Source organism: Chiroxiphia lanceolata, chromosome 16 (genome assembly GCF_009829145.1).
Source record: "Chiroxiphia lanceolata isolate bChiLan1 chromosome 16, bChiLan1.pri, whole genome shotgun sequence".
Lineage (NCBI taxonomy): Eukaryota > Metazoa > Chordata > Aves > Passeriformes > Pipridae > Chiroxiphia > Chiroxiphia lanceolata.
The window spans coordinates 13,128,470-13,608,177 of record NC_045652.1 but is presented as its reverse complement, the minus strand read 5'-3'; the positions used below and the strand labels follow the sequence as shown (position 1 = coordinate 13,608,177).

The window sequence follows — 479,708 nt, the reverse complement described above, 5'->3', positions numbered from 1 at the left end:
GGCTAATTGAAGGAATTATTCCTGAGCAGTTAATGGATAACTGCTAATTGGTGGAAGAGGCTGGGGAAGGGGGGGGGGGGAGAGGGTATGCTGTTGGAAGAACTTCTCTGAGGCCTTGGGAGGGAGAAAGAAGCCAAGAACAAAGGATCTGTGCAGTGTCAGGCAGGGCCTGGAACGGGAGGAATTTCTATTTCTCATGTTCTTGGCTTATTTACAAAGGTTCCCAAAACTCCTGTAAGGAACAGATGAGCAGGATGAGCAATGCTTCATTCCCAGCCCCAGAGCACAGTCCCAGCAGCCGAGGGAGAGGTTAGTTACAGACAACAAAACCCAGCAGTGTGTAGGAAAAGGAGCTTTTCCGTTGCAGCTCCAAGCATGACCTCCAGCTCTACCTTTGTGGAGACCCAAGCCAGACTCTCATCTCGGGGATCCCTGATGGTGTGGGGACCACAACCTGAGGTCTGTGAGTTCCTCTGACCCCACTACTGGTGACATGGAAAGAACAGGCTGTGGCTGTAAGTCAGACCTCCAGGAAAGAGCAGGGAGGGAAAATTCCATGTCCTTCTACCTGGAAGCCTTTGGGCTCATGCTTGAGTGACTTCTCCATCCAATAGAGCATTTCCATGCTCCAAGACGCTTCCAGTATCTCCCCCCTTCTTTCCCTACCTTTCTCAGCTTCCCTGGAGGCCAAAAAGTATTGAGATGTCCTGGAAGTGAAAGAGAAGGCAGCCCCCACTCCCACATGGCAAGAAATGCTCTCATGCCCCAGTCTTGAGGCTCATTCCTGAGGAAAGGCTCCCGAGCTGAGCAGACGCCACATGTGTTCAGGAAAGTTGTCAGCAGGAAAGAAAGAAGGGGAGAGAAGGAAAAGGCACATGCTGTACCCACTGCTGACTAAACCCTGAGGCTTTGTTTGCTTGGTCTCCAGCCCTCATAAAAGTCAAATGAGCCTTTTAGCCAAGAGCCTGAGGGGAACAGAGAGGGCTGGGATAAGTGAGGCAGCTGGACCATCACCTCCTGTGCCTCTCCATCTGGGGGACCCAAGGGAGTCACTTCAGGTCCTTTGGTCTTACAGGAATACCTTAGTCTGGAGCTCCTTCTCCTGCAAATTTCTCCTTTTAGGAGAAATTCAGTAAGGCCACATAAAATGCTGAACTTGTAAAGGGCTCAGCCTGAAGCTGAGCAGGGACTGAGGACAGAGTGAGGGAGGCAGGTTCACCAACTCCTTATCTCACCCTTCTCTCCCCACTGAGACATAAGGCAGGACTAAAGGGCTGCCCAAAAAGAGGAGAATTTCAGGAGTGATGAGGCAGACAGCACAAACACTCCCAAAGCCATTCCTCCAGCCTGGGAACTACCACAGCAGCAGCCAGAGCAGCAATTTCCCCTGTGAGGAGGAAGGGAAGGAGTGAGGAGCGCTTAGCAGGGAGGTGTAAAGGGAAATCCTACTTTACAAGGGCCCAGTCAGTCCTGCTTGTACAATTGACAGACCTGACAGGAGCATGTGACAAAACACAAACAGTGTTTGATGGGTACAAAACAACAGCAGAGACTCAGTGCGCTCTGCCCCAGCAGGTAATTGGATGCTGAGAGACAGTTCCCAGGTAACACGTGGGGCTTCTTATTTGAAAACTGCTCTTTTTATTATTATCTTTCCTCCCACTGCAAAAGGCAAAGAGAAAAGAGACAAGGAGAGGGAGAGTCATTTGACAAGCTGAAAACTTCTATGGGGGGAAAAATGAATAAGTAGGGGAAAAAATGAATAAGGAGTGAAAGAATAAAAGTGCAAGTGAAGAAGGAAATACAAAGTTAAAAGGCTCAGGGCTGAGTCAGTGTGGTGCAGGGTTTGTGAGGGTGACTGTCTTTTGGAAATCAGTAATCCAAAGGGCTCTGTATGTGTGCATAAAGTTATTGACTGACTGCATTACATCCACTTATCCCCCATTAAGCAGCAGGCTTCAGTTTGATCTCGAACAGCAAGGAATTAGAGTAACTCTACCCAGCGTTTCTAGAAGAGTTTCCATCTCCGAGGAATCCAAAGTGCTTCAGCAGCTCTCCAGGGAATGCAGGACTGACATCCAGATCCATCTGGGGTGGAGACTGGCAGTGGAACAGGCTGCTGTGCACAGTGGAGATGGGAGGGAACCCTGGTACTTTTGTAGAGCTGTGGGATCTCTATTATACAAGTGGAGTAGAAAAGGTTTGGCTTCCGAGGACATGGAATATAATTAGCCTATCTCAGAACAAGTAGTGATTCGTCCCCTGCTAAGCTCCTCTCAGCTCAGCTTCCAACAAATCATCTCTGCTCCCTGCTCAGCTGGCTGTGTCTGTGTCTCCACACATGAGAAACAGACAGCTCTTCATGTCTGGAAGGGACAAGCAGCTATAGGTCTCCATATAGTTATTGAACATTTTCAGAGCTCACTTAGAAAGTTTTTGTTCCTTTCTGCCCCCACTTCAGTTTTCCACCCCCTCAGCTGTACTGATGCAACTGCTTGTGGATCTGTGGGGAAATGAGACCATAGAAATGTTCTACTTTGTTTTTTAATCCTTCATTGTTTTTTGGTTGCTTTTTTTTTTAAAGACATGTTCACACGCATCACTTCGGCAGAGCAGGTTCCTCGCAGCCCCCAGTCTCAGAGCAGCGCAAAGTTTCGTGAAGAATTGGGAAGAAGTTCCCAGGGGTCAGAAGGAAAGCGAAGGGGCCTCAGGTCCCTCTGTCAGCTCCCACTATCCCAAAATACTCCACTCTGGAGCTGCTGTGACGCACAGCCCTGGTGACCCTGCAGCTCTGCCAAGCCAGCTCCATCCAGATGTCCCTGCAGCTGGCACGGGGGGACACTTACACTCTCTTCTTTCAAAGATGCTTTGCTTTGTGTCCCTGGCTTCACTGCCATGCCCCAGCTGACTTCCTGCGTGGCAAAGCTGCTTTGTCACTGGAACTGCTGCTTCTCATGGAGATAAAGAACTGGGAAGCTCTAAAGGAAGAGGACAGTGCAGCTCCCTCCAGGGGAAACTGAGACAAGTGAAAGCACAGGGTTTCCAGGTCATCCCAGACTTCTAGGGCATAACTGGGGAAGGACCTTGAAGGAATAGATATAATCAGTGTTTGATCCCTGGTGTGACAGCAGCCATGGAGGTCCCAGCACTTGTGAGGCTGGGAGCTGGGAGGCTTCACTTCTGCTACAACTGTAGCAGTGGTCCTCAAGTACTTTGCCTCTGTCCTGCACCACTTCCAAAAATCCTCCAGATGGGAGCTGGGGGATGATCATGTTTGTTGCCTTGAAAATAGCTGGTGTCCCAATGCGAACTAGTCAAACAGGGAGCTGTCAAACTTCCCTGTGCCCCCTCTGCACCCTCCAGACAGTGCATGAGAGGAACCTTGTTTATGGGCTTGACACTGGGTATGACTTAACCAGCTTTGACAGGGGCAATCCTATTTATAGGAGGAACTCCTAATGCCTCTCACTCAATGTCATGTTTGGGAAAAAGTGAGAAATGAAACAGAAATGACCCCCGAGTTCCTACTTTCAGTAATGGAAATTTCAGCTGCTGACCTGGGCAGGATGGGCAGCACTGAGCCAGTTTACTCAAGGTCACTCAGAAATTCTCATCGCACAGAAGTCCAACTTCCCCTCTTTGAATGTCCTTCCCATCCTGGCTTGGCACTCCTGATGCATTTCAAGTCTCGACCCCTTGCATCTTGGATCCTCCCAGAAATTCAACTGTGAACTCAGCTCATTCCGTAAGGATGGGAATGTGAGGAGCTGAAGGAGAGGTGCTATTTCAGAGATTACCATTCAAGAGTTGCATAAATGCTGTGCTAGACACCCCTGAACACAGGACAAGCAAATGAACATCCAACCAACCTTTATTCCTCCATACACACCAAAGACTTCAACAGAGGGGAGACCTCATCACCATCTCCTCACAAGGGGCAGTGGAGGGGCAGGCACTGATCTCTTCTTTCTGTGACCAGTGTCAGGACCTGAGGGAATGGCTGGAGCTGTGTCAGGGGAGGTTCTTCCCCCAGAGGGTGGTTGAGCTCCCCAGGGCAGTGGGCACGGCCTCAAGGCTGACAGAGCTCAAGGAGCATTTGGACAATGCTCTCACATGGTGGGATTTTGGTGTTGTCCTATGCACGGACAGGAGTTGGACTGGATGATCCTTGTGAGTCCCTTTCAACTCAGGATATTCTATGATTCTACAAAAGAGTCTTTTTTATTTCCCTGTGGGTTTTCCTAGCATCTCAAAGGATGGTTGGCCACCCCCCTGGCTGCCAGTCCTAGCCCTTCCAAAGGCCTCTGGTCAATCCTGCCTCAGAGGGCTGTATCCAGGTGCACTGCTCTGTGATGAGCCCTGCCAGGAGACAGCACGTGTGCAAGGCATCCTGAGCTCCAGGCGGCTAGGATGAGTCAGAGCCAGTCGCCTTTTTCCCCGCGGTGCAATTGTACCAGGCCCTGACAGCATCAGCTGGCTTTTATCACTGCTCCACATCAGAGCTGTCAGTCCTGAAGACAATGGAAGGTGTGTGGAGGGGGAGGAATTGAGCATCTCTGTGCTCTGTTGGCTTCCCAGAATGATGCCAACGTGGCGAGCAGAGTTTTTGATTAGCAGCCTGCTGCCGCAAGAGGATTAGCGAGGACGTCAGCGAGTGTGGCAGCACTGAAATAAAAAAGCAATACTTGGGGAGCTTCCTCCGCTGCTGTTTAGTGGAGAAGAGCTTGACTGACAGCAATGAGAGCTCTGGAGGGCACATAGCCACTGGATGGTTCATCCTTGCTCGTGGCCCCATGGATGGAAAGCACCTGTCTTCAGATGGACTGGCTCCAGTGGGCTCTGCAAAGGATTCAGACCATTCCCTCAGCGCAAACTCATCTTCCCTGTGCGTAAGTTCTCAGATTCACCTCTTGCTGTGGCAATGACAACGACAGAGAAGGAAGAGAGACTGGAAAGCAAGGTCAAGGGGCATTTAGTGAACAAACAGAAAGCCTCAGGTGAACACAAAGATCAGATCTTGCCAGCTGAGTCCTCTGCCAAGGAGGTGGGGGGTGTTTGTGCCTCCTTCAGGCGCATCACAGAGTCTCCTGTCCCCCATGTTTGCTGGGAAGATCACCCACGTGGATTCTCAAACCCCCTCATGTGGGTTGTCCCGTGCTCTCCCTCACGCTGGGGGGGAGTTTCCTGTGAACGCCCACGGAGTGATTCGTTCTCTCTTGTTCTCACATCCCTGACGAGATGCCGATGGAAAAGCTGACAGCAGCAGTGCCCGGGGTCTGTTTGCCAGTCAGCTCTGCCTTGTTTCATTGCTGCTTGTCAGACTTGGACCTGCCTGTTGCCCCCGTCTTGCACTTACGCGCTGAAGTCCTCTCAGCACAGAAACCAGCTTCTTATTCTGTTTGTGAACACAAGGACTTTGATGCCATCTAGATACTAAGTTTATCCTAAAACCAGAGCTAAGGAAAGTGTTATGCTGATTATTTTACAGACACAGAAGTTAAGTTCAAGGCAGGGTAAGTGATTTCATAAAGGTCTCGGGAAATCTGTGAACACTGTCAGAACAGGGGCTGTTTCTCCCAGAACCCAAACCAAAACCCAAAGCACAAGCCCATCCTTCCCTCCAGAACGGACTTAGAACAAGTCTGTTTCCCTGACATGCTGAGGCATTATGTAAAATACATTGGCTTGGTCTGTGCAGGGCCAGGTACAATGGGTTTCTAAATTAAGCCCTTGTAAAAGGAAATGGTAAGACAGGTGTGAGAGAAGATACCCACAGGCTGAAAAGCTTAATCAGAAATGAAAATTGCTGAATGGGCCAGACACAGTGATCTCAGCAAGAATTGCAGAGCATTGCTGCAAAACAGCAACAAAATGGCTGTTGTTTTAATGATCCCATACAACCCACTCTGCCCATGCCACAGATGTATTCAGGCACTGTGTCACCATGTTCCTGAGAGCTCCTGCAGTGACAGAAGATGCCAGTTGTCCCCAGGCCCTGCATGGTCCCAACCTATGACTTTCCATCCAGCCCCCCCAGGCAAAATGCCCTGTGATGACCAAGTGGCATTTCATCCCCATAGTATTCATCTGGAAGTGACATATGGGGAAAAGAACACATTCAGCATCAGGACAAAAGCTACAAAATAAGCAGAAGGAAGGAAGTTTAAAAATTAAAGAGATCTCAAAGTGCTGTCAAGTTTTTCATCCTCCCTCCCTTTGTGGACACAAAACCATCACCAAAGATTAAAAGTGATTGACTGACCAGGTCAGACCAGGGCAGATGTGATAATGGGACAAGGGGGAATGGCTTCCCACTGACAGAGGGCAGGGCTAGATGGGACAGAAATTCTTCCCTGTGAGGGTGGGGAGGCCCTGGCACAGGTTGCCCAGAGAAGCTGTGGCTGCCCCATCCCTGGAAGTGTCCAAGGCCAGGCTGGACAGGTCTTGGAGCAATCTGGATAGTGGAAGGTGTCCCTGCCCATGGCAGAGTGGTTGGAACTGGATGATCTTCAAGGTCCCTTCCAACCCAAGCTATTCTAGGATTCAGAACATGGCATTAGACTCTCCTAGAAGACTATGTACAGATCCCTTCCTCACCCCCCTTCCTCTGTAGCTCATTCTTGTTCCCTTGCTATGAAAAGTTTGGTTGTCTTCTCCTTTTTCTGGCTGAATCTTTCCACGGCAGTTAGCTGCCATGGTGATGGAAGTTACAGAAATTAGTAAGAGAAGAGTCATAATTAACAATTGACTGACAGTCCCATCTGACCTGAGACAGTAGCTGAAAGCTACCTCCCACTTCAATCTGCTTGCCACAAACCAGCCAGGAACATGCAGATTCGATAGCCAGGGTGGTTTGGCTACTTGGCTCCCTTCCTGCAGTGGATGTCCTCAGTGGATTTGGTGCTCAAAGCATCAGTGAGGATGTGTCACCATTGCCCTCTTCTGGATCAGCAACCAAGTCTGCTCCAAAGCTTGGGAGATGTCACCGTACAGTGATGGCAACACGTGGTAACTCCAAGGGAACCCTTTCATAAGTGACCACTGGCACCTCATGCAGGTTCTTTGCATTATTTCACTCAAAGAGCTTCAAGTTCTTCTGCATTTCTCCTTCTGGAATGGTGACTACACTGCAGGGCAGATTTACAGCAGATGGTGGATTCAAATGGATGGAGAAATTAGAAAAAAAAATTAATGCTAAATATATGACTAATTCAGGATCTCTGTGAGTGTGTACCAGTGCGAAAGGTGGGTGGTTCAAAACCTCCTGGGAACACGGGGATTTCAGGTTCAAAGGAAAGATGTGTGGTTAAACTGAGGAACTCCTTGCCACAGGATGCTGAAGAGGCTAAAAATGTATATGAACTTAAAGGGAACCTGGAAAAGTTTGTGGAAGAGAAATTCAGTGAGGGTTACTAATTACACAGAACTTCAAACCATTTATATAAGTCACATTTCTACATGAAATACATATTTATGGAAGAAAAGTCTTCCTAGTCCTGCCTAGGCACCTTCTTTGGGGGTATATATGTGACATGTTCCTGAATCAGCCCTTTGCTGACCCAGTATAACACACTTCTGTTGGTATGGAAAAGCACATGGGTCTAATCAGGGGCCAGGTCCTCAGCTGCTGCCTCAAGGTTTTATTCAGCCAGAGGCAGGTGGAGACTCAGTAATTGCTCAGTGACACACTCGGGGCCTGGCCCACCATCGAGCCCTTGAGATCTGGTGATTTTGTAATGCACAAAATTATGCAGAAACTGCACTGTTTTATACAGGGAAGAAAATTAGCCAGGCTCAGCGAGGCACATTACTTATGGACTGAGCGAGGCAATTTGTCACACTCAGCTGGAAAGAATTTCTGCACTTGTCTGCCTGCTGGAGTACGTGCAATATGGTAACGAGGAGCACCAAACCTGCCACTGGAAATTATGGGGCTGTTGTCAGCATCCAAGGACTGAAAATAGGTAGGAAATAGGAAACTGGTGAGGAGTTTCAGCAGCTTGACCCAGCTCTGTAACGGACTTCAGAGTCAAGAGCAGGTTGATGACAGCTGTTAATCCCTCCTAGCACAGCCCTTCCTCGCAGCTCTGCCTGTGTTCCCTGCTGTTGAATAATGCATCTCCCAAACAGGGAAAAAACAGGAGTGGGCATCTCCCCTTTCACCCAGCACGGGGGAAAGGAAAGATGGGAGAATGATGAGTCCCTGACAGCAGGGAAAATGATGGATGAGAGAGGCAGGAGATGAGTGGAGTGCCTGGCACATGGAAGAATGGTGGGTCCTGGGTAAAAGAGGACTGGTGGGGACATAGGAGGGGACATATATCCCCAAGACAAGGATTTAGGAGAAAAGATGGCACACAGACCTCTTGAGTCACGGGGCGGATCAGAGTGATGTAGAGTGTCTCTGAGATTGGTTAGAGCATGGTGCTAATAACATCAAGGTTGTAGGTTTGATCCCTGTATGGGTCCACTTCAGGGTTGGACTCGATGATCCTTGTGGGTCCCTTTCAACTCAGAATATTCTGTGATTCTGATGCAGGCCGGGACTGTTCAGGAAAGTAAAAATGGAAAACAAAGTGCCCATAGTGCAGTACAGTCAGTCCCAGCACACATCCTAAGCCTGAGCAGTGGGACAGAAGGGACAAACCCACAGCTGAGGTATCTCAACATTGTCTGCACTGGGTCTCTGCCAAATGAAGATCCAGACACTGGACTGCAGAGGTCTGGAGAGGAACCCGTTCTCTGTTGTTTGTCAAGGGTGATAAATGGGACACAGCACAAGTAGAACACAACACACATAAAAGATGCTCTTTAGGGTCTGGATGATGGAGTGCTTGGAAGACAGATCAGGGACTAAAAGTCAGGGTTCCTGACCCCTGATTAAACTTTGGCATGTGCAAACTTACACTGGACAAAAGACACACACTGCTCCCGTTCCCTGCTTTCCAGTAAGTGTAACAGTCACCGCCTGCCCTAGAAAGCGAGCATCCTCCGTTCATGTTTGGGGAGCTCCTGGAGAGCAGAAGCTCTCCAAGAGCAAAGAATTATCTCTTCAGCATCATCTCTTCAGCATCCTGCAAGAACATGCCAGCAACATTTAATTTCCCCTCAAATCCGGTGGCAGGTCACAGCGATTGGCGGGTCTCGCATGTGTGTGACTGTGAGTCACCCACTATTACTGATCTTCATATTAATCTATTGTTGTAAATGACTTGGAGCTGCCTACAGACAATCCTTCAGAGTACGGAACAAAGGAGAACCTGCACATCTGAAGAAAGCCTCCTCTGCATGGCAACTTATTGCCATCGTAACCAGCATAAACAAGAGCAATTAAGACAATTTCAGAGCATCACCTCCTCCCTCTGGGGTCTTAATGAGAGCACGCTCAGAAGGGGGCTGGGGCAGAAGCAGCAAGGGCTGGGAGTTAACTTGTGAGGGAAAAGAAGGGTAGGAAGAGTGTCAGATTCAGAGGGTTGCTTACTCTACACCCCATAGCAAAGGGCAAGTGGGGGGAGAGATTCAATCAGCTCCGTGGGAGATAGAAAAGGCTCAGAGAATCAGAGATTTGCTGCTGTATAACACTCACACCAGCTGTCAGGACCCTGCAGAAGAGTTTGGTGACATATCCAGGCAATCAAAAGTAGCCAGAATGGGTGAGAAAGACATGGGCATCGCTCAGAAGTATAACAGGGTGCTGAGCCATAGCTCTTGGTAGAATCAGGGTTAGATTAGACTGATGGCCTTCTAGGAGCAAAGTGTTAAGGAAGAAGCTCTTTGAAAGTTGATTATCTATCCCAGCAAATAAAGACAAGCTTCAACACAGTGCTGTTGGATTAGTGTATAGGTTGTTTGCACATGCTCTGTAAAGCTTTGCTATATGCTACTGATCTACGAGCATTCAGATGACTGAGAAGCTGTTTGTGGGTGGCTGTGCAGCGAGGAGAGATGGAAAACTGGGAAGCTCTCCTGTGAGAAAACTGCCAGGAGATGAGAGCTTACATATTAGAGGGACTGACCTGTACAAATACTCCGGGGAAGGAAGGGAGACAGCTCATATCAGCTCAATGATGGCACCTCTTCTTTTGGCAATCTGGCACCTTGCAATGGAGAAGAAGTGGATGGGACTCCGGAGCAGAGCTTTTGTGAAGGTTTTCATAGGATTGAATACTGCAGGAACTATATGATTTCCAGTTGACTCTTCTCAGATTTAAGACAGAAGTCAGAAAGGAGGTTCCTGCATTTTCAGTGTATAAATAGCCTGATGGAAGCATACAGGAGCTCATTTTGGTATGTATGATGGACTCAGATAATTTTATTAAAAACCTATAGGAATTTATCCAGCTACTCCTGCAACAAGCTCACCAGCTTCTCTTTAATGTGTGTGCAATGACATCTACTCGTGCTTCAGGTGGATCACAAAACTCACCTGAGAGCCAAAATGGTTTTTTCCATTCTCTACAGAGACAATCTTTTCCTTTTAACTTGAAATTTGCTATCACAGATTTGATTGTCTGCTTAAAAAAAAAAAAAAAAAAGGAAGAAAAATGGCACATTAACTTGCAGGGAGAAGAGAGGAGCTAAATCTGAGACCTCTTATCTGAATCTTCTTGATGCCTAAGTGCTGGATAATTGGAATTGCTGTCTTAGCCATAAAGGCTGTTTTGCTCAGATGTTCCTAACCTCATATAGTCTTCTCCTTTCTGCTCCTCTAGTGCAGACCCCTGGTTCTAGGATCTCAGGAGATATGTGAAATCTGACCTTGAATGGAGAGAGATCCCACAGAAACTTCCTAGAAGCCAGCGGGAGACGAGCGCTTTGCAAAATGAGAAACCCAATCTCTCTGGAGTCAAGAGCTGTTCAGAAGCAGCGTCACACAGCCAACCACATGATCCAACTTTCCCTTAGCTAAGACTTTTGATAACCATAGTGCAAACCCCCCCAGACAAAGCATTTCCTATCATCAGGCAGATTTTTAAGAGGGAAACAGTGTGTGAAATAGTCATGTTGTTAAGAGCAGGGCTGTCTACTCTGGTCCTTTTCTTGTGCTAATTATGTGTGCATAGGATGGGTGTGCAGAGCTTGAGTCCACCTGCAAAAACACAGATGAGTCTATAAAGAAGAATAACTATTAGAGGTTGCTGATATTCAAGAAAAGACAGCTTTCCCCATGGATATCTTGTTTTGGTACTGCCTGGAGGGCAAATAGTGAGGACTCAGCAATTCTGAACATCAGCTTACATATTTAGGAACCTCATGTCAAATGCCTTCTAATATACAGCAAAAAAAAAAAAAAGGCCATTTGACAGTGAAAAATGGGGAGATGTGAACAGCTGAATCTGTTCTCTGTCACTGACTCACCAAGGGACTTGGAGCTAGTCACCTTATTTCAAACACTCCCTTGTAAAATTAGGCCAGCAGCAAAGCAGGTGCAGCATTTTCTGTAGTGCTCAGGTCTGTACCTGCTGATGTGTGTTTTGGCTGGGTTGCACAGAAGTTTTCAGTTCAGAAGAACAGCCTGTAGAGAGACATCAGTGTTTGTTAATCCATGCTTTATAATGTTCTGACATCTGGAAGGGCAGAGCAGAATCATTATTGTTAGGATGATGACCACTGTGTCCCTTATTAAGAGGAAATTAAAAATAGGAAGTGGTTATAATTATCATTTTGGACACCATTCCAGTGGCATTCTCAATGCAGTGCCAGGATTATAAAGTAATAGCAAAGGGAATGTCAATGTACAATTCCTTTTTTTCAGTGCACCACGAGTGTAAGTCAGTAGGATCCCTGCTATCTCCTTCCCTGACATCCAGCCGTGCCTTTCCCAATATGGCTTGTTCCCACTTTCTGAGGTCCATTGTGACGTTAACAAAGGCAGCCCAGTGGTATTGTTACATCCAAATGATGGAAAGGGACAGAGAGAAAAAACCCCACAAAAAACAACAGAATCTCTAGAGATGAAAACAATCGGCTTGTACCGTTCCAGAGGGGAAGAGAAGAATTTCCCAGATAAAGATTTATCACTGTCCCTGTCTCCTGCTCTAAGGCAAAGTGCTGTTGCCCGTTCCAAGCTCACCGGTTTTGCTCTCCGCTCCACACAAGGAAGGGAGAATCCGCCTTTGGAAACTGCTAACCTTTTCCTGCATGGAAAACCAAACGAAAGCACTTTGTTTGGGAAAGGCTTGCGCTGGGATTCATAATAAGCCATCGTTGACGTGACAGACCTTGTTGTTGACTTGGAGCCAAATCTTGAGGTCCTTGCCTGAAGGATCAGCAGGATTTGACCCCAGGACTGTTATTAGCCTTGACATCACCAGCTCCTGACATGGGATAGTTTTCCAGTGAACTTGCTTGAGAATGTTTAGAAATGTCAAGTGGCCGAGCCACGAGGACACAAGAACGAGAAGGTATCAAATTCGCCCAATTGAACGGGAGAATTCCAGTCCTCCCCCTCGCTCTCGCTGGCGATGGCAGAGCTGCTGACAACGTATGTCAGGGGTATGCCACGTTATCAGACCCCCTCTCAGCCCCGGTGCCCTCTGTCAGCACAGTCCACGTGTGAGATCCCTGCTAAGCGAGAGCAACGGGATCCCTACGTAGGCTCAGAGACCCGCAAGAGAACTGTTTCAGGACTAATTATTGTGGTGGTGGACAGAGTTTGTATCAAAGCTTTCACAGAGAGGATGGGACGCTGTGTGAGCTGGGCAGGAGCCTACAAGTTCTGTTTGTGATGTGGTAATATTTTTCCAAAGGATGTTATGTCACACTGAGAGCTTTGAGAGTGGTGAAAGAGAGGGGCAGAGGAGATCAAAGAAGCTGGAGAGCTGTAGGCACTGATGTAGCACTCGTAAGGTGCAGCAATCCCCATACATTTATTTTTACTCCATAAAAACCAGAATTCTGTGTTGAACTCCAGCAGAGGAAGGGCTGTGTGTTAATTAAAACCTCTGGCCGAACCCTTTCTCCACACCGAGACCCTCTACGGCACTCACTTCAATATTTGCAGAACAATTCAGCTCACCGTGGTTTAACCCAAACTTCTCAACAACCTTTGCCATTCTCCATTGTCTTCACTGCGTTCAGTGTTGCCAACTTTCCTTGGATACATCCACAGCACAGTAAATCTTATTCCCGTGCTCCTAGACTCAAATCGCCGTTCTGGTTGCTGACATTAGTCAAGGTCTAACAGGATCTACCATTCCATTCACGCCCCCGGAAGATTTGTACCACCCAGATGCCATTATCAAGTGAAATTCCCATTGTTTCACACAGCTAAAATCAGTTCCACTAACAAAAATGATAAGGTGTCAGAATCCGTATCGATCACATATATCCACCCATCTATCTTGCCATCTCTCCGCAATTTCCGCAATCCTTGAGAGCACCACTTGTTAGTGTGCTGCAGGAACTCATCCAAAATGCTTTAATATCCCTAAATTAATCGTGGAGGATTCACCTTCCCTTCCATCAGGGAAAACAAAAGCTTGAAATTCAAGGGGAGGGCTGCAATGTACTCGGCTGATTGGCTGGAAGATGCCTTCTCACCCACACGTCCTGCTCAGTAACATTTCCAAATATTTTTGAGCAAGCTGAAAACAATCGTGTTGGAGGGGCAGGGGGGCTGCTAATACCATATCGGTTTCACATTCTTAGGAGAGTTCCCAGCCCACCAATCTGCCATCCTATATCAGGCAATGAGCCTTCAGCTGGAAACTTTACCCTGGCTCTACCTATTGTCCAATGTTTTCCTTCCTGCCAGATGATTGGAATCACACCAGTTGTTAATTTTACACCTGCTGTTTGTGAATATCCCTGGGTGACCTTTCCGACAACAGCTACCACGGGGGATTTTGCAGTGGAGGGATGCACACACATCCAGGCAGGAGCAGATAGAAAGGGAACAGGAAGGGGCTCCTGATGAATGATGAGGGATTAAAATAGCTCTTGCTGGGGCCATAGTGGGATATCGGACAGCAGGAATGATGAAGCGGATGTTTAAAACGTAGTGAAGTGTCACTCTAAGCACAGAGGGCAAAGTAGTGTTAGCAGATCCCTTCCTCTCTTCATCTCTCTCCTTGTGCCCAGCTGGCTCAGCAATGCAACCCCAAGAGCTTCTTGCAAAGGAAGAATGTCTCCCTGAGATGCTGAAGCCAAGGTCTGGAAAGTCTGAAAACTCTTTTATTTGGGAATCTGAAAGGAGTATCTGCCCTACGGCCCCATTCATCACTTCTTACCTTGGTGTAACTGACCCTAATGCCATCTCTGGAAGGGATTAATCACTCCAAGAGGGATGTGCCAGTACGACGTGGACCGGAAAAGTCATTGGCTTCTCAGTCCTGAATTCTAGCTGGTCTGAGGAAGTCACAGGTGCTCAGATATCACTGTGACCAGCTTTAATACTCAGATTAGGTTAAACAGATCTAGCCCACATTAGAACTGCTGCATTAAGAGCACTCTGGTTATTAAAAATGATTTATGGGGCCAGAGATGGATCAGAGGAGAAACTGGCCACGGCCTGCTGCCACGTCACCTCGACATTTCCTACAGCAAGCTGGTACTTGGCTGTTGAAAGTGGAGTAGTATACAAATAGGCACAGAAGATGGCAAATTTTCCTCTGAGGGAATACTGAATATTGGATAAATAACACAGTGGTGAATGTCTGCTGAGTGGTAGCAGATGTTCAGGGACAGGCAAGCCTGACCCTTGTGGAGGAGAAATCACTGATGTGGATATCAACACAATTCTGTGTGTACAGTGCTCAGTCAGAGGCCTCCATCCTCCCTCGTACAGCAGTGATCAGTCTGCCAAGAAATCCCTCTCTCAGGGATCTCCACTCGGCATAATACACCCTTTCACTGGAGAATGGCTCTGGCTCAGGATCTGATTCCATTCAGAGATATTGGGGCAAATCTTGCCTCTGTCCTCTAACCTGGCCAAGCACAACTCAAATGGAAAAAGCCTTCTCAGATCGAACCCCGGGTCCAAACCAAGCTGCCCCCAACCCCTGTAATTTCTCACTACAGGATGAGGGCACCCCATGCTGTTATAGAGCCCATCTTGCAAGTGAGGCTTTCACCACATCTAAGCTAATGAGTATCCCACTGCACCTTGAGCAGAATGAGAACTCTGAGGGTTGGCCACTTCCCAAATTTGAAGAAAAATGTTCTGACAATCTAAACTCCTGCTGTAGTTTGAACCCCAGATGAAATTGCTCACAGCTTCTCCCAATCAAGTGTGGAAGATACGACCATTTCTGCAGAAAGCCTGTCTACAAACCCCAGGGGAATAATCCCAACATGCCTCACAAAAAAACAGGATGTCCTTGATGCATGATTTTCCTGTGGTGTTCTTGCGAGTCCTTCTTCTGAGACTTTCATGCCACCAAGCCACCAGTTTCTAAATGCTCTTGGCCAAGAACTCACTCAAATGCATGGACAGCTGCAAACAGCATGACGTGCCTTGGGCAGCACTGGAAGGGGTCTGTGTGTCACGCATCTCCAAACTCCTGGAAACCAGGGGAACAATAGTTGTTGCTGTTATCCCTCAGCTAAGTGAAACACACGGTTGAAGATCGGGAATGGCTTCTGATGAGCTTCTCTCTGCAGCCTCATCAACACACTAATGGCCATCTGCATCTCTGGATTCAGTTCTGTCCTTGGCCAACCCAGTTTAGAAAAGGTTGTTTTTCTTGGGCTGGTTTTGTTTACAGCCGCTTGACCGAGGCAGAGAGTTCACCAGCAGCTGAATGCAACCCAGGATCTCCCAAGTGTACGTTCTCCAGTGAAACATCTGGTTACAAGGCAAGGTCAAACAGGCCTGAAATGGGAGAGGGCCACAGATTCTCTCCGCTGAGATGCAGCCAGCTGGGAAAGGAACAGGCTTTTCTGGGTATGTTTGAGCATTTGGCTGGGAAAAGGAGAAAGAAGAAGAAAGAAACGGATACTGCAGAAAAATCCAGGGATCAAGAGTCTGGTTCTTTTATTGGTTAAAAACCAAGACCACCCTAGTTGCCACATGAATTGCTGTCTTATTTAGCAGGAATTGCAATTGTTCCCAAACAGACTGAAGGTCTCTTCAAATCCTTCATTTATACATATTTACCAGTGTGTATATATGAATTCCTCAATTCCCCACTATCCCGGGATTACCTCAGATGGACATCTCAGGCAGAAGACCTTCTTTCCACTCTGTTCTTTCTACTATTTACCTCTCACCATTGCACTAGAGCCAGAAGGATGAAGACAGACCTGACCTGCAGCACACTGCAAACCCTGATCTCATAAGTTCCTCAGGACAAGGACCACCCAGTTGAAAACAAATACCTCAGTGTTTGTCCAGCACCTGCACCACTGGTGCCCAAGTCAGTGTCTGGATGCAATAAGGACACAAATAACAACATTGTTCGTGACTGGGGCGAGAGGTCCTGCAAACCAAGAAACCATTCAGGAAACCTAAAGAACAAATCCTTCCATGCAGCCCCAGGGAATGTTAGCAGCAATCTAAGATTTAGGATTTCCTTGTTTTTAAAAAGAGACTTGTTCCTCAGAACAAGATCAAAAAAAAAACAAAACCACGTGAACTGAATGAACCAAGCACACAGAACACTGACCAAGAGAGAAAGCTTATCATGGAGACACAGCAGAAACTGGTGAACTGGGATTGATTCATGGACTACCAAAAAAACAATGGAAAATACTAAATTCACATTATGGTGTTTATGCTGCATGAGCTGACCAACCCTAATAACACTAAAGCTTAGTACATGATTTTCAGAGAAAAACAAGTGAAGAATAATTGTCTGAGCATGGGACCAAGCACTATTTCTGAGCTGTGATGCTTCCTCCTTCGGGACCTTCACTAAATCTCTTAATCTGTTTGTGCTTGAGCATCCTTCTCTAAAAGGATAAGGACAACAGCAGTCACTCACCTACTTCAGCGAGCAATGAATGATTCAGAGAGCTCTCATCGACCTCTTCAAGTCCTACACACAATGTCGGATGTGTCATGCAGCAGGTCGCATCAGCCAGAAAGCTATCATCTCTTAATGGGTGATGGACAGGGCAAAGCCTGTGGAGGGACCTGGCCTCTGGAACTCTGTCCTCTGGCATCTCTATCCAAGCTGGGAATGGTTTGCAGAAGGATCCACTTTCCCGTGGAGGGGCTACAGAGGGGGGGAACAGCCTGTGCTGAGTGTGTGGCTGCCATTGCACTGGGCCGTGCTGGAATCCGGACGTCGGGGGCAGAGGCATCTTTTGAGGCTCAGCACATCAGCTGCTGCCTTCATGCACCAGAAATAAAGGGCTCCAAATCCCAACCTGGAAGCCAACCAAAATACCAGAAGACCATGGTGCTTCTCGTGTGCATAATCTCATGCCTAATTTGCATGCACCGCTTGTGTATCTTAATCCCAGCTTTCCAGAGGATGCTGTCCCATCCCTGATCCCATCAGCAGCTGGACTCCATCTGCCCAAATGAAAGCCACAGTTGCACCCTGCTTGGATTTTTTCCACCACACTGCTGGATGCAGCTGCTACCCAGGCCCCTGCCTTGTGCAGTCTTTTGTTGAATGCAGAGATTTTCCTTCACAAGCTCGTTACCATTTCAGTCACCCTTCAGACTGCCCAGACACGAGCAAGCTCTGGTCTGGAGTCACTGCTCCAACAAACACCATTAGCGCTTTGCAGCACATAGTGCTGGCTGGAATCTGCCTGGCTTGGAGCACAGATCCGGTGCATAGCCCCTCACAGACCAGCCAGTTATTCATAACAGCCTATACAGGGCACATCTGGGGTGGGACTTGACTCAGACATGTTTGGGAGTGCATTAGGAAAAGGTATATTTGCAAACACACAGACTCAGATTTGTTAGGACACACTGGGGAGTTTGAGGGTAGGAAAAAGCCAATTGGGAGCACTAAGTATGCACATGTGAGAACTCACTGTAGAAACTGGGCTTGAGAAGAAACACAGGAAAATGTTGATTCATCCGTATCCCTTTCCTTCTCTTCTGTCTTTTCCCTCATGATGGGAACAGTCTCTCTAGGAAAACCTCATCTTGTATCTTTCAGTTGTGATAAAGGAACCTTCCAGCTGCTTGCCCCAAACTCACCTGTGAGTGCATTAAGAGCAGAGTTTTATCATAATGTAAAGGGTCAAATAGTTCCTTTCTCCTCTCTAACTCTTCCTGATAGGTATATTTGGGTCATTCTCACCCTTTGCTGGGAAAAACAACTTCTTTACCTGTTAAAGTTGTAACAAAGTAGCTAGTAAAGTTTGTTGAGGCCTCGCCTCTGTCTGCTGACAGAAGGGAGGGAAACTGTCTGGGATTTGGGCATTTCTCTTCCTCTTTCTTTAAGAAGTGTTTTGATCAAATTAGTAAAACCGTTCATTCTCTCTGTCAATCCTTAACTTTATTTTTGTTACTTCTAGACAGCTTGGAACATCCCTTCCTTGGTGACATTCACTAAAGCTGTCTCAGCAGCCAAACCTGCTGCCTCCCAGCACGCAAGTAAGAAAGACAGTCTATGCAGTTGGATCTGGCATCGCCCGGGGAGCAGCAATGAACCCATCCACCCCTGCCTCTCTGCAAAGAGCTCCTGCTGCCCTCTGGTCCTGAGAGGGGGCATCCTCCAGCACTTCATCCCAGCTGGGAGTGATCTCTGCCCCACTCCCCTTGGCTCTTGTTCACGAAGGGCCACCCCTGAGCCCCTGAGGTGGGAGCAGGGAGTGCTGTGGGGACACCTCCATCGCCTCCCCATACCAGTGGTTTAAGGGTGCTGACTGAAAGCATCCGCTGTGCCCGGGCAGCTGTCCAAGCACGTTGAGTGCAAGCTCAGTTCCACTTCCACAGGCTGGGATCACACTCCTGGATCGCCGACCCTCGATTGCACCGGGCGAAATCCCGAACCAGGGAAACTGCCCTTAAAGCTTGTTCCCTCTCTAGTTGTTCACAGCAGGGATAAGTGAGGCCTCATCTATAATCACCTAAAACCATCACATGATTCATGCTCTCGCAGTACAACAGCTGAGCACGCTGCAGGATACACAGCAACACACATTGGTGATGCACCATTACACACTTCCCCAGTGCAAGCCCTGTTGAAATGCTGCCATCAAATTATTTCAACTGATCAAAGCTGGAAAAAAATAGAATATTAAAGCCCCAGATAACAAAATTAATAAGAATAAAAGCATGTAGGTGAGAATTAAGAAGGCATTAACATTCTGATGGCATCTGCTGCCTAAATTAAACTACAGGGAAAAAAAATGAGTTCAGCTGACGCTCAGGATCAGGACAAATAGTTCTCAAATGGAAATTACAGTTTTGAAAATTATGCACCAAAAAAGGATCCAATTTAGGACATTTCTGATTTGTGAAGTTCTTTCTCCAGGTGGGGATCTCAGGCTTGACTGGAGGGCTGGCAACATGATTGGCAAGATGCTGGAGTTGCTCAGTTCCTGCATCCCACAGCACGACCAAACTGGCCCAGAGCCCAGCTGGGCCAGTGTCTTGTCACCTCCCTGATCCTTCTGGGGCTCTGTCCCCTTTTAGAACTGGACCATATGGATATGGTGTGTAAAGTGTGTTTCATTCATGCAGACACCATCACGGAAAAAGAGGAGGAATTAGGCCTGGATTTTCAAAGGAGCTCAGTGTTAAATTACGTGAATAACTGCATCAGTAATTTACATGAGCAGTTACTGTGACAACTAATAGTGAACACCTTAAGTAGCCAGTTGAGCATGTAATGGCCTGAGTTATATGCAGCATCATGTCTCTTTGGCACACCAAATTAGGTGTGTATACACATTTTGCATGCCCTAAAGGACTTCTACCTCAGCAACGAGCCTCAATTTCACAGCACAAGCCTGATTTCAGCAGCCTAGCACAGCACAGCCAGTTTATGCAACGCAGAGAGCTGGCACGAACTCCAGGCCCAGGTTGGAATGGATCTTCAGACAGCTAATTAATTTTTACTGCTCCTTTGTGAACTGTAAATTACCCTTCATTTCCTAGATTTCTGTCCCATTTTTCGCCCGCCTTTCTCTAGTGAAGCAGTAAAAAGGGAAAAGTGCCAATAATGGGTTCTCGTTGTGATAAAAGTAGCCACGACTCACTCCCACTTTGAACAATGCTCTGCTTATGACCAGAATATAAAGGCAATTGGGTTTCAAGAAACTATCCAGAGATAATGACTTTTCTTGGAGATGGGAGGATACAAAGAATATTTTATAAAAAGAGGGGCGGGCGGAGTGTCTGATTTTGCAGGACAAGCACAACAGAGTTCTTCTCCTGCAGAGGGTTAAAAACAAGATAAATAATCTTCGCTTACAGACCAACTTCATCAGTATTGCCTGCACAAGAGAGAAGGGAAACTGCTTACAAGGCTGAACTGCTAACAGCCTCCTCTTCTCACTCAGACAGGAAAGAAGAACCTCTCCCCCAGAAAGAGTGACCTTCAGACCACACACACACACACACACACACACACACACACACCCCACACCCACACACCTCAGAGTCTTCGAGAGCCACCCCTGAGCAAATAGTGCCAGAGCAAGGATGGGTGGCTTTTTTTCAGTACTGCCATGACCCTGTTCAAAGACTAAAGCTGCTGATTCTGTTGAATCCAGATAGCAACACCCTGCCAAGAAAAGATCTACTAATATATACAAGCCATGGTTCCAGTGTATATTCATTGCTGATGCCACTGTTCATAAAATCACAGAATGGTTTGGGTTGAAGAGACCTTAAAGACCATCTTGTTCCACTCAACACCATGGGCAGGGACACCTTCCACCAGGGTTGTTCCAAGCCCTGTCAAAACTGGCCTTGAACACCTCCAGGGATGGGGCATCCACAACCTCTCTGGGCAACAAAATTAATCCAAATTTGCTATCTTCACCTACACAGTTACCAGAGGCAGAAGCAGCTGCAGGGAAAAGATCATAACACACCTGAGATGAACTTTGCACGGGCGCTGCTGAAATTCAGGCCAGCATCAGCATGGTGAGAGTCACTTCACCCTTGTGTCAGGACACAGCATTTGCATTAAATCTGCAAATAACAAAAAGGTATTACTGGAATTTTCATGTGGTTACAGCTCCCAAATGCCCCTTGAAAGGCCATGGCCGCAAGAACATATGGAAGATCTCCGGGTCCATGCTGTTGGGATGCTGCAGGAATGAGAACACGGCATTGCTGGGGTGCATTTATGGGGCCTTCAGCATATTAGATACTTATATTGCAAAACACCACATTCTTCAGCTCTGACGGAGCCTCTTTTATCTCAGTGGCAGATTCCTGAGTCGCAATCGCTGCCAGATGACTGTGCACAGTGAGTTAATGGCCACAGACCCTGAGCTTCTCTTGCCTCAAGTCATTTACCCAGAGCACCAGTGACGTTATTGTGTTCAGCCCATATTTACTACAGCTACAAACTGATTCAGAGAAACCTGGAGTACAGGATTAATCATTACTCTTGGGATGTTGAAAATGGATACCAGAACGGACTTCCAAATTAGGTATCTAAAAGTCCTGCATCTCCCAGGAGAGCCCCATTACATCTCCCTACTCCTTCTAATGGAATCTATAGTATGTGAGCACGGCTTTGCCTCCCACAAGCCCTCCCTGCATAATTATCCCCAGCTCAGATTGCTGCTCTCTGTAATGGCTGGAGAACCACTTTCTTCAGGCTACTGAGATGTAAAGAGGAAATGTTTATTGCAAAATGCAAGTCAACCACAGCCAGTGGGTCTGGGCCATGGCGGAGGGATACAGAAATGGCTTCTTCTTCTTTTTTTTGCCTCAGAAATAGAACCCACTAAAAATAGCAGTTCCTCAGGAACAAGACTGCCTGAAAATAGCTGTTTCTCAGGAGCAGGGCTGGCTGCTTCTGAAAGAAGTAGCTATTAATGTATAATTGTCCCTGAGGCTGGTTTCTGAGAAAATGCTGTACATACAGAGGGCTGTAAAGAGTTATGTTCACAGCAGGGAACACAGGCACCCCTCTCTTGTCAGAGGTCCTGTAAACTCCAGTAGTTCACAGCAGTGCATTTGGTTCACTAATCGTAGGCACAGTTAGATCCATCACAGCACTGGGAAGTATTTCCCTCCGTTCTGGTTAAAGCAGCACTCTGGGATGCTCTTATTAGCTAGACCAGTAAATGAGAAAGCCACCATCAGCTCTAATCAAACCCACCCTGGTTCCACTCCCAGGACCGAGAAAGCCTGAGGAGACAGAGCCAGCTTTGAAACTCCGGCGCTCTCTTTCCACAGAAGATCCAAGAACTTTGTTGAATTGCAGGTTGTGCAATCTACTTCCAATTTCCTGCTCTACTCAGCACTTGGAGTTTTCTCGCGCAGATGCTACAGGGCAATAAATCTTCTGAAGAATGGCTCTGCATTTCTCCCACTATGGTGTTGCCTTATAATGAGGAAAGACAAATTGCTTGTGAGATTGGCTGATTGGTTGGTTATTCCCTAAAATGTCTCACTCATCCCTCTCACAACACCATGGGTTCAACAGCTCATTTCTTTTGCCTTCATTTTCCTTCCCAGCACAGACAGCCAATATCCATACAGACGCCATTCTCCTCCTGTTCTTCTCCCCTTAAGGAAAAATCCATCTGGCCAAAAGCAGCAGATATTATAAAAGGTCCAGAAAAGGCAAATTTTGCAAAGCAACAGCTTTAAGGAAACAGCAGTGCAGATGAAGTACAGAGGTGATCTGACTGCTGCCACCATTTCAGTCCCACACCACCAGTGCCAGAAGTCACAGTAACCTCTGCTGAGAGCATCCTTGGATCCCAAAGGCTGTAGGACTGGGCTGTGTCATCACTGGATGGAAATCTGTAGATTGCTCCTTCCAGGCTTTGCCCTAAGTGCTGCTTCAAGTCATACCTCTCCTTTTTTTATTGGTGATCTGACACTTCAGCATTCCAAAAGCAGGAGAAGCAGCTTTCTGGAGGAAGTGTACAGCTGAAGTTCTACTCCCCAAGTAGCCCAAGGCAGGTCTTTTAGCTCAAGAAATTACTCTTTCTTTTCCTGACTGAATTCCAGCAAAAGAAATGTCACTCTGCTTGTCCTTACACCTTTCCAGTATGGAAACTACCTCTAGTTCCCCGAGTAGGTTTACCTTGAAGAGTGTGACAAAGACCAACATTCCCAGAGTTCATTTTAACCTCATCTGCTCGGGAGGGAGCCCCGGAGAAGCTGCAGCCAGGCTAATTACACACACCTACAGCTGTAGGAAACTTGTAAAACACAAAATACAGAGTGCCAGAAGTCTGGTGTCTGACATGGCCAGGTAAAACCAGAGCTGGGACACATACCCCTGACATCCTGCCACACCATTAACTGATCTTCCCCTTCCCTCTTGCCAAGGGGTTTGTTATATAATCTAAACTGCACACATAAAGGGAAAGTTATATAAAATATAGATATATCAATATACTCCTTGCCTTTTTATTTTGCTAAAGTTTTGAAAAATGCCTTGGGATCCTCAAAACCAATAGCCCATGAAAGACAGAGTGCTTGATTTCTGTTTGATAGCAGCAGGACGAGGATTTTTTTTGCAGCACTGATCAGTTTGATTAAACAAGCGTTTAGTTGCAGCTGTCATGCAGAGCTCATTAAAAAATACTCTACATTTGTGTAGCATTTATCATCCAAGAATCTCATCATGTTTTACAAAATGTTATTAATTAAACTCTACAATTCCCCTCAGAGAGGGATAAGGAAAATGAAGAGTTGCTTTAATCCATCACTGAACTGCAGCAAGCGCTGGGTTAGAGGAAAGCAGCTTTTCAACAACACAGAGCAGCACTGGATCAGGAAGAGAAGATCCCCAGGCAAAGTCACCCAGGGAATATATCACACACCTTGTGTTTGCCTGAACTGTGCAATTCCACTATAAGTTAAATGCCAATTCTTGCACTGAAGAGGATGATTTTTCTCCCCCAAACCACTCCCCAGGTTTATATCTGAGACACTTGGCAGGACAACACACCTTCCACTGAATACCCAGCAGTGCTAAAGCCCAGAGACAGCCACGACCCTGCCCGGGACCCAGGAGGTAGAAAATATAAAGCCACACAGCCACAAATTGCATCTCACAGTACTGGAATGCTGTGCAAGCTGGTGCTTAAAGTAGAGGGAGGGTAAAGTCCCCTTAATCCCTTGCTTACTTCCCTCTCCCCTCCCCATCAGTAAATCCACACCTGTTAAAGGTCACCCTGAAATGAAATACATTTGAATGCTTCCTGCTGCAGCTTGGCTCCCCTGCCCCGGTCCCCTGCGATCCCTCCCAGCTCAGCTGCAGAGCAGGAGAGGGAAGGGGGTGCCCACGTGCTCCGCCTGAATGTCAGAGTCGCATGGCTGAAATCCCACCCGACTTTTAGCTGATCTTTAGAGAGGAATCTCCCTCTCACCCCGGCTTTAGGAGGTGTAGGATAACATGGCCACTGGGCAAGCCTGATTAGACAGATCTGTTATGCCACTTTCACTACCTTGGAAAGAGCTAGAATTTGATCTGGAGCAGACTGGGGAGAAAGTGCAAAGGATCGCTATTTGTAAGTGAAGTGTGACAACAAAACCACAGGGATCTGTGCCAGGAGAGAATGATGCAAACAGACACCTGTGCATCCACTGCACCACAGAGCACTGGGAAAAGGGAGGACAGATGGAACAGCAGGAATCTCACCAGCTCAGTCAGCAACTAATGAACACAGCCATGGATCCCAATGGTAACTGCATCCATGGACTGGAAAAAGAGGCATGGACTAACTCTCCGGAAGGCCTGGGCTACATGTAGTACCTGGTTGGGGCTGAGCTGTGGCTCTCCCTCTGCAGCCCCACAAACCTTCTGATTCCTGTATGTCTTCCAAGAAGATGTTTATCTCACCCACTGGTAAAACACTGAGGCCTTACCAGGGCAATTGTGCTTCTTGGCTCCTGAGCACTTGCTTCAGTCTCGTGTCTCCTTCCTGTCAGAGGTGAAGTGACTGCAGCTGTCAGGAAGAAACATAAAGCCTGGGATACAAACCTTTCCAGTGCTCACTGGGGAGATGTGCTGGGTCGAACTGGAGACTGGTTGTGGTCTGAGATCTGCAGGAAACATCATCAACAGATGCCACAGGGCTGTGGAGACAATAATATCCCAAAACCACCAGTGACTCTGGTCTGAGTAAGACTCAGGTCATCAACTGATCTTCTTCCAAAACACAGAGTAGGAGAGGGAGAACAGCCATTGACTGCTTTAGCTGGGAAGGTCAGAGAGGCAATTTCTGTGCAAGGCTATGGAAGTGCTGAGCATTTTCATCAGATGTAAATGTGGGAAGAGAGGAAAAGTACAAGTATTGTGCTGGAGGAACTGACAGTAGATTCAAAGATAGTAACGAGGTGATTTTTTTAAGCCTCTGTCACACTATTTAATTAGTCTCCAAATTCTCCCCTGATAACATGAGGCCCGTTTGTACAGCCCTCCTGCTGGGCCACTCACACTTAGCCAAACAGACACATGGATGAGATGGGATTCATCACACCAACCTTCCCCCTGCTCAGGGAGGCAGATCTGCCTGCACAGATGGAAGGTGTGTTCAGCCCTGCCTTTCTGGACTGACACCACCGTGCCCTTCCCTGTGGGTATCTGTCTTTCCTCTTTTTAGCATGAGGAAACTGGTTTTTACTGGTCCCTGGCTTTATTTTCATGTTTGTCTCTGGGAAGGAGCCTCAGATACAGCTGTTGCTGCATCAGATTTATCTCTGTGAAAACTCCTGCTTTGGTTTTGCAAGTGTTTTAATTAACGTACATTATTTTAGTACACTTTACTACTGATAGCATGTAATTATCTCCCCACAGGTATATATTTAGCTAACCAGCAGGCTGATCAAAGACCTACAAAATAAGGTTCTTTTGTAACTGACACCAGATACAAGCAAGATGGGACCAAAGAAGGAGGGAGGAATCCCCCCCTTCCCCAGTCCTAAACCCGGGGCTCAAATTTCTCCACTTGAAAAGATAATCATAACATTACCTTACATATTTTATCAGAGGAGCATGAAGATGCATCAACACTCAAGTGCTGTGAAGGAGAAAAGAACTATGTACATACTAAACTATTAATCATTGGTAAGTGATCTCCTCTGCAAAGTGTTTTGAAGTTGACAAAGGAAAATGGCTCTGTAATAACACAGAGCAAGCAATCTGCTTGCAATCACAGGTTAATTCTCTCAACTGCTTTTGCCATGTCAATCCCTAGGTATTATTATCTCTGCAAGGCAATTCACCATTTTCCTGAGGAATTCTGGCCATGGAAAAGATTCCAAACTCCATACCCTTTTCTTGTCCTGTTCAATGCCTGAGTCTGGTTTCCACTGCAAGCACAATTTTAGATGAATGAGGCTGAGACCTCGGCAGCCACCCTGCTCTCACCACACCAAAATGTTCATACAATTAAAAATAACTGACTGGATCAAGCAACCTGGGACGATACCTTTTCTCCAAATTACTGGCTGATAAAACATGCATTTCTCTTTTGTGTTCTTGAAGTGCCAGTAGCTCTTGATTTCTCTCTCCTTGATGGCTGCAGCTCCTTAACCTGTGCTGGTGGGAAGACATCAGGTTGAAATGAGTGTTTTGGAGCCAAGAGGCATCCTGTGCCAAACCACATGTTTCAGAACCATATTTGGTCCACAAACCACCAAAGGCTTGATCCTTTATTAAAAGCACTGGGTGCTTTGTCATCAGATTCAATAGGGGCAGGACCCCTGTTTAGGTAAATCCTCGTCTCTTGACCTTCCTGAAGGCCACTCTGTGCCACCTCACACACCTATGGACAGTGTGTTTGCACATTACTGCAGCACCACTGACCACTCAGGTGAGACCCTGACTTTTCAAAAGTTAGCACACAGAACAGGAAAAATGATCCCAGCCTCTGAGGCAGGCTGTTTGTTGTTTTTTGAAGTTGTGCTTTTTACTTCTCCTTTTCAGCAACTTAAATGAAGAGTGTTACTTAACTTTTCAGGCCACAACTGAATCTTTGGACTGAAAGCTGCAATATTATGTGTTACCCTTGTTAGTGGAGGAAGGAAACCTCTTTCGTATCCATTGACGTCTTTTGCAAAATACTCTGTGTATTTTGAGTTTGTTTCTATTTCTACTTCTATTATTTCTATGCCATTACTTACGAACTTCACAGCATTTTCCAGAGATGTCTTCACTGAGATGAAAACCTCAGGGCAACACTCCATTAGGCTTTTATTTTTAGAGGTTGGGTTAAACCTTCTTGAAATCAGTAGGTTTAACTGCATTCCTTTATTTAGGGTAGCTGAAGGAGACATTAAGTCTATTTCCACCCACATTATAAGATTACTCAAGAACCTGAAGGCTCTGGGAGGACAGTTTGGGGTAGGATATTAAAAGGAAAGAAGGTCACATGTGGATGGACTCTACAGTTCAGGTGGAGGAAGAGACAGAAAGATGGAGCATCGAAACAGGCAGGGAACGGAAACTTCAAAGAGCCTGAATAATCAGTGATATAAAACCTGGACTGAATACAAGGATTTGGGGTCACATCGATGCCAGGAGCAGGTCTGGAGCTCTAAGCAAGGAAACTGGCCCTCAATGCCTGATTTCTTCTGTGTTTAGGAAAGAAGGGCTGTGAGCATCCTTGCAAGCAAACAGAGACACATCAGAAACACCTTCCTTTGTCACTCCTCCTCCCATCTGGGTCAACCAACAAGACCCTGAATTTTGGCCAGCAGCACAGGTCAGAGGGAGGAAATGTGCTGCAAAACCTCCTGCACATCTGTACCATTTCACTCTTCCTGCTTGGGTCAGGTTAAGGTGGCATAAAGACACAGCCCTGTTCCTCTTACACTGCCAGAGAGGGAGGCTCAGGCCCAGGGTTGGGGCACTGCTGTCTCTGATTGCATTGGAGATGGATCCTCACTCAGGATTTCCATTCCTACCCTAACAAACCAAATTTCCCCTGATCTTGCTACGGGCAGTTTGAGCTTTTCTGCTCTGCAGAGAACTCCTTAAAATGAGGCCCCCACGACTGGCTTTCTTCCTGTAGGTGAATTAGTCTGCCTTGCATGGGTAATCCTATTTAAAACAATAGGTTGCCTTGCAAGAATGAGGGAAGATAATTTGGAGCATGATTTTCTGTAAGTACTGTAAAAAGGCCACATAGTAGTTCATCAGGGGACACTTCAGCCATAAAATGACAGTTACTGGTAAAGTTCACTAATAAAATAAAAGATAATTTAATAGGTGGATTTTTAACCCATTTAACAGAGTCTAAATTTGGAAGCCTTTCTTCAGGTGATCAGGCACACTGTGCTTTCATACTCTTACTTTCTGTTATTAATTGAATTTTAAAAAATGAGGTAGTAATCTATTCCTTCTGCTTTTATTTTTATGTTATGGGAGAGCACTATTCAATGTAAATAAATTAATTTTGGTAAAAGAGCAGGTGAAGCTGGACATGGAGACCAGCCTCTGAGTGATATGTGTGACATGGTGCCATATCTCTTGAGACAACACAGGTCCCACACCTCAACTGATTTAACACCAGGTAACACAACCCTGCAGATTCTAATCCAAGAATCCTGCAGTGGCAGGAGGGAGGCATGTGGAATAAGACTCTGTGACCTAAGAGCAGTAAAAGCTGCAGAGATTAGAGTTTATGTAGGAGCCCTGTGGGCTCCCCTCAGCGTCTTTAATTTAGTTTTCATCTCTGATCCGCTCTAACACTCCTCTGTGGGATGGATATTTCGTGTCTGGGAAACCTGGGGGGCTGGCTGACCTGCCAGGAGCTGCGGGGGACGGCTGCTCCCTGGTTGCTGCTGCATCACTTTGCTCTTCAGCTTCGGCACAATCAACAACAACAAACCCTGACACTGTTACGAACCTGTAAAGGAGGATTTGAAGCCTCTAGAGGTCACTAAATGGGGACCATCGCTGCAGCAGATGCATCCTCTGCCCGCGAGTGACACCTGCTGGGTCCCAGGGCTGCAGGTCTGTGTCTGCTCAGGGCAGACCTTCTGGGGGTCTGTGAGCACTAAACCACCCAGAAAGGCTCTGGGCAACATGAGATAAATCTGAGTGGCTCTTTCCTGCTCTGCTCCGTGCTGGCGTGGCCTCACCTACAGCCCTGGGTGTGGATTGGGCACCACAATACAAGATATAAAGCTATCAGAAGGAGGGCTATGAAGATGGGGAAGGGTCTAGAGGGGCTGTATGAGGAGTGGTTGAGGTCATTTGGTCTGCTCAGCCTGGAGGAGACTGAGGGGAGATTCATCAGGGTCTGCAGCTTCCACATGAGGGGCAGCTCCAATCTCTGCTCCCTGTGACCAGTGACAGGACCCGAGGGAATGGCTGGTGCTGTGACAGGGGAGGGTTAGGCTGGATTAAGGAAAAGGTTCTTCCCCCAGAGGGTGGTTGGGCACTGACCAGGCTCCCCAGGGCAGTGGGCACAGCACCAAGGCTGACAGAGCTCAAGGAGTGTTTGGACAACGTTCTCAGGGACAGATGGGACTGTTGGGGTATCCCAGCATTTGGACTGAATGATCTTTCATGGGGCCCTTCCAACTCGGGCATTTTGATTCCCGTTGCAGGAAGGCAAATCTTGTCTTTACCCACACATTAACTCTTCCACCACTCTGGTTGTGCAGGTTTACTTACACCACATACCAATGACCCAGCCTCTCTTTTTGCCTTTGACACCCTTCCCAAGGAGCTTTTGTAGAACACAATATTTTCCCACAGGGAAAAGTCCAGAGTGGGCACCAAAATGGGATTTCTTACAGTACGATAAACGACAACAAATGTTGCAGTATATACTGTCTATGAACTCACATTTGCAGTGTTAGAGCTGCAACTTCACAACACACTGGCAGAGGTTCTTTTGTGGGACATCAGCGGGACCGCTGATGGAGTCTTGCAATGATGCTGATGAGGATTTGTGGATTTTTCCTATATATACTCACAATATGAAGCACCAGCAAGGAGGGCACTGATACCCCACACAGTACATTGGGACTGTCCAAGGCACTGCCCTGGGCCATCGGAGAACAAACACCCTAGGGAGTTGTTTGCCATCCCCTGAGGGGACCTGCTGGAGCGGGACTGGAGTGAAAACGCCCCAGCCCAGGACAGAGTGCCAGGCTGGCAGTGCCCCCACACAGCCCTCAGACTGCAGCCCCCACTGGGAACTGACCCCCAGTGAGGAGATCATGGAATCATAAGAGTTTTAAGGGCTTGGAATGGACCTTAAAGCTCATCTCGTTCCACTCCCCTGCCATGGGCAGGGCCACCTCCCGCTATCCCAGGTTGCTCCAAGTCCCGTCCAACCTGGCATTGGACAATCCCTGGGATGGGGCAGCTACAGCTTTTCTGGGCAACCTCTGCCGGGGCCTCACCGCCCTCACAGGGAAGAATTTCTTCCCGACGTCTAACCTGAACTTCCCCCCTCTCAGTTTGTACTCGTTACTCCGTGTCCCGCCCCTAGGTCAGGACGGACCCAGGACCCGCCCTGAGGGGCCCGCGCCCTTCCCAACATGGCGCCGCCCCGTCCCCGCCCCATCCGGGTCCCCCCGCCCTCCCTCCCGTGGTGCCCCGCGCGCCGCTCCGGCCACTCCAAGATGGCGCAGCCGCCGGGTGAGTGCGGGGGCTCCAAGGTGACCGCGGCCCCCTCACCCCTCCTGCCCTCCCTCCCCTCTCACCCCGCTCTCTCCCTCTCCCCGCCGCAGTTCTCCTCAAGGACACGAAGCTGATGGACGTGAAGCTGGGCCAGCTGCCCTCCTGGCTGGCCATGAGGGACTTCACCCCCGGTGGCATCGTGGGGGCCTGTCGACGAGGTGAGGGGGGCGCGGAGGGCGAGAATCCCTGAATCCCTTCTCCTGACGGAACCAGGGAGAGCAGAGCAGCACACAGAAGCATCTCTGCCTGCCGGAGTGGATGTTGGCTCGGGCGGGGGGGGCGGTTCTGCAGCGCCGGGGCTGCTCCACGCAGGGCTTTGCCTTCCCAGAGCAGTTTCTCCTGTAGCACCTCGTTCTCCTATCTGTCAATTTGTTTCTCACGTGAACTTTATCCACCAGAGGTTTGTTTTCATAATTCCTTCTTGTATAAAGGGGAAATGGGATGCCCTTAGTCCTGAACCCACTGGCTGAAAATCTCCAAGTTTCCCAACATCACAGGTCAATGAAAAATAATTTTAAAAAGCAGTTGAGCCCTGCAGATGGTAAGAAAGGACACAGGGCACTTAAAATCACTTGGGAAGAGCTTTGACCGGTGTCCTTTGCTGTAGGTACTGATCTCATTCAGGCAGATCCAAACACAAAATGTCAAATGCAAGAGTTTGCATTTGATAATACACATATGTACGTATATCATGTATATGCAATGGTGTAGAAGAATTAGAGAACTCCAAAGCAGCTTGAACTCATCAAAGTAGATTTAAACACAAAATATCAAATGCAAGTGTCTGCATAACATACATACGCCAGTATGAAAGAATTAGATAACTCCTAAGTAGCTTGAGCTCATGAAGGTCACAATAATGTTTAGGGAAAAAATGATGTGGCTTTTCCCCCCCCCCCCTTTTTTTTTTTAAGGCTTAGGGCCATTAACTTGAGATCACCTTGCTCAACTGACACACAGGTTGCCTCCTCCCAGACTTGCTTCTGAGACTTTCAGATGTGTTTCATTAGAAACAATTTCCTTAAGTTCTGTGAATCCAGGCTGCTTCTTTCTTACTCAGGAAAGCCCACAGCTCATCTGGCTGCTCTGAAAACTCTTCTTCCTCCCCAGGTTATGACAGATACTACAACAAATACATCAATGTGAAGAAAGGGGGCCTGGGGGGTATCTCCATGGTGCTGGCTGGGTATGTTGTTCTCAGCTACATCTGGAGCTACAGTCACATCAGTAAGTAAAAACAAGGCTCTCTGTGTGTGCAGGGCAGCTTGGAAGGTTGCTTGGGGTAATAAAAACAATCTGCTGCTGCTTTTAAAAATAAAATGAAAGATTGTGGGTAAACAAACTTAGCATAGAAACCTTGATTGTTTACTTGGTACATTACCAGCTGGCCAGTATTTTCTTGACAATGAAGAAAGTTGAAGTCTTGGTGCCTGTCTGACCTGACAGGACTTAGAAAATACATGTTCAGGGAGTTTTTTAGAGTGCTTTCTTACCTGTAATTTCAGGTGTGGTGGGGTTTTTTTTCCATTGTGACCTGAGCAAAATTAACTTGCTGTGCTTTGCTGCAGAGCACGACCGGCGCAGGAAATACCACTGAGGCACCATCAGTGTCAGAAGGTGAGGGTACAGCTCCTGAACAGCCCTGGCTGCTGGCACAGTTGCCCTGACAGAAGACATCAGAACTATTCATGTTAAATCTGTGCTGTTGTGACCAATAATAAAGTGCTTACACTTCACGTTTCCTGAGCTGACACTCTCCTTAATTGAGTTGTTAATTGTACTGTGCATTCTTGGAGTTTCACCCCTCAGGGTAAGTTCAGAGGTGGTTGGGAAAGCATCTGCTCCTTGGACTGCATTATGAACTGGGAGAACTATTGTCATTGATTTCCTGGTTGATAAAACTAAAAGCTTCCTCCTGGCCACTCCTGGCTGAGAGGATGTGTTTTGGTTTGAAAGAATGTCTGAGCTTTAGGTGGCATGTTGGTGTTTCTGGTTTCTAAGGCTGTCTCCAGGCTCTGTAGGTATTTGGGCAGTTTTCCATCATTGCAGAGCACTGTCTGAGATGAGACAGGTCTGCAACTCTCATTCTGTCACTGGGATTGTAATGCTCCTTGCCTCAGATAACCCAGAATTTCTGTCAAAACTCTACCTGCTTTCACTGCTAAAGCTGGGAGGTCCTTCTGAGTGGGTATAAGCTCACACATCTCAGCCTGGCCCCAGTTCAGTCTCTGGGGGCACAAAGTGTTACAAAGAGTGTCTGACCTTAGACTTGAAACTTGCAGTGGCTGACTCCACAGTGAAATAACCCAGTCATTCACACCAACACAGGCTCTTCACTTCTCTTAATCAGATCAAGCCAGATCACCTTGTTCTTAAAGAAAAATAAATTCACAGCCAGCTTTTGCCATCAGTACATTTCAATAAAAACAAAGTATAAAGGCAGGCAGCAAACGAGAGATGGGGTCAAATCAGTAAGGCTCACACTGGGGGGGAAATGTGGTTTTTTCCTTTTTTTTTTAATACATTTTTTGTCATTGGCCCTTTCAAAATAAGTCTTCTCAAAACAAATGGGGTTTGGGTTTGCAAAAAAATTGCTTTCAAAAGAAATCTCTACCACTTTTAAAAGCAGTGTTCCATAGGAAGATACAGCTCCACTTCCTGCTCTTCTCTAGGCTGTGGGAATCCCTGCTCAGTGTGAGCTGGATGATGGGGGGCTGAGAGAAGGTTCTTCTATTCCTACTCTTCAAGCCATGCTCATTTCCCTCCTTGCTTTTTGCAAATGGAAACTGAGCACAGATGCAGCTTTCCTATTAGGATTTTTGTCCTGTTCCTTACTGTCTGGCTGAGAGATTTTGCCAATTTATTCTCCCCTCGATTGGTTCTCACCCAGAAGATTAATTTCTAACCTTCAGTACAGCAAGAAGCACAGAAACAAAGCAAGTGGACACGAGTTTTACTGCCTGATGTACTTGAAGTGTTATGTCAGCCATCAGGACAAGCTTTACGAGGCTGGGCCTGGAAACATGACTTTGCTGTTTAGGAGCTACAGGACAGCAGAAGCCCTGTTTCTCACTAAGGAGAAGGCATTGCAAGTGTTAAGGTTTCCCAGTCAGTCTCCTTGCTTCCACAGGGAAGGCTGAAACGCTGGAGGTTCTCCAAAGAGAAGTGGCAGAAGGAAAATACTTCGAAGAAACCCTGGCCTAAGATGTGTTTACCTGGGGTGCTGCACCAGTAAGGGGTTGGTTTATCTACTGGCTTTTAGATCTACCTTTCATCAGGGCTCAATGAAAACAGGCAGAGGTCAAAATCGGTTTTAAAAAGGTTAAAACTTAAAAAAAATTGGAGACAATTACAAAAATGTTGCTTAGCAGCAGCCAGCCTCTGACCAGTTCTTTCAGTAATGGCATTAAAAAACAACCTGATTAATAGCTCCAGACATAGTGCTAGGCAGAAACCTTTCCTCAGTGGCAACAGCAACCTTGCACCTTCTGCTCCTTCACTGTCCACTGAGAAAGGCCAGATGTCCTTTGGTGCATCTGTTGGCATAATGACCTTTTTCTCCACACTGCAAGAGAAAGAGAGACAGGAATTACTACACAGTTACAGCTTTTTCCCTCTAGCTGCCTTTATCAAGGTAGCCAGCAACTGTTCCCATTTGGAAGCTTTTCCACACGTGCAGAATTTAGCAAGTGAAGTAATACATGTTGTCACAAGGGACATGATTTATGGGCTGCTTCCACTCCTTGGAGCAAAAGCTGCTTCCGTGCTGGGAGCCAAGTGATGTCACTTTATTATAACCCACTACAAAGCAATGCTCACAACCACAAACAGCAAAGGGCTGTAAAACAGGAGGAGAATTTCAAAATTTGAGGGTTCCAAGACTACTCCATCTGATACGCACTACATCCGAGACCTGTGGGGACTCTCCTGATCTGCTATCCTGAATTAAACAGAGAAAAGCACTTCTGAACTTGAGAAAGTCATGAACAGACTCATGACTTTGCACCTTAAAGCTATTCAGAGAATATCCAGAGAAATGCCAATATCTGGTGCAACACCATTTTCCAGATCTGTAATTTGCTTGGAGGTAAAATAATAAGCAGCTGTTAAAGGTTATCAGTGAAATGGATTCAGCCATTTAATATCCCCAATCCAATCACAGTGATTTTTACCCACACAAGCACCTAAGGCAGAGTTGACACGTATAGTGATATAACTGCCAAGGCTGATGGAACAGGAAGATCCTTTGCCCTTTTCTAGTGCTGGAGTTGGGGCTTGTGGGGAAAAAAGCTTTTGTTTTCCCTCCTCATCCCTCCCCTCTGAATTACCTTGTAGCAGGTGACTTGCTCCAGGGGCCGGGGTCCTCTGTTCCCAGTGTTGTTGTTTTGAGACTGCATGACTCCAATGACTTGGGGTGTCCTCTGTTGGTTTGGAGAAGAGTTCTGACTCGTTAAGTGCATCAAGGATAAAGATCTCTGTGTTTGTTATTTTGTTTAGAAGGGAAAAAGAGCACCCCATAATGTCAAATGATCAATTTTCCTCCAAATCTGTGTGTGGGTGCTCTGCCAGCTGGAGCACCAGAGAGAAGAAATCAAGCACTGAGCCTTACAAAGCCCAGAGATCCTGTTTTTCTCTGAAAGCAGATTTGGAGAGTAGGTTTAGGCTGCTAAAATATCATTGCCATCACGGAGGGATGTCACACAGATTACACAAACTGGCAGACTGCTGCACAACCATGTGTGACGTGCTCCTGTGTCGCATGGGAGTGTTCTGTGACCAGATCTCCGTGTGAAGTTGGAACAATTGTGGGGCTCTCAATCACTATGATGCTCACTCCTTAATTCTCCCTTCCACACCCAAGAGCCTGAGTGCCCAGTTTTAACCACTGGACAATATATTCTACTTTAAAGCGCTGTGGGAAAGGCGTGTGGGGGAGGCAGGGGAGGTGTGTACCTTTTGCTGTGTTTGTGTCGGCTGAGGCAGTGGTGGTTGCTCTGTGGTTCCCATTGGCAGTTCAAACCGAGGGCTGGTTTAGATGGAAAACAAGAAAATTGATTCTCAAATCATATGCCAACGTTTTAGCATCAGCTCAGTCAAATAAATCCAAAGAACAGAACGTTCAGACAATTGAATTTGGCTCACAGGAAACAGACCTCCCCCTTCCCACTTCTCTTTCCATGTGTGTAGCACATCCCTCTGCCTGTGAAGCCTTCTGGAATATAAAACCCTGTGATCCCACTGCATCTAATCACCACTCCAGAGTCTTACTGGGAGCTCTCTGGAGAGACCCTGCCTCACATTACAGAATGGTTTGGGTTGGAAGGGACCTTAAAGCTCATCTTGTTCCACCCCCCTGCCATGGGCAGGGACACCTTCCACTAGCCCAGGTTGCTCCAAGCCCCATCCAACCTGGCCTTGGACATTTCCAGGGATGGAGCAGCCACAGCTTCTCTGGGCAACCTGTGCCAGGGCCTCACCACTCTCACAGGGAACAATTTTTTCTGATATCTAATCTAAACCTACTTTCTTTTGGTTTAAAACCATCCCCCTTGTCCTGTCACTAATGCTCTTGTAAATAGTTTCTCTTTCCTCAGATGAGTAAAAATTTGAGCAAACTAAACCTTGGCCAAACCTCCAAAGCCATTGGGAAGCACTGGAGCACCCTCATTTGACATTTACCAGATTCCAAGGGAAACAAAAGGTTCCAGGCCAGGCCTGGAGCATACTCACTGCATGAATTTACAGGCAGGTCCCTCTGGGCAGAATCCTACCAGGTAATTCACACAAATGACTCTCCGAGTGTGCCGGTGTCTGCAGAGGGGACCTGCAATACAGAGCTCAGCAGTCTCCATTCCATAAATCCCTACCCCAGCACTTAGCAGAGCAAGTAGACCAGCAGATCATACAGAGACCAGCAACACCCCACCCCTGACTTAGAGCCACAGAAACAGCAGCTGTGTGAGGTACCTACCGTGTTTACAGAAGCCTCTGTCATACCAGGGACAGTCTTTGATCTTAGACTCCGGGTCAATGTGCAAGAATGGACATTCTTTGTTACTGCATTCCCCTGTACCAAAGGCAAACACACTTCTCAGTCAACGGTGCAGGTCTGAGTTCAAAATGACTCTCAAAACATCACCTGGATCGTGTAGCTCCCACAGGGCTGTTGCCAACACTTGTAAGTTCAGGCACAACAGTCTTACTGCCTGTCTTAACCTACATGGAGAACACCAAGGATTCATCCCTGGTGAGTAAAGTTCTACCAGAGTGGATAATTTATGTGTGCTTTTAAAAACAGTGGAGAAACTAAATTTGAAAGAGCAGTCATGATAACAAAACCCAAACATTTAGTGCACCAGAAGCGTGGAGAAACTACAAATTGCACACTAACCTCAATCCAAGGAAACCTACAAGACTGTAGGTTTCTGGCAGCAAGTTGCCTCATTATGTCCAGATCTCCAGAGCTGGAAAGCAAGTGCATAAAAGTTTTGCACCCCCATGCCCTCTGCTGCTCATCAACTCCCCAAAATAAGTCATGCAAAGACCAACTGCTCAGCCTACTCATCTCTTATCCCAAAAAAAGAACATAAGGCATAAAACTCAGTGAAAGCTTGAACTTCCCCCCTCTTCCTGCAAAGGGGACAAGCTCTTGAGAGTGAAGACATCTACAATATGTCACAAAGTTGGGTGGATAATAAACTGAAGGACTAAGCAGATCTGAAAAAAATGATAACCTAACACCTCATCACACCCAGAAGAACCGGAATGCTCTGAAGATGGATGAGAGGGATGTACCAGGATCCTCTTCACCAGACTCCCACACCAGCAAAGGACAACAAGCAGGGGCTACTCACCAAATTTGGAGTAGAAGTAACACTCAGGCATCTTGGTCATGTCATACTCGTGCAGAAACTCGCACTGGTCTCCCTTTTTGCACAGTCCTCGCAGCCAGTGTTTACAAACAACTGTCTTTTCCCCACTGATGTGTCGGAACGGGCACATGCCCCCTGTGGAAGGACGGATGGGGCAAGGAGAAGGGAGAAGAGAACAATTCAAATACATGCCACAAGGAGGAACAGGGCAACAGCAACACTTTGTGCCCCTCTGCAAGAGGGGTTTCAGAAGACATCAGTTGTGATTTCAGCCTTAAGTGACAACAGCAAAAGAGAGAGTTCCAAAAAAGTCTTGTGTAACCCTCTAAAAAAAGTCTCCAGCTCTTAATCTTGACAACTGCAAACCACAGCAATTAATCCAGGCACATCCACAGCAAGGTCTGCGTGTGGCAAGTTCACACCTTCCTTTAACAGGAGCTTTCCTTATTCACCTCCCAATGTCTTTAAAATATACCATTATTTCCCAACTGCTGCAGTTATTCCAGCATCCTTCAGTTATATCCTCTATCTGTGTTATCCCCTCAGCTTTACTGATCAAGAGTACTATAAACAGAGCTAGAAAATCTGTTTTTTGCCCCTCCACCCTGCGGGAATAATTGCATTTTCCACCCTTCCATATGACTTGCCTTTTCCACACGCCGCCTTTAAAAAGAACTCACAGACAGCCGCGCCCGATTCTGTGGAGAACAAGGAAATATAGTTAATTTTAATAAAGCTTCGTGGCAACTTTTTAATTATTTCTCCTTAGAAAGACAATCTGGTCCTCGACATCGAAAGAAAAGCAGCGTTTTGGTTTGGGGAATTTACTTTCCTTGTTCAAGCCTGGCCCTTCACAAATATCTGTAATTTTCTTGGGGGCACCAAGGGGAATTTGCAGAAATTTGGTGGTGCTTGTTTTGTTTTTCGGCTATTTTGGTTTTGTTGATTGGACTGTCCTCTGCCATTAAGTCAATCATGTCAATAAATCACAGAATATTCTGAGTTGGAAGGGACCCACAAGGATCATTGAAGTCCAACTCCTGAACCCTTTACTTACAGTCCTGGCCTTAACAGTCTTGTAGTTTTTAACCAGAACAGCCTGAAACAACCATTAGCATGTTATCCCTTGTGATCCTGACCAATGGGAATATTCAAGGAAGTTAAAACAAAACTTTAGTAGATTAGCCAAAAAAATCCAGCAAACTACGAGTCTCCTGAGTCTGTTTGTGTCAGACAGAAGGAAAAGGTTTAGAGACTCAGCCACAGATAAATCTAAAGATGAGAACTCCCTGCCATTCAAAATGCTTCATGTATCAAGAAGAGATGAAAGGGGAAATATAAAGTACTGTGCAGGACAGTGATGTTTATTCAACATAAGCACCTCAGCACTCATTTTTCCAGCGTGGCTAGGTACTAACGAGAGTTTTCGTTAAGCAGAAAACAAAAACATCTGGATTAGGACAGACACCTCATGGGAAAGCGGAAGTTGGGTGGATCTAAGGATAAGACCCGAGGAAGACCCTGAGATCCCTGGAAACCTCCCACTCCACCCAGCCCAGCCCACCCTCCTCAACCCCACGGCCCCAGCACCCAGGGAGGAGAGACCCCACACGCACTGTCCATGCCAGGGAAGGGCAGCGGCTGCGCCCCCAGCTGCTGCTCCACGGCCAGCTCCAGGTCGAACGTGATGTGGTCCACGCTGGCGATGAGCTCCTGCATGGTGGCAGCTGGGGGCCGGCGGCAGCGGGAGGGTAGGGGCGGAATGGTGGCGGTGGTGGCCGCGGCGGCCGGGCGGGCCCGGGCGGGCCCGGCCCGGCCCGCTCCGCTCCGCGCCGGCAGCGCCTGCGGTGAGGGGAGGCGGCGGCGGCAGCCCCGTGGCCGCCCCGCGCCGCCCGCCCGCGGAATGACGGGACCCACGGCGGGCACGGCCCGCCCGGCGGGCAGCGCGCGCGCTCCCGCCAATCAGCGCCCGCGGCGCCGCGTCCCCGGCGGGCAGCGCGCGCGCTCCCGCCAATCAGAGGCCGCCCGCCGCCGCCCCGCCGCGGGCACGCCCCTTCCGCGAGCGCAGGCGCAGAGGGTCAGGGGAGGGGCGGGGCGACGGTGTGTGTGAGGCGCCGGAGCCTCTCCCCGCTGCCGGTGTCCCGCTCCGCGCTGCCGGCCCACTCGGGCCCCCGCTCCGGTTTCCGGTCTGGTCCCGCAAGGTCCCGGTTCCGCTCCGTGCTCCGAACCCCGCTCGGGTCCCTTCTCCCTCCCGGGGGCAGTGGGCACACCATGAGCTCCCTGCGGCTCCTCGTCCCGCTCTGGTGCCGCGGTGCTTCCCCCGCTGTGCTGCGGGCGCGGGGCGCGGCCCTCGGGGGTGGCTCCGGGCCGGCCCCGCTCCTGCCCCGGCCCCCGGGCCAGGCCCCGCTGACACGGCTGTGCAGCTCCTCACAGCCCTCCTGCAAACTGCCCGGGAGCGGTCCCAGGGACATCGGTGCTGGCAGCTGCACTGCAGCCCCCGAGGAGGAGGAGGAGAAGGAGGAGGAGGATGAAGGCGTGGAGTTCGGGACGCTGTCTGATAAGTTTTCCTCTAGAAAGCATTACCACAAAACCTCATCACGCTTTTGGGATTTAAAGCTTCAAGAAGAGGGGGAGGAAGAACCAAAAAGGAAACCTCGACGCGGCCCTAAGAACACACCGTACTGGTACTTCCTACGGTGCAAGGCCCTCATCAAAGAGGACAAGGTTTGGTCCCAGTTCTTCTCTCTTTTTTTAATATCACTGATGAAAGATGCAGCTCTGACCCATCTATCGCTTGGTATCTCTGCAGAAAGAAGAAAAATAAGAATTTGTCGTAGAATCATCACAGAATCCCAGAACGGTGTGGGTTGGAAGGGGCCTTAAAGCTCATCCAGTCCCACCCCCTGCCATGGGCAGGTACACCTTCCACTAGCCCAGGTTCCTCCAAGCCCCATCCAACCTGGCCTTGGACACTTCCAGGGATGGGGCAGCCACAGCTTCTCTGGGCAACCAGTGCCAGGGCCTCACCACCCTCACAAGGAAGAATTTCTTCCTAATCTAAATATCCCCTTTTTCAGCTTGAAGCCATTCCCCCATGTCCTGTCACCACATGCCCTGTCAAAAGTCCCTCTCCAGCCTTTGTATGAGGAACCCCACGCTCTGTAGGACTTCTACTGCTACCTGCCCACAGCTGCATGCTTTAATATCCATTGTAATTCATTCTCTTGTTCCCTTATCGTGGATTTTTCTCTTCCCTGTAGCTGGCAGAGGCTCTGGAGCTGTTTGAGGTGCAGATGCTGAAGGAGGAGCGTGTCCAGCCGGCGGAAAGCAATTACACCGTTCTCATTGGTGGCTGTGGCAGGGTTGGCTATGTGAAAAAGGCATTCAGGCTCTACAATGACGTAGGTTTAAGTTCTCTCTCAAAACATTTTTCCAAACTAAAACTGTTCCAAACATTCAGTCCCTTCACTTTATCTCCAAAACACCTTTGAGTTAAGCGTTGGCATCTTCTTAGCCTGAAACTCTTAGAAGCAAGTTAAAAAATTCTACAAGCCCTGCCTTAAGGAAGCAAGTTCAACTGCTCCTTCTCTTCCCCTAGATGAAAAAACGAGGGTTGGTCCCCACGGAGGCCACTTACACGGCCCTGTTCAACGCCTGTGCCGAGTCGCCGTGGAAGGACTCGGGGCTGCAGAGCGCCCTGAAACTGCGGCAGCAGCTGCAGAGCAAGAACGAGGAGCTGAACCTCATCACCTACCACGCCCTGCTCAAGGTCTGCGCCCTCTGCTCAGACCTCAAGATGTGCTTCGATGTACTCAAGGTAAACAGGTCGCTTTTCCCACGTTAAACCTGGTCTGCTGTGGTTAAAGCTCCTGGAAGTCGTCGTGTTGCGTCGATTTTTAATTTCGTTTCCAGCAGAGAGAATGGCAGATCATGAGTTTATGTTTCATCGAGCCTTCATTCTCCTGCAGTGAAATTCTACATACCAAACACAAAGTACCTAAAAAGAGGCAGCTTTAGCTTTAAAATTGGTCAGGTGTTATAAAAATAACATCAGGTGTGTCAGAAACCAAACAAAGTTTCTGTGGAGTTCGCAGATACCGTCTCTGTCTCCCCTCCTCATTTTGGACATCTGTATATTGATACCTGGCTCCTTTTAGGGCTCTTACCGCAGCTCTTCTCAGAAGGGCCAGTCTGGGAATAGGTAAAAGGATTGTTGTTTCTGCCTCCAGATTCCCCATACCGCCCATAAAGATCTGGGCATATTTCAGGGCTCTCTTTCTCCTGGAGCAGTGGTTCTGTTCACCCTATGCCTTGTCTGTGCTCTTTCCCCAGAAAATGACAGTAGAATCAGAGCTTCACAGCCAACTGCACCAGACTGGATAACTGGGAAGTTTAATGTTTTCTCTGCTCTTTTAGGAGATTGTGCAGAAGGGGCATGTCCTGACAGCTGAGACCTTCAGCTTCCTTCTCATGAGCTGCATAAAGGACAGTGAAAACGGGTTCCGATACGCCTTGCAGGTGTGTCCTCCTGTTCTGACTGGGGGGTAGGGAAGTGCTGCTGTATTGTAACTCATCACTTGAACACAGTGGGTGGCTCGGGGCTGGTGAAATGGGAGGAGCTCAGCTCCTCCTAGGACAAGTTCTGAAAACTAGACTTCCACCAGGATATCCTGTACGCTGGTGAACAGCCCTGGATCATCTCACAGGGCTCCACTAACTCGAGGTCACTCACCTTGTTGTGCTGTAAACTCACTCCTCTGCACACATTGACAGATTGACAGACCCCATTGACAGATGTGCCTACAGCCTGCTAGACGTGCTGCTGTTATTTAATATCACATCTGGTGTGCCTCTTCCTCTCTTCAGGTCTGGAAAGAAATGACTAAACTTGGGATAAAGGGCAACAGCCACACCTACAACCTGATGCTGCGCGCGGCGAGAGACTGCGGGATCGGCGACCCCGTCCTGGCCTCTGAACTCCTGCTCAGACCCCCTGAGAACTCACCTCAGCTACAGCTCCCACCTGGGAAGAGGAAGGAAAGGATGAGAAATTGGAGGAAGAAGGGATCAGAGAGTGTTGCTGTCCAGCTGGATGTGGAAGCTATGGAAAAGCAGTTATTTCAGGAGAGCTCGGTGCAGCCCGAGGAACCGATTCAGCAACAAAATAAAGATGTGAATCAGGCTGAAGAAGAACCAGCTGCTCCTGACAGCCCCAGTGTCACCCACAGCGGGGCTGGAGCCTTGATGAGGAGAGACCACAGGGAGATGGAGCTGGAACAGGCACACCCAAGCCAGGAGCTGCCTTTCTGCAACCTGCCCAACTTGTTGGATTCCAGGATGCCTGACGCAGCCGTGGTTTCCTTGGGGACAGTGGCCACACCATCCCACAGGCTGGCTTTGATGGGGGATGTGGAGGGATTCTTGAACAAAATGAAAGAGGACAATGCAGAGCCCAACATTAAAACATTCACGTTACTGGCTGAGCTGGTGGAACCCCAAAGCCCCTCAGAGTCCTCCTTGCTGGCACTGCTGGATGAGCATAAAGTGAAAGTAGATGTGACCTTCTTTAACACTTTAATAAGGAAGAAAAGCAAACAGGGAGACCTGGAGGGAGCAAAGGTGAGAGAAAAACCTCAGAACCGGCCCTGTCACCACCTCCTTGTCTCACGCCTCCTGTGTTTTGCTGTGAGACCCATTTCTCTGTCCATGACAGAAACTGGGATCTCACATTTTTCCACAAACTGGTACTTGGGTTGATTTCTAAGTATTTATGGATTCCATTCTAGCACATCTAGCTCCCTGTCTGGAAAGCTATAGTGATGCTTTTTGGGAACTGAAGCCAAGACTTGTATCTTGCAGAGCGTGCTGCCAGCTCTGGTGAAGAGGGGACTGTCACCCAACCTCCAGACATTCTGTAACTTGGCAATTGCTTGCCACCAGGAGAAGGATGGACTGCAGCTCCTCTCGGATTTGAAGGTAATCAAAGAAAAACCCTCTGCTGCTTGGGGTTCAAGCTTGCAGGAAGAGGCAAAATGAAGGGTTAATGCTGCTAAAATACCTGCTGAGGTTTTTGTGGCAAGTAGTTGTGTTCTCACTTCCAGGGAGCTGCGCTCCTTGTGTGAGAAGGCTTTTCCTTCTCGGAGTTCTGCACTAGTCAGCAGATAAAAAAGTTTAACTGTAGCATTTGTGGTTTCCAGAGGTCTGGAATAACTCCCAACAAGTACATCTACAGCACCCTCATTGCTGGTGCTGTGAGGAAGCTGGATTACAGTTACCTGACAGAGATCCTGCGGGACATGAGGAACAACGAGGTGGCTCCCAACGAGGTGATCATCCGCCAGCTGGAGTTCGCAGCACAGTACCCCCCAAAATTCGACAGGGTAAGGAGCCAGCACTGCTCAGGGTGTGAAGGGGTCACAAAGGATACCAGCAGGGGAGGGGAATCGTAGATGCCTGAGTTTCCTTTGGGTTTGTCTGATCTGGCTGACAGTTACACGATCACTCTTTCTTCGGTAGCACCTTGTGCTCTCTCGGTACTGAAGTGAGTTCTTGTCTAACAGAAACTTGTTGGATTTCTGTTTGCAGTACAAGTCCAGGAACCCATACCTGGAGAAGATTGATGGTTTCCGTGGCTACTACCACCGGTGGTTAAAAGTTATGGCTGGAGAGGAGACCCCCCACCCCTGGGCCAAATACAGGACAGCCAAACGTGGGGTGCAGGACAGCGAGGCTGAGGCTGTGCAGGAACAGTGAGAAGGAGGAGGGCATTTCAAGTTCTTCCAGCACAAGGAACATGCATGACTTGCTGCTTCAAACTGCTTGTAGTAAAGCTGCTTCTACATAATAAAATATTTTGTTTTAAGGAGAAGCAAATACGTTTTCAGTGGATTTCCTTAAGAGGATTAGACAGGCTGTAGTCCAGCAAACCCTGTGCTTAACAAGGAAGAAGCAAAATCAGATTGAACAGGGCTTTAACTCAGTGCTGGTTTTGACTGTGTTCTGTGTTCTGTCACTTCACATGTGACCTGTAAGTCTCTAGACTGCTGGCATTCCTGAAAGGATCTATGCATTAATTCCAGGGTACACACCTCAGCAGAGAATTCCGGTGAAATTCAGCTGCCACCTACACAGGGTCAGGGAAGAGCTCAAATCCAACTGGATGCTGGGAAACTGTATTATTTTCTTTCCAAGCAGCCTTTTAAACTGAAGTTAGTTGAGAAAGAGGGGTGAGAGCTGGTTGAAAACCAACCCACATTCAGAACAACCTTCAAACCAAGCACCCAGAGCACATCCAACAGGAGAAAAGGGGCACAGGAATGTTTTGCCAGAACATGACACCACTCTCAGGAAGGCAAACTTTATTTTAAAATAAATGGCTACACAAAACCCTACTCCAGAGCACCCCCTCTCTCCCATTTATGCAGGATCCAGGTGATTACGCTGCTGCTTTAATTGCTTTACAGAAATATCCCATCCCAGGAAGTGGTGCAATTGCACTCATAGTCCATTAAGGAGGAGGAGGAGATCCCTCAGAGTTCCCAAAGCAGTCTGATGACCAAAGGCTTCACCCAGAACAGCCTCTGCATCCACAGTGAGTGCACTCAATGATTCTGCCCTGAAAAGCAAACACGAGGAGGGTGTTTCAGCCAAGCCACAGACAGAGCAGGCTCAGGCCCTGAAGCAGGGAAGGGCTGTGTGTGGGAAGGGTTTCTGCTGGCTAGATTTCTGTTATTTCCCATACTTTAACAACTTTAAATGAGTGCCAAAGCTGATAGTAACTTTAGAACCAACTAGACACCAACTCTACCAACACAGGTAGGAAATGAGTAGAGGCAGGAAAAGGTAGAGGAAACTACCAGGAAGAACAGCACAACCTCCTCTGCTGTCCCTGACCTCAGAGAAGTCAGACCAGGTCCTACAAAGATCCAGACCAGCAGAGGAACAAGCTGCACACTCACCACTTCCAGCTTGCTTTTGGGGACCCTGCAGATGCAGTTGGTTCCGAAGTTGGTGTCCCGAGTCTGGATGCAGCGCAGGCAGCACAGGTTCTCATAGCCCTGCTTCTTCCACTTGGCAATCAGGTTCTTGTCAGCATAGCCCTCCTTGATGCAGTACTCGTAGAGTTCTGGGGAGGGGCAGACACCACCACAGGGAGGTGTTGGAACACTTACTCTCAGGAGTTACTGGCTGTAGTAACCAGCTGCCCAGCCTTCCCTCCACCCTCCCTCCCCACAAACCTGATCCTTCCCACCAGCTCCCAGTCCAGGTGCATCTACAGGTCCCACATCACTCCGGTCTTCCCCTGCCCAAGGTAAAGCCCTGCCCTCCTCACCTCTGCTGATGGCTTTCCTTTTGTAGAAGAGGTCAAAGATATAGCGTGTTTTCTGGTGGTGGATTCTGAAGATGGGCCACAGGGATTCCACTTTCCTCTTCCCCTCGTGTGGCTCTGTCTCCGCTGGGAGGGAACACAAACACCAGGGTTCAGCTGGCAAATTATTTCCTCAGTCACTTGGCAATAAACTGGTACAAAGGCACTCATAACTTTAATACATGGCAGGGATAAAACAGATTAATGGGAGAAGACTCAAATTAAAGGGGCCTGACCTGGAACAGTTCCTTTAGGGAATAAACCCATTGGCAGTGGGGTGACAGTGACCCACACTGGGATGGTGGGTGACTTCATGCTTGGACAAGAACTACAAGTCTTTCCACACCCAAAGGAGCTCCAGCCCTAAAACAACCTGTAACCAAAGCTCTGTGCTCTGTAACCTGAGCTCACACCAAACTCTGAGACCAGCCCCAGACCAGGCTCAGCCCCACTGGACAGAGCAGGTCCATCTGTACATGCAGGGCAAGCTGAGCTTTGTGAAGCAGCTCCCTGGAGCTTGTTCTGGGGTCACGGACCCGCTCACCTTCTCTCATCTTCTGATCCAGCTCGTCCAGCGTGGGCTCAATGAGCTCCCACCCGTCTGGGGGGGGCTTCCTGCTCCTCTTCACTTTGGGCATTGCCTCAGGAACGGAGGGGGAAAGGCGAGGGCTCGAGGGTCTGCCTGCACTGCCTCGGGATCACTGGGGGAAAACAAAGGAAAGCAGCTGCCTGACACGTTTCTCCTGAGGCTTCTGTGCCCTTTTCCTGTTTTTGAGGGTAAAAACGAGCTTCCCGGAGCTCGTGAGAGGGGTGGAATCCCTGTGTTTGCTGCACAGTAAATCGGTTTTTCTCCTCCCCCACCCCGGGCCACCCGAGGCGACAGCTCCGGGAGCTCCCGGTGACAGCGGGGCGAGGCCCCGGGCCCGGCACCGACGGCCCAGAGCGGAACCCGGGGGCGCTGGGGGAGAGGAGAGGCCGCGGATCCCGATCCCGACTCCTGTCCCGGCCCTGCTCCCTGTTCCAGTCACGGTCCCGATCCCAGTCTCTGTCCTGATCCCTGTTCCGGTCTCGGCCCCGCTCCCTGTTCTGGTCACGGTTCCAGTCCCGATCCCGTTCCCTGTCCCGGTCCCGATCGCGGTCCTGGCCCCGCTCACCCGCTGCTCCCGGTCCCGATCTTAGTCCCGATCCCAGTTCTTGTCTCGCTCCCCGTCCCGTTCCCGTTCCCTATCCCAATCCCTCTCCCCTCACCCGCCGCTCCCGTCGCGCCGCCTCCGTCACCGGGGTCCTCCCGCAGCCCCGCCCTTGGGCCGCCCGACGCGCTGCCCGAGCCAACACCACCACACACCCCCCCGGCCGTCCTTACCGCCGCCGTGCCCGGGAGCGAGGAGAGAAACCACCGGGACAGAGACAGAGAAACCACCGGGACAGACCCGGACCGGGGGCGGTGGCGGGGGCGGCCCCGCTCGGGGTCCTGCGGGCGGGGGCGGTCCCGGTTCCGGTTCCGGGGCGCCGCTCGGGCCGGGGGGGCCGCGCCGCCATCGCCGCGATGCCGAAAGGTGGAGGGGCCGCGCCGGGGGAACGGTGGGGAGGGCGCTCGAGGGGTGCGGGGGCGGCGGCGGGCAGGGATCGTGTCCCTCCCCGCAGGCTGTGGAGATGCTGCAGGGGTCCCGTTCCGCCCCCTCCCCCGGCCGGGGCTGGGCTCGGGGGGGTCCCTTTCCCCCTCACCGAGGGGTCCCGATCTCCTTTATCGGGGGGTCCCTGAGGGCGCTCCGCGGCTGTGGGTGGGCACTGGGGGGGGATTTCGGGTTCCTCTGTGGGTTCCTCCCGCCCCCCCGACACGGCGGGTTCCCCGCGCTGCCCTCAGGGCTGGGGGGCCGCTCTGTGCCCCCCAAAAAGTGCGGCAGCCCCGGGGCGGGGGGCGCGGGTCCCCCCCGTGATCCCGGTGTGAGCTCCGTGTGTTCCCCACGCGATGGGAGCCGCGGCCGCTCCCCCGGGACGGGGCTTGGGGCTCACGGGGAGGGGGGTCCCGGCCACACCGGGGGTCCCCGGGGACTCGGGGCTATCCCGTTCCAGGGGCCGGGAAAGGCGCTCAGAGGGTCCCGCCCTGACTCCAGCCGCTGGCTTTAGGGGCTCCAGACGCGGCTCCTTTGATGTGGCCGCGTTCTGGGTGTTCCCGAGCGGGCACCGACTCGCTCCTCGTGTGATTCAGGAGCTGACGGGGCTGTCACGGCCGGGCTGGATCCACCCAGAACCTTCTCCACAGGCCCCATCTGCATAATTGGCTCCGGCAAGCCCCGGTCGCACACGTTTAACGCGGGCCGGCCCTCCCCGCTGCCCCTTCCCTGCCGTTTATTTCATCAGCATTTCCCAGGCTTCAGCACCAGACCCGATTCCCGGTTTAGATTTTCTTTAACCACCTCATTTTGTGCCCATCTGCACGGTGCTGGTAGATGGGGCTGGAGCTTTCACGTGGTTTTTGTGAAGGCCGGTTTTAACCCCGTTTTCCACATTTAAATGCCCCGTAACCCAGAATTCCCTGCTCTTTGTTTCATTGCACAGCTTTAAATGTCTATCTCGAATCTTTTGCTTTTTGGGAAAAGAGGGATATTTGCTGTTTCCTCCCCGCCCCCAAGTCGGTGGGAATTAGTGGATGGCAGTCAGTGGATTTTGGCACTCACTGTTTAACATAAAAGAGGGGGCCTTAATCAGCCAATAATAATTTTTTTGTTACAGGATTATTTCTGATTATTTTGGTTTTTTTGTTTTTTGTTGTGGGTTTTTTTTTAATAACTTGATTTAAAAGAGAAGTGATTCCATCAGTATCCTTTTATTCTTTTTCATTTAAATCCTTTAATTTTGCTGTTTAAAGCTGAAGACAGAAGTGTTTGAGGGTGTGCCTGGCACAGTGGGCTTTGCTGGAGGTGAAATCTGCAGGTGGTGACTTTTTAAAAATGCTTCACAGAGGAGGAAAAGAATCATCCCTGTTTTGCAGATGGGGAAACTGAGACACTGAGCTGCTCAGTGGCAGGTGCAAGACCAGCAATCCCTGTGTCTGACTGAGGTTTTGGGAGCAGAACCCTGGCCCTGTACTCCCTGATCTCCCCACAGTCCCTCTCATGGGCTTCACTCTTCCATTTGCTTCTTTTTAGGCTTTTAATAAAAAATAATTCCTGTTTAGTTGCTTCTCCCCTTTGTCACCCCTGTTTATTTGCAGTGATGAGGTTTTTGCGTTCCTCAGTCCCTAGCCCAGTGTGGAATTCTGGAGCAGCTGGATGAGGAGCTGCCTGGCCCCTCTTGGTGTGTCAGAGATCTTAGTGTTGCTCCATTTGGAGTGATGTCATGGGCTGGGCAGTGAGGTAATGTCTCCTCCGGAGCATTCCCATGGTAGATCCCCTTCCCAGAGGGTGTCAGTGTTGCCACGTGGGATGGTGGGAACAGACAAGCTGAAAACACCCATCTGTGTGTGCAGCAAGTTGTGCTTGTGGTTTGAGAGCCCACGAGCCTCCCCAGTTGAGGGCAGGGAGAAACCTCTGGTGTCTGTGCTTCCCTGTTTCTCATGGGAAAACATCTCTGGAGTCTGTAAGGCTTCACAGTGGGGACTTTGGGATAATTTACTCCACAGCTCTGCTTCTACTGAGCTGAAACATGTGAGAGTTTGTCTCTGCTGAGCCAGGAGAGTTGGTCAGAAAATGTGGGATCTCTGAAGCTCACAGCCCACAGGGGCTGCCTGCCCTGGCTCTCCCAGTCCCTCCCAGTCCAACAGCACATAGTGACAGAGCAGTGGACCCCATGGATCCCACACAGTCCCAAGGAAGGAGGGATGATCCTCATCCCTCCCCATCACCATAAGGTTCCTTACCCTGGGCAGATGAAGTGAGGAGGGTGAGTGAGATCCAGGGTTTCCTGCTCCTTCCAAGACTCCTGCAGTAGTAGGGAGCTGCCATGCCAGAGTTGTGTTCTTTTTGCCAGTCTCCCTCTCTCAGGGCTGTGGACTGACTCTGTCCAATGTGCTTCCCAGTTCTTTGGGCTGGAAGAACATAAAGTGAGCAGTGACTTGCAGGAATCATTGATGGCTTCAGCAGTTCATTAATACCAGAGTCTGGAGCTTGGGGCAGATCTCAGCCAGGCAGTCCCAGCCACACTGGCTCCCCTTCCTGGTTCCTACAGCTTGTTTTTATTTTTCCTTCTAAAGCAGTAAAACATGGAGGCTCCTTTCAGTGCTTCTTCAGCTCTCATTGTAATTCCCAAAGCTTTTGTCCAATTAGCTTCCTGTTTTTTCCTGGCACAGCCTCAGTGCAGGGGAGGGGTAACGGAGCCAAGCTTTGGGAATGTTGGTTGTAACCACAGGAACACACTGTGATTCCCCCTGTGCAGGGAACTGGGATCTGCTGTGGAACTGTGCACCCCTTGGCAGCCTGGAAAGGGAATCAAAGAGGCCACGAGTGCAGGCAGGGAAGGGTGGTATCAATAATCTCAATTCTCTGTGCATCTTACCCCAAAATCTTGGAGCGTTTCACCAAGTTCAGTGTGGGTTTTTTGTTTTTTAGGTCCCATCAGAGGAGCTATTTTGGTTTGTCCAATCTGCACTAAAAATCCAGAGGGTGCTGCAGGAGGAACAGACCTTTCTGGAAGCTCATCACTAACCCACTTGTTAATTTTATTATTTTGTGCAGGTAGAAAAGGAGGCCACAAAGGCCGAGCAAGACAGTACACGAGTCCTGAAGAGATTGATGCCCAGCTCCAAGCAGAAAAGCAAAAGGCAAGGGTATGTATTTGCCTCCACTATGCACTTCCTGCCACAATTCCTGGCATGTCCAGCCTGATTACTTGTGATTCAGGAGCAATGGCAGCTTAGGCATTGCTCAGATCATTCCAACAGTGATCAGAGTATGGACTCTGAACATTCCCAGCTAGGGAGACTGCAGGGTGTCATCCAGCCTGGTTCCTGAGGCGTGGTGGACCATCCAGTTCACCATTTGAAGGTTAAAGGACAGGGGAGCTGATTACTCAGCAGCTCTGGAGATGCTTTCTCCCCATATTTCATCATTCCAGTCTCCAGTGTCAGCTAATTTTTTTTATCTGTGCTCTGCATCTTGGCTTTGGAGAACAAGGGCTCACATCTTGACATCTTATTGTATGTTGAAATTATTATGTTTGCCCTCTTCTAGACTTAAAGGACCAAACTCCTTTGACTTCTTCCTGTAAACATGATTTTCTTTTTTGCCTCTGACTTGCAGGTGGAGATAACAGAGTTTTCTGGCATGAGGCCTTTTTTTGGGTGTTTCTGTGCCCCAGCATTGGGCTGTAACATCTCCTCCTGCTTCCATGACCTGACTGGTGTCCTAAAAGCCATGGCTGCTTTTTGCAGCACTTGCTGTCTTGATTCCCAAGTTGTCACAGCTCTGGTGACACTCTGACTGCTCTTTTTCTGTGACTTTCTGAAAGTGCTGCCTAAGCCCAAACACACAATTCCAGCTGAGGCCTCCCAGCACTGACCACAGGAGGATAATTACACCCCATGTAGGAAATACTGATGAATACCTCCAGGATGACTCTTTCAGGCAGTTCTGAGCCATAGTGTTGACTCCTCTTTAATGTTCTACCCAGCTGGAACTCAAGATGATTGTTTGGTTTGCTGCTTAGCCACATATTCCAGCCTGGTGTTGGATTTCTTCTTCCAAAGTGTAACTCCTCTTGGTTACTTTCTGATTCCACCTTCTTGGTTTCATGCCATATTTCCAAGTTCTGAAACCACTTATGAGTCTGATCCTGTTTTTCAAAATGGTTCCAACTCCTGCCAGTGTGATGTCATTCACAAACTGTTTAAGTGTTCTCTGCTTCCACGTTGTTAATAAAAATACCAGCTGGAAGTGGAACAGAAAAGCAGGACCCACTTGAAATGTGTCTTGTTTCTCAACAAACCAGAGAGCTGCTCTTTGAGAAGGGTTTATTTTTTCTGACAATCCGTATCATACAGTAATGGTTACATCTAACACCATTTTATTAAGGAAAGCTTAAAACTCCCCAAAATTAGCAAAATTACTCCTCTTACTGCCCCGTGCTCATCCCCTTTGCCAGTTGCTCGATGAGGGATGTTGGCAGTGGTAAAACAAGCTGTTCACACCCGTGTTGGTCCTTCTGATCTTATCTTCTAATGCTTCAGAAATCAATTCCCAGGCTTCTGACTGGTGGAAGCTGTGCTAGAAAGGCTGCAATTTCTTGGATAATAATGTTCTGGTTGATGGCTGTCAATTTGCTCTTCTCTAGTCGTTTTTCTTTTATCTAGACCCATGATGGGATCAGCTCCATGCTGCATCTATGTAGTTTCCAGTCTGAGATGTTATGCACTGAAAACCCAGGGCAAAATTCTCCTGGAGATCTTTCATCTGGGGATGAAAGTGCCAATTGTGTCTTTTACAATCGTTTTCCTGTTAGAGGGAACAGCAGAGTTGTTTGGAGGTAAACTGGTGATCACACCTCTGAGGATGAGCTCTTGTTCTGTAACAGCCAGGCCCCCTTGGTGACATGAGGGGCATGTTGGGAACACCAGTGCTCAGGGCTGTCTCTCATCCCTCCAAAATCATCTCCTTTAAGAGCTGGATTTGGGATTTTGACTGACATACATTTCCTCTGATTTCCTGTGATTCTGTAGGAAGAAGAGGAGCAAGAAGAAGGAGGTGAAGGAGCAACAGGGGACCCCAAAAAGGAGAAGAAGTCTTTAGATTCAGATGAGAGTGATGAAGATGATGAGGATTATCAGGTAGTGTCATTCTCAGGGCACTTAATGCAGTGGCACCACCCAGATTCTTGGGCCAGGGGTAGATTCATGCACTTGACTCAAGAGTTCTCTTTGAGAGCTACCTATAATTAATTTTTTATGCAAGAACTATTTTTAGAAGCCCAAAAAGCCTCACTTTGACAGCATTTTGTCCTCAGAATGAAAGCTCATGTATGTTTATAAATGAAATACGAAGGCAAGAAGAGTTTTAAAAAAGGCTGAAATGCCGACATAACAATCTTGGTTCATAAATGGGTTTGCTGGCTGGTAGTAAAACCATCTTGAGTTGTGCTTTTGGGGTGCTTTGCAGTGTGTTTGATGAGCTCTGAGACAACTCAGTGTGAGATTTAACCCCCCCCCCTTGTTCTTGAACCGCAGCAAAAGCGCAAAGGAGTGGAAGGGTTGATAGACATCGAGAACCCCAATCGTGTCATTCAGACAACCAAAAAAGTCACTCAGCTGGACCTGGATGGACCTAAGGAGCTCTCACGACGAGAGAGGTGAGTCTTTCCTGCTCCCCTGGTGGGAGCTGGTGCATCCCTGGAATTTCATCCTTGCTGGTGGCAGCAGCTTCACACAGGGAGGTGTTTCTCTACTCTGGGTGTTGGTGTTTCAGGGAGACCCTTTAAGTGTGTTGCTGCCCAAAGCAGACACTGAACAGCAGCAAACTGTCAGGCAGGGCTCACTGTGTTCCAAAATGTGATTCCTTAGGAACTTCACAGAAGTTGTCTGTCCTCTGGGAGCAGCTGTGGCCATCCTGGAGCCAGGATGCACTAAGAGAAAGGGATTTAGGCCATTCCTTTCCTGAAGTTTTATGCCAAAAATCAGATGTAACAGAAATCCATTTGCCAGAGGTCACCTTGGATCCACTTTGATCTTGCTGCAGAAGGTGCCCTGGTGACAGGTGGAGGTTTCCCAGATTCCAGGCATCGTGGTGAAATTTTTGTCTTGAGCAGATGAACAAGATGGAAACCAAAGTTTAGTCTCCTAGTTCCATTTATCAGTGGCGAGTTTTGGAGGGAAAGATTTAAGCTCTTTTTTATTTGGGGTTGATTGCTTCAGCAGGACACTGTTGAGGATAAGGCTGGGAAAAACACGTCACAGTGCTGTGTGGTCTGGGGCTAATTCATTTGACCTTGTGTGTCCATGTCCTTATTTAGCTGAAGGAAGGTAGAAATAATCTCTCCTCATCCCTCTTCAAACCCTGCAAGAGATAGAAACTGTGCCTGAAAACTGGTGTAGGACCCACCCAGTTTTGGTGGGTCATTCATGTCAATCCTCACTGTTCTTCCGAGCTGGAAGCCTCCCCCTTTCTGCCTGTACCTGTGTGCCTCCCTGGATAGTCTGGTGACTGTTTTTTTTTTCCCCTCAAACAGAGAGGAAATAGAGAAACAAAAGGCAAAAGAAAGATACATGAAAATGCACCTCGCTGGGAAAACAGAGCAAGCCAAGGCAGACCTTGCCCGACTAGCCATCATCAGGAAGCAAAGGGAAGAAGCTGCCAGAAAGAAAGAAGAGGAAAGAAAAGGTTAGAGAATAATTAATCATACTCTCCTATTTCTCTGTGCTGTGGATGCAGTGCCAAGAGCCATCATTTCTCATGTCACACGTGGTAATCCCTCATCTCCTGAGCCTCTGTGGTGTTCTCACAACTCCCCTCAGCAAAAGCAGGTTCAGCTGTTTCCTTCTCATAAAGCTCTTGATTTATAAAGCTCTCAGGCACCTGAACGGGGAGCAGGGAAAGACAGAAGGGAATTTCCCTTGACGTCCATGTTGTCCTGTGCCTCCCAGGCAATGCTGGCTCCACTTTAGGGGTTTAGCAGGTTCCTGGTTGTGGGGGATCTGATCTGCCCAGGGAGTTTGCAGCATTCCTTCCCTTCCTGGCCTTTCTCCATAGCTCTGGTAGGTGTGAACCAGAAGTCTGACAAGCACAGCTTGTCAAATTTCAACAGAGAAATTTGGGCATCAGCATCAGGGTGATTTGTGGATGCCTTAAGAGAGGCCAGGGGTAGAAGGGAACACTCAAGTGGGGGCTGTGCCTCTTACCTCTGGGGATCTGCCAGGAATTGGTGGGGAGGGTAGGATTTTTTTTCCTTTGCTGGCAGGATTTCAGTCCCTGGGGCTGCCAAACCCCCCCCAGTCCCCGACATGCACCCTGAAATGATGCAACTGTTGTTTTCCTCCCCCAGCAAAAGACGAAGCGGCCATGGCAGGTAAAAGACTGCAGTCACTATCCCTTAACAAGTAAGCACAGGCCATGCAAGAGGAGGAAACGCCAGGGAACTGTGCCTGATCCTGCCAGGAGCTCTGCCGTGTCGCCTTCCATCGATGCACGCAGGGTGTCCTGCAGCATCGACGTCACCTCCACCTCCAAGAGACACTGACGATGTGTTTGTCCTCATCCTGGCACAGATTTCCATTTGGGGTTAGGGGCAGCTGCTCTCTGCAGTGCAGAGCTGTGCTGAACAGCAGTTCCCTGTTACAGTTCAGAAACATGAATGTTTTTGCTGTTTTTAGGATCAAGAACTCGTAGATGGGGGGGGCTGGGTGGGAGGGAGCTGTGTGGGAGGGGAGGTGCTTCAAATACTAGATTGCAAGAAAATAGATTGTGGGGTCGTTGTGGGGTGGGGCATGGGGCGGGGAACTGACTTGGTATCAAATCCCAAAGGATAATGTATCTGAGGAATCCAGTTGGGCAAAGAGCCCACCAAATTTCGCTGCAGGGCGTTGCAGCACGAGCTGGGAGCCTGACTTCATGGACATCTGGAGTGCCGTTCCTTCCCGGATTCATCCCTCCTTTCTTGCAGCCAGTCTCCCCTTTTCCCTCCTCTTCATTTTTTTTTTTTTCTCCTCTCTGTTAGGGATAGTGCCAGTTTTTAACCACATCATCCTTTGTTCAAAGGAGAAAAAACAAACATTTATTGTGTCAGATCCAGATGGGAAAAAAAAACAAAACAAAACCAAACTTGATCAAGTTTAAAAAACAACACCAGAACTTGTATATTTGGCTAATTAAACTGTAAGTTATCAGAACTGCTGTGGCCTCGTCTGTGTGTGTGTTTGTGTGTGTGTGTGAAGGGCACAGCTTAGGGGAGCTGGGGGATTCCTGCAGCTGCTGATTGTGGAGTGGGGTTTGGCTCCAGGTTCAGCACATGCAGCCTGAGGGGGAAGAGCTTTCCCTGCTGTTTTAATGGATGTCTTGCACAATCTGTTTACCACGGAGGAGGAAACAGTTACCCTCAGGGTGCTGTCTGGCCCAGTCAGAAGGGCAGTCACTGAACTGTCACCCCATCATGTGTCCTGTCTCACTGCAGGGCTGCAGGAGGGGAAGGGGAGATACTCCAACCTGCTGTGCCCCAGGAGGTCTGGCAGTCCTGCTGCCAGCCTGTTCTGGGACACCAGCACTTCCCAGACTCGCTCCCTGAAGGCTGGAGGAGATCCAGCCTCAGGGCTCAGAGCACTGGGAGTCACTGGCCAAGGGGTTAAGGCTGTGGAGGGGCAGGAGGACAAATGTGATTTGTTCTGTGTACTCCTGTCCATGCCTGACTGCAGGGACTGTGGCAGAGGGATGTGCCACAGGGAATGTCATCCTGAGCTGCTGCTCAAACCACAGTGGGGAGCTGCTTTCCTGGGAATACCTGGGATCATCTCACCCCCGTGACCTGCTCTGACCACACACACGTTCACACTGAACTTGTCCTGAAAAAGCGCAAAGAAAACCTCTTCAGATTTATCCAGGAAAATCCTTAACTTTATTTTCTAAGCGATGTATGACCAGCATCAGGAAGGATTTTAACAAAAATAGTTAAAAAAAAATGGTTTTCTTTGAGAGCAGCCGCCAGGGCTGGCTGGCAGCAGGGAGTGTGCTGGTGGCATGGTGGCACAGGGGGCTCACGTGGCACGGGGGGTTCGTGTGGCACAGGGGGCTGGCAGGGGGAAGCAGGCAGGGTGGCAGAGCAGGGGCAGCCAGGATGCCCTTCCTGGAGGGCTCCTTCATTTGATCTTGAGATCCTTCAGCGCCGACTCCAGGCTCTGAAATGAGACAGGAGGTTGTTCAGCAGCACCTCTTTGCTTTCCAAGGCAACTGGAAGTGGTTGGGGAGCTGAAAGCGAAGGGAACTGGGAGGGAAGCTGTCCCCTGGCATGCCCACCCATCCCTGAGGGGGGAAAATCCCAACTTTGGCTGGTCTGGGCTCATTTTCCAAGCCATATGGGCAAAGCTGAAGCCAGGAGAGGGTGCTGGATCCCTCTGCAAGGCTGGCATCACCCCCCTCTGATGGAGAGCTGTGAAAGTGCCACCCAGGGGTATCCCCCACCCAGGACTGTGGGACAGGGTGGGCCCCAACACCACAGGGTGAGGGATTGCAATTAGAGCTGTGGCTAATGAGGGTTCAACATTGGGTGCTTGGAGCCCAGGGGGTCTGTGGGGACACCTCACCTTGACATCCCAGATGCTCATGCCACCGTCCATCCCCGTGGTGCAGAACTGGGTGCACTTGTCCTTCCCACCCACCAGCACCGAGATCTGGCTGTGGGTGCAAAGAGGCAGCAGGAATCAGTCAATCCAAGGTTCCTGCTGAGCCCTCAGGGCTGCTGGGCAGCCATGGGTGGGAGTGGGGCTGGACCCCTTTCTCTCCCTGACCCATGTGCAGGGAGGCACTGGGGGTAGCCAGGGATGCTCAGAGATATCCAGGGATGCTCTGGGGATGCTCCAGGTCTGTCCCAGCTTCTGAGACAGGACCCCCCTATTTCCCCCACCCACATGCAGGGATGCTCTGGGGATACCCAGGGAAACTCAGGGATATCCAGGACTGACCCAGCTCCTTGTGCTGAATCCTTTAACCTCTCTCACTCGTTTGCAGGACTGCTCAGGGATGCTCCAGGGATACCCAAGGCTGCTCCAAGGCTATCCCAGCTCCCAGGCCGGACAGCAGCACACCCGGGGGATGCTCAGGGGTCATCACCCCCGAGGTGACCCTGAGCCTGTCCCTGCACCCCCTCAGCCCTCACCTGATGCTGTTCTTGTGCAGGGTGTCCAGCGTGGCGTTGGCCGTGTCCGAGCTCGCCTTCTTGTCCAGGTTCTGGAAGCGCTCGCGGGCGGTGAGGCCGCGCTGGGAGCTCTGCTTGGGGACGTCCAGCTTCCCCCCGAAGGTCAGGGCGCCCTGGCTCTCCTCGTAGGTGAACAGCATTGGGCAGCAGTCGTGGCCCTGGGGAACAGCCCACCCTGCTCAGCACCCTCTGGCCACGGCACCCACCCCGTGCCCACCCCGTGCCCCCGCCTGGACTCACCGCGGCCACCAGGCTGTTCTCGGTGATGAAGGTGACAGCCAGCAGGGGCAGGGTCTCAGTGCACAGGGTGGCAACGCTGAGAGGCAGGGCAGGATGTTGGCAAGGAGCTGAGCTGCAGCCTCTGCCCTGAGACTGGCACAGCTCATCACATGGGTGGAAGCCACAAGACTACGAGAGGACCCACCACCTCCTCCATCCGTGGGGCTCTGGGAATGCTCCAGGGGTGTCCCAGCTCCTGGGGCTGGACTGCTTTATATCTCCCACCCATGTACAGGGATGCTCAGGAATACCTAGGAATGCTCCAGGGATGCTCTCAGGCTGTCCCAGTTCATGGGCCTGGACCCCTCTATCTACCCTCCCATGCACAGAGATGCTCCAAGGATACCCGGGGGTGCTTGGGGATATCCAGGAACGCTCCAGGGACACCCAGGGATGCTACAGCACAATCCCAGCTCCTGAGGCCAAATCCCTCCATCTCCCTCATCAACATGCAGGACTGGACCCCTCTACCTTCCTCACTCATATACAGGGATGTTCCAGAAATACCCAAGGATGCTCCAGGGATATCCAGGGATGCTCCAGGGATGTTCTAGGACTGTCCCAGTTCCTGGGGCTGAACTCCTCCATCTCCCCCTCCCACACACAGGGATGCTCTGGGAATACTCTTGGCCCAACCCAACCCAGATAGTCCCACCCTGGGGTCAGTTTGGGGATCAACCCCCCCCAACACCCCCAGCACAGTCCCTCCCAGCCCCCCCAGGCCCCTGCCCTGCCCAGCCCTGCTTACGCCATCCTCCTGCCGGCATCAGCGAGGCACAGGGTGCTGTCGTGGCTCACCCAGGCCACGCGGGACCCGCTGGCCGAGAAGCAGATGCTGTGCACCCACCCACAGCTGCTGCTGGACTCGAACATCAGCTCCCCAAAGGGCATCTTGGAGCCCCACGGGGTGGGGCTGGGCCGCTCCTCCACCTCCTTGATGTAGGCTGAGAAGATCCTGGGAGGGAGGGGGAGGGCACTGCCGTGTGTGTCCCTGGACACGGTGCCCGTGCTGCCTCCAGCCCTGCTCCCTGGACACCACAGTTTCCCTGGCAGAGCCCGTGGGGTCTCACAGGGTGCTGTAATGCTGACATCATCCCCAGGGCACCCCCAGACCTCTCTGCATCTCCCTTGTGCTCCATTCCCTGCTCCAAACAGCACCTCGGAGGTGAAGCCTTCCCCACAGACAATCCAGGGTGCTGGGCTGCCCCACACAGCTCTGTGCTGTGCCAGCGTGTGACCCCAGCCCATCCCTGGGGGTCCCCTCTCTCAGGCCCCTCTCGTCACCCACCCCCCTGCTCCTCACCGGCACTTGAAGTCGCAGGAGCCTGCGGCCAGGAGGACGTTGTTGGGGTGCCAGTCGAGGCTGAGCACGGTGGAGCGGATGGGCTTCTTGATGTGCTTGCAAACCCACCTGCATGGAGAGGGGCTGGCATCAGGGGGGAGTGTGACCTCCCCCGGGAACCCCACTGGGTTGGCAGGGGGGCTGGATGAGGGTGGTGAACGCTCCAAGTGCCCCTGGAGCTGCCCTGGGCCACCACTCTGCAGTAGCAGCTCGGGTATGTGGAGTCCATCTCTCCATCTCCCCGTCTGTCTCCACTTCCAGCTCCTCTCTATCTCCCTCATCTCTTCCTGTCTTACCTCCAGCTCCTCCAGTTTCCTATCTCCCAATCCATCTTCCATCTCCCATCCATCTCATCCATCCATCTATTCATCCATCCTTCCTTCTGACCATCCAACCACCCATCCATCCCCCCCATCTCCCCCAGGACAGACCCCCCCAGGCCGTGCCGGATCCTCACCAGTCGTTCTCCTGCTCGAAGTAGCAGATGGAGATGAGCCTGGAGCCGCTGCCCACGGCAAACTTGTTCTCCTTGGGGCTCCACTTGACGCAGCGGGCGGCGCGGTTGATCCGCAGGATCACCAGGGTGGGCTTCCACACGTTGCCCTTCAGGGTCCACACGTAGGCGTTGCGGTCGGTCCCGCACGTCACCAGCCGGTTGCTCTCAGGGGCCCAGTCGATGCCTGGAAGGCAGAGCAGGGTGATGGTGGCCCAGGGAGTCATGGGAGTGGGAATGGGAATGGGGAGGGGTCACTCAGGGCTGGGGGCTGTTTGAAGGCAGAGTTGTTCTGGGTGGTCTCTGGTCCAGAGTCCTTCTTTACCCTACTCCCACATCCATCCCAAATGATCCCACCCCATCCCTTCCCACCCCTCCCACCTCAAAGCATTCCATGTCAACCCATCCCACCCCATCTCTCCCATTCATCTAATTCCATCCCTCCCCAGCCCATCCCTTCCCATGCCTCCCACACCATTCCATTCCATCCCAACCCATCTCTCCTATGTATCTACCATCCATCCACCCATCTCATCTCACCCCACTCCATCCCTTCCCTTCTCATCCCTCCAACACCATCCCAACCCATCCCACCCCATTTCTCCCACCCATCCTTCCCCTCCCACCCCATCCTTTCCATCTCAATCCATCTTACCCATCTCTTCCATCTATATCCATATCCTTTCCCATCCATGCATCCATCCATCCATCCATCATTCCATCCATCCATTCTATCTCATCCTACTCATTGCATCCCACCTTATTCCCTCCCCACCCCATGCCTCCACATCTCTCCCATCCCATCCATCCCACCCCAGGTGCCCTCTGATATGCCAGGTCGGGGCCAGGAGAGCTGGACACAACCTGCTCCCTCTGCTCCACCCGCAGCACAACCCCCATCCAGAAGCTCCCAATGCCACAGGCGGGGCTGGGAGCAGCTCCAGGGCAGGGCCACCCACCATTCGTGTCCCTGTCCCCTCCACCAGCCAGGACTCACCCGTCACCTGCCCGTTGTGCTCCTTCAGCTCGTGGATTTTGCTCCACTTGGCCCCGTCCTTGCGGTAAATGTGAACCTCGTGGTTGTTGGGGCACAGGGCGATCTCTGGGGGCGACAGGGTCGGGGTAAAGCCCTCCCTGGGTCACAGGCTCTGTGGGGGCAGCAGGGCCAGGCAGCCCCCACCCACCCCTTCCTGGGCTCCAGGTCCCCCTGCACGGCAGGGGGGAGGGTCCCACCAAGCCCCCCAGCTCCGGCCCTGCACTGCCCTGATGCTGCAAATTGTTCCTCAGAGAAGGGAGAACCCCAGACCCAACAGCCTGGTGTCCTCCTTTCCCTAGAGAGTGATCCCATGGGGCTGGAGGGATGGGATAGGATAGGATAGGATAGGACACGGGATGGCTGTGGGCGCACAGCTCCCGAATTCAGCCCCATCCCGCCCCTCCAGCCCGGCTGCAGCAGAGAAAGCCCTTTTTGTTCTCCCACGTCCCCTGTGCCGCGGTCGGGAAATGCCATCGGCCGCGAATCACCCGGCCCTGCTCTGCGCTCTGTCCGTCCCTCCTCACTCCCTGCAGTGCCTCCGGGCCGGACACTGTGCTTGCACCCCTCTGCCAGGCTCTGTCTCCGTGCCAGGCTCTGTCCCTGTGCCAGGCTCTGCCCTAGCAGAGGGATCTGGGGGATACAGGGGGGGAATATGCTCTCCCAGCCCCCAAATCTGTCTGTGGCAGGATTTACATCCCCAAACCCAGCCCCAGCCCAGCTCTGCCCTGTCCCAGGAGCATCTCCCACCACAGGGATGTTTAGCCAGGACAGTCAGTGCTTTGGGTTATCCCTGGGGATTTTGGGATGGGGTGCCCTGGCTGTACTTACGGGTCCTGTCCTTGTTCCAGGCATGGCAGCTGATGGGCTCCAGCAGGAAGCTGTGGTAGGCCATGGCTCACGGGCTGGGAACAGGGAGAGACCCCATGGCTGGTCAGGACATGCTGCTCCAGCCACTGGGACGAGAGACTCCCAGCTCCCAGCCTCACTGAGCGATCCATCCCACTGGGATCAGCCCTGTGTCACAACCCACTGTGTCCCCTCTCTGCTGGGGAGGGGGTTTCCCTGAGGATTTCCAAGCTCAGAGACTGCTCACTTCCAGAGACTTCCAAATCCCACCACCAGCTCCTGCCCCAGCCAGCTGGAGCTCAGTGGGCAGGAGGTGGCAGGGCACACAGGAGCCCTGTGAGCATCCCGGGTGTCCCACCATGGGCAGCACCTCCTCTCTCCGTCCCCACACAGCCAGATCCACTTCCTCCTTCCCCATCTCTCATGTAGGAAGTGCCAAAGCCCTATGGAGACACCTCCATCCCATCCCATCCCATCCGTGCTCAGCCCTGGTGACTAATCCCCTCTCCTGGCTGAGCTCCCACTGTTCCTGCTGGTCCCCACCAACTGCTCCGGTGTCACCAGATGGAGCAGCTTCCAGCAAGCCCCCTCCAGGTGCCATGGGACCAGGAAGAGCTCAGAGCAGCGTCACAGCCCCCTGGCCATCCAGCTGAGGGAATGCAGGGATGTAGGGAAACACCTCACCAGGGCGTGACCGACGGGGATTACTCACAGCTTGCTCTCGGCTATTTTGGGAACTCCCCGAACACGTCGGCTATTTTGGGAACTCCCCGAACACGTCCCGTTTTCTTTGGCAGCTGAAAACGGTACAGGGGAAGGAAAAAAGTCCCTCCTAGCAAAGCTCCGTCCCTGGGCTGGGGAAAAGAAAATGCAAAGAACTCCATCACCTGCCTGCTGCATGTGGAGAAATCCCAATGCCAATGCACAGCACAAGCCCTGCTGTCACACACCCCACACCCTGCCAAAACATCTGTCCCCACTGGCCAAGGACATGGGCATGGATGAGCAGACAGCTGCCCTGCCCCAGCTGATCCCCTTGGGATGCAGCATGGGGTGACCCAAGGAGGGCACGAAGCTGCTGCCACACCGGATGGAGCAGCACCACCAGGGACGGATAAAGTCAGCACAACAGGGACACTGCTGTTCCCTCAGGAGAGGGAAAATGTGTGAAATAGGGACTTGGCTGAAACCAGGACCCAGTGGAAACGGGCACTGGCTGAAAGGGCTCCCGGGAGGAGGGATGGGAGGCAGGGCAAGCCACAGTGCTTTCCGGCCTCGATGTTTGCTAAGAAAACAACAATGCTTTGGGTTTTTCCAGGTGGTTTGGATGCTCAGAGGCATAAACCCTTCTCCCTGGGGGTCCTGCTGCTCCCTGGTTTAATGCCACCCCAAGGGGATGAGGTCAGCTGCTGTGCCAGGAGCAGAGGCCGCCTCAGGAAGGAGCGAGGGCTGCTCAGCCCTTCACACTCCAGTCCCTCCCTGCAGCGGTTGGTGTTTCATTTCCCCCACAGCCCATTTACAACCAGTTCCCTGAGCCCTGCTCCTGCCCTGGGGTGACCCACAGAGGCTTGGCAGCCCCTTCCCCAGCAGGAAGGAGCATTGGAGGGGCTGTGGCTATCCCCCTGCTCGACACAGGGGCTTTCAAGGGAGGAAAATGGGAATTTTCCAAAGGCCAGACAGGGCGGGATTGGGAGTCGGAGCAGCTCCGTTATCTCCCCGGCCAGTCCAAGCAGTTCGGAAACATCCTTGGAGGAGATAACCAAACCTTGGCAGAGCCGAGCGCTGGGGGCTCCTCCCAGTCCCTGGAGGAAGCCACGCACCAGAGGAGCTGTATTTGGGGTTTTTGTGAGCCTGGCGGGGTTTGCACTCACCAATGCAGGGACACGGGGAGGATCCCGCCGGGAGCTGCAGGACCCCGGCAAACTCTCCCCCGGCCACCATGGTGGGCCCCCGGCATTGACCCCCGGGAGACCCTCTGCTCCCTGAGGCAGCTCAGGGTGTCACCCCCCCATGCTCCTGCCAGCCAGGCTGGGGACACCCGTCCTCGGTCCCCAGCGTTGGCTGGGGGTGCCCCAGGAGCCAGCCTGGCCCTGAGGGGACATCACCGTCCCAGGGCAGAGGGAGGGCAGCTCTGACCCTCCTCTCCCTCACGCTGGGCAAAGCGGGAAGCAGCTGATTCCCGAGGAGGAGAGGACAGACTGTGGCAGCCCGGCACCAACCAGGACGGGACCCCCATGGAAGGACCCTTTTCACCACCCCCCCTCACAACTGTCAGACCTCCAGCAAGAGGAGAAACCTCAAACTTGCTGCCAAATCTGAGGGGGGGGGGAACCCCAAACATCCAAAACGCAGCGACAGCAAAGCTCACACGAGGCAAAGGGCTGCCTGGACACCCCTGGCCCCAGCCGGGGGGTCCCCTCGTCCCCTCGAGCAAGGGTGGGAGCAGCAGGAGCGGTGACAGCCACAGCCCCCCCAGGGGACAGCCCCAGGTCCTCGCTGGGGTGGCAGAGCTGCCTCCCCGTCCTTACCTTGCGGAGCGGCGCGGGCAGGGCGGGCCGGGCTCAGGTCATGGACGGTGGGGCTCGTTCATGGACTCTGGGCAGTCGACACGAACGCAGCCCCGAGCGAGCGGCGGGAGCTGTGCCTGCCCCGCCGAGGCTGCCCGACTTCCCTTTTCCTCTCCGAGAAATGCAACCACTTCCTTACGTGGGCGTTGGGGGAGCGCACAGCAGCTCTGCGGCCGCCCTGCCCCTGTGCCTGAGGGCCAGGGCCGCTCCATCGCCTCACGTGGACGGGACACCGGCCCCGGGATGCTCCCGCTGGGATCCCGGTGGGATGTGGGCAACGCGCCCCGGGTGCACGAGGGAAGGACACAGCCGGGAGAACAGAGGGGAAGGATCCCCGTCCTCCCCCTCTGACCGCGGGAGTGTTGTTCACCGCCTCGTCCCTGATGCGTTTCGGAGGGATGGGGACACCCTGCCTGCCTCCCGGGGCTGGCCTGGAGCAGGGAACAGCTGCGTCTGGAGCCCACCCGGGGCGAGACTCCATCGGCATCGCCTCCCACGGCCGGGGAGATCCGCAGGACCCCGCGGAGCCGGGATCCGGCCGCCCTCGGAGCAGCTGCTGCCGGTTCCTGCATCCCACGGATTCCACTGGGACCCCAGCCCAGGCTGGGTCACCGAGCCTGTGCCCCCACCCACCAGCCATCCACCCCTCGAGCTTTTTCCCTCCTGCTTCAGAGCAACCCATTTTTATCCCGTTCCCTGCCGGGCAGGGTAGCTCAGCTCCTGCTGGAGTGCTGGGAAAGAGAGATGGGTTTCAGTTTCTCACCCCTTCCCTCCCTGAACAGGGGGATACACTCACCTCTTCCCTCCCCGAGTGACTCTGCAGGACTGGGACAGCAGCAGTGCAGGGAGGGCAGGGTCCTTTCTCAGCCCCAGGCATAAATACTGAGATCCATTTTCTCCCCTCTCATTAGGTGATTTTTCCACCCTTTTTTATGTTACTTGGACCACATATTTTAGAATCCTTTTTTTAAATACTTTTTAGACATTAACCACCATTAACCACCAACCTTTCAAAGTGACTCCAGAAACAAAATCATTGCTGTCTGTGAGACAAACATCTAATAGTCCATACAGAGATGGACAAAGCCAAATCCTTGCTCCAGGGTCACTCTGCTCCAGAGAACACTAAACTCCATTATCCCTGTGTCCCAGCTGACAACCCCCATCCACCCCAGCCATCCTACACACCAGATCCCCAGACTGCAAGACGAGCAGAGGTTAAACACTCATTATTTTATGTTTTGAAGAAAGAGGAAAGTGCAAAGCCACACCTGACTGCCAAGGGAGGAAGGTGGGAGACACAAGGAAACCAGAAGGAACTGGAAAACCAGTCAGTTCTGTGCAGGCAGCACAGCACCTGAGAAGGATCCAGCTCTGCAGTGGAGGACAGGAGTTGTCACTCTGTGAGCTGATCTTCCACCCTCCCCTTTCAGCCAACCCCAGCTGAGAAACGAGCAGGGTATGAAGCAACTCTGGTTCCAGAGGAAGTGGTAAATGTAGTCATTGGGGTTCTTTTTAAACACACTTCTGCATTTTCAACAGAAACGAGTCTTGAACCTTGTAAAGCAATGCCATGAGCCAGCTAATCCCCTCAGAGCACAGCCTGTCCCGGCCTCAAGGCAACACAGGGGGGAAGAACCAGATCTGTGAGTAAAATAAGTTACGTGCAAATGCCTCTGTGAGCTCCCGAGGCTCAGAGCTGAACTGTAAAAGGTTCCTGGAGACAAAGGCCCTGCACTGAAGCCAGACCACAGTGACACCTCTCAGGTGCTCCATTCCCCACCAGTCACTACAAACACGGGATCTTACAGGCCAAGCACTCAGCTCTACACAACAGCCAGGCCTGTGCAGCTCCACTGACTCACAGAGTCATTTGCTTTTCATTTGTCTTCCCAAGATGTGGCTCAGCAGATTTTTGCCTCACTTTCCACACACAGCCCTTTGCCTCATCCCCCAGGCACTGCACTGGGAGCAGGTCTGGTACCAATCCCAAAAGGGAACCACAAATAATTCTTTGGAAAAAACTGTGGCCCACTGAGCAGACAATAAAAAAAAGACATTCAGGTTAATTTGCCGTTATTATGGATTAAACACAAGGCAGGCAGAATTAAGGGTAGTAGGATAAAATCATTCATCCTCCAAAATCATCACCTCAAGGGAACAATTTCCCAGGAAGAAGCTCATCTGAACCTTCACATCCAGATCATCAGAACTCCAAGTCTTCCTCTGTCAACTCTGAGAAACTTTCAATTAAGATGAACTTTGCTTGTTTTAAGGCCATAAAGTATCAGTGCAGGGTTTTCCCACTCCCTCTCTCTCCCAATTAATTCCCTTAACATCCCCTTTTTAATCGCCACCAATGAGCAGCAAAACAATGAACCGTTTTTTCTCTTTTTTATTATTATTATTATTTCTAGCAGACAATTTACATAAAATTCCCCTTTTAAGTTAGTGATTCACAACTTCCTGCAATAAACTACTTAAGGAGCAGCTTTGGTAAAGAATGGAATGAAACAACCAACCAAAACAAAACAAAACAAAAAAAAAAGGAACAATCACAGCTGATTTTGAAACCAACACAATTCACCAAATTTAGATTCAAAAAAAATCTGCCAAGCCGTATTTTCTCAGTGTTTCCAAATATTTCACCTTCCTCCTCCTCCCTTTTCGGATTTGTGCAGATGTGGGAGCTGCATTCAGTCAAGCAGTTTGTCCTGCTAGATCATGGAAATCCATCTTTACATGATTCGTAGCCCTTGAATGGAGGACTCCAAGGTCTTGAAAGAGAGAAAAATCTTAATCACTATCAGCTGATTGTGTTAAATAACTCGGTGTAAATGCTGAGAAAAACAAGTAAAAAACCCCAATACTTGAGATTAGACTCATATTCATAGATTCATGGAATGGTTTGGGTTGGAAGGGACCTTAAAAGACCATCTTGTTCCACCCCCCTGCCATGGGCAGGGACACCTTCCACTAGCCCAGGTTGCTCCAAGCCCCATCCAGCCTGGCCTTGGACACTTCCAGGGATGGAGAAACCACAGCTTCTCTGGGCAACCTGTGTCAGGGCCTCCCCACCCTCACAGGGAAGGATTTCTTTGTAAAGGAAAGAATTTCTTCCTATTTCAAGAGCCAGAGACCACAACAGTCATTCCTTTCAAACTCAGGCATATATAAACTAGTGATACAGACCTGAAGCTGCACTAAAGCAGTTTATAGATCACCTCAATCTCTTCTCTGGCTCCTCCAGAACTTTCTGGCATCACAGAACACAGACAACCCATTCTTTTCCTAAACCAGATCCCAAGAGTTTTGGGAAGGCCAGCAGAGACCTCTGTTGGCCGGGCCTCAGCAAAGCAAGCACAAGCATTATTAAATCCTTTTAGGATCTTTATTGTATTTTCCAGTTCTTTGAGGCAACTTCTTACTACTTTGGTAGGTTAATTCTGAGAGGCCAGGACCATCTTCTGCAGCAGAACAGGGAGCAGAGTCCCATGGGATGGGAGCAGGAAGAGGCAATGGGCTATGTCATACCAGTGAATATTCCAGCCCAACTGTGGCTGAGGTCGGAGAAGAAAAGAATTGGTGGGAATTCCTACAGGGACATTAAGTAATTCCATTAAAAAATTAAGTCTGCATAAGCACCATCTGCTAAATGAAGTGCATCTGCATTTATGCTGATTCTTGGATCTGCTTTTCTTACAGAGTTCACTAATGGTCTTGAATATTCCTGTCAGGATTTCCTGCTGCTAATGAAACCTGCCTTAGGGCTGAGCCCCAGGAGTGGATGTTACAGATCAAAAAAAACCCACCCCACCCTAGCTAGTTCACATAAACACAGTAGTAAAAGCCTGTTTTTACCTTGAAATCCCAGATGGTCATTGCTCCATCGATGCCAGTGGTGCAGAATTTCCGACAATCCCGTTTGTCTATCTCATAAATAGACACTTGGCTGCAAACAGAGAGTGAGAGCTCTAACACCCATTACAGAGAGCCAGAAAGCTGGGAAATTTGGGTTGAATTCTACTCCTACTCCTTCAGATGGAGACATGAGTATACCAGAGCTTACACCAGATTTTTGGTCAAATGCCTCAGAAAAATAAGCCAAGAAAAGGATGCTGAGAGCTCTTTCATGGCCTGGTGGCTGCAGCCAAAATGTTTTGCTTGCATTAACATGAACTGCCCAACATCCTCTGGGATCTCGTGCTTTTTTTAAATGCAGGGATACTTTACTCAATCAACTTGGATCAATCATTTTGATCAACAGAATCATGGAATGGTTTGGTCTGGAAGGGACCTTAAAGCTCCACCCCTTGCCATGGAAAGGAACACCTTCCACTAGCCCAGGATGCTCCAAGCCCCGTCCAATCTGGCCTTGGACACTTCCAGGGATGGGGCAGCCACAGCTTCTCTGGGCAATCTGCCTCAGCACCTTCACAGGGAAGAATTTTCTCCATATATCTAACCTAAATTTCCTCTCTTTCAGTTTGAAAACAGTAATACATAATAACTAAATACACGTGGTAATAACATGTTAAACAGGAAGCTGGGATGTGAATTCCTGTTTGAGGTGGATTTTGCTGACTAGATTTTGCACAGTGCCATCAGCCTCTTGGGAACCATCCACATATTTGATAAGATAAGCTGTGTCCAGGTTACAGAACACATCAGTCACGAGCAAACAGGAGAAGCACGCACACCATGTCAATGATTAACTCCAGCTTCCACGCACGTCCTACAAACAGGCAGGTGTGTTAGGGAAAGACTACAAGGAAAAGGGGATACTGGCTAAACCCTCCTGGTAGAGCAACCCCGAGCTCTCACAGGTTTGCAGAACATCCTGGGAAACCAAAATGAGGTGGAGAGCATTCCCTCCCCTGGCCCTGGCAGCAGGGCACTCACGTTATACTGTTTTGGTGCAGCGTCTCCAGGGTCGTGTTGCGATCTTCCGTGGTGGCTCTTTTATCCATGTTCCGGAAGCGTTCCATGGCGGAAATGTTGCGCTGGATGCTCTGTTTTGGAATGTCTAGTTTGGAAACGAAGGTCAGCAGGCCACGGTCGTCACAGTTAAAGAGCATGGGGCAGCAGTCATGGCCCTGCAACCAAACACCACGGAAGCCTGTCAGGAGAAACAACCTGCCCGTCCCCACCGGGTGCTGCTGCTGCTTCTGGCTGCAGAATGCAGAGACTGACACCAGGGAAGAGCTTATTTATTATTAGCTGGGTAAAAGATGGTGTTTCTCCCCCTCCAAAACACGACAACACACTAAAAGCAGAAAATAAGCGACACTTACAGCTGCCACCACGCTGTTCTCAGAGACAAACGACACGCTCAGGAGTGGGAGGAACTCTGTTTTCAGCTGTGAAACCCTGAACACAAGAACATTTGTTAAAGGAATTCGTTGAAACCTCTCATTTTTGGCTCTAACAAAAAATAGACATGGTTCCCACACAAGGATTACTGGAAAAGCCAGCGTGGCTCAGTTGTCCTGTGGTGACTCCAGAGGGTTGTAATTTTTAACAAGAAGTTTTAAAGCTAATGAAAGTGTCCTGGAGGATCTGTAGCAAAATGAAGTGCTTCAGGTGAAAGGGGGAAGTTGCCAATATTGTGTGCAAACAGGGGCAAGAGTTTAAAAGGAACGCTCCCAAAAATGTTCAGACTGATGAAGTTATTAACTTCATTTGTATATTAAAAGCACTTGAAGTTTTAATGTTTGACATCTCTTCAGTGGGAAAAAGCCTTGATGTTCAATTAAGTCAGCTTTTGTGATTTAAAGACGAGTGAGAAAAGAATTCTGAAACACTTTATAATGACTGATATCCCCTGCCAGGTACTGATATAACTGTAGCCATCAGAACCACAATTCAAAATGAATCCCAGCAGTGCCTGGATGATCCCCAGAAATCTCTGCTGCCAAAACATATGGAGAATCTCTTCCTTCTTGGTTGGAAAGCCATGGACACTGCAAAGTTATGCAGATCAAGAGGAGGAGCAGGAGGAAGAACTGTTCATTACATATTTTGTTGGATTGGAAGGTGCAAGACTGGAAGTTGAAACCTTGCCTCAGCAGAACCTTAAGGACAGTGGTTGGAATTTGTATTTCATGAAATGAACAACTTATTTTCCAGATCCTGGCTGGGGATAGGGTTTTATTAGTTATGGAGTGAGCATGTTTCTGGACTCTCTTGAATCCACTTACAAGGAAATATTGTTTCCCCCAAAGTTCTCTGTATATTTCCACACAGAGTGGAATGCAATTTCTTCTTTTCAAATGCTTCCCCCCCCCGCCAAAGTAAACTGGCTATGCCCTCACTGAAGAATTCTTCTAAGAATTTTAGAGTATGTAATTGAAATTCTTAAGTATCAACCTTACACAAGCCTCAAAGAGACTCCTGGAATCCAGAGTAGTAAAAATGGCAGCAGCAGTCACAGCCCTCGTGAGATAAAGATACGATATTCCACAGAGAATCACGGAATCGTTAGGGTTGGAAAAGACCTTTAAGGTCATCAAGTCCAACAACTGATGAGGAACAGCAAGGGGGTACTTACATCATGTTTTTGGAGGCATCAGCCACCGACACGGTGCTGTCGTGGCTGACCCAGGCCAGGCGGTTCCCGCTGGCAGAGAAGCTCACGCTGTGCACCCACCCCCCGCTTCCCGCTCCCCCAAACTCCGACATCAGCTGCCCAAAAGGCATTTTGGAGCCCCAGGGAGTACTGGCTGGTTTTTCATCCACTTCCTTAATGTAGGCAGAAAACACCCTGCAAATAAAAAAAAAAAGGATTCCAGTGTGAACAAAGAGAGAACAAACCTCCTGGGAGCTCCGGGTGCTTTTCGCGTCGGAAGCGGAGGGATGTGTTTGATTCCCCCCCGAATAAAATATTATGGTATCTTTAAACAAGCCTGGAAGCTTCAGTGTGGGGAGAGAAAGGGTGTAAAAGCACACAGGTTTTTCATAAACGCTGTTCTTGTACCCCTCTCCTTTTTTCCCAGAAGATGGCACAAAAACACACGTTTGTCAGTGCATTTTCCACCGTGCCAAGATTTCCCTTTCATCCTTTTGCGGCGCTAACAGCTCTCCAGAGTCAATCCCTCAGCTACAGAACACCCAGGAACAGCAGTGTGTAATTAGAAGCTAATACAAACACCTACAAAATTACCCACTTTTTAGGAACATTCACATTTCAGCAGGATTTCAAAGAAAGAAACCCGATGTTCTGATGCCTGCAAAGGGGCTCTGAGCCACCTTCTTCCTGCTCGTTATTGAAAAAAAAAACGCCTCAAAAACCTGAAATACCACAATGTTTTTATAGGTTTGTTGGTTGTTGTTTTTTTTTTCCCCAGCACTACAATTTTCAAGATATGTTTAAATAGAAAGCCTCCCCCTTTCATCGAATTCCTTCTGCATGATTCAGACGTGCCACAATATGGTGTTCCTGAGGGTTACCATGGAATTTACTGGGACGTCACCAACGTGGGATTAGAGTCCATTGAGCAGGAGGAGCAAGAGAGCTACACCACGCTACTACCAGAGGGAAAAACTCAGTATAAATGAAAATCTCTGATCAAATACTCATGGTTGCAGTCACACACACAAAGGAATTATTTTATAGTGAGTTTAAGGAAATGTAGCTCCCCCCTCCCTGTTTTTTAAATGTTTTACATGTGTGGGGTAAGCACTTCCAAAGGTACCTATATTCAGCTAATTCCAATAGAGCTGCTCATTTGGAATGATCAGGGTATCATAACTGCAGCTATATTAGGTACAGATTTTCAGGGAATTAAGTATGAATTTATATTTGGCTCTATCAGTTTAAATATAATCTAATTATAATCCTTCAAAAAACTTGATTTTATAGAGCCATCTAAAAGGATGGTTCTCCTAATGTATGGAAATAGGACAAGATGTTTAAAGCAATAGCCTTTGACACAAGGCAGGAAAATCATTCCTAAGTAGTGAAAGACCTCAAATTTAACTGTTAGTTAAAATAAAAATAAGTCTTTTCCCTCACTGAAGTCTCCCTCTCTTTTAAAAACAGCTTGAAGGCCCCAGCCTTGAAAAGAACACTGGGAAATGACTTTTATTCCCACAGCAACGTTGTTCCAGCAAGAATATAAAATTCACACCTATGCAGTGGTATTAGCTATATATATTATATTTTTTTTTATTTTAAAGATAAATGGAAGGGGAGTTCATCTATCTGGGCCAACCACCAAAAAACTGCTGAATTTCCATCAACTTGCAGCCTCCTGCCCTCCAATCTTTTCCCAACATGTCCCCCAATTGGCTCTTGTTAGTTAGCAGTGGCTCTGGCAGATCCATTCCATAATTTTCATCACAACAGATGAATACTTCAGAGCCAGGTATCTTTATTATCTTTAATATGGAAGTGAACACTCCCTAGAAGGGGAATTCTAGATGTCTGTACTCACTGTTTACCCAAGAGAACAGTTTTTCTTGGTTTTGGGGAAGAAACACAAACCCAGTACCAATCTCCACTACTCTTTCTTTCTTTAACATTTCTATATGGAGATTTCTATGAGAAAAACAGCAAAATTTTTTAATGAATCATCCTGAATTACAATGTTAAGGAAGAGCAGAAAGTTTCCCAAATGTTTTAAACCAAGACCTGGGTCTTTTTTTTTTCAAACTATAGCCCATTTTCAGAGAAATGAGGTGCAGGACAGAGTGAGTTTTCTGATGGGAAATAAAAGACTAAGCAAGTCTTCTAGAGAATGTTCCTAGGAAACCAACCGAGCCACACCATTTTCTTCCAGAAAATATAATTATTTTTTTTTAAAAAATCACACTGAACAGAAAAACTATGTTAATCTAACTTTCAACCAAACAGGGAAAAGGAGATAACCAGGGATGCAATGTCCATAACAAGCACTGGAAAAAGCTCAAGTCCAAGGTAATATAAATATATACACACACATAATATATTTCAGGTGACCTAATGTCAAAGTCCCAAGATCCTTTCTGAACACACACGAGAAGATTTCCACACGTGAAAAGCAGCTGCTTCTGGAAGATGAGTGAGTACGTCTCACATCATATTTTTTGTGAAAGGAAGTGAATATATATAGTTTATCTAATGAAAATGAGATAAGGCAGGGAAGGGAGACAACTCTCCTTCCCATCTTCCATTTATCATTGTTCCTTACATAAAAAAGTTTCAAAGGATAGGGTTTAGATGTGAGGGTTTCATTCTGAAATAAGGAATGTAATAGTCAGTCCCACCTCCACTTCCCACTCTTCCTTAGTCATTTTTAGTACACACTTTGAAGCTTAAAAATTGCCCTATTACATAAAGAATTTAAGAAAAGAAGCTTTCATTATCATCCAAGGTACAAGTGATTAAGTAAATGTGAATTAAAGCCAGGCACTGCAGACAGCTCCCCATGCAACTTCCCTGCAGTGACCTCAATCCCTCCCTCAGAGCAGCCTGCAGGACCCATCCCTCATGCTGGAATTTCACCATCAGTTTGAAAGTCTGCCCCATCCATCTCTCAAGCCAAGCTGGTTTTAACAGCCTTTTTTTTATTTTTTAAATGCTCTTCAGAAAATGTGTTTTATTGCACTGAGTTGCAGGTGGATCAATTCCTTGACCCTGCTCTCCTCACAGGGCTGCGAGAACGTTACGGTCAGCACAGGGAAAGGGGAGAGAACTACTGACTCAGGGATGAAAAAGGTGGGATAAGGCCTTTGGAAGGGTGTCCCTCAGCAGATCCATGTTGGCAGTCCAAAGTCAGCAGGCAGTAGCACCAAAGCCAACGTTTCTCAAGCTGGGTATTTTATCTTGGTACCAAGCAGAGCATGCAATGAGCCACCTTTTATTCTAACAGCAAATGCCTGATCAAGATGCTCATGCTGCTGACTCGATCCAGAAACCCAAATTACACACAGATGCTTTAGTTTCTCTCACCTGCACTTGAAGTCACAGGATCCTGCAGCCAACAGAACATTGTTGGGGTGCCAGTCCAGGCTAAGGACAGTGGAACGAATGGGCTTTTTAATGTGTTTGCTCACCCACCTAAAATAATAAGAAAAAAGAAAGATGTGTGAAATGTATATGAACATATTTTACCTGACTCCCCCAAGTACTCCTCAAAAAGATCACTCCTTGCCAATGACTAACATTTTGGAAAACACATCACGCCCAAATCTTTCACATTCCCTGTGCAATCTGTGAACTTTAGACGGTTATCTTAATTAAAATTTTAAGCACTATGAACAAACTTGTTAAATATGTATCTCCTCACCTGAGTACTATACCCTTTCCAACTAATTCTTATAATGCATCAGATGGAGCTCCTTAATGTGAATTTTGCCCAGGAATTGCTGGTCCCTCACACCCCATGAACACGAGGTCAGCTGTGACTGTGACACTGAGCTCAGCAGCCCTGTTTTCATGGATCACCAAGTACGAGTCCTCTCCAGCTCCTTCCAATGAGTTTTACAGTCACATCTCTTGCCTATTGACTTTTCTACTGTTTAATAACACAATAACTATAAAACAAACCAAGTAAATGGGGGAACTGCCAATGATGTGACCAGTGCATTCGTCTCAATTATCTGCAGTGCAGTGCAAAGTGGTCCTGCTGCTGAATGCATCAATATTGGCCTAAATACGCCTCAGCAGATTTAGTTTATCTGAACTATTTACAAAACAGTAATGAAATCTGTTATTCACTGGATGGCCTCTGGGATGATGGTGCTTCTTCTTTGATTTTACTTCCATCAAGCACCAGTTTTAAGGATCACATTCTTTTTCTTTATGGGTTTGTGATTCTTCTGCAGACAACTGAAGCAGAAAAAATATTGATAACTGAACATGCTGGAAAGCAGAAAAATCCAAAACAATCTTTAAAATGTATTTTGCAGATGGTGTCACTGTTTTTCAATCTCCACATGGCAGACTGGACACAGGACACCTGTGTTTTTGTGCCTGTTTATGCAGCCCAAAGCAAGAGATGCTCCCCACAGATTTCACCTACAGATGATACAGCAAATGTAGCTCCCAACACGTGCAGCTACAAAGGGAGAAGACCAGAAGCACTAAGTTTAGATGCCAGTGAGAAAAAAATGTTAATGGTGGAAATATTTGTGCTAGAAATCTATAAACTGTGATGTGAGCACATGACAAAATACAGAACAGGTCAATGACAAGCTCAAACATCTTCTAACAGACCACCCTGGAGATGTGGCTGAGTCAAACTCTTTAATGACATGGAACAAGAAAATAATGTAAATGGAAGAAAGACTCAAGTGGAGGTTTCTTCATTCATTCTGGAACGAGGTGGGGGAAGGAAACATTTCTCTCTTTTCAACCATACAGGTGTAGTTAACAGACTTTTAATCTGCACGAATTCTTTTAGAAAAGCAACATATGTTTATGGCAGTCAGACAGAACAGATCCATGCCAACATGTATCACCTGAAAATAAGTGAAGTCAAAGGCTTATAGGTGACACACTAGAGTAAAGAAGAGAGGGAATATTTTCTCTGAAATGGAAAAATGCCATCCCTCTACATTCCTCGAAGATTTCAGAAATTAGTAAAATAGTAACCCAGTTACCACAGCTGAACTCCAGGCTTCAGCTTTCCCGTGCAGACCTTGCAGGAATAAGCAGAAGTTAAACAGCTCACCAGTCGTTCTCAGATTCGAAGTAGCACACGGATATAAGTCGAGCTCCACTGCCCACAGCGAATTTGTTCTCCAAGGGAGACCATTTGACGAAGGTGGCGGCGCGGTTGATCCTCAGGATCACCAGGGTGGGTTTCCACACGCCGTCCTTCTGGCTCCACACGTAGGCGTTGCGGTCAGCGCCGCACGTCACGATGCGGTCGCTCTTGGGAGCCCAGTCAATGCCTGCAAGGAAAGAGCTCCCAGGAATGAACCTCTCCCTTTATGCTGTTTGCTTCACAGCAAGGCAAACAGAGATCGCCTCACAGCCCTCTGTTGTAGAACGGTTTAGGTTGGAAGGGACCTTAAAGCTCATTTTATGCCACCCCCTGCCATGGGCAGGGACACCTTCCACTAGACCAGGTTGCTCCAAGCCCTGTCCAACCTGCCCTTGGACATTTCCTGGGACGGGGCAGCCACAGCTTCTCTGGGCAACCTGTGCCAGAGCCTCACCATCCTCACAGGGAACAATTTTTTTCAAATATCTAATCCAAATTTCCCCTCTTTCAGTTCGAACCCGTTATGCCTTGTCCTGTCACTACAGCTCCTGGTGAACTGATCACTGAGGCAGTTATTACTGAGACAGTTACTGTTCTGTTATTCCCCTTTTTCACTTATTCTCCAGGAGCCATTTTAAACTGTTAGGGATACCTGTTTCTCCCTCCAGCTTTCACCGAAATTGCAGATCCCGAATTCCCGGATCCCAGCGGGAATTTCCCACTAAACCCACTCTGAGGTTGGCCAACAGGTGGAGCTCTGCAGACCGGCCAAGGCCCGTCCTCAGCACCCTCCACACCTCTGACTTCTGCACGATCTGGCCCAACAGCTGAAACTCAGCAATTCTAAAACTGCACAACCTCTAACAAAGTCATCTGCTTGCTACCAGACTGCAGCCATGATCTAAAGTTTAGATAACAGGGGTTTTTTTTTGTTAGAAGTTATAAATCTTTGTGTACTGACACAATCCTTACATTGTTTCCAAGACTATTTAAGCTGTGCCATGAGAAAGAAAGGTTTACTCGAGCAAAAATAACAATTCAAGGAATAAAACAAAGCCCTTGATAATGCTGCCGTTGCTTCTTTCCCCTCCTAGGCAATGAAGGATGTTCTCAACTGGAAAGTCTTACAGGAACATTATTTTTCACCTTTTCTCTAGCAACCTTCTTTGAGATGCAGAGTGCAACCCTCAACTCTCCTGACACAAATTTTATGTCAGTGCTTTTCCATTACCACGTTCAGTATTGAAAACATCCCCTAAGCTCATAAACTGAAAATGGGATAAAAGCTATGAGAAGAATTTGTACTAATTTTACCATATTATTCATATATTGTCTACTTCCAAACAGGTTTATGCTTAAAAGGTTCCATTTTGAAGAGGCTGGTGGTCTGGAACCACAGTTACACGAGCCCTAATGCTGGTTTTGCAAGAGGGACCATCCTGCCTCTCTTCTCTTGCCCACCACCTCCCCTGCACCAGCACTGGTGCTGTTCTGACCCATGGCAAGTTCAGCTTTTTAGCTTAGCAGAAAACTAAGCAATTAGAGTAATTAAAGCTCTTCCTGTAAGTGAGCAGAGGCAGCTCCCCACAAATCTGAGTCAAGAGAAGGACCTTGTCCCTTGTGAGCAGGAGCTGGAGTGGCAGCAGCTGACTCACTCCTGTCAGAGGTTACAAACAGTTTGATCAGTTGATCTCCTATGTGTAACCGCAGCTTAACTCCACTCTTCACAATCACCACAGCACTTAGTATTCCAAAGGTATGCACCAGGCAGGGAGAGCTCTTTTCCCAAGTCATGTATATTTGCCTTCTAACATCAACAAGTAAAATGGAGAGAAATGTCTTTGGGGAACAGCATGTTGCTTGTAAATTCAGCCCAAGTGACTTCACAAAGCAGCACAGACAGTTGTGCTCCTGGACAGCAAGAATTGAAAAAAACTGAATAAAATTCCTGAAAAATGCTGTTGGGCAGATATTCCTGCCCATTAGTGAGCTGAGAACAGAATAAAGGATATTGCTGCTTTGGGCAAGTGCTTGTATTAATTATTTTCATGTCCTTAAAGAATAAAGCCTTTATATAAGTATCACCATGGAAAAAAACCCCAGTAATATAAAAGACTGCCACAGGATAATCACATTTTTTAAAATAACACCTTGTGACTCATCGTGGCAGCTCCTCTTAATTTTCATTGAGGATCTACAGATACTCTGGGCCTGCAGTAAATGTGCTCACTGATAGCCTGTCATCAGTCCAGGATTGACCACTTCAAATGTTTATACAGTCCCTAAAAAAGGATATTTATTGCTGTTGGGAACCATAAACCACTGTTACAGCCGTATACTTGATGAAATTTTAGTACTAGCACTTGAAAGGGAGCAGCATGTATCACTGTGACACAACCAGATTACTTCAGTACACTGAAAATGTGTTCTCATTATGTCATGATGGATGAAAAATAAGCAATAGACAAGCAAAAAGGGCTCAGTTACTCCACTGAAATGTCTGGAAATGAGATAGGGCTTTTCTTCCTAACATTCATTGCAGGCAGTCCAGAAAAATGTTGCAAGGCTCTCTGTAAGTGGGAATGCCAACCTATAAAAAGATCTATTTACTCAACACTTGCAGATTTCCTGTTCAGCCTCAACTGGGGAAAACAGGGGGGTGGGAAAACTCCATGTCTGGCTCAGCACAGTCTCACCTGTGATGTGTCCATTGTGTTCCTTCAGCTCGTGAGCCTTTACCCACTGGTTCCCACTCTTCTTGTAGATGTGGACTTCATGGTTATTAGGGCTAATGGCAATCTCTGGAAAAAGGAAACAAAACAGTCCTATAGTACTGAAGGCTTCTTAATTACAAATTACAATGCTTTAGCTGAAAAGACTTTCTCACCTAAACCCTCTGGTCTCAAATTTGAGGGCATTACATGGGCTTTGTAAACAAAGGGCTGATAACCCTGGAAAATCTCAAATAATTATGGACATAGAAAGGCCTGGGTTGTAAGGGACTTCAAGCCCACCTCATTCCAAGCCCCTGCCATGGGCAGGGACACCTTCCACTATTCCAGGTTGCTCCAAGCCCCGTCCAACCTGATCTTGGACACCTCCAGGGATGGGGCAGCCAAAGCTTCTCTGGGCAACCTGTGCCAGGGCCTCACCACCCTCACAGGGAACAATTTCTTCCAAATATGTAATCTAACCCTGCTCTCTGCCAGTTTGAAAGATATTGGTATACATACCACGGTCATGAGTATTCTGCACAGAAAGGCAACATATTCGGAACATAAAAATTCACATAGTAGAAAACTGAACTATTAAAAGAAAGGGCTGATTTGGGGTATGGAAATAGAGGGTTAGAGAGGGTCAGGTCAACCTCATGAGGTGCAGAGCAAGAGGCAAAGCTTTCTGGAACACCAGGAAGACTCAATTTGCTCTGATGCCAGAGCTCCAGCAATGAGTTTAGAAAAGCTCAGCTTTGGGGGATGAGTGCTTTTTGGATCATAAATGGAACAATTAACACGTGGAACTATGTATCTCACCACACCTCCCCTAAACATGACCCAGAACATTGCAAGACCCCAAACTGACAGCCAAGAGGGAACAGCAATTGAAAAAAAAAAATAAATTAAGAATGAAAGCAAAGATTTTACTTACGAGTACGGTCTCTGTTCCAGGCATGGCAGGTGATTGGCTCCAGCAGAAACTGATGCAGAGACATTCCGAGTACAAGGGATTCCTATGTTGTAAAAAGTGAAAGAGCTGAAAGGTGTAAAATGGGAAACAGAACACTTCAAAATGAGAGAATTATTAAAATAAAGATCAACTTCAACATTTACCAAGGACCTTTCAGTGCAGTGTTGCAATTCCCTTGCAGGAGATCACAACTTACTCAGTAAATATGTTAATTTACTCAAGAGCTGCCTGTGTCACACACCCTGATAGCTTCAGTAGGGCAATGAATATTAATTGTCCTGCTTACTTTAGCTAATTGCAATTGCCCTAAGAGCCACAGGCACTTGCTTCTTAGTGTATCCTCACAGACAAGGGAGCAGGTTCTCAAGAAATCTAATAAACCTCCTAATTTTACTGTGGAAATAGAATAATAAAAAAAATAAATATCTACGACATAGCTCAGCAAACTGATTAAAAACCCTGACATGTACCCAGGCTCACAGGCAGCACTACAACAAAATCTTCTTTCAGGAGGTTAAACTGATGTGTAACTGTGATCTGCTGATGTATTATTTGATAAAGCCATTTATATGTATCCTAGGGAAAAATTATTAAGATTAGTAATTAACTAATTAGTAATTTCTTCAAATTAATTCTAGCACTAAACTATTTGATAGTCAGGCTTTTGCCCCCATGAGACTCAAACACTAAAAGAACAAGCTGAATCATTGCAGTTTGTGAGTATTTTGTTTAAAAAAAGGCTAAAGACCTAGTTTTTCTTCAATTAATGGCTGTTACAAGAGTCAGTCCTGAACATCTGCAATTGGAGGCACATCCAGACGGAAATACAAAGTTGTTTAAAATATTTTTAATTTAATATCTAAAATATTGTCTTCTATGTCCTGTATTAACCAAGGGCAGCATAAATGGATGGAAGGTAATATCATAAAAACTCAAGGTCACCTGTAATAATAATAATAATGTGCACAGTTCAATACATCCAACTTGGATTTGTCAATTCCTTCCATATATTCCACTAATTTTCATAGCAATTTATCACTGGCTGATGGATCAAAGTGGTTTTACCCCCACATACACATTGGAAAAGAACCATCTCCATGATGTCATTCCAAGACATCCACACCCATTAGAGCCTGAAATTACAACATACCCAAGTAAGGCCATGTTAGCAGAGGGTGGAGACTTCAGGACAAGGTAGGAATTTGGAAGCAAACAGGAAATGAAGGCAATCCAACAGAAACTCAGGAGTGAGAGAAGGATGAGTAAATTCTTACAGAGCTTTAGCAATTACTACCACACCACCAAATTCAACAAATATCCTGACAGTGCTGAATCTTGGGGCAGAGGGGAGACTGTGTTTCACCAATGCAAGTAACTGGAAAGATTTTTTTATTTGATTTCATTTTTTAATTTTTTTTTTTTAGGAATAACTGGAGAGACTTTTTATCTTATTTAATTTTATTTGTTTTAGGAAATCAAGCACTGTTATTCTAAAGAAATGCAAATGACAGTTGCATTGCAAATGTACCTCAAATACAGCTTAACTATACAAGCTTTAAATCCAGCTCACAATTTTAACCAGCATGAGTTTCATGGTTCTTCTAATAACCACGTTCTATCAATCAAAAGAAGTTATTAAATATATGCAGTCCTAAGCAAAATAATTAATTTTTTTTTTTTTTTTGTTAATGTCAAAATGTTGACACAATCTGAGTTACCTCTGACCCTGGACATCCATCATTTGAGATTCCACGTGTGAATATAAGCAAAACACAACTGCAAAGTGCTTTTTCCAGGATCTTGCTTTAGCTCATGCCAACATTCGGTAGCAGCACATTTCCATATACAGGAAAAGTTCAAGAGCTGTTCCACCAACAAGGAATGCTCAGCCTTTGCTTCTCTTTCCGAAATAAAACGTAAAAATATCCAACCTCCCCTCCCCAAGGAATGCAGCTATTTTGAAACACTTTCTAACACAATCCTGGTATTTTTTTTTCCACAGATTTGCACTGCATATAAAATATGGTCTCATCCTAACTTCTAGTCCAGATATTTTTGTTTAGCTGTTCCCAAAACAGGCCCAAACCTGTATGATCCATCCCTTCCCATTGACTGAGTTTCTTGAGCTCCATAACTTGGTACAAGTCACCGTTTTCCATTTTGGTTTGGTAACAAACCCATAAAACCCAACAGTGATGATAACCTCAAAAAGCACTGCTATTTCTGTCTCCTGATAGGTGCAGTGCTATTTCCTTAGGGGAGATAAATCTTATTGAAGTTTTCCAGTAGTATTTATTCCTTACCAATACACAGACAAAAATCAAACTCATATTTCAGTAGGGAAAATGCCACTGGCCTTATGATAAATTAATAACCTCAATGCCTTCCTGTCAGCCAACCTCAGAATCTCACACAGGGAAGATGATGTTATGATGGCTTTGTTAATCAGGTATTTAATGCAGCTCTCCCTCAGCTTTTTCCCCAAATACAAAGTAACTGGCCTTGAGTTTCAATGGTTTTTTTAAAAATGGGGAATCTTCCACCTTTGTACAGCAGTTCTTTCAGTATAAGGACTGAAAGGATCCAGGGTGGGAAATACAGGGCTCAGCTGCTGTCATTTCTCCCTGGGGTGAGAAACATGAGGTCCAAGGCCATCCCTGGAGAAGCAACCAGCCAGGATGGGGACTTGGAGATGGAAGGTGTATGTGTGACAGAGAGACAGAGAGAGGAAGGGATCTTTTTAATCCCTGCCCATTCTCAGAGCACCTACATCACTTCCAAAAGCCCCTGTGATTAAGGACAGCCCCCTTTCACTGTCATTCCATTCCAAGCCACTCAGCGCAGCTTTCCCAAGGGGGTGACTCCTCCAGGGCATCTCCTGACACAGGACACCGGGATGGGGACGGATCAGGAGCTGCGGCCCTGCCAGCGCAGGGGGCACGGCAGGAGCTGGGGGGGCACGGCCAGGAATACAGGGGGGCCCTGGGGGGTTATGGGGGATCATGACAGGAGCTATGGGGGGGGGCACGGTGAGGGATATGAAGGGGCACGGCGAGAGATATGGGGGGGACACGGAGTGGGCTATGGGGGGGCACGACAGAGCGGGGGACACGGTAGAGGTGGGAGGGGCACAGGGAGGGATATGGGGGGCACGGCGGGGGATATGGGGGGCACGGCGGGGGATATGAGAGAGCACGGCCGGCGCTGCCCCTGCCCGGCCCCTCAGGGCGCAGCGCTGCGCGGTGCCCACCGCCTCCCCCTCAGCAAGGGCGTCCCCAGCCCCTCGGGGCAGTGATGCTGCGGCGCCTCCTCCCCGCCCCCCCACTCCCACCCCCTGCCATCCCCTCAGCCCGGTGGGCTCGCCGGCTCCCCCCGGTCGTCCCTGGCGGGGCAGGGGCTCACCTGGGGCGGCGGGGGCGGAGCGGGACTCGCGGACTCTGGGCAGTCAACGCGACTCCGCTCCGGCGGCGGGAGAGGCCGAGGGGGCCCGGCTCTGACACGGGCGGCAGGAAACGCGCAGCGCGCACGCGCCGCCCCCGCCCCTCACACACAAAGGGCGGGGCGGCGCCTGCGCGGCCCCTCAGGGAGGGGCGGGCGGGGCGAGTCGTAAAAATATCGCGGAATTGTCGGGGTGGGGAGAGAATTTTTTAAAAATCGTGAAGTCCAACTGTCAGCGCGCTAACGACCGCTGTGATCCCTAAACCGCGCCGGATCCACATGCCTCCTAAACACCTGCAGGGGTGATGGCCCCCGCCACCCACCGCGGGCAGCCCGTCCCGATGTGTGGCCACTTGGACTGGGAAAAAAAAGTTTTTTATGATATCTGAATCTCCCGTGCCTCAGCTTGAGGCCGTTTCCTCCAGTCGTCCCTGTAGACACGGTAGAAGAGCCTGGCCCCCACCTCAGTACAACCTCCTGTCAGGTCTGTTGCTGTGATCAGCCTGGAGGACAAGGAGGGGAAAAAAATACAGGAAGGTAGGTCTGCCCTAGGTTGTTTCTCTGAGGAGAAAAAAAAAACAGTGTGATTATTAATGGTTTCCAGTAGATGACTCCCAAAATACAGAGGTGCCAGTAATACATACACACCAGAAGAGAAAGCTTCAGGGAGATCCTTGGAGCCCCTTCCAGTGCCCAAAGGGGCTCCAAGAGCTGGAGAGGGACTTGGGACAAGGGCCTGGAGTGACAGGACAAGGGGGAATGGCTTCCCACTGACAGAGGGCAGGGTTAGATGGGATATTGCAGAGAAATTCTTCCCTCTGAGGATGGGGAGGCCCTGGCACAGGTTGCCCAGAGAAGCTGTGGCTGCCCCATCCCTGGAAGTGTCCAAGATCAGGTTGGATGGGGCTTGGAGCATCCTGGGCTAGTGGAAGGTGTCCCTGCCCATGGCAGGGGCTTGGTATTGGACGATCCTTAAGGTCCCTTCCAACACAAATCATTCCATGATTCTGCGGTTCAGTGCTGGAATATCAAAAGAATTTCATTAGCAACACTTTTCCCTGCTCTTAATCCCCTTGAGGAGCTGCCTCCTCTTTGGGGTCTCGTTTTTTGGCTCCTTCAAACTCCATTGCCTGTGATATTTTGTGAGCTCAAATACAGCAACAACAAACAAAAAAGTCTGGGGGAATGGGGAGAGATAAGTGACTCCCAGATATACTGAGAAGCAGTAGAGTAGTGAGTTTAATTTTGAGTTTGAGAGAAAATAAACAATCTATAAGCATCTCGAAGGCAAAAAAGGAGGTGAATTCTGGCCAGTATGGCTTTGTCATGAATGAATTGAGCCAATCTAATTTCCTCTTCTGGCAGCATAACCAGGATTGCAGATAAGGGCAAAGCAGTGTATGTCATATAGCTTGATTTTTAGTAGAGCTTCTGACACTGGCTTGCAAGATATTCTAATAATAAACTGGGAAACAAGTCTAGATGATACCACTCTGAAGGAGTTGCAAAACAGGTTGAGGGGAAAAAGTACTTGATATCAGTGCTTGTACCTGTACATTAGTCATCTGTGATGAAATAATGCAATTACTGCATTTGAAGATGAGATCAAGTTCAGAATAAACACAGTGGTAGAACTAGTATTCAGAATAGGAGCTCTGTGGAAAAAATAGGATGTGGTTCAGCAGCAGGTGCATTTCAACACCACCAACTTCAGGGATACCCAACGGGTATAGGGCAGCTGGCTGTGCTGCAGAAAGGATGGAGGGACCACGGGGCAAAAGCTGAACAGGAATCCAAAATATCTTGTTGCAGAAGGGGCAAACACCGTGCAGGTCCATTTAGGTAAGAAAATACAAGTAATAAACACAGGAATCCTGCTCTGCTGAGCTGCATTGGAAGAGCATGGCCAGTCCTGGGCTGTGCACCAGAGAAACAGGGATAATTTGGAGAAAAAGGTGTCAGTAATGATCAGAGTCTTTGAACACATGACTTCTGCTGAGCCTGTTGAGAGGACAGAGGGCTGAGGGAAGATGTGTGTAGTCTTCAAACAGATAAAAGGGTGCAGCTCTGAGGAAAGGAACAATTTGTCCTCTTATGTCTACAGGGGTAGGGTGAAAAGTCATAAGCTGAGATAACAGCAAGGCAGATCTGGGCTACAGGGGAAAAATATCCTCAGTGATTCCTTTGAAGTAGTCAAGCCCTGTGTTAGGAACTGACTTGACAGGATGTAGGGCTGCTCCTACAGGTTTTTAAGAATGGATCTGAAATATTTGTCAGAGTGGCAGAAGTGCAACACGAGGTCTTGCGTTCAGGAAGGAGGCGAGGTGAGGGTCTGTCCTGTGGTCCTGTGACTGTGAGATGTGTAATCATTGCAGCCCTTATTGGCTTAACCATAAAACCAGATCAGCTGCAGGGATTAAAGGCACGCAACTGGGCCGAGGAGAATTATGTAACAGGAACAAAATTACGCTTTAAGTACGGTTTTACATGTTTACAAAATGATTTTCACCAGATGGAGGGAAAGTATCTAAGCGAGGAACTCTGCGGGGCTTTGAAGCATTAAAAGCTAAGACCCTGTCTCCAGTCAAGCCTTTCCAAAGAACTTTCCACCATTGCTCCTGCTGTAGAGCTGATTCAATTATGCTGTGCTTAATCCAGGAAGGATGTTGATGTTTTTGAGATTAAAGCCTCAGAAGCAAGGCTGCGCTGGTCTTAGTGAAAGTGATTTAGATGCAATCTGACCTTAAGGTATACATGAAAAAGATTTGACCTGGGACACCCTCGTGCAGCAAAAGAGTAACAGCTAGTCAAAAAGAGATCTTTTGGAAAGCAGGCTGTCAGATACACATATAGGTAATTGCTGATAAAAAGTTTTGCTTTGAGAGGGATTCTAGATGTGCCTTGTTAGTCCCAGTATGTGAAAATACAGCCCTATTTCCAGTTCCTTCGACTGAAGAGGAGCAGAAGGAAAATTGATGTGCCATTATGAGGATCAAAAATAGGAAGATGGTATCTACCTCAAGAATTTGAAGCTTCTCATGCTCAAGAGTTTAGTTGCAGTTGAAAAATAAGAGGCAAATCGTGCTGCTGGTGACAGTACACTTTGCAAATTCTCCTTTGTGGGTGTAGATCAGCTGCTGGTACCAGTGGCTTGTTACTGCTCTGCTCAGGCACCATAAAGATCCTGATGGATGAGTTCTGCACGGGGTGAAAAGTGCTGAAGTTCCCTTGTGCTCCAGTGGGTTCAGTGTGTCCTACATGCAGCTTTTCTGCCTAGTCTGGATTTCCTTGAATTACTGCATTCCCTTTGGGACATGTTTGTTGTTAAATGAAAATGTTCCTTTTCAGGTATTTGTGCTGAATGTGAAAGCCCAAGTGCAGGAAAGGGTTTCATAGCTGCTCTGTTGAAATAATCTTTCTAATATATTTTTACATGTTTTTCTTACCCTGGAGTTTCATAATGGTGGGGTTTTCCCCCTCCTTTCGGGGTTAACTGCTCAGCCCATTCCATCTTGACTTGCAGGTCTTTTATTGCAATTTAATAGTTGTTCTGAATTTTTTCCAGGTGCACGTAACGATCCCGCTCCTGACACAGATCTTTTGCCACACAGGAAGGCTGTGAGGAAGGTATGAAACAGATTGAGAGCACAGCTATTTATACAGATCATGGAAAGCTGCATATGTGGATTCGAAATCTGTGTGTCACCTTCTGGGGAATTTTGCCACATCTTTAATTTTCCTGTGTATCATAAGCTGCCTCTCTGAAGAATGGATCCAGAGTTCACTGAAATCAATGGGAATAAGCCCAGCTGATTTGGACAGCTATAAACCAAGTGGTGGGATGCTCATTTTTTACCACTGGACTAGTCAAAGGTGTTATTAAGTTAATAACATGTTATTAAGTCAATAGTTTTGGTTCTAATGACACTTCAGGCTTTTATTTCTGCCCTTCAGTGGAAAGAAGGTGGCTGAGGTGTAGCTGGAGGGTGAAGACATCGTCTGAACACACAGTAACACAAAGCAAAAAAGGTGGCAGAAGGCTCAGCCTCAGCCTGGGAGGAGATGCTGTGCATTAAACCCCCAGCTCGCTGTGATATTTCGGAAGTGCCAGTTGTCAGCACAGTGCCAAAGGAGCAATCTGCTCAGTGCTGGCAACTTCTCTCCCCTCTGTGCCAATTCTGAATGCCATTGACTAGCTGGAGAGGGAACCCAGCCTACTCTTTGTTGGAGGGCTGAGAGGTGTGAGGAGTGGAGTTGTGTAATAAGGGAAAGAAAGGACAAATCGAGAGGAAATGGAGGAATTCCTCAGGGTGCCATCTGTGATGCACATTACCAGGGAGGCAGAGTGAAAGTGAATTTCTTCTTTTGTGGATTAATTTTGCTGGGCTGCAATCAGTGAACTAACGTGCATCCTGCTTTTCAGGATCACGAAAAGCAAGTGCTGACATCTGTTATTAACACTGTGCTTTCAAATCAGCACTGGAGAGAAATAATGGAATATATACCTTAAGGTTTCCAGCTGCCAGCATAAAGGGCAGAAAGGTGGGGAGGTGACTTGCATCAGCCACAGCTTTCTTTGCTCTCTCATCAGCTGCTCAGTGCTCAGTGCTGATTTCGTTGTGCTCATTAGTACAGTGTTGAAGGTCAGGCCCCAGCTTTCATTTAATAGTAAACAAACTGATTTTAGAGGGCAGAAAACAGTCTTAGAGACCCAGAATGTCTCATCTGCTCCCCTCTTCCATTCAGCTCTCAAGGAGACGATTTGTGCATCAGTTTACTGTATAGTTTGTTTTTCCTCTATAGAACTGTGCACTGTTCAGCCAAATGGGATTCATCCCCACTGGATCTGCATTACAGAGCATTAAAACCTGTGTGTTTACTCACAGGCTAAGTGAGAGCTAAAATAATGATACACCTCTGAGGCAGAAACAGACCCTGTTGTTTACGAAGACCTTGAGTCTGAGTCTGTTTTTCTGAATTTCTGTGTGGATTTGAGTTTATACACCAATATTATTTATTTCAAAGCTCTGCTGCAGTAGCAGCAGCTGGCTTCAGACCCGACTGAAGCTGTATTTGATTGCATCCTCCACAAACATAGTCTCTGCTCCACACTTTACGATATGGATGTGTCTTTTTATCTCACGGAAAATAGGAGCCCAACAGCTCATTTAGTGCTTACTGTTTACTGATATGAATCATTGGAGGGCTGTTGTTGTTGCTGCTGTAAAAATAATAATAATGAAAAAACCCCCACTCTATGGAAGGAGAACTACAAAGGCTTTAATAGAAAAATTGCATTCTAGTAACACAAGCTGCTCTTCAGCAGAACAACATCGTGTAAATGTGCCATTGTGTTTCAGAATGCTGCACAAGCTCAATGCTATGTGGGTTTTATATAACAAATTAGTTTTAAACTCCCAATTTAGTATGGAGATAGCAGTTCACCTGCTTAAAGTGTATCCTTTTATTGTTGGTCAGTTGGAAGGGAATGTCTTGGTTGTATTTTTTATCCTCTTGGAATAAAAGCCACATTTACGACTCAGTTTTTATAACCAATGTCCCATAATTGCAGCTGAGAAATGCTTCTTGGATTTATCAGTCCTTTCCAGAAGTTATACTCCTCTCCTTGGAAATGTTATCATGGGTGGTCTTTATGGAAAAGCGCTGCAGAGGGTAATGGTGAATGTTAAAGTAGCTTCATAAATCTGTGCACAAAATGAAGTGGCAGGTATGTTATTTCATGCTGCAATCTGTAATGCAAGGAGGCTGAAAATTTCACTGAAAGGGATCTCGCTGTGGGCTACAGACTCTGGAAGAAATCTGAGCACCATGGAAACAACTAATAAAACTCGACTTTCAATGGAGGCAGAATTTTACTCTGTCCGTTTTATGGTGGGTTTTTCCTCAGCAGTGTCTTAACTCTTCCACCAAATCTGCTAAAAGTCTTTTCATAAGCCTTGCTAGGAGCAAAGCTGGGCCAAGATGGTGCTTTTTTAAAAATCCTGCTGTCAGTGTAATATCTTTAAAAACTGAGCTCTTCATTTTCCATAGAGTTATCTGACCTGCTTTATAGACCACTGTTATATTTATCCATTGTTGCCCTAATCCTGCCCTGCTTACCCACAGTTAAGATTTAATGTTAAACCACACACAGAGGAGCTCTCAGGTTGCTGTTGCATAAATAGTTGTGTTTTCTCTGTGCGTGGACACTGAGTTCACCAGGCCTTCTCCATGACCTCTGCCTGCTCCCGCAGTTTTCCCGAGTACTTGCTGCCCTCCAGGTCAGTTTGCACTTCTTCCAGCTCTCTCTGAGGTGGGCAGAGGCAGCACTTACTGCTCCTGGAGCTTCTTATGCTGGCAAACATCCCCATCCCTTTGGATGCAAAGGTCCTGAGAGCAGATGAAAGATTAATGTAAATAATGGAGAGGAAGCTGAAAGTTGTAGGAGGTCTCTCTGCAAAGCTGTTCTTTAAGGTGATGCCAGATTCTTTTTAAAAAAAGCAAAACTCAAATCCAAACCCCACGAAAAATCCAAACCCCCCAGCTCTGGGTCTCAGTATCATGTTTGCCTGTCCTTGCAGCCACAGTGACTTTTAGAGAATTACTCCTGATCGAGGCTGATGTAACTGAGGACAAGTTAGGTTTGAGTGTGTATATATATATATACACATGTGTGTAGAGAGAAGGAATCTTTGTGGTTAGTCTTTAAGTTACTAAAATGGGATTTTTGGCAGCAGTTGTATTTATTCCAACAAAGAGATAGCCTTTTACTAATTTACTTCATTTTATTTTAGCAATGAAGAGCTAGTTAGTTTTATATCTGTTCGTTTCTAGTCTGTTCCTTGGCTATCCTGTTCAAACAGCAATCACAACTTCTCTTGAACACAGAACTTTTTTGGTTTAATTACATATAAAGAGTTCCTTACATTTGTAGTTTAGCAAAAGCTGATAATAATGCTTCTCTTGTATAAGGTTTCTTGGAACTAGTGCAGATTGAAATTGGTGTGAGTGGGAGAACCAAGGCTTTCGAATATAAATTCTCAGTGTGTTCATGATGTCTGTCTAAACAAGAGTACATAATCTACTGCTTTGTTGCTTAAGTATAAAACAGAGCTGGTGTGCTTTTCCATCCAGGACCTGTTCCCACCCTCTCCAGTTTACCTGGACGTGCTGTTGTAGTTTATTCAGGTCATGACAAGCTCACTGTTGTTCCTGCTGGCACAATCCAGCAGCATTTCCATCCTGGTCAGGTCAGTGTCCATCATCTTCAGCCGGAGAGCTTCAGCATTCCCCATCCCTTCAATCTCCAGACTTGCCTGCAGAGACTCAATTGCATGCTGGTGATTATTTCTGTGGAGTCCAGTGAAGCATATGGTACAGCAGTCTGTTATCTTGAGTCTGATCCAGCCCTTGTAGCAAATTATTGCCCACCAAGTAATAAAAATACAGTAACTTTTCAAACCTGTTAAAACTGAGATACCAGCATTTCACACCAAGCCATTCATGAATACCTTCTCTTTAAAGCAGGGCTGGAGAGCTTTCAGGAGGTCACCTTAAAAATGTGCTGCCTAAAATCTGGATCATCTCCTGCTAAAACCAGACCCACTTGACGATGTGTGACCAGACTGCACTTAACTTCCAGTAAGGGAGAATCTACAGCCCCCAGACAGTCTGGTCCAAGGAGCAATTCCCCTTAATGATTTTAAAACTTTCCTAATGTCTAACTTAAAACCTCCATGCTGCAGCCTTATTACATACATAATGTAATTATGCTATACATAATTATAAGTACCAAATCCATCCAGTTGTACATAAAAAAATCCATCTGTTGGAATGTGGGCAGCAGACACCAGGCTGGAAGGCATCTCTCACATCTACAGCATTGGTACCACCCAGGAAGACTCTGCTTCCTCCAGTGCCACCTGCAGTTCATCCTTCTCAATCTCCAGCCTCACCTTTTGCAGCTCCTGAATGCTCTTCCCTCCCTCCCCCAGCTCATTGATTAGATCCTTAATTTCCTCTAGGGAAGAAAACGGATATTTCATGCAATAGATTTAGTTCAGGACTATGAACTTTACCAAGTGCACCAGACAGATCCTTTGACTGGAAATAGCATGAAATGGTTTCAGTCACTTTTTAATCAGCTGCCCTTTTCTTTCATTGCTGAATATTATCCTGGACTTCTGAATGAGCCCTGTTAGCTGCATGTGCTCATGGAGGTGGAAGAATGAAGCCCGTTTAATCAAGAGAATTTTTCCCCAGTTTTTATCCAGCTTTTCCCTCTCCCCCTTTCAGATGGTTGCTCTCACAAAATGGGAACAGGACACCACATCATCCCTCTGCAGCACAGTGGGGCTCTCTGCCAGCTGATGGAGGCTGGAGCAAAGGGTTGGGGGTGAGAGCCCAGAAAACACTGGGTCTGTTCCAGAGTGTCCATCACTGTTTTCTCCTGGCCACAAGGACAGCAGATTGTAGCATCTTCTAAATATTTACATCTTCCAGCCTCCTGGAAGAGATAAATGTTTGTAATTTACAGAAGTGTTTTTTAGAAAAAAAGGAGCCAAGGCAGTTGGTCTCCCTGTACAGCCAGTGGGGAGAAGGGATGCAAAGAGGGAGACTGAGAGGAGTTTGGCTGACTTGCTCTGAAGTGAGTGCTGGAGATGCTGGATCTTCTCCACTGAGGTTAAAGGGAATATCCTCTTCCCAGGGTAAAGCTGGCTGTTGTTAATAGCCCCTTAAGTGAATTGCTCAGAATTAGAGGATTCTGGTAGCCAGAACTGGCACTGCAGCCTCTCTCTTATTGCACTAAATGTCCCCAGAGACAGAAAGTACTGCAAGAAATAAGGAAAGTGGAACTGGTGCTGGAAGACACCACAGAGATCATTCACTAGGAATCAAGGGGCTTATGATGTGCAGAATTTTTTAACATTAAACCAGTGCTTAACCTGAAGGGCCTTGTTCTTCTCCCTCATAGATTCTAAGGATTCTTCATAGGCAGCCTTAAGCTCGAACTTATCAGTTGTTTGCATTCCTTCTGGGAATTCACTCCACCTCTTTGCACTTTTTGTTGCCATTCTGCAGGCATCTTACCAAAGGCTCTGTGCTCCTTGTCCGGAGCAGCACAAGCAGCATTGGCCTGGAAAAAGAAAGCCAAGCATTCACTGGACACAAGTTTTCTTCACACTTCACTTTCTCTTCGTGTCCTGCCAGCCAGTCACAGTTAAATTGGCAGCCACTCTAATGACTGGCAGAGTTTCTGTTGGTCCCTCTGAATGGGTGATTAAAATGTTTACGAGGCTTTCTCTCCTCACCATTAGGAATTTAACAAGATCACCCAGTTCCCAGCAGTGTGATAGTCTTCCTTGCTCCTGTGGTTGTAATGATGCTGCTGTGGAGCAAATGTTTTCCACTTCAGATGTTCCTTGTGCAGATGTGCTGTTGGTAATTGCCTGGGTTGATCAGTGTGACTCCTTCTATTTCAAAGCAGATTCAGTTACAAACAAGATGTTATTTGAGACTATTTTAGACTGTGTCTAACTGCTTGTCATGAAGGGAAAGAATAAAGGTACATTTTTTTTTTCCTAGGAGCTTTTAATCACAAATGTTCTACATACCCTTATGATCCACACATGCGTTCAGATACCATGGTGACAAGCACACCACAGGAGCCATAGAATAAAGAGCTGCTTCATTAAAGAAAAGGATGGTGAAACAGATTTTTTCAGCCCAGTAATGTAATGCTGTACGTGGGATTTTCGGCTCTTGGGATCTGTTCTAAAGCCAACTGCAGTCATTGGCAGGTACCCAAGGACTTCAGTGGATTTGGAGCAGCCTTTGTGCCTATTTTAAGTAACATTTTTATTCAAATATCCCACAGTTGCACTACTATTCATGCTCTTACACTAACACTAGCAAGAGTAGAAATACTAATTTAATGAAGGAGCGTTTGTCGGTGGTGTTTAAACTGTGTGTTGTTTAGATCTGCTTTGAGTGTGGTAGTTAATAACCAGTGGCCAACCCACCAGTACTGCAACACTGAAAAGTTCAAAGCAGGATATTATTATCCTTTAAAAGGAGATGAATACCTTGCCTTGCAGTAAAGGAGGGCTTTTGCTTTAGCTGTACTCTTGTTTCTGGAAGTCAGCTAATGAGCTTATGAGAAGCATGCTGTGTGCTCCCAGGAATTAGCTGTGGCTCTCATCTGGGTTTTCTCTTGATGTGGTAAATCTTAGCCTTGCTTCTCATGGCCATACAGATTACTTGACGTTTAATAGAGAGATCTTAAAATATTAAGAAATAAGAGACCAGTCCAAAGCCAACCTGAGTTGACAGAAAGACTCCCAGGGCCTCCAGCACCAGGGCTTAGATCTTGGTGGTCAGTCTTGGGCTGGATGCACTCTTGGATAGCTGGATTTCTTTCATCTCAAGGTCAACAGTGAGGTTCTCCACTGTGCTTTGAGGTCTCTGCTTAGTTGTTCCCATGCTGGCAATCCAGGCTTGGACTGATTCCACTGTCTCTGCTTCTGGAGCCTCACAGCCAACTTTGTCCTGAGGGAAGGAGGGCAGAAATATCCTGGTGAGTTGCTCATGGAGGGAGGGGTGGTAGGATTGGCATCCCTCACCTCCTAGAGCCCCATCACTGCTTTCCCCAGGGAACAGGTGGAATCCTGGCAGCAGCCTCAGAAAACAGACTGTAAAGAGCTATGGTGCTTTATCCTTAGGAAATTCTAGTGGCTTTTGTAGGGCTGCTGGAAGAGTAAAGTCCTGTTGAAATAAAGAAAGATTACACAAATTCAAGCCTTTATCAGAAGGGTTTGTTTTCTGTTGTCAGTGTACAAGTGTTAGGTCTCAATAGTCTCTGTTATTGCAAGTATTATTTTCTTTCTCTTGGCTGGAGGCCTTTGCTTTCTCTCTCTCTTACCAAAATGTATCCTAACAGATCACATCCATAGGCAGTGACTCAGCAGCCAAACTAAATAATGAGACTTCCCTAAGTCCCAAACTCCCTGAAAGCTGAAGGTTCACTTGGTTCCCTCCAGCTCTTTGGTTCATTCAGTGGCATCAGTCCTGTATTTACTCCTCCAGATTGTGACTTCAGCATTGAGTTTAGAGACCAGGCACAGCAGCTCAGCTTTGCTCTTCTGAGGTAGCACAGCCACTGCTGTGGATCTGTCCTGTTGGAAGTGTGACTGCACTGACCTGGCTGCCCAGAACCACTTGAACAACTCAGTTCTGGGCCATCCAGAAACATCTCAGCCTTCAAAATATCTCCCTGTTCAGGAGCCAAGGGTTTCTTTCCGTACCTGTTTTCTGCTGTACTGCAGTGAATTGAAATGAGCTCATACAACTGGAAACAGAACTTGGCTTGTCATCATCACTGTGTTCTCTCAGTGTTTCAAAGAATTATGACAGTAAACCCATTTGGTGATTGTTCTAAACACAGAATCCTTGCCAGACTGGTGATATACAGGTGCAGCACTAGAATTACTCTTTGGAGATAAGCAGAAATTTCCAAGACACAGGTGTCAGACAGAGAGATGAAATATTGGTATAATTCTGAGCCAAACTTCTGTGATTTGTACAAATAAACTGCTGCAAGATCCAGTGAATGGACAGTGGGCTGAGGATCAGGAGGTGTGTGTGTTCTGCTCTTTGCTGACTCATGGGAGACTCCGTGTCTTGTTTTCATATCCACACAGGGCTCATGTCCCCTACACCCCCTCCAAGAACAGCTGGTGACAATCCCAGAGAGTAATTTGGATGAGTTAAATTCCCTTTGTGAGAGGTAGCCCAGAAGATTTGTTACTCTGAAGTGGACAATATGCAAAAGAGCAGGCAGTGCGTGTCCCATGACAGCAGCAGCCTCTGCAGGCAGTTGGTGCTCCCCAGCACCTTGGGCTCCTCATCCAGCTGCCTCCTGCTTGCAAGGAGAGAGAAATCTTTATGTGGACAGTCTGGTTAAGCCTGCTCTGAGCTTCCTCGAGCTCCCAGCTCAGCTGGGAGAGCTGTGGGAAAACCGCATAAAGAATCAGGAGAGGAACTAATTCAATCTGACTGGAGAGAAAAAGAGGAGAAGGACTGGGCAGAGAGGAGACAAGGACAGGGCTGCCAGAGCTGGAAGAAATTTAGGGGAAGATGAGGATCCAAGGGAGGTAACATTGCACAAAGCTGTCAAGGAATTTACCTTGGAGCCTGATGGCTTTATTTTCATCTTGGCTCTTCTCCCCCGCAGCCGACTGGGCTTTGGCTCAGCCAGGTTATCTTCCAGCTCGTGAACATGAGCATTGGAGCTCAGCTGGAAGAGGGAGGTCAGTCATATGATGCTGAATAAGGCATCAAAGGCCAAAATATCCTCCCTCTCTTGCAAACTCAGTTTATTCCAGTTGGTGATTGCACTGGGGTGGCTGTAACAGCCCAGGGGAGTAGTGCAGAGTGTGCTGACCCTTGAGAGGGGGAGGCCTCTTCCATCAGCTGGGACAGGCAGAGTTCAGCCCCAGCTGCCAACAGCTGCTTCCTGGCATCATCAACTCCCTCTGCAGAGAGCTGGATCCTGCCTTGTGCTCACGGCTTCCCCTGTGGCTGCTGGAATTCCCTGCTGGCCTCTCCCCTTGGATTTCTGCACAGACTCCACGCTTGCACTGGGCTCATCCATCTCTGCTTTCATGACCTGTTTGTCCAGCTGTGCTTTCACTCTGGGGCTTCTCCATGAGCTCTGCCATCTCAGCCCTGGCAGCCCTGTGCTTCCCATGGCCCTGCTCTGCTTTAACTGACATTGCTGCTCTCTGTGCCACTGAACAAGTTCCTTTTCCTCTGTCTTCCCACCTGTGCAAGGTGTCTTAACAACACGGACCTACCTCCTGATAGGGTTGAGGATTAATTAGCTCACATTTCTAAAGTGAATTGAAATGGAAATGTTCCTTGTTACTGATACCATCAGTTTGTATTAGTCATCAGAATGTGTTCAGAGCATTCTACCAAAATATAACCTCAGCTTCCAGGTCTTCTTTGAGCTCTTCAGTGTACAAGGTCTGTAGTACACACACGAGCACAGCAGTGTGTGTGTGCAAGAGATGTGAGAGAAATCCGTGGAAATATGAGCAAGAATCTTAATTTCTTCACTCCCCTTTCTATATGTTTATCAGCTCTGCTGGATTTTCTTTCCTGGAAGAGATCTACAGCTGGGAATACTGAGCCAACAAAGCAGGAAAGACCTGGCCAGGTGTCTCAGCAGACACTGATGTTATCTGCAGCATGGTTGGCTTCCTGTGTCATGCTGGAATTTGGCCTTCAGGAATATAATCAAGCTGATTTGGCTACTTGAGGGAAATAGAGGCTTGTTCATAGAAATAGCTGCAATCTAGGTCTGTGGGTCATGTTTTTGTAGAAATGCTGAGTGTTTGGTTAAATATTTGAATACTGTTGGGATGAAATAAATATTTGAATTCCTAATGGTAACACTGCGCATCCTGTGAACTGTGGCCTCATTTCTGGTTTGATTTACCACCTTTCCTTCCAGAGTGAGAGGGAGAGTGCCTTGCAGGACAGAAATGTCCATGGAAAGCTTTTATCAGACATTTTGCTGACTGCCTGCAAGCAGAAGAGCAGGTTCCTGCAACAGATCACCTTTCCCCTGGCCATGGCAGGAGATCTGCAGTGAGCACAAAGTTCCACAGACTTCAAAGGAAGTGGAGTTTCCAGTGAGTGGATAATACACAAAACAAGCTGGATCTCAGAGTTGGCTGAACTGTTCATTCACTGGAAGCTAAAAGGCAAATGCTTCCAAGCCTAGAGGTTTCCCAAGCTCATAGAGAAGTCAGAATCTGCTGTAGAAAAAACACCAGCCACTACCTGGGGAAAAATAAATACTAGATCTCAGCTGGTTCTGTTTTTTAAGGGTTTAAAGAGTGATAGGCTCCAGACTCAGTTTTAACAGGGTAGGTTTAAAAGGGCTGTATTAATCTTTTATGCCAACTCAATCTTAGCAAAGAGCTGGCTGAGCTGGCTGCTGTGTGGTGGAGAAGGCAGGATGTTACAGCACATTGATTGAGCCAAATTAGCATTTTTGCTCTGTAGTGAACAGGTTAGTCTTGGCTCAGATTTAGTGTCCTGTCTTTTCAGTGGGACTGGCAGGGCACTTAAGCTCCTTTTCCCTTTGTGGAAGCTCCTCCTCACCCCATCATTAATTAGTCTGCACATAAAGACACAGCACAAAGGAAAGCTGAGCCTGTTTGCAGCTCTTAAAGGACCAAAACCAGCACTTGACTTTTCTTCTGTCACTTAAGTGTCCCGGTGGCCTTGCTCTGAAGCACAAGGAGCTTGTACTCCCTGTGGAGAATTTGATTTAGCAGAGCTTGCCAGTATTTATTAATGATTGTGCACATTGCCTTAGCTGCTTAGCTCGTTAACTAGGTAAATTAGTGGTTTGGATGATATAGAGTTGGATATTTGTATTGTGGGAAGTTAATTTCTAAGAGGAGGTTTGTCAGAGCAGTGCTGGCAGACCCATCACTAAAGTAGTCAATAGTGACACTAAAATAAAGATCTAATTTGTGATAATATTTTGCAATTCTAAACCAGTTTTTATGTGAGGATCAGAAGGCCTTACATAAACATGAATCATTTAAGCCTCATAACTTCCTGGTGATTGTACACATTTTATATGTGGGTGAATGTGGAAGATGAATTACAAATATCAGACAATGAGTCAGAGAAAGACTTAAGGAAACAAAATCTTGTATTTCTGATTCTGCTTGCCTGAATTACTGAGCTGTACTTCTGCTTGTCATTGGGTTAATACTGAAAAGATCAGGGTATGACTGTGAATTTTCCCATGAATTTATTGTCAAGGGACTTTTCAGGTGTAGCTGATGCTGTCAGAGCTGTGATGTAGCACAACTGCACCCAGTACAGTCTATCCTGGGAAATTCCACTCCAACTGACACATTAAACCATGAAAATTCCTTAGAGCATCTTCCAAGTTTGGCTTATTTCATCTCATTGAGGTTGTCAATGATGAGTCCCTTCTTGTTCCCAGTTGTCTTCCAGCAAGTTGAAAAAGGGGGAATGAGTGTAAAAAAGAACTTTGTAACAAACATGGAATGACAGAATCCCAGAATGGTTTGGGTTGGAAGGGACCTTAAAGCTCTTCTTTTTCCAACTCCTTGCCAGGGACACTTTCCACTAGCCCAAGTTGCTCCAAGCCCTGTCCAGCCTGGCCTTGAACACTTCCAGGGATGGGGCAGCCACAACAAACATATAGAGGGTGTTTATCAGAAGGGCCCAAGATGTCAAAACCAGGCCTAAGAGGGCCATCTAAAATAGAGACTGTGGCAACTGCACCTTACCTCGTGCATCCGAGTGGCAGGTTTGATGTTCTTGATCTCCTCGTTCTCCTCACCTTGTTCTCCTCACCTGGTGGTTTTCCAAGAGTGTGAGAAGTTAAACCCTGCCCTGGCAGCAGAGGGAAAACCCCAAGAATGGATTCATCCCAGATGCTTCTGGAGAGCAGCACAACAAGCATCGTGTGTGTTTCCAACAGGCCCACAGGAACTCAGTCCAGCAGTGACCCTTCCCAGAGCATCCTGCTCTTCCTCAGGGTTCACACAGCTCTTTTGGGCAGTGGCACGAGTTGGCAACACTTCACTGTGCTGCCAGGAGTTAATTCCTAGAAAAACACAGCCCCTTCCTCTTTGTGCAGCACCCTGTAGTCTCACAGCATTTAAGCAAGTAGACAATGGGTTGGTTTTTTTTTCCTTTCCCCAGACTGGGAGAATAAGGGGAGAGAATAAAGAAAAACGAATTTCTGCCTGATGAGCTCCCTCCAAAGCCCTCTCCTCCTTTTGGCATTTAGTGACTGAGTCATTCTGAGCAGAGAGATCTGAGTTTGAACTCTGTGGTCTAATGCCTGCAGACAGGAAAAGGTTTGTGTGGATCACACGAGCCGTTAGCGGCAGCAGGACAAAATGTCACTGGAAACTTGTGTTTCTTTAGAAGGAATCTGAGATTCAGTTAATAAATTCTGAGGCATATGAGGCATCTGTGAGTTTAACATCCTGTGGAAGTTAACACTGACTTCAGAAGGAGCAGCAGACAACCACATGGCTGCTCCAGTGCAGATTTAAAACTTCTCCAATTGCATTAAATAAAAAACAGTTCAGGTGCAGGAGAGAGAGAAGCGTTCCCCAAGGCTGGAAAAGAGTTACATGGAGGGGAGCATTTTATAAGTAGAGACTTACTAATATTGCCATGTAAAAGTGGTCTAATTAATAAAGAATGTCAAGGAGATGCAATGTCTATATGTAGAGGGATCCCTAAAAATTGCTGTGAAATGACTATTACTACGGGGTAGGAGGGTGAAGTAAAGAATTAAATCCATCCCAGGTTATATGAGATGCTGGAATAAGAATATATCACAATATTTTACATCTATACATATATATATAGATGTAAAATATATATGTATAGATGTAAGAATATTGTGTTCATCCTATGAAAGGCTGCTAAAACTCCTGCCTCTAATGGCAGCAAACTTCCGTATTTGCAAGAATGCAAGACTTTGCCTCTTTTGCAGAGTTTCCTAACATTCCTTTAACATACCTGTGTTGGAGTTGATCTCCATGACTCAGACCATAGCTTCTTAAAGTTAAGGATCAAAAAAAACCCGTTTGTACACACACAGATCCCTAAAGAAGAGTTTGCATTTTAAAAAGGTGCCACTCTGACTTGCTGTAGCTCTTGCTGAGCATCTGTAGTGGGCCAGGAACAGAACCTGGGACTTGTGACAACAACTCCTTTGCTTTCAGTCTCCTTTGTTATCTAAGGACTTATCTTTATTTAAGATACATGAGATTTACAGGCTGTCTGTAAATCTCATGCATCATCCCCATATGCTCTTTATTCATTCCATATTCTGAAAAGGAGCCTTTTCTGAAGTCATTTGAGGAAGCCAATGCCCTGCCTTGGTGAATCCCAAACCTCTAACCATCCCCTATGGATAACACTCAGCCTGTAGTTGGATGAGGAGGTCACCCTTCTCCTGGCTGAGGGTGTCTTGTCAGCTCCTCTGCTCTTCTGCTTGTTCTCTGAGCTCCCAAGTCTTTGACATGTTGCTTCTCATGTCCAATTCCTTCAGCTCCATTTCCTCCTCCTGTTGGGCCACACCTGGAAGGACTTCAAGCAGTGAGGTTCCCAAAACAAGCTTTTTCTATTATAATGGTCCCTGAAAGGCCTGAGGTGGTCATTTTATTATCAGATCATAGTGGGTTTTGCATACCAGTGGGAGGCCTGGCATTTCCTGAAATGCCTGTTTAGAGCAGAGTTTCATACCTCTCCTGTGAGTAATGCAGCTCCTAGGAAAGGTTGTTAGGGTGCACAGGAGCAGATCTGTGTGCCAGCACAGAAATCAGGACTGTGTGCCAGGTTCTGAACTGATAAATGCAGAATGATTCTTACCACTGTCCACATTCATACCAGTCCACATGGCACCAGAACCCTTGGAGAGCTTTTTCTTATCTAAGGCTGCGAAGGTTTGTTTGGCTCACGCTGGAGTTGGGAAGGTGTGCCCTCAGCTAAAAGGCAGATTTTATTTCACCCACATGTGGAAAATTGGCTTTAACATTTTTGTTAATGTTAATGTTAAAATTGTATATTGTGGTCAGCACTTTCTTTCCTCTCTTACCAGGAAACCAACTGATTTATCCATCCTGGGAGTAAGTGAAGAGAGTCTGAGCTGGACCTGCCCCTTTGTGAGGACAGTGTGGTCCTGCTCAGGAGAAGTGAACTAAGCAGCTTTGTTTCAGCTTTTAAATGTTAATGAACAGTGAAAGCTTGTATTCCCATGCTCATATCCTCATGCCTTCTCTCTATGCTGCTTTGAGAAGCAGGAAGCCCAGTCCTTAAATTTCTAAGACACTCTCTTTCCTCTCCCTGGAGGCAGCAGGCTTAGACTCAGATTTCAGGATTTTCTTGGTTTACTAACTTTTCTGGCATTGCTTTGGAAAGAAATCATTCAGGCCCATTGCCCTATCAATAATTAACAAGAAAGTCACCAGCTCTCTCAGTGTCTTTAAGTGAACATGGCCGTTATTTTCTCTCCCAGCCCTTATCTTCCCTGCCCAGACATCCCAAGGTTCTCAGTGCCTGTAATTGCCACTGTTTAATTCCGCAGAACAGGACAACCTCAGATTATTTTCCTCACCCTAATGTATAATTTTCCCCAGAAAAGCAGCTGCAGAAACTTCTACCATTCCTCTGAATTGCCATCAGGCCTAGCCTGTGGCAAACAGAATGTGTGGGGCTTAGAAACAACAGCATGGATGGAGGTTTTGCCCTTGATAAAACCTAAATACACCCTGTGCTGTCCTGTGATAGGAAACGCAGTAGTTTCAGTAACAAAAAATAATAGTAGTAATCTTGTGGCTGTTGGCTTTAAAAGTGAGATTGAGGCATCCATAAGTTGAAATCTAAGGATAGAATAGGCTGGAGGAGGGATGAATATTGTGTAATTATTGTAAGGTTGGGCAATGCAGATTTTCGGTTCCTGCGAAGAACAGAATGTTCCCTTTTGCGTGGTCGGTACAATAGCTGCTTCATTATGTTATGATAAAAACATATGTGCAAAATTAATGATGTATGCTGCTAATATTAGATGACTACAACAATCTCTCTCCATTTCACTTTCCGGTCTTAAATTGGATAAATGATCAGTTAGTAGGATTTTTGCCTGACTAAGGAATAGTAAAGAGCAAGTGAGATTTATCGCGTAGCTGAAGGTGCACTTCATTTGCATTTTATTAACTCAACTGTCTGATTAAAAGTCAGTTTCGGGAGCGTGTGTAAGAGAGAACATTATATGCATGAGGAAGTGGGTTGCTGTAGAAACTCTAATTCTGCAGCTCCATCTCCACCGAGGACATGCTGAGTCACAACTGCCACCAGTTTAGTCAGCCCAGCTTGGGTGGGAGTAAACGGCACCTTCTTGGATCCAGTTCTGTCCCCCTTTTCCCCCAGGTCAGGAGAGCCGAGCCAAGCAGCAACTTTGATGCTGCCTTCTTGCCCACAAACCCTGGAGAGATTAAGCTGGGATTCAGGTTTTGGTGTGTAAAAGGGAAAGAGAGGTGTAATGATATAAGAGCAACAGGTAGAGACAGTGCAGAGAACCTCATCACCGCTGGAAATCTCCAGTGTAGCTTCCCAGCCCCACAGGCACTGAAATAGTGGTGTAAGGAAGCCTGTGGATATTCCTACCTGTGACAGTTCTTGGAGGGGGAAGCAGAAGCAATGGAACCAGGCATTCCTACCTGCTCCCTCTCTGATTTGCCATGGATATGATCCCTGCACAGGATGCAGAGCTCTGTCCTCTGCAAGTGGAAGACGTGCCTTCAGTAATGGTGTTGGAATTCAAACAACAGGAGTAACTGCCTATTCATAGCATATTTGTTTGCTATTCCCTGCTTTCCATCACTTGCCCTTCCACTTTATTACAGGTCATAGGTGAAAACTTACGTTGCTCTTCCTCTCTGCAACTCACTGTTTCCGTGGCTGATCCTGCAAAAACAGGGTTGCAGGAGGCAACGCAGCCTAATAAGTAACAGTGCCAATTTGTCTAGTTCCAGGGCATGTATTTCCTAATTCTTTGTGCTTCTCATGAAATGAGAGGTTTATTAGACATCCTTTCTCTGGCTCTGGCTCTTGGAAGTGTCTCTCAGACTAACATTCCCTTGAAGGGGTGTAAGGTGAAGTGATGACCCAGCGTCTTTCACTCCTGAAGGAAGATTTGCTGTTCAGCCAGCCCCAGCTTGTGCAGAAGGCACTGTGTGGCTTTGCCTGAGGATTGGGGTACCAGACTGTTTGAATCCATTTGGAACAATGCAGTGGATGTGCTGTACAAAGAAGCCATCAGCTAGTCCAGCTGCTCCTGGAATGAGACAAAGAAGGATGGAGTGAATAAATTAACAGGAGATACCAAGGCTGGAGAGAGAAAACCTTCTGTTTTATAAAGTCATTTGCATTTCACAGCTGGAAACATAACCATATCTGCATGAAGGAAGTAGATGTAAGATCCACCCCTGTCCATTTGATAGCCCAAAATCTGACAAGCAGTGTCCCAAACTTTCCCATTCACCTCTCAGCAGCAAAGTCCTGGGCCGAGCTGATGACAATCCTCGTAGGCAGCGAGTTTTTCTGGTTGATCGAAACCTGACATTTGTCTGGGCAGCAGAAGGCCACTGACTGCCAGAGGGGGGATTATGTAGCCTGTCATTAATCCAGGACTGCACTCACGCTTCCATCTGTGCAGGAATGTTTCCGCAGCAGGGCTCGTGGTGCCTTCCCCGAGCGCACAAACACGGCACGCTCTGTCTGCCTCTCGGTGCTGGAGGGGCAGAAACCTCAAGGTCGGAGCAAGATTGTCTCTGAGCACGGAAGAGAAGGATGCAGGGGCAGACACAGGCTGTTACCTGACAGGTTTAATCCTTTCCACAAAGGAATGATGGGGAAGCACCGGGCAGCAGGACCGATGACATTTGCGTGCCGACACATTGAGGTGACAGTATTGATTGTACCTGTGACGTTCACTCACCTGCAGCCTCCTCTGCTTCAAGGAGAACCCAGAGCAGGGCCACGCTGGATTTCTGGAGCAACCCCACCACTGCTTGGTGGGATCCTTGCTCTTTTGTAGCTGCCCTGTGGTGCTGTGTCACACCTGGAAAGGAGCAAGGGAGGAAAGGCACGACCCGTTCGGATACAGCCAGAGAACAGCCTGGTAGTGCATGAGAAAGCAGATTTCTCATTGTTAACCTGAGTAGAGAGAGGGAGAAATCCTCTCAGTGGGTACAGGGAAAGGAAACGAGTTAATGCTGGCATGGGAATAGCATTAAAGCATTCCCTGGAGTCTCAGTCCTCACGGGGGGCCCTTACCATGGAAAACCCATTTGCCCTGAATAAATGATTCTACAGCACTGCCAAAGGAAAGCATGTTGTGGAGAGATTATATTTTTACCTTTTGGGCTCATACTTTGATACGCTGGCAGAGAGGACAATGTGGCTTACAGACTGCTAGAACCAGGTACAATCAGAATATATTTTGCCACAGTCAAATGCCACTTTCAAAAACCTGCTTGGTAGCAAAGAAAGGAAATAGTTGCTGAGTGTAAAAAAGATAGACCAAAGGGCCTGTGATTCATGCTCTGATCATGTTCTGTCAGTGTGTCTGTGCAGTGGAGTATATGAATAACTGGTGGAGTTTGATAATATGCTTAAATACTGCTCCTGCTGCTAAGCATTAGCATGGCTGCGTGACAGCACAGCAGAGAGGCGAGTCACATCCACCAGGAAAGGCGAGACAAGCTGCAGGAGCTGCAGGGCTCTGGCTCTTCCAGCAACACGTAAGCAAGGGCAGCAAAAATTCATTTAATCTTTGGCCGATGTACCTTTTAGGTAGCTTTCCTACAGCTTTATGTTACTAGAAACAAGCCTTGGCTTGAGTTTTCGGGGTTTTGTTCCTTTTCAGAATATCTATAAGGATTATATTTTTAATCAAGGCCAGTGGCAACATGTTGGGGAGTCGTGGAACAGCCTTGCTGTTCTTTGTACGCTAAAACGCTCAGCTGTGGCGACACTGGTCAGACATTTGCATAATCAGTGTTTTCAATTAATTGTTACTGGAAAGGGTTTCAGGGACCTGCTGGCCAACTCCTCCGTTGTGGCACTGTGGTGCCTTAGGATGCCCTTCTGCTCCAGCTTGTTCACTGCTTTTCCCCTGGGCCTAGTGATGACCCCTCTGGTGCTCTCCAGGCTGCAGACCCACGAGCTCAGTAACTTTGTCAGCCACTCTTGGAGGGAAGATGAACATGTTAATCTGGGCAACTGGAAGAAATTCCCTCATTGTCCCCATTCCCTTGCTGCATACTCAGGAAAATGGGTGCAGACAAGCTCTCCAGCCCTGCTGGGAACCAACTGGGAAGGGCAGAAGGGAAGCAGCTCTCAGCTCCATCCCTTCACACACACCCCTCAGCAGAGCTTGCTGGATGGAGCAGAGCAATAATAAACACCTCAAACAAGGTGCTGCAGCAGCTGCTGTGCCTGGGCTCCCAGAAGCTCCGGGAGGTCTGTGCCTGTGCTCCACCATGGATCCAAAGTCATGGGCAAGGCAGGGCTGTTGGACAAAGCAGGATCAAGTCCTCAGCTGACAGCTCAGCCATCTGCCAGGCCCGCTGCCCTGTGGCAGCTGTGAGTGCCAGCTCCACCTCTCAATAGCACATCTGTTCGTTTAAAAAAAGAATCAGCGTGTTGTTTAAGGTCATTCTATATTCCCTGGAAACAAGAGCCTGGTTTTAGCAGCTTTTTCAACCTCAGTGAACTGGCTGAGCTCGTGGCACACTGGCTTTGTCCTGGTTTGCTGTCAGCACGTGTGAGATCTCAACCCACCTCCGTTTTGTCCACCTCTGCCTGCTCCTCCTTGCCTTCTGCTTGAACTTCTTCGTGCCCAAGTGCCTCCAAGTCAGTTGTAGCCACAGATCTCTTCTGGACCAGAGCCCAGGACATCAAAGGGGACAGGACAGGAGGGACACAGGCCCACCCAAGGCAATTCTTAATCTGCACCGTAAGCTGGAAGCCAGCCCATAGTGCCAAACATCTAAAATCATTTTCCAGCCCTCTGAGGTTTGCCCAGCCAGGTCCCATCAGACCAGCACTGTGCTTTGCTGTCCCACCCTGCCCAGAGCAGGATTCCAGAGAACCTTGCAGTGTCTTACTTGTGAACCATGATTTGAGACTGCCTGTTTTCGTGGCTATGAAAATCATCTTTGCTTTGTACAAAAGGCTTGTTTGCAATGGACAAATCCTGGGAGCTGTAAAATACCAACAGCTGCTGGAAAGGGCACTGGAAGTTCAGCAGCTGGAGACTGTTTGATCTCTCTGTAGCTCAAGTCCTGCTTATAGTAATAGTCTCAGGAGCCAGCAGATATTCCCAATAAGCTCTTCTCAGTAACAGATACTCTTCAAAATGATATTAAAAAGGAAAATGTGTGTCAAAACCAGACAAAGGGTCAAGTCTTCCTCTCACAAAAGCTGCTTCTTGAGATTACATATGTATGCGAGATGAGCAGGTTTTAACCCGTGGTCTCTGCCACAGCTTTCAGATCTGTCAGTTTTGAGGCTTCAAACAAACCCTGTAACAGCTCGTTTGAAGTCCTGCAAACCCCAGGCCATTGAATGTTAACCAGAAACTCCCACGTCAAGCTTGTTTGCTTTGGAGCAGATATTTTACATTCAGGCTTCAGCTCATGGACAATTGAACAAGTCTTTAGGCTGTCCCAGCTGCTCCCGGGTGGCTTATTTATCCTCAGGTTGAAGAAGCTGAATTTTATTCCCAGGGGAAGCTTAGGCCAGGGGGGCAGCATCCTGTTTGCTGTATTTCCACTCTCACTAATGTTCCTCCACACTTCCATTAGTGAGAAGTGGCTCTTCCATCATCTGTGTTCTTTGCTGTGATCACACTTTGATGCACTCAGAGGTAACAATTAGGATTGGGCACAAGCAGCACTTTCTGCAGCAGGAGAAGGACCAAGAGGTGATTACACCAATTACCATCGGTCCAATCAAGGCACAACACAAGCTTTTGGGTTGGAGACTGAGTGTTCTTCTAGATTTCCATTCCTGAGCACGTCTTGAGTGTATGACTTAAGAAAAAAAACCTTTTGTGGGATGAGTTGCTTAGGCTACCCAGGAGATTTTGCCGTAGCAGCCACGTCAAAGTCAGTGGGATTGAACACCCAAACCTTTTCAACAGTATTGAAAGGCTTGTCCAGGCTGTCTTCCCTGTCCTGAGGAGATGTAAGCAATTGGCATGAAGCAGCTCAACACTTCAGTTTAAAAATGATCATTTTTACCTTAGTGGCAGCCCTGCCACATCAAGGGGGATCTCACCATGCATTGATGAAGATAAGGGAAGACAGCTTTCCTTTCTCACTCTGACCTGCCTAAGGAAAAGTCACTAGCAATCCTCTTCTTCTGGATAATTAGTAACAACCCCCCACTGCAGAGAACCTATTTCAATCTCTGGCCAAGCACAGCTCTGGTGTGTAGGTTTCTTATCCTAGAAACAGAGAATCGAGCAGGGATTTGTGCACTAAAGGGAGCGAATAACACACACAAAGTGCCATATGAGTAAGTTCAAGGAAGATATAATATCTTTTAGCTGCTTCCTAGGAAATGGCACATGACTTCTCCAGACCTGCAACACAAAGGAGAACACATCCAGGTGTTGGCAGCAGCCAGAGATTGAAAAGTCACAGCCCTGTCGATGTCAGTGAGAGTTTTGGTTTTGATATCAGTGAAGCCAGTATTTCACCAATGTGTTTGGCAGTCCTGTGAGTGCAGCAAGAACCACACCATCCTTCAGTGCTGCTCTCAGAACATGCCTCTAACCTTCACAATGTTCCCACTGGCACAAGTTTTAGTAGAGATATTTGGGCAATTCGTGAAATGGAGGCAGGAGGTGCCGTTGCTTGTTCAGTTCTGTCATTGCTGGGTTCAGGAGCAGCTCTGCAGAGTAACTCATCCTGCTTCTGAGCAGCCTCTGAATTACCAGTGCATGGTTTGTAAGATTGTCCTGTGAAATGTGTCCTTACACTACCCTTTTGGAAGAGTGGCTGGTACCCTGTAATCGCCCTGTCCATGTCTTCTGTCCTGCTCTAACATGCTTAGTTTGGTTTCTGGTCTCCATAAAACCCATCCTCCTCTAGACCCGACCACATCACTTCATTCCAAAATCACCAAAGGGATACCAAATCACCAGAACTCACTGGCAGTCCTGCCTGGGCATTTTCACCATTTCCTCTGGGCTGAAGTCCCCTCTCCACATGGCTCTGCTGGGAATGGTATCATGTGAGTTCTGCAGACAAGTTTAGGTTGACTCAAACCACCTTTTATGTCAATCCTAGTTAGTCCAAGTGACCTAGGGGAGGACTCACAGTCTCCTCTGCCCTCAGAGCTCCATCCAGATGCAGGAGGACCTTGGCCAGTGCTGCTGCCCACCCAGGGAAGGTCTGGCCATGCCCTGGCTCTCTGGGCCAGGCCGGAAGAGGCTGAAACCTCCCAGTAAACAAACTGAACTTGCCTTGGCCTTGAACTGTCCAGAGAGGCAAATCCAACATATGGTCCCTGAGTGTGATGCAAATCTGGGATGAGTTGAAAGTAGGAGGGATGCAGACAATCCCACATTAAAGAATAAGTGATCCATATGTTTCCTCTCTCCTTTTTCTGTGTCCTGAAGGGCTTAAGTCAGGAAATGAGGTGGGGTCTTTTACCTTGAGAGCTGGGATTTGTGGCTCTCAGTTTAGTCTTGTGTGCACGTGTGGAAGCGCAGAACAATGAACCTTCCCTGGAGAGCTATTTTTGGGGTCTTGGTTGCAAGACAATTATGGTTTTGTGCTGATGAGTGTTAGTAATGGTTGCAATATAACTGTAGAATGAAAAGTGTACAGCTTTTGGGGGAGGCGCCGTGCCCTTTATGTGTGCTCAGAGTCTCACGGGCAGCTAAAGAGAGAGGAAATAAATTTGTCATCATCTAATACACTGTGTAACTTCACTGTGGAAGAAGGGACAGGGTTTGGTTTCATTTACAGCAGTGCAGATCCTTCCAGTTCAAAAATTCATTTCAGATTTGCACGTGTCTGATTTAATCAGAACAGGGTCCATTCAACACAAGAGAAAACCCTAAGCAAAGTTAATATAGAGAATTATCTGCTTACTTACAACTCCCAGTGTTAGTCCCAGCCAGCTTGGCTGTGCCACCACAGTGAATTCAGATAAATTTGCCCTAGATGAGAAAATAAAAGATGAGTCTGTTAATCAAGATTGCAATATCTGTAGGAAAACAGAAAGTAGCTGAGAGGTTCTGCGCGTTCATCAGGGACAGACAGCGTTGCCTGTAGGGGCAAATTTGCAAGTCAGTGAGAGGAAATTTAATCTTTTCAAAGATCAGATCTATAAAAAACCCTCTTTCTTCTTGGATTCTGTATTAGAGCTTAAAGAAATCCTCCTTTCTCTGCAGCATATGGCAGAAGTATGTAGCACACAGAAACAGGAATGAGAGTGCAGTTGAAAACCCCGATGTTTTACATTTAAACTGACAATTTCAAAATTAATCTGCAAAAAAAATCTGCAAAATTAAAAATAATCTGCATTTCGAATCACTGCAGCAGGGATCAGTTGAAAGGGCATTGATTTGGGGTTGATCAAAACTGGTTTTTTATTTGACATACAAAAACTTGACATCTAAAAATAGGAAGGCAAAACAAAACTGACTGACCAACTCAGTTCAAGCAAATGGGAACCAATAATGCTTTGTGGGAAATGTGAAGTAAACAGAAATTAACTTTGCTGCTTGAGGGAGCATGTGAAGATACTTTTTGGGTGTATTTTTTCTTGAGGGAAGATCTTTATATGATCTACAGTGACCTACCAGTGAAGGGCTGGTACTTAAAAAATGGAAAGAATTGTTCTTCCCCCTAGTTTTAGCATCATTAAGGGTCTCCAGCAGAGGATTCACCTGGATGACTTGATCTTCCAGGGATTCCCACAAAAATCAGATACAAGTCAGCACCAGCAGGATGCTCAACACTGAAGCCTTGGGCTTTGAGCACGACTTGAGCTCGACGACTCCTCACCATCCAAAGCAACCCAGTAAATACATTTTCTGTCAGTCAGCTCCCACAAAAAGCTGAATTACTGCTGTGAGCAGCAATTCCATTCAGGTTTAGCCCTGCCAAAGGCTCTCCACAGGGGTCCAGCCATGTGGATTTGGGGCAGGCGGGAGTCTGGCTAATCCCGGTTCCAAGAAGGAACAGCAAATGCAAACTGTACTGCTGTGCTCAGTCCTTCAGTGTTCTAGAAAAGAGATTTTGGGATATTCCAGGATTGAGAGACCCACGGGGGAATGGTTGGGCAACGATGAGGTCTGCAGGCAGAAAGCTGGGAAAGAGGAGTGAGGTTTATTGCTTGGAGGAGGAGGAAGGTTATTCCAAGGATAGAGGGCAGCATAAGACAGGCTAGGAATGTGTGTGGGATAGGGACAGCCTGGGGGGAGAAGTTGAGGAGGAGGAAACAGGCACAGAGGGACAGGCTGGGGCTTGACAATCCAGAGGTCTGGCGGTGAGGAAGCTGGAAGGAGGAATAGGAAGCCACCGAAGGAATCCCACAAGGCTTGAATAACAGGATTTTTGCTGCGAGGCCAATTGTAGCTGCTATTTATGTCTTTAAATTCAGAATTGTTTTACTGACCCCCATAGTGGAGTCGTGTGGGGGGGGGTGGTGAAAAATTGGAAAAAAAAAAAAGGAAAATAAAAAGAAGAAAAAGAAAAAGAAGAAAAAGAAAGGAGAGGAGACTGCTCTCAGTCTTAAAAGCTGCCATCAGCATGGAGGGATTCTTTCTATTTGATACCAAACAACATTCCTCATTCCTATCATGAGAAAAAAAACAGGTCTCCCTCCCTGATTATTGATGCTTATTTCTCTTTTATTATTTGGAGAACTTGCTCTTCACAATATTTTACTCAGATAAAACACTTTTTTACTACATTTTGGTTTTGCAGGTTGCAGGAAATAAAGTACTGGGAAATCCCACCTGGCTCAGGATCCCTGAGGCTGCTGTCTCAGGAATCTCCATGCTCTCTGCCAACACTGTGATTATTCCTCCCACTGCTATTCCCATTTCCAGACCACCTGCAAGCCCCCAGAGCTCTGTGTGAGTGTGGGTTCATTGCAGCCACAAATCAAGATCCCCCTCTGTTTTATGAACAGGCAAAAAGAAATGCAGGGAATTTATTTGAGGAGAGGGCAGAGAAAAGCAGAAAACCCAAACGTTCTGGTGCTTTGCCATTTGCTTTAACAAGTGACAGACAGGCAGGGAAAAGGGGCTTGGGTAGGAGCTGACACTGGAAGACTGAAAGGGAGGACCTGGTTCATCAGCTCCTGTCCTCAGCCATCAAAAACTACCAGGAGAGCCCATGGCACATCCACTTCCATGGCCCTCAGTGGTTTTCTCCCTTGTCACAACCTGAGTGCACACCTGTGGCAAAGCCATTCCACGGGGGAGTTCAAGGACATGACTCATGTCCCAAGGCTTTGCATTTTTTGGGACCTGTTCCGTGTTGGGAGCAGTCTGTGTCCCACACTCCAGGCAGTTTTCCTTCCCCCACCCACACATCTGAACCAGCTTTAATGTTGTCAAGGCGACAGCCAAGCTGCTGCTGGTGAGTGGCGTGTCCAGCACCCAAAGATGTGCCTCCCGGGGACCTGCCCTACCTGCCCAACTCGCTGCTCCCCGCAGAGGAGAAGCTGATTTCATCACTCCCATGATTAAAGGGAGCAGGGGCTGTGCCGTTGCTTTGTTTGGACACACTGCCCAGGCGAGGGCTGCTCTCTGTCCCACCTCTGCAGCCCCAAGCGATGCTGAGCACCAGGCTTGTGACTCACAGCCTGCTCAGGAGTCACTCTGGGGAGAGGGGGAGAAACCCCTGGGCTGGGAAGGGGAATTCTGGCCACCAGAATCTGGCTTTAGAGGCCACTGCTTGGGCTGAAGTCAGCTTGGCACTGGTTGGAGGCAGCGATGGCACTGGTTCTTCTGGGGATCTCATTTCTCCACCATCCTCCTGAAAACCTTGATGGTCTAAAAATATATATGTGCAAGGACTCCAAGGCAGCAGTGCTGCACCTTTGGAAACTGGTTTCACGGCTCAAAAAGATCCTGGTGTAACAACACTGCCAGCTACAATCTGCTGCTCTGGGATGAATTTCACCCGGAAAGCAGGAAGGAGAAATGTCCTGTGTCCATTTCCTTTTTGATCAGGCAGAGATAAGGAAAGTAACAGCTCAGCAATCATTTCCCCTCTCAATCTACACAGCTGAATCTGTAGACAGGCTGGGTTTAGATGCCTGGATTTGCAATGTATATTTGAGGCTTGGCTCAGGTCTGTAATTAACCTGTCACCTCCCTCAAACACAAGGACTGACGTGGTCTCCGAAACAGAGCTATGAAACATTAAACCAAACAGATACAAAAGATGAATGCAGGTCACAAAATAGTTCATCGTAGCATCAGACAGTTTCTTGTGTGCAGGTCTCAGATTTTTATGGAACTTTCCATTCTTTTTGCCTCACTGTCCTTTCCAAGCTGGGGAAACTGAGGCAGGGCGTGACGACAACTCACAGCTTCAGAGTTGTTCACTCAGTGTCAGCCCATTTTTTGGCACTCAAAGTACCTACAAAAAGTCTGTTTTGCTCTGGTCTTTCAGTCTGAAGCCAGAAGGATTGACTGGTACTCAGCTTCTCTGAAGGCAGCCTTCAGTTGTTTAGGTTCCCAGAGACTGTGTATGTTTTTAAAAGCTGGGCGTGAATGTGTTCCCAAAGGTCAAGGAAGGGGTAAGGCCATGCCAACAGCTGGGGGTGAGTTAACACTCTGAAATTCCACAAAATCATGTGGGATTCAATAAACTTATGGTTAAAATACCTGTGAATTCAAGCCTACCTGTTGTAAAACACAGTGAATATAAATCCAGATACACCTGCAGGCATCACCCTTTTCTTCTTCTCCCTCTGCTTGTCCTTTCCTGCTCTCCATCCCACACCTCTTCCCAGCCATCACACACAGCAGGTACCTGCCAGGTTAAACCCAAGGTCCTGGAATTGTGCTTTCAAGGCCTGGACAGGCTCTGTCAGAGCCATCCAAAGGGCCTGAGCCAGCAATTATATCTTAAAAGAGACCACACATTCCTTATCTGTAAGTCCAGTGATGCTGGGAGCCTGATTAGGAAGCTTTGATCCCTCCAGAGAGGTCAGATAATACTTTGTTTGGTGGCGATTTCTTCTTGTCTTGCCTTGTAGGGTGTTCTATGAACTCAGCTGATGGAGAGTAGGAACAAGAGGCTGAATTAGAACGACAATCTAAAGAAACTTCCATTCAAAAATCACCTTTTTGGCCATGACCTTCTTGCCAAGGTGGAACAGCACATTTCCTTAGAGCTGATCTTTGGCAGGCAAACCTCAGACTGAACCCTTGGCAGGAGCAGCCACATTACTGATGGAATTAAAGTTTCATTTTAAAATAATTCATGTGTAAGACAAACAAATTCTGTGTGTTTGCTGCAAGCAGAGAGGATAAAGCTGTTGTTGTGTTACCGTCTTGTGCATTTTGGTTACTTGGTGGGTATGAACTGCCCTGAAAGACATGAAAGACAACAGCTCCTGTATCTGCTTTAGGTATTTCCCTGCTATATTTGCCTCAGCTGGAGCGTTTGGGATGTGGTTACCCTGCCAGTATTGCCATTGTGGGTGTTGTGGGTGAATACGCTTGGGATACAGTTTCCAAGCAGGAAGATTCAGATAAACAACTGCTTTGAGGTGAAAATTAGAGAGTTCGTGTTACACCCACCTCTTGAATTTGTAACTGACTGTTCACCCTGAAAATCTGATTCTAGGAACACAGCATGTCCCGTCAGGAGCAGAATAATACCACAGAAACCATGACCAGCCTGAGTCCTGAACGCTGGGAACTGTGATTAACTCCTCAGGAATCTGTGCGGAGCAAGTCGTATTTTCTGGGCTTTTTCAGGTAATTATTTCAAACCTTAAATCTGTGAATGAAGATTGTAAACAGTTCTCAGCCAAACATCTTAGAGAAGGATGTGAAATGCATCAAATAAGTAATAGGTTCTGACCTGTTTGCTCATGTGTAATGTGAACAAATCAATGTTTTGACTACGTGGGCTGCAAAGGCAGCAATCAGATCTCCCCATGAAGGGACACAGGGCAAAATGGCAAACCTGAAATAGCTGTTGGCTTACTAAGCCCATGGACAGATCAGCAACAGCCAGGACTCAGCCAAATTGCTTTCTGCTTACTAGGATGCCTCTGGATGAGTTTAATGGTGTGCCATTGCATTTTCCAGAGCCCTGGCCCCATCCTGGCTTGCTCCAGCACATCACTGCACTGTAGCTTCTGCTGCAACAGCCCGGGCTGGGCTGCAGCTGGTTCACCCAGCCACAGATTATATTATCTGGGAAGGGGGTTTTGGAAGGTTCCCTCAGAGAATGAAGGAGAGATTGTGGAGTGACGTGTCCCGATAGCAGCACACAGCAGGCTCTGCAGACAGCGGGTCACGGGAGGGAGTTGTCTGAGCAGGATGTTTGCCTTTGGTGTGGGCTCAGTTTCTTGCCCTGACACAGATTCCTTCATCATGTTAAAGTGAGACTGAGAGTCCAACCCTCTTGCCTGAAGGGATGGGAAGCATGACCATGATTCAGATTGGAAAATGGTCTTCAGATAAGGGGCAGAGCAGCCCATATAGAATCATGGAATGGTTGGGATTGGAAGGGACCTTAAAGCTCATCTTGTTTCACCCCCTGCCATGGGCAGGGACACCTTCCACTAGCCCAGGCTGCTCCAAGCCCCGTTCCACCTGGTCTTGGACACTTCCAGGGATGGGGCAGCCACAGCTTCTCTGGGCAACCTGTGCCAGGGCCTCCCCACCCTCACAGGGAAGAATTTGCTCCATATATCCTGAATGTCCCCCTATATAATACAGACCACATGTAAGAAAGGCTCTGGTCTCTCCCTCGGTGCTGCCAGGGATACCAGGCTAAACACAGCAGCCCAAGTGTCCATAGTGATATTCCCAATTAAAAAAGGAGCTTGTAAATGGAGGAGGGCAAGGAGAGGAACAGGGGGTACAAACCCACTTTTGACAGCTTGCTGTAGAGCCTCAGCCGTTGTGCTGAAGTGGCAAGCCTTGGAATAACAAGGAATTCAGTTTGGATGCTGCATTTCAGGGTTGCATTTCAGCATCAGCAGCAAACTGATCCCTGGTGGTCTGGGGAGGAACGGAATCCAGATCGGAAAGCCCTGCTGAAGGATCACAGGGTTATATAAAGATCTGCCCCAGGAGACAGCAAGATGTTTTTGCATTTATTAGTCATTTAAAAAATAATGAAAGCTGCATCCTCATTCTCAGCTGTTGTCTGTTCTTGCTTGGGGAGGATCAGTGTATTCCTGTAAGGGCTGGAGGGGGTGTTGTCTGTATGGAGACAGGACCAGGCTCTAACCAAACAAGGGCACATCGCTGTTCGTGAGGCACAGAGGGTCTGATGGGGACAATGCCAGGGACTTTCAAATCCCACCAGGTGCTCAGTGAGTCACAGCTCCTGCAGGAGACAGTCTGTGCAATTATGTGATCAAAAACTCTACAGAGAAGGGCACACACACGGGAAAGCAGAGTTCAAGTCTGTCTTCCTGCTGTCCAACTTTTCAGTGCTCACATTTTCAATCATAGCACTCAGTGCAAGGAATTGTAGAATCACAGAATCATGGAATGGTTTGGATTGGAAGGGACCTTAAATGACCAACCAGTTCCACCCCCTGCCATGGGCAGGGACACCTTCCACTGGACAAGGATGCTCCAAGCCCAGTCCAGCCTGGCCTCGGACGCTTCCAGGGATCCAGGGGCAGCCACAGCTTCTCTGGGCAACCTGTGCCAGGGCCTCCCCACCCTCACAGGGAAGGATTTCTCCCCAATACCCCATCTAACCCTGCCCTCTGTCAGTGGGAAGCTCATTACCAAATCAGTGTCTGTGTGTGTGAGATGTGAAGCAGCTCAAACAGAGATGAACATCACCTCCAGGCTTAGCAAAAATTATCTTCGGCTCCTATGATCAGGTGGAATATGCATGTCGAATCCTCTTTTTAGCATTTTCTGAGCATGGCTTTCAAAGGAAGGCCCCTAAATACACATTTTAAACAAAGACACTAATTTCTGTTGAAATGCTGTCCTCAGCTGTGATAATCAGGGGCGCTGGAGCAAGGTGAGCATCCGTCTGGCAGCAGGAAAGCTCATCTCCTTGTCTAATTAAGCTGCACATGGACTCCCTGACAGCAAAGAGGCATCCAGAGGCTCAAGACCCCATGATTTATGTGGATTTTCTGGTGTTTTCATGGGGTTTCTCTTCCCTGCATGATTTACAAGGTATTCCACTCCTTTAGAGAGCCTTCTTCCTTCTAGGTGCTGTGGAGCAAGGCCATGCATGATTTATACAAAATTATGTGAGTTTTTTGAGTTTCTCCATCACTGTTGTGCCTCATCCCCAAATTCACCATAGATTTTTCTGTTTCAGTTCCTTGAGTTACAGATTCAAGGACTAAAAGAATAATTATTACTGGGGCCCTTTAGGAAAAAAAAAAAAAAGTGAGGTTTTTTGCCACAGGTGATTATAGTTTCCACAGCTGAATCAGTGTCCCATAACTGACAGAGGATAATGGATTTAATAAATAGCTATGATTAAGTCTGATGTTATTTTTAAGTAATTTCAAAAACTGTTACTCTAATCCCTTCGTGGCTGGCAGAAAGGAGGATGCTTAGAAGTTAAAATTAGTTCTTTAACGTTCAGCCTGGTGTGGAGTTACAGGCACTCCAGGGCTGTCCTGGTTTTCTGGGGCATCCACTTACAGCACAGCCGAATGGACATTAACAGCTGCCTTTGGAAAGTGGGAATGAGCTCCCACAGCTCACACTCAGCTCTGCTGCTGTCCTCCTTCCTGGGGCTCCCACCAACTCCAGCCCAGCTGATGGGATAATCAGTTGGTGTTACACTACTGTCTTCCTGCACAGAAATTCCCTTTGCCTTAATTCCCAGGGAATTCCCAACTCTTCCAGGCCTCCTTATCAATAAATATAGATCTCTTCTGTACAATATCAATGTGACTCTTTTTTGTTTTTCATCACCTACATCTCAGAGTGATCCCCCTTCTTGGCTGGAAAAAGGCACTGAAGAACACTTTGCCTTGAAAAGCGCCAGAGTTGGTTCCATGGCCACAGCAGGAGCTGTTTCAACCAAATTGATGGAAAACTGTACTTCTTTCCTCCTCCTCCTCTTTTTCTTCCTCATTCTTTTCTGTCCTAGGGAGCCAGGCTGGGAGAGCTGGAGGATTTTCAGCCTGGAGAAGAGAAGGCTCTGGGGAGACCTCAGAGCCCCTTCCAGTGCCTAAAGGGGCTCCAAGAGAGCGGGAGAGGGACTTTGCATAGGGGCATGGAGTGACAGGACAAGGGGGAATGGCTTCCCACTGACAGAGGACAGGATTAGATGGGATGTTGGGGAGAAATTCCTCCCTGTGAGGGTGCTGAGACAATGGCACAGGTTGCCCAGAGAAGCTGTGGCTGCCCCATCCCTGGAAGTGTTCAAGGCCAGGTTGGATGGGGCTTGGAACAACCCGGGCTAGTGGGAGGTGTCCCTGCCCATGGCAAGGGGTGGAACTGGTTGGTCTTTTAAAGGTCCCTTCCAACCCAAACCATTCTGTGATTCTGTATGATTCAGTGAACTGACATCTCCATGGCTCCCCAGCTGCAGAGGAGCAGGGGGAGAAAATCAGGGGAGCGGGAGAAAACCAGAGGAGGAGAAAAGCAGGACCTCATTTTTGAGGCTGTTACATGAAATTAGAGGAAACAACAAGCTGCACCTTGAGCCTCAGAAAATCCAGCTGCAGTGCTCAGCTTTGCCTGTGGCTCAGCAGTAAGGCAGGGATAACAATAAATCCCTTCTCGCACCTTCTGCATGTCCTGATTAGACCGTTTGTGGCAGCCCGGGGCTGTCACTCACCCTGTGACAAAGCACAAAGCAGCTCCCACATCCCGGCCCCCGCCCACGGCTCCTGCTCCAACAGCAGCACCCACACGGAGCTGATTCCTGGCCGTGGGGAGGGCACGGGCTGCCTGGTGTCTGCTGCTCCAGGAGGGACCGGTGCAGGCTGTGGACTTGGCACTGTGTGCCAGGAGGGTGGATCCCAACTGAAAAAGGAGGAATTTCCAGGCCCCATCCCTGCCACACTTGGGAATGCCCCACATCCATGAAGGCATGAAGCTGTGTTGGGAGGTTTAGGTTGGATATTAGGAAAAGGTTCTTCCCCCAGAGGGTGGTTGGCACTGAACAGGCTCCCCAGGGCAGTGGGCACGGCCCCAAGGCTGACAGAGTCAAGGCGTGTTTGGACAGGACAGGGGGTGTCCTGTGCAGGGCCAGGAGTTGGACTGTGGGTCCCTTCCAACTCAGGATGATTCTATAACCCACCAGCAGTTACATCACCAGCTGTTTCAGGAGCCCACATGGATATTTCCTCGGTGTTACTGTAACTAATAGGTAAAAATAATTTGTTGGTGTTAATTTAATGGAACTACATTATTGCTGAAGGAGAAGACGCTGTGTGAGAGCAGAAGTTTGGGGGCTGGCAGGGATCCCTCCCTCTGCTCCCTGTCCACCAGCTGAGGTTCTCCTCTCACGGAGGGGCTGCTCCAACCAGCTGCTGTGCCCGTGCAGCATCCCATAGTGGATCCTGGGAGGATGTTCCTGCCTCCTCTCACCCTGCCACAGAGATGCCACACACCGATGCCACCTTTCCTGACTGGCATCTTTTCTGCAGGCAGTGAGGGTGAACCTATTCAAGAAACATGAAAAAAACGGAGGAGGGAAAGTCAGGGTTTTTCTCTCAGGGCTTAAAACGGGTGTTTTCAAGTCTGCCCCAGTCAGAGCCTCACCAGGGTGCAGTGGTGGGGTGAAGGGTGGTAGGGTGTGGGAGAACAGCATCAAAAGAACCCCCCTGAACTAGAACCACAGCTTTTCATACCTGTCATGATGTGGATTTTCAGCTTGAGCACACTAGGCTGAGCTCAGGGGACGTTGTCATTTAGATTTAGGGTTTTATCTCCTTTGCTCTCCATTAGCTGTGAAACCTTCTTATTATGCTGCAAACCAAAACTTTTTTCCCCCCAGTGGTTGTTCCCTTCCCAAATATCGATCTGCCTGTGTCCTCAGCACGGGTTCAGATCCACCCCCCTCACCCTCAGCCTGCTCCTGGGTGGCAGTGCCACCTCTCATGCCATCAGGGACCGGAGCAACCGACAGGGAGGGGGATGTTCATCCACTGACACGTGGGTTTTCTCTCCCCATCCTCTCCCTCCTTGTGCTGGCAGTGACAGAGAACTGAACAGGATGGGGCTGATTGTGCTTGGCAGGTGGAGAGGGAATAGAAGGAGTGGGGAGAAAAAGAGCAGCCCAGGATAAGGATGAACCTCTCACAGCCTTGTTCCACATTCACACCCTGCAGCACCTTGGGCGAGAGCTCTCCAGGCAGGGGACTAAAACCTGGGGGCTGGCCTGTGCAGGAGGCTGCCCCCACTTATCTTGGGGGTGTGATTTTAAGCCAATTTAATTAAATTGCTTGGCAAAGTTGCAAGGACTCATCTATTTCAGCTTGAGCCAGGCCTGTTTTGATTTAGTCTTGGCTGATTAGGAATTAGTGGAAACAAACCGCTCAGAAAACAAAATTAGAGGGTGCACGCTAACTTTTGCACCAGATTAAGCTGAATTAAAAAGCAATTGAAATGTAATTTTCCTGTCTCAAGCAGCCAAGAAACAAGATAATGCAACCGGTGGCACTTGAAGCTTAAAAACACAGCAGCCAGGATTAGCACAACTGGCTTTTTAACGCCTCCAAGCCACAGATTTGTCTGAAGGTCTTTTCTCAAACCTCCTCCCATCACCTTCCACACAAAACTTGCTACAACTCTTTTTATTTGCCTTGAAATGCCGAATTGGTGTGACCCTCCCAGGATTTGAATCCACGACTTAAAGCAGCCTGGGTATTGCACAGTCTCCATAGGTATTTCCATGCTGGAAATAACCACACAGTGAACTAGTTGTTCCCTGAACTGCTGTAAATTGGTCTGAAATGGCTCTGTGTTCATGGCTGCAGGGTGTGGGGGTCCAGGGGTGCAGACCCCCGTGGTGGGTGCTGTTCCCACCTCGCTCCCACCTTCCTGCAGCTCAGGATTTCTGTGCTCCCCACCACCCTCGCAGAAAGAGGATGTCTAGCAGTTTAAAATTAGGTTTTAATTAAATATTGTAATAGCTGTTTTCCCTACCCACTTGGGAAGCACTGCTCCTCCCTTCCCTGCTGGCTGGACCAGGCTGGCACCTCTGCACACAGGGAGCTGTACGGGGTGGGTTTCGCAGGGCTGTGTTAAATGGGGGATGGAGTGGAGGGTGTGCAGATCCAGGGCGCCTTCAACACCTCAGATCCCCAAAACCACCTGCAGTGCTGCAAACAAGCCCTGCTTGGCCCTGCAGTGGTTCCACTCCGAGCTGGTGCAGCCTCACCTTGAATGTTGTGGCAGTCTTGGACACCACAGTATGAGGAAGATCTGAAGCCATTAGAGAGTGTCCAAAGGAGGGCAATGAGGATGGAGAGGGGCCTTGAGGGGAAGCCGTGTGAGGACACTGAGATCACTTGGTGTGTTCAGCTGGGGAAGAGGAGACTGAGGGGAGACCTCACTGCTTTTACAACTTCCTGGGCAGGGGCAGAGGAGGGGCAGGACTGAGCTCTGCTCTGTGGGGACCAGGGACAGGACTCAGGGAATGGCCTGGAGCTGTGTCAGGGCAGGGGCAGGTTGGATCTCAGGAAAAGGTTCTTCCTCCAGAGGGTGGTTGGGCACTGCCCAGGCTCCCCAGGGCAGTGGGCACAGCATCAAGGCTGACAGAGCTCAAGGGGAGTCTGGGGCTCTGGGGCACAGGGTGTGACTCTTGGGGATGGTCCTGTGCAGGGCTGGGGGTTGGACTGGATGATCCTTGTGGATCCCTTCCAATTCAGCATTTTCTGTGAAATGCAAACAATCTCTTGACTCATGGAGACTGCGACGGGCACAGAATGCAGCACGAATGAGCTGCCCAGCAGCTCCTGGCCAAAATCTAAAGGACTCATGAAGACAAAGGGTTCCTGCTTGGTTTCTCTCCTTGCCATCTTCTGCCTGAGCCAGCAGCTCAGCACCCGATGATGCTCCAAGTTTCTTAATCCTGTCTTGGCTCATTTGCTACCTCTGCAGCCTGTTCCCCTCAGCTGCCCCCTGGCTCCGTGGTCCTGGGCCCTGCTAACTGAAGGATGTTGCTCTCCTGGCCTGCAGCACCACCCACAAGCTACCCAGACAAAAAAAGGGGCATCCCCAGACTGCCTGTGCCCTGCACAGCAATGGTGTGGCAGTGCCCAGACTGCCTCCAGTGTCACAGGACGTGCACAGGTACAGGCTGGCATCACCCACCAAGGGTCTGGCCAAAAACAAGGCCAAAGTGGGCAAAGCATATGGAGGAAGTCTTGAGGTAAGTGGTGGCCCAGGGCAGCCATCAGCATCCATCCTCCTCCAGGTGCATCCCAGTGGCCATGATGAGGGAGCAGGTGGAGATAACAGGGGCTATCCTGGGAAGAGCCAATCCTGGAGGGGAGCTGGGGGGGGAGGGGGGTACGTGGCTCCACGAGGGCAATAAAAGAGGCAGTTGAGAGTAGTGGGGCATGAGAGTGAGTTGTGGTAAGTGTTTTTTCTCCTTGTGGAGTGGGTTGTTTATTCCTTTATGGCCTGAGATGGGGCTGCTGGTTGGGTTCTCCTGGCTGTTTGGGGCTGTGCTGGGTCTCCTGCTTGGCTGGTGTCAGTGGGTGGGTTGTGGTGCTCTTCTGCTGAGATGGGGGTGGAGAAGGCTCCTCCAAAAGAAGAGGCTTTTTGGGGTGTTGCTGTTCTGCTCTGTTATGGAAACAGAGGAAGGGAGGCTGGAGCAGGGTTAAGGCTGGGGGGGGGGTGGTTTGAGCCAAGTGGTGGCTCATCCTGGCCCCTCTGTGAACTGGGGAGGCTCTGCAGCTGAGTAGCTGGAATAAAGAGCTGCATCCCAGCCTTGGCTACTGGGACAGGAAAGAGAGAGGACTGAAAAAAAACCAAACCAAAAAACCACCAAAAACTTAGAATGAGGTGTGAGGGAGCTCTGGGAGGCTGGTCTAAGCTGCAGTTGTTGGCTGTGAGCCTGGAGGGAAGGTGAGGAGGCACCATCTGTGTGTGATCAGCCCCTGAGTGTGATGATACACAGCCTGGGTTTAGGGGTCCTGGGATGGTGTCTGGTCTGAAAACATCTCCATTTCTCCTGGGTGGAAGCCTTGTTTTTTCTGACAGAAGCTGTCTGAAGGCCAGCTCGTGTTTTATCTGTGGCTTTTATTAGGAGGTGCTTAGAAAGGACTTTTACCTGTCCCTATTTAATATTGCTCACCTGGTAATCTGCACTAGCTGCTGGATTTCCAGGAGAACTCCTTCTTCAGTTGAACTTGGTCACTTTATGCCTCTGCATGTGACTTTGGATCTTCCTTACTTTGAGGTGCTGGTGTAGGAAGCCAGGTTGGGCTGTGTGGTGGGGTGAGAAGCTTGGATGTGGCTGTGTCCTTAAATCAGCCCTTGAGCTGATCTTTCTGGAGGCAAGAGGCCTGCTAGGCTTGGGCTGTGTGTCAAAGTAAGACTAAAAGGCCCAGGATCAGAGCCAGAGGAAGGTGGTGTTTCTGTAACCATGGGAAGCCTGTGTCTGGCTTCCTCATGGGATTACAGCAGCAGCTGTAATTTTTGTAGCCTGATATTAAGTGGTAGTTTGTGCCTGTATTTAGTTCAGTGGCTCAGCTGCAGTGTGTGAGGATCCTACTGAGCCCTGCTTGGGGCAGGGGACCTGCAGCATCTCCCTCGGTGGGAGTGTGGCATGGAAATGTGTGGCACAGGCTGCTGGTGGGAGTGGAGGGGTCCCAGCCCCCTCTGTGGATGGCAGTGGATGCTGCTGGGCAGTTGTGACCTCACCCTGCTCTGTCCTGAAGCCCAAGAGCAAGTGAAGACGTTCAGCTGGCACCTCTCTCAACCCTGCTGGGATGGAGGTTGGGAAGCAGGAGCAGCGCATGAGGAAGTTCAAGAACAAGGGCAAGGATGCAGCTGTGAGTACTCACCTGCCTGTGCCAGCACCTTTGGGCCATGGCAGAGCCCACTGAGGTTTGCCTGTTCCCCTTTCCAACAGATGGAGACTCTTGTGAAGGCCCATGGCCCTCAAATCTACCTGTATGGGGTAGCAAAGGGGGAGCAGGGGGATGGCTCTGCCAGCTGGGATGCTCAGGTGGCTTTTGAGATGTGATGTGGAGCTGGCTGGGCTGCAGGGAGCGTGGTGACACAGGCGGGGGGGATGTGAGTGACTCTGGGCTGGGGAAGGGGGTGGCTCAGCCCCAGCCTGCTGAGCTCTCTGCAGCAGTTATCCCTGTGGAGCGGGGGCTGGTATGGGATGTCAGACCATGGGATCTGTCAGCTTGCTTTAAGCCAATAGAGGAGATGAGGGTTTGCCTTTCAAGTTCAGCAAATTTAGTTTTAAAAACCCCCACTGGTTGTCAGTTCATCCAGCAGTTCATGTCCTTGGGAGGCACCGAGGGAGAGGTTTACTCTGTCCCATCTCCTACATCACTCTCCAGGCCACAGTGAGGAGATGCTGGCTCTCTGCACTCCTCCCATGGGAAATGTGGGGCAGAAGGTTGCAAAGATGAACTCCCTGGGGAATGGGGTGATGCAGACTGTTGGGATGGTGCCCCTCTCCCCTCCAGGCCCTGCGGATGCAGAGGGTGGAGATGAGCATTGAGCTGAGGAAGGCCAAGAAGGATGAGCAGATCCTGAAGCGCAGAAATGTGTCCCTTCATGTGAAGGATGAGAATGTCCCTCCAGGACAAAACAGGGCACATGAGGTGAGTGCTGGGTCCTCTGCACCTGGGCAGGATCAGTGCAGTAGTTATCATCCCCTACTTAGACCACTACTAAGTCCAGCCTGCATGACCTGGGTTGAGTATCTGGTGCCATTCCTGATTGCCATGCCCAGTGCTGGGGAGTGTTTCAGACTGCCTGGCCTCTGCTTTTGCTATTTTTCATGGAGATGATGTCCTGTTGGCCTCCCTTGATGGCAGGTAGAACAGGCTGGTGCTCTGGCTCCCTGGGAGCTGGCACAGCTCCTGTCTGGCTTCTTGCACAGCGAGGGGTAATTACTAAGCTCGAAGGCCCATTATGGTGTGTCAGGGACTCTTTCAGTGCTTGATTATAAGCATTAGTTGCCTTGAAGGCTTTTGTGGATTCTCTGCCTCATCTCGAAACTGTGTTGCATAAAGAATAGACAGTGCTTAGATATGAAGTGGTGACTGACTCGGGTCTAGACAGCTGATTGACTGCAGAGATTAAACCAGAGGGAGTCCCGGCTCCCCGTCTGACTGTGAATCATTCCCTGTGACACAGATTATTCAGCTGTCCTTGGAGGAGATCGTGGAAGGCATCAATGAGAACAACCCCAAGATGCAGCTGCTGGCCACACAGGCCACCAGGTATGTGCCTGGCTGCCTGGGCCACGAGGGAGGTGGCTCATGGAGCTGTGGTGGGTCCTGGTGGCAAAAGGCATTTATTCCTGTTTGAGGAGCTCTCTAGAGAGATGGCAAAGAGGGAAGGAGCCTGGTAACCCAGACTGCTCTGGGGAACCTCAGCTGGTGCCTGTTGTGTGCCCTGTGTGCCACGCTTCTCTCTGTCACAGTCTTGGGCAGTGCTTGTAGCGCAGACCTGTGGGGTTGAACCCAGCTGAAGGGTTTGCTGTGGCTCCTGGTGCTGCCCCCCTTGCTGTGCCTGTGCTGTGCCAGGGATCACGTTGGATCCTGCAGGAAATCAAGAGCCAAGTGCTTGGGCAGGCCAAGGAATGGAGAGCCTGGCTCTATAAGGGTCAGTGCTGAGTGGGACTGTCCCCACTGCGGTGGCTGTAGGAAGGATTACAGGGTGTCACCATCACCCAGCTGACAGCAGGGATGACTCCTGAGGGTCCAGGAGAGATTACATGTTTGTCTTTAAGCTGAAAAACCAGCCTGAAACCAGCTGTTTGAGCTCTGGTCTGTGCAGGGCTGGCTGGTGCTCCTGACCCCAGGAGTGGTAAAGCCAGGCTGGAAGAGAACACATGGCATATATTTTTATCACAGTCTCAAACTCTTACAAGGTAGGGGGCATGGAATATTATCATGGTCCTGAAAGGATGTGTGAGGTATTGCACTCCAACAGAGACTCTGCTGTTGCTTCAGCATCTTTAGCTGTGTCTTCCCTCTCTATGGCAACCCCTCTGCTGAGGTTTGCTGGAGTGGGGTGCTGAACTGTCATCTCTTGCGGGTGATGCTTGCCCTGCAAGCCACAACCTGGTACCTGTTTATGGGCTGTGGTGGCCCCACACAGGGTTTCTCATGGCAGGCTGTGCTGTGTGCTCTTGCAGGAAAATGCTGTCCAGGCAGAAGGACCCCCCTATCAGTCAGATCATCCAGCTGGGAATCATCCCCAGGATGGTGGAATTCCTGGGCCGTGCTGACAATGCTGCCCTGCAGTTTGAGGCAGCCTGGGCACTGACTAACGTTGCCTCTGGCACCTCGGAGCACGCCAGGGCCGTGGTGGATGGAGGTGCCATCCCAGCCCTCATCTCCCTCCTGTCCTCCCCACACATGCACATCAGTGAGCAGGCAGTGTGGGCTCTGGGCAACCTTGCAGGTGAGGAGAGGTGTGGGGGCACACAGAGGGTCGCTGACCAAGCCAGTGCTGGAGAGATAAAATATTGTTGCCCCTCACCATAGCCCTCTCTCCCTGCAGCTTTGTGTCCAAGCTGCTGCCTCTATTGAACCCCTTGACCCTTCAGCCCTTTGGTGTGGCCTGGCAGCCCTTGAGATCCTGTGTGGGCTCTGCAAGAGGATTTTGGCCAAAGCCAAGGACAGGACTCCATCCTGCTGGCATGGTTTAACCCCCTAATGTGGTCAGCAGGGAGAATAGAATGCGTTGTGTCTTGTTAGCCTGCCACCACCCAGCCCTGCTGGCATTCCAGCCTGCCCAGTAAATCCTTCCCACCTGGAAATGCCTAATGGTGTGTGGCTGGTGGGGGAGCCTGGTCACCCAGCCCTGGCCCTGCAGGTCTGATTGCTGTTTGATGTTGACTGTCTTGTGATTTGGGCAGATGCAATAACCAACCCTTTACCTGTACAGGGGATGGTCCTCTCTACAGAGATGTTCTTATCAATCATGATGTGATTCCTCCCTTGCTGGCTCTGGTGTCACCTGTAACTCCAGTAAATAACCTTCATTTTCTTGCCTTAACAGCTCTTAATCACTTGGGTGATGGGGGAATGATGGTCTGTCATCTATGTTAAACACAACAACTAACAATTGTATAATTGAATGAGACCCTGCTCTAAACTGCTTTTATGGCCCTGCCTGTGCATAAAGCTGGGGATGCCAAGCAGACAGTCTCCAAGTCAATGTGATACCTTTCAGTCTTGGCTTTTTTTTATCCAGCTTTGACTATCTCAGCCCAGGAATAAGATGAAACTGGTGCAAGGCAGACTTGCATATGCATATGGAAGGGCTGAACTTGCCCTTCAAGCTTCCTTCTGCTGCTTTTTGGGTAGCTCTAAACTGCTGGATTGGTGGCTTATCCCTGCCCTTCTGCAATGGTGCCTGTCCCACTGCTTTCTGTCTCTGGGGGAGAAGGACCTTCACAGGGTGGCATCAGGTGGACTGAGAAGCTCTCAGGGGCAGTGAGAATCTTACGCCTCTCTTGTGTTTCAGGTTGGCTTCCTGAGGAACATCACCTGGACACTGTCCAACCTCTGCAGGAACAAGAACCCCTACCCTCCCTTGGATGCAGTGCACAAGATACTGCCTGTCCTCATCTGCCTCATACAGCACGAGGACAAGGAAATCATCACTGACTGCTGCTGGGCTCTTTCCTACCTGACCGACAGCTCCAATGACCGCATCCAAATCGTGGTGGACACGGGGGTTCTCCCCAGGCTGGTGGAACTCCTGGCCAGCATGAACTTGATGGTTATGGTAGGGAACAATCAGCAATCTCCATCCTCTGGTCCCTTTAATGTAGAAACATCTGAGGGGAGGGAAGGCACATCTCCTTATTCTGTGGCACCTGTGGTCTGCTGTCCCCTCAGCCTGCAGGGGTGTCAGGCCACTGCTCTGCTCCAGCTTGCTGTGGCTGGAGGCTGGATAGAGACTCTAAAGCTGCTTAGAGCAAACAGGAGGGTGACAGGTCTGTAAATAAGCAGCTCTCACCCACAATGCTCTCCTTGTTTGAGGGATCAAGCACTTAGTGAGGGATCTTGCTGGACTTTGACATGTATCCCTTGAGGTAAGGCCTCTCCTCATCTCCTTTAATCCCTGTCTAGACTCCAGCTCTGCATGCCGTTGGGAATGTGGTCACAGGGACGGACCAGCAGACCCAGGCAGCCATCAATGCCGGTGTCCTGGCTGTCCTGCCCCGTCTCCTGCGGCACTCGAGGCCAGGGATCCAGAAGGAAGCAGCGTGGACACTCAGTAACATTGCAGCGGGGTCTTCCCAGCAGATCCAACAGCTCATCACCTGTGGGTTACTGCCACCCTTGGTGGAGCTGCTCGACAAGGTAAGGGATGGGGAAGTTCTGCTGAGGTTCCTGTGGTCTGTGGTGCCTCACTCGTGAGGGTCTCTGCCCCAAGAGCCACCTGAACAGGCTGTTACAGAGCTGTTGGGATCCTTGGAACAGCCTGGGCATTCAGACTTGTCAGTACACCTGCATGGAAACGTGTCCTGGAGCTGCTCTTGGCAGCTCTGCTGGCTGTCCTTGAAGGGCTGGGAAATGGGAGATCAGTCCAAGCTGAGTACAAGGGAAAGGACTATTCTCACCTCACACCGATCCTGGAGGGATGATAAAGCTTGGGAATGCCTTCCCGGTGCTGCTTTTCCAGGGTGACTTCAAGGCTCAGAAGGAGGGTGTGTGGGTAGTGGCCAACATCACGACTGGAGGAACAGTGGATCAGGTGGTGGAGCTTGTCCGTTCTGGGGTCCTCAAACCTCTGCTCAACCTGCTCTCAGCCAAGGACAGCAAAACTATCCTGATCATCCTGGATACCATTTCAAATCTCTTCCTGGTAAGACCTCTTATCTCTTGAATTCCTTCCCCAAAAGAGCAGCAAGGAGTGAGCCAAGTGCTCACATTGTGTGGTTAGGACAGTGGCTGTTGATTTTTGGAGTAAGAGATGGTTTCAATGTTGTCTAGCTTGTTCTTGGATGTTCTTGGGTTGTCCAAAGGGCTTGACAAGATTAAAGTTCCCTCCTCACCTCCTGCCAGCTGGTTTGGTTGGCAGTCAAGCCACTGCAGTTGTCCCAGCAGAGACTGGTGTTCCATAGGCACCACAGCCACATCCCTGGCATCAGGTAGGGACTGTAAATTCAGAGACTATGATCCTTTTGACGTGTAGATCAGGGTTGTAATTACAGTAAAGACCATCTCAGACCTGTTACTGATGCAGTGTTCTATTTTCCTGCTTGGTTTCCTGATGTTACAGGCAGCTGAGAAGCTGGGAGAGACAGAGAAGTTGTGTCTGCTGCTGGAGGAGCTCAATGGTCTGGAGAAAATTGAAGACTTGCAAAACCACGAGAACAACATAGTCTACAGAGCTGCCCTGAACATCATAGAGAAATACTTCTCTGGTGAGGTATGTGACCCTTTGCTGTTTCTCAGCTGAAAATATGAAGCTGTTATGCACTGGAATGAAGAACAGGATACTGAAATAGGCTTTTGGAGGAGACCTCCACATGGCTGGAGTAGTCCTTGCAGCTTCTTTCAGCTGCTTCTAAAGATCTGTGAAAGCTCCAAGTTGTGAGTTGCACAGCAGACATGGGTGCCTTGATAGCATCTTGCTGCTGGAATTTAAACTGGCATCAGCTGGAGTTACTGCAGTTGCTGATATGAATACCAAATGTGGAGAAGTTTCCTCCTTCAGAGCTGAGCTGGCTTGTCACTATGAATGGAAGCCTCCTACTCTGCTGATAACAGTGCTCAGGTTGCATTTGGATTACTTGGCCCTCCTTGTGGTAATGAATCTGTGGAAAAAGAGGCTGGGACACCAGCTAGGAGCTGCAGGAGTCCAGTGACTGTCACAGATGCCATGCTTGGTCCCAGCCTTAGTCTTGCAGATGGGAAAACATCAGGGAAGAGGCTTAAATGTCTAGCAGATCTTGGAGCTGAGGCTCAGCCTGGATGGAATTGCAGCAGGGAGCAAATGCCTGGTTTAGTCCTTTGCCCAGAGCAGGGTCTGTGGGATGTCCCTATTGAGGGACTGTGAGGGAAGCTCTCCCACACACCAGCACCTTCCTGAGGGGCTGGATGCCAGGAGGAACATCTCTCCTAAGCAGTCCTGGTATGTTGCTGTTCCATTTGAATTAGAGTGAGTTCTGCCACTGCAACCACTCTTTTTCTTCTCTTCTGGTGTCTCAGCCTGGCTTGGCTACTTCTGTGTGTGGGATGCAGGGACACTGCAGCTTCAGTGTGCTGTCAGGAACAGGAGCACTTGGGTCTGGTCTCCCAGGGCTCTGTTAGAGCTTCTTACAGTAGCTGAATCTTTAAAACAAAAATAAAGCAGTAAGTTGCTGTAGAAAAAAAAAAAGCTTAGGTTTATTTAGATGCAGACCCTATAACTGATTTCCTATCACTTTCCTCACAGGAAAACTCAGACCTGGAGCCTCAGACTGGCCAAGATGGGCTGTATGATTTCTCAGTGGAGAAGCAAGACTTCAACTTCTGAAGATTAAAGCATGACACAGCTCTGAGCTGGTGGGTGAAGGTGCTTTGAAAGAGCTCAGACATCCAGTTCATGAGGAGCAGAGATGCTGAGTCTTTTTACTTCTGAAATTTGTCAATAAATTGCACTTCTGGCTTTGTACCTCTTGCCTTTGATTATTTTCTCCCCGCTTTTAAGGTGCTGCTGCAAATGACATGGCCTGGTTTTTTTCCAGTAGCATCTGAAGGCCTGGCAGAAATGTGTTGGAGCTCCTGGGCATGTTTTCTGGGTGGGAACTGTCTTCTAAGTACATTAAGCTGCTGGAGAGCAGCATCTTGCCACCAAATCCTTGTCCTGAAACTTCTAGGCTTGACTTGGAGTAGCTGAAATAGCTCTGAGAAGGGTTTCACCCTTCTGCAGACACCATCACCTCTCTAAGAGGAGATGCTTTTGGCCGAGAAGGAACTCAGCCAGAGGAAGGTGGGTCACTTGTCCTGGCCCTGCTCATGAGAGGATTTATGCCTTTCCCCTGCAGGCCACCCAGGGAACAGGGAGTTAGTAGCAAAGTCTGTGCTCTGTGCCCTGGGAGGAGCTGTGCAGCCCCAGCTGTGGGTGCCAGAGCTGAGTATCACTTCTTTAATATTAAAATGCCAGAATCTGAAATGCAAAGTGCCTCCTGGATCCAACACTGTGGCCTTAAAAACACATTAAAGCAAGGCCTGAATGTGCAACTGAAAAAAGAGCCTGTAAGAAACCCTCTGTGCCTGGGGATTGATGCTGAGGGTGGTGGCTGGGCTGTGTGTGTGCTCTCCTGCTGCTGACAGGGCTGATGTGGCACCTGGGAATGGTCACATTTCACTGGGTAAAATGAATCTGAGGAAGGTGCTTCCTCAGTGTAAGTGGAGACACAGACCGGAGCCGGGGTCTGTGTGACCACCCTGACTTTGGATTGTGTGGAGCAACCCATGTGGCTTTTCCCATGGCTAGGCAAGACTCTCCCTTGCTGCTGCTCTGATGCCTAAAACCAAGAGAAAAAGAGAAATGGCAGATTTCTTTGACTTTTCTCCTGCATGTGCTGGACATAAACCTGTGACAGATGGTCTTAGACAGAGCCCTGGGACCTTCCCACTGCTGTGCCCCTAAGTTAGAACATTGTCCTTGCAACCCTGGCTGCAAGGAAGAGGAGAGCACATCCCTCTGCTGAAGAGTGTTGGGATGTGCTTGCTGCCTGCCCTGGCAGCTGGAGGACTGGGACCAGTGCCTGATGGCTCACCAAGGCTGCTGGGGGATAGGCATGGGACCTGCAGGCAGCTGCTTGCCTGGCTCACTGGAGCTGCCCTGCTCTGGCCCCAGCTCTCCTGCCTGGGGCACAGGCACCAGGAGAGGCAGTTTTGGCTTTGGTGCTCCGCTCTGGGGGACTGGAGACACCTGCTTCTCCCAATAGGATGGAATGGGGCATCCACTGGGAGCAGGGAGGGTGAGATGCTGCTGTGCTGCACCCCCAGTGCTTCCACAGGGCAGCCTAACCTCGCTCTAGAGACACGTGAAAAAAGGTAATTCTTCTAATTAAAGCCTCCAGTGTCCTGGCCCCAGGGGAGCATTTGGAGTCAGAGAACCATAAAGGCTGGAAAAGACCTCAGATTGTCCAGTCCAACCTTCAGCTGAACACCCCCAGCCCACCAAACCCTAAATGTCACACCTACTCATTCTTTGAACGTTCCCAGCAATGGTGACTCCACCACTGACCTGGGCAGCCTGGGCCAGTGCTTGACCACCCTCCGTGTCACCCCTAAAAGCCCTTATTTGCCCCCGTGCCAACCCCAGGCACCCCACACCCCCCCTCCACCCCTGAGAACACCTATTCACCCCCAGACACCCCTTTGCACACCCAGACAATCCTATTAGCCTCCATTCCACCCCTAGGCACCCTCACTCCCCCAAATTCACACCATTCCTTCCTATTCCCCCCATTCCATCTTTATTCCCCCCAGTCCTTCCCTGCACACCCCTCTTCCCCCCATTCCCTCCCATCCCAGCCCTATATGACTTATTCCCCCATTTCTCCCCTATTCCTCCCCATCCCACTCTTATTCCTCCTCAATCCACCCCCATTCCCACATATTTCCCCCATTCCATCCCCTCTATATTTCCCCATCCCACCCCTATTCCTCCCTAGTCCACCCCCATTCCCCCAAACCACCCCTATTTCCCCCCCATTCCCCATCCCGCCCCCGTGCACCCCTATCCCCCCATTCCAGCTCTATTCCCCCATTCCTTCCCATGCCAGCCCCATTCCCCATATCCCCCCATCCTGCCCCCTCTCTCCTCCATTTCCCCCCGCCAGGGGGCGCTCCCCTCACACCTTCCGGCGCATGCGCATCACCCCGACCTTCCCATCATGGCGCCCGTGCGCGGCCGCGCCGCCGTGCGCGCTGACGTCACGACCCTCCGGCGTGCGTGGGGGCGTGTCGGGGGCGTGGCCGCCGTTGTGCGCGGCCGGGCCGGGCCGGGCGGGCGCGTCGGCGGCGGCGGCTGCGGGGGCTGAAGGGGCTCGGGGGGGGCTCCGCGGGGCTGAGGTGACCGAGCCTGCGGCGGCCGCCGACACGCGGGGCCGGGGACCCCCTGGCATCGTGAGGAGCGGGCGGGCCCGCATGGCGGGGGTGCGCGGGGCCGCCGGTTGAGCTCGGCGCCGCCGCCGCCTCCTCCTTCTCCTCCTCCTCCTCCTCTTCGTCCTCCTCCTCCTGCTCCAGGCGCGATGTCGAATCCCGGTACCCGCCGGAACGGATCCAGCATCAAGATCCGCCTCACAGGTAACGGGGCGGCGGCACCGCCGTGTGTGTGTGGCCGCAGGGCCCGGGGTCCGCTCCCCCCCTCCCCTCGCCCCCTCCCCGGCCTGGCCGTGAGGGGAGGGGCGGCCGGGCCCGAGCTCCCAGCGCTGCTTAACTTTTATCCAAGGCTTTTCGGTTCCGCTTCCACCTCCGTGGCCCCACGGTGCCTCCTCTTCGCTTTTATGTATTTATATTTTCTTCCTGCCCCCCCGCCCCTCCGTGGGGTGACATAAATTTAGGGGCTGGGGGGCTTTGTCACTGTCTCCCCCTCGTTTTCCAGCAGGTCAGGGCACCCTGCTCCTTCCTGGTATATTTTCTGCACCCTTCCCCGTGGAAGGTGCCGTTCACCCCACACACCCCCTGACCCTTCACTGGGGTCTCTTCTGTGCTGTTCCCAACTTGGGGGTTCTCTGTGATACCCCCCGTGCACTGTGCTCCTCCATGGGGTCTCCTCTGCACCCTCCCTGTGTGGAGGGGTCCCTGTGACACCCTTTGCCCCCTGCCAGCCCTTTCCTGGGGTCTCTTCTGCACCCCCCCATAGCAGACCAGGGCACCCTGCTCCTTCCTGGGGGCTCTTCTGCACCTTCCCCCATGGAGGTGTCCCCGTGTTCTCCCCCTTCTCTCAGCCACGCCACCCTTCCCCTTCCTGGGGTCTCCACTTTTCCCAGGAGGATTCCCAGGGCCACCTCTCCCACAGACTGGCTTTGCAGCAAAGCCTTTCATAATTTGCCTTACTTCACTTTAATTAACAACCCCCCCCCGCGCCTCCCGGGTGCCGAGGAGAACTCAGTTCCTAACGAGAAAACATTAATTTAGTTGCTTTTGCCTTTTTCTTTTTTTTTTTTTAAAGTGTGTTTCATTATTTTCCCTCCTTCCCCCTGATTTACTCTCTCACCTGGCGAACTGTTCATTCAACTTTGGAAGTTCCTTCCCCGTGCAGGAGGTGACACCCGGGGCTGTGTGTGTGTGTCCTGCCTCCCCGAGAGGCCTCTGGAGGGAGCACGGATGGATAAACCAATTTGTGTTGTACCCTGGAAGATCTGGATTAAGTCTTTTGGAAGCTGCTCCGGTCGCTGCCGAGCCTGCTCCTTTAATGGGAAGAGACACAGTTCCTGCTTGTTGAGGCTGCTGTGTGAATTATTAAAAAAATGAGGTCCAATCCAGTCTTTCAAAGGCAACAAGTGGGTGCTTGGAGGTCTCTTGGGCCGGAGGAGCCACGGAGCTGCTCTGGGTGACCGGTGTTGATCCCTAGAGAGGAATCCCATGTCTGTGGGTTCATAAATCCTTGGCACATAACGAGAAAACGGTGCTGGTTAAACTGCAGTTACAGGTTAACTTGCTTCTGGCATATAACACACTCAGTCAGAGGCAAAATAAAATAAAAATCCTGGTGTTCTTTTAATCCTTTGATTCTGCACTGCTGGTGCTTCAGAAGACCAAAGTTTGTGAGGATAATGTAAATCTGAAAATCCTTTTCTTGGACGCGAGAAGGCTGGAAATATTTTTAGGTTGTACGGATGATGTTTGATCTGAAATGAGTTTTGTGGTGATGTATACCAAATGTCAGCTCAGTCATTAATGTGGCTTATTTTTATGCAAGTCAGTCAATAGAAATGTGAGTTAAGTAACTTAGGCCGTGGTCATAGCCCTTCTGAGCTGGAGGAGATCATTTAAATAACAGAGAGAATCTGTTGGGTTTAATTTTAAAGGCTGAATGCTGCAGCAAAATGCTTTTTAAATTTTAGCATGGACTAGCCTTCTCTCCGAGCTGGGAACGTTTCCTGGAAGAGACTGAAGTTTCAGTTTATTGAGCAACTTGGTGGATTTATTTTTTATTACTCTCCATTTTTTAACTGTATTGAAGAAATCTCCTGCTTGCTCAAACACATCTTCTGTTTTTACAAGCAGGAAATCTGGGTGGTGTGACAAAAATTGCTGTATTTAATCAACAAATAAATTGCTCTGGGAGAGGTTTAGCTTTGGAATTGTTGGGCAATCTGAGTTCTTGGCTTGGCTGGGACTGGGTGCTGACTTACCTCTTTCAAATGGCTGCAGCCAACCTGGCTGTTGTTTGCTCATCTCTTTGGCTATTGAGAGGTTTGAGCAGATTTAGATCAAGACAGAGGACCTCTTCTGTTATGATTTATTCTGTGCCTTGTGTTTCCTGTGATCAGAAACCATTTAAGTTTTACAGTACTGAAAGTAGCTGGGTAAACATCACTTAGGCTGGGGATTCCTGTGAGCATCATGGTGTGAATGGGAAGGGAGCAGTGGTCGAATCTCTCATGACTTCTTAAAGACATCATTTTTTTCCCTGATATATTGGGCAGGTACTTGTGTCAGCAGCACATTGAGGTTATTTGTGTGAATGTATCTAAAAGTCCTGGATCCTCTGATGATCCCCAGAAGTGATCTCCCAGCTTGCAGTGTCAGTCTTAGCCTGATGCAAATCACAGCGAAGTAAAATGGCAAATAATGCATCCTGTGTGGAAATATTGAAAAAACAACATCAGCAGTGAACTAGGTGGAGGTTAAAATGACTTTGTGTCCTGTGGATCTCAAACATGCTCATCTCCTGTCATATCTCAGTTCCTCCAAAAGCCTGTTCCTTTTATTTCCTCTGAACCCTTCACCACCGCTGGTGACGTTCGAGCCACAGATACTCGTGGCCTTGTCTCTTGCCCCTTGGAGCAGATCTAGGCAAAGTAACGTAAAACTTCCTCTTAAGCCTGTGGTCTTTTCCTGTCCTTGCTGTCATCAGGGCAGCACAGCAGTGGCAGATTTTCCAACACCAGGATGGAAAGAATCAAGTGACACTGTGAGTGCTTGTGCTCCCCAGGTCAGCTCGGGATCCTCCACGGAGCACGTGTCCCTTTTTACCCATGTGCTTCCCTGAAACCTGTGTTTGCTGCTGCAGTCGCTGCTCCCTGGGGAAGTTCCAAAGGGTTCATCATGCCCAAGGCTCAAACTTGTCTTGCTCACACTCTTCTGTCACCCACAAGTACTGGTGGAACCTGCAGTCTCGCTGTGCTGGGTATCGGAGACGCGCCTGTTCCAGGCAGCTTGCAGGCAAAGGATGCAGATGGAATTGGAAAGGCCATGAAGAAATGGACTAAACATGGAACTCTTCTACCAAAACAGGCTGCAAGTTGTGTTGTGGCTTCATCAGTTGTGGATTCTTCAGCAGGGGCTCAGCTGAGGTGTTAAAAGCTGCCCGGCTTCTGGGGCCATCATGGAACTGAGACAAGATTGGGAAGGGAAAGGCATTAGTTTAAACTTTATGGATCACTTCCTAGCTCTCCTGTATAGATGGCCACATCAAGGACTGATGGCAAAATAGTTTCTTTAACAGAGAAGCCAGAGCCTGTGTAACAGGAGAATACAAATAATCATCTCCAAGCACCTCCCTCAGCTGCAGTTCAGAGTCCTCAGGGGGGTAGAAACTCTTTCCTCCTTGGAAAACCTGGCCTGGGAAGGTGCTGTGCTGCTGGTGGTGGCAATTTTGGAAGGAGGGTGTAGGTGAGAATCCTCCCAGGTATGGTGTCAAAAGCATCAGGGAGGAGTGAGGAAGATGCTGATGAAGTGGGTGAGGTGAGGGGAAGAGCCGGAGGGGATTCATAAGTGACAGGTTTGATTCCTGTAGGGAAGGTGGTGGTGCTTGGCAGCAGCTAGGAAAGAGAAGAGGAAAGAAGTGACACAGAGGAGTATCCTGCACACACTTCCAGGTCGCTGTAGTCAGCCCAGTTTAGGGAAGCCCCAGCCACACAGCCTGACCAGTTGGTAGCTGGTAAATAGGTGACTTTGGGACTTTCTCCATTTGTAATTTAAGGAATCCATAAGGGAATACAGTGATTTTGAGTAGAAGATAAAACATTGCATTTCCCTAAGAGCAGTGTTCACTTAGGGTTGTTATAGAGGCACAGGCTAAAATGTGTCCCAAATGTCAGGATGCTTTGCCTCCCTTTCATGGCTAATGCATGGATCAATGCAGCAGAGTTGACTCACTGATCAATGGCAACACTGATATTGGTGACCTGGACACTTCCATGTCCAATGGTCAGAAACAATGAATATCTCTGTAGGGATCCCTCTGTCAGACGTGGTAAATACACCATAGGGCGGCTGTAGTTTTAGGGTTGGACATCAGAAAGACCACCACAGGTTCCAGGTGAAGAGCACTGGGGCAGGAAGGCGGGAACAGCTCCCTGCTCATCCCACCCTCCCTGGCAGCCGGAATTGAATATCGAGCCAGTTTGGTGCCGTGGGGAACACGGTGGGAAGCGGCGGTTGAGTAGCTCCAAATTTATTCCTTTCCTGCGTGCTGACCTGGGAGCGCATGGAAATCCACGGCTCGTTGTTTTGTTCTCCGAAGGATTTTCTGTGCCCCACGTCTGCGGGGAGCGGGGGCCCGGCCCTGATTGGAGCGCGGGGCTGGAGCTTGACACAGAGCTTGGCCACAGATTTCCTGTGTGATGCTGAGCAAGGAGCTTAATCTGCCTCTGCCTCCCTTCCCCGTTTGCCTTGGGAGGCAGGAGATTTTTCCTGAAGGTAAATTTGTGGCTGTTCAGAGCCCCATGGATAGAGATGGCAAAGAGGCTCAGGGCATATAGCTACGGGAACTTTAAGAAAAATAAAATAAAATGTTGCTTTCCTGGGAGGAAGTGGAGAGCACAGCCTTTGCAACCAGCCAGCTGGCATTTTTGGGCTGCCCGAGTGGGAATCCAAAGAGCAGCCTTTTCCTCTGGGCAGGCTATGGAGAGCGAGTCTCCTTTTTTGTTTCTCCCAGTAAGTCAAAGCTGTGCCAGCACCATTGTCCTGGTGGAAGTAAATTAAATCACCAGAAGGAGTTTGTTTGAATATCCCCCTCAGGCAGGGAAAGTAGAAACAATAACTGCTCTATTCCTAACTTGAAACTTTCTTTTGTCAAATTGAATGTCTTCATATAAAGAAATGCAATTTGGGATGTGGTTGTGCAGTTCATGGTTTCTTCTTTTTTATTCCATAATACCCACCAGTCTAAGAACAGTTTTCTCATCCATTTCCTGGAACAGCTCTATCACATTTCTAAACATTTGTAGCATCATCCTTTCTCTTTGTGTTTCAAAATTAATCATCAGTTCTGGGGTAACACAGGCAGTGTTTGATTTCTCAGGGAGGAAGTTGATTTTACACCACAGTGTTCTCGGTGCCAGTAGCAGAACTTTCCTGACAGCAACCCCAGGGCTGCTCAAACTGCCCCTGGAAATAAAGACCCACGAGACCCCTCGGGTGCTTCTGGGCTGGCTGGAGGTTTGCATGGTGGGTCACAGAAGTAGTGCATGGAAACACCATCCCTGTGTGTGTTTTGGAGGTTTACCTGGATTGCTGCCCAACTTGAAGCAAGTCCAGTTGAAATGCTTAGAGTTGGATTACTCTGGTTGGATTACCTGCTACTATTTATGGTTCTCCAGTTAACTACTCACTTGGCTCCGTGTTGGTTTGGGCTCTCTTGGTGGAGGCAGCGTGATAGGGCAGAGTGGTTTGGAGAAGACGTGATGAAATTGGTCTGCTGGGTGCAAAGTTTAGGTATGAGCACAGCAGAGCAACTCAGTTAAGACCTGAGTGAAGAGAATATTTAAAAAAAAAAGGCTAGAAGAGATGTCCCCTCTGTCATTTTTTTCCCTAAGTTAGGAATTGAACCTTTTTTTGTTTTTCCATTGCGATTCCTCTGGAAATAGTCAAAATATTACTTCGAAAAGGACTGAAGTCTGGAATATAATTGAAAGCTTTTACCTCTATTAGGGCTTAGGTATTTTTCATGGAAACAGATGCTGATCTGTTCTCCCATAGTAAAATGAACTTACTGAAAATGGTTTGTTCTTTCCTGTACTGACAGTTGCCAGGGGACAAAGGAGTTGGGGACATCTTGAGTCTCGAAATACTTGTTGACAACCACCATGTTGTGGATCCGTTCAGGTTTAGGAATGTCTTTGTCGAGGTCTCACAATAGTCCTCGATGCTTTGCCATCCCAGGATGCCTCCTCTTTTGGCAGTGAGAACAGCACTAGAGTTGATCCACTTCCAGCTCTTTTTACCTTGATACCATCTCACCTTCTCTGGCATGTCTGTTGGAAAACCTGGAGCTGAGCCTGCGGGTAGTTGACACGGAGCATTTGGCTGGTGGGGAGGAGGCTGCCACTCTCAGACTCTCAGATTGTGATGTTTCAGGTGCTTACAAATGAGTTCCTGCAATGCTGCTGCAGTAACTCAAGATGTTATCTCCTTGCTGGTCTGCTGACCCTCATTGCCAAAAATTTGTCACCTGCCGCGAGAAAACTGGCGGAAGAAAACCTGTGGTCACACTTCAGCTGCTTCAGTGCAGATTCAGCTTCCCCCTGTAAGTCTAGCTCAAGGATTCACACTAAGATGAACAGTGAAAAGCTGAGGTATGTGCGTGTATTGGGAGTTTATGGAACAGAAAAACAGAGACAGCAGTGATTTCTTAAACCACGCAGCAAGTGTGTATGTATCAATTTAAAAATATTTATTTAAGTATTAATGTAATATTGGAAGAAAGCTGCAGTGGATATTTGCTAAAAGGGAGTCAGTAGGTCCGTAACAGGTTAAGATGCTACATGTTTTTCAACTTTGCTTCACACCCCTTTAAAGGGAAATTCAATAATTTGTGAGAGGGGATCCCTCGGGATATTTTACTGTTTTCTATCTCTTTGTGAAAGTCGTAAAATGCGAAGTGGAGACAAAGCAAAAACGCTGAAAGTTTTTCTTTCACATATTCTCTTATGGACATGGTGAATCCTTGGGGGTGTAGGAGCTGGATGATAAATCTGAGGATGCTTGAGTTGAATTGGCAGAGTAAGCATCCATGCTGTTTTAGAAAGAATCTCTCCACAGGGCTGTAATAGCTCGATGCCTTCCTCTTCAGTAAGTCATTTTTGTCAAGTTAAAGGCCAAAATTCAAACTGGCTTGTTGTCAAGGACACTAAGCACAGCAGGCAAAAATCCCCAAGGCTACCCAATTCACAGCATAGATAGATAAAGCTGGCAGAGCCTGCTTTACTCGTCTTCCCCTCCCCCACGAAAAAAATCCTCTTCCCCGGTTTTTTGTTTGTTTGTTTTTGTTTTTTTTTTTCTTTTGGAGGATATGGGCATTATTCCGCATACTGATACAATTTAACAGAAAGTATTTAAATGGAAGGTTTGTTCGTCTGTTCTGTGGGTGCAACAATCCATTATTGTGTGGGAGCAACGCGCAGGAATAATGCACAATCCCCGCGGTGCCGGCGGGTGCCGCAGGCAGCTGTTCCAGCTGTGCTCACCTCGGCACAGCTGGAGGGGATTGTCCTTGGCCGGGCAGCGGCTCCGGCCCCGGCGAGCACCGGGCAAGCCCCGGCCCCTGCGGTGGCTCCCGTGCGCTGGAGCAGTTCAGAGGGGTTAAGCTCATAATCCTAAACCGTAAGAAAGCGATGGAAAATCCCGTGGAATTGGGCGTTTGTAACAGCCTCTCCCATTTTACACTTCGGGTCCCGAGTCTCTCCCGGGGCTGTCCAGCAGCCACACTATTAACTCACTATTAAACCACACTATTAACTCCCAAGTATTATTGACCAGGAGTATTGTGTGTCCCTGAATGTCCTCACTAATGTACAGTTTTTACCCGTGATTGCTTTCTCTGAATGGTGGATGTTTCTCTCCCAGCCCGTTATGAAGAAGCCCTGCTGAAGAAAATAAAATGTGTTTCTTTTCCCTTCATAGGTAGCCTGGTATTATCCTTCTCTTGCAGTAGTTTTTGCTTTCATAGGCGACCAGTAGTAGATAAAGAAATATTTTTGATAGGATTCAATCTTTTTTTCTAGATACACTTCATTATTTGGAGTAAAATGCCATTTTTGGATGAGTGAATTGGGAAAAATGGTGGGGTTTTTGACCTTTTCATATGTATACATTTTTGTCTTCCTTAAAAATCCGCCTATTTCCTCTAATAATTAGACTAAAATAAAGTGCATAAGTTTTTATCAATTTAAAGTTTCCATACCTTGTTTACTTCACAAAATAGCAAACTAAATTTGCACGTATTCGAATCTGTGTTTCTGATTAATCTCCCTGGTGTTTCCAGAACACTGTATTAAAAGCTCTCCTTTGTATTTTTCTCCTGAAAACAAAGGTTAAAACCCCACGGAAGACAGTTGCCTTCTTATTTATATTGAAAAATAATTTCTTTATTTTGGCAACTCCTTACATCAGCCTGAACTTTCTTTTTCATGGTCCTGACCTTTCTTCCTCACACCCGGATGTGGTTCTGTGTTGCATCCCCTGAGCCAACCGGACATTACAGCAGAAAATTCAGTCCCTGTGGTCAGTGTTTTTACATCCTTTAGTACACGGGGTGTGTGACCCACAAAGTTTATTGGAAAGGAAACGTCTTTTGAAATGCATGTGCTCCGTTTTCCTGGAGAGCAAAAGTGAAAAAAAACCCAACAAAACACCAAAACTCCAGACTGCAAATGAACTGAGTGTATGGATTGTGCTGGTGCCTTAACATAATTTTTTCACTACACAAGTGCAGAGTTTAGAAAAACGAGGAATTTCAATTTGATTCAGACTTCCAGTGATTGATGCACTTCCAGGGGAATCCTTGTTCTTCATCCTTGCAGCTGATGTGTTTGGTTCTTTTCCCGTGTGCAGACATTTTTGTAAGCATGGGGGAATTTCTCTTTAAACTCTGGTTTAAATGCAGAAATGTCGTATCCTGCAAGTGTAAGTTTGATTAGCAGACACCTCATTGTTGAGGGGGGTTTCTTTAACATTAAAGGGAAGAGAATCCATTAATTTTGAGTTCAGGATGGAGTGTGTGAATGTAAGCTAAAGGTCTGATGTCAGCCTTCGAAAGAGAAATTGGGTGACTTTTCTGGGCTGTAGAAAAGCTGTTTGCTTCAGAGCTGTATATTCCTAGGAATTCCAAGCAGTGTCCCTCGTATCTCTTTCTCAAAAACATCTGCACACGGGTAACAAGTCAGGCTGAGCACTGCAGTGGGCATCTCCATCTCACATGTCTGTAAACACCCAACTGAACAGATCAGAGGGAGCAGAAACGGCTTGGTGGGAAAAAACCACAATGCCTGAAATGTTGTGGCTTTTGGGATTTGCAGAGAACTTCTGTGTCTCTGATTTTTCGCCTCCCAGCCATTTCTTGTGTGTGGCGTGTGTATGCTGGGATGGGCTGATGCATTGAACCCACCCCTTGAGATTGTTTCTAACCAGGGTGAAAATACTTCTGCTGAGCCCCCCCCTTGCACAGATGAGTGCTGAAATAAGGTGGGATGAGATTAAAAGGGAGGAGTGAAGTTAAGGAGCTCAGAGGTGCCAGGGAGGGGTTCAGCTCTTTGTGGTCCATCAGCCTGTGGATGTTCTGGACTCAGAGAAGGGCTTCAGTGGTAAACTCAGGCTTTAAAGACTTTATACAACTTGGTAATTGTGTGATGTAAGCAAGTTGTGTGATGTAACCAGACTCGGATTTACATCTCTGCCCCTTTTCCCAGAGATCCTGTCACTCATTCAATAATCCAACATCCTGTAAAAAGCACAGGCTGTGGGAATAAGTGTGTGGCTTTTTGTGAGACTGACTTCTGCATATTGGGCAATAATTAACTAAAATATAGTATGTTACATTTACAGCTAATACACCGTAATAGGAACACCTACATCTTTTATTCCTTCTTTCCAAGATTTTTAAGGAATTGAATGTTAAGAGATATTTTTCCATGTGTCTGTTCCAGCACAATAAACGAGCACAGCTATGAGAGGCAGCCGGGCAGCCTGACACCAACCTGCAACCCCTAGATCTGCTTAGGGTAATGGAATCAACTCCAATAATTGGGCTGTCACCAGCTCTTAGCAGTGCTTTTACATGGTCGAGAAGGAGACTTTGTCAGACAAAAGAAACATGTAAATAGGTGCTTTTCTGTGTGGTGTTCTTTAGTTTAAAATTAAATACCTCCTTGCAGTTAAAGGTCTGCCGGCTAACAGGATAAATAACACTTCAGTGTAACCCAGCAGTTTGGCTTAGACTTCCAGCCACAGTCATTTCTTTTATAATTTTTTTTATTTGTGCAATCAGAGAAGTAATTGGGCTTGTCTACAAATAATGTTTTGATAAACTTCAATAGAAATTAGCAAACCAGCCATCAAATGGGATTTATAGAAAGTTGCTTGGGAAAATGTGTTGTAAGTAGTCTGCAATTCAAGGCATTTCCTTCGCAGGATGCTTATCAAGTCTGCATGTGCTACTTCCAAATTGAACTAGAACGTAGATGAGAGCTATTTTTGATAGAAAGGGGGAAAAAAAAAAGAAAATAAAGCCCAGTTGGAAAGTAGTAACAGTTTTTTTTTCTCATTGCCTTAGGATGTAAAATCCTACAAGTGTGCAGGGAGAAAACAGACTTTGAAACAGTCGAAGAAAACAGATTTATCTGTGATGTCTGAGGTGATGCTGGTAGTGTAAACGTGATTGAAATAGTCATTGTAGGAGTGGTGAGTAAATATAAGAGAAGCCTTTGGATTAGCTGACTTCTCTTTGCTGCTCCATATGCCAAGTAAAGGCAGAACGTCCTGCCTCTTTCTGGGATGTTCCTTCCCCAGGGAGGCTGTATCAGGAGGAGCAGCTGCGAGTTTTAAGGATTGTTGTGCTCCCAGATGCTAATGTACAGCTCTTCTTTTATGTGCTGGTTGTGGCTGCCAGCCTCCTCTGGGCTGGTGGAGTTAAAAATGTTGCAAGACCAAGGGGAAAATGATCAAGCAAATATTTGGAGGGGGTATTTCTTCTAAATGTATCAGTTTTCTAGGCTTTTGGTGTTTCACAAATCAGCAGTGAAGCCTGGCACATGGAAGCTGTCTACAGAGGATAAACTTAGGGACAAGCTTAATCTCCTTTCCAGAGTAAAAAATTACCAGGCTGAAAAGGGATCTCACCTGTCATTCTCCTCTGGACTAATTTTTGGCTCTTCATCAGATTTCAGTCAAATTTGATGAAGGCAGAGATGTTAAGCATACCAGGGCTCCAGGACTCATGGGGATGAGTAGCCTGTAGAGCAAATCCACCCTCCCATGATCTGACAGAGGAGACAAGGAGGGGTGCCAGGTCCTGGTCCCAACCCTGTGGACAGGAGATGTGGAAGGAACAACCCAGGAGAGTGGGAGAGGAGCTCTGAGGTGGGAAGGGGAGGGATATACATGAATTAAGTCCTCCCCATAAATAGGTAAACCAAGATTCATGTATTTACACAACTGCAGTGAGAGTGTTTTGGTTTTTTCTTGCTTTATTTTTTCCTCCAGAATTTAACAGCATTGAGGCAAACATCCAGATGACTTTATCAAGCACCTGTAATAACACTCCCTATATGTTTGTTTTGACTTAAGGGTTTTGTTTTGCCTCTTAACCCAGCTGAAATCGTGTGTTAATTCCCTACACAAAGCCTCAGCTGTGCCCTGTGAGCACAGCCACTGCATCAACCTCCTACTGGCATTTTTTAATTAAAAGAACAGCACTATCACTTCAAATTAGTGCCACATAGCTTATTGGAGTAAGGAGTGAAATGGTGTTTAAAGGTTTTTCTCTCGTGAAAATTTTTTATTAAAATTCGCTCTCTTTAGGTTTTATCTAGAGTTTGTCATTCAGTGCTTGGACAATATCTGATTCTGAGGTGTGCTCTTAGTGATATGAATGCAAACAAAAGGCTGACTTTTAATATCTTGACTATTTGATAAACAAGAATCACCTTCTTAATAAAAACAAAACAACAGACAAACATTATATTATTTTATGCTTCCCACAAAGCTGCATCAGCCTGTTTTTCAAGTGCATTCCCTGAGTGGAGAAAGTAGTGGAGAAATAGATATTTCTGGGAGCTTCTGTGCCATGAACTGTGAAGAGCTGGTTTTTGTAATCCTGTTCAGTGAAATTGTTAGGCCTCCGTTATACTAAATTACTGTGAGAGCAAGGAATATATCCAGGGGGAGGTAGCCCTAGTGAGAATTTTCCTCATACATTTCATTTTATCAGGAATATTAGCACTGTTAACCATCCATGCGAAATGCAGTGTATTGAATCTGTTTAATCAATTTAAAGTGGAAAGCAAACGTCTTAGGCTTTGACTGAACCAGCTGTCCTCATGTATTGGTTTTTTTAGATGTTAAATTTGGGACTTTGGATGTGTTAATATAGTAGTTTGATAAAGAACTTTTTGTTTAAGAGAACTTTCTTCGTATTTTTTGTTGCAGGGTCCTGCAGCCAAGTGGTCAGTCCCTTGCATAAAATCCTGTGTCTGAATATGAAACACAGACATTAAAGTTGTATTGGAAGAGGCATCGTGTGTTTTCCTTCAAGCTCCAGTTTATTTATGTAATACCTTTGATTGAGGCATCTCAGAGCCGTAGTGGGATTAGAATTTATTGATGTGATGGACACTGACATTTTGTACAAGGAAAACAGCAAACAGGTGCTGTTGCAGGCAGAGTGATGAATGTATAATGTTGAGAAAATTGTGACCAAACATCCTGGTCAGAATAATGCACTACAGCATTTTCACCAAGATCCCAGCCTTTGTGACTGTGGATTCACTTAGGATTGGAAAGGGAGTTTCCATTAGTGAGTAGCTTGCAAGTTGTTAATAAAAATTGCCCAGGGGAGGAAGGTCCACACATTGTTGTTAAGCCACTGTTGAGAGACTGACTTTGCAGTGAAAATGTTTATTCTTTAAAAAAGAAAAATCTGTGCTAGAATGCTACAGGCATGCTCTACTTATCTGTTTTCATTCTAAACTCTATTTTTATTTTGCTCTCTGCAGCCAGTCTGTAACTAAAACATTCCTAGCATCTTTTGGCTGGAGATTCAGTCAAGGACGTTTTCATCCTGCTTTTGAGAAGATGATTCCAGCCTTTCTTGAAGCTTCTCCAAAGGAAATTTCCTTCTGTAGTGGATATGGTGACAGTGAGGGAAATCACTGCTTATGGTCCAAAGGCTTAGTGACATCCCCTTGTTGTTGTCATGTCCTACTAGGCTTAATCTGAAAACAAATAGAAGTATTTTAGCATAGCCTGATGGCACAGAAGAAGAGTTGGAGTCACCCTGGATCTGTGATATTAGTTCTGCTTGAGCTCACTCACCTCACGAGGTGGCTGTGAGCAGAATAATGTGGATAAATGTTTAGTGGGCACAAAGGACAGGGGCTGTGTCCGTAGGGACAGAGCTCCCTCCCCACCTTCCCACTCCATCGAAGGGGATTTGCTGTCGTGGACTGGATTTTCTTCCTCAGCCACAGATTGGCCCCGACCAGTGTGTTTGTTTTGTTGTTCAGCCCTGGTGACTGTCAGTAGCACTGGGCTGAATAAACAGAGACTATTGATCAAATTTGAAGTCATTAACTTGGCAGTTTAAATAGATGCTGGCCTATATGATTAGAACAAGGGAGTAACACATAGGCTGATACAGCTTTATTTGGAATAAAAGCCTTCTTTTCATGGAATCTTGTTTGGTGCCATTCAGCCCTCAGTGTTGTGCCTCCCTTAGGTCACGCAAGAATGAGACGTTTTGCTTAAAATACCTGAAGTGAAGGGGGTGGCTTTGCTTGTGTAAGAGAGCGATAACGCGGTGTAATATGGATCTGCTGAACTTTGATACTAATTGCAAATCCTGTTTGGAAAAAGGGGGTGCTACCCTGAGGTTATTGGTTAACCACATCCAGCTAGGACATGTCCTGGGAGGAATCCCGCTCCATCTCCAGGCTGGCAGTCTTACTCCCAGCTCCAAAGCAGCAGCAGTTTTGGATTGTCCATCTCGCTGCTGCCGAGAGGAACACAGGGCTGTTAAATCTGGGTGTTTACACCCAAACACAACTGGTGATTAATGACTTCTGAAGGAAGACGTTTCCTTTTGGTGGCGGCTGCTGTCGTGCCACGTGCCTGTCAGCCTTCTCTTCTCCATCACTGTAGGGCTGTGGATGGAGCGTGGCCGGGGCACACGTGGCACGTTCTGCTGTGTGAGCTCCGGGCTGCTCCCAGATCCGCTCCAGAGGTCGAGCAGCACCGTGTGAAGGGCCCAGCACGGAGCAGTGATAATCCCACTGCTGGGGCTGCTCCTGAGTCACGGTGCTGCGTGTCCCTCGAGAGCCTGCACATTCAACACCGGGACACACACGGATTGACCCACATTCCCTCGGGCACAGCGGCCCTCACGTGCACCCCACTGCCAGGAAATCAGATGGGAGCTGATGTCACTTGGTTCAACCCGGCCCCAGCCAAAGTGCTTTTAGGGATTTACCACTTGGGTGACTAATAGGTGATTAGGTGGATTGGAGGGAGTGTGTCTACGTGCTTCTTGTAGACAGGGCTTACCCTGTAACAATGGCAGCACCAAAAATGTCTCTTATGCATCATTCTGTTATTGTCGCTTTTCAATGGGACTGGTTATTAAATCATAAAAGCTTTCTTACTAATTCTTTGGAAAGTCTGTTATGTAGGGATGTTTTTCCTGCAACAGATGGACAAACATCCTATAGAAGAAAACAGAGATTCTCTACTGGTGTTAACAAAAGAACAAAAGGAGGTGAATGAATGATAAAAATTTGGCTTCCCAAAGCTATTAATATCTCTGTAATTGCAGTCTCTTTTTGGAACAAGCCTCGTTTCTGTCCCACTCTCCTTCCCCTCTGCCACAGCTTCCTTATTCCCACACATCCACTGGCAGCCCCCTCCTTCCCCGGTGCCACCTCTGTCCCCTCCCGCTCCCCCCCGTGAGTTCAGCAGGGCTGGCACAGGGCCTGGGCTGATAAAGCCCAGACGAGCTGATTCCCTGGCTGCTGTCCAGGTGGCTGCTCACCTTTTACCGTCTGTGCCCTTCACAAACACGGGCGTGTTTGGGGCTCCCTCGGTTTTTTTTCATTTGTCAACAAGGAGGGTTTGAGCCGAGTTCTCCGAACAAAAAAAGAAAGACTAGAGACAGTGGAGAGCGATTTGCAGCCTCTTGGGCGGATGTTGAAAGGGATTATAACAGGCTGAATAATCACAAGACAAACTACTGGAGATTGAAAAAATTTCCAGGAATTAAAAACAATCTTGTAAAGCAGCTGATGTACCTTATTCCAGAAGAGAAGTTATGCCAAGAATTTAATTTGGGCAAACACAGTTTTTCTTCCCTCTTCCTGATTTTAAACTTTGCACCTCTATTTGAGCTTTTGTATAGGAAATTAAAGTCATTTTTCCCTTTTGTAGCTCAGCACTTAATCAGCCTGAATTATTTTTTTAAATTTTATCTGGATGGTCAAGGTGTAATTTTTCCCAGTTTTTTGCACATGCCTCTCGAATTGTCTGGAACCTGATGGGTATAATTTGAATATGGAATGGTAATGAAGACAAAAATAGAGGCATGTAAGAGCTGATAACAAGGAAACCATCAAGAAAAGAAGTCAGTGGAATGTTTAATTCCATCCAGTGTGGGCAGTTTTCCCCTTTAAGACATTAAAAGCATTTATACCTCAGTTCTAAGATCCAAGTTACGATCAAAACTTCATTTATTTATTATGGGCTATTAGGCTCTGCCACTTCTTTCCAGCACCAGCTCCCTCTTGATGATCCATGTGTTTGTTATCCTCAGGTTGATAACGACAGCCCGGGGAGCTCTGGGAAGAAAGAAGTACTTCTGAATGAATTCCAGCTGGTTCAGTTTCTGGCCACTTGCTGAGTAGCCTAGAACAAAATGAACCCATGGCTCTAGGCTTTTGTGTTCTCTTAACTCTTCACTGAATATTGACTTTAACTGCCCTGAGTTTTAACTCCGAGCCTGCTCTAGGTCACTTCAGAAGAAACTGCTCCAATCTCACCTGTTTGTTCTCGTCCTCACCACAAAACCAACAGCAGATTTGAGAATAAGGAAGGCAAAAGCTGTTTCTCTGGCAGCAAGGCCCGTGGCTTTGAAAAGCTTTACATGACAAGACTTGAGGCTTTTTATGTTTCTCTCCAAGCATGCCAAAAAGCACTCGGCATAGCTCGGTTAAAATCCGAGCCTGGAAAACAGCGAGGTGTGCTGGGAATCAGGGAAAGTTTCTGAGGCATTTGCTGACCTGAGGTATGTGGTGTTACAGCAGTGATACGGTGCTGATGCCTTACTTGAAAGAAAGAATGCTTTTCATTTACTTGCAGAAAAATTTGGGGTGTTGACTGTGCCTCTTGAAAAGTCGTCCAGTACCTGCTGGAATTTGTTCTGGTAGCAGTTAGTGAAGTTAGTAGTGCTAGAAGAGGTGCTGGGTAAGTGTTATTCTTTGCAGTAGATTTCTAGCAACTGCTTGTTATAAGATTGTGGGTTATACTGTAACAGCTTAAGCCCAGTGTGCTGCTTTTCCCTGAGGTTTCTTTTCATATACCTAATAGCATACAGGCTAAATTTCTTTTTCTATGGAATTTCTCATACTGGAGGTTCTGTGCTCAAGTGCTTCAGTATGAATGAAGAAATGAGAATATTGTGACCGTGGTGGCCAGCAGCGTTTTATACTTTTATTTACAACTTCTAAAAACTACTCTGCCAAAATTCCCTGTTTCGTATTTTCAGTGCTTTTAAAATGGGAATTCTTTTCCTTCTTCATTTTGCTGGCAGTTAGTTAATCTCAGGATCAGCAGCATCCTGGGTCACCTAAGCAATTCCACTGCCAGCTTCCTGTCCTTGGTTCACAAGGCAGTTTTAACATCAAGCAGCCCAGAGCCAAACCTGAATACTGAGCATTAAGGCAAAGTTCCATGTGGATTGTTTAACTATAACTCTTCTGCTGATACATTTAAGCCCTCATGGGATGAACTAATAGTTTACATAGTTTACAACTTACACATAACACCATTCATTTTTTGAATAACAGTGTTCTTACTTTTGAACAATCTACTTCGTACTTGATGAAAACCAGACATTAACTTTGTGCTGTTTATTAAAATACCCTCATTGGAAACTTTTGTTCCTGTAAAGTTGATTTTGTACCTTTTTTAATTGCAGGAAGATATCAAAGAAACCAAATAGTGGTTTTGTCTGGAAAAACAAATGTCAGTTTTAAATTGAGATTGAGAATGTGTTAAGTTGCATTCTTTTTTGCTCCTTTAAAATAATGTTTAACATTTAAATTGCCTTGTTGAAATACTGACACTACCTGTATGTGAAGGGATGTAAATACCAGCCACTCTTTGGAGATACAAAACATATGTTTTAGGTTTTAAAATGAAAAATCTGCTTCGTTTTACCTTGGAAGTTGTAGACATTTTGCTGTTTGACAGAAATTCAACGTTTCTATTGAACTGTTGCTTGGCTGTATCTGGTCAAACACTGCCAAGATTTTCAATACCAAGGTTTCTGCTTTCACAGGTTACACGTGTTCCTCAGCAGATCAGACTCCTTTCTGCTTTCTGCATAACAAGCAGATATTTCGAGGCAAGACAATATATAAATACGAGCAGAGCTGGAGATAATACTGGGTTAGAAAGTACAGAAGTTGTGTGTTGTGTTCCTGACATTTGAAAACTGTTTTGCTCCGCGGACAGGACCCCAGGGCTGGAGCTGCTTTAAGTGCTGTGAGTGCTTGGGCTTCCTAATAATTGCCGGTCCCTGCTAAGCACCCGCAAATGTGTTGCTTCTGGTTTTGGTCTCTTTTTCTCCGTTATAAAGCAGCAGAGAGCAGTCGTGCAGGTTTTCCTCGCGGAATTATTAAATGAATGGCTTGTAAAAGCTCTAAGTCCATTAATTGGATGGTGTTTCGGGGGGGGGGGGGGGGGAAGGGAAGCTGCTGTTAGTACAGAAACGTAACTTGAGCCTCACAAGCTGGTTATAAAACACAGAGCTGTAGTAGTGGCCTGGGTACCCCCATAGAGAATATCTGGGAAGAAGGGGAATCTAAATTTCTGTGTTTTATAGCGAACATAATATTTATTGGAGAAGCTTTTTATGTACTGAATTAGTAAGCAAATGATCAGCTGCACGGGAGAGTCCTTCCAGGCTTCTTTTTGGTAATGAAAATAAGGCATCCAAGGCTTTACACATTTAACTTGGGAAAGTGGAGATCAGAGGCATGTTAAATGAAATACACCTCCCTGAAATGCTGACTGAGCACAGGGGCTCTCGTTCTCCACTACAGGAGTGTCAACTAATACTTAATTTCTGCCCAAGTAATATCTGGAGCGTTCAAGTTTTCTTTTCTATATTTGATTGTTGTTCATCTCACATTTTCCAGAGAAACAAATCCATACATCTGAAGATTTGGACAGTGTTTCTAGAAAGGACCTTTTTGTTACTGGGACTCTTGAGAGTAGGGCTGGTTTGGAGCTCAATCCCCTGCTCTGCCTGGAACCTGTTGTGAGCAACGCTGGGATGAGTTTATGGTCCTGTTAGGTACTGACATTTTGTAGGGGGTTGAAAAAGATGCTTTGAAAACTCCCAAGTGTTAAAAGTACAAAATACTGGCCATCTTAGTAAAACTCAGTTTGGAATCCGAGCTATGAGTGCATGTGGGTGGAGGAACGTGTTTTTCATGCTTTAGGAATTTTTTTCCAGATGCTTTCGCAGTGCTTGGGTAACTATAAAAGCAAAGTATTGAGACTTCAGCATGGACTTACTCCTTAGTTTTCATGCAGTTTAAGAAGATTGAGCCACATAGTTTCCTGGTGCGTTTTTAGCTTTATTATGGTGATGATGCCGCCGAGCGCACGTTGATGTCTGATCCAAAGTGTGAGCACAGGAATGTGCAAGCCTTGCAGAGAAGCCTGTCCTGATAGACACCACTTGCTTGGAAATATGAATTATTCAGTGCAAGTGCACGTGGTTGGAGATGCAAGAGATTGAATAAGGGAAGAATTCCAGAGCTGTGTTGATCCCAGTAACTACAACTTGCGCAGGGAAGTGTGGAGGAAATATAAAAGGCCATTTTGTATTTCCAGTAGGAATTTTGTCGTTGAAATTGGTTTTGTTTAGTTCTCAGCTAAGAGGTTGTATTTGCCCTGAGAACGGGATATTATTCTGTGTGGTTTTAACCAAATATTTTAGTTCTTCACAGACATTTCTGTATCTCACTACTGTGTACAGAAGCTGATGCTGTAGCTGAAGCCTGAGCGTGTCCTTTGTTTTCAGGGAGTTGGGAGACCATTTGTGGACTCTTTGGCAAAGCAAAAACTTGACTGAATTTGGGAAATCTCTCCTTACAACATCATTATCCCACTTGGCTGTGGTTCTGACAGATGTATAGGTGGGGGTGGAGGACTGAGTTTCAAAAGCAGTGGGCATAAATGACTTTGTGTTCTGTTAACATATTTTCTGGTAAAACTGTGTAATTGATGAGGTGTTTTTGAAAATGGCTGTAAAATGGTGATAGCAATACCTGACTTACCTCTTAACTTCCAGTTCTCACAGAAAGTGGTTGTACTGTGGACATGTTTGGGGACAGTCTGCAAAGAAACAGTGGAAGGATGTGAGGGAGGGTGACAATTCAAGGGCATCTTGATGACAGAGGAGGTGTCTGTCACCAGTTACGGTCCCACTGTTTTCCCAGCATCTCCATCTGTATTTCTTACAGCTGTGCAGCCACTGTAGGGCCAATAATTAGCTAAAGGTGATGAAACAGCAGTTTATGAAAGGTTTGCCCTAAAAAAAAATCAACATTTAAAAAAAAAAAGCCCCTGGAAGTACAATTTGAGTGAGAAATAGGAACTTTATGTGGCTGGAATTTGCCCTGTGGTACATGGAAAAGATAAATCCCATGGGTAGGTCTGTAAGACTCAAGCACTCAGGGATATTTGGGGTTTATGCCTATCTAGGAAATAGGGAACTCTGTGGAGCGATGACAACGTTCTTGGCCTGGATCACAGGAAGGTGTAGCAAAGTCATAAGGAAATGGATGCAGTAGCTGGGATTTAATGAAAGATTTAATCTGAGAGGTAACCTTTATCTCAGGCATTTCTTATGGGTGAGCAGAGGGGGAAGAAGAGAAAGAACAGTTGGTATGAGGGATAACTGATACGCTTATTTCCACCTCTGATTTGTGTGTCTTTCTCTGATTTTGTGCATCAGCATTAATTCAGCTTCCTGTTGATCTCCCTCTTTTATCCCTACAAAGTTCTTCAGCTGATTCCATAACTCTTAAGTGTTTCTCCAAGTTTCACATCTCAGTCAGTTCATTCTTAAACTTGCTTTAGTTGGTCTTGTACTAACAGTCTCAGTTAACTGGGAATTTAATGAGTTGTTCTTCCAATATCCCTGTACTGGGTTTTTCAATGATTTATGTTACTGAGAGCTAAATCAGCCCTTGCCAGTGTGGATGTGAAGACTTATGGTTGGTCAGTGCCCAGGAGAATGTTTCAGTTTGAGTAATTCCTAGGAATCCTGGAGATGAAACTCTTGTGTTTTGTCAACTTGGTTTTGTTTGCACTGCAAGAACTGCCTCTCATTCGTGACTAGTTTCTGCTTAGGTAGGATGGAATTTTGATTCCTGGCTAAGTAGAAACTTTAATGACATGTTAATGGACTAATAAAAATGGCTCTTTCTGGGTGTGTGGTTTTTTGAAGATCTCTTCAAAGTTGTCTAGTGTTTGCAAGTGGCTACACAAAGCCAAGTTCCAACCCACGAGGAGATCATGCCTTGAAAAGAGGCTTTGATTTTTACTGCAGCCTACACAAAAGGGCCACAAAAAGGCTTCGTGTATCAACTCCAGCGACTCTTTGAGAACTGAGGGGTTTATAATGAAGCATTGCTTTAATCTGGTAGTCAAGGTCTGGTTTAACACGAGTTCAGGGCGAGTCTTCCAATGTCAGGGCATGAATGTGGGGCCTGACGTCAGAGGGGTCTTGGGGGTTTTTTGCTGGGCTTATGTCTCGGGTTGCAAATCTCGTTGGCACTGTGATGCTGAGATCATTAGTGAAGGCCACTCAGGGTACATGGCAGTATGAAATTAGCTCCATGCAGCTAATTGGTTTATTTGGCTGTGGGTTTGTTTCTCTCTCTGCTTGCAGGCGCTGCAGCGGTTTGGGTTCGGTTGCTGAGAAGTTAAAGCCGTCTGTGGATTCCTGCATTTCAGTCTCGAGCAGACGAAGAGAAAGACCAAAAGTATTCCTAAAGCAAACAAAAAAAGGACTAGAATAGAAACCTTGGCCTTTGCGGTGACAATTTAAACTGCAATTTGTGAATAAAGTGGTGGATTTCAGTCCACTGATGTGGGAGCTGTAAAGAAACTGCATTTTTACACACTTGGTGCCTTCAGCCATCTTTCCCATAAACCCCACTTTTTTGTACCCTGCCACATATAAATGATTGTCACCCTTAAAAAAACCAGACACGTAAAACTTTCACATTTCTACTGCCAGGGTTGCCTGGCAGTAGAACTAAACCCAGACGTTTATCTGCAGAGAAGTCTTGTTTAAGGTTATGTGCAGGAACAGAAGAAGGATCAGCAGAGTCGTTCTTAAAGGTGGTTCAGAAGGGGTGGCTTGTGGTATTCAGAGTATTTTCCACAAAATCCCCGGAACCATTTGGGTGAGACGTGATTTCACAGAACAGATTCAGCAAAGATTTTAATTGTGGCCCGTGAGCTTCGGGCCATTAGAGCAGCGTGTGGTGAATAGCTGATGTTTGCTTTTTTCTCCTTTTTTTGGAGACTTTTTTCCCGCTTCAGGCACGTTATTTTTGCCATGCAGCCTTCCAAAAACTGTTCTTCAGAATGGTGGAATTTTTACTGTGAGCTGGTGTCCTGCTGTTGGACAGTAGAGCTGAAGCAACTCTACCTCCAACACAGGCTACCAACTTCATATGTCAAAAGCTGGGCAGACTTTGAAGCATTAGCAGAGATGTTTCCATGACTTGGATGCATCAAATTTGACCTGCTTTGTGGCCTTTGCCATATTTCAGTAGTATGCAGTAACTTTAGTTTATTTTATGTCAAGGTCTTTTATTACTTTCTCTTCCAAAGCCTCACTGTTCTTCTTTGCTTCTGTCTTCAACCAACCTGTGATGCTTGTAATGATTATTCTACATATCTCTGTGATTAAAGATGGTCTACACAGAAGCAAATACTAAGTGAAGTCCTCTCTGTGTCATCAGCCTGCTGACCTGTGTTTATCTTCTGTCAGAAAGTAAAACCAATGTATCCTGGAATCTGGCTGCCTGTTTGTACAAGCATAAATTATTAACCTGGAATATCCAGGGGAAGGCCAGAGATGGCTGAAAGATGTATTTGCCAGGATCTTTCACTGTAACCTTCCCCCCACACCTTTCCTAAGGGAGATGTGGACGTACTGCTGGTTTGTCTTGTCTCCAGAATTAACCTGGGTACTAAATTGAAGGCCATGGTCGCTCAGATCATATCCACATGTAAAGGTCCTTCATTTGACTAAGGAGGCTTGTCCCTTTAACTTGCAAAGTGGGAATGAATGCAGGCCCAGGTGCAGATTTGCCTGCTGTTTTGCATTGGTACAGGCTGGGACCTACAGAATATTTTCATTGCTTACCTTATTTATTTTACTTCCCCCCCCCCCAGGTCTCAAAACACAACTGCCTTGTTTGTACACTGGGCAGCTGGAAACAGTTGTAGCATCTTAGCAGAGTGCTCTGGGATGGGAGTTGGACTTGGTGATCCTTATGGGTCCCTTCCAAACTGAGGTGTTCTGTGTTGTGTGTGAATAAATCCAGTGCTGATGCGGAGTCAGTGATGTGAGGACTCTCTCACAGACCAGCATCCATCCTTTGAGCGCTGACAGCTCAGAAGGAGAACTTACACAGCAAGGCTTTGATTTTCTAGGCTGAGTCTGTCCTCACCCAGACTGTGCCTCCTTCCTGAAAGTGCTGCTCCTGCTGCAGGGATGGTGGAGCAGCAGCTTTCTGATGCAATTCTCAGCCGGGTTGTTCAGACACTGGTGCCACTCTGGGCTCTCCTTACTACACCCGTCTTGCTCCTGCGGCACCTCCTGAACCACAGCAGATGATTCATTTCTGTTTGGAAGCGGGGTGGACAACCAGGGGCTGGCAGAGGAACCTCTCAGCTCACTCAAGTTACATCCCCAGGGTGGATACTGACTTTGTCTAAGGCCCGTCCTTTCTTCACCTCCTGCCAAATATGCTTTCACACTAATACTTCACCCAGCTGGCTAATTTGGCCTTTGAAATTATCTCAATAATGTCAGGTACTTAAAAAAACATTCCCATCCCTTTATAAATATTATAATCTGGATGTGCAGACATTGTTTCAGTGGTGTTTGGGATCTGTTGTATTAAAAGGAGTTCTGCAGCGCTGTGCAGCGATCCAGAGCGGAGCATAAACAAATCCTGTGTCAGGCTCAAACAAGTCGGTTGACTTTGAGGAGGCAGAATGTAAATGCCCAAGTCAGGAGAATTAGTACCTTTTGTAACATTGCAACAAATGCAGGGAGATCGTTCCTGCTGACAAGCCCGAAACCTTTCTCGTTTAAAAGAAGCAAAAACCAAAAGAAAAAAACACTTTGGAAAATGGGCAAAGACGGGGTTTGGGCAAGGCCTGGGCAAAGGGCACCTGGTTTCCAGTTAAGGATCCATCCCATTCTCCTAGACCACCTCCGAACCAGGGATAAAATTAATAACTTTTTAAGCCTTTGTAGGTAGACCTTCCTGAGTTCATGGATTTCAGGCTTCAAGTAGCAGCTGACAGGTCTCTCCTCTTGGAGTCGATGTGTTTAAGAAGGAAATCTGGCACATTCCCAGCTTTGCAGAGCAGGGAGGGGCTGTCTGCTCCACTGCTGGCATGGTTTCACATCCAAGTCTCCCTTTGCTGACCCTTGTCACCCGTTGCTTTACCGGAATTTAGAAATCTATGGCTTTTAAGTGATAGAGCTCTTGAAAATATTTTTTGCTCTAGTGGGTTTAATATGCAAACAGTGGAACGCAGCCAATGGTCCATCTCGGGCAGCCTGATCCTGGAGATTGCTCCATAAAGGTTTATTTCAGCTATTAGCTGCTGTGCCAATATTTTTCTTACAAGAAAGGGTAATGATTTTTGCAACCTAAAATTGAGGGTTTCACAGGCTACGAGTGGAAAATTGGCAGCTGAGCTCATCTACTGTAGACTGAAAGGCTGTGGCAGAGGGAAAAGAGTTAAATGAAAAATATAATTCTTCAATAATAGCTTTAGAAATTTATGTTGCTATTTAGCTCTAGAAGGCACACCTGAAATATAGAATAAAGGTAATAATTACATAGACAGACCATATGCACAAAGTTACAGTTGTCATACTTCTCCAGCTCAATAAATTATTCTCAAAATTGGGGATGGCGAATTGAAATGAGTTATTGGGTTTTAAAACTCTCACAGGAACTTTAAAATTCCTGTTGTCTGGAACTAGCACACAGAAGTTCTGATTTCACCTGTACTCAGTCCCTGGTCTTTGGGTGTTTTTTCCTCTGAAGCACTCACAAAAGGAAGAGGAAGTTAAAAGGTTGCTCTGTCGTGCTTCCATAGAGCAGTGGATGGTGATTCTGTAACCCTGTTTTGTTTCCCATTGAATTGCCATAGTCCTGTAGGTTTTCCTTTTTCGGTCAGCTGTTTAAAAGGAAAAATACAAGAGAAGCTTTCTCTGATTATACAGTTTGCCAGAGTAAGAAATAAGTAATTTTTAATCCATTCTAAAAATAGTTTCCTGTGCGGCTGCTTTAATTATTGCTAAGACAGAGGATTTGTGTATTTTTTTCCATGAGCTTCTGGGTTAAATAGTGGATTTCTTTGGTCTGTTTACTTGACACGTGAGGTGAGACAGTTTTTATTCTGCTGGTTGTGTTGGGTAGGGAATGCTGAGAGGTGGAATTCTAGTAGAAGTATATAAAAAATAAATAAATAAAGTATCTGTTCCTTTGCACCTTCCCTTTCCACAGCATAGAATTACAGTGAGGCTGAGGGTAAATCAGGAACAGGGGAAGATGGAGATGAGAGGGAGGAATGGCTTATACAAGAGGAACTGAGTATATTCTGAGCCTTCATTCTCATCCTGAAAGGTCTCTTTTCCTCACTGGAGGAAAAGAGATTCCCTCAGAAGTAATTAGGTCTTTTATGGTTACCTTCCTCTCTTGGATCCTAGTTTGAGATAAGTTAAAGTTCTAATGTTTTCGTCTTTGGCTCTGGTGTTGTTTTTAATGGATGCCAAACAACTGGGATTGCTGAGATCGTACTGAGCAGCCCTTATGGAAAAGCAAAATTAGCCTCGTAGCTGGTAATAGACCTGGTAGAAATGGAGATTGATGTGAGTTTCCTCATTTTCTTAAACTACTGAGCTGGTGAGTAGAATTGGAGAGAGGGAATCAGTGTCTCATTTGTGGCTCTTTGTAAGGAAAACTTCTCGATGCATATTTTTCTTCCAGGATGTTTATTTTTCTCCCGAGTGAGGTCCTGTCATACTTACCCCCAAACCTTGCTGTGTTTACAGGTTGGTTTTGCTGTTGTAGGATTCCTCCCATGTCTTGTTTCACCATGTATCCTGTCCCTTTTGTGTGCAAGGAGCAGGAGGTTACACTGCATTTGATGGCACTTAGCATAGAGATCTCTTCCAGGAATCCCAGAACTTGGGAATTCAATTTTCTTAGCTCGGAAACTGTGTAATCCTTGTTCTAAACTGGGTGGATTCTGAAACAAGAACAAAAATCTGGTTTAGCATTTATGTAAGCATAAAGTATAGAAAATTAGGAGGTTTTAATGCAAAAGGACATTCATTAAATCTTCTGTGTGTTGTAACAATAGAATTACAGCAGCAAAGGAATTTTTATGTAAATCCATATTCCAATCACAGATAAAGAAAACAATGCTCACATTTAATATTTAGGTGGTTTTTATGAATTATGATCAGGTATTATTTTAACTGATGTGATTACCAGAAAGCTTTGTTTTATGGTCTTAAGATTTCTTTATCTGCTGTTTTGTTTTGCAGTATTATGTGCCAAGAATCTTGCAAAGAAAGATTTCTTCAGTAAGTATGTCCTAATTGTGTAACTTTCTGCTCTGGATTAATCAGATTTGTTTGTAGATGGTGCATTACTGTGGTGGCTCATCTGTGTGTGTCATTTACTCTGTGGTTCCCCTCTTGCAGGAGCACTGCATTACTACATGAGTGCATGTTACTTTGAGTTGTAGGTTGTGTAGAATTTAGGGGTGAAAAGGCTGAGGGTTCCCAAATTCCAGTTGAAGGTCTGGCTGATGATACCACAGTCAGTCTGATGCTCACAGCTCTCTGTTGGGGGGTACCAGTAGCATCCATCTCAAAGACAGGATTAACTAAAATAGTTTTAGGATAATGGCAACTTGCCTTTCTTGGAAGGGGGAGCAGAAGCTCATGCTGGCATTATCTTAGAAGAACCAAAACAAAGGACTGTGTTTAATAGCACCTTTTCCCTTCCACAGGACTTCCTGACCCATTTGCAAAAATAGTTGTGGATGGGTCAGGTCAGTGCCATTCCACTGACACTGTGAAGAACACGTTGGACCCCAAATGGAACCAGCATTATGATCTGTGAGTTGGTTGTAAGGTCATAAGTAAACAGTATGACAGAGATTTATCTGGAAAGGCAAAGGTTGGCTCTGCAACTTTATTTCGTGTCAGCAACAGTTGTTCACATTTCATAGAAACACAGGATGGTTTGCTTGGAAGGGACCTTAAAGCTCATCCAGTCCCACGCCCTGCCATGGGCAGGGACACCTTCCACTGTCCCAGGTTGCTCCAAGCCCCATCCAGCCTGGCCTTGAGCACTTCCAGGGATGGGGCAGCCACAGCTTCTCTGGGCAACCTGTGCCTCACCACCCTCACGGGGAAGAATTTCTTTTTAATATCCCATCTAACCCTGCCATCTCAGAGTACTGATTTTTTTCAGCAAGAAATCACCTGTTAATAAAGGATTGGTACTTTGCTTTTTGGTGTTTCAGTCCAGAAATATTTGCATGTCAGGTACACAGCACAAGTGCTTAGAGTGAGCTCTGCTGGAGCAGTGCCATCCAGCTTTTACAGGAGACTGTCCTTGTTGTAATGATTTATTTCCTTCAAGTTATTAGAACCATAAATTCTAAAGTTTTGTCTGTTAATTGACTTGTTGTTTAGCTTTTAATGAGGCTGACTGTAGTTAAATTCATGCTGCAGCAATATCAGTTTCCCATGCTGTGTGAAATCATTGTGCAGTAATTCATTAATAACAGCATTTCGGGCGAAAGCACTTGTGTATTTATAATAAAGAGGCATGACTGATGTACTAAAATGTGTTAGAATTTGTACCAATTACAGCATCGATTCTGTGGAGTAAAAAGAGCTTATTATTTCTAAAATTACTCTTTTAATATGTATTTTTCTAGATATGTCGGGAAAACAGATTCCATAACCATCAGTGTATGGAACCATAAAAAAATCCATAAGAAACAGGGAGCTGGCTTCCTGGGGTGTGTCCGACTCCTCTCCAATGCCATCAGCAGGCTAAAAGATACTGGATGTAAGAGCAATTCCTACCTGGGGGGATCAAGAACCCTCCGTGCCTTGTACCTGAGTAGTGAATAGTGTTCCCACCCACCCCTTCCCAGGGCTGATCATTCCCATTCTCCTTTGCAGACCAGCGTTTGGATCTATGCAAACTCAACCCCACAGACACCGATGCTGTCCGAGGCCAAATAGTGGGTAAGAATGGTCTCAGCTACATTTCACCTGCTTGGTAAATCCCCACGGGGACAAAGGTTGTGTTAAAAAAGAAACCTCTTCTTCTGATTTTAATGGGATTAAGTTACATAACCTGGAAATTTTCCTTGTGCTCCCGTGCAGGAGTTTGTTTCCTCTCAGTTGATGGTGGGAAACAAGTGTTAAAAAGAGGGAATGCGTCTGGCAAGGCTTCTGCAGCAGCTCTGGGAGGGTAAATGCCACTGTGAAACTCATGCATTTGGCCAAGGTGACAGGCAGAGGGAACCTTAGGTGGAAAAAAGGATCTGGAGGAGCTAAGAGAAATTTTATAAATTTCTAGTTTAATACCTTTGACTGGTGTAACCCATTTCCAAATTTCAGCGAGGCAGTGCCAGTTTTACAGCTAATTCACCCCACGTTTGCTGCCCCCACCCAAGCCAAGAGTCTCAGTGATATATAAATGTATTTGGCAAACCCCAAATTCTCACCCTAATGATGACATCTAGTGGTGAACAATTTTTTTCCAGCTTCCCTTTCTGGATTCTCATGAAACCCAGATGTAGAACCTGACATGTTTGATATTTACAGAAATAAACTCAAGTTTTGAGGGGATGAGCTTCTGGTTTCTCTTCTCCTTTTTAAAATAATCAGTAATGCTTTAAGACTGTAGAAGGAGTTCTGGTAAGTGAAGTGCTCTTCTGTGTAGGATAGAGCTTTCCTTAATATTTTCCCCTGTAAAAATGTGGATTGTTTAACTTTTTGTTGTTTTTAAGGAAGCATTTGCTCTTTTATTAACCTGAATTTGTGTTTTTTTATTTCAGTCAGTTTACAGACACGGGACAGAATAGGCACAGGAGGTTCTGTAGTAGACTGCAGAGGGCTTTTGGAGAATGAAGGGTAAGGATTGTTTTCTTTACACTTAGTTAGAAAATGGTTTATATGTGGAAAGGCTGTAATTAACATGAGAAATATTAGATATCAGTGTGACTAATATATTGCCTGGGAACATGTATCCACTATCTACTGTCAGTTATCCAGAAAGTAAGGATAATTACTTGAAGAAAATAAGCTTAACTGCTTATGGGTAAGACTTGTGGTTTTTTGTTACCGGTGCTTGTGGCACTTCCCTGAGAAATTTGGGTATTAAAACATTAGGAAAACGGCACAAATTGGGTTAAAAGCTTCAGCACTTGACGTAAGGGGAGAGAGAGAGAGAAACAGTTACTTCTGCCTTCACTTCTCCTGTGATGGAAACTCTTGAAGTTTCCCCATTTTCAGAACGGTTTATGAAGATTCGGGGCCGGGAAGGCCGCTGAGCTGTTTCATGGAGGAGCCGGCGCCGTACACGGACACGACGGGAGCGGCCGGAGGAGGCAGCTGTCGCTTCGGGGAGTCCCCCAGCCAGGAGCAGCGGCTGCAGGCGCAGCGGCTCCGCACCCCCGAAGTCAGAGCCCACGTGCAGACGCCTCAGAACAGGCCCCACGGGCACCAGTCGCCCGAGCTGCCCGAAGGCTACGGTAGGAGCGTCCCAGGGCCGGAGCGCTGAAGCCCTTTTAATTTTTCTGAAGATTTCAGAGAAACAGACAAAACAAACAAAAAAAAAAACCCCTCTGGTTTTAATACACGGAAGGAGGTTGCCTGTTAAAATAAGCAGCATCCACGTGCACCTCGTGGACTGCGTTTTGGGAGAGGAACCGAGCAGTGCAGATGGGAGTCTGAGCCTGGCTAATTATCTGGCTGTGCCAGGGTACACTGAGGGGTTGGTGGTAAATTAAACATGAGGTTGTGGTATGATGCTGGTGCAGAGGATTCACTGCTAATCTTGGCTGTGTATCTGGGGAGAAGGAATGTAAAGAGCTCTTTAAACTAGAGCAGTATAATGCTATTTTTTCCTTCCCCCTTGGCATGTTGTGTAGGTTCGAGCCCACGTTTGAGAAGAGATGAGGAAAATATAAAAGCAGCAAAGCAGCCAGTAGTACAGAAGATTAGGGAGGATGGGATTAAGGAGAATCTAAATCACAGAAAAGAGCACAGCAAATCTAGGAGTAAAGAAATCTAGTTTGGGGGTTTGGGTTGTCTCAAAATCTAAAAATAAAAACATCAGCTAAAACATGTTGGTGCATGGATCTGTGAGTTTCAAAAGAATGTTGAAATGTGTAGTCAGAGCAAACTTTAGAAGGACAAACCAGTCCATTCTGCCAGAGATCAGGGGGATGGCTCCAGTACTTTCTCCTACATCTGACAAACAAAATATTCTAATGGCTTTAAACTGTTTATTCAGATTTTTTTTTCAAGATTTGTAGTTTAGAATAATCTTCCCTTTTTTTTAATAGAGCAAAGAACAACGGTACAGGGACAGGTTTATTTTTTGCACACACAGACTGGAGTTAGCACATGGCATGACCCAAGGATACCAAGGTATGTATTTATAGTTAAAAGTCAGGGGGGTTTTGGGATGTGTGTGTGTGACAGGATGCTGGATCTTCAAGAGCAAAGCTCCGTGAAATGGGCTGTCTAAATTTAAAGGGGGAACTCCCAGCAGAAGAATAATTTTGGATCTTTCTAATTAAGTTTTTGCCAGACATCAAGGATTACTCTTTTTGAAAGAAAAAATTATTTTCTTGTAAATCATGTAAAACAAAAGGAGGAAAATATTCCCTTTGGGAATTCCTGTTTGAAAAATTCTTCCTAAAATGTCAATGTGACTGTGGTTTTTGGTGAAGCTACAAATCTCTGAATCTTACCTACTTTTTTGTATGAAAACAGTTTGGACTGCAAATTGAAGAAAAAAATGTCTACTTTCTTAAAATAATTGTTTCTTGAGTATTGAACTTGCAACTGTTGCTTTATTGTTGCTCACTTATATGTAACTGAAGCAGAGATTGTTACATTTAAACTTGAAATGGAGTTGGGTTTTTTTATGCTTTGGGCCAGTGATTTGCAGTTAGAAAATTGAATCCTTCACATGATTAATTTAGCAAAGCCTCTTTAAACCTTAACCTGCAGTTAATCCAGGTCTTTGTAAGCAAGGTCTGGTGCTCTTCCTTGAGGAGCTCTGGGTCTGGGCTGTTCCATGGACCACCTGCACACCAGATTCAAGAGTAAAACAGTAAGTTTGTAACTCTCAGCTGCTGCACTGCCTGGATAATACAGGAGTGTGATACAGGATATTAGAGAAATGATACAAAGTAGTGCAGGCAGAAGTGTTGATAAAAGCACAGTGTATAGAAGGAAATGAAAAATAAAGCTGAGAGAGAGGCAGAAAATAGCTGATGTTAGATTAGCTGGTATTGTGGGAAGAAGAAATGATAGTGCTTGTTCATTTGTGTCACTCGTGTCAGGCTTGTGTGCCCAAAGCCTTGTCTCTTCTTCAAGTGATGCTGATCAGCCTAAAGAAAGGTTCTGCTGCTTCCCTGCCCAAATCCCAGAGCCAGGGTTTCAGGACCAGCAATATAAGTGGGCACAGCAGTGTCTAGTGAGTCACAGGTCACACTTATTTTAGTTAAAGGTGACTCTTTCTACCAGCTTGTGGTGCAAAAACCTAACCTTGGCATTCAGCAGAGATGTAGGTTAAAACTTGCTGCAGTCAGATCTCTGCAGTACTTTCAGATGCACAGCTGATCACAGCAAATGGTTCCAACCATAATCTTCTTTAAGGAGCCTAACGAGGGCTTGTCTGTCTGCCTGTGTAACCCCTTGGCTTATACTCTCTGTGACACCAAGGAACCTCCGGTGTACAAAGCATTTCTACCTTTCTAAAGCCTCTCAGTTAACTCATTTATACAGAAGTTGCATGGTTAGATTTAGGTAAGGAAATACATTAAGTGCTGCCTTCAACCCTGAATCCATGCCAGCTGTCTAGAGAATGCTTTACTTAACAATAGTTTTTGTGCCTAAAAATAATCCTCGGGTTTCCTTCCTCCCTTTTCTTGCCACTGTTAGTGTTTTCCTCTTTTAGGGGGCTGGAGCCTAATTTTCAATTTCCTAGGTGTAAATACATCCTACATACTGAGTTCAAACACTACCTGGAAGTGATACCTGAAATTTATTTAGGGTGAAAGGGGTGAATTTGTTGGTAAAGCCTTACTATAAGTGATTTATCAGTCAAATAGTTAGGATTGAGGGTTCTTATGTCTAACTTCAGAGGTGATTTTTATTTTTTTAAATGACCTTAGTATTTGGCTGCCTTAGCCTCTAACTGATGGGGTGTTTGGAGACTTTGGTTGGTGCAGAGGCCTTTGTTTAATTGTTTGGTTTTCTGCACATGGGTCTCATTAACGTTAATGGGAATTTTTCTGTGGAAAAAAAAAGGCGTTTCCTCCTTTCACAGCCCTCAGAATCCCTGTCAACACCTAAATGTGTTCTGTCCTTCCCAAGACTTCTATGGCCTCACTCACTGAGCACCAAATTCATTCCTCCTGCCCCTTCTGTGTAAACCAGTTTCATCTTAACTTCAGATGTGCATTAACATCTTTGTTTGCTTTTCTCTTTAGAGACCTTAACAGTGTGAATTGTGATGAACTGGGACCTCTGCCCCCAGGCTGGGAAGTCAGAAGTACAGTTTCAGGAAGAATATATTTTGTAGATCACAACAACAGAACCACACAATTCACAGATCCACGACTACATCACATCATGAAGTGAGAGTCTTGCCTGATAAATAATTCACGTCTGATTTGGATTCTTAAACCTTGAATTTTTGTCCAGTTTTAGCTACAGTTTGAATCATGGGAGGCTGAAAACCTGAAATGATGCTGGGGAACAGATGCAACCAGTGCTGTACTCAGGGTCTGAGCATTGGTTCTCAATGCTGGTTTTGTCCAAGTTTTTTGCAGAAACTCTTCAGAAAGGTTTTGACTCTGCTCAGAGTACAGTCCTCAGGTTTGAGGGAGACCTTGCTTATTTTGGCACAACACTGATCTCTTTAAGCTGGCTTGACAAAATTTCCCCCAGCAGTGCTGGAGCAAATGCACAGTTCTGGAATTACTGGGGTGTGTGTGGGGTCAAGGGTCTGCCGGGGCTCCCCATCACTCAGTTCTTGCCTGTGTGGATGAGCAGTTGTAGCTCTGTGCTGATTGTGCTGGACCTGGACTGGCTCCGTGTTCTCTGGAGCTCCAGACAACAGGAATATAAAGCCAGCTGGAGTGTGGTCAACTGGTGCTGTGCACAGCCAGTTGGGGTTTAGCAGGATTTAGTAAGATCAAGCTCTGCATCATGCAAAGGCAGCTGAACTATTGTGGAACTGACCCTGGAAGCAGTGCTGCTTGTGCCCAAGATCAGACTTTTCCTGGCTCTTGAGTTGCCTGTGCTTGAAGCCAGCTGAGGAATCTCTGTATCTGAAAAATAATTGCTTCACAACCCAAATAAAGCTCTGATGGATAAGGATAGTTGAATGTATGAAGCTGCAGCTCTTTGGGACAAGTACATCTTTCTCTTTTGACACCCATAGATGCAGTATTTTTACTGTGTTGGAATCCCCAGCCTCATTTTACATGGAGTTGGAATAAAATTAGTTGCAGTTGTTAGACAGTTCCATTTATAAAGCTGTTGTTTGTTCCATTAGAGATCTCTTTTTGTGTTAAGCTCTTGAAAGTTGTCTCCATATGGGAGAATGCCACACAAATTTAGTCAGCATTCAGTGATCGTGCTCCACAACCTTCCACAGTTTGTTTGCCATATGAAAATGGAGCTCAAAAATGCTGAAACTCTTTATTTTAAATGCCTGTGTTCCTTACATCCCTGAATGTTGGGTAATGATGCTGCACAAATTACTTAATTAAAAAATTAGAAAATTAAAAAATTCACCTGAATACACACTTGGGAAGCTTAATCAGTTCTTGCATCATTGTTTTACATATCCCTTATTGTTATGCTTCCAGAATAAACATTTTCCTTTTCTTTCAAAGCCATCAATGCCAGCTAAAAGAGCCCAGCCAGCAGCCTTTGCCAGCTCCAAATGAGGGATCACTGGAAGAGGGGGAGGAGTTGCCTGCACAGAGATATGAAAGAGATTTGGTACAAAAGTTGAAAGTCCTTAGACATGAGCTCTCTCTTCAGCAACCTCAGGCTGGTCACTGTCGGATTGAAGTATCCAGAGAGGAAATATTTGAGGTATTTCATTTGTTTTACTACTGAGAGCAGGTTTTGTCACTCAGGAATTCAGTAAAACTGATTGTTGGTTATAGCAAGTTTTCTCATGAGAGAGGGAGTGAATCCCACTCCCCACATAGTGCAGAGTTGTCACTGGAGTTTGCTCCAGACTGGCACTCAAGCACAATCATGTCTTCTGTTGTTGAGTAACAATCCGTGTATTACAGAAATGCAGAAATTTTTAATTGCAGTATTACAGGAATCTTAATAGACTTAATTACAGTGAGGAAATAAAATATCTAATTGTACAAATACCCCCACAGGAATCCTACCGTCAGATAATGAAGATGAGGCCAAAGGACTTGAAAAAGAGGCTTATGGTGAAATTCCGAGGAGAGGAAGGCCTGGACTATGGAGGAGTAGCAAGGTGAGATTTGGGGGTTTGTCTGACACTTATTAACTGTAAAATTGTCCTTTAAGTTCCCTGTGGCTGATACCATTCCCTTTTGAGTTATCTGTTAATGGTGTGTGTCAGTTATTTGAGGTGTATTTTACAAGCAGAGGTTGTAGCTTCGGTCTTTGTATCATGGCAGATTGGAAAAGTGCAAGTTTATGATTTAATAGTTGTCCTACTGAAAGTCATGAAACTGGAAAGTGTGATCAGCTCAGATTGTGAGGTCTCTCAGGAGGTGTCCAGACTCTGAAGTCAGATCGGGGTCATGGAAACCATTTAGTTAAACACACCTTTCTGATTTCCAGGGCACATTCAGGAGAGCCCTCTGATCTGTTGGAGCAGCAGTGGAGATGAACTAATCCCAAACAAAGGCTAAAATTTTAGCGAGGACTTGCCTCCCTTTTTAAAATAACAATAATTCCCTGTGGTGCCTCAGATCTGAGGTTCTGGAGCTGGTTGTAGCATCAGTAAAACACTCACCTTTCTGGTGGCTCAGGTGCTTTGTGTACATTCACTGAGAAATTTCTCAAATCCACAAAGGCTGCATTGCCCACTTAGGTGTCTTTCAGTAATCAATCCCTGGACAAAGGAAAGAAGCTGGAACATTCTGAGCTGCCTTACCCGAGGCAACCTTGGGTGGCTCCAGTGTTGACGTCCTGTTGCCCTGATGTCTTTTGTAATTGCCCATTAGTTGCAACTGACACTTTCAGATCAGTACAGCTCCACTTCTAAGCATTAAAATTGATATTTCTCTCAGAATATTTTGGACCTGGGATGAGTGTCCAAATTTAACAACAAAGGGATATTTATCAGGGTGAGGTGGAAGGTCAGAAATAGCTTTAGTTCCGTTCTGGTCCTTGTGTGTTACTGAGAGAATTTACCCAACCCCTCCTCTTAATGCGTTTGGTCTCCGTCCCTTCTGGCCTCTGCTGAAAGCAGAGATTCACTATTCACCAAGCTGGAGGGAAAACAGCTTTTCTAAAGATCACCAGTGATTGAACTGATTCTAAACAACAGATTTTTGGAATACTTCTTTATCCCGTACAGGTTGCAGAGGCTGCAAATAGCTGAACTCTGTACAAAATCAGGATTTTTTTGGAAGCCTGTGTTGTTCAGACTCAATTAGTTGATGGCATTGTCTGACAGCTTGCTGTAGCTTCTCTAATTGATGATAATCCCTTCAGTACTTCTAACCTAAACCAAGTCTGCCTGTGAGTGGAACAGGACTCTCTCGGTTTTTAATCATAGCTTTTTGGTCTGCAAATGGAGGGCAGCACAAAATGATCTGGTTTTGAAATAAGCATTTCACAACTGATAATTCACAATAATTGTGTTATCTGAAACTTAAGTGAAAGTTGCACCCTTCTAAATTTTTTTTTCTTTTTTGGGGCAGAGAGTGGTTGTATTTGCTGTGCCATGAAATGTTGAATCCCTATTATGGACTCTTCCAGTACTCCACAGATAATATTTACATGCTGCAAATCAATCCAGACTCTTCTATCAATCCTGTAAGTAGTAATTTCCAAGTGACATTCCTGCTTTAACAGATGTCCCCTGCAGTGTTTTATAGCTGTTCTTCCACGAAAAGAGTCTAAACTGGAGGGTGAAGCAGAATAAGGTGGTGTTAATGTTTTATATTGATATGGTATGGAGCAGAGGGGTTTGGTTCAGAGATTAAAAATATGATAAAGGAGGTGTCCTTTGATCAGTACCTGATTTCTTTGAGACTCCTCAGTACTGATTGGGATGCACAGTGATTCTGAGAAGACAAAACACAGATGAAATTCATCTTCACTGTGAACAGTTGGCTGTGCACACAGCATTGCATTCCCAGCAGTGCCCACCCTGTGACTTTTAGGGATGTATCCCTTGCTTGCCCTTTCTCTACTACACTCCTGTGCTTGCTTTTTTTCTTACTGGAGGATTTATATTGATGCAGACCCTAAAAGGAGCAGCAGTTCTGTATTAATAGAGGGAATTCTTCCTGACATGACATTTCCTGACATTTGCACTGGAAGATGAGGGAGATTGGAAGAATGTCAGCCATAGGACTTACACCTCAGTTTTCAAAAGTCAGTTTAAAAGGAACAGGAAAGGAATGAAGGAAACAAGCACGTGGCCTGCTTCCTCAAGAGCAAATACATTTTGATGGTTAAACAAAGAATAAACTAATTTGTTTGGAATTGTCGTATCTTCTTGGATCCTGGGGGTTTTACAGGGATTTTCTTTTTCCAAGTTTTGCCCTTTGAGAGGTCAAGAGGACTCGAATCCAGTTTATTAATTAAGTAATGCACAGAGACTTGTTTGAGGTATTTAATCATTAAAGGCTTTGGTTTTGGTTGTGTTATGAGGGAAAACATTGTCTCCTCTTGCCCGGAGGGTTGCAAATGTACCGAACGTTCCACCGAGGGCGCAGGTGGAGCCACAAGATGTCAGTGTCTTCCCAAAGCCTGATTCCCTTTCCTCTCTCTCCAACCTCTCCTCTCTCCCCACAGGACCATTTGTCTTATTTCCATTTTGTGGGTCGGATAATGGGTCTGGCTGTGTTCCATGGACACTATATCAACGGGGGCTTCACGGTGCCCTTTTACAAACAGCTTCTGGGGAAGCCCATCCAGCTCTCTGACCTGGAGTCTGTTGACCCAGAATTACACAAAAGCTTAGTCTGGATCTTGTAAGTACTGCATTTGTCAGCAGTCTCACTGTGGAGAAAATGGGGTAGAGTTTGTTGGCAACAGTGAGATAACGCTTTACAGAAAATATTTGCAAAAACCTGTAATGGTGGAGATCTGTACAAAATCATTAAACTACTGCTTCTGTGTCAGAAAGCTCAAGGTACTTGAGGAAAAGTTCTCATTGCAGACTCTATATTCACTCACCTTGCAGTGAAGTAGATACTAAATTGTTAAACATTGCATGGGTGTGGTAGAATATCACATTAGCAAAATCCAAAGTTGGGACAGAGCTCTGAGGGGTAGTACCACTGCCTTCAAAAGAAAACCAACTTCAATTAAAATTAAAATAAATGGAAGTAATTTGGGCTTCTATATGCTTACAGCTCAGAACAAAATCCAACATTCAGTGTAGCTTTGGGACTCTTCAACACTGCTTTGCATTCCCTCAATTTCTTTTCCTAAATGCTGTTTGAATTTTGTGTTTGAAGTTACTGATGATGTTGAGTTCACAGCATGTGATCTCTTCCCTGTTTCACACTGACAGTGTGACAGCAGATCAGATTCCTGCTGTGTGTGTGTGGGGGGGATTCTGTATATCTGGTTTTATTCATTATCCTGAGTTCTGCTAGTGTTAGATGGATGTCCCATATCTGATGAGGCTCTTCAACGTGCTCTAACCTATACAGAAATAGGTGATTGTGGCAATATTCCTCTCGTGTGTGAAATACAGATGGGTAGTTAGTAGGTTTAGCTTGATGACTACCTAAGTGTTCAAATACCTGTCAGCATCACCACTGAGAGTTACCAAAATGTCAAAAATAGTAAGTTTACCCTCTGTCTGTCTGTTCCAGAGAGAATGACATCACCCCCGTCCTGGACCATACGTTCTGTGTGGAACACAACGCTTTTGGGAGGATTTTACAGCATGAACTCAAACCAAATGGCAGGAATATTCCAGTGACAGAAGAGAACAAGAAAGAATATGTCAGGTATTGCAGAACAGAAAGACATCCTGCCAATGTGTTGGAAAGGAGGTAGTAAACAGATTCATTTTTTGTACAGAATGAGATTAGTGAAACAAGTATTTTGGGTGGAAATACCTGAGTCATAAATGACATGAATGTTTTCACACAATGCACTATTGTATTGCCTGGGAGGATGAAGCTGTGAACTGTACACTGTTTTTTCTGTTGATGGTGCAATAATTGTTGATGGTGCAAAGAACTGATAAGCACTTCTTTCATAATACAAAATGTGTGTATTAAAACAAGTTCCTTTGTAAAATGAGCGTTTCCCAGCTCTGCTGCAAATATCCCAGTCCCATCCAGCTCATCATCCCTGACTTTTTCTTTCCCCCCACCACAGGTTGTATGTGAACTGGCGGTTTATGAGAGGAATAGAGGCACAGTTCCTGGCTCTGCAGAAAGGTTTTAATGAACTTATTCCTCAACATCTCCTTAAGCCTTTCGACCAGAAGGAACTTGAGGTATGTTTTATCCACAGGGAGTATTGTTTTGTAATTTGTTTGATCCACAATCAAGCACTGATTAAAAAAAGCCAAACCAACCAAGGAAAAAAAACCCACCACAAAACTTATTCCAATTTACATACCAGAAAGCAGGGTATTTGTTTAACCAAACCCTCTGTGGTTTATTTTAGACATTCTTTGGATTAATATTATTGAGAGAGCTACTTAAACAGGGAAAGACACCATGGTGTCTGTGCAAGGACTAATGCTCAAGGCAGGTGGTCTGAACAGGGAGGGAGCACTGCAAGTTTGAGGAATTGGTGGCAAGACCTGACATGTTACCTACCCCTGGACTTGCTTTGTCCAGTAACTTTTCATGCATGGCTGTTTCTATATGCACAGAGGACATGGTTTACAGGGACTAAAATAGAAGGGTAGAGCATATACAAAAGGAAATAATTTGTTTTATTATTAAATCCTGAGCTGCAGAAGGCTCTTAAAGTAATACCTGTTATAGCAAGTTTTCTTTGGTTTTGCCTTTTCAAAAAAATAAGGCAACCTGTGGAATAGCAAGCATTTGTGGTATTGGAGCTTTGTGATTAATCCCACAAAGTTATTGCATTCCATTTGCTTAAAAAGGCAGATTAGAAATCCATTAAATATTTCAATACTGTCCACGTCAGAACAGTCACAACTGTCCTAATAATGTGCACAAGTGTAAGTGGGTGCTGCCTTGGTGGTACAACAAGGCTGCTCCTAAATGGCAGCTCTCAGAAATGTGATCCTCAGTATGGAATAGTCTGGGGAAATTTAGAATATGACACGTTTTGTTTTGAGGGATGAAGTTTTCTCTGTGCCTTTTATTATCCTTGATGGGGCGGTGGTTAAATTTCTTTTTTTTGTTTTTTTTTTGCAACCTGGCATTATCTGGAAAAGAGATTGAAGTGATATGTCTGGTGTGTGTCAGAGCCTCTCACAAATGGTGGCAGAAAACAGATGAAAAGTTTCTGTAGTTTGCTGTAGAACAACAAAGCAGCTCAGATGTTCCCACAAACTGAGCAGGATTCTGTCATAGCTATTGTTGGCACCTCAGGACAATGATGCTGTGTCAGGCAGCAGATGGCTTGTCTTCTTCCAGATTTGTGCTGTACCCTCATAAAGAGAGACTATACCTTTCAGGTAGCATAGATTTAATAAAGCAGGTCTTGCATGGCCCTCTGACTCTAGTTCCTTGTGAAAAGTTCTAGTGCTGGTAGTTCATTGCAGTTAAACTCAAAGATTTACTGCCTGTCCTATACTGGCTTGGAGTGCTACCTTGCACCAAAAAGCTGCTTGAAGCACCTAAACAATTCCAGGCTTCACGTGACGTGGTTGGATGCGTGTTTTTATAGCTGCAGTGACTCTGTTAAAGCACTTTCTAATCTTCCAACAGCTCATCATAGGAGGGCTGGATAAGATAGACCTGAACGACTGGAAGTCCAACACCCGCCTAAAGCACTGCATGGCAGACAGCAACATTGTGAAGTGGTTCTGGCAGGCGGTGGAAACCTTTGATGAGGAGAGGAGGGCCAGGCTGCTGCAGTTCGTGACGGGGTCGACACGTGTCCCACTTCAAGGTTTCAAGGCTTTACAAGGTGACTGATGTGGGGGCCGAGTTAATCTGTGGTGGGGGAAAGAGATAAAAGCGGTGTGGTATTTACGGGCCCCTTGTAAAGTATCAGAGTAAGGCTGGATAACTCGAGCACTTTGCAAACTTCCGAGCCTGAGAGCAGAGTTACATTTATGTGTCAGCAGCTCTGTGGCTGCTGGACATTGTGGGAGGGAAGCTGGTAACTCTGTTACCATGCAGTGCTTTGGCTGGTGTTAATACTGGCTCCTCAGTGTCCTCCAGCGCTGTGGACTGATGTTAAAATCATTTCATGCAAACATCCACATGAATATAGAGCTGACTGAACGACTTTTTCACGTGAGAATTGTACTCCCTTCTTAGTTTGGCAACAAACCATTGGACTTTAAAGCAAGTTCCTGGAAGTCGCAGGTTTTCTCATCGAAAAGGTGGCAGTGCCCTTGGCCGTTGTGGTCTCCTGCTCACGTTCCATTTGTTGGCTGACAGTAAATTGATGGTCAAAATTAAAATATATAGTTGTGGTTTACAAGGAAAACCTTCTTGCACTTTAGTCTTTTCATTTTTGAAGGTGCAATTTTGTTAATGCCAAATTTAGCAGCTTTCCAAACTATCAGTCTGCACATGGATTGTCTTGAGCAGCCCTATTGCATCTGCCATCCCTTCATCAGCTGCAAATATCTCTGCAGATTTAGCCCAGGACATACATGGGTTTGCAGCTGGAACTGTAATTTCCTCCTTTGCCTTTTTATAAGCAGCAAAATTTGTGTGTGTGAATGATGTCTCGTTGAAGTGCATTAACTAGAATGTCTGTCTAAGGTTCTACAGGCGCTGCAGGACCCAGACTGTTTACCATCCATTTAATAGATGCAAACACAGACAACCTTCCAAAAGCCCACACTTGGTAAGATGGAAACACTCTGTACAGCAGTGCTTGCTCTCCATTGTCTTGATTTAAAAGAGTCATCTCTATTTGTACTGGGTATGGATTAGCCATGGGATACACATGGATGACTCCAGGTGTGCTCTGTTAGCTTGGAAATATCTGTACTCTGCAGTCAGCAAAATAATTTCCTTTTCTTAAAACTTGATTTGTCTTCTCTACTCCCTGTGGTTTTCATTTATCCCAGAGTTGATTATTCTGGATAGTGAGACATTTGTAAGTTTATTTCTTTATTACAAAGCTGCATCCTTGTCAGATGTCAGACGTCAGGAGCTCGTGCTGTTGGTGCAGTATAGGCACAGCCTGAGCCCTTGCACGGAAATCTCACTCCATCAGAGGCAGGAAATGGTTTCAGCAGCACCACAGACTGTCTGCAGGCAGGGCAGGGAGCAGCCCTGCCTCATGTCTTGCTTTATTTGCAAGTCTCATGCATCGGCCTCCTCCTCTTCCTCCTCCTCCCAAATGCTTCCCTATTAAGCTGTGCATTCCTGCTGCAGAAATAGCTGTTTTTCATCTTGTCTCCTTTGGCCACTGAAGTGGCTGAGGCTTTCTTTGAGTTTTCACAAGTTCTGTCTATATGTAGCTGCTCCAGCATTTTTTTCCCCCCCAATAAATATTTCAGATTCACCAGTGTGTTGTTATTTCCCCTCCAGCTTTAACCGGATCGACATTCCGCCTTATGAGTCATATGAGAAGCTTTATGAGAAGCTGTTGACAGCTGTGGAAGAGACATGTGGGTTTGCTGTCGAGTGAAAAAGCAACCAAAGGAAACAGATGCTAGCTCATGGACCACCAAATCAAAAGCTAGAAGAAGCTTGCTGTGAACTTCCTGCTAAGCTGTCTGAAGCATCAGAACTCTGACAACTTAGAGATGGGGCTGTTTCCCTTCCGCCGCTGGTGGATGAGGGGTGGGGGGTCGGGGCTTTTGTTGGTGGTTCCCAACTCTGTTTTCTCCCCTTTGTTACAATAACCCCTTCCCTCTTCTTCCATCCCCCCCCCCCCGAAATGAAATGCAGCCAAGTTCAGCATTTGGCTTTGGTTACACAGGATATTCTGCTAGATTTGTAACACATATTGTGATAGGGTGAGCGACCTGTGGGGTTTTTTAATAGGAGAATCAAAGTGTAATTAGGAATGAGCTTAATTTGCTGAGAACTTGCAGCGGGGTAGGTGCACCTGGTTAGTTTGTCTTAAATCAAACTTGAGCCTTTGTAGAGTCCAGCAGGTGCAGAGTGTCTGACTGGCACCAGAATTTGCATTGCACATTTTAAACACCTGTTTAAAAAGTAAAACTTCTAGCAGAAAATACCTCCATATGAACACTTAACTGAAAGGTAAAGAAATCCAAGTTCTGCCTTAGCAGGAAGCTCCCAGTGGAAGCTGTGGCTCACCTTGAGAAAAGTGAAGGACTCTGAGACAGCTTAAATGGTATTGAATGGTTTCTTTTTGGTTGTCCTGGCTGAAATCTAATTGTTTTGCACATGAAAACAATTATTTCCTCCTGCAGAATTACTTTCCATAGTTTGTTCAGATGTAAGTAGCTTGCAGAGAAGCCTCGTGAGGAGGAGACAGAGGATAAAGATCCTCTCAGTCCCAGAGCTGTGATTTCTGTGCCACTGTTTTACCCGAGATGCATTTGCCTGACTTTAAATTCTGAAGACTCACATGGAAATCACTAAAAGCCAAGTTAACAGAGCAAACTTCTGCTTCAAATTTTTTGGCCTTGGGAAAGGTTTATTTGGAGGTCGAGGTAAAAGGGGAACTATAATAGTGAGTACATTTCAAATGTTATGGAAAGCTATTGGAAGAATTTACGACTTCAGTTCTGTAGGGATGAAAATGTCTCCAGAGAGCCATATAAGGCTATTTTTTCAAATATCTGAAACTAATATTAAAAGGTTTGTTCTCTAACACGGGGGAAACAAAAGCAAATCAAATACCTGAATCACTAACATTTTTTCCGCTTTGCACACCAAGATGAGACAGTATTTTAACAAATAACATGGCTTCAGAGAGACCCAGTTATCTATCAAACATGTCTAGACCTAAGTCAAGCAGACTTGCTTGTATAGGATTTTTTTTCTTTGGCAAGCCTGATATTTAGAGAGATTCGTTACTGAAACATTTAACAGATGTTATGTTTATGGAATAGTGCATTGAAATTCAGCTGTGGGTAAGAGATCGTTCTTAGGAGACGTCTACTGGAATACTTCTATTTTGTCTTTTTTTAATTGAATTTGATAATAGCTTTAAACTGTGATAGGACAGAAAGTAGACACGTGTCAAAACCCTGGCATCTTTCTCTGTTTTGTTTGTTTGTGGTTTTCTTTTTGCCATTGACCATAATTCTTGTGATTTGCTGTTGGGAGTAAGGGTTGCATCGGAGGTTTGAAATTGTACCATATAGTGAGATGTGCAGGGTGTGGCTGAAGATGCTCATCCTGCAAGACTCTACAGGAGAGGCCTGTTCAGACCCATGTTCTGTAGGGATCTTTTGGCACTTGGGGACCAGTTTCTGCAGTTCTGGTTGTTGGGACGTAAATGAAACCACACAATTCTTGCAGAGAAGAGAGGAAATGCAGCTGTGGCAGAGAGCACCTGTGTGGTCTCGGGTTGAGCAGCAGAGTCCCCACAGCCCGGGCTTTTCCAAATGGCTTCAAAGTCAGACCTGTTCATAGAGTGTATTTAATCCTTTCAGTACATTTGAATGTGCAATAAACCAGTCAGATAGGAAAAATGCAAAATGGATTATTGCCCAAAAGCTTTGCATGCAGTCTCATGTGGATTTTTCACTAAAGGAGTTTAAAGACCCCAAACCCAGATACTAAAGGCCAGCCCTAACAAAAATCCTATCACACAAGCTCTACCTGCAGCACAAGTGGCTCTGTGCAAACCAAGCAAGGTGAAGGGAAAAGTCCTTGATTTGGAGATCTGTAGGTCAAGTAGCTTTATGTCAACGACACAGTTGGCATATGATAGTTCCTAATGTCTTTGCTAGGTCAGTGTTTTATTGAATGCACAAAATAAGATTAGGCAAGGATTGTTGTTCCGAGAAGTCCGTCTGTTTTTTGCTGTATTTTAAAGCCCTTGTCAAGGTACCTCCTCCGTGCCGACGGTGACGAGAATGGGGCACTGTCTTCTTAATTATTTCAGTTCTCTTTCCAACAGCTTCACCACCTCTCCCATCGTGTTGTCTTTGCAATTTCGTGCCACTTCAGTGACGACGAAGACATTTTCTGTCTTGTTCTGTACGTGCGTTTGAGGCAGGCCTTAAAGCTGGTTGGGTGGATGGAGGAGCAGCAAGAAGCGAGGCAGAGAGGGTTTGGAGCCATGGCTTGTTCTTCCTGTGGCCAGTTCCGAGGCCAGGGAAGGATGGAGTGCAAACAGGAGTTTGTGTGGCTTGAGCCAGTGGCTCCCGGAGGTCTCGGATAACCTCAGCTGTCTGAATTGGTGTGTCCATTCCCACTCGGTCTGCCAGCACTTGAACTGGTTGTTAACTTCTCAAACTTGCCCAAAGAATAACATCGAGTCCGGTGTCCATTTTGTCATTCCACGTCCCACCTTGTGCGCGGATACTCTTGGATCTGACCCGAAGGGAATACAAGGTACAGCGTGTCTGTCGTTCCTGTCCTCACGGCAAACCCAGCAGCTGGTCCGTCGGCACCGCCCTGCCGTGCCCTGATCCTGCTCCTCAGCCTTTACTCTACGCTCAGGGATGTAGGAAAACCACCACTCTGCTCGTGTTTCCAACCGGGAAGAAACGAGACTGTTGGATGGGTGTGAGTGTTCACTTGGGCATTACGTCAGAGGAGACCCTGCTCCACAAAGGCTGCTCCAGGCTCCAGACGGTGCGACCGGCGCTCGCTCAGCAGCTTGTCCTCGCTTCGAGTCGAGGTGGTTCTACAATCCAGCAGATTCCGTAAATTACTGATCCAGCCACTGGGCCCTCTGGAGCCAGTGCCCAGGTTCAGGGCCGTGTGGTACAGCAAGTTCCCAGAAACACAGTATGGATCTGGTTTTAATTTGTTAATTTTTTTTTTTGTTGTTGTTGTTGTTCCTCAACCACTTTATAATGTATTTTTTTAATTTATTATTATTTTGTAATGTCATGTTTTAAGTATTGCTGCTATCCTTGTTATTCTTCCCACTGTTTTTATTGCAGATTTATTTTGTGAAAGTTGTACACTAATGTTTCATTTTATGTCTAAATCAAAGTATTTAAAGAAATACTAGTTCTATTTAATGTGGTTATGGAACCAGCTGGAATAAACAGTGATTGTATAGTAGGCTGGACCCAGGAGGTCATGTTCATTTTTGTTACATATGCAATAAACTCACAACTTTAAACTCTTGGTATCCAGCAGATTTTTTTGTTAAGGGTTGTTAAGTTTGTTAAATGTATGGGAATCGAGTGGATAAAGCATGGAAATGCAACTGATTTAACTGATCTCTACGGACTGCCCAGATGAAAGTCCTCCCCTGCAGGCAGAACACTTTGTTTCATTCATTCTTCAGCTGATCAATTACCAGCCTCAACCTTTTTCCCTTCTTACCTTATCGTTTGCCCTGTTACTTTTCCAAATCCTCAGTTTCCAGAAGGAAATTATGATCTCCCCCTTAACGAGAGCTGGAAAAAGAGTCATTAACGCGCTGATGAGTCTCTGTTTCTCTGTTGGGGTTTTCTGTAATTATTAATGTTTTGCAAGCGGAGGAGGACGGGTGCGAGTCTGAGTCGAGGACTCGTGTGTCCCCCTTTCAGCAGAGCCCCCACAGGGGATTCCCGCCCCCCGTCCCCGGGCACAGAACCCCATATGAGGTCCCTGTCCCCCCATCGAAGCCCCCAAGGGCTCCCTGTCCCCCCGCCCCCAGGACACACGTGCAGGCCCTGGCCCCGCCCCTTTCCCCTCAAGCCCCGCCCCCTCCCCACGAGCACACCTCCCACCCGGCAGGGGGCGTGGCGCAGCTCCGCCGGACTTCTCCCCCCTCTCTATGGTAGGTCGGCCGCTCCGGGCCCGCCCGGGCTGCCCGTCTCCCGGCGCCGCTCTCTCCGCGCCTCTCTATGGTGCGGGGCGCCGCGGTCACGTGTCTCGGGGCCGGGCGGAAGCGGCGGCAGCGGCGGTTAAATGAAGCGGGGCCGGAGGGGCCGGTGAGTGTGGGGGGAGTTCCGATACCCCCGCGGGGCCCGGGAGTGCCGGGGGGGCCCCGCCGTCCCCGCGGGGCCCGGGAGTGCCGCCGTGCCACCGCCGGGCGGACCGAGCGACAGAGAGGGCGTCCCTGGGCCTCGCCGGACCCCCGGCCGGGGCCTGCCCAGGGTGTCCCCCCCACCCCTGAGGGCTCGGTGTCCGTCCCGTCCGTCCGTTCAGGGCCGGGTCCTTCCCCTCTCTTCCCTTCAGGGACAGGTTGTTCTCCCCCTGTTTCCCTTCAGAGCCGGCTCTCCTGTGTCCGTTCGTCCGTCCCCGTGTCCGTTACCACTCCCCCTTCCCCTGAGGCCCTCCCGCTTTCCTTCGGGATCGGGGACACTCCGTCCCCCCTCAGCTTCCCTCAGGACCAGGTCCTTTCCCTTCCCCCTCCTTCCCCTCAAGGCCGGTCCCTTCTCCCCCTCCCCGGGGTCCCTCCGGCCCTGGAGTCCCGCACTGAGGGACACCCGGGTACAGGTGCTGCTCTCCGGGTGCCCCGGGCCGGGTGTTTGTATTCGGGGATAAACCGGAGCTGGTGGGGAGAGGAGGATAAAAGATTGTTCTTCTCTCCGGCCCCCCCCCCCCCCCCCCCCCCCCTCGGTGTGGGACCACTCGGTGCCTTTGGGACATCTCGACATTTCAGGTATCTGCCGTGGGAGCTGCTGCAGGAAGGAAACCCAAACACAGCTGTCCCCGGAGCTGAGGGATCTGTGTAAGAGATACTCCTCTTCCTCCTCCTCTTTCCCTCCGTTTATCTGAGTGCCAGCTCGGCTCGGTGGAGAGAGAGCAAAGCCTGGAAGTTTTAACACGCTCTGCCTTTATGTGGGGGACGTGTCCAGTGAGTTTTTCTGCCTCTGGAGCTGACCTTGCCCCCCAGACAGATGGAGGCAGGTCGGGATCCCACCCGAGGCTGAAGAGCTGTGGTGAACTACAGTGTGTGTGCGAAGAGAGGAGCCCGAGCTCCCCGGGCAGTGCCCACACGGCACCTTGGGGTGGGCAAAAAGGCAACTCTTTAAAACCATTTAAGAGTTGCCCTCATCTCATGGATCCTTGGCTTTGCAGCTGTGCTGGCTGGAGGCCTGGGTGGATAAGGGCTGATTGCACCTGTGGGTCCAGCCCACAGGTTTTTCTTTTCATCTCACCTGTGCTTTATGACCCAGAGTGTTGTCTTTGAGAGTCATCCTGTACTTTATGTTAAGGTCTTACTGAAAGATACTTAGAGTGGTAGTTTTCATGCAAATAAGTTCAGTGTTCGTTGTTTTGTTCTTTTCTTACAGCTCCTGGAGCAAGGGTCATTTTCTTACCTGGTGTTATGGTTTGGTCACGGTCTGAGACCTCTGGTACTTTGAAAGAGAAAAGCTGGTGTTGCTGTGCACTTTTATTTCTGTTTTCAAGGTGTGATGCTGAGGGACTTCAGCTTATTGTCCATGTGCTTTTCACAGCTTTCTTTGTTGTGTTTCTTTCCCATCTCCCTTCCTGCCCTATGGAACAGCAGGCTCCTGCTTTGCTTTGGGCAGCAGTTCTAAAGGCAGTCAGTCGTTGCCTTGGTGTCTGAGGGGCACAGGCACCTGTGAGCAGATCCCTGTTTCTCTATTCTGTCTCTGTGGTGGTTGGTTCTTTCTTACAATTTCTTCTCTCTCACCTGAGGCACTTTGGAGCTGTCACAGGTTTCCAGCAATAGCAGTGGAAGAGAAGGCAGGTGTCCCCTATTAGGCATTTAGACTGGCCTTTGCATTCTGAGTTAAGGTGGCCTCTCCTGCTTCCAAAGAGGGACATAAGGGTTTTTCCTCCAGCAACCTGTTTGGAAAGCAAGGGGGGGATGTTTGAGACCCATCATTCTGCAGACCCAAATCTCAAGCAGGCTGTGGTACGTCCCTGGACAGGTACATGGGAATATGCAGCTCAAACCTTGTGGTGGAACCCATTTTCTTTAGGACTTGCAGGATTGCAGGGACAGCTTTTAATCCCAGGACTGTGGGATTTACAGCTTTAATATCATCTTTTATTTTCTAGGGTGAATGCTGTGCAAAAATTCCACTGCCTCACATCAGGCCTTCTGCAATTGTAAACATGTTAATAGATTTCATGTGCTGGGTGTCTGCTGGTGTGACTCGATGTTAATAAACAATCATCTTGACAGGAGTTTGTGCCTGGAATACCAAGACTTGGGAAGGGACTCAGACGCATTTCCTGAAGATCTGTAGACATTCAGCCTGCTTGGTGGTGCTGCATTTTGGTAACAGGCCTTCTTCCATCTCTTTTTCTCCCTTCCTGGGATGTTTTCCTGTTGGCCTGGCTGCAGCTGGGCAGCCAGGGTGCAAACAGCAGGCCCTGGAAGAGCAGTTGGGGCAGGTGTTACGGGTGATAAGGTACATTCTGGTTTCCAGTGGGGTGCTGGCAGCCTGTTCCAGGGTTGGAGTTTCAGGAGCTGCCTCAGAAGTCCAAATTCCTGGGTAGAGCAGTGCTTTGTCTGCCTGAGAATGCAGTGGGCGTTCCTGCCGCCGGGAGCTGCGAGGATCGCTGGCAGTGTGACTTGTGCTCTGAAATTGGACACAAATCACCAAAAAGTCCTGTGGCAAAAATAGGTGGAGCGAGCACGCAATTCCGGGGACTCCAGCACAGCTGGAGAGAGACAGGAAGCACATCCCAGGGGCCAGGAGCTGATTAACAACCGGGAGCAGCACAGACCCAAGTGCGAGAGATGCGGAGCCCTTCGGGTGTTGTTTAGTGCCTGCTGGAAGAAGCTCCCATTCATTAGCTCGGAATGGGTGTCTTATTTTTATTTATATCTTTTTATTGTGAGTGGTTTACTGTGTCACGGCGCTGGGTGTTGGGGCTTGCCACTGGCTGCATTCTTTCTGGGACAGTCAGAACTGCGCCGCTAATTCCTGTCGCTGGAATTTTGGGGATTTTTACAGACGGATTTGGTGTGGAGATATTTTAAGCCTCCATTTACATTATTGAATTCAGGCATCACTGTAACTACTTAAAGGCGAGGCAATAATAGTCTCAGAGGTCTGTGTGTGCACTGAAACAATGGTGTGTTTTATTGCTGTTGGTAGATGGGTGGGCTTTTCAAGCTACTCCATGTAACTGAGATTATTTTTGCTAGGATCCATCCCAGTGGGATAGGTGCCTTTTTAAATACAGTGAGCGGTGGAAGATGTGAAACACATCTGCCTGCAGACTCCAGCTATCTCCCAGTAGAAGCACAGGAGATAACCTTATTTGTGTACTGCCTGGGAGTTCCTGTGTGTGAAGTGGGGCTGAATAATGTCCTGACCAACATTAGTCTGGAGTAGTTTTGTTTTTAAGCAGGTTACTGGAATGGGGAAGTCTGGGAAATGGGGGAGGAGTAGGCAGAGAAAACAGGAAAAGAGGGGGGGAAAAGCCACTTAGCAGCATCCTGGTGGCTTGAATAAGTTACCCTTGCCAAAGCACTGAGATGTGAGATAATAAGGAATGTTTCACTGAGCTGGGACAATCTCGTGCTCAGCAGCCTTCATGTCACTTTTACAGAATTTCAGGTTTATTTTGGAATATGTTGGGAGTGATGTTTTTCTTCTGGCTCAGTGCTAAAGAGCTTGCGGTGGTTTAAAGTTTGTAACAATCCTTGAGAAAGTTTAATTCCCGAGGACAGGAAATGATATTCCTTCTGAATGACACCTCTCTCCTAATTACCAACCCCGCTGTGGTTCCCTCCCTGTGTTCATGAGGGGAACTGTCAGTGCCTGATTAAGTGGAAAAAGCATTGGGCTTTGGGGAAAGATTTCAACGCGGGGCAGCTGCTGCCCCGAGTCGTGGTGTCACCTCCCAGTGTTCCTGATCCAGGTCAGGGGGAATTTAAATTAAGTGTGGCTTCCTTGCTGGCTTTGGGGAGCCCCACTCCTGTGCTGGTGCTGATGGTGCCCGGCTGCTCCCAAGGTGAGTTTTGGAGGGTGTGGTTGGCACTTGTAAAGAGAAACAAAGTTGTTGAGCTGAAATAAAACTGGGAGTGTGTGTGGGTGTCAGGGTGACCTGAAATGTTTTCAGTTGGCTTTGGTGGTGTTGCTCACCCTCAGCCTGCTCCCCCTGTAAGGAGGCCAAGCTACTGTTTGCATTATTCAGAGAAACATTTGGACAGGATCTGTAGAGTCATCACGTGATACTGCTCTGCAGTACAAGGTGATCGGGATTCACACTAGCTGGAATCTTTGTATGGGGAATGTAAGGATGGAAAACGGCCTCTAGTAATATGTTTTGTCTGAAGCACTCCTCGCCCAAGGCTCCTGTGCTGCTTTATCCAGACTGACGCGCTTTTACCGAGCTGTGGGCACTGCTCCTGCTGTTCCTTGGAGGAAGGAAGGCAGAGGTTCGTTTGTTGCAGCATTTGCAAAACTGGAGTTAGGAACAGATTTACATCTCTACTTCCAAACCCCATCCCAAAGACAGCATGTGTTTTTATATTTGATAGAGGGGGAGAGGGAAAACTCTCCCTAATGCTTCGTGCACATCGATTTTTACCTGAAGGCCAGTCATGGAAGGAGCACTGGCCCAGGTACCCCTGGCAAGTACAAGCTGCTGTTGGCCAAACACGTTGGGCTGGCAGAGGGAAGGGGCAGCAGTGCTGACAGCTGCCTGCAGCACAGCCACAGTGCTGCTGAGGGCTTTCCTCCTCTCCCTGCTCCGCCATCATGTGCTGTAATGCAATTTGAGGGAGATGACAGCAGCAGCATAATGGGGAGGCAGAAAAAGCAGCTTTCTCTCCCTTTCAGGAAACCAGCAGCACAGGGCGTTTCATCCCTCCCCTGCTGCTGGGATTTCCAGCTACAGATGAGCAAGACCCGTGAGCAGTAACTTGGTTATTGTAAATAGTTCATGTCCTCTCTGTGGGTTGTTAAACCAGAATCCTATTGTAGTGGAGAAGGCTTCATTGTGTATCTACTGGGAGGTACCCTTGGATCTGCCAGGACTAGCACAGACCAGCTTGTAGCAGCTGGAACACACCTTTTCCTTGAACAGTGTCTGGAGGGTGCTCCTCAGCTGAATGGGCTTGTGTTTATTTAGCACTTCATGGCTGTTTTTACTCACCTTCCATTCCAGGTGGTTAAATAATCTTTCTGATATTGCAACACCCAGGAAAGAATTTCTGTTCTGCTGCGTGAAGGCTCAACCCAGTATTGGACACTTGAGTGCACAGGACTCGCTGCCTGCAAGCTGTGTGTCCTTGGTGAAAGTTCTGACTGCAGCCTGGGCAACCCCTTGGCTGTGGCCTGTGATGGTTTTTGTGTCTTGTGTATGCAAAATGTTTGTTTGCCTTGAGATGATATCAGTGGGTACCTTGCAGCCTTGTGAATCTGTGTGACTGTGGACCTGGAGAGTTCACGTGCAGTTCTTCTTCCCTTGCTTTTTAGCTGATAATTCACTCATTCATGAACTTTATTGGCCTCAGAAGAGACTCATGCTGGAGGTGGAGCATCTCTAAATCCGGCCACAATCTAATTTCACTGTTCTCAGTTCTGATATAGTGGCACTTGCCTCAAGTACAACCTCTTTGCTTTTCTGCTCTTTCAGCCTACTCTGCCTAAACCCCACAGTGGCACCACAGTGATGTGGTGAGCCTGGAAGGCTGCCCTGGGTTTTCACTGCTGAGAGCTTGCTGGGGTGGAATTGGCCACAAGGCTACACGTGGTTGCAAACAAAACTAAACCTGGTTTTACAAAAGCTGTTACCAGCCAGCTTGAAAATCTTTTGACACCTGGTTATCTGAGGTGCTGGAGCAGCAAGGACATAGTAGCAGTTCTTCTGTGGCTGCAGTTGTTGGGTGCAACAGGCAGCTCATTTTTTACCCTTTCCAGCAGAAATTGGTGCAGAGTGTGGCCTTGCTGCCCAGGTGCTGCACCTGCCTTACAAGGTTTCTACTGGTATTTTACTCTCAGTACATTAGGCTGTTTAACCCTTGTTTCACTGTGGAGTGAACTTGGCCTGTTGGCCCAGTGTGGCTCTAAACTGGCTCTTGTACATATTTAAACCTATCAATTTATTGTGTAAAAGCATCTTTCAGAGGCAGTGCCTGACCTTGGACTAGGAGCATGTGTTGTTTGAGTGTTAGTCAGGTATTGGCTGTGGCCGCAGTTTAAGATCTCCCTGCCTTCAGTTTATTTTCTGTTCTCCCACTTTCACCATGGTGGATATGTGAGGAGAGAAGGTATCTGATCTGAATCCTACAAAAATATTTTCCAGGGCATTTGCTTTCAAAGCTCTAAGAAATGCCTGGAGGGACTGTGTGAGAGGAGGAGACAAGCTGTGGTGTGGGAATGTGACCACCTTAAGTAGGCTTTGCAGTGGAACCCTTCTGAACGTGAAGCCACAGCTTCTGGCCACTGACCTTTGGAATTATGGCAAGTGCAGATGCTTAACATGGCTCTAAAAAAAGGGCATGGCTGTAATAACCAGAGTATGTGACCTGTGAGGTCATTCTTTCTGGAAGTCCCTCTCTCTGGGATGTTTGACACCTGGAATGGTCAGTGGCAAGCTTTGAAGTCAATACTTCTAAAAGCACTGTGCAGATTGACACAGACACCTTCCTTTCAGCTAAGGTGGGCTGCTGCAGTCAGTTGGGTTTTTTCCCTCCTGTGCCACCTCAAGGTCAAGTCTCACCTTTTGTGTTGTCAGCAGCTTTGTGAATGAGGTGAGGTGTGCTATGCTTGAAAGCAAAGTTTCTTGTGATAGGGGATATTTTTGTATTTTTATTTTAAGTGTGACCTGCACCTTTCTTTCTACATTTGTTCCTGGTGGTTTGTTATACCTTTCTTTTTTTTTTCTTTTCTGGAGCACAACTTCCCAAGTGCAGTTAAGATGGTTTCCAAAGTTGGTCTGGGCAGCCTCTCAGCATCCAGGATGCCATCACAGATTATCAATCCTTTGTGATTTTAAAGTCCTCTGGCTGGTACTGGAACTAAACCTGACTCTGTGCTTTCCAACCCTCTTGGCTTTGGTCTAGTTAGTCCCTTGCTGCTGCTTTTCATAGCAGTTTGCTGTTTGTGTGCAGCCTGTCTCTCCCTGCTCCCAGTGCCCCTGCAAACAGGGCTGTGAGCAGAGCAGGCTCTGTGTGAATGTCAATGCCACAGCCTGTCCCAGTAGCCTTAAATCCCTTATTTCTGCTTCCTCTCCAGTGAAAAGCAGTGCTGAGATGGTAACCTGAAGGTTCCTGAAGATGTGCATCCAACTTGTTAAATAACTACTTAAAAGGTTGCACTTGGACTTATTTGTTCCGTTAAGCCTTTTAAAGTGAGGTTCAGGATCCCTTAAAGAAAAGAAAAAAAAGGAAGAAAAACTACTGAGGGTTTGGAGAGGAAATGCTTTGGAGAGGAATACTTTTTCATGGAGAGCTCTGTAAAGTACAAGTAACAGAGGAGCACTCTGGTGTGTACCCTGGGGCACATAGGGCATTTCTCCTGTTCTTTTCCACGTGGCCCCTGGGTTTGTGGGGAAGGGAAGGCAGCTGCAGTTAATGCTGTGGGGAAGGGAAGGCAGCTGCAGTTAATGCTGTGTGGAGCTGTGACAGGTACATGCAGCTCCTGGAGCTCTACGTGGTGTCTGAGTCAGGTGGTGTCTGTTCAAAGGACACGTGAATTCAGGGAAAGAAAACTGGAAGTAAAACTTGCTCTGGAAGCGACAGAGCTGCAGGTCACGTGGCTTCACGTGCTCTGGCATTCATCCCCACCCTTATACCACAAAATCAGAATAAATCAGTTCTTTAAAATGATGGTTTGGGAGAGAGGCTCTGTGAGCCCAGCGAGGCTGGGTTTGTGTGTATGTGCTGTAGCCAAGGGCTGAGCTGCTGGTGCCTGAATTGTTGCTTGAACATGAAATGCCAAGCTGGCACCTGTGTTTGTGATGTGGGAGGGAGGTTTTGGATTTAGGGGATTATACTGGATGATCTTGCACAAGCCAGAAGTCTGAGGCAGGCAGAGTACTGCCCTTTACAGGAACTAACTGCAGGGATGCCTCTTCCTCTCTCAGAGCCTTGAATTTTCACTTTGCACATAAAATGAGCTGCTCAATGCGATGGCATTAACTCTCCTTTCCAACCAGACTTTGTAAATTCAACTTTTTTCAGGACTCAGTTTGATAGCAGAGGAAAATGACTGATCCAGAGCTCCCCACCTCTTGTTCAGAGAGTGGGTTTTTTGCATGTATCAAAATGAGGAGTCTCATGCTGGTCAGGGAGATGTGATGACACAGAGCCCTTCTTTTGGCAGGACTGACAGGGGTCGTGGGAAGGCACTCAAGTGTCCAGCTGCTGACCTTGATGCCAGTCACCAGGGAATAGCTCAGAGGAATCTGAAACTTTCAGTTGAGTTGCCCAGTTGTGGAAAACGAATGCAGCTGTTTCAAGACATTGTACATTTTAGAGGGGAGCTCACAGAGAAGAGATTTTGCCAGGAAAATGCAAATATTTTGCAGGTTTGGGGAGGAAAACTGGTGTCAATGTATGTGGCCCGCTGTCAGGTGAATTAGGTAAAACTGGGCAGATTGCTTTCCTCTTGTACTTTGTGGTTTAGATGCAATAAAAATGGCAATTGGGTACTTAAAAATTATTATTAAGTGATACTGTGACCTTAATGGAATGATGAACTGCAGATAAGGTTGATGTGAAGTCTTGTGATGTACAGGCAGCCAGGATATTTCCTATAAGTCCTGAGTGGAGTTACAAAATAGGGAAAAATCTGGGGATTTGAAGCCAAGTAATCTCTAAATATCTGCTCTCTTGATTGCTCCTGAGTAAGCAATTCTCATTAGTCTGGAGCAGTGACACATAGATGTGGCTCATCCCCTGTTAATCCACAGACCCTCTCACATCAGGGTCTCCTGATGTGATCTGAGTATCTGCTGCTGACTCTGCAGTGACTGGTGGTGAGCCTGGGTGGAAAGAACATTGCTTCCTTCAGTGCTTTTCTTCCTAGGTAAGAAAGGGTGAGGAATAAGGTACTAGAATCTATGGTTGCTTCCAGAGAAGCTTGATGACTTCATCCCTCTTGTCCTTCTTCATGATGTCCATCCCTGGAGCACTGCTGCTGGAGCCAGTTATGGTACTGCTGTGGCTGCAGGAATAGTGGCTGCTCTCTGGGATGCTTTCTGAGCTGTGTGTGTTGACCAGCTTATCTGTGTGGGGAGGTGAACATTCAGGTTGGATTCACTTGCCACAGAACTCTTCTTATGTTATCTTGTCTTATGTTTTGGTGTGATAACATCAGTTCTCTGGCTTTCTACAGTAGAACTGTATTACCTGGCTCTTTTTATTGTTCTTCTCAGCTTCTGTTCCTTGATTTTTCTCAGATCTCAGGATCCTGTCTTCTTCTCAGAGAGTGTATGTGTTTAAAATCATTTGGTAAACCAAGCTGGATGCTAATGTGGGAGACACTTTGGGATTGTTTTATAACTCACCAGCCAATTCTGTTATTAAATGATATTCTGGCATGTTGTTCTCCTTTAGCAGATGCTACAGGTCCAAAAATTGGTGACAGAGCTGCATGGATATCCCTAAGTCTACCCCTCATCTGTGCTCCTAAGAGGAGCTTTTGGGTGACATCTGTAGCAGGTTGTGCTCCTGGAAACCAGGTGATCTTGCCTGTGAGCTACTGCCCACACTCTTGCTTTCAGAGGCCAAGCTTTTGGGCTGGGACCAGATCTTTTTCTGCTTAGAACTGAGCTCAGAACTGAGCAAACCTTCTGGCAGGAGCCCTGGTGCAGCCCCATGTTAACCTCTGGCTCTGTCCCTTTGGGAAATGCGATACCGTGGCCGTAGCTGCCTTGGAATAACAAACAGGACTCGTTTGTGCCCAGCGGTTCTTGTTGGGCTTGTGATCAGGGGATTTCTAATTTTTGCTTGGGATGATGCCACTTAACATGATAAACCACTGTTAAACTCTCCCTGCTTCTGCTCAGTGACTCTTAACAAGGAGCAGCCCCCAGCAAATCGTGAACCCTTTGAAATGTTTCAGTGAAATGCTTGACAGTAAGTCAGGCTGGTTTATTTCCCTTCTGTTGTGCTTTTTTTTTTTTTTTTTACGTTTTTTAAGGACTGAATTTTTAGCTTTTCATTTTACTGGTTGTCACAAGCCATGCATTATTTAAGTAGCTTCTCTTTGTTTTAGCAGCTTGAAATGAGCCAGGAATTCACCTTGCTCGCAGGCTACCAGCAGACACGTTTGCTGCCCGCAGGCACAAAGTAGGAGTTGATGCTCTTCTGTCAACGTAGGTGAGCAACAGTGGTATTGCTGTGTGGGGGAGAGGCTAAAACACAGTGATTTGATGTTGCTGACATCTCTTTCAAGTTGCTCTTTTTTTTTTTTTTTTTTTTTCCCCCCCTCCCCCCTGTTCGTTTGGGATCTCAATTCCTACCTCCCCTGCAGTGCTTTCTGTCTGGTCCTGTTGCCTTGAGCTGGAACCAGGAAAGAACACTTTGAGTCTAGTCCCATCTTGGGTATGTGGGAGTTCAAGATTTCAAATGCTGTAAGTGGGGGGTAAAATACATTACACTGTAAGGAGAGGGGGGGGTCTCCCCTTGACTGTCATTTTAAATTCCAGCACCATCTGAAGATGCTCATCACAGCACAAATGTGAGGTGGAGGGAGCAGATTTGAGTTCTGCTCCAGTTACTGCAGCCCAGAAACTCCTCCATATACCAGGAGATTAAATATATGCACAGCACTGATGGTGCCTATTTTTAGGTTAGGCTAAAAATATGTAATGTGGTGTTTGAAAGGATTTTGCCTGGGTTTTGGAAATCCTTGTGTAAGCATTCTCTGTGCTCCCGAGACCTGCTTCACCTCGTAGCAGCTGATCCGTTAAGTCATAGTAGTGGTTGGGACCAGTGGTTTTGTGGATTATATTTTTGCATGTTTGAGGAGCTTCTCGGGAAGTACATGTGACTTCAGCTGTCAGTCTGAGGTCTAATCAGTTCAGAGAACTGTTACAGGTAAATCCCTGATGGTCTCTGGTTTTCCCAGTAGCTGTTCTGTTAATGGGTCCTTCTCCTCTCGAACTGCTGTAGGAAAACCCACAATGGGGAGGATTTTATTGCCTGTGCAGTGAAATAATTTGGATGTGCAGTGTGGTGGTTGGGCACTGAACAGGCTCCCCAGGGCTGCCAGAGCTCAAGGAGCATTTGGACAACGCTCTCAGGCACAGGGTGGGATGGTTGAGGTGTCCTGTGCAGGGCCAGGAGTTGGACTGGATGATCCTTGTGGGCCCCTTCCACCTCAGGATATCCTGTGATTCTGAGCCATGAATGTGTGGAGTAATATGAAAAGTGGAGGTGAAATTGGGTGGAACTGGGGTGGTCTTCACTGCACTGTCAGTCTTAGAAGTCGTGATGAGTTTTGTGTCACCTGCATAGGGATTCCAATCCCAAATCCAGCTTGACATGCTGTAGTGCAGGTGGGAGCCTCTTAAGAAAAAAAGAAAAACTAAAAAGCTTGCAAAGTGTTTATCTGGCTGCTGCCAGGTCCTTTGCTTTTAAAACAGTTCTAGTTTCCTGTCCTTGACTGTGTTGCAGAAAAGCTGATGGGCATGTTAGAGCTTGCTTATAGGTAGCCTTATTCTTTACCTATAAATAGGCACTGAAATCACTGAGGTAGCATGGAATAGCTTCTTTCCATCTATCTTCCTTGCTTTTTTATTGTTGTTTATGTAGGGCAAGACCCCAGGGTGGCTTTGATCTTGTTACTTCACATTCTTGGCGGCCTGGTGCCATAAACATGAATAAACTTCTTATTCATGCCACTAGATGGAACTGGCCCATGCTTATAGATATTTGTTTAAACTTCAGCTCTGTACTGAGTATTGACAAAATGAATTGCTAGCTCTTGGTGGAAGTTTGGCTTTTACCCTCAAAGCAGGGCTTTATTAAGCTCCTTGGGTTTTTATTCAGTCTGTTTTGAAGTAGAAAGAATTGCCAGTTCTTTCCAGGCTTGACTCTTTTTTTTTGTTGCTTTGACTGTGTATACTGTTAATGCTATTTATTGTATTCCTGCTTTTAAGCCACCATGAGTCTGTTGGTGATGTGTGCACATTTTTGTCTTGTATGAGAGGGTAGACAGTTTTTTGTCCCAAATTTAATTTCAGAGTATTTCCTGTACCCCTTTCTCAATGCTGAAGGTTGAAGTGCAAGCTCCTCTCTACAGGATCGAAGTAGCTTGTAGAAAATACAACCTTAATGTGTCTTGTGGCTTATCCATCATTCCTGGATGTGAACAGCTGGGGTTTAGCCAGCATTGGACAAAGCACCATTTGAGCTGTTTGGGAGCAGATTTTTTGAATGGCTGTGCTGAGCACTTGCAGTGTCATCCCACCCTCATTACCTGCACACCCAGCCCTGCTAACGCACTGCGTGTCCCTGAAGGGGAGGAATATCCAGCCACTTAGTTCTGCTTGGAGCAGATCCGAGCAGACACCTGTCCAGCCTCTGTCTGCACTGCTTGATGCTGTGAGAGCTGATCTGTGGCTTTCACAAATGTCCTTGTTCCTCCCCAGCCAGCCTGCAAGTGCTGCTTCGCAGTGTTTGCTCGGTGACCTTGGCCACGCTGGTCCCATCTGTGCCTCCATTTCTCCATATTTTAAATGGCAAGAAGTGTGTTGGTTTTGTTTGCTAAATGACTCAGAGAGCTAAGGATGGAAGAGTAATAACACAGGACTAGGTGGTAGCTATTCCTGAGCACCAGGGAAAATACAACTGTAATAATGTGGGTGTGACCTTTTAGAAAGGCCAGGGTTTTCACCAAGCACACTTACAGTGACCCAGCTCTCAAGCACCTGCCTGCAATGATGAGAACAGTGCTTTCATGCCATTCTGGCAAATAAAGTAAGATTTGTTTCTCCTTATAAGGCAGAAGCTGAAGAACCTGGTGGAAATGCTGCCGAAATCTTGCTTTTCAGACACTTTCAAAGCATCACTGGACCCATGATAATCTTGGGAGTTGCTTGTTGGGACCAGGGTGTGCTGCTGAGGTCTCAGGGCTCAATACAGGGGTGGTTGCATATTTGTGGCAGTGCTGGTTAGAAGAGGCCTCTGCAGTTCCCTCACCCAATGTCCCACTAAATTTGGACCATCACCAATACAGGGATCATGGCTGTTTGTAGCCAAGCCTTGAAACCTCTCTGCTGGAGGTTCCCTCTGGAGAAGGCTGCTTCAGGCACTGAGCTGAGCTGCTGAGCTTTCTTAAGTGCTAAATTATACATTTTTATTATTATTATTGTATCCTGTGCATCTGAACTGATTTCTTCATTTTACTGCCCTAGCTGCAACTCCTGTTCCCTGCAGGGGATGTTAAGTAGAATTACTGAGGAGGAATTTATACTGCTCTTGTGTACTAGTAAACAGGATTTTTGTAGCAGACCCATCATTTTCTTCCAACTTATGCATCAGTAAATATTTAATAGTACAGATTCCTCTGTGCTGCAATAAGAAGATGAATACTTTTCAATAAAAAGACCTTCTTCATTCTCCTTCCAGTGATCAAATTGTGCTCAGAGTTTCTGCATCTGTTCAGCCTCTCCATGATAGGGATTGAGAGCTATAAGCTGACAGCATAAAATGGAAACCTCCTGTTCAGGTTGCAGTGATTCCTCTGTCCCACTAATCCTGTTTGGGAGCCTCTGGTTCATTGTGCCTCTCTGAGAACAGGCTGGGGTAACAACGTTTAGTCCCAAAAGCTCAGTCCTGTGAAGGAACCTGATTCCTGTCGTGTTCTCCTTTCTGGATTGAGAGCAGATGGCATATCCTGGAATTTGTACCAAACACTCACTGTAAATCAGGGAAATATCTTCTTTAGGATAGCAGATGGTGGCAGGAAAGTGTGCTCTGTAATGTGACTTGTTCCATACTGCCCTGCCAGGGGTGCAGCTTCCTTCTGACATGCCAATAACGTGGTGTTGTGGAAGTGAGCTTGGCTTCATGGCATTAAGGGTGACAGGGGTGGTTGTAATGACATCAGCTGGGATGTTTGAGATGCAGGTTTAGGTGGAGCTGCCCTGTGACTGCTCAGGCAAGGGGCTTTTGCCCCTCTCACCAGTTGATGGTGGAAGGAACACTGCTGTGTGGGTTGGTGCATCAGGTTTTGGACTTACTGGAAACAGAAGATCCATATATGGGGAGGGGTCAAGTCCTGTCTGGACAGAACTGCATCTCTCCTCACTTTGTGATTGCACAGCTGTAAAAACCTTCATGTCTTCTCCAGAGAAACTTCTCAGGCCTGATTGCACTCTTCAGTTGACTTTCTTAACTGTTGGAACAGAAGATAGACATGTCTGCTCTTAGATACTGAGAAGGGGGTACAGAAAAATATCCTCATGACGAGACTGAGCTGGGAGAGCCAGGAGAAGCCCCAAAATGTTCTAGTGGCCTAGTCTTGAGGAAGTCTGCTTAGGGTGCAGTTGAGTTTGCTTTACTCTTTCCTGGTTTTATTTTACCTTCTAGTTCCTCATGTGAGCCTGCCTGCCATGCCTGGGCACTGACACTTGTGGGTACAGCTGTTTAAAATGGCAGAGAGAGGTGGGAATGAAGAGGTGATCAACTTGAACAGCTTCCGCAGTCACAGAGGGAAAGGTGAGTACTGAGTTGTGCCTATTTCCAAAACTCTGCTTACAACCATCGGGATTGAGAGTCACTAAGCTCTCAGGAGTGCCGTTGCTGGGAACTGCTGGTGGTGTGTTCTGTCCTGTCACACGCTGCTCTGTTACGCTGACTTAGCCACCTCCAGAAAGCTCTTTCATGTTATGCAGGCATGCAAAATATTTGGCTCTTGTCTTTCTCATGTTGTACTGCCTTAAGGGAGATTGCTAACTTTGTGGGAACACCATGTGGAGGTGTTTCAGCAGATCCAAGGAGGATCCATCCTCCTGAGGTCCCCACAGAGGAGAGGCTGGCCGTGCATTTGTGCCCTCATAGGGCTGTGTGCATTGGCACCCGTTCCTCCAAGAGTGCAGTTCAAAATTATGCTTTCTCCATATGCCTGAAAGGTGATAAACGAATGCTCATGCTAAAAAATAAGCCAAAACTTGTCAAAATTGAGGAAAAGCATAGTTGTATGTTCTCTCTGTAGTACAGAAACCCTGTTTCTGCCTTGAATATATCACTTGTGTTCAGTACCATCTGTATTCCACTCTTGACAAGCCTTGAGGACAAGGTTGTCATCTAATAGAAGGATATCTTCTGCACCCACAGCCACAGGCCCTCTCTCAGCCCTGCATAAAGTACTCCTGCAAAGTCTCACTCTTCCAGAAGAGGCCAAATTGCACAGAGAACCTTATCTCTCTGCTAAAATGCTCTGCAAGTTAGTAAAAGAAAATGCAGTGCCCCCCAGGTACTGAAAGTTCAGGACTTCTCTGCAGAAGTATGGCTTGTTCAGAGTAACTTCTGCAGCACCTCGACTTGTGCTGAAGTTCAGGATAGAAGACCCTCTTCATGAGTGCCAGTGACTGTTCCTGCAGGTGCTGTTGTGGTGAGCTGGGGCTGTGGAGGCATTTTGCTCAGGGGCTGGGGAGGGAGGAGTGGCTGTAAGAGTAACTTGCGGAGGGATCAGTGACCTCTGAGTGCTTGTTCCCTGTTGCTGCGGTGCAGATGTGAAGATGGCTCTTTCGGGTGTTTTGGTACTACATGTGCCCTGTCAATTCCAGTTTTACCTTGAGCAAAGAGCTAATTTTAGCTGTACTTGCTGTTCTGCAGACTGGATAGACCGCAGGGACGAAGGCCTTATCACGATATCAGATTCCTCGGATGAAGAATTACCTTTGTCGCTGGAAACGCCGGAAAAGCAGCAGCCTGAGGAAGATGATGATGATGATGTGTTCATCTTGGCAGAGGTAATTTTTCATTCTTGTAGTTGCTCTGCTTTGTTCATGGCCTGTACAGCTAAGTCTTGTGCAAACATCCGATGCATTCCTCTGAGTCCTGTGTGGTTATAGCAATCTACTTAGGATGTCTGAAATAATGTTGAAATGATGGCATTTTGCTGGCTTTATTTAATCACGTTTGGGCACAAGAGAGGAGAACTAGATTGTTAAACTACATTGTAGCTAAAGTTCTACTTAACCAAGGTTATAGCTCCCATAAAGTTGTCTGTCTGAATCCAGAGAGGTGGTGTGTTGTGTAAGGTGGGTTTTCAATCCATGCCTTGTTTGATTTGTATACACACCTTGTATGCTTAATATTCCTCTATGCTATTTGCATTCATGTTGGGCTGTTTTATCCACTTATATTTTTGCAGCATTTCTTATCTATATTATCTTAAGAATATATTCCACTTTTGTATTAAATTAACCGAAAGCATTGAGAAAATAGGTTGCAAAGCTGACCTTTCTGTTTCTTAGTTGAAAACAGTAGCAGAGAACACTCAGGCTCTGTTGGCATACAGCAGTCTGTCTGCCAGAGGCAAGAACAAGGCCAGAGATTAATGTTTTGAGCTTTGGTTCCTGCTTGTTTAAATAAGTTGGTGAGAAGACAAATATGTCATCAGTTAGTTCCATGTTCCCAGACTATTTTACTGGGAGGGAAGTGGGTACTGAGGTGAGCTTAGGAAATTGTTCCACTCTGAAAGTCCTGTGCATCCTCAGTTCTGCCCACATTTTCTCTTAGCACCTGGGGACAGGCTGAGGATGGAGTTCAGTGAAACAAAGATGTGTGAGTTGCAGTTTTGTGCCTTATTAAGCATCTTGCTAAACAGACTGTGTATCTGCTTCCCATCAGATGTTTGATTAGATGCAAAAGTATCTGGAACAAGGATTCTGACATGCAGACAGGAATTCCTACTTACCTCTTGTCTGTGTTCTTTTCAGACCCCAAAGCATCAGCAGCCTCTGCGTGCCAATGTCATCAGACCTGCTGCTCCATGGCAGGGTGCAAGCACTGGGGGAGAAGGAGGATCTGAAAGTGCTGCTGAGCCCTCGAGGAGCACGGATCTGCAGGATTCAGCCCCAAGGAGGACAGATCTGCAGGATTCAGCCCTGCTGTGCCAGGGAGACGGGTATAATCACATGGTGGAGGGCAGTGCTGGACCAAGCAGGGATGAGAGTGTGAACTTTGCACTGCAGCAGCCTGGGCCCTCTGAGCTTAATGTCCCCAGCTTTGAACTTAAAAGTAAGCAGGAGCCTGGTCCAAGTTTGGTGCCACCAGTAAAGATGAGTCCACAGCCTCTAGTTAACACAGAAACTGTGAGTCTGGAGAATGCAGAGCTTCCAGCACAACAGGAGGAAAAGGTGGAAGCCCAAGAATGGCGAGAGAACGTGGAGACAGAGCAAAACCTCAGAGGAACAACTGCTGCAACCACCACGGACCAGGAGACCCAGGAGAACAGCCAGCTGGGACACCGGTACTTCCCGATGCTGGAAGACGAGCCACGTGCTGTAGCAAATGGTTGTGCTCCTCAGCAAGGGCAGCCAGAAGCAGACCCAGGATCTTTGAGGGCTTATGGAGAGAAGGCTCCTGGGCCAGCCTTCCCCCGGCCGGAGCCACAGCAAGATGGGATTCCAGGCCCTGCTTCTCCCCAGCCGGCGCATCCGCCTGAGGAAACGGGTCAGCAGGGAGGGAGGGACAACGAGCAGCCAGGCCCGGCCTTCCCCGCACAGGGCTCTCAGGAACTTGGCTCCAGCAACGTGCCAGAACAAGGAGCTGCTGGGCAGGAGCAGGACCTCACTGCACTACTCATCAGAGAGACAGTGAGTACTCCCAGGGCTCGTTTCCTCCTGTGTGTGTGATGGTTTCAGGCAGGTTTTTCAAGGTGTGTAGAGTGTGACGTGCTCAGAGCACAGCCCTGGTGGCTCCGGCTGCAGATCCTCGTTTCTTTGGCTGATGCTCAGCCATGTACCAGGTGAGGAGCATGTGATGAACTGTCTTGGAAAACTGTAGTTTGGGGTGAAATAACATGGGTTGGTTCCCTGAAAGGCTTCTGCCCTCTTGGATCTGCTGGTTTGGTTTTGTTTGGCTGATTCCTAACACAGGTCTGTAGAGCTGTTTTAGGAATGGATGTAAAGCTAACTGAGCAAACCTGAGACCCCAAGACCAGAGGGATAAAGGGTGGGTTAGAGAAAGCTTAGAGACACATGGCTGAGAACCATGACTGTTTTCAGCAGCCTCTCCTGCAGTAGTTTGGTCTACGGCCAAGGGGTGATAGTTGCCCTTGCAGTGTGGATTTCCAAGCAGTAGCACTGAGGGATAAGATAACTGGATAAGCAGCATAAGGACTCATGTATGTTAACTCCACGTGCTCCTTGCTGACTCTGCATGTGAAGGTTGGCATGAAGAGCACTGGCTACTTAACCACCAAGAAGGGCATTCCTTATCCGTTGGTATATTCAGCAGCTTGGGCAACATGGTGTAAATTTGAAATATAAAGCAAAATAAGAATGTGGTGATTAATGTGTCTAATGTTTACACACTCCTCCCCTTGATTGCTAGGGAGGAAGGATCCCTCTTGATGCCTTACTGAGTATTTTTTTGCAAACAAGCTTATTCTACTGCATCTGTATCTTACACCACCCTCAACCCTTCCAGGTCTTCCCTCTACATCCCATATCTGATTCTACTTGGGAAAACTGGAGGTTGAGGAAAATATCTTTTTTCTATTTTTTTCTACTACTCTTTTTTTCCTAGCAGTTCAACAAAATTCGGTTCTTTCCAAGTAGGACCTCGTTGATCAGTGACTTTGTTTGAGATGGGTAAGAAGCTGCTATTGCATTGTCAGGGTTGCTTGACAACCCTGACCAGTCCAGTCTTGTAAAGCAAAATACCACATGGTGCAATCATTTGCAGTACTTGTACAGAAACGTGAGAGAGAGCAGCAAACAGTGTTCTCTACTATGTGACAAATGCTGGGAGAGCCTTCCCAGAAATGCCAGTAAAGGTTTGTCGTCTGTCCTGGTCTCGTTGCTGGTGTGTCTGGGTGCTTTGGGTGGGTATTTGTGGTGTTGTTTTTTTCCTTTTGGAATGCTGTATTTCAGCACACAATCTGGAACTCCTTAAGGTCTGGCTGAAGGTAAATATTAGCTTTCCTTGTGTTGTAGGTCATACCTGCGTGCCTCCCCTGCTTCCATCGAGTCTGAATCTCTCCTTAGGGCTCGTGGGCTTTCACATCACTACCCACACTCTTCCTTTGAGAAAGAGCTGTTAGCAATCATGGTGTGGAGCAAAGGAAAGCCAGCAGCTTGCAGTAGCCAGGCTGGATGGATATAAATGATCTCTTGACTGTTTTGTTCCCAGTCTCAGGAGTGTGCCAGATAATTACCTATGAATCCCTGTCTTTGGTGCTGTTGCTACGTGTACTACACAGCTCCTCAAACACCTACGTAACCTTTAGCTTTTCCTACTGTAGGAAGCAAGATTCCCAGATGTGAAGAAGGAATATATTGAAGAATTAATCATCATCAAGAACTGCTATGACTTAAATGTGTAAGTACAGAGCCAAGGACCACAGTGTGTCCTACAACCTGCAGCACATTTCCATGTCCACACCAGCCAGTGTTGCTGTTCCAGAGCACATCCAGTCTGGGACTCAGCACTGCCTTGATACTGCAAAAGAGCAGAGTAGTTTTGGTTTCTACTTGTAGTAGAGCTGTTCTTAAATCCTCTGTAATTCTGATATTGTGCTGTAGCTTCTCTGCTTTTAAGATCATTTGCTAATTTAAAGATATTACATATAATTTAGTCTTATCTAATACTAGAGTTCTTAAAGGATGAGTATCAGGATTAAGGTGTTAAGATGACTTTTATAAAACACGGTATGAAGGTGTGTTGTTGAGTTTTGAGTTGGAGAAAATGGTTCCCTGCCTCTTCATTTCACTGGTTTTTGGCTTTTTCCAGGTGAAGCTGATACTGGCTTGGACTTCATTATTTAGTGTCATGCTGTTGGCTTTTATCCCCTTTACTTGTTTAAGTAGCAGCGGTGCTGCTTGAGTTCTCTCACATCACTTTTTACAGATAAAATAGAGCAAGCACATTTAAGGGCTGGTAGGATTGGTTCTAGAGATCTGCTAAGTACTAATTTTGGTTGAACTGAGCAGAAATATGAGCTAAGAAGTGAAATAAAAGGAGCTGAAAGAAATATCAGTGCGAGGACTGTTGCTTTCCAAATTGCATTAACGGCTCAGGGGTACCCTAGAGTTTATCATGCTGGAGGTCTCTGGGAGTCATGTTGGAGTCAAAAGTTTAAAAAAAAAAAGTTATTAACCTTATTGCTGAGTTGCATCATCTCCCTGCCCTTCTGGGTGCAGTTTGCAGAGCTGAGGAGCAAAGGATTGCGTGTGTTGGCACCAGCAGCACCAGGGGGAGAGAGGTTTGAAGTAAATCACTTGTGACTGGTGTCTGATGCTTGGTGGCCTCTCTTTCTCTCTCTGCAACTGTCACTGCTGTCTCCAGCACGTTATACAGGAATGAAGAATAGGTGTTGGTTGCCAGAGTATTCACTTGTATAAATCCAATGCCCTTTCCAGCTAACTGGGGCACTAATTAAGCAGTATTTAGGTGCGTGAGGCTTAGAATTAGTTACTGGGCCATAAATAAGTTAACTGGCAAGGAACTAAGGATGATCCCATCCATTGGGCATAGATTTCCTATTCTGCTGCTTTGCCTGTGTTATGAAGTAGTGTCTCCAAAGTAGGGCTTGGTTAGAAAGTCATCAGACTGTAACTTTTCTTGTCTTTCCAAAGTGCTTTCCCTGCAGTGGTGGAGCAACTTTTGGGTGTCCCTACCACAGACTGGGTGCCCCTCGAGGTGGATGGTTGTGGTGGGCATGTAGAAGACCAGCAGGGCCATTTCTTGGGGCGATTGGTCTGTTGAGGTTGGGCATCTGGCTGCAAGACCCTCGCAGACTGTGTGAAAAAACTCATCTTTGTGTCCTGCGGGGATTTAGCAAAGCCTGATGGAATTAAATCGTACTATCGGCTTCCTTCGGTCTTAATGTGTTCCTTCCCTTTCTGCTCCCGAAATCTCTTCTCTCCCATTGTGTGCCACAGACCCAGTGAGATGAAAAGGTGCTTCCAGGCTTCCCTGTAGGCAGCTACAGTGTCTGCTCAGCGGTGCGTTACCCACTTACTGGATGATAAAGATTTCTTCTCGATATTTTTATTCCTTTAACCAAACTATCTTTTGAGTTGTCACTGCAGCTTTTGTATGAGAACAAATGGGTCAAAGCACTGGTCAGCCTCGCTGGCAGGGACTCTTTGATCTCCACGGTGTGTCAAGCTGAATCAGGCTTGAAATATAATAAATAAGGGTGGCTGGGTTTGGGCAGGGATGAGGCTTTTAACCAGCTCTGTGTCCTGTGGTGCAGATATTAATGAACAGTGCTGTGAGTGTGTGTGGTTGTGCGCCGGGACCCACTTAACTAGTTGTCAGACACTGAAGGTTAACATCCCCAAAATCCCTGAGTGTTGAAATGGCAGCATGCAGGGTAGTTCAAATGTATCCTGACCGTTTGAGCTGCGGTTTGAGCTCCTTGAAGTTGCCGTTGTGTTGGATTAAAACAGTTATCTTTCACCAAAGGGATGGGGGGAGCTGGGAGCTGAAAGCTATTAAATGCCCAATGCCGAGATATTTTGTTGTTTTTCCCCCCAAATGATCGTCTTAAAACCCAACTGATGTGAAAGATAAGATGTGGGAGCTCCTCTTAGCAGGGTATCATCTATTCAGCTTTTGTGTGCGGGAGCATTCACAGTCGGTCAAAAGCTTCTGGCTCAATATGTCAATACCCGATTAAGCAAAAAGAAATGCCCCTGCTTTGAATGTGAAAGCAGAGCTAAAGTAATCGTGCCTTGATAGTGGGTTAATGCTTCCAGCCAGTTCAGATTTCTTAATTAGGGCCTGATTTCTGACATCAGGAATGTAAATTAGCTGCAATTATGTCTTTGCTGCAGCCTAGCACCTTCTCATTCCAATAGTTTTACAAATGTTAATTGCTTGTCCTGGCTCCTTTCAGAGGGATCCTGTTCTACAGCTGGGGAAACTGAGGAACAGCTTCTGTTACTTGACCCAGCCAGCACAGCTGGTTGGTGAGGGCTGAGAACAAGCTGTGAGAGTCTGATTGAGCCCGACAGCCTGCAGCAGGCTGCCCTTTCAGAAGGGCTGCTGGGGTGTTTGTGGTCTCCAGCAATTGCATATTTGGAAACCGCTTGCTGAGTCTTTTCTAAGCTAAAATAGTAATTTAAACTACATTTACCTGACAGTCATAACTATTTGTGATAGGACCTCAGGTATGCTGCATTTACAGGCTATTATGCAATTTTTGTCAGCAATTTTAGTGATTATTTTCTAAGTGTTGTTCTCACCAGACCAGTTTCTACTGGAATTTGGATAACGCTGGTGTAATTTCAAGCTTTATTACAATGAAACCTGTATTCAGAGTGTGTATTGCATGCACACATAGTTTAAACATGTTTTTGTCACTGCTTTATTTGTAGAATCACAGAATGGTTTGAGTTGGAAAGGATCTTAAAGATCACCTGATTCCAGCACCCTTCCACGGGCAGGGACACCTTCCACAGGCAGGGACACCTTCCACTAGACCAGGTTGCTCTGGTTGCTTTAATGTGATGGTAGATTGAGAATGGAGGCTTTAATTCAAATTTGAATCTGTAATATTTTGTTCAGGAAGACCTCAACCTTTCACAGGTTTTGTAGGGATTTTTAGGCTGTTTTTTCCATAGATGATTAATAGCTTACCCATACAAGCTTCATGTATGTAAATTTACTTGTTGAAAGACAAGATCTATTTGCTTTTCCTTCTGCAGCCACACAGCTGATCATTTTTTACTAAATTCTCAGTCATTTACTTGAAGTTTACTCAAATCTAGGACCTCCCTTGATCCTTCCAGAGCAGACTGTGACTTGCCTGTGTAGCCTCATAATTACAGGATACTAAAAATTGGACAAATGAGAAATGAACCTGAGCTCCCCAACCCTGAAGTAACTATATTTATCTTTTCAGACTTTGTAACTTTCTTCTGGAAAATCCAGATTACCCAAAGAAGGAAGGCAGAGTGGTTTTGAATCCCAGCAGCAGCCTGCTTGCCAGCCAAGATGAGACAAAGGCAAGTGAGAGTATCCTCATCCCCAGTGTGCCTCTGGGCCAGTCTGTTCAGCCTGAGTGGACCTTGGGATGTCTGGTTTGATTAGTGTGTGTTTGCAGAGTGCTTGACTGAGCTGTGCTTTCACAGGAGGCCCCTGGGCATGTTTAAGACGGTGTTAAATAGCAATAGTTAGTTGCTTGCAAGACGATTTCCAAGACTTTGCTGTTTTGCTGTGGCATAGCTGCAGTGTCTGCTCCTTTGCCTCCAGCGAGCCCCTCTGCCCTGCCTGTCACTGCCCCGTCTGAAGTGTTCATTTTGATAACTGAGACAAGAATTCCACAGTCGTTCTCCCATGAAGTAGCCTCGGCCCTCAGGTCTCTCTTGTGAGGCCTTTAGGCATTGCCTTTTGGTCTGTCAACTGCAAATCTCCCTACAGCTGCTTGATTTGACTTGTTTTTAAAAGTCCATTTGACAAAAAAATTCTCTGAGCTTTGAGTATGTTGAAGTAGCTCTCTGTAGCCTGAGAGAGAAACGTTGGATACCTCTTTCTACTCTTGGAAGCATCTCTCGACCTCGAGCCAAATAAAGCTTCACCCTTTATAGTAACCTAAATATTTCCTCTCCTTGCTGTCTCATGGAGCAACACACAATGGTTTAAAACTATATTTTACCTTGTGCAGGTCACCTACACAGATGCATAGACCAATAGGCTGCACACCTATGCCATGCTCTGGTTATATAGGTGATTGTTACATAGGTGCTCAGAACTGGGTGCCACGTAACCTGAATTTTGGGTGGTCTTGCAGAAGGTCCTGATCACTGAAAGAGCGATTTGGGGTGTTCTTGTGTGTGTTTATAGCAGCCTTTTAATCTCTCATTTTGTCCTTAGGTGCCTAAAGTGGACTACTTTGACTTTTCCAAACTTGCCCCCCTTGACCAGCGGTGCTTTATCCAGGCAGCTGACCTGCTCATGGCAGACTTCAAAATGCTGAGCAGCCAGGACATCAAGTGGGCACTGCACGAGCTCAAGGGACACTATGCAATCACACGAAAGGTTCTCCAGCTCAAGTCTGTTTTCCTTCCTAGGCTTACCTCCCATGTCTGCAGAGAGCACTGAGACATCTTTTGCCTTACTGTACCATCTGCTAGTGTGTGATTATGGGTTTTATAATAATCTTCCTTTCCTTTTAAGAAGTTTTAATCCATTTAGTAGAGATTTTTGAAATTTATTGGCCAGACAGAATGCTGCAGGAAGTTTTTACTTTCTCTAATGGGAGAGCTGGGGAAACACTGTCTAGCTGATGGTGGTTGATGCATTAAACTGGGAAGTGTTCCCCTACGGTTGCTGCTGAAGTGCAGTATAATTGCCAATAAAACCCAGACATTTAGCTAAATCTTCAAACATTTAACTGCTGCTGTTAGTTAACTGACTGCATGTAATTGAAAAGAAGCCCAAGCCTCAATGTCCTGTTTCTTCTTATTATGACTTGTGGAATGAGTCCTGTATTCCACATAAGAGCTTTACTGTAATGGAGATGCAAAGACACTTGTTTTAAGTATCAACAAACTGAATGCAGGGTGGCTTCAGGCTTTTTACTTGGATCTGCTCCTCTGATACACTCCCCTTGCTTGAGCTTCTTTCTCTACTATTCTGTGACTTAACTAAAACAAAAGCTTCTTGTCTCTTCACTTGATTGATTGAGGACTGAGTATTTTTAACCTCAGTTTTTTAAACAAAAAAACCAAACCCAGCCACAAAAAACTCCAAAACAACTCTGTTTAATACTGCACTGTGATGCAAGTTATTAGATGAGGTGTTACGAAGTACCATTCAACTAGTTTGTTTTTATGGAATGATTACTTTATGAGTATATAACAAGGTGAGCAAAGGAAGGATGTAAAATTGCCTCTGTATTGGGTGTTTGGCTTTTTAGTTTTGGATCAGTCCTATGCCAATGTTTGTACTGTGCTTCAGCTTGAAGTATGTGCTTTTGCTTTCTTCAGGCACAGGATTTAAGTCTGTCTGTTGTTTTCTAGGCCTTTTCAGATGCTATCAAAAAATGGCAGGAGCTGTCTCCCGAAACCAGTGGGAAACGAAAAAGGAGGAAAGAAATGAATCAGTATTCATATATAGACTTCAAATTTGAGCAAGGTAAATGCCAAGCTGCGTGTGTTGTGTTCTCTGTGTTGTTACTGTGAACAGAACAGGCTTGCAGCACAAAGCAGTGTTCTTAAAAAGGGGATGTGGTCCCAAAACAGCTGAGTTTCTGTCACTGCCTGGTATCTGTTTTGGAGATCCTCTTCATTAGTGCCTCTGCTTGGTACAGTGCTGTTTGAGATGCTGAAGTTACACAGCTGGTGGCAGGTGGAGGACAAAGGGTTTAAGCTTTGTTCTGGCTGCTCCATTCCCATTTCATTGTGCCTTTAACTCTGCTTCAGGGGATGTGAAAATTGAGAAGCGCATGTTCTTCCTGGAGAATAAGAGACGGCACTGGAGGTCCTATGACAAGCTCTCTCTTCTCCCACCGGTGCTGCTGGAGCAGGAATTCTATGAGCAGAAAGTGAAAGAGATGGCAGAGGTGAGTGATAGGAGCTGCTTTGATCTTCTGGTGCAAACAACTTCAACAACTGTCAAGGTTTTGGCCCTAAATGTGAAAATCTGTCTCTTACAGAAATTCAAACACTGAACCAAATATTGAATAACTATGTTTGCCCCTTCCCTACCTGTTAACACATATGTCTCTTCCCAAGTAACTCAATTTTGAAGGAAAGAAGCCAAGCACAGAGTTTCATATTTACTTAAATGTGCAGCTGCTACTTGTGCAAACACCATTCTGGGGCTTTTTTTTTTTTTGCTGCAAAGTGGTAAAAACTCTACTAACTAATTCTTTCCTCTAACTGTTAGGAGGCTTCTCTGCTGCTTTAGGGCTTGTAATTGCAGCTCAGTGATGGTGGTGAGTAATGACCAGGCCCAAGGCAGGCTGTCCACTCACTCTCCCTTCCACAAGTTGGCAGTCCTTTGGCTCCAGAATGGCTTGTCCTGTGCTGAGAACTGCAACACCCTCTCGTGTGTTGTCTTCCCCTCATAGGCTGAGGAAGGACTGAATTCACAGCTCTGCACCCACAGTCCTCTCTAAAGCAGCTCCCTAAAGATCCTTGTCTCCTAGGCAGATGGATAGTGTCTCCTTTGAAACACAAAGCTCATGTTCTCTGGAGAGGCCCGTTGGGTGAGATCATCTCTGCCCGTGGAAACCTGAACCAGCAGCCCTCCATAATATAGAATTTAGTTCTTTGTTCTTGCTGCCTTTGCTTCTCCCATCTGTTTTAGCTGAATCATAAATAGCTTAATGGATTGGAGGGCTGGGCTGAGTGATGTTATAAGCAGACAGCGAGCCTTTTATGGTGGTTTGCAAGTCCTGAGATAATGTAAATGAGTGTAGAGTTTGGAAAATTACTTTATCTGTTCTGTAAATACAGATGCACGTCTCTCTTACAGCATGCAGACTTCCTCCTGGCTCTGCAGATGAATGAGGAGCAGTATCAGAAGGTCAGTATCTATAATGTGATCTGTTGAGTTCACCTTATGCATAGACACTGTTTTGCAATTCTCACTTCACAGATTCTTTTGGCTTCTAGAATGGAGCTTTTCTGAAGCTGTATTTGCACTGTGCTGCTCTTGCTGAGCTGGCAAGACCTGTGTAGTGTGTTGTTGGCTGGCTTTTAGGAAAGGTAGACAAGAGCTGAGGCCAGCAAGACAGTATTGATGCACATAATGATCTGTAGTAATTCAGCTTGTATCTTCACTGCTCAGAACAAACATTGCAATAGAATAGCACCAGGTTGGCTCTTGCTCCCACCATTATGGCTGTTTAAAAGAGATCCACTGCTGTTGGAGCTCGGCCAGTGGGAAGACCTTCCTCACTTGCAGAAAAAATTCTTTAAAAACGTGAAAATCAGGTCTTTCACTTCAAGAAAATTTAGAGAACACTGCAGCAGCTGTGAGTTACCTTTTTGGTCACAGTGCCCATTTCTCTTCAAACTTTGGAGAACTTTTTAGCAGTGGCAAGCTTTTCCACCCCTGCAGTGAAGAGGCCAAGACAAGGTCTCTCCAGGCAGATGGTAAATGTTCCTTTAGAGAGTAACAGATCTGAGTCTGGGTTTTCCCATGACTGGTGTACACTCTGCTGCTTCCCTGCGACTGCAGCTTCCCAAACCCAAGATGCTTCTCTGCCTGTGGGCTAAGAATTATTAATTACCACGTGTTCTGTAGCTTTTTGGAACCTGTCAAGCAGGACAAGTACCTATTAAGTGACTTAAAACTGAGTTTCTGGTTGTGCTTAGGGAATTTTGACCACCAAACAGAGGATCTCTGACGGAACAGTGTATATCTGTTGCTGGTTTTTAGGATTAATGCTGGCATTGTTTATGGCTTGCAGTTGTGTGTGTGTGTTGCTATAGCTATGGATGTTTTGATGCTGATGCTGATTCCTCTGGTGGCTGCAGGACGGGCAGATGATCGAGTGCCGCTGCTGCTACGGGGAGTTTGCCTTCGAAGAGCTGACTCAGTGTGCGGACGGTCACTTGTTCTGCAAGGAGTGCCTAATTAAATATGCTCAGGAGGCAGTTTTTGGCTCTGGGAAGGTAAGAATTTCACAACTGAACAAGGGGAAGATGGATAGATTGCTGTTGGGAGATGACAGTGTGCTGTTTGTTTCATGTTGTTGCTTAAAACAGATGTGCTTCCCAGGAAATATTTGAATGGAATGGTCTCCTGAAATCCAAGTCAGTCTCACCATCACGCGAAGCCAACAACTTCACAACAAGATCTTTGCTCAGGATTTCAGTGTTACTAACCTCCATTTTTTGTGCTCTGTACTTAGCAACTTGATTATTAGGAAAACTTTCTGCAACGTTCATAGTAACAGCAATAACTTGTCTGGGTTTTATTTTTTACTTAATAAACCAGCGGTATGTGCACAGAGAACACTTATCTCTCTCTTACTTGGCTGGTCTCCTCCTAGCTGAGTGTTTATCCTTCATAATATCGATGTGATCCGAACTTAATTTGGGGGTTGGTTCCTCTATGGTACTACTAACCTTCTTAGCCTCTGATTTAGGTAGCAATTATCCTGGTACTTAGCTGAGCTATAAACAAGTCATTAGCCTGCGCTGAGGTAAATGTGCTCCTTTGCCTCAGGATATGATGCTCAAACTGTGGGATGCTGTTGTGCTCTGGGATCTGTTTCATGTAAATGTATAAACTGGCAGCTGTATTTTATATGACTTAATTGAAATGAATGCACCATGCTGCTCGTGAGCAGAGTGCTGGTTCTCAGCAGAGAATGTACAATAATAATGGGCCAAGATGTGGTCACAGTGGATTTGGAGTGAGCTGTGATCCCAGCTGTCAACAGCATCTTCATGCCCAGTGTTTGTTTGAGGCCTGGTTTGTTTAACTAGTCTTGTTCTTTCTGTAGTGAACCCATTCTCTGGCAGTCATCTTGGGTAGATTTAGATTAGGTATTGGGGAAAAAAACTGGGGAGAAATCCTTCCCTGTGAGGGTGGTGAGGCCCTGGCACAGGTTGCCCAGAGAAGCTGTAGCTGCCTCATCCCTAGAAGTGTTCAAGGCCAGGTTGGATGGAACTTGGAGCAACCTGGGATAGTGGGAGTTCTTCCTGCCCAGGGCAGGAGGGTTGAAACTGGTTGATTTTTTTTTTTTTTTTTTTTTTTTTTTTTTTAAGGTCCTTCCCAACCCAAACCATTCTGGGCTCTGCTGACTTAAACTCTTATTCTCTCTGAGCAAGGCTCTGCACTGTTTTATTTGGTAATGTTCTGGGTACTGAGTTTTGCTTTTTGATTGTATCATACTGAACCTGAGTTCTCTTTCCAACCCCAGTCAGAGCTCAGCTGCATGGAAGGCAGTTGCACATGTTCCTTCCCCACCAGTGAGCTGGAGAAAGTGCTTCCAGAGAACATCCTCTGTAAATACTATGAGAGGAAAGCTGAGGAGGAGGTGGCTGCTGCCTGTGCAGATGAGCTTGTCAGGTGAGTGTCCTGCAGAGGATACTGCACTTACTGCTGTAGAAAATTGTTCCCTGAAACTCTAAATGCATGCTGACTCTGAGATAGGCAGCTTTCAAATAGCTGGATTATAAATTCAGGCTTCTGCCTTCGCAGGTCTGTTTTTATTCTGCCTTTGACCAGGAGCAGATTAAAATTCAATAGACTTGTCTCCCCCAAGACTTGCTTGCCAGCTCTGTGCTGATCCTCTAAATTACACGGTCAAAAGCAGTGCTGAGCATATAATATTTTGATTGCAAACAGGGAAGTGATCGAAGAAATATGAGCAAAAAGGCAGCAGTCAGCACATCCTGGCGACAGGCGCTGGGTTGGCAGCCTTAGTAACTTCCACACAGCTATTTGACTAAATCTGCTTTCAGCAAAGCTATGTTTGGCACTCTGCATTAATGGCATCTTATTTTGGGCTGCAGGTGTCCCTTCTGTAACTTCCCAGCTTTACTGGACAACGATGTGAAGCGGTTCAGCTGCCCTAATCCCCGCTGCAGAAAGGTAATTGGGGGATATTTGCCATTTGGTCTTTTCTGGAGTGTTGGGCAGGAGAGCTGGGAGGACAACTCACACTTCCTAGCAGCAGGTGAATGAATATCTCACGTGGCTCCACAGGGCAGCAGCCAAAGCATTTGCTGGATCCTACTGATACTCCCTAAGTGTGTGGCTGAACAGATGAATTTCAGGGTGCTGTTGATAAAGAGCAGGATTCCTGTCTTGTCTTGATAGATGTTGGCTAAAAAAGCTAATGGATGGTGCAGATTGTTGTCTTGCTATATAGAAGGGGTTTAGGTGAACAAGGAACTGGGCGTTTAAAAGTCAAAACCAAATTGTAATAAAACTTAATGGAGAATGAGCTGAAATAGCCTTACATGCAATCCTTGAGCGAATTAGAATCTGCATTTTTCTTTCATGTGGTTGCCTGAATAGAGATCCAGTTGGAAGTGACAAAAAAACTGACTGGAAGAGCTCGCTGAAATGTCAGCCATTCCAAGGGCACCAGATCTTTGTGCTCCTCTCAGTCTGCTAATGGCCCTAACAGGAGAATCATCAGGCCGAGTGGGGGGATGGAGTGAGGGAACACTTGCTGCTTCTGCACCATCTGTTCCGGGGAAAAACAGAAGCACAGAAATGTGTTCCCCAGTCTTATGAATGTGTGCGGGACCCTTCTTATGTGTCCAGTGAGCCAAGGCAGGGCAGGATCAGTGTTTGCCACTGAAGCTGCAAGGCCTCTTGTATCACTGTAGCCACAACAATGAATTTGATTTGGGGAACTGTCTGTCCCCCAGCAGAGATTTCTGCAAACCACTGAAATTCCTCCTGAGGGCTTTAACCCTGCACTTGTAGCTGCCTTAGCTTTGGGTTCTCACACTGAGGGGGTATCCCCGTTTGCCTGTATTGTCCGGAGAAGCTGAAGTTGCCAGCAGTGGACTTTGCATTCTGACATGAAAATTGAACTTGCTGTGGGGAGAAATCTGCTTATGAAAGATGCACAATTCCATTTTAAATCTCTAATCTCCAGACAGGTTTTGCTGACATCTACCCCTTGCATGTGGGAAGGGAATGTAGAGCTGATAGATTGTCCCAGTGTTGGAGCGAGGACGTTTGTTAGGCACTAGGTGGCAATGTTGATTCACGTTTAAATATCAATTTTTTTCTTACTGCTTTTGCAAAAACCGAATTGTTTTCAAAATGTACATGTCAGCACCACAGAACAGAATTTAGGCTTGAAAAACATGAACCCTTCAGTGTGCAAAACGAATTGAAGTTTTTTCCTTGAAATGTGTAATGCAGCAGAGTAGCTGTGGTAAGAGGGATCACTGCTGAAATGTTCCTTTCCTTCTGCTTTGCTGTTTCATTTCCTTCCCAGTGTACTGCCTGTTCCCCCCCTCCCTGGGGTTACAGCATTCCAGTGGGCTGGATTTCTGGTTTCCTGGACAGCTTGTGTTGATTCATTAGCTGAAAATCTGCTGAGTAGCTTTGTGCTCGTCTTAGGAAAAGTCTTTTAACGACTTTAGGATTTGAAGTCGAGGGTGAGGAATTTGGAGAGCAGGATGTGGTGTCTCACGGCATCAGCTGCAGTGGTGCTTCATGTTCCTGCTATCTCAGTCTCTCCAGAATGGAGAATTTCAGTTAATGCTCTTGCTTGCAGGAAACAGTTGCCCTCAGGGAGGAAAGGGCTAATCTAGGGAACTCCACAGAGGTTGGAGAGGATGCTTTGGCTTTGCTAGCAGCGCCTCTGGCAGACTCTGTGGTGGTGATGACTGATCCTGGAAGGAGTCCCTCTCTGCTTGGAAGGACTGCACTCACACAGCTGAACCTAAAGTGAGGGGAAGTGTGGAAAGGGGAAGGTCAAAATGTGCCTCTCCCGAAACCTCAGGGCTCTTCGAGGGTGGGGAGAGGAGGACCAGATGGTGGACCTGTTGTATTCCTGTGCTCTATCACCTGAGCCTTTGTCTTGCTTTGGGAGTTCATGTTGATACTCTCAGGCTTTCCTTCAAATCTTGCAGGGAGGTTGATTCATATTTGCGCCAGCTATGGATATGTTGTAAAGCAAGTGATGGGAAACAGCTGGAAGCTTTAATTTTGACTGTATATCTGTATGTGGGCTCCACAATAAGAGCTCTACACATACCCAAGTCACTGCTTATGCATCTCACCTGTAGTTCTAGTCATTTGAGCCTTGCAGGGACCAAAATGTGGCAAACTGTAACCTGGGCAAGGGGCAGAGCTGCCTGTGCCCTCTGAGTGCATGGGGAGCACGGGGATGAACTGGCACCATCTGCCAGGGCCACTCTGGCTCCAGCTGTGTGGCATTAAGTTTGGCTGCTAGCTAGGTGGCCGGGGCTTGAATCTTAATATCACAAACAGCAGGGTGGAGGAAAAGCTCAGGCAAGGAAAAATGTCGTGCAAACCACCCTTTCTGTGTGTGTGCAGTGTGAGCTGGTGCTGGGGCAGAGGCAGCTTTCACTCAGACCTCTCTGAGTGTGGAGATTTTGCTCCATAATGGGTTGCTGAGTGCACACAGAGCCGACCTTCCTGCTGACAGGAGTTTTTTCCAGCCTGCTTGGTCAACCTCCATCTTGGAGGGATCCCTGCATGGAAGCAGTGCTCAAATTTATCATCTTTCATGATGTACATTTCTCCTCCCAGCACTGCAGGGGAACCCAAAGCTGGTGACTCTGTAAAACGGGGAAAGGCACATGTTGCTCGTGGAGTTGTGCAGCACTGGGAAGCGAGCGTGCACTTTTGCACGGTGGGGGAAGTGCTGTTTCCCACCAGAAAAGGAAGCCCATCCTCTCTGCTCAGCCTCCCTCCTCCCAGGACCCCACACTGTTGAAGACAAGGCTTTTGTTCCCAGCTGCTGCTGCTGTCCCTGGCGCTGCGTTGTGGGAGAGGGAGATGGTTTCCCCTCTTTGCAGTCTCAGCACAAAGCACTGCAGGGCTTTCAGCCAGCAAGAGATGGGGAGGTGAAAGCTGCCGTTGCCATGGAAATAATGCATGCACGGAGCAGCAGAGGAGAGCTCGAAACCCCCAGCACTCATTGCATAGCCAGGTCACATTGCAGGGACTTGCATTTCCAAGGCTTTTCCTTAAAACACCTTTGCATAGCGTAGTATTTTTGTTACTTTATTGTACTGAGTTGTGTGTCTTGGTGCTGGCAGAGGGTGTAAGAGGTGATGGCTGCACGGTGTGGAATGGCACTGCTCTCAACCTGGGCAGCTGCCATTCCTGTGCAGGGCTCCTTAGTCCATCCTTAGTGGACTTTGGGGACTGCCTTTGCCTGCTGGGTGCCTGAACTGCCACACTGGACAAGTGAGCGTTGATGTGCCTGTGTTAGTTGGAGAAAATCTCTGCTCTTTCACCTTTTCATCTTCAGGTTAGGCTCTCTGGCCACAGCAATCCCTGTGTGCTTTAATTTGCAGCACTGAGACTTGGTATTTTAGGGGATGTCTTGTTAAGCTCCTAGAATGTCTCGGGATTGATTTTTGAGGTGCTGGCTGGGAACAAATGCACCCAGCTGCTTTTAACCTTCATTTTCTGTTGGAAGTGAGACAGGTTTAAACTTGTAGCGAGCTCTGCCTGGTGAGCTGTGCCTGAACACAGCTGCTCTTAGCAGGGCACCACTGCTGCTGTTAATGAGTGTAAGTCACACCAAATGCTTTGCAGAAGCTTTGGCCTGAGTGATCTTGCTGAAATAAATTGTTGCACGATCAAGAAGACCTCAAGTTACAGAAGGAGGTGAGGAGCATGCTGTGACACCCTGGTCTCTGTACCTGGTGTAGCAAGGTTCAGAGGTGGGTAACAAGGCAGCCCCACCTATGATCCAGTTAGAAGTGTTTTATAGGGTGCAGGGGGAAATGTTTGTGTAATCAAACCCCCAGCAGCAGGGGATGTGTTCAGGATGACACAGCTGTCCAAGGATGTCATCCAACACATGCCACAGGGCCCATTACTTCTGTGTTAAAGGCTGGGCTGCGCTGCCCAGAGCTGCCCTGCCTGACTCCAGATGTGCTGTGGGTTTAGGCTTAAACTATATCAAGATTTGTCGCTGGCAGGGTGTATATGCAACATGGAAAAAAAAATTGTTCTGGTTGGAGAAACTGAGCTTGTCCAAAATGCCTCAGAGTAGGATGTACATACGGAGAATTATTTAATTCTCCTTGTTTTGCAACATGTTTTCCCAGCTGTTGAAGTCTGCTGTCTCATTCAGCTTCCTGACAGCAGCACAAACATTTTGAGAGTCCCGTGGCCCCATCTCATTCTCTGTTCAGACATTCTTATTGCCGTTATCCGTATGTTTTTCCTTCAGCCTGTTTATTTGGATTTGATTGTTACTTGGAGCTTAGCCCTACAGCTGTAGTGGGGAGCAGAGCTGAAGGTGGCACTCGCTGTGGCAGGCCCCTCTAATACCCTTTTGGTGGCAATGACTTCACGGCCCAACGCCTGTGTTTAAATTCCCATCCTCTTGTGTCTTTGGGAATGCAGCTTAGGAGGATTTGTCGGGGCAAGGAAGAAAAGGAAATTCAGTGTGGAGAACCTTACTACATGTCTTGGTAGAATCACTGAATGGTTTGGGTTGGAAGGGACCGTAAAGACCCCACCATGGGCAGGGACACCTTCCCCTAGACCAGGTCACTTAGGGCCCTATCCAGCCTGACCTTGGACACTTCCAGGGATGGGGCTTGGGAATGGAGCACTTTGGTCCAGAGGCCTGTTTCCTGCTTGTCCGTGCTGGCAGAACAGTCCAGCACATCTTTTCCTGACTCTGCCACGTTCTCCTCAGCGTTGCATCCCCAGCACCTCCTGCTCTGTCGCTCTTGGCTGCGCCCCTTTTAAGCGAACCCTGCGCACGGGAACTCACTCGGCTCCCTCGGTGCCAAAACCACAACAAATGGCGAGTTTCCGTCTGTCAGCTCAGCTCTGTGCTCAGCTCTGTGCACAGGCTCTCCACGGCTGGGCAGGCGATTTTCATTTTTCTTCCATAAAAGGACATTGGAGCTCGGCTGCAGCAGTGGAGCCGGTGCCGAGCCGCAGGCGGGCGAGCGGCGATGCTGATTCCCTATCTCCTGATTCCCTATCTCCTCCCAGGGATGGGCCGCAGGGAGGGACCAAGGTCGAAGGTGGGGTTGAGGTGATTGTAGGCAGCAGATAAAACCCTAGTAGGTTTTATTGCCGAGTCCTCAAGGAAGGTAGATAACAGGAGAGTGGTGCGGTGCCGTGTAGGAGGAGTGCTCACACGCACTGACCCCTGTGGGCCGCCCCCGTCAAGGTGGGGAGGGTCAAAGTTGCCTGGGGAGTACTGAGAGTCTGAGATCTTCTCATCTCCAGCTTTATGCTGGGCAAGCTGCTTATCCTGGGAGCAAACTGCAAGCGGAACAAGGGAAAGCCACGTGCCGGGGATACTCCCATACACCTTGATTTTTGCTGTATGTTTGGTCTGGAGAGGAGCAGTTACAAGAATTGAGTGGTGCCAGCAGTAATGACTCCTAAATGCCCTGTTGTAGAGAAGGAGGCACAAAATCACTCCTTGCTTTGTCTCTCTGCCTGCCACCCTTCCTGGGGATACATAGGAAGGGGCTGTAGGAGCTCTGAGAATACCCCACCTGAAAAGAGGGTAGGAGCGGGCTGGGTTAATTGCTGTGGTGAGGTGGAGAGACTCCATCAGTGGGAGCTCAGGTGCTGCTGCTGCTTTAACAAGGTCAAGTCTATTTATGCAGTGGTATGTGGAAATGCTTCACTTGATAAATGAGTCTGACAGAGGAGGAGAGGGTGAAGCCCAGCCTGGAAATGGACCTGAGGAAAGAGGTCAGATTAAATGGGGTATCTGTCTCTTGGAGGGGAAGAAAAAAGCTGCTGAAAGCAGAAGCTCAAACTAGTCCCTTTAAAAATAGACTGTGTAAGTCAGTGCAATTTCAAACAACAAAGCTTACTCCTGTGCTTGCTTTCTGCCTTTTATAGCAATATCCACTCAATGAAAAGGCAATTGTCCTGCTGTTCACTGACCAGTGAATACCTCTGTGTCAGGTCCATACAGGGCAGCAGTGCTACCTTCCCTCCAGAGATTTGTCCTTTGCCGAGGAAAGGTCCAGGAGTAATAAGCTGAACACAACTTCATGTGGAGATGGAAATTTAAGCCTCAACATCTTGTCTGACCTCTCCCTGAGCACAGCCTGTGACTGTTTAGGCAGAGGGGCTGCTGAGAGCAGCAGCACACCTGTGGTGGTCAGCGGTGTGAGGACACTGAATTGGGAGATAAGCCGATGGACTCCGTGAGGGGTTGGATAAGAGCACTCTGGCTGGGGTGTGAAAGGCCCTTGGCTGCCTTGAATGTTGGCAAAACAGTCCCACAGCCAAACTGCTGGGGCTGGAAGGACCCTGAAACCTGTAGTTGTGCTGAGGCTGAGACCCACTGCAGGCTGAGGTGAGCTGGAAGCTTTGCTTTTTCCTCCTAGATCCCTTTGAAAATGAAAGGGAGGAGAGGTGTTCTTCCATTTCACACAGAGAACAAGAGAGGGAGTAATGTAACATGGTCACCCTAAATCTTTGTATGGACCAGAGAGCTCAGACTTCTTCCTTTGATTATTTTTTTTTATTTTTAAACAGTGAAGCAGCTTCACCTCTGTCACCTGTCTGTCCTCACAACAGGTACGATGCCCTGGGACTGCTGTGGAGCCCTGTACAGGTGCCCTCCATGGCAGTTTGAGGTTAAAACTCTTCTGTGTTTGCAGAGTATTGGAGCAGGGTTATCGTTTTGCTGCTGCAGTGGAAATGGAGATTGGAGAGGATGGAAAAAGGCTGTTCCTAAGCCAAATTAAAAACATCGTTCCGACCTTACTCAAGAAGCTGTATCTTCCTTCTCTTTCCTCCCCCTCACATTCCTGTCGTAGTAATCACTGATCTCTAACCTCAGCTTCATCTACCACAGCTAACCACTTAAAACATGCACTTAAAAAGCCCCATACACCTCATTTTGATGTACCTTAGTGCTTCCAGGGCAGAGTTATCTTTGGAGGGGCATGAGTCAGCAGCAGAGGTTTGGAATAGCATCATGTCAGGGCAGCTGATGACTCCTCCAGGCCAGAGCCTGAGATGGCCTAACCTGGCCTGTGGAGTGTGAGGAGGTGTTTTGCTTCTCCTTTCTGTTTGCACATAAACAGATTTCAGCAGATGACACAGTCATCAGACTTCCTGAGCTAATACAAGGCTGCTGCAGACCATGGCCATTCTGGAGGCTGTCAGTAGAGTTTGTTTCCTAATTTGGTCACAGTGTGCTCAGGGCTGGCCTGCTTTCCTTTTTCTTTTTTTTTTTTTTCGTTTCAAAAACACCCATTCTTTTCTCTCATTGTCATGGAGGGGAAGCTGTTTGTATCCGAGATCCTCCAACTCCTCTCACTTCCTCTCTGCAGAGGAAGTGATACTTGAAAGGTCTCTGAAAACACCATGCAATTCTGAAGCTCATCCCTCCAGTTTTTTTTCTCCTTTGCCACTCTTCCATGAGCTCATCTCAATGAGCCTGCTGGCTTTTTATCCATTCTGGGTAGTCATCCGAGCCCTTTGTGCTGGAGGACTTTGGAGTAGTTCTCTTTAGTGTTAGAGTGAGCTGTGCTGCAGTTAAGTAATTACACTGATAAGCTTGATTTATTGAAATATGTATTTCAAGAGAGATGTGTGTGATTTCAGCTAATGGAAAGGGCACAGGTGTTGGTTTGTACAGTATCACTTCACAAGAGGCCTGGTACCACATAGGAAACTGTAAATGCCAAACACTAGGAAAGAAAACCTTTCAAAAGGAGCTCACATTTCTTATAAATCCTCAAGAAAACTAGGGGCCACCAACCCCTTTAGAAGATCCCTGCTTTTCGGTGTTGGACCAGAGTCAGTGCCAAACACGCCGCCTTCCTCATGTGCAGGAGGCGCTTCAGCCCTTCCACTGTCCACATGAGTTTTCATTCAACAACAGAAACAGCTGAGGAATCAGCACCAAACCTGTAGGCTCCTTCATTGCTTTTCTTTCTATGCTGGTCTTAGCAGGAAGAGAGAAAATGAAAAAGCTAGTTCCCAGCTGATGCAGTTGAGGACGCAGTTCCAGCAGCTTTATTCAGTGCCATGGGGAGGTTTGTGTGCCCTATGTGGGGGTGAAGCTGTTGCTGTCGAGGGAGCTGCTGTCAGCTGGAGAAGACTCCTTGGCCTTGGAAGCACAGGGAGATGCTGGGTTACCTGTTCAAACCCAGCTCTATTTTAGGTTCAGAGTACATGTCATAAACAGCTTCATGAGAGCCTCAGGTTAAGGTGTGCCCGGAGCAGCTGCATTAGTGGCATTGAAGGTTTGGCTGTAGATGGGCAGATATGGGCTGGTCTCTGCTCAAGTTCTCTGGAGAGACAGGAAACTTCAGTGTGTGTCATGTGTGGGGATCCCAGGTTACTCTTGACCTCTGAAACATGAGTAACAGAGAAACAGGAACATGGAGTGGTGAGGCAGCAAGTTTAGAGGGGGAAAGGGAAGGTGAAACACTAGTTTACTTCTAGTTTAGTAAAAATCACCTCTGTGTGTCATTCGTATTTGCATATTATCCTCTAATTAGCCATGACTGACTCACCCACCACTTCCACCTGAAAGGAATGATATGTTTTGAAGTGGATGGTGTATAATCTCAGTAGGCCAACATTTCTCCTCCTCCTCCCCTCTCCCCTTCCAATGCCCCCCAAAACACATTCTTCTATTGCTTTTAACCTTCAAGCCTCTCTTCTTCTGCTCTCTCTGTTACTACTCTTGCATTATTAATGGGACTGTAGCAATTCAGCCAGAACACTGGCATTACTAATTACTACTTGTAGCAGAGGAATGGGGAGGAAGACAGAATCTGGGTCAGGAAATGTTGTCATCATAAAGTGATAGCATCAGAATGGGGAGCAGAACTCTGTACGAGCAGGTTTGCATTGGAAATGTCTCCTTCCCCCCTCAGCACACTAAGTGCATCCTCCTTGCTTATTTGCTGCTTGCAGATGGGCAAACCACCTCACACACCACAGAAGGGTTAATGGACCTGTAATTTCCAGGAGCAGAGGAATGGAGTGATGGGTTGTGTTTTGCCTGGCAGCACTTCAAGCATCATAAAATTCATGTGCTCCTCGTAGCTGGAGCTGTAGTAGGAAGCCCCTTCCCCGGTAGGTGTCAAAGGCTGAGGAAGCAAAGTGGCTGCGTTTGGTTTTGCATTCAGCGAGAGCCTGTCATGCTCACACTGTCCTTGGTAGTACCAAGGGCATCCTCCAGCAGCAAACAGCTCACTCTGCTCCATGTAAGGCAGCATGGCTGCCACGAAACCAGAACAAGAACGTTCTTTTGGGGATGCAGCAATTAACCTGTGAATGCTGGGCATAAGAAATTGCCTGTCTCTAGTTAATGGAGCTGTGCTTCTTCACTCAATTGGGCAGAGCATCCACTTGGGAATCTGGTGTCCCTTGGAGGCTTTGTGTGAACAGTTGTGCTGTTGCTTTAGCTTGTCCCTTCAGAGGGGGGCACGTGTGAAACGGGAAGTGTTGTTGGCTGTAAAATGTATTGATTCTTATGGTAAGTGACAGGCAGGGAAGGGGGTGTCTAAACACACGTTGTCTTTGAGTAGTCAAAACAGCTAAAATACATGGGTCAGCAACAAAACACAACCACAAAATGGATCAGTCTGTGCTGGCAAAGGACAAGTCTCTCTCCCAAAAAGATACCTTAAAAGAACAAACTGATATCTAATCTCTCCTAGGGGTATAACTTTTCTTGCAAATGACGAGAGGTGAGAGCAGGGCTCTGGGTGAAATGTCTGGCTCGAGGTGTCAGATTCCCAAGAAGTCTCTTGGAGACAATGAAGGGACCATGTGTTTATTCCCTCTCTGTGCTGCTGTTCCCAGTACATGTGAGTGCCTGCCCGTGCATCAGTTGGGTGCCACCGTTTTGGATGGATGTGGGGGAGCATCAAAGCAGTCGGTGCTCGGTCCCTGCCAGGCAGTTGCGCATCCCGATGAACTCGGAGCTGCTTCATTGATATTCCCCGGGAAGGCGGGAGCAGCGTGACTCCCTCACGAGTCAGATGGTAACTCACACAAAGCGAGCTCGATATTTAGGCTGGGCAGACTTGACAATATCGCCTTTCAAAGATTATCCTTTAAACTGTCCTAGTCACACACCGCCTTTGGCGCCTGCCTGAGCCTTTTGTAAGGATGAGCAGTATTTAAAAGAGACGCTGGCTGCTCTAATCTCTTCTCCGTGGGCTGTAAAATCTATCCTGCTGTAGCTCGCCAACTTTATTTTCTTACTAATCGTAACAAGTGTAGGGCTCTTAAGTCCTGGCTCATATTTTATCCCTGGTGGTGGTGGGGTTGCCTGTTATCTTGAAGCGAGCCCAAAGCAGAGCATTGCTGGTGCAGCTGAGGGCATTTGAGGGAGAGCAGACATTCCCATGAAGTGGGAGCTGGTGATAGGCAGTAATTTTTACTGTATTTAATAAAACCATTGTGGAGCTGGAGAGGTCTAGAGTTTACTATCCCAGTATCTTTTTTTTTTTTCCTTCTCCTAAAGGCAAGTACTGATTTGCCACTAAAACTGAGCTATGTCAGTAAGGCAAATGCTCTTTCTGTCCAAAATTTCATGTGCACGTATTTAATTAAAAGGCAACAGGGTTAATGAAGCTTTGAGTGCATGAGGCCTCATTCCCTGAATTTAATTTTCTTTAATTGCTCCAGAGATTGAAATTCCCAGCTGTGGTTGTTCCCTAACATGTGAATTAAGGAACCGGAAAGGGACAATTTGATTTGTCTCATTCAGTGCCAAATTCTTCCTCTTTGACTGAATTTTCATCTCTTGGGTTAAAAGGGAACTGGATAAAATTGCTTTCTTAATTTGGTGGTTTACCTTTGCAGTAGAATTGGCAAAGCTGTGACCTGCTGACACTTTGCACACTGGGAATGAAGTAAAAAACAGGGAGTCTTTGTGAAGGTTGTGTCACTCCTCTGTAATGTATTGCAGAAGATTGAGAGCAAATACAGTTTTTATTCCTCTCCTGCCCCAATACCTGTCATTGCATTCAGGATTGGTGGGGTTAAATCAACTGGAGTGCATGGCATAGCCCAGATCAAACCAGATTTCATTAGTGTGCAGCTTTAAAATTAAAAAAAAAAAAAAAAAGAAAAAATTAAAATGGTGGTTGAGGGGGTTGTTGCTCTTTTATAGGAGGGTGTTTGAATAGTGGTCTAAGCCCTCTGTGAGTGTCAAGGTCTTTTTGTGGTCCTCTCCTGTTAACTGTTGTGTGAACTCATAGCCCAAGCTCTGTCAAAGGGCAAAAATCTGGAATGCAGCAGATTCATGAACCGTTGAGATGATCAGAGATGGGAACAGCTGATTGTGTTCCTGACTTCATTACACTAAAAGCTGATGCCCCTTGCTGAATGCCCTGTATGTGGTGTGCTCTGTCTCTGTTGTGGCAGATGCTGTCAGATATTCTGAGGCTGCTGTATGTTTTGTGTCCTTATGGGCTTGTTAGCAGCTAGAGCCTTGACTAGGTGCTTTATTAGTAAAGAAAGCTTCCAGCAGCAACAGAGGACATTGGGGTTAATTTAATGCACCCCTAACAGTGGAACAATAGCAGCAACAAGTGTTTGGGGTTTGCCTTTTGGAGGTCTTAGCTGTCAAAAATCCATGGGAAAATATGTAGTAACATCCCCTTCACGTGGTGGAGACCTGCCCTAACTCTCCAGCACATGGTACTGATAGATAAACATCCCCTACTTGAACAGGTATTTCAGAGCTGTTGGGCTTTCCCACTAAGAAGCTGGTGGATACTAATGTATATGGTGGTGTCTGGGGTGCTTTTGGGGGATTGTTGTGGATGAACTGTGCTTTGCTTTCAGGAAGCTATCCAGTCTCTTCCTGTTGCTGTGGGAAGAGCCACCCTGCAGGTACTTGTGGAGCTGGAGGGGTGCAGGCGTGGGTTTGGCACCCTAGAGAGGCCCATTTGGAGAGGTGCCACAGAGGTGCCCTCCATGTGTGAGCTTTAACCTGTGGAGCTTTAACCATCCATATCCACCAAATGTCTGCCTGAATCTGTAAAACTGTCGTGATTAAAAAAAATCTGATCGTTTTCTGGCGTTCCTTTAATCCTTCTATATTTCTAATCAGCCTGCTCATCTTCAGCTGAGGTCAGCACAAATTCCCCTCTCAAACTTGCACTTCTGGCCTGGAGGAATCCACCTTCTTTGCTGCTGCCCAACACCTCTCCTGAGCCTTGATGGTTTAAGTGACCCCTGCCCTGCTGAATAACTCAAGGCCAGGTTGTAGTGCCGGGGGTCGGGAGGTGCAGGGTCTGGCCCATGTGTGGCTGCTCCTCCCGCCATGGGCTCGGGGGGCAGAGGTGATGCTTTAAGTGGTCTCTGTGCTGCTACCAGTGTAAACAGAGCAGATGTTTCCCCGAGCCCGGGGAGCATTAATGGAATGCGTCGGCCCCGGCTGATGTAAAACATCGCTGCGAGTTTTGGGGCTGAGGTCAGCGGGACTGAAAGCTGATGGGAGTTTAATGTGGAATCTGCCTCTCCGAGCCGAGGGGTCAGCTCAGAGAGCTGTGGCTAATGGAAACGCGAGCACACTTGTCATAAATCAGGGCCAAAATGCTGAACAGGCACTGCTGCCACTGGATCCCGCGGCCAGCGATGGTTCTGTAACCACCCTTTAGCTGTTGGGTGGCTGCATTCCTCCATGGGTGCCCTTCGTGTCAGCGTTTGACTTTAGAAGGGACAAAGAGAGGCTGAAAACGGAGAGTTGGGGGAAGCTTTGCCTCCATGGGCTGGGAGAGCCCTACCTGCCTCACCCCCTTCGCCTTGGCCTTTGTGGGATCCCATGGCTGCTGCGTCCCACCCGTGTGGGAATGCCAGGAGGGCCACTGGGATACTGTTTTAAACAAATTGTCCTCCTGGTCAAAGGAGATGGATTGTGTTTCTGCTGTGAGGTTGCTAGGAAGTCCTGAGGCATCCAGGAAAACGTTGTCGAGAGGCAGAAGGCAAAGCAGGCTTGGCACAGCTTAGAGATCATGTGTTTTGTTTTTTTAAAACAAACAAGTCTTGTAAAAAGTAAAGAGCAGCACTTTTCTAGACAATGAGAAGTCGGTTTGCTCTCCGACCAAGCAGCGCATTTCCCGTAAAGCTGGACACTATAACGTGCCATTTGCCAACGAGATAAGATGGTTGTATTTGCTCAGTGATTTATCCCCTGTGAAGCCAATCTGAAAGAATGCTTTATTGCTCTATTTATTTTTTCAAAAGAAGCTTCTTTGACCTCATTTTTTGTGTTGGGAGCGTGCATGCCTTAGAGCTAAATCTCAAAACCCGGTCGAAATTGGGGTCTGTCGTCAGGGTTGCAGCTTGAAGCGCAACATCCGTGGGCTGTTCGTGGCAGAGATGCCATTCAGAAGCCGAGAGGTGAGCAGCTCTCCCCGAGGCCTTTTCTGATTGAAAAGCCTCGCCATGATATCCAGCCTCATACACTCCAACAAAGACGGTCTGCAGCTTAAAGGGTTTGGGTTTTTCTCCCTTTCTGTGTCCTCCTTAAAGGGCAGAGGTTAAAACAAAACAGATGCTCTTGGATGGTGTCTCTGCTCTAAGAGGCAGTTGCTGTGCGAGGCTTTGGCTCCTGGCACGTGAGGCGAGGATGCTCCCTCCTGTCTGTGAGCGGATGTCAGGCTTAATAAAAAACCCAGTCTGAAAGAGCCAGATGATCCCCCGAGTGCCGGTGCTGTTATTGCATTATCTCCATCCCTAAGTTTGCATGTGCAATTATCCGTGTGGAATTGCCTCCTTATGGCACGTTCTCCCCAAACAAGGGAAAGGATCGCAGCAATCGGAGTGGATTGTTCAGGTAGCTGGAAGCTGTGCCAGGTTATGTGTTTGCTGGTAGCCTGCTGCTATATTTAGTTTTCCTTGGCCTTCCAGAATGAGCACGTTGAACCTTTCTAGATATGGAGGTAGGCTCAGCAACAGCCAGCCCTGAGCACATCTTGCCAGCTTCTGGGCTTTCTAGTTGTTGTTTGCAGCCTTGGTCTTTGCTGTTCCGTGTCTGGGGCAGAGGATAGTGAGATGAGGTTATATGAATGAGAGTTGGTTTTGTAGCTGTTCTGTCAGCAGGTGAAAGCTGGGGTGTTTTTTAATAAAAGCTCATTTTTTTGAAGGGTTTTGTTATCATATGGCCTTAACCCTTTGTGTCGTGTTTCAGGTGTGCAGAGTGAAGAACAGGCACGTTGCAGGGGTCATTAGGTACCTTTTCCAGTTCTGTACCACAAACAAGCATGCAGATACTTTCAGACACAAATTTCTCTTGCTATGAGATCTTTGCCTAGAATAATTCTGACCTATCCATGTAATTAAAATAAACGTTCTTTTTTGTCTTGGAACTTTATTCTGGTTGCAGCTGTTGTATAAGCTATAGATTTCTAGATTTGTGTCAGAAAACCATGACTTCAGACCACTGGGATTTTGGTGGGTGGGTGAAAGTGCTAACAGATTAATGAGTTTTACTTAGCATCTCCCATCTGCCAGACTAAACTGTGTTTTGCACAGGAGACTTAACACAGCTGGTTTGAGCTGGTCTCTGAAAGCAAAGTACCCTTTACCTAGTCCCAGCTGACCCCTGATCTAAAAAAACAAGCACTGCTCTTTCAAAAGGCCGTGCCTTGTGTATAATTATATTTGCCCAGAGAAGCTGTGGCTGCCCCATCCCTGGAAGTGGCCAAGGCCATGTTGGACGGGACTTGGAGCAACCTGGGCTGGTGGAAGGTGTCCCTGCCCGTGACAGGGGTTTGGAATGAGACGAGCTTTAAGGTCCCTTCCAACCCAAACCATTCAATGACATACTTGCTTCCCCTGATCCAAGCACTGTGATGAACTCAAGGTGTACAAATGAGGCAAAGCAATGATCATACAGAGAAATGTAGGGGATCCTCTAAAGGCCAGGTCAAAGCTCTGAGTACTCCCCAAACACCTGGATCAGGTTCCTTGTCTGAAACTCGAACTCTCACGTACTGCTGTGACGCTTGCAATTACTTTCCTTGTGCTTTACCCCCATAAGGAGATACCTGACTCTATACCACAGACTTTAATTTCTCTCCATCCCAGCGTGGGCGACTGGTGGCAGAGGGCAGTGCCAGGGAAGTGCTGGCCGTGTGTGTAACAGTGCGGTCGGCTCCAATCTCTGTCGCTGCGAGGGGCAGCCTCACAGTCCAGCTGCGAGCAGAGCCGGGGTGAGCAATGAGATGGCCTGATCAGGAGAGAGCTGCTGTGCATTAGCTGTAGCTGTTGGCTTTTCTGTTCCCTCCTGTGAGCTCTGAAAGTAAATGGGAATGAAGTAGCTGCTGAATAAGAGACATGTTATGCTTCGCCTGCATCCGCTTAGAGGTGGCAAGTTGCCATGGCTAAGACAGCGATCAATTATTATTCTGAAATCAAGGATTATTCTTTGGGTTGTTTTGTTTGTTTGTTTGTTTGTTTTTTTAAGAAACGGGATATCTGTCATCACCAGTGCCCAGAAAGTATATGCAAAATGAGTGTTGCAGTTTAGTGTGGGTGCTGTGTGTGCCTGCACATACACACTCTCCTGCCATTCCTGTATGCCTGTGCTTTAATTTTTTCATTGCCTGTGAGACTGGATAAACAGCCCCGACCCTGAGGAGCCCAAGGGCACTGGGAAGCTGCAGGGTGTGGGGGAAAGGCTGACCTGGCTTATTTGGCTATGTAAAACTGAGAGGTATTTACTCAACACATTGGGTGGACTGTTGTTGTGTGTAATGAGTTGTGCAACTGCACAGCCGTACCAAAACAGACCTCTGACAGTGTTCTGACTTGTCTCCCATATGGAATTGTTACAGCTGCTTGTCAGGAAGATGCAAAATTCCCGTGATCTGTTTGCATGTGTTATTCCAGTTTGCTTTCTGCCCAGAATGCCTCTCTGCGTTGTCAGTGAACCTTCTCGCCGCTGTCTGTGGGCCTGATGACGTGCTATCCCAAAAATTTGGACTGGATAGTTCCTCTGAAGTACCTCACATCACTATGGAAAAGTGAAAGCAAGCAATGCCAATCACTAGGAAAGTTGTCGTAGTCCTTGGACATGCATGTTGGGGCACACAGAATCAAAGATCATATTTTCTTTATATTATGGCATTAGTGACACCAAGTGTTTTGTTCTGATCCTTAGTCAAGTATGATAGGAAGCCAGAAGATCCTTAAAAAAGTTTAAAATTATTCTCTGCAGTCTAGAAATCTGCCTTACAGTAAGATGTTAAAACTAAGTCTTTAAGGAGAAATGTTATGAGATCACTTGATGAGTCTGTCAGGATACACCTCCAGAGATGTGTGTAATGTTTTAAATGTAACAGATAATGATAAGTTAGTATTAAAAGTCTAAAAGGCAAAGCTGGCTGAAAACCCATGCTTTGAGTCATCTTGGAGCTTTTGGTTCAAGTTGGTATCTTGATTGAGAAGGAGGAAGGAGGAGACTTTATACTAAATTATAAACAGAATTTTTGATAGAGGGAATAGATGCTTTTAGCTATTTAATGGTCACTTCTGGCTCATTCTGGGTGGAAGTCTATTGCTGTAACATCATCACAGTCTGTAGCCCTGTGATTTCAAGCTGTGATCCAGCTAGATTGGCCAGGCTAGGTGTGAACAGACAGGGCTGGCTGACAGACTGCAAGGAGTGGGAGCCTGGACTCAGTAGGTAACGCTCTCCTGAGGATCCTGTGGGGAAACTAAGGACCATTTTGGTATTCAGGAGCGAGAGATCGGTGTGAAAAGGGCTGTAGGTCATCACTGCATCCAAAACTCCTCTGCTTTTTGGCCTGAACTCTGCAAAACAGCCTTTGTTTTGGCGTGGTGGTTTGTTAAATGTTCAGGCTGAGGGTGGTTATTTCAGTACATGTATACTGAGAGAAAGGTCATGTTATAAACTAGGGATTTCTCCTTCTGGACCAGTGCACGTGGAGGTGGGTGTGCAGGAAGGTCCTACTCTGGGTTATTCTCTGCTCATTTCTGTTTGTGACTCTCCCCTTAGTGTTGAATATAGACATTTATGTGTATATTTAGAAAAGGCTTGTCTGGGAAATAAACTTCTCTTTGCAGCACTCCACCTCCCGCTTCGTATTGCAAGACTCCTTGTTTTCTCATAGTCATTTTCCAAGTGGATTAGTGCAGGTCACCAAGGCATCCACATCAGTGAAATACAGCGAGGTGTTACTGTCATCTCCCAAAACTCTCCAGCACTCACCCCATTGCTTATCAGCCTGCACTCCAGTAATCCTAATAGCTATGTCAGAGCAAGATTAACAGAAAATCCAGGCAAATATTTATGGTTCACTTCAAGGTATGTATTAATCAGAGAATGTGAAGTGGGGTAGATGCTTTATGAGGAGAGCTTGGAAACCTTGCTCACATGTGCTGAGGGATGCTGCCAGGCTGGTAAACTTCTGCTGGCTTGGGGAAAAGGTGTGGGGCTGATGGTGCAGGGGGGGATGCAGGGGCATCCCCCAGGTGGGAATGGGGAGAGGAGCAGCTACAGATCAAAAAGGGATGATAAGAACCTGTGTCTCATTTGCCCTTGTATGGCAGCTCAGTAGTGAGAGAAAGGAGAAGAAACACAGACAAAGCAGAGGAGGAGCAGCTTAAGGCTGCAAGAAGGAAGCAGAAAAGCCATGCCATAAAGCAAAGTAGCATCTGGGAAATTCTGGGGAGGCAGCACTGGTAGGGAGGTGATAGTTTTAACCATGGTGAAGACTGGTTCCCTTTTGTCTGTGGGGCTGTGCGGGTTTTTGGAATTTATGGAGTGATATGATGAGGTACAGATTCCTCCCCCAGGGTACAGCTAGTCCCAGGTGGATTGGGTGCCTGACTCTAGTAATGCTGAGGATACTTTCCTAGTTTTAAAATTTCTCATAGTTTTCATGTCTGTGCTGACCAGAACGATGCACTCGGGGGCTGCTGTGGAGAGAATTCTAGTGAGGAAGTGTGGTGGATGCTGCAATTTAGCTAAAGTCAGAGACCAGTCTCCAAAGGGGAGAGATGGAAAAGAGAAGGAAACTTTCTGGCTTTAACTCTAAACTCTAGGAGATATCTGTGCTGTCCTTAGCGTGCTATAGTCAAAAAATGCTTTGTGCCTAGTAAGGCCATGGTAATCTCTAATGCTTAAAATACTGCTTCCTCTTTTCCAGAGGGGGGGAAAAAAGCAGGATTCTTTGTAGTTTGTGTGGGTTTGGGGGGGTGTTTTGTTCTGGCTCAGCTGCAGAGCTGCGACACCAGAGGGAGTAGGTGAGCCTCGAATAGTTGCTTTCAACAAAAACCAGCAGCAAATAATCACAGCCTTTGCAAGAGGTAAATTAAAACCATCTCCAGCCTGGGAAACATGCACAGCTCAGCATCTTTTCTCCATAAATATTTCCCTGCTGTTGAATCTCTGTAACCCCTTAGGAGCCCAACAGCTGTGCTTTTCCCTGCTAAAGGCGAGCTGCCTCCTCCCTCTGTGCTCCCTGAGTGGCTGCTGGACAGAGATTTTGGACCTGTCCATGACTGAGCTCTGTGGCTCTGTCAGAACTTATTGGCTTGGAGAAAGGGTTGGTGTGAAACCAGTCTGGCCTTTCCTGCCTGGCACTGAGCAGCCTGACATCCCTGTGCAGCAGTTGTTGGCACTGGAGCAGTGGATTTGGTCATTTCCTTAGCTCCCCTCAGGTGTTTCTATTGCTGAAGCAGCACTTTAGCTCTGGAGGAGGTTGGTCTCAGTGTCTTCTGTCCTCCTTTAAACATGGGGGTTGTCCAGTCCTTGCACACTCATCAGGGATCACTCAAGGAGCTGGAAGTGTGGATTTTTCACATTTGTGGAATCAAAGCTTAGTCTCTCAGGTGGATCATGTTCTTTCCCACCCAGTCTCAATGGCACTGCATCCTTCTCTACACAGAGATAATACTGTGAGGAAAACATGGAATTCTGCTCTGAGGAAGCTGAGAGCAAGCTACCATAAGAGGGCTCCAGAGCCCTGTTCTTGAGTAGGATCCTTTGTGGAGTGATCTTCCCCTTTTTCTCTGTCAGCATGTCCAAGCTGCCTTAGCAAAATCCTCTTACGCCTGCTGTAAATATTATTATTATTTTATTGCACTGCTCAGACTGGTTATGAACCTGGTCTTTTAATTTTAATCAGTATGACAAAAATGTACCGTACTACAAAAACACCTCAAATAAAGCTTCTTTCTTTGAACAGAGGAAATTTGACTTAGTAAGACTCTTTTTTTTTTTTTTTCCCTTCTCCTGTTGCAACCATAACCCTATAGCAGGAGCTGTGTCAGTACAGATGCAGGGAGAGGAGACCACTGTGAGAGGTTCATCTGTATGCAGGGTGCTGTGTGCCCGTCTGGTAACGAACACAATGAGGCTGGGGATGGATTTGGGCAGGGGAGGGAGTTGTGTTGCCATGACAATAGAAATCGCAATGGATGACTGTTCAGATAAAGGAGGAAAGACAGTGTAAAATAAGAGCAGAAAGATGGTGTGAGTTCCAGCCTTAAGAGATACAGCTTGCTAGAAGAACATGGGGCTCTGGGTGCTAATTCTGGAACTGTTCTTCCCCTGGGGGTGTTGAGGAGCGCACACTCAGCCAGGTCTCCGCTGAGTAAGCGTCCAGCAAGTTTTCCATGCAAATATTTGGACGTGCAGTAATGAGTGCCTGTAATAGCTGAGTGCTGACTGCACCATGGGAGACACTGGGACTGTGCACTGATAGCCTGGTTACCAGTGCAGATCCAGCTGCCAGTCTGGTAGAGTCAGGCCCAGTGCAGATGGATAACTATTTATGTTTCTATTGAGCCCCGAGCAGATTCCTCTGTGTTACCACTGTCTGGAGTAGTCAATGTCCCCTGGAAGCCAGAGGCAGTAAGGGTGTATTTACAGGGAAGATAGTGAAGTCCCATAGACTAGTCCGGCTGTAAGGGCTTTTCAGGAATCTCCCTGCTGATCCTGTTTAGGTGGAATGTTTCTAATCCTACTGTGAATCCATGTGAGAGACTGGGTTTGTTTTCAGTCATGGCCAGTGTAAGATCTGTTTCTGTTTAAACCTGGCACTTTTTTAACACAGACCCTAAAGTCCACAGTAAAACAGGCTTTTTTTAACTGTCTTTCTCTCAAAACTGTTCACGAGGAGAAACTGAACTTACCCAGTTGCCTGTAATTCAAGATGTGTTATGATTCCACTGGTGTCGCAGCCAGTTGTGTCTTGTTGCTCACAAATAGACATTCCAAGGAAGGATGGGATAATTAGAAGCAATCCAGTGATTCTTGTGACTGTATAAAAATAACAGGACTTTTTCAGGATGTGTTATTTTTAGGAACCTCATGTCAAAAAGAGCTTGTGGGGGGTTGCATTAGAAAACAGTAAAATGAGGTGTCATAGCTGATTTTTTTGTGCCTTTTTTTTTTTTCCTCTGAGTAAGATACATGAAGGTCTTGCTTCATAAAATAAATTGGCACTGTAAGTTGTTGGGACAAGTAACACAGGCCACTGGCTTGCTGGCAAGGGAACATCAGCATCAGGTTTAGCAGGGGCCTGCAACCAGCCAAACAGTAGGAAGTGAAGATCTGATTTAATTAGAATGTGTTTCAAATAATACACCCAAAGAAACCTTATAGCCTGAAGCTGTGTGATGCCTATCTGACCTGTTTAATTTGGTGGTTTATTGTGTCTTGGGGAGGGGGACTTTTTCCTGTCCTGTAACAAGACCCTACTGTAAGACAGGGTGTTTTTCAGGCTTCTCCTGAAAAGCTGCTCTTCCAAGGGAGAGGTTCTAGATTAGTGGCCAAAACCAAAAAGTGAAGGTTTTGTGGGTTTTCTGTTATAGCATATCCTCCTTGTGCTCCTGGGAACTCAAACATTAGTGTTTATATGTTAAAAAAGGGGGAAGAGGGTTGAGGGTCTCAGTAGCTGCTCACTGTGGCTGCTGGGCAGCAACTAACCTGCCACACCAAACCCTTCCACAAAGGTACCTGTCTGTAGTATGTGTTACCAGAGGCTGAGCTCATGTACCTGAACGTGAATAAATGAAATTCACAATAAATACTGGAAGTGATCTTGGATGCTCTACTAGTGGGATTTTCCCTGGAGATCGATGGGAGACTTTTGGGAGATGCCCAGAGCAAAGCAGCTTGTCCTAAGGTCTGATGTGGGACAGAGCAGTGTTTCCTTTGGGATAAAGGGTAAGGAGGCAGATCTTCAGTGTTGTCTGGTTCCCTTCTGGCTGGAACTCTTCTGGTTTGAGAGGCTGGTGTGGGGAGGGGGGATGCACCAGTCATGCATGTGGGAACCACTGTAAGGAAGAAACTTGGACCCACTGCAAGTACAAAGCACTGATTCTTTGACTTTCTTTGAAATGATAAAGCTCCAATTGTGTAGTTTTCTCAGTAATAGCAAACTCCCCCCTAAAAAAACGACAGTAAATGATGTCTTGGGATCTTAACATCTGTGAGCATTACACTGACTTTTCTCCCCAGACACTGCTGTGCTGACATCATCTGCCCTAAGACGACCTGACAAACAGGGTTAACTTTTACTTCTGGACTCAGGTCCACAAACCAAAACTCAGGTTTGTGGTTTCCACCCAGTACTGCTGTATTGTTTGATGTGATTCTGAAAGTGAAACAAAAGTGAAATTTTCCTGTCAACTTTTGCTGTTGATGCATCTGAAATGCAAGGGGCAGTGTGCTGATGACAGCCAGTGATCGATTTTTTTTTTTTTTTTTTTTTTTTTTTTTCAGTTCAGGGTCATCTCACCTTCATCTTTGTGTAAGTGGGTTTAAGCATGGCTGTGGTTATTGGTGTAAAGGAAAGAGAATACTTTGTCATTGAAAAAAAAAAGCCAAAAGGAAAAGTTAATGTTCCTAATTGTATAACTTCTGACTCCTGGTATTTTTGGATTGAGCCATGTCCACATTTGAGGTCAGCAATCCAGAATAATGTCTGATGGAAGAAACGCAGGGGTTTGTTAAGCAAACATAAACATGCTGTAACTAAAAGGCCAAATGCATTCCTGATGTAAATGACATTTTCAACTTGTTAAGCATCGTTTTCTGGCAGAAGCATAAGCAGGGTTGTGTGGAAAGGTGCATATTGGGTCACCAAGGCAAAGGATGCATCGTACATCTGCAGAGCCCTCACAGAGGCTCCCAACTACCCTGGAGCCCGGGGCAGAGCTCCCTGAACGCTGCCCAACTCTGCCTGTTTGCTGCCATCTCTTTTTGTTTCCCTCCCCTTTTGTCTTCCTTCAAAACGAGACATCTGTGCTCCTCCACTGTCTGGTGTTGGTGCCCACGTGCATCCCTGACGGAAGCGGGAGAAAAACCCTTTAATCCTTATAAGGGGGATGGCTGTGGCCTCTGGTGTTTCCGGAGTTTTAAGGAAGTCCCCTCAGTTCCTCCTTGTTGACTCCCCTCCGAAGAAATGTGACAGATTGGTCTTTTCCTTTTATGGCCAATAACCCTGGTTTCCCTTTGCAATAAAATCCTGGGTCAGAAGTGGAAGTGAGAAGTTGGGCAGGAGGAAGGGGCTGGTCTGACCAGCTCCCAGGGGGTGGGGATGGGATTTGCAACATAGTAAATTCTAGGCTAAAATAAACCAAGTTACAACATCTACCAGGAGGTGCTGGGTTGGTTTGTTTCAGGGGTGCCATAGGTTTTTTTGTTGCTTAAGACAATTAGGAACTGTGACTCCCCTTAATTTCATGGGGAGAAGTTTATCTGGTCCAAACCCAAGGTGGTTTTCAGAGTCTGATTGAGTCTAGAGAGCTCTGATTGACTCTAGATAAGCACAGGAGGACAATACACACTTCTTTTCTACAATCACCTTCAATCCTTTACACCAGGCAAAATGTCTTGGCCTATTACAGATGTTTCGGAATAGTTTGGCCCTGAAGAGCCATTTTCTGCAGCAGTTAATGTGGTCTCTGTGCCTGGCACTTAGCACTGGTGGCACTCATTAGCTGAGAACAGGTAATGTTCCTCTGGGTGCTAATTGCTGATAGTGCTGGGAAGCCCAAAGCCAGCTTTGTCAGCCAATAATGTCTTTTACAAATCATCCCTGGCTGCAAATGGTTTGACGAATTTGAACCTTAAAAGTATTTTTCTAATAAAGTCAGTCTCCTGTTTCTTGCTACAAAGTGCTTCATATCCTGTTTCACAAGGTTAATGCAAATGGCTCGTTTGGCACTCGGTTTAACTGCTCCATTTTTAAGTGGTACAGCTCGTGTTTGGTTCCTGTAAAACCTGTTGGCCTGACACTTTAGTTTTGGTTCTTATGTGGCACTTCAGCTCTGAAATTAAAAGGGGGGGGAAAAAAGAGAGTAACTGGTTAGGAGAATCTGTGGTGATGTTCCCAGGACTCTTTCATTCCAACCACCCCTCACCAGATCACGGTGTCCGGTTGCAGGTTGGGACTTCTCTTCTGGGGAAAGGTGTTTCCATTCCTTGGGGCTTGACTATGGAAGGCCAGTGGGGTTTGCTGACACAGAAAGCCTCTTCCCCAGGGTTACCAACTGGTCAGTAGGAGCTAAACACTTCCCCACGTGCTGGGGAAGCACTTTGGAAGTGGTTTTGAGTAGCATCCGCATATTCTTCAACTCTGTTTTAATGATGGTGTGTTTGTGATCACACCATTTTATTTTTTTCCTTCCTCTCCTTGTCTTTACAATAGACATCCTGGGAAAACGAGAACAGGATCTGGAAGTGGCTCTGGGGCTGGGGAAGTGGCTGGAACTGGTCTGTTTCTAAATGTCTCACTTGTGCTGCCAGAATGGTTGATTTAATCTTTTGGTGTCCCATGCTCTGCATTTCTGTCCATGGCTCATTCCTCTCTGAGAGTGTCATACCAATCCTTTTGGAGGACCTGCATGCACAGTATAACTTAATAATCCACCCTTTGGATAAGGTAATCCCAAAACACCAGTCTTGATCTTTACCTGCATCCAGCCATACCAAAGCGCTCCATACTTGCAGTTCTTTTATTTTTTTCTTACTGTACGAGTGTAGGAGGAGGGAGATGCTCTGTGTGCAGTAAAGGTGACCAGTGGACCCCTGTCCTGCAATAGGAACAGCATTCCTTGGCAGCCCTGGGTGTTAAGATGGCTTTCCTTCTCCTGAACCAGCCAGGATTCTCCCCTCGAAACTGAAGTGATGTCAGCAATACATGAAATATTCTGGTTTGTTTTGCTGTTGTGGTTGGGTCATGGCAGAAATGACTGCTGTTACTTGGGGAATGGCCACTGGGTCTCAGACAGATCCCTGGAGATGAGGTGGCTTGTGCTTTTTTGGGGGGGTTTTGGAGGGGGTTTTTTCTGCTTTTACAGATGACAGGCTTGCAACAGCTCTGGTCTGTAGACGGGTCATGCCATGCAAATGGTTGAACAGCATGCTTAGTTAGACTTGTGTGCTCTGTGAAGCAAGGGGGGGAGAGGGGAACAGGTCTCTGTGATCAGTGTTTGTGTGTGTGTAACAGAAAGGGAACTGTTCACTCTGGGGTTTCACAACTCCAAGGCTTGCAGCTCTTCCCGTCTCACTTCTGTTGTGATGGCCCTTCTGCTCAACCCTGGGACCTCACAAATGTTGCAGTCATTGTTTTTGGTCTCGTTTTCGCTGCCTCTTGCCCGGTCTCACATGGCTGTGTGGAAGTGAGCTTGTCTTGCTGCATTACCAGCTGTTGTTCAGAGCTGGGCCAGGTGGAGAAGACTCCCTTTGGAGTTGCTAATGCAGTTTAGCTTCAATATCTGCAGATCTGAGATGGGTTTTCTCTTATTCCAAAGTGTTTCCAAGCCCCACGTTTTTCTGCGACTATTAAAAAAAGGTGAATTGAAAAGGGATTATGTGACTTAACTGAAAATTAAATTACAGATTAAGCAATTCTTCAGTTTAGAAGACAAATGTGCCCTGAATTACCCTCATTTGGCAGGACATTGCAGCACTGCTGTATTAACCTGCCTGTCCTCCTGTAGGAGTTAAGGAGGCTGATCGGCTTTGGTCAAGATTAGGCTGGGCTCGGGGTCAGCAGGCACTTTGCTCAATGGTCCTGGATCTCTGTATCCCCTCTGCCCTGCTCCTTGCTGGGGCTAGTGGGTCCTTCCCAGTGTCCCTTTGCTCTCTGCAGCCTTGGGAAGGCACATTGCATCGTGCAGGACCAAACAGCCTTAGCAGGGCTTGAAAAACCACCCACAAATTGCAGTTTTGATGGTGTTTTTTTGCCACTTCTGCACCAAACAGAAACCCAGGCCCAGCTGGTGGGTGCTTTAGGTACAGGAGGGAATGGAAACATCATCTGAGGGCTCTGAAAGAGGAATCAGTTGCCAGCACATCTCTTTCCCTGATTAGTTTTCAGGACTTTGTTTTATTTTGGTGTATACCCATTTACTTGATATCTTTTATTGTTATTATTGTTGTTGTTACTATTTTGATCAGGCATCTGAACAGTTTTTGTGATGCAAGAAGAAATCCAGTGCACATCTACACTGGAGCTTTGGTGGGCTCTTCCATCACACTGCACTTTTCGGTGCTTTTGCCTTTTTAGAAGTTTCAGCAGCTGCTGGACAGGCCAGGGGCTCTGGTTTCACCACTGCTTTATTTTAGCAAAGTGAATGAGCCACAGATGAGTCAGTGTCACACTGGTGAAGGTGGAGGTGAGCAGTTCACAGGGCCAATTTCATTGCTCTGCTGTAAGTACTGTGGCTATAAATACTGTAGTTTCAGGGTTGGCTGCTGTGTGGCTCAGTTCAGGAGTGCAAATCTGCCCTGTTTGCACAGAGCTTGTGGGGGGAGCAGCAGGTGAGAGGTGACCCTGTACCACACAGGCACTAAAGAAATCATCTGAATTTTGAGATTTCAAGGAGGCCAGATATCAGTTTGCTTTCTATTTTCTTGATCTTTGCTCATCCCCCAACACTTTATTTATTTTTGGTTTACTCTGACCAGTTTAGTTAGCCCTCGTTTGGCTTTAATTTCCCTGGCAGAGCAAGCTGTGCTTTGCCCAGTTTCTGAGGGTGGATTTGTACCTAGACCAAAGCTAATTACCAGCACTGCTCTGCTCAGTTCACCTTTTCCCATCCCTTGCTGGTGTTGTGATGACCTAGAGTGTGAACTTTTGCTGTAGGTAGAGAGTACAGTTAAAAAGGCTTTAAATTGAAAGTGAAGTGGGTTAGTGCTGCTAAATTACCATCAAAATTGCCATATTGCAGAGGCTCCTTAAAAGTGGTTTGTAGGTGTGTTACATAAACCTAGGTCTCCATGCAACTGTTGATGGAGGAGAGGACACCTGTAATAGAGCTCCTTGAGCTGATCCTTTTGTGATAAAATCTGGGAGACTGTAGGGAAACCATCAAAAAACAGGACAGATCTGGAGGAGTCTCTCTCCAGTTCCTGCCACCCAAAGCCCTGGGTAGGGATTTGTGTCTGGGGCGGGGGTGATGGGAGGATTTGTTTATCATGTGGTGGTGCAAGAGGGAAGTTTCAAAATTAACTTCAGTAATTGTTCCTCCTCTGGAGTCTCACAATGCATCGTTAGCAGGTACCTCTGCAAATAAGATACCTTGCTTTGGTTAGCCTTATTAACCTTCTTGGCATCCTTGGGTGCAACCCCCGGAGTGACCTTCCTGGACTTAGCCTTTCAAAATCAAGCTGCTTGTCTTGAAATCTAAGTCTGTTCCTCTCCCAAGGTCTCTATTGTTTCCACCAACTCCACAGATATTTAGCCTTGCTAGATTTCATCACTTGAGTTCCAGCTATTGGAAGCAGCATCCCGTTTTTGTGTGAGATTGTGTAGGAGATTACATGGATAACCTCCTGGATCTCTGCTGAATGGGGCTCGGGAATCTGCACTGGGGGAGAGCAGGAGGGGCAGCTGCTGAGGCTTTGAACTCCTCTGCTGGTATTTAATTATTTACCTTGGCTGGGAAGGCAGTAACTGTTATCTGCAATCAGTCCAACAGATCTCAAAGCTGTGCTTGACAATTACAGATGTGTTTCCAGGAGCATGTGCCGAGTTTCTCTTAACTTTTTCCCTGGGAAGGAGCGATATGACCTCAGGTATAGTGATGGAGCCAACATCTTCAGTGTGAGGTCCCAGGCTAGATTTAACCTGTCTTTATAAAGTGGCCAAGCAGTGGTTTCCTCTACTTGCAGTGCAAGTGGATTCAGGTTGGTGGGTTGCCACCTCTGGGAAGGTCACAAAGCCAATCCACTCACTAAACTTCCCAGTGAGCTGAGCTGGAGAGATGCTGTGTGTGATCCCAACCTGCTCAGCTTCTGAAAAAATGTAATTTTGGGAGGGAGAGCTTATCCTTGTGAGAAACACTTGTTCCTCAGCTCAGGGGAAGGGATCCTGCTGTGATGGATGTGTAATGCAAATACCTTTTGATGTATTCCTCACGCCCCTGGAGCTTGAGAGAAAGTAGCTTTGAAACAAAGATACTTCTTTTTAAGCAACTCAAATAATGAAAAAGCCTTCGTTTTGTACAAGTTGAAATTAAATCATGATCTTTCTCAGTGAGAGAGCTGGCTTTTTGTACTCTGAGTGTGAGATGAGTGAGCAATTTCTTGCTAGCACCATTTCCACCTCTGACCAGCTCCAGGGTCATCCTGGTGCTGAGCAGCACTTCTTGCATGAAGCTGCAGATATTTTTGCTCCATAGGTCTCTAACCACTTCACCCAAACCAGCTGCTGATCTGACCATTTAAAGTCAAGCTCTGGGGAGAGGAAAAACTTGCTGTGGTTTGGTCTGTGTGTTCCAGGAACTTCTGAATTACAGATATGAGATAGTCCTACTGACTTAGGCAAGAGGTGGGAGTTACCACATATTTCTGGTTGTCTGATTTGAACACAAATGATCCAAAACTTCGTGGGAACCAGCCTGCCAGCATTTTTCTGAAAGGAAAAGGGCACTGAGTATCCCCAGTGTCTTAGAGATGGGAAGGGAGTACAATATGCTGAATTTACAAGAGCAGGCAAAACAGGAGGCATTGCTTGGACTCATAATGTTTGGTAAGGGGGCTTGATATAAAAGCTCTAATGAACCTTTTTAAAGGTTGGACTCTGATCTTGGAGGTCTTTTCCAACCTTAATGATTCTATTTTATGGTTCTCGGTGGTGTTGGATAAAAATGCATATTTTCTTTATCAAGCTTTTAACTCTCAGTCAGTCTTAGGTCTCTGTTTTTACACCCTGGAGCGTTTTTAAAGCCTAGTCTGAGCTTGTGCCTCTGCTTTATTTCTCCCGGCAACCTCTCCCCTCGCAGAACAAACCGTGCTCAGGAGAGGAAACCTCAGTTTTTCCTGGGTTTCTCTTGGCTGCTGCCTCCTCCTCCTCCTCCTGCCTGTCCCTGTGGTGAGAGCGGCCGCCGCTGAGCGGCAGCGCTGCCCGGGGAACAGCCGAGCTCCCGGGGGAGCAACAAACACACCCACTGGCACCACAGACACCCTCCCAGCCCCTTGCTCCTCACCCCATCATCCATCCAAGGCACGGCGTTCGTTTCTCCGCACTGCCTGGATTTTGTGTGTTTTGGGGTTGGTACCTGCCGGCAGCTCCAGGACTGGAATATTCCCACAGGAGTTGGTGCTGGAAGGAGCTCTCTCTGCACTGGGGTCCCACCTCCCCATGCTGGGTGTTTGTACATCCCTAAAGAGGGGTCTCTCACCCAAACGGATTGTCTTGGGCTGGATTACAGTCTCTTTATCCCAGCTTAGCATGTAGGAAATCCCAGAAACAGCCCTGAAGGAGTGTGTTCATGAGAGCTTATCCATGCTTAAAGGTTGTATTCATTTAGCTACTTTTGCATCCATTTTTAGTTAAGGTCTGTGCAGCTTTGTGGGCAGCGAGACCTTGTGGGGAGGAAGGCTGTGTGGTTCTTTGTTTTCCCATTAACTCATCTGGTTGGGAATTGAAGCTCTTTAATTAAATGAGTGCAGTACAGAGTGGCCCTGAGGTGCCGTTCTGAGACACTTGCATTCACATCTGCTTTTGGGTAAAACTGGGCCTGTTTGAGGTTGGCCTGTGCTATTGTGTGTCCGAGAGCAGGAGGAAGCAGCGAATCAGTCACTGGGGCTCCGTCCTGACATTTCACGGGGCGTTTTACCTCCCTCCCAGCGAACATCCCCATGTGTGCAACCGAACATCCCCATGTGTGCAACCGGCAGAGACCACTGGAGTGTGCACCTCGCCCTTCCTGGGGGATGCAGGGAATCGCAGCAGCAGCACAAGGCTTTAATTAACCAACATATGGAAAGCTGAGGGAAGCGCTGGACCTGGCTCAGAGCCACCACTGGGAGCGGAGGGCGGTGCCGACAGCCGGGTCCATCGCCTGTTGTTGTTTAAGTTGAGCTTCCCCCACCCCCTTTGCGTTTTGCTCAGTCAGTAAATGGCTTCGTGTAAACTCCTACGGCACAGGCGGGAATGCCGTGGGCAGTCGGGCTGGGATCCACGCGTATCATCTGATGTTTCTGTCCATGTGGCATTTGTTTGGGTTGCAATCAGGAAAAGCTGCTGCATCTACGTTGCCAGCAGTGCATACAACAGCCTGACTGTGGCCAAGAGGGCGTGGAGACTGGCAAGGAGAAGTTGATTCCTTGGAGTTTGGGGGTTTTTTTCACCCCCTGATATGTGGGCTGGACCTTGGAGAGGTCCATTTTTAGTTGATGATAGATTGGAAGAAAAAAAGTTTAGGCTGTGCTTAAAACTGTAGTATCCATTGGAAGTGTTGAGGAAGGAAGGTGGTAGGTTTTGCATAAAACACTTCCTTGCTACCACTTTTAGGTGCTGGGACAACTGACAAGGGTATTTAAGGGTTGTGGTGCTAAAAGCCAAGTGGCCACCCTTAGCCAGGCTGGCCCTGAGCACAGAAACACCGCTGACTCTGGGAACAAAGGATCCTCCTGAACCCAAACATGTTTGTGTTAATCCTGGCTGCTTCCTGGCGGCCAGGGGGGGAGGAAGCAGAGCCACTACCCCCAACAGATGTACAGTGAGGAGATTACAGGGTGCGATTAAACACCCTCTCCATCACATCCTCCCCTCCTCAGCCCGGCATTAATGGGCTGTCCCAGGCTGCCTGCCAAACTCGGGCAGATGTAACAGGCAGCAAATACTTAATCTCCCGTATCCGTGCCTGGTTTGGAGCTGTTTCCCAATGCCAAGGCTTCTACAAACACTCTGTCCCTCTTGGGGAAGCTGGGAGCTGGGTTGGCTGTACCTGCCTGCGAGGAGAGGGATGGGGGAAGGCAGGAGAACACATGGAATTCTCACCATCCAGAAACGATGCATTTAGCTGAGGTGCTGTTAAAACTAAAACTCAGGTACCCCTACATGAATACAGTAGGGTACCAGAAAAGGGAACGTGTGCCAGAAAAGTTGGGAAGGATCTTTATTTTGGTGGACCGACCTGCTTTTTGTCTGCTACACTTGGAGTAGATTTCAGGGCTGGGAAGGACTTGTTCCCTCTTTGTGTGGGTTTATGTGGTGCCTGATATTGCTGTAGCCAGTCTTAGTGCCAAGTGCTGCTCTTCCCATGGAAATAATCTAGACTGGTTGCAAAAAATCAGCTATTCTACTGTGTGTTTAGGTTAATTAATATGGTAATGGCAGAGTATGTTCCATTATCAAGCAAAAAACTGATTCGAAAATACAAGCACCCATTGTGGAAATTGTAGAGTTCATAATTGTCGTCGTGTGAGATGTGCAAAACCCTCATCAGTCAAGTGGGTTGGATTTGACTCAGTAAAAATTAATCAAAGTCACTTTTCTTGGGTGAGGGCTGTGGCCTCAGTTCTGGCACTGGAGCAGTTGCTGTTGTCTGAACCATGGGCTCCCTCCAAGTTCTATGTGAAGGGGTCCCGCACGAGCTCCTGTAACCACCAACAATGTGCCATTGTCTTGGGCAAAGGGAAAAGTTGCATCAGGTTCTGCTAATGACACGTGAATGGTCCATATTCCCCTGCCTGTGTTCTGGAGAGGACGTGGTGGCACGGTCAGAGGCAGCACCAGGTGACACTCGAGAGTCTGGAAGCCCCAGGAACATCCCCTGCACGGGGTGTACTGGCACAGGCAGAGTTGCCTGTGGGTTTGCAGCTCCTCGAGGACAACACCACTTGGGAGGGATCCCAGAAATGTGCACAGCTGTGTTGGACCCGCTGTGCTGCACTCACATGGAGAACCGGATACCTCCTATCGTGCCATCCCAGGAATCTACATGGCCGTGCACAGAAATGCCTTTTCCTGAGTGCAGGAGACAACTGTTTGGCAAACAACAGCAGCCTGGGCTCCAGGGAGAATGTTGTTTCCAGTAGCTGCCAGGCTGGAGGCAGTAAGAAGAGGCAAGGGGAATGACTTGGGACGAAGGTCTAAGCGGCACCATCTGCTTCAGAAGGGCATAGTTTCTAATTCGGCAGCAGAGGAGGCTCCTGGAGTTAAGTAATTGGGAATAGCAGGCTCCTGGCTGGAAAGTGTGCCAACCCTCCTGGCAAAAAGCTGTTAAATCTCTGTTGCTGGCGTGTGAAAGCAGTTCTGTGTAACACGGCTCCAAAGGCTGTTTTTAACCCTTGGTGTACGTAAAAAAAAAAATGCCATAAGGCACTTTTGATCTTGGAATGGCATGTGGCCAGGTGTTGGGAATAAAGGGGGAAGGTGGGTCCTCATCGAGGTATGTGAGCAGCTCCAAGTCTGATCCTCCAATGCTTCCAACAGCTAGATGTGGACTGCCAAAAATGCACACAAAATGGTGCCTGTTTTAACAGCTTTAGCAGGAAAATACAGGGTGTGATGAATGATTCATGAGGATCAGTAGAACCAAGGTATTTACTGCCCCTTAAAACCAGGGCCTGCCTGCCAAGGGGTGCATTTGCAAGGTGAGTGATCACAAAATCCTCTGCTGAGCTTTTGGGACACCCAGTCATACACTTGGCTCTGCTCTTGCTCCAGCCCTTACCCCGCAGTCTGCAAACATGTCCGGCTCAGCAGCCAGGACGAGGAGCCTTTCATTCTCCAGATGAAAGCACAAGCTGTTGGGCATCTCCCAGCGAGCACAGATACAAACAAGTCCACATTTCACACTCCCCCCTCCTGGGGTGGCTTCCTTGGAAGCTTTGGCCTTCATCCTGTTTGTCTGATTTGCGATCAAAAGAGCGTTGCTGCCTACGTGTGTCTCGAAGCAGTTTCTTCTATCGTGTCTCATATAAACGTCCAATTTCTTCATTAAAATAAAATTAAGGCAATGCAATCAAATAAGATCTGTCTCTGCAGTCGTCGTCTTTTGCTGATAGTGAGACCAGGGCTGGGCAAAGCTCTTTTAGGACCTTCTTTGGTGTGCAGGGGAAGAGGATGCTGCACAGCCATATGGGTTTTCCTGCCAGGGGGAAAGTTGGCTCTGAGAACCTGAGCCCCAGCCATCCTGGAGATGAAACAGTTGGATTGTGAAACATGTATTTTTTTTCAAGTTTGATCTGGATGTTTTTTAATCCTCCTCAAATTAAAGGAAAAATCTCTTGTTTGGCCCAAAACAAAATTATGTTTTCTTTGGCTAGCCAGCCAAAAAATCAACTCTGTCCCCAGTGTTGGTCCAAGCTCCCATGCCAGTTGTACCTCCACAGCAATCCTGCTCCATGCAGCTTTACCAGTCCTGTATTAGAGGCTTATTGCTTAAGAGTTTGCAAGAACAAGAGAGCTCAGTCACTTGTATAGTTCAGCTATTCTGGTTAAATTTGTAAATATTTGTTCATATTTCATCTCTGTTTTATGGATGTTTTTCCACGTTCTGCCTTTTTAAGCTGTTTAATTGTGTAAACTGCTTTAACTCTATTTTGTGAGGTTTTATAAAATGTTTTTTTATATATGTATATATTTGCTTTTATGCCTGGTGAAGCACAGTTTTTGATGCAGCTGCAAGGTTTCCATCGCCTACAGAACTAAAAGCCCTTTATATGAAGGAGGTTCTTGGTCAGGAAACAGATGAACTTGATGTACTTTAGGCACCACATTTTCACCTCTGCAGTCTCCTGTGGGATATAATCAGTGAACCTGGTAGCTGTCCCAGGAGTTTTAGGTGAACTAGGATTTATGGATTAATTTTGTATCCATTTTCTTGTGCCTTGTCCCTTGGCTCCAATTATTTATGGACTTTGGTCTTCAGCAGAGGACAGACCTGCAGACCTCTGTACCATACTGCCAGCCCCCTCCTCAGCTGAGAACCTGCAGCTTGGTGGGAGAAGAGATGGGAATTCTTCCAGTTCCTGGTGCTGTTAGTGGTGTGCTGGGTCTTTTCTTCCTCTGATGTTTGTTATCCTCCTCAGGAAACGTGCCGCAAGTGCCAGGGGCTGTGGAAGGAGCACATGAACCTCACCTGTGAGCAACTGGCTGAGAAGGATGACATCAAATACAGGACATCCATGTAAGTGAATGCCACAACCAGGGAAAAATGGGGGTGTGGATGAACTGGTAATCAGAGTACACTGGGCAATGGTGTGGAGGGGGTGAGACCCCCCACTGCCCTTGTGACCCTCCATTTCTGCTGGCTGTCAGTGCCTTCCACCAGAGAGGTCCTGGGGATGTCAGAGCTGAGGGGTCAGACGGCTCCCAGGATGGGATTTCTGTCTGTGAAAGATACTTGGCAGCAGATCCAGCTGGTAATTCGAGAATGTGGGAAAGTTGTCACCAGCCCAGCCTGCTCCTCTGGCTGCCCCGGTGTCTTCAGGCTGGCACCTGGTCCTGCTTGGAGGTGAGAAACCCCCATTAGCATTGCTGGGGGGAGAAGGGAGGTGTTGCACAGAGGCAAAGAAGCGGATTGAGTCACAGTAAGTCGTTATTACCCTGTGAAAATCTGGAGTGGAGACCTGCACTGTTTGCTCAGCTGCTGCTTTGTGGGAGAGGATGTGTTTTCTTACAGAAGCTTGTCCCTGTTTCTAACCAGTTTGTAGGAATTGTTACAGAAGGGAGTCACATTTTGAAATGGGCAGGTGTCAATTCCGAGTGTTTCTGTGAATTCCTTTGCAGTTTAATTTCTCTTGTTGCTACAATAAGTGACAAAATCCTCTGCCTTTAGGAAATAAGGGAAGGTTCATCCGTGGAGTTACACGTCTGGTGCAGCCGAGTGGGGCTTGCCCACATTGCCTAATCCTTTCCTCTGATTTAGTGTGTCTGGCCTGAGTTGAGGTTCTGAATGGGGTTTGAATAACTGTTGCTTGCTCATCCCTCAGTCCCTAATTCAGAACAAAATCTTTACAGATTTGATAGCAATTCTTTTCTCTGCCACTCCTTTCCCTGTAAGAAAGAGGGGTGAGAGGGAGGAGGAACGAGTTGTCATGTCCCTAATAAGGAAAAAAATACAGGTTTCAAAACCTTTAGCAGAATGTTGCTGTGCATAGATGAGTCTACTGTCTGATACAATAAAAACTTCCTTTTGAAGCCCTGCATAAGGAAAGGGAAGCACAGCTGGACTTCAGGCCAAACTTCCTGCCTTGCTCAAAGTTTCCAAAAAAAAAATCTGCATCGACAGCATCCTGTTGAGTAGAGGAGGGAAGAGCAGCTGCAGCTCAGAGGAAAGTCAGTCTCAAGTTGGGTTTTTTGTCTCTATTCTTAGCACATCTCCAAATGCCCAAGAGCAGGTCATACTGGGTATAACTGTGTGAGCTTTGGGTGACTGCAAGGTAGTGAAGTTCCCACCTCACCACTCCCTGCTCCTCTGGTTGTGCTGCTGGAGCAGTTTGTGGGGCTGTGATCCTCAAAAATACCTCCCTGCCATCTCCCAAACGTGTGTTGACTTTGTGGGTCTGCTGAACTAGCTGGGTGGAGGTACCTGGCTAAGGATGATCCTTCCCCACTGCCAGGCCAGCACAGAACTGCTTCCCTCCATGAAAACACACTGTCTTTGCTCTTCTGTCATCAAATTTCACTTCTAGGTTGTGAATTAAAGTGTAACGTGATCTCCAGCGGTTAGGAAATTGGCCCTTAGGATGATAATTTATATTCTTAAGTCTTTTAATTAAATGACCGAGGCTTTCTTCCATTTCTGTGCCAAAATAGTATTGCTGCGAGCTGAGCCTGTGCTGGAGCGCGTGTCGCTGCCAGAGTGTCCCTTGGGAACAGGGACTGTGCTTTGTCCTGGATTCCCACTTGTGCTCTGTTTAGAGTGAACCCATCTCTTAAACCTAAAACAGCAATTTTCCAATTTTCTGGAAAATCTTAGGAGAATTTTAGGAGAAGAGGGAAAGCCGAGACTCTGTGGGGAAAGATGTGACTATTTTTCACTTCCTGATTTAAATTTAACAAAAAACCAAATAAATCTGGAGCGTAGCAGCCAGGCTTGGAAAAGAATATATGGTCGTGGCAGCTTGTAGCCAGAGCAACATAAAACTAGCTAGAGGTGACAGCCAAGGGTTTGCTTTTCCTGAACTTTATCTCCCTGGCTGTATTTCTCTGCAGCCAAGTCAAGCATCCACGTGCCCTTTGGCCCTTGAACTTGCCGCTCCAATTCCTCCCAAGCCAGAGCCTGGTGCTTTGGCTCTCATGGTAACCAGGATCAGGGCTGCAGCATGCAGCCAGTGATTGACTTTTTTTTCCACTTATTTTGTTCTTGAGTTGTCGTGGGCTGGCTCCAAGTGGAGCTGAGCCCAGACCTCTTTGGAACAGCAATGGAGTGTGGGGATGGTGTAGGAGGAAAGAGGAGGGGGCTAAAGCATGGCTGGGGCAGGGTAACAGTAGTTGTACCGCAGGCTGGTGAGTCAAACACCCCTTTGGTAACTCTTCTCCCTCCTCCTTGCAGAGAAGAGAAGATGACAGCTGCCCGGATTAGGAAATGCCACAAGTGTGGGACCGGCCTGATTAAGTCCGAGGGCTGCAACCGCATGTCGTGCCGCTGCGGCGCCCAGATGTGCTACCTCTGCCGGGCTGCCATCAACGGCTACGACCACTTCTGCCAGCACCCCCGCTCCCCTGGGGCGCCCTGCCAGGACTGTGCCAAGTGCTCCCTCTGGACAGATCCCACAGTAAGTAACAAAGGGGTTTTGTGAATGATTCTCACCCCGGTTTCAATCGCTGTTCTGCGCCGGCACATTGAAATAACGCGCCTTCCACTGGGGAGAACAGCTGGATTTAGCCAGCACAGCTTTTTTTTTCCTTCCCAAAGGCAGCTAAAAACCACACTGTCCTGTATCAGCACAGGGTTACATCTGACCACAGCTTGGAAGGAGCTTGTGTCACTTTAGGTAAAACAGCTTCTGTCAGATGAGGGCTGGAAGTGCTCTGAGCACTGTTTGGGGGAGTGAGGCTTGTGGAAAGAGCTGGTGGGGAACTGCTGGCTCCAGGCACAATAGCTGGCATTGGGATTATTGGGACTCATTCCTACTTTTGCAGCTGAGATGATGTTGGCATGGCTTGGCATCTGGAGGGAAAGGTAATTGTGGTTTTGGTGCCCAGATCATCTGACTGCTGGTTCTGAGTCCCATCACAGAGATGGACCTGTTGGAAAGCTGTCTGGTAGCCTGGAGTTGTAGTTGAGTCCGTTCTCAGGGCTGTTGTGAACAGCTGCAAAGGGAGAGAGCTGAAGCATGGAGAGAGCTGTGAGGGAAGCTGCAGTAACTTAATACAGCTCATAGCTGTGACAGACATGGGAAAACTTGCTGCAGCATCTCTGTAAATAGAGGTCTTCAATACCAGAAATCTAGAAGGAATGTTGGTAGGAGCAGGAGTTGAATTTCCTGATTTCAGCAAAGCTGTAGAGCAACAATGTGGATCTGCCTTCCCTGGGCTTGTCTGAGCTTCCTTTTTCCCAGTGTTTCTTTGTCTTGGGCTTCTGTAGCTTTCCAGGCTGCTCCCAGCCCCCCTCTCTGCAGGGGATGTGCACAGTCCTGTGTCTGCAGGGAGCCAAGGAAAAGCCACTCTAAATCCCTCCCTTCTACCTGCAGGCTCTTGGGGATCTCCCAGCATGTCTCAACCAGTGTAAACTTCCTAGTCCTCTGCTTGCCTGCTTTTATTCCCTGCATTATCCTGTCAATGTGAGCTGTTAAACCAACACAGACACCTCCTTCCAGGCACCCCTCTAGCGTTTCCAACACCTGGTTACATGCTTCTGGGATTCCTGTCCCATTGCTCCCCATTTTCCACCAGGATGCAAATCCGGGGTCCGGCAGCGCTGTCATCCGTTGTTCCCGTCAGGCTGCTGATTGTGCTGGGTGATGGTGTTTGTTCAGAGCCAGAGAAAACATGAGGCCCCTCAAAAAGCTCGTACTGTACTTTCAAATAAATAAATAAATAAGCAGCACAAAGAGGCCACTGTCACCAGGCCCTTTCCAGCTCTCTAATTAACCGATGTTGTGGCAAAGAAAAATTTCCCGCTGTCAGCACGGAGCTGGCACTGCCTGCCCTTGTATTTTTTTTATTATTTTTTGGATGACAGAGCGCTGGTGGGCTGGGGAGGTGAAGTTGGGTGACTGTCCTTGCTGCAGTGCAAAGAGTAACGTGAAACTCAGCTGCTGGCTTGAAGCTGAAATGGTGGTGGGTACCTGTGTGTGTATTTTCTTCCTTCATAAGGGGCTTAGTGACACCATCCCAGCCCCTCCTGGGTGATCTGTGCTCTCATACGGGACATGAAAACAGGAGTTATTCTGGTAGGTGTGAAGAGGGGAAAGGAATTGGAGGATTTGAAAGAGCAGAAGACCATTGCATCAGCAGTGTCCTGTCCATTGTCAGGGATGATGTCCACCCAAGGATCCATCTGTGAAGGATCTGGTTTGGGTCTCGCTCCCTATTATTTACAGCAAAATTCAGGTTTCTTTAAAATGGGGAACCCTTGTTCTTTTCTAAATGTTTAATGTTTTCCGAGCCTGAAATGATTCTTGTGAAAGTATAAGTAAAACCTATTCATTAGCTTGGGTTAAAAACAAATTAAAGACAGTCCTCTAGGAGCGGCAACTTCTCTTAGTCTTTGTCTCAAGTGATCTTGAGAGAGTAAAACAGAGGCTTCAACTTTTCCCATAATTAAAGGTTAGTTAAAATCTTGTCCCTACGCTGTAATCAGGCTGGAGTCTGATTGAAGAGTATCACTGCAATATTTGCTGGCTCTGGGACAAGCTGCAGTCGGGCTGTGGGCAGCAGGAATTGTTTAATCCCTGCATTTCTTCTGGAGCTAATTGGTGCCCTGTGCCCCTGTAGGAGGTGAACATGTTCCAGGAGCTCTTCCCAGGAAGCTGCTTGGCCAAAACTCCTCATGTGCCTGTCCTGCAGCCCATGTCGGCTCTGGCTTGGCTTGCTGGGAAGGGGCTGATGCAATATTGCCAGAGACAAAGCTCGGGAAGGAGCAGTGGGAATAAAGCTGTTAGAAAGCATCCAAAGGAAAGCTATGAAGATGGGGAAAGGTCTAGAGGGGCCATACAAGGAGCAGGTGAGGTCACTTGGTCTGTTCAGTTGGAGAAGAGGAGGCTGAGGTTAGACCTCATCAGGGTCTGCAGCTTCTTCATGAGGGGCAGCAGAGGGGGATCTCTGATCTCTGCTCTCTGGTGACCCAAGGGAACAGCATGAACCTGTGTCAGGGGAGGGTTAGGTTGGATATTAGGAAAAGGTTCTTCCCCCAGAGGGTGCCTGTTTAGTGGAACAGGCTCCCCAGGATAGTGGTTGCGGCCCCAAGGCTGCCAGAGCTCAAGGAGCATTTGGACAATGCTTTCAGGAACAGGATGGGATTGTTGGGGTGACCTGGGCAGGGCCAGGAGGTGGACTGGATGATCCTTCTGGGTCCCTTCCAGCTCAGGATAGTCTGTGATTCTATAAATTGGCTCTGGGACACGGGGGCTGTGTTTGCCCTGATTTCTAAATATCTGTGGCAAACCTGAGCTTGCTGTGTGCATTTTATCCAGCTTTTACAAATCCCGTGATGCAATTTGACTAATGCATTCTGGCTGTTTTGGTAAACCAGGTTCTGCTCTCGAACGTATCATTTTGAATTTAATACTCATCTCTGGGCTATCAGTAATGTTGCACAGAGGCTTTTTTTTGGCTTCAAAGTTTAAGATGTTTTCAGTAAACTCTTCAAACCCTCCCAAAGGCCCATTGCTAAAGTTCAAAGCAAAAGGCTAATCATCATGAGGTGTTTGCAATTATCCCTCCTTCTGGTGTTATAAAAAGATGATGCTGAGCGAACACTGTGCAAAACTTCAAATGCATTAAGGAAATGCATGAAGTGCACGACACTGCCTTCAGGATTTGGAAGGGGGGGGAAGCTCCCCTAAATTTAGGATGTGGGGTTTGTGGTGGATTTTTGTTTTTTGTTGTTTTTTTTTTTTAACTGCTATAAAATGCCTCGATCACAAGCGTATGGTTAATCCAGGGAATTCGCAGAAAGCCATCCATGTGGAATGCCTGTTGCTAAAATAACTCTGCATTTCTTGAACACCAGCGTGTGCTTCGTCCCCATCCCGGCCCCCCTTTTCCTGCAGCACTGCGGATGCCCTGTTCCAGTTACAACACAGCCTGCTTTTATCCCTGCTTCCTGCTGCATGGAGGAACACGCTGGAGACAGCCGATGCCTGTTCTTGCTCAGGCTCTCCGCAGCTGATCTGGGAATGATTTGAAACAAAACCCCTCAGTCCTTTGGAAGCCTCTGTCGCGAAAAATCATTTCAAGTTTATTAGTAACGGCTGCGGCCACACGTACGTGGAAACAGAGAGCAGTAAAAGGGGGCAGAAAGGGGGAGGCAGCGGTGGTGGAACACTTTCTAAAGTAGGGGAGGGGTTGCACAGCCCAGAAATAGTCACCAGGTCTCTTGTTTTCCCTCCTTTCAGGAGGCGGCAGCCGCTTTCCTGTGACACTTAATAATTAAAGATAACGAGAAGCACAGGAGATAAAAACAGAGCTTTCAAAAGCTCCCTGGCTGGCACTTTTGTTCTGGGCAGAGGAGGTTTTATTTGGGGGGAGGTTGTCTCTGTGTGACTTGCCGAGCTTTTTATCTCCTTTGCTGCTGTATTTTCTCATTCCCAAGGGCAACTTGTTTCTCCTTGGGCTCTTTCTGCTTGTGGCAGGACCCTGTGTGGTTGCTGGATGAGGCTCCCCTGCACCAGCATTGTTGTAACAGGCCTCCCTGCCATGAAAAAGTGTCTCTCTTAGCAACCCAGCCCAGCTCCTCAGCTAATCCATCCACAGACCGAGCCATCCGTTCTACTGTGATTGGCTCCGTGCTCCCGCATTCCCTGGATTCAATGGGAGAGGGCTGAAAGGAGAAGCCTCCTCCACACCACCGAGATCCTTTCCCAGGTGGGGGATCCAAGGGCAGGCTCCCACACTGACCAGGGATGAGTGTTTATTTTTTTTGACTCTGGGACTGGGGATGGCTCCTGCACAGAACATCCTGACGGTGAGTCTGGGGCAAAGCTCAGTCCTGTTTTGCCTCTTGAAAACACAGCTGCTGTTAAATAAGCACTTTTGTTTTCTGCAGTGTTTGCAGATAAAGAGGGTGAATGCATCTCAGAGATCCTTTGCATTTTCCTCTTGGCCACCTCCCTTTTCCCGTGATGCAGCGGAGCGTGGGGAAGGGCTGTGCTGAGCATTGCCTGCATTTCTGCTCTCACAGGAGAGCCAGGTTACATCCTTGCTCCAAAAACACATGGGCTGGCCAGTGTTGAGACTCCCTCAGGGTGTGGGGGGTTGCTTTTTTCTTTCTCTTCTTTCTTTCCCCCTTTTTTTTTTTTCTTGCTGTAGGCAAAGCAGCTGACAGGAAGATGACTGGTAACTTGACAAGATGAATCCCCTCAGTCCACACAGCCTGTGAACAGGCTATTAAAATTATAATCTAATCCTTTATTAAGGGGCATGAACCTACTCAGGAAAACGGACACAAGGAGCTTTTGAAATCTGCAGCCTCCACCTCATGTGATGTTAAATGGTTTCTCACCACAAAACCAGCCATAAGTATGCTGATGAAATCTTAATTTTTGGTGTGGGTGCTTCACCCTTCGATGAATCTGTCATCTCTCTAATTACTGTGGAATCAAAAAACAACCTTTGCTTCCAAAGAATTAGAGGTATTTTGCAAAATTCACTAAAATAGCACTGGGACTTTTTTTTTTAAATTCCAACTTGCACAATATGTATTAAGCAGAACTTGTGGCATCAGCTTTCTTTCAGGAACACCCTAAAATTATCTTGCTGTTTACATATCATCAATTCTTTTGTTCCATCGGGGATGTGGCTCTTTCCTAAATACTGCAGTTATTGAACTGTGCTGTATATTCATCACTTGCCAAATTTAATGCCAACCTCTTAAGTAGGAAGGTGCATCTTGTGCAGTGTATTTCTGTTCTTTTGATATTAATGGATGCCAGTTTTTCAGAAATACTGATGCAAAAAAAAAAAAAAAAGAATTCCAGGCCAAGGCTTGGTATGTGGGATTAAGCGTAAGCACTTCTTAACCTTCCAATGGGAAAATACACTTTTATCAGTAGAGAAACAACAGAACTGATAAGTTCTGTTCTTGGGCACGTGGTTTGTTGTGCCTCTGCTGCAATTTGCAGAATTAGTCAGGAACTCATCATCCTGATCCAGGTCTGTTCCTGGCAGGTTTTTTGCACCCAGGGTGTGCTGTGAGCTGAAACCCAAGAGGGGTTAAGTGGGGACCTCTGGCTGCTACATTTGTGGGGGGTGTTTTATGTTGTCCTTGGGAGTTAGGAGTGGGTTTGGAGGCCTGGCAGATGGGGTTTGCTGTTCAGTGTTTCCCGTGGCGCTCTGGGAGCCACAGTAATTGAAGCAGCGTCACCCTGGTGAGGGTGCAGGTGGCTCCAGCCCTGGGGCAGATGGATGTGTCCAGCCCCATTAGGAAGGAGGTCAGCTGCAGTTTAAACTGGGAGGGTCAAGCAGCCTTTGCTGCAGGAGGATGTGCAGAGTTGTGCTCTTGGTGTGTCTGATTCTCCGGGTTTGTGCAGGGCTGACTGGAACTGCAGCGTCACGGGTGGTGGTGTCCCTGGAAAGCACCATTTCAGAGGGTTAATCGTAGATTTTTGTTGGAAGGGACCTTAAAAATCATTTCCACCCCTCTGCCATGGGCAGGGACACCTTCCACTATCCCAGGTTGCTCCAAGTGCCATCCAACCTGGCCTTGAACACTTCAGGAATGGGGCAGCCACAGCTTCTCTGGGCAACCTGTGCCAGAGCCCCACCACCCTCATGGGAAAGAATTTCTTTCATAATCACAGACTTAGACTAAAGTAAAGCTTTTTATTTTGAAGTTAAAAGACACTTCTGCACGTTTTTAGGCTTTAAGGTGAGGTTTGTACCTTTGTGTGAGGAAAGGAGATAGGGTGGTCTTGCTCAGCTGAGCTTAAAATATATTTCCTGTCTTATAACTAAAAAAAAAAAAAAAAGAAAAACAAAAAAACATCTTCAAGTACATCTTTTTCAGTAAGTAGCAATAAAATGTGAGTGGTGATTATCTCCATTTTCAACAGCATTGCAAAAAGATAGTCTGAGAATTAAAAAATATGAAGTCTTAAAGCTTTGGGGCAACACTTTGAGAGCACTTCTGGGGCAGCAAAGGAGCAGGGGATGTTTGGTTGCCTGTGGAACATGCCCAGGTGGTTTTCCAGCCAGGGAACATCACAATCTGATACAAGGGGGGTAGTTAGACATTCCCTATAGGCTCAGAAGAGCCATTCTTCAGCAGTTTTTATGGAGATAGATAGGCTGTAATTAACAGTCCATGGAAGCAGCCTGCTTGGAAAAGAAAAAAGGCATGTCCTGGAAAGTCTTAATTTTAACCATTGACTCACAGGATAATAAAAGGGAGGGAAGTATTGAGTTTTTTGCTTTCTGCACATTAAGATAACTGCAGTCTCCCAGGGAAACCTTATCTGGTGGTGGAGGAGGGGACTTTTCCCCAAGCTTCCCAGGCATTGCTGCTGGACACGTGCAGGACTGTGAGATGAGAACTGGGAAGCTTAAAATAATATCAAAATAGCTGCACACATGAAGCATATTTTGAATTTAGTTCCAGAGCACTCTTCAAAATACACGATATTTTCCTTGTTGAGAGCGTTTGGGAAGAAATTTGTGTGCTTTGGCAGTACTGAAATGAGGATGAATCAAACAGAGCAGAGCCTTGTGCCTTGTGGGGTTCTTGGGTACTCTCCTGCTCCCCTTGCAGGAGAGCTGCTGGAGCAAACCAAACGCTCCTTTGGGTGCAGGAGCACAGAGTGCCTGATGTTATGTGTCACCCAAAAGCTCCTGTTCTCGACCTTCCTTCCCTAATAACCAGCACCAAGGATCAGACACGTTCCAGGAGGTTTGGCTGCTCTCTCTGAAAGCGCCAGGTAGGGTTTCACCCTGAGGGACACGGAGCAGCAGCAGCTCAGCCCTGCAGGGACCGGCAGGACCTCGCTGCCATCGCTGCACATATGGCAGTGCCTGGCACTGGGAGGGAGTTCTGTCCTCGGAGCTGGGGGCTCTGTGACCCTGAGAGCTGTTTTTTGTGTGGTGCAGTGCAGAATCTCACCCGCGGCCTCACCGCGCCGTTTGATCTCGCCGATGCTCCTTTGCGTCGAGAGAACAGAGGCTGATGAGAGGCAGAAGGACAGTTTCAGTTTCTGGCTTGTCCTTGTGTTCTCAGCAGCAGCTCTGAATATTCTTGCTATAACCTCCGGACAGACATTAAAGAAACATATTGCGATTTATGCCCTTCTAAGAGTTACAGATAAGATCTAAATGGCACCATTTAGCTACTAGAGCCAGGATTTAAGTTGTGTTAATTCCAGCTGTTGGGCCAAAAACTCTACAAGTGCTAGTATAATGTAAATATTTAATAGACTATTGCCATTTAAAAGATTAACAGCTCTTCAGAGGGGTGGAACTGGGTTGCAGTTCTCTGGTTTCCATCAAGTCAATGAATTTTAGTGCTGATCTCTTTGGAAAGCTGATCCAAGCCTCTTGGTCATACTCCATAGAGTGCAGGTTATTTGTGCTGCAGTTGCCCCATCACAGCCTTGCTTTTGGCTAGACCTGGGCCAGCCCCAAACGAGGGCAATTCAGCCAAAATTCACCCTTTTCTGTTTTCCCTGTGCTGAAAAGAAAAACAGCATTGAGAGAACAGAAGGCTGCTGCAGCAGGAATTATCCCACTGACTTTGGATATTCCTCTGATTTCCAGGAAGACGATGAGAAGATAATCCAGGAGATTCAGAAGGAGGCTGAAGAGGAGCAAAGGAAGAAGAATGGAGGTAAGTCCCAGTCTGTAGCTGTGCTTTGGGATCAGACTGAGGGTAATGGGACAGCATAGGGTTCCCAGCTGCTGACAAGTCTCTGTATCTTCACTGGCTTTTGTTCCTCCCAGGAATCCATTGTAGCTTTAAAGTACTGTTGCCTGCAGACTTTTGCTGGGACTGTGGGCAGGCACAAACAAGGCTTGTGTCCAGCTCTCATGTGGCATCAGGTGTCGTGGGTGCACAGACCTATCCCCTCTCCACCTGGCAAAGTAGCTGAAGGGCAGCAAAGCCTCTGTGCTGTGTTGTGGGGGGCACAGGGGCTCCCACATCCTGGGAGAAGGGGATGTTCCCTCTTTGTGGGGTGGCATTGATAAAGCAGCCAGCCTGGAAAGCTGGTGCTGTGCTCCGTGGCACCTGGAGCAAGAGAAGGGGAAGCAGTGATGCTGTGGGGAGAAACAGGCTCTGGAATGTGCTGGGGATGGAAGAGGCCGATGGCAAATGTCAGACCTTGGAGCCTGGGGAGTTCTGTTTGTGGGGTGACTGGTTCTTTGCTCTCCTCCCTCTGCAGAGAACAGCTTCAAGCGGATCGGCCCTCCCGTGGAAAAGCCGGTGGAGAAGATCCAGAGGATTGAAGTAATCCCTAGACCTGTCCCTCAGAACTTCCATCAACCCCGGATGCCCCCGTACCCCTTCGTGCACCCGCCCTTCCCGCTGCCTCCCGTCCGGCCCATGTACAACAACATCCCCCTCAACATCGGCCCCATCCCCGCTCCCTACGTGCCCCCACTGCCCAACATGAGGGTGAACTTTGACTTTCCCCAGATCAACGTGCAGCTGGAGCCCAACTTGCCTATGCACTTTGGCCCTCAGCCCCGGCACCGGTTCTGACCTGGAGAGTCACTGCAGGGCAAAGCCACCCCGACACATCACCCTCTTCCCCCTCCGGCCCCTCTGGGTTTAGCCAGCAGCCAGAGGACTCACTGTCCCTGCACTGCACCTTCTCTAGGGCTTCTCCAAACCTTTGCAATCCAGCATTTGCAGCCCTGCTGCAATAGGGCTTGGTGCTGCATTTCCAAGGGGTGGAATTCCACCCTGTGTTGGGCATCCAGATGTTTTGTTTTGACAAAGCCTGTTCAGGCAGCTGGTGGGAGGGAAGGTGAGACTTTGTGGAGCACAAGGATACAGCTGTTCCTCAGGGACTTTCCAAAAATCCCTCCTTCCTGCTGGCCAGAGCAGCTGCTGCACAGTCATGTGAGTCTTGAGAGAAGGGTGGAGAGACTTGGCATCTGAGTAGGACTTTCAGGAACAAGGTAACAGGAGGTGGCTGCCCCATCCTTCTGCCTGCAGAGAGGCACAAGGTTGGGGTTCCCATGTTCTCCAGCATCCCTGGACCCTGCTGGCACCTCCCAGCAGAAATAAACCATTCAAAACCAAGTCAGTCTTGCATTTTTAGCACTCCTCACTCTGCAAGTGGAGTGAGGGGCTGCAGCAGCCACCCCATTGCTGAGATCTGTGGGAAGCCCAGAGCCATGTTCTGTTTGGGAGGTGTTAGCAAGTGGCAGATTTGGGCACCCAAATCCTTGGCTGAACTGAACTTTCCCCCTTTGAAGGGCTCAGTCTTTTCCCCCAGAGGTGGGTGCTTCCAAAATGTTGCCTTTACTTTGCTGTTCTCCTCTGGCATCCCAAACCTCCTCCAGCTTCTGGCTGCAGTGCTCAGGCAGAAGCTGGAACCACCTGGAGCTGAAGCTGTGCCCTTTATTACAAAAACTGCCTGGGAAACACCTGGATAGATGTGTAGGCAGTGCTCTGTGCTGTAGCAGGAAAAATGGGAATGACTCCCATAGCTGTGCATGCAGACAGGGTGGGCCGGGAGCCCCTGTGCCTGAACCCCCACAACCCAACAGGCAACTGTAGCCTCATGCTGCAGGAAGCTGGCTGCTTCTATGGCACTAAATAACTTCTGAAAATGTGTGTGTCAGCTTAACTGGCTTTGGAAAAGCGTGTTAAAAGTTAAACCTGTGTATTGCGGGGCTTGGGAAGTGAGGGAAAAGCAAAACTTCCTTGTGAGAAGCGGCGGGTGCAGTGCTGGGCTGTGGGAGGAGGGTGGCAAAAAGCCTTTTCCCCACAGCCCTTGGCTGTGCTCTCTGGTACAGGCCCCTTCTAGAAAAGAAAATGGTTGGAGTGGAAAAAAACCCCTCTTCTCGGGCTGCTTTTAGCAGCCCAGTTGTGCTGTTGTTCTCCAGATGGTTTGTTCTGGGCTTCATCCTGCTCTGTCCTGCTGGGAACCCTCTGGGTGCATTTCTCCTCCTGTTATTCTCCCCTGTATTTGAGCATCCAGGTGTTTTGTGGGTTTAATTGGTTTTTTTTCAGGTAAAACTCCCTGTCTCCACTTCACAGCTCCTACCAATCCCCCGTGTGTCGCTCTCCGCAACCCCGGCCCCCGTTGGGTGTGCAGGGAGTGCTGGGCGCAGGGTGTCGGTGGGATGCTCCTGGACAGGAGCCTGGGACAGCATCTGGGGACTGTTGTCCCCAGGAAGGTCTCCCAGAGGAGACTTCCATGGCTTTTGGAGCTCAGACAGCACTTTTTCCCGTTGCCTGCGGGTCGAACATACCCTGTGGCTGCTCCGCTCGGCTCATCCATGCCGTGTTCTCTCTGGCATTAATAACCAACTGCTATTCCCTTGCTGCTGGAATTTTTCTCTTTTTAAATTAATTTATTTCTGGGGGCTGCAGGAGCTTTCTGACTTGCTGCTCAGCTGGGTTTTAGCCAGGTTTAAATGCTGCCTTGCACCGAGTGATTCCTGTGGTAGCCAGGAGCAGGGTGTCCTGCTGGATTTGGGGAGGGAGGGATGTGTCACAGCAGCAGCAGGGGCTAAGAAAAGAGAGACAGGTCAGAAGAAGCAGGGGGGGCTTCCCTTGTTGAAAGGTAATCCTGTTCTTTTAATAGGTGAGATTCTTTGGGCTCAGGAGCTGATTTGGGTGAGCCCTCCAGGCTCCCTGAGGTGTTGGCCCTTCCCCAGAGGAGGGGGGGGCAGCAACTGGGGCACAGCTCAGCTGCTGAACCAGTGGCCCAAACTAGGAAGGAAATACGATGGTGATTCAGCAAAAACTAGTGGTCCAGTCCCACCTTTTAGTGTGTGTCTAGAGGTGTGTGGGCATGGAGAACTGAGCCTTGGCAGGTGCAAAGGTGGAGCAGGAGGGATGGAGAAGCGTCAGGCAGAGAGGTTGGTGACTGACCCATCAGGGTCATTGCTGCCCTGGTTATGGTCCTAGAGGAGCCTGGAGGATGTAGGGGAAGAGAGGACTGTGATTCCCATGTCCCCTTCCAAAACCAAGAGCTTATTTGGGTCCAAGAGAAGATCAATTGATGCCTGGTCTGTGATGTGCACCGTGCCTGGCTCTGGGCTCCCAGCACTGCTCCTCTCCCCAAGGAAACACCCCTGGCACCAAAAAAATTTTCAGCCAAAGCTCGTGGCTGCTCCTCCCCTCTAACATGAGAGACCTTGAGTTGTGGTTTCTGAATCTCTGTTAATTTATTAAAAAAGAAAAAAGCCCCAAAACTTACTGCACAACCACCAGATCCAGCTGTGACCTGGTCTCTAACTCCTCCATCCCCTCTTCCCTCCTGCACCACAGTCCTTGGAACCACTTATTTAAAGGTTTTAAAGGTCAAAAGGCATTGGGAGGTTGCTGTGCCCAGGCTGATCCCATAACAGGTACTTCTTATGGCTAATTGCAGTGTCCCATTTACTTGCCTTAAAGGTGGAGAGAGAAACTTAGTATTTGCACTTAGCAAAATGTTGTATTAAAAGAAAAAAAACCTGTAAAGATGTGCATGTTCTGCAACTTTGTATAACAATAGCTGAAAATAAATAGGTGGTTTATTTAAAAAAAAAAAAGAAAAAACCCCAAAAATATTTTTCTTTACATTCTGGTAGTAAACAGTTCTAATATTCTGTGTGTAAAAAGTTCCTGTATTATATTGTAATTTGAATTTTTGTAAATAAATTTGTGCACTCTGGCTTTTACCTCTGTGCTTTTGAAACAGCCAAAACATCATCCTCCCATCCTGCCTGTGCTGGCCTGGTGCTGGGATAATGCCAGGGCGTGGGGCCAGATCCCAGCCTGTGCCAGTGAAAGCTCCACAGGTCGCAAGGCAAAAGCCATTTGACCCTCCTGGAACAGCTTAATATGTTCCACATGCTCCCAAGATAAAACGGGATGGGGTAGAAAATGGTTTCCAGTCTCTCCTGTAAATGGAAACCAGGATGGGTAGGAAGGCTGGGAGGGGTTCCCGTCTTGCAGGAGTACTGGTAAATGTTGGTAAATGCAGAATCTGGCCTTAAGGGGAAAAAAAGAAATGTGTGTTGGCAGCTGGGGGAGAGGGGAAGGATGAGGGTCCTTCCTGCAGCTCCAGAGTCCCTTCCCTGTGCAGGCACCCACTGCCAGAGCTGGCAAAGCTGCCTCCTCCCCAGGCCGGGTGCCACAGTTGGTGCCACAGCCATGCACACACGGGTGTCAGTGAGGGCAATTGAAGCTGCTCAGCGTTTCCTGCTCTGCCCTGATTTCTCCCTGTTTATAGTCAGGAATGAACATCCTTCCTTCCTTTGGCCCTTGCAGTGCTCAAACCCCCCTCTGATGGTGACAGTCTCTGCAGGCGAAGCCCTCCCACTTTCCCCCCACAGTGTGTGTTTGGGGGAAGCTGGGCAGCCGCCCCTTTCCCAAACTTTGCTTTATTCAAACCAACTTTACCTTTTTAAAGCCAAGCAGGAGCCCACCAGTGCCCTGCAGGTCCCAGCCAGGCTGTGGTGGTGAAGGGTGGCTGCTCTCAGTGTAGGAGTTGGCCCCAGTCCCCCGTAGGCACTTGCTGCACCCCCCCTGCACAGCCAGCACTGGGGTTGGCCCCAGTATCACACCAGAGGGGGTTGGTTGAGCTTCAAGGCTGGTTTCAGCTGTCTCTGGAGGGCTGTGGGCACATCCAGCCATCCAGGCTCCTCTGGCAGGACACATGGGCTGGGCTCCCCACCTCCTTCCCTCCTTAGTTCATCTTCCCCTTCTCCATGTCACCGAGCAGAGGGGGCTGATTGCTGACCCCCACTAAACCATGCACCCAAAACCAGCATCCCATTGCTCTTCCCTCCTGGCTGGGCTGTCATCATATGGAGGTGAAACACTTGAGTCAGGAGGAGAAAAAGCTCCCTGGGGGCATGGCTTTGCTCCTGGCTGTGACGGCAGGAGAGCTGGTTTTGCAGGTGAGATGGTTTGCTGGTGCTGCCCCCTGACCCATCCATGTGTCACCCATTCCCAGACAAGCCCTGTGGGCTCAGTGGCTTCAGGCTGCTCTGGGCATCTCCAGAGGTGACCCGGACTCCAGCTGGCTTTGGCTTTACACCTGCTTCATGGGGAAGAGCCTGTTGGTCACCATTCCCTTCCCACCAACTCCTCAGCCCCCTAGAGCCAGCCCAATCTTTGTCAGGCAATTTGGTCCCCAAAGGCTCCACCACCCCAAATCTCCATGGGCTCATGCCTCTCATTTAAAGGCTGTTGCAGCCCTAACAGACCACACACCAGTTTGAATCCGAATGCAGGTTTTATTTTTTAATTAATCTTTCTCCATTTGAAGCTATTTTTTTTTAAGTTATACAAATGGCACTTACAAAAAAATAATAATAATTAAAAAAAAAAAATGGACAAACCCAAAACTTTAAATTTTCAGAGTGAGATGTTTTCAGAGAGTCACGACACCCGATAAGAGGAAACAGGAGAGATGTTGACCTAGTGTCACACGGGAGAAGCCGGAGCGGGAATTACATGGTTGGAACTGCAACAGGGACGGGGAGGAGGCAACATGGGGTGGGGGTGAGGGCCAGCGAAAGTGTGTGTCGAGTCACAGGGTCACGCAGGGCTTCATCAAGACACTTGGTCCTTCAAGGGGCAGCGTGGTGCCCGGGGGGGCACGTGGAGCCAGGGGGGCACGGGCAGCCCCTGGATGTGAGTGCAGAGCCGAGGTAGAGTCCCAGCCGGGATCCCCTGCGCCGGCAAGGGATCCCAGCCCGGAGTGTCCCCCTGGCAGGGGACAGTCGCTCGCTCTCCCAGCTGAGTTTAGCACCAAGCTCCTACGGAGGGAGTCCCTGTCCCTCCTCATGGCTTTAAGGCTGACGAGCCCCTGCCTGGCCTCTGGCAGAGGGACCGGCCCTGGTTTGGCACGGCAGCGATGCCGCGAGCACCCTTGGCGTGGGCTGGGACCAGCGCTCCCCCCCCACAGGGGGCCCACGCAGGAAAAGGCTCCTTGGTGTGTTTGCAGGGAGCAAATACCAGCCCTGGGAAGGCCCCAAAGGATAAAGTGCCTTTCAACACCCTAAAGAACACGCAGCATCACCCGTTACAGACAGCGTTAAACTAATGCAGACCTAGTACAGACAACAGCTGGTCACACAGTGCCATGGAGAGCATATATAAATAGAGACTAACAAAAATACTGTTTTGGTCTTTTTTTCTTTTTTTCTTTTCCAGTAGGGTTGTGATTCATGAGAGCCCAGCCCAGCTGCCCCGGGGGTGGCGGGACCAGGAGCTGCCCCCTCGGGGGAGCCCGCAGGAGCAGGCGCTTCCTAATTCAGCATTAAGTGTTCAGTGATTTGCTTCACTGTTCCAGTATTTTACGAGAGAGGAAGAAAAAAAAACAACAAAGGTACTGAGCAAGTATCACTGTGCAAAGTTTGCTAAGGAACTTTTCTATTCTGTAAACCAAAATCTGCACTTTATGCTTCCAGCCACCGCCCCGGGGAGGTTGCGTGGGCCAGCCAGGCTCCTGCTGGGAACGAGGCCCCATGGGAGGTGGGCTGGATGAAGCCCCCACCCCAGCACGGGCTGGCTCTGTGTCCCCCTACGCCCCCCCCTCCAGGCACAGCAGCAGGACCAGCCTCAGGGCAGGCACCTGCCAGGCTGGACCCACCATCAGGGTCTGGGGTGCTCCTCCAGAGCCAGAAGCGTGAGGAGGGGCGGAGAGACACGAGGAGCGCAGGGCTCTATGAGATGAAAGGCTGAGGCTTTCCAGACGGGATCACCCTAAAGAATCATTTCCAGGTGTATGGGGAGGGGAGGGGGCAGCTTGCTGGCCCTTCTGCAGGGATGTGTGCCAGCACACACCAGCCCCGTCCCCAGGGATGCTGTGATATGTAAGGTCACCTCTTACGGCTCAGCTGGGGATGGACCTGCCCTGAAAGCCAGGAGGGGAGAGAAGCTGCCGGAGGAGCCGGGAGGAGCTGGCTGAGCCCAGCACCGTCACTCTGCCCCTGGTTGGAGCAGGGCAGGATGGGAGGATGCTCCAGGGGACACTGGCAGCACAGACTGAGGCAGTGCCAGTGCTGATATGGCAGAAGCGAGCTCAGAGGTGATCTTATTCCCTTTTTTCAATCAAGGAGAGGATAATCAACTACCTAAGGTGATGCTCGGGGCTGGGAGGGGGATACGGCGGTTTCCAAGCCCAGCAAACCTGGAGGGAAACAGGGATGGGGGATAGAGACAGACCCTTCTACAAAGCTATAGGCAGGCTGCCCCACCACTTTTCCAGTTCTTACAGGGATTTACGGAGACCCACCTCCCACATAACGCACCAACTCTACGGCAGGAGGGAAGGACAAGCCAGTCTGAAAATCCTGTTACAGAGAGGAGAAACAGAACCCAAAGGAAAAGAGGACGGAGGAAGGGAAAGAGAAGTTGGCAACGGGAGGTACCCTAAAGTGCATTAATATTCCCAGAGGGTGGAGGCGTCGATGGTGTCGGCCGATGCCTTGAGGACCCCGGCGTGGTCCCCCTTCAGGTATTTGCCATTGATTTTGATGGCAACTTTGTTATAGTCGCAGAACTCAAAAAAGAAGTCCACGGGGGTGTCGCTGCTGCTGGTGACGGACGACTCGTTCCCCACCATCCAGTACTTCCCAGTGGTATCTGCGGGAGAGGGGACAAGGTGGCCTCGTGAGCCACCACGGGGACCCCGATGCCCGTCACCCCCCAGCCCACAGCCACCCCCAGGGACTCACCCTTGATGTTGTAGGCGCCGTCGTTGAACTCCAGCTGGAAGACGTCATAGGAGGAGCGGTTGGAGTCGAGGGTGCCGGTCACCTTCCGGCACCCGATGAAGCCGTGCTCGCCACGCAGGACGATGATGGGCCTGTTGATCAGCTTCATCACGAAATGCTCCGTCTCACCTGCGCCGAGGGCAGAGGGGCTGTGAGAGCAGCCGGGGGGCACAGAGCAGACCCCACGGCTGGCAGGCAGCAGTGAGGAGGAGGGGCACACCCCCCACCTGCTTCTCACCCCCGTCATGTCCCCCCATCTCACTTCACATGAAACACTCACTAAGAAAACTTATTGCCTGCATCCCTGAGCATCACTTGGAAGGAGGGCCTGGCTCAGGGAGGGGACGTTTTTCATCCCCTGCCGCCCCAGTGTGGGGTGGGGTCCCCAAGGGGGTGCCTTACCCGCTGTCTCCATGGAGGCTGCCAGCTGCCCGTTCTTCTTTGCCGTCACGTACTTGCCGTTGGCAGCTTTCAGGGTGATGCGCTTGTCGCACCACTCGATGTCGAAGTAGCAGCTCGCGTTCCTGGGGGGCAGAGAGGGCGGTCAGTAGGATGTGATGGATGGGGGCCCTGCCAGTGCCACCCCGCTGGCTTGGAAAGGGTCACGGCTGGATCAGGAGACCCTGCTTCGATCTGTTTTTGCAGGATGAACCATGTTGTGGTGGCCATCCCGCTGGGAAGCCCTTGCCCCGCAGGCAGGAGCCAGGCAGGCAGCCAAATGTGCTTTTGGGGTTTCCGCCTGGCTGTCAGGGTTGAACAGCAGGGAAAAGCATTTCGACAGCCCCGGCCAGCAGGGAAGGATTACGTGACCCCAGGGACTTGCCGAGCGTCGTGGGCGGCAAACCCCAGCCCATCCCTGGCTTTCTGGGGAATGCACTTACTGCCTGTGCTGGGAAGTGTTTTGGGGCGAGCACCCAGGCTGGAAAATCCCCCTTGGATTCCCTTGGGAGATGCAGAGGGTTCCCTGAAGCCCAGGCATGGCCCTGCTTGGGACAGGGGACTCACTTTGTGGAGGCAGTGGACTGGATGCCCCCGTTGGAGGTCAGGGTCCAGTACTTCCCAGTGTAGGTCCGGAAGGCGCATTTCTTGGTGTCCTTGTTGATCTCCAGCTGGTAGGTCTCCTGGTCACCCTCCTCATCCTGGTTGGCCGAGAGGTCCATCCCTATGGAGCAGAGACAGATGGAGGTGGAGGTCCCAGGGAGTGGGGGGACGACAACCCACCTCCAGCAGGTTTGGGTGCAGGGCCAGGAAACCCAACTGAGAGGGGCTCCTGCTCCCTGGTTGAGCTTCGGTGACTCCCAGATCCCTCACACAGATCTCCTTTCTGGCATTTTGGGTTCAAACCCAGGTTTTCATTTGGCTGCTTGGTGTTATGGTCATAAACGAGAGCTGGGCTGAGCTGAGGCACCCGTGAGTTTCCACTCCTGACTCTCCGGCTCCGTTATGATGAAGCAAAGACCAGTGTAAATATTTCATATGGAAAAGGACTGCAGTTTTTCCCAAAGATGACAGCCAGGTTACTCAAACCATTAGCAGAGGCCACTGCAGCACCCATGAATCCCAGCTCGTGGCGTGTTTAAGGACCGTGGCACCGTTTTTCATCCACAAATTGTCACAGCCCGCTGGGGTGGTGAGGTGTGCAGGGACAGGAGGCTTGGGAAAGCCCTGGGGCAGCCAAGCCTTTCCCTGAGTCCCAAAAACCATCGGCACCAGCCTGTTCCCCAGCCAGGATGACCCATCCCTGCACCAGAGGGGCCAGAGGCAGCATTTCCATGGCAGAGGTGGATGCAGCCAGTCCTGGGGCTATCACCAGGCCATGTGCACGTCCAACACAGGCACTGAGCCTGAGGAAACCTGCTTAGTCAGGCCTAGTGGGGCCAAATCTACTCCAGAGCTCTCCAGCTTGGTGGATTTCTGCCTAAAACCACTTTGGGGATGTGAGTCACAAACCATAGCCCGGAGCCAAGCCAAGAGGCCGAGCTGCCATACCGGGTTTCAGGGAGGGAGCCGGGATGTGGAGCTCAGCCCCACTGCTCCCTGCCTGCTTGCAGCTGGGATGGGTGGAGGTAGGTCCAGGGGGACATGGATCTGTAACCTGTGAGAGGAGCCCAGGGATGGCACTTTAGTGGAACCAGGAGTTTTCCAGAGCAGAAGTCCCATCAGCTGCACCCACCTGGGGAGGGACCATCTACCTCCCCACACCAGCCATGGAGGTGCCTTCCCACAGGTCCTGCAGACACAGCTCCCCGGGGCTTCCCACTGCCCATCTGCATCTCCAATCAGGCATCCCCATCCAAGCACCCAGGAGCAGTCTCTGCTTTGCATCTTGGTCTCCCACATTTCCCAAAGGGATCAGGCTTGTTCCCAGGGGCCACAATCTTATCTCCCACATCCAAACTGGCCTATGGCTGCCACCCTGTTCACAGCATCCCCTCTCCTGCCAGGTATCCTCCAGCACCTCCTGCAGCTCCTATCCCTGGAAGTGTTCACAGCCAGGTTGGATGGGGTTTGGAGCAACCCGGTCTAATGGAAGGTGTCCCTGCCCATAATAGGGGGTTGGAACTGGATGATCTCTCCTGATGGACACAGAGCGACCCCGGTGTTTTGCTCTCCAGGGTATTTGGGCAGCACAGGGGACAGTGGGTGCTGCATGGCCACGAGCCCCAGCCCCACTGGCCACGCCCTTGGCTCACGTGGCTGTCCCACACTCTCTGCCTCCTGGAGCTGCCGCGGGCTGAGCTGGCGGTTGTGGAAACATTTGGTTTTCATTTTGCATCCCAGCGTCAGGCAGCTCCAGCTCTAATCCAGAGCCATAAAACTGAGAGAGGGGCTCTGCTGAGGCTCATGGAGAGACTGGGCTGAGCAAGGGCACACTGGGGAATGCTGCCCCCCGTCACTCACCCCCGAACCTCCCAAACCTGTGAGAGCTGTCCACAGAGCTGTGGTTTGAGGAGGAGGAGTGGATGGTGATGCTTCCCATTACTGCAGCTTTGGGGGACGAACTCATTGACCTGGAGGGATCGTGCTGGGGAGAGCCAGGGGGATGCTTTGTGCCACAGAGAAGGATCAGATGGGCTGGAGACAGGATAGAGAGTGCCAGGAGCCTCCAAACACCGTCCCCTCTCCCCAGAGACCCCCCACCACAGAGCACAGCACACCCACCACCTTCCCCCACACAAACACTCTTGTACCATTTTCCACACTCACTGTTGCATGGAGTTTTGGCTTTCCCTGTTTCCTGAATGGGCCTGGCAGCAGGAGGGTCTCCCACCACCCCCTCCCCAAAAGCAGTGTGGGGTTGGGTTACACCAGCTCAGCAGAAAGGAATGCAGCTGGGGCAGGAGGAGGTTTCAAAGGGCTGGAACTGAGCTGGAGCGGGAGAGAGTTGGGGGTTCAAAGCTGGGCAGGATGGGGGGAACTGGAGGAAGCAGGGACTGCGAGGAGGCAGATCCGACAGAGATGTCCCCGTGGTGGAGGACGGGCTGTCCCCCAGCCACGCCCCTGCTGTGGCAGCCCAGGGCTGTGGCAGGAGCCGCGTCCACCCGCTCTCCCGCCGCGCCTGGCCCAGCCGCTCCCACTGCAATCATGGATTAATTAACGCTCCTGGTAAATTTACAGTCTGGAGCTGGCACCGCTCTGCATGACCTTGACGAAGCTGCTAATTACAGCTGGAGGCGGGAGGGGGGTGAGCACACTGCGGCTCTTTGGGAGGTACACCTGCACTCCCCAAAATTCCTTGTGTGGGATGTCCTCCGGCTCCGTCTGCAACAAGGGTTTGCTACAGGGATCCTGGGGAGGATGTAGAGGTTGGAGGTGGGAGGGCTGAGGCAGGTGTCTCCCCAGGGCTTCATAATCCTGAGTCCCTGGGCTCAAGGTCCTTGGAGAGACAGGGAAGAGCAATGGGGTGAGCCAGCACTGGAGCAGGAAAGGGCTCCCCAAGTCCTCGGCTGCCGAGGTTTCCAGCTGCTGCCAATCCTGTGGTTTGGAAGGATTGGTGCTGGAGCCCTTGCTACTCTCCAGCTTAAGTGAATGTACACATAGTTCGGAACACACACATCCCTTCCCATAGCTCCCAGAGATGTGAGCTTCTCCATCTAAAGGAGCAGAGTTTGCTGTAGCTGTGTCGAGCCCCACACCACGGGGGCTGCAGACCCAGTGCTGGGGCATTTATGGCACGTAGAAAACTTTCCCCCTACACTCAACTCGCACAGGTCTCCTATGGGCCATCTTGGGATGCTAGTGAGACTCAGTGGGATGCACTCCATGGAGAGGAGCATCTTCCCCATCCTCCAACTCCCTTTTTAAAAACCCCACGGTTATGTCTGAAAAAAAACAAGCTCAGCTCCCTGCACAGGAGCACTGGCAGGATCACGCAGAGCCCCCAGTCCCTCGGGACAGAAAGGCAGGATTTCAGGTCCTCGTGTCCCAGCAGTCTGGATTGGGATGCTGCACCCAGTGTTGCTGGTACAGGTCGGGTCTGGGCTCCCTGTGGGGCTCTGGCACCCTCCACCCCGCACACGTGCTCCCAGACTCATCCTGCCCCATCCCTGCCCTTGGGCTGGGTTTACACTGCACCCCTACAGAAATCCAAACAGGTTTTTGTCTAAAAGCAACAGCCTGGAGCTATGGCACCAGCAGCTCCTCTGCTGGGGGTACAGCCCCGCAAGGGGGTCACAGGTGGGGGTGAAACACGAATTTCCTGAATAACCCACCCCTCCTTCCCTGTGGATTTCCTGTGGCTTTGTGGTATCCCCCAAGTGTCAACAGGCCACTTGGCATCTCCTGATGGAAATGTGCATCTGTGCCTGCATGTCCCCCACACTGGAGCCACATCTCCCTGCTTTTCATGGAGATGAACTGGAGGGGGTAAATCCAGCCCACCCCACACTGGGAGGGCTCCTGGCCCTGGAGCAGAGCTCCCCATCACCGGCACTGCATGCCCAGGCGTGCTCCCATCACCACTCTGCTCGCTCGAACCCCTCCCCAGACCCCATTTTCCAGGAATTCCTCACTCCCGAGCCAGCCCACCCTCTCCTCCATGCGGGTGGGGGGCAGGGGCACACCGTGGCCGGGCAGGGGGCTGGCAGGGTCCCAGCAGGAGGATGCCAGCGCTCTGCCCCCGGGGACCCTCACACCCACAAAGGGCCCTTTGTTGCCAGAGCCGGGCTAGAAAGGAGCCATTGAGCAGGGAGGAGGCTGCTTGCTGCTGGCAGCACCCCGGCTCTGCTCCATTTGAGGGGCAATGGGGAGATGGGATCCCAAAAGGGATCCCATCCTTCTGGGGCTAGAGGCAGGAGAAATGTGCCAGGGACACCCCCAGCACCAGAGCAAAGGCAGGGCTGGCACCCACCCCTTCCTCCCGCGGGATTGTTTGTGTTGCAGCCCCCAGTGTGCAGGGGATGGTGACACCAGCCATCCCCAGGACAGGGAGGAGACTCCAAGCCAGGCGCTGACTTGGCACTGGTGGGACAACACTGTCCCAAAGCTGGATCCCAGCCAAGGGAGCCACAGAAGCCCCATGGCTCCATCCCTGCTCCTCCCATGAGGCACGGGAAGGGGGGGGGGGCACTGCCATCCCCACTCCTTCCCTGACTCCACGGAGGAACAAGAAGCCTTTTCCCACGAGGCTGTGTCGAGCTGCAGTCGTTCCCTGCCCGCATCCCACATCCCACTCCCCCATCCCCGGTGGCCATGGGCGCATCTGCCAACAGCACGGCGCTTATCAGCTCGGCGGGGGAAAGGGCTGTCTGGAACCGCTTCCTCCGACGGCTGCTTTGGGGCTGCCTTCTTGGTAACCTTGGGACAAGGCACTTTCCCAACGGGAGGAGGGAGGGCGAGCCCCAGAAAGCGGCAGCTCCCAGCCCTTCGCTGCCATCGGGAAGGATTAACCGGGTGGAAACGGCTTCCCTGGCCAAAACGGACTAGAGCGAGGATGTGCAGCCCCAGCGCAGCCCTTCCCTCTGTATTTTGCTTGGAAAGGGGCCGGGCACAGCCCAGAGCCCCCTGTTGCTGGGGAGATTTATGCACCCCCACCCCCACCCCGCCTTCCTGCTCCCCCCCTCCCCGTCCCTTCCAAACCACACAAAGCCGGCGGGTCGGCCAGCAGCATTCCCACCCGCTCCATGGGGTCCCCCACCACCACGGGGTCCCGCACCACCGCCTCCCCGTCCCTCACATCTCCCCCCACATCTGGTTTCCCCATCTCTGGTGACAAAGGGCTGCAGCCGCCCTTCCCCCACAGCGCTGCGGCAGCCTCCCGCCATCCTCCCGCCATCGCCATCCTCCTCCTCTTCCCCCAATCCCTGTGCCTGGGAAAACAATCCCCACTGCCCGTCTTGGCAGATTTCAGTACTTATTTTCAAGGGGCTGCTTTGCAGCGCGGGACTTGCCCTCGAACAGGAGAAAGGCAGGGAGCTCCTGCTCAGAGCTGACCAGGTACGGAACAGGGTTTAGCTGCAACCCTGAGTTATTACATATACACAGAAAAAAATATAAAAAAATCCCCCGCTGTTCCTCCAGGCTTTGCTGCAGCGAGACATGCTCGCACCCATCCCGCGCCCGGCGTGCGCCGGCCTGACCTGGCGCGCCGGGGATGTGCCCCGGGGGTCCCACAGCCCTGCGCCCCCCGGCAGCGCGGAGAGGGACCCCCGTCCCCCAGCACGGACCCCTGGGGGGGTGTGATGCTCGGTGGCTAGGTGGCCACGTGCCCGGGGAGCTTTGCCGTGTGGCACCACTCGAGGCGGGTGGCCCGGTGGCCTCTCGGGCGAGCGGAGGGGACGGGGACGGGCGGTGCAGCGGGAGCGGGGGGAATGGCTGCCTTTGTGCGGTGGATGCAGGATGCGGGAGTTTTTTGTCAAAGCCCTTTATGTAACGCTGCCATCCCAGCCCCCCGCACCCAGGGGGAACTCCAGGCCCTTGTAAGGACCCGCAGCCCCACTGAGGACCCGCAGCCCCCCAGCTCCGCAGGGCACATGGCTCAGCGATGTTCGGGGAAGGGGGAGGCTGGCGGAGGCTTTGTTGGGCGAACAATGAGCTCCACAGGAAGGAAGGCGACGGATACAGCCCTGCCTCCTTCACGGCGAGGGAAGACCCCATCCACCCCCTCCCAGCCCCCTTCGCTGTCCATCCCTGCACCCCAAGGCAGGCCCCTCGCCATCCCTCCCCCCCAGGGTACCCTGTGGAGATGTTGCAGGGATGGGGGTGCTGGAGGGATGGGGGCCCCCAGGCAGGCGATGCTGGAGGGATGCAGGGGGGGAAGGGAAGGGATGTGGGAGGGGTGCGGGGGGATCATGATAGGGGACTAGGGGAGGGACGGCGGGCAGCCATGCTGAGGGGTGCAGGGGGGTGCCCAGGGGAGATGGGGGCTTCAGGGGAGGGGTGTGAGAAGGGGTCTGAGCGGGGGATGATCCTAAGGAGATGGCGGAGAGATGCAAAGGGGCGTTCTGTGGGGTGGCTGCTGCAGGAAGGCAGGGGATGCTGGGGGACGCAGGGGGCTGCCAGGGGGGCAGTGCTGCGGGGGGACGGGGGGGGGGCCACTCCGAGGTGGTTGTTCTGAGGTGATGCTGGGGAGGTGATACCGGGGGGATGAAGAGGATGCTCGGGGCAGGCGATGCCCGACGGATGCCGATGTCTGAGGGATGCAGCGGGCTGCTGGGGACGGGCGATGCCCGACGAAAGCCGATACCCGAGGGGTGCAGGGGCGCACGGCGACACCCCAGGGACTCCGGGACGGCCGAGGTGTCCCGTTCCCCCCACCCCCAGCGCCCGTCCGTCCCCTCGTACCTTGCCGGGTGGAGACATTCCTATCGTTGCCGGCTCGCAGCACGACCTGCGGGCAGCTCTGCTCGAGGGCGAAGAGCTCGTCCTTGCCCACCTTGGCGCTCTTGCCCGCCTTGAGGGTGCCGCTGGGCCCCGAGGGGGCCAGGTAGCGGCCCTCCCCGTCGCGAAAGGCCACCTTCCCGCAGCGGAACTCCAGCGTGAAGGCGGTGCCGGGCTCGGCGGCGGGGACCAGGCGGCCGTCGCTGCGGAGCAGGCGGTGGTCGCAGCTCTGCAGGCTGTACCGCTGGTCCACGAACAGGAGGGTGATCAGAGCATCCACGCCCCAGGGCACGTCGCGGTCCACGGCCAGCTCGTCGCGGCGGGGCCCCAGGTGCGCGTAGCGCTTGCGGGCCAGGCTGTAGAGGTTGGCCTGGGGGTGCATGGCCAAGTGGACGCTCCACTTCTCGGCGGCCGAGACGGCGGGGGCGAAGCAGGAGAGGCGATCCTCGGTGCCGCCGAAGAAGCGGCGGTGGGGCTCGGACTGCAGCGACCACCGCCCGTCGCCGTGGGCCAGCACCAGGAACCGGCAGTCGGGGCCCGGCTCCTCGCTGTCGCAGCTCACCCGCCCGTCCTTGTCGGCCGCCAGGTACCGGCCCAGGTGGCTCTTGAGCAGGACGGCGCTGGAGTCCTCCCCGTCCTGCTCCAGCGTCCAGATCTGCTTCTTCTTCATGCTGGCGGCCGAGGCGTTCACCTTGAACCCGAACGCCTCCGCCGTCAGGTACCGATTGCTGCAGTTGATCAGCCCGAACTGGATCTGCACCGGCTCCGCCGTCCCGTTCGCCGTCATCCTGCCCCGCCGCCGACCGACCGACACGGACCGACCGACCGACACCGAGAGCTGCTGCTGCCGCGCCCGCCCCGACGCCGCCGCCTTTATAGCGCGGCCGCCGCGGTACCGCCCCCCCCGAGCCCCCCCGTCCGCCGGGGCCGCCTCCCGCCGCGACCCCCGCCCGCCCCCCGCATCGCCGCGGGGCCCCGCGGCAGGACAGGTCCCCGCCGGGCGCGGCGAGAGCCCCCTGGAATCGCAGGACATCATCCCCCGCTCCATCGCGGGACTCCACTGCATGGAGAGACCCTCCCCTGCACTGCAAAAGCCCCCTGAATTGCAGAAACTCCCCCTGGCCATTGCAAGATCCCCACTGCGTGGCAAGACCCCTCCCTGCATTTCAGGACCCCCCCCCACAATGCAAGTCGCCTCTGCACGGCAAGAGTCCCTCTGGATTTCAGGACCACCCCCCCATTGAAGGATGCCCACTGCATAGCAAGACCCCTCCCTGCATTACAAAAGCTCCCATGAATTGCAGGATTCCCCCACATTGCAAGACCTTCACATGCATTTCAGAAGCCTCTTCCTTGAACTGCAGGACACCCCTTCCAACGCAAGTCCCCAGCGCATGGCAAGACCCCTCCAGGAACAGCGAGAGCCCCCTTGAATTGCAAGACCTCCCCACTGTATAACAAGACCCGTCCTTGCATAGAAAGATCTCCCTTGAATTGCAAGACCCCCTATGCACTGCAGAATCCCCCCCCCCCCCCGTTATGAGACCACCCCCTGCACTGCAAGACACTGCCTTGAACTGCAAGAATCCTTCTGATTGCCCAATCCCATCCTTCTCCAAGACACTGCTGGACCCCCTGCACCCCTCTGTCCCTCCGGGGCTGTTGGCCATGACACAGGGCTGTGGGACAGATGTGGAGAAGGGTGACAGATGCCGTGGCCTCCTGCCATCTCTGAGCCATCCCAGCACCCTGTGCCAGGCACCAGCAAGGCTGGAGCATCCAGGCCCTGTGGAACTGAATTCCCACAGCAAATCCGTGAGAAAGACAGGGACGCTTCTGCACAAGGGGGGATTTTGAGGCCATTTCTCAGGGGGTAGGTGGGCAGTGTTGCCATGCATGGAAGGACATGGCACGTACAGCAGGACTGACCCCGAGATGGAAAGGGTCCATCCTGGAGAGAGCCACTTGTGCTGCCCAGAGGTGCTGCCCACTGCTCCTTGGGGACAGGGACACTTCTCGTGTCTACAATGTGGACACAAACACCAATAAGTAGGAGCAGGGCTGCTGTGGCCGATTTGAAGCTGGCTCAAGCACAGCCCCACGCTTGCAGGGGGGACTGGCTGGGGGGAATGTGCAGAACCAGAAAACTGGAGAAAGAGGGATGATGGGAGGCACAGATGGGATGGTATTCAGCTGGATCAGGGAGCTGAACTGCCTGTCTCAGCTGAAGCAGGACAAGAGAAGAGCCGAGCGTGGGTGTGGGTGGGAGAGTGCAACAGTGTGTGCTCAGGGCTGGCACAAAGAATTCCCCCGGGCTCTTCCAACCCAGGCAGGATGGCATCCTGTCCCCACCTCCTGAGGCCCTTCAGGCTCCACTGGTTCTGCACTGGCCATACTGGTTACAGACACTGCTCCACCCCCAGGCAGCACCACCCCCTGCCCGGGGGTCCCTGGCACAACTGCTCCAGGGCAAACCTGCCAGGCTGGGATGGCATCTGTTTTCCTGGATGCCTCAGCCAGACCTGCTCTGTGCTCATCCTTGCTGCCCAGCCCTGCAAATCCAGACAGACCATTTCCAACTGGAGCCAACCCCACAGACTCTTGTCTGGGTTAGAAACAGGTCCCCCCGCCAGCTCCACTGAGGCAGATCCATGTTTGTCCCACAAACCCTGTTTTCTGCTCTGGCTCAAAGCCCCCCTGCATTAGGACCTGGCCATGAGGCCGAGCAGCTGCCCAGGCCCACAGCTGCCGGGCTCTGCCTTCCACAGCCGCCGCAGGCAGATGGTGGCGAGGCTGGGAAAGAAACAGCTTTTCTCCTCAACAAAAAAAAGTAGCAATTATGCAGGGGGAAAAAACCCCCATCCTGTATTCACCCAACAGTGTAGCATGGGTGGGTGACACTGGTGGATGGTGGCACTGGTGGATGGTGGCACTGCCTGGCTCAGTACATCTTGCCCCTCCAGAGCAAGCAGCCAGTTTGCACCCACCCTGCCTGCACCCACCCTGTCTGCACCATCTGCTCTGGGGGAGGTGGGGGAGCCCCAAACACTGTCTGAGACCTCTCCACATGTCACTGTGGTAGGAAAGTGTGACCAGAGTCCCCTTGACTTGGGGATGCAGCAGCCAAAGCCTGTCTCCCGAGTGCATCCGTGTGTGCATCCGGTGTGCTGGAGCGGTAGGAAAGGCACTGGGTTTCCCCCTATATATTGCATTTCCTGTCGTCCTTGCAAGCTGCCGTGACTAAACGCTTCTGAGGTCACCCTCCACAGCCTTCCCACTGCTGCTCCTGCAGGAGACCCAATCCCTGGCACACGGCATCCATGACAAGGGCTTTCCGGAGCGCAGCCGTGTCCCCCTGGAGGGGTGCATGACTCACCCGCTGGGACTTCAAACAGATCACAGCACCAAAAGGGAAAAGCCAAGAGAAAAGGAGCCCCGGTCATGGAGTGACCCCTGTCTTGCCTGCCTCGGGCACAGAAACGCCCTCGGATTTTCATGCTTGCCTGGACACTTTTTGTGGCAGCCCAACTTCATTTGCAAGCAGTCCCGGGGTTTTCAGTCAAGCTCATGAAATTGGGATGGAAGGCAGAGCTGGGCACTGCAGGGAGGGTGGGATGCAGGGCACGCTGTGTCAGGGGGTGCCCAAAGCCAGTGCCACTGGGTCACCCCTCAGAGCATGGCTCTCCTCTGGCTTCAAGGCACGTCTCAGTCACCAGCCTGGCCTGAGCCCTCCTTGTCCATGGAGCAATTTTGGGGGCTCACTGCAAGGGGGCTGCTGGCAGGTTTTCACCCCCAGCCACCTGCTTCCCCCAGGACCCCCACATGCTGCAAATCCCATCTCGGTGTCCATGGCACGTGTGAACAGATGTCCCAGGGGTGTCCATGTCCCCTATAGTGTCTGTGAGATGGCCCAGGCTGGCCTGGGAAGGCCCCCCCAGGGCAGACACCCCCTCACCCCACAGAGGGGCTCGGCAGAGATTGGGGGTGCATTGCTCATGGTCAACATCTCTCCAGCCACCCCCGTCCCTGCGTGGGACAGGGCTTGGTGGCAACAGGAGCCTTTGGGCAGGATGAGGTCATGTTGTGCAGCCATCTAGCTGTCCTACAGTGGGATAAAGGGCTTTGCCAAAACAGCCCAGTGATTGGGGACCACTGGATCAAGGCTGGGAACAAGCCCCAGGTACAGACCCAACACCCCAGCTGGAGGTTGCTTCTCCCCAGGTCCCTGATGTGTCCCTTGCTGCTGCTGGGGGCCATGGGGACACCCTGGGGTGCCTGGCTGCCCTGGCCTCACTGCCATATGCCACAGGCAGCTCAGCAGAGTTCTCTGAGGGCTCTCCCGACAGTTGGCAGGCGCCTCGGCCTCATTAAAATTGTATTAGGCTGTATTTAAAGAGAAGCAGCAGCACCAAGGAAAACAAAGAGCGGCCCTAAGAGAGGGGCTCAGAGAGTCAGATCGCGCTCCAGGGGTGTTTTCCCGTGGGATGCTGCCCCAAGGGGGTTTGCTGAGCCCCATGACCCAGGAAATGAGGGAGAGTGGTGGAGTATCATCAGGGCTCAGCCATGTTCCCATGTCTCATGGCCATCAGGAGTGGACATGGCACTGGCTCAGCTCTATTAGCTGGATTTATCCCATTAGCCTGCTTTAATTGCATCCAAAGCACACGGATAGCAATGCTTGAAGCACCTTGTTTCAAGCAGTTTGGGTGCTGGGCACAGGCAAATGAAGGAAGGAAGTGGATGAGAGCACACATACGGTCCGTGTTGGGACTTTGTCCCTCTTTTCCTGCCCCAGCTTGTTTTCTGGTGTTTTCTGGCATGGTTTTTACATTATCAGAAGCTAAAGCGAAAACCTGCCCCTTCCTCTGTCTCCCCCAAGGACCCTGCGGAGGTGGAACAGAGGCCGGAGCCTGGTTCATCCAGCAGAAGAAGGAATTTTATTAGGAAAGCTTAAAAGACCTTTTGTGTAGCAATGATTAACCTCTGCAGCAGGGACAATGCTCTTTGTCCTGGACCCAGCGCCCTGCCTGGTCCCCTGGGGGCTCTCATGGGACACGAGGCTCCTGTAACCCCATGGAAGTGTCCAGGAGCAGGACACAAGAGACACAGGGCATTTTTCAGGACAAAATACCAGGCAGCAGGGGATGTTTTCCAGCCTTTGAAAAGAAGATTAAAAGAAAAAAAAACAAACCAGGAAAAAAATTGAAATTGGGATGTGTCCATCCTTTGCCGCCCGTTTTGCGAGTGGAGGGTGTGAGGGCCCTGGGGACTTTTGCAGCCGGGAAGACTCCAGTGCCAGCCCCATCACATGTCCCCGCTTTTAACTCCCCGCCGCAGCGCGGAGTCAGCACCGAGGAGTTTGCAGGGAAGGAGAAAGTGTGTTATCAGCATCTGCCCACACAGCTCCAAAATAACCCGGCCCAGGCAGAGCCGGGCAGAGCAGGTGACTCAGCGTGTGACAGCAGCTCCTTTCTGCTCCGATTTCCTCGCTCGGTCATGCCCAGATCCATGTTTCCCATTGCAGTCCATGCACTGTGTCCATGCCACTTCTGCCCGTGGCCTCATCCAGGGCTGCCAAAGAGTTTGGTGGGCAGAGGAAGGGCAGGCAAGGGAGGATTCAGGCATTCACTGCCTGAATCACCAGAGCATGGCCTCTCTCTCTGGACCCACAGCATCCCAAAGCTGATCCAAGAGTGGCTGGGATGGTGATCCCCATAGCCAGTGTGACACCGCTGTGACCCAACACAACCCAGTGGCTCCATCCTCACCTTGGGATAGAGCACAGTGCATCCCAAAGAGAACATAGGAGGGATGGAGAAGCCTTGGAGCAGCTGGAAATGAGTCAGAGGGCAGCAGTGGAGAGGTCAGGAACAGAAGACAAGCATGACGAGATGAAGCCACCGAGGACAGGGACGAGGAGGAGGTGACAGCTCACGTTTTTGTGTTTGCCATCTCCCCATTTTCTCGCTGCAGGATTTGGTGTGGACATGGACACCCTTTGCAGGATGCTGCTGCAGGGAACTGGTGCCAAGACCCCCCGTCCCCTGAGGGGCTGCACCCATGGGTGCACAATTCCCCTCTGGTGGGGTGACAGAGCTCAGGCTCAGCCTGGAGAGAAACCAAGGCCAAGCCCCAGCAGGATCAAGGGGTTCCCCAGACACCCCCAGAGCAGGGGGGGAATCTCTTCAAGGATGAAGTAGCGGTAATAGGAGCAGTAATAGGAGCCAGCTGGGATGCCCCAGGGGATCCCTATAAAGGGCTGAGAGGGACAGGGAGCCTTTCATAGCCTGTGGCTTGGAGAGGAGGTGAGCAAGGGTATTTGATTTCTTGGTGGAGGTATTTGGGCATGCTGGCACAGGGTGCAGGGCAGCAGCAGAGTGTGCACCCTCACCTGCAGGGGGGACATGGCATTTTGGCCCAGGGAAGGGGGTGAAAGCCATGGTTTTGAGGCTGGGGGAGGGGTGTCAAACTTCCCTGCCCAGCTCTGGCCCCACCAGCTGTGCCTTCCTGGGCCCAGAGATCCCCTTCCAGATGGATAACTCCATTGTCCATGGTGAAAAGAGGCCATTAGTCAGGATTAGGAATGGGGCCTTTGGGGATTAGCCCAGCACCTTCCACCAGCCCTCCCCACTTCTCTCCGGTGCTGGACAGGCCTCTCTCTACCTCCTTGGGGCACTGTAACCCCATCTTTTTTTTTTTTTTTGGATGTAGAAGGGAATGGGACTCTAGTTGAACTATAGGGCTGAGAAATGTGGGAGATGGTGGAAAGAGGTGAACTGGGTCCCCTAGTGACTCAATATCCTGTGCATCCTTGTAGGGAGGCTGGAGGGAGTTTTCACATGGGGAAACTGAGGCACAGGCAGTCCAGCTGTTTTCACCATTTGGCATCTGGAAACTGCAACTGGGATTAAAGTTGAGTCTGTTCTTCCTGTGGTATCTGCAAGGAGGGGCGGCTGGGGTGGGGGAACACCCAAAACCTGGAGCCCCTAGTTGAGCTGAGTGTGACTGGCCATGTGCTCTGCAAAGAGGGGCCAGATCCAACCCCTGGCTCAGCAGACCCAGGGCCTGCTGGCGTGAAACCAGTGGCAATGAGAGCTGGGGGCCTTTCAACTACCCTGTCCCAGAGCTCCCTTTGCTCCCCATTGCTGGTAGACCAGCTTTGTCCATGGGCAAATGGCTGCAGGGAGGGATGGGGGGCTCTGGCCGGGCTGGCCGTGGGAGGCCCCCCGGGAAGGCAGGAATGTGGGCGGGGGGGCTGCCCTGAAACCCTAAACCTCGGCACAGGGGCCCGGTCTGGGCATCCGGCCGGCAGCTGCGGGCAGGAGGCCCTGGGCTGCAGGCGGCCAGGGATGGGGATGGGGGTTGGGGAAGATGGCCTTTGCAGCCCCCTCTTTAGCAAAGGTGCTGGTAGCCCCCTCCCCAGATCTCACACGCTGTGTGTGCACCTCGGTGTGCAAGGCCTCGTGGGCAGCGTGTGTGATCCCGTGTGAAGCACGTGCATCTCAGCAGGCGTGATCCCACATGCAGTGCGTGTCTGGGCGTGCATGTTCCTGCGTGCAGCAGGCGTGATCCCACGTCCAGGGTGTGTCTCCACACACGGCAGGTGTATCTCAGCGTGCACGGCCTTATGTGCCACCAGCGTGATCCCGCGTGCAGAGTGTGCATCTGGACATGCGTGATCCTGTGTGCAGAGTGCATGACCCTGTGTGCATCTCGGCGCGCACGATCCCCCATGTGTGACCCTGTGTGCAACATGTAACGTGCATGTTCTCATGTGCAGCGTGCCTGGTCCTGCATGCAGCATGTGTGCATGATGCCATGTGCAGCATGTGTGCATGATCCCACGGGCAGCACGTATCTTAGTGTGCATAATGCCATGTGCAGAGTGTTTTGGCATGCATGATCCTGTGTGCAGCGTGTATGATCCCATGTGCAGAGTGCATCTTGGCATGTACATGATGCCACACGTAGCGTGCACCTTAGTGTGCATGATCCCATGTGCAGTGTGCATCTTGGCATGCATGATCCCATGTGCAATGTCCATGTGGAGAGTGTGTTTTGGTGTGTACGATCCCATGTGCAGCGTGCAGTATCCCGTGTGCACTGAGCCTCTTAGCATGCATGATCCCATGTGCAGCATGGATGACCCCACATGCACTGTGCCTCTTGGTGTGCACGATCCCACGTGCAGAGTGTGCTTTGGTGTGCGTGATCCCACGTGCACTGTGCATCTTGGCACGTATGATCCTGCGTGCAGCAGGCATGATCCCGCGTGCAAAGCGCGTCTTGCCATGTGTGATCCCCTGTGCGCTGTGCCCCTCGGTGTGTACGATCCCACACGGAGGGTGCGTGATCCCGCGGCGTACGGTCTCTCGCTCCGCGTGCGCGGTCCCGGTGCGCGCACCCCCCGCGCACATCCCGCCCGGCCGCGCGCAGAGCGCATCCCAAGAGCGCCACCCAGCAGCGCGCCCGCGCTCTGCAGCGGGACGGGCGGGCGGCTCCCGGGGATCCTCCCCGGCACCGGCAACATGGAGCCGAACAAAGCGCCGAGGGAGCGGCGGAGGGGGATTCTGCCTGCCCCGGCCCCACGGGAGCGTTGCTGGTGCCCTCCTGGGATGCCGCGTCTCTCCGGGAGCAGGTCGCTTCCTCTTGGGCATCGCTTGTGAACACAAACCAGGGCTCTGTGCGGGCGTGGGTGCTACAGGGTTTGAGCTCGGGGTGGGAGTGGGCATCACAGCATAGGGGGCTGGGTGCTCCGGTGCCACCAGTCCCTGCCAGTGAAGCCACGGGCTCAGTGCCGCTCACAGCAGACTCCAACTTGTCCGCTCGGGCTGGTTCATCTTGCGCTGTGATTTCACAAAGCCATGGTGTAACCGCTCACTCTGTCACAGCCTCATCCACAGCCTGGTACCCAGTGCAGGGACAAGAGAGGCTGTGGGTCCCCCAGACCCCCACCCCACATGATGCTCTCAGCATCATCCCCACTGCTGCTCCCTGTGGCCTGAGGGACACCTGGCCCCCGCACAGACCTCATCACCTTCCACCAAAGCACGTAGGGAAACTGCACCAGGAAAGTACAAAGTACCCCAAAGCAGCCCTGGCCATCCCCAGGGCTCCCTTGACCCCTGGGACACTGCACACCTCATGGCCCTACATGTGCCTTTGGTGCTGCGAGATGTCACTAATGCTGTGAGACGTCACCAGAACATTTCCACTCTTTTATTGCTGGGGTGAATCATTTACTGGGGCAGCCAGGCTGTCTGCAAAACACTCATGATAGCTGATGCCAGCTGAGCACGACCTCTCCAGGAGTATTTTGAGGTGTTTGCCCCATTGTGCAGTGGGGATTCCACCACCCTGATTCCCTTCCTTGACTGAGGGAAGGCTCCAAACCCCACAGGACTGCTGTGTCCCCATGGTGAGGTGAGAGGGATGTGTGGGTGATACAGCCACCCAGACCAACACCCAGGCTGTCTCCTGGGGCAATGGGAGAAAATGCCACTTCCTCACACCCTGGGGCATTTACTCCCTGTTAGCTACTCCCAGGTGAATGTGACACACGTGGACAATCCTGCAGGGATGAGGTGAGCCTTGGTAGCACAGGGTGCTGGTCACTTCTCTCAGGCTTGTTAAAGTACCCCAGGACAGAGCAAGCAGGTGATCAGCTCTGCTTCCTCCATGGGGAAATCAAGGCAGAGCCAGGGCTGGAGGAGGTGGCATGCGGGGGACTCAGATGCCCCATGTCCCACTCTGGGCCAGATCTGGGGCCACCCTTGGAGCCATCCTGCCACCAGGATGGGATCAGCATCCAGTCCCTGTGCTCCGGAGGGGCCAGAGGTCCCTTATATTGATGATGTGTTCCATGACACCTGTCCTGCAGGCAGCAAACAGGCATCACCCACCGAACTCCAGGTGCTTCAAGGTGCTCCCAGGTATGTTCACACTTCCGTGTCTGTGGATGAAAATCTTGGCACAAAATGATATTTTGGCACCTGACGAACAACGGTGCCACTGTGCCGGGTGCCAAACTTTCTGCTTTCCCCAGGACGTGCGTTTCCCCCTTGGATCTTGTGTAGGACCATAGCAGCATGTCCCCAAGCCCAGTGTGTCCAGCAGCAGCCCTTGGCCGTGCCCGGAGCTTTCCACATGGTGTTGGCCGAGGCAGAGCCGCTCCGCCCTGTCCCCCCCGCGCAGAGGGGAGCGCAGGGAGGAAATTGCTGCTGACGGAGCTGCGAGCGCTGCCGGACTGGGGATGACTAAGTTTGGCAGTGCTACCTGCTGGCTGTTTTTCCTTTTATGGAGGATTTGAGCGAGCCGCTGGAGCAATTCTCCGAGAGAACCCGAAGGGATCCACCCTGACCTTGGGGATGGGCACTGCCGGGTTGGGGAAAGGGTGGCTGGGGAGCAGGGTGGGTGGTGAGATGTTGGGGCGGCGCACGGCTGGTGGAGGCGGGGATGGACCCCCCTCGCCCATCCGGATGGGGCACCCGAATATTTTCACTTTCTATTTTAAGGAGCTGGAATGTGGCCCCGAGCGGAGGCCTGGCCCACAGTGCCAGCTGGGGCGCGTGGCTGCTGGCACCCTCTGTACTACCCACCTTTGAGGCCACCCCTGCATCCCACGTCCATCCCAGAGTGGCCTTCCACGGGTTCTGGGGTGAAAGGGAGAGAGGATGAAAGGGGACGTGTCTCTGCAGGGGGACACCTCACTGGAAGGGGACACGGCTGCAGGGTTGAGGGCATTATCTGCTCAGGAACACGCTGCTGCAAGGTGACAGCATTGCAGGGACACATTGCTGCAAAGGGACACTCCTTGGGGGTGGGGGCACAGCTCTGCACCCCAGGGCTGCTCTGTGGTGCTGAGATGGAAATGAGGCAGTCCAGCCTTGGAAAGTCCCCAGCTGGTGAGAAATGCAGAGAAAGAGAAACAAAAATAGCACCTTTCCAGTGACCATGGTGGAGTGGTTTGTGGAGTCAGGGCTGGGCTTTGGCCTGGCTCTCTCAGCACCTGGGGCCACCACCCCACAGCCCCCAGCCCGTGTCAGGGGCTGGGACTGGGCTCCTCAGCTGTGTCCTGCATTCTTGGCATTATTCTCCTTTTTTCTCCTCCTCCTCCACCCCGGGGACGGCTCTCAAACCTCTCCATTTATGGACAGGAGGTTAGGTCAAGTGGGAGGGTGAGGGGACGCCTGGGTCGTTGGGGAGGGACGAGGGTCCCACTGTGGGATGGGGGCTGTGGCCACCCCTGGAGGTCACAGCAGCGATGATGTGAGGAAAGTTGAGAGTCACCTGGGCATTGCCCCAGGGATCATGATGCCCAGTGCCAGTGGGACCCCTACACAGGGTGGTGTTTAGGGGTCATCCCATCCCCTCAGGATGCTGGAGTACCCTGAGCTGCTGCAAGCAAAAGGGAGAAAACAGCCCCTGCAGGTGGGGAAGGGATTTTCCTCTTGTTTCATCATTTTATTTTGAAGCCAAAAGCTGCCAGTTTTGGGGGTGAGGCTGCAGCAGCTACACCCCACCCTGGGGGGAGAAGGCTGGATGTGTCCCCAGCCCCAGGCCACCGAGGAGTCACTGGGGCAGGGTGAGATGACTGCGAAGCCACTCCAGATGACAAAACCTCCTGACTCATTCTAATCATTAATATTATTTGGGAAAAAAAAAAAAAAAGAAAAAAAAATAAGTGACTCAGGGCAGCTGTACTCTGCCATTGGGTGGTGACGGAGCAGCTGCTTGGGGTTAGGTTTTTGGGGTGGATTTTCCCCCAGTCTCTAATAATACCTTGGGGTGTTGCTGATGGCAATGAGCTGAGGGAGAGGCAAGTACCCAAGGAAGTGTGCTGCTGGGGACCCTCCCACTCTGCTATGCTTTAAAGGATGCTTTCAAGAGCAGTACATGAAAGACCCTCAGCCTCAGGATGTCCCAGGTTGTCCCCCAGCTGAGGAAGGACTTCAGCACTTTGTTGGGACCAGTGAGATGAATAAGCCTCAGCTGTTCTTCGGTGTGTTAACCAGCCTTGCAGCCCCCCAGCAAAAACCCTGTCCCTAAGGGCTGGGGGGCAGAGGGAAGGACCCCAGGGACTCACCCCTGCACCCTGTGGGGGCCCATCGACCCCTCCCTGGCTCCCAGCTGACTCAGCTGGACAGGATTCCCACAATTTCCGTCAGATGCTGCCTGGAGTAAATGGGGAAGAGGTTTCACAAGCCCTAGTAATTAATGCTAATTACAGAGCAGCGACATGGGAAACATTTCTTCCCCAGGTGTCCTTCCAAAAATGGCTTTGTGCAGGTGTGGCACCATCCTTCGCTTGTCATTAGCGCTGCTCCGCCTCGGAGAAGGCGAAACCTTCGAAGGCTGGGACTGTGGGAACAGCGTGAGGGAGGACGGTCCCCGCAGCCCCGCGGGCACCCGGCCCGGCTGCGGCTGCTGGCAGCTGGGTTTGGCTGGAGGGCAGGGCTCACACAACCCCGGGTCAAGACAACCCATGGGGAAAAAATACCCTCCGACCTCCTTGAGCAGCATGACTCCTCCTGGCAGCTGCTGACAGAAAAATAAAACCATAGAGAAGGGGCTTAGAGTCTTTTTTTTTTTTTTTTTTTTTTTTTTTTTTTGTGGCTTGGTTCTGCTGCCTGTATTGGAGGGACAATGGGGTCCTCCCAGAACCAGGAGCTCATGCTGAGAGGGGCTGAGCTTCTCTGAAGCTTGAAAAAGTTAGGCAGAAGGGGTTTAAAAACCCTTTTCATCTTTGTTTTTCTTCTCCTCTCTGAGCTGCTCATGCTCGACCTCCCCAGATGTGAAGTGGTACAAATAAAGAGGGGTGGAGGTGGGCTGGGAGACCTGAGCTCCAGAGCAAGCTGGGATGGGTTGGAAAAAGCCTCTCCCGCCTTAGAGCGTGCCTTAGACCATCCCCAGTGCTTTTGCTGCAGGGAATCTCTGCTTCCCTTTATCTGGGCGGAGAAAAGAAGTTACAGGAGATACAACCGAACAGAGGAAGGGACCAGCTTGTCCTCCATGGCCTTGGTGACTGATGGCAGAAATCCTGGACTGGACTGTCAGCAGCAGAGATGCAGAACAGAGATGAGGAAACCCTTTCCATGCAGACTGTGAGGTCTCCATCCTTGGACCATGATTTTATGTGATTTTTATGCAAGATTAAGCAAAGGGAAGGAGCTTGGAGGTGGCCTAGTAATGCCAACTGTTGGTGGCAGCATCACCTTTAATGGTGACAATCAGCTACCCTGGATGGTTGCAGAGATTGACTGCTCTGCTGGCCCCCCACAGCCCCATTTTGTTGTTTAAAATTGGGCTTGGAATTATGGAATTTACATCTCCACCCAGGGATGGTTGTGCCCTATTTATCTTAAGGCTCAGACCTTTTGGAGCAGAGGGAAATGAAGGGGCTGGTGCTCCTGTTTGATGAAGAGCATATCCCATGCTGGAAATATATTTATTTAGGAGTGGAAACAGTGTCAAAAGACTTGGATGAAGCTCACAGAAGAGGAAATCAGACGGGATTAAATCCACCCAGAGCCAGTTTCCAGGTCATTTCCATACTTCTTCTCCCAGTCCAGGGGCTCCGGCTGCTGCGACTCCCCATCCTCTGGCCAGTTGGGGTGGGGACCCTGTGACAGAGTGGGGCTGGCGGGCAAAGCCTCATTCCCACTGGGCTGGCAAGCTGGAAAACTGGTCCTGGCACAGGAGAAAGCCACCTCCTCCACAGGCTCAATGGGAGCTGTGACTGTCTGCAGGGTGTTTAAATAATCGTGACTTTGCTGAGATGATTCCTATTTGATGTGTGCAGACTTCTCCCTCTGACTTTCCCTTTGCAGTTTTCCCTTGCAGCAAGGGGAGTTGCTGAGCATATCCCAGTGGATGGGTCTTCTCCCACTGCTCGGTCCTGGCTCCTGTCTGAAGGTGGGGAGGAAAAGGGCCACACCAAACCCAGCGCTCCGGTGTACGAGCCAATTCCCCCAAGGACGGTTGCTTTAATGAGATGTCACAGCTAATGAGTCTGCTGGCAGAGTGCTCATGGAGAAACGTGCTGGGAAATGGTAACGCAGCAAGTCTCGGCATTGGGATCACACTGCTTTCCAGGCTCTGTCCTATCCCAGGGAATCCATGGGAACAGCTGGGTGAAGGACCTTGATCTCCACCCCAGCATCAGCCAGGAGTGTCTTGCTGACAGCCCACTGCCTACTCGCTATCAGGATGTGATTGAGCCAAGTGTAAGGAATAAATTTATCCCAAAAAAGTGGGATGGCAAATAAACCAGCCAAAGCAACTTATTGAGAGATCCCAATACACCAGGCACCAGCACATGATCCATTAAGTGCGACTGGTGATTTATGGGAAGAAATTCATGATTCTGATGGGCTTGTCCTGCGCTGTGAGACCCCCTTTACCCACAGCCCAAGAAAGAACATCAGCCTCGCTGGGGGCCTTAGGCTGCCAGGAGATCCAAGGCTTTCCTTTACGGCAGCTGAGCTTGAAAAAAAGCTGAGCCTCAAAATCCTCGAGGGAGGAGGGGTGGGACAGGGCCTGGGGCATGGGGGGGCTCCTGTCCATTGTTCCTTGAGCTGATGCACAAGGGCAGGGAAATACAGACACTTCTTCCCTCCCTGTGCTTTTCCCAGGAACAGGGATGCAGGATGATCACGGAGTGCAGGATCTTTCAGGATGCAGGATTATCAGAGGGTGTAGGATGATCCAGGATGCAGCATGATCGAGGGCACCCGTCCCATGGGAGGGCACCCTCAGCATTCAGACAGGGTAGGGGAGGGAGGGGATAATTTCTCAGGTATATTCCAGGTGGATTTAGGGTTTACAAAGCGATGGAGGGGGACAGAGGGCCTCAGCTGCTCTCTGGTTTCCGGTTTCCGCTGCCTTTCTCCAGCTGGTTACCGCAGACAGGGCCAGGTTTTGCCATTTAAGGCTGATTTCCCCAGGCTGGGCTGTGCTGAGAGCTGCTGGGGAGGTCGGTCCCTCGGCCACGCGGCATTAATTAAAGTGTGTGCCCAAAGAGAGGTGGGTGCTCTGGGTGAGGAGGGGGAACTCTCACTATCCTGACCTTTCTTTGTTCCATGTCTTCTTTCACTGATCTCAAAGGCAGAGGAAGGAGCCAGGAGAAGGGATCTGGGTTCATCTGTGGAGCGATCTGTGGAGTGTTGGATGAGCAAGACAAAACCTTTCCTGCTCCCAGGAAGGCTCTGGCAGGAGCCTCCAGGCTCCAGGCAGGAGGCTCTGGTCCCAGGGGGCTGGGTGAGCAGCCCCCCTGCCTGCTGAGCCAGCCCTGAATGAGAGACCCAAGCTGAGCATTGCCAGGGTGAAGCAGGGACACCCTTTGCCCTGCCAGGCTGCTGCCAGGACTGAGCCCAGGCTGTGCCAGCCCAAGCTCTGGGCTTCCTCGTTCCCGTCACTGCAGCTGGTGGCTTTGCCTTCCTCTTGCTTGTCCCCATCCCCTCCAAGCTCTTGCAAAACAAGAGCAAGGGCTCCCAGAGAGTGAAAGGTGCTGCGCAGCCATCTCGCAGCCTTCTCGCAGCCTTGGGTAGTGGGTTTGGAACCAAGGGGGCTCCTGCAAAGCCCCAACAGGAAAATCATTCCCTGGTTTTTCTGCATGCTGACTTGCCTCTTCATTGGGCTGAGAAATTGTAGACAATGGTCACTCTTCATGTCTCTTTGAGCCCCACTGTGGTCTTGGTGGCTCCTGCATCTTCTTGGCTTCCTCTGCTGCTCTGTGCTCCAGAGATGGAGGAGTTCTGCAACCCACCTCTGCAATCCCACACGTCTCTGCTCTGGCATGGGGAAGGGAAGAGAGCAGAAGGGTGGAAGTAATAACCCCATTTATTGTTAAAGGCTGGAGGAGGGAGAGATGTGCTCAAACACCACCCTGCATGTGCCAGCACGGGGTGCCTTGGGGACAGGTGGGCCAGGACGAGCAGGGAAACCCCAGGGCTGTGCCATTGCTCCAGTGCGTGCCACCTATGAGTACTCGAGGTTCTAATGGGACTTAAGTGCATTTTTCAAATATTCTCAGAGCTGATAACACCTCCACCACCCTGGAGGGGCTCAATGCCTGCCCAGGCACACATCACCTGCATGGGACAGCAGAGCACAAGGGTGGCACAGGGTCCAGGAGAGTGCACAGCTCTGCTGTCCTACTCCTGACAACTCACAAGTCCCATCACATTTTCACCTTCCAGATCTTTGTCCCACAGCTCAGGCCATGGTGGGATGAAGATCAGGGTGTCCGGGCCAGTGCCAGGTCACAGCTGGCAGCAAGGTACCTGAATGTGACAGGGGAGTGACAGCCAGCACAGGGCAGCCAGGGCTTTTGTTTGCCTTTCTCTTGAGATCTTATCACCTGCCGGCAGGAATGTGTGAAATGAGCCAAACAAAGCACACGTGGAAATACTGTCTGAGGGAGAGTGAGGGGCAGTGGGGCTTGGTGCCTCTGCACCGGGGCTTTGTGTTGGTGGTTTCCTCTTGTTCGAGCTGCCTCAGGACGGTATCAGAGGGATGATAGTGTTGCAAGCTTGCCGGCTTGCTCCGGGGTTTGCTACAGATCTCAGGGTAAGTTGGACCAGAGGGGCTGGTTGGGAGCAGCATCACCCTGCAGAGCATAGAGGGTCTCTCCTTCCCTCAGTGCTAGTCCATCATGAGCCCCACTGTTATTCCAGTCATAGGGACCACGAACAAGCCTGCTTACCTGGCACAGAGTGAAAACCACCCGGCCATCCTCCCATGCACCTGCTCCCCAAGGTGGGGGCAGATGGATGGCCACTGGGTTTCAATTCTGATGGCTCTGTGAAAGGGCTGAGTGCTGTGTAAGGGCTATATCACCCCTGAGGGTTTATCTGAACCCGAAGGAGGGTGGGGAGCGGTTGGGGCATTGACTAGAGCAGGTCCCACTCCTCCCCTGCCGTCTCCCTGCCTGGGGTGAGCCGCTTGCGTCACAGCTCGGGCACCGGCTGTGCAAACAGAGCCGGGGGCCAGCCCGGGCAGGGATGGGGCTGGGACGGGGCCCAGAGCAGCTCCTGCATCCCTCCTTCTAGGAATGGGCAAACCCTGTCTTGCCTGCCTGTTCCCTGAGCACCCCTGGGCTTGCAGGAGGAGGAGCCAGTGCAGTTCTGGGGTCACTGGGGGGTGGGGGTCCCCATCTGTGCACCCACAGCATCAAAGCACAGTGGTCTCAGACCCCCATGACTGCACTGCTGGAGATAAATGGGGATTATGCCCCAAACCCAAATCAGAACTGCCTGCAGTCACAAGTGCTTTCTATTACTTGGCACGGGTGGGAGAGCCACCCTGAACAGGAGGCAATGAGCATCCCTGCTCTCGGCACCTCTGTTTCTCACACGGAGAACAAAAGCAGCGCTATTTCCTCCCTCTCTGAGGTGGGAGAGGTCACCTCTGCCAAAGACTTGAAGCTCCCAGATGGAAAGTGCTGTTAGCCCAGCAGAGATCAAAGCAAATTTCCCGGAGTGCTCAGGTAGCCCAGGATCTGTTTCATTTCCTAGGTACGGTACAAGCAGAAAACTCCATCCAGCTGCTTCCCTGCCTTTATCATCAGAGACCAAGAAAAATCAATTCCCAAAGTAATTAAGCAGCAGTTGAAAATGTACCGTATGGCTTGGCATAGCACGGTGTAACACTTGTGGGAGCCTTTTACCAGGACAGGGAGACAAACACTAGGAAGAGTCTTTTAGGGAAAGACCTCCCTGGAGCTCCATCATGGAAGAGGGGTCATTCAGTGGCATTTGGGTGATGATGCCAGTGGGGTAAGCTGGGCCAAAAGGGCTGAGACTTGCAGAAAAAAACCAGGAAGAATCAGCTTATCAGCTTTTTCTCTTCTGCTTCTGTTTTGTTTGTTTGTTTGTTTGTTTTTGGGGTTTTTTTTTCAGCTGGAGGAAATATCCCCCAAAGTTGATGCCAGGCCTGGCTGGAGGAGAGGGTTGCTCCACTGCTCTCCGTCCCTCAGGGAAGCTCCAGCATAGGCTTTAGCTTATACCTGTCCCATTGCTCTGGAAGAAGTGGACTCCAGGGTTGCCCAGGGTGGCTGGGAAGGCTGTCTGGGAGCCTGGCCGGCATCGCCCCAGGATCTGGCTGTGCCGGTGTAATCGTGCTGTGCTGGGGAATGACCTTGGGCTGAAAACAATTCAAGGCTTGGGCCTCACAGGCTCTTGCTATCAAGGTCAACCAAGACAGCCCCGGCAGCACATTTAACCAGTGGGGGAAGGGAGGGCTTCGCTCTGCTCTGGCGGAGCCAACACAGCCTGGGGAGGGTGGTACAGCTGCATGATACCAGGATGGAGCTGGGCAGAGGGTCCCAGCCTGGGGAACCAGCTGATGGATGCTGACTTGGCTGCCTAAAAGGCTGGGAATGAAGCCCTGCTGCCTGTGTGGGCTGGGGGACCCTGGGGTCAGCATCAGGATCTGGAAGTGTTGGCACAGGGGTCAGCATTGAAGGCACGGGACATGGAGAGACGAGGCTGGAGGCAGCGAGGACAGGCAGGGCTGGGAAAATGGGTGGAGAAAAATCACCGCTCAGGGCTTCAATCCCTACAGCAAAGTCCTGTTATCAGGAACAGCAGGCTGTAAAAACCAGGCACGTGTCCCCTGCCATCACCTCGGCTACCTGGGCAGGGCTGTGCCCTCTCCAACAGCCTCAGCAAAACCTATCACAGGTCATCTGTGCCTTGAAAACAGAAAAGAGTGAATTTATACAGTTTTCCAGCATGATACAATGTAATGATTTTCCTTCCTTGTGGATGGGAGGGATGCTCGATGCACCGTTAGCCCACCCATGCGGATGCAGCAGCTCAGGGGAGAACAGCCCTTGCACATGGAGGTCTGGGGAGGGAAAGGGTGTCGTCTCTCTCTGATAAAGGCACTGATAGATCGGAGAGAGCTCGAGGATCAATACAAAGGAGCAGGAACCTTAGGGAGGAATGTATGAGAGAGGAGAGAGATGCTTAAAGGGGGAGAGGAGAGTCTGCAGCTCCTCAGGGATGAGCTGGCATCGGGGATGCAAAGCAATGAGCCAGGAAAATGTCAGGGGCTGTTTTGCTTCAGGTTTTAATGCTGAATATGTTCCCATAAAGGGAGAGGTGGGGGCTGCAGAGAGGCCCCCAAATATCTCCAAAGGGGGAGATGGGCCTGGGGTTCCTGCTTAGATTTTAGCTCATGCAAATTCCTGTTACAGCTGATGCTGCAAGGAGAAAACTGAAAGAGGAAGGTGCTGAGATGGTCCCTGTGCCTGTGAAACTGGGGATGTGGTCAGCACCTTTCCTTCTTCCCCTTGGGGAACAGGAAGGGAAGGGAAAGGCAGCGCTCCAAAAAACCTCCATGATTTTTGTGTGAGGGTGATTTAAAGCAACTGGGGTGGATTCAGGAGTTTCCACCTCTCTTCTCATTGTCACAATAGCAGAAGGGAGAGAAGGGAGGCCCGAGCGCATGGAAGGGTTAGTGACTGAGGAGCTGGCACTGAAGGGGATGTGCAGAAATCCAAGCCAACTCCAAAAACTGCCAGGATTATTTTCCCACTTAGACTCTCCTCTCCCAAAAGTGTGGCACATGCCATTCCTGCATGGGCAAAGGGCTTCTGCTCTAGGGGAAGGGCTGGAAGAAGTGAGTGGAAAGCAGAGCTCACATGTTGTCCCACAAGTGCAGTAATTCAAGCACGGCTGTATCAGCTAGTGAAGGGCAGGAGGATCCTCCCCTGGATAGTTTTGTCCAGAGTCAGTGTGAGCCAAGCACCAAGGACAAGCAGGAAGAAGTGAAGCAAAACAGGGAATCTTGGGAGCCAGTTATGTCTGCCCAAGGGTAACACAATGGCTGGGAAGCTCTTTGCTTGGTTCCTCTTTCTCTCCTCTCAGCTTTTGCAATACCCCAGGAGGGATGGGAGGGGAGCCCCAGCCATGGCCAGGGAGTTGGCCTGGTCCACCACACTGTGTGTGATCTGGGTGGTGAACACAGTGACTGGCTGGTGGCTTTACTGCCAAATGTCTTCAGTCTGGGAGGAAGCCGTGGCACTGGCTGTGTGCTGGAGGCCACATCCTGCTGTCCCCACCGAGGCCAGTGCTCGCCACCCCTAAAGCCAGGAGATGTGGGTCCAGTGCTGCTGCCCTCCGGATGCTGGTGGATTGATTGCTTTCTGATTCAGTCTGATAATCAAGAGACTCTAATTGCCCAGCACTTCCCTCCCTGCCTAATGGGCTGTCTCGAACTGCGGCTCCCCAGCCCGGCTCCACCCAACCGGCTCACCAGGGTGCAGCGGAGCACAGCATCCCATCCCTCTGATGCCCGTCCCATCCAGCTGACCAAGACCCCCATGGGCCCTGGTGGTCTCCACACTTGGCCCTGACCTCCTGCTGACGTTCCCCACCCCAAACCAATCCCCCCAATGCTGTTGTCGGACTTTTCCCCACTTCATCATCACGTTCGTGGACCACAGTTCACACCCTCAAGGGCCATCAGCTCTACCCATGCCTTGTGGCTCCCCTTATTTGACGTATAATCTTCTAATTAATAATCAGTCTTTTATAAGTGGAGCGCAAACATTAATTAATTCCCCGTGAGGTAGGTAATTAACAGCAATGACTCCCATTTTACTGCAAGGGAAGCTGAGATACAAGGATCTTGCACCAGGCACCCGAGGTGGCAGAGGAATGACTGGGCAAAGGCAGCTCTATTCTGGCACGGCCATGCAGGAACCCCTGGCTGGGTCCCCTTGCACTGAGGGCTTCCCATGGGGACAGTCCCTGTGTGCAGGGGTATCTTTGCTCCATCACCACAACCATCTCCAGTATGGAAGGGATGGTCCCAAGGTGGCCTGGCCTGGCAGGTCCATCACCACGGCCACCTCTGCCCTGAGGGATGAGGCATGTCCCTGGAGTGGCCCAGAAGAGCCTGCAGGTGTCCTGTCTCTCCACACCACCCCCTCCAAAGCACCCATCCGTGAGCAGCCGTGCTGCTGGGATTTGGGGCACCTTCACCAGGACAAGGTGCTCTTGGAGAAGGGGATGCCATCCAAAGGAAAAGGACTGCTCTAGTGTTTCTATCCATGCCCAGAGTCTCATCACCTCCCATCCCCCCAGGTAATTACAAATCTCCATCTGAACAGGCTTTTGCAGGTTCCTCCTGCTGCTCTCCTCCTTTGTTTGTCCCACAGCAGGGAGCAATGAAGGGGGGGAATAATGCCTAGGTCCCCCCTGAGCCAGACCCCACACTGGCAGTTTGGGAAGGGACCCCCATCCTCATCCCTTCACTGTGATCTCTGCAGCTCCCTGGTGACAAAGAGCTTGCTGGCGTGAGCTGCCAGACCCTGATGGCAGGGCTGGCTCCCCCTTCATGATGCTGGGCAAGGGGTGTCCTCTGGAGAACAGGCATTTTTAGCTTTTTTTTTTCCTTGAGAATTTTATTTTTCTTCCCTGTCATCACTGTTTTCAGACGGCTGAGATTACACATCCAAGGTCCTCATGCTGAAGTCTGCGCACTTCCAACCGGCAACAGATTGCGAGTGGCTGCTGCTACTTTACTTACAGGGCTGCTTAATTAACTTGATTAATCAGCCTGTGTTCGCACAACACTCTGGAGACGCAAAGCCCTCTGGTCGCTGCCGCCTGCTGCTCCACGGCCGCTGCCCTCGCCTTTATCCCCAACCAATATTGGATGGTCACAGCCAAGGAGGGAATTGCAGAAAGGCAGCTTGGGCTGGAGCAGCCACGTTTCCCACTCCAGCAAGGTTTGAATCAGAGGACAAAACAAATATTGCCCAAATCTGACCAAACCACTGCTCCCACGGTGTCCCCTGCCAGTGTGGGGCAGGATGAGGAGCAGGGACCAGGGCCCCCTGCTTGACTTGACACCCGAGCCAGAGCCGGTGGAGCGTTCCCTTCTCCCAGGTGCCACCGCAGGCACACGGCCTTTACTGGTGCCCGGTGGCGTCGGTGGCGCTCTCGGTTGCCCGGGTGGGTCCAAGGGCCGAGGGCCTGGCAGGAGCCGTGCCCTGCTGACATCAGCAGTGAACTTGGCCCCGCATCCCGCTCCGGGCCGGGGTCACCGGTGCCTCCCCGACCCGGGGGGTGCAGGTGACGGCCGCTCCACGTGCCCCGCGCGGGCAGCGCTGCGGGCAGGGACAGGCAGCACCCCCGGGGTCCTGCCCCACACCTGCACGCCGGGGTACCCCCATCCCTCCCGGGGGGCTGCAAACTCCCCGCTCCCGCACAGCCCGGGGGGGCGAACGGGCCGGGACCCTCCCCACCCGCGGGGCTTTGTGCGAGGGCTGAGGTGTGTGGGGGGGCTGTACAGGGGCACCGGCGCAGCACGATCCGCGGAGCGGGGCGAGCGCGGGGGCGAGCACGAGACAACAGCCCCGTTCCCAAACCATCACGGCGAAACCCGAGGGGCTGCGCCCCCCACCCCAATTCGCCTCGGCTCCCCCTCCCCCCGATACTTCCCCTCATGGCGGGGCGGGGGGCGCTGCCGGGCGCGCGCGGCGGGGGCGGGGCGGGGCGCGGGGGGCGTGACCGTACCGGGACCAATGGGAGCGGCGCTCTCCGAAAGTTTCCTTTTATGGCGAGGCGGCGGCGGCGGCGGCCCGGATATAAGGCGCGCGCGGGCGGCGGGCGGGAGCCGCCGCGAGCTCTGCCTGCCCTCACCGTGCGCGCGCCCCGCTCCCGCCGCCGCCACCTCGCGCCCGCCCCGGCTCCGACCGCGCCACTCCACAAAGGTGAGAGCGGCACCGCCGCAGCGCGGGTAGAGCAACAACGAGATCAGTAATAACTCGATATTGTTGTTATTATTATCGGTGTGATCGGGGCTGTCGGGACAGCGGCGCGCCCTTTGTGCGCTGTGCGGGGTGGCGGCCCCGCAGCGCGCTGCCGTATTCTAAGGGCTGTAGGCGCAGTTCGCAGTTTAACGTTTGTTCTGGGTGCGATGCTCGCGGGGGGGTCGCGCCCCTACCGCCCGTGGGGCTAATCCGCCCCGTAAGAGGATTGCTCGTGGGGCCGGGGGGAGCGGGTGGCTCGGCTGGTGTGTCCCGCCAGCGGCGGGGAGGACGCGGGGTGCGGGGCTTTGTCTGCTCCGGGAGCCGCCAGCGGGGGGCTCGGGACCCGGGGGCGTTGTCCTCGGTGGGGAGGGGCGCGGCTCCCCCACTCCGCACATGCGGGCAGCCCCAGTGGTTGCTGCTTGTAGGGAGGGGGTGGGGGTGGCAGCCCCTGTGCGGGGCGAGGCTGTGGATCGGAACAATACGGGGTTGGGAGGCGCAGGAGGACCCCCCCCGGTGTGCCCGGAGCCGTGGTGAGGGCAGGGTACCTGCTCCGGCACCGACTACACTTCCCAGGCTACCCGTGCGGGGCGGCACATGTGCGGCAGCTGCCGCCGTCCCCCCGACACCGGATTACACCGGCGCGGCCGAAGCCGCCGGGGCTGAGCCTGGGCGGGCGGCAATTGCATAAGACTCTGGCTCCCTGGCGCTAATCCCGCCTGTGGTGCCGCCGGTTGATGGGGCAGAGCCCCGGTCACGCTTGGCTGGTGGGCTGGGCGTGGCGGCCGGCGTTTGTCCTGCTGCGGTTCCTTATTAGTGGCGTGTTGAGGCTTTGGGGGCTGCCAGGGCAGCGCCGCGTGTGACCCCCGGGTCTGTGCAGGGACATCGAGCCCCGCTGGCTGTGCCTGACGCACGGTGGGGCACCGGGACGAGCACCGTGTGACCCCCGGGGCTGGGTGGAGTTGTCGAGCCCCGCCGGTTGGCACAGGGTGGGGTGCTGGGATGAGCACAGGGCGTGACCCCCGGGGCTGTGCGGGGGCGTCAAACCTCACTGCCTGTGCCTGGCACACGGCGAGGCACTGCTAAAAGCACTGAGTGACCCCTGGGTCTGCACGGAGGTGTTAAACCTCATTGGTTGGCACACAGCGGGGTGCTGGGGCGAGCATCGGGGCGTGACCCCCGGTGCTGCGCGGAGGCGTCGAGTCCCGCTGTCCGGCACACGGCGGGCGCTGGGGTGTGGCCGCCACGCCCGGGGTGTGGCTGCCGCCATCCCCCCGAAAGCCGGTAGCGGGAGAGGCTCGGTGCTCCATCCATTGCCTTTTATGGTAATAATGCGAGAGGGCGCAGGGACTTCCTTTGTCCCAAATCCGCGCAGCGCCGAAATCTGGGAGGCGTCGCCCCCTCTAGCGGGCGCCGAGCGAAGCGGAGCTGCGCCGGCAGGAAGGAAATGGGTGGGGAAGGCCTTGGCGGCATCGCCTTCGCTTCCCGCTATCGCCTTCGCTTCCCGCCCGCAGCCATGGGGATGGGGCTCGGTGTGTGACCGGGGATGCTCACGTCTCCTGCTTTCCTCTCCTCCTGCAGTCAGCCATGGATGATGATATTGCCGCGCTCGTTGTTGACAATGGTTCCGGTATGTGCAAGGCCGGTTTCGCCGGGGACGATGCCCCCCGTGCTGTCTTCCCATCCATCGTGGGTCGCCCCAGACATCAGGTAGGTGACTGGGTTGCCTGTTACCCGACAAAAATGAGCAGTTTTTGGTGGAAATGGTTGCCTTCCACAAGAGCAAGAAGCCCTTCTATTTGGTTTTATACTATTAGAGGCTTCTGCGCTGCAGCGCAGCTGGTGGGGAATGCAGCCTCCTGCAGAGCCTTTGTGCAGTGTGTGTTGGAGCAGCTGGCCAAATGCCTTTCCTGATAGAATAGGGACAGTAATTGGAGACTTAGCTTTAGGAAAAGCAGGTTATCCACCCAGTTGGGCTTGTCCTTCAGCTGTATTTAATACATCTTCTTTGTTGTGCAGGGTGTGATGGTTGGTATGGGCCAGAAAGACAGCTACGTTGGTGATGAAGCCCAGAGCAAAAGAGGTATCCTGACCCTGAAGTACCCCATTGAACACGGTATTGTCACCAACTGGGATGACATGGAGAAGATCTGGCACCACACTTTCTACAATGAGCTGAGAGTAGCCCCCGAGGAGCACCCCGTGCTGCTCACAGAGGCTCCCCTGAACCCCAAAGCCAACAGAGAGAAGATGACACAGGTATGTAGAACTCTGGAGCTTGGAGGTACAGCAGATGTTGCTGCAGGCGAGCTCTCCTCTTCCATGTTGTCCTCTCTCCTCCTTCACCACTATTCTCCCTTTTTGCCATCTTCACAGGGTTTTCCTTTCCTGACCTGAGTCTCCTCTTTGCTGGACCTTGACAGGTTTTGTTTGCTCTTCTAAGCTGGCTTTCTCTGAGACTGAACTAGCAACTTGTCTAACTGCTGTTTCTGACTAGGCACACTAATCCATTTACAGCCTTGAGTGACTGTACTGTAGTTTACTTGGCATTTGTTTTGTTCCTTGCTGTGGCATAAAGATGGCTCTGGTGGTGGTGTCCCTGCTCAGGCTCTGACCTGGCAGGTGTGGGTGGGGAACAGGTGAGATAAGCATGGACTTTGAGGGGGAGTGGAGAGATCTCTCTTATCTAGGGGCAAAAGTAAAACTACTTGCATGGACTTGGTATAGACTTGTAGCAAGAACTGTGGGGTTTTTTTTTGCTGTTGACTCAGCCCCGTTCTTTTCTTTCCCTAGATCATGTTCGAGACCTTCAACACCCCAGCCATGTATGTAGCCATCCAGGCTGTGTTGTCCCTGTATGCCTCTGGTCGTACCACTGGTATTGTGATGGACTCTGGTGATGGTGTTACCCACACTGTGCCCATCTATGAAGGCTATGCCCTCCCCCATGCCATCCTCCGTCTGGATCTGGCTGGCCGTGACCTGACGGACTACCTCATGAAGATCTTGACAGAGAGAGGTTACAGCTTCACCACCACAGCCGAGAGAGAAATTGTGCGTGACATCAAGGAGAAGCTGTGCTATGTCGCCCTGGATTTTGAGCAGGAGATGGCCACAGCTGCCTCTAGCTCTTCCCTGGAGAAGAGCTATGAACTCCCTGATGGCCAGGTCATCACCATTGGCAATGAGAGGTTCAGGTGCCCTGAGGCCCTCTTCCAGCCATCTTTCTTGGGTAAGTCCAACTCTTGTAGGATATACCTTGTTGCCCCCAATGTTCCTTATGTGATGGGTGACCTGGAGACCATGGCAGTGAGATACCATATTACTGCTTGTCTGTAGCAAGGGATTTGGGAGAATTGACCAGGAGCCATGGCTCTGTAGTGCCTTCCCACTGGAGGAGCTGCTGGTCCCCTGATTGCCCATAGTAGCTTCTCAGGCTTCCTTGGCTGTGTCTTAGTCCTTGCTGACTTGAGACTTCTTTTTCCTCCCAGGTATGGAGTCCTGTGGTATCCATGAAACTACCTTCAACTCCATCATGAAGTGCGATGTGGATATCCGTAAGGACCTCTATGCCAACACGGTGCTGTCTGGTGGTACCACAATGTACCCTGGCATTGCTGACAGGATGCAGAAGGAGATCACAGCCCTGGCACCCAGCACAATGAAAATCAAGGTAGGATGGAGTTGTGGGAACATCTCAGCACCCCTGCTAGGCTGAAACACACGGTTGGGTGCAGGGGGCATAAGCTAAACTCCTGCTAAAAAAGATAGGTGTCTGTGTCCGGTGCAACCTTAATGGCCTTGGGTCTGGACAGGATGGCACTCACCCAACCATGTGAATAATGAGATTAGTGTAAAGACTGGCTGCAAAGGAGGGAGGTGGGGATGTGAGATTGTGTCTTGATCCTGTTTGGACTTCATGGTATCTTTGTCACGGCTAGATAAGGGAGTTAGGCAGCTCTGCCTTGCAGGGCTGTGCGTGGGCTGTGAGTGTAGTGTGATGCTGTGTCTGACTGGTTCCTCCTCTTCCCTGCAGATCATTGCCCCACCTGAGCGCAAATACTCTGTCTGGATCGGAGGCTCCATCCTGGCCTCCCTGTCCACCTTCCAGCAGATGTGGATCAGCAAGCAGGAGTACGATGAATCCGGACCCTCCATTGTCCACCGCAAATGCTTCTAAACCGGACTGTTACCAACACCCACACCCTTGTGATGAAACAAAACCCATAAATGCGCATAAAACAAGACGAGATTGGCATGGCTTTATTTGTTTTTTTTTTGGCGCTTGACTCAGGATTAAAAAACTGGAACGGTGAAGGTGTCAGCAGCAGTCTTAAAAACAAAACATGTTGGAGCGAACGCCCCCAAAGTTCTACAATGCATCTGAGGACTTTGATTGTACATTTGTTTCTTTTTTTAATAGTCATTCCAAATATTGTTATAATGCATTGTTACAGGAAGTTACTCGCCTCTGTGAAGGCAACAGCCCAGCTCGGAGGGAGCCGATGCCAGTTACTGGTGTTAGGTTATAATTGCTTGTCTGTAAATTATGTAACCCAACAAGTGTCTTTTTGTATCTTTCCGCCTTAAAACAAAACACACTTGATCCTTTTTCTCTTTGATTTGTCAAGCAAGCAGGCTGTGTTCCCCAGTGATAGATGGGAATGAAGGCTTTACAGTCCCCCCACAGGGCCGAGAAGGACCGGTATGTGGGGGAGGGAGGGGCTACCTGTACACTGACTTAAGACCAGTTCAAATAAAAGTGCACACCATAGAGGCTTGACTGGTGTTGATTGTTCATTTTCTTTTCATGCCATTTCTTGACAGTTGCTCCCTGCTCTGATCTTGCCCTGCCAGGCTGCACAGCTCTGCTATCGGGCTGGGAGGGGATGCAAGGCACAAGGCAGGTGGCTCTTGGTGATATGGGGGTGGGGGTAGAGCTGAACATGCCAAACCTGTGGGTCTCCAAGGCTGCCTTGGGCTGGAGCTTTCCAGATACTGACTGTGTAACGGAGCTGTGAGAAGAGTTGGATTTAGCGGGGCTCCAGCTGCACCTTCCCAAATGCTGTCCTGTGTGTGTCTCCTCACTTGTATGTCTAGCTTTCGACTGATGGAAGCAAGTGGGGTGTGGGGAATGCTATAACTGTGCCAGAGCAGCTGCCTTGTCCCTCAGCCAAGGCTCCTTTGAGTAGTCTGCAGCCTCATGTAGGGCAGTATCCCCTCTTCTCCCTGCTCCAAGTGTCAAAGCTTGTCTGTCCTACTGGTTTACCCTGGGAGGGGAAGCCTGGGTTCAGGCTGGGAGACTCATGCTCTTGCAGGGTGCTGGCTAGGTGGAGCAGCTTTCAGGTGAGAGCAAGAGAAAGTGTCCTGTGAAGTGGAAAAAATTAGACTTCAGAGAGCAGGGCCACTGGGGTGTTACATGGGTGGGGCTGGGAAAAAAGTGCAGGGAGGATGGAGGAAGTTCTGGCAGGGTGAGTGACACCTACAACTCCAGAACTTGCTGAGGGCAGTGCAGGTACCTGCCTCCAGCCCAACCTCTGCCAGAAAGATTTGCAGGGATTCTTGGCTCTGACCCCATCTTTTGGGCTTCTGAACCCTCTGTGATGCTTCAGCCTTGTTCGATCAACCTCAGACTCTGGCTTCATGGAAGAGAGCGGCTGCATGGGGGTACCCTCTCAAAGCTGTGTTGGGAGATGAGACCCTGTTGGACATAGCAAAGTCCAGGAGTCCCTAGGGCTGGAGCCACTGCTGTGAAAAGGAGACAGGATTGAGGCTGCTGGATCAGGACCAGGGAGAGCCGAGCCAGGTGACACTGTGCATTGCCAGCTCTGGCAGACCAGACCTGGGAGCGTTGCTCTCAGGTGTTCTGGGTTCCCAAGGCTCCACCAGCCTGCCTGCCTTTGAAGAGCTAATGGCTGTGATTGTGTCATGCTTCCAGCAGATGAAAGGCAGGGAACAGGCTCCAGTGTCTCTAATTCTCTGCCTGGCCTGCTCCTGCTCTGGTCTCATGCTATACTCAGGGTGGACCTGCTGGTTTCTGCCCTTCATCTCCCCAGCCTCCCTCCTGGGTGCAGTGGGAGCCTGGCAGGGCTGGAGATACAGACACTGGGCTGAGCTGACAAGTTACTGGAAGCACCAGTTTGCAACAGAGAAGATAAAACAGGTTCAAGCAAGGCCCAAACTGGGCTTATAACCTGAGGTCTTGGGGAAATGGGGTGAGGAGGAGACAATGGCAGCTCCTGGGGAGGGAGCTGGTAGGAGCGGGGCAGGAAAAAGGCCAGGAGGCAAGATGAGATGACAGTAATAGGGAAATGGGGTGCCTTTCTTCAGCCCTGTCTGAAATGGTCACTGATCGCTGTGGGAAAATGTGTTGAGACACAAAGAACAGAAGAGATGATGGTGAGAAACTACAGAGCAACAAAATGCTGGGGGCCGAGAGCAGCTCAAGTGGGCAGAGATGTAAGCACAGGGAGAGGGCGAGCACTGGGCTGGTGCAGAGCTGTCAGATGCAGGGCAGCCAGGATGATTTTTCTGCTCCAGAGCCAGCTGAGGTTTGCTGTTAGTTAACACTTTGCAGGGCTTCTTCTCCCTTCTTCCCATTTCACTTGCTGTTTTGGGCAACCAGCTCCCCAGTAAAATGAGGCTGAGCCTTCCACAGCCCTTCCCGATGCCTCTCCAGCATGAGGCCAAGGCTCTATTTATCCCTCCTCTGGGCCATTACATGCTGGAGAAAAGAATGTGGTGCCGGGCAGGGACCACTGGAGCATTACTCACTGCTCCCGACTCCAGCAAGCAGGGGAGAGCCCCGAGTGATTTCCTCTCAGGAACATCAGGCGCTGGAAGAGGGGGATTTTTTTAACTGTAGTTTCTCTGTCATCAAGTTTCGATTCGCCTTTCGCTGTTTCACAGAGGTGGGGAAATGCCAAGAGGCCTGTCAGGAAAGGCAGCAGAGAAGTTGGTTTAGCCATGACCTGGCTCTAGCCATGCTAGACTCAAAGGAGAAGACGTGTAGGGAATAATCAGTGCCCTGGCTACCTCCTCCTCCTCTCCAGCACAAAAATAGCCAGGGGTTGTGGAGAGACCAGGAGGTTTAATAAGTCCACCCACGGGCCGGCCTGAGCGCGTCCCCCTGTCTGGCTCAGCCATGATGACATTCCAGGATTCCTCAGGCTGCAGAGACAGCGGGACTCGGCTGTAGATCCTTGCAAGCCACCCAGCCCTTTCCTGCCTCCCTGTAGCTGCCCCAGGAGTGATGGCTCAGCTCAAGGGAGCTGAGCAAACACGTTTTATGTCCTTCCTTCCCTCAGAGCTCCCAACTTTCGATCCTGCTGGAGACAGTCACTGGCACTTCACCTGCAATTAGCTGGTGACCTGGAAAGTCACCTCACTGAGCCGCTTATGGAATCAAGCCACCACCGGGAATTAGTGATGTCCTTGGCAAAGGAGATGGTTGCAGCCCTCGGGATTTAGCCCTGAAGGGCCTCATTGTCTCTCAGCTGTGTCAGGGACAGTTGACCAGAAACGGTCCCTGAACGGGGAGGGTCCTGTTCTCTCGTTAGTGAGCATGTGCTCCTCTAGAACGGGTGCCAGCTGGCTGCGTGCAAAAGTCCCAGGAAATCCCAGAGCATTCAAACAACACTGACCTCCTTGTAGAATTCCCCTCAGAAGGTACAAAACATCACCTTCAGAAAACGGCCTTTCTGAGGTACCATGTCAGGGATGGGACTGTGCCATGGGCTGTGCTTGGGGCAGGAGCAGTCCTGGTCTCTGAAGTGGTTCCTTGCAGGATTGCTGACCTGGAGCCTGCCCTGACTTGCATTATACCCATCTGTAATCCACTTTAGCAGGCCTTACAGTATTAAACTGTATCAAGGATTGAGAATCACTTCCAGCAGTGGAGCTAGCACTCCACCGAAGCATACCAAGTGTTCTGGTTGCTGCAGTCCAGCCGGGCTTTAGTCACGCTGTCAAAAATATGTCCAGGCTGTATCAGTCCTAGGAATCAGAAGAGAGAACTGAAGCAAGACTTTTCAGAGGTAAAAATATAAAATCCCCAGGTCAGTCTGGCCTTGAACAGTTAAGAGATTTTGCTTTATACAGAGCAAAATATCTTGACAAAATATCTTGACACTGGTATTAATTTGTTTGCCTACCTGGACTGGGACAGCAGGGTATGTGCCTGCCTTCCTTGGGCTGAGAAAACTTGTATTAATTGTAAGATGACCAAAGTTTGCCCTGAGATGGCCCAGCCCTGAACAGAACCCAACCTAGCAGCAGGCTCCCAGGTGCCCACATGGAGAAGAGCATTCCTGAAGTGAGGTACAGCAGGGAGGGTTTCTCCTTACTCTGTCTGGCCACCTCCCAGGGCCATCAAGAGAAATGCCAGAGTTCAGTGTAGTTGTTCATTTCCTTCCTCCTTTATCACCTGCTACCTCCTCATGTTCAACCTCCATGTCTTATCTGCACCAGTACCCTGTTCAATTATTTGGTGGATCGCAAGTTCAAATGCAGCTCCTCTTACAAAGCCTGGTTTCTCCTCAGGAGGTCCTTACACCTATCTCTGTTCCCAGTTCTTATTTAGGGTTGTCAGCTGCTGTCTGGTCCATGTATGCCCCAGGGCTGGAGGGAACCTGTGGCTACTCCTAATTCCAGCTGCTCCAGCCACCCTGGCTCTCTGGGCAGGGCCTTTACTCTGCCTTTGGGACTCCCTGATGATTTTATTTACCATTTGCATTGGAAATGCAGCTCTCTTCCACCCTGGTCTCTGCTTTCCCTGATGACTGCAAATATGGTAGATTGGTATTTTTCCCAGATGTCAAACAAGTTGGTCTTGACTGAAGGGCTTCCAGATTTAACTTGTCATTACCTTTTATTTAAGTGAAACACATGACAAACAAAGCAGGTACATATCCTCTTACTGAGGCTCTCCCTCATCTAAAGGTTAAGAGAGGTTTTCCTCTTTGATTCCAGACCCCTCTCATAGGCCTAGAAGCAAAATACATAATCAAGACTTGAGGCACTTGCTATTTCTAAGTGAACCCCCCAATTAACCCCTAATGTAATTCATGACCTTAAATGGCAACAGTCAAGCAGGAAGAAAATAGCAACTTATTCATCTTCCTTTGTGGGACATCTTTAAAACACATTTTCTATGGACAAAATTCCTGAAGCATACACGTAACTGGAAATTCCAGAACTCTGGTCCTGTCTGTACTTGAGATTTGGGATGAGGAGTTAATATAACCATGCTAAGCCAGCTGCTCTCCTTGGACATGGCTGTGTGTGATGGATGTGCTCACAGATGCCCTAGGTGATTCAACACGGCCCTCCATGTATCAGTGAAGTGTAGGATAGTGATATTAGGAAGAAAGTCTTCCCTATGAGGGTGGTGAGGCCCTTGTACAGGTTACCCAGAGAAGCTGTGGCTGCCCCATCCCTGGAAGTGTCCAAGGTCAGGATGGACGGGGCTTGGAGCAACCTGGGCTAGTGGAAGGGGGTTAGAACTGGATGAGCTTTAAGTCCCTTCCAACCCAAATCATTCTGTGGTTCTATTATTTCACAATCACAGCCGAAGTTAGAACATTTAGCCTCGTTTGAGCCCAGATTGATGATGGCTGCACATACAGACAGTGAAACTCAAAGTGATAGGTATATATTTAGGATTTTTACTGGGAAGAAGGGGTAGCTGCACCCACTTTGTTCATGTCAACCCATTCAGTACTCATGGGTGTTCTGTCTTCCTCACCCACTTTGTGAACCAGGAGATGATCGTTCTCCCAAATACGCTGCTGCCTCCATGGAAAACCAGGGTGCAAATGGAACGAGCACCCTGGCGGCTGCAGGACATCCCAGCACAGGTGTCCTGCCAAACCAGCAAGGCTCCCTCTGCCCTCTGAGTCACTCCTGCACCCTCAGGCTCCTCGCAGGGTGGATTTACATCTTTGGAGCCAACTCAGGGCTTCATGGGCTGATGTGAGTCAGCGGCCGAGGGCAGAGGAGGCCGAGCACCCCAGATACCACAGCGCTGGTGGCCATGGGGCTGAGGCGAGGGAGCTGCCCCCTGAGCAACTCTGGTTTTGTCCTCAAAATGACGGTGCCCTCAGAGCCCACTGAGATGTGAGGGGACAGCTCTGAGACCAGGCTGGATGGGGCTCTGAGCAACCTGGTCTAGTGGAAGGTGTCCCTGCCCAGGGCGGAGGGGTGGAACAAGATGAGTTTAAGGTCCCTTCCAACCAAAATCGTTCTGTGATTCTATCGGGACTAGGGCAGTGATCGTCTGCCTGTACTTGGCACTGGTGAGGCCACATCTTGAGTGCTGTGCCCAGTTCTGGGCCCCTTAATTCAGGAAGAACATTGAGGGGCTGGAGCACATTCAGAGAAGGGCAACGGAGCTGGGGAAGGGTCTGGAGCACCAGGAGCGGCTGAGGGAGCTGGGGGGGCTCAGCCTGGAGAAAAGGACGCTCAGGAGGGACCTTCTCGCTCTCTCCAACTCCCTGACAGGTGAGTGGAGCCAGGTGGGAGTCGGGCTCTTCCCTCAGGTAATGAGTGACAGAACAAGAGGACACAGTCTTAAGCTGGGCCAGAGGTGGTTTAGGTCGGACATAGGAAGAATTTCTACACAGAAAAGGTGATTAGACATTGCAATGGGCTGCCCAGGGAGGTGGTGAAGTCACCATCCCTGGAGGTGTTTAAGGAAAGACTGGACATGGCACTGAGTGCCACGGTCTAGCTGACACGTTGGTGCTTGGCCAAAGGTTGGACTCGGTGACCCCAGAGGTTTTTTCCAACCTAACTGATCCTGTGATCCTGTGACTCCATGGACCCGCCACGCCCACATCATGGCGGCGCCGCCCTCAAGATGGCGACGGGCAGCGGCCGCGCCGCGCTCAAGATGGCGGAGGGGGCGGGCGCAGTCGCGGAATCGGGTCATGGCCGCGCCGGAAGAGCCGTGAGGCGGCCGGGCCGGCGGGGAGCGAGCCCGGAACGCGGCCGCTCCGAGCGGGGCACGGGGAGGCGGTGGCGGCTGCGGCGGGGCCGCGCGGCCGCCACCATGTTCCGCTCTGGAGAGGTGAGTCGGGGCTTGGGGGGCTCCGTTCACCTCCCGCTTCCCTTTCGCACCGGCCCCTCGGGGCGCCGGTGACCGGGGCTGGGGGAGCCGGGAGCCCCTCAGGGCGGGATCCGGGCTCGGGAACGGGGAGGGCGCTCGGCGGTGGGGCCGGGCCGCCGAAATGGCTCTCCCTGGGGTGTTTTCTGAGGGGGTCACAGGGGCTGTGTGGTGAGAGCAGCCCCCCTTCCCCTCAGGAGGTGCCGTGGCGTTAATGACTATTTGGGCTGTGGTTTCGTGGTTAAGGTGTGGGCATGTGGCAGGAGAGCTGTGGGTGGTCCGGTGCTGGACTGCAGTGTTGGTGTGTGTATGTGTAAATATATATATATAACCATATACACACGTATACATAGATGTGGTTATATAACTCTTAAGGTTATTGAAACGGATGGCGCTTGGAGGAAAGATATAGAAAGAGACGGCTGCGATATATTTAGAAAAGAATCAGGGACAGTCACTTTTCCAACTGCAGACTAAGTGGAATGAATGAAAATGTTTTTTTTCTCCCCATTCCAAAGCACCAACAGCAAAAGAGTGGGTGAAGGTACTGTGGCTCATGTGAAGTTTTGTACTATCTCCATGTTGTCTTCTGAGGGAGAGCCTTTTGGTTTCTTCATGCAGATGGAAGTACTTAAAGATCCAGGTGTTTCTGTTTTGTCTCACTTTAAAAATCCTTATCAGACTCGGGGTATCTGTCTACTCAAAAGTGTTGCTGAAGTTTCTGAGCCAGTAGCTTTGCTCTTTTTTCTTTTTGTTTCCCCCCCCCAGGAGGTTGTAAGTGAGGAGAGTGAGGAGGAAAGCAATGGTGTCAACTTGATGGAGTTCTCAGATGAGATCCTTCTGCACATCCTCAGCTACGTCCCTTGCACAGACCTTGTTCTGAATGTCAGGAGAACCTGCAGGAAACTCGCAACACTTTGCCTTGACAAGAGTCTGACGCATACAGTTCTCCTTCAGAAGGACTATAAGGTGGGGAGAGTAGCTTGCTTCTTCTGTTAGCTGTGAAGACAAATCTGACTTCTGAAAAAACACCAAGTAGAACTTTCCAATGTGTCTGCATGAATGGACTGTTCTTGAACTCTGAAATCAAGCACACAATAAACTGTTTTATAAAAGCATTTGTTTTCCAGAATGCTTTGTTAGAACAGCTCTGTGCTCCCTTAGTTTTATAAAATACTGTCAGTGTAAACTTCTATGTGTTTCTGGAAGCTAAAACAAAAGTAAGTGTGACCTGCCATTTTGTAGCCGTTTGAGTTACCATTTTCTCAAAATATGTTTTCCCTGTTGCTGTGCAAAAAAAATCTTGTGTGTGTTGCTCTCAGGCATGCAGTCAGTGAAACCAGAATTTGTGTATGTGCTATGACAGAAATAAAGCTTGGGACTAAAGGGTTTTATGGGAACTGTATCACCAAGTGTGGGCAAAGGGAAGCCTCTCTTACTCATTTCCAGAAGAGGAAACTGGATGAAGAAGAATGGAAACATTCTTTTTTCAGTTTGAGTTTCCATAGATAGTTCTGCTGAAATAGATTTGCTGGTAGAAAATGGAGGTGGTTCCCATTCCACTCTCAGCTGCTGAACAGCTGTAATGCAGAACTGTGCGGGCTAAGAAGCTAAAGGATGTGTAATCTTAGGAGTCCAAAGCATGGCAGACTGAGGTGCCAGCAGTATAATAATTCTTTGGCTGGGCTGCCATGCCCAGACCTTTGGATGAGCCACATAATCTAAGTGCCAAACACTCTTATTCCCATCTCCAGCTGGGAAACTGAGTCAGTGCCTTATATCTCATTGACTGTGGTTTTGTTTGGGTGCAGGTGAACAAAGACAAAGTGAAGCAGCTGATGAGGGATATCGGGAAGGAGATTTACCAGCTGAACATGGCCGGGTGCTACTGGCTGCCCAGCTCCACCATCGATCACGTAACACGCTGCAAGAACCTGGTGAAGCTCAACTTGTCCGGGTGCCACGTCACCTCTCTCCGGCTCTCCAAGATGCTCTCCACGCTCCAGCACCTGCGCTCCCTGGCCATCGATGTCAACCCGGGCTTTGATGCCAGCCAGCTGAGCAGTGAGTGCAAAGCCACCCTCAGCCGTGTCTCGGAGCTGAAGCAAACCCTCTACACGCCGTCGTACGGCGTCGTCCCGTGCTGCACGAGCCTTGAGAAACTGCTGCTTTATTTTGAGATCCTCGACCGCTCGCGAGAGGGGTTCATGCTCTCTGGGCAGCTGATGGTGGGCGAGAGCAACGTGCCCCACTACCAGAACCTCCGCATCTTCTACGCCAGGCTGGCTCCTGGCTACGTCAATCAGGAGGTGGTGAGGCTGTACTTGGCAGTGCTGAGTGATCGGACGCCTGAGAACCTCCACGCCTTCCTGATCTCTGCCCCCGGCAGCTTTGCGGAGACGGGAGCCACCAAAAACCTCCTGGACTCCATGGCTCGAAATGTACGTCTGGATGCTTTACAATTGCCCAAAGCCTGGATTAATGGCTCTGGGCTCCTGCAACACTTGAAGTTCAACAACCCTTTCTACTTCAGCTTTAGCCGATGCACCTTATCTGGTGGGCACCTGATCCAGAGGGTGATTAATGGAGGGAGGGATCTTAAAAGCCTGACCAGTTTGAATCTCAGTGGCTGTGTTCACTGTCTGGCTCCGGAGTCCTTGTTTCGGAAAGCGGAAGATGACATTGACAGCAGCATTTTGGAAAGCCTGGTAGTGTCTTGCTGCAACCTGAGGCACCTCAACCTGTCTGCAGCCCACCATCACAGCTCCGAAAGCATCGGGAACCACCTGTGCCAGCTGCTGTCCAGGCTAAAGCACCTGCTCTCGTTAGCACTGCCGGTTTGCTCCATCACAGATGTTGCTGCAACCGTGGAGAAGCCTCCCACGGCTCCTAGTTTGGTGCCCCAAACGTTTGGAAGGAAAGTTCGGATTGGGATACAGGCATATCCAAGGAACTTAGCGGACCAGGCAAATCAGAAGATAGAGTCCTCAGTGTTCTGGGCTCTGATGGGAAGCCTCCGGTTTTTGGAAACCTTGGAAATAATTGGGTCCAGTTTCTCCTCTGCCATGCCCCGCAACGAGCCAGCAATTCGGAACTCGTTGCCTCCTTGTGTCAGGGCACAAAGCGTGGGGGATTCAGAGGTGGCTGCCATTAGCCAATTGACTTACCTGCAGAGCCTCACCTTAGCACAGCTGCCAAATATTCTCACTGGCTCTGGGCTCGTTAACATCGGGCTGCAGTGCCAGCACCTGCGGACTCTTTCCTTGGCCAACCTGGGCATGATGGGGAAGGTGGTCTATATGTCTGCTCTCATGGACATGCTGAAACACTGCAAGTGTTTGAGAGATCTCAGGTGAGGGGCTACCCTTGAACATCTCCCGTTTTTGTTTGTGGATCTCCAGAAGTGTAGTGTTTGGTTCGTTGTGGTTACTGTTAAAACTGTAGGAGCTGCAATGGCTTGAAAACTGGGTATTTTCCTTCCTGACTTGTGGAGAAGGGGAAGGCATCGCATGTGTTCCTTGAAGGCTCAGGATGTGCCCTTTAACCAGTGTTTTAAGAGCAAAAAGTGCTGTGACTGCCTTCCTCTTAGATAAGAAAGAGTGGATGCTGCATATTTTGGGAGCTAGCAGCCTGTCAGGGCTGGTTAAATACTATGAGCCTTTGCTGACTTTTTGGCTTTGTCTATATGTACATCTCTTAAATTTCCAGGAAAGAAGAGGTTCCTATACTGTCCAGATAATGTAGAGTTCTCCTCAGGTTTCCCAATGAGATATTTTTCTGCCTTTGGTTTGTATTAAAATCTCACCTGTTTGTTTTTTTATTTCTTTTCTTGGTAATTTACTGAAAACATTCCAAATTTACAGTTTGTCCTGTTGGTGTTCCTCTCCTGGTAGGATTTAAAGAATCTGATCCTAAGGGGTGCACAAAGGAGCTTCATGGTAGCCAAAATGTGCTCGTGAAAGGAAAGGGCACAAACTGATAGTTTCCTTGCACCAGTCCTGTATGAACACAAATGTTATTACTTTAGAAAGATGCTATTTTTTTCTTCCTCCCCCCCAATCAGGTTATTTTGGTGAAAATGCAGAACCTGTTAGTCCCATTGTCACAATGGCACTGTTCACAAAAGAGTCCAAAATGCTGAATAGTTGTGGCAGTAAGGTCACTCTGTGGGCACAGTTCAGTTGCTGTGACTAAAATGGTTGCTCATTGCCTGGGACTGTTTGTGGGCCTGTTCCTGATCCACTGCAACAGTGAAGGGATCCAGGGTGGCTAAAACACCTCAGGAGGGTTTTCATGTTCCACCACTTCCCATTTATAACAGGCAAGGAACATGCAGATCTCTCACCCAGGAGATGGCAGCTGTTGGAAATTCATTTGCTCCATGTCTTGGGTTACGTGAAAGTGTCTTTAACCTTCAGGAGAGCAAAGAGCCACGGAAGGACTGAGGGCTGGAGAAGGACGCTTGGGTGTGCAGTGTTCCTTTGCTCAGCCTGGGCCCTGTAGTTTCCAGAGGCTTTGAAATGGAGGCCAGGAGCAATAAATACAGGTGGGAGGCAGCGTAGAGCCTGGAATAAAGGCTGGAACAAGGATGTCTCCTTTTACCATGCTTCGATGCAAGGTATCATTCCTCTTTCCTGACTAAGATCTCATGTTTTATGTGGGCTTAAGATGGTTTTAGTGTTTAGCACTTCCTCCTGATAATGTAGTTTCCTTTTCATTTGACTGATTCCCTGCTGTTCCCACCCTTTTTTTCCCTTCCCAGTTTTCCAGTCTAAGGCGATCTTCCAAAGCAACATTGCCATCTAGCGAGTGAAGGGCGGCAGTGCAAGCGTGGCTGGCGTGTCTCAGGGATTCACCTGCAAATCTGCTGTCAGGATGCTGAGCTTTTTGTCCTAAATTTTCTGAGCTTTTTGTCCTAAATTTTCAGTGACCCAATAATGCTGTTGAAAAATTGAAGAGGATGCCCATCTCTTTGATATTAATTTTAATTTATTACCCGAAGTGCTGATATGCTCTTAGGATCTCTTCAGGCAATGCCACCCGACAGCAGTTGCAGGCTGAGACTAAAACAGAATTTATCAATTAACAGGATTAAGTTGCTGAGATACCCCTAGGTACTACAAAAGCTGTGCAGAGATTATCCAGATCAGGTTGGGACCGACAGCTTGTTATCACCTAATGGATTAACCTTCTTGGAGCTCTTGGCCTTCCTGACCCAATGACTGAGATTCCCAAGTGCTCTGAAGCCCTGTAGTAAATCTGCTCTAAGCAGATGAACTCTCCTGGTAACACCAGCCCTGAGCAGGTTCTGCTTCCTGCAGGCTGCTTTCTGTGAGGGAGTCACCCAGATATGCTGCTGGTTAAAACACAGGCCCCACATTGGCCAGGTATGGCTTCACTGTGTCATTTTGTTTTCCTGCTGGATTACCATGACAGAGGATCCTGTCTCTCTTCTCTGGGCCAAGTGTTTAGGATGAAGATTGGGTTGATGATGGTTGTTCTTCCCATGGGCAAGGAGTACCTCTGATCCTTTGCCAGGGATGGTTGTGGTCACTCTCTTGGTCCCAGAGGCTTAAGTTCTGCATCACCCTGTGTGCACTGTGTGTTTTTCATGCCTGCTTCTCTCTAGGCAGTTTTGATCAGTGCTTGTGCACTGGAGCAGAATCCACATCACCTGCTCAGTGGATGTCAGGTAGCAAAAGCCAGGCTGTGCTTGTAGGACCAGAATGGATCTGCTGCTCAGCACCAAGGCTTGTCTTACCCAACATACTTTCTGGAAAACTTGCAAAACCACGGTTATTCCAGGGTTGCTCCCTGCGGGCACCGGAATTCTGCAGTTTAGGGCCTTTGTGCCCATTTGTGTCCTTGTCTGTCAGCAGTGGCGACACTGCTCGATCCATTTGCCAGGGCCCCATGAATGCGCTGCCTTCCCTCTTGTCTGAGAGCTGTCCCAAGTGTGAATTGCCCATTGACTTGTTTTTGTTTATTCCCGCAGGCTGGAACAGCCGTACTTCTGTGCGGGCGCCCAGTTCTTCCAGGCACTGAGTCACTGCTCCTCTCTCCAGCGGCTTTGCATCGTCTCCCGGAGCGGGACTCTGCAGTCTGACGCAGTGATGTCATTCATGGCCAACTGCCTTGAGGTCATCATGTGCCACATGTTTATGGGAGAATCTCTTACCGTTTGCAAAAATCTCCAGCAATCCATTGTGCGGAGGTGAGTGCGGAAGGGGGTCGATGGGGGATTTTTGGAGCTGCTGGAGATTTATCTCCGTTTCCTTGCTTGCCAAGGTTTATATGGCTTGGAGCGCTTGTTCCAAGAAGCTAATAGGTACTGCGTAACTGCTTGGCAGGTAAACCGGCCTCTTACTTTAATAACAGTGAATCAGTGAAGTATCTGAAGGTATCATATGAATTTTTGATTCCATTCCCACCCATGTTCTCTGCAGTTCCGTTGGCTGAGTTGAAGCCCTGGGTGTAAAGCTCCATCATAAATCAAATGACACTTTTTTGTGTAAACAAAACATCTGCCGACATTTTAAGTACTGAGAGATTTGACCTTGAAGCTTTCCTCCTTTCCCACAAGTGACTAAGATAATTCTCTGTCCTCTAATCACTTGTAAATGTCACTTACTGATAATCCCCTGGCAGCGCAATTCAAAGCCTTTAAAGGGTTGTTGTGAAGGGTTTTTTCTTCTGGGGGATGCGTGAGGGGGGAGAATTGGTACAAACTGCCTTTGCACGTTTGGCAGTTCTTAAATGCATTTTGCTTGGCCCCTTGCAGTGTTCTGAGCCTCACGTGGTGGGAAACGTTTGTGTGTGAGCCGTGAACTGCATTTGAAAAGAGAGCTTTTAATTACGCTTGGCATTTGGAAATCTTCTAATAGTGGCAGTCACCTTACAAAATATTTCCCATGCAACAGACTTTCCATTATTATTTTTTTTTCTATAAGGCTTTTTTCCCCCCGCCTTCAGTCTGTTTTCTTTGTCACCTACTGTTGCTGGGCCCTGTTAAGCTCTAATAAAAATTTCAAATCACATGGCGTTATTAGTGCATCCTAAAGGGTGCTCCTCCCCCCCCAGCCTTCCTCCAGCTTCAAACTGACTTATTACACTTGGCTTGTTTCCGTGGAACAAATCCAGAAGAGCCTGTGACTATATTAGCTCTCTACCAAACTGCTCCCGAGATTGTTACTGCCTCTGAAAGCCTCTGTGTCCTTCTGGGATAGGGATTGTTGGAAGACTCTGAGTAAATTCCTTGTGATGCGACAAGGATTCTTTGAGTTTGTTTTTCACGGGGCTTCTTATCTGTAAAAACATTTCTGGTTTGATTTCAGCTGTGCTTTGGGGATCCTTAGAAAGAACCACAAATCCACAGTTCCTGCTTTTTATTTTCCCTCGCCTCTGAGGTGCCGTTGCAGCACTGGCCAAAATTTAGATGTCCACTTACTGGGCAGAAATACACCATTCTGCAGTATTTTCTCCCTTGTTTTCTCTGTCATGGACAGAATCTCGCTGCATTCTGTACCTCTTTATAATCTAAACCCTGGGAACTTTCCAAAGAGCAGCTGATGCCTCATGGAAATGTTAAAGAACTATTTTTGTATTTAGCGACAGTTCTGGCTGTCAAACTTATTTTTTTCTTTTGTATTTTATTAATAGCGACACTTGTATCAAAACAGGATTTTTTGAAGGTTGGGTTTTATAATATTTTTTTCTTTTTCTGCTGAAGAGAGCATCTGCTCCCTCTGCAAATTCTACACCTGAAGTCATAATCCTCTGTGACATTGTAATTGGTGGCTCTGGAAACGATTTTGATGTCACCTAAGATTATGACTTCAGGAGGAGGATAAGTAGGGGGAGCAGATGCTCTCCTAAGCAACAAAGATCCCGTTCTCATGCAACTGTCTCTAGTAATAAAATGGAAGGAACAAAATACAGAAAATGATGTGTAAGCAAAGCCTGGAGTCTTCCATGAGCCATCAGCGAGTCTTTACCACGTGACTTCTCCAGTGATCCCATTCTTATCCTTGCACAAATGTGCCTTCAGATGGAGTCAGGAATTGACTTTCTCTTGGCTGCATTTTGTCTGCTGCTCCAAGGGCAGAGAGATGTGCAGTAAAATCTATGTGTGTGAGCTTTAACCTGTGGGTGAGGCTCTAATTCACACAGCATGGCTTCCCCTAAAAGTGTGCTGCTGTTGTCTCTTTAATCCAAGTTTTACATTGGAAGACCCCATTGGGCAGCAAGTTGGAAGTTATATATCCTTGTGGCAGAATAAAATAAAGTGAATTATCCTGATTTTTTTTTCCCCCATTTGTTTGGAATGTGTGCAGGTGCTGCATGAGAAGCACGGAGAGGGGTGGAAAGGAGGGACCAGAATGAGCCTTTGTTTGTTCCCTATTCTTCAGGTCCCAGTGAGGATCACAGTTCCTGCTTTAGGGCTGTGGAGATGGTGGTGTTTAGGCTGAGAGATGGTTTTGAACAGGGACATGGGGCTAAAGTGACTCCCATTCTCCCAGTGCCTCTAAAAAAAGAAATGTGAGTGGGAATGGGAAAGGCCCAAGGCTGAGCTCACACCAGGAGTTTGCTGCAGGAAGTAGAGCTGGGAGGGCTTGAAAATGCAATGTAGTGCAGGGTAGTCCTTTTTCAGGTGTGGATGCACAGCAGGTTTGGGTCACAGAAGAGACTGGGACCCATCTGGGGAGAACAGACTTGTTTCAGCTGTGGAATTGTACCGGAAGATGGTGTATATACAGGGTGTGGTGATGGGAGCTTGGGAATTAAATCTGCTGCATCACACTGATGACTTACAGCATGATTCCCAAACTCTCCCCTTTGACTATAAAATGAGGTTAGTGTTATGTATTTCTGTTCTACTGGCCTGAAAAGATACTTATTCTCATGTCTCTTGGTCTTGTGACAGCTCTGAGCCAGGCCCTGTGGTGTCCAGCTTTCTGGTCAGCAGTTTCTGCTTGAAGTTTGCTGATATTTGGGACAAACTAGTTCGTGTATTGAAGTCAGTAAAAGCCTCTGATTCAGTTCTGGCTCTTTTGCAATGACACACAAGAGGCAGAAGGGGCTCATCTGGAGCCTCATCAGCAAACAGGAGGCTTGCAAGGGCAAGGTCTCCTCTGAGCTGTAGAGAAGACTGTAAAGATTGTTTCCCTCTGGGCAGATAAATCATTGCAGTGTTTTTCTTTATTCTTTTTCCTTCACCGTGAATGGGAGGGGTGATCTCCTTTATGATTCAGGGAGATACTCTGCACATAAGAAGGGCCTGTGGTTAGAGTGGGAGATGTGGCTTCAGTGATCCATATCCACTTCCCTGATCTTCCTCAGGTTTCACATGACGGTGGTCTAGTCTCAGTTTCTCTGTAAAATGACATTTTTTTTCCTATCACATGGTGCTCAGCTGCTGCCACACTTCAGATAGCAGCACATCCAACAAACACAATGTTTTCCATTTTATGCTTGGACCCAAACTTTGCTGAAGTGCTCAGCCCCAAGCGCGTGTTGTCTCTGTTTAAATAAGTCTCCTGTTGAAAGCACTGCAGCAGTAATTCCAGAAGCACTAAAATACCACAGTTTGAGGCCCCGTGGTTGTAGGTTCAGGAGTGACCCCAGACCTGTTGCTGTGCCAAGAGGCTTCTTTGCAGAAAAGGTAAAATTGCTTCTCCCTTTGGGGCTGAGCTGCTGTGCTGGGATTCTTTCTAAAGGCTTGCACAGAGCCTTGTGTCCAAAGGCAGGTCCGAGGGGATGATTCTTGCTACCGAGAGCTTTCCCGAGGCTTTCCAAACTGTTATTTTGTGGAGTAGTCAGTAGATGGAGCTGTGACCCATGGAAGGTCCCACCGCTTGCCGAGGCTGCGTGCTAAATAATCGTATTTATATGCCAGTATTTCTCTGTCCCAAAAATGCTGCGGGCAAGGAATTTGGATGACTTCAGGCTTGCACAGCTACATGGTGTGGTTAGTGGGCACTTCACAAATGTGCAGGAGAAGTTACTTTCCTGGTGAAGCTTACAATTGGAAAACAGGCTGGAAGAGAGGATGGGAAATGCTTTGGCAAATATCCCCTTGGCCTCAAGGGCAGATTTTTATTTTCCAGTGTGTGCCTTTAGAATTTTGTCGGTTTTAGCTGAAGTGTTTAAATAGCTCCTGCCATTGTAATGATTTCAAGGACTCGACAACACCAGACAATACAAGCCCATGAAAAGTCCTTGGAAAAACATCTTAGAAAAGGATCAAGAAAGCTAGGATAAAATAGTAACTAAAAAACGAAAACAAACAAACAAACAACCACTCAAAAACAAAACGCAAAAAACCCAAACAAACAAAAAAAAAAGCAAAACAAAAAACCTCTAAGAAGACAGTGTCATTAGGGATTCTTCATACAGATAGGGAAAGTGTCATGGCGTAGAGGTGAGCTGTGATTTATAGAAATGGAATCCAAGCTAAGCCACAGCAGAGAGAGGAAACCCGTGGTGCAGCCGGAGTGTGTTTTGGGGTGGTGGGTGGGCAGCTGGGCTCTGCTGCTCGTGTGTCCCAAAAGTGCTGTTGTGAATTCCTGGGAGCTACTGGGAGACAATGCAGAGGGCTGGGGCTGCCTGGGGCGCTGGAGCAGCATCCCCCCGGAGCTGTGGGGTCAGAGTGGGGTCGTGGCAGTCCTCACCCAAGCTCTCTGCCCCTGCTGCCCAGCCACGCTGGTGCCTGTCTCCAGCAAAAGGCACTGGTGCAACTCGGCACTGGTGAGGCCACAGCTCGAGTGCTGTGTTCAGTTCTGGGCCCCTCACTATAGGAAGGACATCGAGGGGCTGGAGCATGTCCAGAGAAGGGAACAGAGCTGGGGAAGGGTCTGGAACACATGTCTGATGAGGAGCAGCTGAGAGAGCTGGGGGGGCTCAGCCTGGAGAAAAGGAGGCCCAGGGGGGACCTTTTTGCTCTCTGTGACTCCCTGACAGGAGGGTGGAGCCAGGTGTGGGTCAGTCTCTTCCCCCAGGTAACAAGCGACAGGATGAGAGGAAATGGCCTCAAATTGTGCCAGGGGAGGTTTAAGTTGGATATTAGGAACAATTTCTGCACCAAAATGGTTGTCAAGCACTGGCACAGCTGCCCAGGGCAGTGGTGGAGTCACCATCCCTGGAGGGATTTAAAAGCTGTGTAGATGTGGCAGTTGGGGACATGGGCTTGGCACTGCTGGGGGAACTGTTGGACTCAGTGATCTTGGAGGGCTTTTCCAACCTAAGCAATTCTGTGATTCTTTGACTGGAGTGACTTTCAGGTTAACCAGTGTTGGAAAGTGCGGAGAATTTTACTCGTTTAGGGCAATCTGCCCGTTCTGGGGATCCAAGACCCAGAGAAAGTGAAACACTTAAGTTACCCTGTCTTCTGCCTGTGACTGCTTAGTTTGAAGTGACTTTCACAATAAGATTCCTGCCACTTTCTAGGAATTGCTGTTTCCATATGAATTGGATCTTCCAATTCAATCTTCTGTAGCATTACCTAAATTTCTCTCTGCTTGTTATTGCCCTTTTTTAACATGAAACTCTTGGCTGGATCTTACCTTTTCTGAAACTGCCGATTCCAGTGGCCCTGTGTGGCTGTGAGAGCTATCATGCTCACTGAAGGGAAGAAGCACCCTCCTGGGATTCAGTTGCAGAAATAGGGCTTCCAGGTGGGAGCAAGGAGCTGAAACTGAGTATTTGTAAAGTGCTGAGTGAGCCAGTTCCTCTCCTGGCATTTACCACAGGACTGAACTATCACAAATGAATTTTTGCTCACCTCAGGGCTAAGCATTCCTCCCTGCCCTGGATATCCCTGCAGTATTCCTCTTGCCTGGCTTCTCATTGTGGGCTCAGCCTCCGAAAATCCCTTTTTGGGTAATCCTTTTACTGTTAGAGGGGGCAGAGGGGGCTGTAGGAGCAGTAGGTGTGTGCAAGATCTTTGAATTCAGCTGAGTCCTGCAGCGTCGCTCCCGCACTGCTGCATCGGATTTACACTGCAAAAAGCTGGTATTAGCACCTAGGGCTCTTTTAAGATTTGCAGGCTGGTTTTACATCCCTTCAGCACCTTCTCTTCCTTCTGACCTTGAAGAAGTCCTGTGTCCCAGAGCCAGTGGTGGCTGCTGATCCCTCCCCGGCAGCCTCAGCATGCCGCGGGCTCCGGCCCTGCAGAAGTGGGATTGCAGAAGACTTAATGTATCGCCAGGCTGGTGGAGTGAATCATTAGCATCCTGCTCAAGCTTTCATTGTCTGTTTCATTTCCTGCTCTTGGAAACCCCTGAATCATTCTGTCACAGACTGAGTAACAAACTGCATCCTTGTCAGCTTGCGTTGCCCAAGGATTCCTTGGCGGGCTTGGCAAAGGCTGACTGCTCGAGGTGTGGCCCAGACACCTTTGCTTCTACCAGGGATGTTGTTTATGGGTGGGTTCAAATACTTTATGAGCCAGCACAGCTTGTGGTACGGTCCCCAGTTTGCCATGTTAATTTATCGTCTTTTGAGGGTACTCACAAACCCCCTTCTTTAAATGCATTCCTGTGGTTGACCCAAATGGCTCGTTCTAACTGCCAGCTCATGTGTTTTGAAGGGAATTCAGTCCTGAAACCTTCCTCAACGGGTAGATTGGTTTGTGCATGAAATAACTTTCAGGGATTGTCCTCTCTCTCTTGGCTGAGAAATAATATTGGAATAGTACTGTCGTGCTTTCTCTTCATGAGGGTGTAAAAGGCTGAACGGAAGCATTAACTGCAGCTTTAAAGCATTTCCATAGTAAAATAAATCTAATTGAGCAGTTATTGCAGTAGCTTTTTAATTTGTGGAAGAGATTAGGAAATAACTTTCAGCTTGCTCTGGCAGAGCACTCCCCTAGGACGTGTCCTGGGCTCTCTGGCATCGCTCTTTGGGCTCTTATTCCCTCCCCCTCTAATTGTCCAGTCACATTTGACTGATGCAGAGTTCAGCTGGCAAAATAATGTAAGAACCTCAATCTGCAGGCGTGTTTGATACAAACCTCAGTTCACAGGAGAAGTAGCAGAGTGCCATTCATGCCTTACAGGGAAACCACAGCAGAGAGATGTAATTTGCCTCTGCTCGGGATGAGTCTGATGTGTTATTGCTCCTTCCCTGTGGCCCAATGCAATGGCAGATGATGCTGCCTTGGAGATAACGGGGGAAGAGTTGGCAGTGATGTGTGTGAAGGATTTCCAGAGTCCCATCTACACCCCTTGGTCTCAAGTTGGAGGCTGTAGTGATGGGATTTACAGTGAGGGAGAATGACAGGCTTTGGGAGAATGTTGGTTTGTCTGTGTGGACATGAAGGGATGAAGACACCTCTAGAGGAAAACACCTTATGGAGAAAATATCTCATTGTGTGGAGTTAAGAGCAGCCAGAGGAATCACAACAGCTTTCCCTGGGAACTTTTTAAGTCCATTTCTGAGATTTGGTAATGAAGTCTGCTCAGTGCTGGCACTCTGGCAGGACTGGAGAGAGAATGGCGCTAAGGAATGGGTCTGCTTTAGAGTCAGTGTGGGGAGGCTTTGCACCCCTCTTGAGAGGCTTCTGGGGGATGAGTGGAGGGCAAGAGTCCTCCCTGCTCACATAGGAAGGGGTCTGGGAGAACCCCACCTGCAGTTTCTTTGGCATGACTGGAAAATGCTCTGGAGAAGCTTCACTGGCAATCACTGTAAGCAAGGAGAGCTTTTGCAGCTCCCTGGTACTGAGGTCAGGACACGGCCAGTGGAACAAATTTTAAGTGGTTGTCTGGCCTTCCCTGAGAAGACAAGGAAAGTGTGTGTGTGTATGTTGGGTCATGCTGCTGCCAGCTGCTCCAGCTTGTCCTGGCACTTCCTCCATTCCACCCTGCCATGCTCAAGGAAGGGAGTTTCCAGCCTGGCTCAGGTAAGCTGGCTGAGGCTTTCAAGACAGATGCCACACTTGAACTTTGAGATGTGAGCAAGTCTCCCAGAGAAAACAGGCTTAGGCTGTGCCTGGCAGAGGATTAACAGGGGTTTGTGAGTGTAGATCAAAGAGCTGCGTACAGGGCAAAAAGTGAGTTGGTCCCAATTCTCTTCTCTTGGGAAACTTGTGCCTCTCCAGAAGCAGCTCACCAGCCTGTGGGGGAGGTCTGGACAGAGAGGGGAAAAGGTGTGCAACTGCAGCAGAGACTGGTTTGCATTTGAAAGTCATGCCAACCAGAGTCCACCTCTGCTCTGTCCCTGCTGTGCTGTGTTTCCCTAAATCAAGCTTCTCCTGGTTTCCTTCCTTCCTTTCCATCTCTGGAACCTCTTTTCCCATAAGCCAGCTCAGTTTGTGGAGTTCAGCGATCTGGCCTTGATCCACTCCTGATACACTGTATTTCCTCACTTTATCTGCTGTGTGCTGCTTTTGTTGGCAGTGCTCGGTTATCCCACCTTGTGTGCCCTCTCTCTTGTTTGCCAGCTTCTGGGAAGTGGGATGTGCTGAAACATTGGAATTTGGCATAGGGCTTTCCTTGGGTTTCTCTGGAAATCTCAAGGGGAAGTACATTCCTCAGCCCCAAATACTGCCTTATCCTTTCCTTACAAGTAAAGAAGGTAAGTTTGAGCAGCACCTAACACAGGGGAGCTGTCATCTTCCTGAGTCTGTGAGTTGCAGGGAGGTATAATCCATCCCTCCAGGCTGGCTGGTGAGATTCCCCATGGCTTTGGGCTGCCCTTTGGCTCTCTCAGCAGGTGGAGTCTGCAGGGGACTTGCTGGGCTCTCTGGAGAGGTATGTCAGTGTTTGCCAGGAGATAACTGCATTCCAGGGAGGGACTCCTTTGTCTTGCTAAAATTGAGGAAATCTGATCAAAGTGCAGCCTTGCTTTAGACTTTTTCTCTTTCTTTTTGACTTTGTCACTGACCTACATATTGAATCCTACCACAGTGGTTGGAAGTAAGTGAGAGTGTAGTGTTAGGCTATTTACCAAGCTGTTCACTTGAAAATAACCTTACTGTGTCCAGTCCACACCTGTTCTGGGATAATTTTGGAGACAAAGAGCAAACCATTGTTAACCCTTTCATCCACGTACAACGTGTTCAAGATCTAACAGCAGGGAGACATTGTACCTCTGCTGATGCCAGGAGGAATTTGTGACATAGGGTGTGCTTTGGTGTTGTTTCCCAGCTCTGTGGATTATTCCAACCAGCTGCTGAGGCCCGACTGGCTCTATGTCCACATCCAAATGAGGACACTTCAGAGACCTTCTTGTGAAAGCTCCTGCTGGGTGGTTGTTGGTTTGGTGTTGAGTCTGCTGGACCAGAGGCTATGCTGGAAAATATAAGTGTGGGGGGTGTGTTTTCTTTGTTATCCCAGTGGTTGTTTCTGATTAAAGGATCTGTTTTGGAGGGGCTGCAAGTCAGTTGCCTAAAAAACTTGCTTTCATTTAATTAATCGTGATGAGTTTAGTCTGGAGGTTTTGTAGAGCAGAGCAAGCAAGCATATCCTTGGCTTTTTCCCTCGGAGCAAAAAAAAAAAAGCAAACAGGGTTTCATGTCTGAAACTGCAGCTCTTTTGTCTCCCCAGGTCGACATCCTTCTCTGTCCTTTGGGTTTTAATTTTACAAGCCATGCGTTTGCAGAGGTGGATGGAGTTTGAAGTCCATCCAGGTGTGGAATGAGGAAAGAACCCTCAAGAAGATTACAGGAGCTATTCTGCAACTCATTAACTCACTCTCTTCCCCTTCTTGTTATCTCCTCCCCATGCCTGAGGCCTTTCAAACTAGTGCTCTAAGTGCCTCTCACTTAATCTAGCCCACCTGGACAGGTGTATGAAGAAAGGAATTGCCTTCCGGGGAAGGACTAAAGGAGCATAGATTGCAGAGGGAGGCTGCTTTTGGGAACTGCTAATCCCAGTTTAACATTATGACAGCTGCTCGTTAAAATCAGGGTGTTTTTTAACAGGCAGTTAAAGGAGAGGCTTTGCACGCACATTTAGCTGAGAATAATAGTGAACCATGTGCATTTGATTTTTTTTTTTTTACTTAAATCACGCAAATTGTACATGGAAAGAATTCTCCGGCATCAACTTGCTGGGGTTTGGAATTTACAAGGTTTGCAGTAACATACAGTTTCCTGTTGAGGGGGGGGGAGAAAATTACAAAGCTTTCTTTTTTTCCTTTTTTTTTTTTTTTTTTTTTTAAGATGAAGTTCAAACCCATCATACAGACCCAGCCTCTTTGGAAGGGACACTGAGTGCATTGGGGTTTTTCATTTGTCTCAGTGGCAGTTCATCATGTAAACTTGTCTGGGTTCTTGTTTTTATAGCTACATGTAAAGGCTGCTTATAAACTACAATTTTGTATATGGTGAGAAGGCAGCATGCAGATCCAATTTGGGAGAGTCTGTATACAAAGGAGGAAGCAGAGGTTTGTTTCCCTTGGGGAGATGGCAGTTTCTTCCTTGCTGAACTTCAGTAAACTTGGTCTATTAACATGATTTTCTCTGCAGGACTGTGGTGTTGGATAAGAAACATGAAGAGCTGAGGCAGAGGAGGGACTATCAAAGAGACATTTGACTGTATTTTATATGAAATCACTGCAGACTTTACCAGCTGCCTCCCAGATCAGCAGTTATTTTGCTGGTTGATTTCTTGAGGGCAGTGCTGTGGAAGTAAGAAGCTGCACAGCTCCTACACAAGCCCCCAGATCCACTCGAGGAGCCGTGTCCTCTTCTGTCAGCCCTTAGGCATGAGGCATGATGGGCAGGTCTGTGATGCAGAAAGATATAAAATTGCCCCGGGTAGTGCTGGAAATCCTTACTCCTGCAGCTACTTAGGCAAATGAATTTAACCCACCAGGACTGAGCAACTAGCCTGGGAAAGGGTGTTTCTCTGCCACATTTTTGGCAGCTCCAAATAATTTGTGGATGGAAATATCCTTTCTGTCTCCCAGGAAATGCCAGTCTCTTGCGTCCCTTTCTTCAGCTTTGGCCGTGGTGCTTCCTGGGGTTTTCATGTGTGTTTCCAGCAGCCGAATCTCCAACCGTTCCCTCTCTGACAGAAATCTGACCGTTTCAGAGCTAGTGATGAGCTGGGAATCTTCCAGGCACTCATCTGTCAAAGAGAAGTTTGTTGAGCAGTGAGCTTCTCTTTAGGCTCAGCACGGCCTCCAGGGACTGGTGCTGCCAGTGTGACTCTGCCTCCCTGAGAGTGATAATGAACTGGTCCTTGTCACACCATTCAGGGGAAGCATCTTGGTGGCACAGGGCTAAGAGTCACAAGCCTTTTTAATCTTAAGGTGTAGCTCTTAAGGGAAATTATGCTACAGTTTTACCCCCCAGCTTTAAAAGACTGAACTCTTGCTATACCACAGTGAGTAATACTGTTTCTCTTCCCCCACTCTTCCTCACAGGTTGCTGTCATGTAGGGTACTGGCTGATGGGGACTTGTTTTTTTTTTCTTTTTGTGTGGTTCTTTCTACATTGTTTAATGGCTTTAACTTTTGTAGATCTCTTCCTCTGCTCTGCAGCCTGGATTAAAAAGGAGGCTGCAGTGTGTGTGAGTGTGAGCACACTTAAATGCTTATCTGCACATCTGAGCTTTCTAAACTTGCCTGTGCTCTAATTGCAGAGTGTAGACTCTGCATGCAGAACAACCCAGCCTGAAGTGATAATCCCAGGCTCAGCCCCCAGGGAATGCCTGGCACTGCTCTGGCCTGATTTTCCTAATGGCTCTGCAACTTGCTGCTGGTTTGCAGGTGGTTTAAATTGTTATCTCTGAGCACCTTGCCGGGCTTGGGCAGAGCTCTTGGGATCTCTGGTCCTTTGAGAATACCTGTATTTTGTGATTTATTTATTAATTTAGAAAATCTTCCTCTCTCCCTGTTTTAGGTGCAATCTGGGCTTGTGTCAGCTCAGCACACTCACTGAGAAGGGGTGCAAACCCAGCCTGCACTCCCTGCTAACACAGAGAGGGAAGAGAGGGAGACCTGGAGTTCCAGCTGCCCCTCCTGCCTCCTCTGAACAACCCTTCCGTGCCCCCACCCCTGCATGATCGATATCCATGCCATTCCTTTCTCTTGCACTGGAGAATTGGTATTTTTCCTTGGCTAATAACCTGTGTCTGATTTAGTTTCCAGGCAGAACGCCCTGCATTAAATGTCGTCATTTTCCCTCTGCTTCATGAGGACTTGACAGAGGTCATCAGAGATGTCCCCATGCGGCACTTGGATGAAATTACCTTGTTTAAGAGCAGAGTGGCCGAGGAACCTCCCAATTTGTGGTGGTGACTGTCACAGCAGGGAAAGGACAAGTCAGCGTGAACACGTGGAATAGCTTCTTGTTGGCCTGGATTGCCCGTCTTCGGCTCCTGGCCACCTCACTGGATGCTGTACAATCACTTTAACCAGGTGCAATTGCAAAATAATAATAAAGAAAAAAGCTGGTCCTTTGCAGTGGGGAAAAATCTGTTGGATGTTTGCTTGCATCTGAAAATCCTGTCTCAAAGGCTTCTGGAATCTTGATGAGTATTTCCTTGCGGTTGATATGAATTGTTTCGTTATTTTGCTGAAGTTAAAGGTAAGAGAGACTGACTTAACGATGCTCTTTCCCCCGTGTCGCCTGGTGTCTTTCCCAAGGGCCCCTGTGTACGTTGGCAGTGTGCTTTGTGATGTTGGTGGAAATCATTCTTTGCTTCGGTCTGTTTTTGGCAAAGTAGAAAGCCTAGGCCAGCTGAGAGGCACAAAAATGTGTTGCTCAATTGAAGTGCATCACATCTTTTCTATGTTACAAATAGGCATTTGTAGTCACACACGTGCAGTCCTGGATATTTAAAGGGGTTTTTTGATGGAGAAGTACCACAAGGACTCTTCTTTTTATTTTTAAATAACGAATTAAGGTCATTAACACCTCAATCATGGTATGTTCTTGCTGATGCTGTTTCCAGTGGTCTGGTGGAAGAAGTTCTCAGCTCTTTTGGAAATCCTTGTCTTAGGGTAGATGGTGCCTACAGTAAATAAGTTGAGGCTCAGATCTGATTTATATGCAGTCTGTCTTGCAGTGTAGATGGGAATGTAGTGTTCCAGTTCTGTCCTTATATCCCATGCCTTGAGCTCATGCTAATTTTAGAGATGTTATGAAGTATTTTCACAGTGTGATTTCAGTCGGCTTCTCTGCTCCACAGAACTTCCTCAGGCATCAGTAGTGGTCTGGATCACTTTCATATTGCCTTATTTACTGAGCACTTTTGAAAGCATCAGACAGCTGTACCAAAAGCCAAGTAATGAATTCCTGGAGCTACATTTCTGGGTGGCATAATTTCCCTTGGTAGCAAACCAGGTCTTTCTTCTGCAAAGCAGCTACTGACCAGAGCTGTCTAAATTCACCTAAATCCCGAATGTGTTGAGCAGTGCTTTCCTGGGGAGGCCCAGAGTTGTCCAAAGATGATATCCCCATCTCCTTGTCAGCATTTTCTGCACAAGATGCCATCTCCCAAACAATGTTCTGCCCTCAGCGTTCATAGGAGCCCTGGTCTGATGGGCTAGATTTGAGAGTAAAGTGCATCTCCCAGCTTTGCAGGACTTTCCCTCCTTATTTTCCTGTCAGCCAGGTGTGAGCCTGCCTAAAAGTCTGTCCTGCAGGTGTAAATCTTGAGCCAGGCTGTGATAACCCTTGTGCTTGGAGAGGTTACAGTATAAGGAGCAGGTAAATGTCAGGCTCCTGCTGGCACAGGTCTGTGCCTCGATGGAACCGAGCCCTGCATGGTTTGCTGGGGTTCCCTCCCTTCCCCTCTCAGGACAGGGAGCCAGCACAGTCTCTGGTTTGCAGTTGGCAGCAGGATGGCGAGGCTGGCTCGTGCTCCTCTGGGAATGCTGCAGCTGAGCTCTGAGCCCTCCAGAAGCGTTTGAGGCTCTGCCTCAGGTTTGGCTCCGTGCAGGTGAGTGTCAGGAGCTGGTGCCCTGTTCTTGGCATCCTGCTGCTCTTTTCCCTCCCATTCTCCCTGATGAGGTCATTCTTTCTACCTCTTGTCATATTACTTGCCTGTTTGAATCCCTCTCTCCCTTTCCAATAGCTTTCTGCTCTCCTTCTACCCTCACTTCAGCGCATCTGATGGATGTTTTGGCAGAAACATGAGCTGCTGCTCTGTCCAGTTCAGGCCACTTCAGCTCTGCCTGGTTTTTGTCCAGGTTTCTTTCCTAGGATAGCTAGTGAGGGTTAGAGAGAGTGTTTGCAAAGCTACTTTCACCTCCTTGCCTGAAGCATTGGCAAAGCTGCTTTCTCCTCCTTGTACCTCTGGCTGCAGGGCAGGGCAGAGGGAAGGCTGAGGATATGGAACCAGCTCTCTGATGCCTGAGGGAACCTGTGTAGTCCTGTGAAGGAATCCCAGCAGTTTGGTACGTGCTACAGGAGCGAGGCTGTTCCCACCCTCAGCAGGGATTTCCCCTCCACAAACAGGCTGTGGCATCAGCAAGAGCTTGGTAGTGCTGCCAACTCACCTGTTCCTGTCCCACTGGAAAACCTGGATGGAGGACAGAGGTGTTCAGAAACCAGCTGTTGCTTGATAGTGCTGTTAACCCTTTGGTCTTGGGATTGCAGTCAACTGATGGAACAGGCTGTTCCTTCAGCTTGGCACATCCATATCCACCTGCCTTGTGTCTTGCTGGATGGGGGCAGCAATCAGGCATGTTTTATAATGCTGTTATTCTGTTGCCTGGGATATGTTGTTTAGGCATCTGTATTTGTGCAAGTGGGTCAGAAATCCTGGTGATGCTACCAGGTACAACCAGGGCTAGGAAAGGTCACCCACAGGTGATAAAGGTAGTATCCCAAATTGTGATAAAGAGATAAAAATTCCTTTCACCCCCAGTTCCGGGCCAGTGCTCGATATCTCTACTAGAAATCCTCTTATGGTGAGTGAGAATTTCCGCTGCTTCTGCACTCCAGGCAGGATTCACCAGATGTTAATAATGTGCTTATTTTCTCTAAGTGCTATTTTGGCATCGGTGTTAATTACAATTTATATTCTGCAACATTTACACTGGGAAAAGAACCCACCCTAATAGTCCCCAATTGGCAGAGCTGGGCTATTAAACACAGCTCCATATGTTCTGAGCGGAGCAATGCTTGGGACTCGGAGCCCACTCAGCGCTCAGGCTCCTGCAGGAAGCCGTAGAGGAGAAGAGGGGAGTAGAGAGATGGGTGTTCTGCACCTGGCTTTTATTTAATATGAAATCCCCCCTCCTTTTCTCTGTTCTCTGTCCCCATCTCTCCAGAAATCTCCCTCCTGCTGTCTGTGAGCATCTAATGAGGTGATCTCTGAGCCTGCTGATGCTGCTGTCCGTAGTCTAAAACAAATGAATTCAATTCCAGAAGGTGCCCTTCTCACAGGGAGTGCCTCTGCAGGATCCTAGTCCCTGCTGGCCTGTTCCTTGCTGTGCTCCCAAGCAGACCTCCAAGCTTTGGGAACTGCAGCAGAAGTCTTTGCTTTGATCACCAACAAGGTGTCCACGCTTCTGTGGGAGAAGGATACTCTGGGACAGGTGCTGTTAGTGCCTAAAATCCGCTGTTGTTTGCTGCTCTGCTATGTCCAAAGTCTTGTTTGGTGAAGTGGCATTTGGTTCCTGCAGGCTGGGAGGCTCTGGAGTGACAGTGGTTTTGGTGTGGGGAATTCGGAGTGGCTAAGTCATCAGTATTCCCCTGGGTTTCTTAGGAGCAGTGTAGGTTAAAGGATTGCCTCCTCAGCTGTTTGCAAAGCTGATTTCATGGTCTCTTTGGGAAGTGACAGTGTATCCACTGCTCCGTCTGGGGAAGGAGCTGTGTGGTGACAGCCTTTCCTCCCTTTGGAGAGCTTGGGCTGCAGTCACTTGTCTGTCGGGGAGGGGGTTTGGCAGGAGGAGACGAGATTGGAGTGAGAGGAGATAGGGCAGGATGGAGTCACGGACCTTGCACTGGAAGCCAGACACACTGCAGCTCTCCTGCCTGTGTGATGAGATGCACAGGCAGCCGGGGTACTCCAGCAGGAGAATCATTTCCATAGAAACCAATTGGGATCTTGTACGGGGAATAATGATTAATAGTGAAGGGATGTTGCCTCAGGCCCTTTTCATTTTTTAGGGGGCAGTGAGGGACAAACTGGGGCACAGGTAAAGGGACAGGCAGACTCGAAAACTAATGGAAACCATCCCTTCTATTAATTTCCAGGGCAGCTCCCCCTCTTCTCCTCCTACCCAGCCCCCAGTGCTGCTTCCCAGCTTTCGTCAAATTTTCAAAATGGCTAACCTGGTTAGAAATAATCATAATAATAAAAAAGGATGGATGAGGTCTGACTACTAACATTGTTGCTGTTAGCAGCAGGATTTCAGCCATAAAACATGAAGCAAGGGAGGCATTGACCTTTCCGCTGTTTGAAATGAATGGAGACATCAATATCTATTGTTTTGTGGCATTGACCTCTGACGCTCTCGGTTCGCCCTCCCCTTTCTTTTTTTTTAATTTCCCCCTGACACTCGAGGAAAGGGGTCAGTTTGTACCATCTATTGATCCCGATCTTACTTGGTGATAGGGAAATAATTAGAATTTTAAAGATCTCTGCTGCACGCTGGTGAAATACATACAGAGAGGCACAGGCTAAGCCCCTGCTTGCTGCGTTGTGTTCTCCCCCCTTCTTGCAGAGATCCAAAGCTCTGAGATCTGAAGGAAGACAGATCAATATAGGTTTAATCATTATGGGGGTTTTATTTCAGTTTTTTAAATGGTAAAGTGTAACGTTTTATGTTAATGTTGTCGGAGTCTGGCTGCCTGGTGCCTTGTTTTATTTATTCTTTTAAGTAGCCCCTTCTTTTGTGAACTTCATCTATGTACAGAGAATGTGAAATCAGGCATTGCTAATTAGCTGTATGACAATTAAGTAATGTAGCACAAAACCATTAGGACACTGGATTTGTTTTTGAAGTTTGTCCTTTGAAGTGGAAGCTGCAACTCCCTGCCCAAGGCTGCTGGGGAAAATGTTTTTCTATCAAAACTTTCTTTGAAAATAAAATGTCAGTGTAAGAGTCCCTATTTCTGTCATCTCTCCCTCTAAACAGCGGGTGGAAATTGTTTCTCCTTGTAAAAACTGCTGGCATTGATAGAAAAGGGGAATTCAGGAAAGCATTAAATGGGCAGTTGGTCTCCAAACACCCTCAGTTCTGGTGGAGATGTTACCAAAAATGCTTGTTTGGAAGGGAAGGGTGCTGCGTTAGGAGAGAAGACCCAGCTCACGACCTTGGAGATGGCAAAGGGAGGTGGCCCTAAAACTGTGGGTTCAGCTCTGACACCCCAAGTGCCATCAAGGTGACAGCCTGGTCACGGACACCGACAAGCTCCTGGGTTTGGGCTCCTCCATCCGTGCGCTCGTTTGACACTTGTGTTTGCATCTGGCCCTTTGTCCTCGTAGTGAGTCGAATTCTGAATGTGCAACTTTCATGTACGCTGGTGGCATGTAAAACTTCAAATAAAGAGTGAAACATTTGGAACCAAGTCTGCCTCCTTGCCTCCTGCTTCCTATTTCCCTCTAAATCCGGAGCCCAAAGCCCAAATCCAGTGCCTCCCAGGAGGCACACTTTGGCACTGCGTTTTGAGGTGAGGAGTGTGTGGGCAGGGATGTGCCTGGGTGCAGCCCTAGCCTGAACTGGGAGCTGTGGAATGTCACTGGGAGCACCGGGGTGAGCGCTGCTGAAAGAGGTACAGCCCCACTCCCCCAGGCCTGAGGTTTTGGGATGCTGCTCCACTCACCATGGTGCTTGTGGCTGAGGGCTCTGCTGAAGAAGGAGCTACTTTGTGTTTAGGAAATGCTTCTCCTCCATGGATCTTGGAGCACTCAGCTGCTGAGCCGTGCTGCTGTGGGACAGAACACTCAAGGTCAGGTTGGATGGAGCTTGGAGCAACCTGGCCTAGTGGAAGGTGTCCCATGCTTGAGAAAATGTGCATCCTATTGAGCTGACTCTTGTGTTGTTGTTTCTAGGGGTAGTGGTACACGGAAACTGGGCTTCAGCACCTACTTTGGATTGAGAAAATCTACAAAATAAACACAGAGGAGGTTCGGCTTTGTGGAAAACGGTGCAGCTCAGATACCCACGTGCTTAAGTCAGCTCACCCCAGGTAGGTGAAGTAGAGGAGAGCGTCAGAATGGGGATGTGATCAGTTTTTAAAGGTGAGTGAGTCTGAGCAGGACTTGTGCTGGGACTGTGTGCTGGGATCTCTGCCTGCAGTGATCCAAGGTTTTATTCCAGGGTGGATCACGGGCCCTCCTCTGTTGTTTTTCAGTTCTGGCAGGTCTGCTCACTCAGGCACGGAGCAGAGACCCTCCCTCCATCCCTCCTGTGCTTGTATTTAACTTATGGATTTTATTGTTCCAATAACTTTTATCTAAATGTGTTTTTGGGGGAGGGAGGAAGGAGATAAGGAGGGAGGAGGCTGAGGAAAGAATGTGCTTTTGGACTCTGCTAAGCCTCCATCTTATCACTGGGCCTTGCCGTGGGGTTTTGGCATTCGAGATCCCAGGGGAGGACTCCAGTGGGAAGTGGCTGAAAGGGCCGTGGTTGATGTGAAACACTCTTGGGAGGAAACCCGAGGAAGGCCCATGCAGAGCATCCCCCTTCCCCCTTATCTGTTGGCAAGGAGGGACCTGACTTGGTTTCAAGCAGGAAGAACTGGAGCAGAGGTGTGGAAAGGCTGAGGGAGAAGAGCTCAGCTTGGCACAGGGAGAGATGGATGTCTTGGTGTGTTTCTGGTTTTACCCTCACTTGTACAGCCAGTATTTGGGCACATGGAATATTGATGTCAGCGAGGTGGGCAAGAGTCCCTGGTTATTCCACCTTCTGGGACCTTGTCTGGGAGGTCTCCAGGCCTGGGATGGCAGGAGGAGAGGTCCCCTGGGTCTGTGCTCTGTGTAACTTCTCACTCCCTGGGTCAATTTGGGAGCAGCGTGTGCATCGCTGGCTCCGAGGTGGAGGCAGGAGAGAAGGGAATATGGAGAAGAGCAGCTAAATTGCTTCAACTCCCAGAGGCTTTGTTTGTGGCCACAGGATGCAGCTGACAATTTGCAAGGTGCTAATTTTGGGTTTGGTACTTCCCAGCCCCAGAGGTGGCCTCTCCCCAGGGTGCGTGCATGAGGGAGAACCTGCGTGTGAGGGAGGTTTCTGACCATGGGGAAAGGTGGAAAGTCTTGGGAAGGACCAGAAGGAGAGAAGTTATGGTGTCAGGGCATTTGGTAAGCCATAGCCTGTGTTCAGTCCCCGTGATCCAGCCCTTTTTTTTTGCTTTCTGGTTGGCATAACAGTGGACTCGAGTCGCATTCCCATTTCACTGTGTTTGAATTTGGTTTTGGTGTGGTGGTGAAGGTTTGTATGGAGAGGGAGAGCCACAGTGAGTGGAGAAGAGGAGAAAAAGGATGAGCTTTCTTTCTCCTTGGAAGTACAAATGGATGGAGCGGTATTTCTGAACAAACAAGTCTCTCATCCCTATCTCCTGGAAGCTGCATTATCAGAGCACCATCACTGTCCTCTCTTCTCCTTCCTACCCCCCCCCACCATGAGCAGGAATTAAAAATACAACTAATAAAACCCTTTTACTTTCTCCAGCAGGAGAAAAAAAAAAAAGAAAGCAAAGCAGCCTTGAAAATGCTAAAGGACATAAAGGGCATTCATGAAAGGGTTGGATGGTGGTTATTGCAGCAGGGGGAAAAACATTATTTCACTGTGCAGATAAAAGGAAGTGGAAAAGCAGCATATTTATAGCTGGGGAGCCTGGATTCCTTGTTAAGCTGCTATTATCAAATTAATGTCAAAATGCATCAAACAGGCACGAGTGTTCTGGGCCCCTTATGCAAAGTGCTTGCAAATTGGTTACAAATACATTTGTTTACAGGGGACGAGGCAGGAGCGAGCTAATTAGTCATTGTAGCAGGGCTGTTTTCTGTCCTTTTTTTTCTATTTTTTTTAACATTTTTTTGGCAATTACACAAACAAGCTGTTTTGAAGTATAAATACGTGCTGCATTACAGCCCCTTTTAAAGGGAATCAAATAGGAATTGTGGATGCAGAGGGCTTGACGTGAGCATTGTTGCCTCTCCTCCCTGGACACTGCAGCCCGTGCTGGGCACTCGGCTCCGGGATGTGATGTGGAAACCCACAGGAGAGCATCAGCAGGGTGAGGTGTGGGTGGAAAGGGAACAGCTTGTGGTTTTGATAATGCCTCATAGGGGGCACAGTGTCAGGATGGGGGTGGCTGTAGCTGCTCCAGCTTGCTGAGCACTTTGGATGCTGTGAGGCTGCAGCCACATCCCGTGCTGGGGATTGGCCGCTTGGATATGGGATCTGTGGAGGTTTCAGTCGCCCACCAGTATTGTGGGAATTCCCTTTGGGTTTGGGATATTTTGAGGTGCTTTGGCTATAAGCAGCATCTGCCAGCTCAGGGTATGAAGCACTTTGTGCCCAGCTACTTGGTACCAGCATCGTTTTGGGGAATGCTTGGACATACAGAGCCTCCCATGGTTGGGCGACAGCATCCACTCAATGTGAAGAAAGGAGTCTGGTGTTCCCCCAGGTGAACGTGTCTTCGGGGCTTCTTTAACCAAACCACAGGCTGTGCCTCCCAAACCTGTTAATGAGGAAGGGAAGCAGGAAATCTTATCTGATCTTCAGTGTGGGAATGGTTGGGGAATTTGGTTGGGGGGCAGATGGAAACTTCCCGCTGCCCTGCATCTTAATGCATCCCGTTCTGGGATTAAATCACACCTCTGCCACTCGGGGGAAGCTGCTAATTGAATCTGTTCTGATGGGAGAGAGGATGAAGCCAAGAGGCATTTACTACCATTAGTATTATTTTTAATTTACTAAGAAAGAGAAAGGAGAGAGGAAGGAACACACTGTTGCCCCTCTCGTGCTGGAGGCCCCGATGTTTCTTGGCAGAAGGTGCAAACAGCCCCGTGGCTGCTTCTGCATTTGGATTTGTTTGTGGTAAATCTGCCCTTCAGGCTGGAATAACCCTTCTGAGTAGGTCCTGTGCTACCAGAGGTGCTGGGAACATTGAGTTTAATGCCATCATAAAACCCTGCTGTGGTTTCCATTCCCCCAGGGGGGGCAGTGACCGTGCAGGATGGTCGTGCTCAGCACGGCTTTCATGCCAGCAAAGCCTGGGGTGCTTCAGGTGCTGCCGTGGATGGAGCTGGATGGCCTCCTGGGGTCCCTCTGGGATCAGAGCTTTCCTCCCAGAAGCCCATGGCTTGGTGCAGTAAAGGGACATGAGCCCGGCTGAGCTCCCCAAGCCCTGTTCATGAGGGTAGTTGATGACGAAGAGATATTTTGTGTCTCCAGCCTCCCAGCTCTCCCATGGTTTGCAGATGTTGGGTGTAGCACATCACTAAGCTCATCTGGGTGGGAACAGCACAGAAGAAAATCTTGGAGGACCAAGAGCAGTAGGAGAGGGAAGGGCTTTCCCTCGCCTTCTGCAGGATCTCTGATGTTTGCTCCAGGTTTTATTCTTGTAAAACTCAGGGTATCATTTCTCTGCGCCTTGGACCTGATTTTCAGCGCTACCTTCAAACTCCAAACCTCTCGTTACCATTTCTTGTCCCGTTGACTTTGGCGGGCTCATTGACCCACTCCATTGGGATCAGGGTGCATGATTTTGAGGAATGTTCCCATTTCCAGCGTAATCCTACCCCTGCCCTACGAGCTCTGCAGGAGCACAGCTCAGCTGGTCAGCAAATGTGTGAGCAGCCCATTGCAATCAGGCTTTAACTCACGCCCAGTTGTTCCAATCAGAACGTGTCTCTCTTCATTTACAGCAGGGCTCTGGCTCCGGTTTGACTGTCACCTCTGATGATTGTTGGTGACCGTGGCATGGGAATGGATCCTGCTGTGGTTTGAGCTGTGGGTGTTTCATGCTTCCTTTTCTTGTGCAGGAGTGTGCCAGCATCTCTTTGCTGTGATGGTCAGAAGCAGACCTCCAGTTCCCACCCTCTGTAAGTCACACTGCTTTGTACCCTTTCCCTTGGAGAAGGCTGTGGAGTTCAATGGTTTTGCCTTGGTGGGATGGGACAGTGGGGCACAGACCTGGGCTTGATTTTCTTCTGCACTGTTAATTAGTGTAGTGAAGGCACAGCCTTTCTTGGAGTGACCATCAGGATTGTGTGTGGCAGTGACTTCCAGCTTCCTGGTGACCTCTTCAGTTTCCAAATGTGCCTGAAGCACACAAGGACCTTCCGTGGTATGTCCTTGGACATGTTTCTCAATGGCCTCCTCTTCCATGTCCAGAGGGGATGGACACACTGCCCTTCAGTTCTGGCTTCAGTACCCCCCAGGACAGGAGGTTTCTGTAGGATTGAGGTGTCCAAGATTTCTTAAACTCTTGCAACAAAGAGCAAAACATTGCAGTTGTCCAGTCCTCGTGCTTGCTGAGCAAATGGGAGAGGATGAAGAGGTTCCCTCCAGGCTGAGGGACAGGAATTGGGTCTTGGCCATAGTCCACTCAAGTGGCAGGAAGGGTGTGGAAATGCAGGAACAGACACAGCTCCAGGGAGGGCTGAGGACTCACATGCAGTGCTTGGGGATGTGCTGAGGGTTTGCTTGGCTCTGTTCACAGCCCAGAGCTGGTGGTTCCTGTATGGGAGCCATGGAGGTGGTGATTGCCCCAAGTGTGGGAGCAGAACTCAGCAGGGGCAGGGAAGGCGCTGCCCGGTCGATAAGGCTGCGGGCGCTGCTGGCAGTTAATGGTAACCCAGCATCCTCTTCCTCCCCCCAGGAATCCCACGTGGGCAGCACGAGGGCTGAGCCGGGTTGGGGAGCGATGTGGCCTCTCCTGATAAGCAGCTCCAGTTCCTGCTCCTGCAGATTTACAACCGGGGAATGGGGAGGTGGGTGCTGTGCTTTTCAGCGCGGTGATTTATAGCAGCGCAGGGCAGCAGCTGCTTCCCCCTCTGGCCACATCCCAGCAACTGCGTGGAGTGTTAGGGCTCCATGACTAAGCCGTGGGCGAGGGAAAGGCTCAGCCCAGGTCACTGCACTGTGGGACACAGGTGGGAGCAGGTCTCTTTCATCCAAAGATGAAAATGTTCCCACCACCAGGCTCCCTGGGGAGAGGCTGCCTCATGGCATCAGGGATGCTTCCAGCCCTTCAATCCCCAATCCCAAATGCTGGAGCCCACCAAAGTCACGAGAGATGACAGGTTCTCAGCTCTCAGACCCACGTGGGACACCCATGAGCATCACCAGCCCCACTTAGCAATGCCTGCACTGCCAATTGGTTTTCCACGAGTCCCTTTGACGCAGACCAAGCAATGCTGGGGGGGATGAGTTGTGGCAGGCAATGAAGGGGAGGATGATGAGGAAGGAAAGGTCAGATGCCATCACTGTGCTCCCTTCCACATCCCAGCTCCTGCCCGGGTGAGCTTCCCAGCTCCTCTGGTTTGTTTTAGAGGCAGCGTGGGGGCCCCAGAGCCCTGCAAACCCTCCACGCTCAGGGTTTTATAGGCATGTGGAAATAGTTTTGTCTGGTTTCAGATCTGGCTGATCACTGACTTTCCTGCTGCCCTCCCCCCGAAAAGGGCTGACAACCGCACTCATCTTCCTCCCTCTTTCTTCTTTCTCCTCACATTGTTCTCCGAAATCCCAGCTGCTGCTTTTCTCCCCCGCTCCCTTTCCTATCCTCTCACATCAGCTGGGATGGATCTATCTGGGTTTTTGTATAAAAGTTCTTTTTTGTTGTTTGTGTTTCTCCCTCCATCCTGGGGGTGTCAGGGTGCCTCGCTGTGCCCCATCCTCTCCTCCAGGGACAGAGGGCTCCGGGCACCCTCACTGTCACCCCCGAGCTGGTGGTGGCAGAGGGGGGAGTCTTGGCAAGCACTGGCATCTCCAGAGCCCTCATTTTACCTCTCTGAGGGAGAAACCTGGCAGATCCTGGGGCCAGAGCTGCCACATTTCTCCCTTATTTATCACTGGTGAAGTGCTGACACAGGGGATTCCTGGCAAGCCAGCTCCCACGGGATGGGATGGAGCAGGTCTTCTTGTGACTGTGGGCTGCTCCCTGATCCACTGTGGGCTCTTTCCGGGATGATATATTTATGTTGCAGTGCCTGGCTGCAGTTCCTGTCAGCCCTGAAGCAGATCCTCTGGCACCCTCTGGCATCAGTGGGAGCCTCCACCCTGGGGAGGTGTTCAGGAAGGGACCCCAGTGCTGGGAAGGGGCTGAGCGGGGCTGCCCCTGGCTCACTGGTGGGGTAGATGCTGGGATTCCTTCTGTGGTTCCTTTGGGTCTTGTCCCCTGACCCTGGGAAAGGGGATACAGTCAAGGCAGTGGACAGCAAGACTAAGCAAGGACTGGAGAGGCAGGACCCAAAGAGCTGTTGATACCTTAAGAGATGCTTGGTGTGAGCTGGTCAGGGAGTCCTCAATGTCACCATCACCCTTCCTGGCTGCTGGCACCCCTTCCCAGTACTCAGTGGCTTTTCCCACCTTCTGTCTTCCCACCCAGCTCCTGCCACACGAAGGCACCTGGGCAGCCTTAGCGGGGAGGAGGAAACTTTTCTGGACTTCTGAGCCCTGGGGTCATTCCCTGTGCCCAAACCTCTGCCTGTGTCTCCCCTCCTTCCATGGACACTTGGCTGCCAGGCTGCAGCATATAATAAATGGCTCCCTCATCAAATTTGGGTGAAATACTGTGAATTAACTCACCAAGACTCTTTGTCCAGGCTGTCCCAGCTGAAATGGAGACAGCTGCAGGCTGAGGATCACTTGACCATCCCAGGAGCTGACAGGGGCCAGGTGAGGATGAGGAGCAAGAAGTAGAGGAAGGCAGCACTTGTTGCCCATGAGTGAGTCCCTTCCAGGCAGTGGGAGAACCCTCCTGTGGGCTTCATCTTCCTGGCAGCCCAGAAAGCAGCTGGTGTGCTTCTGGTGTCTCCCTCTTTCCCTTACGCTTCCCCATGGGACCGTGCCTCCGAGTCAGCACCTCCTGAGGTGATCTCTTTTTTTTCTTTCTTTTTTAGAAAATAATTTTAAATGCATGACTGGCAATTCAAGAGAAAACAGGAGGAATGGTTGTTATTGCTGAGGATCTCAGCCCAGCCGGAGGAGACGTGTTCCTTTTGTGGAATCAAACATCCGTCAGGGATCCGTCATGCAAATTTATTTCACTTTTCTTCTTTTTTACCTATTCCATTGATCCAGAGCCTGTAGCAGTTGGCTCATGGAGAGAGAGGTTTTTTAATTCAGGAGCCTCAGTCGGTGAGGATGGGAATTTGCCAAAGCTCCTGGCTCAGGGGGGTGCTTTGTGCCATGCATGGGGACTGTGGCACTGTGGGCTGGGACACATCCCTCCAAAGGAGAGGGGAGAGGTATTTGCTGTGTCCCCTGGGCATTGTGTGTGCCTGGAGTGACTTGGAAAGGCAGGAGAGTAGCTGCCAGCTCTGCCAAAGCTGCTTCCCACCATGGGAAGGGACAAGGACACTTGGTCATGCTGCTGGGACAGTCACTGCCAGCCCTGAGGGGTAAATGTGAGTTAAACCCTTAAAATCACAAGACGGTCATAAAAATATCCAACTATGAAATTATATTTTATTTTATTATTATTATTAGACTCTTCAGTGCGTCTGGGTGTTTTCAGGAGTGACCTGACAAATTTCTCTCTGCAGCTGGGAGGTTCAGGGTCCTGTCACTTCCAACGGCATCTTCATGTTGAAGAGAGATGATTCCAGCCCGACTGCTGGCTGAGGATCCGTGGCTGTGTCTTGGGGAAGGTGCCAGGCTGCCTTGCACAGTCTGAGTCTTCAAAGAATCCCAGAATGGTTTGGGTTGGAAGGGACCGTAAAGATCACCTTGTTCCAACCCCCTGCCATGGGCAGGGACACCTTCCACTAGACCAGGTTACTCAAAGCCCCGTCCAACCTGGTCTTGAGTCTTCTCCTTCATCAGTCTCTTCTGCTGGGCATGAAGAGCAGATGGAGCTGCCTGGGCAAGGGCCAGAAGCTGGTGCTTTCACTGCTGTGGAGAATCTTCTGTTCTGGAAGGAAGAGCCAAACCCCTCCAGGAACCGGAGCACATCCAGCGGTCGGAGCCTGAGAAGCCTCACTCTCTGTGACATTCTCCGTGTCCCTGCAATGCTGTTCCTCCTCTGTTCTGCTGGAAGCACTGCTTTGTCCTTCAAGAAAATTTCTTTTTTGCTTGACTTGAGTATTTTTATTTTTTCCCCCCCCCAAACCCCATCTCTGTGTGTCTTTGCAGGTGTTCACTGTGGGATGCAGAGGCCAAGCCCTCAGCTGATGACTCCGGATGAGTTAAGACACGTGTGGATGTCCCCACCACGTGGGCTTGTGTGGCTGCAGAGGAGCCGCTGAGCATCCCTGCTGCCGGGAGAACCAGGGAGATTCCTCATTAAAACAATTTGGGAGACGTTCATCCGAACAGAAATCTGAATTTATTCTGCTCGCGCTGCCTCTCCTCCGTCTCCTCTTCCTCAGGCAGCGGAATTTGCTGGTAGGAAACAGAAAACACAGGGATGTCTGGGGGGCTTTTGGCTGGAAATGGAGGGGGGTGCTGGAAACCCAACGATCTGGTGCCTACTCCGCATCCATCCCGTCGCTCCTGCGTCGCCTCCGGCCGCGGTGCCGGGTACCGCTGGCACTGCGGACGCCGAACAATCGCAACGGCACCGCGTCCTCCACGGCCATCGACTCGTCCTGACGGTGATTTTTCCTGTCGTTGCAGGTATCACCTCCTTTCCCCGGGCTTCTCCTCAGCCCCAGCAATGACTTGTCTGAATAATTCAACTGAAAATTCAGGATCGCAAGTAAATACGGGATAATTGCTAACAGCTCCCAGGCAATCCGCTGCCAGAGGGCGGCTAAACTCCCGGTGAATTATTTATCTGCTGTGAATTATTTGCCTGGCCCTGCTACGGAAGAAAAGCTCCTTCCCAACCTTTACCTGACAAATGGCCTGGCTGGGGGCGACTCTCCAGGTGCTGACTCAGCCCTTTCGCAGCTCCCTGCCTGCTCCTGCTGCCTGCAGCTCCCGCTGCCGGGTGCCTGGGTAATTCCTAAAGCTTTGGGTCACACTGGCAACCTTCGGGGTGGGTTATGAGGGTCTTAATCCTGAACCATCCTGCGGCTGCAGAATTCCATGTCTCCGCCCCTCACTGTATGAGGTGGAGTGTCTCTTGTTTGGGGAGATGGAAAGTGCTCCCTGGCTGCACTTCCCACCCCTGTCCTGCCCTGGAAAGGGCAGCTGGTGCAGAGATGGAGTTGGGGATGGTGTCAGAACAGGGATGCAGGCTGGAGAGTTCCTCTGGGATGCTTGCTGGCTTAGATGACGTACTACTGAGAAACTGATTTGTGATGATGTCCCTCATCCCGCTCCATCCATGAAGGTGTCCCTTATCCCACTCCTCAGCAAGTACCTCCACATTGAGCCAGGTGCTGGGAGCTCTCTCCTGCCCACAGATGATGGGGTGATGGCCTCTGTGGGCTTGTGGGCATCCCTCTGCCCACTCCTCCCCCCAGGAACAGAGAGAAATGGCCCTCAGAGGTGAGAAGCCGCTGGCCTGGGCTCATCAATCTCCATTTGCATCCAAAGAAGAAGGGGGAAAAAAAAAAAGATTTAGGAGCAAGATCAATACTGAAAGAGCCTGTCTTTTTTTCTTTCCCCTCTGCTCCTCTGGGGGTGGGAAACTCAAGGCAGGTACTGCAAGTAAATCCTCCTGGCTACCTGGATGTAAATCAGGAGGGAGATGATGGATTTATGGGAGCCCAGCCTGATTTACACTCCCGTGTCTGGTCCCTGCAGGTCGGCGCGTGGCCCTGGGGAGGTGAAGTCCCGGATGGGGACTGGAGCCACCTCCTCCTGCAGGCAAGGTGGGACTGGGGGTGGTGTGTGTGGGAGTTTTCTGTACTTTTTAAACCCAGTTCAGAGAATTTAGGACTTTTTGCTTTGCCTCTTTTCTGCTGGAGTTCATCAAAGTGCATCCGCTCAGACGTGAGTCCCAGATGTCCTGCTGGGGGCTGACTCGGTGGCTTGGTGGAGAAAAAGGTTCTGGCATTGCTCCCAGTGATGCTCTCTCCCCCTCCATCCATCCTCGTGTCCCATCCTAAGAGCCAGTGGGGATTTGCTGTCGGTGCAGTTAGTTTCTCCATGGAAGAGGGGGAGATTTTTCCTTGGAAAAGTCCTTCTCTGAGGACTTTGGAAGGCCCGGGGGTGGCTATGGGAGGTGAGTTGTCACAGCTCCAGAGCTCCCATTCCCAGCTTTCCCGTGTCCTTGGCCATGGCAGGTCTGGAGTGGGCACAGGGAGGTGTTGTTATTCCTCTCATGCAGCAGGAAGGATTTCTGCGAGTGCCATAAACCATCACGTGGGCAGAGCCTGGGTGAGCTCTAATTGCTTCTATTTGCATAACGAGGCGAGGCTCAGCATCCTGCTGATATTTGAAAGAGGAAAATCAAAATCAGCTCTAGATAAACAACTCCCCCCCCCTTCTCCAATCCCTGCCCCCACTCCTAATTTGTGCATTTTCTCCCTTAATGCAGGTTTTTCAGCTCTTTGGTCTCTTCAGAAGCATGGAGACCACCCCCTGGGACTCCTCCCGAGGGAACATGGGGGCTGGGGGGTGCTGCCCCTCTCCTCTAGCTGCGGTGATCTGGGGGCTTTCCCAGGAGCTAGCAGTGAGGGATGTGGTGTTGAGGTGTCTGAACAGGAGCTGGAGAGGATCAGGGTGGGCTCGGGGCTGGAAACACGGAGCCCCAGCTGGAGGCTCCGGGCTCAGTGTGGGAGCGGGTCCTGCTTGGGGGTGGGGGCTGTACAAGGCCAGAGGGGCTGTGGCCAGCCTGGGCTGGGAGGTCCCCAAAAGGGAGCCCAGCAGATGTCACTGTGGCCTGGACCTGCTACCTTCTGGGGACCTGCCAGGGGTGGGGTGGGATGGGATGGAATGGGACCCTTCCTCACCTGCAAGCCCCCAGGAAGGGCTTAGGTTGCACCCCACGTGTTGCTGTTTAAGGGGATGCTCCTGCCTTGCAACCCTGAGAGGACCTGGGAGAAGGTCCAGGAGGACCTGGCAAAGGGGGTGACATCCCCTGCCTGTGCCGTGACAGCAGGCTGCCCCCCCCAGATGTGCTGTCCCTCTGTAAGCCCCTTTCCCTACTCGCCCACAGCCCAGTGGACCAGAAGCATCCCTCCTGTCCCCTCGGGTCCCCAGGGTCCTTCAGCCAAACCCAGGTGTCCCTTTGGAGGGCCCTTGAGCATTGCCAACACTTCCTTGGTGCCCAAGGCTTTGTGACCTGTAGGGGCTGTTCTCCTGGTTGGGGTTCCAGGATATGAGCCTTGCTCTCTCCAGGCCAGGTAACAGACACCAAGCAGAAACCTGCTGTGTCCCTTCCCTGGGGGACAAGGCAAATGGGCTCCTTCCTCCTCCTCTTCCTCCCCAGCATGAGGGCTGGTGTCCTCTGAACCCTTTGCTGCCCTCTGAGGGAGAAGTGCTGACTCCAGATGTTTCCCTAAATGAGAACCTTCTGCAAACAGTGCTGGATTAGATTTTAATTTTGGGAAGAAATTCTTCCCTGTGAGGGTAGTGAGCCACTGGCACAGGTTGCCCAGAGAAGCTGTGGCTGCCCCATCCCTGGAAGTGTCCAGGGCCAGCTTGGATGGGGGTTTGAGCAACCTGGGATAATGGAAGGTGTCCCTGCCCATGACAGGGAGTTGGAATGAGATGATCTTTGGGATTCCTTCCAACTCAAACCACTCTGTGATTCTATGATTTTTACTTTCTTGGCCCACTGGTCTTCAGTGACCTTGGAAATCCCTCCAGCAGCTCTTAAAGGTGGGGGAAGAGAGGGAACAAGATCGGAGGAGAGGTTGTGAGCAGGAGATAGCTGGTCCTTGCAGCACACAGGGGGTGTGTTTGTGTGTTTGTGTGTGCATGGACTTTCCATTGGGCTGATGAAAGGACTGGGAGCTCTTGAAGCTGGAGCCAAGGTGAGTAACCTGTGGCTGTCCCAGGGGTGCTGGGGAGGGGAAGGCCTGTTTACTCAGGAGCAGCAGGGATGCTCTGCCAGGAGCTGGGATGTTCGGTAACAGCTTGCCGAGGAGGGGTTGGGATTCAGCATCCCAGCCCGTGCTGTGGGGAGGGATGCTGGCCAGGCAGCTCCACTGTCAGCCCCCAAATCGATGGTCCAGTGGGATGTACTGGATGGGGGTGCAGGATGTAGGAGGTTTGCCTCCTCACCGGCTCCATGCAGCTGAGCAGGGGTAGCTGGGGCTGGTCCCTGCTGTGGTGGGGCTTTGGTGGAAGGGACAGCATATACTCCAGCTGGGAAGCAGTGGCTTTGTGCTGGTCTGGGCAAGGGGTCTCTGGTCCCTCCTGCCCCAGCAGCGAGAAGGTTCTTCCTCCTCCTGTGTGGAAAAGAAGCTCCAGCTGCCATCACACAGCTCTTTCTGCCTTGCCTAGGGTCTTGCTTGCACCCCACTTCCAAATTTCCAAGGGCTTCCTGGGCTCTCTTGTCACCCCCATGTTGCATTTGGGATTTGTATTTAATTCTTATTTATCTCTCCATAGGTTTGTCGCTGTCATTGCTGCTGTTCCCAGCTTTCCAGCAGGTTTGCTCTGCAGAGAGCTGCAGGTTGGCTATGAAATATGACAAAGCATTCATTTAAATGCACACCATGATGTCGGCGAGTCCATTAGGGGAATTAATTTGAATGGTTGGCATTTAATAAACAGCCTCGTCCCTCCTCTCCACACACAACCCTCCCCCCCCTCACCACTGCCGGCATCTTGGAAGGGTTAAAAAGAAACCACATGTGGATATTGGAAGGAGTGGGGAGCAGGTATCTGGGTCTGGGGAAGGGGGGGGGGGGAATAATAGAAGAGATCTGGTGTTATAAGAAGAATTGCAGTTTGTTTTGTTCGCGGTAAAAAAAAGCACATGTGGAAGGGTTTTGGGTTCACGGGGTGTTTGGTGCATGGAGAAAACAAGGGGGTGAAGGAGGAGGACACGCTCCGGCCGGAGGGTCCCAGCCTGGCTCTGAACACGCCGGGCTGGGGGGAGGCGAGGGGGCTCCAGGGCCGTGGCTCCCCATATGGTGTGTATTACAAGCTCCTTTCTAGTTGTAAAGATTAATTTAAAGCCTTTCTCACCTCCCCCCCATCCCTCTTCCATTGACAAATGAACATCTGGGCTGAATGCTGCCCAGATCCTAATCAAAGCATTTTTTCCAGGGCCGTTGTCTGCCTTTATGGCTATCTGCTCTTCGGGTGCTCTGCAGTTCCAATGCACTTGGCAATTCAGCCTGTAAATACCCCTCTTCGGGATTTATGATTCGGGATAATGTGATTTTTCTCTTTGCCTCTGGATTCGTTTGTTTGGTTTAGTTTAACGACATTTCCTTGTCTGTGCATAAGTGAGGGCACGCAGGGAATTTTTTTCCCCTCCCCTCTTTGCAGGGATTTATTAGCAATGAGCAAAAATGGCTTTTTTGGGGGGCTGATGGACACAGTGGGGGGGGCCAAAGCCAGCCCTGAATCCCTGATGAGCAACCCCAGTCATCCCAAACCATCTATTTTTTCCTACAGAAAGCTTGCTTTTGAGATTTTTGTCGAGAAAGCAGCTTTCCACCAAAGCAAAGCCAAGCCCTTTCCACGATGTTTGAGGGCTACTTCATCAGGGAGAGGCAGCAGGAGGCACAGTCCAGTATGGAAAAGCTGTTTGCTCCCCAAAATGAGGCTCGAGAAGCCAAATGAGATGCTTGAAAAACTGGGAGTGCTGCAGCTGGAATCCCATTCCCATCAGACTTGATTTTTCCCCTGCAAGCTCCAGTTTGGGAGTTAAAGGATTAATATATAAAACCTTAGATGTTGAACAATGTTTGTCATGTCCCAGGTGCTGTAGGAAAGGATGGTGCTTGAGATGGGGCAAAAAGGCAGGAAAATCCCTTTAAGGCAAATACAGGGACTCGCAGGGGATGTGGCACTGGGTCCTGTGTTTGTCCCTGTCCCTGAAGGGGGAGAGAGCTGGGAAACACAAAGATGATGGGTTTGGGGTACTCCTGCAGAAATCCTGCTCCCTGGACCTGGGCTTCCCTTTCCCTCTGGCAGAATGGCAGGGCCAGTTGTTCATCCCAATGGATGGTGTGTGATTTCAGTCCATTTAAACCACCACGGAGAGGTCGTGTTTATACAGCAAGTGCGTGGGGTAATGGCACCTGTAATTAAAAACGTTCTCCCAAGTGAAATAAAAAATCACTGTGGTGGAAAGCTCCTGGCTGCTTCTCCTTGGCTCTCCAGGACAAGGTGCAACCTGGATTTTGGTGATGCAGGGCTGGGAATCATCCATCACTGGGACCCTCTCCACCCAGGGACGTCACTGGGGAAGCAGAGATGCAGGTAAATCCCCCATCACAGGCCCTGGGCTTGTTTTTCCTAAGAAACTCTGAATTTCACACAAATACAAGGAGCTGGGATGCAGCAGAGAGATCCCTGAAAGTGAATCTGGGAATATGAAGAGCCAGAGCTGGGCTCACGAGGGGTGTGGGGCTGAGGTGACCCCATCACCGACCCTGGATGAGGGCAGCTCCCTGTGCAGAGTTCCAGAGGCAGGGAAGCACCTTCTTGAATATCCAGAGGAGGCTCTGGGGTGAATTTTAATTTCTGTTCATTTTTGTTGTTGATTTTTAGAGTGCTTGGCACCTCCTACCTCTTTTTCATTCCTTTCCTCCTTGATTCCCTCCGAATGAGCAGGAAGCAAGGCTGCTGACCATGGATCTTCCCAGCGATGCCATTGCTGTCCTGTCCATCCCGAGGTAAGGGTGAAGTCTGGCATCCATCTGCAGCTGAGCCTGTGCATCCATGAGGTGAGAGTGGCCACCGGCAGCCCCAGGGAAGAGGTGAGGAGGATTTATGGAATTTCATATCAGCTCTATCTATGATTGGGTTCATCTCAGTGGGGTGAGCTGGGATGGAGGATTGGATGCTGAGGGGCATTGCGGCCAAGGAGGCTTTTAGGGAAGGGAGAGGAGGGAAGGAAGTGGTGTCCGGGAGTGCTGGGGAGCCCTCCTCGATGTCCCCATGGAACAGGACACGATCCCCGGCAGCCGTGTCTCCGACCTCATCCCTATTGCCGTGCGTCGGGAGAGGGCGGCCGCGGCCGGGGCCCCGCGCTGAGCCGCTGCCGAGCAGGGATTTGCAGCTGAACTCTGCCCACAAAGTCGCTCCCAGCCTTTTCTCATTTCTTTCTGGATTTAAGGCAGCTTCCAAATTCCTGCGCAGCCAAATCCTGCCTTAGGGCTGCCAGGAAACTCGGCCAGCAACAAGTACGTGCCGTTTCTGTACCCACAACACAGCCAGGGTTGCTGTTATTGTGCGGGTGGTGATGACGGGACGGAGCTCCAGTCCTCCCGGGGATGCGATCCTGTCCCTTCCCGGGCTGCCGCGGGCACTCTGCCCTGGCCGCTGCCTCGGGGCTGCGGCGTTGCCTCCCCCTCATCGCCGCCCTTTTAAAAACCAGAAAAGACACTCCACCCCACCCCAGTTTCCCTAAACTTCACCCGCCGCCCTCCCCGTAACCTCCCACCCAGCGCATGGAAGCTTTATCCACTCCCACTGGGATTTACGGTCCCAGGGACTTCCTGCGCTGCCTGTCATCTCACTCGCCCCTTCCCACCACCGATAAATCAAACCTGTTTGTTTCATGGTGCTCCTTCACTAGTTCTTTATTTATTTATGTTTCTGCCGCTGCCTCCCTCCCTCCCTGAGGGTTTTAGGGGACACCATAGGCGCAGGGGGCAGCGGCAGAGCAATGAAGTGCCCCGAGGCCACGGTGAAGGGCACACGTTGGGTCTGCATGTGCACTGTCTGTTCAGGGAAAGGGAGGTCAGGAAAATCTTGCACTGCTCATACAGACTAAACCCCACTTCCCATGTCTAAACAGCACCAGGATGCATCCCCGCATCCTGAGACCCTCCAACGCTTGGGGATTCCATTGAATCCATCCCAGTGTGACCCCAAAGCAGCCTGAGGAAAGCTGGGGGCTGAGAGTGGTGCAGTGAGCGGGGCTGCACATGCAGCATCCCCACACCAAACATCCTCCCAGCCGTGATAGGGATGAGGAGCCGGCTCCGACCAAGCCCACCCATGGGATGCCTGATCTGGTCTTTCCACTGGTGACTCATGGAAAAACTACTTGTTTTGCAGCGGCGCTCGGCATGCCGGGTGATTCTGCCTCTGTGCCTCGCTCGCCTGTCTCTTTTTTTTTTTTTGAGGATCATTGGTATGAAAACATTTGGGACCCCGACCTTCCTGCAGAGCTCACCTGAAGGCATTTTCCCCCCTGGATGCGTGCAGGGCTGGCTGTGCAAACCACGCTGCCTGGGAGGCGGCCTGGTCACGCTCCCAGGGTTGAATTTTTTGGGGATTAGTATTTTCGAGCGGCTCTTATACAACGGCGGAGGAGGCTTGGAGGGTTTCCACCAGCTCCTTGCGTGCCGGTTTCGGCACGTCTGCCAGCGCCGCCGGCTGCACGGGGCCCCCCAAGGCTCTCCACGAGGTTTGTGGCACAACCTGGGGTGACAGGGCTGGGGACTCAGCCTGCCTTGGTCTGAGTGTCCACACTGTCCCCAAGGCCAGGCAGGACAGGGAGAAGTGGGACCTCACTGGCTTCTTGCTGCCTTGCAGGGAGCCAGCAGGATCCACTGGTAGATTTGGGTTTGAACAGTCAAAAATGGGAATGATGCTGATTTATGTGTCAGGTCCCCAGCACTGTGCTGCTTCCCACATACTGACCTTTCACCTCTTTTTCCCCAAATCCTTCAGAGGGCAGGGATGGAGCACGGCCCTTTTCCCAGTGGGACCAGCACATCCCAGACCCAGCAGGAGTCTGGGCCAGCTCTGTATTTAACTGAATTTGCTTTTTTAATGCTTTTTCTTGGAAACCAGCATGGAGAAGGATATTCCTTGGTGCTCATCCCTGTTTATCAAACCTTCACCCTCTCCTTGCAGAGCACTGACCGTGCCACTGCTCTCTGGAAAGCACATTAGTAATTTTTTTCGGGGGGGGGGATAATGGTTTGGTTTGGATTCTGGGATGGAAAATCATTTCCAACCCCCAAATTAGAAACAGAATAATAATAAAGCGTGTTGTTTTGGAGGGGACGGTTTGTGTCATCCCACAGCAATGAGAAACTTGTGCTGGAGAGGAGCAAAGAGCTGTGATTTATTTTTTTAACGCTCCCCAAAGGACTGACGTGGCTCTGGGATGCTGCTCCCACTCTCTCGTACCCGTGGACGGGAATGGCCTGATTGTTGTGGGCAGGGGACACCCATGGGTGGGTGTCCTTACCATGGGTGGGGGGCTCTATCACCCTGTTTTGTTGTCCTTATGCTTGGTTTCGTGGAGGAAAGGGGATTGTGCCGTGTGGTTTTCTGCCCTGCCCTTCCCCAAGGAGTTGGGATGGAGAGCTGATGTTCAGGGATGGGACAAGAGCCAATATTTTGCCATGCTGGGGGGAGGCACGAGCAGGTGATGCTTTCTCCTTGGGATTTTCTTTTTCAGTGTGGTGGATTAGAGTGATTTCACTGTGGATTGCTCTCTCTATGGTCTCTCTCCCCCAAAAAACATCAGGTCCTATGAAAACTGGGTCAGACTCTTGGAATAGGAAGTCATGCTGGGACAGTAGCTAGTCCTGCCTGGGATGGGTTCATCCCTGTGTCACACAGCATTGCCAAAAAACCCTTAAAAATAACATATTTTAAAAATTGCAAGTGGTTCTCCCTACTCGTGGGAGCAGTGACTACTCAGGGGGCCAAAACCCAGCGCAAAGGCTGAATTCCTGTGTAGAGGAGCCTTCATTCCACTATATTTCTCTCCCTGTTGGGTCTAACATCTTGTACACTCAAAACCTGTGCCGGAGCTGGGGTGCCCAGTCTGCCTTTGGGGTGCCCCTGGGATGGGTTTTAGGGTGAGTGTTCTGTGTGGAGCCAGTTCCTGGGATTTAATAAGACACTTATCGTATGTTAAATATCAAGGGCTGATAGGAAACATGTGTCCCGAGGATTAACAGCCGTGTAAAAGATAAAGCCCTGAGTTAAACCCCCAAACAGCATGTTTCAAATAACCCTCTGTGGCTGCAAAGTGGGGTAACCAGGAGTGGGATGGGGAAGGGACAATGTGTATCACAGATCAGAGCTCCCCAAAATCCTTGGGATGGGGTTGGGACTGGGTTTTCTCCCAGCAAGGTGATGCCCAGGGATGCCGGATAGCACAGGGGTGATGTCAGCTCCTTCTTCCCCCATTTCTTCCTCCCTTTCCACCTCTCCCCTTCTTGTAATGTTTTTTTCCTTTTTTTTTTTTTTCCCAGGCCCCAATTTCTCCCCTGTCGAGTCAAACGCTTTGGCTAATTAGCAAAACGTGTCAAAGAAAATGATTAATGTCCCGGGAGGAGGCTGAGCTGCCTTTGTGCCGGCATTGCCTGACTTCTGCTCTTAAAGGTTTTATTAAAAGATAAGGGAGCTCGTGACGGGTGAGCAAAGCATGTGCTTCCCTGGGTGTTAAAGGGTCGGAGAAGGGGGGGATGTGGGGCAGATCGGGGTCACCCTCGGAGGGAGAGGTGAGGGCTCGTGTTTCTCTGCCTCTGTGCTCGACCGTCACCGTGGTGTCTGGCCTTGGCAGGGGAAAGGACTTTAAAAAAATGGCTGAATGCCTCCTTTATTCTTCCAGGGGCAGGTAATTCAATCTCGCCAGCCAGGTTATGAATGTTGCTGTGTTACGGGGTTCTGTGTGCTCGGGGGCTTCAGGGGGTCCTGGGGAGGGGGTGCTCAAGGTGGGCATCCCAAGTTGTGGTGATGGGGCACTGGAGATTGGGCACAGCCGGGCTCCTGCCCAGGGCAGAGGTGGCAGCAGGGACAGAGGTGCTCAGGCACGTGTTTGCTGGACTCTGTGGACACAGAGGTGCCCATGGCTGGGCTTGAGCCCTGTGGGACATCCCTGACGCTGTTTGCTGTGGGCTGAAACCCTCCATCCCAGCTCCCTCCTGGGGATCCTGGGGCTGGGTGGGCAGCAGAGGCACAGGAGGGAATCTGAGGCATGGTCCCAATGGGCTCCTGCCAGGACCACTGTACGCAGCATCCAACTGTCCTCAGCTCCCTGGGTCGGGGCATGTTTTCAGCAACCTCCAAAGCACGACCAATTCAGCAGCCCCCAAAATATACTCCCTGCAATCTGAACCCCTGCAACTCCCTCCCCCAAACCAGCAGCCCTTGCAGAAGGGTCTTACAAAAGGCAAAATCTAGCCGGCAGCTGCCACTGCAGGGTCCCACAAACCAGAGCTGGCAGTGCCACGGCATCCCCGTGCCATGCCAAAATCCCAGACAGGATATCGACCCTGGGAGCAGGGAGAGGACGAGGGTGGTGGGACCTCCTCCACCAGCACACTGGTTATTTTATTATATCATGAGCGATTCCCAAACCCAGCAGACATTTGTCTGCAGCCACAGAGGCCTGAGCCACTCGGTGCATGTCAGAGGGGTTTTGGGAGGGGGCACGGCTGGCAGGAGCCTCGGAGGGGGGGCTGCAGGAGCTGCTCCGTGAGGTTTTCCCCTAGCAAACAGACCTCTGGGCTTAATAAGCTATTTGTAAAACTGGCTGTGGATAAACAAGAGGCCGTGTGTGAGGCTGGAGGCGGCCTCGCAGGGCTCCGCCGCACGGGGTGGGACCTCAGCACAGAAATATTTTCAAGATAAACAGAGGAAAATGAGTCCTGGAGGAGGCTGGAGCCACTGGCAGCAGCACACAGCTCCTCTCCGACATATTTCGGGGCAGGAACTTGGCTTTCTGCAGCGCTGCAGCTGAAAGATGCCTTTTTTTTTTTTTTTTTTTTTTTTTTCCTTTGAAGGGAACCTCTCGTGCTGCTGATTCAGAAATAAACCTGAGGAGTGGTTGGCAGTGAAGGCAGCGGTGAGGAGACGTGCAGAGCCCGGGGCTTGCAGGGGAGTTCTGGGGTGAGGGCGAGGAGCTGGGATGGAGGGCTGCTGGTGCAGGTCCTCCTCGGGCAGAGCTGTCTTCCCTGAGGGACCCCTGGGCTGAGGTGGCAATACTGGGAGTTGGGGTTGTTCAGCCTGGAGAGGAGAAAGCTCTGAGAAGACCTTAAAGCCCCTTCCAGTGCCTGAAGGGGCTCCAAGAGCTGGAGGGGGACTTTGGACAAGGGCCTGGAAGGACAGGGAAAGGGAGAATGGCTTCCCAGTGCCTGAGGGCAGGGTCAGATGGGATACTGGGGAGAAATTCCTCCCTGTGAGGGTGATGAGGCACTTACACAGGTTCTCCAGGGAAGCTGTGGCTGCCTCATCCCTGGGACTGTTTAAGGCCAGGTTGGATGGGACTTGGAGCAACCTGGGATAGTGGAAGATGTCCCTGTCCATGGCAGGGGGTGGGACTGAAATGATCTTTATGGTCCCTTCCAACCCAACCCATTCTGTGATTTCATGGCTCCAGCAAGAGCAGCAGAGCCTCCTTGCCTGGCTGCTGGTGCCTCCATCAGCTCCTCCTTTCCCCAGCACAGGCAGAGGCAGTGCAGGGGTGCCCACGGCAGGATATGGGCATTGCCCTGCCCTCTGCCAGGATGGAGCTCAGGAAATGGGCTGGGCTCCAGCCTTCTATCCTTTCTACCCCTCTTCATCCTCTCTACCCCCTCCATTCCTCCATCCCACCATCCCTCCAGCCCTGGGCCATGGGGTTTGGCGCTGGTTTCCTTCTTCCCTGTTCTGTGCTTGGTCTGGAAACTGCAGCCGGGGCTGGGTTTGCTTGGGGCTGAGCTCAGCTTGGGGCACCGGGGCTGGGACCCGCCGCAGCCTCTGCAGCCGAGATCTCCCAGTGTATCTCTCCCTCTCTTCCCCACCCCCAGCAAATTTAATTAAAAGTCATTCAGATTCCTTTGAAAGAAAATGTCATCCGTCGACACAATTACACTTTAACTAACCAAAGCTGTTACAGTTCCTATATATATTGGAATCAGGCTGTCGTTATTAGTTCTAAGTAAGTAATTTATTCCCATTATTGTGTTCAAATTACAGGATATTACCCCCTGGGGAAATAATCCTGTTATTTGAAATGTAAAAAAGAATTCACATGGACAACAATAGATTCTTAAATGAACCCAACAACAGTCCCCAATCCCAGTGCGGCATCACTTGACTCAGATAGGAAAATATAAAGTTTCTTTTTAAAAGGTTTCTTTTCTCCTCTCTTTCCCTTCTCTTGCTCCAGTGGAGGTAAATCGAGCTTCTCCTCTTCTTCATAAGACTCAATTTATTGAGGGAATCCTGGATGTGAAGGAATTTTGTGGGGAGCATGGGGGAGTTGGGGCAGATATATATATATATATATATATATATGAGTGTCCCTCCTTATTGTGGTGGTGGGAACCCCTGGATGGTGGGATGCAAGTGCCTGGCACAGCCCGGGGAGGGGGTTTCTGGTGGAGCTGGGAACCATTGGCTTCCTCCAGCAAAGAGCTGCTGAGGATCCTTAGAAACATTGTTCCCTTGATCAAGATCTTCAGTGCAGGCAAATAACAGCTCGTCTCTGCAACACCCAAACATAAGCAACTAATTTGGACCACCGAAAGGAAAAAGGGGGAGGGGAAAAAAAAAGAAAAAAAAAAAGAAAAGAGAGAGAAAGAGGAGGAAGAGGGAGGGGAGGGAAGAAAATCAGATACACTTGTAACCTGATTACAACAGCCAGCTATGTGTGCAAAATCACAATGCAGCTCTATAATTAAATCTCTCTTTCCCCCTCCTGCCGAGCTCTTTCCTCTAACAGGCACGGTACAAAAACAGTCGTTAGGACATCAAATTCCAGCTCCGACAAGAGGGGGCTTTTTTGTCTATAGCTGCTCGGCTCGTCTTTAAGGAAATAATAATTATAAGCCCAGAGCCGCTGGCTGACGAGCTTTGTGGAGAAGAAAGGGCTTGTTTTGTCCAACCGCCCCTTCCCCCTTGCAGAGGACTGGGGTGATGGGAAAAGAGATGGGATAGCCCTGGGAGCCAGCCATGGACACCCCTCCTTGTGCTGGGGCTCGGGGGGGAAACACTGGGGTCTGACAAGATGCTTGGAGCCACAGATACTTCTTCCCCTCCTGCCCTGCTGAATCCATCTCATGTGTTTTAGCAGTTTGGTACCTTGTGCAGGGCACTCCCAGCTGGGTTTGGTTGTTTGGGGGTGCACAAAGTACCCGTGAGGAGCCAGCGGCTTCCTGGACTCGGGGAAAACTCCTGCCACAACATCAAGGGCTTCTCCTCTGCCTGCCACTTGGCTGTTCCATAGGGCAGTCCCAGGGCGATGGAGGGATGCTGTGGATGGGGCTGATTCAACAGACCCCAAAGAGAGCAGGGAAGGGACTCCCCCAGAGTGGTGGCTCCAGGGAGGGCAGTGCTGGCAGCCTTGCCCCAGCCCTGCCTGTTGATGACTTTGATTTACTCCTGTTTGTCACAGCGGGCTATTCCCATCCCTGTGACACCCAGCACGTGCTTTTCCTGGCAGCTGCGGGCCGGATTCAGCCTTAGGGACCCAGTTCCTTGCGGGCAGGTTCCTGCTTGCTTCTTCAGGGTATTTTTGGGAACAGGTTTTGCATCCCATCTACTTCTCTGCTGCGAGTCAGGGAGGCTGTGTTGGAGTTCTGTGCAGTGGCGGCAGGTCGGGTGCCAACGACTCGCAGCACGGTGGGGAGGGCGAAGGAAAGAGCCTGGCATCAGGAGACCCCAAAATGGGTCCCAGTGTGCGAGATGACTACCAGAGAGGCAGGATTTATCCGTCACACCTTGTCGAGGTATCCGGCACGTGCCAGAGAGCACAGCTGAGGGCGGGCACAGGCTTTGCAACACGACATGGAAATTCGGACGTTGTTCCACTAAAGCTGTGCATGTTTGGGTTTAATGGCAATTAACAGCTGTTAAAAGGTGAAAGATCTACTCTGCTAACACCCAGTGCTTCTGGTGCCTCTCATGAAAGGATTTGAAAATGCATTTTCGAGTGTTAATTTTAAGCCACAATAATGTACCCTGGGGAGGTGGATGGGCTTACCCTGTTTTCAGAAGGGGAAGCTGAAGCAGGACAGGGCACGGTGTGGGGACGGGCATTCAATGCCTGCAGTGTGGTGAAATCCATGCCTGGCTCTGGAAGAGGGATGGGACTAAACCAGGGACCAGCTGGCAACATCAGTGCAGTTTCCACCAGCATTCCCCAGGTCTTTTACTTTGGGGGGAGATTAACTCGGTGCAAAACCAAAGGCACTCACGAGCTTAACCTTCAGCAGGACCCTCGTGCTGGGGGGGCACGTAGGAAATCGTCTTTCCCTGGGAGATGCTGCAAATCTGGATTTTCCAGTTCCTGGAGGGCTCTGCTTGTTTAAATTAGAAGCAGATAGGAGAGGTGAATTTTAAGAAGGACAGAGCAAAGGCACACAAGTATGCAGTTAACTTCTAAACTTCTTTCTCTGGCTCTCCCGCTGAGTAAATGCTTTAGGAGCTTCAAACCACAGCTTTTAATATCTCCTTAACATGCCCCACGATTCCTTCCCCCCTGTCAAAACGGCGAGAGCAGCTGTGAATATTTTCCATTTTAAAATGTTTTGTATGCATACGAAAGTACCTGCAGCTCCTGTGGGCCGGGCTACGGAGAACTGCTGAAGCCAAGGGTATCTATTTTATATTGAACCTCAAAATAGCACATGCTCCTGCCTCTCGCTCGCCCGTGTCCTGCATCCAGGAGGGTGTTTTTGATACAGCTGGCAGATCAAGGGAAAAATCCCCAATTTACTCTGTTGATGTAGAAGGTCTTGTCATTCGGGGCTCAGCGTTCCTGTTCGCCTGGGTGGAGGATTGTTTTAAACTCTTGAATGCAGAACCTGTAATACTGGGCTGTTATATGGGGACTGCAGTTTTGGGGAGGTTTCCCATGCGTGTTCCTCCACTAAACCACGTTTTTTCCACTGAAAGGTGTAGCTGCCGTTTCTGCGCCTTACGACCAATTTAGCAGCCAGTTTGTAGCCAAAAAACACAGGCAGTAATTACAGCTTTGGGGTTCGTGCTCCTCTCAAAGCTCTCTACGGGTTGTGCATGTCAGCCCTCCTCCTTGCCTATTTTTTCCCCCTGATCTTGGATGAAAAAAGCTTATTATCGCGTAAAAGGGGGAAAAAACCCCAAACCCAACCTGATGTATCCAAGATCCAGTCTAACTGTGACAAAATCCTGGTACCAGGGGTTTGGTGGAGGTTATGAAAAGCAAAGGGCACCCAGCACGGGGCAGGTCCTGGCACCAGGGGTCCCAGTTTGGGATTTTGAGGGGGAAGGGAGCGTGCAGGTGGCAGAGCAGGAAAACAGGATGGGATTGTGCCTACACACCCACCCTCCTGTGCTGGACAAGGCAAAAAAAAGACATCGGACTTTATTTGGACTTGAAAACCAGACTGTGGGTTGGGGGATGTTTGGCTTTACAAACCCCAGAGCTGCGGGGATCAGAACTGCTGTGGACTGGGGAGGGGGGGGGCACCAACCACATCCCTGTGCACCCCCCAGCCCTTCTCCCTTCTTCCCTGCTCTGGTGGGGCAATGGGAGCAGAGACGGGACAATGGGAGCAGAGCCGGGACGGTGGGAGGATGCTGCAGCCTCCAGCTGCTGCCCAGTTTGAGTACAGGCCCTGGGGGGGGGGAGTGGGGAATTTCTTGGGCTCCCCCCACCCCATGCAAAGCCCACAGCCAGGCTGAGCTCAGGGCTTTATAATCAGCCAGGATTTATGGAGAAAAACAAAATCCCAAGCTGTTCTGGTCATTAATCAGAAATTCCTTGCTCGGTTCCTGAGCTGTTTCTCTGGGGATCTTCTTGTGGGGACCCTCCACCCCACAGCCCCCCCCCCCGCCCCCGTGGATGGCAGCTCTTTCCTTGCAGGCAAGGGGCTGGGGTGGGGAGAGACCCCAAGCTTTGGAATTAACCAAACCCCCAACAATGAATAAATCCCCATGAATTCATTCGAGTAAACCCCAGCAGGGACCCCCTTGCCTTCAGATCCCACCTCTGTCCCCACAGCATTTTATTGGGGGTTTTTATCTGGGGGGGGTTTCTTTGGGGGGATGGGACCCTGCTGTCGGACTTGGTTCTGCTTTTAAGATGTGGGGAAGGAATGAAATCAGGGCAAAGCTTTTTTGCCGACGCGTTGGGATCGTCGCCGTCCGTGTTTTAATGTGATTTATGCCTGGATTTCTAAATCCAACCACTGACTGCACGCTTTAAATATAGCTCCAAAAACACCCTGGAAACGTGTAGTAAGCACGTTAAAAACGGCGGGCGGAAGGGATGCACAGCACCCCCCGGCTGTGGATGGGGAGCACGGGGGGGTTTATTGGGGTAAAAAGGGGATTTTGTGGGGAGGTCCCAGCAGAGGGGGATGGGGGTCCCAGTGGGGTCTGTGCCCAGCCCGCGGGTGCAAAGTTGAGCGCTGGGTTGGCGATGAGGGGGTGTGTCCCCCCTCCCCCAAACCTTGGCAGCCCCCCAAAACGGGGTTGGGAGGTATCAGTTTGCTTTGCCTCCCACGTTTCCAGACAGTCCCCCGCTCCATCCCAGATTCCCACCCCCCCCTGTCCTACCTGAATGCCGGGAGGGGGGACAATGCCCGGTGCGGGGCTGGGGGCTGTGAGCTCCGCAGGGCTCCACTGCCTCCTGCGGGGACGGAGGGCGGCCATAGGGAATTTCGTGTTCGTCCGGGGGGGGGGGGGGGCGAAGAGAGGAAACAAATGGGGAAAAAAAAGAGGAAAAAAAAAACAAAAAGAAAAAACCCGCCAAAACAAAACAAACAAACAAACCAAATCAAACCAAAAAAAAAGAGGAAAAATGGAGAACAAAAGGAGGGTGGAGGGAAAATAAAGAAAATTAAGGAAAAAGCACAACTGGAGAGACGGAGGAGCGGAGCCGGGCGCGCAGGGCGGGCGGGGGTGCCCCCTCCCCGGGGGGGGGGCGAGGGGCGGCCCGGGGGCGGGCGGCACCGTGGGAACCTGCCGGGAGCCCGGGGCACCGGGATCGGGATGAAGGGATGGGAAGAGGGACAACGCGGTGCGGCTTCTCGCTGGACACCCTCCCCTTTCCCCCCTCCCCCCCCCCCCCGCCCCGATATTATTTTTAACAAAAATGGGTATTTTTGGAGAAAGCGCCGTTTGCGGCAAAGCTTTGCGGGGAGAATGTGGGAGCGGCCGCCACCCCCCTCCTCCCCCCCCCCGCCCAAATTCCATGGGATATTCGCAGCCCCCCATTGCGGTGTTTCCCCCCTCCCACCCCATCCCGAGTTGCGGGGGGGGGGGGGGGGCGTCCCTATTGGGGGGTAATAAAGGGGAGAAAAGAAGGGGGCTGGGATTAGATGTGGAAAACGGTGGGAAAATGGTGCGCGGGCCCGCAGCACCGCGCCCGGGAGGGAATAATAACAATAACAATAATAATAATAATTTAAAAAATGTATATTAGGTGAGGGGGCTTTTTTTTTTTTTTTTGGAGTGGGGGTCGGCTCGGTGTTTTGCAGCAGCGATGCCCCAACCAGGAGCTGCTGCTACAAGATGGCTCCCGGTCGGGGGAAGGGGAGGGGGAGGAGGAGGAGGAGGAGGAGGAAGAGGAGGAGGAGGAGGAGGAGGAGGAAGGGCTGGAGCTGCAGGGAGGGGGGGTCCGCCCCCCCGCCCCGCCCGAGCCTGTTTTTTTTTATTTTTTATTAGCATTTCCCTGATTTATGACATGCCAACCCCCCGGCCCGGGGACAGCGGCGGGGAGGTCCGGGCGTGAAGGCATTAAACATTTATAAAATATGCTTTTAAAGCCACATAAAAGCGAGCAAACCATTAATATCTTTTTTTCTTTCTTTCTTCTTTCTCCCTCACCCCCAATTCCCCCCCCCTTTTTTTTTTCTGGTTTGCTAAAGGAGACTGGGAAAAGGAGCGCCCTCCCTTTGGAAGCAGCGGGGTTTGAGCCCTCGCCTGTGACGCAATTTTGCTCTTAGATATAAATAAAAACATAAATATATATATATTATTATTATTGTTGTTGTTTTCACGTTAAACCAGCGCCTTGCGCAGCGTGAGAGCTTTTCGACGAACTCGGCTCCGATTTTGCTTAAAACGATTAAAAATAAGCAGAAAAGTGCCGGAGGGGGTGGAGTGGGGCGTCGGGGGCCGATTTTTGGGGCTGTTTCTCCCGTTTTCTGGCCGATGTCCCGGTGGGCGCCTCGAAACTCCTGTTTCAAAACTCCATCGGGAGGGGTGGTGGGGGGAACGCTTTATTATTATTACTACTTTTAATTTATACCGGATTAAATTAGATTTTTCCCTCCTCCCCTTTTTCGTTATAAAAACCGATTTTTGTTTAATTAAGTAAAGAAGCTAGGGGTGGGTTGGGAGGTTCTGGGTGGTGGGGGTGGCGTGGCAGCGAAGGGGTGTCCCCCCCTACGGGGGGTGCTCGGCGAGGGGTGCAAAGGGAAAAAATAAACTAAAAATAGAGGAAAAAGGGAAAATAAATTAAAATAGGGGAAAAAAGGCAAAGAAAAGTAAAAGTTGGTGTGGCCGGCGGGCAGCGTTGCGGGGGGGGGGCAGCCCCCCCAAATCCGGGGGGGAGTGTGTGTGTGTCTCCTCCCCCAGCCTCCCTTTTCACCCTATTTTTGAATTTTTTGGGGGGGGGGGCGGAGCCCGCGAGGAGGACACGGGACCCTCCCCCGCTCCCCCCCGGCCCTGAAAGGCCGCTTTGTCCGCGGCGGGGCCGTGGGAGAGGGCCCGGCGGCACTTCCCCCTCAGCCCCTCCCGGGCGGGATGAAGGATTTAACCCCCACAGATAATAAAGGGGGTCGCGGGGTGTTCCCCCCTCCCGCCCAGCCCCGCTCCGAGCGGGGGGACCCGCGGCCGCTCCCCCTCACCCGCCCGCCCGCGCCGGGCGGGAGCGCGGGGGGAGCCTCGAAACAGCAGCGGGAGCGCCGGGGGCGGGGCGAGCAGGGGGAGCCTGGAAACGGCCGCCTGTTTACCCGCCGCTGAGCGACAGCCCAGCCAGCCAATGAGGAGGTGCGGGCAGGCAGCGGGCCCGCCCCCGCCGCGCCGAGAACAATGCGTGTTTCATGGCCCCGCCGCCGCCGTTTTTTCCTCCTCCCTTTCCCCCCCCCTCTCCCGGTTCTTTCCCCTCCCTCCCGCCCCGCGCTCGCGTTCGCGTTCTCTCCCTCCCCCTTTTTTTTTTTTTTTTAATTTTTTTTTTTACTCCCTAATTTTTTTTTTTATCCTTTTTTTTTTTTTCTTCCCCTTAAGCGCCGCCGAAGCCGCGCGCGCGGGGCCGGCCCGGGAAGCAGGCGGGGGGGGGGGGGGGCGGTGTGTGAGTGAGTGAGTGAGTGAGTGAGTGAGTGTGGTGTGTCTGTGTGTGTGTGTGTGAGGGGAGGCGATGCCGCAGCTCGGCGGGGCCCCGCCGCTCCATGGCGCGGCCGCCACCGCGTCGCTGCCGCGCTGCTGCCCCTGAGGAGCGGAGCGGAGGAGCGGAGGAGCCGGGCGGCGGGCAGGGCGGCGAGCCGGCACCCCCCGCGCCAGCCCCGCGCCGCCGCCATGCCCCGCGAACAGGCGGCCTGAGGTAGGACCCGTGCCCGGACTCGCCACCCCGACCCTGGGGCGGCGGCCCCGGCCCCGCTCCGACCCCCCCCCCCCCGCCCGCCCCATCCCGCGCTTCTTTTTGCCCCTTTTTTAGCCGTTTTCCCCATTATTTCATCACTTCCCAGCCGCGATCAGCCCGCTCCCGCAGCCCCGCGGGGTGAGGCTCGCCCCGCGCAGCCACGCAGGCAGGGCTGCGTTAGTTATAAAATTCACCCAAAAATAACTAAAAAAACAAACAAACAAGAAACGCCAAACCAAAACAAAGCTGAGAGGCTTTAGTCACAATTTCGCGTTTCTCCCCTCTTTCCTTCTTTCTTTTGTGTTTTTTTTTTCTTTTTTAAATCATCCCTCCCCCGCTCCGGAGCGCTCGCCCGGGAGCCGGGACGGGCGGCGGGGCCGGAGCGGCGGCTCTCGGGGCTCCGGCAGCGCTTTGGGGGCCACTTTCGGAGGAGAACCCCCACTTTATCCCCGGATCGTTTATTATTTCTCGCTATCCCGGTGCAAAACGCGGCGGGCGAGTGGAGCCTTTCATCAGGCTGCAAGTACAAATATAGATGATTTTATATGTACTTTATATTTTTTTTTTTTTCGCTCTGCCAGGAAGCGATAATAATACGTGTGTTGTTTTCCTGAGTGAAAGCGGCTCTGGGAAAAGTGGAAAAAGAAAAAAAAGAAAAAAAATAAAGACAACAAACCCAGGCGGTGTTTTGGAGCCTTGGGAATGGGGGGTAAAAAAGAAGCGAGAAACGGGGCTGCGGGAGCGATGCCGGCGCCGGAGCCCGCGGCGGGGGAAGACATAAAAAAAGGGGAAAAATGTAAAAAAAAAAAAAAGGGGGAAAAAGATGCGAAAAAAAAATAGGAAGAAAGAAAAGGAAGATCTGGGTGTTTATTTTTTGTTGTTCTGGGATTTTTGGGTTTGTTTCTCTGTGCGGTGCCGCGTCCGCGCAGGTCGGTCCCGCCGGAGCCGGGCTGCGGGCGCTCCCCGTCCCGGCCGGGGCTGTGACCGTGACAAACGTAACTCTTCTAAAAAAAAAAAAATTAAATTGGTAAAATATTATTCTTAAATACTTTTTTTTTTTTTTTTTGGTCCTCGTGTTTTGCCACAAGTTTTCCTTAATTTTTTTTTTTTTCTCTCTCCGCTTCTTCCCCCTTCTCTCCCCCACACCCCGGGAAGGTCAGGGTGGGGTTTGAGGGGGTGTTTGTGTGTGTATTTTTGGGGGTGGCTGTGAGCAGGGGGGGGTGTCGGGGCATGTCGTCTCAACGCATTCCCCCTTTTTTTTTATCCCTCGCAGGCAGCGCCGAGACCGCCGCGCCGGGGCTGGCTCCCTGCACCGCGCCATGGGACGCTTGGACGCCTTATTTTTGAAAACCATCTGATTTTTTGGGGGAGGAGGAGGAGGAGGAGGGGGCTGGGGGGCGGGGGGGGGGTGGGGGGGGAAGGCGGTGGCGGGCACCGACAGCGATCCGGGAGACTCCGTGAAGCCGGCGAGTGGATGATGGATGGCCGAGATTTCGGGCCCCCCCGCTCGGTGCACGGCCCCCCTCCGCTGCTCTCCGGGCTGGCCATGGAGAGCCACCGCCTGGGAGCCACCGGCCGCCTGGCCCCCGCCGCCGGGCCCATGGCCGCCGGGCTCCCCGCCGCCCTCCAGCCCGGGAAATTCCTCGCATCGGGCATCAGCCTCCACTCGCACCCGGGTAAGGCTCCGCGGAACCCCCGGTACCCCCCGCGCCTTCCCTCGCTCCCCTCCGCGGCCGCGGGTCCGGGCTTCAACCCCCCCCCCCAAAAAAAATATAATAATCGTAATAATAATCACGTATTTCTACGCTCGCAGCTTTTTGGCGTGTTTCCCCCCCGCTGCTTCGCGTGGTTTTGATTTAGAAGAAAAACAGGGGAATGCGGGAAAAATATGAAAAAAACCCCGGGGGATGGCGAAAAAAAAATAAGGGAATGCAGGAAAAAATAAGGGGATGGGGGAAGAATCGCGGCTAGCCGATAAGAATCCCCTCTCCCAGCGCGCGGTTTTGTTGGCACTGAGGAAAATCCCCGCCGAGTCGGCTGCGGAATAAATCCGGGGAATAAATCCGATTTTCGGGAAGGCTGGGAGAGGCGCAGACCGGGGCGCGGGGGGACGGGGCTGCGCTGTCCGACGCGGTGCTTCCCTGCCAGGCAGAGAAAACATCCCTGGGCTGGGAAAAAGGGGTAAAATGGGGCAGTTTTGGTGATTTCTTGCCCGGTGCAGCCCGAGCCCCGCCGCGGTCCCGCTGCCTCTGGGCAGCGCTGCCGGCACCGCCACTTTTGGTGGTTTTTGTCCTTTTTTTTGGTTTTTTTTTTTCTTTGTTTTCTCGATAATTTTTATTTCTTAATCTCGCAAGCAAAGCTTCCATGCAGGGACTGTTCCCTCCTTATATTTGTTTTTTTCTCAACGCGCTTCATCCTCTGCCAGCTCCACGGCTTCTTCTCCATTTAAAAGAAAAAAAAAAATAAAAAAGAGAAGGCGTTGAAATATACGCGGTTTATTTTTTTTCCCACAGTCAGCTTTTTATTTATTAGCTTGAATTACTTTTGTTTTTTAGAGGTTTCTTATTTTTATCGCCCTTTCCGAGCTCCCTTTCCCAGCGACTCGCGGGGTCCGGCACTGCCGGGAGGACGCTGCCCGCACCCTCCTGCCCGCATTCCTGCCCGCTGCTTTCCCTGGGAGGACACGAGGGATTTCTGACCGTTTGATTTCACACTCTGGCTCTATTTTTAATTTTTTTTTTTCCTTTTCTTTCCCCTGGGCGCGGAGAGGTGACTCGGAGTTTACTTTAGGCGTTGGGAAGGTGACAGGTTTTGCAATAATAAACCTGCTCTTTTCCCAGCCGCCCGGGATGAATGACTTTGAAATTTGCAAACCTGATTGCCAACATCTGCAGAGAAGGAAGCAGCCCGAATCGAGGGAAAAAGATTTATTAGTTTTAGACTAGGTGGCAGTGCCAATTTCCCAGGTGCTAAGAGGAGAGGTGTAAAGCGAATGGGCTATGAAGCCAAGCACATGGGCAAACACCTTTTTTACTTCCCTTTTGTCTTTTTTTTTCTCCTGTTTTCTTTTTTTTTTATTCCCTGGGGTTTTTTTCCCCCCCCTTTCCTCCACCTCCTGCTGAAGCACAATACGATCTCTGCAAAAATTTGTCTGGATAATCTCAAGCCAAACTGAGTGTGGGTTTCAGTATTTTTTTGATTATTCTTATTTTTTATGGGGTAATTTTCTTTACTTTTTTTGTTCCTTTTTTTTTTTTTCCCCTCTTTTATTTCTCTTTCCAAAGTTCCTTTTCTGAAATCCAGGCAGGCCATGAGGGAGGCAATGAGCTCTGGCCTCCCTGAGCCGACCAAGCTCCGTGATGCCATCCGGGAGCTTTCCTACTGCGCTGGGAGCGAGCCTCAGATTTGGATCCCCTCCCAGAGGGAATGGGGTTTGCGATTCCCTCCTTTTTTTTTTTTTTTTTTTTTTTTTAGCGTGTTCTTATTATTTTCATTATTTTATTTTTTATTATTTTTGCTTTCTCTTCTCTGGAAGTCTTTTGAAATCCCCCCTCTCCGTGGCGCCCGGTCTCCCGGTCCGCTCCCCGGCGTGATCCTCGCAAAGCTCGGCTTGGTCACAGCAATTCCCAACCAGGCTAAACTCCATTAAAAAGATCCATACAATTAACAGCCGAAACTCCCATTAAACCACAGCAGTGGGATAGGCAGGGGTATTTTTTTTTGTTGTTGTTTTTTACGGCTTTAACAGTATCGCCTGGAATGATGATTGCTTCCTGCTACCGAGGGGCCCTTTGTAGGTTTGCATTTGCAGTGCTGTTGGTGCGTGGATTTTTTTTTTGGTTGTTGTTGTGGTTTTTTTTTGGGGGGGGGGAGTTTTTCGTTTTTAGGAAGGGTTTGGAAGGGTGGAAAGCCAAGGCTTGTGCAAGGGGTTAAGAAAAGTGGGCAGGAGGCGAAGCCTTTAAATAGAACCAGTTCAAACCGATCCTTAAATACTGCCGGGCTGAAGAAAGAGACTCTTGAATCTGTCCCAGCGTCCTCCGAAAATAAATACGCCCCTGTAAAAATAGCACGATTGGCCATATTTGAGAATCCAGTTATCGCCGGCACTGACTCCTTGTTTTTCCCGTACCCTCTGCTCGTTCCAGCAGTCGAGCTCTGCCCCAGCGCCAAAGTACGGGCGCCTGGGCTGTGTCCAGTGACCCCTGGACCTTCGGCTCCTCTCTGGGGGCTTTCTGCTCCTTGGTAGTGTTTTGGATGCTGCTGTGCAGGCTGAGGGGACTGGGACAGAAGCCCCTTTGTTGGAAGCTCATGGAGGGAGGAGTGAGCTGGAGGCTGAGGCGGGAGATGAGCCGGCCCTCGATGCCGGGCTGCCATTCCCTGTCCCCCCGGCGCTCTCCGCCGTCGCCATCTCCACGTCCCCGAGGAGGGCAGGGGGGTTATGAGGGCTGGGGAGCAGCGGGGTGCTCCCGATGGGCCTTGTCGAGGGACAGGGGAGGAAGGGGACTGCTTGCAATGGAATTTCATGCCTGGAGCTTGCTGGGAAGACCTTGCATAAAAAAAGGCTGCGGCCATGGAGTGGGGCAGTGGAGTCTATTGAGCGGCTCAAAATATGAGGGTTTTGTTGTTTTGCTCCTTCCCTGCCCCACTGTATTTTGGTCCCAGTCTCAGCTCCATCCTGGTGGAGTGTGTTGTTCTTGGCAGCCTCTGTGTTTTGGGGGAGGTGGAAAAGGCTCCCCCAGACGCGATTGCAAAGGGCTGCTCTGGGAGCGTGTCCCTGCCAGGCAGCAGCGGGGCTGTGTGTGAGCGAGGATCACCCACATCCAAAAAAAGACTCTCTGAGTTTAAGATAATAATCATAATAATTATTAAAAATGTGCTTTTTCCTGTATACTGAAGTATCCTTTCTTGGGTGGGGGCTGCTGGAACAGATCTGTTTATATATAAAAGGATTCTCAGCCTCTTCCATTAAAATATGCTTCAGGAACACTTTCCCGTGCCTGGGAAAAGGGACACACAGCAGTATGAGCAAAGCTGACTGCTCTGGAGCTGGATTTAACATAGTGGCTGGAAGGAAAGTGGTCAGACAGAGGGGAGAGATTTTGGTTTCCTTGCTTTCCTACTTTCACATTAGCATGTGCATTCAAATGCAGGGATTTAAGACAGATTGGAGACTCTCCCTGCTTCCAGGCCTGCTGTGCCCAGGGAGAAGTTTTCCAGTCAGCTGGGCCAGGTAGGAGCATAGGAAAAGAAATAAAAATACCCTTCCCCCCAGGATAGCGCTGCTGTGCCAGCAAAATCCCGCTGTAGCCATCCTTATAATGGCAAAATGGTGCTTCTGCTGAGCCCGCAGATTTTGCAGGAGGCCTTGCCGTTGGCAGTGCCAGCGGAAGCACAATTCGCTCATCCGACTGCATCCATGCTAAAATTGCTTCGCTGATAGAGATACCGGGATAGCACGGATTCAGTGCCGGACTGATCCGTGCCCCGCTCCTTCCTGTCACTCGGCTGGGGAGGATGGCAGCTCCCGGACCCGCTAGGACGCAGCTCTTTTTGGTCACGTTTTGATGCTGCAAGGAAAATACCATCGGTGTTTAATGGCCCTTGAAATCGCGGTTCCCCCTCCCTGCCCGCCCTGGGGGTGGTGCGAGGGGCTGAGCGCGGGGGGCTCCTTGGGGCAGTGGCTCGCAGTGTAACACGGGGAGGAATGTGGACGGGCTGGAGACCTGCCTGTGGGGATGTTTCTCCTCCCTTGGGGCCCTGGTGAAATTAGATGCTTTTTGATGCATGTTTTCAGGCAGAGCAGTGGCTGTGCTTGTCCCGGTGGGGCTCGGGGAGGTGATGCTGGCCTGGATGTTGTACTTGGTCCTGTCGCACTCTCCTCTTCACACCCGGCGTCCCCGGGGGTGGAGGAAGCGCTCGGCCGTGGAGTGATGTCCCTGCAGCTCCCTTGGGCTGGCAGCCAACTTGCAGGCTGTGAGGGAGGCAGGAGCAGTGTCTTCGGGCTGAGATGGTGGTGGAAAAGGGACTTGGTGCGTTTTCGGGAGTCTCCCACCATGCGCTCTGGTTTTTCTCTGATGTCCCAGTGATTTTCCTGAGGTCCTGGTGGTTGGGTGGGTTGTGGGGTGGTGTCTCCATACTTTGGGAGGGATGGGAAGGACCGTCCACCCTGTCCTGCAACACCCCATTGAAGTTCCCATCCCAAGTGCTGGTAGCTCGTGGTGGGGACGTTGGGCTTGGAACATGGACAGGAGCCCAAGGGCAAATGTGGTGACGTAAACTTGCTCGGAGCAAGGTACTGTGGGATCCTCTACTGTGTGAGGCTTTCTAATACCTTCCCTAGGTGAATGAGTGGGAACCTGTCCCTGCCTCTAGTACACAAGGCTGGTAAAGGTGTGATTTATTAGCAACCCTTCTCCCACCCAGCACTGAATCTCCTTGGTGGGGTTGGAAAACCACAGGTTCCATCCCTGACTGATGTTGTGCCAGAGAAAATCTGATCCGGAGGATGAGCCGGTACTAGAAATCCTAGCTGGTGGTGGCATGGGGCACCAGGCAGGTCCCTGGTGTTGGGGACAGGCTCCTGCTCTTTCCCAGCACAGCAGCTGTTGGAGAAATGGAAATCTCTGGGAATTAATCTCGCTGCAGACGTGGCTACCAGAGCAGGGCTTTCGTAAGGGAAATTTTAGATCTCCTTTCTAGGATAACCCAGGGTAAGGCTGAAATTAGTTTATAATTATCCAGTAAATAACCCCCCATCTTGTCATTTCACCATCTTCTGATGAATATGGAAATGAACATTGTTGAGGGGAATTAACGTCATTACGGCAGCTTTCCAGGTGAGCGCCTTGCGGTTCTGCCACGGCTGCAACCGGCGGGCGGGTGTCGGATCACCTCCTGGAGCTGGGGTTAGCGCCGACGAGTCGGAACAAGGCCCCGTGTGTTTGCACCGTGTACTAAACTGGTCCAGTTAAAGCTTCGGGCGGGAGGTGGTGCAGGGAATCGGGGCCAGACTGGCATGTGCTGACACGAAAGCTGCCGTGCCGGGATGAGGAGATGTTGGTCTGGGTTAGGTAACGCGATCCAGCATCGCCTGCTCGAGGTGCTGAGGACAAGGGAGTGCTTTGTTCGGCCTCGTTGCTGAAATGGAGAGCACGGTGCGCCCTGAACGACCTGAAAATGCAGGCGGGGTTTGGGATGGTGAAGAGCCAAGGGCAGCCCTGAGCTCCCTGCCCGTGGAGCGGGGGTGAGGGAGCAGTGCTGTGACTGGCATTACAGCCCCTTGCTGACTTTTCCAGCTGGAGATGCTGTTTAAAAAGCAAAGTTTGGGAGTGGAGCACTCCAGTGTGGCTGCCTCACCCTGGCCACGAGGATTTGGTAGTTTCCTTCTCCCCGTGTTTCCTCCTAGCCCCGCGTTTCTGGCTGGCTTCGCTCCGGGACGGCACAGCTGGATGCCTGCAGGCATCGCGATGGGCCCACGGACACCCTCTCTCCCTGCTGTTGATTTTCTTTGCATATTGTTCGCTTCTCTCCGCCTCTTAAACACCGAGGGGACGGCACCACACAAACCCTTTAGCCCTGTCCATGTCCGTGCTGGCTGGGGGACGCGCGGTGGGAGCCCCTCGTATGGCAGCGCCACGGCAGTGACAGTTGGGCTCCCTCCCCACGCCGCCAGGATCAGCTGTTGGGTGCACAATATGCTCCCGTTTCCCTCTCCAGCTGTTCGCTGACGGTTATGGGAAGCGAAAGGTAGTTTGAGAGTTTGGTATCTCTAAATCAGGGAGGTGATGGGCAGAAAGGAGGGGCTGAGGGGGGACTCGGTTTGTATGAGGCTGGGTTTTGTTTAAATCCAGCCAGACTTGAAATAGTGGCTCAAGGATTGAAGTGACCTTGGGAATAAATTTTATTGCCAGCAGTGGCCAAAGAGCCATTTTGAGGGAGCTGGATGCAGACAGGCAAGCCAAACATGGTGGGCTCGGAGCAGTGTGCTATGTTCAGGAGAAAATATGCTTTCTTACAGGAATAACGTAGATTTTAAGGCACTCAGCCCTGTTTCTCTGGAGCTGTATCCCCGGCAACTTCTGCAAGGGTTGTTCCTGCTTCTGCCTCCATCCATCTTATCCTGCAGCATCCCTGACAGCAAACAACCCTTTTTACCTTTGGTAGTTAGATGTATTGCCCCTGATTCCCTTTCTGCCCCCATCCCATCTCAGCAGAATTCCCCGTGGCTTGAATATACTTTTGGTCCATTTGGTTTAATTGCTTTTAATTCAAAAAAATTAAAAATAATAATTGGAATGGCCAGCGTGGAGGGGAGGAAGGGTTTTGGAGGGATTGGGCTCTGTGCTGCTTGCAGGCAGCGCCGGTCGCCGTGTGTGGATGAAGCAGCCCCTGCGTTACCATGTGTCGTTCTGGTGTTTGTGTCCTGGTCTGCTGAGTGGGGAGACATCCTACATGCCATGTCACATAGAAGCCAAGTAGATAATACTCCAGTAAGTAAAGATCCGGGCAGGTGAGTTCCACCTTGCTGAGGTGCCGGTGGAAGCCCTGGCTCCACTCGGCCAGGCAGACACACCGTGCTGGGCTCCTGGCATGTGCAGCCTGCCGGGGTTTCCCTTTGCAATCCCTGCGTTACAGCGGGGCTTTCTCCCTAATGAGATTAGTGACACAAAGCAGCAATTCTTCTGCTACTTTTAATGGATGTTCGGGGTTTGTGTGGAATCGGAAATTCCTACTTTCATCAGATGAGCTCTCTCTGTGACTATTTTGTGGACAGATCTTCCTTTCCTCGGCTTTGGGGCTGACATTATTATTGGCAGAAGTGTTTTAGGCTTTCCCCTTCTGCCCCCCTCTGCCTCCCCTCCTTCCCAGACCCAACCATGGTGGATTTTATCTTCTGTCCTGCTTTGAATCTTGCCATCAGCCCAAGCTGCTTCCATCTTGTGGAGGACTCAAAAACCTGGTGGCCTTCCCTGGACACACTAAATGCAGCTGGGTGGAAGGAGAAGTGCAAAAGTCACTCTTGAATTGTTCTTGCAGATGCTCCTTGGTCTCTGCAGTTGAGATCTGGAAGCATTTTCGTGTGCGTGTATGTAAATATATGAGGTACCCATTTAGTGCCTCACCTGGCAGAGAGCTGGCCATCCCTGCCTGGTGACATCAAGGCCAGCTTGGCAATTTGTCAAGAGCCCAAGGGCTGCGCTTCAATTTGAATATGGATTTGCATGATTCATCAGGAATTAAACCACAACACCATAATATTTGCCTCTGCGTTTATCTCCTGTTATTGGTGGAGAGGAGGTGTGGGGTCCTGGGTGTTTGCTGACCACAGACACTCCTTTGCTTCATGGTTTGGCACTTTTTTGGTGCAGAAGAGCTGACGCAGACTGATGTTCAGGAGGATGTGAGAAGGACGGGAGCCTCTGGAAGGAAAAAGGGCTGAACGTGGGGTCAAGAGGAGAGGCTGGGCAGAGGCTGAGCTTTTGAGCCTGGTTTAAGGGAAAGAGGCTTATGGAATTGTGATCTGTGAGTGGATCCCTTTCTTCCACCCATAGATGCCTGCAGCCTGTTGTTGAATTTCTTTTGGGGTGGTTTTGGTCCCTGCAGGAGGTCAGCACTGGGCTCTGGGAGAGGAATGTGTTCACTCCCATGGCACACAGAGCACTACATGCAGGTACATCCAGCTTCACTTTGCACTTACCCTGTCCTGGCCGCGCTGTATCCAAGTGGGAATCGTGAAGCTGGAGTTGATGAACATGTTTGGGTCATTGACAATGTGCTTGCTCCAGCCCTGGGGTATTTCTGGGACCCAGTCCCCTCTTGCTGCCAGGACCTCTGTGTTGTGCAGTGGTTGCAATGCCAATGCTGAGCACACACGTGTTGGTGATGGGGTGTTCAGGTCCAAATGGGGGGCTGTGCCTCAGTTTCCCCTTGCAGTGCCACCCCCCCTTTGCAAGGCACCCCAAGAGCTGCTGAGCCACGGCAGCTGCTTTGCAAACAAGAGGGTTTATAATAAGCAGCGACAGAGGCTGCGTCTCCCAGGGCTTTGAGTCATCCTGGCTCGTGCTGACTGCGCCTGGCAGGGGCCTGGGAGGCAAAACAAACCCACATCCAGCTGCCACCTCTCTGCCAGATGTTAGTGGTGGGGTGACTGTTTGGGTTTCAGCGGTGGACCTACCAGGGAAGCAGATGGAGGTGCTGTAGGGAGATCCAACCTCTCTGGTGGCTGTGGTGAAACCCTGGAGAAACCGGTGGCTTGGGGACTTGCAGTTGGGCCACCTGATTTCTGGAGGGAGGGGCGAGATGAGCAGCCCTGCTCTGGGGTTGTGTATTTGGGTTTGCAGAACTGGGGGTGCTGAGGCCCCTTCCAGCACTCCCGGGCTTGGGCATGGTGTGGGCTGTTCTGGTCATGACCCCTCACCGTGCTGGGCAGGAGGACAGGCAGGGGGGAACCCAGGGGTGATCCCACTCACCACCCCATGCAGAGGGAAGGCAGGCAGGGCAGTAGGTGTCCCTGGCCAGCAATGGGAAGCTGAGGGGAGGAGCAGGCAGGTGGCGTTTACCTTTCAGTGGGCGCCTGGCGTGTGTCGGCAGGGCTGGTGCTGCCCATCACACAGCGGTGTTTAATTTCTCAATGGGAGGGCAGGGAGATGATGCTGCACAGTCCCATTTAACCTGCTGGTGACCTGATCTGAAGTCATTGTGGCTGAAAATAGACCGTGTTCCCTCCAGGGCACGGCTAATGGTGCTGGGAAAGCTGGGATCTCTCTTTGAAGGCTGATTTAATTGCTGCTGGCAGGCACTCGGGGCAGGTGATGTGGGGACCAGCACCCGGTGCCATCCCACAGTAACCTCCCCCCACTGAGTGCTTGTAGCTCTCCTGGCTCTGGCAGCGAAGGGTAATGAGCTGTTTTCTAGGGAAGGTGTGGGATGGTGTGTGGGTGGTGCTGGGCTAAATGTGCGGGCAGGGCTCAGGGAATGGGGGTTCACTTGTTTGCATTGTCTACTGCACTGAGTTTGGGTGATTAAAAAAAAAATACAATTTTAAAAAATGGGATGAGTTAAATTTCTGTACTAGGAAGGAGAGGGAGCACCTGTACTGAAAGTGTGGCAGGAGCAGAGTCAGTGGTAGGACCCCTGTGCTGGCCACCAGTGTGTTCACCGAGATGAAGGATGGACCAGGGCAAAGACATTTTGCTACTGTCCTAGAAAATCAGGAGAGGAAGGCGAGATGCAATCTAGCAGCCAGGTTCTGCGTTCCTGGGCGTTCTGCTAATCAGTTTGAGAGTTCAAATTATTATTTTTTCAATTTCCATATGTTCCATTTTAGTAAATGTGGAGCCGAAGAACCCACTGAGTTGCTCCTTGCTGTTTGAGGAGAGCTGTGTGGTTGTGCAGTGAGAGCCTGGAGGTTTCAGTGGACCCCCGTTGGGGTGTCAGGTTTAATTATGCCAGTGGAAATGGAGAGACATCCGACGTGGTGGTGGATTTCAGGCTGGGGGCACGTGGGAGAAGCTTCTGCTGTAGTAGCAGGCAGCGACCCAGGAGCCTTGGCACTCGTTTGAGCATCAGGATTAACGTGGGACTGGATCGGTGCTTCCCAGATTCCATGTTTCAGGCTGCGTGGCCTGGATGGGCATTGTGTCAAGAGTCCCAATGGGATGGTTTCCATCCTGGCCCCTCCAGTGGGAGGAAAAGCCACCTCTGCTGGAGGGATTCATGTCCCCACCTGGGTGGCTTCACACTGTCCTCATGGCGATGGTGTCAACGGGGAGCTGGTGGGAGATCTTATGGGTGTCTTTCTCCAATATAGGCTGGTATATACCTGTCTCCAGTATGTGCTTGTATATACCTTGGATTGCCTTTGACTTGTGGCGTGGTGGAAACTGAGTCTGCAGGACGCCGGGGGCAGAGCGGAGGCGTGAGCACCAGTCCCTTGAGCCCTTCCAGCCACTTCTTCCCATTTTCTCCTCCTCCACCATCTCCAGGCTGTTGGGGCTGTTCCAGCTCCCGGGTGAGGAGGAGGTGAGCAGCAGGGCTCATTCAGCCTGATGATATTTATTTCCATGGAGCACGGAACCGCCTCCCCCCCCCCTTGCCCTGTGGTCACACCCTGCCCATCGGTGTGCCCTGACTGCAGAGGAGAGGCTGGTGATTCACTGCAAGAGTAACACGGCAGGAAAATCATGGCACGGCATCCGCATGGGGCAGTGGCTGCGGGAGGGCCAGTAGGAAACCCGGCGGGAGCGCGCGGTGTTCCTGTGCTGACGCAGCTGCGAGCCATAGTAAATATTGAGCAAGAGCCACTTAAAAATAAAGCAGCCTGGACACAAGATTCCCATGTGGAATAAAATAAAATTAAAAGAAACAATGGAGAGCCGCTCTGAGCTGGAGGGAGTGATTTTTGCGGCTGAAGGGAAGAGCGGCACGGCGGTGTTCGAGCCGGCAAAGGCCAGGAGCGTGGACCCCCCGCCGGAGGATGCTGTCTCCGAGCTCGCCAGGGCCCTTAGAAGATTAAATGGGGAGTTAAATTGCCCTGGCTGTTCTGGATCCCGGGGATGGGATCGAAGGCTTTCAGGGGATGCAGAGAATTGAGGCCGTAAATTAAGGCTTTGAAGCAACTGCCAGTCCCATGGCATGGGGTGTTAATATGGCTGGGTCGGGTTTTGGGGCGGGGAGTGGTGGGTTGTGGCAGCAGCTTGGGGCTGCAGGGACAGGGTTGGGGACCGACCGCTGCTACAGTCCAGGCACATCTGATCCGGGGGCTTTGGTTTCAGCCTGGCTTGTTCAGGGGCTCGTATCACTGGTGTCTCGTGCGTGGCACAGAGTCAAGGCGGCTCCGGTGCCTCGGGTGTCACTAGAGCTGCCCTGTCAGGCAGGGGAGGAGGCGGCAAAGATTTACACTGTCAGCACTCCGGGCTTGCAGCTGTTTGCAGCCATAAATGTGTGCATGAGGAATAGCTGCCCCCTGCGTGGGGCAGAGATGGGGAAGTGTGTGCGGGAGGGGGAGCCCTGAGAGAGTCTTCCCTGGGAAACTGCTGTTTCTGCAGGGAAAGGATCGGGCTCACTGATGACAGTGAGCATTGGCAGCTGGTGCTGGTATGGTGTCCGTCCTGCTGCTGGTGGGAGGGATACTCACTGTGCTTGGACTTCTCCCCCTTCCCCTCCCTCCCTGGCGGGACTCATGAGGACATAAGCGTTTATCCAGCTGTTTGTGGCGTGGACTGTTGTCCCAGTTGGCTGCCTGTGAGGCACTGTGAGCCGGACTGGGGAAGAGGTGACTGTGCTCCCGACCAAGGGCGGCTGCAGCTCCTGCTCAGCTCCTGCTGAGCCCAACAGCCAACTGAGACCCTGACTGCAGCAGGGCTGCAAATGTCCCTTGAGTGCCCAGACTGGAAGACACCCCATGGAAATAAACCTAAAGCCTCACTGCTGTGTTTCCCAGCCCTGCTGGACTTGGATTGAAGAGTCCAAGGGACCAAGCATTTCAACTTAGGCCCCTCTGTGGCCACAGCCCGATACAGAGCACTGTGTGGTGCCAGCCTGATTCCTGGCAGTGTGTCCATCCATCATGGCCTGGGGAGGATGGATTGAGATGCCTGCGGTTGGAAATATTTCATAAGTGGCAGAAACGTGTAACGGGCAGATGGGGCCAATGGGGGAGAGTTACTTCACTTCTCCCAGGGTGTTGGAGGCCGCTGGTCTTCCGGGTGATGGGACTGTGGCTTCTCAGGCAAGGATGGCTCATGGCCAGGGCTCAGCTTCAGGGTGTACTTTGCAGCCAGCATCACACGTGGCCACCTGCTTACCTCTGCAGGCCAGCAGGGCTGTGTTGGACTTGATTAAAGGTCTTTTCCAACTTAAATGCTTCTGTGATTCTGTAACGGCAGAGACTGGAAATCCATCCCAGAGCATGAGCAGAGGCTTTGTGGATGCTGCTTCTCCCTGGTGTGTTGGTGCTGCTGGCTGGTTTGGAAAACAAGGAGCCCGACCAGGAGTGTGAATTCCCTGTTGAGTGGTGTCACCGTGTTGCTCCCACTTGCTGTCCTTGACCCTTCATGGGTGTCCAAGTGAGCTGTACCTCTACACCAGGTTGGCAGCCAGTGTGGAGGGCAGCATGGGGATGCCATGAAGGTGCCAGCTGGTCACCTGCACGCGTGGTGAGATGGAGCAGTTTTCCCAGCACTGGCACAAACCCATGTCACATCAGACATGTAGCCTGGCTCACTGGCCGCAGCTGTGTATGCAGGGGAGGTGTGTTCAACTCCAGCGTGTCACCTCCAGCATGTCCCACTCCTGCCTGTCTCTTTCAAAACACAGACTTGGCTGACTTGTCCAGCTGGGACTAAATTTCAGGCCTGGGGTCTGGGGTGACCAAGTTGGAGAGAGTCCACAGGTTTAGAACCTCTGCCAGGGGATGGTTTCTGTTGGCTCCCTCCTCATGGGGAACTTTGGCAAACCCCAAGCGGGCTGAGCACGTGGGGCCTGTTTCCCTCTCACTTCCCCTAGCATGACCTCCGGCCTCCAGACGTTTGGTGTGTGGTTTGTGCGGTCGCTGGTATCTCATCTCCTCATCGGTCACATCCCCTCCTGGTGATGAGTCACCCGGCTTTACCTCTTCCCCCCAAACTTGTGCAGTTTTGGAGAGCTGGGCAAAGATGATGTTTTCAACTGCTGACACATCTGCACCCGCCAAGTTCCTTTAATAACAGCCCTTCGTGATTTATGTCTCGGTTGTGCAAAACAGGTATGTTTTATCATCTTGGAGCTGGGAAGGAGGAGGACAGGTGTGCCAATCCACTGTACCTGCTGCAGCATCACAGGGGTTACATTTTGGCTGCTGGCTGTCACCTAGCTACAGGATTGAGGGACGATCTCTGTGCCCTAAACCCTTTTACCCTCAGAGCTGGGCTGCTTTGGGTCTTGTGTGCCCATGCTGGCATAAGTGTTGATGGTACCTTCCCCAGGCGGTCAGAGGCCGTGCTGATGGGCACACGCGCGTTTGGCGTGGTGTAACTTGGCAGGAAAGGAGGGCAAAACCAGTCTGGGGCTGGCAGTGCTGCCAGCTCGCACCTCCCTGCCTTGCACCGCGGTGCCAGCCCGCCTCTGGGCAAGCAGTCGGCTGGAGGAGCGTGGCTCAGCCTGCCGAGACCTGTCGGAGTGTCCCTGGGCAAAACAGATCTTGCGCTGGTTCAGCAAACACTCTGGCCCCGGGCGGATGGAGATGGTTGTGGTTTCCCCTTTTCCCCTCCCTTTCTCCTGGCAGAAGCCCATGGTTGGGGTGAGCTGTGAGTTGCTCACTGCGGTAGAGTTTCTCCCCTTGGCATCGCTTTCTGGCACGGAGATCCAAGGAGGGAGCGACTTGCCCGCGGCCGCCTCCTGCGAGTGCAGCTCCTCAGCGCATGGAGGAGCAGCTTCTCCTCCAGGTCCTGCTCAGGGGAGCGGGGCAGCAGGTTTCAGACTGGAGGGCTGTAAGGAGGAAGGGATGCTCTGGCAGTGCCTCGGGGTTGGATTTGCATTGGGTTCATCCCCAGGAAGACTGTAACCCGGATCCCTGCTCCAGCTCTGGTTCCTGGTAGGGAATGAGTCAGGTAAATAGAGCCTGGGCAGCTTCTCTGGGCACTTAGCAAGGGAAAACAGTGTCACTGATAGACCTGAGGCTGAGGTTCAGGTGGTGTTCTGGTTTTGCTGCTGGCCAGCTTGGTGATGCAGGCAAGCCATTGCACCTGCCTGTGCCTCAGTTTCTCCACCTACAAAGCTTTGGGATGTACTTTGAGCTCCTATGCTGGGCTTATGCCTCTCCAAGAAGCAGTGCTGCTGCCATGGACTTGTGGGAGTCCCTGGGAAGGGCTGCCTGATGGGAGGTGGTTTTGGGGCTGGGCTGGTGGCATCAACTCAGTTCTGCAGCTGTTTCCCCAGCTGTCATGGTGACACTGCCCTGCAGGGTCTCCAACCTGTCCATCTGAACCTGTTCCCATCTTGGACACTTCCCATTCCTCCTCGTGCTCCTGCAGCCCCAAGCTGAGGCTGGGTCACTGTAGTGGGATGTGATAATGCTGATTGTGGAGGAAACCCCAGAACATTTGGGGCTGGGACTGACCCTGTGTTATTACTGGGTAGAATAAGATGGCATAAGCAGGGGGTTGCCGCAGTAGGAGCAGGGATGTAACTGGTACCAAAATGCCTCTTTGGGTACCAGTAGCTTAAGCCATGTGCAGGTGTCCCGGTGCTGGATGGCAGGGCTGGATTGTGTCCCCTCCCTGGAGCTCTGCAGGTGGCTCCATGTTCTTGCACGATGTGCAAGTGGGGACATGCCATGGGCATCTGTGCTCAGTGGTTTCTGCAGCATGGGATGTGTCTTGCTGTGATCTCCATGCTGGTGTTCCCGCCTGTTGGAGCAGCTGCAGCTGGGACCGAGGTCTGGCTGGGAGAAGGGTCTCACGTGGGGATGTCTGCGGCTGGGGCCGCAGGGCTCGTGTGGCATGGGGTGCTCCAAGGGGTTTGCCATGCTGCAACCATGTGCTCTGCCAGATGGGACTTGCATTCCCTGGGAAATGTGTCACTCCTGCTCCAGATGCTGGCTCGCTGCCAGCCCAGCCGTGCCGGAGCGGTGTGGTGACGGTGGCACAGCCGAGGGGAAACACGCTGTGGAGCGGCGCTGCTCACAGCTAAACCAGGCTGAACACTTCTGGGTTCTGCCCAGCTCTCTCCAGCTCCGGTGGTAAGAAAAGGTGTTTGGAACTGCTTCACTGTGCAGGTTTTGGGGTTACCGAGCAGTGGTGTGGACATGCGTGTGCACTCTGTTACAGCACCGTGCACAAGATTAAATAGCAAGATCTACCTGCTGGGGACGGGCTCAGGGTTGAACTTTGTGGGCACAGCAGCTCCCCTGGTCCTGCCGCTGGAGGGTTGGCGTGTGCGGGTGGTGCCGCTGGGATCTGTTGGGCGATGGATCCGGGCCAGGAGCTGTGCGGAGCACCGCGTCGGTGAAGCACATATGCCGGGATGCAAATATGTACGCGAAAGAGATCCTGGCTGTCTAAATAATGTGAAATATTGACTAGCTGTCGCAGATGGTGCTCCACGTGCAGCTTCGGGGACTGAACTTCTCTGTCTCCCCTTGGGTTTTGGTGTGATGTTGTTTTGATCTGGTTGGATGCTGGACTCTTTACAAAAGTTGTTGCCTGGTTGCTTTCAGTGAGATCGTGTAATTTTGGGGAAGTTGGTTGCTAATGAGGGCTGAGGGGAAGGGAGGAGGGTTGCAGAGGGCTCCTTCAGACTCTCTTGATGGCTTTTACTCAGTTTTTAAATGATGGCTCTGACTGGGATGCTGGTTCTGGCAGGGGTTAGAGTTTGTAGTGTTGCACGGGTGTCGTTTGGTGGCAGTGTTGGAGAGGAATTGGTGCCTGTAGCCAAGAGCATGTGTTATTACCACTATTATGGTGATTGTATTCACTGAGGAAGCGCTGATGATGGTGATTTGCATGAGGATGTTGCTTGGGGGCCCAGTATCCAAGACATCATCCAGACTGCTGGCAGCAGGGCCTTGGGGACATGCTGCTTTCATATCAGCTCGTGGATGGGTGTCACGTTTTGTGCTCTTTTTTGCCTTCTTCTGAGATAAGATGCTGGGTTTGGATGGAAGAAACAGTGCTTTGTGTGAGCTACTCTGAAGGATGCTCTCGTGTTTTCCCAAAGCCCGTACCCAGTCATGGCCACCTGCAGCTGGGCTGGGCTGTGCTGGCAAAGCTGTGCTGGCAAGAGGGTCTTATAACTGCTCTGGAAGTACGTTGGGGAGTGTCCTCACCCACAGGTTGCTGTGGTTGTGATAAAACACCTTATCAGCCAGGTGGTTTGGTTGTTTAGTTCCAGGTTAAGGCTCTGCTTGGGTAGCAGCATGCTCCGTTTGCTGCAAAATTGGAGCCCTGCAGGTGTACCTGGGGCGATCTGGGCACCAGCAGTGGGGGATCAGTACCCAAAGGGGGGGGGTCTCTGAGCAGTGCTCCTCGTGATGGGCTGTGTGTGGTGCGTGTTGTTGCCGTGTGCGTCCCCTCCGCCGGCGCTCCTGGCGCGCGAGGGACCGACAGCCACAACAGTCTGTGCTCCTGCGGGGCTCGTTCCAAGGCAGCGTGCCGCTTGGGATGAAACATGTTTCCCTCTTCTGTTTCCCATTTTCTGCAGGCTTTTCCCATCTGCCTAACGGTCTCTACCCATCGTACATTCCCCTGAGCCACCTCGAACCTCCCAGTGCCGGCAGTCCTCTCCTGGCCCAGCTGGGACAGCACAGCCTCTTTGAGTCACAGAAAGGTGAGTCTTGGACCCCGTGTGCCCTTTCTGGCCCTCCTGGTCACTCCTGGGTGTCCTTTGGGCTTGTTTGGCTGCTGGAGCTGCTGGGTGCTGGGGTGTTGGGGGTGAAGAGCAGGAACCCCCTGGACTGATCATCCAGGGTTGTTCCCTGGTGTTAGCAGTACCAGGGTTTTGGATGTAGCTGTGCTGTAGGGAAGCTGGCCAGATCCCACCTTGAAGTCCCAGTGTGCATTAGGACAGGACTGTCCTGCATCCCACATGGAGAAACCTGCTTGGTCTCCTCTGCCCTGGGCCTTCCTGTCTGAGGCATCCTTGAAACTTGTTCCTTCCCCATGTGCTACCTCTTACCTGTCTCAAAAAACAATTTTGGTTGTTTTTGCTCTGCAGATGGGTTCTACCTGTCCGGCCATGCAGGCCAGTCTGCTTTGCACCCTCAGCCTCCCCTCTCAAGGACCGTGGGCAGCCACACGTCGAGCACTTTGCTCCGGGAAAAGGACCTTGGGCAGCTGCACAAGAGCTCGAAAGAAGGCCTGAAAGACCCCGGTGGGAAGGAGCGGGCATGCCGGAGCGACCTGTCCCTGCCCTTTGCCAAGAAGGAGAGCAAGCCGAAGGAGGAGCCCCGGCCCCGCAGTGTGGTTGACCTCACACAGGACACCAAGCCCGACAGCGACCGGAAAGTGAGTGTGGTGGAGAAGGCGGTGAAGGTCGGCGAGCGTCTCTCGCCGTTCCTGGCTGAGCACATGCCAAATCGGGGCACAGGCAGTGGGGAACCCAAGTCCAAGAACCCGCTGCAGAGCTCTTCCCTCAGCAACTGCAATGGCGGCGGGGACCCCGTTCTGAAGGTCCTGGGTGCCGAGCAGGACCGCTGTGCCAAGGATCCCGCTCGGCACGACGAGAACATGAGGCCTTCTGCGCACGCCCACGCTGAGCGGCTGAAGCGAGGGGAGCCCCTCCTGCCCTCCGTGGGCGCTTTGCACGTCTCCTGTAGCTGCCCATCCCCGCACCCCTCGCAGACGGGGAAGATGACGCCGGCCACAACATTCCCTCCGCAGCCCGTCCATTCCAGCATGTACACATCTTCCCGCCGGCCAAGGAGCTGGGGAGGGAGCACAAAGTCATCGCCCCCACCTTCGTGCCTTCGGTCGAAGCCTACGACGAGAGGAGCGGGCCCATCCAAATCGCCTCGCAGGCCCGAGACAACAAGGTGAAGGACAAAGACCTCGGCAAGGTGGGGGTGCTGCAGTCGCCCACAGAGCGGTGCCTTGCGGATGCCTCCCGCACGCTTTTGTCCCAGGACTTTTCTTGTCACAGCGATGCCAAAAGAATGGAGGTTCTGAGAGAGAAGGGCTCGGTGATCAGGACGAACTCCATGGCACTGAAGAGACAGGTCACTTCAGAGCCCTTCCTCAACCGGCCGGGGCTGGGCTCTCCGGAGAGCAGGGAGTTCCTGACCTCCAAGGACTTGCTGAAGCCGAGTCCAGAGGCAGAGCATCGCCCTTGCGAGCGGGAACGCTTCCAGCGATCCAGCTCCAAAGAAGCAGCAAAGGTCTACGGCACTTTGGACTCCTCCCGGCAGCACCTGGACCACGGTCAGCTGAAACCACCGGAGCAGAAGTGGAAGCCCTTCGAGATGGGCAACTTTGCCACCACGCAGATGGCGGTGTTGGCTGCTCAGCACAACCACGTCACCCGGGTGGAGGAGGAAACCAAGAAGGTCTACCTTGACCCCAGTGGCTTGCCACGGACCTCGGTGGTGGGCTCACGGGGCGCCGCCGATGTCCTGCACCCCACCTCGCACGGCGAAGGGTCGGCCATGCAGAGCCTCATCAAGTACAGCGGCAGCTTTGCCAAGGAGACCGCATCCCGGCAGAGCTGCGGCAAGAAGAGCCCCTTCGGTGGTTTGGGCAACGTGAAGTTGGACTCTGCGCAGCTGGGAGCCTCCAAGGTGCAACAGCTGCTGCTGCAGCAGCCAGCGAAGCAGCTAAAACGGGACCCTGAGAGACCTGAGAGTGCCAAATCCTTCGGCCGTGAGAGCATCGGCTCCCAGGGCGAGGTGGAGGTGAGGCACTTGCCTGTCGGCATCGCCGTGGCTGTGGCCCGGCAGAAGGACAACAGCAGCAGCAGCAGCAGCAAACTGGGGCCCAGCTTGGCAGACCGGGATCGCTCGCTGTCTCTCAGCAGCATCAAAGGTAGCTTCCCTACATGTGTCTTAGGGCTTCCCCACGGGATCTGTTCCCTGGGAAGAGCAGCCACCCGGTGCAGACTGTGTGCCATGAGCTGAGTTTGGCATCCTCAGCTCCCTTTGCCTCCCTTCACAGCCAAGGGCATGTTGTAAACCACAGTGGGAAGCAAGACTCCCTGTGCGAGGCGTAGTCAGTCCTCTGTTCCGGCTTCCATCCTCACTATCCACCTCTCCATGTGTTTGATTCACTAGCAAGGGGAGTGACGGAAAAACCCCTCAAACCACCTTTGTGCTGGTGTTTTAATCTCACGGTTTTGATTTAAGCCATGGTCCCGGCAGGAAGGGGATGGCGCCAGAAAGATTTTGGTGCTTGGCTTGGCTTGTGTAGCGAGATAACGCCTGGGGGCTGCCTGGCACGGGGCTCTGGTGTGCCAAGGAGCGATGCCAAAGCGAGCGGCAGGCGAGCGATGGTTGCCTTTCCATTTTCAGCCCCTGCCTTCCCATTTCTGTGCCTTTGCCCCCCTCTCTTGAACCTCAGTGGTGAGAAGCAGTTTCTCTCAGCCAACAGCCCCTCTCCCCATTCCCATCGCCTCCCGATGCCCTCCCCACGGCCGGGCGGGAGCCGACCGAGGACCTCGTGGGCAGCACAGGGAGCTGTTTGTTCAGCCGTTCAATCGTCCCAGACGCTCCCAGCTTGCGTTAAATGTAATTTACTGAGCTGAACTAAAAGGCTGCAAACAAGGGTTGAATTCTGGCAGGCCTCTGGGCTCGTTGCTAAGTGATGCAGTTGGCTTTCAGACAGAAAACAAGACTGCTTTTCTCCTCCTCTCGCCCCCCAAATGCTGCCCCCCCTTTGTGTGCCAGGAGATATTCGTCTAATAACATTAGCTTGCTTGCGCTGAGTGGACGGTGCTTGAATGTTTAGACCTTTTAAGAAGGAGGAAAGCAGGCTTAGTTGGCTAATCTGTAGTATTTGGCAAGTAAAATGCAAGTATTTAGTACTGGGCATTGGTTGTCAAGGGAACGGACCTAAGCCTTTCCTCCATGCATAACTGATTGAATTTCTCTATGCGGTCCGTGCGTCATGTTCATATATATAGACAGAATGATCATTCACTGTCCGGACAATCATCGGTCTGTCCAGAAAAGGGACTGTCCTGTTGGCAGGATGGAGGCTGGGCGGGAATTAGAGGAATAAGAGAGTGTGTGTGTGTGTGTGTGTGTGTGTGTGTGTGTGTGTGTGTGTTTGGATGGGAGATGAAAAAAAAATGATAAACCCGTCTAGAAATAACGGAGTGCGAGGAACGTAGGTGGGAGAGGGAGGAGTGATGGTAAAATAACAAAATAATGTGTTTCTGTTGAAAGTCTGGGGGGAGGTCAATTCACGTTGCAGCAGGGCTGTGAGCTCTCCAAGGGCTTGCTCAGTATTGCTGACACCAAAGAGACAACTGGGCATTGATCAGGGAAAAGAAATAGGGGCTCTAAGGGGGAAGAACCTGGGCTAGGGTGTGGAAGGAGATTTTTTGAGTGAGTATGGATGCTGGTGGAGAGGCAGCAGACGATGTTTGGGCTCTGGAGGGATTTATGAGCCTTCGTGACTTGGAGGTTGGGTAGTAAAAGTGAGCAATGGAGGCTGCGTGGGGCATCGTTCAGTGAGTTGAGGAGGGGCTGACTGGGGACAGCCACTGCACGTGGTGTCCTGGCAGACTGTGGGGGAGATGTGGTGACCCTGGAAAGTCCTTCGGGAGGGAGAGCTGTGTGCCAGGTTTTAAAGCATCTTTGTTTTCTGCCTGGAGCCCATGGAGGGAGCCTTGGGGAAAGGAGTTGGGAGAGATGTTGTCTTGTTCCTGGATTCCTTCTGACAGTAAAAGCTGAGGGAATTGGAGACTTGACAGCAAAAAACCCATGGGCTGTCCAGGTTTGTGGAAATACACAGTGGAGCTCTCCTTGAAAAGACTGCCTGTCAGCAGAATAGACTTGATGTTCTGAGATGCTTTCCCATGTGCCAAACCATATCCAGACAGGAGAATGAGGACCCTGGAAGGGGCTACTGGGGTGCAGTCCTGCGAGGCTGTGCTGCTTTGCTGAGCCCTGTGGGTTGCAGAGCATGGCCCGGGCAGGAGAGCACCAGGAGTGCTGGCAGGGAGCACCAGGAGTTGGGGGGAAGCAAACACCTTCCTCCTGACCCCGTTAGACTATCCGAGTGCTCGCTGCAAGCAGGGCTGGGATTTAGGAATGGATCATGTCACCAAAGCATAATATGGAGAGGGGCAGCAGGGAACTGTGGAAAAAATGAGTATGCAAGAAAGAAGCTAGGGAAAAAAACTGGGGAAAAGTAAGCCTAAAATCAGGTGGTGGGGTGAAGACCTTGGATAAAGAAGGGAAGGATGGCCCCAGTACCTGGTTCTGGCAGAGCCAAGCTTGGCAGTGCTGCTCACTCGTGTGCAGGTGCCTCCTAACCCCTCACAGACGCAGCTGCTACCGTGCCAGGCTGTATCTGCAAGAGCTGTTCTGATTCTGGACAAGTGGCTACTCCAGCCAAACATCCAACCCCCCCTTTTTGGATTCCTGCCCTCATCTGCCATATGTGTCCCTGCCTTGCCAGACCCTTTCTTGTTGCATGTCTCGGGGGAGTTGCAGATTTCTGCTAACGGGTTGAATTGCAGAGCGGAGCGCGCTGGTTTTGTGAGGGTCTGTATTGTTGGTTCTGCCTGTTGCAGTAGGACAGGGATTCGGAGCATACCCAGTGCTCCCAGACTGGTTTACAAGAGCAGAAGGTGCAGAGGTAAAACCTTTCCCCTCCATGAGATGTGCTAAGCAGGACTGGGTGGTTTGATGTAGGGATTTAGCTGCATCTTGGCTCTTTCTGAGGTGGGAAATCTGCCACTGTCTTTCAGCAACAGTGGTCCCCTTGGTCCTGTTGCTCTCAGGCTGGTGGCTGTCCTGTCCTGGGAGACCAGCCTGGCCTGACGAATGGGTCTGTGATATCTTGAAAACATAACCTCGGACCACATAAACCTGTGTGCTGCCAGGAGCTGCCTCAGTGAAAATATCTTGATCACACAGAGGGCCTTGTCTGGTCCTTCAAGATTTGAATATGGAACAACCTTGAGGAGAGAGAGAATGATGTTTGGGTGTGCTGGCTCCCGTGTACTGCCTCTCCATGCCCGGAGCAAAGAGGACAGCTTTCCCCAGGCTGTTTGTCCTGTCTGATGGTGCTGGGTTGTCTCTTAGGGCATGGACGCTCCGAAGATGACTGTGGGGATGAGAGGAGCCGCCACCGGGACAGCCACCTCCTGGCAGGGCGCTTGGAACGGGATCAGGAGAAGCTGCTCAGGTGAGGGTTGGTGGGAGATGGGATCTCTTGCCATAGAGCCACGAGCTGTGCTCGGGGGCAGCCTGTCCAGAGAGGGGATGGGGTTGCTTCCATCTGGTGCAGGTGCTGGCACCAGCCTTACTGGTGCAGAAAGAAATGTTGAGGGGGGTAAATGGGACTATAGGCAAATCCTGAATCCTAGCAGACTTCTGCAAATCCATGCCTGCTCCAAAGGAATGGGGAGATGGGATGTTATTCTGGACATGATGTTAACCACCTCCATCACAGCTCTCCTCAAGTGACTGACCCTGGTTTGCAGACACTCGTTCTGCAGACTGGTCCATACCCTTGGGCTCCTCCATCACTCAGACTGTCTCTCTCTCTCTCTTGCCTCCCATGTAACAGAGAAAGCAAGGAGCTGGCAGATTTTGCCCGGATCCACCCTTCCAGCTGCGCCACGAACGGTTTGAACTCCAACCTCATGGTGACGGGAGGCCCAGCCTGGCGGGCTCCGGGCGCTGGTCTGCAGACCCGGCTTCGCACTTGGCAGCCACCCCTGGCTCCCCAGACAGGGAGCCCCTCCATGTGGCTGGCTGGCCATCCCTATGGTGAGTGCTCTGGGAGGGAGCGGTGTGCATGGGGTGTTCACAGGGATGAAATCCAGGGAGAGGTGTTGCTATGTGCCCGGTGAGGCTGCTTGCTGTTCACAGGCAAGGAGGTATTTTGGAGCAGTCAAATGGTAGGTGACTTCTTGACTGGATAGAAGCTGCCTGCATCCTCTGAGTTGTGACTTGGGTGTTTCTTCTTCCAGGACTTGGTCACCCTTCCCTGCACCAGGGCATGACTCCAGGCTTCCCCCCTGCCATGGGGGGAGCTCTCCCTTCCGCCTACCAGTTTGCCAGAGACCCACAGTCGGGGCAGCTTGTTGTGATCCCCAGCGAGCACTTGCCACACTTTGGTAAGGATGAGAGCGTGTCCCTGAGGACCATTCTTTGACAGCTGTGGGGAAAATGGGCTTTGGAGAGGGCTATAGAGGAGCATATGTAACCATGGGGACCAGCAGCCACAGCTGTAGGGTGGGTGGTGTAGATGGCCTCTCATTAGGTGTGTTTTAGAGATGGAAATGTGTGATCTTTGGCAGTGGCTCTTCATGCCCTGCAGGACCCTGTAGTGGTAAAGTTCTTGGTTAGGAGAATCTATTCATGGGCTCAGCCATGGACAGTCAAAACAAGAGTGCCTGGAGAGCAAAGCAAGTCTGATGACTCCAGGACCCAGGGGTGATGGGAGTGGGGCTGGCAAGGGAAGGACAGCACTCTCTCCCCTCTACATTTCCTCATAACCCAGTGTTTGGCATCCCCCACACCCTGGGATAGAGATACTTGCCCTGAGTGATCCTGAATCCTCTAGGTATCCTTACACTACTGCCTCCCTGACTGCAGCTCTGCTCATTCCACAGCAGAGCTGATGGACCGGGCACCCCCACTGTGGCCTGCCATGTACCCCCCGACCAGGAGCTCCCTCCAGCACGCTCACCAGCTCCAGCTCCTCTCTCATCAGCAGCTGCTGCGGCAGCACGAGCTGTACATCCTGCAGCAGCAAGCGGCCCACGCCATGGAGCTGCAGAGGAGTGCCCAGCTCGTGGTATGTTTTTGAGAGCTTCTTGCTTGGGTGTGAAATAAACCTGAAGTTGGAGTGTCTGGGGAGAAGAAGAAGCTGTGTCTGTGTGGCAAGTGTGTCTCAGGGGTCTGGATGCATGGAGTGATCCTTCCCTGGTCCCTGGGATATGAAGCACTTGGTGCATCCTGCAGTTAGAGTGGGGTTTGGATGGGTTTGGATGGGTTTGGTGTAGAGCCATTGAGCAGTGCTGTCAGGAGAGCTGCCCAGCAGCAACATGACATGGATTCTTTCCCTAGGGATGTCTCTGTATAGTTGAGTGGTTTCATCCCTGGTCACGTCCAAACAAACCTTGTGAGCAGCTCAGAGAAGCAGCTGCAGGACTTGTAGCAATCACACTGGCTCCTGGAGACAGCTCCCATTCACAAAATGGTTTTGGAAGTCATGAGCTTTGGTATTTTACACCCAGTTCATTTTTATAGTGCTCCTCTAGTTTTCAGCCTTGGCCTTTACAAATGGACTTGCAAGGCTGGAGACTGAGAAATCGAAATGATTTGCTTTGGATGCAAGTGAAAGCTGAACACCCTTCTCAGGACTCCTGGACTGGGAGTTTGTAAAGAAGCTATTGCAGATCAGTGTCACCCTCCATCAAATTGGTTTTAAAATGATGTTGCATCAGGTAACGTGTGGTTATTCTGGTGCATATTTGATCAGACCACGTTTGGTCTTATGAGGTGGTAGGTCAGTGCTGCTTTCCAGGAACAGGAGGAGGTGTCGTGCTGACATTTGCTCTGTTCTTGTCACAGGAGAGATTGAAGGCCAACGAGCAGCGTGTGGATATGGAAGAGAAGGTGACGAAGCGGAGCCTGGACAGTGCCAAATCAGGCCTTTCCTCCTCAGCCCCGGGACTGGTGCACCGAAAACCACCTGTGCTGTCTCCCAGCGCCTCCACGTCCTACAGCAAGGCTGTGAGTCCACCTCCCCTCTCTCCCAGGGCCTCACCCGTGTCTGTGCTCAAAGCTGAGGTGATCCAAAAGATGGAGGAGCCACCTTCGCAGCCAGCCTACTCCTACCCCGCCACCCCCAGCTCCCATCCTTCCAGCCCACCCCCCACCTCTCCACCCCCTGCCCCTGCCATCCCTCCAAAGGAAGAGGCACCTGAGACCGTGGACAAGAAAGACTTGGAGCTGGAAAAAGAGGCTGCTGGTCCATATCAGGCCTTGTTCCCAGGTAAGAGAGCCCTGCTTTGGCAGACTCCCGTTGTGTTTGTGCCTGCCTCCCTTTTTCTCCTCAGTCTTTCCTGCTCTGTCCCTTCCCCTAGGGAAAACCACATAGCTCCTCTAAAAGGCAGGGGAGAAGCAAGGAGCAGGGGTGGTGTGAGGGACTGGGATCGATGCTTGGATCTGAGGGGCACCTGGGGCTGTAGGCTCTTTTCTTCCCTTGGGTCCAGCCTGGGTTGGTTCTTCCAGGGCTGCAGTCCCAGTGGGAGAGGATGCAAGGGGCAGATCTCTCTCCAGCTGCAGGAGAGTGCTGGAAAGTTGCAGAAGGGATTTCTGGGGTGCTGCTGCCTCTGGCAGCTTGAACAGGGGAGAGGTGCTGGAAGCATCTACTGCTTGAGAACAGGAAGAGACCAGAGATGATGAATGGAAAGGGAACCATCTCTGTGCCTTAGTGAGAGAGAACGTGCTTTGGAGACCCATCCATTACACAGCCTGTCCTTTCTGATATCTTGCAGAGATCCCCCCTGGATATCCATTCCAGTCCCTGCCTCCCTCCTTTGGAAGACATTATCCCTACCTCATCCAGCCTGCCCCAGCATCTGATGCAGATGGCCTGGCTCCTGACGTCCCGCTGCCTGCTGAAGGGTCTGAGCACATGGAGCTTTCCTCAGAGGTCAGCCCATCCACTGTCTCCGTCCAAAATCCTAGAGCCATCCAAGCAGAAGCAGAAGAGGAATCCTTGGAAGAGAGGGTGAAATCAGAGGTGCAGATGGAGGAAAACCAAGAAGGCATCTGTGAGCAGGACATGGGGACTCTGAACATCACCACTTCCGCAGCCGTCCCAGTGCAGAACGTGGAAAATTGCAGTCTCTTGTTACATCAAGGGGAGACCCTGGGTGCTATGGAGCAGGACCAGGAAGACCTCCAGAGCTGCTCACTCCTTACCAGGTTGTGGCCTGTCCTGCAGAAGCAGAGGCTGAGGCAGAGACCGGGAGTGGAGCGAACCTGTTCCATGCACATGGACTATGATGGTTTGCTCGTGCATGCGGAGAACGAGCCACCAGAGATGGACTTGACGACCCCAGCAGGAGGAGGCCTCTGTAGCCATGGATCTGCAGAGCGCCGATGTGCCCCGGGGGAGGGAGTTTCCCAGCCTACCCCTGAGGAGGGGGAGCAGGGGCCAGAGATCCCTTCCTATACAGAAGAGGCAATCTCTTGCCAATCCCAGATCTGGATATCAAGCCGGGTGACCCGCTGGCTGGGATGAATGCTTTGGTGGCTGCTACAGAAATGCCTCAGGCTTGTTCCTTGTTGACTACCACCACTGTCACTCCATCCCAGATGAAGGTGGAGGTGTTAACTGACCAGACCCTGGAGCACTCCTTCCTGCAGGGGATCACTTTGCTGAGTGAAATTGCAGAGATGGAGCTGGAGAAACGGAAGCAAGAAATGCAAAGTAAGTTGTGAATGTGGAGTCCGGTGAGCTTTGGGCCAGAGGTGGGTCTCGCAGCGTATGGTCCCTGTGCTCTCCGTGTGGGCAGGAGAGCCGAGGCACTGGTGAGATTTCTTGCAGCCTCAGCCAGGCAGCAAGGAGAGCATTGCCCTGAGTTGCAGGAGTGGCTGGTACTTTGGATGGCGTTGGAGCAGGGTTTTTGTTGCAGTAGGCTGAGCTACGTGTGGCTTTTGTACTGCTCTCCCCTTCCAAAGGCCCTCGCCATGTCTAGACAGTCTGTGGTATGTGTAGCGGAAACGGAGCCCCAGTTGCCGGGAGCTGCCAGGGTAACACCCTTCTGGCAGGCAGTGAGTCTACAGTCTGTTGGGGTTTGGCACAAGAGGTCCCAGTAGCTCCAGATGACACTTTCCAAGAGCTTGGCAGGTCCTGAAGAGATTCTCACCTTCCAGTAAACTCCTGAGGTGAGACATGATGGAACTGCCACTTGCACCATGGCTGGGTACAACAGTAGGTCTCGAGTGGGGATAAGGGTGGCTGGGAGGCTCCTTCAGCAACCATAGTCCAGAAAGGACCATCAGCCTCTCCTCATGCCTGTTGGAGAAGCGGTCTTGGAATGTGAATGTCTATAACTTCTTTTTTCTGTCCTTCCCAGCAGGTTCAGAGAGTTTTCCTGTCCGGCCAACACTGGAGAGTTTGCTGGCTGCCAGCACCCACATGCTCATGGAAGTACTTTCCACCCCCTTTATGGAAAGTCTGAAAACCATCCGGCTGCCTCGAGAGCTGAATCCCAACAAAAAGTACAGCTGGATGCAGAAGAAAGATGAACCAGTAAGTAGTTCTTAGCGTGGCTGAGCCTGAAAAGCCCCAGTGCATCCACTTCCACAACTCACTGTCGCAGCCCCAGTTTGGGGGGCTCGTGCTGCCTGTCTGCATTCAGCAGAGCGAGCTGGCACTTCTGTCGTGTTCCTGACTGCAAGGAGTTGGTGTGCTCTGATTTAGCTTCCTACCCTGTGTGTGAATCAAGGTTCAGCAGGACCCTGGGCAGCCCTAGAAGTGGTGTTTGTAATACAAAGCCAGAGGAACTCATGTGTTACTGTTTTGGCAACGGGGGGCATAAATATAGTGTCAAGAGAGTTTTTCCTTGATTTTTTCCTTGCTGACTCTTCCCCATGAGAGAGACCGACAAATTATTTTGTACCCAGCAAGTTAGCGTTGCAAGATAGGATATATTGTGATCTGTCTTTTTAAACAAGGAAAAAGAGACTCCATGGCTGTGTTTTATCCTGCAGGTTCTTTCCCAGGGTTGCAGTCCCTCAAAGCTGATGCCATCCTGTGCATAAGCCACAGAACATCTTTGCTTGGCGCATTTCCTTGGTACCGCTGTGGGACCGTGCTTGTGGGCAAGGGGTCTCTGCTGCCCTGTCAGCACCAAGGGCTTTCTGCCAGCCTGCACGCCTTGGCCGTTGCAAAGGCACTCAGTGGGCACCACCTGGACGTGTCTGACCCTCTCGCCCCCTCTTGCCTCCCCACCCTAGATGTACTCCATCAAATCGGCCATCGAGAACATGGACGCGATGGAGCTGGACTACAGGATGAGGCTGGCGGAGCTGCAGCGGCGCTACAAGGAGAAGCAGCGGGAGCTGGTGAAGCTGCAGCGCCGCAGGGACTCCGAGTAAGTCACAGGCTGCTCACTTGGTCTTGTTTTTTTCCAGCTGGGCACTTCCGCTGCCTTTTGGTCCGGGAGAGAAAACAGCCCTCCATCCCTCCCTGTCTCTTCTCCTCTCCTCCTGGTACATCCCACCAGAGCTTTTCACAGCACACTCCTAGGCTATGTGACACGACAACCTGGTAACTGGTGAATGCAGCTGGGAGACTGTGTTAGAGACAACCTTGGCTTCAGCAGCTCAGTTTAGCAGTTTGGTGGCAGGCAAAGGTTCTGGGTTGGCTCCCATTCTTGCTTGCTTTCTTTTAATTATTTTCCCTTTTTCTTCTTTTTGGATTTATTTTCTTTATTTTTTTTCCCTGTTCATTTTGCTTTTTGGTTGCAGTTTGCTTTTGCTTTTTTTTTTTCCTTTGCCTTTTTTTTTTTTTTTGGTTTTTTTTTTGTTGCCTTGGTTAACAGTGAAGCGTGTGGTTTTTTTTAAAGGGAAAAGCATGACGAGAAAAGTAGAAGCTTGGCGAGAAGAGGCCCTGGAAGGCCCAGGAAGAGGAAACTTGGATCAAGCGCTCTGTCACCCATTAAGGAGAGAGGGAAGAGTGACAGCAAGAGTGGAAAGTAAGGCTGGAATTTGGGGAAGACGGGAAAATGGCAGGGTCGCTGCACCAGGGTCTGACTTGGGGAGAGGATCTCGGATGCAGCGGGGGCTCGCCAGGGCCGGTCGCTGGCTGCAGTGGTGTTGTGGAAGTGTGTGCCTTGAACGTGAGCGTGTCCTTGCGGTGGGAATACGGTGCCAGCGTCCTCCCGCCCCACAGGTAGAGCAAGTGTCTGTGGTGTTGGGTGCAAGTAGGACAGGCAGTTGAGCAGTGGTGAGGTGATACGGAGCAGCTGGCTGGGCAGGGACCTGTAGGTGAGCTTGTGGTGTCAGGGAGTGTGTCCTCGTGTGTTCTCAGGAGAGCAGATGGTGCAAGCAGGTGCTGTAGAACTAATTGTAGGGATGTTGATGTCAAAAACGGGAAGAGCAGGGCTGTTCCAGGTTATCTACTTGGTAGCACCTTTGTGCTGTGTTTCTTCTGTCTTTCTCTCTGTTCCCTGAATCAGTGGGAGTTGGTTTCACCTGACCTCTCTCTTTCAAGAGTCTGGATGATACTCTCCTTTGCTTTTTTGTCTTTTGCAAGTCCAGCTGCCCTTGTTTGGATGCCCGGATCCCATCACTGCTGGCCATCTAACCATCCATAGGGTGGCCAGGTCTCTTCAGTGGGAAGGCACCTCCAAGCTGCCTTCCTTTGTGCTCTATATTTTTGCAAATGTCCTTTCAAGACTACAAAATTAGATTCAGGTGCCCAGCTCCCACTGACCAGCGCTTCTGAAAATCTGTCCTCTCCTTGGCTCTCTGTTTTGTTCTTTGTGTTTGGGTGGCTGGACAGGCTGGAGGCATCCAGAGGTGGCTGGAGTTGTGCATGTGGGCGTGTGTGATGGTGTGGTGTGTGCATGTCCCCACATCACAGGAGTGCTTGAGCAGGCTGTTGTGGGAGATGGAGATGCACCTTCAGCAAGCGTCCAGGGCCTGAGGTGTTGGTTTAGCTGTCTGTGGAGGTCAGCAGAGAGGACAGAGGGGAGGGAAAATGCCTGGAAGCTGAGGAGGCTGCCCCGTGTCAGTGGCTTTGTGGTGATGGTACAACCAGCAGGTTTAGTGTGAAGGAGGTGGCATATGAGAGCTGTTAATTGAGGCTTGTAGGGGTCTTGAGGTGTTGACTGATCATCCACCTGATAGTTACTGGAGATGGCTGGGGAGTAGGAAAAGATGTGCTTACAGTCTCACCTACTTTATTTTTTATTTTATTTTCTTATTTATTTACCCTCTTCTTTTCCCCCAAATCCCAAAGCAAGTCCAGTGACACAGATCGCAAATGCCTCTTGCAGAGGGTCCAGGCTTGTAGTCACTCAGAGTGAGCCAGTCCCTGCAGTGCCCTTGTCCCTCCATGTCACCCCACGTGACAGTTCCTTGCCACCTCCTTGCTCATACCCGAGCAGTACCCAAGCAACCGAAGCAAGTGCCTGGGCAGTGAGGCACCTCCCTGGGCCTTAAGAGTCTCTCTCTGTACCTACAGGGGCCATGGAAGTAAAAGTGGGAAAAGACCTTCAGGGCCAGCTCAGCTGTCTGTCCTTCCTGTTGCTGCTCTGTAGCAAATCAGGCACTTTTTGGTGGCTGTTACCAGGACACCAAGTATTTCCTTTCAGAGACCACTTTGCAGGTCTCTGATTTCAGGCACTCTCATCTGTGCTGGTGGCCAAGAGTGTGCAAGAAGGGCTCCCTGGCTCTCCTGTTTGGTGGAAAACCTTGTCCAAACTGCTGTCACTTCACAGTGGACTTGGCTCCTGCTGAGGATCCCTGTTGTCCTAGGAGGCATTTAACCTCACTTTTGAGCTTGATGGGGTTCACAGGGAAGAAAGCCCCCCACCTTGACCCATCCTGTGCTTGGCTTCCAGACTGAGCAAGTCCTTGTTGCTCTCCGAAGACTCTGAGACTGGCGAGGGCATGAAGAAGAGGCACAAAGGGGCCCTCCCGGAGGAGGACGAGGATGTGGAGAGCAGCAGTGGCAAGATGAAAGGGAGGAACCAGAGCTGGGAAGAGCATGATGCGGCTCCCAGCTTCTCAAATGAGGTCAGTGCCCTCGTGGGGAAGATGGAGCCACGGGCCAAAAGCCGATCTCGCTCCTGCTTTGCTAGTGTTGGCTTGTAGGATAACTCCTCCTGGTCTTCCAGTGTCTGCTTTCAGTTCACATGGGTTTACATGCTCCTCATGAGAGGACTGTGCAGTGGAGGGGCTGGCGCTGGCTGTCAGAGGTTGAACCTCTTTGATAGGCGGCAGAGTCAAGTGCCTTGGAACCAGCCAGAGCGTTACAGTGCTGCACCAGCTCTGAATCCACAACAGGGCTTGCCTTACCCCCTTGCCTATCAAGATAGGGAGGGAGGGAGGAAAGGGAGTGCAGCCTTGCTATTTTAAATGCAGGGCTTTCTTCTGCTCCTGTTGAGGCAATGAGATATTTACTGGAGCTTTAAGCTGCTGATGAAATCCAAAATGCACACAGGCGAAGTACTGAGTTAGAGCTGCTGTTATCTAGCTGTAGCACATGTAAAGTGTATTTACTTTTTTCAAGAAGCAAGAAAATACTGAAAAGGTTGTAACAGCCCTGGCTGCAATGCAACGGTGCTGATGCTCTAGCTGAGAAATATTTGGGTCTTTTTGGCATCCTAGCCTCTGGAGCTGGTTGATTATGTGGAAATCCATATTTATTTGGCTGGGGTTTTGGGTAAAGAAGATTTTTAATCCTTATGATTCAGAGGAAAGCTTGTAAAACCAATCCAAACATATCCTAAAAAACAGGTGTTGAGAAAAAAGGACTCCAAAACGTCTTGTTCTATGTACATGTTTCTTTTGGAAGAACGTTCAGTTTTTCTAAGTTAATCTTGCGATTTCGTATTGCTCAGTAAGAGGAAAGCTGTACTGTTTGCTGACATCTTCCTCTTCTTCCTCCCTAGCACCATGGTGGGTTATGGCAACTGGGACCTAAGACTATCATCTTGAGCCTTTATTAACTAGACTGTTTGAGGCTGTTACGAGGGCTGGTAAAATCCCTCAGGTCTGCCGTGATATCTGCTCTGTATTCACCTGGTCTCTTCCTTTCACCCTGGCAGTTAAAGATCAAAAAGAAGAAGGTGCCATCAGATCAGGAGCAGCTGGCCAGCAAGCTTGACAAGGCCCTGTCACTCACCAAACAAGACAAGCTCAAATCCCCCTTCAAGTTTGCCGACAGCTCTGTGGGAAAGACAAAAACTAGTGGAGGTGGCAGTAGGTACCTCCCACCTCACGAGGCTCTGCCAAGCAAGGAGGAGAAGAAGAGCCTGGCCAAGAACCTGGGCCTGTCACTAAAAACCACCAAGGAAGGTAAAAACAAAGTGACTGCCAAAATGAAGAAGATGGAGGTGGGGTTAAAAGTCAAAAATCAACTCAAGGTTTCCCATTCACCAGCAATATCTGAAGTTAGCAGCTACTCCTATAGTAAGTAACCTCTCATTTATCTCTTCCCCTATCTCTTCTATGTGCTGTGGGGGGGTTGTGGTGGGGATTTCTGACCTCTTGGAAGGGGTCTTGGAGATGGGTCTGTTTCTGCTCATGAGTGAAAAGTGACTTTTCCCCTGGCTAATCAATGCTGCCGCATCTTCAGGGTCAGCATGGGTTGTCTACCCACCTTGCTGTGCAAGAGGTAGCCAATATCAGCGTGTCTTCCTGACCTGTTTTGTTCTTATCATCAGTGGGGAAAAATGCTTCCGAAAAGAGGTTGACCCCCTTCAACCTGAGTAGACCCACAAAAATTCTTGCTTTTGGTGGGAGTAGACACTCTCCTTCTACCTGTCAGACAAGCACTCAGAGCCACTGCTCCAAAGGTGGTTAAGAGCTGGCTTTTGAAGTCCTTGTTGAGTGCAGTGGGGTTGACTTTAGGATTATGCCATGGAGTCCATTGGAAAGGCAAAGCCTGCCAGTGACAATGATGTTCTTGAGCATCCTCCTGCCCTTCAGTGTCGTGCCTTGGTTCCTGGCTGACTGTGCTCAGCCTTCCCATCCGTCTCATCAGTGATTGTCCCCACCCCACATCCTGTGTGGTGATTGCTATTTCTGAACCCAAAGTACACCCGAGGTAAAGGTGTGTAAGCAACCCCTGTTACAGAAGGAAAAATCGAAATTACCAGTAGTGTTGGGAAAACAGTAGAACCAAAGATAGGAGAGTCTTTAACAATTCAGACAGACATTGGGGCAGAGTTTATGGTCTGAGACCCGGTTGTGTAATGGTCTCAGCTCACTTGCACACGCATCTTTTCCTTTGCTTGCAGCTATTTAAAACCGTGTTAGAACCTTTATGGGGTGTTTGTGTGCATAACAAATATATCTCTCGGTGCAACACCAGTTTAGAAATTTCACTAATGGGGAAGATGAACTAGCGATTGTCCAATGGAACAAATGTTTGGCATGAAATTAGCCATTTACATGGCAAAATAAGAGGCATTATGTCCACTGGACTCGAACACAGCCTTTGGCTGATTGTGCTACACACACTACCCAGCAGTTCTGTTCTTGAATGTGCTTCACCCCCAAGGACAGACACATGGCTCCTAAACTAGGAGTTCTGGAGCTAATGGGAGGAGGAGGCATGGGCTGTTGCTGAAACTAAAAGCTTTGACTTGTGGCAGAGGGAGCTTTTACAGTGCCCTTGCACTTGGTACTGTGGTTTCATGAACAAAAACTCTCACCCAGACCTAATAGAGCTTCTATTCGACCACTGTCCAGTAAGTGTTCCAGTGTAGGAGTGGGCCTCTTTTCCACACAAGTCTCAACTCCGAGGAAATGGCTCAGCTTTGGTGTGTGGTTTTTCATCTGTGTGCAGGTTCAAGGAAAGGCCTTCAGCCTGTCATTTGGTCACTCAGGCATGGTGAATTTGGGGAGGCAGGTCGAGCATATGGCAGCACCTCCCATGACTGGTGGGCTGCTCATGTGGAGGAGGAGAAGCAGGACTGGCGCCAAGTCCTTCTGCCTCATAACGTCTTGATTTTCTAGCTGGAGTCCTGAAAACTTTGGGCATAGATCCAGAGGAAGAGCTGAACATCGTATTCCCACAAATTTTAAAAGTCAGGCGTCCAAAATAATTTGCATATTTGGGCTTTGGGCCTCCTGAACTCACCATCCCCTGTTTCTTCCTCTTTACAACCCAATGCAGTGGAGTTGGGGAGTGATGCCCAACCTGGGCTAACACTGGAGAGCATCTGCTGCTGCTCACAGGCTGGAGCAGTCCCTGCCACAGTGTTTGTAATGTTGTGAAGCCGGTGGTGTGTTCACAAGTGAGGAGGTGACAATTTATACCCGCTTCTATTGTGTCCAGGGGGACCATATGTTTCCTGTTCCACTCATCAGATGCCAGAGAGGACTGCTGGTGACTTTTCACCTCCCACAAGGCTTAGCAGCTTTGTAAAGCCACGGTTCGCAGACAGAGGAGTGGCTTGCTCCCTGCTCCGTTTTGGTGTCTGTGGTGGTGTGTTTGAAGTCAGACATTTGGAGTTAGATGTGCTGCCTGTGTTGAAAACCCTCAGAGAGAGTTGGTTCATGTAGAAAAGGAGATTTAGTTCGAGAGCATTGAATATCACCGTGGTGAAGACTAATTCACATTGATGGTCCAGTTGTTGACGTTGCTGCGCTTTTGGTGGACATCTTCATAGCAGAAGTGTCTGCCTCAGTTTTCTTCTGCTGAGATAATAACACTCCTTGGATCTTGTCTTAAGGGAGGACAGGAGGTGTTTGGCCAAGGTGGAGAGTGTCCATTTTTGATGGAAAGAAGAAAATGTGAATTTCTTTGTTTATTCAGCACCCACTTGTTGAGCATGAGGCTTGTGATGGAGTGGGCAGAGGTGGACAATGGCAGCCCCTCCTGTAGCCTCCTTCACCTCCTCGTTTAGAGCATCTTCGCAAAGAAATGCACCAAAGCTCCCCCAAACCCACCCGAAAACCCCAAACCCCCATTCTGTGATGTAACGCTCTTCCCACCCGCTTTGACCACAGATACGGACTCGGAGGAGGAGGGATCCCTGAGGGACGAGTGGCCAGCGCAGCCCCCGTCCGCGCCCAAGCCGCGACCGCCCGGTCTGTACAGCACAACGGCCAGGAAGGGCGGCCGGGCAGGCGGTGGCCCCAAGGCGGCCCCGCGCAGCACGACGGCCGGACGGCCGCTGAAGCCAAAGGCGGCGGCGGGGCGGAAGCAGCCCTTCTGCCTGCTGCTGCGGGAGGCCGAGGCGGGATCTTCCTTCAGCGACTCCTCGGAGGACTCGTTCGATCAAGGTTACTAGTTTATAGCAAACACACCCCCAAACGCACCCTCTGCCGTGGCTGTGTGGGAGCGGGGCGGGGGCGAGGCAGTGAGGGGCCTGTGGGCCGGGGTCAGCCATTTTGATGGTCGGAGCCAGGGCGGCCATCTTTGTCCTTGGCAGCGTAGCCTGCTTTATCACCCCACGGTTATTTTTTATCCTTTTTGTACCTGTATCATTGTGATATTTTTACTGGCTGGCTCTTTTAGAGCTTTTATATCAACTGGGTTTTAGTGTCCACTTCTCCCTGCTTTCCTGTTCCCTTCCTCCCTTCAGTTTTACCCTCACTTCCTTCCTTGCTGCCACCACCACCATTATTATTATTATAATTATTATTATTACTATTATTATTTTTATTCTTATTATTTTATTTGGCATGAGCCTTGTCGAGGTTTGAAGGGGTTTTTTTGTTTACTTTCCTTTTCCCCTCCCCCTTTTTTCATCCCCCCTTGTCTTTTTCCCCCTTTTTCTTTTTTTTTGCCCCCTTTTTTTCCTCCTCCTTTGTCTTTTTTCCCCCGCTTTTTTCTTTCTTTTTCTTCCTTTATTTTTTTGCTTTTTTTTTTTTTTTTTAATACCGGGATACTGTTGTGTGGCCGTGTGACTTGATGTTTGTACTGCGATTTGGTATACCAAGCTTTATTAAACATACCGAGTTCATTTTTAACTAAACCTGTGTACCTTGTCTCTCTTGCTGTGTCTCTTATCAGGCGATTAGGTTGCTGCTTCACTCCATCCTGCTCTGCATCCCCCTCCTGCTCCCACTCCCCATCAGTAGAACTGGAATTAACCTAGTCTGGGGTACTCTCTATTATTCAAATATCCCTGCTGCCTTTGTCCAGATAAAGCCTAGGCTTCCCCTCCTCTTCCCCCCCAACGCTTTTAATTTAATTTTTATTTTGTTCACCCATTTTTGGTTTTATCTTTTTCAGTTTGTTTTCTGATAGACTCTCTTGAGACAGACAGATAAAACATGGAGGCACTTGCTCCTTGCTGCTGGGTTGTATTTACCAACCAGAATTTTTTTTTTTAAACTTTTTAAAACCTGTATGTTGCGTTTTTGTGTCTCTTTTTGGGTGGTAAATTTTTTTTTTCAGATGCCCAGACGTAACCCACGGTGTTCAAGGATGTGGCAATTACTGCATTAAATTTGACTCTGCAGTTTCCCTCCCTCACCCTCACCCCAGTTTTTTTCTTGCAGCTTTTTTTTTGTCAGCCTGTCATTAGTACTTCAGTGGGAAAAGAGATTACTTGAGACTTTTCCTCCAGAGACACAAGGGGTTTCTGTTTTAGAGCGCACTCATTAAATAATAATCATGGGGAAAGGTCATTTTAATGAGCCCTCAGCTCCCAAAAGAAAGTAGCTTGGCTGGGCTGAATGCTAAGCAAGAGCATCCCCAGTTGTTATCATCTAAGTTACATGGCAGAGCTGGATGTAGCTCAGCAAAAGCCTTTTAGTGTTTCACACTGCTCAGGGCTGTTAATTGAAAATGGGGCTGGATAGTTTGTCTTTTGTTTTGGTTTGCCTTTTTTTTTTTTTTTTTTCCTTTTCTGAGGTTTTTTGATGTTAATTTCCTCTGTGCACCTGTTTGGTTTTTCTTCCCTCCAAACCCAACCTCCAAATAAAGATAATTTAAGCTCAAAAAAAAAAAAAAAGATCAAACATGACAAAGATACAGAACACTGATTTGGTTTGATGTGGCTTTGGGCTGGACCCACCAATGCGTTTCAAAGAAAAAAGAAAAATTTTTCTTCAGAGAACCTAAAAAGTTGTGGGGATAGCGGATTTTGTGTAAGGCTGAGATTGCCACATTTACATGAAGAGTCTGCGTTAACTTCCATTCTTCCCTTCCCTGTTCCTTCCTGCATCTTTTCTTTGTTTGTTTTGCTGCTGTTGGAAATTTTGAGGATATCAATCCCATTTAGGTGCCAAGTTCTTGGGTTTTTTTTTGGGTTTGCCTTTTGGTTTTGCTCCAGGTAAGCAGAGAGGTAACTTGTCCCTTTGTTTATTTTTCAAGTAACCTGTCTGCTTTATTAAAAAAAATAAAAAGAAATTACGAATCCCAGTTTTATGGGATGAAATCTGGGGAAGGGAGGGGATATGGGAGGAGGTTGGGGAACCTGGAACAAATGGGAAAATACGTTGTAAATCCCTCTGGGGTGTCATTTAATGGTGGGGAAACCAAAGATGCAAAACCCCCTGGGGTGGGAGGTGGGCATGGAGGGGGAGGCAGGGAGGGATTATTGGTTACAATTCGGGGTGGTTTGTTGTTTTTTATTTTTTTTTTTTGCAAATGACTTTTTTTTTTTTTTTTGGTTGTTCTTTGTCAGAAGCATTTCTTGAAGGGATATTTGGGTAATAGGGTTTCTAATGGCTTTCCCTGAATACTAAACCGATTAATAACCTCAGCTTTTCTAGAAGTGCTCGCTTTCTCCTTGCAGCTGCTTGACCAACCCTTTCACCCCTGCCCCTATCCATGATGCTTTGAATGTCTGTGTCGGTCTCTTGCATTTGCTCTCACGCTGCACTAAAGAAGCAAAGTGGTTGGCTGGTTGTAGGGCAGACACTTCTCAGCGAGGGTCACTAGCCATGAACCTGAACCTTGACCATTGTTATGTAGGTAGGCAAAATAACTTTTCTTTATGTCATCTGTCAGCCTCAGACGTTTCGATGTTGCCTCCATGAATAATGACACGTAGCTCTTTGCATTCTCTTGGTTATTTTAACTTTGAAGATGATTGCTGTCTGCTTTTGACTTTTCTCTGTCCAGGAAGAGTCTTGCATGGAAGGTTTGCTTGTGTGCGTGTGATTGAGGACTCCAGAAATGCTTTTCTCTTTACAGAACTTCTTTTTGAGAACCCCTTAGCCCAGCCAAGGGAGGGATTTGCAGATAGGTCCAAGATACAGAGACTCTGCTGCTGCCCTTAGGGGTTTCTGAGCTGTGGTGCAGGCTGTCCCACTGTCAGGGATATTGCCTGGCCATGGCCCTGCCAGAATCTGTGTCAGAGGCAGGATTAGCTGCAGGAAGACCTGTTTTATTTCATCTGGGTTGAGATAGAGGAGGTGGGGACATGCTGCTTTCTTACAGACCAAACATCACATTGCCGTTCTGATAAGAGGCAAAGCTTGTGCTTTTTAATCCAGTGACCTTGGAAACTGCTAATGGGGGCTAAAGCCACATAGGTCTTTGAAAACTATCAGGACAGGTAATTCCTTGAGCTTTCTGAAACCAAAGACCCATATGTCCTTCTTTTCCATACTCTGTTTTCATTAAGAATTTAGTAACTTCTTCCCTACTCTCCTTTCCCCAACTTAGACGATGATTTTACCCCAATGAAAAACAAAGCAGTGAGGGATAACCAGTTCCCTACACAGTCATTCCCATGTGATAGTTGTAATACTTTTTTTTTTTTAATAAGCACTTCTGGAGTCAACAGCACAGCACATACAGGGGGAGAAAAAATCTTCCAATGATGAGAATTGGCTTACTTGAAAAAAAAAAAGGTACAATCTCAAATTGGACATTCAAAAATAAGTAACCTTCAATATTTGGACAGATCACAGAAATCAGATGTCAATGACCCAGTAGCTGTCTAAAGTCTGCCTGTACTTAGCCTGCTTTGTATGCTGTAGGCCTGCTTGGTGTTTTGAGAAAATCATGCTATTTATTTTTACAATGTGAAATGACTCTTTTAAGTGTGTGTTTTTACTCCTTCCCTTCCCCAGCCTTTCCTCTCCACACCCCCCTCAAGCCAAGCCATCTTGTTACATACATCAGTCTCTAAATACCAAATTGCTTAACCAATTTCTGTTCATCACTAACATGTCTGCATTTACTGCTCTCTTTCAGTAACATGCCACGGCAGCTTAGCTGTTAAAAGCGATGAGAAAACTTAGTATTTTGAACTGGGTTAGGGTTTTAATTTAACGCAGGTAAAAATAATTAAAAAAAAAAAAATCTTTGGCTTCATTTTATCTGACATCAGTAGCATTTAAATATTAATTTATTGTTTGTTTTGGCTGTGGAGTTGTATGTACACGTGTGGTTGCGTGTGTGGGTATATACACACATATACATGCTCTTAAAAATGTCAGTTAAAACAGATATTTTTAACTTCAAGTATTTTTTTCCCTTACCCTCCCTCAGTGTCAACAGAATTACTGTTGAAGGAAAAAATTATTTTTTTAAAATGTCTTTTTCCCCATTGCTAACTTTTCAGGAGGGAAAAAAAATAGAATTGAGACTTCAGTTGTGTAAAGGCATCTGTGCATAGTTAGTTTTAAACCCACACATAGTTTGGGTACAGTAGGAGTAAAACTCCTGCTTTCTATTAAATACAGGCTCTCCAAGGAGCTGTGCAGATGGCCAGAGAGCACCAGCAGCTTATTTGCCACCATGACCAGAAGTTGGGGACTTAGTTTAGAAGCGTGTGGGTTTGGAGCAGAGCCCCAAATGTCTTCTTTTTGTTTCATTTGTTACTTTTTGTCCCTTGGAAAACCAGAAAGAAACGGAGCGGGGATTGTGTTGTGCATGTGGAGTGGGGTTAGCAAGATCTGTCCTCGCCGTGAGAGGTGGAGGAGGATGGATCTGTGCTGTGAATGTGTTAAAATGGGGTTAAAATTGTATCTCCTGTGGATAAAAATACAAGTGTTGTGGTAAAAATGCTGACAAGGGACTGTCTTCAGTTGCCTTTCCATAGTGCGGTGCCGTGTGTGTGAGGGAGTCTGGAATAACCGCCAGGAACATTATTGTGTAGTGTATTTTCTGTAGGGTGAGTAAGAGCTGCTTTCATCCTGGCTTTTAAATCTCTTTTACCTGAGTGCATTTGAAATACTGGAGCTACTGGGCACCCTTATGCCCTTGCACACGCAGCCTTTAAGTGCTGAAGAAGTGGTGCTGCTGGTGACGTGGCTGAGCCAAGGGGGCTGGACTGGCCATGGAGGGATTTTCCTGCACTTTCCCCCTCTTTTTTGCCTGTTTTCCTCCCCAGCTGCTCAGCAAACCACTCTATCCTCAGCCAACTGTCTAAGTCTGGCATTAGAGGCTGTACAGGTTGATTTTTTAATTTTTTTTCCCCATTTTTGCTGAAAATCGCTGAATTTCAGAGCCAAATGGGATGTGTGGAGAGGTTCTCACTGCCCCATGGTGTGTCACTGAACTCAGGCATGGTTTTACTGCTTCTCAGGCAGGTGGCTTCCACATCTCAGAGTAGCCAAATTCATCTGAATTCGTTTTCTTTTTGGTAAAATATGGTAGGAAAACAGCAGTTGTGCCCCCTTTTCTGGTAGGGGATGGAATCTGATCCCAATTTGCTGCACATTTTTTTTTTTTTTACCAGTGGCTTTTATGCAAGGAGTGAGCAGGGCTGTGGATTTCTTGGTATTTACTGCAGGTTTAGTAGCATTTTAATATCACAAGGAACCAGCCTGAGCAACTGAAATGGGGAAGGGATTTTTATGCAGTTAAAAATTAGTATTCTGTGGCTATCTGATGTATGCTGCAGAGATAAGCTGTCCTTGTCTAAAAAAACCAAAAAGCAAGAAAAAAAGCTGCCCATTACCTCAGTTGATAAAATACAAGGATGAGAACATTGTTTTCTGGTATTCCTGTTCTTTCTAATATCATGGAAAAATAACACTTGTGTTATTGTTTTGTTTTTTTTTTCTGAACAACCAAGTGTTGAGGACGTTTTTATCTATCCCAGAGGGCATATGTGAAAAGAAAAGGATTTTCATGTTCATTCCAGCTCATTTTGAAGGGATCTGGTTTCTCATTTGGCTGGATTTTAGAGGCAGGGATAGTGGCTGGTAGGAGCTGGGGAGTGGGCTCAGAGCAGGGCTCCTGCTAGTGGTGGAAATTTTCCAGCAGCCTCAATGATCCTACTTAAGCCCTCAATTTCAAAAGAAATGAAATATCTTTTCCAGACCCACATTTTACTGTTAAACATATATATATATATATATAAAAATAGATATATGTGCTCATATATGTGTGTATAAGTATGTGTGTGGTATAGTGCATTTGTGTAGTGACTTGCTCACCAGCAGTAACTGGATGAGATGCTGTTAAAATTAATTGCTTTTGAGCTGCTGACAGACTCTTGGGAAGTGCTGTAGGAAGGGAGAGGTGCCACTCAGAGCATCTACCCCCAAAATACCTGCTGTATATACAGCATAGAGGAAACCCCCAGCCCACTGCTCTGTGAGTGTCAGCTGAGGCAGCAAGGCTGATTTCTTTGCCAGAATTAGATTTTGGCTGTGGGCAGCTCTTCCTGCCTGTGCTGAGCTGGGCTTCCCTAGTCTGAGCTGTAGAAAGGGAAATGAAAGGCACAGAGAGTTTTGAGGCAGAGTGTTTAAACACTACTCCTTGTCTCCGACACTGCCTACACTTTCCTCCCTTATGCATTCCAAATCCATTGCTTTCAAGTTATTATTTCTCTCCCCCCTCTCTTTGCATTTTTGCCTCCTGCCCCTTCTCCTCCCTCTGTCCCCCTTGCTTCCTGCCACGGCCCAGGCTACTCTCTGGTATTCCCCTTCCATGCTGATCTCTGATTCTGATTGCATTAATGGATTTCATTATGGAGGAAGCGGTGGTGGGCGGGAGGGGAATCCCACAGCTCCCAGGTTGGGATTTTCAAAGGAATTAAGCTTTTAATTCCTCCTGAAAGCTGCAGGGAAGGGGTGCGTGGCATCCTTTTCAAATCTGCCAACACCCTGCTCTTCCCTCCCTTGCCTTGAGTGGGTCCTCTTTGCCGTACCCTGTATTGCTGTGTCCTTCCAGGGTGGTGGCAGGCAGGTGACACCGGCTCTGTGGCCGCAAGGACACGTGTGTGTCCATGGCCCAGTGTCTTCTGGCTCAGTCCTGGGTGGCTCAGTGCTACTTAGGTGAGCACAGAGCAGCGGGAGAGTTGTGGTTCGGTTTGGAAATGTGGGTGAAGCGCAACTCCGTGAGATTTGTAACGGGCTCCCTCTTTTCTGCGTGCCAGATTCGAGCTCGGAGGAGGAGGAGGACGACGACGAGGAGGAAGAGGAGGAGGCAGAGGACTATGGCACGGATGGCACAGACAGGCTGTCGTCACCTGCCCTCGATGAGAGCGGCCTGGGCCTTCTGGCCAGGTTTGCTGCCAGCGCCATGCCCAGCCCCATCGTGCCCCCTCCGCTTTCCATCATCCAGCTGGAGGCCAAGCAGAAGGCGAAGAAGAAGGAGGAGCGGCAGAACCTGATGGGTGCGTGGCGTGGCTTGGGTTGGTGCCACGGGGGCAAGGTGGAAGGTTTGGGAGGCCCCAGCTGTGCTGCAAGAGAGCAGGTTGTTACCCAGACACCGAGTTGCCCTTTTTTTTGCTTTGACTACTTGGTCCTGATGCTGAAGGTGGGGAAAATGGCTTGGCAGGAAAACAGGAACCAGGTTTAGCAGCTGCAGCTCTGGCTTCCCTAGGGACAGTTCCCTGTGGCTTTGTCAGTTTCTTCTTTTCCTACCTGGAAAATCCTCAGCAACCATGCGGCAAAGGCAAACAGTGGGATGCTGCATCCCCCTGGACAAAGTGTAGAAGGCAGTGAAGTGCTGTTACATTTAGGGAAGGAAGCATGTGCTAAATGCAGCTGACGGATACCCATGAGAAGCAGAGACACTCAAGCAGAAGGAAAACTCTTTCAATCAGTCCATCCCATCAGCTTCCTTATAGAAACCAGCCACCAAGACTTGAAACAAGCATTCCTTCCTCTCCTTGTGTGTTTGCAGTGCCAGACCCTGGGTTTCTGTCCCGTCTCTGTCTCACTTTCAGTGTGTTGAGAGTTTCATTTCTTCCCCTCCCCATGCCCTGCTACACAAGTGCCCATTGGTGACATTGTTCTCGGTCAGACAGATCTATATGGGTTCCATTTATAAATTCGCTATTAATATTTATTAAGTGATAATGGAATTTATAGCATGCTTCAGAATGGAAAATTATGTCCTCCTCGGGAGCCTGGCTTGTTTTAGCACTGTTTCCATGCTATATTAGGCTTTTGCCAACTTGTTCCAACAACCTCTGTTAAGAATTATTGTCCTGTAACCTACCCTCCTTGAAACTGGAAGCATCTAGAAATTACCTCATGTGGCAGTGAGAGAGGAGGAGTGTTTTAATTTCCAGTGGGTTTTTATTTTGAGCCTTGCCAGCTTTGGTTTTGACAGGCTGGCTCTTTTCCTGTTCATGCTGGGGCTGTCTCAGGGAAAGAGGTTTGCTTAGAAGATGAGAGCAGGTTCCTGCAGACTGAATTTACCCAGGAAAGTGAGTTTGAGAGAGAAGGACTGAGGGAAGATGCTGTCCTCACATGTGCCATGTACATTTTCATTTTCCCACATGAATGTTGTTTGCTTACCTCCTGCCCATGGGTGTGTAGGTGCTGCCTCAGTTTCCCTTCTGCCCCTGGAAACATGATCTTGCTTTCCTTTATCAGGTTCAGGGGAACACACTGAAGGTGGGGAACATCTTGGCATTACTACAATATTTGAGGCCTCTGGGTACTGCTGTGCCTGTGGGGCTGAGCAGAGACCAATGTGAGGGGATTTCCATTTGCCACAGACAAAAGATCATTTACTTCTCTTCACTTTAAGGTGATTACGTGAGCCAGTAAAAAGATCTGTGGTGTCTGTTGGCCAATGGGAAAAAATAAGCTTGAAATATGGGTTTATTCCATTTGTTAAAAGAGATTGTTCTCCTGAAACAAAGGTGAAACTGGAGAGGACTCCCACTGGGAGGGGTGGGAGGCTCAGCTTGTGGGATTCATGCTCGGCTTCGGTGGAACAGCTCCTTTTTGAGGAGGGGCACAAGTTAGAGTATCTGTTCTAGTAAGAGCTTTCCAGCAGGGTTTTGACTGTGGGACAGGGGAGAAAATGGAAGCAGGCAACATACTGAGCCACACTGCCTGAATGGTTGGGCTCTACTTTGGAGTAGGGGAGACTTTACTTCCAGAGAAATCGGTGTTTTATGGGGCAGAAATGCAGATCTGAGGGGATGTGGGGAATTGGAAAGGGGAACAAGCAAGGGCTTTGTTGAACAGGCACAGTGTCTCTCATGGAACCCAAACGCTTCCAGCGGGATGTGTCCTCTCTTGGCTCAACCAAGGCTTTGACTGATGGTTAAATCCTTTGCACCTAGGGACAGAATTTGAGTACACCGACTCAGAGAGTGAGATCAAGATCAGGAAGAAGTCACCTTCGGGGCTGCTGCGGGGAAAGAAGGGGCCACTGGACTCAAGCAGCATCCCACCAAGCCAGGCCCCCAGCAGCCTCGACTCTGGATCTGGGAGCGCTGACAAGGCCAAGCTTGGGTCTGAGAAAGGCCGCAAGCTGAAGAAATTCAAATCCCCCAAGGACTTGAGCTTTGAGTTTGGGCTGGAGGCCAGCGATGATGACCTGTGGAACCGGCGCCGGAGCGAGCGGATCTTCCTCCACGACGCCACCACGTCCTCGGCCATGCTGACGTCTGCGGCCCCTGCCAGCTCCACCCCTGTCTCCAAGCCTGGGCGCTGTGGCAAGGGGGCACCCATGAGCCCCAAAAAGGAGGGCAGCAAGGGGAAGGAGAGAAAGGAGCTAAGCAAGGTGAGGAATGTGCTGTCAAAATTGGTGTGGGACCCTTGGGTGAGGGTGTGGGGAGGGCAGTTAACTCCGCTAGGGCAGAGGAGAGTTGAATCCTGTCTCAGCAGTTGTTTGGCTGCCCCTTGGCACCCCTGCCAGCCCCACGTACACCTAGAGGATCTGTCAGACTTGGATCTGACTTGCGGGGACTAAAAACCTATCGTGGCTGAATGGGGCTGGTTACTTGTGTCAACCTCCATATCCCAAATCCAACCTGTTTGGGTTGGCCAGAGTGGACAGTCCTCCCACTATCCACATGACCTTATTCACTTGCTGAGCTGTGTCCCCTGTGCTGGCCTTTAAGGCTGTTCACCTTTAACTTGTGACTTCTGGGGGCTATCCCTGGCTGGGGGTGGCAGTGATCCCTGGGTTACTGGGTTTTCATCTCAGCTGAAAGCTCAGCTCCCTCTGACTCCCGTTCAGTTCATGGCAGTGTTTTGGAGCAGTACTGATGGGGAGAGTTAGACAAGTTAGTTGTGACATGAGGCCAACTGGGATCTTCTTGGAGCTCTTCAGAGGAAGATTTGATGGTCAGGATTTGCTCTCCAGGGTAATGAAAAGCTCTTCCCAAAGTGTGTGAAGCCAGAAAAAAGAGCTGGGACATGTGATGTGGTCAGTGAACATCATCATGATGTGGCTGAACATCATACTACCTATGCACAGCCTGCTTTGCTTCCACCTTTCTCGTCTCCCTGGTCCCAGATCTTTATCAATTCTCTCTTTACTAATGGAAGTGTTTTCTTTTTATTTTTAGCAACGGAAGAAGGGGAAAGAAACACCCTGCTGCTCCTCTTCCTCATCCATGTCTCCTCCTGGCATCCCTAGCTCCCCATCTGATGTTCGTGTCAGCCTGGCAAGTGCCCTGGGCTCCACCAAGAAGAGCAAAGCCAAGGTGAAAGCCAAGGAGGTGAAAAAAGAGGTGAGGGGCTGGTTCCAGTGTGGGTGAGCTGGAGGGTGGCTGGCAGAGCCCTGCTCTTTCCTGAACTGTTGCAGTGTGAGGGAGGGAAATACAGATGTGCTGGTTTTGCTGGGTGTGTTACAAGCAAAAGGCTGGTTTGAGAAGCCTAAAATCCAAGGAAGACTGTCAGGTAGTACCTGCTGCTACCATCTGGCGTTCATTTGCCTTCATCCCCCAAATTAGTGAACAGGCAGGATTTTCTCTAAGGCCGCCACAGGGTGGAGGGAGAGCCTTCACAGAGAGCTTTCATGGATAGCAAGGATCTAGGAGATGGTGATGGAGTTGCCTTGCTCAGCACTGGGTCACAACTGGTTTCTGCTCTGCTGCTGTAGCCTGTCATCCCTCATAACACACATTGCTGGTCGTCTCACTTACGGTCTGCATGTAACAGCGAGAAACAGATCGTAGAGATTTGAGAGGAAATAGGAACAGTGCCTGGTACCTGTTCACCAAAGGCAGAGGGGTCAGGAACACTGTGCAGAGATGGTGAATGCAGAGCAAAGCTGCAGCTCTCTGCTCCACAGCATCTCTCCTAACTCCCAGGAATGAACATGTGGGGAATAGCTTTTGGTCAGCTGTCAGTGGTGCTTAGGGACAAACCCAGCAAAAAGCTTGGGTTCACCCACTTAACTCTGTGTGATTAACATTGCTGAGGATGGAGACAAGTTTGTCCCGATACCCTCAGGTTATCTGTCACTGGAGGAAGGTGAGATGGGATCAGACTGTTACCTGTGCTGCTGATGTGCTGATGTGCTTGCTTGCTCTCCTGCAGAACCGAGGGAAAGGAGGAGCTGTCAGCAAGCTCATGGAGAGCATGGCAGCAGAGGAGGATTTTGAACCCAACCAAGACAGCAGCTTCTCAGAGGATGAGAACATCCCACTGAGCATGTTGGTCGAGCGACCACCCACACCAGGTAAGGGCAGGAGGGGCTGGGGGCTGATTGTACAGGTAGAGGGGCTGGACAGCTTTCTCAGAGCTGCTCAGAGGAGGACTGTTGTGCTGCTTTCCCGTGTTCCTCATCCAAAGATATGAGTCCTTGGGGTGGAGATATCACTTTTTCAGTGACTTCAGTTAAAAACAAGCCTTGTCAGAGTGTCCCACTCTGACATGTAGTTGAAACCCACTCTCTGAGTTGCCCTATTTTCATTTATTGGTATGTTGTTATTACTAAGAGGGAGGACTTATTATTTATTACTATTAATTTTTTGTTACCTCTGCCAGGAGCTAACCAGAGAGAGAGAGAGCAAGCGAGCCCTTTCTGCTTGCTGGCCTTTTCCTAGGGGAGGGGGATGCTGCGAGTGTGAGGTTTCCTTCTCCACTCGATGTCCCTTTTCCATGTGTGGTGCTCTCTAATCTCCATCTTGCTCCAACACCTCACAGCTCCTCGCTCCTGCATCATTGACAAGGATGAGCTGAAAGATGGTCTGCGTGTCCTCATCCCCATGGATGACAAGCTGCTCTATGCTGGGCATGTCAAGACTGTACATTCACCAGACATGTGAGTTGAGGGACTGCTGTATCCACCTGGGATTTGCCGGACATAGCTGCTGCAGGGATCTGTTTGGGGGTTCTGTAGAGCTGACTGCACAGAGACTGACAGTCTGGCAGGGAGGGAGAGGAGAGTTCACTCTGGTATATCAGCACTGAGGAAAATCCCTTTAACCTCTCGTTAAATGCACTGACATGAACTGGTGGTGGGGCTCCGAAGGAGCTGTTACTGGTCGGGGTGATGTCTCCCATGTGCCGTGTCTGACTGGGCCTGTGTGTTTCAGATACCGTGTGGTGGTGGAAGGCGAGAGGGGAAACCGTCCCCACATTTACTGCCTGGAGCAGCTCTTGCAGGAAGCGGTATGTGAGGCCAAAGGGTGCTTGACCTTGGTGCCTGAGCCCTGTTTTGGGGTGGAGGAGGCAAGCTGGAAACCACCTCGTTCCCTTCCCCAGCTGGGGCTGCAGGGATGCCCTGTTCCTGCCTCTGTGGCTAGTGTGGGCAGAGCTCCCCTTGGTGTGCTTGCTGCCTCATGGCCACTGGTAGTGGGCACCACTTCTGTATTCCAGCAGGGATAGTCCTTCACCCTGCCCTGTGAGCAGACAGGAGGCCGTTTCCCAGCAGGGAGACTGTCCCTTGCCTTCTCCAGAGCTGCTTTGCTCCATGCCAGGTGTGGTGGGATGGTCTGTGCAGGTGCAAGGAATGTCAGTAATTGCCTTCCTCTTGTCCTGAGCAGATCATCGATGTGAAACCCCCTTCAGTCCGGTTCCTGCCCGAGGGCACGAGGATTGCAGCCTACTGGAGCCAGCAGTACCGCTGCCTCTACCCAGGGACAGTTGTCCGAGGTAAGGCCACGTGGTGAACCCGGGATGTCTCGGTCCTGTGTGTCCTGAGGGATGTCAGGCTTGTCTGGAGAAGCCCTGAGCTCTGCTGTGAGCATCCTGGAGGTCAGAGCCTGGCCCATTCCTCTTCTCCAGATCACGCCCAACTCATTCATGATGCTGATTTAGTGACATCCTGTTGGTTCAGGAAGAGGTCTGAGCAATTTAGGAGCTTAAAAATATCAGAGAAATTCAGTACATTTTAGAAAGTCAGAATTGACTCCAGGTACCAGTGATTTCTGAGGTTTCTGCATTACCTGGACACTCACAGCTTCACTTCTGACGTATCAACTCCCCAGTCCGGTCCCATTAAAAAGCCAGTGAAAGCTCTGGGCAATTCTGCCATGGCTGGTCTTGCTTTTGGGCCCTTGGTCACACTACATGTGTGTAAAGGAAGAATTACTTGTGAGTTATAGACCAGTAATGCTGATGCAAGAAGAGAGGGTGGGAACACAATTCTCTTGGAGAAGGTGAAATAGCAGCAGTTTGTGATTGCTGAGAGTAGTTACAAATTGCAGGTAAAAAAAAAAACCCAGATACTGCAATGAAAACAGGGAAGTGAATTTCTGCAAGAACAGAAGGGAAGAGTGGAAGGAGGTGGAGAGTCATACTAGAATGGCTGTTATGTTCTGGAGGAGTGCTGCTGACTGGGGAATTTCACACTGGGTGGGCTGGTTTAGTATTATCAGGGACTTTCCATTGCAAAGTGTGCCCTCCCTGCTTTGGAAAGGATGCTTTGGAGCTAGTGCAGGATCCCTGTTTTTCTCCCTGTCCCCACTTGCCTTACAAGGGGTTTGTACTGAAGCATTTTTTCCTAATCCCACTTTCTGCTCCCCCATCCTACAGGAACCCTGGATCTGGAGGAAGATGGTGATCTCATCACAGTAGAGTTTGATGACGGGACACGGACGCTCCCACTGTACACAGTTCGGCTTCTCCCACTGACTACAAGATCCAGTGTGAGTTTTGCCATTCAGTTTTTTTGCAAGATACGTCCCACTATGAAATGTGGGGAGTTTTCAGGCCAGTTGCCTCTGAGATTTTGGGACAAGTTCACAGACTGTCATCACAAGGATTGCACCATCAATTATGAACACAGAGCTGGGGTGGGATATAATCCACAGGGAAAAAGGCCCAGTCCCTATTGCAGAATCAGTTGGATACTTCCCTGAGTCACATCTCTGTTTTATGTGTTGTTTGACTGTATTGACTATCACTTTGACCTGTTGCAGGTGCTGAAACCTTCCCCTGCCCTTTGGTGCCCAGCACCAAGCGCCGTAGCCTTAAATCCAGCAAAGACACTGGAGAAGGAAAAGAGGGAGCTGCACTGGGGTCAGAGGAGCCTGTATCAAAGGGCAAAGGGCGAGGGAGAAAGCCAAGCGTCAAGCAAAAGCTGGTAGGTTGTGACCACGGCCACACCTGGAGTTTAGGAAATCCTTGCACAGTTCCCTACTGCTCTCCCCAAATTAGAGGCAGGAGATCTGCAGTCTGAGACCCCTGAAGTTGAAGCAGCATCTCTGGGCATTAACCCATCAGCTGCCCATGGGCACTGGCATCAGGCCAGGCTGCTCAGTGAGCAGTGAGTGCCTGTGGACCCTTTGGGGTACCTGAGCAGGCAGGAACAAGCCACATTTGGCCAGAGATGGGTCAGCATTGGTGTCTGGTTGAGTCTGAGCTAATAAAGCCCATCTGATGGATTAACATCATGTCTTTGTGTTTCCTCCCTTCTGCAGAAGAGGCTGCCTGCCTGAAGAGAAGGATCAGGGTGAGTCCTCCACCTGTTACCTCCTCAGTCCCAGAGAAGCCAACCTGCTTGGGCAAGCCAAGCATGAAGGGGTCAAGAAAATCGCAACCGCTGCCGACTGGAGGCTCTCCTGCTCCCACGGAGGAAAAGCGGTCAAAAGCCAGCAAAATGAAGATCTCCACTAAGCTGCACAGCCCCCCCCAGCCCACTTATCAGCCTGCTGTGTTTGGCAGCATCCTTTGGCACAGAACCCTACAGTGACCTCCCAGGAAACACTGCAGCCTTCGGCTCCAGTGAGGCTTCAGGGTCAAAAGCCAAGGCCAAGAAAGGACGGCCCACAGAAGAGACACAGGAGTTTGGCACCGTGGTCAAGGCTCAGAGGAAGCATGAGAGCGAAATCCTGATCAAGCTGGACCATGAGGGCGTGATGTCTCCAAAGACAAAGAAGATGAAGGAGGCGATGAGGATGCTGGAGGACTCAAACCTGGCCAGCCGCAGAGATGGGAAGAGTCTCCTGGGGCTGGGCTATTCCGCTGCAGTGAGTGTGGAGGGCAAACAGAAATCTTCCCGAGCCAAAGTGGCTGAGGGAGACCCTTCTCCTGCCAACTTTGGAGGAAAGTTTGATGGCTCAGTGGAGAGCCTCACTGCCTCCAAGGACCAGGAAGAAAAGGCAGCAGCTCCAGCAGCAGTGGAAGAGTCTGAGAGCAACAGCAGCGACAGCAGCTCGGAGTCAGAGGGAGAAGAGGAGGCTGACAAGAACCGAGGGGAAGCCCAGGACAGCAGTTCAGCCAGCTCAAGAGCATCCACCCCTCTCCTCTTCTCCAATTCCTCCTCCTCTTCCTCTTCTAGCAGCAGCTCCTCTTCATCTTCCTCTTCCTCCTCTTCCTCCACCTCATCGACCTCTTCTTCATCGAGTTCCAGCTCTTCCTCCTCCTCCACTACGGACGAAGATTCCTCCTGCAGCTCTGACGACGAAGTAGCCGAGGCCCAGCCGAGTTCCTCGGTGCAGCAAACCCTCCCGCCCAAGCAAACCAAGCAGACGGGGAAATCCCGCGCGTCCTCCCACCCGCAGAGCCAGAAGCAGCCGGCGCAGCAGCCGGTGCCGCAGCCGGCGCCGCCGCAGAGCGGCAACAAGAGCAGGCCCAAGAAGCGCGAGGGCATCCACCTGCCCACCACCAAGGAGCTGGCCAAGCGCCAGCGCCTGCCGTCCGTGGAGAACAGGCCCAAGATCGCCGCTTTCCTCCCTGCACGGCAGCTGTGGAAGTGGTTCGGGAAACCCACGCAGGTAAACGGAGTCTCTCCCGCTGCTCTGTGATGCTCAGCTCTGGCGTTTTTGCCTTCTGGTGCCTCTTACCCCTTCCCCTTCTCCTGGGGTGGTGAAACTGCTGTTGTGGTGTGCCCAGAGCCAGGGTCTCCAGTTTGCAGGAGATTGGGGTTGGCCTTAGCTGTGTCTGGGGGAGCCATCCTGCATGGCGTGTCCCTCTGCCCCACTTCCTGTGGGAATACTGTGGCCCTGCCAACAGCAAAGGGATGCACGTGGGACAGGGCAAGCAGTTGTGGTTGGGGAAAACCTGGGTGGTCCCTGGCTGCTCACCTGCACAATCCTCTCTTGGCAGAGACGTGGAATGAAAGGGAAGGCCAGGAAGCTGTTCTACAAGGCCATCGTCCGGGGCAAGGAGATAATCCGCATCGGAGACTGTGCAGTTTTCCTCTCCGCCGGCCGCCCCAACCTGCCATACATTGGCCGGATCCAGAGCATGTGGGAATCCTGGGGGAACAACATGGTGGTCCGGGTCAAATGGTTCTATCACCCAGAAGAAACCAACCCTGGGAAGAAACTCAACGAAGGCAAGGTAGGCCGGTCTCCTTTGCTGAGAGGGCTGCAAAGCTCCTTGCTCCCTTTTGTTTCTTTCCACGGATGAGGAAAACACCCCTGGCCCAGCTTCTTACTGGTACCCTGATGGGGGTGGCCTCATCCTTTCATGTTGTGGGGGCTGCCTGTGGTGTGGACGAGCTTGGTGTTTGCCCCTTGAACAGGGGAGCGGTGGGTTTTATCCTAATAGGAAATAAAGACTTCTGTGTTGGTCCAAAAAGAACGTCAAGAGCCAGATCAAGTCTTTACAGTGACTGGCCTGGTGCTCAGAAACACTGGATTTTGCACACATGTGCTTTGTTTATAACAGGCTCTTAGGTTTTATTCCCAGTGGCTGTGGGCGGGAGTTGAAGTTCCAAAGGCACATGAGATGGGCAGGAGGTGCTGGCATAGAAAAACAACTAATTCACCTGCTTTTCATTTCTGTTTCCTCTTTCCTTCTTGGGCACAGCGCTGGGATCAGAAATCAGGCAGGAGTCTGTCCACAGCTTTGCAGGCATCCAACCAGAGGAAGGACTTTATGGAGGTTGGTCTGGCTGGGGAAAGGCTGGGAGGGAATGCCGGGCACCCTGTAACAAATGGTGCTGGGGAAATGCCCCCCAAGCTTCTCTGACTCTTACTCTTTGCCTCAGCTGAGTCTGCAGTGTCCAGGACTTGGGATGATGTTTTCTGGGAGGGTGGGAGTAGCTGCAGGTCCTGGATGTGGGTAGGAACAGTGGATTGGTATCCAGCACCCATCTTTGCATTTGTATCCTTGAAGTGAGGATGACAAACTCCGGGCCTTTACGTTCCCCTGTACATGTGCTTGGCAGCCGCAGCATTCCCCTTGGTGGGAGCTGAGTGAAAGCCAGGGCTCAGGCTCAGCGGGATGGATGGATTGTGTCCAGGCTGCCCATAGGCTGGTGCAGATTCTCATTGTCCCTCCCCTGGGCTGGCTGTTGGAATGAGTGGGAAGTTCTTGAGTGTGAGCAGAGCCCTGTCCTGTTGTGATGGGTGTTTTTCCTACATGTTGAAGATGATGCTGTTACTGCTGTGAGATCTAATTTCTCCTTTTCTTCCCACCTGCTTCCTTCTGTTCCTGCTGTGCAGCGAGCCCTCTACCAGTCCTCTCACGTGGATGAGAACGATGTCCAGACCATCTCACACAAGTGTCTTGTTGTTGGTCTGGATCAGTATGAGCAGATGCTAAAGACGAAGAAATACCAGGACAGTGAGGACCTCTACTACCTTGCAGGGACCTACGAGCCCACCACGGGCATGATCTTCAACACCGACGGGGTCCCTGTCATCTGCTGACCGCCCAGGGGACACGTGCCACCCCCTGGGAGGGACGGGACAAACCTGAGGACGTGCCTGTTCAGACGACATGATTGTTTCTTTCAATGCTCATTTCTGTGTCACACTACAGACAGGAGAGCGCGAGAGACGCGAGGAGGAAGGAGAGGGCTGAAGAAAGGGGTTGGGGAAGCAGTTACAGGACTCGGGGAAGATGCCCTTGGGTGTGGTGGTGGTGCTTGAACGCCCAAGGCTCTTCTGGAAGTGGCTTTAAGTAAGGTGACACTTGACCAACTTCTCCCTTCCTCCTTTTGGTCCAGGAAAGCACATGGGTCTCGTGATCATTTCACCAGCGGGACCCCCCGGCAGGAGGGATCCCTTTTGTGTCATTTGCCCCCGTCAGTAACTCGGAAGCCGCCCGTGCGTGGAAGGACACCCGCTCACCTTCCACGTGCGCTCCTCTCCGTCCTTATATTCCCTTTCCTGCTTAGTTTCGCATGACCCTTTAGGAAGGACAGGGTGAAAGAGAAAGGAGATGAGTCTCTCTCAGCGCCTCGTCTCGATCCTCTCAGCGCCTTTTTGCAGTTCCCTTTCCCTGGAGGCCCCTCTGGCAGCATGGAGCACAGTGGGGCGGGGCTGGTCCCAGCAGAAGAGATCACCGGGATAGGAGGAGCCAGGTGGAAGAGGAGCCAACACCCAGTCTGGGATGCTGCCTTCCCACTGCCTCGAACAAACAGTCTGAACTCTCTTTTCATCGCTCTCTGTTCCTCCTGCCCTGGAAAGGTGCTGGGGGGAGCAAGCTCGTGGTGAGGGGGGGTGACACTTGGCAAACAAAGAACTTGGAGTGTGCAGTGAAGGGGCAGGAAATGACTGGGAAAAACTGCTGCTGCTCGGTGCTTGGAGGAGAGGAGACCACAGGCCATTGGATTCCGGCATCCCTCACCCACCTTTAGCCTCCATGCCTTGCCTGATCAGAGATGTGGAGCTGCTGGGAAGCCTTTGCCCATCCTTTGAAGGGAATGGGGATGATGTATGAACCCGGCTGTGCCTGCCTGCAGCATTCCCACAGCCAGAGCCCCGCTGCCACCTTGGGCTCAGGGAGGGGACCGCCCAGCCTGCTCCATCCAGCGGGCCTGACTCCCCACGGAGATGCTCACCCACTGTCTCCCTCCCGCTGGGCACACGCCGGACCCGTGGCACCACCACCGCTGCTCCAGGGTTTTACACCTGCCCAGAGGGGACACTGGAGGAGAACCGGAGGAGAACGATGCACCATCCTTGCACTTAAAACAAAACTCCAAGAGACGCACTGATCTTTTGCAACTACCGACTCGCACTACAGATCGCTGGGACGTGGAGCGGGGCCCGGCTCGGCCCAGGCTCCGGTGGGGAGACGCTTAAGCCAAGGACAGATTGGAAACTCTCCGCCCTGGTACCAGCTGTGTACCAGAGACTGGAGGCCAGGGCTCAGGGGAGAGGGACACCCCTGCAGAGTTACCCCTCGTCCTTTAAACAAACCACATGGTGCTGAGCTTGTACCATCTCCACCCCGGGCCACCGGCGCCTCGGCACGGCGGACAGTGAACGGTTCTAGCCTGTACAGTTTTAATGTACCAAAAGACTCTTTAGCCCTCCTGTATTATAAGTCTTTAAATGGATTCAACTTTTTAATTATAATATAAATATAAATATATATATATAAATATAAACTTTTTAAAACTGTGAAAAAAATTATGAAATTATAAAAAAGGAAAAAAAAGAAAAAAACCCACAACGGCAGAAATGAACACAGTCTGACGTTTAGAATATTATTTTTTATTTCCTGTTGGATTGTGATTGTAAATGATCTGGGAACAGGCACACCCCCCCACGCTCAAAGTGTACTGTACTTCTAGAAGCAAATTGTGTGAGCATATTTTAAAGAGCGAGAGAGAGCGCGCGAGAGAGATTTTATGCTAATGTTAAATAGAAAGCACTTAAAACCCACTGCCTTCTATGGAACACAAGGATATTTCAGACAATCGAGAGGAAAGGAGAGCCAGGTTTTTGTCTTTTTTGTTTTGTTTTGTTTATGTTTTGTTTAAAACAATTTTTTTGGCATTCTGTTTGTTGGAGAACTCCGTGTGATCTTTTTTCATAAAAAAAAAAAAAATTAATTGAAAAAAAGCAACCCAGCGAAGCATCTTTCTTTGTCTCGCTTGTCCTGACCGTGGGGTTTTTCTCCCCTTGCTGGCAATGATCACTTTTTGGCTCAGCCCCTGAATTGGGAAAAGACCCAACCCAAGTGCCAGTGTGGCTTTTCTGGGGAGAACCCGTCCATGTGATGTGGTGACAGGACGGGACCCCTGAGCTGAGGTCTCTGCTGGATGGGGCCTGTGGGCAGGAGGTGAGACTCCTTCCCAGGCCACCACACTCATGGCTCCATGTGTTGAGGATGAAATGCTGGATTTGCTCTTTTTGGTGTGAGCTGCACCTCAGCCAGCGGGGAGCTTGGCACGGCAAGACCCTCCGGTGCTGGGGGGGCTGAGTTGGGGTGCCAAGCCTGGCACTCGCCGCCTCCTTGGGCTTGCTTCCCTGGGAAGGGGCACCCGCCAGTTCCTGGCACAGCGAGGTGTAGCCAGTCCCAAAAAGTGGTGTTGGCACCTTCTCCAGATCCTTTCTGCTCCTCTTGGCCCATTCCCTCTCCCACATGCTGCCCGCAGCAGTTTGCAGGCTGGCAGGGGTCCAATGGGACCTGGTGACAAGTCCAGCCGCCCCAGGTGACAAAGGGGACCCTGGAGCTGGGGAGCAACACAAGAGACACCCAAGACCCCACGGCACAGGCAGCAGCATCACCTTGTGTGTGTTTGCCAGCCCAGCGCATCACCAGCAGCCAAGTGCCAGTGGCACACAAGTAAGGACCAGCCATCATTGCAAAGACATTTAATCATTTAATCAGCTTCACTTATGTCCCTTGCAATAAATCTCAAAGCTCAGCAGTGGCCCGTGGGTGGCACTGGCAGTGCTGTAGCCTTGGGGACCCCCCAGCCCCATTGTAATGGGGCAGATTCACAGTGTGGGGTGGGGGAGAGGCAAGACCCTGCCTCTCCTGCAGTTATGGGGGGTGCAAAACAAGACACAATCAAAAAAAAAAAAAATCATTTTTTTCTCAACCAGCAGAACTGAATTGGCTCTTTTACACAGCAATTGGCATGTTTAGAGATGGATTGGGATTTCAAACCATTCTTGGTGAAAACCTGCAGCACCATCAACGAAAAGTCAAGACCAACCTTCCTGGAGCCACTGGGGACTGAAGGAATGTTTCCTTCCTCTCTTGCTCCTTTTCTTCCTCACCAACCCTCCATCACCTTCCTCCCCAGCGCTGGTCCTATTCCCTTTGGGATTTGGCAGTATTTTCTTCCTCCTGGCGATGGCTTGGCTCAAACGGAAGATCCCCAGGGTCCACTGGGGAGCTGCACATCTCTGATGGGGATCCCCCCAAAAACAACAGGACTGGGGTGGGAGGAATGTCACCCCAAGAAGTGGTCCTGTGCAGTGCCTGTCTGGGCAGCACGGGCCTTTCTGGAATGCCACGGCCCTGTGCCCACAGGATGCCAGTCCCTGTCCACCCTGTCCCAGAGGAGGGACATGGGCCAAGTGGGGCGGTGGGGACAACGGCGGGAAACAGGTCCCGTCTTGTCCCCCCCGCCCCAGGGCTCAGTACCCCAAGGTGAAGGAGCCGTTGGAGGTTTCAGTGTAGAAACAGGTGCTGTGGGAGGTACTGGTGAGGCTGTAGGCAAAGTACGCCACGGCCGAGCCCAGCGTCAAGCCCGTCATGTAGGACACGGTCATGGTGTTCCCTGTGGGAAGGGACACGAGGTGTCGGGGTGCTCTGGCCACCCCACCTGGGATCCCAGTGAGGACTAGGTCCTACCTGCCAGCTCCCGCTGCTCCGGGCTCACTTTTCCTGCGGCCAGGATCATGGGGACACTGCCGAAGTAGCCGTTGGTGATGCCCATGAGGAGGGAGAAGATGCAGGGCCAGGCAGGGTGGCCGAAGGTGGGCTGCCCATTGGGGTAGACGCACATGATGAAGAGGGGGATGAAGACCACGCGGAGGCAGGAGTAGACGAGGAGGTGGGTCCCTCTCCAGTCGTAGGGCAGGGCAGCCAGGATCTGCAGTGAGGGGGAGAGACTGTGTGGGGGGGGTAAGGAGGCTAGGGAGGGCAAGAAGGTGCCCAAAATGAGGCAGCAAGGAGACGAGATGGTGGAAAGACCAACTGCTGCAGGAGCCTGGCCTCGGCCATGCTGAAGAGCAGCCTCATGGTCAGATACCCATGGGGTGGAGATAACCCTTGGTGGAGCCAAGTGGCTTAGAAAGAGGACACAGGAGGAGGACAGAGCCTCCCTGTGCTGGTGCTGGCCTCTCTCCTACCTTGCCGACGAAATCAGAGAGGTTGAAGATGGCCATGATGAGGATGGGGAGCCATTCCCCCAGAGTGCAGTTGTGGATCTCCGACTCCAGCCCAGGAAAGAGGCACAGTGTGATGAAGTAGGTCATGGCGATGGAGAGCATGTAGGCCCAGATGAGCCGGGACACGACGTAGCGGTAGAGCAGCATGTCTGGCAGGGAGAGGCAGCACAGCTCAGCCAAAACTGCAGCCCTCCCCTTGCAGAGCCTGAAAGCCTCGTCTGACCCCCAGGGGTGGCTTCCACAGATGAGTTTGCCCCACGGTTTTGAGCACGTCATTAGGAAAGGTATCATTGAATCCTAGAATGGTTTGGGTTGGAAGGGACCTTAAAGACCATCCCGCTCCACCCCCCTGCCATGGGCAGGGACACCTTCCACTATCCCAGGATGCTCCAAGCCCCATCCAACCTGGCCTTGAACCCTTCCAGGGATGGGGCAGCCACAGCTTCCCTGGGAAACCCATGCCAGGGCCTCACCACCCTCACAGGGAAGAATTTCTTCCCAACATCCATCCTTACCCTGCACTCTTGACAGTTTGAAGCCATTCCCCCATGCCCTTGTCAAAAGTCCCTCTTCAGCTTTGGGGATGATCCTTCCACGTAACTCTGCATCACCAATTACCAATTCCACCCCACAAAATGCTGCAGACCCACCCCATGGGCATGGCTCACCCCCCGAGCCCACCACCCACCTCGGAAGCTGGGCCAGCTCCTCTTGATTTTGGGCCGAGGGACGTCAAAGCGCATGTAGGTGCCACTGCCAGCCAGCTCAGCTTCGGGGCCCGGGCTGTCCTGGGGGGAGCTGGGCTGCCCCCGCTGCCGGTTCTCCTGGTTGGGGGGACAGGGGACAGCAGTGCTGAGCTGCAGTGGTGAGTGGAACCCCAGGGGCCAGCGGGGAGACCCACCCTCGGCTTACAAATCGGACGTCCTCGGAGGTGACGTCGTGGTGGACGCGGTAGCCCGTCCCGGGGTCGCCGGCCCCCCGCGTCTCGGGGAGGCCCTTGCGGGACCCCTCCGTGTAGTAGCGGACGAAGCGGGTGCGCTTCACCAGGAGGTGGAGGATGAAGCAGGTCAGCTCCATGCCGATGGAGATGAAGAAGAAGATGACGGTGTTCTCCTTCTCGTCCGACAGCAGCAGCTTGGTGAAGATGCGGCTGAGTGAGATGATGACCCCGGCGGTGCCTGGGGGTGTGGGAGACCTGTCAGCGCCGGGTCCTGCTGAGCCCCACACATCAGGGATCCCTGTCATCCCCCCAGTGCCTGGATGTGATGCCCTCCTGATATGGAGGAGCTACCAGCAGGGATTTTGGGGTGATGAAGGCAGCTCCTGGCAGACATCCCCACCCCCAGCTTGGTGTGGCAGGGATTTAGAAACCATTAAACACCCTGGGGTGTCCCTGCTCTGCTGGAAACCCAGCTGGGGACAGTGGGGACCCAGGAGAAGGCACTGGAGGGTCCCCCTGAGCAAGCCCATGTGGTGGGACGTGGACACTGGCAGGGGACACGGGTACTTACTCTCGCCTGTCATCACTCCCTGTGTGTAGCGCTTGGGCAGCAGCCCCGTGTAGCCGTAGAAGCTGGATTGCTGCACTTCAGGAGAGATACAAAGAGGGGAGAAGGAGGGAATTTTGCTGCAGCCGAAACATTGGGAAGGGGGAAGAAACCTCAGTGGGAGCCCACATGCTGAGCTAACTGGGAGCTGCAGCATTCCCAAATTCTCCCTGCCCGAAAAGCTGAAGGCTTTTTTCCCCTCCCCACATGCCCCACCACGTCTGTTCCCACCATGATTAGCGACCAGGTGTGGGGGCTTGGGAAGCCACTATGGTGGCCCAAATCGGGGGTGTTGGTGACCAATGCACAGTTTGGTGCCCCTGGTCAGCCCTGTGGTGCCTGGACAGAGGTGGAGGGAGTGGAGCAGGGATACAAGTTATAGGATTCAGGGCGAGAGGTAGTCCCAGGAGACCATGGCTCTGGAATGAGGCTGTTTCCCACCCCTACCTGTGCATGTCCCAGCACCAGCTGCTCTCCCACATACCTGTGCAGCCGAAGGCCACCACCCCGACAGCCACCAGGTTGATGGCGTAGGCCTGCCTGCGGCTGAAGAGCTCCAGCCAGACATCACAGATGCTGACAAACAGCAGGGGTCCCAGGGCAAAGAGATAGCCTGTGGGTGGGAGACAGAGGTTGTGGCAGGGGGGCAGCACGGGGACAGCACTACCAGGGGTGCAGGGACCCCCACTCACCCACAGAGATCCGGGTGTGCAGGCTCAGCAGCTCCACCAGCGCGTTGTTGAGGATCACGGCCACCAGGGCCACCAGGATGTAGGTGAGGCTCATGTCAAAGACGATGGAGGTCCCTACAGAGAGGTAGGCGATGGAGGAGGGCAGGCATCCAGCTCCCCTGGAAATGCAGCCGAGCTCTCTCCCAGTTTGGGGTGGCAGGGAAGTCCTACAGCTGCTGGAGACCTACCTGGGTATTTATGGTGCAGGTAATCCACATCGGTGATAAAGCTGTTGTAGGGCAGGAGGAATCCCACCCCAGCCAGTAGCATGGCAAAATAAATCCCATGGTATCGATCCTGGGGCTCAGGATCCTCAGAAGCTGCCCCAAAAGGGGAAAGAAAGAGAAAAGACATGACAGTGGCACTGCTGCACTCCTGGAACCTGCGTCAGATCCCCGTCTTGGGCTGATGAAAAGAGTGCCTCCAGCACCTTGCAGATCTCACAAATAAACAGCCCCAGCCCCGATAAACTCCTTCCCTAAATAAAGACATTTCAGTGGGAGACCCAGGAGGCAGGAAAACACCTGGGCTTCAAGGGCTGATTGAGTTTTAATTGCAGCTGAATAAGCTGAGAGCCAGGCAGTGCTGCAGGAGGGGTCGAGGTGGGTGTGGAGGTGGACGGGGATGCCTCAGGATGTGGAGCAGGGCTGGGGTAAATCCCAGGAGCACCCCTGATTGCTGCATGGAGAAAGGTGAAGCTGCAGGCTGCAGGCAGGAGAACCAGGGCACAAAACCTCAACTCCTTACCAGCCTGCAGAGCCCACTGCCAAGGGATGTGCTGGTTGGCTCACATGGGTACAAAGAGGGATGAAAAAAGGTGTTGGCCAATTTTGTAGCATTTCAGGCCATTTGTGGCTATTAAACCCATCCCAGGAAGCTCCTAAATGGGTGGGAACCCAGCAGGGAACCCAGGGTGCCTGCCCTCACCTGGCTCCATGAAGGTGAGGACGCCCTTGGCCTGGCTGCCCCTCTGCAGCTCGTCCTCCTCCAGCTGGTAGCTGTCGAAGCTGAAGCTCATCACCACATTGCCCTCGGGCGTCCCCGCCGGGCTCAGCTCCTTGAAGCGCTCAGCTCCCACCGAGCCCATCCTGGACAACCTGGGAGGGAGGGAAGGAGAGAGGAAGGGAGGGAGAGCTGTCACACCCTCAGGGCACACAGGTGGGTCCTGGCTCCTGTGTCCCCCCTGGGGATCACCCCCTGGGTGATGCCAGGGTCTACAAGGGATGATGGCATAACCCTGAGTATTGCCACCTCACAGTATCACAGCGGCTCCCATGATTTTTCCACCTGTGAAGACGATTTCCCTGAGGAGAACGGGATTCCTTGACCCACTGGGCAGGAGTTTGGGTTTGCAGTGCCTGTGGGGGATCCACATAAGCCACCCTCAAAGCACAGCGCTCCCCCCAGCCTGGCTCAGCACATCCCTGGGATGCTACTGAAGACAAAACGCTGCTGTGATTTCCAAAAGCAATTAGAGAAATTAATGGATGAAAACCACTCATGGAGGGCGGCTGCAGGGAAGATCCCGGCGGCTGTGGGAAGCCCTCGCTCTCCTCAGGCAGCACAGCTTCCTCTGGTTTATGCCCTTTTCAGCATCTCTCATGCCTGGGGCTGGGTCAGAGCCACTGGCCTGGGCAGACACACTCCTGCAGCCTGTCCAGGGAGAGGACGGGATGAGACCCTGCTTTTTTTTGATCTGCTTCTCTGAGGGACCACAGCATAGCATGAAGCTGCTCAGAGAGCTGCCAGAGAGACCCCAGCATCATGCTCATGAGGGTCCTCGCTCAGTGCATCTCAAAATGAGCTCCCCAAACACTTTACATCCTCCAGTGAGCCCCCCAAAACATCCAAAACAGGGTTCATCCCTCTGGGGCCCTGGGGAGCAGCCCAGGGGGCTACTCTGAATTCCTGGTACCAGTTGCTGGATGCCAGCCTGCCCCCAGCCCACCTCCTGCAGAGCCCCCAGGCATCAGGGGGGAGGGGAAAAAAAAAATCTCCTCCAAGGCAGCAGGTTGAGGCAGGCAGGGGAGGAAAAATCAATGACACTGATTTCTTTTTGGTCTCCCTGCCAGACATGGCGTTTGCAGGAGCACAGAGGTTTTCCAGCATCTCCCCAGCTGCCAAGATGAGGAGGATGCTGGAAGGCCCCTGGGGTGAGGGCAAACGTGGTGCCCACAGCCCCTGTGAGTGAATTTCTGGAGCCTAAAATGCATCTCTCACTGCAGGGACAGCGGCACAGGGCAGCACTGCCCCCGAGGCTCTGCCGAGGTCACAGCACTGAGGGGCTGGGCTGGGGTCCCTACCCTGCACCAACCAGGGTGGGCCCCAAGAGGCCCCATCCCAGAGTCCCGTGGGATGAAGAATCCAGCAGGGCATGTTTTGTTTGGGGACACTGCTCCATCCTGCTGCTCCCAGAGGAGCTGGCTGTGATCCCCTTCATCCAGCACCCTCCTGTGCCTGGTGCCACCCCAGGCAATAAAACCCGGCAGGAAGCATCTTCTGGGATGCCGGGAAAGCCTGTTGTAGGGTTTTTCCATAATAGAAATCCCAGCTGGAGAACATGCTGGCTGGAAACGTCCCTACTGTGTGTGGCCCAAACTTCCCGGGGCCAGGAGCAGAGCAGGATGAGGGATGCGCTGCCCAGCCGTGGAGCTGGACCAGCCTCCGGCACACTCCGCCTCACGCCTCGCTCCCCCGAGCATCCCTGCGCCGCTGTGAATTGGATTTTCTCTTCCCGTTGGATTTATATCCATCTGCCCCTCTGGATTTACACCCTGCCGCCCCTCTGCACCCAGAGTGCGAGCGGAGGGGGTTTCGCCGTCAAGGGCACGGGTCGGAGGTCTAACCCGGGGGGAGCCCCTGCCCCGCTGCTCTGGGTGACCCCCGGGCACCGCAGACGCCCCCATTAGGGCAGGGAAGCGATCTTCGCCCTGCCAAAAGGGTCTCCGACATCTTGCCAGCGGCGAAGTTGCCACAAACGGGGTTCATTCAGTAATCCCCGTCCCTCGGGCTGAAGGAGAAGCTCCTGGCCGGGGGGGGAGAGCAGGGACCTCGGCCCCGGCCGCGCCCGGAGGATGCTCGTGGGGGGCCAGGGGAGGATGCTCAGAGGGGCCAGGGCGGGCAGGGCCTCGGGGGGCGGCGGCTCCCCCTGCTCTCCCCCCGCTCCCCGGCGGTCCCGGCCGAACCCCCCAACAGGTCGCGGCGGTTCTTACCTCTCTCCGCCGCGGCGGCTCTGCGGCAGCGGCGCTGGCCCGCCCCGCTCAGCCCCGGCGGCCGCCGGCCCCCGGCCCCGCCATCCCGGAGCCTCCGCCGGGAGGGGGCCGGACCGAGTGCGGCGGCGGCGGCGGCGAGGAGCGGGGGCGGCCCCGGCTCTGCCTCCCCCCGGCTCTGCCTCCCGCCCGCCCCCGCCCGGCCCCCCGCTCCTCCTCCTCGCCCCCGCACCGGCCCCAGGGCCGCGGGAGAGGCTTTCCCGATGAGCGGAGCACGCCCATACCCCCTGGCTATAGGCACCGCCTGTAGGTACCGCCTATAGGTACCGTTTATAGGTACCGCCTGTAGGTGCAGCCTATGGGTGCCTTAGGGGGATTTCGGAGGCCCGGAGCTAATTGCAAAGAGAGATTGATTGGGAAGAAAGCTCCGGTAATTCCATTCAGGGCACGAGCGCTACAGGGACAGGATCGTTCCTGCCCTGCAAAGGGTTTTGGCGTAAGAGGGGCTGAATGGGTCAGCAGGATGGATGGATGGATGGATTGCAATTCTGGATAGCAGAACACAACAATCTCTCAGCTTTCTGAAGAAGCAACTGGGAGGTCTCTGTTCTCCAGCATAACCAGAGGGTGGGAGCAGAGGAGGAAGGGAATCAGCAGCGTGGGGCAGTGGGGATTTCTGTCCAGGGAAAGGATGTGTGTCCCCAAGGTGTGTGCTTCAGGAATGCACCCTGCAGGTGTCCCTACCCCTCCTGGGTTGGGTGAGCTGGCCAAGGCTGGAGGATCCATCACTGGGATTTGACGGTATCGTGTTTTCTCCCAGGGAGGGACACAGCAGGTGTCTCTCTGAACTGGGCGAGAGCCCTGGGGGACCAGGCCCTGCTGTGCTCTCCCCACCCGGAGCACGGGAGGATGGAGGCAGCAGGAAGGAGGAGAGGAGCCGTCCCTGCTCGCACACCGTGACTGCACCGCGCCGGGCTGTGAATTACAATCTCCTCGCAGTCAATAAATGCTGCGTTGTGTAAATCAGCGCGGGGCCGGCGGGATGTGCTGCCGCTGCTGCTGCTGCTGCTCACGCCAGAGGAAATTAGAGACAAAACCGCCTGTGCCACCTCAGCCCTTCTGCCGGGAGAGGGGCTGAGCAAAGGGTCTCCTGCAAATACATCGCAGGGAGGAAAACAGGCCAGGTGGAAATTTCCATCTTTCCTCCTTGGCTGAAATAGCCAGATTTTGGCTCAGAGCACACCCGGCTGCTGCACGGAGCCAGGGCTCAGCCTTCCCCACTCCCCTCTGGCCTGAGCACCTGCACAGCTCTGTGCACTGGTGCAAGGGGGGATTTTTTGGGCTGCTTGCTTGGGCCGGGTTTGCTCAGCTCTCATTTCACAGTGTCTCTGTAAAACCTCACTCCCTTTGGGGTACATCCCCTTGCCCTACGCCAGACCTCGTCATCCCCTTCCAGGTGCCTCAGAAACGTAAGAAAAGGGAGTAACAGTGATGGGGGTTCCCTGGCCGTGGCTGCTGCTGGTTGGCACCCAGACAGTGTGAATGCTCCATGAAAAGAGCAGGATGAGCTGCAGCATATGTGCACCCGCCTTTTCCCGGCGCTCGCCAGGAAGCATTACTCACCACAGGGATTCTCCCCAGGAGCTGGTTTTCCCCATCCAAAAGCCCCAGGAATAGAACTTGGGGGGTCCCTTAGAAGCAACTGAGCTGAGGGGATGTCTCAGCTCCCAAATGGATGTGGTGTTCTCCGAGCCATGGGGAGTTGCTGTGACAAGCCCCTGATTTTTAATATCCTGTCTAAAATTATGTGATCAAGAAATCCCCATTTTGGGGGACAAAGGGGTTTCCTTTGAGTTCTTTCTCCTGTAGGTGTGACAAAGCCATACTGGGGTACCTGAGGAAACTGCTACAGCTTGGAGGGCTGTGGGAGACCACAGGAAGATGAATCCATCTGAATTTCCCTGAGCACTTTCTCTCTGCTTTCCCCACTCCCGAGGGTAGTGTTGTGTTAGACCCAAACAATGCTGTCCCCCATCCCAAAGTGCCCCCTGAGCATGGGCAGGCTGAGCTGCCTCTGCCCAACAGGGTCATGGAGGGTTCCATGGGCTGGGCTCTCCTGGAGTTTTGCTGGGCTCTTCAATTTTTTAAGCTGGCCCTGAATAATTCAGCTCCCATATAGCTGGCTCGGGTTTGGTGAGCTTGGATGCTCCTTGGGTTTCTGCTTGACCCACTTTAACAGCCAGGAAAACCAACCAGGCATGATGCTCCTGGTCCCAGGCTTCCTGGTCCCTGTGGCAGGAGGGACATTCCCCCCCAACACAGCCCCATCCTGGAATCTACCCGTGCACCCTGCATCCAACATCCACAGTGCATCCTTCACCCACACTGCAGATTTTTAGAGGTATTTTTGCCTTCTTCCCTTTTCCTGCCTCCCTCTGCTGTCCCGTGGCTCCCAGCACGAGCAGGAGCATCCCCACAGTGTTTGCAGGATTATGAGGAGGAATTTGCTTGGCTCCATGAACCAACCAACATCCTGTGGCAACCTCTCCACAGCTCCTTGTTATGCAGAGCCTCACCTCACTCTCCTGGAGCCTGGACCAACACTGACTAATCCCACTGGCAGAATAAGGAGCTGCTGATTCATTTGGCTCTGAGACGCCAGATTAGGATGATCTCCAGAAATGCCCTGTATTGATTTTTTTTCCTTGCCTTTCCACTGGAGTCAAATGTTATTAATTGTTGCTGGTGCAGAGGTGAGAGGAAGGAGAGACCTTTCAGCTACCTGAAAGGTCCCATCACGCTGTCAAAAACCTTAAACCCTTGAGGACCCCAGGAAGGGGCTGTCCCTGCTGTCCCCATCCCTGTGGACACAGCCACGAGCCATCTCTCAGTTAAGGAGCTCCTTAACCAAGCTGTGCTCACCTTGCTGGGGTGCCCTGAGTATTCCATGCCCAATGTCCCCTCTGCACCAGCCAGGGTGGGTGACACTGTTCCCGTGACTGCTGAGCAGAGGGGACCAGGCAAAGGGATGAAACATCTGAGCTCCCCCTCCCATTCCCCTGTGCTCAGTGCTCCCAGGAGTGCTACACATCCATCTTTTCCGCTTCACGGGAAGAGGAGGCCGGTCTTAAGCCTGAAATCCCCTCTTGGAAAAGCTCCTCTAAATAGCATCGCATCCTTCGCCTCCTTCCCCAGGGTCTGCTCCCAACGCCGGCCGAGCGTGTCGTGCCGGCACCGGGAGCGTCCTCGGCAGCAGCGGCTTTGCACGGAGACGGCGGGGATTAATCAGGGATGTTGCCTCTTGGCCAGAGTCACACTTGGGGGATTAATGGGGCCTGCAAGGAGCGGGGAGTAGCCAGGGAATTTGTTCAATGCAAGTGGAGGGGTTGGTTTGTCACAATCCGATTGCAGGCGAACAGAAATCCCCGGTGCTGGCGGGAGCTCAGCACTGGAGGCCGCAGGGATTAAACGGTTTTCCCTCAAGCTTTGCAGCAGAACTGGGGCGGGAGGAGACTCTCTAAACCCAAAGCTCTGAGTTTAAAAGCTCCAGGGAGATGCAGGGGCTGAGCTGAGCATCAGCTTTGGGGCACCCAGCCCTCCTCCCAAGGCCAAGAATGAAATTCTTCCACGCGGATGCCCCAGTTCTCCTTCAAGGCATTACTCTGTGCATCCCTTCTGCCCTGAAACCAGCCTGGGAGAGCTGGAGAAACCCTGAGAGGATACCCATGGCCTTTGCATTCCCCTCGCTCCTCTTTGTTGGAATAGATTTGCATCCATCACTAATTAATCCAAGATGAGCTCCTAATTCAGCTCCTTGATTGCAACTTTGCATAATTGCTACACGCAGAGGCAGAGCGGCAGGACACGGTAAAAAAGGAGACAATCAGCGGTGGGTGTAGAGGAAACAACACCAGGAAGGGCCGGTTCAGCTCCCTCCAACTCACCAGCCTATTTACAGACCCAGGCTGGGAGAGATTTTTCACTGGAAGGTGAAAATGGTGACCCTTGGATGGGGGTTTTCCCCCGTGCTGGGCTCACAAAGGGCCTCGCCAGCAGCCACAAAACCTTCCAACAACGGGCAAACCAGGAATTACAGGACAGCCCTTGTCACTATTCCCATTGTAGCACCACAAGCTGCGTGGTACCTCCTCCCCATGCTCCTCTTTCCCCAGTGTCCAAGCAGCTGCCAGAAGGTTTCAGAGTGAACGGTCCACCAAGGTGAGCAGGGTAATAACATCCCCCAGAGCTGGGGCTCCAGGCTTCTCCTCCAGTCACTGGGGACATCAGACCCCATGGCCATGAAGGCTGTTAAACCCCCCTCACCCCACAAAAAACAAGGCCAACAAGAGCACAACAAGCCAGGCTGTCCCAGAAAACAAACCAGAGGCACAAGGGAGGCTGGGCATGGGGATGGGCTGAGCTGACCTCAGCCCTTGGTGCCACAATAAGTGGGAAAAACCCCTGCTTTTCCTGCTGGTGATGCCAAAGCCATTCCCATAGGGCTGTGGGGCCAGGAGGGCACCCAGGTGTGATGCACCCACTGCCACATGGGCAGGAGATGTGCACACAAATCAACGCTGGTATTGGCTCATGGGTTATTTCACCACTTTCCTCTTCCCCCTCCACTCACATCCCACCCACAGACACCTCCCCTCCCCCAGTTTAACACCTCCACACCCCCTGAAAGCTGAGCGACAGGGCAGCAAACAGCGGCAGACAGGGCAGCCCCGCGCTCCCTATTCACGCTCCACCCCGCAAAAGAAAAGAGCTACTTTCAGCTCCAGCCTTTTCTCTAAAGAAATGCAGCTCCCAGCGCAGGGGCCCCTTCCCTGGCCCCATGGCGGGGGCTGAAAGGGGGTTTGGGCGGCCAGGCTGGCCCCACCACCCCTCTTAATCAGCCGGGGCATGCATGAAGCCTAATGCTGTTGTGAAGATTTGGGCACTATTGACACACACGGCGCATTAAACGCCTTACGGGGGATTTGCATAAGCTCGGGGAGGAGGAAGAGCGCGGAGAAAAGTGTCGACAATGGGAAAGTAAATGCATTAAAGTGCTTAGGGGGAAAAAAAAAAATCTGATAAAGGAATAAACCATTTAAGGGAATATATTACTCATAGCCCCGTTATTCAAATCCTGCCTTATAGGAAATCCTCTTAAAGCGATCACCTGATTGTGTGTTAAATTCCTAATTGAATAATAAAAGAATTATGTATTTCTTCCATAAAGGCACAAAGATGGGAGCCCACGCGGGTGCTCGCTGAGGGGGGAACTGGGGGCAAGGGAGATGGGGGAGAGGGGTCCTGGGGCAGCAGCAGCATCCAGGAGGGATGTGATGGGAGATCTGGGGCCAAGAGAGGATCGGGATGTTGGGAGGGATGGCTGGGGAAGGTTAGAGCGCTGACTGCCTTTGAGAGTAGCAGAGAAAAGGGAATTCTGAGGGGGTTATAGCAGCTCCTGAAACTGCTGAGGACCAAAGGGGAGGCCCCATGTCCAGCTCTGGAGTACACCCACTGTTGACAGGAGCTGCGGGAGAGGCACAGCCCCTGCTGCCCCACTGTTTCCCCAGACAGGGCTGAGGGTAATATCTGCACAGCCTCCTCTAATGCTGCTGCCCTTCCCCCACCTCCCTCCTATAAATAAGATGCAAAAAAATAAAAAGAAATAATAAAAAAAAGCACATCACCTGGCACTCAAGAGGTGAGGGAGAACAGCAGGACATACACCAAACCCTGAGCCTGTGCGGGGGTGGGGGTGGTAGGGGGGGAAGAAACAAAAGAGCTAAAAATAGCCCTGGGAGCTGCTTTCTTCCCGGAGATCATTCTTGTTTTCTACCCAGCTGTTTCATTTCATAAACAGGATTATTTATTTATTTCTCTCCCTCTTTACTCCACTTTTTACTTATGTTTTTTATTTATTCAATGCCACCACTTTACCCATCCTCGAGTCTCCTTTAAAAGCGAGTTAAAAACCAAAACAAAACACCCGAAACCAAGGGAAAAAAACCACCCCCAAACCAACTGCCTGACTCCCTCCAGTAACGTCTTGTGCTGCCACAGCTCTTTATAGGTAATTGAATATCCCAGAGTGCACCTGCTAATGCAAACTCCCATATCAATAAGCAGCAGCAGCGAGGGCAGAGGCAGCAGCTGAGAAAACAAAGCACCAGCGCCCGGCAAACCCCGGCCAAGCTCCAGGGCTGCCCTAGACTTTTTATTAGGCAGGATTGGATTGGATTGTTGGAGCCAGGTTGAGGTCCCAGTCCAGGGTGAGCGTAGGAGCTGGAAGCCAGCAGGGTTTGCAGGGAGACGGGTATGGATTTATCCTCACTGCTGTGACCTATCTAGAGCCCAGCTAGGACAGGGTAGGGGGTGCAAAGCCCCCCGATTCCCAGGGGAGACCCTCTGTCCCCTGAGCCCTGGAGCAGCTCCAGCCCTACCAAGGAGCTCCAGGTTTTGCTCCATTTGCATCTCCAGCAGTGCCTGTACCTCCTCGATCCAGCATCCTCCAGCAGCAGCCAGGGAAATCAGGGATGACAGGAGCAGTTAATTCGAGCCTGCAGAGGCCATCTTTCCGTGCGAGCGTTGTTTTGTTTCCAAATAGACTTTTAATAACTAATTTCAGATGGTAAAGAGAAGAAGCTTCGGTCCTGACCTCTTGAAATGCAAATTGCCTTTTGCCCTGGGAGAGATGAAAGGCTGTTTCCTATCCAAACCGTTGAAAAGGGGTGAGATAACAACGCCGCCTGGCTCTGTCTCCCAGCTTTCATTTTCAAAATTGCTTTCGGGTGAGAAGAGGCTCTGTGTGATTTTGCCGTGCTTGAACCCCATACAGAGCAGGGGGGTGCAAGGGGGCACCTGGAGCAGAGTCCCCTGTACCCTGATGGTGCACAGGGACACAGGGGCTGTATTTCCCTACACACCAGCCCTGCTCCAGGCTCAGCCAACAGCAGAGGTTGTGGGGCCAGGTAAAGCCCAGACTTTTGCCTTCTCCTGCCAGGACTCAATTTGTGGGCCCAACTCCAAAAGCTGCAGTACTATTTGTTCAGGAAAATGCAGCAGAGCAGCAGCACAGCCACACAGCTAAAGCCAGACCCAATCTGCTCTGGCCCCACCACGGTCCCCTCAGCCAAGCACGGTTGGATTAAACTCCTTCTCTACCTTCCCCGCAGCTTTCCCAGGCAGGAGCTTGTGGCACACACAGCAGCCAACAGCCCTCTACCTGTTTGAGCAGCTTTGGCTCAGGAGCTGGGTGAGGGCACACAACAGACCAGGTTTTTTCCCCCCCTCTTATGTTCTGCTCTGAGTCCCAGAGCACCAGTGCAGAGCAGATGCCCTCAGCACACACGGAAGGTGCTGCACCAGTGCTGCAGGAGTGGGTAGGGGGATGTTAAGGGAGTAAACAAGGGAAGGAGCAGAGAAGCACCAAGGAGAAAAGGGTGGGATGGCTTTGAGGGATATTTCAGCAGGGAGAAGCCTGAGATGGTGCCAGCAAAAGAGTAGGGAGGTTGTGGGAGGAAAAAGACTGGGATGCCACTAGGGAAGATGCAGGGATGCTCTGGAGGGAAAAAGGCTGGGATATGCCCAGGAAAGGAAGGAAAGAACGTGGTTTTCAGGAAAATGTTGGGATGGTCCCAGAGAAGGGAAGAAAGAACATGGATGCTCTGGAGACAGAAGGCTGGGATGCTTCCAGGGAAGGCGCAGGGACACTGTGGCCCTGCACATCCATCCAGCAGCTGCACAAAAGGCACAGCACAGCCTCCTTGGACCACAGCAGCCCCCACTCTGCTGGCCCCCAGCCCCCTCCCCTTCATCAGCCAAAGGTCCAGGCTTCCTCTGGGCTGTTGCTCTGCCTGCCCTCCGCACATAAAATGAGTTATCAGCCCTGATCTGGAGCTGCCGAGGAGCAGTGGGTGATGTGCCCAGAAGGGCTTTGCCAGTGTCGCCAACCTGCCCCGAGCAGGGAGGAGGGGACAGCAGTGACAAGGGTGATGCTGAGCAGGAACCTGCCAGGCTGGCACCCAAAGGTGACTCTGTACCCACCGTGTGGACAAGGTGGATCCAATCACATGGATGAACTGGATCTGTGCCGCTGTGTCACTTGGTGCTCCCCAGCTCCGGAGCAGACCTGTGCAGAAACAAGCCTCTTTCTCTCTCCTAAGGTCTTCCTTGCCCCTGCAAAACAGGATCCAAAATATCAAAATACTGCCAAAATCCTCTAGCTTATCTGGACACAGTGACCTCTGAATCCTTTATTATAACCTGTAACTCAGGAAAACTCACTGCTAAAAATCCCAACCCAAGACATAACACGGTGCTGGAAGAGCCAGTATCGCATGTCCTCAGCTCCAGCAGGATGGGCACAGTGCCCTCATTAGCTCACAGTGCATCACTAATTAGCCAAAAAAGCCCCTGCCAAGGGCCAAGCTGAGACTTGTCCAGGTCAGATGTGGCATGGCAGAGGTGTGTGCTCGGGCCCTGGGGAGCATCCAGCTGGGAGCGGGTGCTGCAGAGGGACAAGGTGCTCCCAAGCACGAGCAGGATCAGAGCAGTGCTGGTGCCCACCTCTGCCTGCTGCTCCCCCAGCACCACCCCAGCATCCTTCTGGCTCTAAAATCTGGTGATGGTGCATCAGCCTTGCAAACCTGCCAGGCCAGGGGCAGCGTGAGCCCAGCCAGAGCTGCTCTGTGTGGTACCTCGCTCCTTCCTCTGCTCCCAGCAGGGTGTTCAGCTCAGCCACAGTCCCTGAAGTGGGGCTGTTCACACCAGGATTCTGCTTCTGCTCAGTTATTTCATCTTGGACTTGAGTCCTGCATAGCAAAGGGTCTCTCACTGCCTGAGCACTTACTGGATCATCACAGCACAGCTAAACTCAAAAGCCTAGGCAGTACCAAAACAAAGCATGTCAGGAAGGACACAGAGACAAGTTCATGTTTACCCTTTTAATAAGATAAATAATTGGAGAAGAGATTGCTCAGTCCCTTCCCTGGGAGTTCATGCTCAGTGGGCCAGACTCAGTACCAGCAGACATGAGACTGCCAATCCGAATGCAACCACAGCTGCCTACTTCAGAGCTGAGTTTGACCCATTATTTACAGTTTTTTCCAGGTTTACTGGAGAATATTGTGCTTTGCTCCCCTAGAGCAGGATCAGAGGGGCTGTTGGACCTCCCAAAACATCAGTGGGTCTGGATGACCCCATCCATTTGGGGTGTGGGGGACAGAGAAGTTGTTGGCACCTCCACTGCAGCTGGAACTCGCTGCCACTTCCTGAATCCACCAGCAGCTTCTCTCAGATCTTCAGTTTGCTCCAGGCAGGAGACTCAAACGTCACCAGCAGCTGAATGAACAGTTTAGAGACGCTCATCTGAGCTAACAGAGCCTATTTTGCCTGGAGCAAAGGGAGGCACAAAGCAGCAGTGACAGGGCAGCATTGCCCTCCAGAGCTGGATCAGGAGAGAAGGCGCCTGCAGCTCCACAGCCGAGGCCTTGCCATGAAACAGTCATACAGGGAGAGTCTCATCCTCATCTCATCCTTGTGTGCTCCACTGTTGCCAGCAAGAGCAGAAAGGCTTTTTCTCCTCTTGTCCCTCCTGATCAAAGCACTTGTCGAGGCTCTGCAGAAGAAGGATGCACAGAGAAGCAGGAGATGCCTCCTCTCCCATCCGCACGGGCTTGCTCCAGATCTTCCTCCAGGGCTTGAAGGTGAGAAGCAACAAGCCTGGAGTGACAGCACAGGGTGGGTATGAAAGCACTGCTGGAGATGCATCCCATGAAAAAAAGGAATAAAGGCAGTTATCAAACTTACCTGAGCAGCAGGAGAAAAATGCATGAATGCAAGTCCTGGGAAGAGCAGCTTTAAGGAGGAACAAGAGGGAAAATTACATTTGCAAGCAAAATGTGCCAGGAAAAACTCAGCTAGTCCCTTCCCACTCCCTGCAAAGCCCAAGCTGACAGTGCCTGTGGAGAGCAGCTACAAAGCACAGCTGGGACTGAGGGCTTATTACTGCTGGTATTTTGGTTTGGGCCACATAGCCTCACCCTGATCTTATCCGGCCCCATCTCCAAGCAGCAAACAAAAGGAAGAAGACACAGAATACTTATCACAACACAGATTTAATTTCTTAGGCAGTTATAAAATTACAAAGAGCGATGGGCTAGCAGTGAGAGCCAGACACTTGGTGAGGTGGAATGTTAAGACAGATTTTTCCACTTATCGACACAGATACCGAACAGTCAGTGAGCACTGCAGGATGCAGGGTTTTCTCCAGGTAAGGAAGCAAATGCAAGAGCAAATAGATCCAGGTAGACATAGGGCCGAGTCAGCACCCCACAGAAACCCAGAGCTACAGGTTCAGGAAGAACTCCCCACTCCCGAGTCGGGCACATGCAGGGGAGCCAGCGCAGGTCCCTGCGGCCGCATGGCCAAAGCCACAGCACTGACACCTGTAACGAGCACAACGGCAGCTGTTTGCAAGCCAGAGATAAAACTTCTTGCCCGTTATTTTCAAAGTGGTGTGAGATGAGATGTGCCAGTCGGAAGAGCATTAAAATGAAGGCATGTCACGATTAGAAAAATAGGAATTTGCTGAATTCCTTTGGTTGTACAATTGGAATCTGAAAGGATTTATTTACAGTCAGAGCCATGCTTTCTTCATTGCAAGCCTTTCACGGGGCAGCAGATTCCAGGAAAAGAAAGGCCTGCTCTGCACATGTGGAGAAGACACTCGGCCTTGCTCTCAGATGTTAACAGGTTAACTAAAGTTGACAGCTTTAAAGTTAGCCAGGACAGCTGGAGCACAGAATAAAACCTTCCAAAACCTCTGCAGTGATTAATCCACACCAATGCTTTGGACAAAGACTCCTGTCGCTCTGCAAACAGAAGCAGAGCATCTGCACACACCAGTGGGATACTGAACAGCTCAGCAACCCCCAGGGAAAGAAATTCTACTGTCCTACTGCATGTTGCTTTGATGCTAATGCCATTACTGGAGCCAAGAAAGCACAGCACGGGACGTAACAAAAGAACGCTCTGCTCAGGGCTCTGCGCTAACCCGCTCACCCAGCCTGTGGCTCCTCAGCTCACTCCTCCCTTCTCACTATTACACACAGGTCAGACACCTGTCACTGCATTAAAAGTCCTCTCAGGTATTTATTTGCATTCAGGCAGACTTGAAAAGCCACCACCTCTACCCCCACGCTCAGCAAAACACAGAGCCAAGAAACTCGCCGTGCAGGACCCGAAGCAGCAAGGTACAAGCACACACCTGATCCCAGAGGGAGCACTCGTGCCAATGCCTTGCTGAACAGGGCATCAGAACAAACAGCTTTTACAACCTCTTGATGCTTTCTACTTCCTCCTCCTCCTCTGCCAGGCCCTGCCTTTTAACTGCTAGATTTGTATCTATCACCTGTATTTTGGAAACAGCGACATAAGAGGAGACTGGAGCAGATAAAAGCTTTCTGCCTCAGAACTTGAAATACAGAGTAAACAGACAGATGTCGAGACAGCAGCTGAGTACCTGCACTCATTGCCTATTTGCACATCAAGATAAACAGCTCCTTCCCTATGGTACTTACTGGGAACTGATCCCACTGCAAGCTAAGACCTGAGTTTAGGATTGCAAATTTTTCAGTGTTCCCCCCTCCCCAGCTTTGGTTGTTCCAGTTATCTCTGCCCCAACCCTCCACTGAGTTAAAAGCTATCAAGAAGTGCAGCTTGAATCAAGAGATTCAAGACAGGCTATACAGATCAAACACTGTCCTTCCAAGGAAGGTCAGTCTAACCCGAGAGGGGCCATAGTTCCCATATCCTAAACTAGAAGCCTATGGTCACAGCACGGGTCTAGAGCCTCCTTGGCTTACCCTGGGCTGTCAGACCACCAGAACAGAAATCTTTAGACACCTCCTGATCCACAGAGAACAACAGTGCAATCACACGCTCCATACTCAGGTGAGGATGCAGCTGCAAACAGCATTTCTGGTATGCTTAAAGAAAAAAAAATAAAAATACGTCTTTGTGTCACTGGGATGAACCCCCAACCTGAAAGGCTTTTAACTTTGGTAGCACACCACAACAGGGTGGTTTCTGAGGGCCTAAGGCCATCACAGAGAAGTTATATTAGTCATATTTTATCTGAGAAAAAGTTTATATCCTCATGCAATGAACTCAAGACAAACTACTGCCACCACTCTCAAAAACACAGCCAGTGGGGACCAGAAACCACCTGTTCCACCCTACTAGCTTTGTGCTGGTCACTAACCCCAGAATATTAATGCTTCTGCTCTCTAAAGATTTTCCCAGTTACAACAACAAAAAGATACTTTTACTGGCTTCCAGCTTCTACTTAGGAGTGAACCAAGTAGGGCACAGCAATTCCACAGTGTGGCTCAGGAGCAGGAACATACGGAAGACACAAACACAGTGAACATGGGATCTCAAACTCACCGGTGGAAAATAAGGTGTGAAAGGTAAGATGGGGGTAAAATTTTACCCATTTTTAGCAATGAAGTTAGTAATTACACTTAGGGGTGTATCTGACTATGTAACATGGCCTTTGTTACGCTCCAGAGTTGTAAAACTTGTGTGCTTAGCAGACCTGTGTTGCTGGTGCATGTTTACTGCTAACTGTGCTTGTGGAGTCTAGGCCAAGCCTCCAAGGATGTTATCAGGAATGTTACCAGCTTTAGTCTGGAATGAGCAGACATCTGACAGCTCCTGGTGGTTCAGTTTGCCACAGCTCACCGAGCTCACATCTGAGATTTGTATTTTACTCTGCAGCTCTCAGAGCTCCACAGCAAAGCTGAGAGCACTTGCAGTAAAAAAGAAAGAAAATAAATAATTCCAGACCATGGAATTGAGTTATCAGTCAGATCTTAAAATCGAGAGACTAAGCAAGATTTCAGCATGACTCAGGGGTTTCCAGTGAATGTGCCGGGCTCTGGAGGGGACACCACAAGCCACTCCAACCAACTTACATGGACTGACAGCAGCCTCACTGACAGAGAGGTCTCCTGGCAGGGGCTACCACCTTCTTCTGTACTTTAGAGGCAGGGGAAGCCCACCTGCCCACACAGGCTTTGGGGACAAAACCGCCTGCTACTGCTCAAGAGGAGACTCAATAGTACCAAGTCCTAAAAGCACATCACTGCCTGTTGGTGGGAGGGAGCTCACGTGTAGCTGGAGCACTCAGCCTCTGTCCTCCTTTCAAGATCTGCAATTTCCTTGTCTGCTTTTACTTTTACTTCTTTGCAAGCAGTCAGTAGAGGGAAAGGAAGCAACCTACACTGCTACACAAAAGGCAAGGGAGGCTCATTTCGGCAAAGGAAAGTAACACTCACCACGTACTTTGCTAATCACTTGCTCACTAACTGTTATCCAAGACTTAAGAGAAGGCACATTACAACCCTAAAAATAGTTTGCAGCACTGCTCAGCCTTGGAAAGCTCTAGCCAGAGTTGGGGCAGTTATGGATTTATTCCCAAATTGCCAAAGAGACAACCAGTCCTTGAGTGTATCACAGTAGGTACTCTGATGAGAGGGGAAAATGGGAAAAAAAAAAACCAGAAGGAAAAGTATTGTTATCCAGCAGAAGATAATCCAGAAGAAAATTAATATTTCAAAATCATTTATATTTACATCAGTATCCTGAAAAAAATCATGAACCTTCACTGTTAGAGCAGTGCACTCAGCCTCAGACTGGGGAGAAGCAGGAATTGAGAGCTATGCCTTCCAGCAGTAAACCTTAAGGCTGTTTATAGAGTGGGGCTGCCAAACTCTACAGGGACTTCCCTCCAGCCTGACAGAATCCTTGCTTTGGATAATGTAAAAAAGTATAAAAAAAGGTTATTGCTACTCTGCCAAGAAAATAGGACAATCTACAGGAGAGAAAGAAAGTGCATTCCAATTCTTCTCTAAAAAACCCACAAGCTTATCAGCCACTACTACAGACACCCAAGCACTAAAGGTGCACAAACAAGATTCTCTAACAATTCTTCCCTCATTTTAGCTTTCTTCCTGCAGCAATTCCTTCCCTGTAAAGGCACTTTCCATATTCTATATCCTTACGCAGGGAAACACTTCCAGTTTTCCATCCCAACAAACAGAACAGTCCCACAAATACACAACATTCAGAAGGAATTTTAATTAACAAAATGGTCCAGGAAAGGGAAGGGAGAACCCAAAAAAACAGGCCATTGCATTTGAAAGGTTGCATGTCAGTCACTAGGTATGCCTGCAAGCCCATGCACAGGAACCATTTGGACCTTTGTCAGTGCAGAACTAGTCTCAGCTTCCAGAACCACTTCTCTACTCCTTCTTTATATAGGCTAAATATTATGTACATATATAAAAAAAATACAAACTTGAGTTTGTTATAAAGTGGCTTCTCTCTCTCTCTCCCCCTCCTATGCTTGCTTGGCACATGAACGCATGCAAAGCTAGTAGGCTCTGAGGGCTGCACAAACAGCAGGTTTTGGCAACAAAAAAAAAAAAGACACAGCTAAAATAGATAAGCAAGATTAAAAGCCACTGAATTGAAAACCATATATTTTTCCAATTGTATAGAATTAGAACTACAGCTACGACTTAAAACTGTAAGAGTCTGTCATCCTCTCTCCCAACTCATGTCAAAGTTCATAGCAGCATAACACGAGGTTCCTCAAGAAACATCAAGCCAGTGTTCTCTGCTTCAGGAGTGAGTTCACAGGTCCAAGTTTAGTCTGTCCGAAGGATCATGGGGGGATGCTCACTGTCTTCATCCAATCTAAGTGAGCTGGTTTCATCTTCCAGGCAAGCTCCACCCACAGCACCCAGGTCATCTGTATAGGCTGGAGAGAAAGGAACAAGGAGTTGGGGAATCAGCAGCAAACTAAGGCTTGGATCCAGAGTGAATGAGTAGAGCTGAAGTACTAAGCATTACTTGAAACAGTTTCACTGCCACCCTATGTTTGCTTTTATCATGACTCTGTTTTGTGACTGTGTTTCTCCAAGCCAAGAAAAATTCATGATCAGAATTAAGCTCCTCTGTGTGTGTGCAATAGTGGTGCTTTGGGCAGGCTGATGTTTTTTAGTCTCCACTGATGCATTACAGCTGCAGGTGCAGTACAGATGCAATATGTGCTGACTGTCCTTCCTCTGCAATGAGGCTCTAACCTGAGTGCCAGAGCCGGCAAAAGCTCCACTGACTTGGAGAGCTGCAGCATTAAACAAGTTCTCATCCTCTCAATTTAACAGAGCAGCAAATCAGGCTAAAAGGTCACTGTTCCCATAAAGGAACAATTGCAGCATTTATCAACCTTGCTAAAAAAAAAAAAAAAAGGGAGGGGGGCTATAATTCAGATGCTTTGCACAAGGTCTGGGTGCAGAACTGTATGGAATAACTGGTTAGGGCATCTCAAGAACCATCTGGCAAGTACTAAAACTATCACTACGGTAATCAACCACAACTCAAGAAGAAATTCTACCCAGAAAGTAGCAAAGACAAGCGATCCATCTACAGAAGGCTACTGCACACCACGAGGGTTCTTCTCCTACTGCTCACCAATGCTCCACAGCGCACACGCAGTCACGCAAAGCTCCGTGCTGCCATGGACCAGCTCACGCAGCCATCTAGAACGAAGCGACACGCAGAGGTGCTCTCTGCCCCATTCCCAGCCTTCTCCTTACCATGCCTTGTGGGTGAGGAAGGCACATATGTACCTTTAGTCACAGCGGCACTGTACGTCTGCGCTACCAGCGGCCGGTCGTGGGATGCAGACTCGAGGATTTCGTTGGCTGGCTCCATGCTGCCATCGAGCCTGCCAAGCACAGAGAGGTTGTTATCTGGAGAGCTGACCCACCTGGGCACAGTGCAGCTTCAGCTGACAGCTATGGGAAAACGTCTCATCAGATGTACAAGAATAGCGTATACAGAAATGCAACAGGAGGAACGTGGTCCCTCCATTCCAGAGGCCTGGCAAGAAGGCACCTGACAACACTTTGTATTTAACTCTAAAGACTCGTCATCATCCTGCTTGCCTCTGACACGGCATCAGGATCTAAATCCTAGTAGCTCATACCAGGAAAGAAAAAGATTCAAAATAAGTGTGTGTGATCAAAAAAACCACGTTCCAATCAGCAACAGTATAGATTGTCTTGAGCTCTGCCCACCACAGAAGTGGTTGCTTCATACACAGATATTACAAAACCCTCTAGAAAAAGTATTAGAACATTTCAGAGATTAAGAACTCGATAAAGGCTTCCCCTTACTTCATCTGTAAATGAAACCAGAGGTCATGTCTTAAAGTGTTCAGATAAATGTATGATTTTTGGCCATTATTACAGACTGACCAAAGCTGCAAACCTCAATTATCATTAATGAGTTACTGTCTTAATTTAATTCTATGATTGATCAAGTAATTTGATTATATTACCCTAGCTTTTCCTTATTGAAAACCACAGTGCATTGTCACAGTGTTCTATAGAACATTAGCTATATGCAAGGAATTTCAGTAAGGAAACCAGCAGAGAGAAAATATGGATAATTTCATAAGTCAGATTCCCCACTGTGAAGTCAGAGTAACATCTCTTTCTCATGTTTGTAACCACTTCATTTATTGATGAAGAGGATGGTGTCAGTCGTTTCAAGTTCTTGTTTAAGTAACTCAGCTCAAACTGCCAAGAGGAAAGAGGATCACAGAGCAAACAGCAATTGATCCCTCCCTGCACTCAGTGTTAAGTTTCTGATGGTAAAGTGGAGCTTAGTGTAGTGGATACTTGAAAGGAAGGCTCAGGGGGATTCTGAAGTTACTCATTCATGTCAGAGGCCTGGTGGAAGATTAGTTTAAAGAAATGAGCTGTTCTAAGTTGAACTTAGTTCTGTTCTGGAAGAAGTCTAAGAATGAACTGGATTTTGAGAAGAAATAAAATACAACGATCCTCAGCTAACGTGGACTTACTTGTGCTGCTTCATTAGTGTGCACTCGCCTCCTTCTTGGGGGTCCAGGTTGTACATGTAGAGATACCCATCGGCAGCTCCCACCAACAAACGAGGGATCTTCTGGATTCTAGACAGGTTTAGGGGAGAGATTAATAAGAACAGATAAATAACAGATTATTAAATAACAGATTATTACTAAGAACAGAAGAAAGCACACTCTCCTCCCTTCCCATGATTTAATGGTTGGACTCCATCTTAGAGGTTTCTTCCAACCTAAATTGATTCTATGGCTTTTAAGGCATTATTTTCCACACTCCTGCTCCTAGACAGGGAATGCTGTTAGCAGTTAGAGCAGGAAAGAACTGTGTATTAAAAAATTATGGCACAACCACATTTTGGGGCTAACAGAACAGCACAGTAATCAAGCAATTATATAGAACTCATTAAAACAGATTCAGAAGTTACCATCCTGTTATCAAGCTTTGTGCAACTCCAAAGACAAGTATTCTAACGGGAAGGATTTACTTATTTCAGAGACGTTGCAAAGCTTAATTATTGCTTAAAGGGTGCTTTGAGATCAGAGGAGTGAGAGTACAGACATGAAGTCAATTTAACATAAAAACTATAAAACCCCCACAAAATAAGTTTACTACTGCTCCGCTTATTGCTTTGGTAGCTGTGCCAAATGGGACCTGCCTTTGAGGAAGACAGCATAAAAGATTAGATTTAGTCCTAAAAATTAACTTTAATGAATGCTATGCTGTTTTAGAGACAAGAATTATATGAACTTGCTTTCAAAGGCTTCTTTAATGGTTAGGCTGGATTGCCTAATTTTGCAATTTGCTAACAACACACAGTATCACTCCCCATAGCACTAATGGAAGCAAATGCCATAAAAGCCCATGGGTCTGTTCTCAACATTCTTCTTTCAAAATTAAAAGACATCTTTAAACAACACTTGGAAATTGCGCTATTCCCATCCAAACATTTTGCCTTTTCCTCCTCCCCTCACAGGGCTGCGAGGTGTTAGCTCTGACACGTTGCTCTTACACTAGAAGAGGCTTTGCAATGACTACAGGTGATCCACTGCTCTGCTGCAGATGGGGTTATGTTTTACAGTGTCAGCCTCTCCAGAGCCCAAACCCAGCAAGCCAGCAGGGTGGGGGGTGCAGGTTCCTTTGAAGTACTCACGTGGCAAGTGCACAGATGTTTTTGTGCCCACAGAAGGGCAGACGGACCGTAGCAAAGGCTCTACCCTGGTTGAACATCTCTGTTACTTGAGAGGGCAGGTAGCTTGTTGAGGCCATCAGCACTTTTCCAAAGTAACCTGTCCAGGTCGTAGGCTCTTCCTGAGGTCTACAAGTCAGAAGAGAAAAGTGATTGACTTTGCCTTCACCTCAGAGAGAAAAGTGCATGAACACTTCCAAACATTTTATTTTTAAAGGATATCAAGCAGCTATTTGTTTCTCTTCAGAAATAACTGACACCCTTGAGAACTATAACACAATTGATGCTACGGGGCACAATGAGTCCTCCAATACCCTCAGCCTGTTATTTAAGCATGTTTGATTGTAAATTGATACTTCTGCATAGAAGACTGCATTTCATAACGTTCATTATACAAGAGCAGAATCCACTGAAAGTGCTACGCTTCAAGATTTTATTAATCTGTTTATCACTAAGCATATCATTGTTTCCAAGGACTTCCACAGAAATGCAGTAAGACTGTCCTCTCAAATCATAAACAGGAACATTTTACAACTTGGTGCCTTTTAAAGCCCTATATGCAGCTGAAAGGCAATGATGAGATATTTCTTCTCATATGGATGTCAGAGGAGGTGAAACAAATGTAACCGAAAATGTCAAAACTGCTCCATATTCCTGTCAAGGGTGGCCAAGTTCTCTTTGGCAGAAACACCTTTTCTACTCAGTGGGAGAACAGTACACAGCTCAGCTGCAGTTGCTGATTCATAAGTGACTTCTTATGCCCTTTACTTTACAGAAGTGTTCAAAAGAGTCTGTCCAGACTTTGGAGAACTCATCCTGTTGAGAATAATCAATTTTAAACCCTTTTCCTTCAAAAAATCTAAGGCACATCTGAAACCTACTTTTCTTTCACAGTCTCAAGTTTGAAGATATGCACTGTCTCTGTGTTACTGGATGCAGACAGAAACATGCCATCCATGCTGAAGGCCAACGAACAGATGCTCACACACCTGGGGGAAAAAAAAAAAAAAGAAAAACAATAAAGCCAAAATATTTGGTTTAATTAAGCACATTTCTCAGTCACCACTATTTTTCAAATATGAAAAAAACCCCAAAACTTCCACAGCAAGCATTGTGAATTCTCTGACTTCTTGAAGCTATTCAAGCACAAGATTAATTAATGATGTTCAACTCTGTTATGAATTGGTCTCCATATCTGCTATGCATCAATCTGAACTCAGTCTTACCTCTGTACAAAGTACAGTAGAACTACAGAGTTACTACTACCACAAACCACAGTAACATTTCACCATGGCTATTAATGACCACAGCACTAGAAGGACTTAGAGGAGAGCGAGAATATTAGATGTACTGCCTCCAATTGCCACAAGAATACAATATATCCTACAAAAGGTGACCCACTTTAAACAAGTTCCCTCACCAATAAATTTTTAAAAGGCAAGAGGGAGTACAATTCTGACAGGATTGATTTGTAGAATAGTCAAGTCCAAAGGAATGAAATTGGAAGACATTCAAGCTGAAACTGTTATAAGCACAGATGCAAGGATGAATGAAGATGAAAAGAGGCAAAAAAAATCAGGATGCCAGCTCAATTGCAGAACATACTGGAACTCAACCATAAGGAACGAGCTTCAGGTAATTAGCCCAGTTGAACTTTACCTCTTCACTCCCCTTCGGAATTCAAAGAGTTTCTGTCCCTCTGGAATGGAAAACACTCTTATTACTGTCCCCTGTAAAGAAAAAATAAATAAATCATTTTTCATTTCAAGTTGATTCATTGTGTATTAGCTCTGGTGAGCAGAGCACAACTGGAAGCAGCAAACCACTTTGCTGTTAACTTATTGCTGTGATGCACCCCAGACACTGCATGAAATATTTATGGAGCTTGTTTGTAGGATGTGTTTGAAGAGTACTGAAACAAGAGGTGGGAGCTACTAACGTAGAGAACAAGCTGTGCATCAAAACCAGCCCTTCTTATCATATTTGATCATGAAAATGACCACACTAGACAAGTACCAGAATGTAGTCACTTGGATGCCTCTATGCCTTTATCAGATGCAATCAGCTACACCTTTATAGTCTAAGCTTATTATTTAAAGAGCAGAGGCTTCAGACTCTCTAATTTATACATATTACATGAACGATTTGTCATCACATGTCAAAGACTAGCAAGGCACTTCTCTCTATTCTGACTTTAACTGTCTTGTTTTCATTAGGGAGACAGCATCAAAACAAGACAGCTAATTTCTAATAAGTCTCCTGCATTAAAGGCAGAAAGACTTCGAGGATTGCCCTAATTACAGCCAGATTAAAATGTTTAATTTAAATAACCTTATTATCCAACATTTCACAGCATGGAAATTGTGTCAAATATCATTAACAGTCCTTAACTTAGATTTTCCATTGTAACTAACCCTTCTTTTTTGGCACTTGCACATGGAACTGTGCACATTTAAACTTTCTTAAAATACTTAGTGACAGATTTGATTTTTATCACTGTTGGGAAGTCAATCAAAAGCCCTCTTACCTTTTCTGAGGCAGTGGCAAGTTTAGTACCACTTGCATCAAATGCCAAAGCAGCCAAGGGACTATCATGAGCTGGGATCATATTAGCAGCTCTCTGCAGTGAATCAATAAAATAGAACCTTAGCACAGTACACGTTAAAAAGCTACACATGTGCAGTTTAAGACTGCATATTTAAGCACATTCAAGGCAAATATGGGTCTTAGTTTATAGACAACAGCTCCAATATTTGTTTCAGTAACTGCTAAGTACATAAAACTATCACTGAAGCACGTGCATAGAGAGTATAAGCAGCAGGAAGACAATTCAAACAGAAATTACTTTATTTTATTCCATCCATTTGCCCAATTCTACTCATTAAATCTAATACTAGCCCCTGTATTTTCTTTGCTGACGTTCTGAGAAGCCTGGTTGTAAGAGAGACTGCACCCTGATGCACAGAAACCTAAGTGTCCAGTAATTCCCCTCTGAGCAAATTAAGTAATTTCCAAAACCTGAATCTTTAGAAATGGAAACAGCATTCAAATCCTTACCAGATTGATGGTGTCAAAGACTTGTACTTCTCCAATAGTTGCACTTCCTGGGTAGGCCAGGTAGCAATTATCATTGTTTATTGATAAAGCACACAACCCTAGAAGGGATGGAGAAAACAGAATTAGAAAGAGGCAAATTCCAAGATTTAAGCAGCGAAACTTTCTGATTCTGCATTTGAGTGTCACAAAGATAACTCAAATTATCAACAGAAACAGAACAAGGACCAGTAATGTCACAGTCAATCTGCAACATATTCAACTATTTAGCATAAGTTAAAATTTAATATAAAATAGAAAGGGAAGAATACCAATAGAGCTAAAATAACTGATTAAACAGTAGAATTTCCCATGTCTGCCACGATTCCTAAAGCATTAACCTGACAAGGCCTTTAACTACACCAAGTGCTGTCAAAATCCAGTTTTTATCCCTGCTATTTCTTTTTAACATTTCAACACATCCACTCTAGGAGACCAAAATGCTGGGAAGATGCAGTTTAAGGCAGAGTCTGCTACTTTTTCTCAAAAACCTCTCCTGGATCAAACGTGTAGGCTTTAAGACAACACTCATGTGTTAAATTGTTACTTTTGTTTGAAAGTGGAATTAACAACAATACAGTTCCCTGTGGGGAACATCATACACTGACAGCACTTTTAATTTATGCTGGATTCTACCACCATACCTGCAGGATTGGGAGGTGTCTCCCTGATTGTATGTAATACCTTCATGTCTCGTATGTTGTGTATATAAAGAGACTCTTCCAGACATACTATCAGCCTCTAGAAAAGGGAAAAAGGACAAAATGCTGACATCATCTGGATGACTAACAAGATGTTACTTAACACTACCTCAGAAATCAAATTAGCCACTTGTGATTTGCAACAGGAATCCCATCCTCCCACACTCAGTTTTTGGGGGCAAGGACAGACATTAAGAAAATTATTTTGCTTCAGATGCCATACTCTCTACTTTGAATGAGCTGGCTGAAGACAGAGAAGCCTGTATTTGCTGCAGAGCCTACTGATGGTTTAGTACTACAGCAAACTACACTTCCAGGTACTTTACTTAACAATTTCACCAGTTGAGTGACACATTTAAAATTTTATTTTTTTGAAAAGAATTTAGCAAACACTATTTAAAAGCATAAGAATTTAGTAGATAACAATGTTCAGGCCTGAACAGAAATTGTCAGTCTCACATACTCTCATATTAAAGATCACAGGATGATCCACACTGGGAGAGACCTTAGGAGGTCTCTAGTCCAACCTCCCACTCAAAGAATGCCCAGCTTACTCAGGACATTTCCCTGAGTAAATACATAAACAAAGAACAAAAAATACTTAATTAAATACGAGTACTGAGATGCCACATAGAAGCAACAGTTAGAAAAGTACAAGTACATTTCAAATGGCAATTGTGTCACCAAAAGAAGAGACATCAATCAGCAGAGGAAGTGCCAGAATAAGATCCACAACCTCTTTCCCAGGTTTTCAGCCAGGTAAAAATTACTACTCACCTGTCTGTTGAGTTTGACAGCCAAGATGGTGTTGGAGTAACTGTAGTTGCAAATCTCTGTCCCCTTCTTAAAGTGACAAACTTTCAGCTTGCGTGGAGCTTTAAGGCTGACTATGGCCACCAGGCTACTGGAGAAGAGCCTCTCCACAATGCACACGTCTTCTGTGTCAGCTGAGGAATCACAGGAACGAGGGAAAAACACAGAGGGAGATTTCAGGGAGGAAGAATGATGCACATCAACAGGAAATACTGTCTAAGAAAATCATAGAATCATAGATTCAGTCTGTGTAAAAATATGGTCTAACAGCACAAACATTCTGCCACAACAGCTCAGAGTCAAGGTGGGACACAGGGCACGTTTCTAAAGCAGAAAATGTACACAGTGAGTGCTGATTTACAAAGATTTCCTTCCCCCTGCCTGAGGTGTCACACAAGCTTACAGTTCAGAACAGAGCATCTACTCCCCCATGCCCAGAATCCAACTGAAAAAAATCCCAAAGATACAAAAAACGGCAAACTGTCAAATGATAGAATTTTACAGTCATCTTTTATTTCTGTAGAAATCTAGGAAAGTAATTTTTGGGCCTTTTTTTTTTTGTGGTGTGTTTTTTGTTTTGTTTTTAAACCTATACTATGCATGAAGGGTTTTCAACAACCAAAAACCGTGGCATTTCCACACACCTCTCCACAAAGAAGGAAAGGTTATTGTACTCAAAGAAGCTGCAAACTCATTCACTACAACACTGCAGCAGCCACCAATTAGTATTTTCACACATACCACCTTTTACCTGACAGTCCCCAAAAGCAGTTTGTGCAGGAATCACTGAAGCCCAGCATTTATGCAGAGCCATAAAACAGTGTCAGATTTGCCAAGAGTTCTACTGTGGAAAAACTGGAGGCAAAGGAGGAATACAAGTTCCTATTCCAAATGTGGGGAAGACAGCAGGAGGGAGCAGAGTCCAGGATCTCGGGCAATGAAGCACTTTCAGGGCATTTGTTTACAGCACAGCACTGGAGTGACCTGGCAGGAGTCCAGGTCCCACCACACCAGTTACTTTGGCATCTGTGCTTCCCTCTCCCATTCCCCGAAGCTCTTCTCCAAAAGCTCCATGTACACAGTTTTGGCAGCAGGGAAAAGCTGGAGAGAGTTTTACCACGCTCTGCAGCTCTTTCAGAGCCACCAGCTACACCTGCCCTTTCATTACAGAACTGAATCAAGACAAGTGATGAGTCTTTGGCCTTGATCCATCAAAACAAATTTTTCAGGAGTCAGTCTCTGGATTAGCTCAATGGTTAACACATTCCAAACCATAAAACTGCCAGTAAAAAAAAAAAAAACAACAAAAGAAAAACAAATGAAAGTTTGTTTCCGAAGGCTTCTGTTTTGCCCAAGAGATACATTAAATAATTAACTTGCACTGTTCTCATAACCAGTGACAGAAATTCCATGAAAAAAGTTCTGTTAAGCATTCTCAGCATATGATGCTGCCATCACTGTGTGGTATGTCTGCTTTCAAAGTGCTTTTTCTGGGCAGTTATTTCAAGAAAAAGAACACAAAATATTTAATGTTCTACATTCTTTTGAGAGAAACAGCCTCCTTATGGAAAAGGAGCAGGTTTATACTACGTATTTTCAGTACTCTATGCAACATAATTGACTTTTATCTACATCTTGTATTTAATATGGTACTTTTCCAGAGAAGACAAAACAGCTCACAGAGGCTTTGAAAATTCAATTTTCTCATGCAATAGGGATAATGCATTTTAGTAATGACTTTGTTTTCAAGGAATTGTTCTCCATTTTCTTGATACCACACAAAACACATGAAAAGAAACACAAAAATCTGCTTCAATAAATGCATGCAGAGACTTTGAAATGCGGAGGTCTGTGCTCCTTGAATCAGACTAGTTACATAAAAGGCTCTCAAATATTTTAGGGGATGGGATATATCAGCTTTCCATCTGAGCCTGGAGTCCTTCAAAACGATGCCATCCTTTTACAAGAGTCAGAAGAGCAGCACACAGAGACCCCAAAACCACAGCCTGACTGCTCCCTGCTCCCAGACAAGCACAGCTTCTTTCTGCATTCAGGAACAACTGTGTTCAGACACAGCTTCTGGGATTTGTCACTCTCCCAGCCATGAGAACTGGTATTTCAGAAGAGGAACAGCAACAGAGATTCAGCTGGAAAATGTGCTGTCCTGTGCTGCACTGATGGGAAGGGTGGGCAGCAGGGAAGGCACACAGGGAAGAGCACTATCAAGAACTAAGCAGTCAGGCAGATGAAAAAATTTTCAACAAGCAAAATGCTTCAAAGGTATTGATAATCCTTCAGTCTCACCATAAAAGACTGTAATACAGATAGTTACTTTTAGAGAAAGGCTTTGTGATGGGCTTTTAATTACATTCACTTTAAAAATACAGGATGCACCTCTGGTCCTTTGTCTTCCTCTAACAGGAAGAAGAGATAAAATCTCTTCACAGCTGCCAAGTAATTTATGCTTCCCAACAGCACTGTACAGTGAGTACCAGGCTATACTGCCCATCCTATGTTCAGCTGACCTGAATTAATCATACGTTTAGCAGCACTAAAGCCCTATAGCAATGCTGTTACTCACAGGTTTTTTTTTTTTCTATTAGTATTATCTCCTTTACACTACACAACTAAGCATTGCCAGAAACTCAGATTCAAAACACTGCAAGAACAAAAAGAACTGCAAAACAAATTAAGTACCAGCAGCGAGGGGAGAACAAGCAAATACATAACAAGATTAGTTTCATAAACACAAGCATGTAGCATCACAGACAAGAGCTGGTTAGAGCCAGCTAGATTATGATCAGCTGTGCCTTTATTCCATTTTTAATCCAAGAACATGAAGCATGTCAGAAGGATTCATTAAGCCTTAAATCACCCTTCAATCTCATGCTTGTTTTTACAGGGGGATCAACTGCGCAGGGAGGCAGGAGATTTGTACAGTCACAGGAGAAGTCAGTGATGGGAGCAGCCAAATCTTCCATATTTTCAGTGGTTCTCTCAAACACAAGACAGCTGGGGCATATTCTGTAGTTTAGTTTAAACACCTACACAAGAGCTGGCAGATCAATCTTTCAGAGAGGGGGGGAGTCCTTAACAGTGCTCACTCAAAACAACTCAAAGTCTTTAGAGCCACTTAAACTAAACTGGGAAGCAGGAGGCACGTGTCTGGGAGGCCTCAAGATACCTTTCCTTTCGGAAAGGAGGTACCCAGTACACAGGAAGCCCTCCACCCCCATATCAAGTTTTAACAGGCATAGGTTGCAAATCCAAGACTGAAAATTATTTAACTCATATAAAAAATTAAGATCTCCAAATATTTAGATGTGCTTTGAGCAAAGGTTGGCTGGCTTACAGAGGCCAAACATTACATTTTCTGTATCACATTTCCTGTGATAGACAAGGAATAATGGGTTCAAATTGAAAGAGGGGAAATTTAGCTTAGATATAAGGAAGAAATCCTTCCCTGTGAGGGTGGTGAGGCCCTGGCACAGGTTACCCAGAGAAGCTGTGGCTTCCCCATCCCTGGAAGTGTTCAAGGTCAGACTGGACGGGGCTTGGGGTAACCTGGGATAGTGGAAGGTGTCCATGGGAGGGGATGGGACTGGATGATTTTTACTGTCCCTTCCAACCCAAACCATTCCACGATTCTACTAAATGTTACCTTACACTCTGTGCTCTCTTTTTATGGACTTAACATTCAGAAAACTTACAATATAAAAGAGGTTAAATCAACACAGGCATCTCAGAACAGCCTGAGGACTGGAATCAGCAGGTCTAAATTCCAATTCCAGCTGCTTTATCAATTTATTGCAAGATTTTGAACAAGGCACTTTACCCAATCTGTACTTTTTCTTTCAAGGACTACCTAGAAGATGCAGTCCTGCAAAGTGCAGTTGACCTCTCAGTGTATTTATTCAGTGTCTTGTGTAACAGGAGTCATCCTCACTGAGTCTCCTGGGGTGGTATCAGGCCAGATACTGTAAGTGCCTGACATACTACAGAGGTCAGGTACCTAAACTCAACAGCAGAAAATGGAATTCAAGCCACTCATTAACCAGTAAAACCAGACCATGACTCAAATAGGAAGATGTAGCTGCAGCACAACTTAACCTGACCACAGGTGCCTAATTTGAACCTCACAATTACTCCTCTCCATTGACTGTGTACAGAACCAGGCTGTCGCTGCAGTAATAGGTGATCTGAGTCACACACCATTTCCAAACTTCAGATGCCACAGGGTCAGGTCACTTTGGGAATGGAGTCTGAGGACAACTCTGTCATGAGATCTCACTATAAATGCTGACATCATAGTTATTGGTACCACCTGCTCACATGGAGTTTACAAGAAAGCGAGGATATTCACACATAGCATTCATAGTTTACTTATTAGCACCTCAAAAAAGGGAAGTCTATGACCTGCTGGCAAAACAGGGGATACCACTTCTCTCCCAGGCCTCCACCCATGTCATCTCATATCCTACTCAATTGTGACCAGTACTGAGAAGTTTCAGGAATCTGAATTATTCACCCTTCTGTATGAGCAAACCTGCAGCTATCATGTTAAAAAGTATTTTTCTAACAGCAAACATTAGGATAAAAAAAAAATAATTAAGGTTTTCTTATTTGACAAAGGTATATTAGTGCTTGCCTGCCCCAACAGCCAGTATAAAGACCCCAAAGACACACTCTCTCACAGGAGTAAATTATTATTTTTATGCTCAGCTGCTACACAACCTGGACATAAGATTAGAAAAGCAGAGTTCTCACAGCCACTACCAAATTTCACAACATCCCAGCAACATTTAAATACAGAACACTAATATACAGTTTTACCCTGCCCAGCAATCATTTTGTATTTGTGTGATATTTACACTTAAGGTTCCTCTTACATCAATTCTAAACAATCTGTGAAAAAATGAAACACATCTTACTCTTCCCACATTAAGCCAACTGAGGGCATTAAAAAAAAGAAGAAAAAAAGGAGATACTCACTGCATTCATAGATCTGCTCTAATTTGTCCACAGAAGAAAGAGAGAAGAATTTGTAGCCTGATTTACTGCCAACTGCAAGGGATCTGCAAAAGAAACAAGCCAGTCAGGAACACAAACTACATCAGCTGTGATTACCCTTGGACAGATTCTTACCCTGTTCTAACCTCCAGCTGGGTTAGCTCAGTAAGAAAAACGATAAAAAGCTTTTCCAAAGAAGCCACGACAGACACAGACAGCTTCCTCAACTCTGAAAAGGCCAAACAGCTTCAGAATTACAGAAATTCAGAACTACAGAATCCAGGCGTGGAATTCTGCTACACATTTAATGAAATGAGAGGTCACAGCCCCATGGGAGCCGACTGCCCAATTCTCACCACTGGTTTCTCCACACAGCCTAAAAGCCTTAGTGTGGAGGAAAGATGATGACTTGAATAATGTAATGCAAACCAATTACATCATTGCCTCATCATTAGAGGTGACCTCCAAGACCTTTCAAACTGGGCCGTCTGGGGATTTTTTGTTCTTTACAGTGTAACTGTCCCTGACCATCCCAAAAGAGTTTTTATATTAAAAAAAAAAGTAATTAAAGACTGCCAACTCTAATTTTCTCTGGCTTTATGTGATGATGTTCTAGCACCTCCATTGTTCGGTCTCAGTCTCACAAATACTCACACCGAATCTTTGATCAGAGGCGCCCTCTTAAAAATGCTAGTCACTGATGTTAAACAGATTTTAACAATAGCAGAACACTAAAAAACTGCCTACAAACCCTTCTTTCCTCCATTACTCAATTTTCACACTTAGCTCACAGACCAGTTAATTGCTTTTCCAGTTAGAGTCAAAAGACAGGTCTTAAATTTTAAGCCAGAAAAACCTTTAGCTTCTCTTGCAGGTCTTTACACACCAAGGCAGCAGACAATGGCTCATTCTTGTTTCCCCTCCCCATGTGGAGGACGATTTTATGCCACAGATTAAGAAAATTAACAGCCAATACAGCTGTACAGAAGTGCATTAGTATGCTTATAGTTCATATATTTCTTGCTGCCAGGACACGCGGAGAAAAAACTAATTAAACTGCGATAAAACACATTTCAATATGCCAAACTGTGGCAAGTCATTCAATACAAGGCTCAGAGCCAACCCTGCCAGTCAGCCTGCCAATAACGCCCTTCTGAACTCAGCAAGATGATTCTCAACAATTCAGATGCACCAACAATTAATTCTGCCTTTGGAATACAATGCAGATTCCTAGATTTCACGTTCTTCCTGTATTTTCCACTCGTGGCTCCAAAGTGAGCCCTTTTTAAACTTCAACGTACCCAGAAGATTAGAAATTGCTCCTCCAGCTGCTTACCCTCTGAAATTAAGATCTCAAGCTATAAAATCGAATTCTGTACGATGGTATGACCTTCTCTTCTAGAAGAAAAATACAACTGGCACAATCTGGTTAAGAAATTATATTTGAGAAGGTTTAAGCTTTCAAATTAAAATATGCACCATGCAGGCAGGCAGAAGTCCCCAGATTCAATAACCAAGATATTAAAAAAGCATATTAGGCTTAGAGATAGAGAGCAACCATAAAACAAAATTTTGTTGCTGCTCCTCTAAGTCACCTCAGAAATACTGAATTTAATCTCACTTCAGATGAAGTCAGTATGTTCAGCAGACTCTATCTGATTAGAGGCCAGACACACTGAAGTGTTTTTGCTCAACTGCTTTTGTACAACTCAATGAAAAACCCACATTCTGTGAAAAAAAAAGTGAAACTCTTAATTTGGTAAAACAAAGCAATGAATCAGCTTCTCTTAGATCATTTATGGCTTCCCTCAGAAGAAAGTTTAACAAAGAATGACATTAAAACTGTCACTTTGCAAAGGTAAACAAGCACTCCACTGAGTTAAAAATAAATGGAGTCACAAGACTCCCTGCAATATAAACGATCCACAAAAGACACAGGATGATTTCTTCCCGGAGAATTCCACACAGCAGCTATTTGTGAGTGTATTACTAGGCAGAACTGTATTCCTGTATTGTACTTACAGCTTTAAATACAGAATATTGCTGAATCACTGTTTTGCTGACAGTATCACTGAAATCAGTGAGGGAGCCCATTTTTCTAGTCCTACAACTACCTATACCTCATTTAAATGAGCCACAATGGCAAAATTGAGTTGTATACATGATAAAAATCATCATCAGTAGAAGCCAAAATGAAGAAGCACAGGACAGACCTTTCCATCCACGGCAACTGCTTTTTGTTACTTCTATCAGGATCAAGGTGATGAAGCCACAAATCATTTGTTTACACAGAGCAGTTCAAGTCAGTGTAATTAAACCCATTTCAGAATCCAAGCATAACTGCAAAATAACCCCTTTTTCTTCTAGAACAGCATTCCTGCTTTTGGAGGGTTTGTTTCGCTGGGGTGTTTTTTTTTAATGTACTCTCAAATTACTTCTTATGAAACTACTGGAAAAAGGCTTTTTATATGTAATAAGAACCCACTAGGCTGAGTTATACCAGCATAATCATAATGGTTTAAATCCCCCATCTTCCCCTGCATTGATATTACACTTAAGCCCTTAAGACACCCGATCACCATCTAAATGGCCAAATCCACAAAACAAGCATCCAGCCAGAATTACCTCACCTCCCAAAAAATGTGCAACCATATGGGGAAGAAATATGATCAATAAGCCATTCAGCTCTTGCTCAGATAGACAGTGGCCAGCAAGAAGCTGCTGTAGTTATCAGAAGCTCCTTTTACAATGTGGATGTTATGCTTTATTATCACCGATTTTCAAAAGCTGATGAGCCTGAAATTGAAAATAAATATTCCCCAAAATCGCCTTTTTTTCTTCTAATACTATACTGCACATGTGGTTTTTTTAGCTCTGTTATGTGTAGCCTCTATTACACACCTTAGACTGCAGACTTTGAGCTATTTCATCATCAAGGTTGTCTCTTCAGTACAAAATTATCAATACAGCCATGATTTATGGAACTGTGTTTACCCACTTTTTCCAGAGATAATACTGCAGTCTGATCCAAGACTACATAAATCTTGATAGTATTTTCAAGAGTGACTGTCATAAATAATTAAAAATAGCCTCACAAGAGAACAGTGCTGTGAGATATTTCACACACTCATTTGAAGATGCTGACATCCACTCTAAGTGCACTCACCTAAAGTGGGATATCAGCTGCTTCAATCTCTCTGACTCTTTAGAAGCAAGTTGTTTCAGATGGATTAGAACGCTACAGGTTTTCTTTTGCTTCTTTAATATACATACAGAAGGAAGAAAACCAGTTTTTCCCTTTCCATATCGCAAAGGACCTTAACTATTAATCAGAAATATTCTAAATTAATCAGGAAGATCCTACTAAGGGCAGCTCTCTCAAAGATTAAAATCAATTGCAGCTGCAGCATAAACATGACTCCAAAAGTCATTACTGCTTTAAATAACTGTTTAATTAAACCTACTTACATTATGATACAGTCTCATTATACTAATGTTCCACCTCATTCCAAAACCAATGTAAATTTCCACAGACAAAACATTTAGTGAACAAAGGCTTATGATGAAGAAGGGGAATGTAATAAAAGAAAAATCAATGAAATGGCATAAGAATTGCTAAGGAATTACTAAGGAAATGTACTTTGCTTTGTTCCACCCCTTCCAAATGCCTGCTGAAACCAAAGCTGTAGCATCTTATGGATATGTCTTAATATTAAATTAAGACAATATTATTTTGGACAAAAGTGAGATACAGAAATTCACATATTCGATGTTTTTGTCAGCAACCTGACAATCCACAGATTTTCCCATTATTTTTATATTAAAAGAAAGCCCACAAACTTAAAATCTGCTACGGCAAAAGCAGACCATGCCTGCTCATCCCTTAACACGCAGCGTTAGGCTGGGACAACAGAAAGTCCACAATCCAAGTAAATATCTCTGCTCTTGGGCCAAATCCCCATCCAAATGGTCAGGAGCTGAGGAACAGCTCCTCTGGCCAGCCCCCCTGAGCTGCTGTGCCCACTGCAACCACAGCAAGGATCACAACATACGGTTGTCTCTCTCAGCTATCCTGCCTGAGCGTGGGAGCTACGTGACCGCTCTCGCCTTCCTTTTTTTTGGGGTGTGTGTTTAGCTTTAAAGCCTCCTTGGAATACAGAGCTCTCCTGTCCTCAAGGATCACGGGTGAAGGACACCTGAACCTAGGAGAGACAAAGGCAGAGGAGTGAATTCTCAGCACCTAACCCTTGTTCCTCCCACCACAAGCAGTTTACTACAGAGATCCAAACACCACAGGGCAAGGGAATTTGAATACAGCTTCTGGTGCACGAAGCGTGCTGGACATATTTTGAGCTATAAGCATTTGCCCAAAATGTAGAATGAAATTGATTTATTTGGGAAATAAAGGGCAGAATTAGTATTTGGACTGATACCTGTCACTTGCAAAAGGCACACACCAGTGTTTTCCTTAGAAGTCCAAACAAGGTTTCCTTTCGCCTTTCATCAGGACTCTGTTTTCAAAACTGCAGTGACTACTTTGTTTCCAAATGCTGTCACACAATTACTTATTTTAAAAAAAGGTGACTAAAACTTCTCTACAGTCTGTCCACTTGCATTATTTCACAAGCAGGTTCTTTGGGGTGGTTGCTGGTTGGTGTTTTTGGGGGGGAGTGGGGGGGTGTGTTTGTAAACTGAATCTGTAAACTGAACCACTGTACTTCCAAAGGTACTTCTCTGGCAATATCTGTGTAACAATTTAAAGACTGAAAGTTCTACCTCTTATATAGATACCTGCAAGGTGAGATCTTGAAGTTATCCTTTGCTTAAAAAGTTACAAACTTCTAACCATTAGCATTTCCTTTATGAGTTTTAAAGCTTCTGTGAGTTTGTGAGGTGTTTAATTTTTCATAAACGTATCTGTGCTCAGTTTTAGTAGTTCTCCCAGGAGTAATACAAAGAGCACTCAGGTTTTTCTTCCCAAGTATCCATTGTTAAAGATTCCCAACTGCTAAAACCTACCCAGCACTGAGATCACCCACAAGCTTCCAACTGCATGGTTTGGCTGGGACACCCGAATTCTGACGGGTTACTCCACTTTGATCTGGAAGTTGGAGCTTGTGCCTCTCAATCAGGGAATGCCAGTCATGCTGAGTTGTGCAATGATTGATTCACTGGGGAAAAGGGCCAGGTCCAAAACAAGCACATCAACATCTTCTGAAAATACCCCTCTCTGTGTTTTTACTTAATGAAAACATTATATCAAAGAGAAGCCACAAACCAACCGCTTCTGCTGCATTATAGGTGGAGTGTTTTCAGGCAGAGTTCCAGTCCCAGCCAATAATTCAGAACTGTCATGTAAATAAAGCTTAGGGCAATGTGGAATAAACAGGCAAGACAACACTTGCAATAACGTAGATACTGTTCCAAGAGACAATGTCACTACTTACAGCATCTGTGAACGAGCATTTCAAAAAAGTTAAGTCTGGGAAAAACAAGCAACTAAGAGCAGGGTAGAGGAGATCTGCTTCAGTCACCAGGGACTGCAACGACTGGGAAAAGCAACAGCAACTTTTAGGGTGACAACATTCTTCTGACTACCAGCAACCTCATTTCCCAAGATTAAGAGCCACCATGAAGCTCATCTTCCTACAGGAGAGAGTAACTAATCACCAACTCTTCACAAAACCAAGGAAAAGTTGGCTTGATCCTTATTTTTACCAGCACCATCTTTTCCTAACACCAGGCCACTGGCTCTGCCGTGTAGGTAAGCAAGACACATTTAAGCCTGAGTGGAACTGGCACCTTGTTAAGGTGAAGGTAAAAGCTTTAAATGCAATAACAACATGCCCATGTCATTTATTTTCCAGTTCTGTCTGTCAGCAATTTTTCTAATTACTGAAGCACCTTTAAGCATGATGTAGCTCTACTGACTGGGCAGACATAAACAAAGCTTGTCTTTCATATACTGCCTGAAAGAACATACATTTGTTTACCTTGCCTGTCTGGAGAAGGGCTCCAGTTACCTGTAAAAGTTGAAATAGGTGAGCTTTCTGAGGCCTGGCATGGCAAAGTGTAAGTCACTCCTAAGAAGTTCTTTTCAGCTCTTCTCACCTGGTGAACTGTCATCTCCTAGATATACAGAACAGGATACTACAAACCCAGAGAGCTGGCTTCTTGTTTCTCTATTCAAACATGAAACCAGGAGAGATCGTGAGCAGGAAAAAAGAAGAAAAAAAAAATCAAATAAACTTCAGTTTAAAGAATGCACCCAACCACTAAATTTTACTCAGTTTAGGAACTTGAATGCAACCTGGTTATTTGGGCCACTTACCACATCAGACAAGTGTTTCACTGAGAGGCTGCTCACAAAGACATCTGCAAAACTTCTTTTATACTTACTACTTTTCTTGGAGAGATTTCTTTGAGACACTATTAGTAAGAGATTATTCCACATCATCAACCACTTCATTTGTCTCAAAGTAAGTGGCCTTTTAAATTATTCTCAGAATTTTGAGACAAAAAAATTGAACAGGAGCCTTTTCATATTTCTGTAGTTTCTGTAACAAATATCTGAAATGTATAAATATTAAAAAATGACACAAAAGATCCAGTAGCCCAAGACTTGGAATTGCAGAGATCTATGGGCCAGGTCTGGGTCACACAAAAGATGCAGCACCAAAATTCTCATCAGGTAACCTCAAGGTGATTTATATATAAATAATATATTTTTTAAAAAAGTAATTTATTCACACAATGGACATTAGAATGCTGAATAAAAAAAAAAATCAGCTATAGCATAGAAATTGAAAAACACTTTTTGGTTATTTAAGAAGATGAAATGGGAAAAGTAGTCCAGTAGCACATACAGTTGAGGAAAGAAATCATTAGCCAGTTGTCTCTTTTTTCTCCCCATAAACTCAAAGTTAAAAAGGAATCAGCTTTACTCTTCCTTGAAGAAAGATGTAACGGTGTACAAGCCAAAGAAAACTTAGATAAGTTTGTTGCATTTGTTTCTTTTTACTTCTGTCTTGGTTTGGTTTGTTCTCAAGTCAAGCCTGCAGCTCTCGTCCAAAGTAAATGGGTTTTTTGGTCACAACTCAGCAATCTTTAAGTACAAGGTGGAAAATGATGACTTGTTTCTTTTTTCCAGTAATAGGTAAAAAATGAATGGTATCTGAGCAAAACCTGGGCAGGTTTTATATGCACAAGGACATATGTATGGTGCTCAGTGAAAAAACGTGAAAAGTAGTTGCAAAAGTCTTTGGTTCGAATCAATACACGGATAATGATTTACTTACAAACACACAGAAGGCTACAGCTTCCCCCCTCCATCATTTACCATAACTTATTTACTGCTAAAGCCTCTCGTCTCAAGTCTATCCAGCTCCACTGGCTCAACTTCTCACCCCCAACAAAACCTACAAAAGCAAACAGTGTTTCCTGCTGTGATGTGACCCTCCTAAATCCTGGCAGTCACCAGAAATAACCTTTTCACCTTCACCATTCCCACATGCTACAGGACATGCTGGGGACAGTCACAGATCTCCCTCGTGAGGACGAGGCATTTTTGCTTACGAAGAGAACGAGTTGTTAAAAGAAAAAACCCTCCACCACACACGTGGGTCATGGTCTGTGATGCCAACCTGAGATCATTTCCTCTTACTCACTTCCTAAATCAAAACTCCTCCTTTCTCGTGTCCAAGTTCTTTCGGTTATTACCCCCCAGTTTCATCTCTCAGGTATTTCAGACAGTCAAATCCTTCTTCAAATGATCTTTAGTGTTCCAATCCCAACTAATAAGGGGTTCTTAAATTAAAGATACTGCTTTTTAATACCCCACATAAAAACTAATACACACTAATTAATCTAAACATGCTGCAAACGATTAAGTAATTTGCAAGACGTGCAGCTCGAACCATCTGAAGCCTAAATAAATCTCAAGGACCAGAGGAAGGCCTCTTTTTTCAAAATCAAAACCAAAAGCAGCATAAGGCTCATAAAAACACCTTCAAGCCTTAGGTACGCTGCTTCAACACAGCAGGTGAAAATAACGCAGCTGGATAAAAAGATCGGTGTGAAGAGGATGAAGTCTCTACACCTCCTGGACGACCTGTCCAGGTCTTAGGAGGGCCTGGCACGAAGCCACATCACCAAGGAGCAGCAGGAGCCCTCCTTCCCACTCTTTTCCAACGGGACAGCGGGCGATGCCTCCCAAGTAGGAGCAGGAGCAGCTCCCCATGGGCAGCGAACGGGGGCACGGAGGAGGCAACAACACGCTGCAGCCACCCCAGTGCCCGCTGCTGCTGCTGCTGCTGCGGGGAGCGGCCCGTCCCCGCACCCCTCGGGGCACAGGGGGCCGCTCCCACCGCCCTCCCCGTGGGGGACCCCGGCCCCGCTGCGGGCCCGGACCCCCGGGAAGGGGCGGCCCCGGCGGCACAGGGGAAGGGGCGGCCCCGGGGGGACCCCACCACGCCCCCCCCCTGCAGCGGCCAGGCCTCCCCAGGGCCCCCCTCACGTTCCCCCTCCCCAGCCCGAGCCCCCCTCACGCCGCCCCTTACGTGTTGTCCTGGTTGAAGTTGGCGAATAGCAGATGGCCGCTGCCGGCGTCGCCGCTCTGCCCGGCCAAGTTCATGGCGGGACGGCCCTCGCCGCCCCCGTCCGGCGGGGGGGGAAAGGACGAGGAGAGCCCTCCGGGAAGGCTGCGCCGCTCACCCGCGGCCGCCCCGGCCCCGCCGCATCCCCGCCGGGCCCTTGTTTACGCGGCGGGCGGCGGAGCGGGCCCCGCGCCTGCGCCCTCCCGGCCGCCGTACGCCCGCCGCGCCTGCGCGCGCCCGGCGGTGCTGTGGTCCGCGTTGCGAAGCTGAGCGGGGTCCGCCGCGGTCCGAGCCTGGATGGGTGACCCGCAGCCCACCCGGGGGTGCCCCGGCTCGGGCGCGTCCCCGCCGTCGCCGAGTCGCCCGCGACTACCACCGCCCTGTCGCGGTGGCCACAGGGGTCACACCCCCCTCGGTCCCCGCCCGCCGGTGCCGCTGCAGTTTCGCTTCGCGCCACGGGATGTCCCCGGGGCTCAGCGGATGAGCGTGCGGGGGCTCCGGGCTTTGGGAAAAAAAAAAGTTGGGCAGATCCAGCGTGGAGAAGAGAACGGTGGGAGACCTTATAGCACTCTCCAGTGGCTGAGAAGGCTATAGGGAAGCTGGGGAGGAGATCTGTAGTCTTAGAACAAGCAGTAATGGGTTCCAACTGAACGGGGAAATATATAGGTTAGATATGCAGAAGGAATTCTTCACTACGATGGTGGTGGGGCACTGGAACAGGTTGCCCAGGGAGGCTGTGGATGCCCCATCCCTGAGTGTTCAAAGCCGGATAAGGCGGGAGATGTCCATGGCAGGGGGCTGGGATTTGACAATCTCTTAAGATCCATTCCAACCCCTTAACATAATTCTGTGACTCTGCTCCTGGCACAGCCTCTTCCAGGGAGCTCTCTGTGGGCAGTTGCCTTGTTGTGGCCTCACTGGAGATATTCCAGAACCGTCTGGATGCAATCCTGTGCCATGTGCTCTGGGATGACCCTGCTTGAGCAGGGAGGTTGGACCAGATGACCCACAGAGTTGCAGGCTGCCAGACCCAAGGAGCAGCTTGTCAGGAGAGAACACAAATTGCAGGAAAAAGAGAAAAAGAACTGAACTAGGGATGTCTGGAAATGGGATCAAAACCAAGGGATTGGTATGGAAAAGAGTGAATCTTGGGAAATGTTGGTTTGTGCCTCTGGAGCCAGTTTGTCTCGGAGGGTTCATGAGTGATGCACATGGAGCAGTGGGGAATGATAGGGCCTCCTTTCTCACCTGCTCCCCGAGGTATCAGGGACTCCGTGGGGTCCCCCACATTTAACCACCATCCAGCTGCTGGCCAGGAGACTCCTCCAAATGACTTAAACCCGAGTGGCTGTGCCCCAGCACAGCTACCCTGTGTCCACCCTGCCATGGCCACCCAGAGCCGGTGCTGCCCCCCACACTGTCCCCCACATTCATCTCTGCCTCTGCTACACCTGCTGCCAACCCATCCACGTGTCCCATAACTCTTTCTACCCATCCAAAGTTTATTTTCTCCTGGAGAGACTGTTCCTGCTAATTGCAGATTTAAATCCCAAGTTGTCTCTTTTCTTACCTGTTGTCTCCAGCATTTTAATGTGCAGGAAAACATCCTTTCCTGGGGAGGTGGGATTACAGTGTGCCCTGCCAGGAGAGCCCAACCCCCATCATCACACCCAAAGGTGTGGATATTCACACCTTTCACAGCTGGGATCCTGCTGGAACCAGCCGGGAGGGGGGGACAATGCACAGAGGTGTCTCCACTCCAGCTGTGGGAATCCTGCATAGAATCATAGAATGTCCTGAGTCGGAAGGGACCCACAAGGATCACTGAGTCTGACTCCTGGCCCTGCACAGGACAATGCCAAGGATCACACCCATGTCCCTGAGAGCGTTGTCCAAACACTTCTTAAGGTCTATCAGGCTTGGGGCCATGATCACTTCCCTGGAGAGCCTGTTCCAGTGCCTGACTACCCTCTGGGAGAAGAACTTTTTCCTAATATCCAACCTAAACCTCCCCTGACATAGCTTCATGCCATTCCTTTGAGTCCCATCACTGGCCACCAGAGAGAAGGGATTGCCAGGAAGGAAGGAAGCACCCCTGGGCTTCATGAGCCATTCCACCTCTAAAGGAAAACTCTGTGAGACCCCCCTGTTTTGGTGGCATTAAAAAACCCTCGCTGCATTCAGGTACCCCTGAATCTTGAAATGTCTTCTTAATATCATTGCAATTACTCAGATCTTTGCAAGAAAGTGGGGAGAGCACCAGGGATGGGAAAGAAAAACAAGGTGGGCTCATGGGCAGAGTATACAAGGAGAGCTGCCGTGCAGGGAGGGGACACATCGTGGTGGGGTATGGGTGGTGTGAGCATGGATTTCTGCACATCCCACCTGGGAGCAGCCCCCAGCTGCCTGTGATTCTCTGTCTGCGGGGTTTGGAAGCAGTGCTGGGGCTGAAGCCATTCCCCAGCACGATGCTTGAGGCTTTGGTTGCCATAACAACTGGATCCAGGCTTCAAAAATAGTAACTTATTTTTCATTCAATTTGCCTTTTGCCCTCTGAGGCAGATCTATTTTGGGACTGATGGTTCACTTCAGGTGTCCCTTGCCAGCAACCCCCACTGTGGGCTGGGGGCTTTAGGGCTGAGGGTTGTTTTGTTAGATGTGGTTTATCGCCTTTTTCTCTCCCTCTCCCTATTCAGGCCCAGAGAACAGGTACAGCAGGGCACAGGCATCACAAAATAGCCTTTGCCAAAGCTCGTCATCTCCAAGGCTGGGGAAGGAATTCGAAAAAAATCTTCCCGGCTAAGTGGTAGAGCGTGGGAGAGGTTTTCGGAGATGATCTCACTCTGCATCTCAGCTTGGACCTGCCACTCTCAGCCAGGGCTTGGCTGTCCCAGATACACTGGGAAGGTCCTACTGAAGATGGGGTTTGTGTCCCCCCCCATACCTCCTGGATCCTGCTGTTGAAAGCCTGGTCCCCACTGGTGTCTTCCATCCACGATGGGAAACGTGCAGGAAGGCTGAACTCGCTGCCTGCTGCGGCACTGGGGAACTGGGGTGCTTTTTGTGTGCGTTGGGGACACCCCACAATGCAGCTGCACCTGCAGCATCACCTCTTTCGCATCCCCTGGGGGGATTAGCTGCTTTTGGAAGGGGTTGCAGAGGGTGCCAGGATTAAGTCATGCCTTGAATTAAGGGATCCCTTCATTTTGGTCTATTTTGGACTTTGGAAGACGTGTGTGTGCTTGATTTCCCATGGAAATGGCCATACGAGCATAACCCTTTGTGTCGAGATGACTTCAGCTGTTCTACCTTCAATGTTGCTACAGCATCAGCAAGGAGAGGTTGTGACCAAGACTTGGGGTGACCAAGACTCTCCTCCTCCATTTGCTGCTGACCTTATGTCACCTTTCTTGTCCCTCACCTGCTGGCCTGAAGGTGCCTCTGATTTCTGGCACAGAGTGGGCAAGGATGATGCTCATCTGCCCCCAGACAAGCCCCCATCACCTTTTACATCCCCTCTCTGAGCTGCCCAACCACAGATGTACATTGGGACGTCACCTCCTGTGGGAGCCTCCTGAGGCAATGTAGAGGATGAAAGATTATGGTGGAGATGGGGGGAGGATTTTGGGGTCTTCAGTCCTTGCCTTGCGGTCGTGCTGCTCCGTCCCCCCTTCTCAGAGCAGGGAGGGATGGTGGGATGCTGGTGGGAGTTGTGTCTCCACCCAGGGCCACCCTGCAGCGATGGGGCTGGGGCAGAGCTACCCACCCCTGCTGGGGCCTCTGGAAAATAATGGGAAAAAAAAATCATTAAAATCAAATAAATAAGAACGAAGCCAAACAAAGCAGTTCCCGGGGGACGGCCCTGCCCCGGGGCGGGCAGGGATGGCTCCGGGACCCTCGGGGGGACCCGGCCGTGGGCAGCGGCGCCGGGGGAAGCGGGCTGGCTGCTGGCACTCGCCGCTCCCCCCCGCCCCGATGCTTTAATCACATTTTCAATTCAAATCTGCTGCTATTTGATCCCCCGGGGGTGGCGGCGGGGAGGGGGGGGGATATTTTTAGCTGTGCTTAAAGCTGCCGGGGGGCGGAGGGAGATCGCGCAGGTTGCTGTGGCCGCGAAGAGTTGGAAGGGATCCCCCCCCCCCCCTTTTTTTCTTCCTTCTCCTCCTCTTTGCACATCTGAGGGCGGCAACGGGGCTGGCTCCCCCCTCCCGGAGGTCGCCTTTGTTTTCCCCGTGTCGCTCTCCCGAGCAGCCGGGGGGGCGGGAGGGGCCGGGGCTGAGCCGGGCTGGGCTGTGCCGGGCTGGGCTGGGCTGGACCGGCCGCCCCTTCTCCTCCTCGCCCCGCCGGACCCCGCCGAGTTGGTGCCGTTCCCCCGGGCGGCACTTTCCCCCCACCCCGGGGCTGAGCAGCCGCCGCACCCCGGGACCTCCATGGCACCGTCGCGATGTTCGTGTCCCGGGTCCTGGATTTCCAGAAGACGCGCTACGCCAGGTAAATCCGTCGGTGCGGGATCCCCGAGCCCCCGGTCGGCACGGAGCCCCCGGACAGCCCCAGTCTCTGCCCGGGCTCGGCTCCGCTGGGATGGAGCCCGAAAGGACCTTCAAAAGCTGCTGAGTGCCCCAAAGCCCCGGGCAGGTGCGGGCTGGGCTTTTGGCTAGCTGCTTTTCTGCATCCCTAAAAGATTCTGAGCATCCCTGGGAGCCCTTGCTGCCTTTCTCTGGGTCTAACTTCACTGTGATCTTTCCCGCTGCTGGGGGACCAGAAACCTGTCTCCCTGCAAGAACAGATCCCATCGCTGGTTCCAAATCCACCTTGCAGGGATCAATGCTGTCCAGGGTCCCACTGGACCCACGTGAACCCCCTCGGGGTGACTCCCCCAGCCCAGACCTGGGAGCTCAACAGGGCTCCCATGGGATGTATCCGTGGTGCATCCCCCCTCCCTGAAATCCCCAGGGAGATTTTCCAGCAAGCGGCAGGGACTCGTTTCAAGAGCTCAGGTGTGTTAGGAAACCTCACGGTGTTACCTGTGCCGGGGGAAACCTGAGGATCGCTGGGTACGGGTCAGAGGGCACTCGGCCACGTGCGCTGCTGCGGGATCAGATGTGGCCTCTAAGAGCGGGCTGGCAGGTGACACGGGGACAAGGGCCACCCGCAGCCCTCTGGCTCGCGGGGTGGCCGAGGATGAGTCAGATCCCACAGTGCTGGGGACTGCACGGCCAGAAGGAGATCAGGGGTTGCTGGGGCTGCTCAGTTTTGCACCAAGGACGGGCTTTGCTCCCAGTGACTGTGGTGGGGATGTTTCCCTGGCTGCGGAGGGTCCCACGGACTGATGCAGTTCCTGGGGGCTCTCAGCTCTGTGCTGCCACTGCCAGACTCCCAGTGGCCCTGTAAGGGGCAGATACCAGAGAAAAACTTGTGTGAAAACACGCGGTGATGGTGTTTCTTGCCCACACTGGGCAGGATGATCCCTGGGCGATGTTTCCCTGGGCTGAGTAAGAACAGGAGACCATCCTCTTACCGCCTCAAGCCATGAGCTCCTCTTCTTCCCAGTCTCCCATGGGGAAAATCCATGCTTGCATCTCCAAAAGCTGCCTGAAATGTGGGCACTTGCTTAAAGACTATTTTGATGCTGTAGCTGCCTCCTGATAACCTTTGCCTGGGGGGAAGAGGCGGGAGGTGCCCAGCAGATCTGCACAATACATCTGGTAAAGGCTCCATGGGAAAACAGAGAATTCAAGACTTTTTCTTCACAGCTGGCATGCAGAGGACAGGGCTGGGGGAGATGGAGTTGAGCAAAGCTCTGTACCCCCAGAGCAGGAGGAGAACCACAGCTTTGCCCTAAAGCAGTGATGCAGAGGCTGTTTGGGAGCTGGGCAGCAGATCAGAGGCTGCCCCCCCCCCCCAGTCTCACTCAGCAGAACCCATCTGCCAACCTGTTGTGTGATTTATCCCAAATCAGCATGCTCCAACCTTGTCGTGGTCCTTTCTGGAGACAACTTGTTAGATGGGGATGAGGCACTACAGAGAGCCTTGCAGGGATAGAGCCCCTTTGCAGGGCAAGGGCTGTGGAGCACAGGAAGGGTCAAGTCCACAGGGTATCCTCCACCTCTCACTGTGTGCCAGGGCTGCATGGGGAGCAGGAGGAGACGGGTGATCCCTTGGCTTTCACCCCAAGGCAGTCACCAGCACGTGATGCTAACCCAGGACTTCCCGTATCACTGCAGAGATCCTCTTAGCCTAGTGCTTAAAAATAACAGTGGGCTAATCTCCATCCCCCCCGTGCACACCAGCTCTCCTCTCCACAGAAATGCTCTGCTGTGGCATATCCCAAAAGAAGCCCTAAAGCTGCTCCTTCCTTTGTGCTAGGGATGTGCTTTCAGCTGGGCTCTGAGGTGGGGACTGGGGTGAGCAGGAGCCAGGGGACCTTATGGTGCCACATGTCTTTCAAGGCAGCAGAAGTGTCTCAAATCCTGGGTTCAGTTTTGGGTCCCTCACTACAAGAAAGACGCTGAGGTGCTGCAGTGTGTCCAGAGAAGGGAATGGAGCTGGGGAATGGTCTAGATCACAAGTCTGATGAGGAGCAGCTGAGGGAGCTCTGGGGGGATCAACCTGCAGGAAAGGAGGCTCAGGGGGAACCTTCTTGCTCTCTCCAGCTCTCTGACAGGAGGTTGTTGCCAGGTGGGGGTCAGGCTCTTCTCCCAAGTAACAAGTAATAGGACAAGAAGAAATGGGGTCAAGTTGCACCAGGAGAAGTCTAGGTTGGATATTAGGAAGGATTTCTTCACCAAAAGGGATGTCAGGCTTTGGAACAGGCTGCCTGGTGAAGTGATTGAATCACTATCCCTGGAAGTTTTCAAAAGCCCATGTAGATGTGACACTTGGGAATGTGGTTTAGTACTGAACATGGCAGTGCTGGGTAATGGTTGGACTCAATCTTAGAGCTCTTGTCCAACCTTAACAATTCTATGATTCTATCTTGCAACACCTTTACAGAGAATGATACTCTTGCTTGTGGCCTTCCTTAACAAAACAAACAAACAAATGAGCGAAAAAAATCAGAAAGTTTTCCTCGTGGTGGAAAAGCCTGGAACAGCTTCATTTTTCATGTTGTTTTATCTAATTTTGAGCAAGGACCAAGAAAGGAGAAACTTGGCCATCAATACACCCACCAAAAGGAATAAATAAAACAGAGCATGGTGATGAAAGACCTGTTGTGTGAGAGCTGCAGTGAAGGCACCGGGCTTTGAACAAAGAGATGAAAAGCAGTGATCAATGTGGTAACGTTCTGTGAACTGCCAGGAGAAAACTCAGGGCTGGAGGGGCACCAGGGTGTCCCCAAATCCCTCCTGGCTGGGTTTTGGAGATGGAGCATTACAGCTGGGGCAGAGGGGCAGAAAACAAAGGGGGTGGTCTGTCACTGTGGTGTCACAGGGATGCAAGGCAATGCCATTTGAGCACATTGTGGTTATAAATGAGGCACTTGGTGGTTTCTGATCTGCTGTGAGGTCTTGGAGGCTCTCCCATCACTGACACTGTGGGGAAAGGGAGTTCAAAAGCACAGTTGCTGCAAGGCTCTCCCTGTCACTCACAGCCTGCACCCTGACAAGTGATATCCATCTCCTGCCTGACAGGCCAAGTTCAGCCATGACGCCAGCACAGCACACAGCGACAGGGTGCAAGCAGATGTGACTCCTCCTGCTTTATCCAACCACCCCACTCCCCCTTCCAGCTCACTGAAATGCTACTGCATTCCCCCCAGACCAACAGATCAGTGTAAGTCCCATCTTCATCACTAAACTCATTGGTCAGGTTACACTGAGCCAGTAACCAAACCCTCCCTCCACCTCACCATCACCTTTGACCCCATTTTGGCCCACTTTATAAACATGGTCTGGTGTCTCCTGCCCACGTAGCTGCCATGGGGCTGAGTCTATCTCCCTGCAGGGAAACAGAATGCTTCCCAGACTTTGGCCATCCAGAGCTGTAATTGGAAGGAAACATGATTAAGCAGAGAGCTGCTGTATCTGGTGAGCTTCAGCATCTCTGGAGCAGCAGAGAGGGGTTTGCTGGGAGCTGCAGGGCACTGAATCATTCTAACAAACTGATAGCAGTTCACCATTTGATTCGTTCATGCAAAAGGCTCTAAATCTTACTGTTTGCTTGTCTTGCCCTGCACAGAGTAACACAGAGAGGAGCAGCCAGGAAAATCCTCATTAATGTCTCAGCCCAGAAGCAGTGGGCTCAGTGGGGGTGTCTGTAGGTTCATGGGCCAGGCTTGTCCTCACCTGCCCTGTGTCACAACGTAGGCACTGCCACCTCCTCACCAGCATGAGGGGATGGAGGTCTGAACTCTACACTTGCTCAAAACCAAATCCTCTAAATATGGGGAAAGGTGGCTGGAAAGACCTTCCTTTTTTCTCCCTGCACCTGTAATTACTGAGCAAGGAGACATTCATCGACTCCTCCAGCATCTCTGGGAAAGAGAGGGAGAGGAGAACCAGCGGGAATAGGAAGCATTGGAGTGCTCAGACACCAAACACAAGGAAAACAATTCCGGGCTGACAGCGTGGACAGAGGTCCCACATTGGGAAGATCTGGTCTCCATTCGCTTTGCGATGAAAACATGAGCAGCCCTCGCCTGCTCCCACACATGCTGAAATGCTTTCCAAGAGCTCTGCTTCCCCCACAGCCCGTGTGGGATGAAGCAGTGAGAAGGGAAACGCTTTCAGTATTAATACCACAGCTTGAAGCTCCTCAAGAGGCAGGGGCTCCTCACCGTGCAAGCACCAGCCCCATCCCACCAGCCCCAGCAAGACCTGCCAGTCTGTCCCCAGCTGAGCAGATCCCCTTGATGCAAAAGGACCTGCTCCAAGAGATGGGGAGACCCCCAAAACACCTAGGGAAGACCAGGATCAGCTGATGTCACCAACCAATTCCGTGTTGGTTGCTCTGTGGGGCCAGGTTGACCCAGAAACCCTATTGAAGGCAGCACTGGTAGGAGTCATCTCATGTAGGTTTAAATGCCCAGGGCACATCGTTGGAATTTGATATTTGGAAGGCAACAAGTACTTGGAGCATCATTTTTGATGGGGTATCCCCTCAAACTGCCCCATCCCCTCCTCTGGGAAGGTCAGGGGACCCAGCAGGAGAGGCTCAGGTGGGGATCACCACGCTGGAGATGGGCACTCGTGGGCAAACCAAGCCCTGTGCCTTGTGCTTTTGGGGGAAGGACGATCTCTTGGCTGCTTGGGAAACACGGTGATCTTTTCCCTCCTTGAGCTGGTGTTGGATATCAGCCTGATGTGATTCCTTGGCACAGCTGACTGTGGCCAGCTTCATGAGGTAGCGGCCAACACAATCCATGGGAAATTCAAGCCACTGCCCAGCACAGCAGGTCAGTGAATGCGAGAAATGGGGCTCTGCCAGGACTGCTCCGGGACTTGCCTCCCCTCCTCCTCCCTTCCCACACCCCCAGCTCCACAGCGAGACAAAGCAGTGCCAACCAACTACAACTCCCAAAGAAAGGAAGGGAAAAGAGCACAACTAAATCCACTTCACCGCTCTTGGGGTGTGCTTGGCTGCGGCTGCACAAGGAGGTTGGTTGAGTACCCAGAGAGGTGCTGCGAGGGGACAGATGCTCAGAGCAGGGGCTGAGCAAGGCAGAGGAGACATGGCCAAACACACAGAGCTTGGGTCTCACTTGGTGTTCTCCAGGTGTAACTGAACCTCGACATTTTCGTACAGTGTTTGTCCAGTGGACTCTGTGATACACTGCAACCTCTTGTGATAACACGACACCACAGGCATCGTATTCCTGTTCCTGGTGTACGAGTCAGATGCCGACAACTGGAGCCAAGCAGTGCTGACCTTCAGGACAATTTGGATCCAGGCCTGTGCTCCTGTTTACAGGAGTTTACAGTTGAGGTTTGCTGCTGCTGAGGAAAGGATTTTATGTAGAGGAAGATCATCAGGTCAGGGCAAGCAGTTCCCTTCTCTCTGTGCCGAGCTGCATGGCTGGCGCCACAGTATTAGACACAGCCCTGCTCTCTGTTGTAATACTAATGGAAATCTTACTATCTGCATGCCTGGCTGGTGAAATACATGATTTTCCTTCTGTGCCTTCGCTGTGCGGAAGCATTTGCTGAATAATTTACAGATATGATTTGTACTTGAGCAGCATCCAGGAATCCCAAATGAGAGCCTGGCTGTGTCTCTCGGGCCATGCTGTGGAAAGACTTTATGGACACAGGACGCTGTCACCTGCCCATGTATTTCACAGTCACAGCCAGGGTTAGAAGCTGGGAAGGCTCCAGCCCCCAAACTATCCAAATCCTCTGCCAGCAGGCTCAGGTTCTGGTGGTCACACTCACTCCTGCCCGCCTTGGGCTGTTGCAGCCAGAGCCAGTCGAGGATTTATCGCAGTAACTTCTGTGCTCAAGGAAAGGCAGCAAGGAACAGGCACAGTGACTTTCCAAACAAGCAATTAATGAATAATAAAGGATTTTCAGTTCTGGACACAGCCCTCCTAACATTCACAAAACACCTGGGACATCAGAGTAATTTTGTGACTAATCAGCTGTTGTTGGAGGTCTCATGAGTACCAAATGAAACAAGAAGTCCCAGCTCAGAAAGTAATTTGGGAAACACTCACCAATCCCATCTGTTGTGAATAAACAAACAGCTCTGCTGTGGTTGCAGGGTCATGAATTGCCTTGGAAGAGTTAGAGATACCATCTACATAGAGAGCAGAGAGCCTGCCAGGGAGAAAAATAAATATCCCTGCACAGAGGATGGGAATATGGGCAGCTATGATCCTGCTGGGAATTACCTGCTGAGTTTCCACCACCAACCTAGCCCTGCTAGGTGTATATGTGCTCTCACGGGTGTAGAAATGGTCAATGCCTTCATCTAGCCTGGCTTGGAGCCTCCTGTGCTTGTCCCTGCTGGGATGAGGAGCAAGGAAGAGGAATGGTGTATACCCTTGGTGTGGTCAGGGGAATAGCAGCATATTCCTGCCTTTCTCAGCCACTCATGCACCCCCCTCATGCAGGATATGTCGGGGGGGGGCATATTCTCTGTCCCTTCAGGGGGGACATCTGTGCCTGTGGCTCAGAGCCAGGTACAGCATGGACATGGCTGAGCACACAGTCCCTGTCCAGGAGCATCTCTAAGTCAGCAGCAGCACTTGTTCAGTGTTCCTCAGGGCATGCAGGTTGTGTCTGGGGGGGTATATGGCCAGTCCAAGGTGTTAGTACATGTCAGAGTGCTGGGAATGAGCAAAACTGGGGAGGGGAGTAATCAGAGGTGATGAATAACTATTCAATCTGCTGCCTGTTTTGACTCACATTGTGGAAGCAAATCTTGCACCAGGGGCATCTGGGCGGGTTACTCCAGAAATCTGGTGATCTGCTAATTTACCCATAAGAAAGATTGAGAAATGCTGGTTTATATGAAAAGCCTTTCATTTCCTGCTCCCTACCCAAGCTGCCAGCTCTTCGCATGATGCCAGGAAGAAGTATAAAAGAAACCACTTCAATGTCTTGCTCCATCCATCCATCCCTCTTGCCCCTTCTCACCTGGGATGGGCCTGAGTCACAGGAGCAGCCCATGGACAGGCTTGTCCCAGCTGTCCCATCTCCCCTGGTCCAAGGAGCTGACCCACAAGCTTCCAGCACTCACAGCTCAGCTTTCCAAACCAGAAGCACCATATGTTTGTGTAGGAGCATGCAGGAACCGAGGAATGGGCATGGAATAGAGGTTTCAGCTCTTAACAGGGTGCCACGCAGCCGTGCACATGCCCGCGTGGGTGGCTCTGCAGATGGCAGTGCTGGGCAGCATCAGCCTTTGCATTTCTGCTTCCCAGTGGCAAATGCTCCCATGCCAGTGGGTAGGAAGGAAAAGTAGGATTTCTCAAGTGCTCCTGGGCTGGATAAAGCAGCAGAGTCTGGGGGCTCTGCACTGGGAGCTACAGCCACAGGTCAAGAGCTTTTCCCATGTTTCCAAACTGCAGAATTGATGGCCGGGACTCAAAGGGGGTCATGGGTATAAATCCCTGTGATCCTACTCAGTCTCCTGAATCCTGTGATTGTGTTCCATACAAAAGCAGCCATCGGGCTCCACACCATCACACTCAACCCTCTGAGACTGAGCTAATTACAAACCACAGAGGAGCTCAAGGGGATGAAGCCTCTTACCAGGGATGCAGTTGGAGCATTACCAGATTAGGGGTCAGAGACAGAGCACACACCAAACTCCATCTTGCAGGGATGCCACCACAGCAGCTCACATGTGAGCATGAGCCTCAGGACCAAGCCCTGGCATCTGAGCTGGATGTGCAGCCTCTGGGCTCATCAGGGCAAGATGATACTCAAGAGTCTGAAGCCAGTCTGCCCTACAGGAACACATCTGCTTCACCACTGTCACCTCAGGCACTACAACACTTGTTCTACCAAGGGACAGCTCAAAGGGCCCAAGCAGGACTTACCACCACAGCATCCAGCAAGTGCTTCCTCCATCCTTCCTCTCTGACCATCATCAAGATCCTCTTCTGTTGCTCTAAAAACAGCTGTGACATCCAGTCATAAGAGGAAGAAAAAATCTTCTCCTTTTGTAGCCAGATCCCAAGAGCTGTCCAGCAGGGAACACAGCCTGGAAGAACACCAGCTCCTCGGTCAGGAAGGTGGATGCAGAACAAACCAGCATCCCACCTCCAAAGGCATCAGGCCAGATCCTGACTAAGCTGAGCTCTTTTATAAGCCACTTGCAGGTGAAACCTGTAGATGTGAGCTGGTCTGGGGAGATGCATATCACCTGGGATAACCTTGGACTTGCTGACTGCTCCTTTGTCCCTGTGTCACTGAGTCCACAGTCCATAGACACAACCACAAGTACAGCCTGATGTATAGCAGGGTTGGGGGTGATAGGCGTTGGACTGGCTCATTCCAAGGACAGGGATGAGCTGCCCAGTGGGAGCCCAGCTGACCCCTCCCCATCCATATTTTAGTGGTGATTTTACACCCTCCTCACGTTATCTGTCCACTGGCTCTCCTAAAGGATATCAGTATTATTATCCTCACTCAGAGAGGGGGAAAGGGGGAGTGAGAGGGACATGAAGAGATGTGGCAGAGACCAGCCAGACACTCAGTGTCAAAGGCAGGGCTAAATCCCATCTCTCCTAAATTGCAGCCCGGCCTGGGTGTCCATCAGAGGTCTTCCCCCCACGTGTGCAAAGGACAGCTTTCCTGAAAAGTATTCCATGGCTCTGCTTCTGGGAGTGTGTGGTCACCATGGAGTGGTTGATGCAGGTTCTCTTAGTGCCCTCAGGAGAGCTCAGATGCTCCCACATGAGCTTTCCTGAGGAATAATTTAACTTAATCCCCTTTTTACCTTCCTCTTCCCACCCTGGCAAAGCAAGAGCCAGGCAGATCTCCATGATTTTTGAGGTTGGAATTTTGTTCTTGGATAAAAGTCTTTTAAAAACTCTGTAAAAACCCCCTGAAGCCACAAAAAAGCAGAGTGGGAGAAAGAGAAGGAGAAAGGAACAGGCCTGGGAAGCCAGCTCTGCACTTTGCCCCGGCTGCCAGGGACAAGGGGCTCTTTGTTTCCCTGGCCGGAGCCTGCTGCACTGGCCCTTTTCAGTCTCTCTCCCTGGGAAAGGGGCCAGGGGGAAGCAAGGCACAAGCAGGGCAGGCAAAAACCTCGGGGCTGCTGTGAATAACCCCCGCTCAGACCCCCAGCAGCCCCCCATCTTCATATAGCCGGTTGTAGAGAGTCTGGCAGGAACAGCACCGGGAGGAAAAGGTGCCCGGGAACCCTTCGGTTCCCTGCTTCCCACGCACCATCCCTGGAAATGAACATGCTGGTGCTCCTGCCGTGCAGGAGGCTTTGAGCTTCTCAGTGTCTTTTGGACTTTACCTTCCTAAATCACCTGCTAAAAGGCACCAAAGCCCCCAGCTGTTGTGTGATCACTGGCCTGTAGCGTTGAGGGAGCCGCAGCTCTGTGGCTTTGCTGGTGTGGCTGTTGGGGCCAAGTCTCTCCCATCTCCTCCCACCCCAGGGACACTGCCAGGCTGTCCCCAAGCCTGTGGCTGCAATGACATGGAGCTGGCAATGGCTGTGGGTTCAACCAACCAGACAGAAGACTTGCTGCAGGGATCAGATCTAAGTTTGGAGAGCTGTTTTTCATCTTCTCCTTATTTTCCGTCATTGTAAAACCCCAGAGCTCTGCCTGGCTGCCAGCAATTCCCCCTTTCCTAAGCCCAGTCACATGGAGCTGGGGTGGGAAACAAGCAGCAGGCTCCCTCTGGGGCTCTCTGGGATTTCATCAGCTCTAATGAGACTCACAGGTGCCCCTCTCCAAACATATCCATCTGTCCAGGCTGGAGCTGTGGTTTGAGGCTGGTTTTGCACACTGGTATGGCAACTGTCCACATGCTAGGAATGCTGCAGGGCTCCCGTTGCCCTGCCCTACACCCATGCCAGTGTGCACAGGGATGACATGAGCTGGATGGATGCTTGACACCCCGGGATGGTCTGAGAGATAGACAAAGTCCCAGGAGAGAGGAGAAGGGGAGGAAATGGCCTCTGCACCTCTGGGGAGCAAGGTGCTTCAGGGCAGCCAGAGACTCATCCTGCCCTGCCAGGAGATGGGCAAGCATCAGCTGCTCCCGTTTCTGCAGAGCACAGAGAACCACAAAAATGTGCCAAAGTAGCCCTAAAATGCAATGCTGGCTGCTGCAGGAGAGCCCCACTGTGCCCAGCTGGCCCAGCACTGTGCAGGCAGGTCCCACATCCATGATGCTCTGTATCCCATCCTCCACAGGATGATGTTACTAGAAAGCAGCACAGGAAAACAAGAGCAATCTCTCCCCAGGTCAAAAAAAAGTTCCTCCTCAAGGTTATTTCTCCCTCCTGGAAAAGCAGGTGTTTACTTCAGCCCCATTCCATGGGGATGGACAGGGTAGCCCTTCTGGGCCTCTCCATCCCTGTACCAGAGCTAGGGAGGATATTTGCATCCCAGGGATTCCTTCCCAAAGGGTCTGGGTGCCCCTGAACCCAGGGGAGGGGGCTGTGAGAACGGGTCCTGCTGCTGCTCCCCCTTACTGCTCTGAACAGCACCGCCAGAATGGAGGGGAGACGGTGCAGGCTTTGTTAAAATAAATAAAATCAAGGAAAAGGCCTTGAACATGTTTCCTCAGCAACTGTGACGTCATATGGGATGTCTGGCCTCCCCCTCTTTCCCCCCTCCTTCTTATTATTAAAAGGGAAAAGAAAGGGAAGCAGACAGTGAAGGGGAGCTGGGGACAGTCTCCTGGCAACGCCTGGGACAGTAAGGTCCTCCTGCCAGAGGCACACGGCTCCAGCGTGGGGAGCTCCACCAGCACTCATGGCTGGAGCACTGGGATGGGGAGGGCATGCCTGGTGTGCCCTGGGACGGAGCTGACAGCACTCTGGGCACTACCATGTCCCCAGGGATGCCAGCTGCTCCCCAGGCAGGGCAGCCTTGCTGAGCCTTGATTTACCCAGCGCAGGTCCTCGGTTTGCAGAGTAGTGGGAGCGTGGCCCCTCCATTCCTCCTGCTAATTCCAGACATTTTTTGGTGATGATGATCACAGAATCTTCCTGAAGTGCCAGGGTCTGTCAGCAGGCAAGGCAGGGGCTGGGGACAGAGCCCCTGTGTGGGTTGTCACTGTCACCTGTTGGGGAGACCTTCACACACCCGGGCCTGTTCTGGCCATACTCTCCCCCAAAATCCTTGTCATCTGAGCTATTTAATCCATCCTGGCTCACTTTTAACAGGCAACAGCAAGTGGCTCTGGCAGTGGGACTAAGCAGGCAGGAGACAGCAGAGAAGTCCACACAGACATGGGTGGTTCAGGGATGGGGAGAGGGGACTTTTACTGCCTTTCCCAGCACTCCAGACCAAGGGGTCACCTGTGCCCAGCAGCAAGGTCCTGCCAGCCCCTGAGCCCCTTCACTGGGCACAACTCAGCTGTGAAACACGCCACAGATGGTCCAGGAGCCGGGGGCAAACAGGGTCAGAAAACAATTAGCCCAGGTCCTGCAGGGCAGCCCTGCCAGCACCCACTCAGCTCCGCTGTCCTGACCTGAGCCATGGCAGGAAACGCCTTTAAACCCCTGATTCTCAGGACCAGGGAAGGATCCCTCTCTGTTTTCCTGCTTCTTATTCCCTTTGCTAATCCACCACTGCTGGCTCCTGCCAGAAGAGGATGGTGAGCGAGGCTTTGCTCCAACCCATTATCACGGATGCACATTTAATTTGCTGTTACATACCCAGCAATGGACCAGCCAAGCCTGACACTATTTTTTATCACTGTGTGCCAATCCAACAGGGGGAATCAGTACATTCCTGAGAATGCCAAGAGCAAGCTGATACCTCAGACTAAGAGAAACAGAAATAAAGATACAGGTTTCCAAAGGAGAGCAACAGGGTTGCCCCCCCCAGCAATCTGTGCTGGGATGTGTGGCCCTGTGGGTAGGGGGTGGGTGCAGGTGGTACCCAGAAACCAAAGGCATCGTGGGGATACCCTGTTGGAGCTGAGCACACTGCTGTGACATGAGGATGTCACCACCGGATGGGTCGAGGACCCACAGACCCGCCCACTACCCCATATGCCCTCTTCACTGCTGAGGCTCTTCCCACTGCTGCCTGCAGCAGCAGGCAGAGCTGGCTCCTGCCTTCTGCTCTTCAAGCAACAGCAGTTAATGGGAAATGTTTCAGCCTGAGCTGTGGATGAGAAAGACCTGAGGTCCTGGCATTTGGGGACAGCCAGATGAACCAGCTGCACCCTGGGGCTACTTCTGCAGGGCAGCTGGAGCAAAGCTGAGCTGCAGTGGGGCTCCAGGCTGGGGGGCCTGGGGGTGCCCCTGTGCAGACCCCTCCAAGAGGGTTTTGCCCCCAGCCCTGTCCCCTGAGCACGTTTCTCTCCCTGGTTCTTGCTGCAGGTTCATGAATCACCGTGTCCCGTCCAACTGCAGGTACCAGCCGACGGAGTACGAGCATGCAGCCAACTGTGCCACCCACGCAGTGAGTCCCTGTCCCCACCCCAGGGTGAGGGAGGATGGAGCTCACCTCTACGAGGATCCCCTGAGGAACCTCAAAGAACACCAAAAATCTCTGTGTTCAGCCCTGGAGCAGTCACTGGGAGCCTTGGGGCTGTGATGAGGCAGATGTGCCCCAGGGATTGGGATGTTCTCCTTCCTTCTGCCCTGGGAAGCTGGTGGGCATCTCCCTTGCTCTCACCCACTGTGGCCTCATGTCCCTGAGGAAGCTGGCTGTAGGAGCCAGTGGAGCAGGAGTATTTTGCAAAGCTCCCTGAAAATGGAGTGTTTCACAGCAGGAACTGTGACAGGTGCCCATGGGGCTGCCTGCACAGCCCTTGGACTGAGCTCTCCCCACATCAAAGCTTCCCTGGGGAGCTGGCAGCTCCCACTCTGAGTCCTGGGAGATGACTCAGAGGAAGCCACCCTCCTTGTGCCTTCTTCCTCCTCCCTACCTCCATCTGGAGAAGCTATTTTGGAACTGCACCACACAGGGAGGGACCCTGCCTGGCCCATGTGGGTGGCCAGGCTGCCTCTTATGGGTGGTGGCTTTGACCAGAAGCAAATCCCACCTAAAAGGAAAAGTTGAGACTGTATTGTAGCTGCTTGATGGAAATGCAGAGTCAACAGGAGGTTTACTTCTGCCTTCCAGTTCTGGATCCTGCCCAGCATCCTCGGCAGCTCCATCCTCTATATCCTCTCTGATGACCAGTGGGAAACCATCTCAGCCTGGATCTATGGTTTTGGCTTGTCCAGCCTCTTCATTGTCTCCACTATTTTCCACACCATCTCCTGGAAGAAGAGGCATCTCAGGTACCATCCCTGATTGCTCAGGGCTCGGGAAGGGGGAGAGGGTCCGCAGGCCCCCAGTGCTGTGACCTGTCTGTCTGTCCATCCCACAGGACTGTGGAGCACTGCCTGCACATGTTTGACAGGATGGTGATCTACTTCTTCATTGCAGCATCCTACGCTCCCTGGTGAGTTGTTGGTGGGTGGGGGCCACCTCTTGGCCCCACTGGAAGGCAGAAAATCAGCCCAGCTCCCACAGATAGGGTTTCCCCTCTGGTTTTGGTTCTGCTTCAGGCTGTACCCTACCCCTTTCCACAAAGCCTTCATATCCTATAGATTTCAACCTCTGTAAGTTGAAGTTACAAGTTGGGAAGACCCTTTGATGGGACAGTCATCAGGTGCAGGCAGCATTTCCCTGTCACCTTGCTGTATTAGCCCAGACCAGGGTGCTGCCCTAGGCCCTACTCACCACAGACCTGGGTCTTGCAGGCTGAACCTGAGGGAGTTGGGTCCCTGGGCCTCCCACATGCGCTGGATCATCTGGATCATGGCGTCTTTTGGGACCGTCTATGTGTTCTTCTTCCATGAGCGGTGAGTGCCTGTACCTGGCCCCGTGCTGGTGGGTGTGTGGGAGCAGAGGTGTGGAGCAGGGATGTGGAGGAGGGATTTGGAACAGCGATGTGGGACCAGGGACGTGGAGCAGGGACGTGCTGCCATGAGTTGCTTCTTCCACGTGGTGGCACCAAATAAAAAGCCAAAGGCCCCTGATTTCTCCCTGAAGCCCCAAGTGCCTGGCCCTGAGCTGGAGCTCCCAAGCCAGGGTGGGGGGTCCATCACCCCTGAGCAGGGTGCCAGCGTGACTCACACATGAGGACATGGGACCTGCCATGATGGCACTGCCACCCTTTTTCCTATAGCCTGGCCGTGGACATTATAAGCATAAAACTCAACCTCCCTCTACTCCTGCCTCCAAGCAGCTTCTCTGTCGGTCACAGGTACAAGCTGGTGGAGCTGGTGTGCTACGTTATCATGGGCTTCTTCCCCGCCTTGGTCATCCTCTCCATGGTAAGCTACTGCTGGGAAGCACTTGGGCTCAGTGCGAGGGACAAATCCCTGCAGGTTGGTGCAGTCTCCAAAGCTGTGTGATGGATTAAACCATCCTCATTATGATGTGGGCTGCATTGGTTTTGCAAGGGCTTTGGGTGCCCAGCAGACACCGTGTGCATCTCCACCAGAGCTCCTGCCTGGGCTCCGTTGAGTTGAAATTGTAGATTCACAGAATCAAATTGGTTGGGGTTGGAAGGACCTTAAAGACCATCTGGTTCCAATCCTCCCAGAAAAGCTGGGCTGCTGGGTCCCCACTGCCTTGCTGGAGGGGAGGGCGTAGCAGAAGGCAGAGAGAGGATCCTGCCTGCAGCTGTGGTCACACTTCTGGTCTTGATGGGGTGGTGGGGAAAGGGCAGACACGCTGTGGCCGCACTGAGCCCTTCCTCCCTGCCTGCTCCCAGCCCAACAGGGATGGCCTCCCGGAGCTGGTGGCTGGTGGCTTCTTCTACTGCCTGGGCATGGTGTTCTTCAAAAGCGACGGCCGCATCCCCTTCGCCCACGCCATCTGGCACCTCTTCGTGGCCATCGGAGCTGGAATCCACTACTACGCCATCTGGAGGTACCTCTACCGGCCCGGAGCGCTGGAGACCAAAACGTCCCGGTAGAAGCCTTAAAGACGTTTTTTGTGCCAACAGGCACACGGGGGCATGGAGGGCAGTGGGGAGGGAGCCTGCACTGTGGGCTCGCCCCAAACCACCCCCTGGCCCCGCAGGCAGCAGCCGCTGGTGCCCCTCCAGCACAGACAGGAGAGCCTGGAGGTCGATTTTAAGCATTTTTCCTTTTTAACCTCGGGAACTGTTCTATTTTTTTAGGCAAAGGTTTCATAACAAGGTAACCGACTGAGGGGCTGTGCGTAATAGGGGGCTTCAGGTACTGGACTTGCCAGGGGCTTCACTCACTCACCTGGCCTTGAGCATCCCATGGGAGTGAGGACCTTGGCCCCACATGCCCCTGGCTAGTGACACCCTGGGTTTGGCTACTGGAGTCTTTAGCATGAGCCACCCAGGGGACTGGAGGTGTCAGGATGGGGGGAAAGACCCAGTGGTGGAGGAGGGGCATGGTGACAGCCCTGCACCACTTGGACTCGGCTCCTAAGTGGTCCTAAGTTGTGTCAGCATTAACTGCTCCCTCCCAAGTGCTTGACAGGAAGGTCCAGACTCAAAAAGCCTTATACGAGATTGAAACTTGAATCTCTTCCAGGGCACCCCAGTCCCCGAGCACTGGGAAACCCCTTCTCTAAGCCAATATTAAGTGCACAACTTGGTTCATCCTCCTAGATGGGCCCTGGGAGCTCCCATGGACATTTTCTCCCTGGAGTGCTTTGCTTTCCTCTTCGGCCTCGGTGCCAGTGGCAGCCCAAAGCATGGCCCCCTCCCAGGCTCTGCTGCACGTGTGCCTTTGGCAGGGAGCAGAGCTGGGATCCAGGTCCTGGCATCCCCCTGAGTGGGGCTAGCCCATCTGCTTCAGGGGATTCCCTTTCTTTTCGAGGGAGGGAAGTGAACCTCCTTGGCCTGGGATCATGGGGCTGCCTGCCTTCTCTGCTTCCATTTTGATGATAAGCCTGTTGCTCATCAGATTTAATTCCACTTTCGAGAGGATTTCTGACATTCCCAGGATCGCTGCAGGGAAGGAACTGCAGAGGTCTTGGTGTGACATGGCAAATGAAGGAGATTTACGGCCACCATCCCGCATCTCCCGTTTTTCCATCTCCATGCTGAGGAGCCGAGCTCCCGGCTCCCACAGAGCTGAGGCCTCCACAGCCTGCAGTGCCCTGGGACCAGCTCTGCAGGGCTGTGCCATTTTGCAGCAGATTACCAAAGAGGAAACATCTGGATATTCATCTCCTCCTGATGCTCTGGTCACCAGGTTGGCAAAAAAATCCAGTGGATTTTCGCTTCCTGTAAGGGGCTCTGGGTGCTGTGCCTGGCACCCCAGTGTGGCATGGGGCTGCTGGGGGTCTCTGCCCAGGACACTCCAAAGCAGCCTTTGGGCTGGGGTTCCCCTTGAGGTGACAAGTGGTCTTAGGGACATGGGGTGAATGAGCTCGTGTGAGCCCAGGCTCTGCTGCTGCCTCTCCTGGTCCCCCAGGTCCCAACCCTTGCTCTGTCACCTACCACAGATGGAGGGGTGGAGAAGGACAAGCTGTGAGTAACCAGCAGTTGATGGAGCATATCTGGGGTTGGAATAGCAGGATATAGAGGTCCCAGAATGGGAGATGCCATATTTTCTGTCTGACAAGTCATTACCCTTCTCTGTGCCTCAGTCTCACCATCTGTAAAATGGGGGTGAAGACACCAACCTACCTCACAGGGCTCATGTGAGGACCTTGTGAAGCACTTGGAGGACAGCCAGTACTTCACAAACATGTGCTTCAATTTTTGCTGAGTCTGGGGGACTGGATTCCCAGAGCCATTGTGGGCCACAGCGACAACTGCGGCTCAGGGTGCCTGGCCCTCCTCCCCCTCCGCCACTAAACCCATGGGGAACCACCCTGGGGATAGATCATGCAAACAGACATTGGCAAACATCCCCTGCCAGGGCCTGAGGATGCCCAAGCACCACCATTGTGTTTTGTCTGTAGGCTTCATCCCAAGGGATTTAACTTGGAAACCATTTTGCTATCGGCAGCTTTTGGCTCTAAATCTGTCCCAGGGGCTCCTGAGGCACAGGAAGGTTCCAGAAGGACCTTTCTGGGGCTACTTCATTTCAGTCTCCTGCTGAGAATCCAGAGCAGGACAGATGCCCGGGCAGGAATGGGTGGTCGGGCTCCATCTAGGATATCACCACCTTCAGCCTGGATTTGCTGAGTGGGCTTCTCTGTAATTGAGAAGTCCCCCCTCTTCTCTTGCTCCTAAATCCTCCCCTTGTAAAGCAGGATTGGGGGGGGGGGGCACAGAGCAAGTTATCGGATTGTCCTCCTATTTTATACTAATTTTAAGTGACTCTCAACATTCAGGATGTCTGTGGAGGAGGGCTTGAGGGAACTTTTTAGCATCTCATGTTTTTCACCATCCACCCTTGTTCAATCAGTATTTTATATTTAACACAGTATTGGGTCAAATACAAACAAGTATAAGGAAGATAACGCTAGTGAATATTGTTTCCTGTGGAGTAGGATTGAAATAAAAACTCAAGATACCTCATTCTTGCCTGCTTGTTAAATCAAAATTAGTTTCCCTGCAGCATCTGGATATAAACCCGTTTTCTACCTGACTCATCCCACGTGGCATTACTCCCTGGTGAGGAGAGGAGCCACTCAACCAACTGCAGGGTGATGGGATGCTGAGCACTGACTCACCTCGATGCAGGGATGGCTCTGCCAGCTGTTGGTTCTGCTTGCAGGAGGGGTCAGAGCTACTTTGTCCTTCACATCAGACGCACGGGGAAATTTGGGTAGGGCACGGGTTGAGCTCCAAGCTGCAGAGTTTCCTTCAAAATAAATAAACTGTTGAGTTTGTTGGCAGTGTGCCCCCATGCCCAGAGGTGCTGAAAGGCTCATCAGCATCTCACCCAAGTGGCTCCAGCGTAGAGCCCTGCACGCCCACTCCAGACCGGTCACTTACCCTCCTGCGTGGCTGAGTTGGAAGTTGACCTGTGGAGCCCAGGGGATGGCACTACAGGGGGATGAAGGATGCCAGACCCACGGAGGTGGAAAACCTGTAACAGACTGGGCAGAGGGTAAGCATAGCTCACTGTGGACCCCAGAGAGGAAACCCATCATCACCCAGCGTCTCCCACCAGCCAGCCAGTCCCATGGGCACTGGCTCTTCTTGGAGAGGGAGAGTTTGCCCCCCATCCAGGGAGTTGGGCAGAAGGTGCTCCTGCTCTGGGCTCTGCACACCCACCAGCTGCCCTCTCACTTGCACTTCTCTGTCAGAATTACACAGGGCTGAATCTCTCCCAGGCTGTGATGCTCAGCAGTTTTCCCAGAAAGCCAGGGAGGGTTCCCTGATTCCAGGGGCAGCTGAACTCACTCCAAAACCTGACCCACAGCTTCCACCTCGCCCATCATTTCTTTGCTGCTGGCGATCGGGTTGGACTGGGAGGCCTCCTGGCTTTGCTGTGCTTTGGTGCTGTCATTCCCAGAGGGTGTCTGGATGGCAGAATAACCTTCCCACACAAAGCACCTCAGCACCACTGAACATGGAAACACCTCTTTAAGCAAAAGGAGACATTTTCACCAAGGGAAGCAAAGCATCAGTGACCACCTCATCTTGAACAACTCCCTACTGCACTCATGATCCATCCCTTCCTGGTTTCAGCCACCAGCCTGCTTGCAGCCTCAGCAGTCTCCAGGTCAACTCTGGAGCTGGTTTGATAAAACCTGTTTGGCCAAATCCAGCAGCTGCCTGTGCAGGTGAGGCGCTGCTGCCAGTGCAGCCCTGCCTGACTTGCCCCTGGCATTTTCATAGAATCCTAGAAAGGCTTGGGTTGGAAGAGACCTTAAAGTTCTTTTTGTTCCAATCCCCTGCCATGGGCAGGAACACCTTCCGCTAGACCAAGTTGATCAAAGCCACTTCTATCCTGGCCTGAAATACTTCCAGGGATGGGGCAGCCACAGCTTCTCCAGGCAACCTGTGCCAGAGCCTCATGACCCTCATAGGGGAAGAATTTCTTCCCAATATCCCATCTAGCCCTGCCTTTTGTCAGTGGGAAGCTATTCCCTTTGTCCTGTCACTCCATGCCCCTATCCAAAGTCCCTCTCCAGCTTTCTTGGAGCCTCTTTAGGCACTGGAAGGGGCTCTAAGGTTTCTCCAGAGCCTTTCTCTTCTCCAGGCTGAGCACCTCCAGCTCTCCCAGCCTGTCTCCAGAGGAGCATCGCCGCAGCCTCCCCTGGACTCTCTCCAACACCTCCACATCCTCCCCGTGTTGGGGACACCAGAGCCACATGCGGTGCCCCGGGGTGCGTGTGTGTGTGTGTGTGTATGTGTGTGTGTATGTGTGTGTGCATGTGTGTGTATGTGTGTGTGTGTGTGTGCATGTGTGTGTGTGTGTGTGTGTGTGTGCGTGTGTGTGTGTCTGTGTCTGTGTGTGTGTGTGTATGTATGTGTGTGTGTATGTGTGTGTGTGTGTGTCTGTGCGTGTCTGTGTGTGTGTGTATGTGTGTGTGTGTGTGTCTGTGTGTGTCTGTGTTTGTGTGTGTGTGTCTTGTGTGTGTATGTGCGTGTGTGTATGTGTATGT

General features: G+C 49.7%; 18 protein-coding genes and 2 long non-coding RNA genes across 57 annotated transcripts; 11 read left to right on the top strand and 9 right to left on the bottom strand.

Annotated features, from left to right (window-relative positions):
- Positions 1 to 11,029: 11,029 nt before the first annotated feature.
- Positions 11,030 to 11,804, bottom strand: LOC116794719. Its single transcript, XR_004359869.1, has 3 exons — positions 11,740 to 11,804; positions 11,460 to 11,515; positions 11,030 to 11,089 (listed from the first exon to the last, which is right to left on the bottom strand). It is a non-coding gene; the product is annotated as an uncharacterized LOC116794719 (long non-coding RNA).
- Positions 11,805 to 30,582: 18,778 nt separating this feature from the next.
- ATP5MF (ATP synthase membrane subunit f) lies at positions 30,583 to 32,455 on the top strand. Its single transcript, XM_032703650.1, has 4 exons — positions 30,583 to 30,662; positions 30,755 to 30,862; positions 31,815 to 31,931; positions 32,273 to 32,455. Exons 1-4 carry the CDS (start codon positions 30,647 to 30,649, stop codon positions 32,299 to 32,301), a joined length of 270 nt encoding a protein of 89 aa, XP_032559541.1. The 5' UTR covers positions 30,583 to 30,646; the 3' UTR covers positions 32,302 to 32,455.
- Positions 32,456 to 33,029: 574 nt separating this feature from the next.
- Positions 33,030 to 39,468, bottom strand: CPSF4 (cleavage and polyadenylation specific factor 4). Its single transcript, XM_032703644.1, has 8 exons — positions 39,193 to 39,468; positions 38,224 to 38,274; positions 37,559 to 37,711; positions 36,676 to 36,771; positions 36,435 to 36,528; positions 35,658 to 35,730; positions 35,033 to 35,125; positions 33,030 to 34,269 (listed from the first exon to the last, which is right to left on the bottom strand). The coding sequence occupies exons 1-8, from the start codon at positions 39,293 to 39,295 to the stop codon at positions 34,201 to 34,203; spliced, it is 732 nt and encodes a 243-aa protein (XP_032559535.1). The 5' UTR covers positions 39,296 to 39,468; the 3' UTR covers positions 33,030 to 34,200.
- Positions 39,469 to 40,103: 635 nt separating this feature from the next.
- PTCD1 (pentatricopeptide repeat domain 1) lies at positions 40,104 to 44,329 on the top strand. The gene is made up of 8 exons (XM_032704330.1): positions 40,104 to 40,109; positions 40,193 to 40,300; positions 40,837 to 40,977; positions 41,175 to 41,393; positions 41,993 to 42,094; positions 42,443 to 43,195; positions 43,774 to 43,956; positions 44,162 to 44,329. Exons 1-8 carry the CDS (start codon positions 40,104 to 40,106, stop codon positions 44,327 to 44,329), a joined length of 1,680 nt encoding a protein of 559 aa, XP_032560221.1.
- Positions 44,330 to 44,917: 588 nt separating this feature from the next.
- Positions 44,918 to 47,299, bottom strand: BUD31 (BUD31 homolog). Of its 3 annotated transcripts, none has more exons than XM_032703649.1 (5): positions 47,196 to 47,299; positions 46,489 to 46,647; positions 45,909 to 46,031; positions 45,535 to 45,701; positions 44,918 to 45,191 (listed from the first exon to the last, which is right to left on the bottom strand). In XM_032703649.1, the coding sequence occupies exons 2-5, from the start codon at positions 46,580 to 46,582 to the stop codon at positions 45,141 to 45,143; spliced, it is 435 nt and encodes a 144-aa protein (XP_032559540.1). In that variant the 5' UTR covers positions 46,583 to 46,647; positions 47,196 to 47,299; the 3' UTR covers positions 44,918 to 45,140. The 3 variants fall into 3 exon arrangements, with proteins under 3 accessions (XP_032559540.1, XP_032559539.1, XP_032559537.1); XM_032703648.1 differs by having other exon boundaries at positions 46,489 to 46,645; positions 47,193 to 47,293; XM_032703646.1 differs by having other exon boundaries at positions 46,489 to 46,645; positions 47,099 to 47,237.
- A 124-nt stretch (positions 47,300 to 47,423) lies between these two features.
- Positions 47,424 to 55,752, top strand: PDAP1 (PDGFA associated protein 1). The gene is made up of 6 exons (XM_032703645.1): positions 47,424 to 47,500; positions 50,618 to 50,709; positions 52,597 to 52,704; positions 53,101 to 53,222; positions 54,099 to 54,250; positions 54,912 to 55,752. Exons 1-6 carry the CDS (start codon positions 47,491 to 47,493, stop codon positions 54,968 to 54,970), a joined length of 543 nt encoding a protein of 180 aa, XP_032559536.1. The 5' UTR covers positions 47,424 to 47,490; the 3' UTR covers positions 54,971 to 55,752.
- A 697-nt stretch (positions 55,753 to 56,449) lies between these two features.
- ARPC1B (actin related protein 2/3 complex subunit 1B) lies at positions 56,450 to 64,534 on the bottom strand. The gene is made up of 11 exons (XM_032703640.1): positions 64,295 to 64,534; positions 62,479 to 62,620; positions 61,749 to 61,822; positions 60,882 to 60,986; positions 59,849 to 60,071; positions 59,353 to 59,460; positions 58,798 to 59,004; positions 58,011 to 58,086; positions 57,732 to 57,928; positions 57,160 to 57,250; positions 56,450 to 56,754 (listed from the first exon to the last, which is right to left on the bottom strand). The coding sequence occupies exons 3-11, from the start codon at positions 61,810 to 61,812 to the stop codon at positions 56,716 to 56,718; spliced, it is 1,110 nt and encodes a 369-aa protein (XP_032559531.1). The 5' UTR covers positions 61,813 to 61,822; positions 62,479 to 62,620; positions 64,295 to 64,534; the 3' UTR covers positions 56,450 to 56,715.
- A 2,179-nt stretch (positions 64,535 to 66,713) lies between these two features.
- On the bottom strand, positions 66,714 to 83,254 carry ARPC1A (actin related protein 2/3 complex subunit 1A). Of its 2 annotated transcripts, none has more exons than XM_032703637.1 (10): positions 83,113 to 83,254; positions 79,672 to 79,776; positions 78,720 to 78,824; positions 75,988 to 76,210; positions 74,265 to 74,372; positions 70,884 to 71,096; positions 69,628 to 69,703; positions 69,236 to 69,429; positions 68,195 to 68,285; positions 66,714 to 67,110 (listed from the first exon to the last, which is right to left on the bottom strand). In XM_032703637.1, exons 2-10 carry the CDS (start codon positions 79,733 to 79,735, stop codon positions 67,072 to 67,074), a joined length of 1,113 nt encoding a protein of 370 aa, XP_032559528.1. In that variant the 5' UTR covers positions 79,736 to 79,776; positions 83,113 to 83,254; the 3' UTR covers positions 66,714 to 67,071. The 2 variants fall into 2 exon arrangements, with proteins under 2 accessions (XP_032559528.1, XP_032559529.1); XM_032703638.1 differs by having other exon boundaries at positions 79,672 to 79,753; positions 83,113 to 83,253.
- Positions 83,255 to 83,306: 52 nt separating this feature from the next.
- On the top strand, positions 83,307 to 129,778 carry KPNA7 (karyopherin subunit alpha 7). Of its 3 annotated transcripts, XM_032703633.1 has the most exons (13): positions 83,307 to 83,685; positions 86,714 to 86,775; positions 113,625 to 113,758; positions 122,851 to 122,964; positions 123,616 to 123,753; positions 124,292 to 124,377; positions 125,298 to 125,566; positions 126,053 to 126,135; positions 126,635 to 126,898; positions 127,246 to 127,479; positions 127,802 to 127,984; positions 128,402 to 128,551; positions 129,560 to 129,778. In XM_032703633.1, exons 4-13 carry the CDS (start codon positions 122,902 to 122,904, stop codon positions 129,638 to 129,640), a joined length of 1,551 nt encoding a protein of 516 aa, XP_032559524.1. In that variant the 5' UTR covers positions 83,307 to 83,685; positions 86,714 to 86,775; positions 113,625 to 113,758; positions 122,851 to 122,901; the 3' UTR covers positions 129,641 to 129,778. The 3 variants fall into 3 exon arrangements, with proteins under 3 accessions (XP_032559524.1, XP_032559526.1, XP_032559525.1); XM_032703635.1 differs by lacking the exon at positions 122,851 to 122,964 and having other exon boundaries at positions 83,308 to 83,685; XM_032703634.1 differs by lacking the exons at positions 83,307 to 83,685; positions 86,714 to 86,775 and having other exon boundaries at positions 113,484 to 113,758.
- On the bottom strand, positions 118,472 to 130,113 carry LOC116794718. 3 transcript variants are annotated; one of them, XR_004359866.1, is made up of 4 exons: positions 126,800 to 130,113; positions 126,045 to 126,207; positions 122,265 to 124,977; positions 118,472 to 118,620 (listed from the first exon to the last, which is right to left on the bottom strand). It is a non-coding gene; the product is annotated as an uncharacterized LOC116794718 (long non-coding RNA). The 3 variants fall into 3 exon arrangements; XR_004359868.1 differs by lacking the exon at positions 126,045 to 126,207; XR_004359867.1 differs by lacking the exon at positions 118,472 to 118,620 and having other exon boundaries at positions 122,200 to 124,977.
- Positions 130,114 to 132,250: 2,137 nt separating this feature from the next.
- Positions 132,251 to 177,712, top strand: SMURF1 (SMAD specific E3 ubiquitin protein ligase 1). 4 transcript variants are annotated; one of them, XM_032703630.1, is made up of 18 exons: positions 132,251 to 132,426; positions 158,390 to 158,428; positions 158,860 to 158,968; positions 159,799 to 159,932; positions 160,049 to 160,114; positions 160,933 to 161,008; positions 161,375 to 161,628; positions 162,445 to 162,529; positions 164,605 to 164,751; positions 166,018 to 166,222; positions 166,525 to 166,628; positions 168,049 to 168,163; positions 169,151 to 169,329; positions 170,182 to 170,319; positions 170,696 to 170,816; positions 172,231 to 172,432; positions 173,251 to 173,326; positions 174,019 to 177,712. In XM_032703630.1, exons 1-18 carry the CDS (start codon positions 132,372 to 132,374, stop codon positions 174,116 to 174,118), a joined length of 2,205 nt encoding a protein of 734 aa, XP_032559521.1. In that variant the 5' UTR covers positions 132,251 to 132,371; the 3' UTR covers positions 174,119 to 177,712. The 4 variants fall into 4 exon arrangements, with proteins under 4 accessions (XP_032559521.1, XP_032559520.1, XP_032559523.1 ...); XM_032703629.1 differs by having other exon boundaries at positions 173,242 to 173,326; XM_032703632.1 differs by having other exon boundaries at positions 132,252 to 132,426; positions 161,390 to 161,628.
- A 625-nt stretch (positions 177,713 to 178,337) lies between these two features.
- On the top strand, positions 178,338 to 256,428 carry RNF216 (ring finger protein 216). 11 transcript variants are annotated; one of them, XM_032703870.1, is made up of 21 exons: positions 178,489 to 178,511; positions 179,186 to 179,254; positions 187,375 to 187,490; positions 188,685 to 188,785; positions 188,862 to 189,039; positions 193,004 to 193,132; positions 194,252 to 194,388; positions 195,361 to 196,239; positions 197,892 to 197,968; positions 201,501 to 201,603; positions 202,472 to 202,636; positions 203,620 to 203,734; positions 204,022 to 204,161; positions 205,079 to 205,129; positions 206,086 to 206,223; positions 207,480 to 207,628; positions 208,075 to 208,153; positions 241,521 to 241,618; positions 243,989 to 244,211; positions 252,346 to 252,415; positions 252,969 to 256,428. In XM_032703870.1, the coding sequence occupies exons 6-21, from the start codon at positions 193,066 to 193,068 to the stop codon at positions 253,286 to 253,288; spliced, it is 2,811 nt and encodes a 936-aa protein (XP_032559761.1). In that variant the 5' UTR covers positions 178,489 to 178,511; positions 179,186 to 179,254; positions 187,375 to 187,490; positions 188,685 to 188,785; positions 188,862 to 189,039; positions 193,004 to 193,065; the 3' UTR covers positions 253,289 to 256,428. The 11 variants fall into 11 exon arrangements, with proteins under 11 accessions (XP_032559768.1, XP_032559765.1, XP_032559760.1 ...); XM_032703872.1 differs by lacking the exon at positions 187,375 to 187,490 and having other exon boundaries at positions 178,475 to 178,511; positions 188,682 to 188,785; positions 188,862 to 189,010; XM_032703866.1 differs by lacking the exon at positions 187,375 to 187,490 and having other exon boundaries at positions 178,475 to 178,511; positions 188,682 to 188,785.
- A 2,476-nt stretch (positions 256,429 to 258,904) lies between these two features.
- Positions 258,905 to 269,194, bottom strand: FSCN1 (fascin actin-bundling protein 1). The gene is made up of 5 exons (XM_032703878.1): positions 268,261 to 269,194; positions 261,484 to 261,640; positions 260,881 to 261,002; positions 260,440 to 260,607; positions 258,905 to 260,347 (listed from the first exon to the last, which is right to left on the bottom strand). The coding sequence occupies exons 1-5, from the start codon at positions 269,081 to 269,083 to the stop codon at positions 260,145 to 260,147; spliced, it is 1,473 nt and encodes a 490-aa protein (XP_032559769.1). The 5' UTR covers positions 269,084 to 269,194; the 3' UTR covers positions 258,905 to 260,144.
- A 21,736-nt stretch (positions 269,195 to 290,930) lies between these two features.
- On the top strand, positions 290,931 to 295,844 carry ACTB (actin beta). Of its 3 annotated transcripts, none has more exons than XM_032704308.1 (6): positions 290,931 to 291,025; positions 292,643 to 292,771; positions 293,081 to 293,320; positions 293,855 to 294,293; positions 294,553 to 294,734; positions 295,098 to 295,844. In XM_032704308.1, the coding sequence occupies exons 2-6, from the start codon at positions 292,649 to 292,651 to the stop codon at positions 295,239 to 295,241; spliced, it is 1,128 nt and encodes a 375-aa protein (XP_032560199.1). In that variant the 5' UTR covers positions 290,931 to 291,025; positions 292,643 to 292,648; the 3' UTR covers positions 295,242 to 295,844. The 3 variants fall into 3 exon arrangements, with proteins under 3 accessions (XP_032560199.1, XP_032560202.1, XP_032560200.1); XM_032704311.1 differs by lacking the exon at positions 290,931 to 291,025 and adding an exon at positions 291,180 to 291,281 and having other exon boundaries at positions 295,098 to 295,838; XM_032704309.1 differs by lacking the exon at positions 290,931 to 291,025 and adding an exon at positions 291,253 to 291,359 and having other exon boundaries at positions 295,098 to 295,838.
- A 6,191-nt stretch (positions 295,845 to 302,035) lies between these two features.
- On the top strand, positions 302,036 to 325,635 carry FBXL18 (F-box and leucine rich repeat protein 18). Of its 2 annotated transcripts, none has more exons than XM_032704238.1 (5): positions 302,036 to 302,129; positions 302,934 to 303,134; positions 303,977 to 305,517; positions 308,161 to 308,379; positions 320,252 to 325,635. In XM_032704238.1, exons 1-5 carry the CDS (start codon positions 302,112 to 302,114, stop codon positions 320,406 to 320,408), a joined length of 2,136 nt encoding a protein of 711 aa, XP_032560129.1. In that variant the 5' UTR covers positions 302,036 to 302,111; the 3' UTR covers positions 320,409 to 325,635. The 2 variants fall into 2 exon arrangements, with proteins under 2 accessions (XP_032560129.1, XP_032560130.1); XM_032704239.1 differs by lacking the exon at positions 302,036 to 302,129 and adding an exon at positions 302,236 to 302,336.
- Positions 325,636 to 326,755: 1,120 nt separating this feature from the next.
- LOC116794964 lies at positions 326,756 to 353,181 on the top strand. 6 transcript variants are annotated; one of them, XM_032704228.1, is made up of 8 exons: positions 332,174 to 332,968; positions 333,143 to 334,628; positions 334,860 to 335,183; positions 335,937 to 336,004; positions 336,673 to 336,857; positions 338,694 to 338,757; positions 340,875 to 341,020; positions 353,075 to 353,181. In XM_032704228.1, the coding sequence occupies exons 3-8, from the start codon at positions 335,086 to 335,088 to the stop codon at positions 353,150 to 353,152; spliced, it is 639 nt and encodes a 212-aa protein (XP_032560119.1). In that variant the 5' UTR covers positions 332,174 to 332,968; positions 333,143 to 334,628; positions 334,860 to 335,085; the 3' UTR covers positions 353,153 to 353,181. The 6 variants fall into 6 exon arrangements, 1 of the variants encoding a protein (XP_032560119.1); XR_004359925.1 differs by lacking the exons at positions 332,174 to 332,968; positions 333,143 to 334,628; positions 334,860 to 335,183 and adding exons at positions 334,637 to 334,859; positions 344,489 to 344,650; XR_004359929.1 differs by lacking the exons at positions 338,694 to 338,757; positions 340,875 to 341,020; positions 353,075 to 353,181 and adding an exon at positions 326,756 to 331,012 and having other exon boundaries at positions 332,629 to 334,628; positions 336,673 to 337,760.
- Positions 353,182 to 354,481: 1,300 nt separating this feature from the next.
- On the top strand, positions 354,482 to 411,448 carry TNRC18 (trinucleotide repeat containing 18). Its single transcript, XM_032704229.1, is given in 40 exon segments — positions 354,482 to 354,750; positions 356,063 to 356,465; positions 372,967 to 373,092; positions 373,480 to 374,166; positions 374,169 to 375,281; positions 378,509 to 378,611; positions 378,996 to 379,087; positions 379,090 to 379,141; positions 379,143 to 379,198; positions 379,402 to 379,548; positions 380,047 to 380,231; positions 381,011 to 381,434; positions 381,940 to 382,356; positions 382,359 to 382,425; positions 382,427 to 382,502; positions 382,504 to 382,579; positions 382,582 to 382,644; positions 382,647 to 382,880; positions 383,530 to 383,705; positions 384,413 to 384,549; positions 385,024 to 385,152; positions 387,025 to 387,199; positions 388,234 to 388,597; positions 391,145 to 391,420; positions 398,431 to 398,670; positions 400,582 to 401,024; positions 401,815 to 401,979; positions 402,791 to 402,932; positions 403,400 to 403,517; positions 403,792 to 403,867; positions 404,242 to 404,350; positions 405,233 to 405,325; positions 405,328 to 405,345; positions 405,619 to 405,789; positions 406,125 to 406,162; positions 406,164 to 406,370; positions 406,372 to 407,415; positions 407,747 to 407,983; positions 408,455 to 408,529; positions 409,093 to 411,448. Coding segments are annotated over 39 exon segments (8,760 nt in total). The 5' UTR covers positions 354,482 to 354,750; positions 356,063 to 356,263; the 3' UTR covers positions 409,300 to 411,448.
- On the bottom strand, positions 411,078 to 419,315 carry SLC29A4 (solute carrier family 29 member 4). The gene is made up of 11 exons (XM_032704227.1): positions 419,221 to 419,315; positions 416,936 to 417,105; positions 416,197 to 416,328; positions 415,970 to 416,083; positions 415,762 to 415,890; positions 415,242 to 415,316; positions 414,643 to 414,908; positions 414,419 to 414,554; positions 413,692 to 413,879; positions 413,192 to 413,432; positions 411,078 to 413,117 (listed from the first exon to the last, which is right to left on the bottom strand). The coding sequence occupies exons 2-11, from the start codon at positions 417,093 to 417,095 to the stop codon at positions 412,975 to 412,977; spliced, it is 1,584 nt and encodes a 527-aa protein (XP_032560118.1). The 5' UTR covers positions 417,096 to 417,105; positions 419,221 to 419,315; the 3' UTR covers positions 411,078 to 412,974.
- Positions 419,316 to 429,310: 9,995 nt separating this feature from the next.
- WIPI2 (WD repeat domain, phosphoinositide interacting 2) lies at positions 429,311 to 455,761 on the bottom strand. Of its 9 annotated transcripts, none has more exons than XM_032703831.1 (13): positions 455,534 to 455,640; positions 451,028 to 451,177; positions 446,958 to 447,040; positions 441,930 to 442,181; positions 441,096 to 441,192; positions 440,416 to 440,513; positions 439,886 to 439,978; positions 439,018 to 439,088; positions 438,240 to 438,347; positions 437,323 to 437,487; positions 436,151 to 436,258; positions 434,880 to 435,010; positions 429,311 to 434,041 (listed from the first exon to the last, which is right to left on the bottom strand). In XM_032703831.1, exons 3-13 carry the CDS (start codon positions 446,964 to 446,966, stop codon positions 433,929 to 433,931), a joined length of 1,245 nt encoding a protein of 414 aa, XP_032559722.1. In that variant the 5' UTR covers positions 446,967 to 447,040; positions 451,028 to 451,177; positions 455,534 to 455,640; the 3' UTR covers positions 429,311 to 433,928. The 9 variants fall into 9 exon arrangements, with proteins under 9 accessions (XP_032559722.1, XP_032559721.1, XP_032559719.1 ...); XM_032703830.1 differs by lacking the exon at positions 455,534 to 455,640 and adding an exon at positions 452,999 to 453,151; XM_032703828.1 differs by lacking the exon at positions 455,534 to 455,640 and adding an exon at positions 452,969 to 452,997.
- A 3,900-nt stretch (positions 455,762 to 459,661) lies between these two features.
- On the top strand, positions 459,662 to 477,669 carry MMD2 (monocyte to macrophage differentiation associated 2). 2 transcript variants are annotated; one of them, XM_032704385.1, is made up of 7 exons: positions 459,662 to 460,060; positions 472,535 to 472,616; positions 473,283 to 473,443; positions 473,533 to 473,607; positions 473,909 to 474,010; positions 474,397 to 474,484; positions 474,928 to 477,669. In XM_032704385.1, the coding sequence occupies exons 1-7, from the start codon at positions 460,014 to 460,016 to the stop codon at positions 475,129 to 475,131; spliced, it is 759 nt and encodes a 252-aa protein (XP_032560276.1). In that variant the 5' UTR covers positions 459,662 to 460,013; the 3' UTR covers positions 475,132 to 477,669. The 2 variants fall into 2 exon arrangements, with proteins under 2 accessions (XP_032560276.1, XP_032560277.1); XM_032704386.1 differs by having other exon boundaries at positions 459,666 to 460,060; positions 474,415 to 474,484.
- The last annotated feature ends 2,039 nt before the right edge of the window (positions 477,670 to 479,708 follow it).

Coding starts and splice junctions, on each gene's coding strand:
- ATP5MF (XM_032703650.1), top strand. Junction 30,863..31,814: donor CGTGGGGGCCTGTCGACGAG/GTGAGGGGGGCG, acceptor CTTCCTCCCCAG/GTTATGACAGATACTACAAC. Junction 31,932..32,272: donor CTGGAGCTACAGTCACATCA/GTAAGTAAAAAC, acceptor GCTTTGCTGCAG/AGCACGACCGGCGCAGGAAA.
- CPSF4 (XM_032703644.1), bottom strand. CDS start 39,295: ATGCAGGAGCTCATCGCCAGCGTGGACCACATCACGTTCGACCTGGAG. Junction 37,712..38,223: donor AAAGGCGGCGTGTGGAAAAG/GCAAGTCATATG, acceptor GTCCTTCCACAG/GGGGCATGTGCCCGTTCCGA. Junction 34,270..35,032: donor AGCAAGTCACCTGCTACAAG/GTAATTCAGAGG, acceptor TTTCTCTTGCAG/TGTGGAGAAAAAGGTCATTA.
- PTCD1 (XM_032704330.1), top strand. Junction 42,095..42,442: donor GGTTCCGATACGCCTTGCAG/GTGTGTCCTCCT, acceptor TCCTCTCTTCAG/GTCTGGAAAGAAATGACTAA. Junction 43,196..43,773: donor GAGACCTGGAGGGAGCAAAG/GTGAGAGAAAAA, acceptor TGTGGTTTCCAG/AGGTCTGGAATAACTCCCAA.
- BUD31 (XM_032703649.1), bottom strand. CDS start 46,582: ATGCCCAAAGTGAAGAGGAGCAGGAAGCCCCCCCCAGACGGGTGGGAG. Junction 46,032..46,488: donor GGATCAGAAGATGAGAGAAG/GTGAGCGGGTCC, acceptor GTTCCCTCCCAG/CGGAGACAGAGCCACACGAG. Junction 45,192..45,534: donor CCAAAAGCAAGCTGGAAGTG/GTGAGTGTGCAG, acceptor TTTGCTTTTCAG/GGCAGAATCATTGAGTGCAC.
- PDAP1 (XM_032703645.1), top strand. Junction 50,710..52,596: donor CAGAAAAGCAAAAGGCAAGG/GTATGTATTTGC, acceptor GTGATTCTGTAG/GAAGAAGAGGAGCAAGAAGA. Junction 54,251..54,911: donor GAAAGAAGAGGAAAGAAAAG/GTTAGAGAATAA, acceptor TTCCTCCCCCAG/CAAAAGACGAAGCGGCCATG.
- ARPC1B (XM_032703640.1), bottom strand. CDS start 61,812: ATGGCCTACCACAGCTTCCTGCTGGAGCCCATCAGCTGCCATGCCTGG. Junction 59,005..59,352: donor TCCTGCGACTTCAAGTGCCG/GTGAGGAGCAGG, acceptor CCTCCCTCCCAG/GATCTTCTCAGCCTACATCA. Junction 56,755..57,159: donor TGAGCATCTGGGATGTCAAG/GTGAGGTGTCCC, acceptor GTCTCATTTCAG/AGCCTGGAGTCGGCGCTGAA.
- ARPC1A (XM_032703637.1), bottom strand. CDS start 79,735: ATGTCTCTGCATCAGTTTCTGCTGGAGCCAATCACCTGCCATGCCTGG. Junction 76,211..78,719: donor ACACAATGGACACATCACAG/GTGAGACTGTGC, acceptor CTTTCCTTGCAG/GCATTGACTGGGCTCCCAAG. Junction 69,430..69,627: donor AGAACAGCGTGGTGGCAGCT/GTAAGTGTCGCT, acceptor GTTTGGTTGCAG/GGCCATGACTGCTGCCCCAT.
- KPNA7 (XM_032703633.1), top strand. CDS start 122,902: ATGGAGGTTGGGAAGCAGGAGCAGCGCATGAGGAAGTTCAAGAACAAG. Junction 122,965..123,615: donor ACAAGGGCAAGGATGCAGCT/GTGAGTACTCAC, acceptor TCTCCCCTCCAG/GCCCTGCGGATGCAGAGGGT. Junction 128,552..129,559: donor AGAAATACTTCTCTGGTGAG/GTATGTGACCCT, acceptor CTTTCCTCACAG/GAAAACTCAGACCTGGAGCC.
- SMURF1 (XM_032703629.1), top strand. CDS start 132,372: ATGTCGAATCCCGGTACCCGCCGGAACGGATCCAGCATCAAGATCCGC. Junction 162,530..164,604: donor CATGACCCAAGGATACCAAG/GTATGTATTTAT, acceptor TTTTCTCTTTAG/AGACCTTAACAGTGTGAATT. Junction 166,629..168,048: donor GACTATGGAGGAGTAGCAAG/GTGAGATTTGGG, acceptor TTTTTGGGGCAG/AGAGTGGTTGTATTTGCTGT.
- RNF216 (XM_032703877.1), top strand. CDS start 193,066: ATGGCAGAGAGAGGTGGGAATGAAGAGGTGATCAACTTGAACAGCTTC. Junction 204,162..205,078: donor AAGTGAAAGAGATGGCAGAG/GTGAGTGATAGG, acceptor TCTCTCTTACAG/CATGCAGACTTCCTCCTGGC. Junction 207,629..208,074: donor TGTGCAGATGAGCTTGTCAG/GTGAGTGTCCTG, acceptor TTTGGGCTGCAG/GTGTCCCTTCTGTAACTTCC.
- FSCN1 (XM_032703878.1), bottom strand. CDS start 269,083: ATGACGGCGAACGGGACGGCGGAGCCGGTGCAGATCCAGTTCGGGCTG. Junction 261,641..268,260: donor GAATGTCTCCACCCGGCAAG/GTACGAGGGGAC, acceptor TCTGCTCCATAG/GGATGGACCTCTCGGCCAAC. Junction 260,608..260,880: donor AGCCTCCATGGAGACAGCGG/GTAAGGCACCCC, acceptor CCCTCGGCGCAG/GTGAGACGGAGCATTTCGTG.
- ACTB (XM_032704308.1), top strand. CDS start 292,649: ATGGATGATGATATTGCCGCGCTCGTTGTTGACAATGGTTCCGGTATG. Junction 292,772..293,080: donor TGGGTCGCCCCAGACATCAG/GTAGGTGACTGG, acceptor TTTGTTGTGCAG/GGTGTGATGGTTGGTATGGG. Junction 293,321..293,854: donor ACAGAGAGAAGATGACACAG/GTATGTAGAACT, acceptor TTCTTTCCCTAG/ATCATGTTCGAGACCTTCAA.
- FBXL18 (XM_032704238.1), top strand. Junction 303,135..303,976: donor TCCTTCAGAAGGACTATAAG/GTGGGGAGAGTA, acceptor GTTTGGGTGCAG/GTGAACAAAGACAAAGTGAA. Junction 308,380..320,251: donor CAGCAATCCATTGTGCGGAG/GTGAGTGCGGAA, acceptor TGTCTGATTTAG/TTTCCAGGCAGAACGCCCTG.
- LOC116794964 (XM_032704228.1), top strand. CDS start 335,086: ATGGCCTGGCTGGGGGCGACTCTCCAGGTGCTGACTCAGCCCTTTCGC. Junction 336,858..338,693: donor AGGAGCTGGAGAGGATCAGG/GTGGGCTCGGGG, acceptor ATCTCTCCATAG/GTTTGTCGCTGTCATTGCTG. Junction 338,758..340,874: donor TGCTCTGCAGAGAGCTGCAG/GTTGGCTATGAA, acceptor CCGAATGAGCAG/GAAGCAAGGCTGCTGACCAT.
- SLC29A4 (XM_032704227.1), bottom strand. CDS start 417,095: ATGGGCTCGGTGGGAGCTGAGCGCTTCAAGGAGCTGAGCCCGGCGGGG. Junction 414,555..414,642: donor CCTCCGAGGACGTCCGATTT/GTAAGCCGAGGG, acceptor CCCCCCAACCAG/GAGAACCGGCAGCGGGGGCA. Junction 413,433..413,691: donor TCTCTGATTTCGTCGGCAAG/GTAGGAGAGAGG, acceptor CCCTCACTGCAG/ATCCTGGCTGCCCTGCCCTA.
- WIPI2 (XM_032703825.1), bottom strand. CDS start 455,607: ATGAACTTGGCCGGGCAGAGCGGCGACGCCGGCAGCGGCCATCTGCTA. Junction 439,979..440,415: donor TCTTTGACACCATCAATCTG/GTAAGGATTTGA, acceptor GATTCACTGCAG/AGAGCTGCTAATATGATCCC. Junction 434,042..434,879: donor TTCCTCACCCACAAGGCATG/GTAAGGAGAAGG, acceptor CTTTCTCTCCAG/CCTATACAGATGACCTGGGT.
- MMD2 (XM_032704385.1), top strand. CDS start 460,014: ATGTTCGTGTCCCGGGTCCTGGATTTCCAGAAGACGCGCTACGCCAG. Junction 472,617..473,282: donor CCAACTGTGCCACCCACGCA/GTGAGTCCCTGT, acceptor TCTGCCTTCCAG/TTCTGGATCCTGCCCAGCAT. Junction 474,485..474,927: donor CCTTGGTCATCCTCTCCATG/GTAAGCTACTGC, acceptor GCCTGCTCCCAG/CCCAACAGGGATGGCCTCCC.